We start from the raw sequence: 517,207 nt of genomic DNA on the forward strand, positions 1-517,207 counted from the left end.
AGGAAGGCATGGGTGCAGTCCCAGAGGGCTAAAAAGAGTCAGCGCATCTGTCTGGGACATCATGGAACCCCGGGAGATTAACCTGAGTCTGGATACGAGTGTGCTCAGGCCACTGTCAGCAGGCACAGGAGGCTTTACACAGGGTGGGGCCCCGACAAGACCACGGATGGCTGGGGCAGAACTCAGCCGCGGTGCCCAGCCTAGGGGCCTGCGGTCGGTCCTAGTACTTCCGCAAAACTGCAACTCCCATTCGCTTTAAGCCTGCGGGACTATCCCTCTGCACGTTGGGGCAACTACTGCAATGCGGTCCAGCTCGGCAGGTCCGGGGGCTGCACTTACTTGGGATTGAGGTGGGGTAAACCGGTAAGGACTGGGGAGCCCCGCCGAGCAGGCGGCACGCAGGAGGCTGCCGATGGAGACACAGAGCACAATTAAAATGCTTTTTTAGTGGAAGAGGATGCCTAGGAAACCTCCGTGGTATTTCGTCTCATCTCACACCCCTGCTTAAACTTAAGTTCACTCGTGGAGTGTAGACCCACACGCTGAATGGGATCAGGGGTTTTTTCGCCTTTGGAAGAGAATTCGCTTAAGAGGAAGCACTCCTGAGGCGTTCAGAAAAGGAGGTAGAAAGTTAAATAGAAGAGGGGACTGCCAACCGAGGGACGTCCTAGGACACGGCTCCTTGGGCCAGTCGCTTGGAAACAAACAAAAGCGCGGGCGGGCTCTCTTAGTTCCTCCAGCACCGGCAGCTCGGGCCAGCCGAGAGGGCCCGGACAGCAGCTGGCCGCGCAGGTCCAGGGGACGCGAGGATTCCGCGCCACCGCGCGCCTGCCCGCCCGCGCGCGAGGCCGCGATCGCGGAGCGCACCCGCTGTGCGCGGTCCCGGGGGAGGTGTGGGGGGGCGCCAACACCGTGCGGACTACAAGTCCCAGGAAGCCCAGAGGCAGCGCAGGGCGGGGCCTGGCGCAATTCCCGGGGATCCGGCGCGCTGGGAAGCGCAGCGGAGGACGCAGCGGCGGAGGCCGGAGGGCGGCGAGCGCGCGGGCGGGGCGCAGGCGGGGCGCGGGCGGGGGCGGGGCCGACGTGGGCCGGGGCCCTGCGTGCCGGGGAGGGGGCTGGCCGGGCAGGCGGCGGGCGGTGCTCGGAGCGGGCTCCGCGGCTTGCACGGCGCCTGCGGCTTGGTCCGGCTCGGCGGGCGGCGCACGGCGGGCTCGACGCTGGGGCCCCGGTGCGCCCGGCAGCGCAGCACGCAGCGCACGGACCCACGCCGCGGCCGGGCGCCCGGAGCGGCGCGGCCACTGCCCGGGGCCGGCCCTCGGCCCCGGCGCTCGGAGCGCGGCGGCTGCCTGGGCTTTAATGGCTGCTCGGCGGGGCAGCGTCTAGGAGTGGAAGCGGCTGCGGCGCAGGAAGGCGCCCGATCGAGCCTCCTCCGGGGCTGGCCGCGCCTGACGCGGCGCGCTCCATGGGGGCGCGCTTCTCCCGGACGGCCCGCTGACCGGGACGCGGGGGCCCGCTCGCTCGCCGGCTGCGCGTCCCGGCCATGAACTGAGCCTACGGGCCGACCCCGCGCCTGCTCTGCTTGCGCCTTTCTTCTCGCGCCTCCTCCGCCCGCCGCCGGCGGGCCGGGCTCCCCCGGGGCTGCGGCGCCCCGGGCTCGGCGGCCCGCGGGCCCCGGGGAGCGGGGCGGCGGCGGCGGGGGGCGCGCGGCTCCGGGCGCGGCGCCTGCACCATGAACTACCAGCAGCAGCTGGCCAACTCGGCTGCCATCCGGGCCGAGATCCAGCGCTTCGAATCGGTCCACCCGAACATCTATTCCATCTACGAGCTTTTGGAGCGCGTGGAGGAGCCGGTGCTGCAGAACCAGATCCGGGAGCACGTCATCGCTATCGAAGGTGAGGGCCGGGCCCACCGGGGCTTCTGGAAAGCACGGGGGAGCGGGCGCCCCCGTCTCGCCGGGGGTGTGCGCGCGTGTGTGTGCGTGCGTGTGTACACTCGCGCGGGGCCAAGGCACGCTGCTGCCCCGCCGAGGGAGCACTGCGGTGCTTCTTGCCCTGCAAGGCCGGGTGCGCCGTGAGCCTGCCAGGGAAGGTGGATCATCAGCGTTAATTTGATAATGGACAATGGAGTCTCTCCTGTGAGAAAGTGGCTCGGTGCCCCGCGTCCTGGGCCGCCAGAGTGTCCGGACTCCACCAGACGCCTGGGGGCAACTGGAGGGGTTGGCGCCACCCGACCAGTGATAGGTTACCGGGCCAGGCCTGGGAGTCCAGGAGGACGTTGAAGATATGACGCTGGCCTGGCTATCTTGTTGAGGTGCTGTGGTGCTCCCACGGCCCCGTGTCTGCACATTTTGGGATTTCTGGGAAGGAAGGCCGTCAAACTTAGCCCGTGCAGAAATCCAGACCAGGCAGCAGCCTGTCCACGTGCAGGTCCACCTCACCTGCCCTATGTAAATGTTGGCTTCCCTAGTGTGTTTTATATCACAAGTCCTGGATCAAATCAGAAGAGCACTGTAGGAGACCAGGTTACTGAGGCTCTCACTTTGACACTTCTGGCACTGGGGGGGGGGGGGAATAAGTGGAGGGTGCTGTAGATTGTAAGCCAGTGGAGAGGGAAGGGGCTGGATAGAACACTCTCACCTTCCCCTACCTGTCAGGCAGGGCAGTAGTCCTGCAAGTGAGGTGGCAGCAGGAAGCAGTCTGCCTTTTCTGGGTTTGTGTTCCCTCTGAACTGCCAGTGGCTCTCATTTCTCTGCTACTGGGCTTCTGGATTGTTTCCTTGCTTTGTTCCTTTGGTCCTGCCAAGACTCACCTGGGGGAGCAGGTGGCATATAGGTAACGGTGGAGCTATGTCTCAGCCACAGTTTATCAGTGGTCTGTCCTCTCATTGCTGTTGGTCACTGTAAAAGGCTTACAGGGTGCCCTGTCAGTGCTGCAGAGTGTCCTGCCCAGAGGCTGTAAGACCTCTGTTGTAAAACTTGGGGAGCTTCCTGCCGGTAGGAGTGTGTTGGGAAGCAGGTGCGACCATTACCCAATTCCCTGCCTTTTGGGAGTGAGAAGCCGTGGCCCTCAGGAGGGCTCTGTTTTGGCACTGTGCATTCTGAACTGCTAACCCCAGAGTGTTTTGGTTTGGAACTTTGTTAGGTGGAGAAGGTGGATTTTGTGTGGCTGATCCTCTTGGCATTTGGCAGCCTCAAAAACTTGAACCCTATCCCATGGCTGGCTGACTGTATCCGTAGGAGACTGGATGATTTCACAGAAGGGTCCTAGCAGGCTCCAGCCTTAGGAGGCCTGCTTCTCAGTGCACCTTTTGTCCCTGAGTGCCCCTGGCTGCCCTGTTGGCAACTTAAGGTGCTTCTAGACTCTTAAAGAGGCAGGACCCCTGTGTGTCTCCAGGCTTGTGGCAGGAGATCCTGGTACCCGCACCCATCTGGTGGATTGAGAGATGTTACAGATGGGTTCCTCCAGAACTTGAGGTCTGGGTGTGTTTGGGTAGCGGTGGAAGGTGCATGGTGCTTATTTCAGGTGCCTCTTCTTTACCTTCTGGATGCGTTTGCAGAAGTTTGCTGAAGCACATGGAAAGCTGGGGTGAGGCATTGAGTGCACCTGGCTGCAGTGAGCAGGAAGGCCTCCAGCTGAGCATGACTCACCCCCTTTCAGTCCTTCTCCTTTTCCCATTTCTGAAGCCGCACTCTGGGTTCTCAGCACTTCCAGTGCAGCAGTTGGACTTTCTAGCAAGAGGATGCGGTTGCAGTTTTCTTTTCTCTTCCCGTCTCCTTCCCTTTTCCCTCCTATGTGATTCTGAAATGATGGTTTTTGATAGCTTGTTGCCTGCCTGTACAATAGGAGATTTAGATTCCTTCTTGGCTGGAAATATTGTCAATTAATAAGGCTCACAATTAATGGATAGATTCTGTTTGGGGCTTTGATAATGCTGTTATTTTTCTGTTAGAGGTAGGACTGTCCATATTGTGCCATGGCTGTAGTTAATTTAGTGAGGTTAAGAAGCAGTCAGGTATGCCTCTGATCTTATCAACAATGGTGCCACTGTTCATTTGTATAGAACTTAGCACAAATGCGCTGGCATTCGTGATCTCCCTGTTGGTGCCAACCCTGAGAGAGAGATGGCCAGCTTCCTTATCCAGGTTTTGTAAAGGAGCATGGAGGTTCTGGGAGGAGTGATGACCCTTGATTGACAGGCAGTTCTAAGTCTGGTGTGAACCAAGGGATCATTTGGGGCCTAGGGCTCTGGCCACCCCAAACAGAGCTCTTTGAGGACCTCTCCCTGCCCTTTCTGATTTAATCTAGGCTTGTTGGTTATAGTGAGATGTTCTCCTCTCTCTTTTAATTTTAGGATGTGGGAGGGACTTAAGCATATACTGTTTTGGAAGTTGAGAGGGTTGCTTAATTGTGGCAGGACAGCATTTTTGGGAGAGAAGAGAGCTATGTAGATACAATTATGTGTAGCTATGTGCACTGACAGAGTCAGGGCACTGCTGCAGGGGATTCAGAGGCACATGCCTGGAGGAACCGAAACTGAGTGGGTACCCAGAGCACCACAGTGACTGCAGTGGACTCCAGCCCTGGAGACATACCACATTAGCCCCTGCCTGCAGGTGAACCTTGAGGTTTTATGGTACAGCAGCAAAGTGTAAATCTTTTTGAGTTTTAAAGTATAACCATTTCCAACCAGGAAAGTATATGCATACCATAGCAAACGATTTAAAAATCACTTGTCCTGCAGAAGGGAAATCTCTTAATTTTAAAGGAGATCCAGTTAGTCTTTTTTCCTGTGTAAATGTACACACTTAGGTTCTATATATAAAGGTTTTTTTTTTGTTTTGTTTTGTTTTTTTGTACTGGGGATTGAACCCAGGGGTGCTGTACCACTGAGCTATATCCCAGCCCCTTTCTGTAGTTTTTATTTTGAGACAGGGTCTGGCTATGGCCTTGGACTTTCGGCCCTCCTGCCTTAGCCTCCGGTGTAGCTGGGATTGCAGACGTGTGCCACTTGACCCCAATTGTACAAAGCTTTTTGATTACCATAACATGAGCCCTTTTTGAAGTTCTGAAAAACACTTGAAGATATAATTCCTCTTGTTGGTCAGCATTTGGCTTTGCTCTAATTTATTTAAAAATTTCCAGCTTTCTGGTGTCTTCAGGAATTTCTGTGGTGGGCCTGAGGCATGCTTCCCTGTGAAAGGGAATACTTTGGCTAGTGCCTGTATCAAAGACAGTTGAAATGGGTCTGATTGGAAAACCTAACTGTGGACTGAATTTAATACATTTTAGCAGAAAGAGCTCACCAAGATTCCCAAGTAAAAATAGGTCAGTAATCCTGTTTGTAGGTGTGGAATACATAGGCTTTTGACCTCTTTCTTGTTTTAAAACATTCATCTGTCAGAAGAGAAGTGTTTTCTTTAATCCTTATTTCCTACCTTGAGAATCTATATCCCACAAGCTCCTAGAGTTGAAGGCCCCGTTGCTGATCATTTTCACATTTAGCTGATCAGATTTTGGGGTGTCCCTCGGGGACACGTGGCATGCAGCTGTTATCTCCTGAGCCTTTCCTGCCACCATGCCTAGAAGTGTGCCTGGGACCCGCCTGGCCTCAAGTTTGAGCCACTTGTCTAGGTCTCCCTGTCTGAGGTGGGTGGATGGGTTGGGGAGATGAGTCAAGTGCCTTTCTTGTTAAGTAAAGTTTGTTGCTGTTTTAAGCCTCTGTTGGCGGTTGCATGTTGGAGCAGGTGACAGTCCAGTGGCTCATCCGGCCAGGGCCCTACTTCCCAGGTTCCCGGATGCTGCTGGGAAACTCGGCTGCGCTCTGAAGTCGAGGTCCTGGCTGACAGCATTGCCTCTACCCTTCCTGCGTGGTCCATCAGCAACACCCGTGCACCCGCCTGGCCTGGCCCAGCCTGTGGCAGGAGAACTGCCTTGAAGAGCATCTCACAGGGGTCAGGGCTTCGTAGTAGTGCCTGAGCCCCAGCATTCAGGGGACCTGGGACGATAGGGGCAGAGGGTCCACCGAAGCCTGTGGTCCAGTGTGTCATGGAGCATGTGTTCCCTGCAGAGCGCTGGCTGCGTGTTTGACTTGCATCTTGAGCCCTTCCTTGGCCACCCCGTAACTTCAGTGCTGGTGTCTGGTGTCTGCTGAGCTGGGAATGGAGCGCCTGCTGTTCATAGTTCCCACAGCTGTCTGTGCATACCATCCCAAGCTTGTGCGGCCTTGACCCTTGATGAAGGGTTTGAGAACGCCCCAAATAACCCCAAGGATCATGTTCCCTGAAAGTTGCTTGTTGCAGCAAGGTTTTTTGTAAGAGTTTGTTTTATATAGAAATTTATTTGGTTGGTTGTCACAGGTGTTATGTTTAGGGAAACACATTTCTTCTTCCTGCCATGGAGAGTGCTGTTTTTCTTTGTCACTATCTGCCAAGTTGCTAGTATTTCACGTGGAATCAGAGGTTGCAGGTTGCACCTCTTTCATAAAAACAATGCTCTGTTGGCTGTTAGTTGCTTCTGGGGGAACATTGCGGCTTGCTCACAACTGTGCTCTCTGAGGTCCTGAGTAACCTAGGTGTCCCTTGGGAGTTCAGCTTCATGCTCTTAGATGTGGCACAGCGACATGTTCTGAAATACTTCTTTCCTGCTGCACATCCTACTAGGCCCTGTCTGTGTCACCCATAGTTGGCTTCACCTCATTAGAGTTGAGGTCCTCTTGCTTTGCGTCCCCAGTCCTCTTTGGCTCACCTCCTCATCATCTAGCTTGTCGGACTGGGAGCTCTGTTAGTGCAAGAAGTCAGGTCTTGCTCATTTTTCTGTCCTCACTGGTTGAGTTGACAATATGCAGGGGTGTTCCTTGACTGGCTTACTTGCCAGTGAGCCAGTGTTTTCTTTGAAATGTGGGTCCTTTTGCTCCTTGGTGTTGTAAGTACTGTCTGTCCTCCTACAGAAGTGAGGGCATTTTGAATCCTGTCCTCAGGGCACAGAAGTTAGGGCTGGTGCCTTTTGGATTTGCTCAATTGGCTTGGAAGTGAAATGTCATGTGGCATTTGGGGTGACAATGAAATTTTCTTTAGCGTAGGTAGGGGAAGAAAAAGATCTGCTTGTTAAATGTTGTAACTTTTTCAGATCAATAGTCTACAAAAGTTTGATGTTGCTTTATGCTGGATGGAGAGGATTTCAGACAGAATCAGTGTCACCGAGAGGGACAATCAAAGGACAGCCTGCATTGCTGAACATAATGCAGCACTCACAGCTCCCGAACAACAGTGGTCTCAGATGTGGATGCGAGGGAGGGCTCAGGAGCTCGTGAATACGGACAGCAGGCACTCCCTCTCCCCTGAGTCTCTGGCCCTGTAGGTGTGGAGTGGGCCTGATGTGTGGCCCCATGCTGTGGTGTGGGGCTGGCTTTGTGAAGCCTTGCTGTGGAGGGGAGGATGCCCCCGCCGGCTGGGCACCTTCCCTGGGCCGGCACTCACATTCAGGGCGAGGGTTCCCTGCAGTTACCATGAAGACACCAGGGCTCAGGGAGTTCCCTGTGTCACTGAGGTTAGAGGTAGTGGATGGAGGAGGGATTTATGGTTTCAGGTCCGACTTCCAAGTGCTGAGGTGCTGAGTTCCTGGGCCGTGGTCAGCTGGAGCTCAGACCTGTGCCAGACCCTCCAGGGGAGGTGGAACCAGCTCTCTTCCTGTGCCCCCCCCCCCCCCCCCCCGCAGTGGTTCAGTGGGTTTTCCTTCCTGTCTTTTGGGAGTGTTGACTTTTGCTGTAATCCTCTGCATATTTAGATGCAGTCCTTCCATATTCAGTTATTATGATAATCTGGCGGATGATACATTTTGTTACCGCAGTTTCCAAGTGGCAAGAGCCTTCTGTAAGAGGGGAGCCCTGTGTTATCAGCTGTCAGAGGGGCTGAGGAGGCGCCTGTGGGAGGTGATGGGGGTGGCTTCAGCAGCCCAGGAACCTTTAGGGCAAACCCATGGCCTTGTTGCCCCGGTTCTGTTTGTGTCCAAGCCAGACTTTTGCTTTGTTGTGACTACTCCCTTGTTTTGTGAGCTCCCTTTCCGGATACCCTGCAGGTGTTTATAGTTTGTGAGTCTCACTGTGGCTTTTTTTTCAGCTACTGCTTTGGTTTGGTCTCATGTTTCTCAACAGTGGAACAGACCAGTGCCCCTTCCCTGTCCCCTTCCCAGTGCTCCAGAATCTTTGTGTCCTTAGCTTAAGTGATTGAGTCTGGCAAAGCCGGATGAGGCTTAGTTATTTTTAAAATCCAGGGTTTGGGGTTCTGATCTGTGCTTAGCTACATAATTCCTTCCCTTTGTTAAGTACCTTTCTCTAAGAAACAAAGTGCACTCTACAGATGTTAATCTCTAATCTTTGCAGCATCTGTTATTTTTGTCTGGGCAAGGCTTTGTGTGTGCCATAGGAGCCCTGGCCTTCCGGTGCCTCTGAGGGCCTGGGAGGGAGTTTTGGTTTCCATTCTGCAGCGTGGACAGCTCGCACGTGGGCACGTGCCTTGCCTGCCAGGCAGAGGTGCCCCATGTGGGGCAGGCCAGCATTGTGTTTTGGGTCTGATCCCCTCATCTTCCAGTGCTCTGTGCTTACAACTGACCGATGCCAGAGGGGGTTTCTTGGTCACGTCTGCAGCGGAGAGGGAAAGAGAAAGAGAAGTACCACGTGGTGCACAAGAGGTTGTTAATGGATCCTTTGAATAACCAGCCAAATAGCTTGTTTGTGTGCAAGGTCGGGACATTTTCCATAGAGAGCAGACTAAATATAGGCCCGAGGGTGGGGACCAGGCGAGAGGGGCTGTCATCCCTGTGGTATTGTTTTTTCCCTTGGTGATCAGCACTCCACCAGTCCCGAACAGGTGGCCACCCTGAGCTCTCTGGGAACAGATTGGTGTTTTTGTTTAACCAGGGGCTCATTTGCAAATTTCACACTTCTCCCGCTGTTTGATGGGGCTTGTCTTTTTTGGGCTGCAGTGTTGGAGTATTTGTGCAGTGTTTCCACACAAGCAACTGTCTCATCCCTAAAACGGCTCATGCCGGCTGGTTGTCATTAGCATCCTGGTTAGAAGCTGCTGCCTCCCCCCCCCCCCCTCTCTCTCTCTCTGTCTCTCTCTTTTAGAGGATGGGAAACACTTTTCATGGTTCTGGGAGAAGAATTCCAAATAATTACCAGCCATGTTCACAAACGATTTATGTTTGGTCTTAGAAATGTCAACATTCAACAGCCTCTAGCAAATAGAACTGTGTTGATTTCCAGCGTGGGACGCTGGCCTTTACTGTTACTGCATTCTCAGATAATAGACTTAAAGGGAGAGCAGCCCTTTAGGAGAATTTAGTTTTAATGCATGGGGTTTGATTTTACTTAATATTTTCATTTTTACGGTGTTGAAACTTGAAGAAATTTTTTTAAATGAATACTTGGAACAAATAACAACACCTACTTTAGCTTTTTAAAATATTTTTTGGTTGTAGGTGGAGCAATACCTTTATTTTATTAGTTCTTATTTTTATGTGTTGCCGGGGATCGAACCCAGTGCCTCGTGCATGCTAGGCAAGCGCTCTATCACTGAGCCACAACTCCAGCTCCACCTACTTTAGTTTCGTGAGTGTTTTCCCTTTTTCCTTTAAGTTGGTGTTGGGGATGGAACCCAGAGCTGGGTTCCATCCTCCCCTGGGCTGGGCAAGAGCTCTGCCACTGAGCTGGGGGCAGGGGGGCTATGGTCTCTGTGTTGATGGCCTTCATCTTGATTTGGTATCATCAGTAACCAGTTGGTAGGCTTTAAAATGAAAGGGAAGCTGGTTGGGAAAGAGCCCCAGCCCTGGACTTCGCTGCCGTTGGGGGAGAAGTCGTGTGTTCTCCAGGGAGGACGCTGTCAGCGGCCTCTGCCCACCTGGCATTGCTGAGCCTTCTTGCTACCATCTGATGCTGGTCTTAGCACTGATGAGTCGGCCCTCGAAGGACCCTGTGTCATTTGGAGTTTGGGTTGGGGCTGGTGGGATTGAGACCTTGTTTTGGAGAGCCCTTTCCTTTCCCGTGGTGCAGAGAGGCCCAAGGAAAGAGGCAGTTTCTGCACAGCGCCCAGATCAGGAGACAGATGCGGGTGGCCCAGGTGAAGCTCAGCCGAGGGTTGGAGGTGAGAGGTTGGACAGTCACCTTCTGCGTGGGTCTGGAAACCCATGGGTGGTTTCCTAGTTTGGACTGACACACTAGTGTGCCTGACACACTCCGGGGTGTGTCGCTTGGTGCCCACGTCCTCGTTTCTGTCAGGTCCAGGTTGGGCAGCAGCTGCCCAGTCTGGCTTCTCTCTCTCCCCGAGCTGGACCTGGTGCTCAGGATGCCACCGGTGGCCCAGGTCATGGTGTGACTCCTGCCTCAGGCTTCCACCCTTCTTCGTTCCTTGGCCCATGAACCAAGCTCTGGGCCTGTCTTAGGTCCTGAACTTTAGGGTCATCCCTGACTCCTTCTTGGCTGTTAGATGGATGACCAGCTCTGTGAATGACGCTGTGTGGGACCCTCCCCAGGAAGTCCTGGCTTTACCCTGTGTCCAGCTCCTTGGCTCTGCCCAGCCCTTCCAAGGCATGATCAGCTTGATCCTCTGATACGCGCTTGTCCTCTGCTGAAAGGAGACTCCCTGTGCAGCAGGGCCCCAGCTCTTTGTGGTCTTAACAGTCACACATCAGCAAGTCCAGTTTGTGTTGTTTGTACAATTACAAGGAAGACACAAAAGGAGAGAAGGACAGCGTTGCCAGCTCTGATTCTCCAAGTGGTTTTCTTTGTTTGCGCTGTGTCTTGGGACTGCCCATCCCCCCTTTCAGGCCAGTGCTGATGGAGGCCAACCCTGGAAGCCCTGGCAGGCCCTGGATCAGGGCTCTGCGTGTCCCTGGGCAGAGACAAATATTGATTTTGAGGGACGGTGGTGGGCAGGCCACGCTTGTGCCCACTTGGTTTGGTGTGGGAAGTGGCTAATGTGAGGATCGTAGGCAGGTTCGCCGCGGCCCTGCAGAGGGTGGAGCGCCGCCTCTCGTTGGTGGGGCAGGCAGGTAGGGCAGTAGCCCTCCTCTCAGGACCCTCACCGCTGGCCCAGGAGGTGACAGCAACAAGAGCTGAGCCACCACATGGGCAGTGTGGGGCAGTCTTGGGGTGGGGCTAGCCAGGGGGCGGAGGACAGGGAGGCGTCAGGAGCGAGTCAGGTGAGGATGGGCTTCTGGGATAGCGGGAGCTGAGCACCCAGAGCAGAATCTCTTCTCCTGAGGAGGATGGGCCAGGGCTGTGGGGAGGGCCTTGAGAACTTCCAAGGACAGGCTGCCAGCCAGTACTGACTGTCACTGGGCAGTGGCACTGTGGACGACCTCCCCCCGCCATACACGCAGAGGGGCCTGCGGCCATGCTCACTGCGGCCGAGCGGGACGGGAATGGCGGTGGCCTCGAGGTGGTGGAGAGTGGCAGTGGAGTTCAGCACCAGGAACCGTTCGGGCTTTTATGAGAATGGAGGGAGAGCAGGCAGCGGGTGGCAGGCGGGCACGTCTGGGGCAGAACTGCAGCTTCCTCCTCTCTGCGGTGCCGGCTCGATAGTCGGTCTCTGGTGAGGGTGACTAGTTTGGATCCATCTCTAGGGGCTGACTGAGTCAGCCTGGGTAAGGGGACTTACACGATTGAGATTCTCTGTGCAGACCCTGGATGGCGATGGCCCCCGAGGTCCTGCTTATAGGGCCAGGTGGTCTCCTGGCCAGATGTGCAGAACATGTGCCGCCTGGTGCTTGACTCGCATGTCCTAGCCACGTGCATATGTGTATTTTTTCACATCATGGCTTTAGAGAACTGTAGAACCAGGCGTCTGGACCATAGAGGCTCTTTGCCAGGAAAGACAGGGCAGGTACTTGCTTCTGGCTGGTGTGTAGTGGGCGAGGACAGTGGACGGTGGGCAGTGGAGAGAGCAAGCGCTCCAGGAGGAAGCCCTGTCGAGCTCCGAAGGTGGGAAGCTGTGACATTGTGGGGCCAGCACCGTGCCCTGGCCCACAGTAGGGGGCTTGGCAACTCGGCAAGGCAGGCCTGCAGCCCTCGCCCGGCAAGGGCAGCCGCTCACAGAGGTTCCACTCTTACCTTACTGGCCATTTTATGCTGGAGAATAAAGAGTGTTTCTCTCTGCTGATGGTCCAGATCTAGAGGGTTCCCCCAACGGCGAGGATGCCCAGCGGGAAAAAAGCTGTATGTGAGCTGGCTCAGCCTGGGGCCACAGCTGCCCTGCTTCTCCTGAAACCCGTGTGGGACTGGGCTGGGACCTGGAGCCCAGCTGTCTCCAGGGCCTGAACCTCCTGCTGACGGAACGCAGGCTGCGGGGGCTCAGTCAGCTCTTTAGGTCTGTGGGCCGCCTGACCGGAGAGAGCCCTGGGTGGAGCACACCTGCTCACCCGGGAAGCTCGGACACCCCTCCACCGCTGTAGGACACTGGGTTCTCTGTGCTGTTGGGGCTGGGGGCTGTTCTGAGTTTGCCCTCCAGAGCCAGGGCAGGCCTCACCCACCCGCAGACCTTTTCCAGCCCCTCCTGGTCTGCCCAGGGGAGGCATGCCCGCTCACAGAGGCTTGAGATCCCTGTGGTCAAATGGTTTCCCACTAAAGGAGACTGATTTCAGACACACAGTTAGAAGGATGTGCAGAGTGAGCTGTGTGCCTGCCACCTGCTTGTCACGTCCTGTCCCTCTCTGCCCACCCAGAGGGTCGTTTCGTGAGTGCTGGCTGTCAAGTGCCACCTGGTTCTGCCTTGACGTTTGAAGGGTTCTCGGGCCAGGGCGACCGTGGGTTGTCGCATCAGGCTCCAGGAGTGGGTCACTTGAGGCAGGCTGCTCCTCAGGTGTGGATGGAGTGAGAGGCCTCACCGTGAAGGACGGCTCTGGTCACCTCAACCTTGATACAGTTTGCAGGGCAACCCAAGGAGATGCCTGGCTTTTCTTGGCCCAAGTGTGCGTGCTTGGGAGGGCAGCCTCTCACTTGGGCCTGGGTGGTCTTGCCGCGGGGTGGGCCCAAAGCCTGTGCCCTCTGCCGTTGTGATCGGAGCGGTGGAGGTGCTACTGTGGGATGAGATGCTTTCTTGTTGGTCTGTGATGACTGGAAACGGAATGAACTCCTGTCCCTTCCCACCCTAGGTGGTTCAGTTTGGCTTCTAGGTGACAGAAGGGGCAGGCTGGGGGGCTCTCAGACAGGCTCCTGCCCTACCATATGCCCCACCGTAGACCCTTGGGGGAAAACTGCTTGTCCCTCTGGGCTGCAATTTCAGAGGGTGCACTTTGGTCTTAGGGGTCCTTTTGGCTATGGAGTGACTGCCAATGCCCCATCCATTACTCCTTAGTTCCTGAACTTGGGCCCTGGTATGGTTAAGGGAGGCCCTGTAGTCCTGGTATTTTTTAAGCCGTTTTGCCTTGAATCCTCTTCCCCTAAAAACATAGTGGAATTCTACTCAACAGGGTAATGTCTAGAAAGGAGGGAGGCAGGTTGTGTGTGCGTGTGATGTGCAGGGCCTGTAGCTGGTGTGGTGCTTCTGTGTCTCAGGTACCGCGTATGCTCAGAAGGCCTCGCTGGAATGCCCCGGCATGTGCGCTGGGTCTGCAGGAACCTCTCCAGGATGGTCGCAGACATGGCCAGGATGCCTGGCCTCAGACTTCGCCAGGTGGCCCCTGTGGCCCGGTAAGGATGTGTGTGCTTATCATTGTAATGAGCTCCTGTGAGTCCTGCAAGTGGAGCCGGGGACCTGTGTGAGTGCATGTGCAGGGCTGGCGTGATCACCTCCTGATCTCTTCTCTGGTCATGAATTTTACAGGATCAGCCTCCAAAATTGGGGCTGACCTCTGTCTCTGCATTGCTAATTGCAGTGTTAATGGGGAGCCTAATGAGATTCCAGTTCCTGCTTCCCAGACTTGGGGTGGTAGAAGAGCTGGTGCTGGCCTCACAGCTGCCTAGGAGCCCTCAGTCTCACCCCCAGGGCTCCCGTTCTGCCTGAGGATGGTGGTGCCGTCCTGGGGAACTGATTGGCCGTGCTGACTGGCACCGACTGCTCCGGGTCTCTGCACATCACAGTGCACTTCCTGGGGACCTCAAGCAGTGTACCCAGGCTGTGCTGTCCAGGTGGGGAAGTTTGGACGTGAAGCTGGTTTGGTGTGGACCCCATGTTTCCCTGACTGAGGCTGAGTGTGAGTCTCTAGCCAGGTGCAGCTGTTAATTGGCATTGTGTCCCTTCAGAGTCCAACATGGCTTTTAACTGAGGGGCATCTCTGCCAGCTGCGCTTTAGCTGTCGCCTCTTTAATCACAACAGGGGTTCAGGCTCTGCATGGTGGGTACCTCAAGGGTCCCCTCTCCTGCATGCTCCTCTTGCTTTCTCATGGTCCCCTTTCTAGTGGAAAAGCTGAGCTGCTGAGCCGGCACCTCATGCTGCTGGTGGAGTTGTAGAGGAGGCTCCAGCCTCACTCCCGCACCATGTGGGAGGAGTGACAGACGACCGGTACCATCGCATGATTTCAGCAACAGTTCTCCCTCTCCCAGAACCACAGGGCCTCTCCTCCTCCCCAGGCGGGAGCATTGTGGCCCCCGCCTAGCAGCCTCCCTGTTCAGTCCCATTTCCTCTCCCCAAGCCTGGGAGCTGACGCACGCTGTGCTGCGTGGATCTGCTGCAAAGCTCTTTCCTCCAAGGGCAGGGCATATCTGTCCTGCCTGTGTGCTCCCAGAGCCCGCTGGGGCAGCTCTGGCAGGTGCCCATGGGTGGTACAGGGATAAAGGCTGTTCAGACCACCTTGGCTGGGATTTGGCCTTCAGGAATCAGAGGGCAGCGTCCTCCATCCTGCGGCCACCTCACATGGGTGCAGCAGCAGCCATGCCTGGGAGTTCAGTAGGAGGACACCCTGCAGAGCCAGTCGCAGTGAACTGTCCGAGAGCTGAGAGTTCAGAAGATCCATCCTCCTCAGCCACCATCACTCTGGCCCATTTCCCATTAGATACAGAAACTGGGCTTTTAAAGCTTGAGTCACAGCATATATTTGTTTTTTTTTTTAAATTTCATTTAAGCCACCATGACTTGGATATTGTCTTTTAGGGGAGCTTTCTGGACACAGACCCACCTGAGTGCTGGCAAGAGTCTCCCTGGGTTTGAGAACAGGACGTCATGAGCGTTCCTGGTTCGGAGCCTCAGGAGCTGTGCCTGCCTGCATGGGTGCCGAGGCTCCGGCCGCTGGGCTCACGTCGTGTTCCTCAGCCCGGGTTCCTGCTCCTCGCTCCTCTACATACAGCGCACAGTCGTGAGGAGGAACGAGGCTGGGTGGCAGCGAGGACGAGGGACAGCGCACACCTCAGAGACCCCAGCCTGTTTGCTGGGTGTCTGCTCTTCTCTCCATCCTCTGCCGTGCCTCGGTCTCTGACTGCACTCAAGCCGTTCCAACTCCACTCTGGGCCTGGAGGGAGCTGGGACCACCAGGGAGATTCTGCCTCCCTGAAGCCTGTGGACAGATGAGAGCTGTCATGCAGGACAGACCCTTCCTGAGGACATGGGCCCTGTTCCTGGGGGATGGTTTTGCAGCCATGAATGGCCATCTTTCTAGGTGAGCTGCGGTACTGCAAAGCTCTGGTAGGAGACACTGCCCTGCACCTGTCCTGCCATCCACAGGCAGACAGTTACCAAGTGGTCATGTGGCCCAGCACTGGACCTGGGCCGTGCCCGCCCTCCCCAGAGGTTCCATTCAGAATTCTGCATTCTTGTGTAGGAAGAGAGCTCGAGTCGGGGGAGGCCTGCAGTGGAGGGCTGGCAGGGCGTAGGGGACTGGCCCCATGGGCAGCAAGAACGGTTTGGTAAACGACACCCTTGCCTGCAGGTGTCTCCAACAGCTGCTCCTGCTCCGGATTCCAGAAATTTCTATTAGAGGCTTCCTGAGCCTCCCTTCTCTTTCCATCCCTTCCCCTTGCTTCTTAGACCCATGGTAACCATCTATTGAGTGCTGTCTGCAGGACCCTGTGTCAAGGATGGACACACTTCATCCTGGTCACCTCAGGACAGAGGTGGTGGAAGCCCCATTCTGCAGGTCAGCAGCCAGCAGCCCAGGGAGGTGAAGCCTGGCCCCGGTCACCCCATTCCTGAAGCAGCAGAGGAAGGATCTCAACTCGGCACTGGCCCATCCACCCACAATTTTGACGTTTTAGAAAAGCAAACAGGAGCCCTGTACGCTCAGCCCGAGTCTGCGGGAGGACTTGGAATTCGCTGCTGTCTGCAGCGTTCCTGCAGGTTTTGGTTTGTGATTTGGAACCCACGTGCACACACTGTCTTCACTTGTGAGGTTTTAAAGGAACGAGCAGCTTCTTGTTCACTTTTCTTACTCTGTTGCTGAGGTGTGGTGGCAGCTGGGGTACTGAGGGACTGTTCTGATGGCAGGAGGCAGCACAGTGGCAGCCTGGCTCCTTGCGATGGCAGGTTCCACAGTCTGGGAGGAGGGGGATTTCCAAACAGCCTGCCTCTGAAAATTCACCCAGATTCAGAAAAAACTGCAGCACCTTTAATCCTAGTCCGTAGAAAATACCTTCTTGAATCTAAGCCACGTGGATTCTGTGACATGTCGATACTAAAGATGCTAGCAAGCAGTTAACTTTATATGTGTATAAACAGAGGTTGTGTTTCCTCTCAGCTATAATTAGCATAAAAAAAAGAAATCTGTGCCCTGAAATCAAAATGATGTGCCTGACGTCACACAAAGGAAGGTGGCCGAGTTGGAAGTGGCCGGATACAGAGGGTCCTGATGGTCTTGTCCACGCAGGACTCCCCGGAAGGTGGCGTGAATATGGCTGATACCAGTTGCTGGCTGATTCCATCAGAGCCTGTAGATTCTGCAGCTGCGATGCTGTTTCTGCACTTACCTAGTTTTCCCCAGGACTTTAGTGGTGTGATTTGTGTCAGGTAAACTCCGATTATCGAAAGCTCACAGTTTGATGAGCCTTGACAGACATACATACTCACAGCACAGAGTGTGCTCATCACCCCTGCCTCTTCAGGTCCCTTGCAGCCACCCTCCTCCTGCTCTGTCTGTTTGCACGTATCTGCTTTCTGTCACTGTGGATTAGTTCGCATTTTGCAAAATTAAATAAAAGTGAGATCATGCAGTACAGGACCCCTTCTGTCTGGCTTCACTCACTGAGCAAGGAGGTGCTAGATCCATCCAACAGCTGTTACCGAGTGATGCTCCTTAGTGTGGGTTCCTTCATGCTCTTGGTGCCATCATGGGTCCTGCTAAACTGTGAGGCTGGCCTCAAACTTGCAATCCTCCTGCCTCAGCCTCCCAGGTAGCTGGGATTACAGGCATGTGCCCGACTTTCTTTGTTTAGTTTTTAAGAAAACTGCTGAGTGGATTTCTTGAACAGTGGTTGAGGTTTACGCCCTCACCAGCAGTGGATTGGAGTCTCTGCTTTGGTTTAGGTTCAGCAGGTTCCTAGCAATGACTGGTGACCCCCGTGGTGCTAGGAGAGGATGGGCTGGTCTCATGGGTGGGTGAGGCCAAGGAGAGCCGGAGGCAGCATGGACAAGCCATGAAGACAGTGCCTGCTTCAGAGGTCAGAAAGCCCTAGGGAGAACCTCTCTGTGTGACTCAGTTTCCCTGCCTGCAGGGGGAGTGTTTGGCCAAGAGCTGTTTTCAGCTGAGGGTGTGGGGTGGTAAAGCCACGCCCCCAGCTCACAGAGGACATCTGGCAACCTCTGGAGATACTTTTGTTTTGTCACAGCTCTGAGGGGGGTTGCCCCTGGTGTATGGTGGGCAGAGGCCAGGGCCATCCTGCAGTGCCCAGGACAGCCTAGACTCGCCACCTTTGCAGGCGGGGAACCTGTCTGCTCTCGCGGCCTTTGCGCTGCAGCACCCAGCCCTGTGCCCACCAGGGCTCGCTCTGTTCTGCTTCAGGGAGGTGCTGACGTTTTCTAGGAGGCAGGTGCCCTGAGCGCCCAGAGGAGCTGAGCCCCTTCCTCCCCAGGTCCCCTCCAGGCGCACGGGAGGGCCGCCAGGGAGGTGTGAGCTACCAGGACTCCTGGTCCCCTGCATTTTCTAGAAAACCTTCTCTGTGGGATGCAGCCCCCTCTCCTGCCTCCTCCAGTTCCCCCAGTAGGCGCGGTCCACCGGCTGCTCAGGGCTGACACCTGGCACCAGTGAGTGCAGGACAGTTCTTAACAAACTTGTGATTTTTCAGCCCCAGCTGAGCTGGGCCTCCCTCGCTCCTCCTGGGAACTTGCATATGTAGATCTTTTCAACTACTCACATTTTCTGGGCAGTTCTTTTACAGGGTGGGGAGAAAACCTGTATAATTTCCCAAATTGTGGCTTTTGGTCCTCTGAGCTTTTCCCAGAAGTGCTTGTGATGGGGTTTGGTGTGTGGGAACAGTGGCTGGGGTTCCGGCTGCATCAGTGGTCACTCCTTGGATGACGCTGCGTTGGCAGAGTGCTGCAGAGCTGACTGTACCCTGTTGAGCTGGACTTTGTTTTCACTCTGGAGAATAACCTGAGCTGGGAAACACTGGTTTTATTTACATAAGAGCAAGAAAATAACCTGTGCGCCTCCTCCCTGATTTCCACCTCCCTTCCCCAGTAGGACTCTCCATGGTGTGTGCAGCTGCTGGCCAACCGTGGCCTTCCTGGTTCTCCTTCCTGCCAGCTCCTGCCCAGCGGCCCCTTTGTGCCTTATGAGCGGGTGACCTTTGCACCAGCTGGAGAACCTGCCTTTGCCTTCCTCTCCAGGAAATTGAGACACATGACTGAAAGGATCAGTCTTGTGAGCTTGGGTGTTAACCAGCGGGCCTTTGTGAGAGCCAGGGCACCTGCCCAGCTGGGCCCCTCTGCCCACGTGGAGGTGAGTTCCTGTGGGCAGCGCTTACAAGATGGGCCGTCCTGGTCTAGTCATTCCTTGGGTCGTTTCATGTCAGTCCTGGTCACTGTTCAGACAGTCTAGTTTGCAGTTTTGCTGGTCCCATTGCTGGCTTTTTAGTTCAAATGTGGCTTTTCTAGCTCGCTTTTGATATAAGATCATCCCAAAGGTGTAAGACCAGGAAATGAAAAACTGGATCATGGTTCATTTTCTTACCTCTCCACCGTGGGGCTCGGGAGGCTACTCTGGGTGCTGTGTGCTGGCGTACAGGTGGGGGGCCCCTCTTCTGTTCATGGCAGTGTGCGGCGGACCACCATGTCTCTGGGGTCTCCCAGTGCAGGTGTTGTGGCATGAAGAGGAGCGAGTGAACTGGGTCCTGGAACAGGGGTGACTCCTGGATGCACGTCTTCTCAGGGGACAGCCGACCACAGCCTCGTGCCTGATGGGCTGAGAAGCCCTGATCCTGAGGTGCTGTCAGGTTTGCCTGGAGTTTGGATCCTCCTTTGGCTTTAGAAACCAGAGGCCCAAGGTCATCTGTACCGCACTCACCCTCCTTGCACGTGGTGGGCTTTCCCAACATGGCGGGTTTGTGGCTTTCGTGTTTTAGCTTGCTGACCCCAGGACCCTGTGAGACGGGTCACGGCAGCCCTCCTGGTTGTGTGTTTCACAAGCTTGTGTTTATGTTTGTGACTCAGCACAGGTGAGTCAGCCAGCCCCACGTGGTGTGTGCAGTGTGGCTGCACAGACGGATGCCTTCTCCTTGGAGGTGGTGCGACAGCTTGCTTCACCCATAAATAGATCCCAAAGTAGAAATCCGGCCAGGCCGTGCCCTGCCCAGGCCTGTGCAGAGCTCACCAGGGCTTTCAGAATGAAGTTGACATTCTTCGGCCTCACCCTTTTCAGAATAAGTCACGGGATAAGTGAAGGGAAATGGGGTTGCCGGGCCGGCACCCAGGGCTTTGCGACTGCCTGCCTGCGCTCCAGCCCCGTCTTGCCTGCTGCCTGCAGGTGCTGTCACTGCAGATGGTGCTGGCACCACCTGTTCTGGTCCCTGGCTGGCTCCTGATGTGCCTTGGACTCGGCTCTGAGTTCTACGAGGGGCTCTGGGTCATCTGGGCCCTGCCTCTTGGTGGGCCTGATAGTCACCTCAGCCCTGCTCCGGAGCTGCTACTTCTCCAAGGTCGTGCAAATGGCTCCTGATGGTGGCTCCAGAGCTGGGCCTCCTTCCCCATGTGGCACTTTGGTCTCAGTGGGCACACGTGTCTTCCTACATGGGCTCGGGTGGCCAGGGACTGTGGTCCTGGGCCAAGTCCCAGTGTTGCTCCCAGGACCAGGTGTGTTGAGTGTTCCACGGAGCTCGACTGCAGGAGGGAGGAGGGCAGCTCTGGCCTCCTGGTCTTCTTCCTGTGAACAAGTTGGCGTGTAGCCGCAGGAGCACGCTGGATGCTCCATTCATATGTTCAGGGGCTCACATTTTCCAGGAAGAGGCCACAGCCACGATGACCAATTGGTGAGGCCCTGTACTCAGGCCATTGAGGTTATGAGGCTGCTATTTGGGGAGTCTTTGGAAGCTACCACGAGGAGGAAAAAAAGGGTTCTTAAATTCAGATAATCTTTGTCATAAGCATGTGGTCCTTGACTTTTAAAGTTGTCAGAATTTGTTTACTCTTCCAGCTGGGGGCTGCTTGTGTCATGGATGGGCTCATTAGAGTCTCCTTCTGGGTCACTCAAGCAGACGTGGAATTGATCAGAAGGATGTGGGTGGGGCCCTGGGATGGACTGAACCCTGGGACCAAGGGGACTCAGGCCCAAGTTCCTGTGTCTTTATGGCACCCTTTGGCTTTCCTGGATAATGTCCCATGGGCTTGGACTCTGCTGCTGCTTGCCTGGAGAGGGCAGGTGGCCTTGATTGACAGCTAGAGCAGGAAAGCAGCAGAGAGAAGAGGGTTCTTCCAAAGAGAGGTGTGTAGGTGCTGAGCAGGCCGGAGCAGTGTGGGCCCCCATGGTGGCGAAGGCTCACGGCCGTCCTGTGGACAGGGGGCTTTCATCATGAGGGGGGCATCGTTTTGTGCATCTACCCAGGTTCAGTGTTTTCTTGTGTTTCTGCACAAAGACATCTGGTTGTTCTTGAGCCAGACATTTTGCAGTATTTGAAAGAGAGTGTGTGTATGTGTCAGGGGAGAGGGTGATGTGTGCTTTGGTGACTTTTATTTTTATTTTTTTAATATTTATTTTTTAGTTGTAGGTGGACACAATATCTTTATTTTTATGTGGTGCTGAGGATCGAACCCAGTGCCTCACGCATGGTAGGTGAGTGCTGTATCACTGAGCCACAACTCCAGCCCGACTTTTATACACACACACATTTTATATATATACGTGTGTGTGTGTGTGTGTGTATGTGTATTTTTTTTTTAGTTGTCAATGGACCTTTATTTCACTTATTTACATGCGGTGCTGAGAATCAAACCTAGTGGCTCCCATCCACTCTACCACTGAGCCGCAACCCCAGTCCCTGCATTGGTGACTTTTGACATATTGTGCCAGTATATGCGAACTAATAAGATCCTTCAAACATTTGGAATTAGTCCTTGTGAATATTCAGGATGAGAATGAAGTGCACTGAGAGCCGGGGAGATGCAGGAGGGTGGTGGTGGCTCTGGGGTCCTAATGGAAATGGGGTGCTTTTTCTTTCTTTTCTCATGGCCCTGGGAATTGAACCCAGGGGTGCTCTACCACTAAGCTATGTCCCCAGCCCTATGAATGAATTTATTTGAGACGTGGTCTTGTTAAGTCGTACAGGCTGGCCTTGAACTTGGAATCCTCCTGCCTTCGCCTGCCGAGGAGATGGGATCCCAGGTGTGCACCACTGCACCAGGTGTGAGATGGTTTTCCCAGTGGGTGTAGCTATGTGGCAGGAAGGACTTAGAAGGTCTGCTGGAAGTAGAGGCTTTGCTGGGCCGAGTGTGCGGCCCTCAGTGCCCATTCAGGTGGTGGCAGGTGAGAGCTGCCTCTGCCCAGGTGTGGGTGCTTGCTTCCGCCCTGGACTTTGCCATGTGGCCCTGGTGTGCTGCCTCCCATGGCTCCACCTCGGGACTCTCCCTTTTCGTCCCAGGCATTTTGGTCACAGCCTGTTCTCCCATCCCTCTGGTATGTGGCGCCCCTTTCCCATGAGTGCTTGGCCAGTAATAAGTGCCCAGTAAATGTTTGTGGATCGAGTGCCTTTCCTGAGTGTCCTACCGCACTTTCCAACAGATGTGTGGACTGTCGAACGGATGCTGCCCTGTCTCTGCTCTCAGACCCGGGAGCTTTGACCTGAAGTCCCTGGTGGTGGGTGTGTGCTTCCTTGTGTAGCTGCTGGCTGGGGCCCTAGTGTCACTTCTCACAGTGGAATGAAGCTTCTTCTTGGCCACATGCCTTTGGAGAAGTGGCTCAGTGCTGAGCCTCAGTTTCCAACTACCTGAATTCAGAGGAAGTGAATTCACTTAGATGGGCACTGTGTCCCAGTCAGACCTGGTGTGTGGCCGCTGACTTCCCTGCATCTCAAGCCCTGCAGGGCTGAGCCTGTGTTACTTCTTGACTTGTGCCCCTGGCCTCACATCACACGTGGAGTTAAGGGGACAGGTGTTTAGCAAGCGGACAGATGTGTGGACTGGATCTTCTGGAAGTTGGGGGGCGGCTGCCTACTGTCAGGGAGCTTGTGGCTCCTCCATCAGCCACCCACTGCATGGAACTGAACTTTCCTAATTCGGTTACCCCAAGGTCAGCCATGGACAGGGCAGGTAGCAGCATTCTCATCCTGCAGGGTAGAGGGAGCCACATGAAGACTGGCCAGGGAGGTCGTGGGGCTCTGGCGGAGCTGGTGTCCATGTGAGTCTCTTGGGCGGCTGCAGCAGCCTGCCGCCGCACACGGGGGCTCAGACCACAGGACGTATTTCTCACAGTTCTGGAGGCCACAAGTCCCTGGTCAAGGTGCAGCAGGCTTGGCTTTTCCAGGGCCTCTCTCCTTGGTTTGAGGATGGCACCTTCTTACCGTGGTGGCTTCTTACCAGGTGGCTTTTTCCTGGTGTGAATCCTGGACTCTCACAAGGACACAGTTACGTTGGATCAGGCCCCACCCTGTGACCTCATTTATCCTTAAGGCCTCCTTGACGGCCCTGTCTGTGATGACAGTCTCCATCAGTGTTGGGACTGCAGTGTGGGGTCTGGAGGGAGCTGCTTTGGGCCTGTAACGGTGCCCTCCCGCCCTCTGCCCCCGTCTGAGGTCTGAGGTGTTGCCTGTAGCAGCGTCACAGGTTTTGCTATGACTCAGATGGAGGCTTCGACCCTGGGGCTGCGTCATGGGGCTGGTAGGGGTGTGGGGTGGGGGTGCTGCCGTTGACTTCCACAGTGGACCAGACCAGATATGGTGATTTCCCCCCTGAGTGGAACGATTTTCTCTCTTGATTGTACCATATCCTTACATTTATTTATTCATGATATCTTTATTTTGTGATCTCTAAATTTTATATCTTACACTTTTACTTTAATTGAGGTTGCAGAGATTGAATTTTTCCTGGGGAAAAGTAATAGTTGTGAGGTTATCATTTTATAAAAAATTTAAAAGAATGTATGTTTAGATGTTTTAAAAAGATCAAATGGAATCTGAAAACAACGTGAAATCTGTTGAAGAATGGAGGCTCTTGTCCCAGGGCTTCCCTTGGCCCCCCACTTGGTTATTGCCCCAGTTCACAGAAGAGGAGGTGGAAGTTCAGCCGGGCTGGACTGTGGGAGGCACAGAGGGAGGACCTGGCCACCAGCTGGCCTGCATGCTGTTGGAGGAGGAGGAGGACAGGGACCGTCTCCCTTTGCCTGAGGTGACTCTTCTGCTGCCTTCCTTTCACTTGGTTCATTTCACTGTGAAACTCGGGTATTTAATCCACGTGGATCCGTGTGAGTGCTTACGCCGCTCGGTGGATTGATGGAATAGGATCAAGAGTCTTAGAACCCAGCTCTGGGAATCCCTGTGACTGGCTCCTCTTTCACCCTGATGGTGATCTCTGACGACTTTAAAAGTTTTTAGGTAAAGACTTAAGAAAGTGACAGAAATAATATTGTCTATCCACCAAATCCCCCCTCCCCCAAATTACGCCTTGCAAGAGCTTATGTGGTTCTGTGCCTCTGCCCCCCGGCCTTGGCTTTGGGGAATTCGCTTGGATCTCCTCTTTTTGTGACCCGAGAGCCTGCATGGCAGTTGCAGGTCAGCTTGTGTCAGCTGTCCCCACAGTCAGCCACAGGCGTGGTGCTGAGCTCTGAGATGGCTCTGCAGCTGGTGTTTTTTGCTGTGGTGCAAAGAGCAAGAGGAGGCTTGAGGTTTCCCGGAAGATGGACCAGGAAGCAAGTGCACCGTCAACCTTTGCAGTCCTCAGTCACCTTTGCTGTCAGTGAACCTGCACCTCCACCCCAGGAGAAAGCTGCCCTTCGGGTGTGCTTCCCGAGTGCTCGCCACTGTGTGCCTTGCCCGCTGGCCCTACATGGTTGCAAAGTCGTCAGAGCCATCTTGACACATTTGAATCTGGTACTGTTAATGACATCAATTTGTGGGGTAAGTGACAAGGATCATGTTAATTAGCTTATTAATTGTTTTAATCCTCACAGCAGTTCAGAGACACTGTTCCTGATTTATAGGTGTCAGAATCTGAGACAAAGAGTGTTGAGTGATGATTCATTCCTTGCCCCTGGGTGGGGGTCCAGTGATGAGCAGAGAAGCTGTGGCGTTGGTGTGGAGGTCTGTACTCAGGTGTGCACATGGGTAGTGTGTAGTACAGAAACTGGAGGCAGAGGAAACATGACGCTTGCATTTTTTTGAGCTAATTGTTTTCTAAAACTCAGCAAAAACCTTGAGCACTCGAATGTATGGAGCAGCTGATGGGCTCCCGAGCATCCCAGCCAGCCTTAGCTGTGCTCAGCCCGCGGCCATGTTTGTGTCCTCTGTGCCCAGCACCTTCAGTATTATTTTAGAAGAGAATCTCGGACACTCCATCCATAAATATTTCAGTCTTTTTGTAAAGAAAATGTTAAAACAGGCACACACGACCATGCTGCCGTTGTCACAGAACAAATCAGCAGTTCCCAGGCCACCACACGCAGCCAAGTCCTGCTTGCCACTTGCCTCATGGACACTGGGACTGTTTGTCTTGAGCTTGTGTTGGCGTCAGGATCCGGTGATGTCTGCAGGTTGCAGTGGGCCGTCCTTTTCCCGTCCCTGGCTTGCAGGTACACAGCCAGCTCCTTTCCCGCTGCCGTGCTGCCGGCTGGCTGGGCCCTGCTCCTGCAGGCTGGGGTTGGTTCTGGACTGCCTCCCTGTGCAGCTGGTCATCTTTTCCCCTAAGCGGTTCCCATGGTGGTTATTGAGGGGTGTGTGCGTAGATCCAGCTCTGTTGGTTTGGCTTGGTTTTCTCCTTGCTCTTTGGGAAGAACAGACCTTGTGTTTGTCCCTGTAGAGGTGGCACCTGCTGGCGATGGGTCGCCAGTTAAGGCAGTCAGGTGGCAGAATGGCTGTCCTTAAATTGTTCATGGTTGGTTAAGATGAAGACTTCTGTAAACAGTACCTGTCAGGGCACACGGGGAAGGCAAGGTAACTCCCTTTATTTGCTAATTTAAAAAATAACAAGTTTGGGCTTAATGGAATCCCACGGAAGGTGACTAATTTTGTGCCATCGTGAGCTGATGGAATCAAGCATATTCCATGCATCTCTGAGGCTACCGTCCTCACGGCTGCTTGGATGGTCCCATCTTCGCTGGAGAAGGCCCTTAAGAAGGCTCCAGGGTTATTTATTTTTTTTGTGGTGCTGGGATTGAACTCAGGGCCTTGTGCATGCCAGGCAAGCACTCTACCAACTGAGCTACACCCCCACCCAGCCCTTCCAGTGTTATTTTGAGTGACATTGGGAGTGTCTTTGCTTCTGATGGTCCAGCTGATGTGGCTCACTGGCCTCTGTCTTTAGAGGTCAGGGTGTTCAAGGGCAGGAGTGCCAGTGCTCCCTTGCATTGGCCTTCCCCACAGGAAGGTCTCAGAACTGTAATGCCTGCAGAGCCGCCAGCAGAATGATAAATGGGACAGTTCAAATGTTTTTTTTTTTTTTACATTTTCATTTCTTTTCATCCTTGGGACACACCTCACTTTGGGGCTATCACCTGCTTCCTGTGTTTGAGCTAACTTGGAAATGGTCTTCTCTAAGGTCATGCTACCCCTCAGGTTCATTTCTTAGTTTATTTTCAGTTTTGAGGACTGTTTTAAAAATAGTTATATAAATAGGTAAAATACTTATATGAATCAGTGTCACATCATCAAAACAAATCCTAAGAATTCTGACTTTGATTTTTTCTTTCTTTTTCTTCTGCTACTGGGAATTGAATCGAGGTACGCTATACCACTGAGCTATGTAGGTCCCCAGCCTTTTTTATTTTTGATTTTGAGACAGGGTCTTAAGTTGCCTAGGTTGGCCTTGAACTTGCTATCTTCCTGCTTCAGCATCCTGAGTAGTTGGGATTATAGGTGTGTACCACCATGCTCAGCCTGACTTCAATTCTTAAGGATGAATTCAAGCTGGGCGTGGTGGTGCACACCTGTAATCCCCAGCTACTAGGGAGGCTGAGATAGGAGGATCACAAATTCAAGGCCATCTTGGGCAACTTAGCTAGAGTTTATCTCAAAATAAAACGAAAAAGGTCTGGGGCTGTAACTCAGTGGGAAAAGCCCCCCAGAGTTCAGTCCCTAGTACCATTATTTAAAAAAAAAAAAAATGAATTCAAGTAATCTGTTTGTCACCTTTCCATTTTAATTTTCTCCTCTAATAACTAAATTAGTGTGTGTACATGTGCAGGGTGCATTAAGAGTTAAGCCCAGGGCCTCGTGCATGCTAAGCACATGCTCTACCACAGAGCTACACCTCCAGCCAAAAATTAAATATTAAAAAAGTATTGTTTATACTTTCTAAATATAAGCAAATAGGAATATGTGGCATGTGGTGTGCCCTCAAGGTGGGGGCGTGTGAACACATCATGTCCTCCTTAGGCAGGTGCAGGTGCCCTTCTGTACTTCAGACCACATTCTGGGGACTGCTCAGTCTGCGGCCTCCAGTACTGGCCTCCTGTGAGGCTCCTTCCAGCTGAGTAGCCAGGCCCCTGCTCATGGGCATTGGGATCTACCTTTTCTTTCCTATTTAAAAAATGCTGTAGAGTATGCATTTATCTTTCTTATTTCTTGATTTTTCTTAGAGGTATTTGAAGGCCCTGGGTGTGATCAGGGTGCACCATCTCTTCAGTTCCTTGAGGTCGGCAAGGCCCTGAGGTGTCCTGGAGGGAGCTTAGGGTCTGCATGGGGACAGGCAGTTTGTACTGGCTGCTGGCAGGGGCTGGAGATGGGGCTGTGAAGGTCAGGCTGGAGGCTTGGTGAAAGGGCGGTCCTCATAAGCGGCCTCACCGAGGCAGGCCCAGTGTTTTGGGGGCAGACATCAACTGGGCAGGGTTGATGGGCACAGGGCATAGTGCAGGGCTGAGGAGTGGGGTTGGAGTCCAGCCGCCTGGGCTGTGTCTGATGTGCCCAGCTACGCGTCCTTGCCCTGGCCAGCGTAGCCTCTGAGCTCACAGAGCCATCCTGCCTGTGGCCCATGGCATTGTGGTTGTGAGGGCAGGAAGTCGAGGCCACAGGAGCAACCCAGGACCGCTGGGGAGGCTGGGGAGGCGGGGAAGGCTGGGTTTCAAGGGGGGAGGGAGGTGTGAGCCAGAGGGGTGCTTGGTGGATCTGGCCCTGGAGGGAGGGAGGCTGCAGAGATGGGGGTGGCAGTGAGCTGAATGTCTGTCCCCAGCTGTGTGGGAGTGTGAAGGTGGCAGGATGGGAAGCAGGCGTGTGCAGGGGAGATGAAGCCTCAGTGTTTGTGCCTTAGCCCGTGTCCTCTGCAGAGCTGTGTCGAGGGTACAGCCTGGCTGGAAGGCTGAAGTTCATGGGTATGTCTGTTAAGTGCTGCTGGAGAGATGGGTCTTGTATCCCTGGGCAGTTGGCAGGGGGAAGAGGGTGGGCCTCGTTTCCATTTTGGCAATTGGCATGGAGGATGTGACGTGGGCCTGTTTGTCCTAGTGGGCTGCTGTAGAAGATACGCCCCAGCCTTTGGGTGGCTTAAAAGACATTTATTCTCACAGCTCTGGAGCCTGGAAGACCAAGGTCAGGGCCGGGAGATTCAGTTCCTGGGAAGGGTCTTTTCCTGGCTTGTGGATGGCCTCCTCCTTCTGTGTCCTCACATGGAGGGCAGGGAGAGGGGGCACTGTCCTTTATACTGGACACAGTCCCTGTGACCTTGTCTGAATCTCCTCCCCTCCCAGAGGCCCCGCCTAACATTGTCGCCTTGGGGGGTGGGGCTTCACCGCGTGGACTGGGGGGACACAGCTTCCAGTCGGTGGCAGGGTGAGCACCTGGTGGCTGATGTCTTTTGCCTATGCCTCAGTCGGTGCTCCGAAGGCACCTCTTCTTTGCTGTGTCAGTCCTGTCTAGTGCGGCGCTGGGACATGGGGACAAGGTGATGGTCAGGGTGTTTCAGGAGAGGATTGCTTTTCTAAACAGCAGGGTTTGCCAGTGCCCACTGTTGTTGATGGATGGCATCTCGCTGGGGTGAGTCCTTGGCACAGGTTCCCATGCCCACTGCTGGGGCAGCTGTCCCGTGAGCTCCCTGCCAGCCTCCAGTGACCCTCGCGTATGCCCACCGGGGTGCCTGTTCCACTCACAGGAGACACAGCGTCCACCAGCTGTAAAGAAGCGTCCCGGGATGCACCGTGTGGTGTGGACTGGGAGGCAGCGGCCAGCGGTCAGGCGGCTTGAGTGGATCCACCACGGCTACTGTGTGGTCCAGCCAGCGCGTGGGTCGTGCTCTGCTCCCCGTCCGTGCAGGAGCGTGGTGGTGCCGTCTCCTCTGTAGTGAGGCTGAGGGCGAGACGTGCTCTGACCCCTTCAGCATCGTCACTGCTCCTGGTGGAGCAGCTTTGTCACCCAGCGTCCGGCTGAACTTCTGGGTTCCCGTGGTGTATGCGGCAGACCCTGGACCTAGTAACACCCGGGGACTTGGCTCTGGTTGGGAGTCCTGCCCAGACCCCGGGAAGTCACACCGGGGGTGAGCCGTGGGACGCACAGGAGCAGCGTGGCAGATGTGACTCAGTCCTGCGCCACTCTCCTGTCTGGCAGGAGAAGTGCGGTGTCCTCAGGCCGTGCTCTGTGGGAGTGCGCGTTGGTATCAGCATGGCCACACCAGGCGGCAGGAAGTGCTGAGCCTTGGAGCCCAGGCGCTGCAGGAACAGGGGACATAGTGCAGGGGCAGTTGTCACAGTCGCTGTGTAGGACTGAGCCCCGGGCGCCAGGCAGTTCCAGTGGGACCGAGTTACCACCCTCCTTACAGCCTTCCTCCTGCCCCAGGGGCGGCTCAGCTGCACCATCCCTGGCAGCGAGGGTTCCGCTGGCCTGCGGTGGGAAGGAGAGCACTGTCCTTGGAGAGGGAGCCCCAGCAGTGCCCTTGTGCCTGGAGGAGGGACTGCATGTTGCAGAACAGATGCGGCCCCTGCCTTCCCGGGTGGCACGTCTCAGACCCAAAAGTAACTGGCTGGTGGGACTCTCCAGAGAGTACCCGTCTTCTTGGTTTGCTTGGAGGATACTGCTGCCAACCAGTTATTAAAAACCTGGCAAACATGATTTTTTGCACAAGTTCTAGGTAAAATGTCTCTCTTTGCAAGATAGGATTTTTCATTTAAAAAAACAAAAAAAGCTTTAGGGCTGGGGTTGTAGCTCAGCAGTAGAGCTCTCGCCTAGCACGTGTGAGGCCCTGGGTTCGATCCTCAGCACCAAAAAAAATAAATAAGTAAAATAAAAAAAAGTATTGTGTCCAACTACGACTAAAAAGAAAGCTTTAAAATGTTCTAGATTTAAAATGTCATTCTTAGTCTACAGAATGTGAATGCTACCTTAAAATGTCAGGGTTGGATTTCTTACGGCTTATAGATGGGACAGGCATGAAATTCAGCAAAGAAAATTGAGGTTGATTACTTTCGTTTACTTCCTGTTTTGAGGTGGTAACTGTTTCATGTTGAATTTGTATTTTATGCCAGTGCCTCTTTTGAAAGCCAAGGTACTGTTGGACTCTCCTGTGGAGACTGAGAGGACTAGTTTATATAGCAGGTGGACTGGGAGGCGGTCATAGCTGCATGGCCATTTCAAAGTCAGGGCTGCTCAGCCAGATGAGTGCAGAAACCCACCGCTTCCCTGGGTCGATGGGCACCAGTGCGGCCCTCCACGGTGGGCATGCAGGAAGGGCTTAGGTGTGTCCCAGCCGCCCAGGCCTAATCTCTGCTGTGACAAGGCTGAGGTGTGACTTTTGCCTTTGTTCATGACTCATCCTGGCTTACTTGGAGACTGCAAATTGGATTTTGTTTTTGAACAAGAAAATAATTTGAAAATGTAGAATATCCCTCTTGCAACCCCTTTACATAAAGAGGTCTAACAAGCCTCCTGTGAATAAGTTAGAGAGACGAGGAGTGAATTATTTGCAAAAGGAGAAAAGAAACTTTAAAAAAATTTGAAAAGAAGTCTTATAAGCCAGGAACGCTACCAGATTGTTGTTTATGAACTAAGGTCGGGGGTGCAGGTGAGTACTGGAGCCCTGGGATGGCAGGGAGCCGGCCACGGCTGTCGCCAGGTGGAGGTTCAGGCTTCGGTAGCTTCTTGCTGTAGGTTGAGAAGACTTGGGGATTATCCTAAGCGTAGAAGTCAAGGCGCCACATCCTTCCTCCTAAATCGTGCATAAATATGGGTGAGTTGTGTCCAAAGCACACAGGCCCGCTGCCACCCGTGGACTGGATGCAGCTCTCTGCACAGGAAGCCTTTAGCAGCTGCTAGGTGGACTACCGCCTGGTTTTCCTTTCACATGGAATCGGTGTCGAGCTTGGCCTCCCCTGGAACTGGAGGAGTGAAGTGAAACGGTGCTCACTGTGTGGCAGGTGGGTGTTCCCTTCCCGACAGGCGGTCATCTGCAGGGATGGGGTATTGGAAAATCCCTTGGCCCCGGGACGTGGGGAGAGATGTGTGGGAGGAGGACCATTCCGAGGGAAGCAGCCACCAGCCAGATTCTCGGTGTCAAGGTGAGGCTGGTAGATGTCTAAATTGACCTAAATCATGAAGTCATTAATCATGGAAAATAGGCCTGCGTGAACCATCCTGTGATTTTAAACAGATGATTATCATCTTAAGCCTCTGCATTTGTGTGGCCTGCGGAGATGGGGAGAACATGGCTGAAGCCTTGGGTCCCGAGACTCGGTGTTTCGGTGTTGGTGGACAGCACCCCGGGGTCCTCCTTGCTTTCCGTCATGTCTGTGAGTGGAGACTGCGCAGGCCTGGCACCCCCGTTCCACACCCAGCAGGGGAGCTGCTGGAGCGCCCTCACCAGCATCTGTCCAACTCGTCCTCTTGAATGAACGGACGTTTCGTGATTAGCCACCCGTGGTTGGGTATTTAAGTTGCTTCTGAGTTTTACTGCTCTGAGCAGCCAGTATAAAGGACGTTTGTGTAATAGTCTCTCTGAGCTTATCTTTGTGAAGTTATCCTCAGGGGTAACACCGTTTTGTCAGAATTTAAAACATGAAAATAACATGCTGTGCATTTGCTGCAGAACTTCTGCACCAGTTCACTTTCCAACCAGGAGGCAGACCCTAGCCCTGGCAGGACCGTCGCCTTTTGAGCAGAGTGGCTGAGGGGCCGGCACCGGCCTCACCAGCCTGCAGGGGCATCTTTTTCCCCTCTGCCCCAGAGCTCAGCTGGCCCACTGGCCACTTGCATACTCAGGCCACCTGCCACCCCCTTTCCTTCTGCTGTTTCTTCTGCCCATAATTTCTTAGGCTTCACAGGGGTTTTGATGGTGAACTCCAGGCTGATTTCAGGCCCAGAATCAGTGAGAAGGAGAAGTGACAACCCCGGAGAGCTGTGTGGGGTTGAGCATGGCGAGGTGCCCGAGAGATCGTCCTCCGCTTGTCTGGTGACAGATGGGCCTCTGAGGATCTGCTGTGACCATGCTTCCATGCCTCCGTGTTGGAGGGCAGGCCCCGGCCTCCTCTGTGGGCCCAGTGCGATCAAGGTCTGTGATCCCTGCCCGTGGTTATTGTTCTTCTCCTCTTTTCCCCAGGGTCTGCAGCCAGTGCCAGAGGCTTTGGAGGGTCCCAGGATGCCTGGTCCTCTCACGGTTCGCTGTCTAGTTGCTGTTCAGCTGATTTGTGGGGAGGCCTCTGCGGCGTGCACGGCCTTGGCACAGTTAGGATTTTGATCCTTTAGGTGTGGAGTCCTCCAGCCTGCTGGTCATAAGACTGCGCGCCTGAGGGTGCGTGCGCCGTGTGCTGAGTGTGGTGTAGGCTGGCCACCTCTTACCAGTCAGGTCAGGTGTGGTGTCCGCGTGGGCCCGTGAAGGAACTGGCAGGAGCTGCCGTTGGTGTGGGCTTGTGGAGTGTGCCTGGGTCCAGGACAGGTGGTAGCCAGCACCAGTCTGGTGCTTCTGCGGAGTTAATGCAGGGCGTTTGAGAGCTCAGCTCCTCATGTCATGGAGCCCAGGATGTGGAAGGGAATGCAGAAACCTGCCTTCTGGTTATTTTCCTTACTGTATCCATCTGTCTCCAAGTAGATGATCCCGGTGAGATGCATACCTTGTCTGCATGTGAACCTTCATGGAGACCGTAAAGTACCTTGTCCCCTTGGTGTGGCCCACAGGTCAGGCTGTTGGAAGTAGCCTTTGGACAATTAAGAGAAAGTGAAGCTGGGTGGGCAAAAATCTGGTTCCCAGAGCTCCCCAGGGGAGCTGCTAGGAGGGAGTGGGGCTGGGCAAAGGCTGTGCCCATCTTAATAGGGTGACAGGTGTAGAAGTACCTGTTCTGTGGGATTGGAAGGTCAAACTAAGGCTGTTGGAGCCTTTTCAAACTCAAGCCTCACGTGGTTTTGGGGTAGGAGTAGGACTGGGGAGGCAGGATTGAGCCCCGAGTACTGAGAAGGTGGTGGCCTGTCACCAGCCACTGTCCTGAGAGCCCTGATAAGCCTTGCAGTGACAGTAGGCCCCAGCTTTGCACTGTAGGTGCCCATGGGGGACACCCTTCGCCTGGCCTCCCGGCAGCAGGTCAGTGAGCGGCTGGAGCAAGCTGCTGCAGCGCCCTCCCCGGCCTTTCTGCAGCCTCCATTCCCTGCCCTTTCCAGCTCCCGGAGGCTGCCTGCCCGCGCTGGCCCTGGCCCCTTCGCCTCCTCAAGCCAGCAGTGCAGCATCTTCCCGTCTCCCTCTGGCTTTGCTTTCCTCCTCTCTGCTCTTTTGGTTTCCTTCCGTCTTTACAGATCCAGTGGCCATGTGTTTACCATCTGGGTAGAGCAGCAGGGTCTCCATCCTAGACCCTTCAGCTCACAAAGCCTCCTTTGCTATGGGGATTTGGATGCAGGCATCTTCGGGGTCACCATGTTCTGCCCGCCTTAGTCCCCTTACTCTCTCTTTCCTGAGAGCTGGCTTTTCTCACTGTGGGAGACAGACTCTGTACCCTCTTGTCACTGGGAGGTGATCTCAGGGCTCTCTGGTGTCCTTAGACTTGCACTTCAGTTTAGAAAGCACATCAGGAAGCGGGTGGCTGAGTCCCATTTTGGGGTGTTCAGCGCCGACTGGCCAACGTGTGTGCACAGGCAGCTGGCTCCGCTCAAGGACTCCGACTTGGGAATCACAGCTGCTCAGCATGGCGCTCTGGGCTCTGCCTTCCCTGAGGAGGGATCCCCTGTCTGCTGGGAGGCAGGGCTTCATCCCGTGGCCTTTGCAGCCAGCTGCACTCGGGGCTCGTCCGCACCGAGGTGCCTTGCTCTCCCTCCGCAGCTCTCCCAGCAGAGCGGACTCATATACCTGTGCCCTCCCTTGCTGTGGGGACTCTCTCCTTCAGTGCTGCCAGGGGCTGGCTGTCCTCATCCCCCAGTCTTCTCAGCCCCAGCGCTCCTGAGCTGACCCTGTCCATGTCGCCTGTCACTTTCTGCCTTGAGATTCAGTGGCAGTTCACGCAGGGTCCTTTGATAACATATCCACAGTGGGAAGGGGAGTCTGGGGACTCCGGAGGTGCTTGTCCAGGTTTTAGAACTGTAAAAAGGAGAATGTCGGAGAAAAGGAAGAGTTGATCACAGTAGAATTTGTAGGGAATAAATCTTCCTTTTATTGATCATAAATGTGAGTTTTATGCTGGTATGGAAAATACAGGACCCCATGAAGAGGAGGAGGACCTGGCCTTCCTCCACCTGGAGGCCCCGGCCGCTGCTCTTGGGCTGCTTTCTGTTTTCCACCTTTGTGATCAGGAGCATTGAGACTGTGTCTCACATGTGGTGATGTGCCTAGGTGTTCCCCTACACAATCTTTGTTTGGTGACGTTTTTCTGTGTCTTCACTTTTTTCATCAAATTCCCCCCATTTTTATAATTGCATAACATTTAATCATGTGGATGTGTTGGGATTGACCTTCCTAAACCAATTTTTAAAGAACTTTCTGAATACTTTAAATAGATATTGATGAAAGTTAATGTGTTAAAAGTAAGGAAAAGGAAACTAAGACCCCCTGCCTCAGGCACCCCTTTCTTTAGTACTGCTGTGCGCTGGCTGGATGCTGGCTGGGTGCCGGCTGGGTGCGGCTGCCTCCTCCTGAGCACTGAGGGCTGGTGTGGTCCAGGGTTAACTGGGAGCCTGCTGCTGCTGCTTTTGTAAGTCAGGAAGCACAGGGTCCTTTCCTAAGCACCAGCCTGTTCCTGGTGTTTAATGCTCCTTATGCTGTTGTTTGAAGAGAAAAAAAAATAATTACTAAGAAATTGCCATTGATCTTTAGAAGGAAGACACAAACCCACAAGCATGTCTGGTTGCTAGGTTTGGTGGGAGTGAGTTGATGAGGCCAAGTCACAGCCGTGTGCAGCTGGGAGCATCCAGGATATGTGGAGTTTCAGTCCTGCTGTGTTTTTAAGAAAAACAACAAAAATTGTTTTTCCTAATCTAATGATTATCCATTAAAATCCAGAAATGGTCAGGTTCACTAAAACCACAATCATCCATGTTCTGATGGGAGAGGTTTTTACTTTCTTCTTTTTAAATTTAATGATGATCCAAGTGTTTGTGGCAGGCAGGAAATCAAGCACATTTGAATGGGAAGCTGTAAGAAAGCTTAATGACTAATTTTTCTGGATGAGATTTGTAGAGAATGGTTTTAGGAAAATGTGTACATCCATTACTCATTAGTTTTCTATATCATAATTACCATTGTCTAGAAACATGTCAGATAATTAGAACTGGTGGCATTTTGTGCTAAGGATCAAAACAAAGATCTTACTAGGAATGTTGGGTGAACTGCACTCTGGCCGGCATGAAGCATGTGGCAAGCGTCCCCTCCTGTTTGGAGATTCTTGGCTGGGCTTCACTGGATTCCTTTGGTCTTTGCCCTAATGAGAGGCCATGCCTGGGACTTTGGCACTGGGAGGCTGGCAGGGGGACTGGTACTGGGGTTTTCTCATGTGTGGGAAGCTGTCATTGCTCTGTGCCCTGGGGTCACTCCTCAGCCAGCTCACAGGGCTGGCCCTTCCCTGCCTGTTCCTCTGCCGGAAGCATCCTGCTGGGCTGGGAGGTGGTTGGTGTTGAGAGGTGGCTGCTTTGGGCTGGGTGAGTGCTAGCTGACTGGGCTCTTGTGCACAGAACCAAAGCAGTTCTGACCTTCTCTGTACCTCAGGCAGAGAACTCTGATGGGGGCTGTGGTGTGGATGGGATGGGCCCGACCAGCATTCCTGTAGCACCTGGTGGGACACTGAGACTTCTGCAGACAGCCTCAGGTGATGCCGTCACTGGTGGCCTGCAGGGCCAGCATGCCCTTGGTGTTCTGTCCTCTTTCAAGAAGTGGTATGGTGTCCAGACCCTGCTCTCCCACTGGCCCCTGGTGGCTTGGGCAGAAGGCTTAGTGCATGCTCCGTGTTGCTCTTTTCAAAATAGCTAGTCACATGCAACTCCTGGGGCTGAGCTGAAGATGTGGGAGGTAAAGTGCCTGCCATCCTGTTACAGGTGCATCTGCAAGTGTCCAACAAAAGGTGGCTGCTGTGAGGTTGCGGGAGTTCAGCAAGACATTTCCGTTGTCTTGGTGTGCTCTGAGGGCTGGGTACTGGCTGCGTGCACACCTGAAGATAATGTGGTGTCTGCCTGCAGTGCCCAACTACGCTGGTGACGTTCTTAGAAGACACATCTGTGAAGGTTGGGCTGACGCTGCTTCTGCAGAGCCAGGGCAGCTCCAGGGCTGTCTAGTTTGGAGAACGGAGGCCCCGTCTAGCAGGGGTTGTCTGCACACACTGCACATGTTATGTTATTAGTTCAGTCCTGGTGTATGTCCACCATTCATCACATCCTGGTGCCTGAGTTACACTGTGACTCAGTTTCCCCACCCAGTGGTGCAGGGACAGTGGCAGCACCTCTTCAGAGCAGCACTGTGAAACTCACAAGCAGAAACCTGTGGACATGCCACACGTGGGCGAGTGCCCCGGGGCTGGCCCTTGTCGGGGCATCTTGTTGTAGCCTCACTCTGGGCCTTCAGAACCCCGGGATGAAATGTGCGTCGTCCTTCTGACACCTTCTCCGGCAGCCAGTGGACCTCTAGCAGACCACAGCCCTGCAGAGCCCAGAGCCGCTTCCCCTCGCACGTGCCTCTGGCCCTCCTGTCCTCCTAGGGTCCAGCTGGCTTGCCTGGAGGCCAGGAAGGTGCCGTCACAGAGGGCAGGGGTTGCCCTGCCGGCTCGCCCTTGGCCCTTGGCGGGAGAGTGCTGGCTTAGTGGCCCTGGCCGCCGCCTGCATTTCATCTGTGCCGCTTTTCAACGTGTGCAAGTGCGCGCGTGAACTTCCAGGGGAACTGAGTAAAGAAAATGAAGTAGTGTGCGCGATGGGCGAGTGTATTGAAGAGGGTGTGAGGTCGCGCGCCTGACCCTCGTTATTGTCAGTCACTTCTAAATGAAATTAGAACTTCACTGCCCGCTGCCCCCGTTGGGGCGCAGGAGGAATTGATCTTAGGGTAGTATTTTGGATGTGAAAAACACATGAAATGAAGTCCCGTCCTCTTTATCCTCCCCTCTCTCTGTTCTGCGCGGCAGGCAGTAAGGAGTGGCGTCCTGGCAAAGGTTTCCTCAAAGACCCCGGGGTGCGGCCGAGCGAGGCGGGCGCCTGCCGCAGCCCTTTCATGCTCTCTGCCGACAGCCGCTCACTTTCATTTTCTAGAGAAAAGCCTTTCTGCCGCCTTGAACAAAACTTGTATTTTCATGCCTAATAAGTGCGAGTGTGGCACACAATGGGCCTGGAGAGTCTGCATATCTCGGGAGGCAGCCTCCACCTTCCAGAACCTTCTGGTAGTGGGAGGCATGGGGTTTGGGGTGCAAGCCCCAGGCAGGACTGGCCTCGAAGCTTGGCAGTGGCCATGGTGGCCTTGCTGCCTTGCCTTGCTGGACGCTGTGGCTTTCGCCTCCGTCTTGTTGCTTGCTGGCCCCGAGCTGCCTCTAAGTTTGGCCTCGCTGACACTCTAAGTTTGGTTTCATCGCTTTAACATTTCCCCCGACCAGCACAGTCTCCTTTTCCATCAGGGGAGAGTCTGTTAGCTGTTCAGTTTTCCACGGAAACAGCCTCCTGTTTTGGTCTCTCGGGTGTGTGCCTGTGGTCCTGCTGACCCCTCACCATTCACTCCTGGGTGCTGCTGCCCGCAGTGCGTGGTGGGCTGGGCTCAGGGCCAAGCGGGCTCTGGGGTTAGCAGCATGTTCTCCTGAGCTTCCCGTGCAGGTGTCTGCAGACTGGCTGGTTACAGGGGTTAAGTGTCCTCTCTTCTGAGCTCCCACTCAGTGGCTCTTTTCCTTCTTATCCTGCTTCTTCCATACCACTCTTCCAGTCTGACAGACGGACAGCCCCAACTCTCGGCTGCCAGGTGTGGGGCCTAGTTCTTCTATCTGTTTATTTGTTCACTCCATCACAGGTGAGTGGCTGCTGAGTGCCGGGTCCCAGGCTGGGTGCTGGGGATGCACACCAGCCTGCAGGGTGCATGTATTTAGGGGGTCAGGAGGAGGATGCAGACAGTAGAGGAGGTTCCGCAAGTGTACGCGCGCAGTGACTGGTAAAAGGGACACGGAGCCAACCTAGTGGGGGAGGGGTGGGAATGTGCATGTGGGTGGGTGCAGGACATCAGATGCATAGGACGCTAGGGATACAGCTGCCTGGGGGGGGGGGGCATGGTTGCAGCTCCAGGCCAAGGAAGGGAAAGGCAGAAGTCTGGAGATGCCCAGGGAGTGGAGGGAGAGGGAAGAGCAGCCCAGAGGCCTGGGGCCAGATAATGGGCCTCCCGGAGAGGGTAGCCCTGAGGTCCCTGCACACCTGGGCTCATGCCCAGCTCCCCCATTGCTGGCCACTTGAAAAAAAGGAGCCTTAGGAACTTGAAGCACTTCACATAAAATCTGCCAATATAATTCTCTTATTGTTACTGATATTAGCATGGCGGATCTGGGGCTTTCCAGTTCACATTGTTGAACTCTGAATCCAGCCCTGTAATTAGCAATTATCGCAGCCACTGAGATGCCGCTGGCTGTGTGTCATGGGTGTGTCAAGGCTAAAGTAGCGGAGTGATCCTGCTGCCGGCATTCCGAGTTTTCTTCGTTACTGTATTATGTTAGCGTAGCCACATTTTATATTTTTTGCTTCTGTCATCAGAAAAGCTGGTATGCTTTCCCCTAAATAGCAGGCTTGAGGTCTTTTTCTAATATTTTGTACCAACCACACTGAGTGGCATTGTGTCAGCTGTTAATTCATATTTTCTGTGGCTGCTAACATGCCTAATATGATCATAACTGTTGCATACTCAAGACCCAGGATGAATCCAGGGAGTTCCCGGGCCATCTGATCCCCACTGTGCTGTGGCAGGAGGTCAGAGTTTGCTGTGGTGCCTTGGGGTCCGTGGCGGTGAAGACTGGGTGCTTCTGCCTACAGGACAGAACCGACTCTCCAGAGCAGGGTGAGGTTGGCGCTGGCTGTGGCATGTCCTGTCTGTGGGGCTGTGGAAGGAACAGAGCATCTCACTTTGTGTGAGTTTCATTGGGGGACCCGAGTCTGTTGGATCCAGCTCCCACTGTGAGGGCGCACGTGCCTCTGGGGGTGGAGGAGAACCTTGAAGCACTGATGGGAGGGAGGGCCGTGGCCTCCCACTGTCCCTTCTCTGCTTGGGTTTCCCTGTGTCTCGCTGTGTCCTGGCTGAGGGCTGGGGTCCTTCCCACGGGGGAGACCTGCCTCCCCAACAGAGTCGCCTTCTTTCCTTTCCAGGGCCTCTGTGGAGAGTCTTGTCCCAGATCACATCGAGTGTTCCAGACCTGGCCCTGGAGTCCAAGTGTGGGAGGTCAGGTTGCCCACAGGAAAAAAATAAGAGGAAAGAGACTCTTAAAAGGAGCCAGTGCTTTATTATAGCATTTGAAAGCCGTTTCTTCAAATAACTGGAAAATATTTCTGAACTATGATTATTTGATCATAGAGTTTGAAAACCATTTTTTCCCCTGGTGGGAAGCCAAAAGAAAACACTTGGTCATGTCTCATTTGCTGCTATTTGTTGGTTTATTTGTGGTGCTGGGGTTTGAACCCACGGTGCTTTGCCACTGAGCTACTTGCCCAGTCCTTGTCATTTTATTTTGAGACTGGGTCTCACCAAGTTGCTGGGGCTGGCCTGGAGCTCCTCCTTCCTCAGCCTCGAGTAGCTGGGATCACAGGTGGGTGCCACCGTGCCCGGCTCATGGACTGCTCCATTGTTTGCAGTAGAGGAGCAGCTGTGTCCTGACATTCAGCCTTGCAGAGTGTCAGGAAGTGCCGAGAACCAGCGCCTGCCTTTTCCTGACTCCCAGGTCCATCTGTGCGGCTCCGGAAGCCCTTGCAGTGTGCAGCATTGGCATGCAGACTTCCCAGAGGTCGAAATACTACTTTTTGTGTAACCACTGCCAGGAAAAACATGCATTGGCCATGTTAGGTTCTGGGGCTGAGCTTGGATTGTCTCTGTGTCAAAGACACAGGTGCAGAGAGCCGTGATGGTGTTTGGGATCCTCAAAAGTGCAGGGGGCTGACCTCGCGGGGGCTTTTCTGATTTATTCTTTTTTAGTATTTTTTAGTTGTAGATGGACACAATACCTTTATTTTATTTTTATGTGGTGCTGAGGATTGAACCCAGGGTTTTCTACATGCCAGGCGAGTGCTCCACCACTGAGCCCCAGCCCCAGCCCTCTGATTTATTCTTGAGGGACGTGGATGGCCACGTGTGCTGTGCCTGCCCAGGGCCGCCTGGTAAGGGGCTCCGGCCCAGCTGTGGGGTTCTGTCTGTGGGTGTGCTGTGCTTCCTTCCTCTTGCTGACTGGTGACTTCTGTGTTCTGGGAGCTCCTCTGTAACGTGGAGGGGAGGCTCAGGTGCGGGGTGGTGCAGGTGCCCAGGGTCGCCCCTGGGTTCCGCCCTGCAGGTGAGGGTTGGCTCATCAGCTTCACACCTCTGTTCTGCTTGTCTCCAGGAGAGAGGATTTCCCCGAAGGTGTTTCAGGAGGAGCTAGGTGCCAGTGCCGGGGACAGGAGACAGTGGATGTGAGTGGACATCAGGAGCCACTGGGGGATGCAGGTCTCCTTCCCACTCGTGTCGGGGGCTTGGGGAACTCAGCTCTTTAGCTGGGGCCAGGAAGCACGCAGCACCTGTGTCTGGGGCCACTCTGATCTCGTGTCAGTCTTAGGTCCGCAGGAATGTGTCCCCCACATCCCACTGGGGCCGTGCCCCTTCAGGGTCCTCCTTCCGAGGAGCAGGCAGGTGATGATGCTGGCAGGCAGGGGCACTTCCCTCTTGTCTTTGCGCTCAGTCTGTTTCTTTATTTTTGATGAGATGGGAACATCTTCTTTATGTATTAGGATCAGAAAGAGCCAGGTTATCAGAAATACAGAAGACTGCATGTTTTAAAAGATGCTGGGAAGCTGTGTGAAGTCTTCCTGCAGTGCGGGGAGAGTGGGGGTGAGTGAGTCTCTGAGCGGGGTGTGGGGCATCTGCAGAGGTGTGCCTCTGTGAACGACACAGTGTTTTCACCAGGAGCACAGAAGTTGTAGCTGCTCTTGCCACATGGCTGTTCAGGTCTATGAACAAAGCGTTGACCCAGACTTGCAGATAGCTGACTCATTTTAAAGTAAAGGTACTGTTTGTGCTCATAGTACCAGTCAGTATCAGTATCAGCAGTAACAGGTCATGATTTTCTTTGGCATTTTCCAGAAACCTTCTTTCTTTCCCTTTTGTGTTGTGTGATGCTCTCTTGCTAAGCTGTCCCGGCTGGCCACACACTCCGGAGCCTATGCCCAGCCTCCTGCGGAGCTGGGACTCTAGGTGTGCATCACAATGCCTGTCTCTGACGTTCTATTTTTATATACCTGTGTATCGCCTACTCTAAAGTGCTCTGCGGGGGGTTCTTTTTGTTAACAGCTGTTGGACGTGGTCCTGCATCAGAATGCACCTGTACCCTGCCTCATGTGGCCAGAACAGACACACCAGGAGGTGAGGGATAAGGGGTGATACCCAACAGCTGCCTCTGGGCATCTTGCTGAGGAGCATTTCAGGACCCCGTCCTGTATACCTCGTGCCCCTTCTTGATTGGATTTGTCACTTCCCCTTCCTGATCCACCTTCCTAATCTTCTGTTCACAATTTCCTTTCTTTCTTTTGCCTGTTTTATAGACTTTCCACAAATGTAATTACCTGTGTGTGTTTCTCTTCATTGGCCAAGCATGATTTTGGGTCGTCAGGATGATGTGTGTAGCCATGATCCACTTTCCTGGCCGTGTAGTATTCCATTTTGAATTGCATAGTATGTATGCCCAAGGTGTGGCTCTGTCTTATTTCAAATGGCTACGTTGTTTTTAACTCTGGCTAGTATTTGTCATTTTAAATGGCTAGAAACCTAATTTGTGAATGATCACTTTGTCCCAGGAATGAAGTGGATATTTTTTTGTGCAAACAGAATGTTTGCTCTTAAGGGGAGAGCTGTTTGTGTGCTTTGTATCTTGCTCTTTCATTTATTGTAGCAAGTTTCAGAGCAGGAACCCCAGAGCAAAAAGCAGTGCACACAGAGTGTTCTGGTGGGGCCCACTGTCTTGGAACCTGGGGTCAGTGTTTGAGGCCAGCAAGCAGAGGCCCATTCTGAGCTCAAGGCCAGGGCTGGGGTCTTGACCATGGCCCTCAGGGAGCCTTTCCTTGTGTGGACCTACAGAATAGAGTACTTAGATGAAAAGGAAGCCGTCAGCGGGCTGGCTGCCGCCTGCAGTCTCAGCAGCACCACAGACGGAAAGCTCACTGGGCTGGAGCTGCTCTAGAGACAGCCACATCACGCCCTTGCTGGTGGATCGTGTTCGGTGTTAAACAAGCCACAGCAACGGGACAGGAAAAATCCCACCCTGGAAGTCCTCCTGAGCTGACCCATAGTAGCATGTGCAGATTTAAAAAAATACTTGCAAAACTCTCTATAGATTCACATTGGCAGTCATTTAAAGATGTTCTGCTCGGAGGGTTCCGGGTGATCCAGGGAGAAAGCTGGTCTTCCCTGAGACGTGGTCGAGCTCCCCGTCTGTGCATGTGGGTGTGTTTTCACTGGTGCAGTCCCCAGGTGAGGTGTGGGGAGCTGCAGCCTCAGGTACTGCCGCGAGCGCATCCCTAGAACAGGACCTCCCGTGGCCACTGATGTGCGCTGCCCGTCCTGCGCCACTCTCTCCTCTTTACTCCCCCCAGTTCTCCTGGTAGTGGACCCAGTGGCTTGTGAAAGGACTCTTGAACTTGATTTTGATTTCCCCCGTGTGACCTGGACCACCAAAGTAGAGGTCAGTTTGCAGTTTGCAGATGTGGGGATGTTCCAGTGGAGTCCTTGCTGTGCTTGGGGACTTCCTGCTGACCAAGGGCTGGGACCTGTGGGGCCACTTGAGCTCATCAGTACCTGGTCTGGCCTTACCTTGGGGAGCCCCTGGCAGCTGCCTCCTGCAGATGGGGTGCTGTGGGGGAGGGGCAGACTGGAAGGCTGCTTGTCCTGACAGTGTAGCTCAGTGTCACTTGCAGGTTCTGAGAGAGGCCTTGCCTGGGCCAGGGAGCCCTAGCTGGAGCTCAGTGAGGAGGGTCTGCAGTTCAGTGCAGCTGTTCTTCAGGATGAAGGGCATTTGTTTCTTTGTCCACAAATGTCCCTTCGTGAGCAGGGAGCATGCTTTATTGGGGTTAGATCCTGGACTGGAATTGGCTGATGTCCTCTGTCACTGGGTAGGGAAAAAATTACTTGCTTTGAATCTGAGCCAGGAAAAAAGGACATGTCACAGCACCCACATATACAAGTAGTGGTGGGGGTCTTTTTGGTCACACAGGAGGGCGCTGGGACCAGGGGTGTGTTTCCTGGGCCTCACCTGGTCTGCGCCTGTGTCCCAGGGGCCTGATAACAGAGGACGCAGAATTAGTAGATGGGTTGTCAGTGTCGGGGCCAGGCCCTGGGGTCCCTGGTGCCCCAGAGCCCTGTCCTACACAGCCTTGGTAGGTGAGCCTGGGGAGGCTGGTGACAGATGTGCTGTCTCCAAGCACACGAGGGACTCCCAGGACTCTTGTGAGATGTATCTGACCATGGGCCTCTGCAAACAGAACGGTCGCGGGCTGGCTGCACGGGCCCTGGCTCTCTTGTGCCTACACTGGCTGGGCCTGCGCCTGCCCCGTGCCTGCCCTGCGCCTGCCCCGCGCCTGCCCTGTGCCTGCCCCGCGCCTGCCCCGTGCCTGCCCTGCTCCTGGAGTGCTGGTGCAGGAGCCACCCATGCCCCTTGGAGGACGCACGTCTGAATGCTGAGTGGCAGGGGCGCAGCAGCTGTGTCAGGTCTGGAAATGCTCAGAGGCTGAAAGGGCATCGTCTCTCTGAAGGCCACCTTCCTTCGGAGTGAGAGCAATCTCAGATGGTATTTTGCTGGGTTTCCAGAGGGATCTGCTCCTGTCCAGCCATCCCAAGAGGGAGGACTTGGCAGCGTGGCAGGTGGGGCGGAGCCAGCAGATGTCACACGGCCGTGTCCTGTGCAATTTCTTGTGTGAAAGTGCCGAAGCTCCCGGGCTGCGTGCTGCCTGGTGTGGAGCGCGAGGTCTAGAGTTCCTGGGCTGGCCATCTTCCTCTAGAAGTTTCTGTGTGTGGCTCCTGCTGTTCAGGATGACCATAGGCTCCTGCCCCAGTCCTGTGGTGGGCACATGCCCTCTCTGGAAACTCAGCTCCATGTGCAGCCCACCCTGCAGATCTTGGGAGTCCTTCCTGTTTGTGGCCCAGCAGGGGCTCTGTGCATCGTGGGTCTGGTGGAGGTGGACAGGCCTGCTGGACACCCCTCTCCTGGATTGCAGGTCTTTGGAAACCTGACATAGCAGCCCTGTGTGGAAGGCCCTCCATGCGTAACTGTCAAACTTGCATTTCCAGTTGGTCTAGTGGGAAATATCAGTCTTTCTCTCAGAATGTTCTTGGAGGAAACCTTGGTCTCAGATTTCAGAACTGCTTTGTTTGCTCCTGGTGGAGCCTGGTCCAGTGTCACAACGCAGTCTTCTCAGTGGTCCGGTTCTCTCTCTCTCTGGGTGGAAGGTCTCAGTAGTTTTTAAGTTTGGCTTGAATTAGGCCACAGTCTAAGGACATGCGGTCCTCCTGCCACACCAGCTCTGCTTTACGCCCCGGTGGCACAGCTGGATTGTCCTCTAGACTGCCATCCTTACCCTGTGATCGCCAGGCTGATGTCAGATCAGATGGTTGGGGGAAATGTGACCCCAGGCATCATGATCCTGAGTGACAGTGCCCAGGTTCAAGGACTTGTACGTCACAGTGCCGTTTAGCTGTCTCTTCCTGCTCATGTTGAAAACAGCGTAACTACCCAGGAAGACTTGGTTCAGCCACACAGCCTGGAAGTGAGCCTAAACCTGGCTGCCAAGAGGAAGGGACGGTCTCGCAGGGCTGAAGGGTCCCAGAGAAGGGTGCGCTTGTCCTGCTGACCCCTCAGGCCCGGCATGGGAGCCTCAGCTGCAGGCGGGTCTGGAGGAAACCGCAGCTGGAGCTGGGTCCTGTCAGATCTTCAGGCATGAAGCCGAGGACGAGGCCGGTGGGGTCTCTGCTTCCCACACATGGTCTGATAGAGTAGCTGTGCTCCTTGTGTTCTGAAGCCATTGCTTCCCGGAATGCTGCTGTTTATCTGTGGAGGCCCAGGTCACCAGAGGTGGTGTCCCTGCTGGGAACCTTGCCTCTCCCTGCGGAACCTGCCCCTGGCAGCCAGCCTGCTCTGAGCTGCTCCTTGCCCCGCACGCTGGCTCCCGGTCCCAGTCGTCTGTCCCTCTCCCCGCAGGGCTGCACTGACCCTCTGGATGGGCTTCCTGTGGATGCAGCTGCACCGTTTGGCTCCCAGTTCCTGAGGCTCAAGACCACCTGGTTTTGTCAGATTTTCAAGTGCAGGTTGGCACTTGTAGACGCTTGGGTGGTTGATGGCCCAGCATGAAGTGAGGGAGGAGACGCAGGCAGGGCCCAGAGGGAGACCTCTGGCCTGGAGGGTGGACAGGCCCCAGGAGGTGGGCACCCCCTTGGCAGAGTGAGCCTGTGCCTGCTGTTGCCACCCACCATCACCCCTTTCCAGTAGGTGTTCTTACTGGCCCTGCGGCCCCTAGGAGGTGAAGCTTGATGCTTGCCAGGGGAGGATGAACAGGTCCTAGTACTGCATTGGTGCATGGCCACCCAAAGCCTCAGGTATGTCTGGCACCGTGCTACCGCAGCATGGTCAGGAAGAAGTCTGGAGAGCTCCTGCGGGGGCGGTGGGGATAATGGGCAGTCCTCAGGACCTGGTTCATGGCCGCCTCTGGTGGCCAGCCCTGCCCTCATCCAGGGCACTGGGTCAGGCCCTCCTAGTTCAGGGTTCAGCCCAGCTTTACCTTCTGGAGGACATGAGCCAGGTCTTGCCTGTGCCCAGCTCTGCCACATGCTTTGCACATGGACTGTAAATGCCTGTCTGTGAGGGAGGGGTCATGAAATGGAAGTTCAGGGACCTGGGAACAGCTGTCACCAAAACAGCACAGACCGTTCAGGTTGCTCTGCGGGAACTCGGTTGACGACTTCTTGCTGTAAGACCCCCTGTCCCAGTGCCTGCAGGCCCCCAGCCACCCCTGCCTCTTGGCCTTCACTAGCTGACAAAGAAAAGGGAACCTCTTTTTAAGAGGAAAAGAGGTAGAGGAACAAGGAAAGCGGAGGCTGGGGTCTGGAAGCAGCCTGACTTAGGATCATTAGGTTTATTCCGGACGGCTCCTGGCATCCCGCCGGGAGGGCAGTCGCGGCCCCAGGGCCAGGCCTGGCACCCACACCTGTGCTCCAGGGCCTTCCAGGAAGCGGCTGGAGCCCTTCCAAGGACTCTGGTTTCCACCTAAGGTTCTGGTTCCTCAGCCGAGGGTGACAGGCAGTGTGGTGGTGGAGGGTCCTGGGAGTGGCGATGGCTTGTCCCTTGGCACCAGCTCCTAAGTCCAGAGCCATGTGAGTGAATGACACAGGGCAGATGGGAACCAGGAGGGAGCTGGCTGGCCACTGCTCAGTGTGCTCTTTCTTGGCTAGCAGGTTGCTGCCTGGGTCCTTAACTTACCTGGCAGGATGGAAAGATGCTGTCAATGCTGCTGTGAATCTTGGAGCCGATTAAAAGAGGGGTAAAGAAAACCACGCCATGTATAGAGCAAAGACAGTAGCCCTTGTGCAGTCTGCAACTCAATCCACACGAACTGGCTGCACCGGTCACAAAACTGCATTGAGGCAAAACACTGAGAAGAGAAAGAGGCTTTGCCTCCAAGATCTGGGAGCCCTCCCTGCAGTGGGCAGCCACTCAGGATGGTGGAGTCAAGCCTGCTGCAGAGAGCTGTTCTCTCCTTGAGGCCCAGCTGCCTTGGCCAGCTGGTTTCCATTTCTAGATCCTTTTGTTTTGTGATGCTCAAAGACTAAGAAATTTTGCCGGGTACAGTGACGCACATCTGTAATCCCAGCAGCTCAGGAGGCTGAGATAGGAGGACTGCAAGTTTGAGGCCAGCCTCAGCGTCTTAGGCCCTCAGTAACTAGTGAGACCCCCGACTCAACATAAAAAGGGCTGGAGATGTGGCTTAATGGTAAAGAGCCTCTGGGTTCAATACCTCGTACCCCTGCCACCATCTCCCACCCCGCAAAAAAACCTTGCAGGTCTTTGCATCACGTTTTATAACACCTGAGTCACCGCCCAGGCAGTAACCGACTCACAGTGCCGTTTCCAGGGGTTTTCCAGCCTCTGGCAGCTGAGAGGACGTCTCTGGGCTCCCTTCTGGCTTCTTGGTCCTGGTTCTCTGAACATGTCTGTAAAACAACAGGAGAAACCAGCCGCATGGCCCTGACGGTGCCTCACGCCGCCTTGGAGCAGTGAAGAAGGTCAAGGAGGCCGAGGCTGTGGGCCCGGGCCCCAGAGGGCCGCACCTGGGTGCTGTGCTCGCTGTCGGCCCACAGGAGCATGCGCAGACGAGCTTCTCTGATTGGAGGAGGCCTTAGCGCCCCGCCCCCATGCGCCCCGGCCTCCCTGGGCGCTGCTTGGCCTCCCTGGGCGCTGCTTGGCCTCCCAGTGCCCTGCGTGCCCCTGGGCCTGTGCCTCTGGGCCTGTGCCCCTGCCCGGTGTGGCGTCGTGGTAACGCTCCGGGGTCAGGAGCGGGAACGCCTTCCTTCCAGGACCCCTGTGGCCGGGCCGCACCCTGGGCCAGGCCTTTCCCCGGCGGCGGCCTCCTTTCTCCTGGCCCCTGTGAGAGGCTGAATTGGTGGGTGAACCTGGTGGCCAGGCGACAGGAGGTTCTCGGGTCTGCCTGGACAGAAGGGAACCGGCGGACGCCACGCCCATCCGTGTAGGTGACCTGTTCTGGAGGCGTTTCAGCAGAGCCATGTTCGGCGGGAACAGAAGGGTCGCTGTCGGTGTTCCAGGCGTCGGGGAGGTTGGCCTCAGGGGGCATTCCTGTCCCCATGTCCTGAGAAACAGTCTTTAGTCCGTCTTACAGCAAGCAGGCAGCTCGGATGCCATGAAGCTCTGTTGGCCCTAGAGCAGGGCAGAGCCTCCCCTGTGGGCACCGTCTGGACTCTGAGCTGACTGACTCCACATGGCTCTGTGGAGTGGCTCCTGCCGGTGCTGCTGCCCCCAGGCGGGCCACCTTCCCCATGGTCTTGGTGTCCAGCAGAATGAGGGGCTGAGTGGGCTGCTTGCTCCTTGCTTTCCAGAGTTGTCTCCCCGGCTTGCTTTGAGGAACACTGGGGACGCACAGTCCACGGCCCCTTGCTGGCATCTGGAAACCCCAGTGCCACTCAGTTTCTTGCACACTGTCCTTGAGATGGAGCCTGAAGTGAGTGGCAGGGAGGCTGTGTTGGTGGTCTGGGGATGTGCAGGTGAGTGGTGTACAGGACAGAAGCATCAGTGTGTGTGATGAGGCTCCCAGGAGCCCTGGCCATCCTTCGGAGCCCCTGGTTACTGTGGCGGTGATCTGCCTCCTTGGGGCCCTTTGCAGGAGAGGTGCCTGGATTCTGGAGCTGCTGCCCTGCTGGTGTGTGGGCGCTGAGTCTGGGTGGGTGCTGGGATCCTGCAGCCCCTGGGACTTGCCTCTGTGGAGAAGCAGCTCAGGGCTCTTGGAGCTCATGTTAGTGACTGGTTGTTTCAAGGCTTTTCTTGCATTTTAAGCTGCATGGTTCTGTGGGAGTGGTGGACTCCATGATTGGGACTTCCTAGACTTCAGGTGTGTGGCTTGGGAGAGGCTGGCTCCTGTGGATAGTAATGCAGGAGGATGCGAAGGCCCTGGATGCATCTGGGGAAAGCTCTGTGTGTAGCCTGAATGCCATGGGGCCCTGCCTGCCTCCTGAAAGCTTTTGCAAACTGTGTGAGCCTCTTGCCCATCACTCCTGGCCACCTGGAGGTTTAGAGGGAGGCCGGCACACACCCTGTGTTCAGCTCTACCTGTCTGCCTTGGTTTGCAAGCCTGTCACTGGTGGTTGCATGGCTGGTTAACCTCCTGTGAGCTGTGGGACAGCTTTGGTTCCTTTGGATTAGAGAGTGTGTGTGTGTGTGTACACCTGTGTGTATGCCCTATTTCTTCTTCTAACTTACAAAAGGGAGCCTCACGGGGCTGGGGATAACACTAATGGTACTGATACTTCTGAGTGCCCACCTGAGTCCGTTTTGTGGATGCCCTCAGCAGTTCCTGTTCTACTCTGGAGAACATTCAGACCACGTAGAACTGTCCTCCTTTTATGTAACATGAATGCTTTTTTTGTTTTGAAAGTTCTAATGGATACTTGAACGTTGTGATTATGACAGCAGGAGTGAGGTGGCCTCAGAGGTGGAGGAGCACCTGGGACTGGCCCTCTGCTCATGGACTGTGCTAGCTGCCGAAATGATGAATGTCCTTGAATTTGTCCTTAGGATGATGCTAAGTGACTTCTTAGTGAGAACTGGTAGGTTGCTCCTTCAGAGCTCTGATGGCATGTCCTCCTCTAGTCAGGCCCTGCAGGGGGCACGACCAGCGTACTGGCCTCAGTGCGGCCCACTCCCAGCCTGGCATGAGGCAGACTTTGCAAATGGAGTGCTGCAGACTACCCGTGGCCACAGACCTACTCAGCCCACCGGCCCTCCTGCAGCCCAAGGGCAGGCTCTGAGACTACTGATGAGTCGTGTTTCTTGAAAGCTGGCCACCTGGGAAAGGGTGTGACTGCTGAGCGGACAGGGCTGCACTTGCGCCCCATGGGTAGGAAGCCTCACAGCCCCACGGGCCCCTCTGAGGCGTGAGTCGGTTACGCGGGATGTCATCTGAGGTGAGACCACCAGGAAAGGTTGAGCCCTGCTGTCCTGGGGTCTCAGTCTTGTCTGTCTCTGGAGCGGGGTGCCTGGGAGATGGAGGCCCTTTGGTGAGTGAGTTAAGCCGATCCCTTTCCAAGGCCAGGTGGGCTGCTCTTTATTCCCTGGGGAGTGCAGATGCTTCCCTGTGGGGCTTTCTGGGTAGCTCTGATTCTTTGAGGAAGGGCTCACCTTCACTTTCACCCGACTCTTGGGTCTGGGAGGTGAAGAGTAGAGCTCTGTAGAACACTTAGTGGGCATCACCGGGCCTCAGGGGCCTTGGGTCACTTCTGGGGGGCTGTGCATCCTTAACCTGTGAGGAGCAAAGGGGCCCAGGCCAGCCTTCTCTGGGCTTATTTGACCCTCTGCTGGAGAGAGGTGGGAAGTCTGCAGGCTCCTTGAAGCGAGTAGGGAGGCATGAATTTGAGTGGCTGCTTCTGGCTCTGGCCAGGTCCTTCTGAATGGGTCTCCCTGGATCCACTGGTAACTCCCCACATTCCTGGGATGCGCATAGTTGGTGATGAAAAGAGAGAAGTGGGCCCTGTCTGGGGGCATCTTGCAAGTGGCGATGGCTTAGTGGACCAGACCTAGAATGCTTCCCCAGTGTCGGGACTAGGCAGTGTGATTTCATCCTATGCTTGAGGCTGGGCATTGTCAGAGGCCAGGAAGACCAACTGCGAGGAGTGGAGCCATTGGCTTCTGGGTGCAGTGGGCTTCCCAGAAAGTGTGGGCTCTTCCCATCACTCCTTCATTCATAGTCATTTGCTTACCAGAAACTTCAGGCAGTGAGGCCAGGTGTGGACAGCAGGGGACTGGGCACACACTTGGTGCTGAAGCAGAGGCACAATCCTGGGAGTGCGGGAGGAGCATTCAGAGAGGCAGGGAAGATGGAGAGCGGGGGCTGGGTGAAGAGTTGATTCAGGAACACAGCTACAGACTTTGTATGTGATGGGCCCTGTCCCTCTCCCCTGAGCTGGGTTCTGCGTTGGGAGGTGTCCCTGTGGTGGGTGCACAGATAGAGCCTGACTACACACATAGTATCTGATGGTGTGTGTAACACAGTGACAGTTGTGCAGCACCCAGGGCTGGGCTTCCTGTTTCATCAGCCTCCTAGTTGTGGGGCTCCTCTGAGCTTCTGTTTATTTTACCTGCAGGAGCATTAATCCCTGACCTGCAGTGTTGGGCTTAGCTGAGAAGAGCTGGTCTGAGGTCATTAGCGCTTGCTGAGTGCTTAGGAAATGGCGGCTGCTGCTGGAATCCTCATATTCTGTTAGAAAGGCAGGTCTAGACCTGTGTGCTTTTGTTGTGCCTCCCTGCCTGGTTGGATGACATTTAGGGACAGTGGCATCTCCATGTGGAGTCTGGTCTCCAGTGGCACTGGTTACCAGTTTACATCTGGACAGCGGGGCTGTTGGTGGGCCAGTCTCCTCCAGGATTTTGGAGACACTAAGGACAAGACCCCTTCAGGTGTGGGCAGGGTTGCGGGTGGGGAGCCATGTGGGCACCTGTGCACACACTGACTGGCCCAGGGAGAGCAGCTCCCGGCTGAGCTGGGAAGTAGTGCTTCCTCTTGGTTGTGACTCAGCCCCAGGATCTGAGCACCACCACCTCCCCCACATCCCACCCCTCCTGGTGGGCTGGAGGTCAGCCCTCTGGAGCCTCTTGCTGGGTGGACACAGCCCCTTCTCTGTGTTATCTGGTCAGAAATTCCATGGAGCTTATTTGTAACGCTTGCTGAGTCGCTGCAGGAGACCTGGAGAAGGGCTCCAGGGAAAGCTGTTTTCATAAATAGAAGGGTTTGCTGCAGGGAGAGCTTTGGGGAAAGAAAGGGGCCCGTGAGAGCACATTAACTTGGTGGGTACGGAGGCCCCTGTTCTTCAGCCCTTGCTCTAGTGAGCAGGCCCAGGTTCGTCCACATGCCCTGCTCACGCCCAGGCAGTACACACTCCTCCCACGTATTTGGGTATCTTACGCAGAAAGTTTGCTTGGGACAGAGGGACCCAGCATTTGTTTGGGGGCCCATCGCTTGGGCAGGCCATGTTGGAAACCCAGAGCTGAGCTCTTGATCATAGCCCTGGGATGGGGCTCAGCACCATCTCTGGGGTCTACTGGGAACCCTTGGAACCTTTTAGGGAAAGAAAAAAATGTCACTGCTGGCCAGGCTGCCATGTAGCAACCCTTTAGCCAGGACCCCCTCTGCACCTGGGCTCTGCTTTCCAGACCTTTGGTGAGACCACCAGGAAGGCCTGTGGTTGGGTGTTCTTAGTGCCCATAAAACCTGGATACCATGTGGAGAACCTTTTTCTGAGGTTTTGCCAAAGAAAGCCTTTTTTCTTGCTAATAGAATCGTAGAAGGGTTCTGGAGGTAGCAACAGGTGCTGCTGTCTCAGTATTTTATACCTGGCTCCAGAGGAGCCCTGGCTAGGTCAGATGACATAGAGCCAGGCAGAGCCACGAAGCAGGGACCATGGGACCCAAGGCTGCAGCCCAGCCATCTGAGGTGCCCCCAGCAGAACCACATTGGATTCTGAGATCATCTTCTGTAGATGGAGTTTTCTTGCCCAATGCTATCCTTCTTGTTGTCCCTGTGCCCTCCTGTGGTACAGAGAGACCCTGCTGTCCTGGCACCTGGGCTCCCTTTTAACTTTGTGCACACCATTTCCATGTCTAGTGTCTGGATATGGCAACCCCAGCTCCATCTCTGCAGTGGCACATGGACACCAAACAGTGGGTGGGAGGAGCACAGGGACATTGCACAGGGCTGGACTAGAGCTGGAAGGCTGGCCCACTACACATGAAGGAAGTCTGTACTGTGTGCCCCCACCAGCAGGAAGAGCCCTGTGTGGAGCTGGGTTCTGCATGAGCCATTGGGTCCTGTGTCTTTTCATCAGATTACTTTTGGCAAAGTATGTGGAAGTTGACCCAAACCAGGATTGTGTACGTCTGCATTGCCCCTGGCAGCCCCCCTCTTCTGTTCATCCGTAGTAAAGCCAGGGTTTGGGGCCATGGTGTGTTTCCGAGTTACTGGAGTTCAACAGCCACGGGGCTAGGCATGTGCCTCTCATCTGAGGGTCAGCACGGGCAGGTTTGGGACAGAGAGTGCTTGGTCGCTTGGTTATGTGAAGGAGCACTAGGGGCACTTCTGTGTTCTGAAAAGCAGAACCTGGTAGACCTGGCTGCTGCATCCCCGAGTCTCTGTGGGCTCCCTCATAGCCATGAGGGAGAAGGGCGTGTAGCAGGAGAGCAGTGGGTGACAGGCTGCATTCTGGAAGCTTCTGGGAGAAGGTGCAGGAGGATCCAAGGGGTGTGGGTGGGCAGGGGGAGGGACACCCAGGGGGTGTGCATGTGGGTGGGGAGAGCCAGGTGGGCTGCACCTGGGTACCCACTGCTGACCAGTTCCTTGGGGCTGCCTCTTGGTCAGCTTGGAAGATCACAGGCAACTCCTCTGTCTAGACTACTGATCAAGGCTGAGACTGCATCCAAAAACAAGCCTGTGACGCTCTGGGTCCACCTTTCTATGGCCTCTCCATCCACTTTTCCAGTGGCCACAGAAGAGAGGAGGGGCGCTGGCCCCAAGGCCCTACCCCAGCTTGTCCTGCTTTCTAGCCCAGGCCCCTTAGGATGGGGTGTGGCAGCCCATTCCCCTTCTGCAGGTGAGTCTCAGGGAAACTGAGAGATGCAGGCCAGAGAAGAGCTTGCGAGGCCAGGCATGCCGAAGTGCCCGGCCCCCTCTGTTCAGCCTGGGCACCAGGTTCTGGAGAGCCCTGCCTCCTGCTCCCCTCAGCGGGGGTGGTTTTGGTGGCAGTGTTCATGTGTCCACCTCCCTGTGTGTAGGTAAGGAACTGCCATATAAAAATCAGTACCACCCAACATGTGTCAGTTACAAAGACGATTCACAGTGTACTTTGCCTTACAACAGTCAGCTGAGTGCAGCGTTTTCCCCACCAGACAACAAGGCCTTGAGTCTAGAAGTTGCGTCCTGTCCCGTGGCTGAGTGGCAGCCCTTCCTGCCCTTCCAGGTGAACATGCACTCACTTGCCCTAGGTGAATGGGCCCTGGAGCTTGGTTTCAGCCCCACACAGGCTTGTGTGGCCCTTTGCCTCTTTCTACTGGGAATGCAGCAGTCAGGGTTAAACTGAGGCTTGCATTATTCTGGATCTGGGCTTGATCATTGGCCCAGGACGCTTAACTTTAAGCAGGTGCCCTGTTGCTCAGGGTGAAATTGGAGGTGCATGGTCCTCCGGCTGCTGCTTGGCCCTGGATCAGTCTGCCTGGATCCTGGAGATCTGCTTGCCTCGCCAGACAGGTCTGCTTCCGCCTGTTTTCAGAGTGCAGGCCAGGGGCAGTGCAGGCCATGGAGCCGAGAGCTGCCTAGAGGGCCTGAGTACCCCTCACTGGGGAGGAGAGACCCAGCCAGGCCAGCCTCCCGGATCCCCAGATCCCACCTACCCTCAGCCCCTCCCTGTGGTTCACTATGTCTTTCCTCCTGGAAGCTGCCATTCACCTGGGTTGATTTTGTTTAGGTCTGGAGCACCGTCCTCTGGGACTCCAGCAGGGAAGAGCACCTACGGAGCCATGGGCATTAGGAAATGTCTCTGAAGACAGTGGTGCTGCCGAGAGCTGGGTGGTTTCTAAATTCATTCCAGAGACTCTGGCCTTTTTTTAAATTTTTTTTTTTTTAAGTTTTGATAGACCTTTATTTTTTATTTATTTATATGTGGTACTGAGAATCGAACCCAGTGCCTCACAAATGCCAGACAAGTGCTCTACCACTGAGCCCCAGCCCCAGCCCAAGATTCTGGCTTTTGAGGACTCATGGGAAGTGGGATCTGGGGTGCTAGTGAGACTTTATTGGCCTTTTTTCAGTGCCGAGTGTTGCAGGTGCTTAACCCAAAGGAGCTCCTTCATCTTCCCAGCATCCCATTCTAGAACTTCCCCTGTGGTCCTGATGAGGAGGCGGAGGCCCAGGTGTCCCCCCACTTGCCATGGTCACAGCAGAGGGGGCAGGGCCAGGGCCCACCCAGACAGCCCAACCTGGGGTAGGCATGTAGATTCGGCTCCCCACCGTGCACAGCTCATGATGCTCATTGAGGTTGGGCCTTCTGAAAAGGACAGGAGCCACATTTCAAAGCTGGGATGGAAGGAGTTGTTGACTATGGCTAGCTCACTGATGCTTAAGTGACACCTGAGGTGCCTGTTGGTGCTTCCTTGGGCCTCTCCTCGTGTGTCTGACATTGGTGGTCTGGACAGGCGAGTGTACCTCCAGAGGCCTCCGGATAGGTTTGGGCTCACTGCTGGCTCTTACAGGCCATGTGCCTGGGGCAGAGCCCAGCCTCACCTTGTTGGTGACCCTGGATTTGGTGTTCAGCCTGCCTGAGCCTCAGGTCTACAAGGGGAGGAGGAGTGGGCTGTCCCTGACAACGGATGGTGGATCGAGGCTGGTGGCCTCTCTGTAGAAGGTCTCCTCTGAGCCTGGCCTGCGGAGAGTGTGAGCGTGACTTGTGCGCTGTGTGTTTATATCAGGGCAGCACTGTCCCGTCCTTAAACAAAACACCTCCATTCTTGCCCCTGAAGATTCTTTCTCTTTTTCTTGCTGCCCTCCTCTCTGATGGAGTTTTTGCGCTCTATGGTCTGTGTCTTCCCTTGGTCTCCGTTTCCCAGCTTTCTCTACCTCTGATGTGGATGATTGATTCAGAGAGTCAAGCATGACCAGGAAAGCCATGTTTTGCATCTGACCTCTTGACCTCTTGGAAGTACTCAGAGTCCTCCTGAATGTTCTCACAAGAAGTCTTCATCCATTTCCTTTTCCTCCTGACTTAGCCTTCAGGAGAAGTAGGAGGACTCCAGAGAGGCCAGCCTACTTTGCCTCACATGGAGTTCCAGGAAGCTGGGTCTGGCTCTCCCAGAGGAGCAGGGTTAGGGTGAGATGGGGCTGCTTTCCTCAGCAAACGTGCACCTAGCAGGGTGCAGCTGCACAGCCCCAGGACCTGTGGCAGTGCAGCTGCACATGTCCTGCGCAGACTGATCGCACAAGGACCCTTGGGTGGATGTGAACATGCACTGACCTGAGCCTGTGAGGCCATGGTCAGAGCCTCCAACAGCTGTTTTTAATAAGGAAAAGACAGTTTAGTATACATTTCATTAAAGCTTTTCTTATTTGCCAACTTAGATGTCATAAGAAAAGGACAGTGTTGGGGTCTGGGGAAGCAAGTGCTGGTGTCTTGTGTCCCTGTGTGACTTGTGCCAAGCTAACCTGGTCTTGGTGAGGCCAGGCAAGGACTGCTTCTGCCGAGGGTTGATTGCAACAGAGCAGTGTCCCTCTCATCATAAACCTCATTCACTAAGCTTCTACACCAGCGTTTGATTGTGAGAGAAGAGTGTATCCTCTGGAGGAAGGAAGAACTAGCTAGCGCAGATGACAGAGAGCAAGAGGTACCCCTGTAATCCCTCCTCCCAGGTGTGACCCTGTTCCTGTTGCGTCAGATCCTTCCAGGAATGCTGCATGCCCTTTGGTTGGCTTTCTGTCACTGTAACCAGTGCCTGAGATGATCAGCTTATCAAGAGAAAAAGTTGATTGTGCCTCCTAGTTTCGGAAGGTTCAGTGGGTGATAGAGTGGCCCCCCTAGCTTTGGGCTGTGGTGCGGCAGCCGGTCATGAAAGAAGCATGCCGCAGAGCAGAACCCTCACTCTGTGTCCAGGAGGTGTGAAATGGGGCATGCCCCGGTGACCTATGACCTCTCTCTGGGCCCCACCTCCTAGGGGTTCTCCCCCTCCTCGTGGTACCTCCCTGGGCTCAGTCTTTGGGGACATTCAAGATCCAACTGTAGCACCCATGAAACCAAGCATATAGTTTTGCTTTTTAAAAATAGCTTTGTTGAAATACAGTTAATGTACTATAAAATTCACCCTTTAAGATGATTTTCAGTGTGTCAATTCAGTATGTTAATTTTTTTCATAGTAGTATAACCATAATCACTCTTTAATTCGAGGATATTTTGTTATCCCCCACCCCCCATTCTCCCACTGGGCTCGTCCCTCCTCCAGCCCCGCAGCCTGAGGCTTGTGTCTCTGGATCTGCTGGTCCTGGCCTTCCCTGTACACAGGTCACACTGCATGTGTAGCATGGTGTCTGCCAGGTTCACCTGTGACTTGCCGTGTCAGAATTCCCCCCCTTGTAAGGCTGCGTGGCTCGCGTTCCGCCTCGTGCCTGGCCTCATCCTGCTTGCCCACTGGCCTGTGGATGGGTGCTGCTGTCAGTCGGATCCCAGTGGCAAATTCTGAGGGTGCTGTCTTCTTTTCTGTATAGGTGTCTACGTGGGTGTGGAGTGGTGTTTTATTGTGGTTTGATCTGCATTCCCTGATAGATAATGGTGTCGAATGACTTTTCTTGGGTGCGTTGATCGGTTTGTATATCTTCTTAGAGGAGATGCCTATTCAAATCTTTATCCATTTTTGCATTGAGTTATTTATCTCTTCATTGAGCTGAAAGAGCTCCTTCTGTGGTCTGGATATCTGGCCCTCATCTGTTACATGATTTGCACATAGATTCTTTGGCTTGTCTTTTCACGTTCTCGACGTTGTTCTTTGATGTACCCGAGGGTCTGCTTGGAATGAAATCTGCCATCGGTGCGGTCCTCAGGTTGCTTTCCCCTGCACGGGCTCACATGTTCTGGGTCAGCCTTTGCAGCTGTCCTTTTCGGCAGGATCCTGGCCTTGCCACCAAGCTGCTGCGCTGCTGTTTGTTGGCCCAGAGCACTGTGCAGTGCTCCTTGGTTCTCGCTTCCCAGCTGTGAGCAGTGCTGCAGGGGTCCTGCTTGGGCAAGGTTACCCTGCATTTGCAGTGCTGGGGTTGACCAGCTAGCTGTCTCCCCTCCCCTTCCCCTCCTGGTGGGCACTGATGGCCCCTGAGGGTATCTATACCCTAGTCCCCGGAACCTGTGAAATGGTACCTTACATGGGAAAGGGACTTTGTAGATAGAGATAAGGCTAAGAGCTTTGGGGTGGACGACCTCATGGGCCCGGGTAACCAAAGGGTCCATAAAGGCAGAAGAGGAATGAGGAAGGGTAGGAGGCTTGACTGGGAGGCTCAGATGGGGCAGCCCTGCTGGCTTTACTGACAAAGGGGACTGCACTGAAGAATGCCTTAGGAAAACAGGGAAGCGGGTTCTCCCAGGAGCCTTCAGAGAGCACTGTGCCCCACGGATGCCTCCTTTCCCGTAGCAACACTAGGCTGGGCTTTTCACCCCCAAACTGAGGCAGAGTAAGTGAATGTTCTGCCAGGAGTTCGGTGCCTGGTACTGCACCAGAGGAAGTGTGTACTAGGGCCGCACGGGCCTTAGAACTTCAGGAGCCACATTTTCTACTGGCCAAGTGATGCAGTGGGAAATCTCAGGTTTCACGTGTCCTTTTAAAAGGTAGTAAAAGACATTGACCATACTGTCACACAGACATGACAAGAGTGTCCATCAAAGTGTGCCTGTGGCCTGATGCTGGGTGTGTGGAAGGAAAAGGTGGCTCATGGAGGCCAGAGTGCAGCCACCGTCTCCCCAGGCAGGTGTGTGTGTGTGTGTGTGTGGCTTTTGCAGTCTCCATGTGAACACAGCATTCTGGCATCGCTGTGGGCTTTAGCAAATGGCCTGGGGACCTCGCCATGTCTCCAGGGTTGTTTCCTGGGGAAACGTGTCTCCAAGTCTAAATCATCCCCAAGGGTTGAACTTATGGACGTCCAGGCTTGTGCAGATCGATGGTTGCCTGGGTGTGTGTGGAGGGTCAGGGCAGGGTCGAGGTGGGAGGGGTTTCCACGGGTAGAGTTGTTCTTAATCCCTGCCGTTGACTGCATGTGTACTATACCCCGTGACACCCTGTATCTCCTGCTGCTTTCGGTGGCTGCTGGCTGGAGGGATGCCACCAGGAGAGCAGGGTCAGTGCCAGGGTGACACACCTGGCTCTCCTGTGATGCTCAGGCCTGACCCCACATAGTGACGGCCGGGCAGGCCAGTGTCCTGGAGGCTCACAGCTACCTTCCTACCTGAGGACGGAGAGAGGATTGAACAGCTAATTCAGTATTTAGAAATAGCATTTGTGAACTTAAATAAAAGGCCTATTAAATACCCTTTTTGGATTAGAACTGTAATTGACTTAATATTTAAGGCAGAAACTAAGGCCTTTGATTTAAAAACTGTTGACAGATTTGAGCCTAAGCCGCTTCTATTTGCAGAGGAAAGCCTCTGGCTTCCAGTCGAGTTGAAACATGACTTCCTTTAGCCCTCCCAAGTTTGCCTCTTGTCATATTTTACGAAACATAAGGCTTTTAATTTTAACTTAACATTTGTGGCTCTTCCATGGACCAGTTGGAGGCTTTTCTCCAGAGCAAACTAGTTAAGACCTAGACATTGTGGAAAGGAGCAAAAATGTTAATCTCAACAAAAGATGTGGAGTTGAGAGATTGGGGTGGGTGCAGCATTAAATATTTGGATGTAAAGGATCATCTCGAGCCGTCTTCTTAGAGGAAGTCAGTGTTTGATGAGCTTTTATGGCTGTTCCTCAGGATTGAAAGTGGTTCCTTTTATTCGTCTGTTACATCTAAGTGTAATTGAAACTGTTCCTCTATTTTCTTATGCCATAATAAGCAGGCAGCGTCGTCGAATCATAACGTATTATGACTGTAATCGAGTGATTATAGTGTGCAGTGGTGCTTCTTGCAGCCGCAGGGCTGAGGAGCGGGAAGCATTGGGTCTCCTGGTGCCACTCAGCGCTGAGCCTGGAGAGGTCCTGCTCCCCGTGTGGGTTTGGAGCAGAGCGCCCGGTTCTGGAGCAGTGTGGACTGCAGGCCTGGTAGCCTCCACATGGCAGCAGCCAGGGTCCTCTCCCCATGCCTCTGCAGACCAACCGTGGTCTGTGCGGCACTCCTGCCTGCTCTCCCTTGCCCCGGTGGCCAGGCCCTGGGCTGGCTTCACCCTCCTCCCCGGCCTCCTGCGTGGAGGGCCCTGGGCTGCTAGAGCAAGGCCTCCCTTCAGACTGCGCAGGCTCTGTCCTCGCTCTGCAGCCTGCAGCTGGGCAGCCCTGTCCCCACTGAGGTGGGATGGTAAGGGCCTGCTTACCTGCTCACTTGCCTCTGGGCTTGCCGTGGGCACGTCTGAATGAGCCGTCTGTGTCTGGGACAGGAAGTGCTGTCTCTTCTGGAGGTGGAGCTCGTGGGCCCAGGCGTCTCCTGCCAACTCCAGGCTGTGCCGCAGAGCCTCCTGGCCGGGGCGGGCTTCCAGGGCCCAGACCCACTCAGCCCAGCGCAAGTGGACTCTCTTGTGCCCTCCTTCTGTGCTTTTCACCCCCTGAAGCTGCCCCTGCCCCTTTCCTGGGATGTGGCCTTCTTTATAATGGCTTTGTCGCCTGATGTGGACTGTAGGCACCGAGGAAGCTTCTGGGGCCCTCTAAGAAGCCCTGATTTCTTCACACAGGCAGAGCTAAGATGCTTCAGATCTTCCTCCAGAGGAAATAAACATTGACTAGATCCAGGGTCTTCAACACACACAGGTCTCTTCTGACAACCAGAAGCTGTGATTTTAGACCTATCCCGTATGTGGACTGTGGCCCTGAGACCCTTCCATTATAATACACTGAGCATTTTGCTTTTGGGTTGGTTGAGTTTTGATTTCTGGGTAAGTTCTAGGAATTTGTTGTAATTAACTTTGCTGTGGCTCTGGAAGGGCTCCTGGATGGGGAAGAGGAGACCAGCATTTGGGGGGTGTCTGGCCAGCACTCAGTGGTGATGTAGATTTAACCCTCGTAGGAACCTCTGTGACATGGATGCTGTCACCCTCTCACAGAGGGGCCCCGCCGGCCGGATGAGGCTCTGGCAGGTTAGGAGCCGCTCTCCAGGTCCGTGGCTCTCACTAGGAAAGGAAGCTAGGGGACGGGAGGGGTTCGGATTCCCCCAGCCATGGCTCTAGGTACTTCCTGGGGCCCTCCGAATGACAGCTGAGGTCCTGCTCCTGGGGTTCGGGTCTCCCTGGAGGAAGCTTCTGGAGACTCCCAGGGTTTTCCTCTGCAGCCACCTCGTTTCCTCATCATGTGCTTTTCTGCCCACACACCTTTTAAAAATCTATTTTTGATCACCACCTTGGCCTTTGTCTATTGGATCTTAAAATGGTCCAGCTACTAATGACCGAGATGTGACATCACATGATGCTTTCCTTGGAACCATAAAGGAGATTTAAATTGCATCCCTGAGCCTTGCTTGTGAGTAGCCTGACTTCCCAGGGACCCAGCTACTGTTACTGAGCATTATTTCCCACAGAAACGATTTCCTCTGACAGACAGAAGGCCAAGGAGGCCTCCAAGTGCCTCCAATGGGGGCAGTTGTAGCCTAATTGCTCAGGCCAGATACCTGAGACCGGCTTCCAGCTTTTTGCGAATTCCATGTAGGTGTGGATACTTCAAGTATACTGTCTGGTGCTGCTTCCGACTTCAGCGTCTTTCACTGAGCCGTCATTTAGCATGTGATTGAGGGGATGGCTGTCTGGAGCCAGGCCTAGAGCCAGCTGTGGGCCCGGACCACCATCCAGGGCCAGCTGTGAACTTAATCCACCATGAAGGGTCAGCTGGGAGCCTGGACCACCACCCAGAGCCAACTGGGAGCCTGGTCCCTCACCCGGGGCTGGCTGGGAGCCTGGCGTTAGCACCCTGCCATGCTAAGTGGTGTGCCCATTTTAAGCCAGGGTGGAGGGTTCTGACTGAGCCTGGTGGTGTCTGTTTTAAGGAGATATTTTTAAAAGCTCATCTTTTCAGTGCCTTTCCACAGCTTTGTTTGGCAGGTCACATTTCATACCTACCTGGTATATGCAGACTGCATCCTGGTTACGGGGTGGCAGGGACCACCTCTGTGGGTCCATCCTTCCCATGTGCCCGGCCTGTGGGCTGCTGTGGGCAGAGGGGTGCTCAGAGGTGGGGTGTGCAGACAACCTGCTTCCCAGCCCACCTTCACTGTGGGACTGTCAGCTTCTTAATCCTCACCCCAGGGTCTAGGGTGGGTTGGGGAGGGGCAGCAGGGGAGGTGGTGGCCAAGGGGAAGGTGCCCTGGAGGGCTCAGGGGTGCTGCTTAAGGAGGGGGATGGTTGAGGAAGCCCAAGGGTCTGGGTGGGGAGGGATAGGGGAAAGGGGGGGAGGGCAAGGCTGGAGTTTAGGGAAAGATGTTTCAAGTATGAACAGGAGCGGTGCACATTCTCTATTCAGAGGGGCTGCTGGGGCTGGAACTGAAGAAATTCTGGAACGTAGCTTTGGAGCCTGGTGTTCATGGGTCCAGGTTCTGCAGGCCTTCTTGGGAGCCTGTCCTCCTCCATCCAGAATTGTTAATCAGTAGCTGCAAATAGCTGCCATCATTTATTTCAGATTCATGATCTCTTCACTTCCTTAATAACAAAAAAGCATGCATTTAAGATGTTTATAGAATTGGGCTTTAGATCAAGAATTGTATATCCCAGAAGCCAGTGATTAAAGCTGTTTGGCGAGTCTGTCCTCTTCGCCTTGCCTCTCGAAGCCCCCTTTTCCTCCCTCCTCTCCCTTTTGGGTTGTTTTTGCTTTTTATAGAGAAGGCCACTGGGAAGCTAGTTTCCGTTTTGTCCAGATGAGATTCCATGCTTTCCTTCGTGCAGGCTTAGCTTTTCTTGCTGGACTGAGCTTGCTTAGAAGAGGTTTGACAAGCCAGGCATGGTGGTGCACACCTGTAGTCCAGCTGTTCAGGAGGCCCAGGTGGGAGGCTCACAAGTTTGAGGTCAACTTCAGTAAGTTATCCAGATTCTTTCTCAGAATCGAAGGGCTGAGGGCGTAGCTCAGTGGTAGAGCGCTTGCCTAGCATGCGTGAGACCCTGGGTTCCATCCCCAGCATCAAAAAAGAAACAAGCGAAAAGCACCACCTGAGTAAATACATAAGCCAATTAGTTGATTTAAAAAGTTGTCTCATTTGCCTTCATCCTGAGTGACATGGAGGAGGCCCCGTTGCTTCCGGCTAGCAGCCGTCACTGACCACGCTCCTGCCCTGTGGTGGCATGTCTGCAGGGTGTTGTGGGGCAGGACCTGGAACAGCAGCTTCCTTAGGGCTGGTCCCCTCTGTGTTCACCCCAGGTCTTCCTCTTCAGTGAATGAGACGGTCTCTTCTTGGAGAGGGACTGAGACTTGCTGCAGTCTGCTTCCCGCCTCGCCTCGTAGGGTCGCACTTGTTGACAGTTCTTTTCTTCTCCTTCCAGCCCTGGGAAGCACGTGCTGGTCTGACCTCTGGCCACTGCCTTAGAAACAAGGTGTTTAAATTTTCTTGAAGTGTCCTAGATCATTCAGGTTCCAGTGCCCTGGAGCCTCGGCTTCTGCATCTGTAGGTGGAGGTCGTGGCAAGCCTCAGGTGACAGCCGTGGGGGCCAGATGTGATGATGTACACAGGCGGGTGGCCTGGGGGCACTCAGGGAATCTCAGGCATCTTATGTCACATAGTGAGACATTTAAACACAGTAATCATGTATCATCTAGCTCCTATCTTCTAGTACGCTAACCCCCAGCTGCCCATGGCCGTTCACATTTAAATTAAAAACTCAGTTCCTTAGTTGCTTTTGCCACATTTTTTAATATTTATTTTTTAGTTATAGGTGGACACAGTATATTTATTTTTATGTAGTGCTGAGGATTGAGCCCAGTGCCTCACTGTGTGCTTAGGCGAGAGTGCTCTACCTCTGAGCCACAACCCCAGCTCCGCATTTGCCACATTTTTAGTGTCCCATAGCCATGTGTTATTGGGGGTGCCTTACGTGGCAGTGCAGGTTTGGACCATCTCCATCTCTGTGGTGGACTCTTGGCTTGCACGTCCTCAGTACCTAGCACCCCTGCCTTGGCACTTTCCCCGTGTGCACTGTACCTGGATCACTCCTTGTGTTGTAGGGACATAGCGGATTTTTATTTTAAAGTCAGCTTTTCTAGAAGATAGCCTCTCAAAGAAGCAATACCGTGCCCCTGTCCTGCATTTCCTGCCCTTCACCTTGTACCTGCTGGGTGCAGAAAAGGTGACTTCCCCCTGTGGTGGGAGCCCGAGGGTCTGAGTTCTGTGCTGGGCTCTGCTGCTGGCTCAGTGGGGATTAGTTCCTGTTTGGGCTTGAACTTGATTTCATTTTGTCCAACAACTGTAGCAAAGAAGGCATGAACCACACAGCATCCCTGAGAACCCCCCAGGGTGAGGGGAGAATGTGCCACGCCCCCACGTCAGCTGGCCCTTCCTGACAGCCACCCCACCCCAGCTGTGCTGCATGACTCAGGGGCCTCTGTGCTGCCTTAATCCCAGGAATGGCATTTGGCCTGTGGGGAACTCCACAGGGACCCCAGCCTGGCAGCCTCCCTCCTGAGCCCCATCAGCAGCAGCTCCATGTGTCCTGCTTGCTGTGGTGGGGACTGCTGTCCACCCCTCTTCCCTGGTATCGCTGTCCACCCTCCCTTGTCCTGCATTTCCTGCCCTTCACCTTGTACGTGCGGTGTGCCCTACCACTCCTGCCCGTCATCCCTGATGCTCAGCTCTGTGCATGTGCATAACTCCTTCCCCTGGAGACTTCCTGTCTGCTTCTCTGCACCTGAGCTCTTGCCCCAGCCCATATCTCGCCACTCTGTGTTACCAGGGATTGAAGCAGGGTATGGAGCTTGCTAGGCCAGCTGTGAACTACATCCTCTGCCTTTATGATTTTATTTTGAGATAAGGTCTTGTTGAGTTGCCCAGGCTGGCCTTGAATTTGTGGTACTCATGCCTCAGATTCCTGAATATCTGGAATTAAAGGTGTGCACCACCATGCCTAATTTTATCCCTCCTTTAGAATGTCTTGCCCATGTTTCCTTAAATGTTTATTTTTAAAGCAACTTGTCTTCATTGAGTCTTTTCAAAACATTCAACTTGACTTTCATAGGTAAAAACCCTCTTATTGAAATTCTTAATTAGTGTTTGTAATGTTTCATCAGATGATGTAATTACAGTTACACTTATTAAAACTCAATTAATCGATTTGTGGGATGTTTAATTAAATGACGCAATTTACCATTAGAAGCAAGTGGACCAAAGGAGTTTGGAAAGGACACTGTTGTCCTTGAGGTCTGAGCCTCCACTGGCGGTGTGGAAGGGTGTGGGTGAGCCAGCCACCAGCTCCAGCCTGGGCAGGCTTGGCAGATGTGTTTTGGGGGAAAGAGCCCCTGTTGATCTGGACTCATGTCGGGGTGGTTGGCGCCATGGCTGTGACTGTATGGAGTTTGCATTTCTAAGTCCACACTCTGCCCTTCCCTCTTGCTGAGTCCAGTCTGCTGGGAGGTTGAGACCCCGCATGCTCCCAGGGCTGGGCCAGCTCCAGTGGGAACTGGTGGCCAGTTGCCATTCTGTTCAGCCTCCCCTGGTGCTGGCATAGCCTCCTCCCTGGCCCAGCCCTTCCTGTGTTGGCGAGGGGCCCTTTGGCTTTACTGGATGCTCATGGGAGGCTCTTCATGAGACCTGGGCTCCGTGTCTTGGGGTTTTGGCATATGGAGCTGAGGCATGTCCCATTGCAGGGACATGGGGTTGCCCTCAGCTACACAGCACCGGACCCACGCTGGGTGTTCAGTTCATGAGTGCACTCTGAGACCCGAGGCCTTTGGGGCTGGATGGACTCTTTGAGTACTTCTTAAATGTAACTGGTGAATTCAGCATTTAGAAAATCATTGCAAAAGCATCTGTTAGGTCCACCCCGACTCCTGTCATCAGGCATTAGAATCTTCTGAGCAGAAAAGCTACAAACTCCTGGACCCTGATGGAAAAGCATAAATGGGTTGAGTTAATTGTATGTGTCAAGCTTTTTTTTTTTTTAGTTATTATTTTTTTTTAGCTTCTGCTTTGCTAAACACATTAACTGTGTAACAAAATATAGTTAGTCAAGGTGCACTATCTGCTAGAGAAAGTAAATTGCAATGGGTAGAGAGGTGCTGAAGGGTGGGGTGTCTGGTTTTCACCAGAATGATCACATTGTGACTTCAGTCTCATTCATGCCCACCCACCTCTGAAGTCGCCCGTTTCCTTGGTTGGAAAGTTCTCACTGGCTTTTGGGAAATCTTGCCATACCCTTTGGGTCCTTTTTGGTTCAGGGCCGTGGTTCTGAATGGTGCTGCACCTGGCCGCTAAAGGGAAGGTCTTTTGCTCCCAGAGACCTGATCAGGACCTGCAGTGGGCTTGGAACACGGGAGGATGGACCAGGACGGAGAGGCTCCAGTCAGACCGGGGTCTAATGGTGGATGTTTTTGAGGTCTTGGTTTGGAACCTAAACCTCAGATGGTGATTAGAAAATGAAGACGTCTAGGTTGGTTCCACAGTTTGGCTCTTGTGAATTGTGCTGCTGTAAACCTTGATGTGGCTGTGTCCCTATAGTGTGCTGTTTTTAAGCTCTTTGGGTATAGTCCGAGGAGAGGAATAGCTGGGTAAAATGGTGGTTCCATTCCCAGTTTTCCAAGGAATCTCCATACTGCCTTCCATATTGGCTGCACTAACTTTCAGTCCCACCAGCAGTGTATGAGTGTGCCTTTTTCCCCACATCCTCGCCAACACTTATTGTTGTTTGTCTTCATAATAGCTGTCATTCTGACTGGAGTGAGATGATATCTTAGAGTAGTTTTGATTTACATTTCTCTAATTGCTAGAGATGATGAACATTTTTTCATATATTTGTTTATTGATTTTATATCCTCTTCTGAGAAGTGTCTGTTCAGACCCTTGGCCCATTTATTGATTGGGTTATTTGGTTTTTTGGTGCTTAGCTTTTTGAGTTCTTTATGTACCCTAGAGATTAGTGCTCTATCTGATGTGTGAGGGGTAAAAAATTTTCCCAAGATGTAGGTTCCCTATTCACCGCACAGATTGTTTCTTTTGCTGAGAAGCAGCTTTTTAGTTTGAGTCCATCCAGAGATATGAAAAATTGTGCTCTATATGTGTAATAAGAATTATAACGCGTTCCACTGTCATGTATTTAAAAAATAAAATCATTTAAAAAAAAAAAGAAAATGAAGCAGTGACGGTGGGTTGTGGTCCAGGCCCCCGGTGGTCGTGCAGAGGGCAGCTTGGTGTAGTGTGGTGTTCCTGGGCTGGTGTCCCTTGTGCTGTCGGTAGACTCTCATTTTTAACCTGATTGAGAAGGCGTCGAGGCCCTGAGCTCATCAATGACAAGATGTACGGGAGCTGAACGTTGACTTGAGAGGTGAAGGAGGCTGGTGGGGATCCTGAGTCGGTCATGGATGCTTGCAGTCTGGGAGGCAGACCCAGGAGCCTGATGAAGGCCTGCCCGTGGAGGCCCGTCCGAGTCTGAGCTGTAGAAGGAAACTCCTCTGTGTCCTGTAGCTCCCCCTGCCCCATGGCCTCTGATTCAGCGAGCAGTGAGGGTGCGTCCAGTGGCCCAGGTGTCTGATGTGAGTGACCTGCAGACAAACACAGACACGCTTGGATCTGTTCCTAGAACCCGGAGAATGCTCTCCGTGCGCAGGTTTGCAGGTCTAAAATGATAGGTGATTTTTCTGTTGAAGAGATTCTGTTTAGCTTTTTCTTTTCAGATGCAGATTTATCTCATTGTTCTTCTGTGTCTGGCATCCTTTTTCTTTCTGTAAAATAACTTTTTTTCCAGAGATTCAGGAGGAAGGTCAGTCTTTGAATGTTGACATCAGGTAAAACATTCTCTTCTTCCTGTTTGTTGTGTTTTCCAAAGAGAAGACGTACCACAGTGACATGTTTTTGTAAGACACGCTGTACCCCACAGGACTTCTCGGGTGCCTTTCCTTTGTTCTGAGCACCCGAACTTCTCTGGTTGCCCCTGTGCCCAGCCTGAGAGAAGCCCCTTTCGTGGTGGAGTCTGCCATGACCTGTGGCTTCTCAGAGCCTGGTTAAGCCAGGCCGAGCCCTGGGCTGGGACCTGGAGGCCACGTTGATAGCTCGCCTGACACTGGGCCTCAGTCTCCTCACTGGCAAAGGCAGGGTTGGGCTTCTGTCACCTCTGTCCTCTGTTGATCTCCTGTATTATATTATGAAGGCCCGTCTGAGTCGGAGCTGTTGAAGAAAAGTCCTCCAGACGTCCTCTGAGTCCTGTAGCTCCACCTACAGGACATTTGGTTCTCCTGTATTATACTAAATCTGCTGTGTGGGGGCTGGGAGGGCAACCCGGCTCCACATGAGTTTATGCCTTTATGATTTCCGTGTGGGGGCTTCTGAGGGTATGGCATCTTCCTTTGCCATTTCCTGAGAGGCTTAGGATGGCATGTCCTGGTCATGGAGTCAGATAGTGCTTAGTACTGAGGATGGAACGTAGGGGCACTTCACCACTGAGCCACATCCCCAGCCCTGCCATATGTGTATTATTTTGAGACAAGTTCTTGCTGAGCTGCCTAGGTCCTTACCAAGTTGCTGAGGCTGGCTTTGAACCCTTGATCCGCCTGCTTCCCAATCTGCTGGGATTTTAGGCATGCACCACCACGTCCTGTGCATTGCCTAATTTTAATGAGCTGAATCAGTACTTAGTTGGGTGTATTATCGTCCACAACATTCACCAATGGTCATGCTATGTGCTTAAGACCCAGGAACCTCAGAGGCCGTAGAGGGCAGGCTGAGTACTGCAGACGGTGAGGGGGAAATCTTGAGGAGAGGGACACACTGGCCCCTGCCAGTGTTGCCCTGCTGCTGGGAGTGCCTTTGCCCTAGCATTTTCAGGGGGAGGTGCCCAGCACGGGGCACATCCTGCCAGGCATGAAAGTGTGAAAGTCAGGCCCCCTCTGCCCCTCACGGGCAGTTCTGATGGCTGCTTAAGCTCCAGAGCTCCGAGGGCTGGCGGAGGCATCTGTCCTGCTTCTGCCCCTCCGCCCACAGATGTCATCTCCAGCTCATGCCCGAATACCAAACTCCACCTCTGCATCTTCACCCAGAAAAGAATTTATATTGTCCCGAAATACTGGACTCTCTTTAGTCCCCAGCTTCTTTCCTGAGGGAGATGGAGTGCAAGCCAGAGGTCATTCTGTTTTCTACTAGCTTCATTAAAAAAAGTAAAATGAAAGGGCTGAAATTAATTTAAAAAGCCTGTTTAATCCAACATAACCCAAATACTATCCTTTCAGTTGCAGTTAACGGGTTTATTAAGGAGGTGCAGATGCTGCTGGTTCTGTTCTTTTGGGGACTGTTTGGACTGTGACGTGTAAGGCACTCTCACAGCACATCTCAGTTGAACCAGCCATGCTCTAAGTGCTCAGGAGCCACTCGAGACTGCAGCCACTGTTCTGGAGAGTTTTGTTTTAAAGCCGGTTCACTTGACCTTCTGGCTGGAGCTCTTGCCAGCTGAGATGCTGCTTCTCGCTGAGGCCTGCTGAGAGCCGGGGGTTCAGGGCTCACCCGGGATTCCCATGTCCTCAGAACTTGCCTGGGCTGATGGTGGCTGAGTCTCTTGCAGCCTGGAGCATGGGCGTGCGGCTGGTGGGCAGGCAGGCGACTACTGTCCCTTCCTTCCCTGGCTACTTCTGTTTGGCTGAGCATTCAACAAATGGAGGGTACATGGCCTCATCTCCCGTGGCCCTGCTAGTTGAGCCAGTGAACAAAAACTGCATTCACCACACCAGTCCGCAGCCCTCCTCCAGGAGAGAGAGTAGGTTTGCTATTTCTGAAATTTAATCCCTCTTTCGACGGTGCACAAAAGCCCCATGTCTGCAGACTGGGACCTGATAGATGGCCTTTGTACTGATGAAGAAACAGAAAGTAGCCTGATCCAGACAGGGCTGCCCGCAGAGTGCCCTAGTGTGGAGGCTGTGCTGGTCAGGGGATCTGGGCTGCCCCTGAGACCCACCCAGGTGCTGGCCTCTGTAGGTGACTCCAGTCAGCACTGGTCTTGCGAGAAGCAGGTTGCCACCATGGTCTTGACGGGAGGTCCAAGGGCTCACACATGACGGGAGCAGAGCAAAGCCCCCAGAGGAAGCCTGGCTCTGGGACCTGCTCGGCCGTGAGTTGGTGGAGCTGTAAAGGACAGGTGTCCAGCAAGGACTTTTGCTGTACTTGTGTGGGAACCGAGGCCCCAGTCACACAGCTGCCACTTTCAGAGCCTGTGACACGTTGCAGTGCCCATCTCCTGCTGCCTGCCATGCCCCACGCCTTCCTGGACATGGAAGGGACTTCTTCTGAAACAGTGATGTCTGTCGCCCTCTCCTGCCCGGGCGTTTGAGGGGAAGCCAAGTGTGATTAAGACTTTGGAAAACTACAGTAAATACAAGGTATTAATGTGCTGTGGGCGACTGAACAGTGGTTAAATGGTATGTTTTGTTTCACATTGATGTATGTACCCTGATTGATAAAACCATAGTAAGCTATTTGAATAAATATTTGTGTTATAGCCCTGTAGTTTTTATTAGTGTTTAGGATCAAAGTTACTTATCTGTGACATTTATCTATCAGCATATCTGCCTGCCTGTCAGTCCCAAGGATGATCAGATGATTTCTGTTTTTCTTTGATAGTCTAAGTCTGAGAAGATTTCAGGGGTTTATTACTACTGATTAGAATTGAGTGGTGCCCACTGAAGTGCTGGGGATATAGTGGAGCACTTGCTGGCCTTGTGTGAGGCCTGGAGTCTGATCTTCAGTGTTGCAAAAACAAACGGAAAGTGCCTAGTTTAATCTGGCTGGCCTTGGTGGGTGGGCAGGGTGTACTTCCCACGTGGGCCCTATTAGAGTAAATGATTCCTGGTTTTTAAAAAGCAGGCATCTGTGAGCTCGTGTTTCTGGGCATCCTCGGGTGCAGGAATCATGTGGCTGAGTTGTTCAGTTGTTCTGTTGTTCAGTTGACTGTTTTATTAATGGCCACTGGCTCTCTTCCCATATGCACATCTTTTTGACTTCTTTGACTTTGAATATTTTACGGTGGTACTCAGGTGACAGCCGAGTTGTAACAAGGATGACACCCCATGTGTCACAGTGTCAGCCATGGGGTGAGCAGCTGAGACTGAACTCTGGTTGAGAGGTGATTATTCTGAGCTGTGGATGCTTTGCTGAATTCCTTGAGCAGGATTGTGGCCCAGCTGCTTGTCCAGTGGATCACAGCTACTAACTGCACCGTGACACCAGGACTTCCCACTTTTGTACATCCTGCTGTGACATCTGATCCTCGGGTCACCCACGGAGGTGTGGAGAGAGGGTCCTTTTAGAGACAGTTCCCCCAGAGGTGTGGACTGAGGAGTGCCCTCCACACGGAGGAACTGGGCCTTGACCTTGTTCTTTGACCCAGATTTGGTCTTGAATAAGAAAATGGTCTACATTGTTCTGGTTTTATTTTTTTAATATTTAAATTTTGTTTTCTTATTTTTCCTTCTGCTTTTAGTGCATGGAGGGAGATATGTTAGTGGAGGCCACATTTAGAAAGAAGCCACAGGTGTCTTGTGGACCTCCTGGACCAGGACAGGGATTGGTGGACAGCAGAGGCCTGGGCTGTTGGAGAGGTCGTGGGAGGGCCTGTCGATCCCCTGGCCTGTGTGGGGGTGTCCTCAGCAGGCTGACCAGGGAAGGCCGGGTTCTGGCTGTGGAGTCATGGCCCAGGGCACCCTGGAGAGTAGAAAGGAGGTGACTGTCCCTGCCAGTTCCGCCAATAGGAGGTGGTGTGTGTGCCCTTTCCTCCTGCTTCCCAGGGCCTCAGCATTCTGTTCCGACCCCCCTCCTAGGTTTGCTTGCTGACCCTGAGTGACCCTGAGGCAGCTCTGGCAAGGGTTTAGTTCTGGAACTGGAAGGAAACGTTTAAATGGATTTCCATTCACGTGAAGTCGTAGGTAGGACTCGGCTCTGCCTCTCTTGGGAGCCCCGTGTTTAGAAGTTGAAGGTTCCCTGGTGAGTGGCTGTCTCCACACGCACTTGGCATTTTCCAAAGTCATCCTCCTTGGTGCTTGATTCATGGAGGTGAAAGGCAGAGTGGGGGCTCTGGGCAGTTCCAGGTGCTCTGAGGTCTGGCCAGTGCTCCAGGCTGGATTCCAGATGCTTTTCTGAGTCCCACTGTCATGAGACCCTGGCCAGGGCCACTCACTGGAGGCAGGTGTGTGTCCTGAATGGTTACAGGCCATGCTGTCTGCCACAGGAGCATGGGGGGGTGACATCTTGTCAGCTTCTGGTCCTTGAAGGGGCGGAAGTGCACCAGCTGTCCCCGGCCCCTGCCAGTGGGACCCAGGAGCTGGGGAGCACCTGCCAGTTGTAGAGGCCGTGTCTGGGCTTAATGGACCACCAGAACGACGTGCCTCTGTCCGCCTTCCTGTCCGCTGCGCTTGAACAGGGTGCAGACCATGAGAGGGGGGAAGGGGGTGAGCTGTGCTCCTCAGAAGGGCGTCTTCAAGTCCTGGTGCCTGGCCCTGGTGCACGTGACCTTACCTGGAAATGGAGTCCTGGCTAGAGGAGGCCATACTAGATCAGGGTGGGTTTTAACCCAGGGATTGGTGTCCTTATGAGAAGAGCGAAACTTGGACGCAGAGGGAAGGGGCCATGGGGGGGGTGAGGCGGAGGCTGGAGCTGAGGGTGCCAGCTGTCCACGGAGCTGGGAAGAGTCAGGCAGGACGCCCCTGAGCCTTCCTAAGGAGCATGGCTCTTCAGCCACCTGGATTTGGACCTTGTGGCCTCAGGAATGGTGAGAATGAGGTGCTGCTGCTGTGTCAGCCTCCTGGTTTGTGTCCTCAGCTCGCCAGCAGGGACCCACTGCCTCCAAGTCCTCTTCTCTCTGCCATTCCTCCTCCTCCCTCTGACTGGTCTCTGCCTTCCTCACTTTCTCAGGGTGACTCTGAGGTCATTGACTGGCTGGCTGAGGCAGGACTTTGGGTTTTCATTCCCTGTTACACTCTGCATGCCTGTCCTTTCCCTGCAGTCCAGCACCGCTCTCCTCCCTCCTGGAACCCTCTCCTGTCCTCCGGTGGAGCCTTCTGCGAGTGTTTTCCCTTGGTTCGGGTTCCCTCTCCTTTAGCTGTTGATGTGGTAACAAACTGCACACTTTAGCACAGCCCAGACCTGTTACCTTAAAGTTCTGGAGGTCCAGAGTCCAAAACGGATCTTATGGGCTAAGTGTCCTGAGTCCATCAGGAGACTCTGGGGAAGAGCCCGTCGCCCACCTTCCCAGCTTCCTGTGACCTCCTGCACTCTCTGGCCAGTGGCCCCAAGGCACTCTGACCCCGCCTCCTCAGCCACAGGGCCTTCTCTGGCCCTCCCTGCCTCCATCAGCCCGTCTGGGTCCCCCAGAGCCAGCTCAGAAGCCTCACGTGGTCACAGGTTCAAGACACCCTTGCTGTGCACGCTTCGTGGGTTCACAGGTTCCAGGAACAGGACGTGGGCATCTGGGGGCCTTCCTGGAGCCTCCCGCCAGCTGCGCGCAGTGGCTTTGGCCTGCTGTCTTTTTCTTTCCACAGTGGCTTTGATTCCTAGGCCATCACCTTTCCATAGTAGGTGGGTGATTTTCAGCCTGGGGTGAGGAGGAGGAGGAACTCGAGTTCATTTTTATTAAACGTGCCTTGACCTTTCCAGGAGCTGGGTAGTGCAGCGGGCGTTCAGGCTGTCAAGTACCAACTTTTAACGTCCACCACGGTCTTGTGTTCCACTGCTGAGTTGGCTCACTGGTGCAGACCCCAAATGAAGCCCCCTTGGTCCTTTCCCTCTAAGTGGAGGTTGTCTGGAGGTGTGGTCAGGAGGCTGCAGTGCTGCTAGAGCGGCCAGGTACATCCTCGGGTTGTAGGGTGGCACCGGTCACTCAGGAGTATCTAGACAGGCTCTGAGGACAGATTGGTGTGGGGCTCGAGCCAGAAGGAGGTCAGCATGGCAAGTTCAAGTTGGCTGGGTGGCCGAGGAGGTGCCTTTTGGGGAAAACAGTGCCTGGGAGCATTTTAGTGGACTTTTGGCTTTGATGTGAATCACCTGTGGTGTGCGGGTGGTGGATCCTTTCGACCTTAATAGGAAGCTAAAGAACAGGTAGCCAGTAATGACCTAAGGGTGGCAGTTTTCCTGGGGACACAGGTGGCTGGAGCATGGTTCACGTGCAACACGCAGCTTGTCTGTGGACAGCTTGAGTGAGCTCCATGGGCAAGAGGCAGAGTCACAGGGCGCCAGCTTGATCCACGAGACAGACACGTTACTCTGTTGAGCCGCATCCTTGGTTAATCCGCGTGCAGCGTAGTGTGGAAATGCTCTCCAGATCTTTGAATGGCTGAGTCAGTGTCTTGAATGAGATCACTTCTGAGCTGTTTGTCGGGAGAAGGTATTTCCCAAATGTAAACATGGCCATAATAATAGAACCACTTCCCTTTCCTTGCCAACTGAGCCAGCACTCCTCGTCACAGGCAGAGCATCGTGGGTGGGAAAGTAGGAGGGTTTCCACTGGAAGGTCCAAGGAGTCTTGCCTTGAAGCAGACAGCAGGGGACAACTGGGGAGAGAAGAGGATCAGCAGTGTGCTACTTCTGCTGCACAGTGACCACCAGAGTAGGGTTGGAATTCGGAGCTGGCCTCTGGGGGGTTCGTCATGTGCATGGAGATGGACCATTTCCATTTAAGTCTCATAGGGATCCATTTTACCGAGGAGGGGCCTCTGGGCTTGAGGCCACGGGGGGGGGGGACGGGGACCCTGAAGGCAGTTCTCAGAACTCATTTCTTCTTCTCCCACCTTGTCTCTGCTCACCCACGCCCTTCCCACCCTCACCGGCTCCTTCCCACTCTGGATGCTGAGGTGCTGGCGTCTCCCTAGAACCCAGATTGCTGATGCATGTGCCTATCTGCCCCTGATGAGTGACATCCCCAAGGAGTAAAATCTGATAGAAAGTTGTCACTGGCTTTTCCCAGAGCTCCCAACGGTCTTCATAGCCAAGGTACTAGGAAGCTTTGCCGTATTCATTCGGGGACAGTTTTGGATTTCCTTAAATTTCTAGAGTGAGGCAGCTAGTGGCTTTTCTGTTCCTTTAGAGTCTTAGCTGAAGGAACGCCGGAGCGTCTTCATGGCCGAGATTGAAGGTTGGGTCTGCACACCCACCAGGCCTCCTTCACACAATCCGTGCAGTTGTTACCACCGAGGAGACTTTTTTAAAGAGTCTTCCAGCTGAGGAGAGGGGTCCCAAGTGGCACATTTTCCTGGGGGTTCCAGAACTCTGCCCAGCCCCCAGGTTTGTCAGCGGTTGGTCTTCTGCTGTTCCTCCTGCTTCGAGCTTGCGTGTTTGTTTTCCTGCTGAAATGCAGCCTGTCTCCTTGAACACCCTGCCGGGTTCACGGGGGCTGCTTTCTCCAGAGGCCTCAGCAGCGCCCCTTAGCTGCAGCCTCTGGGGAGTCTCTGGGCGTGCTCCTGCATTTGGAAACACAGGCCAGGCCTGGAGCGGTCCCCCAGTGGCTCTGTTGGGCATTTCAGCTGACTGTGGTCCTTCCTGGACAGGAGACCACGCCCACTCCAGTAGATGTACCCTTTGGGAAGTCCACCTTTATATTTCAACGTTATTTTAGAATGACATAGAAAACGGCCATCATTTTTTAGTGTTTCTGTGCCCGGGGAGAAAGAGGCACACTCGGAGAGGATGCAGGCCGAGGGCAGAGTGCTCAGAGGGGAGACCCTGACCGCGGGAGAGATTTGGGATTGACGAGGAGGCATCACTGTTGGTTGTGTGTTTTACGTCTGTGCACAGCGATGGGAATGAGTTGACTCAGTGAGCTGGAATTGAGTAGCAGTTGGTCCTTCGTCTGGAGTCCATTAGCCCTTCGCAGGACAGGAATGGGTTTAGAAAGTCGGTCTCTCTTTTTCGTGGTGTCATGTGATTCCCCAAAACCACATATGCCCAGGTAGACTCTGTGTTGGACCAGCTGGGAGGTGGGAGGACAGTTTTCAGGCTGGCTGTCATCCAGTGAAGTGGCTCTGGGTCCAGGGATCCAGGCTCGGCAGGACAGAGCCATTGCGGGGGAGGCTATGGGCAGGGAGGACTGGTGGCAGGCCAGGAGCTGTGCCCAGCACCTGCTCTGGAGCAGAGGGGGCCTGTGCTCTGCAGCTGGGCCACTGGATGTTGTATTGCCACCTGGATGCCAGGCCTTTGAGGGAGAAGAGTCTAGAACAGTCCAGAAGCCTGCGCTTGGCCAAGGTTGCTCCAAGACGCGATGGCTGGAGAAGCCAGTTTTCTTCTGCTGAAGGTGCTGAGTGGGCTTTTGACCTGGGCAAGAGAAATAGTTGATGAGGTGGGTGGGGACCTGCACTACTCCCAAGAGCATTGGTATCCCAGTGAGGCATGTTCTGTATCAAAATAGGAAGAAGCTCTCCGACAGCTTCTGTCAAGGATGATCAAACGAACAGATCTTGGGTCTGTGGTAGGGATTTGGCCTTAGGGTCACGGAGCTTCTAGGATAAGCCCCAGGTGACCCCATCCTGCTGCCAGCTCTTCACCTGACCTCGTGTGAGGTGGCTGGGAAGGGATAGGCTGTACCTGTGGTCCTCTGTTGATACCAGCCAGCCTCGACCCATGGTGGGCGTGGGAATCCTCGGATGCTCCTACACTGGCATCCAGACCACTGCTTTACCCTAACTCTCTAGGAGATTCTGTCACTCAGCCGATGGGAACTGACTGGATGGACGGACAGGCTTTCCTTGTGCATGGATGGATGACGCTGTAGAAATCCATCTTGCAACAAACCACAGCCTGACTTCAAAAACAGTGGCTTGAAAGTTATTTTAGAATGAGTGGCAGTGATTTTTAATGATGGGGGGCGATTTTATTGTTTTCAATCATAGACATTTTACCGCCTTGATTTTCTTGTTAAATATTTCTAATGAACTTTGTTTAGGAAAATAGTTTAAGAGTTTTGCTTCATTTAAGCAAATGATGACTGCTGTATAAAATAAATGCATTGCTGTGCATATAGACATACACTTACAGGTACATATATCATATGTTTTGGCTTTGAGGTTTTCCAAACTGCATTCAGATCATGTAGGAAAAGATGATGAAGTTCTGAGGGGGAATTCAGGAGTACACGTATGTGTACTGACATTTTTGCTGTGCCGTGATCATAGAAAGGAAGTGGAGCCCAGGGTTTGCATGGGAGGCGGTGGGTCTTGGTCTCCCAGTCAGTGCCTGGGCTTTGGCCTTGCGGGGAATTCTCACTTGGTCTTTCAGATGCTGCCCTCTGCTGGGGATGTGTAGAGCTCCACTGCGGTACCATCCGTTCCAGTAGCACATGGGCGTTCGGGGGTTTTTCATATTTAAGTTACTTTTATTTTTAAAGCTGAAAAGGAAAACGAGATCAGAAGTGGGCTCTCTTCCTTTGCTCCCTGAGACACGGGGATGCCTTTCTGGACTCTCCCTGTCCTGACTTGTTAAATGGTAATATATTCCTTTTGGTGTGTCTTTTCTCTGCCCTTCTTCAGCTCTTTGGAAACAGGAGTAGTTGGGGTTTCTTGAGATCTAACAGTTTGTCTGTTTTAAAGAGAATTAATGAAGTGATGTGTGGTTTTCCAGATTGCTATTTTTTAATTATAGAAACAACATAAGAACATCCAAAAGACTTTTTTTTTTTTTTTAATTTAATCTCACCCTAATTCAGAAATGGCTGCCTAGAGGCAGGCCCCCAGGAGACAGGGACCCTGCACATCTGGGCCTCCAGGGCATGGTAGTATGACCCGGTTGATGGGCAGTGCTAGGGGAGTTGTCCCTTTCGGGTCTGGAAAACCTGCTGTTTCTCCTGGGAGGGGCTGGGAAGCCAGGGATAGCCAGTGTGGTTCAGCCCCTGGAAACCGCAGAGCTGACCCTGGGAAGCAGGCTGCTCCAGACCTCCCGCCAAGGGCCAGAAATGGTGAGATGAACCCAGCAGCCCTGGCCAGACTGCATAGAAATACATGCAGAAAAGAAGTGTTCCCGAGGTCCGGAGGCCATCTTTTCACACTCGTTCTGTTTCCTTGATGTGCCTGTTCATGTTATTTGACTGTCATAGGTGAGTGTGGCACTTTATTCTAACGCAACTCTGCGTGGGTTTGTCAGGGCCAATATGACCCTGAGCTGGACTTTTTGGCGACTCATTCCCAGGAGCTGCCAGTAGATGGAGGGAGTGAGACATGACCCTCCCTTCTGCTTGGTGTTGGTGTAAATGCATCCCAAGAGCTAGCACTAATAAATCCCCAGCTGATGCGGCTCACATATTTATAGCTGGTGATTTATACGAAATTAACAAAACTAGCAGTTGACAGCAATATGAGTTGGCAAATGCTATTTAAGAAAGTTTCATTGGTCTTTGAAAATCAAGGCAAATTTGCACGTTTATTTGTTTTGCTAAGAACAGTTCAAGACTAAATCGGCATCCACCAGGGTAGGCTTTGGGAACGTGACTGGGAGCACAGGGATAGCTGTCTGGTCTTGAGAGGTGGCAGTTTTGGGCAGCTTGTGTGCCGTCCGTGCATTTTTCAGTTACCCAGTGTGTTCCTGGTCATGTAAGAAGTGTGTGTGCTACAATAGCTTTAAGTGCCACCTTGACTCGAGCTTCACCTGAGGCACAGGTGGCACTGCTGCCCATCAGCACTTGGAGCAAGGCAGTTTGCCAGGAAGCCAGAGAACCTAGCCACAGAGGCAGGCCCTCCACTCTTGGTTATCAGATGCTCAAACCGAGGAGGTGGGGTCCATGCAGATGCAGGAGAGACCCAGTGTGAGACCCAGGAGAGCGTGAGGGTCTGCAATTCCCACTGGAACCCTGGGGCCCTTGGGGGCAAGACCCCCCCCCCCCCCTGCAGTGCATCCACTCCAGGCTGCTCCACTGGCCTCCAGGCGTCTCAGTCCTTCGGATCTCTTTTTGTGCAGAATTGGTGTGGCCAGGTCCTGTGGGGCTGAGAACCGGGGTTTCTGATGGATCCTGGCTGCACCCTGCAGCTGGTCCCGGCCAGGGAGACACAGGGATGCTGGGGAGACCCCCAAGGCTCCTGGCTTTCAGGCTTGCCGTGTCACTATGTGGCTATGTTGGATGGATTGTATGTACGTGCAGGTTGCTGGGATGATTTTAGAGCAACAGAATTTCATACAGAGAAGGAGCCTTGGGATGAGTTATGTGTGGCTGCGTCACTGTAGTATGCAGATTTTTAAGTCCTTTGGGTTTAGGATAGCTGGGTCAAATAGTGGTCCATTCCAAGTCTTCTGAGGAATGTCTATAGCACCAGTTCGCAGTCCCACTATTGAGGTATGAGTGTGCCTTTTCCCCCCACTTCCTTGCCAACATTCATTTTTGCTTGTATTCTTGATAATTGCTATTCTGACTGGAGTGAGATGAGATTTTAGAACATTAATCTCCAGGATATCAAAGAACTCAAAAAACTTACCACCAGCACCACCACCACCACCACCACCACCAACAACAACAACAACAAAAACCCAACCAATAAATGGGCCAAGGAACTGAGCAGACACTTCACAGATGAAGAACTATCATCCATCAACAAATATATGAAAAGATGTTCAACATCTCTAGCAATTAGAGAAATGCAAGTCAAAGTGCATTTTACTTTTAATCGACACAATTGTGCAGATTTGGGCCATGTCATGGTATCCGGTGCTGTGTACCACGTGTGGTCATTGACTCTGGGCTCTTGGCATTTTTATCATTTCCTTGTGTTAGAAACATTAAAAAAAATATCTCTGGTAGCTGCTGTGAGAAGACAAGTAGCTCTAGACTTGATCCCGCGGTGCCCTGGATCGCTAGAGTCCCTTCCTCCCTTCTGGTCATGCAGTGTCCATGTCCAGGTGTCCTCCGTCCTCTCCCCCTCCTGGCCTCTAGTGTCCCCCTAAGGAAGAGGCTTTCAGCCTTTCCTCTTCACAGGGACTCTGCGGCATGCACTGTGCTCTCTGCTGCCCTGCTCGGGAGTGCTGTGGCGTGGAGTGTTTCCCCAGGCGACCAGGTCGGTTCGTCCTCTTCTGTCAGGAAAGGCACCGGAGCAACGCTCTGCTCCTTCTGGGCTCTTCCTACGTGCAGGACGGAGGCCTTGTCTGGTGCTCCTTCCCCTGAGGAAGGCGTGCTGTCGACAGGCCCCTCATCTAGGAGCTCAGGTGAAGAGCCGTGGCAGAGCGGGTGACCGTGTCCGCAGCTCTCTAGTTAACAATTAGTTTGTTCATTTTGTTTTTTTCTTTTAAGAGAAATATAATTGTTGCCCTAGGAATGGATGCAATTTCCAGAGCTTGGCATTAGGAATAGATTTAAAAATGTTGTTTTAGTTCAAATTTATCATTCCTTCTCTGATAAGTACAAAAGGAACACTGAAGCGGTTCTGGCGCTACACGCCTGTGATCCCAGCGCCCGGAGAGGCTGAGGCGGGAGGATCGCAGGTTCAGGGCTGGCCCAAAGCAGCTTAGTGACTGCCTCAGAATAAAGAGTAACAAGGACTGGGGCGAGGCTCAGTGGGAGAGCACCCTGGGCCCAATCCCTTGTCACGTTATGCTCTTGCCATTTCTCCTGGTGGGGAATATTCAGTAGCGTTAATGCGAAGGTGGGCAAACACGAGTGCTCTCCAGGGTCCTGGTGCTGCGCTGTTTCCTGTCTGTCACTCACACTGACATCATTATTATTGTCCCAGCCTCACAGATGAGGAAGTCAGTCCCAGGGAGTCAGCAGCAGTCCCAGGTCTGCCCACTGAAGCCTGGCAGAGCCGCGTCTGAGCTCCCAGGCCAACCCCAGATCTGTCCTTAACCCAGTCCATCCCTTGTGGCTTCTCACTGAGCAGGTGTCACCTGGCACCAGATCACTTGTCCCGGGGTGTCAGTGTTCTCCCCGGGAACATGAGCCAGGTGAAGCGAGCACGCCAGGTCTTCAGGACACTGCAAAAGGAAAGGGCATCTCAGAGCGAGAGCCCACGGACGCCGTCTTCCACGTTTGGACTCCCTCTCCACCCAGAACGGAGGTCTGTGAGGTCCTGCTGCTCTGTGGCCAGCTCTGCCCGGTCAGCGCATGCTTGTTGTCGGCATTTCTCCTTGGCCAGCATTTAGCGACTCGAGGATTCCAGGCACAGAGCCGAGGAGAAGAGGAAGTGTGGACACCCTGCTGCCGTGTCCCCATGGTCACGGCGCAGGTCCTCCTCCTTTGGCTCTCCCTGGTGATGGTGGACGGCCTGGTGTTCTTGCTGCCTGCAGACGCAGGCCCGAAGACAACAAACAAGCCGTGTTTATCTGCAGGGGAGGCTTCGCGGCTGCTCCTAATATCCACTGACTCCCACCATTGGCTGTTTCCCAGCCTTGTGGGTGTGACGCAGGTGTGTGGCTTCTGTGGGCTGGTGACCTGCTTGCTGCTCACTTGGGTGCATGGTCATCCAGATGTGCTGTGGCTGCCCGGCCAGTTCCCTGTTATAATGTCATGGTGACTCTGAGTTGGGGGCTGCTCTTTGCCCCAAGCGCGGGCCAGGCATCTGGGACCTGGCAGCACCTGTGAGGTGACACAATCCACCCTCCCCTGGCCTCTGGTGGGGTTTGGGGCGGGTAGCTGCAGGGGTGGCCTTCCCGACCGGCTCCCCGTGGCCCATCCCCCGACCTGCCTCATCCAGCCCTAGCGGTTTCTGCTCTAGCTCTGGCACCCACCACGAGCCCCTTTCCCAGAAGGTGGCGTCACAGTGAGTCCAGCTTCCACAGCCCCGTCCCACGCCAGCCCTGAAGGGCAGAGGCCTTGGGCGCCAGGTGTCCAGGCCAGCCCCGCCCGCCGTGGCTTGTTTAGGAACCTGTTCCGCACCCTCATCTGGCCCTGAGCCTGGCAGGGGAGAGGGTATTTTTGTTTCCATCCTGTGAACAGAGCGGGGTCACCAGGGTCACCTGAGGGAGGAATGTTTCCAGACACGTGTGTAGCAGAGTTGGAGCCAAAGTGAGTTTTTGTGTCTCTGAGTCCAGAGACCTTGCTCCCTGCCTGGACCTGGGGCTGCCACCACACCATGCCGGGACAGTCCTAGGTGGGAAACGCAGGCTTTGTAGAGCGGGGTGCCTGCTGTCCCTGCTCATGCCGTCTGGCTGGAGATGCGGCTGCGTCAAGGGTTGGGGGCTCCCACAGCTCAGAGCAAGCCGAGCCCAGGGCGGGAGGACACCTGAAGCCCCTCGGCTGCTCCCCCAGGCCCCCTCACAGCCTTTGCTTCTGCTGTCACCTGGGGGTTGGACCCCCAGGCTTCCAAGCCCTTCAGCTGGCAGGCAGGTGACGACAGTTTGAAGTCTCCACTCGGGGTGGGATGCCACTTGTGCAGGGGAAGCCGCAGGTGGCCTCCAGGGCTGCTTTCTGGAGATGGGAGGGGGCTGCTGTGCACTGGAAGGCCAGTTCCCAGGCCCCTGGAGCTGGGGTGGGAACATTCTTTAAAGTTTTATTAGTATTCTAGACTTTTTTTTTTGGAGAATAGATAATATCTAGATGTTATATTCCACCAAAACGGTTATTTCTCCTTTGAGACATGTTAGACAAAAAATGCTCCTCATCAGGCTTATTTTGACTTATAATGAGTCTAGTGGGTGCTGGCCGCCTCCCAGACACCGCAGCCCATGGAGCTCGCAGGGACACTTTGCAGGAGCCCTGTTATCGCGTGAGCAGGTAGGTCGGGTGTTCGAGTCTCTCCCCTGCAAGACCACATGGTCCTGAGCGGTGCTCACCGTTTGTGTTGGGCTTCACAGGCTGATTTCGTTGAATGTCCCCAGGGGAGCCTCTGAGGGCATCTGCTCCCTGTAACGCAGGAGACTGTCTTATTCTCTTGGGAAGGGGTGTTGGCACCCGGTGCTGGAGGCTGTGGGTCAGAGCAGGGGGAGCCACACTGGAGGCTGTAAAATTCCACTGTGTCTTCCCCTCGTCATCTGGCGCTGGACAGAGCGCTGCTGATCACTGCTGCCAGCTGGGAGGGCTTGGCCGGGGTTCCATGGGTGGGGCCCTCAGTAAGTGGAGCTGTCCCAGGCCAGGGACCTGGAGGTGTCTGAAAAGGGGGCAGCCAGGTCCTGGGTCCCACCATGGTGGCAGCAACCTCCCCGTCCAGTGTTGGGCTGGGCTCCTGATGCCTGTGCCCATGTGGCCAGCCCTACTTCTTGGAACGGGGGACTTGGAGGAGCTGGGGATGCTCAGGGAGGTCACACGGCGAGATGACTCATCCAGGATCCAGGAAGCACTGGAGCCAGGGCTGGAGGGGGTCTCCTGATTCCCAAGGCCCTGCCCCTGCTTGACCCTCAACCAAAAAATTGTTCTTGAACTTACGTTTTTAGTGGGAGGGAGAAGCCATTTTCCATGACATGAATGACAAGAGGCCTTGAAGTCCAAGTCCGTGTCTTGGAGGTCGGAAGAAACAGGACAAGGACAAAACTGAGACTGTGAGAACAGGTTTCACTGGTGCATCCCACCCTCGTCCCCAGACCTTTCTCCTGTCCTTTCCTGTCCCTCCATCCTCAATCCCTGGGCTGTGTGGGTGATGGTAGTAATAACTGCAGTACGAGAAGTAGTAGCAATAATGGTAGCAACACAGAAGAGCAAGCTCAGAGGCCGCGGAGGAGGGTGGCAGTGGTACGTCCCGCCTAGGAGGGACCCGGCACCCAGGCTGGCCGTTCTGAAGGTGCCGATGGCGGAGGGCTCCTTGGTCTCTGTCTTTCCCTGGCAGCTTGCTTTCTGGCTGGGCAGGGAGAGCTGTGAGCGGGTGGTAGGGCGGATCTGAGCACTTCTTCATGATTACGGACTGGGCCCATCAGGGGGTTGATGGAGGAGGGAAAGAAAAACTGGAGCTCCAGCGACCAGCAGCACTTGGAAGGACATGGTGACACTGTGACTCACAGTGGGAAAGCCCGCCCTGAAGTGATGGGGGATTGGGACCTGGAGGCAGAGGGCTGGGGAGGGGGCAGGAAGCCCAGACAGCAGGTGGAAAGAAGATTAAGGCTTAGAGGTGAAAATGAAGAGGGGCTGGGCAGGGAGGGCCATGGAGCAGCAGGGACATGCGGGGCGTGAGGAAGGCCAGGCCAGGCCGGGCCCTAGGATGGCAGTCCTGTCTATCAAGCAGGGAGCGTCCAGTTCTGGGGCGGCCCCCGGTCTGCATGTGCACCAGGGACAGCCGAGGGCTTCTGCTCTCAGCCTTAGGGTCTCAGGCTGTGTGGGGCACCCTGTGTTAAATATTCCTGATTCTGTACCTGGGGAAGGTCGCCCTGGAGGGCCACATGTCTGCTCAACAGTCGCAGGTGACTGATGCTCATAGTCACTGGCCAGGACTGGAGGTCTGTGTGCACACCCAAGGCACCCAGGAGGCAGTGTGGGGCCTGGAGATGTGCACAGCGGGGCTGAAGGTGGTCTTGGCTCTGTGTTCTGAGGCTGGTGAAGAGGATTGCTTGCTAGTTGCAGGAGGTTGATCACTTGGCTGAGGACGGGGAACAGTTGGCCTATTGACCACCTTAGGACACTGGGCCGTGTCCCACACTGGGCCTTTTGTGCAGTGTTGACAGGGAACTTTTGAGGTAGGGTGTTCAGAATGCCCGGTGACCCTCTTGCTTGCAGATTGCTGCAGGCACTCTGGACCTTGATGGTGCTGACCTTGGCATGGTGAACGAGCCTTGGCAGTCATCGGAGCCCTTCTCATCCCCTTGTTACCTGACCAGTGCTGTACAGGAGCGGACTTGCCAGGTGACCGGAACAGGCCTTGAACTGCTTTGTGGGCTCTCCGTGTCCCTGAGAATCCTCTCAGAGCATCCTGAAGTTGTTGGCTAAAGACAGGTTAGAATAATCCTGCAGCTGCTAGTGGCCCTCCAGTCACCCACTCATCTCCCAGCATTTGAACATCCCGCTGCCATGGTGCTGGACCTTGAGGTGTAATGGCAGCAGGAACTGCCAGCCTTGCTCACAGAGCTGACAGGTGAGACTTGGTCAGGGGCAGCCGGGTGACATCTACATGTCTGGTTGTGGCCCCTGCGCCCGTTCGTGGGTTCTGCAGCCTTACAGTTCAGAGCCGCAAGGAACTCACAGATCAGTGACTCCCGTGAGGGCCAGGTGCACTGGCAAGAGGAAGAGACACGTTTGGAAGGACACTCCGGGGTTCCTGTGGAGAGTCACTTTGGACACTGCCCTGTGCCCACCTTGCTCCTGAATCATACAAATCGTGTTTGTGTCTTGATCTGTTTGAGCTGCTCTACAGTGTGGCCTCCTAGACTGGGGACTTAGAAACAACAGACGTTTCCTGTTCGCGGTTCTGGAGGCTGCAAGGTCAAGGTGCCAACAGATGCTGTGTCTGGTGAGGGCCACCTTCCTGGCTCACAGACCGTGCCGCCTTGCTGTGCTCCCATGGGTGAGCGGGGAGGGAGCTCTCAGGGTCTCTTTTGGGGGACACAGCCCTTTGGCTTCATCCCACCTCTGCCATTGGAGGGCTGTTGCAGTGTGGCCCACCTGCACTCCTGTGGTGGTCTTGGTGGCTCTTGGTGCCCACTCTTGCTACTGCAGCTGAACCTCAGAGGTGTGTTCCCCTCTTGTTATGAGATGCTACATAACTGGACTTAAGATGGGCAAATGGGACCTAGCCCTCTGGGCCGCTGGGGGATAACTGAGATGGCAGTATGGCCTTCGCTGAGTCAGCCCTGCCCTCCTGAGCCTGAGGCCAGGGGGCTGTCAGTCATGGACAGGTGACAGACAGGCAGATGGGGTGCTGAGCTTGTCTCCACTGTTGGAATAAGCTCTGACCCAGTTCCGGCTTCTCATCTGTTTAGATGAGCTTCCTGATGGAACTGTGGTGACCCTCTGTGCCCTGCCGGGGTCAGCGCTGTTCCCACCTAAAACTGGGCTTCTTTGTTGGTCCAGCAAGGTCAGCAGTGTCCCGTGCCCCACCCCCCTGAGCCGCTGTGTCTTAGTCTGCTGGCTGCTGTAATAAAGCGCCTGGGGGAAGATTACAGAGTAGGAATTTATCTTCCGCCTTCTGGGGGTGCATGGTGGGGTCCAGGGGAGGGCCTGCTTCCCGGCTGCTGGTCCTCCCGGGTGGCGGGGGTTGGGGAGCGAGGGCAAGCGAGTTAGTGTGCACACAGCTCTCTGGTGTGTCACGAAGGCTCCATCCCATCAAGGGCTCCATCCCCATGGTCTCATCTAACCACTCACAACCTGAAAACCCATCCCAAGGGCTTCCACACCTGAGATTTAGATGGGCTCTGTTCAGTGCACTACCTGCCCCGCCCTGTGTTCACCCCAAGTGGATTAACCTCATGTGCCATGTGCCCCTGCCCTGGCGCTGGGCCTGGCTGGCACAGAGATGCCTCTGCAGCCCACTTCCAGCCTCAGGTCTGCCTTTCTCCCTCAGCTCTCATGCCACCCCGGGGCCGGTTTCTTCTCAGCCTGCTCCTGCCCAGGGTCCTCCTGCTAGCCGCTCAGTGGGGTGCTCCAGGTCCACCGAGGTCAGCAGGGATTTCTCCCCAGGCTCGGTCTCGGGGAGCCCACCCAGCCCGGTGTGCTGCAGCCTCGCCGCCGTGGGTTGTCTCCCCCAGCCTGGTGCACTGACCCCCCACTCCTAGGGGAGGACCTGCCCGGCCTGCACCTCCCTCTTCAAGTCACTTTGCAGTGGCAGTGTTCCCAGGCCTGGCTCACCTCTGCCGTGCCCTCTGGCTGGGACATCTTGGCGGCCTTAGTAAGGAGGTCTTGGTGGTTTTGTGAACTGCGTGACACTTTGTTAGGAGACAGATGCTCCATGACTGCAAGTCCTCTGAGGTCAGGGTGCTGCGGTGAACGTCCAGAGCGTAGCTGGCGGGTATTTCAGGGTCACGGCTGTCCTCAGCGCAGCCTCCGCTGTGGTGATGAAGACTGACCTCTAAGGGGCTGAGTGCGGGGTGGGGCCTCCAGCGGTGCCGCCGTGGGGTGGGCTGGCTCCTCCACGCTGTGATCGGGTGCCACTGCACTTAGCTATGTGCCCCAGCCTGCAGAGACAGACTTGGGTGTGATTAGAGGCTCCTCTTCGTGTGTGTTCTCTGAACAAGGAGGCCAGGGGGCCTGGGTCTCTGTTTCGGATTGAGCCAGGCCACGTGTACATGACAGTTAAGAGTACAAAATACAACCTTGAGTTTCTGCTGACATCTAAGCTTGGTGTAAATGCCTTCACTTCTTTAAAGAGCATGCATGAATTATAAATACGGTTTGAATTTCTTAGCTTTGTGGGAGTTTTCACGTGACCACGTTTACAAAAGTAGAGACCAGCCCTCCCCATCCGTCCCAGTTTCAGAACCTGCCGTCGGTGCTCTGTGCTTGGAAGTGTTGCATTTCACGTGTTTTGGGTACAGCCCAGGAGGGGCGATGCCGCAGCTCAGGCCACTGGTCGGAACCAGGTTCCGTGAGCTTCCTGCAGCAGCTCTGCGTCGATATTGATGTTAATAATTACGTTAATCACTCTTGTCTGCGGCCTCCCCTCCCTGGAGAAGAGTCACTCCTGCTTTTTTCCTGTTGTAATCTGAGTGCAGCTTCAGGACTTTGTTTCCCAGGGTGCTCCTTGGCCCACACATCCTCTTTTCCCAGGGAGGGCAGGGAGTCTGCTCGGGGCTGTGCCCCAGGAGGGCTTTGCAGGCCTCACCCAGCACCCTTCTCAGCAGGTGCTCCCTTGTTGACCGCACCTCTCATGGTGCGGAGGTGGTGCCTCTGGGTGGTAGCTGTTACAGTGGGCCCAGGTGCCCCTCCGCAGCCTGTAGTGCCTGTGCGTAATCAGAGGCCAGCACTGCTGTCAATGATCCATGTCACCTGGGGCTGCTGCTGCGGTAATGAGATCTCGGGGGCAGTGCTGCGTGCCTGGATCCTTCCAGAGGAGCCATGGATTGGTCTTAGCCTGGGTGCTTATTCATACTGACAAATACGTACTTAAGAGCTCATGGTGGGCAGGTGCCAAGGGAGCCAGCGTGGCTGTGTGGGTCTCCCTCCACTCTGCCCTGTGGAGGCACGAGGTTAGTGTACGGAGAGCAGTGGGCCTGTGGGTAGGATTTGGGGGCCAGCCTGTGCATTTGTGGCCCTTGCAAAAGGCGTGGTAGACAGCCGGTGCCGGGCATCCCTCGGGCTGCATTCTGGGACACATGGGCTCCCGATCTGGGCTGTCCAGCCAGCTGACACCACCGTCCTGGGCACACACAGCCTAGCCTCTGGCTCATCGTGCCCCCACCTGGGACGTTTTGAGGTCATCTTTGGGGCCTTCCACCTTTCCAGCCTAACCTTGGGTGTCTCCGATTCTGGCTCCAGGAACGGTTTGGGTGTGACGTTCATTGACTTGGTCTCCCAGGGTGAGATGAGCCAGCAATGCGGATGGCGATGAAAACGTTTTGCACTTAGTGTTGTTTTGTGAGGCTTTGAGGTCGGTGGCCCTAGGGGTCTAAGGACCTGGCAGCTTACCCTTCTGGTGGGCTCCTCCCCTGTGTCTACACCACGTGCCTTAGTGCGTCTGTGGAGGCCTGCCACCCAGCCTCTGCTCTGCTTTAGCAAGCAGCACTGAGTCCAGACAGCCACCTGTTCAGACTCCTTGAGACCCTGCAGGCCGGGGAGAGTCTGCAGCTCCTGCCCCCGACCTGCCCTGTTTGTTCATGACCTCCTAGAATGCGGCTGCAGACTCCGTGGGAAGGGTACAGGGGCACTGTGTGCTACAGGTCAGTAGAGCCGCCTTGTTACTTCCTCTGCTGGTGACCTCCTGGTGGGTGGGAGGAAGGACTCGGAGGCTGTGCCCACTCCTAGCATTCCCTTGTGATGCCCCATGGATGCAGCCCTCCCTGCAGGACCCTGCTCCTCCTGCAGTGAGTTATCATACGGCTGGGCAGTGCCCTCTGCAGATGGCCTTGTCCGTCTGCTGTGAGGGGACTTGGGTGACACCTGGCTAGCAGTGGCCTGCAAGAAGCCCTGGTTAATTGGGAGCGTGCTGGGTGAGTCAGAGTCCTTGGTGAGTCTTGTGTGTGTGTGTCCTCCCGTCTTCTGGCCAGATACTCTGGGAAACACCTGAGTCGCCTCTGTTGGTGGCTGTTTCTTTATTCGTGTGTCAGATGTTTACTGAACACCTGTGAATGTGCTCGGCACCTTGAGGCTCATCAGCAACCCAAGTGAGGTCTTTGACTTGGATTCTAGAAGGGAAGGTGGCATGGGCCAGTCCCCTACCACAGCTGGCCTGGGGTCACAGGGGTGGTCTGCCAGCAGTTCTCCCTCGGGTCTCCCGGAGGGTTGCGGCTCCAGCAGAGGTTCGTGGTGGGCAGGAGGGTGTTGCTGGGGAGAGAACCAAGAAGCAGGGGGGGCGCTCTCCAGCTCCTCCCTGTCCTCAGGGGCTCTCAGAGGAAACCTTCTAGAGCACTACGGGTCCCTGAGGCAGTGCTCCCTCCCTGGGAGGTCACCTTGGTAACTGGGGAGACACTTTGGGGTCAGCTAGGGGTTCACCATCAGTACTCCACGCCCCTGCTGTCTGGGGAACCGACGTGGCTCTGCCCACCCGGGCTGGGCGCTGAGGTTCCCTCCTGGAGCACGTTGCCCTGCGTTCTGGGTTCGCTGGGCGTCAGTCACCGGGGCTGGCTTCTCTGCTGCCCCGGCAGGACCCGCTGCAGGAGCCGACATTCTGCGGTGCCATCGGCAGGTGCTCTCTTGTTGCTTGTGGCTTGAGGTGAAGTGTGTGTCCAGCGGCCGCCTGCAGGGCGGGTGCCATTCCTGCTCTCCCTGATGCCCACGTGGACGGCCTGCGCAGGTGGGTGCTGCTGCTTCCACCACCTGTTTCCACGGCCCAGCGGTGTTGTGGCTTCAGCTGGGTCATCTGAGGTCACATGGCTGGGAGTCGGACTTGAAAGGGCACCTGACCACAGAGTCCACCCTGTGGCCATGAGCCACGCCCAGCGCACCAGCACTGTTAAAGTGGGAGTGACCCCAGATGGCCCAGGGCTGAGTGCGCCCATTCTTTACTCACAGCTGGAGATGGTTTTTCCAAAGCATTATCTTGCTAGTGTTTCTGGGCAGAGCCTTTATTACGTTTTGCTTAAATCTATCTGTAAATGTGGATCAAGTGTCCGTTTGGCACTGTGCTCGTCCTCATCTCTGGGTGGTTGGAGCCTATTTTTTTATGTCAAGAAAAAGTATTTTAAGGCAGTGGGGTCGATGGTCGCCTGTTTCCTGACCTCACAGCATAGCTATGTGCTGCCCTGGGGAGCTGGGCTGTTGTGAAACTGGGTCAGACCACTGTTTTTCTCTTTTTCCCTATGGCTATTCCAAACATAGAATCCTTTCCTCAAAACAAATAAATACCTTGATGGTTCATGTGGTAGACTTGCTTTGACAATATTTGAACAATTGATCAGTTCCTAAACATCATGGACACGTAAAGCATATGTAGCAACATATGATAAAGAATGGTCTTTTACATGTAAACAGTTCTTAGGAAGCAATAAGAATAATTTCCCATCAAAGGGAGTTGTAACAGAATGCATAAAAGAAGAAATAAAGGAGCAGATAGATATATTTACCTTGTTAATTAAAAAGGCACAATTAAAATGAAGGGACTTTTTTTTTTTTTTTTACCCAGTTCTCCTCAAGTGCAATATTGAGCTACCAAAAGTACATGGAAATGGTTCCCTTTTTACTTTAAGGGGAGGAAGGTAAGCCAAAGTAACTCTTTGAAGGAAAATTTGGTAAACTAATAAAAACCTTAAAGGTGTACGTGGCCTTTGACCTAGCAACTCCATTTCTACCCATCTAGCTGTTAGATAAACCCATATGCGCATACATAGAAAATCTGTGACTTTCAGTTCTTCCTTTGGTCTCACCCTGAACAGCTATGTTCAGCTTGAAGTGACTCAGTGCCTAGCATAGAGAGGACCATTAATAAATGTTTTTGCTTTAAACAGACTTTTAAAAATTAGTAGTAAGAGAATTCTGAGCATGTAACTTTTAAAACCACTTGTAACTTAACGACAGCTTGGGAAAGATGCCCTTTTGTTGCATCATTGAAGTGTGTCGGGGAGGGGGTGTGCTGTGCAGCTTCTAAGAGCCATTTTTAACTTTCCCAGAGATGCTTGTAAAATGAACAAATGTGAATCTTTTAATTTTTTTTTTTAAACTTCAAATGAATTGAAAATTCAGAGTCACGGCAGCTCTCAGGGGATTGGGCAGGCCCACACTTTGTGGATTTGCAAACAAGGGAAACATTTGCTTTCTTTTTGGCTTGCTGAGTGCCTTACCAGGGAGTGTAATTTTAAGGATTAATTGTATCGTAGGAAAAAAAAATCTTAGGACAATTAACTTGTGCACAGAGAAGGAACGGCCGTTAAGATAGTAGTAGTCTTTAAAAACTAGCTGAGACTGTCCAGAGAGTCCAATTCTGTTCCCTCCTAAGCACAGCAAGTCACGCTGCCCTGGGGAGTGGGCTGGGCGCTCCGTCTGCGGGCCTCGGTGGCCGTTTGGGGCAAGGTGTCTTCAGCAGGGCTTTGGTCGGTTTGCTTTGTTTTCAAGCACTCTCAAATCAGGTTCTTGCTTTGTAAGCAAGCGCAGCTGAGAAGTTAGGGTGTGGGTGCGCTTACTTTTGAATTTCGATGCCGGGCTGGGACTTGGGAACCAGTGTCCTTGTGGTGGCTTGGGTTGGGGGTGAGTGACAGTAAGCAAGCTGGCTGAGGGCTCCTGGCGGTCAACCCAGGGGTCAGGTCTGTCTGCGCCTGCACTCGCTGGAGGGCTGAAGTCGTCCCCGCAGGGCTCTCGCTCCTCTCTGTCACCGCAGTGAGGCTCTTCACGTCGGTTACCGTGGGATCCTGGACTGTCGGGTTGGGACTCAGCTCAGGTACGGGCGGGCTGCCCGTCGTTGGTCTCATTGGTCTTAAACACAGGGGCTGGGGAATCTCGGCGGGCTGTGTGGGTGGTTTTGGGAACAGTGGCTTTTGTGGCCTCCATCTCTGCAGGCCACTGAGTCCACTCCTTGTCTTGGGGCACCTGGCCTGCTCCAGAGTGTGGAGCCCGGGGCTGTCCAGTCCAGGTGGCCTCCTGCCCATCTTTTCTCTTGTCATCTTTAGTTTCCTATGGACCCATTTTCCATTCATGCAAAGATCTCAGGCACAAATCGGATATGAGGCCTCTGTGGATTAAAAAGGCTTTAATTATTCTATCTTTTCTTTAATACACTCCGTTATTAAGGTTACATTTAGATAATGTACCATAACCGCTTCACATTAGGAGGCTTTACGTTTTAATGGTGACTCTTAATCACCGTTATTAACAGGCACTGGACAGGGGTATTTGAACGGCCTGGGCCTCTTGTTGGGGGCATGTGTAATCTCATTTAATCTACAAAACAGATAAGAGCCTGGCAGGGAAAAATGGCAGAGAAGGGCAGCCCCAGGACTGTCCTCGTCCTGGACCCTGCAGCTGGGAAGGGTCACAGCTCATGGCAGGGGACTGAGCTGAGCACCTGTGGAGCCTCCCTGGACTGTCTCTGGGTGGCCCAGGGAGGCAGCGAGGCCTCCGCCTGGTCAGTCAGAGGAGGATGTGAGCCTGGAAGTGGAGGCTGGCGTGGTTCGGGGACAGGCCAAGGGATGAGGGGTAGGAGGCCGCCAACCCTCCGAGAGCCTAGTGGCGGGGAGCAGGTGGTGGCACTTAGCCTGTGGCTGGAACTGACTTTGGATGTGACATAGGATCTTGGTGTAGTTTTTAGTCACCGAGTCTGAGGTAGTTTGTTAGAGTAGCCTTGGGGAACTACTAGAATAAACATAGGTAGTATCCCCTTTTCATAGTAAAATAAATCAACACTCAGAGAATAAGTGATTTGCCTAGGTCCCACAGCTGGTTTACAACTGGAGCTGACCCGGGGTCCAGAGCTCACTCTTACCCCCTCTGCTCTAGGCCTGGACAAGGCCAGGACTCTCCCATGCCCACCCTGAGTCCATGGTGTCCTTAGCTGGCTGTGCAGGAGGGCGGTAGGAATGTGGCTCGGGGGGCTTCTGGTGTGCAGCTGGCTCTCTGGGGCTTTGTGCAGGGTGCACGGCCTGAGGCCAGGCCTGGGCTTTCCTGAACCTGGGTGGCTGCTGGGCTCGGGGTCCTGGCTGTATGACAAGGAGAGCCATGTGATACTCTGCCAGGCCACTTGTGCCTCCAGGTGTGGCCTGCCTTCCTGGGCCTCTGCAGCTCCTGCCCCTGTTCCCCTGGACGGTACTTGCCATATTGAAGCTCTTGGTGCCAGAGGCTGGTCACTGTTCCTGATACTGGTGACAGAATCCCGTCTAGGATCGAGGAGCCCTGGCCTTGCCTTCCTGGTACAGTCAATGCTTGTATCCACAGGTTCCATGTTGGATATTGTTATTGGTGACCAGCTGTTGGGACACACCCTACCTCTCATGCAGAGGTGGCCAGATGTGAGAGTGTGGAAGAGGTTAGAAGCCAGTCTGGGTGTCCTATGCTGGAGAGTTGATTTAGTTCATCTTCCTGGCAGTTGCCCGAATTCTCTGGGCAGCTGTGACACAGGGTTTTCAACCCATTGGGCCTGTCCCCTCCACATGTGCTGTGGAAGCCGGCTGCTTTGGATTGCATGTTCCATAGCTGGCCTCTGCTGGCCACGGAGCGTGTGGAGCTCAGCAGAGGCACCTACTGGCGATGGATGCACACGCAGACTCCCCTCCGAGTTGTGCACATGAGCAGGCGTGCTCTGGGACAGAGAATCAGGTAATTTGGAAATGGCAGGTTGGTTAGACTCCACTTGTTCTGCAGCGGCAGTTCCAAAATCTGCAGCTTCAGGCATTCTGCATGATGCGAGAGTTTGGTTCTGGGCCCTTGTCTCACCCTTGCTCATTGCCTCCCGGGCTCTGTCCCCTCTCTCTCTGTGCTGCGGGGTCCTCTCGGGCTGGTCCTCCCGGGCCAGGGGGGAGTCCCAGCTGCAGGACAGTGGCAGGGCCTGGTGTGTTTCCTGACTTTGGAACCTCGGGTCCTCCTTTCATTTTCTCGGGGTGAATGACACGTCTCTGCTCCCAGCCACTCAGTCGTTAGTGCCACATCAGGTTTTTCCTGTGTGTTATGGTGTTTTTCAGAGTTTACAGAACACTCAGTATTTGCAGTGTAGCAGAAGGTCATGTTCAATAAGGTCTAGTGCCCAAGAGAGATGTTCTGTTTCTGCTCTGAAGACGGTTCCCATCTGAGCCGCCTCGCAGGCGGGTTAGAGCCCACCAGCGTGTCTGTCAGCAGCCTTGGGTCTGTCGTGGCTAACCCCCCAGAAGAGCACCCAGTGTGGCCTGCCTGCTCCCAGGTGGGGTCCAGAGGAGCTGGGGCCAGCGTCGGCTGTGCAGCCTCCCAAGCAGTGGTTTGCCAGGCGTCTAATCAGGGAGCATGTAAGATGTTCAACCCTGCTCGCTGGAGCAGGGTCAGGGCGGTGTCTCACACCCCCGGCTCAGGCCAGCGCTTGCTTTCTGGGCCTCTCGTGCTGGTTTGGGGGAGGAGATGCCACAGGCCTGCGCCCTGCTCCCTCTGCTGAAGCCTGCTGTTCCCCATCCCTGGTTTCCCTGGAGCCTGTTGAGAACTGCAGTGCCAAGCTGAAGCTGTCCTTCTGCAGTTTGGATTGAAAAAAATGACTCTTTAATTTTTCTGCTCCGCAGTGTCCATTGGTAACTCCTAATGTTTAATATTTATTTTTTTGCCGTGTGTGTTAGTGAGGACAGTAGTGGTGTCTATGCGTGTGTCGTGGGCAGGATGTAGGGAAGCCAGGTCCCTCGGGGGAGCGCGGAGCCCGCGGGTGCAGCAGGCGCCCTTCACAGGGAGGACTCTGGGAATGGTGAAGCGCCTGGCTGAGAGTTCTGGCCACTCTTCCCTCCCTGCCCTCCAAGACGCTCTTGGTGGGTCCGCTCTTCACAGACCCCAGGTGCGAGCTCAGCGCCCACCCAGGGACAAGGCCTGGTGGCAGGAGCGAGGAAACCTGAGTTGTGCCTCTCCTGGCCCCTGTAGTGGCAGGGCCGTGTGCTGCGAGGCCTGTCCAGTGCTGGAGGGTCTCCTGTGGGCTGCGAGGGAGGCAGCGGCACTCACTGCTCTGTGGTTCCCGCACCAGAGTTCCCAGCATCGTCCCAGGAGAATGCTCTGTCCCCAGCCCAGACCTTATCCCCCGCTGAGCTCTGGTATCCCGCCCGTTGCTGAGATTGGGGAAATGGTGTTTCTTAATGCTTTTCCTCAGTGATTTGAATGTTGGCTTTGAGTGCTGGCCATAGGGAAATGGGGACCAGGTCGGGACTAGAAAAGCATCTCTTGGGGTCTTCTCAGCTGGTGGGAGGAACGGGATGAGCAGGTGCCAGAACTCAGGAAGGGAAAGATGTGTTTGGTGGGCAGAAGGCAGGAGATGAGGGGAGCGCCTGGGGTCCTTGCCTGGCACTGGGGGGAGGGTCCCAGCCCTCGGCTCACTTACTGGACACATCAGAGCGGTCTGTGGCCGGTGGAGGAGAGGGGAATGAGTCAGATGCACTGACTGCCCAGGGCAGTTCAGGTGGTAGGCGGGTAGGGACAGGTACCATGCTGGGCACTGATGTGCTGTCCCTGTGGTCCTTCTGGTCTTGGGGTGGCTGAGCGTGGCTGAGCGCTGTTGAAGCAGAGGATGCCATGCCTGTTCACAGCTCTGTGTTTGAGCCCAAGATTCTGGGGGAGGAGAGCCAGAAGTGCCCAGGGACACCCCACAGGGAGCCAGACACAGCTGGGGAAAGGATGGGGACAGAAAGAGAAGCTGTGTGTGGCTTTGGGGGATGAGGAACCAGCAGGTGTTAGTGCTCAGGGGCCTGGAGTTCCAGAGCATGGTGGCATCTTTGGGAGAAACACGGATGCGGGACGGGGGGGCTTTGCTGCTCTAGAAAGATGGGGAGGTGAGTGTGATCAGACCCCAGGAGACGGGGAGGAGGGTGGACAGCAGGAATGCTGTGGCCTCAGCTAGGTGGTCTAGACCATGGGAGGAGGACAGGGAAGAGACACATAGGTTAGCATGAGGACCAAATGTCCATCCTGGGGACCAAGTGTCTATCTTTAGGACCAGGTGTTCATCATGAGCACCAAGTGCCCAGCTTGAGGATCAAGAGTCCATCCTAGGGATCAAGTATCTGGCATAAGGACCAAGTTTCCGTCATGGGGACCAAGGGTTCGGCATGAGGACCAGATGTCCAACATGAGCACCAAGTGCCCACCCTGGGGGCCAAGTGCCATCCTGGAAATAAGGATTTGGCATGAGGACCAACTGTCCACCATGGAGACCAACTGATCCTGAGGACCAAGTGCCCATCCTGGAGACCAAGTGTCTGGCATGGGGATCATGCTGGGATTCAGGAGTGAGGGGTGAGTGTTGGATCCAAGTGAGTAGACTTCCTGGAAGGCAGGGAAGAAGGCCTTCCATCCGGCGTCACCCACAGCAGGTATTAGCTCATTCATGGCTCCGTAGGAAGTGTCTCATCGCCTGTGATTTTCCCAGCAGGATGGCTGTGCGTGAGTATGAGACTTCAAAATACAGATCCATGGAAAGATTTTGTGCCAAATAAAACACACGTTGAAAGAAAAGTTATTTTTTTGAGAACCTGGAGGCTTATCACACATCACTGTTATTATTTTGGTGGAACTCCTCCTCACTGTTCTTTCTGTGCACTGTTTTTAAAGACGTGACAGGCTTTGTGACCTTGCAGTATAAGCATTTTTCTGTGTCATGTAACAGCAGATCCATGCTCTTCCTAAACCGTATCTGGTTCAGGACGAGGGGACGGGCCTGGGATGATCTGTGCTCCAGCCCTCACGCTAAACAGCTGTGCTTATTCTCTGTCGTTGGCTGCTCCTCTGCCTGCCTGCGCAGCGCGGGCACATTCGTCCTTGGTGGAATGTGACCACCGTCCCTTGTGCCGCCATGGCAACGCTCAGCCCCGCAGCCTTCTCCTAATTATTTGAAGGGAGGTCTGTGTGCTGGCCCTGCTGTTGCAGGTCTGCATAATGTATGAATGCCGAGTGACAGCTAGCCGTATCCTGAGCAAAACAAAGAGCCGCCTCTGCGTGGCGGGCAGATTGCGGAAACACATTGTGAACACATTCTCTGGTAACTGTGAATCGTGTCGTAAAACGCGTCTTTAGCCTGTCAAAAAATATTTTGACAGGTCCGCAGTGGAACTCCTTCATATGCAAATGTCTCAGTGATGCCCAGATGCCCAGGCAACAAACGCAAGGAAAATCCACAGGACCTGGAGACCGATGTTATCAGGGTTCATTACTCCGGCAAATAAACATGTTGAAAATGCTCCCAGTGTTTTCTTTGCAGTGTGTAAATAAATAGCAAACTCGGTGATGATCACGCTGCCAGATCGCTGGGGCAATGCAGGCTGTCCCCTGAGGACTTGGAAGGGCTGCTAATTTAGGAGAGTTAAGCAGAAATTCACATACACAGTGTGTCACAAGAAAGGGTGATGCATTGGCCAACCGTGCCTGGCCAGGCTGTGTGAAATCACCGGGAGAGGCCAGGTGGAGGGCTCACCAGGGAAGAGGGCTGTCTGGGCTGGCCAGCCTCTGTTGCTGGAGCTGTACCCAAGGCCCACACTAATGGTCCTGCCTATGTCCACTGTGACTGCTCTGCCCACTGAAGTCTTCTGCAAAGGCCGCTCTTTGAGGGGGTCCCAGGACATCCTCTCTGGAGGACCCGCTTGCCCATGGCATTCTTTCCCTTGTCCCTGCCCAGGATGGGCAGCAATCTAGGCTCACCGTAGGCCTTCTGTGTCCAGCTTCCCTGGGCTTGGCATGTGTGTGAGCCTAGGCAGGTCACTTCACTGTGCCATGATGCCACCTCTTCCACCTCAGCTGGAAGAGGAGGATGGTAACGCGTCACGTGGTCGTGGTGAAAATTCAGTGAGGTGGAAAAGCCTAGGAACAAAGGCCTGTGGCCAGTGGTGATCAGATCCAGCTGTCATCACTGCAGTCCCCCTGGGTCGCTCAGAATACAAGACCTCCAGCAGCCCTCCTGTGAGCAGGTGGGGCCTGTCTCCCGAGAGAGTGGGAGGTGGGGTTTGGAGGCCTCTGGAGACCTCATGGAGAGAACGCAGGGGTCCGCCGACCCTCCCCCTGTGCGCTCTCATCTGATACCTGCATGCCTGTGTGAAGGCGGCCCCGTCTCCGCCCAGGACAGGGAGAGATCTGGGTTAAGGGAGCTGGCCCCACGGTTGCATTAGTGAGTGGGACACAACCTTCCTGTCTTGTTGAGGCCACTGTCGTTTGGGTTCTGGTCATGTTGCCACCGGATTCTAGTTACCTTGCAAGGTGAGAGTGAGGTAACTCGGAGAGGACCGGGAGCTCGGCCAGCGGGCTTCTGTCTGGGGAATCGACCTGCTGGCTGCTGTCCACCTCAGCACCTGAGCAGTGCTCCCGGGCACTCCTGGCCAGCAGCTGAGGCCAGTGCTGGGCCTGGGGCACTGGGGCACAGAGTCACTTGGGCAGAGCCCTTGCGGGCCTGGGGACACAGGCTTTTGCTCTCTGTGCCCTCCTCTGTGGACCCCCTTTGAGCCGTGTCCATGGAGTGTCAGAGGTGAACTTTGCACATGGTCACTGTGGACCTTGGTGAGCTGAAAGGCCCCTGTGTTCCCCTGGTGACCATCTGCCATGGCGGGGTCTGAGAGGGCGCCCCTTCTGAGCCGCAGTGCAGCAGCCATATGAGCTCTCCCTGGCTTCTCTCTGGGGACGCCAGCCCTCCCTGCTGCCCTTCAGGTGGCGTGTTTCTCGGGTAGAACAGCACAGGCTGCTCTAGTCCACAGGCAGCAGAGCTGGCCTCCCTGCTCACCTGCCCAGTCCCTCTTGTGAGCAGGCTGGTAGAGTGTGGTTCATAAAACCTGTGCGCTGCTGTGGCTCTCCTGCTCAGATGGACACCCTTGTTTTCTAGGAAGAAGCAGGAGCTGCCTGCCGGGTCCGGGAAAAAAGAGGCCTCCTCTTTGGAAGGCCAAGGGGCCCCTCTCAGATTCCTTGAAAACCTGAGGCCTGGTAGGCCGTCCTTCAGCCTCGCCTGGTGGCCTTGAGGGCTTCTGGGTCTGGCTCTGCTGGGTCCCTCCCCTAAAAGCTCCATCAGGTGTCCTGAGTAGGTGGAGCCTCTGCAGCCCTGGCGCTGAGGCGAGTTGTGGGCCCTTTCCCTTGATGTTCCCACAGAGGTCCCACTACGATTTCTCCTTGGAGTCCTGATCCTCCTTTACCATGCAGACTCCAGAATGCCAGCGTGGGCTTGTGTGGTGTGTTGACAGGTGATCACGGCTTCAGAGAGCTCTGTTTGGACAAGTCATCCTGAGTGAGTGGCTGTCTCACCCACACCTCCTCAGGAGTCTCCAGGGCAGACGTCAGCAGCATCCCAGGGAGGATCAGACCCTCGCCGATGGTTCTGTGTCTCAGGTGAGAGGCAGGACCCTGGAGGGCTTCCCAGGCATCCCTGAAATGGGACTGGTCCCACCCCAGCAGCTCTTCTGCATTCTCCCAGGAGCTGGAACCCCAAAACTTGATCAGAATGACTTGTATCAAAACTGAGTCTCGGGCTTTGAACAAAGCCCATTGCTAATCAATTCAACTACCTTGGATTGTGGACCAGCTGCACACAAGACACTGGGAATCCGTGGAGGAGGGCTGTGCCTCGGGGGGCTGGAGACCCCGCCAGCTCTCCTCAGCATTCTGCTTCTGAGTGAGCCTGGCTCCTGGGTCTGGTGGCTTTCCGCCCATGACTGTTTCCCACATCCCCACTTGAGTTGTCTAGGACAAACTGAGAATGCTATCTTTTATTTTAGTCAAAATAAAATCATTTCAGCGTTGGAATTTAGTTTTCAGAGTGGTTTATACACCACGAAGGAGGCTTTGTTTTGTTCAAATACACATTCAGGCGGGCTGTCAGCTCAGTCTCCTGTTGGATGAATGAGTGATGGCACGTATCAGACCTGTGTGAGGGTTTGCGGCGCTTCCTCAGCTGCAGGACTAGTTTTCCTAAGCTCGGATGATCTTCCTCCAGCAAGAGACTCATAGTGTGCTGCCAAGGAGGAGCTGGTGGCCCGGTGCCCTTGCCGCACACAGGAGCAGCTTGGGCTTGGAGACCAGCGACCCCTTGCAATGCCAGCCTTGCCTTCCCCTGCTTGAGATGGTGGGTGGGTCATCAGAGCATCCCAGCCCCTGCCTCCCATCTCTAGGTGATGGTGGGACACCTGCCCCAGGTGCCTCAGGGAAGGAGGTGACACAGGTCCCCGAGGGCCCTGCACTCTATCAGCCTCGGAGAATGCCACATGCATCTTCTCTTTGTCCTCTGCCCCTGGAGTCGATCTTCATCTTGCCTGGTGACAGGCCCACCTGGAAAACGAGCTCGTTCATCTGAAGCTGTGTCAGAGGGCGCGTCCTCCTTCTGTCCGCCTTCACACGGTCACAGTGTTCAGTGCAGCATGGCCTGGAGACCAGGGACACAGGCAGAGGCATGCCCTTGGGGTTATTTTGGAAGGAATCTACCAGACTGTGACCTTTCTGGGGTAGTCCTTAATTGGCCCTTGGCCTTTCTCTGAGCTCTCCCACCCCTTCTCCAAAGCTGTGCCTGGGGAACCCTGGTGCTGAGAGGTGTGATAGTGTGGGGTGGGGAAGGTCGGAGGGTGCTGGCCTTGAGGGTGACCGGCTGGTGGGTCTGGAGCCCCGGGGCTGCACCGTGAGCCTGCTCCTGAACTCTCCGTCTCAGTTCTTGGTCGCTTTTCCTTAGGGTGTTTCCCATTGTTTTTTTTCTTGGGGCGCCTTTCCAGGAGTCTGTCTGGCCATGTGCAGAGAGGCAGGTGACATCCCCACACTGTGATGTTTTGGGTTGACTGTACCAAATAACAGATATGCTGCCGCCCCGAGTTTTCGAGGGCTCACTGGACTTGAATCACGCTGAAGGGGAAGCTCTTCCACTGTGGACATGGTCGGCTGTGGCCAGGGCAGTGGAGGCTCTCGGGACAAGTGGTGGCAGAGGATTGGGGCAGAAACCAGCCTTGCCCTTTCGGGGATCCCCGCACCCACTCCTAGACGCCTGTGCTCCCGAGGGTCCTCCATGTGGGCTGCTGGAGACTTCAGGCCAGGCTGGCTTTTCTGGGGCTCTGCCAGCTTGGAGGCCAGCCACCTGACCCAGTCCTCGATGAGTCACAGTCCATGTCTTGTGGCCCCGACCCTCACTGCCTCAGAAGGTAACCCTGGGATGTGATTCCCTGGATGGAAGTCGGGTTGTTGCAGATGGAGTGAGTTAGGACCGGGCTGACTGGGCGCAGAGCAGACCTCGTCCAACGCGGTTGGTGTCATTACCATGAGAGAGGAAATCTGGGCCCAGACACCACCCCCGGGAGAAGCCTGGTGGAGACGAAGGCAAAGCATCCCAGAAACCGCCAGCAAGCCTCAGGCCCTGGGGGAGGCCCGGAGCAGCCCTTGGACCTTGGTTCTGGACCTCCGGCTTCCGGAGCTATGAGAGCTGGTTGTGTTTACTAACCATTTGCGTCCTGATACTGATCACACGTCCTTGGAAGCTCACTGCCCCTGAACACTTCTCGTGGCGAGTGCCCCATCCCAGCGCCTTCGTCTGTGAACGAGGATCAGACCCTCCTCACATGGTGGCTGTGAAGGTGTGCCCGCACTTCATTAGAGCCCCCATGTAACTGATTCTTAGGAGGAAACCAAAGCTAGGAATTTCTGGGCCTGAGGGCACAGGTGAGCACCTGGAAGAAGTGTCCTGGAAATTGCATGTTGCAGCAGGGTTCTCCAGAGGAGTCAGAGCCGGTGCCGGCTGATGCAGTGGCTGGAGGAGCCCCACCAAGGGAACGGGTTCACGCAGTTGGCTGGCCACATCCACACCAGAGAGCTGAGCAAGCTGGTGGTGTGATTCCATCTGCGTTCGGAGGTTCAGGGACCAAGAGCACTGAGGGCAGGAGACAACATCACAGTTCCAAGAGCAAGTCCCCTCCTCCACCTTCTGAGGGTGCTCCGTGGATTGGGTGACACCCACCTGCATGGTTGACAGATAAAACCAGTCATCATCGGGGAAAGAGGCAGGCAGGTTCTAATTGGTTCTGTCACCAAATGGCTATATGGCCTGGGTCTGCTCCTCCCATCTCACTGGGCCACAGGGACCTTTCTGGAACGTGGGGAGGGACCATGGCAGCCCCGTTACGTGAGTGTGAGGGCTAGGTGGGTGGCCCTGGAGTCTCTGACTGCTTTCCAGGATTGGGGGAAGAATAACATGGCCTCTGGGGTCAGATGACAGCTCTGGCTTCCTGGGAGAGGACGGGGGGAAGCTGGTGGTAGTATTGGAGAGGAATGGTCCTTCCAGCTCTGCACATAGTGACATTTTCTTCCTTGTTGAGAGGAAGAACTTGTCTGCAACTTTACGGGATGTCCAGCTTTCTGGCCTCCACCACCTCCATGCCAGGAGCATCCCTTCTCGCTGTGGTGACCAAACGTCTTCAGACGGTGTAGGGAGCGTGTCCCTTGGGGGGCTAGATGGTCTGTTGCACCTCTGGCCTCAGGCGGTGGCAGCAGGGATAGGGAGCAGGGAACACACTCTCACAAGTTTTGAGAGGGCTTGGTGGTCAATTGGATTTGTTAAGAGGCAAAACTGGGGGGCGTTTGGGGCTGGGGAACTGGAGGGGTAATGGGGTACTCAGGTGCAGGAGGAATGAAGGGTCAGCATGGTCTTGCTGTGGTTAAACGTGAGGCTTCCGTGGGCTCGCTGGGTGGGGCTGTGGAGGCCGTGGGGTGAGCAGTGGGGCGTGCATTTGAAGGTATGGGAAGATGGGAAGCAGCTGCGAGGGAGGATGGACTCACTTGGGCCCTTGTGTGGCCTGAGATGCTGCTGGCCTGGGAAAGCACTCAGGGAATCACAGTGTTTCCAGGGTGGGCAGAGGAAGAGGAGGCTGGGAAGGGAGTACATATCTCTGGCCAAGACTGGAGGCAGCTCCCAAGCACTGAACAGATGTGTCATGGTGGTGACCTCATGCTGGGTGGGGCTTGTCCCCTCCTTCACCCAGAGACCCGTCAGCCTGGCCTTTTCCGGTGTGTTTCCTGGGGTGTAAGAGCAGCACTCTGACCAGCATCTCTAGGGAATCTCTCTCTCTCCTGGAAAGTAGCAGTGCATGGCTCGCTGCACTTGATTCTGCAAACCCAAGTCAGTGAGGGTCATGCCGTGGGCTGGGCCATCCCTTTCTGTTTGAGGAGGCGGAAAGAACACTTTCAGACAGGTTAAGCTGTTCTTGAGTTTCAGGATTATTTGCTAGGTCTTGAGGGACCCAGGGGTTGACACTGTCATCAGGAGTAGATACTTTCCCCCTTTGGGAATTCAGCATCTTGATGATTGTGATTGGTCCGCAGAGAGATTCAGAGAGCCACAGATGCTCTCAAGCCCTCTTGCTTCCTGCAGGCTGTGATCTCCACTGGTTTTTGGTTTCCCCTTGGAAGATGCTGATCACCTCCAGGGCAACTCAGCAACATCTCTGTTTACAGCACTTTCCTCTGTCTCTCCGATGCAGACCATCGTCAGGCACTAATGCTACCAGCATGGTTAGAGAAGGCGGGCCCCTGGATTCCCAGGTGTCCTGCAAACTTGAAGCACCACAGCGGATCCTGCCCTCTGGTTCATTACTGGCTCAGCTCCCTTAGTCCCTGGCTGCTCTACCGGCCAGTTAGAAAAGAGAAATGATTACTAATGGTCATTATGGCCCCAGGCCAGGAGGGAAGATGCTGTTCCTTCCCCCAAAGTTCAAGGGTCCTGAGAGGCTGGCTCAGTGCAGGACAGCATAATTGTGTTCCCGAAAAGGAATGAACTGTGCCTCACCTCTGGAATCATGAGTCCCCATCTCAGAACTCAGGAACAAGGAAATCCTGAAACTCAAAGTACCATTTTCCCCACTGACAGGCTGGGCTTAATTAGAGAGCCTGTGGAGCTGCGTTTCCTGGCTATTTACTGCTGCCCTGTCCATAAACAGCCCAAGTCTGTCATTAAGCTGTCTAATTGGGAGCGACTGCAGGAAGGACCCTGAGTGGGACGGGCTGGCTCCTTCTCTTTAACCCATTTGTCTGCTCACTGCTAACCTGCCACCATTTGCGTTCTCCTGTCATCTTTTAAGAATGTCTTGGGGGGGAGGTGGGGGGTGTGGATTCTAAAGATTAGTGGTAGCAGACCTTTGAACTTCATGCTGGGAGTGAGTCTAAGAGGCAGATGCTTTTCTCTTCCCCCTTGAAGGAGAGAGCCTGAAGCTTGACAGGTGGGGATAATTTCAGAGCGATGTCCAGCAGCCCTGCCCCTTGGGCTTGGTTGAGGCCAGCTGCCCAGCAGTGCTGTCCACCTCTGTGTGCTTTCCCCTTGCAACAATGGGCAGGAGCTGCTCTTTTCTAAGGCCTCACCTTGAGCTTTTGCCTCGGGTAGTTCTCTGAAAGTGTGATTCACGTTACCGTTGGAGGGTCTTTGGCGTAAGTCACCCGGACAGGGATGGAAGTGCAGCTGGGCACACTTGCAGGTCATCTGAAAGGACGTGCAGTGGAAGTTCAGCTCTTAAAGATACCCTTATCCTATCATTCAGGCAAGCAGACCTGTGCAGAAGTCCCCGTTGTACAGAATTCTTCTTCCTGATGTGTCTGTGTTGTGTTTCAGGGGAGCTTAGGGTTGGAAATGTCTCCACCCACCCCACCGCCCTGTCGGGCCAGCTGCCTTCCTTGCATTCCAGGGCATAATTCAAGCAGTACTTGGTAAATGTCAAGAAGTTGGAGCTTGAGGTTTTCTGCACCCTGCCTGCTTGTGCCTGCCGGACTTTTCTTTTGCCCCTGTGGCAGCTCAGAAACCTGCTTCTCCTGTCTTTGTCTCTCAGATACTTTTAGTGACAATGTCCCCACTATTAAAATATATACACATACATTTTAGTTCATCTTTTGTTATCTTTACAGCACTTTTAGGAAGTAAGCATTCAAAAGTGACTCCCCCCATCTAATTTCATCTATCTAATAAATCACCTGTATTCTTTATTCCGTGTCCTGCCCCTTTATTGTTTTGGAGTGCATAGACGACCTGAATACATCACTCCTTAGAAAACACCAGGCATGTTTTCTGTGCTGCTGCCTGGCTTCTGCAGCTGTAATGTAACTGTGGTTCAAGGTTCCCTGGAGTGGCTCCTTTATCTGTCTTTGTGCCCTTTGGGGGAACATCAAGGTTGCTTACTCTCGGATGTCCATTTCTTCATGTATCTTTTTACATCTTGTTTTTTGATTTGGCATAAGGCCCTAAGGTATTTTCTTGGCGTCCAAGGTGATGCACATTCCTGTGTCTGTCGGTTGCTTTCCAGAGGGTGCCCACCCAGGCTCACCTGCTCCATGTGGCCTGCCTGAAAGTAGGGATTCATCCTGTGAGTCTTGTTAGCTTGTGCATGTATGTTATCGAGGTTGAGAGCTTTCATTGGGAAGGATTTACCAAGAAGATTGAGACTCAGGGCTTGCTGCACCCACCTCTTTAGACCTTTGGGTTGTGACCAATGGCAAGATTGGAGGAAAGTTTTGCAGCTGAGGTCAGTTGGACAGAAGTCCTGGTGAGCCCTCTATGTTGGTTTAGAGGGACTGTCCCTGCATGTTCAGGAGAGCCTTGCAGCAGTAGCAGGTGTCTGGGTGAAGATTCAGGCCGAGGTTTCACAGCGACTTGCAATGGATGGTGGGTCCTGGATGGGTCCTCCCACCTCCTTTTGTTCTGAGCCCTGTCTACAGGCACCCACAGGGCCAGCTCTCAGAGGTAGACCTCCCCTGGAGCGGGCCAGCCGGTGGAGCGCCAGCGGGTGCTCTGGCGGTGGCTTCCCCAGGTCCTTTTGCTTCTAGAGGTTACAGTAACAGTAGAGGACCCTGCCCCCCAGAGAAGCACAGATGTACTCTTTGTGTTCAGAAGGGGCGAAAGCCCAGGAAGCTCTTAGAGCATTACTCATCAGTGAGAATAAAATCATTTTGCTTTGCAAACACCAGGTGAATCCCAGGCTTCTGGGCTTGGTGGCATCTCTTGTGGTCCCAATTGCCATGGGCTCGGGACAGAGCACAGCAGTGGGGACCTGAGGAGGTGCTGCATGTGAAGGGGAAACTCCGCATCATGCTCAGCTCTGCAGCAGGTTCTCTGGAGGATGTGGAGATGGCGGACCAGACCCGAGACAGCTGCCCTCCACCACAAAGCAGGAAACGGGTCCCAGAGGCAGATGGCCACGAAGGCAAGGTTCTTGGAAGTTCAAAGGCCACCACAGATTGCCCCACCTTGTCTTGAGGGTGTTTGGAGCTGGGGGTTGAACACGTCCTCCTGCATGTGAAGTGCATTCTGGACCACCGAGCTACAACCCAGCTTAGTACCTTTGGGGAGATGGAAGAAACTGGGAAACTCTCTTGGTGTGACATAAGGAATGAGTCTGGCTGTTCAGTGCTTCCAGGTAAGACCAGGACCATCTTCATTGTGAAAGTCGTGGGGAATTTGCCGTCTCCATCCTCAGGGTCCGTGGGAGAAGGTCATCTTCCATATCCATCTGAGCCTGGCCCTGTTTCCCTTTCTTGGAATAGGAAGTCAAAACCGAGCAGCACACTGTTGAAGCTTGGCTTCTCCTTCCCATCACGTGCTCTCTTAATAAGGTCCCTGCCATCTGAGCCTGCGCACACACGGGTTCTTCTGCGTCCTCTGATCTTCCCCTGAGAGAAGACTGATTATCTAATCAAAGGAAGTAGATGACAGAGCCCATGATGTGTGCTGTCCTCTGTGTGTGTGGCTGTGATGTGGAGAGGGTCTGGAACAGGAGAAGGATGGCTCCCGGGCCGTGGAGCGGGTCTCTGCACTGCCAAGCAGCCTTCCCCGTTTGGGTGTGGGGGCCATCTTTAGCCACAAAAGGGCAGACTTGCAGACCTTATGGGGTGATTTGAGCCCTTCCGCTGCAGGTGGTTGGAACAAACTGGATGGAATCCTTGGAGGCCCGAGGGAAGGATGGGGGAAGAGTCTGGAGGAGAGTGAGATTTCTTCCTGATTAGATAATACAGAGGCAGAGTGGGAAGCAGGCAAGAGACTCCTTCCCACTTCCCCATCACGTGGCATGTGCACGGATGTGTGTCTGTCCGTGGGGACTTGTGGTGTCTGTTTGATGTTTATCTCTTTGCTTAACACGTGTGTGTCCAAGGCGTCCGTACCCTGAGACCTCAGAGGAGCACCCCTGTTTATCTAAGAGCAGCTCATGGTCGTTCTGTGCTCTGGAATAAATGGTTCACTTGCAGGATCTTTCTTAATCCTGGAGTTGGAGCTTGGAGCTCGGTCATGGCCAGTCGGCCTGGAAGGGTCATTCAAATGTCCACACTGAAAAGCGTGAGAAAGTGCTGAGTCTGACCCGTAGGCACTGGGGGAGACTGGTACAGGGCTGTGGGACGGGAGACTGCTTGTGCAGCATGTAAGCTGCAGAGGGAGGCCCCAGTGTGCCACCACCTGCCCTGGACACCTGGCTTTCTGCATGGAGGTCCCTCACTTGCTCTTGCTAAGGTGGCTTGCAGTAGAGCACACTGACATGTCATGGGAAAATGCCCGAAAAGGTAGAAGCCCCCGGCTATTAGGCCCACGTCCTGCTGTAGTGCAAGTGGAGAATCAAAGTCGGGAGTAACTGTACGTGAAATAACAGGTGGGCTGACTTGCCTGGTTCAGTGTCACTCAAGAAGGCAGACTCAGCCAGGGTGGAGGAGGCTGGTGGCAGAATTCACGAGAAGTGAAGATTCCAGCCTTGTGTCTATCAGGATGTTCTTATTAGTAACAGGCAAACCCCGAATCCAGTGCTCAACCAGATAGATGCTTCATGCCTCTCATGTGAAGTTCAAGAGAGATGTCCCTGGGCTGCAGGGATTCCTCCATGTTTGGCTCAGCCGTGCGTGGTGAGTGGGGAGAGAGCTCCGAGGGCTGTAGGAGCTCTGTGTCTCCTAGGGTTTGGGAGCCACCCATGCCCAAGGATCAGAACTCAGTTGAGTGGCCACCCCACTGCAGGGGGAGGTTGAGAACGGGCCCGTGGGAGTGTGCAGGGGTCCAGGCACCTGGTGCAGGAGCAGCTCATGTGTTTGCTTCGTGTGCTATTACCATGTCATCTTTTAGTATTGTCATTTCTTTTTTTTTTTTTTTTGGTGCGGTGCTCGGGGTGGAATCCAGGCTTCCGGAGTGCTGGGCAGGCCTCTGCCTCTGAGCCACACTCCTGCCTAGAGGCGACTGGCTGGTTTTAAGAGCTTTTATAGTTTTTGAAGGAGATTCTCCTTCAAAATTGACAGCTCAGGGTAAGATCAGTGGAGTCTGACCAGTGTCCCTCTTGCTGTCTTCCCCTAAAACACAAGTGCTATTGAACTTCGGGGTGGACATAGGGAAGGGACTGAAGTCCAATTTCTCTTGAACAAACAAAAGAACCCATCATCAGATACTGAATTTTCATCTAACAATTGTGTCCAGATGTTTTTAAGACCCAAGAGTAATCTGACGAAAACTAGACGTTTTCGCCACACCAGTTACGTTAGCAGAGCTTGCAACGCAGGTGGGCAAAGCGCAGCTGATTCTAAGAGGTGCCTTGGGGTGGCTCTGGATGCACCAGCGCCCAGCTTGCTCTCCTCTCAGTTCTTTCTCTCCCTTCGGTAGCCAGCTTTTCCTAACTGAACTCCTCTATGCTGGGCCTCTTCTCCAACTTGCCTTTCACTCTGACCTGGCTGTCTTGCAGACCCCCGAGCAGCAGGGAGAAATGTGTCCAGATTCAGTTGAAACTGTGGGCAGCCAGTTTCCTCAGGCCACCTTTAGGCCACGGGAGCCACAGGCCCACAGACCTGGGCCAGCTGGGAGGGTCCGGGCTTGAAGGCGGAGGTGACAAGGAAGTTCATCATCATGAAAGCTCAGCCACCCTGGTAATGAGTGTCCCCAGAAACACAAGGGCGGCTTTCTAAGGTACCTGTGAAATGTCCGCTCACAACTGCAGGTAAATGGGTTTTGTGATCATCGTATGGATAATCTAGCACCAGTCTGCCCTGCCATTAAGGCTTTTCAATGGTCTACAGAGGCATTTACCTGGTCCCTGAGTGATGTGTGTCTGAGGCCGACAGAGGCCTTCAGACCTGCTGCACAGAGGTTTCGGGCTCAGGAATCACATTCTGAGCTCCTGGTACTCCCTTGGCACATTTCTACGTCCTGTGTGAACTTTGACCAGGAGTCTAGATGGATCTCATTGTTATTTTATTGTTTTGCAGTGCTGGGAATGGAACCCAGGGCCTCCCCGACCTCAGGCTTGTTTTGTCCTGACTCACAACCGTCCAGCGTGCAGGGACCCAGGTGGGGACCGGAGCTCCCTGAGGTCCACCTTGGTCCTTCCCATAGAAGGACCATGATCACTCGGACCTCAGACCCCTGCAGTCTGGATGTCAGAAAACTCAGACCCTTAGCTAATGCACCCATCTCCCCAAATACAACCAGAAGAGGAGGCTGGGTTACTGGAGTGGCTGAGAGGAGGGCACCTGATCTGATCTTGAGACCACCCCACCCCCTGTACTCTTTGAAAACTTCCCCAAGCAGGCAGCTGTGAGCTAGTATTGAAAAGTCTGTGGCTTTAAATAACTCCAGTGTGGGAGTGACCACTGCGGGGCCACCCGGGAGCAATATCACACCCCTCCCCACTTTCCTCTTTAGGGTGACTTCCAGTTCACCCCCACCACCCGCTCTCTGCCCCCTCTTTACCCAGAGAGGTAATATGGTTTTTCTTGGTCCTGCTATTGGGTGAGGCTTGAATCTGTGACCACACATCTCACCCCTGCGTGGGGCTCCGTATGGGGTGGCTGTGTTCTCGCTCCCCCATTAGTGGAGAAGTGGCTGTAGGCCCCACAGAGGGTACAGATGGCATCCCACTGCTGAGAGCAGCCAGCGAGGGTCCGCCCTCCTCGCCCTTCTTCCCATCCATGCTGTGCGCTCGCTCAGCCACAGCCTCTTGGGGACCGTCTGTGCACTGCAACCGCAGCCCCCAGATCTTGGAAGTGGGGCACTTCCCTGTGCTCCCTGCCAAAGCCATCCTGTGACGCCTCCTGATAGGATCCCAAAGGCCACAGAGCTGTGGCTATCCTCAGGGAGTGACCGTCTTGAAGGTCCCACCTGAGAGTTCCTTGAAGGGAACTTGCATTAGAAGTTGGTCACATTGCTCTTGAGACAGGCGGGGGCTCTTGGGGAGCAGGGCACTGTCGCAGAGCGCTACCGTGTGGGCCTTTGGGGTAGTGAGGATGTGAGTCTTACCTGAACTCAGGAGTGAGCCTGAGGAGATGGCCCTTTTACACTACGGGTCAAGGCCAGGCGTGTTCTGGGCGCAGCGGGCGCCCCTCCTGGGCACTCTGGTTTACTTCCCTGGTCTGCCCTCCTGGGCTGCGCTCCTCTCCCCGCCCAGCCTCAGCCGCCTGCCTCTCGTCAGGTGTGTCGTTGAGCAGTGCTCTGAACAAGGAGCCGCTCTCCTGAAGGAGGAAGGGTAGCAGAAGAGGACATGTGGCTTTTTACTCAGTCATTTTAAGACACTTGAGTAAAATGTTTATTGGTAATGTGTCTGTAGCATCTGAAAGTCAGAAAACGCCGGGAACGCAGTTGTGCAGAGACGCAGGACAAGCCCTGGGGGCTTGTGAAGGCAGATGCCCGGGCCCCCAGGAGGCTCCCATGCACGGGTCTGTCCAGGGCCTGGACCTGCCTTTCTGGTGCTCCTGGCTGGCAGGGGTGGGGCCTTCTGTGTGGTTTCCACAGTCCCCCAGAATGCGCTGCACCAGGTACCACTGAAGGTCTGGGCTGGGCCTTGGGGTGTTGGGGTGTTGGTGAGCATGAAGTCAGCTAGAAATGCTACAGCTGTCCCTCCTGGTGGGAGCTGGCGTCTCTTTTTACCCCAGGCGGTACTTTTGATATCGGAGGACTTTATTGTCCAGCTCAGGTTAACCTAGGAATTCCTGAGGCAATAGAATGTGGTCAGTTAAACTGGTTGGCCACGCTGTGTGGTCCTCCAGGTATCTCTTTGATTGAAAGGTGTCTTTGGGTGGAAGAGATTAAAATAAGACTTGGTGCCCTGTGAGAGTCCAGTCTGATCCTGCCTCCCATTCCTCCCTCTCCGCGCTGGCCCTGCGCACCTTCACATGAGCTGAGGCCTTGAGTAGGGAAAGAACATGCGACTTCTCTCTTGCTGTGCTGTGTAGCGCCTTGAGATCCTGGGGGTCTTGAGTGAGCTTGCCATCTGCCTCACTTCTCTGAAGACTGAAAAAAATGTACAAATTTTCAGAGTAGGAAAAAATGTGGTTTTGCAAATTACAAAACTGCGAGCTTAACTTAAACAATGTGAAAAGTTTAGAAAGACTTAGCAAGGAAGGTTGTGTGCAAGGAGCTTGTGTGTGCTCTGGAAGAACAGACCAGGCAGACCAGCTTTCAGTGTGTCGGCAGCAGCCACAGGCAGAGGGATCCGCTGGACAGATGGGAAATGACCCTGGTGACAGACGTCAGTCAGTGGAGGAGCTCTGGTGCCACTGAGAAGACTCCGCCCTGCATTTCTGCAACAGCAGTTTCCTAAGAATGCTTGGTTGTTTCCATGTGCTCTGATTCCCATTCTGCTAAGTTTTGGGGAAACATATTTGCAATGAGTGTTACAGACAAATGGTTATTCTGGATGCTTACAGAGCTCATCAAATAGATATTTAAAGCATTAAGATTCCCCTAGGCAAATTGACAAAAGCCAATTAATCTGAGATGCCATCATGGAATAAATCAGCAGAGATTGAGAATAGCATGGATGATGACGTGGGAATACCCACGCCCATGGCCAGAGTGTGCTGTGTGGGTGCCTGCTGGTGACCAGGTGACCGGGAGCAGCTTGTGTGCTGGAAGGCATGGTGGGGCAGCTCCAGGAGCCCCCAGAATGATGGCAGGAATGCAAAACATTTACTCTTCCTGAAAGTCACTTTGGGAATGTGAATGTCTAAAAAGCTCACACATTTAGGAATTGTGTTTCTCACATACAGGCTAACAGGATTTCAGCAACGGACGTGCTCATTTGTATTGCTACCCTGTCTGGTTGCAGGAGTTGGGAGCCTGGCCACAGGTGGACAGGCCTGTTCAGGCAGAACGCCGGCTGGCTGGACCTCGTCTGTTGATGAAGAGCAGCCGTATGTTAGAACAAGTGTCTCTGTGCACTTCTTGGGTTGGCACATCCCTTCTGCTTTTGGAACTCTTCCTTTTTAATGGGCTGTGATTGGGAGACAAGCACAGAAGGTCACTGACCACAGGCCACAGTGGAGGGTTGGCTTACTTTCATTATGAAAGATGCATGGACTAGGCAAGAGTCAGCTGAACAGCTTCTAGGTGGTGTAAGACGTACCTAGAGGCGTCTCCTGAGGGACGTGTTGTAAGCGAGGCCACGGGTTCCATGTGTCTGGGAGCAGCCCATCTGGCACCACCAGGACTCCTATGGCAGGGCCCTGGCTTGTGTGTCACAGGAGGGACACCACCCTGTCCATTCTCTAGCCTTGTGCCCACCTAGCCCTGAGGTCTTCTCCCTGGTCAGGCCTCAAGGAGCCCCCTCAGCAAGTCACCTGGTCACCTGTATGGTGACAATGCTGTTTTCCCTGTCATGAACCCCGTGCTCTCCTGTGGGTGGGGAGCCATGGGACCCATGGACTTCATGGGGGCATTTTTGAAGAGCTCACAGCTAGAGCTGAGCAGAGCATCAAGAATCTCAGTGGCACCAGCAGGCGGAGGCAGCAGAGCCCAGGCATGGGGGACCTGGCTCCCACTTCTCATCAGCCCTGGGCAAGTCACTTGTCCTCCCCCAAAGCCCTTTCTTCCCCCACACAAAGGAACTAGGACCCCTGCTGCGAGCAGGCCAGCCTGGCTGAGGAAGGGTCACCTGGCCTGTCCTACCTGGTGGGCTCTAGCCCTCGTCCTTATTGGAAGGGTTAAGAGTAGTGAAGGGGAAACTTACCAAGATGGGTATTTAGAAATGGTGATTTGACAAACCACAGAGCTAGATGTAAAGATAGGCTTAAAATAAAAGTCATTTATATTTTGCATAAACAAAGCACATAAACAAATTGTTAAAAAGCCAGGCTGTAGCCAGATTTGAAAATTGAAAAGTAGCCCTTCTTGGTCAAAGCAGTACTGTTACAGGACATCAGATGAAGAGCCAGAGAACATCCCCAGGGTCACAGGGTCATGCAGGGCAGATTCGGGCCCTTCAGTTTTGTTAATGGCTCATTTCGATTTGGATTTGTGATAAGGTGGTGGAAGGTGGAGGGATTTTATTTGCAGCTGTCTATTTAATGCAACATGGCTGTTTGCTTTCCCCCAGCCTCTCTCTAGCATGGGAAGTCTTTGACAGGAGCCCCAGTTGGTTGCTCTAAGCTCAGTACTGTGTAACTGCCGTGGCATTTCCTGGACAGCTGGGGTCACTTAACTGTGTAACTACAATAGCAGGATGAAGGAAACGGGTTTTCCAATTGAATATTTTAATAAGCGATGAATTGGAAAAGGGCTCAGTATTCCATGTCATGCTTGACACTGATAGGATGAAGACAAGAAAAACTCTAACAGGTGCATGGCTGTCCCCACATGGAGCCCAAGAGGAAGGCAAGATTCACCCACGCCGTAGGTCAGTGTCCCTACGTGGGCTCACCAGAGGTAACATGATCTCAAGACATGAAACATCCAAAGTGACGTGAGCTAGAAACGAGCAGTTTTCAGTAGTCCCTGGTCCCCCAGCCGCTCCTAATCATGCCCATAGAGTTTTTGAGACTCCCCTTTTCGCTTCTCAAATGGCTGTGCTTGATAATAACTCCACTGGAAAGGTCTTCATCTTGGGTTTCTGCTCTGTTTTTATGTAAGCAAAGACACTCAAGAAAATTAAAATAAAAATATCCAGGATAGTCTGGTAGGATCTGTGAGCTGCTCCTCCCACCCACGACTGGACCAACGGGAAACCAGTCTGGAGGGAGCAGCATGCTCTTCCTCCCTGTGCCGTCTCCCCTGCCACGATCTGCATTCACATGGGAAGCCCAGCAAACTTGGAAGGGAATTGACTTTCTGATTGAATCGTGTCATTTCAAACAAAGCTCTTTCATGAATAAAGAATATTAATGACCATATCCAGAGTGAGCCCCCTGCTGCCCCCCTTTTTGACTTGTGTGCTAGTAGAAACATTTGTGCATTTGGTACAAGGTCAGTGTAGATCTAAAAGCAGACATAAGCTTTGAAAACTTACCCGTGCTGGAATTGGGGATATGGAGTTAATTAAGTGTACAGAAGCTGGAAGAAAGGCCCGTTGTTGCTTCCATTTTTGTTTTCTCAAGGGCCCTCTTCCTCGGGAGACGGCTTGGTGTGGATTGATACACCTTGGAGGTGAGGGGAGAGAATGGAGTCAAAGTGGAAGGTGATGCGTCCTGACTCATTCTAAGGTGAGGGGAGTGCTGGGATCTCTCCGAATCTCCCTCTTACCAGGGAAACATTGTGGCCCAGCCCTTAACTCTGTCATGGTCTCCTCCTTGGTTACTTCTGATCCCTTTTTTGTATTTTGCTGCAGCCCAAAGTGAACGTGGGTTTGGCCATCAGGCTAGTGCTGAGCGCTTTCTTCTCATCAATCAGGAGCAGTTAAAGTGCTTCTCTGGCAAGGCTGCCTCTGAGTCAGATCCCACGCTCTGCCTTGGTAGCAAGACTCCTTACTTGGTGAGGAGATATCCATAGGCCTGTGTACTTTTTAAACACATTTCAACAAGTATGATCTGTTCATACTTGGGTGTGTTCAGCGAGGCTTTCCAAGGCACTCCGTTTTGTTTCAGTGGTGTGGTGTGCCGCCTCTGACGCCGTGGGTGGGGGGTTTTATGTTGAAACGTGATCCTGGTTTTTGATGTGCATTTACAGAAAAGAGGCTGGGGCTAGGCAGGGCCTGGGAAGGCAGTCTGGGACTTTGATACTTCCAAAAACTAAGTAACTAACAGGGCTGCTGAGATTCTACCAGGAAATGATTCTGTCCAGGGAAGCAGATCATTGTAGGTCTGTCTGGCCTCTGGAGGACCCTGGGCTTGTCCTTCCTGCAGATGGCAGCCCCCATTCCGAGCCTCCAGGGTGGGGAATATTGCTTTCATCTGTTTTGGTGCCTTATGCCACCATGGGGGCGATGCCTTGGTTCTGAGGAGAGGAGGCTCCTGGGAAGGGCAGGCACCCTGCTTGTTTTCAGGGCCACAGGAAACACCAGGGTTCAAGCCTAAGACACCGATCGATTTAGGTGACTGCGCCGCATGAAGGCGAGGCCCCCGCTTCAGTTTTGAATTGAGGTCTTCAATTGTTGACCCCAAACCCGTGGATGTGGCTTAGTATTTAGGCAAGATGTGTGGTTTTTCCTATTCTCTGAGAAGGTGGGGGTGAGAGCTCAGATGAGCTGTTCTGTTTCCTACCTGCCCCAGCATCAGGACAGAGACATGGAGTCTGGGGACTTTGCTTCTTGCAATCGGAGGAGGCTGGATGTGGACCTCAGAGATGAGAGATTGGCCCTTTCAGAGGTTCCTGGGAGCTGGCTGCAGGGTGCTGGGGAGCCCAGGTGCCCATCTGTGCCCGGCAGGCCTTGTTAGTGCCTCCAGTTCCTTGAGCTTTTCCTGGGAAGAGGCCTTGCTGAGTCCACAGGCGCCTGTTGCACACAGAATGCTTCAGTTTCCCAGAGAGATGTCCTGCTGATGTTGTTGGGTAACAGGGGCAGCCACTGCCGGGGGCTGTGTTGTGTCCCAGAGTGTGCACAGGGGCATCCAGACCCCCAGTTCCTCTGACTGTGACTGCATTTGGAGATGTCTTGGGAGCGGTGAGGAAATTAAAATGAGGGACGGCCTCAATAAGGATGTCATCTAATTCAGTGGGACCCATGTCCGTATGAGAGGAGGTCATGGACACACACAGGGCTGGCCCTGTGAGACCCGCAGAAGAGGCCACCTACGGGCCCAGGAGACGGAGCCCGCTCACATCATCACGGGGCACGTTGTTACTGTAGCCCTAGCCAGCTAAGGCAGGGTGGTTCAAAGTGTCATTGAGGACATACAACTCCCTCAATCCCTGGTCGATGTCTTCTGAACTTGGTGGCCAGGTAAACATTCATGGCAGTTTCCCCTTCCGACTTCCCCACTGCCAGCCAGGGGGGGTCTGCACGGCGGACTGCAAAAGGCCTGGATCTCTTCTGGGGAGTCAGCACTCTCTCTCGTGCCCAGGCCTTTGTACGGGTCTAATTACATCCGGAATGCCTCTGATGGGAAGAATTCGTGGCTTTATAAGTGAGAGTTTCCACTTCAGGGAACGGAAGTCTACAATTGAATGACTTTCCTGCCACCTTCTGGCACCCGGGCCAGGATCGGGGGAGAAGCTGGGTGGGTGCCCTGTGTCCTGGGGTAGGTGATGGGTGGGCCCAAGGACAGACCTGTGGTAGGCGTGGTGCCCTGGCCACCCCTGGGCTGCCCTGGAGTCTCTAGGTGGAGGACGACTCTGGAGGGCCCGGAGCCCAGGAGGGAAAGGGGAGCCAGGAGAGTCTAATGGACTGGCCTTGGCCTTTGAGGCTCAGATGAAGTGGGGGCCTCTGAGCGCTCAGCCTGGCTCTGGGCTCTCTCCTGGGCTCTCTTGGTCCTGCCCTCTCTGATCACTCTTCCAGCTCAGTCCTGTTGAAGCTCTTTTCCCCATTGCTTCCCTCTCCCTGCTCCTCTGCCCCTTCTTCCGCTTCCTCCTCCTCTGCCCTTCCCTCCTGCGTGTGTGCAGCAGAGCTGGACGAGTCACGGCCTCTCTGTCCGACGGTCTTGCACCCAAGGATTTCACCAACTGCAGATCAGAAATGTTTGGGAAGAAAATTACGTGTGTACCAAACATGTCCAGATTCTTTCTCTTACCATTATCTCCTAAGCCATGTACCGACTGTTCACCTGGTGTGCACACAGCATTGGGTTTCATGAGTCACCCAGAGGACGTGCCTGAGTGATACGTGGAGACAATGCCATTTTATGTGAGGGGCTTGAGCATCTTTGGATTTGGCATGGGGTGGGGTGCCTCTAGGGCCACTTGAAGGGATGACTATACTTTCTTTTGCAAAATCCCTTTGTTGCTGTCTCTCCTAACCTGACCTCTACTTTAGCCTCCCTTTGCAGAATCCAGCACAAGCCTGGGGGTAGAGGCTGCTTTCTCTGGATCTGAGGAAGGAAGAGAGCAGACAGGAGGATTGCTGGGCTCCAGGCCAGCCCCACCGTCTGCCGTGAGATCTGGGGCACTGTTGTAACCTGTGACTGCCTTTCTCTATTTGTAAAGTAGGGATAATAATAGTATCCACCTTCAGGCCCTGGGGAATTAAAGGGTTTCGCTGAATTCACATCCCTGAAGTGCCTCAGGTTGCACCCGGCCCAGTGCAGTGGACATGGTCACCTTGGGAAGGGCAGCTGTCACCCTGGGGAGGGGACTCTGGGCTGCCGGGGAAGGCTGCTGGGGCCTAACTTCCTGGGACCCTGAGCAGAAGCGCAGGCAGGGGATGGTTGTCCCACTGACCTCTTCCTGGTAGGCAGTGGCCCCATTTTACAGAGATGCTGTTTGGTACAAAGCCACCCAGCTTGGAGACTTTGGCCCTGGGAATCTTTGCTCAGTTGAAAATACTTTTTGATCTTGTTCAAAACGGAACAGGGCCACTGAAAGTGCTCCAGGTACCACTTCAACAGACAGCCGTGTGCCCTCACGGGCCAGTCCCTGGCCGGCCGGCAGGAGTGTAGGCCCGGCAGATCCGTGGTGCTGAGCCGGCAGGGCTGGGGCACACCCACTCATGCTGGTGTTTGGTGACAGCCCGTGGAAGCAGAGAGCCCCAGGAGTAGAGGTCCGAGTAGCTCGCTGGCCCGGTTGAAACGTGCCCCTTTTCCGGTCTTTTGCATGAACATTGTTACTTAGTGTCACTTTTCTCACAAGCTGAAATTTCCAGTGACAGCCATGCTTCTCTGGAAACCCTTGCGGGTCAGGGCACGGTGTGGTGGTGTCCCCCACCCTCTGAGATCCTTGCCCAGGTTCCAGCGCAGCTCCCAGCAACTCCCCAAAGGTGTCATTGTGAGAATTTCTTCAGTGCTCTCGGGGCTGTGCATTACCTGTGGGCGCCCTCACTTGTTAGCCTCTTCTGTCCAGTTCTGAGTCACCCCAGGTGTTCTGTCTCTTTTTCTGGGTACTGGGACAGAACCCAGGGGTACTTTGCCACTGAATGACATCCCCCGCCTTTTTGTTTGTTGGTTTGTTTGTTTGTTTTAATTTTGGGGCAGGGTCTCACTACGTTGCCGAACCTAGCATCAGACTTGCAGCCTTCCTGTCTCAACCTCCCGAGGTCTTCTCTTTCTTAGTGGACCCCCTGAGCCCCTGGTCAGAGCATGTGCTTCCTTATTTCTCGGCCCAGCCTGTTCTTTTGCACATTGACCCTCGAATGGCTGGTCCTCGTGGACTAGCCAGCCGCCTCTGGTCCTGGGAATGCAGGGGACTCTCCAGTGAGTCAGCAGCACCCCCTCCTTCGCACAGTGAACCTGGCATACCCTTTCCAGTGGGTGGGCAGGGGAGCAGTGGTTCCACTGATGAGCGCCATGGGGACTTTCTAGAGGCTCTGAGCCTCCCCTCTGACCAGCACCCACTCCCTGAAATGAAGCAAACCCTGGCCTCTCCCCAGGCAGCCGCACTCCGGGCAGGCACCCTCCCCAGCCTGTACAGGAACCATGTTTTCATGTTTTCCACCGAGGGAGGGGACAGGCTTTCTCAGGGCGGCCACCCAAGATCAGCTGCAGCTGAGGATTCTGTGGTCGGGGAAGAAATGAATCACCCTCTTCTCTGTCTTTCCCTAACCACTGGAGACTTCAGGGATAAACTTGCAGGCGGTGGGGGGGGGGCGCTGTGGAAGAGGGGCATAAACAGAGCCTCCCCCGGGTGCATCCCATGTCAGCTGGCTTGTCTCTGGCTTCCGGAATCAGTCTTGAACCGACTTCCTGGACCGACAACAACGTCATCCACACATCAGGAGGCATGTGTTTACTCAGAAGTGTGATAAGGGCCGGGGTCCAGAGACAGCGTCACCACCTCTTGGGGGTGGTGATTGTACAGGTGTGGCAGGTCCAGGAGTGCCCAGGGGTCGGGGAGTGGGCAGGTGAGGCCAGCTGGGAAATGTCCGGCTAGGGACTTCTGTGCCCAGGCTCCAGTGACAGGTAGGATTTAGCTCCTCCTACTGGTCCTAGCAGGAGACAGGTGAGAGTGGGAGGAGTGGGGACACAGGGGGCGTGGTGTCCAGCGGTGACTGGCGGGGTGTGGCAGGCAGCAGGCTTGCTGTCACGCAGCAGCAGCAGCGAGCACTTGGCAGGTTGTTCCTCTGAGTCACAACCCCCTGGCGCCATCGTCCTGTCACTGCAGAGGTGAAGACCCAGTGCAGGCTCGAGGCCTGTTTCCCCAGGTCCACGTGGGCTGTGATCACTGTGGCCATGGAGCCTGGCCTCTGAGCCACAGGGCAGTCGGGGTGGCATGGGCGGCAGGCCTGGAGTCAAGAGTGGGTTTTGTTGTTGTTTGCAGTACTGGGGATGGGACCCTTGCTATGCTGGGCCAGCATCCCACCTTTGTCCCCAGAGTGGGCATTTTGTTCCTCAGGTGACAGATCACAGGGGTCTGAGTGGAAATGTGCCATGATTACAGGACTAAGGACAGTTTTGTGAGCGTGAGCTGATTCTGATGTGGAGCAAGCGGGATGCCTGGCTGGGAGTCCAGGAGGAAGATGTGGGTGGAGAGGAGGGGGCCTGGGCACTTGGGAGGAGACAGCAGGGGCTGGAGGGCATGCAGGTGGAGGAGGGGCTTTTGTTTCTGTCCTTTATTAAATGGAACATTTAGTGGAGGTGATGGTGATTGATGGCACACAGTCCCTGGGCCAGCTCTGAACACCTGACCTGAGGTTACCCTGACAAGGAATAGGACAGCTGGGAATAGCTGGGGTGGGAGGTGGGCAGCCAGGGCTGCAGAGAGGGCCCCTGCAGCCAGCCTCTGTCCTGTGATCGTCACATGGGGCTTGGCGACACGGATTTGATGCCCCTGCGCAGGCCTCAGACTCTCCCAGGGATGGAGTCAGATGGCTAAGTGTCCAGAAGATGGCACTGTGTTGGTCCAAGGACCATGTTTGAGGATCCCTGGTTCAGAGGCTGGGGTTTGAGCTGCCCACGGTGGGGTCTTAGAGGTACCAGGGCAGGGGAGTCGAGTCGGGCCTTGGCCTTCAGTACATAGAGCAGGAAGAGCCAGGAGGTGCGTCTGTAGGGCTGAGGTGGGACGGAGGCTTGGAAGCGAGCCCCAGTCACTGCGGGGGAGATTGTGAGAGGCTGGTCAGTGTGGGAGGTTGTGGGCAGAGGACAGGCTGTGGGGCCAAGGGGCAGGGCAGATGTTAGCCCTGGGTCAGTCACCGTGTGGCCACAGGAGGTGGTCAGGGAACTCGAGGAGGCGCCAGATGTGATAGGGCTCAGCTGGTCACCTCCTCCTCTGAGGAGGAGAAGCCTTAAGGCAGCCACCAGGAATAAAGGGACCTGGGAGTCCTGTCAACCTGCTTCCTGTAACCCCCTTGTCCAGCAGAATGGCAGCATCTTGGGCTGTGATAGGGCTCCCTCGTCAGAGTGCCTTTTCAGGCTGACCTTACCCCCTGGCAGTGTCCTGAGCTGAGCAGCTCCTTTCCCAGGTTCCACAAGTTTGGTCTTTGTCACCGCCAGCCAGGTCTCCATCCTCAACAGCACTTTTGGGGATGGAGAGTGGCCCTGGCAGGAAGAAGGTGTGAGGGCTAGGGTGCCGCGAATCATACAGCCGGCACCGTTGGGCTCATCACCCCCTCTTGATCTGGAATCACTGGTGGTTTCCAGGGTGGGCCTCAGGACCTGGAAAGTGGCTCAGTGGCTGTGGAGTGGTCTGTCCTCTGATGGCGTCCCATGTCCCTCACCTCCCTGCCCCCAAACGTAGCCCTGTTCTTGCTGGCTGCTGGTGGCCAGTGTACGGCAAGTGGAGGAGGAGACCCACATTTTCTACCCTGTTGCTGTGTCAGGAGTGATCCTGGGGCCCAGTTTTGTCCCAAGAGCTCCAGTGCTAGTTGTGACCACCTTGGGAGGTGGCCACTGCCACCCACTGCTACAGTTGGCTCATCCTCTGCGCTTGGGGACACTTGAGCAGAGACTTTGTGCTGATGCAGGTAGGGAATGTCCCTGTGTCTTCTCTGATGCCTGGAGCATGGGGGGTGGGCTTTTTGAACAGCATCTCAGATGTTCTGCTTTGGCATTTACAGAAAAAAAAAATAAATTGTATCTTCAAGACCCCTAGGTATGGATGAAAGATTAACAAATGTCTCTACATTCAAACCTCACCTGGGATGCAGAAGTGGTAACATGTAAAAACAGGCTTCTCCAGGAGCTGTGCTCTGGAGACTGATAAAGACCCCAGGGCATTATTTGTGGCCTGGATTTTTTGATTTTCCTGTAAGTCCCGGATTTTCTAAATCTCTGGGGTCAGCAAATCTAAAAGAAAGCTTGGTTCCAGATGTCATGAGACGGATTTAGGTGGCTTTCAGTCTCCAATGGCTCATGGTATTTGTTTTCATCTGGGAAACTGGTAGGAAAATCCGAATCTGATGCTCCCCCATGCTTTGCTTTGCTGGGAACATCTTCTTATGACAATCTTGTGGATCTGGTGTTAGAAGAGTCCCTTGCAGTGAATCCTGCAGAGCAAAATGTGCCAGATAGGCCTGTGCCTATGCACGAAGTCAGAAGACGAGGTCATGCACAGGGACTTCCGAGCCTCTCTGTGTGCCTGCTTCAGAGCTGCCTTGCATTGGTCGAAGGTCAGGTGAGCAGTGTTGTGTTCACCTGGTCACATCCTCTCAGTTCCTCAGCTGCATCTCCACAGAGCTAGGTGGAGGCTGAGGAGGAAGGAGCATCATCCTGTCTGCTGACTGTGCCTGCCTGCACCCAGCCTTGCCCTGCGTGGGAGCTGCTGCTGCTGTTTCCGTAAAGCAATGATTAGTAGATTTGACTTTAAAGTCTTAAATCCTGTGTGCCTGACAGCAAGAGAACACCAGGACGTTTCTGACCTTCCCATGTTGGGGAGCCTGCTCATAATGGACCCTTACTAGAACATTATAAAACCAGTCTTGTCATTGGCAGATGTTGGAGGACGTGGACTCTCATTTGGGTTTAGATACTTCCTTTGGTCTCATCGCAGGCTGTGTAGCGAAAGGATTGGTCTGAATCCCTCAGTGTTCCTTTGCATGGGGCAGATGACAGTCTTCCTCCATCATTTGGTGGTTCCCATTTGTGTGCAGGGGAGGGGAGTGAGAGCAGGCCACCAGATCTCAGGGCTCTGTGAGGACCACGGGTTGGACCTTGATACACCTTGCTACATTGCTTAGATGTAGACTTTTTCAGTTTTTTTTTTTAACCCTTCTGGCATTTTAACGATGCCCATGATACGTGTACATTTTAAATAATTTAAACTGATGGCTTATCTGTCACAGGTGAGGGCTGTAGGTGCCTCATCTACAACCCTTCCCCTTCTTCCTGTCTGTAAACTGCAAATAGTCACTTCTATTTTTATAGAAACCCTTTGGAGCTTTTCACTAATATATGCAGAGGTGGGAAAGAACGGCTGGATTAAAACATAGTGAAGTGAAAGGCTGGGAAATGTCACTTCATTTCCACATGAGTGCGTCCTGCCTGTCCCTTTGAAGCAGAACTCACCTGCCGCAGATTTGCCCCCAGGGACCATTTGGCAATGTCTGGAGACATCTTTGACTGGCACACCTGGGGAGGGGCCTCCTGGCATCCAGTGGGTGGAGCCTAGGGCTGCTGCTCCACCGCCTGTGGTGCACAGGACACCCCACAACAAAGACCCACCCAGCTCAGCCTCATTAGTGCCCAAGGGGAGACACCCTGCCTGGGCGAAGGCCACAGACCACCTCCCATTTGGAGCCATTTTTTGTTGGTTTAGGTGTGAACAGTTGTTTCCTGCCTTTCTCTTTCCTGTCTATTTCTTACCACATCTAACCCTTCCTTCTGCTGTTGGCTTTGGATGACACCTGCCAGTCCTCAGCCACCACCCTGTCCCCACCAGTTCCCCTGGTCCCTGCTCAGAGTTCTGGGCGTGCCAGTGCTTCCTACCTCCGTTCACCTGCAGGTGGGCCTCCAGCTGAAGTGCTCTGAGGATCCTGCTTGGCCTCAGATGAACTCCTCTGCAGGTAGAGGTCGACCCTGCTGAGGGTCAGCATTGCTGTCATCCAGGAGTCTGGGGAAGGCTGCTCAGAGGAGCCCTGTGTTGGCAGGACACTGAGCTGGGTTCAAGCCCCCTTCTCTGCCCTTCCCACCCACAAGGACTCCCAGCTCTGCACCCCTCTGGGGTGGGTCCACAGATGCCTTCTGACCGGAAGGAGACTGAGGAAACCCTTTCTTCTAAGGTCAAGCCAAATTCAGTTTTGATAAGTAGCCCCTACCCTCCTCCCTCATTAATGTCTAAACTGTGACCATGCTGTCCTTGCGGTGACATTGAGGAGCCTCAGGTGCTATTGAAAAGACATGGAGGACAGGTGACGCCTGCCGCGTTACTTCACACACGGCTGGCATCTCCATGCCCTGCTGGCAGGGCCTGCATTGTGGCTGGTCTTGGGGAGCAGCCTGGGGAGGAGGACCTCCTGTGGGTTTTCTTTGCTGGGTTAGGAGGCCTCTGTCCTGTCCCTCCTCAGTTGGCAGGACAGAGTCAAGTCCTCATCTCTTACACAATTCCACTTATCACCTTCAGCTTACAAAATGAGAAAATTTGGGGTCCCTCAGAAGTTCAGCACAGGGATGTGTGGCACAGGGCGTGCGCGGCAGAGGGATCAGTCCCTCGAAGCTGAGACCATAACTCCTCCAGCTTTAATGATCTGACTTGAGCCTCATGTTGAAAGGTACAATGTATAAAAGCTCTGGCAAAACGCAAGTGTCTTTTGCTTTACTTCTTCAACGTCTGTCAGTCATCTGGTTACCAGAAAATAGCCTTTAAGGACCCCTCTGAGAAGCCTTTGTTGGCCTTGGAGTGGGCATGCTGAGGCCTGGGCATGCTTGGTGGTTGGCTGGTTTCCTTTGCCCGCAGCCGAGGTTCTGCTAAGAGACTGTAAACGTGATTACTAGCTGTCAAGTGGTGTCATTTGGAAAGTGGGCTTGTGACGCTCGCTCGCTCGCTCGCTCGCAGAAGCCGACTGCCAGAGGTTCCCTTGAAGTCAGCCTTGGAAGCCCTCCTGATGATTTCCGGATCCTGTTGTCATCAAGGGGGTTTAATTCATGGCTGCTAGAATGGCCCAGGACAGAGTGGTGGAGGGTGGCCAAAGATCTATGACCTGGGACCTGGAGAGGAAGGGGCCTAGGGGCTGTCAGCCCTCTGCTGCGCGTCCTGCCCTCTAGGTCAGCAGGTCCCTGCCGCTTGGCTGCAGTGTGGTTTGGGTGTAGCAGTGAGCTCAGCTACATGACATTTTTTTTTAAAATGTCAAAATGGTAATATGCTGTATGGCATAGAAAAATCAAGAAATGTTGGTCTAGTGGAGTCCAAGAGCTGTAGGAAAATAAAGCCAGATGCCACTCAGACATGGACAGCATGAAGATTTCCTTTCTTTTAGAGAAGGCAGGTCTGGCTTTGTGAAAGGGGATTTAGATTTCAGAGTGACAGGCTCTGGAGCCCGTGTCCTCTATGCAACGGGAGAGCCCATGTCTCCAGGGCAGCGGGGAGAGGCAGTTCTCTGCCACCAGGCTTTTCTACCCAGATGGCCAGACCTGAAGTGGACTCCTTGAGGCTGGGGAAATCCGTGCTTGTTCCTGGGGGTAGTGCCGAAGAAGGCTTTGGAGCATACTGGAGGAGGAGGCTCCTGGAAGATTTGGTGCTGTCTAAGGTGGCGCCAATGGATTCTTCTACTCTGCAGCCTGCATTCTACTACAGCAGAGCACAAAACCTGGGGTGGATTCCAGACAAAGGCACAGATTGGGTAACACCAACAGTCCAGCATTCGAACTTTTAAGGAATGCTATTTTTTTTTATTTACTTGTTTATTTTACTGTGGGCTCTACAGATGCCTCAGATAACAAGCAACAGGTCAATTGTGGACCAGCTACTTTCCTATTAAAGCTCATCTCCAAATTTGAAATTTGCCAGAGTCTTGGATAGTGAGGCGGGGTCCCAGCCACGTTGGGAACTCTGGTTCTGGTCCCACCACGCCACCCCCCCCCCCCCCCCGCAGTGCTCCCTCGGGCCAGCGTGGAGCTTCAGTTTCTCAGCTCACAGTCCCCTGGCCTTGATGTCTGCACACTGCAGCTGTGAAGTTTGGGACTTTTGAGGGATCTTAGTGGTGGTGGTTCATTAGCATGCAGGGCACTACAGCCATCTCTGTGTTGTCACTCACGTTTTTATCTCTCTTCATGGCAAAATCATTTAGCACTAGTATTCTCTTGCAAGTTTATGAAATCTTTGAGGACAGAGACCCTGCCTTGTCATCGTGAAGCACTGCAGTAATAGTATATATTTAATGAATACAAGAGCCAGTAGAGAAACAAATGAGTGAAAATCTGATCAGAATGTCTCCTGTTCTTATCAAGGTATCATTTACTGTTTGTTGTTTAGTGTCAAGTTTGGTAATATTCATATATAGTTATTTTGCTTTTTGTTGTTACCAAAGGAGAATGCTAATACGTACTTGGACCAAAGAAATTAACAGTAGCTCAGGCATGGGCACAGGCAGTGTGACCCCCAGACCTTAGGTTCTACCCTCACTAGTGAGCTATGCAGTCTTGGGGGAATGTACCCTCCCTCTCTGAGCCTCTGCATCCCCCTAGCCCAGTGGCTCTAAAAATGTTCTGAGAGATGCTTCCTGCTTGGCTACCACTCCAGAAGTTGGTGGTTCTTGGGTCTGATCAAAGGTCAGATGGATCTACCCTCAGGACCTCACCATTCCTTGAAGACCTGTCAGCACCACTTCCAGAGCCCCGGAGTTCAAGTGTCAGGTGCAGCAAGCCACAGCCCTGTGAAGATGGAAATCGTGGAAGCTAGAGGCCACTGATGGTGGTCAGATGCATTTCCAGGGTCCTCTAAGAAAATAAAATGAATCACCTAGCATCTGATTTATTTCATCAAACTTGAAAATTTCACTGAGGCAAACATCCAGGTTTCTTAGACTTTCAGAAAAGACCTTACATGATTTATTCTTATGTCACTTCCAGTGTCATGAACACAGTAGATGTCACAAAATGTTACAAGGTTAAAGTGGGGAAGGAGGGCAGCCCCCTACTGTGCCTGTGGTCCAGAGCCCCCAAGCAGTGCTTGGCCTCCCTGTCCCCATCTTACCTAGGGCCTTCCCAGCCTAGGGCAGACCAGGTACGCCTCCTGGCTGGATTAGCATTCATTGTGTTTTTCTTCTGGGACTTTGAAACACAAACTCTGACACAGTACATCTGTGCACACAGAGAACTGACCTGTCGATCAGCTACGTAAGAATACTGTGCCTTGTCAAGTGATTCAAGATCATTAGCAGTTGGAGCCAAGGAGGAGAATTTGATGGAAGGGAAATTCAACTTTAAATATCCATGGTGACTCAGAATGCCTGGCCCTAGTGTCCTTCCCAGATTGGTGCTCCCCAGAGTGCTCAAGATTTTGATGCTGTTTTCTTCACCTCCATGTTAACATGGAAGATCCGAGAGGACTAGTAAGTGGGTAAGCCAGGCTTGCCCTCCTGTATGCCCACAGCTTTCTCTTGCCTGTTGGCATGGATAGCAAGTACTTGGCTGTAAGGAACCTTCCCCCACACTTTGGGATTTAAAATGCCCCTAAAAATTACTTAGGAGACAAACTGTGGTACTCCTCCCAGAGGCCAGTGGCCCAGTACCCAGGGGAGTGCTGTCTTCTCTCTGTTCTTGTCTTCCTGGGAGCCTACCTGTACCAGGGTCACAAGTACCAAAGATACTTCTAAAAAAGTTGGAGGGCTGGGGCTCAGTGGTAGAGCCCAGCACTCATGGAGCACTGGGTTCGATCCTCAGCACCACATAAAAATAAAATAGGGGTATTGTGTCCACTTACAGCTAAAAAAATACATATTTTAAAAAAAGTCGTTTGAGTTGCATCTTTTTCAGAGCTGCGTGGTTGGTTATGAGAGATGCCTCCGACAAACCGGCAGCAGGTGGGAGATCAACCTTATTTTGGTTTTGCAGACCAGGCCCTGGAGCACGGGTAGATTTAGTTAGGGTTCACGCCTGCGTGCTGGCTGCTGCCCTAGAGGATCCGGTCTGCACAGCCTTGATCCACCCCGGCGCTTGGCCCTGGCCGCCCGCCGCGCTCGCCTCCGCCGCCGCGCTCCCGGGACTCTGCCGGCCGGGCTGAGCGCGCGGCCCGCGGTCTCTGCACGTCGGCCCCCGCCCGTCCGCCCCGCCCCGGCGCGCATTTCCATTTTAAACCGCCGCCCGCCCGCCCCTCGACCGCGGCCAGCGCAGCTGCCCGCGTCCGGAGCCCAGCGAGTGGTGGAGGCTGCGGAGTCCCCGAACTGTGCACGAAAGGCCCGGAGATGCGCACGGGTCCCGCGCTGTAGACAATGAAGCCGCGGGCGCCGCCGCCCGCCCTGGGCCCTGCGCGCCGCGACCGCACCTGCTGGCGAGACCGTCCCTGCGCCTGACCGCCCGCCGCTCCGCCCCATCCGGCCCCCCGCGGCCCATGGCTCGGCGACCCGGACCCGGACCCTAGCACTTGGGCCGCCGTCCCCGCGGCCTGAGCGCGGCCCTCGCTGCGAGTGGGGGGCGTGGGCCCCAATCTCGTCTGGCCACTCTCCCCACCTTACTCGGCGACTGCCTCGACTGCGCGTCCAGACTGGCGGACGCGCTGGATGCGGCGGGGTTCAGGCGGGTGTCGCGGCGGCAGCGGCCCCGGGAGACATGTACCTGCTGGACGGCAGCGGCGAGCACGCGTCGCCGCCCGCGGACGCGATGCCGCGCGGGACGCCCCCCAGGAAGACTGTCTACCGCATCTCGGTGACCATGGTCAGAAAGGAGCAGCTCCGGGAGCCGGGCTCCAGTGGCCCCGGCCCGCGTCTGGCACCGCGACCCCGGCCCGCGCGTTCCCCGGACGCACCCGGGCGGCTCCTGGAAGAGGCCGAGGAGGCTGCGGGCACTGAGGACCTGGAGGGGCTCCAGTCGCGCGCCTGGGACTTCCGTACCTTCCGCACCCGCAGCACTGGGCAGCTGGAGCTCGGGAGGCTCCGGCCATGCTCAAGCGGCCCCGAGTCTGCGGCCCTGGCGGGCAGTCCCCAGGCCTTGGAGGGGTCCGGCTCTCCAGAGCCCTGCAGCCCCGATATGGAGGGGCCCCGGGCCGCGCCCCTGCGACGTAGTCTCAGCTTCAGGGACTGGAGCGGGTCTGAGGCACCTCGGAGCCCGGCCCTGAGCAGCGGGAGGCGCCACAGCAGCTCCGGAAGCCTCGCATGGCCGCTGGGCGACGAGGCCGAGGCTGGCCTTGAGGCCGCCCTGGAACCCGCCACCGCTGCACAGCCAGCCTCGGAGAAACGCAATACCCTGGATGTCGGCGAGGTGCTCAGCAAGAACGATGCGCTCTCCGACCTGGAGCGCTGGGAGCGCAGTAAGAGCAAGAACCGCACGCTGGACAACAGCGACCTGCAGCGGCTGGAGCGCGCGCGGGCCGCGGCTGCGGGGCCCGGAGCAGCCTCTGAGCACCGACTACTGCGTTTCTTCAGTGGCATCTTCGCGCGTAGAGACGGCGGCCCTGGCAGCGGGCCCTCCCCTCGAAGCGGTGCCTCGCGATCGCGTGGCTACTTCAGCAGCCTGCGGCGAGCCCCAGCGGATGCACACTCGTCCAGCGCAGAGAGCATCGAAGGCTCCCCTCGGAGAGGTGGGCAGCCTGGCCGGAGGGCTCCAGGGAAGTGGGGAGTGGCGGGAGCAGCTTAGGGATCTGCTGGCTCAGGTCACAGACCAGTGAGCGCCTGTAGCCTGTATGAACTCTGTGCTGTTTCCCCAAGGGTACTGAGGCAGTCTAGTCTGGTTGTTGCTGACTGCCCTTGCTCCTGGCTTTGTGTAGTAGCTCTTTTGAGGTCTATCTCTTGAGCCATGGTGAACTTGACCGTGGAAAGCTCACCTGGGCTGCCTCTCCTGCAGGTGCTGGCTCAGCCATTAGCAGGCTCCTGAACACCAAGCAGACTGTGCTGCTTGTGGAGCTGCTTCAGGGAACCAGACTTGGCCTTGGTAACTGCCCAGGTGCAACTGCCCGGCCAAGGGAAGCCAGCCTTCCTCTGGGTGTATTCCACACTGAACCCTCCCAAGGGCAGTCTGCCTGTTGGTTCTGCCGCCAGTGACTGCTGGGGTGTGGCCTTGGCTGATTTGCCTGCCTCCACTAGCAGAACTCTTGATAAAGACAGAGCTGGGTGGGAGGTGGAGAGAAGGGATTTAAAATGCCCCTCTCCACAGCTTTTCTGCCAAGTGTGTTCTCAAGGGAAAGCAACTCTGGAGCAGAATTCTTTTTTCTAGTAATGTGTGCCAGGCAACCAGCAGGAAAGCCGCAGCTCTGCAGTCCATGCTGAACCCTAACCCCCTGCTCTCTCACACCTGCGGGGAGGGTTGGAGGCAGACAGGAGAATATTCTCCTGCAGGAATTAGTTAACCTGCTAGCATTTAGTGACCAGAAGCCTGCAGAAACTGCACAACACGGACCCAATCTCAGCATCCTCTGAAGGGCAAAGGCTGGGTACAGTGTGGGGTTAGATTGTTGTCCTAGGATGTGAGATAAAGTGTACCTGTAACCACAGGTGTGTTGCCATTCATCTTGCTACCAGGAAATCCTTAATCATTCCTGCACCCTGATTACCAAGCTCTGCTGCCAGCCCAGGTGAAGGTGGTCAAAGCCATGAAGGGTGGCTGTTGGTTCGCTGATTTCAGCTGCTGCCTAGCCAGCCCTGGAGAGAGTTCCTCCTAAGTGTGCAGGTATACAGGTTAGCTCCAAGATGCAAGGTAAGTCAACCATAGCACAGGAGTCACTAGCCTAGCGGAAGCCTTGAAAGGTAAACTGAAGGCAAAATGGCCGTGTTTTAAAATGCTGCCGATGGTCCTCAAGTGTAGAGATGTTCAAAACCAGGTGGATAAATGTGTAGTTGTGTTTCTATCCCCGGGTTTATTTTATGAGCAAGGAAACGACAGGAAGTTACCTGTTGCCAGGCTTGGCTGTTTGGTTTGTCGTGTTTCCTATTTTAACGTGCCTTGGGACACAGTGTTTGACTGTGACTATTAGTCCATTTCACCCTGAATGCTCTTAAAATGTTAGAGAATGGCATGGTTGTGAAAGGCTTGGTTTGCTTGGAGTTGATATTGCCATTATTTGTGTTCAGAGGAGGTTCAAATCTGAAGGTCCTGTTTCTCCCTCTAATACCAGGTTTGTGTCTTTGTTCTTGTGGACTTCGTAGAAAATAGTAATTAGCTGCTTAGGTTCCAGAGAAGTACCCATCTCTGTGTGTGAGAGGGAGAGAAAGCGATGCACAGACATGATTTTAGAAGGAACAAGCTTCATCATGGTACCTGTTGATACAAGTTAAAAGCATTTGAGGTTTTGGTGTTGTCTTTTCTGGAACAAATGGATTGATAGTAGATTTGCAGTAGTAAAGGTGTGAAGTGTATTGGAATTTCTTCCCTAGGGCAGTATAACTTAACAGTAGTAATAATTACAGTAATGCTCAGTTGCTCCCTTATGCTCAGTCTTTTTCTGGATGGAATCATGTTGGTCTGGAGGTCTAACAACACTACTAGCATTGTGGATTTTGCAGAAAAGCTGAATTTTTAAATGAGCTAGGTGACAGGGCACACAATAATTCTAGGGCCTTGCTTCATTCAGAAGTTCTAGACAGTTTTTTTAAAGCTGCAGCTGGGTAAAATCTTTGCTTTTGGTGACCACATCTGAAGCCTTAGTAGCCCAAGGTTTTGGTGCGGCTGCCACTACTGTGCCTGTTACAGGTGAACTTTGCAGAACCTGTAGCTTTCAGGGTTTCTTGTTTTATTAGACTTCTTCAGTTTTTATGTGTTCGTTTCCTGTGACATAAAGTATTCACGATTTAGGTGTTGTTTAGTGGAGTTTGGAATTTAGGAGAAAGTTCCACCCTGAGTTCGTGTCCAGATGCTGTGGAGCCCATACTCAGTTTCCTTGTACACATTGCTGAGGGCAGGTCCACGGAGCCCTGACCAAACCCTCCAGCCAAGTGGGTTTGCATAACTCAGCAATTTGGGCTGTTAGGAAGGTGAAGTGGTGCATGTTGTAGAACACCACTTGTAAGGTGGGACAGCTCCCTCAAGTTACACGCTGTCATTTTGTAACAAAGCCCGAGACTGATCACACTCAGTGGAGTAAACAGTGATTAAAAATAGCCTCATGTCAGCTCAAGTCTGCTTTGCCACACAGACTTTGCCAAGTATTTATGAACAAAAGTTCCATTCTTGGGCGTTTTGGGTTTCAGAATTACATCTACTGATGACCTGAAACATGATAGGCATCGTGAGGTGCATGTCTTTAAATCTTTATCATAATGTTAAAATTTGGGGTTCACAAAAACCTAAAGAAAATTAGAGGTGTCGTCACCTAGTGTTAGAATCTTTCTTTAAGGAAAAAAAAAGCTGTACAATTTTTGCATTGGTCAGAAGAAAATTAATTTTATAAGACTGCAATTATTACATTAAGTCGCTTATTTGGTTTCTTAAAACTAAACACTGTCAGTCTTGGATAAGGTGTTCCTACTAGTATAACAATGCAAGATGGTTAGTCTTATTTTACAACATGCGCTCATTCTTGTGTATGCCACCTTTGGTTTTCCCTTAACTGAGAGCATTTAGGAGGACAGGATTGAAACGCCTGCTCTTGTACGAGGGTTCCTGTGTGCTTTCTGACGCTGCTGGGGCTCCTCTGTGAGGCCACCGCTGTTCTTCCCCAGACATGAACATTGACTCCTACAGAGGCTCCTTTGCAAGCTCACAGCGACTGGCACGCCAGCAGGCATTTCAGGACACGGTATCACACCCAGGAGAGTGTTGTTACCTGATGCACAGGTCCTAGGGCAGAGTCTATTGGCACAGTATGGTTTAGTACAGAGAACAACCAAACAATAAGTGATTAATGACATTGTAGGCTGCCACTCCAGCCCATCTTCTTTGCATCTCAAAAGCAGCTGTTTCAGCTGGCCTGCCAAAACTCCCTGGAACCAGCTGCCCGCCCAGAGTAGCCTTTAGGGTGTTCTTTTGCTATCTGGGAGGATTGATTACAGCAATAAAGTGATTTCATTGAAAGCTGTGGCTAAGGTTAGCTTTTTAAATTAGTAATTCACAACTGACTTTTGACACCTTATTTTATCAGTGGCTTCATTAATTTCTGATCCCCTTGATTTGTGTCACTCAGGCACTGTAAGGTGATAGACTTAAAACAAACTCTTTAATGGAGAAAAGGAGGAAGCAACAATTAAATGAAATAAAATCACTGATATAGCTTGAAACATTGTTTTAAACCTGATCACATGTGTTTGGAATGAAACTATGTAACTCAAAGCTTTTTCATTTGAAACATTTTGAACTGATTATATACTCAGTCTTTATTATTAAAGCTGAGTATTCCTAGATAGAGTTCACTTGCTTTTGATAAATGCCTCCAGACGGGCAGTGTCAGATCTCTTGTGTGTGGTAAGTCTGGGATCGCCTCTCTGGAGATGGAGCAGCTGACATGGGGTGCTGGGAAGAGCACCTCGAAGGTCCTCAAAGACCTCCGGCCTTTTTAAATATATAATTTCAGTTGTCAGTGGACTTTTATTTTATTTATTTATATGTGGTGCTGAGAATTGAACCCCGTGCTCACGCATGCTAGACAAGTGCTCTGCCACTGAGCCACCACCCCAGCCCCCTCAGCCCTTTTGGGCAACTACTTGGGGCTCAGACTATGTTTATTCCAGCTGGAGCCAAGTTTCAGACAACCTGGGCTGGTGTACCCTACTACCAAAGGAATTTTCAGAAAGTGCATCTGCTATAGCCATTCTGCTTCTAACACAGGTCCTCGCAGCAAACTGCTGGGTCATATGGTCGACAAACACCCTTTGTTAGGAAGCGCTGGCTGTGGTGTTTTAAGTCATCCCTGTCTCTGTATTGACAGGCACTTGCTGAGCTTTCCTTGTGTATGGTGTGTTCTTTAGGCGGCAGGCACTAGAGTCGACTGCAGCACAGTTCCTGTTGCCGGAGGTCAGTGGCCTCTTGGGGGAGATGGAGGAGTTCCCACGAATCCCAACCCCACGGGGTGCTGCAGGGAAGCTGGGGCTGTTTCTCTGCACAGCATCTCTGTATCAGAGCCCCGTTCCAGACTTCCTTTCCGTGCCAGTTGAGTAGAGGACCCCGCAGGGCATGGAGCGTATGTCCTTGTGGACTGCAGAGTTGGGAGCACGTTTGTGGGAGGGATTGAAGAGAGAAGATGGGTCGTGTGTCCTTGAGTTAGTGCAGGCCCCGGACAGGTAAGGTGAGCTGGACCTTGCAGGATCAGTGCCAGCTGACCAGGTAGAGAGGACTCCAGCAGCAAGGGGGCTGGCACTTCTGTAGTTGACTCCTAAGCTCTCGGTCCAGTTCTCATATCTATGACTAATGCCAACACTATGCATACAAAAGGACGTCACTGTTTGTACACTCTTTTTTAAGAAAAACATTTGTATTTTTGGCCTAAGGTTTTGTTTTCTGGTAGGAATTCTGTAGACCTTCCTTCCCACCCACTCAGTCTGGGATTCTAACCGAGGGCCTTGCGATGTTGCTTTTTTCTGCAATGATTTGGAATAATGATGTTAACTTAAAATGATGTTAGTATAAAATAATGATAAAAAAACAAAAGGGGTGTGGGAGGAGTTTATTAGTTGAAGGCCGTTCCATCATTGGGGTAGGCAGAGAGAGTTCCGCTGTGGTGATTTTGCCAGGTGGTTAAAAACAGAAATGGTATTAAGGTCAACAGATTAGTGAAAAGAGGGGAGATTACTGGTTTTTTTATTGTTTTGAGAGACGAGCCATCTGCCCAGGCACTGTCGCTGGGCTGCTGATCTTTGTGGGTGATGGCTCCTCACTCTGCCGGCTGCAGCAAGCACTCGCCATGCTCAGCTCTGTCTTCAACAGAAGCCTGTCTTGAGACTTGACTGTAGATGCTCCTAGCATTAAAAACAAAAAACACTGGTGCACATCTGCTCACTTGACTGTTTAGTTCAAGGATGGGTCTTGGCCCTCTGTCTTCTTGCAATCTCTTCTTGTTTTCATTTTCCCGGCTGTTTTCCAGCCATGACATTGCTAACAGACCTAAATGCTCAGCACACAGGTCACTTCTCTGGCCCAGGAGGCAGGGGCACCCTGGGCACCTGGGGAAGCCTCATGAAAGGACCCTCTTGGGTTCTCCTTTTCTAACAGGTGAAGGTAATTTCAGTGGAGGGGAAACAGGGTCCTTCCCAACTCTGTGCTTAGCTGGGAATGGTGAAGAAGTGTTGAATCTGTTTCTGGCGTGACGCTGGGTGCAGGATCTTATGTGATGTAGCATGCTCCTCCCTGGTCTGCATGTGAGAAGGCTCCCTCTGTTCCATGGACTGATTGCTGGTGGACTCAGTGGGCTGCAAGGCCCTTGAGTGGATGTCCATTTGTTTGTGATGATTGTCAAAGAGGACCTGTGTTTGCTCTTGCCCTCTGTGCCTGTCATCGCAAGGGCTTCTTTGAGTGGGTCTGCTGACTGCCAGACACTTGAGAATTGACTCTGAACAATGCCACCAGCCTTTCTGGTACAGCCCTGCTCTCTAGCTCTCAGAGTAGCACCCAGATGCACTTCTGTGGACAAGGGTGGCAGAGGTTTATTCATCTAGTTTTGCCTTTGTATTCCAAGGAGCTTTTTTTTTCTTTTCTTTTCTTTTTTTTTTTTTTAAAAAAAAAGGTAGCTTGCTCTCTCCTACGCCCGTCTTGCCTCCTTAGGAACGGATGGTTGCTCACCGTGCTCTTGGCCCCAGGCACTGCTGGCTCTTGTGTCCGGGTGCCGTGCAGCTCATCCATGACTCCAAGAGGCTCCAGCATCCAGTTCTTCTGGTTCCCAAACCAAGACTCCAACCTTCTGAGAGAGCTTGCTCTCTGGAATTCAGGAGTCGAGGCCAGCCCTGCTTTCCCACCCTGGTTCGTGAAAGCCTGGAAGCCATATTCATCTCGGGCTCTAGGACTTGTTATTTGGGGAGGTGGAGAAGTCTGCGCAGTATTTAAGCAGCAGACATAAAGACATGGTAGTCAGCACAGATCAGTGGAACCAGAGGGAGGGAGATGTGCCTCGGAACCCGGAGCCACTGTCAGAAATATAGCATCCCACCTCGGACCAGGCCATCCACAGAGGCCCTGCCTGCCACGGGGGGCTCCACGCACAGGCTCCACGTCAGGTGCATGGGGAGGGTCTCCAGGTCAGTTGTCTGGGGTCACAGTTGATGGTCCCAGAATTCTCCCAGATGCCAATGACGTTTGCCCCTGGCCCCTCTGAGGTAGAGGCTTGCTCTCAGACATGAAGGAAGGGAGGAAGGGAGAGAGAGCCTTCAGGAGTTTCTCCTGCTTGCCCTGCTCCCACCCTGCTCCCCTGCCTCTGGCTGCTGTGTGGTGCTCCTGGCTCATCTGAGAGTCTTGCCTGCGGGCCAGGAGGCACTCCGCAGGACGCCTGCCCTGCCCTCCTTGCTGGCTCCCCTGCAGCTACTCCCCTAGGTGCAGGTTTGGCCCCCCGAGGCCCCTCAGGTCCTATGCCGTTTGTCCTCTGCACCCAGGTGGTGGGCGATGGCCGCATGCCTCTTCCCCATTCTCCCTCAGCATTGCCCCCTGGCTGCTTGCTCTGGTGCCTGGACTCCCAGGCAGCCTGGGCCTTGAGGGGAGCTGTGCAGGCAGGAAGGAGCTTGGCTCCTCTCTTATGGAGGGCAATTTAGATCACCCTGGGGAGGGCCCAGCATGGGGTCGAGGAGTGGCTGTGTGGTCTTGGCTTCTACTCTCTGGGTAGCAAGGCAATGCTGGCAAGCCCCATGCCACTCGGAGCAGCCCTCTATGCTCCAGGGTTTGGTGGGTCTTGGCTGCTGCACCCAGGAGGTGTCTGAAGGCAAACAAGTGGAGGTGACGGCGCGTCCCAAACGGTAGGCCAGCAGGGTAGCTGTGCCTATGATACGTTTTGCCAAGGTCCTAAAGGCAGGAACTCCTGGTTACCTGGAGTGTACCCTTGCCCAGGTGGAGTTCCTGTGTCCTGTAACTCCAGGTGTAAGCTCACCTTCTCTTTCGTTTCCACTGCTTTCCGGGTATTTCTCATGACCTTCAGTTTAACCACTTCTTTTAAAACTATTGACCGTTTTCCCTTAAGATTATAAGCAGGGAGAACAGAGCCTCTCCCCCGCCCCCTTGGCTTAGTTCCCCCTTAACTGGAGGAGAACAGGTGCTGTAACTGCAGCAGAAGGATCCCTTCACTCCTGGTACAAGCCAAGTGTATGTTGGTTGCAGAAAGCTGGTCTGAGAGCTGCATCTTCACTCGTTTTCCCTGGCCTGCTGAGTTCTCCTCTTGTGTGAACAGACAGACAGACAGACAGACAGATGGATGGATAGCGAGCAGAGACTAGTTTCCCTTTAGATCTTATTTAATATGCATTACATGTAGCATTTACACATTACATCTATCTGTGAAGTGCGGAGATGATAAAATAAGTATTTTTTAACACTTAATTTCTGTTAAAATTTTTGGAAATGTGTGGGTGACCTCTGAGGTCGGTGGAGAGCTGAGTTGGCAGGCGCATGTGCTCAGGCGTTATAGCCCACCTGGCTGCTGCTTCCAGAAGATGGCCTTTCTTCTAGGCATCTTTCTTCAAGCCCTCTCTGCCTAGATTCACTCTTGGCTGGATAGAAAGAATCCTTGCCCAGACATCTCTTCCTCATGTCCATGATGCTGGGAGGGAGCCGGACCTGGTGCGTGCTAGGCCACCGCACCCCACTGAGCTGCACTCCAGCCCCGCCTGTCAGTTCCTAAATGTTCCCAGGCACTGGCTTCTCCGAGGCTCCCTTGGAGAGCCCAGCGGCGACTCCCGCACTGGAGGAACCATCTGTTTGCAGCAGCTTGCTGCACGCTCATTCGTGGGCTCCGAGCAGTGCCTTAGAAATGAGGGCAGCGTGCTGGCTTCCTGGGGCACGAGGCAGTGTGCACATCTTCTCTGAAGAGTGCAGAAGAGCTGCTGCCTTTCCTCTGACAGCAGCTGCCCTTTGCCAATGGCTTCTGCTGGCTCCTCCGAGCCCGATGGCATGTGGGTCACTTCTTCATGGCGGAGGCATTTAGAGCTGAAGCATCGGGACTGCTGTGGTTTAGATGTGAGGTCATGAGGCAATTCAAGATGGTTGAGAGGCGAAGCAATCAGGTTATGGGAGCCTTAACCCAACCAGTGCATTGACACCCTGCCCTCTGTCCCGATGCTCTGCCTCGCCTCAGGCACACAGCAGTGAACCCTCCGTCTGTGGACTGAGACCTCTGGAACCATAAGCCCCAAATAAAGTTTTCTCCCCTAAAATTGTTTTTGTTAGGTCTTATGGTCACAGCAGCAAAAAAGCTGCCTGCGATAGGGACCTTCTAACGGTCATGTAGAGCATCCTAGGATGCACTGTCTCATGGAGAAGCTGCTCGGTGCGTTTTCTGTTTCCTTCTGGTTTGTGGTGGCCTTCAGAAGGGCCTGCAGTGCTCTCCTGTACCTGACCAGGGAGAAGGCAGCTGTGAGGAGTGCCTCACTGTCTCCCCTTTAAACAAGGTGTTTGAATCTGGACAGCTGAAGGCCATGAGCATTTTATTTTCATTTGGAAAAAAAGGAACCATCAAGCCCTGTTGTTAGCGCCATTTGATCTTTTATTGTAAATATTATTTAGCTCAGTTCTATTTTCAGACATTGTAAGGATGGATGATCTGGTTTAACAGAAGCTTCCAAGTGGTAGCTGACATGGGCAGAGCCCCCTGCCGGGCCAGGGGAAGGAGGAGGCGTGTCCAAGGTGAGCAGAAGGTCAGATGGGCGTTGTGGTCCGCCCTCTGGCTGAGTGAAGTGGTGGAATCTGTGCAGTTCATCTTCATGGCTCAGGAAGGCACAGCTTGTATATTGCAAATTCTTTGCTTCTCAGTGTCGGATTCCAAGACCCCCTGTCATCATAGCATGGGGACATCGTCCTCTTGCAGCTCAGCCCAGTCATGGGCATGAACTAGATCACAACCTCCCTCCTAAGATGCTTCAGTTCTCCCCCCCCCTTGTCTCCATGCTCTGCCCCCTCAATCCTGTTTAATCTGTGGCTTTATGACATGTGAGCTTGCTCCTTGGACATGCAGGTTTAAGATCAATGGGAAGGGGCTGACGGCAGGCTCTCGGCCTCAGTTACCTCATGTGTCCATTGAAGAAGGGACAAAGCCCTGGCTCTAGAAACGAACATCATGCTCAGCAGAACCTGGGTGTTTGCCATCCAATGAATTCACTTTCTTAAGGCAGTTAATTTTCCACACTGCCGGAGACTTTTGTGGCATTTCCTTTTCTTTAAAGACTTAAGCCAGAGATCCATGATCTTGGGGAGGGAATTCAGTGCTCAGGTTGCCAGGTGGGTTGCCAGGTACGCCGCTTTAGCCTTTGCCTTTGTGTTAGCAGTTTCAGCCCCAGGCAGGCCTTCGAAACCTGACTTTTCATTTATCAGGGACACCTGTGAGAGTGACATTCCAATTTATGTATATGATGCCTACGGACCCATGAAAAGGTCATTGTCAACAGCAGTTTAAAAGCCTGCCTTAGGTGAGTTTCAAAGCAGACTTATTAGATCCGTATTGGTTTAATTTGATAAAGCATGGAGATAAAATGTCATATGATAGGAGGTGGCTTTTTTCAGGACCCGTGTCTGTGAGACCTGCTGGCTCTTTGTTTTGTCTGTTTCCACAGTAAACAGGGATGCTGGCTTCATTCAGATCAGACTGAGCTTCGCTCACTGGACACGGCAGAGGTGCATTCTGAGCTGCTCCCTGGTGCCCGGCTGATGTAAGCTGCTGGGCGTCTGTCATGAGAGGAGCTCTCCCGGGGGCCTTTGTTCTGTCTGTTGGAAGGATGCTTCCTGCACTTTTCATGGTGATCTCTGCTCTGACCTTGGTAATTGGGTCAGGCCTTCCGTTGTCTGCTCCTTTTGCTCTGTAGTCTGGCACAGGTGTCAGTGTTGTGGGTGCGCGACCCCTCCTGGTGCTCCGTGTGCGTCCTGTGTGTGTACCAGAGTGTGAAGGAACTTTTCTGTTCCCTCCACTTGCCTTTCACATTGCCAGTCCTTCTGCTTCCAACACACTTCTGGAACTTTCTGCCTCTCCCTGCATCCTTAGGATGCCTTGCAGATGCAGGCTGCTTTCAAAAAGTACTGGATCCCAGCGCATCAAACTGTAGGCCCTGATGGAATCCTTGGTCCGTGGTGTTAGTTTGTGGAGACTTTTCACTGTGACCAGTGGGATAAGGGAATAGAACCCACTGTCCATGTCCTTCAGCACAGAGGAGAGAGCTTTGGAGTCCTTGAATGACAGCTCAGGAGAGTGGAGGGAGCAATGGCAGTGTCAGGCTGGGCCTTTGCCCACCCCTGTCCAGCACTCTTGCCACCAGACGAGCTGTTGGAGGACTTGAGCCCCTGTGCCTGTTCTTAGACTGGCTTGTTGCTGCATCACAATGATGCCAGCTGCAGTGGCCGGGCTGGGCCCACTTTACAGATATCACTGTGCTGGTCCTACCAGCAGCAGGGGACGGCTGTCCCATAGATCCTTACAGTTAATGGGTCATCTGTAGAGACACTTGTGTGGAGGCACTTAGAGATTTATTTCCACACAGCTTAAGAATTGAGCCCAGGCTGCCCGTAGGCTGCCCTCAGTAGGTGGCCCCCACCTGGTGCGTGCTCCCTGGCACCTGTAGACCTGGGAGCTAGAGCAGAGCAGTGGGAAGATGAGTGTGCTGCAGGCACACGCCCTGCACCGCTGTCACCCTGGCCGAGCTCACAGCCCTTCCTGGGCCGTTAGAACTCCCAGCACAGTATCGAGCACCTTGGCTAATGAGCAGGAATTAGCAGACTGGCGAGTTTTCCACAGCACTGGAGAGCATAGCATTTTCAGACTAAAAAAAGAGGCAAGCAGGATAGCTGTGGTGTGGAGAAGAAGCCCGAGGGAGGCAGGCAGCTCTTCAGGCTGAATTCTGTTCTGGGGCAGAGCCCGAGCGGCACTGGACACTGCATTTGGAAAAATAGACTTAGCTGTTAGTTATGACCAAAAGCATGGTTGGGCCTTAGCCTCTTGGAGAGGTGGGTGGACAACTTAAACACATGGGCCCCAGCAGTCGTATCCAGGTCAGTTTTCAAGGTAGGCGGGGTCTCTAGCAGAGCTACAGTGAGGGAGCTGTGCTTGGGGGTGCTGGGTGCTCTGGGTGAAGCTCACCCAGGATTTGCCAGCTTCCCAGCAACGGGTGGACTCATGCTTGCTTGGGGTGGGCACGTTGGCTTTGATGTTTCTTTGCTTTTTCACTATCTTTGGGTGTAGTCATCAGGTTTCTAATTTGTGATTGTTTTTTTTTTCTTGGTCAGTTCATAGTATTGGTTTTGAAAAGTCAGAATCAATGGTTTTATTTTTGGAGTTCTAAATCCAGCCATATAAACACTCCCGGTCTGGCCTGAGGGTTTGGCAGACTCTGGGCTGCTATTTTAGATATGCTGAAAGCCTTCTAGCAAGTTGCTCTCCACTGCTCTTCTTAGGCTGTGAGCTGGGTCGCAGAGTGCTCGGAGCGGGGTGCAGGAGCACGAAGCGTCCCCAGGAATGTTCCTACCCAACCCCAGTTCTGAACTTGCATCCTGGGCGGGGCCCAGGGGAGACTTCTGGCCAGGTGCTTCTGGGGCCTTGACTTTTCTCTACAGGAGTCACTTTCTGGGTGCTGGGCCTTTCTCCTGTGGGCATCTATAGTTAGGGTAGTGCTTGACGGGACTGTCACATCCAGGGAAAGGCCAGCCCTCTCTCTGGTTGACCAGGGTGGGGTGGCCGCCAGTGTGTGCTTTCAGAGGTGGGTGTTGTTGCACATTAGTGTGTGCACAGCAAGGGTGACACACCTCCAGCTGCTCAAGACCTCTCAAGAGATATTCATTTAAGATGTGTCCCCATCCGCCACCCCAGCCTCCGAGGAGAAGCAGTGTTGGCCTCTGTTCCCCTCCCCCTCCTCCCGCCTCTCCACAGGTGTTCGGGGGCTTGATGAACAGATGACCGTGGTCTCAGGTGCCATGAACTCAGCAGGGTCATGTGTGACCAAGGGCTGGGCAGTGGATGCCGAAGGAAGACTAAGTGTGTCGCTTGTTGTCCTGTCCCAGGGCAGGAGAGGTTCTGTGCTCTCCTGTCCTTCTTTCTCTGTCCTGAATGAGGCCTTTATCCTGTTGGCTCCTCCACCCCATTGCACCCCCGCCCCCCTGGGAAGAAACGCTGTGTAAGTGCAGGCAGAGCTGAGGGTCCCGGTGGGCACAGACCTGAGGCATGTTGTGGAGCTCCTCAGGGCAGCAAGCCCCACACGGCAACTCGTGTTCCAGGTGCTGGTTACCTGGTGGGACTGCCAGGGGAGGGGCGGCCCAAAATCGTAAAGCTCCTAACAGGACGTGAGCCTGGAAAGAGAACGAGCTCAGGCCCCGCGTGTGCGTGTGGAGTTTCCCTTTGAATATCCACCCAAGAGGCTCTCTGTTTTATGTATGCAAGGCCCAGACTGAGGGGGTTCCCTGGCAGACACGCAGAGCAGGGGCCCCCCGTCCCCATCTGCCCAGGTCCTCGTGTGCAGCGCACCCCACCACCCTGGCGTGCCCCTCTGACCTGCCCCCATATCAGAACACACCCTCCTCCCTCCGCCCTGCTGCACCAGTGGGCGCCTGGCCTCTGCCATGGTGGCCCTTCCGCAGTCCCCTGGATGCCCCTCCTCCCTGTGTCTGCACCCTTCCACTCTCCTCTTTCCATCCCTCCGAGACCCAGATCCACGCTGCAGCTCCTCTGGCTTGGAGAGCAGGGGCTCCTTCCATACCAGCCAGCGCGTACGACTCTCCCGCCTGGCAGAGCCACCAGGCTCCCCGCTGCCCTTTTAATAAAGCCAGACTCTGCTCCAGTCCAGGCCCCCAGGTCACCCTGCCTGCCCCACAGCTGCCCTCCCGGCCAGTCCTTTCCTTCTCACCTCAGCACCCAGCCCTCTGCCTCCCGCTCCTTCCCCAGGCTGCCCCCACCTCAGGCCCAGCTCCTAGCTGTCAGCAGCTCAGAGGGGCCTCCAGCGGCCTCTGCCACTCCCCCTCCTGCACTGACCTGGTTTCCTGCACAGCGCTTGTCACAGCCTGGGGTCACCAGGCTCTGGACCAGCGCTGCTCAAAGCTGCAGTGGGTTTTGTGCAGGCTTGTGTTGCTCGTAGGTGTGTCTCTAGTGTGGGGTACGGTGCCTGGCTCCAGAAACAGCCAGGAATGAAGAGGTCAGTGAGCTGATGGCCCCTGCTGTGAGCGAGGGTGACCATGGAGCAGGCGAGTTGCTGTGAGTGGCAGAGGCCTGGTGGCCTGTGGGCCCTGCATCGGCGTGGAGTGTCAGGTTCACATGCTGCTGGGTTGGGCTTTGGTTGGCCCCTGGTCCAGGAGTCTTCCTGGTGGGGCTCTGGGGCGCTCTGCAGCGGTCACCCTCAGGGAGGGCTGCTGTGGGCTCAGCTCCATAGGAAGCAGCTGGGGAAGGAGGCCGCCAGCGGGATGCCTCCTGAGGACTGTCTGGAGCCCCCACGGTGGGTTAGGTCCCAGCAGGGTACCCCAGTGTCAGGCCACTGGAGGAGTGGGGAGGGACTCGGGAGCTAGGGTGGCTCAGAGTTCTCAGTTGAGGTGGGGGGCAGGGCCTTTACCTGTTGACCTCTTCTGCCCGTCAGGGGTCTTGTTCTGGGGCACCACCAAGCTCTGGCCAAGGGTGGTCTCAGGGAGGGGTCTCAGGCTGGAGTGGAACAGCAGCACCCCTCAGACAGGCTCTGGGGCTTCAGCCCCCTAGGACAGGACAGGCTGATGCCCACCGTGATCTCCCGATGTGCTGGCAGAGTGCTGGCAGTGCTTCCCCTTCAGTAGGACGTGTGGACATTAAGGGGGAGTTAACGTGAATGGACCTAATAGATCTTGTTCACATAGGAAGTCACGTTTTCCGCAGGTGCACTTGATTCCTCTGGTGTCAGTGCAGCTCCTGTGGGTGGCCCTGAGTCACTCAGGGTCTTTCCAGCTGGAAACGTGGCAGCTTCCGTGTCTGGTGGTTCTCAAAGCCTGTCTCGGATGGTGTATAAGAAGCAGCAGGAATCTCCGCCTGATTCTGGAAACGGCAGGACCAACTGTCCGTCTGTCCTAAGTTCAGAGAAAAGGGTGAGGCCTGAGAGGACCAGGAGGGGAGCTCCTCTTGGGCAGCTGGTGCGTCCTGAGACCACTTGCCCCCAGTCTTGCTCAGGCCCTCTCTGAGGCCTAGGGGACACCACCTGCTGCCACATCGATTGTGCGTAGACATGGGGTGCTCCTGTCCCCCGGGAAGTTAGGTCTGAGAGAAGGGAGACACATCTTGCCTGGGGAGCAATACAGAGGTGGCCAGGCGTGCGGCCCAGCTTTCTGGTTTCCACTCTGGCCTGAGTGGCTGGAGCAGGGAGGCCGTGCTGTGGCTGGGCCTGCATTTCTGAGGCAATGTAGACCTGGGCTTGATGGGCATGGGGTGCCCATGGTGGGTGGGAGATGTGGGGCCCCTCCTGGTCGCTGGGGAACATAGGTTTTGAAGAAATTCCGTGTCTACTGTTCTTCTGGGATAGAGACCTTGTGACTTTTAAAGGAGGTGAGACTCTTCCGCTTCATGGTATGAGAAACTAGGAGAGAATTAGTGGGGACCTTTCCGTGTCAACCGTGAGGCCGCCTCTGCAGGCCCAGTGCTGGCAGCCACCTCGCCGCACCCTGCTCGAGGCACAGGGGAGCCGTCTGCCTGTGAGGCCCTGGCTGCGCTTTCTTGTCATGGAACTGAGAGGTCCTCACTCACAGGTCAAAGATCAAAACAGGGAGGAAGGTGGTGGAGAGAGAAGGCCCAGCATCCCCGCCTCTGTGGCAGGTTGTCCCCTGCTCCCGTCTCCCTTTCTTGCTCCTCGCTGCCTAGTTAATGGATCAGCACTTGCCAAACAGACTGCGGATTCCACGTGGTCTGCGACCCAGTTTTGGTGCTCAGTGTTTTGCACTTAGTTTATCACAGAATCTCTTCTGCGAAAGCTGTGCTTTCTTCAGGGCGTAGTATTTTTGGGGGGCCAGGTCCACACCCGGGCGTGTGACTGTTACACCAGAGCCGATAAGGGACTCAGGCAGGTGCAGCCAGGGTATCCTGCTGGGGGAGGGAGGCAAGAGGCAGCTCATAAGGGCACAGGTTGGCACAGAGAACTCAGGTGTGTGTGTGTGTGTGTGTGTGTGTGTGTGTGTGTGTGTAGGCCTACTCCAGCACTGAGCTCAGGAATCAGTGAGCTGAGCAGGGTGACTGCTCTTCCCAAGGGGCCAGGTGAGGCGTGTACTAAGGGGGACCCCCTGCAGGGGCTGTGTGGCCTTGTGGGGGCAGATGGCAGTGGGGTTTGTGGTCGGGGCTGGTCCTTCTGTGGTGGACCTCGAGTTTGATGCCTGTCATGGCTGGGATCTGGAATGTCCCCCTAAGTCATAGAGCTTGTGTGTTGAAGGCTTGGTGACAGCGCAGCCAGCCCAGGGTGGGAAGAGATTGGGTTAATACCGGTGATGGGTGAGTGATTTGAGTGGACTCTGGGAGCGGGCGGAAACCGTCTGCCCTGAAGCATGTTTGGAGGAAGTCGGTCACTGGGGTTGTGCCCTCGGGACTACCTGGTCCCTGGCCCTTTCTCTCTGCTTCCCTTTGCCACACCCCTCTGCCTGATGCCCTGCTCACCTCAGGCCCAACCCAGCGGAGCCAGCTGCCCAGGGACGGAAACCTCTGAAACCTCCGAGGTGCTCCTGTCAGGCTTGGGGTCGCAGTGACACAAGGTGGACTAGCAGTTCCCCAGCGCACGACACTGGCCACTGTGCACTGGGAACGGTGGAAGGCCAGCAGTCCCTTTATGGGCAGGGTGGCGGGGGTGTGGGGGCATGGGCACTGCCCTCGTAGGAGCCTACACCCGTTTTGGTTTTGAAGTTTCAGTCCGTTTCTGTGACACTTGCCGGTTACTGGGTCCCAAGAGTCATACATAGAGCATAGAGTGCCCTGGGGACGTTTGAGCAGGAGGGTGGAGGCAGGGTCTGCTCTGAGCTGCCTGCTTCAGGGGATCTTGGCCCGAGGCCACACACAGGCCGGTGAGGAGAGGTGCAGGGCGCTTGGCAGCTGCTCAGCGGAGGCTTCCCGGGGAGGACCTGCCTGCTGGCTTTTCTACCTGATGGGCAGGGTCGGTGTGGATCACGTGACACAGCCTCAGCCTGTTACCGGCCCCCACCCCAAGCCACTGGCCCTCCCCTGGGCCCCGACTACAGACTTACCAGAAGGGAAAGGGTCACTCCTGCTGGCTCTCAGTGAGCCCTGCCCCACCCCGGGAAGAGGAGCGTCCTGACTTTGACTTTGTTTTGCTGTGATCTGGGTGGCTTTAGCCTGAGGCTTGTGGAGACCATGTGAAGGACCCGGGTTCCCTGCAGTCTCCCTTTGACCAGTGCTGGCCTGTAAACCGGGCGAAGCTGTGACTGTCCTGCCATGTGTAGTGGCCGGGCATGCCCGTGCACTCCCGAGCCCCGGGAGGTGTCAGTCGGCCACTGTCACCAGTCTTGTATTCACCCCCAGCAGGGGCTGCAGAGGCAGCTCCCACGTGCAGCGCTGGCCTCTGCCTCCTGGTGTCCCAGGTGAAGTGATGCTTCTGTGTGTGCGATGGACAGCAGTGGTCACTGGGCCTGCTGCCCTCTGCCTCTCTCCCCACATCCCTGCCAGGTTCTTAGCCTCTGTCTGGGTTAAAACTCGGGGCCACGGGGGATGGGTTAACTCCAGTTGCTCTTTGGGTAGTAATCTTCTGGACTCATTTTCATCTATTATCAAGCCGTCCCTTATTATTAAGCATTAATTGCACCGAGAATTAAAAAATATCATTGACTGTGTTTACGATTCTTTGTGGGATGAAAACTGACAGGCCCAAATATGTCCAGCACACACCGACAGAAACTCAGCCCGTGAACCGTAAATGCCTTTTATTTTTTCCCCAGTATGTGTTTTAACAAGTGAACGTGATCTTGTATGTTTCACCTTTGACCTAACTGGGATGGAGAGACAGGCTCCTGTATCCCCCCAGCATCTGAGATGCATGTAGAGATTCCCCCCCTCCTTCCCCAGCAGTGCTGGGGTCACACCCAGAGCAAACACTGCCACCGAGCTGCAGCCCAGCCCTGATTGGTGGAACCTGCCTTCGACATGCTCCATTCAAACTTCCGCAAACGTCTGTCCACACTTGTGTACGGTCTAGGATTGAACCCAGGGGTGCTCCACCACTGAGCTGTACCCCAAGTCTTTTTATTATTTTCCTAATCTTGAGACAGGGTCTCACTGAATGGCTGAGGCTGGCCTCTATCTTGTGATCCTGCTGCCTCAGCCTCCCCAGTCCCTGACTCTCCACTGCTCCATCTCAGGAAAACAGCCGTGGATTTAACCTGCTGACTTGGTTTTCTTTTGGCAATTTCTGACTTGCCGCCTTTCATCAGAGGTCCTGGCTTGAACGTTATAGTTTTAGGGACTCTGCAGTTTCACTTGAACATGTTTTAAAAAATCCTTAAAGTCTGTTTAAAATTATGATTCCTCCAGGTTTCAGGAGTCTGGCCTTGCTGTAAAGTGACAGTATTTCTCTGCTTGTTGGAGGTGGCTGTCCCCAGCTGTGGCCACTGGCTCTCCAGCGGTGGGCTCTGTCCAAAGGCTGGACAGTGCATGTTCCTGGAGCGTAGGCTGAGTGGCAGCCCTGCGTGTTACAACCTGGTGATGTGTTTCCTGCAAGCTCCGGAGGCGGGGGAGGGGCGGGAAGGGGAGGGAGGCCTGTCCCTTGTGGCTGGCCTCTGGTGCTGCCGGAGGACAGTGGTGGCCTGGGTCACTAGGGGTATCAGACCAGCCCTGACCCTGGTCCCTGACTCCAGGAGAGGGGCAGGGCAGGTGAGGGGGAAGAAGCAAAGTGCTGTGGTGAGGGAACAGGGCCCAGCATTCCACCTGGATATCTGCCCTCCCCATTCCTCCACGTCCTCCTGCTTGCCAGGGCCTGGGAACAGAGGACAAGCTCAGTGGCACTGTCGGGGCCTGGAGTCCAGGGGACCTCCAGCAGACTCCAGCAGTGCCTTCTTCTCTTTAAAACCCCTGGAGCATGTCTTGGCCCAGAGTGACTCTTCAGAGCTACAAAATGCCCTCCACAAAAGCCATCGCCAAAGGGTCACCACCATTCACAGAGGCAAATGGGAAAGCAGTTCCCCGCATGGTGCTTTACCCACATGGCGCGCTGGGCACACACCGCAGCCTTCCCACAACTTGGGCCAGAGGTGGCTTGGTGGGGACACACAGCATCTTGCAGTGGTGGTCTGCCCTCCACACGTCAAGCTTTGGGAATCAAGGCTGGAGGGGAGACTGCGGGCAGGGAGGCAGCAGGAAGGTGTGCGTGGCCTGCAGTGCCCCGAGAGCAGCAGCAGCGGTTCCAGAGGCCTGCCCCAGCGGTCCTGGCGCCCCACGTTGGCCACAGCTCCACGGCTCATCCGCACCCATAACATGCTGTGCTCTGATCGGAGTCGGGGCCGCGTCACCTGCCTGTGGGGCCACCCTGCCTGTGGACCTGCCTGGGCTGGGAAGGCGCTCGCAGAACCCCTTCATGCCCAGGGTTGTAACAGTGCAGTGGATGTTGGATCGGAAGGAGGGTGTTGGCTCCAGGTCTGGCAGGGCATCATTTCTGAGAAGAATATTCGGGAGCAGCCTTGGAGAGCCACGTCATTCTGAAGGAAGCGCAGAGGGAAGACGTCCCAGCTGCTCCCGGGAGTCCGTGGTCCCTGCTCCCTGCTCCCCTCAGGCTGGGGCCTCTGTTCTCCCTCCTTCCCATCCGTGTCCTCGTGTCCTCACGTCTCCTGCTGTCCTTCTGCCCAGAGTCCCTGGGCCATTGTTGACACTAGAGGGCCATTGTCCTGGAGCCAGGGGTATGGTGAAGAAAACCCCGGGAGGAACCAGGTGTTCTGTAAGAAGTCAGCTTCTGCAGGTCCCCAGAGCCCCCTGGCTGGCGGCATTTTGCCTCGGAGCCTCCCCAGGGAGAGAAACACTGGCCTGTTGAGAAGGATCCCGAGTCACGTCAGTGCTCGGGGAAGGGTGCTTGGTATGGCGGCAGGGTGTGGCTGCCTCGGCAGGGGTGGGCACAGTGGCATCTTGGTGGCCTGGCATTTGTCACCCGGGACTGAGAAGGCCTTATGATGTGGGGATAGGAAACTGTTTCATTTGTGAGCCTGCAGGGTCCCTGAAAAGCCACGGGGTTTCCAGGGAAGTGTGAAGCGCATCTGGTATCCCAGGGGTTTACACAGACTCCGTTTATTACAGATGTTCAAGGATTTTCAAATCAGAAATTAAATCTCGCCACTGACCCTGCCGGCGGGCGTCCGTGGAGTTTCCGGTCAGACGTCACCCGTGTTCTGTGTTGACCAGCGCTGCATGTGACCTTCCCACTGCACCGAGTGGTCCCTTTATCCTTCACATTTGTCCACTTCCTTCCTGATGTGGCCGTGTTGTGGCCGGCGCCCGCGTCTCCCCCTGCCCTGGTTCCTGGGGATGTGCTTGCTTTCTGCATTGTTTAGTTTTCTATCTGGGGACTTTATGAGTGCTTTAAAGTAAAAATAAATGTTCCTTCACTTCCCTGTTGCTAAAAACAATAATTTTTTTTTCCTTAAATCCTTGTGAAACTCAACATTTTCAAAGAAGAGTCACAGTCCCCAAGATAATGTGCTTTAGAAAAAAATTCACCTGCCATTTCAGGTTTCTTTTACATTGTGTGTAATTTCATGAGTTTTTACTGGAACTTGTATTTGTGGTCACTGGAGCCAGACAGGACGGGGTGGGGGTGACAGGGTACAAGAGGACATGAAGTTGTCCTAACTGTGGCTCACGCTGTGCTCGGGTTCTTACTCCAGGAGGAAGGGAGCCAGCTCTTCTGGGGAGTGAGTCCCCTGGCCCAGCAAGGGTGGGTGGGATGTAGCAGAGATAGGGCTCCAGCCCCCGGGCTCATGAAGGATGCTGGTCAGCCATTAACCGGAGTTTCCAGCCCTGAGGAGTGACCCAGAGGACTGGAGGCCTAATTAGAGATGGCTGTTCCTCCCCAGGCCCTGGCGGTGGGCAGGTGAGCACCAGGCGGGGCTGGTCTGCCCAGCTGCAGCCCTTGGAAAGGCCCCGTCTCTACCCAGTCCTCTCATCTGCTCGCTGGTCCTGCGGGGTTCTGCTCGGTCCGACTGCTAGGGCAGGCTCCCTCCAGGCTCCCTGGAGGATGATTTCGGGACACTGTGGATTTTCTGAGTGTGTTGGTGGTCACACCCCGTGGAGGCCCTCCACGAGTGCTTACTTGCCGTAGGTTGAACCATGTGGAATTGCCATTGTTCAGCCTCTTGTGACCCACAAAGCGGCAGTTTGACGTGGTTCGATGGAGAGAAACGGGCCTGGGCTGAGGACCAGCTCCAGCCGTGCCTCTCGGGGGTCTCTCTCCTCTGAGGGAGGGAGTCACTGAAGGGCAGTTTCCACAGCTGCAGGTCGATTGCTGCGTCAGGGTTGTCACGTGGTGCATGTCAGGCCCACCTGTGAGGCCCCCCAACAACAGGGAGCTCCAGCAGTGCAGACCCCCGTGTCTCCGTCAGCCAGGGCACTTGGGGAGCAGGTATCAGGAGCCTCGCTGTCAGTGATGGGCCCTTTCTGGGGGCCGCCGCCTCTCCTAGAAACCTCATGGCGTTCACAGGAGAGAACCATTCCCATCTATCACCAGGGAGCTGGGCCTCAGAAAGACCAGCAAGGTCACCCAAGGTCACCAATAAGCCTGGGCCTCCTGGTCCCTGCTCCCTCACTGATCCTCCTCTGCCCACTACTGGGCAGTGACCAGGGCAGCCAAGAGAAGCAGGGCTCTCCTGGTGGTCAGAGTTCAAGACCCAGGACCATTGGCTCCCACCTCGTGGTGCCACCTGCCAGGTCTGCCTGTGCTCTCTTAGGTTCCCTGAGAAATCCTGATGTCCTGGTCTGTGTTTGTGAGGTCCACAGGGTCTTAATGAGTGAGCCTCGGAGGCCTTTGGGGCTTGTTGAAATGCAGATCCCAGGGCCCCCGATTGCTGAGTCTCACAGATGTCTCCTGTGGCTGGCTTTGCAAGGTGTCCAGAGGAGCCCAGGGCAGGTGAAGAGGGGGCACTGAGAACCTGGCCCTGCTGGGGGCCCTTCCCCAGGCGACTGTGCCATCTGGGGCAGTGGGGTGGCCCTGAGAACTACTGTGGGGCCTGGGGACTCTGGCAAAGTGGCTCTCAGGAAATGATCCTCAGAACCACCATGTTCAGCCACAGAAGAGGGGACGCTGCTGTTTCTGCGCCTCGCCCAGCATGCCATGTACAGAGGCAGTTCCTTCTGAGGTGCTCGCAGGCTTTGGTTTCTCATTGCTTAATTATTTTATCCATAAACCAGACAGATTGTGATAGAAATATCACATTTTCGCCTGAGTTGCCGAGAGACTTTCCTGCACTGTGCTCCTTAGGATTTCTAAGGACGCCCTTCCGTACCTGTCTGGAGCATTGATGTCCCTGGGACGGGTTGGGGCAGGACCAGAGGGAGGTAGAGCTCGTCCCTTATTATTGTAACGCCAGCTTTCCCGCCACACACACGCACTGGTAACAGGGTCCCTGATGAATTGGCTCAACTGAAATTCATTATCCCAGTGGATTCCTGTTTGTCCCTACATCATTCTCACTTGGGGCTTGGAGTGAGAAGGAGGACAGGCTGCAGCACTGATGCTTCGCTTAGTGTCACAGAGTGATGGGTGCCAACAGGCTTGGAGGACAATGGGTAAACGCTTAGCTCGGCGTAAGACGCTTGCCTGGCATGTGTGAGGACCTGGATTTCATCTCCAGCACAGAAAAGGAAAAACAAACAAAACTTTTAAGACTAATGAAAGTTTGTTGTAAAAAAATACAAGTTAGGAAAAAAACCTCCTCAAGACCCGGGAGTCCCTCCGCCCGATGTTTGAATTCTGTGTTTCCTGCTGCTGGTGCATGGTGGCAGGTGGGGGTCTTTGTTAAGGAGCCCTTCTGGTGGCTGAGCACTTGTCGCTGGGCTTTCTTAGGCATGGAACAGGCACTGCACTGCGAGGGGTTCTGTGGCCAGGACAGTCCAACAGGGCCTTGGTGGGCTTTCCTTCGACATCAGATGTCTTGGTCACCAGATCAGGTGGAGCATCTCCCTCTAACGGAGAACATTGCCCCCAGCGTTTGGCGACTGGGCCATCCCTAGGTGTCCCCACCCCCTGTCCTCAGGCCGGGTCCCTGTGGGCTCCGTGCACCGGACACCTCTTTGTTTTCTCTGACTGCCGTCAACCTTCTGACCCAAAGGGACAAGGAGGTCAAGACTTCACTCCTGATAAGGGTGGCGTATAAGGGTGGCGAAGTGTTCTGTAATCTTGGAGTTGTTCAAGAGCTTGTGTTTGAATTTAAATGACGAAGCGTAATTGGAAGGCTGGGGATGGAGTTCAGTGGTAGGTCACTGGCCTGGTGTACGTGAGGCTGTGGGTTCCATCTCCAGCACTGAAACCCAAAGTGCATTGGAAGTCATGCCACACTGATGGAAGAGCCAAGTACCTGGTCCTAAACTGCTGAGGAAAGCCCGTGCACCTCCAGGTGGCCTGTGGCCCAAGCACCACTGGCAGCTCTGGGCTTCCCTGTGAGTCAAAGGGCTCAAAGCAGGCAGTCAGAGGTCATCTGCTGTGCCTTACGATGGAATCTAGTCCAGTGGTACTTAGACCAGAGTCTGGGAGCCACTTTCTTCATATTTCATGCCATTGACGGGGCATGGAATGGCCTCTTCTGAAAACCAGGGCTGCTTCTGTCACTTTGTGGCCTGGCTGACCGGGGACACATGTGTGCAGACAGTGCATGCACGCACACACGCCCAGGTGTGTTCCTAAAGCACGTTTTGTGCAGCTGCACCTTGGGGAGTGAAGTAGGGCAGCCGGCCTCGTCCTCCACATGATGGAGTCTCCGGGGGCCAGGCCCTGCTTCCTTTGTCCTGGGACCCCCAATCCCTGTGGTGACCGGCCAGGAAGTGTCCCCACAGGAGCAGGGAGAGAAAGCATCTGGTATGTAGGGCTTTCCCCAGGTCTTTGGTTGGTTCTCCTTGAGCCTCACACCAGCATCCCACTCTGAGTGGGCCGTGACAGAGGCCAGGCAAGTTCTTGAAATAAGGGCATTTTAATGGAAGTTGAGGGCCTTGGCGGGGAACATGAAGTCAAGCATTTATTTTATTAATCCAGTTGCCACAAAGAAAAACATACTCTATTCAAGTGAGGGTAAATTTGCAACTAAAAGCTTGCCACACCATGTTCCAATATTTATATAATCATATGTCTTTGTTTAATGGAGCCCCACTTCATTTATAATGCATATTTAATATTTGTTGTGATAAATTTAATCTGGTGGTACATGCTTAAAAATCAGCAGTGCATTAATGAAGTGAGCTCTTTTAATTCACCCTTTATCCTCTTTGTTCTACTGTTAAGATTCATTTTTAAAATTGTATCTCAGGTTTTTTTTGGTTTGTTTTGTAAGAGGGATTGAACCCAGAGGTGCTCTACCACTGAACTATGTCCCCAACCCTTTTGAAAACTTAGAGTCAGGGTCTTGCTAAGTTGCCCAGGTTGGCCTCAAACTTGAGATCCTCCTGCCTCAGTCTCCTGTGGAGCCGGAATTGCCAGCCACATGGCCTAGCTGTAACTTAACGTGTATGTCAAATGGCGTAAAAATCTGAATCAGAGTCCCAAAGGTCACGATGAATGTCGTCTCCTTACTCTTGTTCCCCAGCCACCAGTTCCCTCACCTAAGTCGGCAACTGTTTGTGATTTTACCAGTGTCGATTCTCAGGCGTGTGTGTTGTGCGCACACACGCCGCACACTGTAACGCTGACTAGACTGTGTGGGTCTTGCTCTCACACCTAGTGGAGCCTGGAGATTGTGGGCTGAATCCACCTCAGTATGCCGAGGTCCTTACAGATCTCTGCCCCCCACCACCTGCTGGACTCAGTTGTCTTGTTTTCTTAATTAGTAGTCCATCTCCATCTCAGGAATACATCCAGGTTCACTTGACCGTTGTTGAGGTTTTTAACAGCAGAGCCACAGGGGGACTTTCTGAGCAGCTGGACGCTTGGTACATGCATTAGGAGAGTCCTTGTCATTACCTCTGTCTCCCTGCCCATCATCTGAGGCCGCCTTCTCGTTTCCCTGAGAGCAGTTGGTGACCGATGTTTAGTTACCATCCCCTGAGGTCAGGCCTGTGCTGTCATGGTCCACACTTCATGGTTCCCAGCTGATCCCTGGGCGTGCTCCGGTGGTGTGCGGCCCACCATGGAGTGGGTGTTAAAGAGCACAATTGAACTGCTCCCCCCTACCGTCAGCCCCCACCCTGTCTACTTCCATAGGGGGAGCGTGGACTGGACATCTTGAAGGCAGTGCTGGGATAAGTCCACCTCCCAGGCATCCCATCTCTCCAGCTTCCTTACAGACCTCTGCCCACCCACCACCTGCTGGACTCTGTGCCCCACAGCCCGTGCCTCTGCTGTTGAGCTCAGCCCTGCCAGCTCAGTGACCTTGAGAGTCACTAGATGCCCCTGGCAGCCTATTGTCTTCTCCATTGGCTCCTCCCACAAGCAGGGTCTCCCTTTGATGGGCGTCCTAGCCCTCAGCTCTGGGGGACAGTGGCAGTGGTGTGGGTGCCCTCCCACACCCCATGGACCATGGGTGCTGGCCTGCCTGGCCAAGCCAGCCTGGCCTTTCTCCATCCTTCTCCTAAGGGGACTGCAGGCCAGGCCTGCACGGCACCACCACCCCTTCTGACCACATCTGGTTGAAAGGGATGGCTTTTCTTGCCCTTGGGGCATTTTTTGAAGGACTTGACAACTTTTGGACAGTGCAGGGTGAGCAGATTCCAACATTAGGGAAAACGTTTGGAGAGGGCATTCCATTGAAAGAGATGGCCTGCATCCGGCTGCTGCCTCCCCGGCTCTGAGTGGCCAAGGGAGCCGCCACGTGGGTGCGACTGTGGGATCCTGCTTACCACGGGTCATGGCCAGTGGAGGATCATCTGTACTGGGCAGGCCAGGGGGCCCCCCAGTGGGGTCATCTCTGCTGGGCAGGTCAGGAGAGCTACCCTAGTGAGCTTCCTGGGTGGGGAGCAAGCACCACTTCAAAGAGCCCCCCGGGTCCAGGTCCCCTCCTCTCCCTGGCCAAGACTCTGGCACCCAGCAGAGTGCTCCAGACCTGAGTGTCGCCTGTCTGCAGCATCTAGGTTTCCACACCCACCATCCTCGAAGCTTTTGGGGTGGGATCTCAGAAAAGCGACTGTTTAGCAGAAAGACTGCAAACCACAGCTGCCTGAGGCTGGGTCTGTTGCAGAGACCAAGGCCCAGCTTGCAGGCCCCCAGAGCCGCTGGCTGGTAGGAGCGCCCACCGGTGCCTGGCTGAGCTGGGTAAACCTGGGCAAGCTGTGGCCCCCCTGGGGTGGGAGGGAGTAACTTGGAAGGCCGGTCTGCAGCCCCACGGTGTCCCTCTGGTGGAAGCTGGCATGCCGGGCACCGATGAGTGCTGGAGGGGGCCGCAGCCTGACTTTGTCTCTGTCTTCTCTTGCAGATGCCTTCGTGAACAGCCAGGAGTGGACGTTGAGTCGATCGGTGCCAGAGCTCAAAGTGGTGAGTGGCTCTTTCTGGCTTCAGTGGTTTATTTCCCAGGAGACCACGGGTGTGGGGGCCCTCGGGAGTGGGGCGTGAGCCCACCCAAGCTGTGCATGGGACGGGGACCAGTTGTGTGTTATGTAACCACTGTCCCCAGCACAGTGCCATTCCTACAGAGGACCTTCCAGAGACACCTGTCCAGGGAGTGACACAGGGTGGCAATGGTGTTTCTGGGAGTTTTTAAGACGACGACGTGCCCTCCCTAAGTGGGGAAGCTGGGATTTGATGTGGGCGTCGCTGCTCCTGCCCAGCACTGCCTGGAAGAACCTTCTGTGTCTGCCCTGACTGACAAGCAGCCTCTGCCCTGGGCGGCCTTTCAGGGACTGTACTGTGGCTCAGGAACCATGTGTGATGGCCTTGTTTAGGCTCGGTTCATTTTGGTTGAAGCAGCTGCGTGGCTGTGGTGGCCGTGCGACAGGTGGAAGTGGCTTCCTTTGGCCCTGTCCTGGTGATTGAGGGCGGTGTAGGTTCTTACCAGGCCACCAAGGGGGGGGTGCTTGCTACCAAAGAAGCCTGTGGTTTCTGGGGCCAGTGCTCGGGCTTGGAGACAGCGTCACTGAAGGGCAGGCAGGGCAGCTCCTTCCCCAAGGGTAGCTCCTCAGGCTAGTGTGGGCTCACTGCCAGGTCGCCACCTCTCACGGATGGGCCCACGTCAGCGGCCTGAGGAAGGGTCTAGCCCTGGAGCTGTGCATGGATGTGGGGACCCTGGCAGGGCTGCCAGCTCTTTGTCACGGGCCCTGGAAAAGAAGCCCCCTTTGTTCTGTGTGGCCACTGTGTGTATCCACAGTGCTGCATTGTTTCCTGCCCCTGTGCAGCACTCCAGGACAGGTGGCCTTTAGGTCAGCGCCCGAGGAGCCCTGCTTCTCAAGCGCAGCCACGAGGTGACGTAACAGCAGCCTCCAGGGAACTGTCGGTGCCAGTTTTGCAGGGATTCTGAGACCCCGTCAGAGAACACAGCTCAGGGTTTGCTGACTCTTCAAGAGCCGTGGTTCCATGCCTCGGGCTTTCTGGGGTTGTATGGTGGTCAGATCGTCCGTGACCAGTTGCCTTCGGTACAGTGGCTTGGTGCCAGGCGGCACAGGCCCGTGCCCCTGCCCGGGTGTGACAGGGACATCTGGCTGCAGAGGGCCTCAGTGGGCAGTCTGCCATTCCTGTTGACGTGTTTTCCTTGAACTCCCAATGGGGACCTTCGCTAAAGCCTCCATTTCCCTTTCAGCAAATCCACGTTTGGCAGGTAAGCGTGGGGCACTAGAGGAAGCAGTCAGAGGCCGCGTGCCTCTCTTCCTGCCGAGGCAGGGAGGTGGGAGCAGCGGGGTCAGGCCTGAGGGTCTGCTCCGCTGCCTGCCTCGCTCTCAGTTCTGCCGCCTGCGGGGCACCTTGCTGCTCCCCATGAAGCCTGCCAGTCCAGACGTGCTTGATCCCTCCTTCCCGTTGACATCAGGGGCTGGTGGCCACGGTGCCCCATGGACCTGCCAACGTCTCCTCCTTATTTTTTTCCATGGACAACTGTTAGTTTCCACTGGTGTTTCAAATTAAAATAATGCTCACAGCCGTCTGTGAGATGCCTGCAGCCGTGAGAACCAAGTGAGACCCCGTGCACCCCAGGGTTGATGGGCGGGGCCTTCCAGGGGTGCACGGGCCTTGCCGTGAGCACACAGAGAACGGGGTGTTGCCGTGCAGAGAAGGCGCGGCCTGAACAGGGCCTGATCTCGGAGCATTTTCTTCCTCAGGGAAGACAAACTAATCTTAATTAAAAATTTAATTCTGTGGCATACTGGTTGGATTTTCTCAGTGTGAAGCTGACAAGCAGCAGGTGCCCTTGAGCAAAAGAATAATTAATAGGTAGATATTCTCAAATTACGGAGGCCCAAGGTAGAGGGGAGACTCACACTGACAGGAGGGGAGGCGGCCTGCGTGGGGTCTGCACACAGGGGGCCTGGCTCCGAGCCCTCTGTGCAGCGTCTCCTTGGCACTGGCCACCCGGGTCACTGGGTCAGGCATGCGCTCAGCTGCCCAGCCAGTGCTGATTTCCTCGGGCTGGGCAGGGCTCTGTGCAGGGGTGGGTGCAGGGTGCTGCAGAGAGTCCTCCTTGGAGGGCATCTGGAGCGGAGAGAGTCAGACCATGGGCTTGAGCATGGCATTCTGCAGAGGGCCCGAAGGAGCCGAGGGTCTGCTGGCCTGGCGTGAGGAAGGTGGCCTGGTCACTCTGCTGCTGGGGCAGAACCCCATGAGCAAGCAACTTAGGGGCTGCAGGGTTTTTCTCACAGCTCCGGAGGTGGGAAGTCCAGGACCAAGGGCAGGTCCTTAGGTTCACCTTCGTAGGTGACGTTGTCCTGGCTGTGTCTTCATGGTGGGGGACAGGCAGGTTCCCTTTAATAAAGGCACCAGTCTCACCCGTGAGGCCCAGACCCTGCTGTCTCCCATGGGCCCCGCCCCCCAACACCAGCACTTGGGGCTAGGATTTCAGCATCTGGTGTTTGGGGACCCAGGTTTCCGGACCACGGCAGCTTTCTCAGGGGTGGTCAGGCCTGAATGGCTGTCCACTAGTGAGTAGGAGCAGGATTTGGGGCAGTGATTATGTGGAAAGTTCTAGGTGTCTGGAGACACCTACCACTGGGGTTTGGGAGCTGAAGCACGTAGGGGACAAAGCAGGGCACTGAGGGGCTGCAGGGCTGTGGGCATGGGGGAGAGGGCAGGGCAGGCCGTAGCTCTGGAGAGGTCACACTGATGTCTGGAGAGGGGAATGTGGGGACGGGTGTCGCAGGAGCTTCTGGGTGATGCCCACATTCGGACGGCGGATGTGCCTGCAGCCACTCACAGACCACACTCACACCAGCCTGGGTCCCTGCTGTCAGGTGTGGGCTTCACTGTCCACCTAGCCAGCCTCCCTGCCTCCCCAGCAGGAGAGGAGAGGAAGGTGAGACTCGAGCATGCAGCGTTGCCTACCGCGTCCATGGTAGGCAGGTGCACACGAAGAGCTGGAGCTCAGTGGGCCTCACTCTGGTGGCAGCAGCTGGAGTCGGCGCCAGCTGGGGCGGGGGGTGGTGGAATCGGTGCTTGTAGGTAGAAGGCAGGTGCCCCTGGGGACTCTGGAGCCGAGGCTGAGCCAGGAATCAAGGAGGGAGCCCTGGAGGCCATGAGTATGGGGCAGGGCGTTGAACAGAAGAGGTGGGTGACCTTGTGGTCAGCCTCCCTGTGGCCATAGAGTCCAAGCCCGAGGTGGTGGGTGGAGGTGCGAAGCTCGGAAACCTCAGGAGAGCCAGGCAGAGCCCGGGCCTGGCTGGGCAGCTCCAGTGGGGCCTTGTGCAGGCTAGGTCTCGTGGGGTTGTCTCCTTCAAGAAGGGAGGGTCTCGGGGCAGAAGAACCAGGCTGCTGATGAGCAGCTTCTGGGGGGACAGGTATCCCAGCTCAGGTGGGGGCAGGAAGGAGGGCTTCCTGCAGGGCCCACTGAGTCCAGGCTGACTGCGCCCACAGGGAGGCCGTTCTGAAGGGCTGCTGCTGCTGAACCTCCCGTCTCCCTGGGCGCTGCCTCCCCAACCAGTCATGCCCCATTGGCTGTCCTGCTCTCCTGTCCCTGTCCCCAAACTGCCCCAAGCTCATCCCCTTGGGATGGCATGTGCCAGACTGACCCATCCATGACACTACATGCCACCCTATCCCATCTCACCTGGGTCCCCATGTGTGACTCTGGAACCTCCCCCCCCGTGTGACTGCACACCACCCTGTCCCCTCTCACCTGGGTCCCCCGTGTGACTGCACACCACCCTGTCCCATCTCACCTGGGTCCCCCTTCCCCATGTGACTCTGCACACCTCCCTGTCCCTTTCACCTGGGTCCCCCTCCCCCATGTGACTCTGCACACCACCCTGTCCCCTTCACCTGGACCCCCCTCCCCCGGTGTGACTCTGCACACCACCCTGTCCCCTCTCACCTGGGTCCCCCTTCCCCATGTGACTCTGCACACCTCCCTGTCCCTTTCACCTGGGTCCCCCTCCCCCATGTGACTCTGCACACCACCCTGTCCCCTTCACCTGGACCCCCCTCCCCCGGTGTGACTCTGCACACCACCCTGTCCCCTCTCACCTGGGTCCCCCTTCCCCATGTGACTCTGCACACCTCCCTATCCCCTTCACCTGGGTCCCCCTCCCCCATGTGACTCTGCACACCCTGTCCCCTCTCACCTGGACCCCCCTCCCCCGTGGGACTCTGCACACCACCCTGTCCCTTCCCACCTGGGTCCCCCTTCCCCATGTGACTCTGCACACCCTGTCCCCTTCACCTAGACCCTCCTCCTCCTTGTGACTCTGCACACCCTGTCCCCTTCACCTGGAGCCCCCTCCCCCGTGTGACTCTGCACACCACCCTGTCCCCTCTCATTGGAGCCCCCTCCCTCATGTGACTCTGCACACCCTGTCCCCTCTCACCTGGACCCTCCTCCTCCTTGTGACTCTGCACACCACCCTGTCCCCTCTCACATGGAGCCCCCTCCCCCTTGTGACTCTGCACACCCTGTCCCCTTCACCTGGAGCCCCCTTCTCCGTGTGACTCTGCACACCCTGTCCCCTTCACCTGGAGCCCCCTTCTCCGTGTGACTCTGCACACCCTGTCCCCTTCACCTGGAGCCCCCTCCCCCGTGTGACTCTGCACACCCTGTCCCCTCTCACCTGGACCCCCTCCCCCTTGTGACTCTGCACACCCTGTCCCCTTCACCTGGAGCCCCCTCCCCCATGTGACTCTGCACACCACCCTGTCCCCTCTCACCTGGAGCCCCCTCCCCCGTGTGACTCTGCACACCCTGTCCCCTCTCACCTGGACCCCCCTCCCCCGTGTGACTCTGCACACCCTGTCCCCTCTCACCTGGACCACCCTCCCCCGTGTGACTCTGCACACCCTGTCCCCTCTCACCTGGACCCCCCTCCCCCGTGTGACTCTGCACACCCTGTCCCCTTCACCTGGAGCCCCCTCCCCCGTGTGACTCTGCACACCCTGTCCCCTCTCACCTGGACCACCCTCCCCCGTGTGACTCTGCACACCCTGTCCCCTCTCACCTGGACCACCCTCCCCCGTGTGACTCTGCACACCCTGTCCCCTTACCTGGAGCCCCCTCCCCCGTGTGACTCTGCACACCCTGTCCCCTCTCACCTGGACCCCCCTCCCCCATGTGACTCTGCACACCCTGTCCCCTTACCTGGAGCCCCCTCCCCCGTGTGACTCTGCACACCCTGTCCCCTCTCACCTGGACCCCCCTCCCCCTTGTGACTCTGCACACCCTGTCCCCTTCACCTGGAGCCCCCTCCCCCATGTGACTCTGCACACCACCCTGTCCCCTCTCACCTGGAGCCCCCTCCCCCGTGTGACTCTGCACACCCTGTCCCCTCTCACCTGGACCCCCCTCCCCCGTGTGACTCTGCACACCCTGTCCCCTTACCTGGAGCCCCCTCCCCCGTGTGACTCTGCACACCCTGTCCCCTTACCTGGAGCCCCCTCCCCCGTGTGACTCTGCACACCCTGTCCCCTCTCACCTGGACCCCCCTCCCCCGTGTGACTCTGCACACCCTGTCCCCTTACCTGGACCCTCCTCCCCCGTGTGACTCTGCACACCTGTCCCCTTCACCTGGAGCCCCCTCCCCCGTGTGACTCTGCACACCCTGTCCCCTCTCACCTGGAGCCCCCTCCCCCGTGTGACTCTGCACACCATCCTGTCCCCTCTCACCTGGACCCCCCTACTCCGTGTGACTCTGCACACCCTGTCCCCTTCACCTGGAGCCCCCTCCCCCGTGTGACTCTGCACACCCTGTCCCCTTCACCTGGAGCCCCCTCCCCCGTGTGACTCTGCACACCCTGTCCCCTTCACTTGGAGCCCCCTCCCCAGAGTGACTCTGCACACCCTGTCCCCTCTCACCTGGAGCCCCCTCCCCTGTGTGACACTGCACACCCTGTCCCCTTCACCTGGAGCCCCCTTCTCCGTGTGACTCTGCACACCCTGTCCCCTCTCACCTGGAGCCCCCTCCCCCGTGTGACTCTGCACACCACCCTGTCCCCTTCACCTGGAGCCCCCTCCCCCGTGTGACTCTGCACACCCTGTCCCCTCTCACCTGGAGACCCCTACCCCGTGTGACTCTGCACACCCTGTCCCCTTCACCTGGAGCCCCCTTCTCCCTGTGACTCTGCACACCCTGTCCCCTCTCACCTGGAGCCCCCTCCCCCGTGTGACTCTGCACACCTGTCCCCTTCACCTGGAGCCCCCTCCCCTGTGTGACTCTGCACACCCTGTCCCCTTCACCTGGAGCCCCCTCCCCTGTGTGACTCTGCACACCACCCTGTCTCCTTCACCTGGACCCCCTGGTGTGGTGAGGCCAGAGACCTAGTAGATGGCCCCGTGGGCAGTGCACATGTTCCTGAGGAAGACGGCTCGCTGCCGGGAAGAGGGCTGGACCCGGCATGACTCCCTCAGTGCCGATGCCCGACCCCGTGGAGGCCAGGTGGCCCTGAGCAGAGCCCTGACTCCAGCAGGATGCGTGCTCGTTGTCGGCTTGCTGCCACTGCTGGGTCGTGGTTGTTGGGGTCCCTGTGTTTTGACCTGTCCAGAGAGTGCTCAGCAGTGCCATCCGATGTAATAACCCTCGTGGTTGTCGTGTCTTTGCTGCAGGGAATCGTGGGGAACTTGGCCAGCGGCAAGTCCGCCCTGGTGCACCGGTACCTGACGGGCACATACGTCCAGGAGGAGTCTCCGGAAGGTATGCCATTGGGCGGGTGGTTAGTCGCAGGCTTTAGGGAGTTTAGGCTCTTGATGTTTTTCTTTAGCATATTCTAAATCATTGCTTTGACCTGTCACATGCCAAGAAACACCACGCGGTAAAGATCCTGGCGCATGCAGTTCCTCCCGTAGGGACTGAGGGCCGGTTACGCGCGGTCTGGCGTTGGGAGCACTGGAGTAGAACCGAGAGAAGCTGCTGAATGTGTTTCCGTCTAACGGTCCTGTCCTTGGAGGCGCTGGTCCAGTGCTCCTTCTCTAAATATGGGCTGGACGTGGTCCACTCTGGGGGTGGAGTCCATGCCGACTCCGACCTAGTGCTCTCAGCCTCGCTGGCAGCTTCTCTAGATGAGTCCTCAGGCCCCCCACCCCGCGCTGGAGCAGGCGTGTCCCCGCATAGTGCCATTGCCCACTGAGCGAGGCATTTCTCCTTCTTCTGTTAACATGTCCACGTATTGTCCTTTGCTTTAAATGACAATGACAAAGGCAGGAGCCCTTTAGCGCCCCGTCAGGTGTAGTGTGCAGGCAGTTTTGTAAGCTGTGTATTTTCTCTCCTTGTGACTGTGACTCCACCTCTGAGACACTGAATTTCTGGTTCCTTCTCTCTCTCACCGGCTGTTCCATTCTTTGCAGATATGGATGCAGGTAACTACCGTCTCCTCCATGGCAGCTTGTCTTGTGGGGAGCGCGAGGAGAGCCCGACTGTGCTGTAGCGTTCCCTCCCTCCTCGTCCTGTGTTCCATCCTGTCTCGTTTCATTTCACCTTTTTTTTAGTTCGGCATTCCACCCTGTTCTGTCCCCTAGCTGTGTTTTGAGCAGTAGTTGTCAGTAGCGTCACGTGTCCCCTGTAACACCTGTGCTGGCCTTAACTCTCCTCCCGGGGCCTGTGGAACCTTCAGGGCCAGACTCCCCTGGGGCTTCGCCTGGGTCTCCGCGGCCTGGGGCAGGACTTGGTGGTGTTGAGACACCTCTTGGTGGTCCTCGGGAAGGCCACCCTGAAAACCTCCCTGCTAAACGGTGATCTGGGACGGTCAGAGGCTCAGAGAGAGCTTGTGTGCTGGAGCACAGGAGAAAAGACTGTTCACCCAGGAGAGAGAGCAGGTGCTTGAACACGCATGGCCCAGACAGTAGGAAGGGGGGTGCTGCCACCGGTGTCTTCCTCCTTCCTGGGTGCCCCTGGGGCCCAGGGTTTGACTTGTCCCTTTGCGTCTAGGGTGAGCGGTAGCCATAGCCGGGTAGCTTATCCAGAGGAGAGCTGTGTAGAGTTTGTGTCTTGGCTTTCCACTTCTCGGGCTTGCGGTTGTAGCGTTAATGGCATCAGGTGCTGAGGATCTGCGGCTGGCTTGACTGTGGGGAAGCGGGGTGCACCTTTTCCAGGGAGTCTGCCTCCAGCACCCCTCCCTCTCCATTCCAGTCTGGGGTGGCTGGAAGTCCCGGATCCAGCCCCAGTCTTGTTGATCGCACCCTGGCCTTGCTCAGATGTCCGCAGTTGCAAGCTCTACAGAGGGACAGCCAGGGCCTCAGCGCTCTCGGGAGCCCGCCTGCCTGACTTTGGTCATGGTCATGCTCTGTGCCTTTCCTTGGGGGTGCTTGCTTTGTCCTGACATACCGGTGCTCAGCTGTAATCTTTTTTTTGCACTGCATAACAGGCCCTTGTATTTTGATAAATAGGAGACTTTTCTTTTGAATGTTTGTGCATCAGTAGTGAAAGCTGTCCCCAGCCTGGTGGCCTTACTGTGGTCACTAACAGCCCCACTCGTTGGTTTTCTGGGTAGCACTTGCCGCTGCACTGGAATTCCATCGTGGCGCCTGGGCTTCTAGTCACAGGTTATTTTAAAGGGTAGGAGCATGTGAGGGGACATCCCTTTCTTCATCAGGGGCCCATGCCAAGGGCTCCTGGATCCAGGGAGAGGTCGTTTGTGATCTCTGCTCACGGCTAGGAGCTCACCGGGGCCACCTCTTTGCTTGCCTTTTGACCTGGTTCGCGGTGTTCTGTGGGAGCTGGGAGCAGCGCCATGCCCAGGTGCACCCCCATGGGGAGGCACAGGGCCTCCGGATGCTGAAAGAACTCTGATGCCAGGCAGCCCCTCAGCCCTGGCGTTTCCCCAGAGCTGGGCACACAGTGCTCTCTGGAACCAGGCAGCAGCTACTATCTTGGCCTCTCGTAGTGGACTAGGGCACTGACTTCTACTTCCTGTCTCTGTGGCCTAGGAGGAGTGGCAGCGGGGAGAGGAAATGAGTGAGATCAACTGTGATTTCCCTCATGCCAGTTTTGCCATACCTTCCACATTGGCAGGGAGCCTGAAGTGGTTTCAGTTCTTATCCAGTGAGTTAATGTCAGTCGGTTGTCTGTCAGTCGATTGTTTGTGCTTGCTTAAATTAAGAAACTGCATAGACAGAATGTTCTGGATTGGGTATATGATTTACTGTGTTGTCACCTTGTCACCTTGGTATGTGGAGGGTCCTAGGGTGATGTGAGTCATCTTGGCGTGTGCAGGAACTAAGTAAACTATTACATAACCCCATGGTGGGCATGGTCTGTGCCTGCTAAGGCAGTGGGTTTACAGAAAATTGTGTGACCTTTCCATTTCTTGGTGTTACTGTTGTCTTCTGAGTTTTCCTCTGTGTTGGTCCAGTTTTCGCTGCTGTAACAAAATACTTGTGGCTGGGTACTTTACAAAGAAAAAAGATTTTTAAATTCATTGTTAGGGAGCTCAAAGTCTTAGATCAGATGGCCCCAATTATTTGGCATCATGGAGGGAGCACGTGGGAGAGGGATAACAGAGTGAGGCAGGAAGATGGAGAGGCCAGGGGCGAGTGTTGCTCTTTCCTAATGGTCCTCTCTTGAGATCCACATTATCCCTGCCAAGGGCAGTAGGCTGTGCCTCCCGGGACTGGTCACCTGGTGCTGAGCCCAGCTCTCAAAGGTCTCACCACTTCCCAGCAGCACCGCACTGGGGAGCCAGCTTCCTACATGCCAGTCATTTGGGGACACACTCAGACCATGTTCAGGACACCCAGCCACTTAGCTCTTGTGAGTCTGGAGCAGTCAGCTGCATGGCTGCTCTGGCCGGGCGTGCTGCGTCGGGTGTGGGTGAGCTGCCATCCCCGCCGCTCGTGGGGTTCTCCGCCCTTCCTGCCGGCCCACGGTGGCTCCTCTGAGGTAAAGAACACGCTGCTGTCTTTGCGGGGATTCTGACCTGCGCCTGGGATGTTGAGATTGCTGGAGAGGTGAGTGGTGGGACACGGCAGTTGCAGAAGAGCTTTCTGGGTCGGAGTGTGTCTGGGCAGAATCATGTCCGGGGCCCAGAGTGCCTTCCATCCAGTCCATCTCGGCTGGATCCCAGAGGTGACATCATCTGGACTTACAAGATTTAGTAACTTTAGAGATGCAGTCTGAACGAGGGAGGGTATGGGGTATCACACTTAATAGCAGTTCTGCCTGGTGACGAGTGCAACAGTGGGGTCTCGTGGGGAGTCTGTGACTCCCAGACAGGAGCTTGGAGGGAGCAGCCTCTGTGGGGGCACAGTTCTTGGTGTGTCCGAGTGAGTTTAAGTCCACATGCTATGGGGTGAAGAGCAGAGGTGTATCCTCCAACAGTTCTGCAGGCCGGAAATCCAGAATCACTGTTTTGACAGGTTGTTCCCCGAGACTCTGTCCAGGCCCCTCCCAGCTGCCGAAGTCCAGCACCCTGTAGGCTCCTGGGCTGGTAGACGCCCTATTCCAGTGTGATCTCGCACCTTAGGCTACAAAGACTGATTCCAGTGCTCCACACAGGGTCGGAGAGGGTCCGTCACGCCCACCGGTTGGCTGGCAGGAGCCCCGCTCAGAGCTGCTGAGGCCGGGCCCTTCCCCTCCGTTCTTGCTGGCCATAGAAGCTTGAGGAGGAGGAGGACAGGAATCGGCTTGCCTGTGACCTTCACACCCCTGAGGGGCATTTCACAGTGCCAGAAAGAGATGCACGGAGCCCAGCGGAAGCCCTCGGAAACGCAATGGCGTCAGGAAAACAGAAGGTCGAGGTGTTTGTGCTGGCAACATCCTTAGGACTCAGCGCCAATTCTGCTGGCACCCAGGTGCCCAGGTGGGGCTGGGGAAGAAGTGCCTGCCACCCTGGAGCAGGGGATAGTCTCCTACATGCGAGAGGTCTACATGCCTGGTCCCAGACGCTGAACTCTACCAGACCCGTGTCTGCGTTGTTCCTGCCGAGCCTGGAGGCGTTTCCGACTGGTGGCTGTCTTTGAAGTCCTGGTTGAAGCCTTGGGTCAGAGACTGGAGTCCAGGTGACAGGACAGGGTGAAGGCATCAGTGGCCTCTAAGGGAGAGGTCTGTTGGGGGGTGACTTGGCCAGAGACTCGGAATCGCTGCCAGACACCCTTTGGGAGACCTGATCTGGGCTCAATAAAGCCTACTGCAGTCATAAATAATCAGATTGTTTCTGGAATGAAGCTGTGCTCTTTGCTAGTGCCACCTTTTCATCCAAATCTAGAATGAATCCACCTCTGGAGGCGAAGGTGGCTTAAAGGTGGTGGGAGGAGGACAGGGCCTGCCAGCCCCTGTGAGGGGACGGGGTGAGGCCCAGTGGTGACCTCGCCTGCTGTGGTTGCCCACCGGGATTGGCTGAAGGGCTGTAGCCAGGCAGGGCATGGGAGCAGCTGGCCCTCTTCCTGGGAACCCATGAGTCAGTGTATCGGGGACCCATTGCTTCGGTCACTGAAGCTTTAGTTTCTTGTTAGCTGTTAACCAGCTCAAATTCTGGGCTGTTGAAGTCTTGGCACCCCAGAATCTGTGTGGGCCCGCAGCGGCCTGGCCCTTCCCTCCAGGGCAGTAACTCAGGCTCTGTCTCTGCTGTCCTGATTGTCCCAGCAGTGACTGCACAGGACGCCCCCCGGCCCTGCATCTGTGCAGCAGCAGCCTGGGTCCCTGGACCCGCTCCTCCCCTCCCCCAGTGGAGAACAGTGGCTCTCCCTGGGAAGCTGGCCCCGCCTGCGTCCAGCGTTTTTCCAGCAGAATAGGCTGAGGGCGTTGGAGGAATCCAGGGACTGGATTAGGGCAGATCTCCCAGTCGGGGACTCTCCAGAGCTGGGCACAGATGGCAGTGTCCCCCAGGTGGAGAAGGGGCCTGGGTTCTCCTGTGTAAGGGGAAGAGTCTGAAATGACGAGGGAGATGGAAAACCCCGAATGTCCTCCAGGGGGGAGAAGCTTGGGAGAAAACTAAAGATGTGGTTACACCCGGAGGTAAGGACCAGCTCAGCACAGACGTCCTTTGTGCCCTCGGGGCTTGGTGGCAGGACTCCCTCGGGTAACCAAGGCTGGGCACTCCAGGCCCCAAGGGAGGACGGCCCGGGCTCTGCATGCCATCTTCACAGTCTTCACATGCTGTGAGTCTCTAGGTCATGCGTGAAACCTGAAATGTGCATGCTGTGTGAGCCGTTGTCATTCCGTGTTTTGAGGGAGCAGTGACAGAAAAGGAGTCGGTGTGTTCAGTGCAGACGCGGTTCTTGTTTTTTTGAATAGACTTTTTAAAATATTCCCCGTCCTGGCTGGCGGAGCCCATGGAGCTGGGCACAGGGGTGGGCTGCATGAGAGAAAGCCCCGTGACGGAGTAGGGACCCGTGCGGCTCAGGTGGGAACCTGGGCTTTCCTGGGCTTTGTGACCGCAGCTCATTGAAAATTCTAAAGTATTCTTTTGATTTGTGCCCAGGTATCGGGAAAGTGCTGCTGGTTTTGTTGAGTTGAAACTGTCCGGGCTTGGTAAAGGCCTGACGGTTCTCTGGAAGGGTCACTAGTTCACGTCCGGGGAGGACCTGGAACGCACAGTGTCCTCTGTAGTGGTCACATCAGGTGGCTGAGCTGAATGATCCAGGAAGGGAGTGGGTGCCAGGAGAGAAGCAGGGAGGTGTCTGGCCCCCATGCCATGCGTCACCAAGATGGGGTCCCGCTGGCTGAGGCCTGGGCTATCCTGGCCTCTGGGTTTTCCTGTGACTTTGGGCATGTTACCACTCCTGAACACCACCTGCCTCTCAGGCTCACGGCTTCTCTGAGGACCGAGCCAAGCAGTGCGTCAGGACGGCTGCAGCCCGGCAGTGTCAGTGTCCCCACGTGGGCCCGTCACCTGTGGGTACGCCGGGACGCTGTCTCTGCTCTCTCCCCAGCTCCCCGCCCCGGTCGCCCTGCCCCCTACACTGACGCTGCCCCCCTCGCCTCCCTCTACCTTCAGGTGCCCGTGCCTGACCCCTGCCCCAGGAGGCTGAGGTAGGTCTGCTGCCCTCCCCTCAGCATGGGTCCTCCACTGCCCCGGTGAAGTCCAGGTCACTGAGTGTGGAGCCCATGCCAGGCTCCTGGGACCTGGTCTACAGCCTGGGCAGAACACAGGACAGGGTCTGATGTGGCCGACACCCTCGGGCCTTTCCAGCCAGGCTGAGTGCTGGGGTCCTCCCCACAGGGGAGCTGGGGAGCTGCTGGAGCTTCCAAGGGCAGGGCTGGCTTCTGGGGAAAGCCTCTGGACCCGGTTGGCGGGCGCCCAGGGGCCAGCAGGTCCTCAAGAGCTCCTTGGTGACTTCAGAGGCAGGCTGTGTCCCTGGAGATGACCACCAGGGTTTCTGCTGGGGTTCGGCTCAGGATGCTTTTTCTCAAGTGCTCACGCCACGTGCTGTGGGAGGAAGGCTCTGGTGTCACTTGGTCCTGGCCCTGGGGCCCGCAGGCTGCCCTCAAGCCTGTGTCCCGTGTGTCAGTCTTGCCAAACCCCCCAGGACCCTGGCGGGAATTGTTTCCTCACAGATGTGTCCAGAGTTGGGGCAGTGAACGCGTTCTCAGCAGCACATGGACCTCAGATATTCTGTTAATGAATGTTTACTTAGTCTCCTAGAAACACCCGGCGAAAACACCCGGGCCGGCTTTCTGGGACACTGATGCATTTAAGCTGTCAGCTCCAAAACCCTTTCCAAACCCAATAAAGTCGGAAAAAAATGTTGTCAGCTGCCACTGCTCCACAGATGTTAGGGCTTATGTCTAAAGCAGTTCTGGATCCTGCCTAGTGTCCAGAGAGTGTGTGTGTGGTGGCCGGGTGGGGCGGGGGGTCCTTATGACTCTGAGTTGAGTTGTTTTGAAATCTAGCCATTTGAATTTTTGAACATGAATTTTACCATGTTACTTACACCCAAGTGACTGTAAGTGCGTGGTGACTTTTTAATGAGAATTATCTGTGAGCCTTAAGATCCTGAGCTGCCAGTGGGCGGGGCTAGTGGAGGCAGTGCAGGGCAGGGCGGTGTCTTCCGCAGTCCCTCTCGGTGCCTCCCTCCTGTCTTCCTCTGCAGTCTAGAGCAGTCTGCAGCTCTGCCTCCCTGGCACGGAAGACACAGGACAGCCAGGTGGTGCCTGCATCAGGTGAAGGGCCCTGAAGTGATCCTGGAGCTTCAAAGAAGTAGCTGGAGGGAAGCCTGCTCCTTTTCATCTTGAGTAAGAAAAAAAGGCTCTAAAGCCAGGAGGAGGAGGCCGTCATGGTTTTGGCATGGACACTTCTGGCAGGACAAACTGTGTCCTTCAGTTGGCTGTTGGAACTCTGAACACATCGTTCCGTATTTTTATCATCAATTCAACAAGAAATCAAGGACTTACTAAAATCAGCACTGGGCCTGCAGTTGGCAAGTACCAGGGAGAAGAAATTTCTAGCTGAGTAACTAATTCACGATAGTGATTTACACCTGGACCTGCAAGGGCAAGTCCACACTGTCTGGGAGAGTCTGGCTCCTCGAGGCACCACAAAGGCCTGTTATGCCCCCAGAGTCCAGAGCCCAGAGGGAGAAGGCCCGCTGTGACTCCCCTGTTGGTTTCCTATGAACCTGCTGACATCAGAAGTTCTAACGAGACATTGTGCAGCGGGAAGAAGGAGATGGGTCTGGAGTTTCACGTTTGCAAGCACAAGTCCCTTTTTGCTGCACAGGTGTTCTCGAGCTGCGCGTGCATCGCGTGTGCCTGCAGACGAGCCATCACAGGATCTGTCAAACCTGAACCGCCACCAGGCGTTTTCCCCTGGGTCTATGAGGTGTCTCCTCCGGACTTTGGCCTTAACGGGGATGACAAGCTGGTAGGCCATCTGCAGTCCCAGGGAGCTGGATGGTGGCAGACCAGCCTGCTCTGTCCAGGAGCCCCAGGGCCAGGTTCCTGGAGTGGTCTGCACCCTCCGGTGCAAGGGATAGTTGAGCAGCTTAGATTACTCGGGCAGAAAGGGGTGGTGCTGTGGTGGTGGACTTATCAGGTGGCCTACAGAGCAGCCAGGTTGGAGGATTTAGAAAAAACCTGATCCTAAATCCACTTAGGTTCCCGAGGAGCCTCTTTCCACTTGTTGCCACTATTGGGCTTCATGCCACTGTTGGTGCCCCACTTGGTGGCACCCAATGACCATGTGACCCTGGTGCTCACACCCAATGGGGAGGAAGGTTGGATGTTTTTCTCAGTTGCTCCTGCAGAAGATTTAAGGTCAGCAGCAGTTGGCCTCACTTGTATCACGTGCTTTTCCCTAAAACAACCGACACTGTTGGGATCTGAGGGGGCATGCTGATTGGCCACTCCCTCAGGGGCAATGAGGTCGCCTCCTTGAACTGATGGTGGGGCAGGCGTGTTCTAGAAGGGTTGGAGAGCAGGTGGGCCCCAGAGAGGACTGGGGGCAGATCCGGATCCCATGTCCACACGCCACACATGGCCTTTTCAAGCGTTAACTGACAGATGCCGCTTGATGCAGCCTTTCCCACAGGGACAGGTTGCGGGCGGTGTTATGCTTGGCCCTCGCACCTCTTTAGGCAGTATTTCCCTCTCCATCCTCGAGGGCAGGAAGTGCTGACGGAGGGCTGTTGGGCCTTGCTGGACCTTAGACAAGGGGGTCCACAAAGCTTTTTTTCCCCCGCACCATCCTGCGTGGCCTTCGCCCACCACCTCCTCCCTGCCCTGCACACTTGCTGGTCCCAGCAGAGGGGAGAGGCTCGCTGTTCAGAGGACACCTCTGCTGATCATACTCCTTGCCTTGGGCAGTCCTGGGTCAGGGCTGAGAGGTTTTCCCTACGAAAGGAAGAAATCCTGGGCTGAAGCCAGCCTTAGGGCAGGGAACAGGGGGCATGGAGGCAGGGAGTTAGAAATTGAAAAGAAACACCAACAGCAAATTAAGACAGGTGCCAGAAAGAACCTCCTAGGAGAATCTGCTTGTGGTGATGTGGTTCCCAGCTCTCCCTCCGCCTGCATGCTCCTGAGGACTCGGCCACCACTGGCCTGAGAGCTGAGGCTTTGGATACCAGCCGTAAGATCTGAGAAGGACTGGGCCAGCTGTGTGTGTGTGTGGGCGGGGGCGTATCTTAGTACAAATTAAGCCACAGGCAGCTGCCAGTCATGTACAAAACATGACAGTTTCATCTGATCCTTTTACTTAAACCTAATAAATTCACCTATGATTGACCCAGACCAGAAACAGAAATCAGGTTCAACTCATGGTCTGTTCCTCTCTCCATCCTTGGCTTCTGGCACATTCCGTGTTAGGAAGAATTCTGAGGCGGGATGAAGGTTCAGGAGGACCTCTCGTGACATATCCTGTTGTTACCACTACGGACAACAAACATGCGGGAGTTGTTCTTCGAGCCAAAGGAAGGAGCCAGCTGTGTTGAGGGGGAGTGTGTCGTGTGCAGAGGGCCTTGGTGAGGAAGCCAGCGCAGTGTGTGTTCACTCCACACGCCCAGAGGAAGGGGTGGACCCAAGTGGTGCGAAGAAGCGGACTTGAGCCTGGACAGGACCCGGGGATGCAGGAAGAGCGGTCAGCCCGAGTGTGGGGCAGCTGCACATCTGGAAGTGGAACTGGCCCACGGTACGGTCTCCGCTGCAGCAGGGATGGAGGAGAAGCTGTGTGGGCAGCCCAGGGGGGGGGGGGAGGGAGGCAGAGCCAGCCCCCAGTGTCCTGACCGCCACAGCAGTCATGCTGGCTGGCCCTGAGACAGACTTCAGGGGACGAACAGCAGGAATCTCCAGACCCCTCTGGCCTCAGAACTGACTCAGGTGATAGCAGTGAGCTGCTAGTGTCTGGCCCCCCAAATCCTCTGCACCCGATTCTCATGCCCCCTCAGGAGCCATCTAAGGTGAACTGGCTCCAGGTGTGTCCAGCTGCCCAGAGCACTGTGTCTTGGCGTGTTCTCTGACTCAGGCAGAGGTCTCGTCCTGAGGGTACGTCAGCATGGGTGGCAGATGTGGCTTGTTCTGATATGTCCCAGGCGCAGGACCCCCTGGAGGAACTCCTGGGCCTGCCAGGGGTGAGCACAGCCCAAGATCCAGGAGCTTATGTTCCCCTGTCACAGGGACATCTGGTCTCCACCCACTCTGGGTGGCAGACCACAGGGGGTCTGGGTGCTTCCCAGCAAACCACGCTGGTCCTATTGGTGGGGGTGGGGGTGCAGGTGCTCTGAAGGAGGGACAGAGACCTGGAGACCTCCTTCTAATAAAGTAACTACACTCTTTTTAACATTTATGTTTTTAGTTGTAGTTGGACACAAAGGTATCATAACTTTATTTTCTTCTGTGTTTTTATGTGGTGCTGAGGATCAAACCCAGGGCCTCGCACATGCTAGGCGAGTGCTCTACCGCTGAGCCACAACCCAGCCATAATGATACTCTTGATAGAGGATCTTAACACAATTTCCCAGAGGGCATGGGGAAAGTGGAATGTGACCATCAGCAAAAGAAATATCTGAGGTGAGGGCTGGGGTGGAGCGCTGGGGTGGACTGCGCGGTCGAGCACTCGTCTAGCATGGAGAGGCCCTGACTCCATCCCCAGCACCTGCAAGAAAGAAATATCCCAGGACAGACCCCAGTAGGGTAGGGAGGGCCTTGGCTGGAGTGTTACTGCCGGTGAGCTAGGAAAGGGTTTGAGAGGTTTTAAAAGGGGTTGTAAAAGACAAAGCAGAACCCAACCTGCGGTGCCCTGGTGCTGGTCTCTGGCTGTTCCCCACGCAGCTTCCAGCCCTGCTCCTGTTGTGCTCCTGAGGACGGACAGGAATGGGGCTCAGGAATGAAGTGCACCTAGGGGGACGGTTGCTCCCCGTAGCCTGATACCTTGTTTGTATGCAGAGTTATATGTGAATGAACCACTGTAAACCAGTCCTTCTGCATGTTCATTTCCAGAGTTGCATATTCAAAAACAGGGTTTATGTAACACATCATCTCTTAGCATGAAGTTACTTTCCCCCTGCAAGCACTGGCTTAGAACGCTGTGATCCGAGGGTGTAGAGAGGTAGGACGCATTGGCCCTGGCATTGGAGCTGGGTAGCCCCCCGGGCTGCCTGCATTGCCCCCTGCACTGCTCCCAGGACCCAGTCCTGGCACTGGGGGACGTAGTTCAGGCTTGGTGCACTGCTCGGTGAGGAAGCTTTGCCTAGGTGAGGAGTAGGGCTTCTTTTCTTCATCCACTGAGGCCTTTGCTTTACTTTTTATTTTTAAATACTTAAGGGTGCAAAATATTACAAATGAAACAACCAACCTGAAGTGCCTCTTCCTCTGAAGGACTGGTGTGCATGGTGGACACACTCAGTGGAACCGCGAGCCCTTTCTGGGGCTGTTGTGGGCACCGAGCATCAGCTGCCCCAGCAGTGGTGGTCCGAAGGTCGCTTGTTTGATTGTAAGTTAGATCTGACTGCGAGGCTCCTTCCCTGATGACTGAAAGTCAGCCCGGGCCTGGCCGCCTGTGGCTTCCCAGCCCACCTGACTGGTCTTCCGGTCTCAAGTGTGGCCTCTTTCCTTGTCTCCCCTCCAAGCTTGCCCAGGGCACAGAGCCTGCCGCCGTCTTTGCACTCCCAGCCCTGACCCGACGCCTGGCGCAGTGTGGGACAGTATGCTTCAGAAGCCAGGACTCCAGCGACCGACGCAGGTGGAGGGCAGAGGCCAGCCACGGGCTGTAACCGGTCGGTTGGAAAGGGGTCGCCTAGAGCCCTCTGGCCCAAGAGCAGTGAGAACCAAAGCGTGCTCTGGGTTGAGGATACTTGTCTGGACGCTCCGTTCTGAGTTGGAAACACGCCACCCACATGGATAAGTCCTGAGACTTCTGGAATCCTTTTCCCGGAGCCATTGGAGAAGCACTTGTCCACGACTTGCTTTCTTCATGAGCTGCTTTGGCGTGAGGGGGGCGCGGAAGTTCCTGGATCTCCAGAAGGCATGGGCGACCACAGTCCTGGGAGAGGCTGGTTTGTCTGTGGGAATTTAAGAGCAAGACACACATCTTTCATCCTCTGCAACATCGTTTTAGACTGCTTCGCCTTTTCACTGGATGTCCTGGGACACTGTGTGTGTGTCGCTCCATTTGGAAACGATGATGCCGTCATTGTGAAGCTGCCACGATGAGTTGAATTTTTGAGCCACTTGTAATGGTACATTACCAGGAGCTGCCAGCCCCTGAGCGCTCCTGACCATGGCAGGACAAGGCAGCGGCTGTTCCTACCTGTGCGTTCACCTACGGAGACCGAGATTGCAGAAGCTGGAAAGCTGTTCAGCTGCAGGTGTGGCCTGAGGTTGACCCTTCAGAGGAAACTTGTTGGATCCTCTCACCCATTTTACGGATCAGCACACAGGCCCCGAGGCTCAGCAGGACATCAGCTTGCTGTGCGGTCTGGGATGAGCTGGCCACAGCTGGGTGTGAGGTGGAGTTTTGGGGGAGAAGTGTGACTTTCGTGGAGCTTTTAGGAGTCCAGAATCTCTTCCAGTGGCAGCTCTGCAGGAAGGTCCCAGGTGTGGCGCAGGGGCAGTTGAGTGGGCCTGGGGGCTCTGAACTAGGGGAGCCTTGCCTTATCCTCCTGGGGGCCAGACAGGCTCTGCTGCCCAAGGAGGCACCTGGTTGTGCAAATATGGCTCCTCCCTCCGGGCCGTTTCTCCTGTGTCCATGGCCTGTTTCAAAGTGAAGTCCTACTGTGGCCTTCTTGGCCACCCTCCCCACAAGATCCCTGACGATGCCACGTGTTTCTTTCTCTTCACTGACCGACTGTGCAGCAGGGTCAGGAGCTCGTTTTGCTGGGAGGATGTGCTGTCAGCACGTTTGGATGGGGTGTTTTGGGGGAAAAACTGACAAAATGTGGGTGTGGATGGTGGAGGTTGGTCTGCATATCCCACGCTCACCACCTGGCCAAAGTGTTTCACAAGATGCAATGTGGAGAAGAGAGCTCATAATAGGTTTTGTGTGTGAATTTGTCAATTGGTGTTTTAACCCAGAGCTCTTGGAAACTGAAATGTAAAGAAGTTGAATCCAAGTTTTGGAAATTCAAGAAGCCATGTCTCTGAACATTAGTTTTCCATCATCTTCTTGAGCAGCAAATCACATTTTTAAAAGACACTTAAAGCAGCTTTCTAGTACCTAAGAGTATTTCATCAATAAAAATTTCAGGTCTGTCGATACATTTTGGACTCCTTGTTATTGAAGACAACAATACAGCTCTTTTCAAGAACATGAAATAGGACCTGAGACTCTCCACGTTTCAGTTTCACATCTGCCTTCCCATCCAGTTAATGTTCGCTTTGTTTACTTGCCGTCGAGAGTCTTGAGCGACTCAAGCGAGAGGCTCTGTGTTTTTCTTAAACCTATCAACTACTTGCAACTTCAAAGTCCTCTTCAGTTAAATAAATCCAAAAGCGTTGAAGTGTTAGGAAGAGTGGGACTTCCAAATGCCAAGCTCAATCGGGAGAAGAGACAGAGATGTTTCAGATCGAAGCCTCCCACCTGGAGGTGAGCATCAGATCCACGCGAAGAACTCCAGCTGATTTAGGTCACACCAGGCTGCTGGCCTGTCCCTCCTGACAAGGCAGGCTGCCTCCTGTCCACGTGCTCGTCCACAGGGCTTTCAGGTGCGCCCACATGCAGGACAAGGTTTTTGAAAGTGCGGTTTGGAGCTGCAGCTTCCCAGCTTTCCTGGGTGGGGGGTGGGCATCGCTGACAGCCTGTCCACCTGCCCCTGACCTCACTTAGTTGGTTGTTACTGCAACACAGTGTCCAAAACAGTCCTATGTGAAAACACTTGCATCAGCCCCTCTGGTGGGGCTCCTGCTGTGTGTGCCCCGGTTTTCCCGCAGGCTCAGGAGGCACATCTCTAAAGCTGAGGGCCTGCCCTAGTTTTCCGGAATTGGAGCTTTCTGGGATTTCGCTGGCCCCTTGGATCTGTACATTCGGGTCTTTCTGCATTTCAGGAGAACCCCACTGTCCTTCATCTTTGAAGACCTTTCTCCCCCTCTTGCTGGCCCCGAGGGTCATCCGTCCTCTCCTCTGGACGCTTTCCCCAGCCCCCCGCCCCATCTCTCAGCTCCCGTCTCCTCACCCGTCTGTCCCTCTGTCCCAGTGCTGTTGCCAGGCCTCTGTCCTTAGGAGCGCTGGTGTGGTTCTTGGTGCAGTCGCTCTGTGTGGGAGGTGGCCAGGTTTCCCTGAGTTGGTTTTCTCTCCAGCAGCTCTGCTCCCTCCCGTCCCCTTTCCCCTGTAGGGCCTCTGCATGAAGTCCTGCCCTGAGCGGTGGTCCTGCGTGTCTCCCCCTCGGGCTGGGCCGCTCTGACTTCACCAGGGCGCTCTGACTTCACCAGGGCGGCTCTTCTGCTCAGAGCGGCTCACTCCCGCTGGGCCCAGGCGGACTGTGGTGGTCGACCTGGGAAGGCTTCTGTCTGTTCTGAAGCACCTTGGGCTGTTGGGAGCGTCCTCTGTCCTGCCTCCTGTGGTGGGGGAAATGGGGTTGAAGAGAGCCGTCCCTTGAGTGCCCTGGACCAGAAGGGCTGGTCAGTCACCGCATTCCCCTTGGCCGCCTGCCTGACGTGTCCCGCAGCTGCAGGGGAGTGCAGCACCTGGGCTTCGACCGCTGTCTGGACCGCAGGACCTGGGAGGGATGTCATTGCCCCTGAGGAGGGTGGCGTCACATGGGAGATTGTGTTCTGCCTGCCCCTCTGAATCGCCCTGTCGGGGCCTGTCCTGGGCGTGGTATGCATGCTCATCCCCTGCTCACCTCGGAGCCTTATGAGTCCTGTTCCTTGGTCAGGAGTCAGAGGGGGCAGGACCATGGCCGCCCTTCCTCTCCTCCCCTCCTCTTTGGGGTAAAGTAATCTGGGGTGTGGCTGGTGGGGGTGGGGCAGGAGCCAGACGCCCCTCCCACCCAGCCTCCTGAGAGCCCCCTGGCCGGTGCCCACCTGCGCGGGCTGTGACATTCAGCTGGGCCCCTTCTCTCATTCTTCGGGTGTTCAGTCCCCTCCCCGTTTCATCAGGGGTCCTTAGGAAAGGCAGTCCAGTTTGGGGGAGTTCTGGCCTGCGGCGCTGACCAGGACTCCTGCCTGCTTCCCTTTGTCTCTCTGGGGAACTGAGTGGAGGCCAGAGCTTCTCCTCTCAAGTCAGAGCCTGAGTGTCCCGCAGGTCCTTACCCCCTGTGGTGCACCCTTGGAATAGAACCTTTTTATTTCCAGATGTTTAAAAAAAAAAATATTGCCAGAGCAAGTGAAATCTGATTCAGTTGAGGTTTGTAAGATGATTTACCAATAAACCTTTTTTCACAGTGTAAAAATAACATGCGGTCCAAAATTCCTTTTAAATGTCACAATGAAAAACTTTTTCAAAGCCCCAATGTTAATAAGTTACTGACTTAAGTATTTCCCCCCCAGTTTAAAAAGCCAGATGGATTTTTTTTTTTAAAATCTGGCAGCTGGGTGTGGTGGTGCATGCCTGTAATCCCACTGATTCTGGAAGCTGAGGCAGGAGAATTGAGGTCAAGGCGAGCCTCAACAACTTAGCAAAACCCTGTCTCAAGATAAAAAATGGCTGCACACGGTGGTGCATGCCTCTTATCCCAGTGGCTCAGGAGGCTGAGGCAGGAGGATCATGAGTTCACAGCCAACCTCAGCAACTAAGTGAGGTCCTAAGCAACTCATGGACACCCTGTTGCTAAGTAAAGTATAAACAACAACAAAAAGGTGGAAGGGGCTGGGGATGCAGCTCAGTGCTAGAGTGCCCCTGGACTCAACCCCTGTGCTGGGAAGACAAAGGCAAATTCATGATTAAATTTGTTTTATGTTCCCTCAGGGAGAAACAAGAGTTCACAGTCCTTTTCAGTGAGTTCTCAGTCCACTTTGCTGATATTCTTCCTGTTTTATCTAAGATACCACGAAATAACAAACGAGAAAGTTTTAGGTAAAATTACAAAACATCTTCATGGAAGTCCCTGTCAGCCATGGCTGGAGGACCCCTAGCTGCCTCTTGGTCACAGTTGAGAAAGTGCAAGCCCATCTGCAGCCCCCAGAGAGATCTGCTGCCCAGTGACCTCAGGGTCAGATGCTCAGTTCCCCTCCTCTTTCTAAAGGAAAAGGGGAACTGTGTGCTCTCAAATGCAGCCTTACTCTCAAGAATGATTTCCAGCCTTGGCTTGTTCATGAGAATCTAAGGATGGAGACCAGTGCAGAACGGAAGCTGCAGGCGGGTGTCTCGGGCGTCTGGCCCCCTTGTGGCTTTCCTAAGCGCAGTGATGGCTTCACAGCTGCAGCGGCTGTCAGTGGACGAGGGAAGGCAGACCCCCTGCAGCCTCAGCTGAGGGCACTGGACAGTCTCTTTTCCAGATGGGACTGTGCCACTGTCGGTCCCTAGGCCTTGGCACTCCTAGCGGGGTAAGGAGCCGCTAGGCCTTCTGGGAATGAGGTTCTCTCTGCAGCCGGCTGCGGGGATCGCGGTTGGCGTCTGAACTTTCCCTGGTGGATCTGGAGGTGTTGGGGTCACAGGATGCTGTGAGCATAATGGAGATGTCCTGGGGAGAAAGAAACCCTGCACAGAGTGTTGGAAGGCTGGCTGTCACTGCTGTCACTCTGCTGCTTGCAGAACTGCTAATGATACGTTAATAGCTTTCAGTCCAATTAGTGAAAATGATAGAACAGAAATGTCAAACATCTGTGGCGTGTTTACTCCCAACAGAGTTTTTTTTTTTTTGAATAGGAAATTGCAGTTGCTTTATTTTCCCCTCTTAAAGCAGAACTGACAACCTGGATGAGACATTTAAAAGGGACCTCAGCGCAGTAGCTCTTGGCTGTGTGATTGAAGTGCCAGAAGGAACCGAGTTCTTACTCCAGCCTCCCAGATCTTGAACCCGTTCCCACAGTGTGAGGCTCAGGATCGTAACCCTGGAACTGCTGAGGTTGGACGGTAAGGGACACCCGTAAGACGTCATGAAGAGACGTGGAAGATCTGGAGAGCCCCGCGGCGCCCTTCCTTTCCCGCCGTGCTTCTCGTTTTGCCGAGCTCGCCCGCCTCACCCCTGGGAGGGCTCGCCTGCCCACCTCCCTCTCTGCCCCGCTGGCTGTAGGGAGTGCCTGGCTCCCACAGCTGCAGGCCCAGGGCACACTGCAGGGGCGTGGCGGCCAGCCTTCCTGGGAGGTCAGCCTGCCTTTGGGGTGAAGTGGAACCCCGTAAATCACGCTCGAGGTTGCTGTCCCATCAGGAGCTGCTCCTCTGGTGGGGGCGTGGGGGTGGGGGTGGGCAGGGAGTGCGCGAGGTGCTGCTGGGTTGAGTGGCACTGGGTTCACACAGTCCCCTCGGCAATGGCGCACGGACCTGCCTGTGTGCTGAGGGCGTGGCATGCTGCGCTCCCTTGGCTTGGGAAGGAGCAGGAGGGGGTGCTCTGTCTCCCCTCTTGTGGTGCTGTTACCAAAGCTGCAGTGTCCTGGCACCTCCTGGGAAAGGGCAAGTCATGCCTGCTGCCCAGCCCGGAAGGCCAGCTCCAGGGTTGGCCTACCCCCGATTGTCACCTGATCGCCAGCACCTGCTCCCAGGTGTCTGAGCCAGGCCTTGGTCAGTGGTATCCATCATGGAGGCCAGGTTTGGGGAGACTGAAGCCACTTTTGAAAATAAATTGTCCCTGATGAAACATAATGTTACGTAACAATAATGGGCAGGCAGAGAAGATTGACTGTCCCTCGTGCAACAAGTCTATAGCATGGGCCGTGGCAAGATGGTGTGATAACTGGGAGGACCTTCTGGAAAATTGAATATCAAATTTTAAAAATCTACATTAAAAAGTGAACTTGGATATGGAGTTTGGGTATGTTCCCTAAAATTCAGGTAGGAAAATATCTAATGACTGAGATGAGAAGGCAGGTTTGAATTTAAAATACAGTTTGAACATTTGTGATTCAAAAATCTGGAATCCAAAATGCTCCAAAATCCAAAACATTTGGAGAACTAATGTGATACTCAAATAGTTTCAGATTTGGGATCATTTCAGATTTTCGGATTAGGGATGATCAGCTGGTGAAGGCTCTGAAGCAACTGTGGTCCCCAGCATCTTGGATAAGGGATACTCGGCCACACCAAGGGCAACAGGACCTGCAAGGACCAGCCTGCCACCAAGGATACTCTCACTCCAAGGATTTTCCTTCAGGGAAGCTGGAGAAGACAGAATCAAAGCCTGACTTGTCACCTGACCCCCAGCACCCGCTCCCTGTGGTCTGCCTCTCCAGGTCCCAGCATGGACTCTAGCGGAGCCTGCTTGTGTCGGGAGCGCCCCTGCGTCATGTTCTCAGCCCCCCAGTCTGGGTGCCTGAGCGTTTGGTGAAATGAAAGATGAATCATGCTGCTTCAGGGGGCGGGAGAAGTGACTTCAGAGCAGGAAGAGGCCTTCTGGATGGGGGCAGAGTCCCCTCCTTGTGGAGGTGCTGGAAGTTGGGTCTGCAGCCCTTCACCTGGGGTTGCCAAGCCAGAGCCATGGCCGAGTTCAGGAGGGAGCTCCGCACCTCCTGGGAGCCTTTTCTGGCTGAGGCTGGGCACCTAGAAGTACTGATCACCCAGCACCCAGGAGTACCGCTCACCTGGCACCTGAAGACATGGGCAGTGCCGATGTGCCTGTGGGGAGGAGCGTCATCCTGGCACCCTGCAAGAGCTGGACACTGATGCCCAGTGGTCCTGCTCCCCAGGGAGGTGGCTGAGGTGTGCTGAAGGCCTTGGGGCTGCTGCCATTGCAGGGAATGTCATTGTCCCCAGGGACAGACTCCATTCCCCTCCTTTTGCTTTGGAGGCCACCTAGTCAGTGAGGTCAGCCTGAGCAAGGCAAGATGGCTAAGCCGGGTGGAGGGTGGATCTAGCAGGGGGCCCACATGTCCTGATGTTTGGGGAGGAGCTGGGAGGGTGGGGCCAGCTGGGGCTACACAGGGAGGCTGAGCCCTGAGGTGAGGAGGGGTGTGGGCTGGGCTCAGGACAGGGCTGTGGTGGGACTTTCTGGATGTGCAGTGTCTAGAGGGGCACTGAGGCTGGCAGCTGGCAGGAGGAATCTTGTGCAGAAACCCAGCTGAGGAGCACAGGCTGTTCTGTGAATGTGAGGCCACAGTGGAGGTTTGCAGAGGTCTGGAGGCTGGATGTTGAGGGCTGAGCAGGGATGGGGAGGGATTCTGCATGGAGATCTGGCTGACCCCCCGCTGCTGGGTCCTCCGCAGGTTCTGAGCGCGTTTCCTTGCTTGCCCGCCCGTGAAGGAAAGCCCAGAGGACACGGAGGCTCAGGCAGTCCAGTGGGTCTCCAGAGCTGTCCATCTCCTCCGGGCAGGGCAGGCGGGATGACTCCTGAGCCCTGGTGCTGGCACCCTAGGGATTGCTGATGCAGAGCAAGTCAGGGATGAGGTACCTGCTGGCTTCGTCCTCCAGGCCGTCCTCCCCCAGCCCTGTGGCCACCCTGCTCGGCCCTCTCCAGTCTACAGCCCCTCTCTGACCGCCCCTTTGGCCAGGCTTCTCCCCACTCCTGCATGTCCACTCTCCTTTTTGTTCTTTGTGGCCTCTGTTCTCTGCTTTGGGACTTTGTGCTTGTGGGTGGGTGGACAGACACCCATGTTCCCTGGGCACAGCCTGGTGGCTTGTAGACAGTCGGCGTCCCCATGGTGTGTCCACCTTGACCAGAGGTTGGGGCGGCCAGTCAAGATTGAGATGAGGTCTCTGCAAACACTGGAGTGTGATGTTGCTGACCAGGAGGGTCCCTCTGCGCTGAAGCTCAGGTGCAAGGTCAGGCTGCAGTGCTGATTTGGAGCCACGGCCTACGCAGCTGGGGAAGACACCGCGTGTGTCCATGCACAGGCCAGTGCATAGAGGAGGGCACTTGGTAGCAAGATCACGTTAGTCTGCACGGTCTGCAGCAGGCAGGTGCCGCACGCCGACGGCTTGACAACAGAGGTGTGCTGGCTCAGTTCTGGTTCCCTGAGGCTGTGAGGGAGAACCTGTCCCCACCTCTCTCCAGCTTCTGGTGGTTTCCTGGGCTTGGAAATCTCTGCTTTTGTCTTCTTGTGGCATCCATCGTGTGTGTCCCCACATTCCCCATGTTGTGTTAGACCACCTTATGCCAGTGTGACCTCCGAATGTCATATCGAGGCCAGGGAGTCCAAGACTTCAACCTGTGCTTGGAGGGTGATGGTGGCATGGCAGGATGTCATGCTGCCCGTGGGTCAGAGTGATCAGCATTGGTCTGAATGGCTACAGCACTTGGAGGGCCTGGCACGGTTGCCCAGCTCTTAGGGCATTTCTGGAGCACCGAGGACAGGCCAGCCTGAGGCCTTGGAAGCTCAGCCCTGGCCACCAGGATCCCTAGCTTTGCTCAGCTTCTCAACTTCCAGGAAGTGTGCTGTGGGAAGGATGTAGGCAGAGTGTCCCCTGGGGGACCCAGCAACCCCAGACGAGTTCTAAGGTTTTGCCTTGAAATCGCTTAAATAGCTTCAAGCACAAACATCTTCCTGGGATCAGAGGACTTTGGAAATCCATGTGGGATCCACGGTTTAAGGCTAGATTGCCTCAGGCAGGCTCACCATGGCTGTGCCCACACTCGGGTGCCCACAGTTAGAACTCAGAGTTGTAGGGAAGGTGTGTAAACTCTTGCACTGACCCTGTTTGCCTCCCCTGACCCCGGCCAGTGGGACTAACTGGGTCTCCAGAGTCTTGGTGTGAAGGAGGAGGTTTTCCCAAGGAGACAGAGGCAGATTGGCTTTTCAAATGTCATTGTTCTTGAAAGGTTGAACTTGGCCCATCTCACCAGGAAGAAGCAGGTGCCCGACCTCTCTTGTTTAGCAAGTTAAACTTTTGCCTTCTTGGCCTCTGCTGGAAGTCCTCCGGAAACCAGGGTCACTGTGTTGGGTTTGTCTTTTATGAGAGGACACAGTGACCTTGGCTGACATGGTGGAGGACATTGCCTTGCCAGGGCTGCTCCCATGGTCTGGGCACCCTGCCCATCAGGGTTTCCTTGACCACTTACTCAGCCCCCCACCCCTCCCAGGTAGAGCAAGGTGAAGAGAGGGGGATGAGAAAGGCCAGGCCACTCAGCTGGTGGGGGGCAGCCCCAGGGTGCGGACAGAGCGTTGGAGTGTGTGGGCTTGACCTCAGACGGCCGTCACACCTAGGGGGTGTCTGGTGTGTCCAAGGGGACACAGCCCTACTGTGGAAGGGTGTTGTCCTCCTCTTAACCCAGGAAGAACCCAGGATTCAGGACCTTAGGTCACTTTCAGGTGTTCTTGCAGCTGGGAAGGGTCGGTGGAGGACTTGTCTGGGCGCAGTGTCCTTCCCAGCTGTCCCTGCTGCGGCCCTCACCTAGTGCGTCTGCCTAGCCCTCTTCTTGGACCCCACTTCTCTCTGCAGCAGCGTGAGCCTTGGCTGCAGAGCTGGAGGTGAGCAAACTCGGCAAAGCAAGCAGTGTTCCCTGGAGGGCTGGACAGGTGTGGGGAGAGTAACCTCATGTGTGTGCAGGTACAGGCCACCTGGCAAGCTTGGGTAAGAAGGTCAGTGAGCCCCGGCCTCAGGTGGCAGCCTCCCTCTGGAGGGCCCTGGACACTTGTTGGGGTTGGGGCAGGAACTCTGTTCAGCCTCATGGGCAGTGACGTGGCCCAGACCTGGGATTCTAGGTGGAAGGTGCCTGGTGAAGGGAGGCACCGGCGGTGACTCTGGGAGGCACAGGCCTGCACACAGTCGCTGGGCCGGTGGGGAGGCCTGGCAGTGTCGTCCTGGAGAGTTGGGTTGTCTGGCTCCCGTGGTGTTCTGAAAGTGTCTTCCTAGAGGAGTTGACAGTGAGAGGCGGGACGTGAGGTGCTACTTTCTCAGACAGGAATGGAGGGTCCCCGTGAGGGCGACTCAGTGGACTCAGCCCCGAATCTCGAAAGCCATTTGTCTTTGGTGTGGCGGAGGAAGCCAGGAGTGGCCTTCTGTGGAGGCCTGTGGTCCAGGCCGCCTGGGTGTGCAGGGCAGCCCCGGCAACCTGCTCCCTCCCGTCCCCCATGCCCCGGCAGGGTCCCTGGTGGTCTCGCTAACCCAGCGTGGTCTCTAACGCCTCTTGTCAGCCCGCTGCACCACTGTCCCGGCCGCACGGAGGCCCGTCGGTAGTTCTGTCTAACCCGTGTGTGCTAGTCCAGCGTCCTTCCCTCGATGTGACTCTGAGCGCGGAGACCCCACTCATGATGTTCTGTGTTTCCTCTCAAAAACTGGGTTTCCCTTGAGGAGAATGCAAGTTCTCAGCCCTGGACTTAGCGGTACTTTGTGGACGAGGCAGCTGTCAAGCATGAAAAATTTGTCTGTCTTGTGAACCCAACAAGAGAATGACGATTTTGGTGTTCTCTGTTTCCCAGTGAGAGAGAATTTCTGAATTTACATATAAAGACTACAAAAAAATCCCACGCTTCTCAGCCAGAGTGCCTGGCCTGGCACGGTGCCTTCAAACAGTGCTTGGGTTCTTAAAGACACATTTTAAAATCTGGGTTCGGTTCTAAAATTCAGTGGTTGTGGGAGACCTCCGAAATCCAGTCCTAGATACTCAGAGCTAGTTGCCCCCAGGCCGCTGCCGAGGGTGTATTTTTCCACAAGCGAAGCCCACGTCTGTCTGCCCTCCTCCCGCCCTGTTTTCCTCTATAACGTGGTGTTCTGTGTGTGGCAGGTGGCAGGTTCAAGAAAGAGATTGTCGTTGATGGACAAAGCTATCTGCTGCTGATTAGAGATGAAGGGGGCCCCCCAGAGGCACAGGTGAGTACTGCATGCGCTCCGAAACCAGTTCTGCCTTCTGCTTTCTACGGTTCTGATTCGACAAGCTATTCTAGAAATGAGTCATGCCGTTCCAAAAGAGAGACATCGAAACCCACAAAAGTCAGTCTGTGGGGCCATTTTTTTCACATTCTGTATTTTTAGGAAGGAAGGAAAAGCAAAATCTGCACTGATTTCTCAATTTGGTTGAAATAGCAGCTGGAAGTTCCTGTGGTTTATTTATTTCTTTTTTTCCTGTTAACCGGTTTGATCTCCAGGGCACTGAGGTCGTGTAGGAAGTCATTTGGGTAGACTTGGAGCCAGTCTTCTTTCTGCTGCTGGTAAACCTCGGGAGTTGGGGTCTCCGGCTCTTGGCCAACACAAGTCTCCCCTAAAAACTGGTCTGCAGCATATTGTGATTTTTTTTTTTTTTAAATTCCTAGAAAGATGGGAATCCTGGGAGCAAAGTGGCAAGAGCATGGAAAGCTTCTTTCTTGGGTTTCCTTGTCCACGTGTTGTTCTGCCCACCTCGTAATTTTGCTAGTAAATGCTGGAAAGGAGGCAAGAGCTAGTAACAGCCAGTGACCACGGATGCCCCCTTCGGACATCTTGAACTTACCTCCTTGAGAAGCTGAACATAGAGTTATAAGGATGGTTAAAGTGAGAGATGTTGGACATGGGGGTGGTTGAAGGTCTAGGACCTCACGCAGGGAACACTGTGAGGATGCTGAGGAAATGTCATGGTTACCCTGTCCCATCAGCCCTGGACACCAGTGATTGTGGGGTGCATCCATGTTGAAAGAGAGTGCTGCCAGTTAAACTATGAAACTGCAATAATAAGGCACAATCGGACCACAGAGGTTAAAAATGAAGTTTGCCACCTTAGCATGAGTGAGTGCTCCGTGACAGTGAGGGAACGTCTTGAACACGTGCTGAAGGTGCAGGAGGCTGGGCGCAGCCAGGTTGAGTGCCTGTTTAGGGATCATCAGTGGCTGGCCCGTGTGGCTGCGGCCAGAGCCATCCTGAAGCTTACATGCAGGACCGGACTTTGTCCTTGATGCAGGCTGCCTCCAGCAGCTGGTACGTGGGAGAAAATGGCAGGTGGAGTGTGGAAGTCTCTGGGTTCATGTCCTGCTTTTCCCAGAACATGAATGTTCTTAGAGAACCAACCTTAGCAGTGTGTGAAACCCTGTAGAAATTACAGGAACGCTGCAGAAGCGCTGGCTTAGTGTGCCGAGCTATCCAGAGAAGTCAGCAGAGCCAGACTCGGAAGCTCCCCGGCTGCACCAAGTGCCCTAGGCCAGGCCACACTGGGAGGGTGCGCTAGCCAGGTCCTGGGTGCACTGGCCCAGTGTGGAGTGAGCCACAGCACCTATTACTGGGGATGCCTTTTCCCTAAGAAGCTCCTGAGGGGCCGGGGGTGTAGCTCAGGGTGGAGTGTGTAGCTCAGGGTGGAGTGTGTCTTGGCACTCCCAAGGTCCTGGGTTCAATCCCTACACCAAAGTCCAAAATAAAAATAGAAGCCTTTTTCTCCTGTGCTTTTATTCTGAAGCCCACGCCTGTTGCTTCCATATCCCCCGACCCCCTGCAAGCCGGAGAAATCCCAGCATTTTGTCTCAAGTGGAATTTTTCCTGAGAGGTCTTTGCTCCAACCTCCTTGGAAAATGCATCTTTTATGTAGTTTAGAATGCCATTTGTTGTAACAGTAGTCTCCTTCCTCAGTCACACAGTCAGCTGAGGAATTGCTTTAAGGGAAGCAGTGGAGACGATGGCACAAGCCGCTGCCTTCTCTGTTTCCTCTTGTGCCTCTGCAGGCTCACTGTCACCTTGTCACCTGGGGTGCCTGCACTCCTCACGGTGGTATCCTGGAATCACTGAGGCCAGCTGGGGGCCCCCAGGCTGGGGCCAGGATGTGGGGTTGAGGTGTGTACCCGGGGCTTCCTGCAGCCCCACCAAGCTGGGGTAGGGCTAGGACCCCCGGGAGGTCTCCTTGGCCTCCGACTAGGAAGGGGTTGAAGTTTCCCCGAGAACAAGACGCTTTCTCCAGGATTAAGTAAAGATCTCCATTAGGGGAGTATCAAGTATCAGCTGAATGCAGGAAAAACCAGGGTGAAAGGGAGCCGTGGGTCCCTCCCTGGCGATTGCTAGCCGAGGGCTTCTCACAGATGTGTAATGGTTAACTTAGAGGGTGCTGGCCGAGTTGGTCGCAGCAGACCTTCACCACATGAAGGCCCTTCCTGATAGATGGGTGGCTGGTGTGGGCAGTGGGGCGCTGGGGGACTCCTGGGCATGCCGTGGGCTGGAGGAGGCGCTCCCTCTCAGCGCGGCAGCCTATCCAGGTGCCCTGGAGGGACTGAAGAGGAGAGCCAGTGCAGGACACAGCCTGGGGCCACCCTCGGTGCCCATCTCCAGGCCCAGGAGGCCAGGCAGGTGGTCTAGTCATCCAAGTGCAGGGCTGCACTTGCTGGGCCGGGCAGAGGATGGGCATCCAGGCCTTGGAATCCACGGGGCGGTGGTGCAGTTGTGTCCCACGTGGGGTCTGGTGGGAAGAGGACCAGGGTCCCACTCCTGGGGAAGCAGGGAGGCTCTGCACTTAGAAGGACGAAGAGGTGCCTAATGATGAAGTCACCCCAGGCATCCGGACGTCCTGCAGTTCCAGGCCTGCCCCTGGGCTCTGGACGGCCCAGCGCTGCGCGCCCTCTCCCCTCACGAGCCCCCCAGCTCCTGCTCTCACCCGCTCTCTCCGCAGTTCGCTATGTGGGTGGACGCTGTCATATTTGTCTTCAGCCTGGAGGACGAGATCAGTTTCCAGACCGTGTACCACTACTACAGCCGGATGGCCAACTACCGCAACACCAGCGAGGTGCCGCTCGTGCTGGTGGGGACCCAGGGTGAGTGCCCCGCACGGCTAGCCGAGGTTCCCTGGCTTACACCTGCCATGTGGTGTGCAGGGCTCTGAAAGTGGGCCGAGGAGGAAAGGGCGCTGGGACTGAGTGCACGCAGGTCCCCTGATGTGCACCTGTCGCTCCTGATGTGATTCTGTGGAGACGCTTGTCAGCAGGCTCAGAGGAACAACACACAGACAACACACATCCCAGATGTACACACAGCACATCTACATGTACAACACAGATACACAGCATACCCACAGTATAGACACACACGCAACACGCCTATGCACACACACATGACATATAGTGCACACAGATTACATAGATATAGACACAGTGTGCAACACAGACGTACCCAAAATACACAATACAGCCACACAGTTGACATACAACCCATCCATACTGGTACATAAACAGCACGTACAACGCAGGTGGGGACCCAGAGTGTGTGCCCCGCATGGGCCTACAGCACACACAAAGCATACGACGTTCACTCAGCACAGATATATGTACAACACACGCTAGACACAACAGATATACCTGTAACCCAGAGAAGCACACATCACATGCAGAGAACAGACATACTACACAGAACATGGATCTATACTACACACAACATAAGCAACACACTCATCACGTACACACATCCTGAGTGCTTTAGAAAACATCCGTTTTATCTTGCCTTCTATATTATATTTTAATTCCTTGTTGTATAAATTAATTTATAAGCAGACCCTACCTTATAAAAACAAGCCTGTTTTGGCTCTCAGCGCACCTTTAAAGTGATACTTGACTTCTGACACCTGGCTACCAGTGTCCCATGGTCTGCGTCTTGTTTTTGACACCTTGTGGTCCTGCAGTGTGGGGCCACTGGGGGCCTGCTGCTTATGTCCTTAGTCTCTTGGAGAAGGGGCCATTGCGTGGACTCACACACGGCGCCCTTGCTCCTGATCACAGACGCTGTGTTGCTCTGGGGTCCGAGTGAGGCGGCCCGTGGCTTCTTTTTACCCATTAGATGAAGCTCACTCTAAACGGCTTTGTCAGACACACAGAGGATTTTAAAAGTGCTCACGCCAAGTAGCTCGAATCCCCTTCCTTTGTGGTGTGTGGCCTGCTGTTGGCAGTGCCTTTGGAACCAGCGGGTACATGTGCCTTCACGCACCGATGTCGGGCTCCAGTTGGGCAGCACCAGTGTGACCGTTCAGGAACATGCTGTGTGCTTCCCTGGGTGAGGTGTGAGAGCGAGCTCAGCAGTGCCCCGACCCACGTCTTCTCGCCAGGTCACGGTGAAGGGCATGTGAGTGTCGTGCCCTAAGCCCAGGGCACTTCTCAGGGTGCTCGTGAGAAAGGTCAGAGTTGGCACTTGTAATGGCCAGAGGGCTCATTAGTGAAACCTTCAGAGCAAGAGGCTGTTTGGGCCTAAAACCAGATGGAAGAGCTTCTTCATGCCTGCAGCACCCTCTAGTGGTCCCTGGGAGACAAGGACACGCCTGGAAGAAGCCCTGGGTTCTGTTTTTATTGGTGTGTGGGTGTCACTGTGGCATAGCCGCCCATGCATCTAGCAGAGTTGGGTCACTCTTACAGCCCAGCACCTTCCCTGTCCCCAGGCCCCCTCCCACTTGGCCCCTTTCTGTGTCCCAGGGGTCTCCCTCTGCTGTCTGGGCCTCCCCGCCTGTGCCTTCCGCAGCTCTGGGTTCTTAGCAGCTGCTCATCCCTCTCTGGGTTCCAAATCCACGACTCAACCAACTGTGGATTGAAGTTATTTTTTTGAAATGTCATCTGTCCTGGACACATGCAGACTTACCTTGTCACTGTGCCCTCAACCCCTCAGTGTAGCAGCTGTTTCTGTGGCACTCACGAGTTCTTTGGGCACCTCGAGTTCTCCAGGGACGACCAGAGGCATGCGGGAGGGTGCCTGGGCTCTGCATGGGTGCTGCGCTGTGTCGGTGAAGGCCCAGGGCACTGGTGAGTGTTGGCGTCCTGGGAGGTCCGGGAACCTAGCCGGTGGCCACCGAGGGATGACGGCGTGCAGTGCTGGCATATCCGAGGTCCTGACCTGGGTGAAGTGGTGCCCGTTTCAAGGAGGCTCTGCGTAAAGCTACCTGGCAGGGGAGGAGAGGAGCTGCTCCCGAGGCTCGCCACGGTGTGTCTGAGCAGTCACTGGAGGCCACTCAGTTTGGGGAGGCTTGGGTTTAGGACTCAGCTGCCTCCTGGCTGCAGGTTTGAGGCACGTAGGTTCCCAGGCTGGGCTGGAAGGCTCGGAGTCGGGGTGTGTGTCCTTTGCACACAAACCAGTGTTTCTGCTGGTGGAGTGAAATAGAGTGAAGTGAGACGCAGGTTTTGGGGACACACACCCTTCAGCATGATCTGCCATGACCCAGTGGCCTGAAACACGGCTTGTCAGGGCTCTGGAAGGGTAGACAGGAATTCATGGAGGGCACTCGGTGTGCCAGTGGGCACATGATGAGTGTCTGACAGTGGCTGCTGCTGTTCCTTGTATTTCAACGTACGGCTGGCTTAGTGGGGCCCTGCTTGGGCTTGCAGAAGCTCATCCCTCTCTGCCCCTATGCCTGGGGATAAGTCTGTTCCTCTGAGCTGCCTTCCCTAGCTGAGAAGGGATCATCTGTGCCTCACCCAGGTCATCTGGGTTCGAGGAGGTGGCTGAAGACAGCCACCAGAGACTGAAGCAGCTCTCATGAAGCAGACGTCCTGGGCTTGAAGCCACAGGTGGGCACCGAGCTGAGGAGCCTTGTCAGGGGTGACCCTCTGGAGTGGAGCTTGGGCACTCAAGAGGCTCCTGTCACACTTTAGCTCTGTTCTCCTTAGCCCAGCCACACCCCAGATGTACAGAAAAGTTAGGGCCGTGGCTCACCTAAGGCCCTCTGCTTCTTCACCCACCTCACCAATGGCCAGCACCTGGGGCCTGGGTGAAAGAGGCTGGGGCGAGCGCGGGCTCCCAAGGCTGCTGTGCACCCCAGTCTCTGAGGCCTGTGCATTCGCAGTGCTGTGCAAGAGACCAAACGGGAAAGGTGGTGCACGAGGGCCCGAAGCTTCCGCCCTGCAGGTTGGGGTAGGTGGCTTCAGAGGTGGGGATTCCGGGCGGGGAAGGAACCCAGGAAGAACTCTGCTCATTGGCCCAGGCTGCGAGGTCTGGGAGGTCCAGGGGGACGGGCACTGGGCATGGGAGGTGAGGAACTGTGTGTGCACGGGGCCGTGGCTGAGCCAGGGCTGCCGGATGCTTATTAAGCAGAACGTGTTTTAAAGGCTTGCTGATTAGATGGACAGGAGGAGGGAGCCAGGTCTGTGCAAAGCTGCAGGGTTAAAGTGGAATGAGAACCAGCCGTGGAGTGTGGTCGAGAGGTCACAGGTGGGCTTGGTGCACCTGTATGGGCAGGTGACAGGGAGGTGGAGCCGGTCCTTCACCCAGGACTAGGGGCTATGGAATGCTGGGGCCCAGCATGGGATCCTGGATGGGTGCTCTGGGACCTCACCTCAAGTTGCAGTTTCTAACTTTCCCCCCATTTTCCTTACACATTGTGCAATGCAAGTCAAATTTTCTAGTCTATAAGACAAGAAGATAGGTGGAGGTGTCCTGTTACTCCACGCCCAACACCTGGGGAATGTCAGGGAGCGGCTCTGTTGAGCCTCGTCCTGACTCATGCTCTGGTGTTTACCTACCAAGGTCAGGTCAAACTTATTCCACAGGACTAAAGAGTAAAATAGGGACAAAGGAGAGAGAGGGGGGAAATGGATGACCTGCTTCCTCTCCATGTCTTGTTCTTAACACTTCACATGCACTTTCCACACCAAGCAGACAGGACTCCAGCTTTGGTAGGGCTTGTGCTGTGGTTGCTCTGCTGGTTGACAACCCCCTGGTGGCTTTGCATAGAGTGCTCAGTTGCTTTCCTTAGCATAAGAGCATGCAACCCCCGAAAAAGTGCAGGTTACCTAACTGTCTCTGACACAGAGGAGTCACCTCTATGCGCACTCAGGGGCCCGGAGCATGCGGACCCTGCTGGGTGCCAGGCGTGATGGCAGGGATGAAGAAAACAGGTGTTTCTTAGGAGAGGGGGCGCTGGAGCCGACAGCTCTGTTTGCTGCTCAGCCCCCACCCCAAATCCCCCAGGAGCTGATGCCGCAGGTACCCTCCAACTCTCTGTGACCCTGAGTGGCTCACACCACCTTACATTGCTCCCCACTTCCGAGCCTGAGAGCCAGACCTCAAGGCAGCCCGCAGGCCCTGCTGCCCCCCTCCGCCCCCACCCTGCACCTCCCTGGGCGTGTGGGTGCTCTCCCTCCACGGGTGTCGGGCACCCGCCTCCGCCAGGTGTGCCTTCCTAGTGGCTTCATTAGAATCACAGGGCTGGGCTGGGCTGTGGCTCGGTGGCCGAGCACTTGCCTAGCTCGTGTGAGGCATGGGTTCGATTTTCAGCACCACAGATAAATAAAACAAAGGTTCCTCAACAACTAAAAAGAATTAAACCAACCAACCAACCCCAGGGGCTCCTGAACTGCCTCAGGTGGCCTCAGGTGGCCCCCACGGCAGCCATTACACCCCTAGTCATCCCTGCTTCTGGCCATCTAGAATGTTGCTGCGTGAACACACAGAGTCTCCATGGTAGAGCAGGTCCAGGCACCTAGCAGGGGCCAGTGGACACTGACCCAGTGGGAGAGTGGTCGAAGGGCCACCCCCGGAGCAGGAGCATTGTTCGTGGACGCTGTCACATGGAAGGTGACATGGCCTCTGGGTCCTCGGTGTGTTCCTCTGGAGCTGTTCGTCCTTCTTGCACCTACCTCCTGCCGTTCTGGACCGGGTTCTGTTCCCGCGTAGCAGCTCTCCTGTAGCACCAGCTCCTAGCCAGGGTGACGGGCGCGCTGGGGTTCGAGCTGATACTTTGGGGTAAACTGTTTTCAAAACGCAGGTTCTTGGTCGGTGTGCTTTGAGCCATGCGGGCACCTGAAGTCACAGACCCGCCACCATCCGTGTACATTGTCACTGTGCTGTCACTCTCTGGTCTTCTGTTCCAGATGCCATCAGTTCCACGAACCCGCGGGTCATCGATGACGCCAGAGCGCGGAAGCTCTCCAACGACCTCAAGAGGTGCACATACTACGAGACGTGTGCCACCTACGGGCTCAACGTGGAGCGGGTCTTTCAGGACGGTAAGTGCCACCGAGACTCTGGTAGCTCTGCGACCCAGGTGCCACTCCAGAACAGGCTGTGCCCATCAGTGGTGACAGGCCCAGCAAGGGGACAGAGGAGACTGCCCTTCTGTTCCGCTGTCAGTGGTGTGCTCAGGAGCAAGAGGAAGTCACCTGCCTGAAGACGGCCCTGGGGTGGGTTCTGTGTCGCCTTCTCGCCCTCCTGGGTGGGCGAACCTCTGCTGGCTGGTAGCAGTTCCCGGGCTCCGTCAGCCTGCGACGGGCCGATTTCCCCTGTGAGCGCTCCTTGTGCCTCCAGGCCTGTCTTTAGGGAAGGGCTTAAATTGGGCTTTCAGAAACCTAAGCTGAGAGAAGAGTCAGGTTTGGGCCACTCAGGGCCTGCCCAAGGTCCAGCACTTAGACCCGTGGACGCCATTGCATTTGATTTTTGATCTCCCACTTGCAGGGGCAGCCACAAGTCAGATGGGAATATCCCAGAGGAGCTTTGGGTTCTCCCAGGGGTCACACTCATGTGCACAAGGGGGTGCCAGGTGTCAGTTATGAGCTGGAGTGTGACATGGGGTGGTCTCCGGCTCTGGGGTCAGAAGGTCTGGGGAAGGTTCTCATGGAGTTACGGTCTTGAGGAGGGTGCCCTGGGCCGGGGTTCCATTTCAGTCCTGGGCCCCCCACTCCTGGTTTAAACCTACAGAGGCAGAAACATGTCTGTACCCCCTGTTCTGGTGTGACGGGATTGTCACAGAGTGGGCCAGCCAGGCCTGGACCCTTGAGGGCCTCCTGGGCTGTGCAGAGGTTATCGGGGCCTGTTGACCCTGTCAGCACTGGCACAGTGTCTGCACTGGTCCTCTGGCCCCAGAGTGGGCTTCCGGGCCTGCTCGGCTCTCCAGCTCCGTTGCGGGTGAGCCGAAGGAGTGCCACACTTCCCTGCTGCAGCAAGGCAGCGCCTCAGCTTCGTGCCCCCCCCCAATACACACATACACACACACTCATTGCAGCCAGGCTCCTCTCCAGCTCCGCCTCTCACCTCCTTTTTAGCACCTTGGTCCCATTGCACCCTTCCTGGCTCACTGTTCCTCATCACCTCTCCCAGTGCCCATTCTGAAGAAGCTGGACTCCCCTGAGAAGGAGCTCAGAGCCCCTGGGGTCCCACTGTCCTCCCCTGCCCACTCTGCAGCCGGCCCTGCCAGGAATGTGTCCTGTGGGCCGCAGCCTTTGTGTGAAGCCCTCACAGCCCCAAGTCACTTGGTGTTTGCGGCTCCACGAACCTTAGAGGACTGGGAAGAACCACCAAGGGAGTCCTGGGCTCCCGAGAGGTGTCTCCGACAGGGTTTGGTTACTGTCTGAGCTCATGTGGTGTGTGGAGAGGAAGAGCCCAGAGCTGCGCCTGGCTGGCCACTCTGCGTGGGCTTTCTTGATGCGCAGCCATGCCCATCTGGGGCTCAGCAGGCTTGGTGGGCTCAGCCCCCTCGGCCTGCAACAGAGCGCCAAGTGGTGCAGCAGACCTTCTGCAGGTCTGGTCCCTGGCGCAGGTGATCAGAGCTGACTTGTGGGTCAGTTTATTCTCTCCTATGATCACTTCTTACGTTTATTGTGGTTATCAATGTGAATTTTCCTTGATTTCCTTAAGTATCATAAAGTTAATTCCAGGGAACAGTGAGATGACAGGGCTTCCCCACCAAACACCGTGTCTTGGTCCATTCTGGCTGCTGTAGCAGATGACCATGGACTGAGGTCTGAAACCACAAAGATCTCTCTCAGGTCTGGAAGCTGGACGTCCGAGGTGGAGGTGCGGCTGATCTGGGGCAGGGGAGGGCTCTCTTTCTGGCTTGTAGGTGGCCCTCTAGTGTCCTCACAGAGAGCAGTGAGAGGTGGCAAGCTCGCTGCCATCCCCACTTGCACACTCCTTCCACCCACGAGGGCTCCACCCTCAAGCCCTGACCACCTCCCAGAGGCCCACTGCTGGCCCCCATGCTGGGGCCAGGGTTCTAGCATGACAGTTTTGGGGGATGCAGACCTGAAGGCCACAGCACCCCAGAATGCTGGGGCCTGCCTGGCAGTTGCCTGGACAGGAAGCACTTCACTGGCATCTTCAGGTAGGGTGCTGGCCGGGGGTAGAGGAGAGTTCCAAAGGCCAGTTGTCAAGACAAAGGAAAGCGTCCCTACCACCCATCATTCCCAGAGACCCTCGAGTCACGCTGTGCTCGGGGGCCCATGCTGTTGTCTGGCCACATCCCTGGCGGCCCTTTTTTATTTTTTATTCAGGGTCTCACTGAATTGCCGAGGCTGGCCTTGAACTTGCCATGCTCCTACCTCAGCCTCCCGCGTGGCTGGGATCTTGGGCATGTGCCACGGTGCCTGGCAGCGGTGCTGTTTTGTGTATGGGTTGTTCTATCACACACCCCGGCGTCAGTTGTGTGTAGAACTTAATACTGGGTGAGTACTCTGAAGATTGTGAACACTGGTGAAATCTCAGTTCCGAGCGCTTGTTGCCCATCGCTGTGCCAAGACATGCTCTGCTGCAACTTTAGCGCTCACCTTCCTCAGCTCATGTCCACGGGGCAGTGGGAGCACCCAGGTGCAGTCTTGCGCTGACCACTGTTGTTGCGCCAGGTCCTGATCCATGTGAAAGGCGCAGTACAGTGGTCATCGGATGGCTTCATGGTCTCCATGGCCAGTCCTAGTGGTCTCCTACAGGAAGCCTTTCCTCCCAGGGTGGAAGAGTTGCTCGGGTCAGAAGAGCACTGGGATCTGGGTCACCAGGGTGAGAAGTGTTCTGTGTGCCCGTTGCCAGTGCCCGTTTCACACTCACCAGGGGTTCCTTTGACAGGCAGGTGTGCATCCTGTGGTGCATGGCACATATCAGAAGGTCCCCATTCTGGAAAGGTCTGTGCCAATCTGGCAACCCTTCGCCCCAGCTGGTTATGATCATGCTGTGATTGCCATTCTGGAAAAGCAGTCTTTCAGCAGCCTTCCATTGGATTTGGCCCCTGCCTGGTGATCCGTATGCTGATAGAGAGCCCAAGCCCGAGAGGGTGCAGGACACTCCTGAGACTATGGGACAAGTTGGGGCTTTGGTTTTCTGTCCTTCCTTTGGTCACAGAGATTGGGATCCTAGCACACAAAGGGTTCTGCTTCACACTCAGTATCCGCAGCTGCTCAGACCTCATTATAGGAGCGTCCAGAACCAAGGTGGCTGCACCAACAAGCCTGTTTGTGCAACCTAATTGCATGTGCTAGAGCATCATTAAGAGCAGCCATTGTGTGGGGTCAGGACTGGGTGCTGCTGACGCCTCAGTCCTTTGTTCCCACTTTGTGTCACTTAGGCCTGCTGTGATCTTCACAGGACCTCCTGGTTCTCACTGGGATGGTGGCCCATTGTAGTGTTTGTTTTTGTTGCTATTGTTTTGCTCCTTTATTATGGGAAAAGTTAAATTAGAATGCATGTGTGTTACAACCTTATTTCAAAAATAAGATTTTCTTCCGTGAGTTCAAAGCAAAAAGCAAGGTGCTAAGCAACTCAGTGAGACCCTGTCTCTAAATAAAAAAACACAAAATAGGGCTGGGGATGTGGCTCAGTGGTCAGTACCCCTGAATTCAATCTCCAGTACCTGCCCCCACAAATTTTTTTTTTTTTTTTACCTTTGAAAACATGCCACTCATGAGTGCGTGTGTGGCCTTTAGTACAGTGAGGCGGGCTAGTGCATCACTAAGCAGCTGTTAGCCGTCCTTTATCATGTCTGATGACTCATGTTTGAGTGGCTGTTAAGGGCTTCCCGGGTAGGAGAATAGCTCTTTCACCAGGCCCATTTTGCAGCTGGTAGCTGCCTTGAGGCATTGGCTTCCCCCAGGCACACAGTGTGGCTTCCCCCAGGCACGCAGTGTGGCCTATAATGGGAGTCAGCATTTTGGGCTTTGCCTGCGCCCTTCACTGTCCACCCATGTCCATCACTGGCCATGCCCTCTCTGTCCAGCACACTCACTGCCCGCTCTGCATGGAAAAGTCGTGTCTCTGAGACTTCCCAGGACAGGTGGGTGGGTGCCTTTTTTTAGGACCCTGTGAACCGGGTCGCCTGGGTCACACCTTGTCAGAGGGCTTTCTAAAATGAAGGTGGCCTGAAGAAAGGCACTGCTCCATGTGAGGCTCAGTAGTGCCCGGGGGTGACGTCGAGTTGGCGGGGGAAAGGGTACGTTCCGGACCCTGGACCCTAACGTTGAGATGGCGCTCGTCCTGCTTTGAGGGCCGCCCTGCTGTGGTCATCCATGGGCTGCCACCACTGGTGTCCCATCAGGGCCGGTAGCTCCTCACAGGGTGGAACCCAGTGGGAGTTGGAACCTGCGAGACGCCACGCCTGCCCCCGGCCCCCCATCTCCGCCCAGTTGCGGGGGCCTTGCCTGGTGTGGGCAGGTGCCTGTGGGCCTCTGTGCCGTCACCCTCCTGTCCGTCGGGGGTGCCTGCGTGTGTAGAGTGACGGCTTTTAGAAAATGTGGCGTTGCCCATGCTCCTGGTGCGTCTTCAAGCCCGGTTAATTTGAAGGACGTCTCATATAACAGGGTTCAAACAGACTGAAGCGCCAGCGACAGAACCCCCTTCTGTGTGGCAAACCACGTGTTAAGAAGGTTTTCATTAGTGTTTTTTGAGGAAAGTTCGGGCTCAGAATTCCTCCCCGTTGCGTGGCTGTGCAGCACGTTTACCCGCGAGCCAGGCCCCGGCTCGGAGCCCCAGGAACGCTGCGTGTGTTAGGATGGAAGTGGGCTCCAGGCTGCACCAGGTCCCCAGGACTCGCTCGCGCCTCTGAGGTGAAAACTCCGGTGCTGTGAGGAGGGTTCCTCTGGTCACTTCCCATTGCCCCCTGAGCTCCGCCATCTCCTTCAAGTGGCCCCTTCCCCCTCTGCTCTGTTGGCTGCTCAGTGGACCCAGAGGCCAGGCTTTTCTTTTTTAATATTTATTCTTTATTTATAGGTGGACCCAGTGTTTTAATTTTGTGTGGTGCTGAGGGTCAGACCCTGTCCCTCACACATGGTAGGCCAGCTCTGCCTCTGAGCCGCCACCCCAGCCCGAGGCCAGGCTTCTAAGGAGGAATTCTTTCCTCCTCAGCAGTTGATCACCACCTGCCCAGGGTCTGGGTGGGATTGTCCTCACCAGCAGGGAGACCCAGACCCACCCGTGGCAGCTGCTGCCCTCAGGGTGATCGGGGGAGCTCCGAGGGTGTGGGGAAGGGGTTGACTCTGCTGTTGTTGGTCTTCACGTACTTCAGGTGCCCAGGGGTCAAGACTGGGGGACGGGGTGCGCCCTGGAGGGTCAGTGGAGAGGATGCTTTGCCCTCACGCACATCCTGGCCACCAGGCAACAGCAACCCCGGTCCCGGGCCTCACACCAGGTGGGGCCTCGCCACTGGCCCACAGCAGTGAGGTCCGGGGACTGGAGCCTGCCAAGCTGTGAGCCAAATGCACTTTTTCTCTTTATCAGTTGATGGTGAGGCATTTGTTCCAGTGACGGGAAGCCCGTTGACCCATCCTCTCCACGTCTCACTTCAGGTCACTGTCGTGATGCAGAATCAGGAGCAGGGAGCAGGCACCTCGTGGTGTGGGAATGGGGCTCTGGTCTGCTCTGGCCCTTTCCACCCCCGTCTGGAATCTCTCCAGCTGTGCACCTCTGTGGAAACGCAGAATGTGCATCGACGCTCACGTGTGCACGGAAGTGCCCGAAAGCTCACATGTGCACGGAAGTGCCCAAATTAACTCTCCCGCTGCCAGAGTTAGGTCATTAAGCAACGATTAGTAAATGCTCTCTGTTTTGATTTCCATGTTAAGACTCGTCTCTTTGGCTCACAGAATTAATTTTATCAATGACATAGAAAATGGTTATTATAACGCGCCTGCACGCGCATCATAACTGTGTTGCCCCAGGATTCTTCCCTAATGGCTTCAGCCAGCTTGAATTAGCTTGATGTATCATTAATGCATACAAATGGCTTTTATTTTTGTTCATAATCTGTTCATAATGCCACGGCATTCTGTTCTTTCTAATGTTTTTAACATGATTAAGTGCTGATGTACGTTTTGACCTACTTAGCCCTCCACAGAGTCTCTGATCAAAAGCTTAGGGGCGTGGGGAGTTTTCTCCCAGCTTCTTGGAAGCCCATGGTTGGTGACATTCTTTCCTTAAGGAGTACGGATCCATCCTTTTGCCATTCACTGAGGAGTACCTGCAAAGGTTGAGGTCCGCAGCCCTGAACTTGTTCAGTTCATGAGAGAGTGGTCAGCACCTGCAGAGAGGTGGCCCTTGTGAGTTTGAAGTCCTCTGACAGAATCTCTTGTGTGGTTCTCGGGGGGAGCCTGGCCCCAGTACAGTGAGGGTCAGGCTGGGGGAAATGGTCAGTGTCCCTAAGGCAGGGTCTGGAATCTGGGGTGCTCGGCACGTCCAGACCGGAGCTGCTGAGGTGTGCTGCAGGTCAGAACACCTGTTAGCCGGGGCCCTGGTGCAGGCAGCACACAGTGAAGGTGGACTGACCTGTCTGACAGAGGAATGCCTCGGGGAAACTTGGAGGAGCAAGTGAGGTCCTGGGACGTCATCCCAGGGAGGAGAGCGGGCAAAGACGCCTGTCCAGGCCAGGTGCGCAGGCGCTTTCTGCATGGCCTCTTCCCTGACAGCCGGTCTCCCTCCCACCTGTTCCTTAGGGACCTCTCTACAGGTGAGATGGCCCAGTTGGTCAGGGACTTGTGCAGTGTTAAGGCTTTTTTGATCCCCGGTGTCCAGCAGCCATCGAGGGCCTGTCCCGTTCAGGTGCCCTCCTGCAGCCATCCTTCCCTGCACCAGGCCCACACTGGATTTTAGTTTAAAGCCCTTATTGGTTTATAAATGAAGGAAAACATCTGTAGGCTTCTCTTAACGTGGAAACAAGCTCACCCCCTCGGCCAGTTGTCACAGTGACAGACACCGTCTGCTGGGGAAAGGCCTGGGCCCAGAGGTGGCACAGGAGGCCAGGCTGTCCTTGCTGTACCTGCAGGGGGCCTTGCGTTCCTCAGGTGGTCTGCCGAGGCTGACAGGGCGTGGCTCCTGGGCACAGATGGCACAGAGCCGGCCCAGAGGTCTGTGTGGGGCTGGGAGCTTTGGAGGCGAGCGGCAATAGAGGAAGCGGGGCCCTCCCTGGCTCCTCCGGCTCCTCTGAGGGGGTCTTGCTGATGTGCTGCCTTGTCTAGCTCACGGTAGACACCTGGGGTGGAGAACACTCTGGGGGCATCAGAGGGAAGCGAGACCCAGTTCCCTGGGTTTGGTCCTCCCCTGGCCCTGCAGCTCCTGGCTCTGAAGGCTCCGAACTGCCCAGAGGAGGGCCAGGGTGCTGTGGTTACGAAGCACATTCTGGTGGCCACAGCCACAAATGTGGGATGTTTTGTTTCCATAATGTCCATCTGGACAGGCTTTGGGTGGGGCCTGACCCATCACCCAGGCCGGTGACTCCCAGCCTCCTGAAGCACACCCCCATTGGTGAGCGTGACATCTCGCCAGGTTAGTCCGCGTCTGGAGTGCCAGCACTGGGATGTCTCCCCGGGAGTCCCTGCCGTGAAAAGTGCAGGTTGAGAGCCAAATGGGCCTCTTTAGTGCTCTGTCCTTCCCCCGCTGTCCAGAGACCCCTCCCAGGACGGACATGGTGGGAGCACATGGGCACTGCTCTGCTTCCCAACTCTGGCAGCTGCCCCAGGACCAGTATAGCAGAAGCTGCCCACAAGGCTGGACCCCTCGGTGGGAATGTGTGCCTGCAAGCTTGTGCTCAGACACATGCCCAGTAGTCTAGAAGAAGAGCACTCCAGCAGGTTTGCCAAGGGGTCGCCTGGCTTCCTGCTGCAGTGTCAGCCAGGGTGGGGCAGACACAGCCGAGCCTCTGGTCCTCAGCGCTGCCTGCGTAGGCTGTGTGACTCCCCCGAGGAGAGCCCCGCAGCCCCTGGCCTGGCCCATGTCTGCTTCTGCAGGAGAGGCTGCCTGCACTCCCAAGTACAGCTGTGGTTCAAGGTGGACGTTGTGGTCTATGAATTTCAGAACTTTAGGAAAATCCCTCATATTTAATTTTGTAGGTCAACTGTAAGAGAAAATATTGGCCACCAGCACAGTTACCTGGAAGCTAGGGAGCAAGACTCTGCTAGTAACTGATAAGTGGGTAGTGCCTGCATTTAAATTTGATCCCTGCCTCACCTGCAGATTGGCAGGACTTTAGAGTTGAAGGACTTGCAGCCGCCTTCTCCTGTGAGACTGTCCCGGTCTGCTTCTGTGGTAGCAAAGCAGAGGCTAGGGTTTAGGTCTGTATCTCCTGGTTGAACAGTTTGGCCTGTTTATAAATGTTACATGTAAAAGCCTTGATGACCATTTCTTTTTGCGGTTCTGGGGATTGAGCCTAGAGCCTCACACATGCTGGGCTAGCTCTCTACCCAGCTCACCCCTCCCTTGACCACATTTTAAAACCCGGTACTTGAACCAAACTGCTTTTAGTAAATGTAAGCCTTATAACACCAGTGTTCTTAGCCAAATGCAGCACTCAGTGAACATGGGCGGCTTCCCTAAGGTTCCCTAGTGGGCACTGTTCTTCACCAAAGACTAGAGGTGGGTTGGCCTTTCCATCTGTGGCAAGGCCTCTAAGACAGTGCTTCAAATATTACTGCAAAGTGGCGTGCTGCCACTAGGGGGCATCAAAAGCACGCCTATGGGTTATTCTCTTTCCACTAATTTTTTCCTTTTTCTGTCACCATGGAGAATACTGACATAATAAAACTAACGCTGGTTTAAGAGACCATTTAGACCTGTAATAAGACACACTTCATAAAGTGTGTGAAGTTACTGGATCAGCATCCCACAAATGCAGAAGTAAAAAAGTCTCATTCATTGGAATGAGAACAAAATAAAGATGAAATTATATGTTCTGTGGTTAAAGGAACATAATTCCTTTTTCCTTTTTGACCTGCAAGCAACTTTTGAGAAGAATCAAAATTTGGCAGAAGATACTGTGTTCTAGAGTAGAAAGTAGACTTATTATTTTGTCCATTCTTCTCTTTTAATAGAACCTCTGAAGCCTTCCACTGGCTGCTGTGTCGGCCAGGTGCTTGAGAAGGGTCTGCATCCTTGAGTCTGAGCAGGTGGGATTGCTGCCCTGGGCCGCTCTAGCTGGCCCTGCCTCTTTCTGCTCCCAGGGCTGTGGACTGACCTCCTTTCAGTCTGACGTGTGGACAGAGAGGGGACAAGGGACAGAATCATTAATTTTTTTGCTTTTACCCCTGCATGTTCTTCCACTGCATAAAGTCCTGTGGAATTTCAGAAACCCGCACCTCAGATCAGAAAACCTTGACCCCTTTTTATTTGTAAAATGGGACTTGTAATACTGTCAGCCCCTCAAATAAGAAGTGCCTCCAATTAGAAAGTGACTATCTTTCATCAACTAGATTCCTTTTATCAGAATACTTTGAGGTGGCATATCCACATTCTATAAAAAAAGCAAATACATTTTGCTCATAAGAAGCAGCTTTTAGTTGTTGAGGTCATAACAGTTTGGCCAGAATGTCATGAGAACATGAGTTAGTCATTTCGTCAGTGTGGAGAGTGACTCCCCTGTAAAGGGGTGGCTCTCTGAGCCGTGGTAGTGCCCAGGGAGGGCCCTTTGTCCATCCCTGAACATGAGTCATGTTCCAGGTGTCCTGCACGGCAGAGTGGCCTATGCAGCAGGTGTTCTAGTTGCATTCAGCTTCAGGGGAGTACAGGTGTGTGCTTTGCCTCTGCAGAAGGGGCACACAGCACTGCAGTGCAGTTGGGTTGCACACACTCCTAGGATCATGAGTGGTCGACAGTTTCATCCGGGCCCTCGCATCCTGCACGGGCAGGGAGGGGCCTGTCAGGGGCAGTGTCCAGTTCAGCCAGAGCACCTGGCTCTCTCCCTTAACTGGATCACTTTCTAATGGAGGAAGAAAAGCCTGCTGCACCAGGTCAGTTTGAAAAAACAAGGATCTCCTGAGTGTGATTCCTGATTACAGACCTCAGGACAGTCCCTGGTGACTCGTGCAATTCAAATGAAATGGAGCAGAAGTCACCATAGGATCAGATTAGAGATTGGTGGCGTCGGATCCTGGACACGGTGCTTCCCTGGGCCAGGTGTATGTCTTGCAGCTCCCGAGACACTGCCTCACTGCTGTGGCGGGGACCAGGTATGAGTGTGTTTTGCTCTCCCTAGTGCCCAGCACAGCACCCACCAAGAGCAGCGCTCCAGGCCTCCGTGGTAGGTGGCATGGTCCCCACTCACCTGCCCTCAGGCAGCCTGGCCTGTTCTTTCAGCCTAGGAAAACCAGCCATGCGTGCATCTTCTTCACGTGTCCCTTCTCCTCCAGTGTTGGCTGGCCTCATCTTCTCCCTTTGCAAAATGCCACAGCGCATCACTAGCTCGAACCCGACTTGCACAGGAGAGAGCGTGGCCAGCACCGCTCTTCGGTTTTCTGTCCTCCTTCCTCGGCAGGCTCTCTCCCCAAATGGTTACTAGAGAAACACAAACAGTAGTTGTTCCAGTTCACGCCGCTGTGTGAGATGAGGACAATTAGGAAGCTCTCGAGGAAATGAAGTGATATAGGAAGGCAGCCCTTGCCGCATACTGCATAATCAACCTGAGTGCTGTGAAGCCTCCTTGTCACAGGGAGGTTGCAGGAAGGCAGCCACACAAGGACAGGGCCCTGTGCTCCCTCTCACCTGGTCGCTGGGGGACCAGGCTGCGGCTCTGGCTTGTCCCTGGCCTGGCTTGTCCCTGGCCTGGCTTGTCCCTGGCCTGGCTTGTCGGGGAGGCACACAGCAGAGGCGGCTAGTGAGTCCACAGTGAGTTCTGTGCGGGGAGGCCGGGGGTGTTCCCTTCAGCTGCTGGCACACTGTCGGATCCCTTCCGTGGGCTTTTGCATTTTGAAGTTATGGATCAAACTTATTTTTAATAAAATACGCCTTTATGTACATGTCATTATCTACTTACATATTTTTTTGATTGACATTTTTGGAAAAATGCAGAAAACTATGAAGAAGCCAAATCACTCTGACCCACAGGCGAGGGACAACTAACAATTTATCATAAGTGCCCTTCCTAGTCGGTTTTTCAATATTTTAAAAATATAATTTGGGACTTATTCTATATCCTTTTCAATAACTTGCTTTAAAAAGACCTCAGATAATCTGTGTGTTTTGTAACTTCCTCTAAAACCTATATTTTTATGACTTCATAGCCTCCCTCTCTAGCTGGCATCTGCTTCCATGGACCCACAGGCCCCAGAGCCAGCAGCCTGAGCCTGAGACCCTTCACGGGTTCACTTCACAGGTGTTTCGAGGGCTGCAGTAGCAGAAGGGTCCCCTCCTGACCAGCGGCTCATTCCCGCCATGAGCAGTGTGGGTTCCCGCCATGCAGATCAGATGGGCCTGCCAGGGGGGTGCAGGAGGAGGTGCTGTGGGAGGGAGAGTTCCAGGTGGGGGCCGCAGTGCCCTCTTCCATGTGCAGGTGGACGTTAGTCTGTCCTGGCCACCTCTCCTGCATCCCCGGTCACCAGGGAACTGTGTGGTACAAGGTGGCTTCCAGGTAGACTGCACCACAAGAAGCCAGCAGCCAGGATGACAGGGGAGTCCCATGCTCGTTATTGGGTTTCTCCTTGGAAATGGTGGAGTTGATGTTGTTAAATGCATAAACTTGTCAGAAGTCCAGAGCACCTGGTGGGCTCTAGGCACAGACCCCTTTTGGCTGATAGATTACGAAACTCAGCCAGATTTTATAAAGATCCATCCCTAAGTTTTTTTGTAGATATTTACCCAAGAATAAAGTCTGATGTTAGAAGATTTAAGGAAAATAGCTTACCTTGAAGGACACCTGAGAACACTTAGGTCACTCCGACTCTTGTTAAAGCTTTCCTGAGTGCTGATGGATTTAGAAGAAGTGCTACCCAGTGCTTTACCCTAGTGTCCAGAGGGTTAATCTCAGGTCCAGAGCCTCAAGATTACCTGGCCCATGCACCAAGGCTGCCTGGTGGGCAGATAGGTGTCCCAATGTGGTCCGTGTCATGATCTCTGGGACCCGAGAAGGCACCTGCCGTGGCTGGGCGGGGTCTCTGCAGATGTAATTAGGGGAGGGGTGTGGTGGGGATCCTGTTCTAGATCATCCACCTGCTCCTGAAGGCGGTCACGTCCCCTTACCAGAGGAGGCGACGAAGACGCTGGCCCTGAGGCTTGGAACAGGCCACAGGTTGAGTCGTGCTGGGAGAGCCAGAAGCAGGCTGCCCCCAGACCCTCAGGGCACAGCCCTGCTGATACCCACTTCCAGCCAGGTGGGAAAGATCTGGGGCTTGGGCTCCAGAACATGGGAGAATACATTTCTACTGGTTTGAAGCCACCAGCTTTGTGAGGGCTGAGAGAGCAGCCACGGGAAGCCAAAGAGACAAGGTGGCCAGGAGGGTCCTGGAGGAGTGCCCCTGGAGGAGTGCCCCTGGAGGAGTGCCCGTCCCGTGGGAGAGTAGTTCGTCCGTGGCACAGCTTGAGGGGGAGACACACCTGAGGAGCCTGAGACCACACTGGGCTCCATCTGCACACATACAACCTGGGAGCAGGACATACCCCTGGGAGCCCCAGGACCTGCCCTGGATGGAGAGACCCATGAGGACCAGGCAGCATCCTGGAGAGCGGAGGAGTCTGAGCCCTGTGGCCTCGTGTGTGGAAGGAAGGGGGCAGAGCCTTTTCTCCTGGTTGGTCCCGTCTTCCTGGGGGGTGACCCCAGCCTGCAGAGGGCTAGTGCCCAAGAAGCTCAGGCATGCAGAGTGGCTGTGAGAACACTGGCTTTTCTGGAACTTCCCACTGTTGCTCTCATTGTGGTCAGTAACATCTTGCACATGAAGGGGGCTGTTGCCCTTGATGCCTACTTCCCTCTCCTTGGCTCATCTGTCACCAGCCTCAGCAGCTGCATCCAGCTGCCCTGCCCCTCCCCCATCGTCCCTCCCCGCCCCGTCCCCATCACTGTGGTGGGTGCAGTTGCCCTTGCCTTTCACCCTCTCCCTCTGGGACCCCAGACCCTCCTGCTCTTGCTTTTGTAGATCCATGTTCCTCGTCCTCCAGAGGGTCCTCCTCCTCCTGTCTCTCCCTGATGGAATGATTTGACACCCTGCCCGTGCCACTGTATCTTCTCCCTCTGCCATGGCCTCGGACAGCCCAGTCCATTTTGTGAATCTATACGTGCAAGAATCCATTACACTTGCTAGAAACCTTGTTAGGTGCTTCATGCACAGCAGGGAGAAAGGCGGTGGTCAGACCAGCACCTTGGCCTGTGCTGCCCGGGTCCCTGTTGGGCAGGTGTTCACGGAGTACCCTGGCACATGTCAGCGCCCTGGCTGGGTGCCACTGAACTTCCTCCCTGTCCGGTGGTGGCAAAGGATTTACCCTCAGGTCTTCCTGGCACTGGCCCAAACCTGCTCTCTCGGCCCCTGTAGTGCCTCTGAGCACAGTAGCTGCCCCCACCCCTTTCCAGAGCAGGAACCGCCCTGCTGGGGGTATAGCAGTCGGGGGTACAGCTGTGGTAGGCACTGCCTTGCACTGTGAGGCCCTGGGTCATCCCCAGCGCTGCAGAAAGATTAATAAATACATAAAATTATTAAACTCGTGATTGATTTTGCCGACCACTGAGAAAATCCTTGGCTGTAAGGGTTGGAACATGTCCTTGTGCCAGCCCTCACTAGCTGTCATATTCTGTCCTTGGGCCTTTCTATAGTCCTGCAGGGCATAGTGACGTCTCAGTCCGTGGCAGAATGTTGACAGAGGTGGCCTCTCAGTGGCACCTGTGTCATAGCTGTCTTGGTTTGTGTAAGTGCACTCTGATATTTGCACAAGGACAAAGCTGGCCACCAGCTCATGTCTCCTGTCCCCTAGGTGGGCAGTGCAGGACTGTGTGCTTCAGACACAGTGTGGAACTTGAAACCAGTTCCTCAGAGAGGCCGGAGGCAAAGCTCAGGTGGGATTAACAGTTTGATTTAGAAAACAGTTGAAGCAAACGAAGCATCTCTGAGCCCAGATGCTCCCGTGACTTCCTAACTTGGGACCCACTGAGAAACCCCCAATTTCTCTGGACGCACTTTCCACTTAACTTCAGGGAAGACAGGGTCACTGAACCGTGGAGGAGGTATCATGGGGAGGCGTGTGACTGCAGGAGGCAGTGTCTTCCTGCGACTTCGCCTCAGGTGTCACTCAGCTACCCAGGAACCAGCACTCATGTCAGTGGCCCAGGAAGACGCATGCCAGGCTGGGTGGCAGAACCTCCTCCTGTGTGACTCCACCTGGCCCGCCTCGGTTCTCCTGGCTGGGCGCTAGAGATGCCTTCTCTCAGGCCCTTCCTGGGACGGCCTATGGTGACAGACCTCTTCAAGTCCAGGGAGGGGCGTGAGACACCGTGTCCACAGCAGAGCTTGCCCTGGGCACCTACGGTCGGCCTGCAGCTAGAGCCTTGCTGGGGTGGGAGCTGGTCCCCTCTGTCCCCAAGAGGTCACAGACCTCTAGGCCCTTATTGTTCACATGTCCACAAACACTGAACGGCTGTGTCCGGACCTGCTAGGACACAGGAGGAAAGCCACCAAGCCCTTTGTAGCTGCACATGTCCCTGTGTGCTGGGAAGCAGGTGGGTTCACTGTGAGTTCCGATCCCTTTACGCAGCAGCTCCTACTCCTTCATCAACACTGGCTGGGCCTGCTGAGGGCTGACCATTCTCCCTCCTCTCCTGGCACAAGCGCAGTGTGTTCACTAATTAAGCTCCTCTGCTTTCCTTTCTCGTCCTCACACCTAAAAGGAAAAAGCTGAGTCCTTCACATAAATACTTCCAACGTTCATTGAGATGACTTTTTTCCCAATTGAAGACCACCATCTCTTCCTGTAGCCTGGCCAGTTCAGCTGACGTTTTTTTTCAAGAGCCTTAGCAAAAATAAAGAGGACCGATAGACAGTTGTCAGTAATGTCACGACTGCTCTGAAGAACTCCAGATTTCCTCAACTTGCTCCTAATTGATACGCTATCCTGCAATTAAATACCCAGCTCTGGGGGCACACTACCTGAATGAAGTCTGGAAAAGAAAATCCAAATGGGCCCATGCTGGGGGCGGGAGGCTCCCCTCCTGTCCCGTGGGCAACTCCCCAAGCCAGGGTGGGTTTGGGCGTGACAGACAGGCTGCAGGAAAAGTCAGAACCAAGAACCAAAACCTTTGAGTGCAGGAGCCTAAGAATCGCTGATAGTAAAGCAGTCAAGGACTGAGAAATGCAGTTTAAAATGGAGATGAAGCCCATGCTCACAAGGAGAGCTAGGTGTAAGTGCAGTTATTAAAACAGCTGTTGGGCGGCTCCCAGTTCCCTCCGCCCCAGCTGGGCGGCACCTCCATCCTGCCAGGCTGCTGGTGAGTTGCTTCGTGTTTCCAGTGGGGCTAGAGGGGGAATCAGGCCCCGTGGTTATGGGTGGTTCTTCACCCTGCAGAAGAGAATCCAGACCGGAGGGAGATTTCAGCAATGAGAAGACCCAGCTAGACCAGCGAGGGGGTGGGCACCGGCACCTGCTCACACGCTGCGCTGGACTTGGTGGCCCACATTGACGTGTAAGGGCATTCATTTGGGAGAACAGCTTCCTTCGGAGTTAAATTTTTTTCTTTGTGGGAAGGATTCCCTGTTTGCAAATTCTGGGAGAAATCGAGAGAACCTTCAAGGTGTGGTGATAAAAATAGATGGCTGGTGTCAGTGTGGGCGCCGGCCACCTGGTCTACCAGCAGCCTGGTGGGGACAGCAGTGATGTGGCCAGGAGGGACCAGAGCCCACGGGTCCTGCCAGCTGAGCCAGGGCTGAATTCCCTGGCACGTCCCCAGCTGTAGCTGAGCATTGTTTGGCACAGGTTCCCTGTGGGTCACCCCCAATAAGGGGAGATTCACATTGATGTAGCCTGTGTTTGGTGCTCTGGTGGCTGAAAACACTGTCTGGGCATTTTTAATCAGCAAAAGTCAGACCTTCGTTAGGGGCAGAAGGACAGCTGTTCTCTTGGGTTGTGGGCGTAGAGAGGCCCTTCCGGGGGAGCCAGACCCAGCTGTCATCAGGGCCTCGTGGAGGAACGGGCGAGCAGCCACAGGGCTTCACAGGGATCCCTCTGCAGTCCTTGGCCACCCTGGTTTCTCACGAGATGCACACTCAAAATCTGGTGGCCGCCAAGAAGTGCCCTCCCCTGCCCTGGCGAGCTCCCTGAATCCCTGCACCTAGGTACGCATTGTGCTTGGCCACTCCAGGTTTGCTCCGGGACCTGGGAGGAGGGAGGAGCCTGTACTTTCTCCTGAAGTCTTTGTGTGCAGGGAATCAGGCCATTGGCCTCCGGAGGCATTTCAAAGACAGAGCCCTGTTGGAAAGGAACTTGAGGAATTCGTGACATAAACTTTTCGAGGAGGTGCCGTCACACAGGGGAAGCACAAGAGCTCATTTGAAGACGTCTGTGGATTTTTTCCTTTTTTGTTTGCGGTGCCAGGAATGGGACCCAGGGCCTCACACATGCTCGGCAGGTGCTTTGTCACTGAGCTACACGCCCAGCCTTTTTGTTTTGTGACAGTCTTGCTAAGTCTCCCAGGCTGGCCTCAAACTTGTGATCCTCCTGCCTCAGCCCCCTGAATCGCTGGGTTAAGGGCTGCACCCACCGCTGCACCTGGTTAGTGTGTTTCTTTTAAGCCTCTGGGTGTCACTGTTCCTGGGCTCCTGCCTGAGAATTGCCTCCGTGCTTCCCTAGAGAGGTGTGGACTCAGGATGTGGCAGGACTCAGGAGGCCGCTGTTTTGCTGGCGAGATGTGAGACCCTCCACTGAAGAAGTGGTTTTACTTAATCAGCAAAGTCAGAAATGGATGTTTGAAAATCTGGGTTCCAGTGTGTGACATACGGTGACTTCTCCATGACATTGGGGTAGTAAGGTGATGGAGGAGGAGGTGGGCTGCTCTGTCAGCATCCTGCACGGGGGTCCTGCCTCCTGACCATCAGCCTCCCCCCCCCTCCCATTCAGAGGCCCAGGCGTCCTTGTGTCTCCCCAGGACCCTTGGCAGTCTCCCACCTCCTGTGGCCACACAGGTGGCCCTGCTGCAGCTCCCTGGCCCGTGGCAGAGCTCAGCTGAGGCTCTTTCCTGCTCAGGAGCCTTCGATGGCTCCACAACACCCACCACAGTGGTTCCCGAGTGAGTGAGTGGCCGCGAGCCCCTCCCACCCAGGGCTCCTCCCTTGAAGGCCAGTGTGTGAGGCAGGTGGCAGTGGGCAGGGCCTGGACCCCGCCCCTGAGGAGTCTCTCCCTCTCTACGCTGCAGTCCAGCCGGGGCACGATGCCAGGTGGGAGTGAGCAGAGAACACCAAGGAGCCAACGTGGAGCCCTCCCCACAGGGGCCAGCCACCTACGGTCCCTCCTTCCCTGCACACTTGTCCCTGGGCACATGGAGCTGCCTGCCCCTTCCTGGCCTAGAGGGCCTGTTCTGCTGGGGTCAGCACCGCTCGACCCTTTCCCCAACCTCCAGGTCCCCCAGCCCTTTCTCGGCCCAGGGCACTGGAAGCAGCTTCAGAGGAAGGCTGGCCGGGGCTCTCTGCACCCCGCCTGGCACAACCCCAGGGCCCCTCCAGGAACGCCAGCTCCCAGAGCCATCTTGCCTGCCTGAGCTGAAGAGGTGGGAGAGCGAGGGGAGCACACGTGCAGGAGAAGCAGAGGGTGGGCATGCCCGGTGCAGCTGGCTTCGCTGCCTGCTCCTTGGCCACAGGAGCTGTCCCTTCAGGAGCAGGCGAGGCGGGAGCTGAGATGAGAAGCCCTCAGCATCCCCCAGACCTCCCCACCCTGCACCTGTTCCCTCTGCCCTCTCAAACCTCTGGGCCTTGGGTCTCCTTGCTGTGCTGCCCGAGGAGCACTAACACCTTCTCTGGGCATGGCCAGTGGCCTCAGGGCCCTGCCTAAAACTTCCTCCAGGAGGTGCATGTTCAAGACCCTAGGGCTGAACCCAAGTGGAGTCTGCAACTAAATTGGTTCCGTTGGCAAATACAGAGTTAAAACCTAGTACAGGAGAGCCTTTGCATTTGGATCTGGGCGGTGGGTTCATCCGGGTTCCTTGTACTGCCGGTTACCTGGGGAGGGGCTTCCTGGCCCCCAGGCTCTGCCCTCTGACCTAGGCAGGCTGCTCTGTGGCTCTCACCAGGGTTCTCGGGTTTCTGCCAGCCGAGATGCCTGCTGAGCCGAGGCTTGGATGTCAGCAGTGTCTCCCAAGCCCCCGAGGGACGTAGCTCTGCACGCTCAGGCTGGACCAGCAAGCCACTGTGACTGCCTTCTCCCAGGTTCGCTTGGTCGCTGGATTCTGTTGGGCTGTGTATCTTGTGTGACCCCCACTGCCAGCCCTGACTCGGGGCTCTTTCTGCTCATTCTGCTCTGTGCCCCTCCATTCCTCGTCCCAGCCTAGCCGGGGGCTTGTAAATACAACTGCTGGTGTCTCCTCGACTGCAGGCGTGAAGGGCGGAGGCCTGGTACCCTGGGTGCCCGTCTCTGCCTTCTGGCCCTGTGTCCATGTGTAGCCTCTCTGGGTTCTGAGAGGCTGTGCCCTGGTCCCTCTGCTCTGCACGCCCTCTCCTTGCTCAGTTTCATCCCAGCAGGTCGCAGCTGAGCTCCCCTGCCCCAGGAAGGTGTGTCTCCCCTGGGCTCCTCTCTGCTTCAGCTCTGAGGTGGGAAGCTCTGGCTGGGGGGAGGTTCCAGGCTCCGCATCTTGGAATCTGGTTACAGAGCACCCGTGCAGGCTTAAAGCCGACTCTAGCACGGGCTCATGGTGACCTGCCTCAGGTACATGGACAACACCTGGACTCCGGTCAGTGACCCCGCCACATCATTCCCAGCATGAGGCTGGCGCGTTCAGAGCTTTGTGTCCATCTGCTGGTCTGTTCCTCGCCTTCACCCATGAGGCACATAGTGTGTGGAGGTTTTGCAGATAAAGAAACAGGCACGTAAAGGCCAGGTGACTTGCCACGGATCCTCTGGGTCAGATATTGCAGTGCTGAGATGGGGACCCGGGCGGGGGGTCTGGCATACATGCCTTCCCACTGACCTGACCGCCTTCCGTGGTGGCCTGACGATCCATATTCATCAAAAGCTCTTAGAATCGCCAGCAAAAAACTCTCAACAACTTGAGAAGCAGGACCCAGGGCTTGACAGACTTCCGTGGTAATAGCAGATGACTGGAGTGCTTTGCTTTTAAGACAGCAGTTTTCCTGAGCTCTAATTCACATGCCGTCAAGCTTTCCTCAAGCATAGCCCTTGTGTTTAAGGTTTGGTTTTAATCTCCACTTCTCTTGGGTTATTTTGTAATCTGGAAGTAATTTGAGATTAATGCTGTATATATTCATTCCACATGAAGTAAATATCTTTCATCACAGCCTGTTCCCTTGAAACTCTGTAGGTCATATTTTCTGTTCTAGGATACGTTGAAGCAAAGTGATTGAGAGTGTTAGGCTCCAGCCCAAGGGACTCCTGGGAAAAGCCAGCAACTCCAGCAGAGGCCACTAGGTGGCAGTGCCGTCCTGGCTAGAGACACCCTTGGGTTTGGGTCTCCACGCCAAGGTTTGCTTCAGGTGTAATAATCAGTAACCTATAGGCTTTGCAGGCAGAAGGTGGTGGCAAGTTAATGTGCCGCATCAATTTTAATTTGAAGGATGCAATTAATTAAATTAGGCATAAAGTGGATGTGATAGAAGCCGGCGTCTCACGGCAGAGGCATGATGGGCTTCTGTGGCCAACGCGGTTGTGAGCTTCCACTCCTTGCGGTTCTTTCCGTGTGTAGCTCCTCGAGCATATTCCAAATGTGCAATATAAAGTTTGCACTTCCAGAAAAACGCACCCACAGTCTGCATGTCATTAAGGGAGTAGTCTGACAATCTCCCCAGAGAAGATTTGATAAAGCTGTTCAGATGAGTCCCAGAGTAATGGGCAGGCCACGTGAGCCTGAAAGTTGTCTGGAATAGATGGTAACATTCCTCGAGGCGCCCCTCCCACCCCGGCTCTGCCATCTCCCCATACAGCTGGGCTTGGTTTTATGTCAAGAAGAAAATAGTTGGTTGGATTTCTGATTTTTTTCCCCTTTTTACAGCTTCAAAAAATAAGTTGAAATTTAGGTTTTAAAAAAATTAATAGCTACAGGTAACTGCAAGAGACATTATTGGCAGATGCAGCAAAAATATATTTCCACAGAAAATTGGATTTTGCACATAAAACTTACTAATACTAATAAAGACAGGTCATTACCAGTTTTAAGCCAAATAAACAAACTCAAAGAGATCTGCTGTCACGGTGATTCTTGGTGTTTTCTATTTTTTTGAGATGTGTAAATCAGCTTTAGTGTAGCAAGCACACCAGGAGTGGCCCCGATGGTTCCTGCCCATCCCGGCGCTGGGTGGAGCTGCGGGGCCCGTGATTTACAGTCCTGTGGCAAGGTATGCTTATATTTAAGCTGTGCAACGGGGTAGCTAATGAGAAAGATAAGAAATTTATAGTCCTTGGTGATTGATAGGATTACTGCCTGGGCTTTAATTGAAATCTGAGGGATCACAGCTGTGGGCTTAAGTTAGGGGAAAAATTACTTCAAGTCAAGGCAAACTTTTGGATTTGCTTCTTCACGTTGTAAAGGTAGTTTTCCTGCTGACAGTGTGGTTGGTGGTAGGAACAGTTGGTCCTTAGCAGGGGTTAAGTAATTACATGAGATAATTATGGTATTTGCCCTGTAACTTCCCCATGGTAGGTGTTGGGGAAAAAAATTAAATACTGGGGGGTTTTTTAATGGCTTTAAAGTTTTACATGTATAATAATAAAATTCTCCACAGCTACTCCTTGCTAAATGTTCTCTGGACTATTATTTAAGACAGTTAAAAAAAAAAAAAGAAACCCTCAAACTAATAATGACAAAGGCAAGCCTGTGGTATCAGTCATTGCCTTAGAATTGCACTGACGGTGTTTAAACCTGGCATGTCTCAAGTCATCTCACGGAACTCTCCCTACCTGTCATTTTTTAAATGTACCATTCTTGTGGAAGCTCAGTCTTGTGAAAATGTCTGAATTTTCCCATTAAGTGCTTAAAAAGTAATAAAACTAAAGTCATTAGACTTCACTCATCAGAGCCATATCAGGAGAGAGATTCTTTGGTGCAATAAATCTGACCAAGGGTTCGACATTCACCTCCCTCGGATTCATTCTCTGGAAATGGACGTTGGAAGGTAAATTGCTTAAGTAGGGCAGTTTAAATTTTTAATACAATCTTATTGTAAGTGTTAGCAAATGATTAAAGTGCAAAGGGGCCTTATATGTTTTGTGAGATTTATCATAAATGCCCTGTGACGCCTTTTCCATGCTGAATTATAGATGTTATGACAGTTAAGTGCTTATAAAGGCCAGAAAGGCACAGTGAAGAGTTGGGTCTTTATTGGAGACTAAATCGCGCTCCGCAGGCGCAGCTGGCTTGCGCTGGACACCTGTTCGTTCTGGTACAGTATCTCCCAGGCACGCAGGCCAGGTCGTACCCAGCACGTCTTTGTTTGGACGCGTGGGGCCCTGGGAGGCTGAGTCTGCGCCATTGCGTGGCCAGTGGAGGACCTTTTGGAGAATACCCAGGTGGCAGATTCTTGTCCTCCCAGAGAGCAGTCTGCCCGTGCAGGACGTGAACCGCCTTCCCTCTCATGGGTGCCTCCTGTCCACGAGGGCCTGGCGTTGCTCTCCCGGGGTCCAGGAGACTTGAGAGTGTCACTGGTTCAGGAGCCATGGTGCCTTCCACTCTGACCCAGTGATGCCGGGAAGTCCCTCCAGTGTCCACTGCTGGCCACATTGAGTGTGGCTTTGGTGCTCCCAGTCCATCTGTGGACAGAGGGACCAGCTGTGCACTGGGGACAGTGCCTGCATCCCCAGGAGAGCAGCTTGGAGCTGTGTGGCTCCTCGGAGGTGCCGCAGGCAGCCTCGGCACGGTCTTCCCTTGGTGGACCTGTCGCACGGCTGCACGGGTTCTGAGTACATTTGAAGGATACCTTTAGCTACTCGGGTACTTATATTCTCTCCCATTTTAAAAATACTTTTTATCATCAAGATAGAAATCTTTCTTAAAGGTACAATACCTTTATTATATTTTCTCATCTATATTGTTTTTTGCAGAACAACATAAAACTCAGTATTCTAAATTCTGATGTCACTATTTGCCACATTAAATCTCCTTCCCACGCTCTGCTCTGCCTTTCCCGTATGTATCTTTCCCACAGGGGTATTCCGAGCATCCCCAGTGAAGTGAGAACGTGACATTTACATTGCTTCCTCTAAGTCTGGAGATAGGCACTACTGGTTTGGGTCAGTAACTAGCACAAATTCCACTTCTTTTTATTTACCCGCATTGCTTTCTTACCTTAAAGTGGATTTCCAGAGGCTTCACAAGAAAAGCTTGCAGGCGTGTGTTTAGAGTTAGTGGATGAATGGTGGCGTGGGGTTGGCGCCAGTGCAAGGACTCCAAACCCAGGAGGAAGCTCCATCTTCTCAGAACTGCTCCTGAGTCACAGCCAGTCACATTTGCCTTCCCTTTCTGGGCCACCCGCATGGGGCCCAGGTTTCCGCCCTGTGGTCCTCACTTGCTGTGCTGAAGGGAGAATCAGCCTGCCGTGGGCTCAAGCCCAGGGCCACCTTGGCTTGGCTCCTGGGGTCTTGCAGGCTGCAGCCGTGGAGTCAGCCCCGCTCAGGGGCAGCCGCATCCTGAGTGCAGTGCGTCCTGGGGCTTGTTTCTGACTTTAAGCCACCAGGATGCAGACGGTGTTTCTCAGGACCTGTCAAGGTGCATGTGTGCATGTGTGTGTGTGTGCATACACGTGTGTGTGCACACTGCAGATCTAGTCTCTGGTGGTTTAAATTTTCAACATGTCCATCGTGGTTTTTTTAACAACATTTTTCTCAGTGAGTTTGAAGCCTCCTGTCTCCAACAGTGGTATTCCTCAGGTTTTGGCTGATGGAGGATATTCTCAGGGTGGATTAAGGCAAGACTTTTCTATAGAGAAGAAAGGATTTTGCATGCAGGGTCTGAAGAATCCTCATTGCCTTTTACCTGCAGCTAGCCGTCAACTACCTCGGTCAGATCAGTTTAGAAGGAGGCTTAATGTTCTAGAGCCGGGAGCCCTTATTCCTCTCTGGACCTGCGCAGGACTAGAGGTCACTGACAATTGGACGTGACTTCCTTAGTGGCAGGAGACCACCACGTTCTCCTGGAGTCCTGGGAAGAGGGGTGAGGGACTGTGTGTCCCCTGGGAGGAGAAGAGTCTCCATAATGTCTCCGTCCTCACAGGCTTCGAACATCTTGTGGTCAGCGGTGGCTCTGTAAAACGTGGCGAGTGAAAAGAGGCAGACATACAAGACGGTGGCCCCTTCCAGCCACAGGCAAAACTAACACTGGTGGGAAAAGTCCCCGGAGGGGAGCGAGCGCTGGGTGGGCTGGGGCAGCTGGGGGGCCTCAGTAGAGGGTGGAAGCTCATGTTGTGGCTTGGGGCATCCGCGTTTGTCGACTCGTGGAGTGGCACAACTGAGATCTTAGCGTTCGACCTCAAGGAACAACACAGCCTTGAAGGGGTAATGAATTCTGGCGGAAGCTGCATGGTCCAAGGTGTGTGGGCCCAGCCAGCTGTGCCACCGAGGATTAGAATGCACATGAACATGCAGTGTGGACCGCTACAGAACCTGGTGTGGGTGTGCTCAGTCAGCCTCTCACCTCTGGAAACATCTGCATTGTAAAAGTTGTATTTAAATGTCATTGTAGACATCCCACATCACCATGGGTCCAGATAAACTCAACTCAGCATGAGGTGCCTTCTCTCAGGTAGAACTGCACGGTATGATCACAAGCCACTGGTTTTTCTTCTACAAGAGACTTTGCAGCACTAAAAGGCATTCATGATCCTTTGAAGAATCTCAGTAGTTTGTAGAAACTGCTGTATCTCAGAAGGAGATGCTTGGACTTCCTCACTATTGCTAAATCACAGATTACAGATTCAAAATCAATCAGTATTCTCTGTTGGGCTCTAATTAACACTCAAACATTATTAGTCACAAACGTGAATCTTGATGGGAGATGACCTCAGGTATTCTAAATGTAAATAAAATTAGATTTAGATCCCTTTTAATTACCCGAGGTGCTGTGAGTAATTACAGTGGCAATTGATAAACTTACTTTCTTATTAAAGGAGAATAAAAAACTTGCAGGAAGTTTCTCCCCACTCTGCTTAACTCCTCAGTGGCCATTGTCTATGAAAAGAATTGCCTGGACTTGGATGCTGATTTTATAGAATTTGACCTCATTTCAAAAACTGTATGGGGGCCCTCACGTTCATCGTGTGTCTCATAACCTAAAAAGTTAAAGTTGCTCTAATACCACCAAAGACAGGGCTTCCAGAGGAATCGTCTGTGTCGGGAAGGGGTCTCGGGTGCTGGGTAAGCTGCAGGAGCCCCTGGTGTGGAAGGGCCTCGCGGTGACTTCATGCTCGGAGCCCTGTGAAGACCGAGTGGAAATCTGTTTTGTCATCTCATCCTTCTTCCTAATTGCATCACAATCCATTGTATAATTCAACCTGTGTGTCACTGTCACTTCTTCCAGAGGCCTCCCGTGAGGGGCCACGGCAGCCGGCTCATTATCCACAGAGCTGGGGAGGAGAGGAATAATCTCCTTGGGTTCCGACCAAGACATCTTCTCCCCACTTAAAGAAGAAAATGTCTTTTTTATGGAGATCGTTGTAAGGGTAATTATTTCTGGAAATAGGAAAACAGCTACAGTTGTGATAGATAAGTCCATTTTTCTTGAAAGTTGAAGGATCCAAAAGAGACTCTCATGACGAATGGGAGATTGGGAAGTCTCCAAGCTGCCTGTTGTTTCCATCAGCCTGTTACCTTTCAGCAGGAAGCAAGGGAGACCCGAGAGATCTGGCTTAAGACAACAGTAAACAAAGCATATTAATTTTTTTTACTTAGAACACAAGTATTTTGCTCGGCCACACCTGTCTCAGGGTCCCTGAGGCCAGCATCTGCTTGTAGCCGTTTTGAGTTGCCCTCTCTTGTTTTGGATCCGGGCCGTGTCCCTGGCCACTTTGACCTGGATTTTCTCATCTATTTTCTTTAAACTTTGGGGACAGTTAATTTGGTTTGACTAATTTAGCATCATCAGCTTGAAACTCTCTTGTTTTTTGTGTTTCTTCTCTTCATTTATGGAAACCCTCACACAGGGTTCGATAGCCACAGCATTTCTCTGCATTTTACTTAGGTCTTTTTATTTTTATTTTGCTGATGCTCTGTTAATATATTTCATAACCCATACTTCAGCCTTTTAAAAACTAATGGATTGAAAATGCAAGTCCCTTAGTTGCCCTAGTGCCGAGGCTCTGAGCAACCTCGCCCTGCAGACTGGAGAGTCGAGGGTGAGCCTGCACCTTCGGGGGTGTAGAGACATTCTGCTCCGGAATCATCAGCTTCCTCTGCGAGACAGTTTGATGAGTTGAGAAGAAGTGACAGGTTCATTTTTCCCCTCTTTGTTTAAGCCATTTATCTTTCAGATCCTTGCCTGCCATCTAAATTGTATGGCCAATTTATCGGGGTATTCACTTGCCTCTGCTTGGAAGGTGCTGATTTGCATCCAACTAGAGAATAAGTGATCTCCTGGCCTTTTGAAAAGGTTTGTGCTAGGTTTAATTGTAGCATTTGAAATGTTACATGTTTTCTGCTCAGTGTCCGTCCACGTGCTTTCAACTCACTGTTGACCTGTATCACGGCAGGACTAGAACGGTGTCCTGGGCCACAAGGCTTTGCTCTTTGGAAGCTCTTTAGTTATGCTCCTTTGTATATCTTTTTACATTTCACATTGACCTAAGCTTTGTTATCTGCCTTTAAACTCTGCCTGCTTGTCTTAAGATTGTTCATTTAATTAAGCAGGATGATTAATAACGAATGCTAGCTGGACGCCAGGGAAGTGATACTCTGCCTCTACCCTGGTACCAGATGGAGAGGAGGGAGCCCTCTTACTCCTGAGCAAGTGAGGGAGTCAGGGAGAAGCCCATCTGTCCATAGGGTCCAGGAGACCCACCAGCCCATAATAGAGGAGCATGTCCACACTGCTGTGCCTTGGGCCTCTGGGCTTCGGGACCAAGCGTGCCATTTGCTTCTTGTTCTGTCTTCCCAGTTTGCTTGGACATGTTTTTCCAACATATACCAAGGAGCTGTCACTGCCTCGTCCCTTTGGGGTCTTGGTACCTATCAGAGGTCCAAGTTTCTGCCACCTTGACAAGCACTTTGGTGGTGCATGGGGCTGAACTGGCCTGCGGCACGTGGCCTGGGCCTTGAAGTCAGTGGTCAGCAGCAGTGGTATTGTTACTTCCTGCCATTCTCAGATTCCTCTGGTTTAGACCAGCCTCAGGGGTCTGCACGGGGGCTGCTTTTCACCATTGCTGCTGTGTCTAGAGCCGCACACACCGGTTTTCCAGATGCTCAGAGCTTTCCTTCACCATGTGCTCATGGTTGCTGCCCTGCAGACGGGATGCTTTCCTCCATCTGAGTACATCCGGCTTACAGTGGTTTTTCTGGACCTCGACGGTGTTCGTTGCTCTTACGTTTCTTGTGCCTTTTCCCTCCCCCACCCACCCCTCTCTTTCTCTCTCTCAGTGCTGAGGATCAAAGCCAGGGCTTCTCACCTGCCAGGAAGTGCTCTACCCTGGGTTGCACCCCAGCCCTGGTGCCTCTCAGGGCACTGTGCCCCCACAGGTGTCGTGTACACTGAGGAGGAGCCAAGGCCTGGAGCGTGGTGCCGAATTCTAAAACCAGGCACGAGAAGGGAGAAGGATTTTGGCTGTGGGCTCAGAGGACGGCCCCTTGGTGAGGTGTGAGGTGTCCCCTGCATAGGGTGCCTCCCGGGCGGTCTGCTTGGCCAGCGTGTCCTCAGGGGCGCTGCTGGCAGATGGGTCTGGGATCCACGGTCTCTCCCTGCCTGGCACGTCTCCTGGCCCATTTTATTTGCTCAGTATTGTAAGGAAAGAACCAGCGAAGGAGCAAGGGAGGAGGGACGCTGTTAAGAAAGGGGAGCACAGAGTGAGAGGTAAGAGCAGCCAGTTCCACGTCCACCAAACACTGCATGGGGACCTGCTGGCTCGGTTTCTCTGGGGCCTAACTTAAGTACTTGAGTGTAGACCAGGAACATGACCAGGATCATTCTGAGACCAAGAGCAAGACCAGGAGCATTGTAGGACCGCAAGCATGGCCAGAGACATTCTGGGACCACAAGAGTGACCAAGGGCATGCAGAGTGGACGTCTGCAGGCCTTGCTGATCTGGGCGGTGAAGGCGCTTTCAACACCAGGCTTTCTTCTGCCCACTGGCCCAGTACTCGAGGCAACAGTGGGAATCAAACCCTCCTGATCTTTGGCGGCCAAACTCTGGAATTAAGTTTCGGGGAGCTGTTAAGGCTGTGGAAGTGTGTAAAGGAAGGAGGGTGTGCGTTTCTCACAGCATGATTTGATGTCCCCCTTGCCGTGGATGATTACGTCATATCAGAATTGGATGCACATGTTTAAAATGTCCAATAAACCATACTTGTTTCAGTGGGCTTTTTTTTTAAAAAAAAATATGTTCTTTCACTTCTCTGAAATGGAAAGGGAAATTCAGCTGCCTTGGACACAGTAGAAATTTTTCCTCATTTTAAAATTCTGAAATTAATGTCAGCAGCCTTGACTTTGCTCCGTTCTGAAGGTAACTGTTTATTACAGTCGGCATTTAAATCCCCCGATTAATAGGAGCAATTAAACAATAGCTTCATTTCCAGCAAATTAACAACCCTAATAGGTAATTGCGACATAAATGAAGATAAATTTGTTTTAATACAACGAGATAAAAAGAATACAGACAAGAATTGAATCTCAGATTAAGAATTCAGACTTCATTACTTCAGGAAAAACTTGAGAGTTTCACCACAAGATATTAAAGCTTCCCTTTTTAACCACAGTGTGTCATGGAGCAGAGGTTGGTTTTAAAAATACTTAACAGAAATGCTGTGGGTGTGGCTCACAGGTGGAGTATTTGCACAAAGCCCTGGATTTGATCCCCTGGGGGGAAAAGAAGCTCTGGTGCACGTGTGTGTACGTATACGGATGTCGTTTTCCATGCTTCGGTACACGGAAGGCAAGTGGTTAAACCATGGTCAGCTACCACAGCCGTTTTCCAAGTGAGCTGCTTGGGGCACAGGGACCTGCAGGCAGTCGGTCCTTGGCCAAGCCTCTCGGTCAGTTTTCGCCAGTGGAAGAACCAGCGGAAGGGCGTCCCCTTTTCATCCGCCCCTGAATTGACCTCTTTCCCGTGTGTCCTCTCATTAGAAACTCACCCCGATGGTTGGCAGTCTGTTTGGTTGGCATATGAATGTGATCGCCAGACTTGTTCTGAGAACAGAAGTGTTGTCCTGCAGAGGGAGGTTTGAAATGGGACAGGACGAGATTCAGGGAAATCGCTCATTTCAGAGGTGGTGGGGGAAGGCTGGTTCCAGAGAGCATTTCTGCTGGGGGTGTCACTGAGCCCACGGGGAAATCCCAGGAATGTTGAAGAAACTGCTGAGGTTTAGCTGAAACTCCTTTTGGTGGTTTTGAATCACCATATGACGTGTGGTCGGCCAGGGGCTCTGTACCCTGCCAGACGTGAACCGAGCCGAAGAGAGAGCGGCAGCAGTCCTGGAAATGGGGGTCCCAGATGAAACCCCTGCTGGGCGTGGGGCCAGCCCGGCCCTGCCCCCGGGCCCACTCTCCGGATAGGGGTGACCCGCGTCTTCCAGTCCATGGCGTGGATCCTTCCAAAACACAGGCCTTGTCACGTCTGGGACGGGTTTCGATGACCCCTATTGCCTAAGGATAGTGACCATGTTGTCACTGGGCTCTGTACACCTTTACAGCTGGGATTCCAGGTACCTTCTCACTTCCTCAGTGGTGTGGACCCAGCACTGCTATAGTATCTCCGGGGCCACAGCACGGCCTGTTGTCCCGGGTCGGGAGCTGCTGGTCCCCCTTGGCAGCACGGCGTGGCAAGATCCCGCAGGAGTTCAGGTGCGGGGCCACGCACCCCAGCTCACTGATTCTGCACCTGCTATGGCCTGATCCCCGAGACCTTCGGGAACGCAGCGCTGCCTGCCCTCTCTCCCTGGCTCGCTCCCTCGATCACTCTCTGATTTTACTTAGATTTTCTGGCGTGGCTTCCTCCTGCTCAGAGCGCAGATGCTCAGAAGCTTGCCTAGGCGACAGGTCTCCTTCCGCGCCCCGGCAGGCAGTGCCAGGGACGCCGCCGCTCACACCGATTGACTTCGAGATTTTCGTGGTGAGCAAAGTTCGACTTCAGATTTCCTCTCACTCCTGAGTCATACACTCAGAACTGCATAATTTGGTAATGAATTTCTTCTTAATTAATAAGCTAGTTTAATGATCGCTCTACTGTGATTTAAAAACGGACTGGAGACATTAGGGGCTCTTCTATTTGTTCCTGGGAGGTTTGCAGTCTGCCTTGGTCTCTGTCACTTTTGGGAGTTCTCAGGTGGCCCCGTGTCTCCCGGGGAAGAGCCTTTCAGTGACAGTGTGATACACGTTGTCTTCCTCTGGGTGGTAGCACCACAGATAAAGACAAAGCGTGCAGTGACTTCCGGCCTCATACGCCGGGCTCTGAGAGTGTCCCTGTGCACGGGGTGTTCGTGTCTCGGCTCCCGGCACTTCTTTTTTATGAGTTTATCTGTTGTAAACACTTGACTCATTGAATTCTGGTGTATCTGTGCTTGCTCAGAATTGTCCCCCAGCCCCAGGGACAGTGGCCTGACTGTGCTATAATAGTAGAAGAATCTTCCCACTCCAGTTTGGCTTGCAGGGTTGCCTAACCCTGGCCCCGTGGCAGTCAGATCTGTGCTCTTCCATAGATGAGGCTTCCGTCCCCTCCGGAGGGCACTGCCTGACTTCTCTCCAACCTGGGGGTCATCTGGTTCTGCGTGACACGTAGGGTACATGGGAATGTCCTGAGAGCTCTGTATTCTGAAAGAGACTGGTGCTTTTGTGTAGTAAAATACCAGGAGTGCAGAATCCGCCCCCACAGACAGGAAATAGCCAGTCCTGAGGTTTGTCCTACCAGAGCCATTGAAAAACCAAGCAGAACAATGTCATGAGAGGGTTGTCTCAGGAGAACGACCTGCAGTGCCAGAGGCCTGTGTACCAGCTCTGGGTGGACAGGGTTTCTTGGGTCATGACAGTAGCCACAAAGAAGAATTTAGGGGCATTCCAGGGGTGTAGTCAGCCATCTGTTGGCCGCCTCTCTCCGTGCCCGGGGGTGGGGGTTGTGTGGTCCATGGGGTTAGAAGACAGGAGAAGCTGGTTGGAGAGAAGCGGGGAGTCCCAGGAGGGTGGCGTGCTTTTGAACTGCCCCTGCTCGTTGACAGGGAGGCATGCGGTCAGTGGATCCACAGTTCTAGAATGCAGGAAGGACGCAAGGAGGGTGGGTCACGTCCACAGCAGGAGCCAGCGGCCTTGAGGAAGATGAGACGTTGGCGAGGAGAAGCTTCCTCCAGAGGCGCCTGGAGAGAAGAGGGTTGAAGACGGGAACCTGAGGCACGTCCATTAGAGGGGCCAGCAGAGGGGGATGGAAAGAGGATCCAGGTGGGGGAGGCAAGGAAATGGGGTGTCCAGGAAGCCCAGTGAGGACGCGGACAGCCATGCCAGGTGCTGCCCAGGGGTCAGGTAGCAGTGTGCAGTTGTCCCCTGGTGGCCACAGTGTCCCCAGATATCATGCCAGGGCAGGTCCAGCCAGGGCCCAGAGGCAGACTGCAGGATCAGACAGGGGAGGTGGCCTCATGTGTGCTTGCCCGGAGGAGGCTGAGAGATGGGACTTGGTACGCCATTGGACTGACACAGCCCTGGCTGAGCACCTCCCGTGTGCTATGGGCTGGGCTCTTTCCCTTACACCAGTGACGTAAGAACCCTGTAGAGACTGGGGAGCAGGAGAGGTCGCAGGCGGAGGAGGGAGTGTTTCACTGCTGCCCGAGGGTGTTGTATTGAGGGCAGTCACGGGCCAAACTGGACCCTGTCCTCTGCCTGTTTTCCCGATTTGAGGACAAAGTGGTCAAGAGCCTGCCCACCCGGCTCAGCCCTCCCCGGGGCGGACGGCCTCTCTGTCCTTGCTCTCTGTGGGAGTAGAGACCAGCATTTGGTCCAGACCAGGCGGACCCATCTGAGAATCTTACTTTTGCCACTCATTAAAGACTGCGATTTTCCTTCTGCTCCTTAGGAAGTTTAAAATTTGTGCAGAAAGTAAATGTTTTTATGGTTTACATTCTTAAATTTGCTTTTAATTGAAGAACAGAAATGCATGCGTGAAAGTCTACGTAGACTTAAAAGTACCACAAAATTATCCTCCATCAAGAAGCAGCCCCTCACTCCCCTCCAGGACCAGCCCCCTTCCTCCCTCACCTGGCACCGCCCGACCCCCGGGCTGGCTTGCTGTGAGCCTCCTGCCGACTGCAGGGCAGCTCCACCTTCCATCCATGCCCAAGCCAGATTTTAAAGTGAGAGCAAAGGTGACCTGAAGCTGCTCTGAGCGTCACCTGGAGGTGATGAGTTGAGCAGTGTGGTGGTACCAGGCCAGTCGCCTTCCGTGCCTGCTGAGGAGGCCACGTTGGGCACAGACGCAGTGCATGGGCACATTCATGGTCATGAGTCACCACGTGGAGACTAAGTCAGATGCCCATGATAAAGATTTTGGACTCTCGTGAGTTCAAGTGGCTGTGCTTTTGATAAATGCACACATTTCCCGTAGACATAGATGTACACACTTGCATATGTGCTGATGTAAAATACGTAGCGTGTCCAATTGTCGAATGACCAGATTCAGAAACTGGTTGTGAGAGTTACCAGCTCAGTCAGAGGTCGTGGTCACCTTTTAAACTTCCTGACGTTTACACGTTCTGAATACCCTGAGTACTCAGTGATTACCATTTTAGTCTGCTTTTTCACTGCTGTGACTGAAAGACCTGGAAAGAACCATTTTAGAGGAGAAGCAGTTTATCTGGGCTCATGGTTTCAGAGGTCTCAGTCTGTAGATGACTGACTCCATTCCGCAGAGCCCAGGGTGAGGCAGAGCATCGTGACGTCGGGATGTGGCAGAGGAAAGCAATTCAGGACGTCATCGGGAAGCAGAGCAAGAATTCACTCACCAGGTACAAAATAGGCTCCCCAAAGGCATCTCCCCAGGTCCCCTCCTCCAGCCACCGCCTGCCGTCAGTCATCGGCAGTGAGTCCCCACCAGGACATCGGTGCAGCGCCTGGGTTCAGGCCGCGTACCCAGGCAGGTCCCCTCCAGGCCTTCTTCACGGTCTCACAGGGGCTCTAGGAGGGCACCTCACATTTCTCCCTCTGTGGGTCAGAATGTTTACCTTCGGTAAGTGTATCTGCTTTCTCTTTCCCCTGAAATGCGGGGCTTGGGGGTATTTGCTTGTTGGTAGGCCTTTATTTTAGTTTCTTAGACGCTGTGCTGAGAATTGAACCCAGTGCCTCACACATGCCAGGCAAGTGCACTCACAGCACCCTCCATCCCTGGCCTTGATTTTCCTTGATTCTGTGAGGAGCCCGCATGCCCCCCCCCCCCCGTTGGGGCTCCTGCATCCCGCCCAGACTTGTGCCATGGTTGAGGCCTGGACCACAGTGCCAGTTGGGTGGCAGTTATCATGTTAGCTTTGGTCCAAAGTCCTCAGGGGCGTCTTTAAGCAGGACCCCCAGACATGTCACTCCCTCCGTGGGACATAAAGCAAGCAGCAGAGCTGCGGTTAGCAGAACCACGGTGTTAGCCACAGGTCTTCGCGATAGCGGATTTCCATCCTCCTGCTGGAAAGGTGCGAAGGTTCACAGAGGGCCTTCGCCCCCTGGTGATGTCCTCCTTAGGCAGATCCTTGTAGTTCTAAAGCAGCCTCTGTGTCTTAGGACAAGGTATTCGTAAATCATTTTCTTTCTTTAATTTGTGTATGGGAGTAGGAAGGAATTAAAATGGGGAAATATTGTAGTAAAATTTAAAAAGAAAAAAAGACACCAGGCATTACAGGTTATGACTTTGTGGTTTGTTCGTTTGGTTGGTTGGTTGGTGGTGGTGGTGGTTGTTTTGCAGTTAATGTGGTAGAGCAGTAATAAAGGGGCAGTGGGATTTTAGTCTCAGGACACGGCCCATGCTCTGTACGTCGTTTTTAAAACGTTCTTTTTAATCACCAACACCTTCTTTCTAGCCTGTTTGTAGAGAGGACACAACATTCGTTTCCATTTGGAGATCCATAGAATTAGGGTTTTAGTGAAATTTCTGACTTCTCGTGGAAAGTCTGTAACGTTGCCTTGGCGTGAAACACACGTGTGGAGAGTGTCTGCGAAGCTCTCCTGGCCCATCCTGTCCTGTTGCCGGCGATGTGCGGCTCCTGTGTTCGGTGGCCTGTGTGGTCACACGGCGGACACACACTGAGGCTGGCAGAGAAGCAGAACATGGGGCTGAAACACAGCCCCTTTTTGCTGTGTTTCAAAAGGATAAGGATCAGCACTCACCCAGGCAGCCGTGATTTCAGGCTAATTTGCTTTAAGGTCTTTGGGATTTCAGTACACCTGTGTGACACACGTTCTGCAGCTATTGGAAGCTGATCTGAGATTTCATTTTTGAGTTCATGCAATGATTTTTTAAAATATTCTAATATATGTCTTCAAAGACCCCTGATCAATACGCCAATGGTTTTGAAATGACAGAGTGCCGCGATATTCCTCTGTAATTTAAACATGATTAGCTGATGAAGGTTATGTTCGATACACTGCAGGAAGATAAATTAATTGATACCATCCTTTCAGGTTGATGAGAAGCCTATTGGAGGGGGAAGTAACTAATGGAGCCGCTGCTTCGTCTCCTGAACCATTTTTTATTCATTGCACTTTTACTTCATCATATTTATACTATCATTCATTCACACGAAAACCACAGGCTGTGGACAGACCCGTTCCTTATTAAAATTGTGTTCATTTGGAAAAAAAATCATCAGTGAGCATTGTCTGTGGGCAGCTCGTGGGCTGCTTCCAGGACATCACCAGGGGCCAGGGAAAGGCAAGGTGTCCTTCCACTTTGGCACCTTTGGGGGCCGGAACAACCCAGACCAAGAGATGAGTGGAGTAGCACTGAGCCCAGTGACAGCCACTCCCCGGGGCCCACATCCATGCACATGAACCCCGGGACTCCTCCCGCAGTGACACCCCTCAGTGCAGGAAGGGCTTTCTAATCGTCGGCTTCCTTTCCAATTAAATCCAATATGCTTTATCAGCGAGCCTATTTGCCAAGAGAAGTTATGGCTGGTTGGATTCAGATTTGTATTGATGAAGATAAACTTCCAGTGTGGAGGTGATACGTTTAAATAAAAAAAGAGCTGGGATGTAATTGCTTGTGCTTGAGTATCAGCTCCACTAGAGCCTGTGGAGTTAAGAGTGACTCCTCAGGCAGGGTGACAGGAGGATTCGGGGTTCCAAGGGCTTTAGGGAAAGCTCCCTGTTCCAGTTAGGCTTATCAGTGCGACCACTAACTGGGAAAAAGGTTATTTTAGGGTAAATTTCACATTGTGGGTCTGTGTTTTTGTTTCCACACGTGAGTCCTCTGAGGCCCTCCGTGCCTTCTGTATCCGGCCTCACTCAGTGTGGGTTCTATCCCCAGCACCACCTCATGGCCCGGGAAGGCTGCTGGGGCCACAGACATCTCTGCGAATCAGGCAGATGAAGGAAAGGGACACAAGGGAGCAATGGGCAGAGGGCAGCTCTCCCTGGAGGAAGGTGGCTTCCTGAGAGCTGACCCGTGGTCCACTGTCCAGAGCTTGCTGGCTGGGCCCCGGGGGAGGGGAGCGCTGGGAAACGTTCAGGTGCCAACTGAAGGTCCTGTGGAAGGAGGGAAAGCCCTGCGGATGTCGGGGTCCCCAGCTCGTCTGTTCTGCCTGTTGTACTTGGACACCGGCTTCAGGGTGACTTCTCTTTTCTCTGTGTCTGCCAGTTGCCCAGAAGATTGTTGCCACAAGGAAGAAGCAGCAGCTGTCCATCGGCCCCTGCAAGTCCCTGCCCAACTCTCCCAGCCACTCCTCTGTCTGTTCTGCACAGGTGTCTGCCGTGCACATCAGCCAGGTATGTCAGGTGGGATGAGGGACTGAGGGGACCTGGGACCAGGGACAGCGTGGAGACAGTGCTCACAGTCAGTGCAGAAGTCGGCTTGGCTCCTTCCAGCTGCGGAGATAACAGCAGTGTGTTTGTGATTGACCCCCGTTTCCTTCAGAACCTGCCGTGGCCAGCTGGGTTTTAGGGGTCGTTCCTGCTGCCTGGAATCCATTATGAGCCACGCTGGCCCAGGGCGGTGCCAGGAGTGTGTCCGCTGCTGATTTAAGGCACCGTGCTCTGGTCTTGTTCCTGGCCCACTTGCAGGTTCACAGTTCTCAGTCAGTCTTGTGGGCAAACCACCGTACGCCTCAAATTGGCAGCGCAACTTGTTATAATTGCCACCTCCCCCGGGCCCTCTAGAAGTTGCTCTCTTTACACAACAACATTTTTCTAAATTACTTACTTGGAAGCAAATGAAATAATTGTCACTTTGAAGAACTTGCAGAAGCCTGTTCAGGATACTGTTGCTTTATTTTGCTTTATTTTGCCTGCACTGGTTTTGTGATTGACCTTTCTTGGCTAGGTGGTCTCTTGGCCCTTGGGTCCAGAGGGTGCAGTGGAAGGGTTGGTGCCCGGGAAGGCAGTCCATTCCCGTGGTCTCTTGTTGTGGGCTGTGAAGGCTCACTCAGGAATGTCAACGCTGTACTGTTGGCGTCTTTAACTTCCTGCGAGCCTGGAAACATCTTCCAGCAGCACCCGATTTCCAGATGTCATCTGCAGAATGTTCCTTGTGGTTCTGCTGAGCAAACCAGGTCCCTCCGTTCCCGTTCTAGAGCAGAGAAGGAACGGGGGATCCATTAGTTTAACTAGCCTCTTTGCTTTCCAGAGGGAAGGGAAATGGTTACATTTTAGCTGTTTGAAATGCTCAAGTTTAATGATAGACACTTTGTTCCCTTTGGTCACTTTCTTAGACAAAACAACTCTGAGATGGCGGATTTCTAGAAAGAGGCCTTGTGTGCTTGCTGCGCACAGCTGGCAAAGTCACAGAAGTCTGCCTTCCGCCCTGGCTCACCCCACAAGACTTGAGAACTGGTTGACTGCCACCCCACTGAGGTGGTGACCTTAGGTTCCAGGAGTGTGTCCTTAATGAAACCTTGGTTTTGATCATTGCAGACAAGTAATGGCGGCGGGAGCCTAAGCGACTACTCCTCCTCTGTCCCGTCGACCCCAAGCACCAGCCAGAAGGAGCTTCGGATCGATGTGCCTCCCACTGCCAACACCCCGACACCCGTGCGGAAGCAGTCCAAGCGCCGGTCCAACCTCTTCACCGTGAGTGTCAGCCCTGGGGAGAGGCCTGGGCCCCTGTTAACGTGGTGGTCTGGTGGTCCAGTGATAGTCATAGAATCCAAGCTAAGTTAATAAGAATGGCATTGACTCTGGAATTCTAAGACAGCAGTGGGAGCCAAGGTCTGGATGCTGAGTAGAATGGGAATTCTCCATGGAGAGCAGTGTGCATGGAGAGCCTTGGTGTCTTGGATTTATAACAAGCATTTCATGGTCTCTAGAGAGACACTGTCTGCATCTTACACAAAACAGAGTTGTGTGGCATTCTCAAAGGTGTGCACCCATTTCTTCAGATGGGAGATGGGAACCAGCCTGTTCTCCCTGTCTGAGGACTTACCTTGGTGGGTGCAGGTCGGGGCTGGGGCAGCGCTGGCTCTCAGCCCCATGTGCCCTGGGCTTCCTGGGGCTCACAGCACAGAGAGAGTCATCTAGGAGTGTTTGAAAACTGGAGATCAGGTATTTAGGCTCACATTTAGAAACTCAGAGTCTGTGGGTGGGGCCCCGACCTGTGGGTGGCTCTGGGGACAACTGAGATAAGGAAATTCCTGAAATACAGGAGACACAAACACTGCCCTGCCCACCCCCATCCTGCCCACACAGCAGGCATCGCCAATCAACCCTGGAAGGCTTTGCAGTGGAGCCCAGAACACCAGGCAGAGCTGCTGGCATGTGACCAGGCAGGAGCACTCTCCCCCCGGACCAGCTCTGTGCATGACAGGTTTTAAACCAGTGGTTCTCAACCAGGGCACTTTTGCAACTGAAGGACTTTTGGCAACTTCTGCAGAGATTTGAGGTTGTCACACCATGGGAATGGGTGGATGGGTCAGGTGCTGAAGGTACCTGTCGAGCAGCAGCTGGGTGCTCCTGAACTTCCTGACTCACAGGCCAGCCCCACCTACAAGGGAAGCTCAGCCCACCTGCAGGCACTGCTCTGATCACACCTGTCTCCTCTTGGTTGGTTGGTGCTGACTCAGACACCAAGAAGTCTAGTGTTTCCTGTCTGAAACTGGAGGAGAATACCCCCACGGGAACTGGGAGTGCACATCTCACCTGCCTCCCTTACTTGATGATGGCCGTCTTGATGCCACGGGAGCCGGCCAGGTCTGGTAGATGCCTCGTCCCTCTCCCGCCCTGAGACAGTCAGTATCGCCAGGGTCTGCTGACTGCACAGTGCCACTTAACTGCACTCTGCTCCTTGCTGATTGCCTTGTTCCATGCTGCTCTGGCAGAGGCTGCTGTGCAGACTGATCAGAGAGAGCAGGCCCAGGCCCTGGCCTCCCCTACTGGCAGCTGTTTGAACTTAGGCAAATTACTTAACCTCTCTGAGCTGGGAAGGTAGCACTTGTGCAGTGGGGCAGAAGAGCCCTGTGGCATGGCTTTCCCTGTTTCCTCATGACCACTAATGTTCCGTACGTGACCTCTGATGGGGTCAGGTGGGAGTAGCTGTAAGACGGCTGGCTGGAGGGGAGGCAGTGTGTGTCTCAGTGCAGGGAACCTCTGCTGGGCCTTCATTGTCTGTGGGCGCACACCGAATGGGACACTTGCCCCAACGGCTCCCTCCCAGCTCTCCCAGGCCAGGGCCTTGTCCAGTGAGAAGTGGCCACCCCACAGGACAGGCTGCACATCCCCTCTGGACTCAAGAGGCTGGTGAATGCATCTGTCAAGACAGCTTCTGTGTCGTCACTGCCACCCCTGTTAGGAGCTGGGAGGGAGAACATAGCTTCCGGCACCTGCCAGGGTCACATTAGCTGCTCATTGTCTTTGGTTTTTATTCAGTGAAAGAAATAAAAATCCAGGAAATGCCTTTAAAAATAGAGCTGCTTAGCCAGGCATGGTGGTACAGGCCTGCAATCCCAGCAACTCTGGAGGCTGAGGCAGGAGGATCTCAAATTCAAGGCCAGCCTCAGCAACTTAATGAGACTGTCAGCAAATAGTGGAACCTGTCTCAAAGTAAATAAATAAATAGATAGATAGATAGGAGTCGGGATGTAGCTCAGTGGTGAAATGCCCCTAGGTTTGATCCCCAACGGCAAAAAATAAACAAACAAAAAAGTAGAGTTACTTATAAGAAGATCAGCAGCACATTCTTGTCCCATCCTCTAAAGGGGAAGCTGTGGAGTTGGATTGTGCCAGAAAATAGTGTCCTGGACCCTGTCCTATAATGGGTAACCGACAATCCATGTGAACTATAGAGAGCACTTTAAGACGGGAACAATCAAAATCATAACCCAGTTAATAAATATTGACTTAGCCTGGCTCGCGGCAGAGCCCTGGTTCTGCTCAGAGTCCAGGAGGAGGGCTTGTGCCAGAGTCCACTGCATTCAGGAGAAGGGGTCTGGAGGGAAGCTAGGGGCTCTGCACACTGAAAGGAGAGAGCAGAATTCAAGAGAAGGGCCTGCCTGCAGCTGGCGCAAGACCACGAGGAAGCGTGTGTGCACACGGGCATCCAGGAGGCCAGGGAGCCAGAGTGCAGGCTGGGTGGGCAGGTGCAGGAACCAGCGAGAACCACCCTGCATGGGGACTAAGTCGGGGAACAACTGATCTCGGCCTGCCTGTGGCCTGGGCAGGGTCCGTGTGTATTCTCTTCCTTTCTAATGTTGGAAGACCATTTGAGAGTGGACCATTGTAGTAACCAAACCCCGCTGCCCGACTATGTTAAGGAGAACAGAAGTGTGAGGTCATGAAAAGAAGCCAAGGTGAAGTTGGCTGAAATCCCGGCAGGGTCTGCCTGTCCCTTTCTGGGTTTCAGTTGACAGAACTGTGGTGATGGTGGTGGTGACATGGAGGTGGTGACGATAGTGGTGATGCATGAGTACTGAGTATTTTTTAGTGGAAGATCTTAGATTAACTCCACTAGATGTCAGTGTCATTCAAGGAATGAAGAGAAAGCAAATCAATTTTGAAATCTTGGGAAGAAGAAACTAAATTCTTATTGCTGCCAGTTTGTTCACATTCTGAAGAATGTAAAATCCGGTAGACTCTTCATCTCTGGTGATCTTTGGCATTTTTCTGGCTTAATTGTCAAAGTGTATATTTATTTAAAAGTATCTAGAAGGAGGACACATGTACCATATGGGATCAACCTTAGTGAATAAAAATTCATGCATCTGGGTTTATAATATGCAGGAGGCAACAGTCACCTTATTTATTAGTGCATTACAAAGAGGCCAGAGTTAATTAAATAGTACACACACCATTTTTTCAAATACCATTCTTACATATTTTATAACATAGACGTGTAATGTATAGGCTGGGCTAACATCTTCTACTCCCAGATGTTTTTGTTTGCATGTATTTACTTTTTTAAAAAAACAAATCGTGTACCTTACATGAAATGGTACAAATTTAAACTCTCTGTATTAGTAGCTAATTATGTGTCACCTTTATAGTAGGAATTATACTTTAGTAATCAAAAGTAAAAATATATTTTGAGCATTTTGAAAAATCATTGTTTTGAGAAAACAAACACTAAAAGACTGTTTTGGAATATGGGTTCTTAGAGTGATTAATTTAGTAGCCCCAACTTACTTGTGGTTTGAAACATTTTATTTGAAAATGTTTTCAAATATAGCAGAATAAAAAATATACACACATACCACCTTCCAACGCACCAAATTCAAATGTTTTTCTGCTGCTACCACTGCTGCTGCTTCAAGAAATAAGTAAATCCCAAGTGAAGGGTGAAGCCCTCCTTGGACGCCTCCCAGACGGGGTCTCCTGCCTCCCTCCCAGGGACCAGCCCTACTGAATTCCTCGCATGTTGTCTCTGTTCACATTTTAAACTAGCTTGGTCCTCACACAGTGTGCTGCGCTGCGCTGCCTCCTTTCACACTGTAGCGATGGTGTTGTTGATGTGGTCTTTCAAAAGCTTGCTGTGTAATGTCAGTGTCATTAACCAGAGCTAAGCATGCCTGTGTCCCAAGACTGTGCAAAACATTAAACAACTCACAGAACTCACTGTGAGAACAAGACGTGCAATCTGTATACAGGTGGCAGTTCCGAATGGCACGCTGTGTTTTTGTAGAGCCTGGGTGCCCGTGACAGGTGCGTCCTCAGCCCTTCCTTGCTGGGGACAAGGGGAGAGTGGTGTCTGTTTGATAGGAAGGGCTCTTGCAGCAGTGCTCTGTCCAGTACACAGGTGTGGGTGGCGTGTCTCTTCCTGGCTTCTTTCACCTGAGGGAAGTGAAACATCTTTGTAAGGAAGCAAGTGATCATCAGATGACCTGCACTGAGCATTTGTGGAAGCTGAGCGGCCTTTCTCAGCGCTCGGGGTCTCCACATCTTCTGAGCCAGGCACACAAACCCTGGTTATGTTCTCAGTAGTGTGCAGCGGGCTGGACGCAGCTCTGCGACAACTGGTGGGTACCAAGGACCGCTGCATCTGACATCCCCAGAGCCATCTCAGCCGTGACGGAGGATGCCGTCTGCAGGACAGCAAGATGACCTCGCTGGGGATTTACACGGGCTGCAGCGTTCTTTGTCCAGTGAATTTAGTTTTTTATTTCAATTTAATTAACATAGCCTGTTTGGACAGAGTAATTGTTGACCTGAGATGCAGCCGGCCCTTCTGACCATCAGCTTGCCCAGCTCTTTGCTGGCATTTAGGTTATGACTCTCACCAGAATGTTAGTTTTCAGGAAATTTTGGTTTGATTTTTGCAGTGAAGTCTTACCCAGGTTCCAGTTCCTCGCTGAGCTGGGATCAGATGTCGGATTTAGTTTTGTTTCCGAGCTGTTCGTGGCAATACAGTTAGCCCTTTCCTCCTGCTCGGGAGATTCTGCTCTGAGAACAGAAGTGGGTATGGGGACAGATGTGCTGCCCTGAGGAGGATGTTAATTTTTTTTAAAATGTTTGTTTTGTTAATTATTCTGTTTAATAGAGAATAATGAAGATGGATTTCCAGATTTAGGAATTTAGAATTCGTAAAATTCCCAAAGTACTGTGAGTGCTGTACGTCAACCTAGAATTGTTTTAAATGTTCTGTCTGCAAGCTTGAAAATTCATCTTACAACTGGAAACCTGAAGGGCCAGCTTCTGTAGGAATTAAAACGTGAAGAAAGAATTTGAGATCATCGTATCGCTTTTACGACACATTATTAATCTGAGAATTAATTAAAGAGAAAAGAAAACCCCCGGACTCTAGCTGTGATTCCCGAAGAGGAATTGGCGAGCACCTCTCCTTCCTTCTATCCCGGAGGGCAAACCCTGGGTGTCTTCCCCGGCTGCTTCCTGTTTTCCTGTCGTCTCATTCCAGCTTTCTAACCATCCTAAGGAAATAAGGCCCGTACTGCCAGACACATAGTAGGTGTTCAGTAATGGTGGGCCCCTGTGGTCACAAGCAGCACATGTTCTAATGAGCGCCCTTTGAGGTGCCGGCGCTGCCTGATGTCACCGGGGCCCTCTCCCGGTCTTCTCACTGGATTCTGGCAGCAGCCTCTCCTGGGATCTTGAGCCCGTCCCGTCGGCCTGGCTTTCTCATGTCCTGTGCCGTCACCCCTCTTAACATTGTTTTAGAACACCGGCCGCAGCATCCCACATGCCTTTGAAACTGGGTTTTATCACCATCGCGGCGGCACTGGACACCACCGGGTCTCTCCGTTTCATATATCATTTCAGATTTGAAAAGCACATGAAAATGTTTCTCCATTTTCAATATTGCGTGAGTAATGTTCCCATTGAAAAGTAATGGAGTGAAGTTGTCACTTGTCAGCACAGTTATTAAGGAGGACGAGTCTCAGATCTTTCTCTCATAATAAAATAAATCTGTCAGAAAATCACGGCGCTCGCCCTTTCTCGCGCCATGGGTGGATGGGGACTTGGACGGGGACGCTCTTGTGGTCTTGGCCAAGTTAAGGTGCACCTCAGGTTGTGGCTCCCTGGTCACATGTGGCCCCCTCCCCGCTGGCCACCAGCCCCCCGGGTAGCTCTGCAGTATCCACGCTCCCTTCGAGATAATTGGCTCCGGAACGAGGCAGACCCACAGAGCTGCTCGCTCTTCCCGAATACCAGCGTTTTATCGGGAGGAGGTTTCTGGGATTTCCCCTTGTTATTTTCAGTGGTATGGTACACTAGTTTAACTTTGAAATCACTGTTTTCTACCCACGAAGAAGCAAGAGAAGGCAACGCTGCCGCCCACACCTTGGTGCCGATCAAGGGTGCACATTTAAATTGCTCAGCTGACTAGTTAATAGAATTTTTTAGATCATTCAGACGTTAATTAAATATATACATTTATGCAGACTGTTTTCCGACTAAGGAGCAAGGAGCCCCTTTTCTCCTTGGCTGTGTTAACTGCAGCTCTGGAATGTGTTTTCTTCTTGGGCGTTACTTTCCTAGATGGTCCATTGGTTTCTAGTAATTGAATTTTGAACTCTTTGCAAAATTATCTTTTAATTCTTTTTTAATGAAAAAGTCAGGGGGAAAGTTTAGGAAATTCTCTGGAATGATGAGTCAGTGCAGATGAAGTGCTGGCGGGTCTGTTTCTGGGATGTGTGTGTGCACACACATGTGCCAGATGTGGCCTCCAGGTCCCTGTTGTCAGAAGCGTGTGGGCAGGGGAAGAGCGGGCGTGTGAGCCGCGGCCCTCACCCAAATGCCAACTTTCCTTTGCCTTGCAGTCTCGGAAAGGGAGCGACCCAGACAAAGAGAAGAAAGGCTTGGAGAGCCGCGCGGACAGCATCGGGAGCGGCCGAGCCATCCCAATTAAACAGGTACGCAGCGTCCCCCTCCCTGCCCGTCGCCGGAGACACACCTCGGGTCGGCCGAGAGGACGCTGGCTCGGGTGCCAGGGTTTGTTTGATGTGCGGTGTTGATGAATGTAGAAGTCACTCACTTGACATCAATTAGAAGAGGTTCCTGGGAGTATTAAAATGGGATCATTAGAATGAGAAGAGGGAAATGTGACAACAGATCTAATGAAGTGCCGCGTGCCCACTACATATGGAGGGCCCGTCCAGGCAGGGCCGGCTTCACAGGCTGCCTTTGTAGCGTGCCTTTGATTGGGCTGCTGGCCGCCAGGCGACACGGGTAAATCAGATCGCTGTACAAGAGCCCCTTGTGATCACAGGAATAGCCCGACGTGGCCCTAATTTGCTCTCGCAGACGGACATCTGAACGCTGTTTCAGGCTGGCCTGTGACAACGAGGCAATTAGTTGTGATAATCCTCGCCGGCGCGTCAGCTGTGCGCGCTTGTTTGTAATTTGCTAATGAAGGAATTGTAACTTTGATTAGGTTCAGTTTCATTTAGACCTTATTATATAAAGGAACATTTACAGCTGTAATGTGGGGCCTTAATTAAACTTCCTCATTACACAACAGGACTTGAATTCAAGCATTTGTTTTGGCCTGTGCTGCTTGCCTGAAATAGGTTTCCATCAGCCCAGAAACCAGTGCTAAATCACTTTGTCGCAAGTCAAAAGCACTGGAATTCACGTGTGACGTGTTTTGCCATTTTATTTCCAGGGAGAATGAGAATAGAGTTCAGCCCCACACAGAGGCTTCTGGGAGTGCCGTCTTTTAGTTTGTTAAAGGAAGCCAACTGATGTAGTGTGCTCTGCTCAAGGAGAAAAAGAAATCTGTGGGCAGGATGATAGTTCTGCCTCCAACGGACACTGCTTGTCCACTCTGGCCCCCTGGTTGATATCGCCTGTGCCCTGTCCTCAACTGCAGGGACTTGCATTTATTTCTCCTTTAGGAATGCACCTGGGCACTGGCCACTCTTAAAGAGGGACAGAGTCTTTCCTGAAATACAATTGGACCATTTCGGCAATAATAGGTCTCACTCATTTGGAACAAACAGGGTACAGCTTTGGTGGGGGCTGGGCAGTCCAGAGTGATGACATGGGAGAGGAAGGGGTAAACAGGGCCACAGCACCTGGGATGAGACCAGAGGCCAGGAGTCCACAGGGCCTCCTGAGAAGCCCACGACTGTTGCAAAGCCCCTCAGCAGCTGCAGAACTGAGTGGGCCTGTGCCCCCATCTTTCTCCCTGCACCAGGCTCTGCCCATGAGTTGCCAGGTGGGGAGAAGGACAGTCTGGATGTGGTGACCAAGGCCATGGTGCCTGTGTGCAGGACACACGTTCACATACCAGGTGACCAGTGTGGGTCAGCTCAGGGACCTCCACACCTTGCTAGGACCCTTCAGTCCATGCATGTGGTCTCTTCCTTCAGCTCCCTTATTTATGACCCGACTCTCCGTAATGTGATGCTAGTCTATAACATTTATGCTTCTCACCTCTAGACCTGGCACTAGGATCTGGACGGTGGGGAAGGTTGAAAACCTCCACGGTTCCTGGTTCATGTGCCCTGTTGATTTGGGTGGGCAGGAGCCCCTCTGCCAGTCAGTCAGGCGCCAGGTGAGCTTGGGCCTTCACTTAGTCTTGACCCTGCTCATCGGTGGAGGGGCTCCCCTTCTGTGTGCAGGTTGGTACCGACCATCAAGTGTAACGGTCGAATCTCGTCCATGGCAGACAATCATCTCAGTCATCTGAAATCTAGTGACAGTCTGGTTTCCTGGTGACTACTGGACTCTGTGTGCTCCTTGTCCCTCATCAGGGCCCCGATGTGTAGACACAGACCAGCTCCTTCTGGGTGTCCAGGTGCCCCAGACTTCAGACTCCTCCTCTGTAAACCGGGGCACCGGAGGCTGTCTGAATCCTCCGATTCCACAGAGGATGCCCCGTTCCTGCCGCGCTGGAGTTTGAGGTCAGTGTCCAGAGCGCCCCGTCCGAGGCCCCCTGTGCACTCTGCGGGCTGTAGATGGTCCTGTGGGCTCATCTCACCGGCCTGCAGGCACCGTGTTTCTAAAGGAGCACAGATCACTTGAGAGCCTCCGAGTTCCTCCATCCCAGTGTGATGGATTCAACAACGTGGAAAGGAGAGGATGGGGCGCTACCTACGCAGCGTAGATGAGAACTCAGCAGCTGTCTGTTGAGCAGATGAGCAGTCGAACAGTGCCTGTTAGGTTGACTCACACTGAGGCTGGAGGCTTGCGATGCTGGGTGCTGAGTGGGACCCGCCTTCCACAGGACCCTCTGCCCAGTACCTGTGCCCTCCCCACTGCCCAAGTGATGAGAAGCCTGCAAAGAGCTCTGGAAGCAGAGTTTTGGGTTAGAAATCAAATATGTGAGCGCTGACCTCAACAGGAGCAGCCAGGGCTTGCCTACAGCAGCCCACCTCACCCGTGCGCTCAGGTGGGAATGGCCATCCCCTCAGTCCTCTCTGCGTCTGTCACCTTTGTGTTCCTGCCCTTCTCACCATCAGCAGGATACCTGGTCCTCAGGCCCCGTCTGTGGCCAAAGCTTGGTCCCTGCTCACCAGCTCTCTTGCCTGATGGCAGAGGGGTTGCTCTCCGGGCTCAGCAGGCCAGGCGTCGTGGTCATGCCCTGGGCTTGGCCTGGCCCCTGTTTTGAGCCACGCCTCCTCTCCCCACAGAAGGACCACGTCTGTACAGGTTGCACGTACGCGGTGGGTGATTTTAACCCCATTTCACTTAAACTCTAGACTCCTTCATGTGAGGGCCCAGGCTCCTCCCCAGTATGAGAGCCGGCCGGTCCAGGGTCAGGACTTGCGTGTCCCCGCCGCAGCCCCAGGTTTATCTTCAGGAACACGGCCGGCCGGCTTTCTGGGGCTTACCTCCGTTTCTCCTGGACCAGAGCCCACCTCTCATTGTTGTGCCCTTTCCCGGGCCTTGGAGGGGACTGGTTCAGAGAGTTCTGTTTCTTTACTTCCTAACAAGATAAGGTCTATTCGAATAAAAATCGAAAAGCAAAGCAAGAAAAATAAAAGCCAGAGCCCGGCTCAGCGGCGAGTGGGCTTGTCACGTATTAATTTTTCATGGCTGTGGAGAGTTGTACATACATAATCACTTGATTGCAGTGGGAGTTGGGGAGCTCCTACGGTGTCATTTGCATAAATCTTGTTAAGTCAATGGCAGTTAATGAAGTACAAATGAGCCTGGAGAAGGTGACATGCAGACCGTGGGTGGCAGATGGGAGGTCTGTTTGGGGACGGCAGCTGTGTGCTCGCCTTTCTTTCTTTCTCTTTAGCATTTTTTAATCTCTATATTTGAGTACAGACACACAGCCGTGGGCCTTGGCCTCTTCCCCTTCTGCATGCTGCTGGCCAGAGCCCCAGGCCTCTCCTGCCGCTGGTGTGCCTGCTGCGAACAGAGGCCCCGGGCCCACCTTGTGCTCGGTAGCGCGCAGAGCAGATCTGAATGTCTAAAACGAATCAGTTTATCTTGTCATGCTTATGCAGTTGAAAGTGTGTTTGGGTTGGTGGGGACAAACAAAAAACCCTTCTCACTAGGTCTTTGGAGGCAGGGTTTTGTCTCAGGAGGTCTCAACAAGCACTGTCTTCGCTCGGTATGTTCCATTTCCACCTGGGCCCTCTGGCCACAGGGGATTGGCAGTGCGAGGGGTTTAGTGAGCACTGAGAAATGCAGGGGTGGGGATCTCACCAGATAAGTCGGCTGAGCCGAGGCCCTTGGTCAGCACGGGGCCCAGCCTCTCTAGCTTTGGTCAGCATCCTGGCTGTGGGATCTCTCGAGGCTTAGGTGCTCAGAGATTCTGGGCAAAATAGTACCACTTTCGGAAGTCTCCTGCTGGTTTGCACCTTTGCTTGGTGTTTTGAGAGGAATCTAGGTCTCCATCACATGGAGGAAATGTAGGCAGAGAGGTGTGTGAGCCCCAGCGGCCCTGCTGGGATGTGCTGCTGTACCTGAGCTACAAGAGCCGCCTGCTCCGCAGATCCCACCAGGTGGTCCAGCCAAGGTGGTTTCCCAGCTATCGGGGGTCACTGTGTCCTGCTGGAGACCTTGGACCAGACTTGCTTGCTTTTGCAATGCTAAGGGGTAAACCAAAGGAGCATGGTGTCTTCATGAAGCTTCTTTCAAGTCTCAATTTGGACCTTGCACCTGATGTCAGGCCACCTTTAGAGAGGAGAGTCAGAGGTAGGAGCACAGTTTCTCACAGTGGTAAGGCCGCGGGGAAGCCCTGCCCAGGGTGGCAGCGGGAGGGCCGCCTGGCTGGGGCGCTCTCCACATCTGGCGCCGGGCCGTGAACGTCTCCCAGCCCTGCATGGTTTTGATTGTCGACTGTCAGAGAAAGGAGCCTCGGGAGTTCTTCCCCTTGGGCAGCTCACCTGTGTTGTCTGGTACCTGGGCCAACACTAGGGCTGTGTTGTGTGGCGTGGGAAGAATAAAGACAACCCAGTGACGCCTCGAGGACATTCCTGAAAGTCCAGCATGGGGCAGCGTGTGGGCCTGTGTGCTGCTCACCGAGAAAACAAAGCCCCAAGACAGAACTGGAAGAGGAGCAGGCCAGGCAGCTCTCCTCCAGGAGCACGCAGAGGGTGAACTTGGCAGAGCCACCTCCCTGCAGCCTCTGCAGGGCGGGGCAATGCTGGCTGGTGTTGATGGAGCAGGACATAGCGGGGACAAGGGGAGCAAGAATGCCACGTGCACTCTTCATTTGGGCTGGCAAGAGTGCCACGTGCACCACTCAGGAAATGGGTTCTGCCCAGACGTCGGGGTCCCCACCAGCCCCTAGGAACAGGTGATTCGCTGACCCGGCCCCGGTGCCCTGAAAGCTCACTTACCTCACTTGGGTGAATGACTCCCCAAGAGCCTCCCATTCAGCCTGGGTCACAACAGTCTTGGCCCAATGAAGATCATGAAATTGATGTGTCACATGGGCATGTCACAAGATTTTACTCCCACTCCTCAAATATCTCAATGCCACTGACCAGACAGGCCCAGGTATCTGGCTGCTCACCTAGGAATCCACAGTCATCTGTCTTGGAATGAACAGGGCACACCCTCCGCTGGTCCCCGGCTGTTTGGGCAGCGCAGGTGGGTGGCAACATGGTTTACGCAGAATGCTTAATGAGACCACTTTTACCAAAGTGAGGAATCCATCATTTAAACATAAACCTTCAAAGCAATTTGAAAACTGTGCTTCCCTTGGCCACCAGGGCTCCATGAGGGCAATATGCTGAGCTGCTTTGTCCACCATAGACCGCAGCACAAAAAGCATGTTCTCTTCAGGACCCGGAGTTAATGTTAGAGCCCGTGTACTTGGGGTGTTCAGGACCTAAGAGCTGGGTAATGTCTAGGGGTTCATGGTAGCAAAATCGTGTTCTTTTCCTTGAAAGTTCAGCGGGGATGGTGAAACTGGACTCCTTATGAGCCCAGAAATAGGCAAGAAAGGAAAAACTCACCCAGAAGCAGGAGAGTTTCTACAAATAGCTAATGTTGACCCCTAGCACCACAACTGAATATTCATAGTGATACATTAATAAGGTGTGCATTTCTGGAATGCTCTCTTCAGACTCGATCAATCTGTAATGAGCCTGTGCTCATCCTTGTTTTGATGTGGGTTCTCTTCTGGGCCCGAGAGGACAGTAGATGTCTGTGGCCTGGCTGGCTCAGGCGTGCCGGGAAGACCCAGCCCGAGGGCTCTCACCCCGGGGGCTGATGCCCAAGGGAGCTGTGTCTGCAGAATCCAGGGACCAGCAGTCCCAGTGGAGGGCGGGCAGAGAAGCCAAGGTGGGCAGTCCTGCTGGCCCTGGAAGTGAAGGGGGCAGGGGCGGGGGGACTGGAAGGCCAGCTGTCGGGTTGCCCAGGGCACTGGCTGCCCACAAGTTCCTGATTTCCCTGCCTTCGTGGTGGAGTGTCCTGCAGTTTCCCACAGAGTAGTCATGGGGATGTGGGACTGGTGACCGCCCAGAACCCATTCCAGCTCCTGCAGGGAGGGTGCCCGAGCCAGGTCCCTGAGGACGGGCCAGCATGTCCTTGCCTCTCAGAGTGGCCTGGCCCCTGTGATGCGCCCTTGCTCTGTCGTCACAGCAAGTAACGGGGATCATTACCTGTCAGCGCATTACCAGTACCAGAGCTTGTTGACCCCACGTAAGTGCCCGACTGCCCCAGGCTCTGCCCTGTCTACGCCTGTGAGGCGCCATGGTGCCCATGTTGTAGATGCGGAAAGTGAGGCTCCGCAATGCTGTCACTTGCAGAGGTTGCCTGGGCTGCCGTCCTAAAGTTCCACCGACTGGGTGACTCCGGCACAAAGTTCCCTCCGCCGTCCTGGAGGCTGGCAGTCCAGGGTCCAGGCACAGGCAGGGCTAGTCCCCAGAGGGCCCTCTCTCCGTGGCTCGGCGTAGCCTCCTTCCTGCGTGTGCACTCCTGGCATCTTGTCCTCTTCTCACAGGGACATCTGGCCCGTTAGGTTAGGGCCCCACCCTTAGACCTCTTGAACTTACAAGCCTCCTCGAAGACCCTGCCTCCAGCTGCTGTCACCTTGGGGGCAAGGGCTGCCACCTGTGAACACGGTTCAGCACAACCCAGCTAACAGCAGAGCTGGGGCAGGAGCTCCCGAGTGTGACTGGGGGCCATCTGTAACCTGTTCTGTCTTAGACCGAGGCCACTCCACTCCCGTTGAGCGCGTCTGAGAGGGCAAAGGACCCACTGCAGGCAGTGGTGTGCGCTGCCTGCCTAGGAAGCACTTAGGACTCTTCAGACTCTGTGACAAGAGCATTTCCATCGAAACCCTCCTAGTGTGTGCCAAACTGCAGTCACGTGCCGCATGACATCATGGCGGGCAGCAGTGGTCTGCGCGTACAGTGGTGGTCCCAGAAGACTCTATTGCTCAGTGACATGGTTCACACCCTAGTGTAAGTGCCAAACTGCAATCACATGCCACGTGACATCATGGCGGGCAGCAGTGGTCCACATAAATGGTAGTGATTCCAGAAGTTCCCACCCTAGTGTAAGTATACTCAGTGAAGTTCCCACAACAAAAGTCACCTAGTGCTGTGTTTCTCAGGACATGTCCCTGTCATGAAGCAGCACATGATGTGTCTTAAGACCATTGACAGGCTCAATCCTGCGAGGCAATACATCCTACATGTTCTGTCTCATTTCTAGCATTTTATTCCTATTTAACAGAGACTTCTGTTAGCCTGGATTTGAAAAGAAGAGCAAAACCCCTTTCCCATGGGGACTGCTCCTCAGGACCAAGGGCAGCGGTCAGGTCTGTAGCTGGGGATGTCCAGGAAAATACATGGTAATGAGTAGGCGCCCACAATTCTTGTGTTTGTCTTGAATATTGCTTCCCTCCTGGCCTTCCAGAACAGTCTGTGCAGCAAGTGCCTATGGTAATGGCTCTGGTGCCTTGTGTTCTTAATCTAAGGTGATGCCCAAGTACCTACCTCCTTACAAAGGGAGCCCACGCGTGACGGGCTGAGAGTCCAGGTCTGCCTTCACTTCTGGATGTTTTGCCCGGTGCTGTAAGTTGTTTTGCGAGTACAGAGGCAGAGCAGGCTTCTCCCGGGCTAGCTTTTGCTCCTGGTGAATGGATCTGGACACCCACTGAACACCAGTTCTGTAGGAAAAATCACATTGGCTTTTGAAACTTCATGTCCATTTGGAAATCACCACCGTGGGACCCCTGGGGCACCTGGGGTGGCTCCCCGACAGCATCTCGCCACACTGTGTTCTGAGACTGTGCCCCGACTGGGGTCCCGGCCTGCTGTGGCCCACTCTCAAGGTTCTGTTTGTTTTGTTTTGGCAGCACTAGGGATTGAACCCAGAAGCTCTCCTCCTGAGCCCCACCCCATCCCTTTTCTTTTTTATTTTCGGGATCCTCCTGCCTCAGCTGCCGAGTCACTGGGATTGCAGGTGTGCACCACCCTGCCTGGCTCACACACCCTCTTGACTGGTCTTTCTGTGGCTGACTCCACGGCCTTTTGCTCCAGAAGTTCCACAGGAGGGGACAGGGGGCATAATGTGGCACAGGCCCAAGCTGCAGGGGCTGTCTGGTATGGACCCAGTGAGGTTTGGGGGCTTCAGTTAAGTGCCAGTGTCTGTGGGCCCCAAGGCTGACCAGCAGTCGGGGTGGAGTTTCGAGAGGTTGCATTTCCACATTCCCAGGTGTGCCGAAGCTGCTGGGCTGGGGCCACACTTTGCGCCTCCCTGACCATACACCTGGGGTCACGGGGCCTCAGTCCTTTCCTCCTTGCACATGGTGGTTCCTGACCTGGGTACGACTTCTGGCGCCTCTGACCAGTGCTTGTCAGGCTCTGCCTGTCCTGGAGGCCCACGTGGAACACTTTTGCTCCAGAAAGACGTGGGCAGTGGTGTCTTCTCTGCTCCCTCCTCGGAGGCCTTGTGGAGCCTGGAGTCTTCCACTTCCTGTTGCTGAGAAACCTCATCCAGGTGCTTCCCCCAGGGCAGGCTCAGGAGGGGTGGTAGGGAGGGAGGCTGTGGCCGTGAAGGATAGTTAGAATAGGTTCATAGTGTGAGACCATTTTCCTTCCCCCAAATGAATTCTGTGTTCCTAGAAAAGAATGTTATACTAGAGAAGTTTCACTTTTTCTTAAGTTATACTTTAAAAAAAATATAATTTAAAATTCATTAAGTTTGACTCTTTCATGTGTTTAAGATACTATACATTTCACCAAGTGTATTCACTTTTTTTTTTAGTCTTTGAAATGACCCACAATGGTCTCAGAAAGCCAGTTTCTTCTAAAACTACTCTACTTCTCATTGTTCCTGTGCAAGACATCCCATCTAAATAAATGTCTTTATGTTCTAATTTTACTCAGCTTTTTTTTTAACCATCAAATGCACCAATTTTAGAAATGCCAGACTGTTTTTATAATTGCCAAAGTTGTACCCCACTACTCCATGAAACCCAGCCTTTGTTTTTTTTTTTTTTTCCTCCTAATTGTCACTTGCACCCATTGATTTACTTTTTTTTTTTTTTTTTTTTTTTTTAGTTGGATACAATACCTTTATTTTTTTTTTTTTGGTCGTTCATAACATTACATAGTTCTTAATACATCATATTACATGGTTTGATTCAAGTGGATTATGAACTCCCGCTTTTACCCCGTATACAAATTGCTGTATCACATCAGTTACCCTTCCATTGATTGACATATTGCCTTTCTAGTGTCTGATGTATTCTGCTGTCTGTCCTATTGTCTACTATCCCCCCTCCCCTCCCCTCCCCTCCCCTCCCCTTTTCTCTCTCTACCCCTTCTACTGTAAATCATGTCTTCCATTTGTATTCTCTTGACTTACCCCTCCTTACCTCTTATATGACATTTTGTATAACCCTGAGGATCGCCTTCCATTTCCATGCAATTTCCCTTCTCACTCCCTTTCCCTCCCACCTCTCATCCCTGTTTACTGTAAATATTCTTCTCAAGCTCTTCGTCCCTACCCTGTCCTTGTTTACACCCCTTATATCAAAGGAGTCATTTGGTATTTGTTTTTTAAAGATTGACTAGCTTCACTTAGCATAATCTGCTCTAATGCCATCCATTTCCCTCCAAATTCTATAATTTTGTCATTTTTTAATGCAGAGTAATACTCCATAGTGTATAAATGCCACATTTTTTTTATCCATTCATCTATTGAAGGGCATCTAGGCTGGTTCCACAGTCTTGCTATCGTGAATTGAGCTGCTATGAACATCGATGTAGCAGTGTCCCTGTAGCATGCTCTTGTTAGGGCTTTAGGGAATAGACCGAGAAGGGGAATAGCTGGGTCAAATGGTGGTTCCATTCCCAGCTTTCCGAGAAATCTCCATACTGCTTTCCAAATTGGCTGCACCAATTTGCAGTCCCACCAGCAATGAACAAGAGTGCCCTTTTCCCCGAATCCTCTCCAGCACTTATTGTTGTTTGACTTCCTAATGGCTGCCAGTCTTACTGGAGTGAGATGGTATCTTAGGGTAGTTTTGATTTGCATTTCTCTGACTGCTAGCGATGGTGAGCATTTTTTCATGTACTTGTTGATTGATTGTATGTCCTCCTCTGAGAAGTGTCTGTTCAGGTCCTTGGCCCATTTATTGATTGGAAACCCAGCCTTTGTGCTGGTAACACGTGATAAAAACAAGAGTGTTCATTGTCCAGAGGTCATTCTGTAGCGGAAGTGCTTCTGTTGTTTTGGAAACACATGAGACTTGTTTGTACAAATAGGTGGATACCGCCCGCGCTGCACAGGTACTGCTTGAGACGTCTGTAGAGAGTGGTGGCATCTCCCCTCGGGCTCATATATAATGGAACGGAAACTAAACAGTGAGAAATCACTCTGTACCAGGGTTTACCATTAACCAAATGATAAATCCCAACTCTTTAAAAAAAATTAGGAGAAGCAGAACATTAAAAGTGTCCACCATGAGGACTGAAAACTGGCCTGGCCTTCTATCTAGGAGGGTAACCTAGCAGTGTGTTTTTGGAAAGGAGATGAAAATGTGCTTCACTTTGTCCAGTTATCTCTTGTAGAATGTATACCAAGAAAATAATTCACTAGGATAAAAAGACCTTAGCTGTAAAAAAGAAAAAAAAAAAAAAAGTTCATAACAGAGTTGTTTATAAATGTCAATGACAGGAGGTAGGGACCTCGGGGCCGGGGGCGGGGGGTGGAGTTGGTGATGGCCAGGTAGACAGCACCGGGACGCATGCTGCTAATGAGTGAAGGTGAAGACAGACTGTGGGTGAGTAGCACACGAAGGAACGCGGAGTGCACTCGGCTTCCGGCTGGATGCACAGGAGCAAGAGCAGTCCGGGGGCGGATGGGGACCCTGGGAAGTGTCAGCTTAGACCCAAAGAAGTTGCAAACACAGTACAGAGTCCCTATGTACCTTTTACCCAACTGCCTCCAAAGTGAACATATTTACACAACCCTCATACAGTGATCAAAAATCAGGAAATTAACCAAGTGCAGTGGGCAGCCTGTCACCCCACAGCTCAGGAAGCTGAAGCAGGAGGATGGCAACTTAGCAAGATCCTGTCTCACAGTAAAATAGGACTGGGAATGTAACTCAGTGCAGAGGCCCAAAGTTTGAGGGAGAAGGGCCTAGGCGGCCAGGACGAGAGGCCGTGAGGTCGGGCAGGGCCAGAAGGAAGGAGCGCGGAGGTGGTCTTCTGATGAAGTCGACTTCCAGCTTGACGGAAGTGCTTGTGGACATAAGGGGGGCCTATCGACAGACACTTCTGTACCCATGCTCCTGAGCAGGGACCCAGTAGAAAACCTAGAACAGACGCGTGGGCAGAGGAGCCACCAATCAATGACAGTGAGGAGACGAGGAAGGAGGAGATCCCACGGACCACAGAAAGGACAAGCCAGACTCCCACTGACTCTCAGCTCTGGGGCCCTTCTCTCCGGAACAGTCTGTTTCCGTCACCTTTGGCAGTCACCCTGCTGCTTGCTTGCTGCTCTGTGTCCCGTTCTTCAGTTCTTTGCTGAATGGACACACGTTCAATACCTGGTATCAAAAAAGAAAAGAAAACAAAGGATGTGCGTATTCACCGAGTGCTGGTAACAGATTCGGGTCTGTCTGTCCTTCCTCCTTTTCACTGAGACCCCATCCAGGTCCCCCATTCTGTTTAATTGCTGTGTGCTCTGGTCACCTGCACTCCGACCGTCCCTCAGGCTCCCTGACTTCCTGTGTCCTTGACACTGTGTCCGGAATGTGGCTCCGTGGCCTGGGGACTGCCTTGGCCTGGATGGTGGGGGTTTCTGCAGGAGCGAGGAGCACCCCGCCCTTTGCAGTGGCCTGGCAGGAGGAGGTGCGCTCCCCCGGCCCAGCCTGTTTCCGTGACTTCCCACTTTGGGCATTTGGAGAAGGCGAGGTCTGCAGGCTTCCTCCCTGGAAAGGGGCGGTTTTTTCCCTTCGAGGAGGATCATTGGGGAAAATTGGAACACCCTGCTGATGCTCTGTAAGTCAGTTTTCATGCTGTAAATTGTATTCAGTGGAAGACTTTTTTTAAATGATCATAAAATGCCCCGGCTGCCCTGTGTGTGCACACGTGTTTGCTTTGGTGGCAGAGAGCTTCTCTCCTTCCCGTCACAGGGAACCTCAGGGTGGTTGGGGCACGTGAACCAGGGTAGGTATTGATGGGGTTGCAAAAGCCCTCTCCCATGGTCATGCACACAACCCAAGTGTGTCCGTGGCCTAATTGCCTGGTACTCTGTGCCCTGCCTGTCTCTGATCTGTCCACTCACCAGAGGACCTTTAGTCGAGCTCTGGTTGGGCCTTCCTGCAGTGGAGAGAGGCTGGGCCTGAAAGGAGGCCCTCGGGAGGCCCAGGTGAGGAGCAACTAGGAGTGCTGGGGAGTAGGTGGCCTCCCAGGTCCATTTGAAGGTCAGGGGGACCAGAGGGCCCTGGCAGGTGAGCACTTGGTGGGCCCTCAGCAGAGCCCTCTGTTTCCTTCTATTGAATGTGTCACGGTGTCTGTCAGGCAGCAGATCTGCCTTCACGCTGCTGTAGCTCAGGGTCACGCTGCACCAAGGTCAAGCAGGTGTCCTGAGGTGCCCTGGGCAGCCTGTTCTGCCCCATCATTGGTGCATAAAATTGAACATTCTCAGGATTTTGCAGATTTTTCTTCAGTAGTTTGTCTCAGAGAATAAAGACTATATCTATGTATACACGCATTTATGTACACGCATCCGTGTGACACGTTAACTACCCTAACACATGCTATGATTATAGCACATACCTTACCACATAGAGGTTTCTTTTCTGTGGTCTTCCCACTTCTGGCCAAATAACTAAATGTCTGCTCTGCCTGCATTGGAATTGCCGTGTCTCACCACACAAGCAGCCATTTTTAAGGCTAGAAGGGTCCTCACTTTGCATGTAGGGAAATGGAGGCCCAGGAAGGACAGATGCCTACCCCAGCTCCTCATGAGGTGGTGGGTTGGAGCCCACCCTAGCAGAGGCATATTCCTGGTCTCTGCCCCCACAAGCTCAGACACCACCGTTGTCATTCTTTGTGCGCTGTTTTAAAAAAATCCCAGTATTAGTGTTTCAAACTAGATATTCTGGTTGTATTGCATCTGGCAGGTTTTCTCTAAGTTGAATCCCCTTGAGCGTCATAGGTTTGAGGAAAGGAATAAATAAAAAGTGCTGGATTTTTAAACACTTGTTGTGGTCCTTACCGGGGAGCGCAGCCACTCTGTGTGTGCACACATCTCCAGTGGGCTCACAGGTCCCCGGCAGTGAGCCAGGGACGGCATTATTTACATCATATGGGTGAGGAAGCTGAGGCTCGCCCTACACGACATTGTAAAGCCAGAAAAATCCAAACCCAGGTCTGGTATTTCTCAAACTCATGGTCTTCTCATTGAGTGGCCCTGTCTACCACTGAGCCACCGTGCAGCGAATCAGTGACATGAAAAATTCAACATCAGCCAGGCCTGGGACAGCTGCAGGAACATTTTCTACCTAGCGCCAGGGTGGAGGGGTCTTCGGTAGGTGGCCTCCGTGTTCTGGAGTCCAGCTAGACCTACAAAACCTCATCCCCACTGCAAAAGTCCTCCCAGGGTGTCCAGGGGCAGTTGTTTGTCATTGGAGTAGCTGGAGTTCACTGTGGTTTTAATTAGTTGATTACTGGTTCTTTAAAATGTACTGTACTCACTGTGGGTCTTGCAAATTGGTAACTGGTAGCTACCAGTATAATTAAATATTTCAGAGCACTTGGCTACAGTAGCATTGAACTGTGAAGAAATAATGTTGTATAGCCAATCAAAAAGAGATACTTGTAAACTCATTTACAGCGTCAGTGTGTGTTAGGACCATCACAGAGATGCTTATTGCAGGAGAAATTAAAGATACAATTTTGTGCTAAGAGGCAATATAGAAATTAGTTCCTGAATTACTTGTTAATTGATTTGGCAATTCCCTCGGGTCTGCGTGCTCCTTTTCCACCCGTTTTGTGGTTGCGTTCAGTTAACAGTGACTATTCCCAGAACAATAAAAATATTTTTCTCACTTAGATTAGATATGCCCTTACTTCAGACGGCCCGCGTTCATATTTGCAGCCCCCCAAATCCCTGCCTTAAGTGCCGCCGTGTTCCTCCGGGTGTATTCTCGCCTTATGCACTCCCATCGAGGGAGAGGGCACGGGGGTCGAGGCATCTCTGCAGAAGGAAAACAGGTTTTCACGCCTCACGTTTACAGTACTCTCCTGGACTCCCCCTCCCCCGTGGAAAGCCTCTTTTTTATCAACAGAAGAGGAGATTCCATTGACTTTATTTATGGAAGACTTTTTTTATTGCTTGCAATTCAGCAAGAATAACTATATATAAGACCATTGGTGGGGAAGTGCAGATCACTGCTGGAAATGATACCTGAGGAAATGTTTACCCACCTTGAGACTGAGAGTGGGTAAAAGATGTGCAAGGTTCTGTGCTGCTCAGAGGAACTGCTGGGACCTGGCTTTCTCTCCAGGAATTAATGCTGTCCTTGTGGGGATGGGGGATGGCTGGAGTTCATACACACTGGTGTGGGGGGACAGAGTGCTCATGGTTTCAGCCTTCTGAAGACAGAACCACTGCCCTTGGGACAGCTGCTAACCTGATGAACTTGACTTTGTTTGCTGTACCTGTGGCCCAAAAGGCAACATAGAAGACTGTGAAAAATATCATTCGCTAATTCTAGGCCAGTCTGTTAATTGTTTTCTGTTGCTCTCCCCACCATCACTTACATATAAATATCATTATGCCTTTGCTTAATTAATTAGGCAGTTGACATGCTCTTCCCCCAGTGTTTACTTTTTAAAATATATGACAGAAAATATGTGCATTTAGCACTTTCTTTTAAAAAGTATAAAGCTGTGGCAAGAATTAATGCTTGATGATTTTTACACAATTACTCTCGTACTTACCAAGTAGATATGTTTGCGTTATAAATGTTCACAACACTGGACTATTTTGGTAATTGCTAGATTTTTACTTCATTATCCAATCTGTATCAGACACAGCTTTTGTGATTGTAATGCTTGATAAAAACAAGAGTGTGTTCGTTGTCACAAAGTTATTTTGTAGGAAAATGGTCTGTGTTGCTTTAAACATACACATATACACATAAATATACGTACACAAATATATACACACACAGATATAAATATATCGTTATGTGGGTCTGTATATACAATAAAATGAATCTTAACTCTGAAAGCCACCTTGGCCGTAGCCGATCGCAGGGGCAGAAGCAGCCTCTGCACTCTGCCGCCCTGCACCAGGCCCTGGGTGAGACTCCTGCTGGGGGCAGGCTGTGCTGGGAGGAGTGGCAGCCCGGGGCGCTCCAGAGAGCTAAGCTGCCCTGAGGGCTTGCTGACACTGTCCTCACAGGGCCCCTGTTGCGCAGCCTCCACCATCCAGGGGTGCCCCCAGTGGCAGGGGTGTGATGACCTGTCTCCCTCCAGTGCCACCAACCCGGTCCACTTTGAGTTTCCAGGTGACATGGGCAGTGGCTCCTGGTTGGAGAATTCAGCAGCAGGTCCCATCCTGGCTGCTTCGGGAACCAGGGGGGCTGCAGACCCTGGGCTGCTGCGGCCTGCACATCTCCTCAAACTGCAAAGAAGAAACACGTTTGCTTTCAAGATTGAAGGACACAGCCGCGGATGCTGGCGTTTGCCAGTGGGCCTGACCTTTACCTTCTGCTCCCTGAACACGTCTTTTGTTTGAATATTATTCCTGGCATGCGTGGTAAATTACTGGCCGTCTTCCTCCGGGTGTCAGGTGACTTTGGTTCTCCTCCAAGGCCCACCTCAGGTGCCTGTGCTGTGGTTTGGGGGCTTTGACCTGAGCGTTTAAACCAGAGGACACTTGGGCCACCCATAACTGAGGGCTTTGGAGCGGATGCAGGGCTGCTAGGGAGCTCCAAGGTGATGAACAGTCCTGCCTGATATTCTCCTGATATTTCTGCACTTTAATGACTATTTCTACTAATACTTGGACTAATAATTTTTAATGGTTCACATTGAGTAGGTGACATTTTGATACATTAATGAGCCTTATCAATGACTTCTAAAAGTTCTTTCATGTGCCAGGATACTTGGCTGCTGGGCCCCCGCAGGAACTGGGGAGGGTGTGGCCGTGCTCCTCCCTCTGAGCCCCCTCAGCACAGTGAGTCACGGTGTCACCGAGAGAGCAGCATCCATCTCGTCACACCAGAGGGGCCGGATCACACTTGGAAGGTTCATCCTGGGTTCCCTTCAAAACGGTTCTCCTCTGCAGAAAGTTCTGTCGAGATGTAGAGAAGCGGATGCCTCGCAGACAGAGGGTGCTTTCGGGATGGATGGACCCCACTGGACACTGAGGGCCAGCGGACAGTGCTGGGACACGTAGGAGAGGGAAGGCTGCTGGCTAAACAGGCTGGCACTGTGCGGCAAGCAGGTTGGCAGCTTTTCTGCTGGCAGCGAGAAGCTCCCGGGGACCGAGGCCTGCCCAGGCCACCGTGGGTCCTGAGACGGGCACATGATACACGTTGCATCTTCTGGAATTTTGACAGGCATCCCAAAGAAACATTCGCTTGCAGAGCGACCCTGAATTGTGTTCTGCTCAGTGTTTTCTGGTTGTCGTGGGGGTTCTGGGAAACAGTAGCCATTCTCGGGCATGGGAATGATGGAAGAAGAAGTACTTTGAAAACAGTAAAGCACTCGTCCAGGCTGGGCCTCTGTGCCAGGCCCAGCTGCCCCGGTGTGTCAGCCCCTGGAATGGATGTGTCATGAGGTCAGGGGCTTATTGTTATTAATCCTTTTGGCCAGTAATGTGTCCCACACCCCTGGAACAGTTTCCAGTAAATACTTACTTAACAAATGAAGACTCAGTTTTCACAGTGTCTTTTGAGCGATAATGGTAAACTCCCCACTTGACAGAGGAGCGGATGCTCAGAGAAGTTTCGCCATTGGCTCATTGTCACACAGCCTGGAATGGTGATGCTGATGTGCTCTCCAGGAGGCTGCCCAGGAGTTGCAGAGAGGGCTGAGAAGGTCAAGGGAGGAATCACTGGGTGGGGTCTGTTGATGTACTGATGGACCTTTGAAGTTGAAAGCTGAAGGACAGTCCAGGGTAGAGATGGCACACATTGTCCTAAGAACAGCAGATCAGGGAGAAAATTCTGGAAACCTCTGCACACCTGGGTGGCACATTACTCAAGTGTCATTGGTGTTCCTGTTCCACACAAAGATAGCGGGTGTCTTGCAGGACTCATGGGCCCTTTACTGTGTCGATACAGGGGACCGCCCAGAGAGGATAGAGCATATTAGACAGATCTCTTAGACACTGTTTTTCCAAAGTTCTGATGCTCCTTTTGGAGAACAGGTATTGTCTTGAGCTGTGGTTTTGTGGCCTGGCAGAAGGGCTGATGGGGGACCAGTTCCTGTTGTGTTCCTGTGTTTCCCACTCATGTGCTGGGGACAGGGGTGTAGGGAGGGGGTGCCATGGCTTTCTCTGTCACCAGAGTCCACAGGTGGGAGCAGAGCCTGAGGCTTTTCTGCGGGACCTGGAAGACCTTGACCTTTTGTCTGCTCTGTGAGGGACAGTACTGGCTATTTGCCACCTTGATTTCCAAAGCCAGAGGGGCTTCAGAATAGAGATCCTGTGACATATTAACCAAATTTCAAGTGATGGGGCCGAGACCTTGTGAGAAGGAAACAGTGCCACACTGGACATCCGTGGTGATGGTGGCCAAAGGCCCACTTGGTTGCTGGTGGAGGGGGGGTGGTCATAGCATCCGGGGTGAGGCCAGGTTGGTGGTTTCCCTGCATCTCTGGGAGAACAGTCACTGACTTTGTTATGTTTTGTGAGGACCTTTGTTTCAATGATGATAAATACTCTGTAGTTCCTCGGGCGACATGGATCAGCGTCTCTTTCTCTGTGGGGAATTCTCTGTGCTGATGATGGCGTGGTCTGTCAGTGTGATGGAGGGGTAGGTGGTCACTCGGGGCAGTGTGATGGTTAGAGCAGGTGGACAGGCTCTCTGGCCCCGAGGACTTGGCAGTGCAGTGGGTGTCTAGAGGAGGGCTGGGGAGAGCCGGAGACGCGCCCTTCAGTGGAGAGGTGGCCTCCCTGCAGGGATCAGAGAGTGGCCTGAAGCTCTTGCTGTGGCCATTCCTGGGTGGGGGAGGAGGAGCTCCAGGAAATGAGCAGTTTAGGGGGACGTGCATCTGGACTGAACCACAGGAAGGAAGGTGTGGGGCCTGGGTTAGGACAGCAGGGCGAAGGCTTGCTTGCTACACGCCGTCGTCTTATCGTGGGTCTGGGCAAGGCAGTGCTTAGATAGTACTGACTTAGAGTGCTGTGTGTCCCCAGAAACCCATCATCTGGGCTAAGAATACCACAAATCAAAGTGTGTTGACCCCCAGCCTGGGCTGCATCCTGGCTCAGCCCCGGGCCCACAGTGGAGCCTGCGTCCCTGCCCTTGTGATCTTGGTCTGCCTGGGAGCTGGGTATGGCCGCTGCCCGCATCCCAGGGAGGATGGGACCTCTCGCTCTAGCCAGGCAGAGGTCCAGATTCAGAACTCAAAGTATGGCTTCCACTGATGGTGGATTGCTTTTACACCATCCAAAGTCAAAATTCCTAGGTGGAGCCAGCATGGGTTGGGTGATGGGGCAGCAGCTGTGGAGGCGCACAGAGGGCTGGGCCAGGAGGACCGGGCTCTGCGGGCTGTCTTGGGGACAGCAGGTGGACTGGACTGGAGCCACCATGTGGGTGCCGTGGTGGGGGGGTAGGCCTGTAGAGTCAATCAGTCGTGTTGAAAGGCCAGTTAGATGCCGGCCAGGCTGCCTTTTTCTCTGCACGCCAGTCATCTCCGTAAAGGGAGCCCGCTGCCAGGTGCCAGCCAGCATTGCCCTTGGTCCCTCAGAGCCAGCCCCCAGAGTTTCTGAGTGCAAATGCCAAGTGTTCAGTTCCATTCTTTCAGAACTCTTACTTCACTCAACATCGATGGCTCAGAATCCCACTGATAAAGCACGTCCTTTCCTCAGGTGGAAACTGTTGTGTGTGCAGAGTGCTTTGTGGGAGACCTTGGGGCTCCTGTGCTCAGAACCCGTCTCTGGAGGGAAGTGATGTCCGAAGGCTGGGCAGAGCATCTCGTGTTTCCAGGAGGGTCCAGGCGGGTTGCTGACCCCAGTCACCTGTCAGCACAGCGTTCATTCCAGGTGCCCCCACTTGTACCTTTCAACTGGCCGGCATAGAGCAGGTTCCCAGGGAAGGTGAGCAGCAGATGCAGAGATCCCCCTGAAGCTCCAGACAGCGCCCACTGTCACCATCCCAACCCCACAGGTTGCCTGGCAGTTCACGTTGGGTCACATGTTCTGTGTTTGGACAAATGCGAGGTGACTGCATCCACTGCAGCAACTGTGTGGCACAGTTGAAGTCATGCAGGTAGGAGCCCCGTCAGCATGGTGGTTTCTGTTCGTTAGCATGCTCTTAAGGTCCTCACAGGTCCTTGCCCTGGTTACAGAGTTCCTTTCTTTTCCTTTTTGCTCTGAATGATGCTCTCGTGCAGGATGCTCCACAGGGTTCATCCACTCTCCCGTGGAAGAACGTTTTGGGTTCCTCTAGATTTTGACAGTTGTGATTAAAATTGCTATGAATGTTTGTGTGTAGGTCTTTATGCATACCTAAACTTGTAACTCAGTCCTGTAAATACCTAGGGACACTGTTACTAGATTGCAAGGTAAGAATTTTAGTTTTGTGAGAAACTGCCGACTGTGGTCCAGGGTGGCCGTGCCACTCTGCATTCCCACCGGTGGCCTGGGAGTTCCTGAGGCTCCATGTCCTTGCCAGCGTTTGATGATGTCAGGGTTCAACTGCAGCCATGCCATGGTACACAGCAGAATTTCCCTGTTGTAATTTGAGTCCCTGGGGCACGCAGTGCTGAGCATCTCTCGAATGCTTTGCCCTCTGTGTGTTTGCCTTGGTGCCGTTTCTGTTCAGATCTGCTTACTGTGTGATTCGGCTGTTCATTTATCGTGGGTTTCAAGAGTGCTGTTCTGGGTGATGTCCTTCATCAGACGTGGCTTCCGAGCATCTTGGCTCCCACTCCATGGCCTCTGATCTCGTGGTCACTCTTCACTCCTGGTGACTTTCCTCTGTCAGGGTCCACCATGTTTATTGACGTGATGCTTGGTTTTGATCTTGGATGAGTTTGACTTTGCCTGTGATGTGTCATTAGCGTTTTCTCTGCAGTTTAGATGGATTCATTTCAGCCATTTCTATACTGTTGAAAAGCCTTTGGAGTAAAGATGTCCCCGACACTTTTGAAGCACTTGTTGCTCAGGAGCTCAGTGCGGGTGACACATTTTGCGGAGGCATTCTAAACTTAATTCTGATTTGAGAAGGTTTTGGGAGTGTGTGGCGTTCTCGTGAACAGTCATCCTCTGGCCATAGTGCTCCACTGTGGGGCTCTGCAGGGTTCATCTGCGTCACACAGAGCTGGGAGGCCCAAGCAGGACAGCTTTATAAACTCAGAGTAGGTAACACACGTGTGTTGTACAAAATTAGGAACATGCCCAGGGACAGCAGGAGAGCTGTAGGTCACCCCCCGTCATTACCTCACGGTGCCCACTCCCCGTGTTCCAGAGCCAGTTCCCTGTCCCACTCCCTGAGGCCTTGATGTGCCCACCTGTGTTCCTGGGGGCCTCCGGCCATGCTGGCCTCCTCAGCACTTCCTGCCCTCCCCCTGATGGTCCCCTGTGCTCTGGTTTCCGTGAGGGAAGGAGTGTGGCTGCAGGAACATCAGTAGATATCTTCAAATGAGCAAGCAGAACAACAGTGAATCTTTAAACACTTGGAAAACAGGGCCACTTGGTGCAGGTACACTAGTTACTCACCTCTGCACACCTGTGTGCACACGGGTCGTAGAAACTAGAGTTCTACAGAACAGTACCAGGGGCACTGCACTCAGGTCACCTCCCCTCTCTTCTGCTTGTGGAAGGTGCTGGTCGCAGCCCACCGCAGTGAAGGTGTCCCTTGGCAGGACTCTCAGTTTTTGAAAGCCCCCCGTAGGAACACTGGCTCTGCGACTGCATTTACACGTTAGCTCTCATTCCAGGGGAGCCATCTCCAAGGTAGGTCAGCCCTACGGTGGCTTCCTGTCCCCCAGGTTGGGACAGTGTACCCTGCGCTCTGAGTCGGATCACCGTGTTCACAAGTGCAGAGGTGTGTGGGTCCTGGGCCCATTTCCTTATGTCCTTCCATTTAGGAAGATGACAGCAGGTCAGCACCGCAGTCTGCCTTGCAGGCAGCTTCCAGCCTCTCCCCTCCTGCCTCGCCCTGGGCTGCGGAGTGAGTAGCCTTGCTGAGCACACCCTGCTGCTGAGTGCCAGGAGGGCAGACGCTCTCTCTCTCTGTGGCCTAACCCATAATTACAACCCTTAGCTCACATATTCAGGCTTGCCTTGAGAAAATATTTTATCTGGAATGTCAATTTTTTTGGCACCTTTCACTGGAGCTCGCCTTCATTTTCGCCAATTATTCATTTAGCAGATATTATGAAGGAGGTCCCTGCGAGAGGATAGGAAAATGCCATTTGAATAAAAGGTCACCTAAGAAGAGAGGGCCTGAAATCAGACAGGCAGTTAGAGAAGAGGCAGCCGCCAAGGGAGCCTGGCTTTCCAAGGAGCTGTGTAGGATCCCGAGGCTCCGCTGCAGGTGCCGAGGACACAGCGGCCTCTAGGCCCACCTGACCATAAGGAGCAAACACAGCAGCCCCGTTCTGGAAGGACTCGGAATCATTTACGTCATATCACAGGGCATTTGGTAGTGCCCGCTGGGTTCTCCCGCACCTAGCCTAGACTCCTCAATGGCTCCCACTGCCCACACAAAAGTATCCCTAGCCCTTGACAGCAATAGGAGGCTCCTCCACCCCATCTAAGCTCCTCCACCCCATCTAAGCTCCTCCTCTCTGGTCCCAGCCTCTCCATGACATTTCCCAGTTTCCAGAAACATGGTAAGTCTGATACCTTCTGCCAAGAGTGCCCTTGGCTCCTAGGGCTCTCCTGCCTTCGCCCACCTCTCAGGATACTGCTCACGGAACCCCTCTGCTTGGAGACCTTCCGTGTGCACCCAGGCATCCAACGTCCTGGCCTCCTCTTTGCACAGTCGTCTGAGCACTCGTCTTTGCTAAGTCATGAACTTTTTCCAGGCAGAGGGGACCCACATCTGGCTCCCCCCAGGGACAGTGGCATTCTGGAGAACCCTGGATCCTTTGACAGCTAGCCCTATGCTGGGTGGGCCTGGCGAAATGAGATCACATCTCCGTTGCAGAAAGTCTGCATTACCTTCGACATTGTTAATGTGGTTTGCTAATCAGTGTGTGTAGAAGATCAAGGTGGCAAGTAATGGCTTTGATGCTGCTTCTCAGTGGAATGACGGAGGCAGCTGAGAGCAGCCAGCCCGTGGCTAGAGAGGCTTGGGCTGTCACCGGGATTATTAATACGTTGTAAAGACATTTTGGGGATTCCGCCATATTTTGTATGGTTGCCAACAAAATGTTGACAGTTGTATTGTGGTTAATAAATTCATTTAGATTTATAAGCATTGTTTACAGAACCTGTTCTCCTGCTGAAGCTCCAGCAGCATCTGTTCCTTCTTACTAATTAACTGCTAATTACGAATGAGCTTTGTGTGTTTGTCAGTATAACTGGCTCATGCATTTTGTAAGGAACATTAACAAATTGATTTACATAGCGGCAAAGCAATCAAAAGAGTAAACTGAACAGCAAGCATCTAAAGCCCTTCAGCCGGGTTTTGAATGAAGCAAACTTTTGGTGCTATAAATACTGTCGTAAATTTCCCTTTACCTTAACTTCGTGGTGAAGGTGCAGCGGCGAAGCAACAGGGGGGGTAATAGAGGGAGGAGGGCTCTGCACCAGGCCATCTGGGCACTGGTGACATGGCCACAGTCCTCCAGGGACTCAGTAGAGGAGACTCAGTCCCTGGGCGTGCACTGGGTTCCCCATGGATGTGCTGTTTTCTTTGGGGGAAGAGAAGTAAATATTTTTGAAAGAGATGGTTACAGTAGTGGCAGGCATTGCTCTGACTCTCATTGAGATGCTGGACTACATCTTAACGCCAGCGTTAACGGTCCCATCAGTGTGCTGCAGGTCCCTGGCCAGAAATGTGAAATCTGGGCTCTGTCACAATTGCTCCTCCCCTTGGGCTCTCAGATTCAAACTTTGCTAGTTTGCCTCATGCTCTGAAGTGTGAGCTTTTAAAGTGAACCAGCCGGGCAATTCTAAAATTTGGGGGTTCACTCTTCCTCCCTTCTCAAGACTTTGCAGGGAGACGTGGAGGCAGCCCCTAGATTCCTGTGATCCAGGCCTCTTTGCATCCTGCAGCAGCATCAAGCCCCCAGGGTGTTTTCTAAAGCTGCCCCCAGCCAGAGTGAAGGGACAGATGAACGTTCGCTGGGACTGGAGAGCCGTGCTGCACGCTAATGTTCCTGGTTCCTCTCAGGTCCCCAGGGTGCAGGTGAACAGCTGCAGGTCACCAGGTGGCCAATAGCCCAGGGGCTGGGAATGGCACAGGCCCAGTATGATTACTGAGGTTGCATTAAGCAAAGTACTGCTGCGGTCACTGAGGTGCTTGGCCCTGCCTCCAGGGGTCGAGGTAACAGCCTTGGCAGGCCGACCAGCACCAGCACCCAGAGAGAGCTCCCAGGCGCAAAGCCTGAGCTCTGGGACAGGACCCTGTCTCCCAGCTGTGAGCCCTGGCAGGCTCCCGATCTCAGGGCTTCAATTAATGCCTCTGTGGGATAAGGATGATCGTCCACCCAGCTCTCCAGGGTCAGTAAAACCCTCTGTCTGGCAGGTGGCACATAATAACAGCTCAGTAAACAGCAGCTCCGGTCAGCCCCGTCCCTGTATTCACATGGACGTGACTACCCGTAAACACTCTGCTTGACTTTGCTGGATCACAGCGATTACATTTGGGAGGCACATGTCCTTTCTCGACGATACGTTGATTACTCTTAATTCCAGATAAATGCAAAAAATTAAGCACACATAAAAGAGGGAATACAGGCATAAATAAGATGTTCGCAGAGAATGTCAGTTGTTGTACAAGCTGTAATGTTTGTTTAACACATTTAATTGGCAGCTGAGCCATCTGAAGAACGTAATTAATTGTACTATCGGTGGAAATCCGGCTGGCTCGGTGAATTTTTTTCATTCAAAAAATTTTGTCTAAAGCCAAGAAAGCATCACTTGCTCTCACCCTTGGTGTAGTGGGAGAAAGAGTAGGAGCCACGTTTTCTGATGTATTCATTCTTCCTGGAAAGATTTCCCAGGAGTAAGGGTTCATAAAATCCAGTGAATTCAAAATAATTTGCTCCAAAACTTTATGAAATGATAAATACAAACCTTTCCGCCAGCCTTGCTGAGCATGCATGTGTTGGCCACAGTCACTAGATCCAGAAAGAAACTGATGTGAAAGAGATGCTGTCCACCTGCCAGGCTCCTCAGCAGTCCAGGGCTCTGTGGGCAACAGGAAGTGCCCGCCAGGTGCAGGAAGGGGGCACTCATACCGTCTCCAGAAACGTCCGCCACCCCCACAGCCTGGTGTCTTCTGTACGTGGCTCCCTCATGGAGCTGATGGTCGAGGACGTCTTGAACATGACATGACGTAGACTTGGGCACAGCGTTCTGGGTCTTTGGCAACAAGCCAGTTTCTAAGACTCTCTTCTGGTTTAAATTTTGCCCCTCTGGAATTTTAGTTTGGAGCCATCTAACCACTTAAAGCCATTCTTTGAGAATGTGGGATGTATTCAGTAGAGAAACTGCAGAAATAGGTGTTCAGCGCTTGAGCCAGGTTGCATATCTAATGTGAAGAGGTCTAGATCTCAGAAGACACACCCACGTCACGTCTGCCTCCAGGGACCGAGTCTACATGGAGTTGGAAGAATCTTCTATGGAAAAGCTTACAAATGATAAGTTTGAAATAAAGTATCTTCTCCATTTAAATACTGCATAAGGGGACTCAAAAGCCTTCATACTAGTGGCTTTCAGTCTGGATACCTGTGCGTATGCATGTGGATATGCCCACTCCATCCACAGGGCTCAGATTCATTTGGCCTGGGTGGGGTTGACGTACCTCTCAGTGTCCCAAAACTGTTCACAGAACCACCTGGGGAGCCTAAAATAAAACAGAACACGAGGCTGGGGAGCCAGACACCACGCCTGGTAACAGGGCTGCTGGGGAGGGGCGCTGGTTCAGAATCCATGTTCCTGGGGGTCTCCTTCCACCTGGTCGGACCACCCTGGGCACACGCACAGGAGCTGCCCTGGCCTCTCCCCTAGGAGGCTGAAGGAAAAGAGGGGTGTTGGTCTTTTTATAGAGGAAATGGTTACTTATTTGCAGATTATTATCATTGAAAGACATTTTTGTAGCTTGATTTCCACTCAGAAATAGATGTCACCCACACAGGATGAGAGAAACTTAGGAAGAATTATGAACTTCTTTTAAAATGAGAAAAGTCAATGAAGGGAGGCAACATAACCAGAAAAGGGGAAAATTAAAATCTGAAATAATTTATGGGCAAAATAATTTTCCAGCTAAGAGTCTATTAGCTGTGTATTCAAAACATTTGAGAGGAATGTTTGTAATCGGGTCATGTTGTGATTTGCAGGAGTTCACCATCGCCCTGCAGCCGAGGGCTCAGTGTTCCCTTCTTGGACTTGGAATTGAGGAAGTACCAGGCAGGCTCCCCACCCCTGGACAGCCCCCTCTTTCATGATAATCAGCCGCTGTCCAATGGCAGCCATTCTCATGTCCTCAGCCTTTGCAGTGACCATTTGGGAGAAGAAATGTCAGGAGACCTTGATTTGGGAGAGAAGGGACCCTGGGGTTCCTCTCCCATATTTTCACTTTGGTCCAGAAGGAGGTGGATTGTCCCCTCTCCCACCCCTTCCAGGTCCTTCTCTGCCCTCTTTTCTGACTTCTCCTTCAGAGGTCTGTCGTGTAGTGGGTCAGCACTCGGCACTCATGGGCCCGTGTTTACGGGTGGTTTGCAAACGCGACATGCTTCAGGGTGTCAGTTGTCTCGGATGGAGCCTGGTGCTCGTGCACCTGGTGGCTGAGGGACTGAGGGGTGAAGACACCACGGTGGGAGTCGAGGAAGGAGAGTAGACAGGCCTGGTGGGTGGAGGGCAGGAGGGGAAAGGTGGACAGAGCCGCTCTGTCTTGACCACGGCTTCATCACCTCCATAGACATTGGGTCCAGTGACAAGACAGAAGTAGAGCAGCTGGAAGGGACCATAGGAAGGGGACCCCAAGAATGGCCTGTGCAGTCATGAGCCTCCTAAGTCGGGAGAGCCTGGAAGTTTGGAATGTCTAAGAAGGACCTCTGGTGGGGGTTTCTATGGCTAAGGAAATCTGCTGGACATAGGCGTTGGGGGATCATTAATACTAAAGTGGCCACCAAAGACTTAAGGGCCTGTGAGGGCAAGGCACTGCCCAGAAGGAGCACGAAGAACGCAGGCGCTATGCCAACGGCAACGACGAAGCCCCAGGAGATGGAGAGACGGGACTAGGGAAGCTGGGGAAGTCTGAGCGTCTGCCATGGTAGAGAGGGGAGAAGAGGTTTTTCGAGAGGGAGATAAACTGGGGAATGATGAAAAGGCATCCCTGGTTTGTAGGTCATTGGTGTCAGGAGCAGAGGGCGTAACGGGCTGGGAGTGGTGAGCAGAGGGTGAGGGGGCACGCCAGGCACCACCCCTGAGAAGCCCGACTGTGACCAAAAGAACCCAAGTCTAGAAGGTGCTGACTGAGGGGCAGTGGTGGGAAATGCAGTGAGGAACCGTCGGGAGTTCTCCTGGAGGGAAGTCACCAGCGGTCTCCCTCGTTAGGAAACCCTGAGTGGATGCCACACGCACTTATTTTAAAATCAGCAAACTCGCTTATCACTTAGCAGTTTGTAAAGCATGGCCGGTATTCATCCAGGACCTGCTACATGTCCAGCACTGTGTTCCGCTTTATGTTGAGTACGTTGACTTCACACCGGTTCCTTCCAGTGACTGCCATCTTTGTAAGGGACAGGCCATGTGCACCCGTCTAGACTCACGCTCCCCTCCTCACCATCTCCTGGGTGCTCCGTGTGTCCGTGTGCCCACTGCCCAGGCGGTCACCCCCTCCTGCCTGAAGGAGTCAGGGGGCCTTGAGCACTGGCTTAGGAAGAATGTCCACCTCCACAAGCAATCTGAAGGTGACTGCCCCGTGTTGATGACTGGGTCACTGTGCTTCCCTGCGTACCAGGTGCCGTTGTAGGGAGGAGCCCCCCTGTTGCTAGCCCACATTCGCCCGAGGCTGCCCTTCTCCCTGCCTCCCTCCTTGACTTCTTAGTTCTGGAGCATAACTCGTGTTCTAGAGCAGGGAGGCCATGGCAGCTGACAGGTGGCTCAGTCTGCAGTGACTGCTGAGATCCAGGGCACAGAGCAGGCCCTCCCTGCCACCAGAGTGGTCCTCCCACTGTTAACTGTAGCCATGGTGTTACACCTGCCCCAGGCTTCCTGAGACCTCTGGGACAGAGCCAGAACTACTTCGTGTCCGGGCCCCACCTCGGGTCCCCCCACTACCTCGTGTCCTGGCATCCTGGACACATCTGACTGTATTGCTTGCTCTGTGTGCTTGCCAGCTCTCCCCCCACTGGAACACCACTGTCTGCCACCCACCTGCCTTTCTCCTGGCCATCGGTGCAGGAAGAAGTTGCCACCGCAGGCCTGAGACTGTGTCTTTAAAGGTGGCTCTGAGCTGGCCTCTGGGAGCTTGGGTTTGGGGCAGGAGTGTTCCGTTATTCTTGGAATTGATAAGCATGTTGCTGTGTTCAAACACTGTGCAAGCTTTTGGTTGAGGCCGATGCTTTCCTTCTGGGAACCTGCAGACTTGGTATGTACCAGGAGGAGGGGCCCCGCTTGAGCAGCCCCAAGACAACCTGGGCAGCCTGGGGAGCCTCCCTGATAGACAGCGTCGCTCTCGTGCTTGGCGCTCGCATGACTCTTGCTTTCACTTTTGTCCAAAAGAAAAATGGTTCACAGTGACAATGATGTTGTTGCACAGTGTATATACTCTATTATTAAATTCATAAGTAATGTGAATCACTTCATAAATTATTTAGCTCCAAGTTCATTTTGTATAGAAAATTACATCTTTGAAAAGATATGACAGGGTTAAAATGAATCAAGTTTATCGTAAAACTGTTCTAGCCATAGTAATTTAATCTGTGTCATTTTATCAAATAAGAAAAATTTTCAATATTTTGAATACTCATCACTCAAGTAGTACAGCCGCTGGTGCTCCCGCCGCGAGCAGGCCTGCCCCGTCCTTTCAGTGATAGGCCCTGAAACGGGTGGCCTCCTGTGCGTGTCCATCGGCCCAACTCTGCACCCGCTCCTGACCCATCACGTCCTGTGAGAAGGTACAGCCTGAGCTGCGGCTCAGAATGGCTCCCGTTCTGCTTCCTCCCCGAGGGCCTCGGAATCCCCCGACGCAGCCTCACCCCTAGCCTATGCCTCGTGTGGTGGACTTACCAGGTGGCCCTCAGCAGGACTTCCCGTTCCAAAATTACCGTTTCCTGTTTCCGCAGCCCCATCAATGCAGTGGAAGGAAAGGCAAAGCCTTGGGGATACAACCGTGTCTACTCCATCCTATAGGCACCTGCCACGCTCACTCCAGTGACCAGCTCCCAGGCACTCCTGGGTTCTGGGTGGCCTTCTCACACCATCATCCTGCGGCCAGCTCTGCAGCTGAAACTCATTTGGCCGCCCCACGGTGGGTCAGAGGCCCTTGCCCCACCCTGCCCTGGTCTTGCTTCCTTGTCTGTGTGCCTGAGTGCCCTCTGCAGCCTCTTTAAGGAGTGGCTGGGTCTCGGTGACTCCACCCCAACCCCGCAGAGCACCTGGGTCCCTGAGCCAGGAATGCAGGTGGCTTCTCTCTAAGGCCGAGAGCTGCTGGATGGCTTGCGCCACATCAGAATGAGGTTGAGAAAAAGAGGCAACTCGTTATCACCCTGTGGAGGATTTGGATTTAGCCAGAAGTGAACAAAAAGTTCACCATGAGACTAATAATCCATTGACCGTGCTGTCCACAATGGCATCGTGACTTGAGAAGCCTGCCGATCACTTCGTTCACTCGAAGGTCCTGCGTCCAAGTGCTTCTCCGTTTTCCAAGCCTGGCCACATGTTTGTGGAAATGTAGAGTCACGTGGAGCACAAAGACAAGGGGTTCCGGGGCCTATTGACAGAAGGAGCAAGCAAGGGCGAAGTTCCCCTTGACCATCCGTTGACGCTCTCTCCAGCCTGTGAGTTCTGGGGGGTTTCCTCACTTGGGCTCTTCCTGCTTTGGGACACTGGGCAGGAGCCAGACCCAAGGCTGCCTCCTCCTCACCCCACCCCTGCTTTTCAGTACTTGGGGTCACCCTTACCCCTGGACTGACTTCCCCTTCACCTGTGGGTCTGGAGGTATCCTGGCCATGTTGTTCCTTCGAGCTCCAAGTAAAAATGACTTTGTTCTGTGGCACTATGCTAAATTGGCTGGTTAATTCTGGTGTTATTTACCCTGTAATTCATTAGTTTCACCCCACCATTGGCAGCTGACAGGCTGTAATTTCACGCCTTGCAATAAAAGATGTCTCATAATCTGCTTCATTTAGCAGCAAGAGAATTTAATGAAATTAACTGCAGTCCTAATTATGCCAGTGAATACTAAAGACCGCCATCAAGTTTCCTCAGAAAAGGACGAGGTCCACCTCGTGAAGGATCTGGAATATAATTTGCTGGGAGAAGTTGCACGCATCCTCCTGTGGTTGGCCGATGGCCGGCTATGACTCCATGTGTGACTGGGGTGAACTGGCCATTTTCTGAACGTCTCTTCCGGTATTCCTGGTTTTCTCAAATTTGGAAGCAGTTCCTCTACCAGAGTGATCTTGGTGGCATAAGCAGGGGGACCTAGGTTTTCAGTGAACGTTCCCCCGACGGTGGCCTCTGTGTGTGTAGACTTGCATTGCATTCCCGTTTTCCATGTGTGGACCTGGAAGCTTTCCTGGGTAGGTGGAAGCTGGGTCTTCTGCTCCGATGCTCAGGACTCAGCCTTGGTGGCCGTCCCTGTCCCTGTGGGTGGGGATGCTGACCCTGTGGGAACTTCCTGGCTGCAGCTGGATGCCTGGGGGGCTTGGCGCTTCAGCCTCACCTGACCCTTCCTCCAGCCACCAGGCCTGGCCTTCTTCTCCAGGACAAATCTCTGCTTTACATTCTACACCCTTCGTGTCCTGAGGGGGAAGGAGACCGACGTGGCCAGCGCCCTGCCCTGTCCTCACCTTCTGTGCTCACGTCAGGCAGGCCCTGTGTCTGGGATGCTCCTCCTCTTCCTCCTCAGCCCCGCCCTTTCCTATTTCCTCTCTCTCCTCCCCACAGTCTCCTTCCCTGCCTCTTCCTCTGTGGTGGGAGGGGACTGGGAAATGAGAACATGAGCCCGGCCAGTGCCACCTGGGAAGGTCCCAGCCAGTGCTCGCCCACAGTGCTCATCCCAGCAGTCTGCTCCTGGGCTGCTGCAGTGGACAGGGGAGAGCCCGCAGCTGGGAGGGCAGCAGTGCAGGCCTGCAGGTGGCCGCACACAAGCCGCCGGCCTGGGGAGAATCGGGAGGGAAGAAGCACAGGTTCGCCCTGGACAGAGGAACCCCTGGAATCTGTCTGTCTGAAAATGTGTCTTTTTATATAATATGACAGAAGTGTCAGTAGTCTCAGGTGACTGACTGCTCCCTCTCTTCCTACTTGGGCTTTACAAACGAGAGTGGTCTTGTGAGTCCTGAAGTAGCCACCTCCCAGGGCAGTGGTGACCTGGTTTCCCGGGCCCAGGACATTGGCTGACTGACAAGGTAACTTCAGCCTCTGCCACCATGACCAGGAAGCCACCCCAGGCATCTGTGGTTCGGAGGCCACATTAGAACTTGGTGGCATGACTTGAGGCTGCTGTTGCATAGGGCTTGTAAAGAAACACAGAGGGACCGTTGGGAATCACTTCTGCAAGGAATCTTCATGCACTGGTCACACTCAACTTTCCTGCTGTCCTACTCGGATAGAGCAATGACTCCACAGACCTTTTAAATGTCAGAGGAAGATAATTGTGCTGCGAAGTTGCAAGTTGTAAGACCACCCCACGCCTGCTTGGGATTGGTGGGTTTCTAGGTCCAAGTGCACTGTGGGCGTAGCCGGCTGTGGGCAGGGGCTGACTAAGCCATACTGGGGATGAGCAGGGTGTTGGCAGTGCCAGGCCATGGCTGGTGGTCTTCCCACTGTAGCCAGCAGCCTTGCACAACCTGCAGAGCTGGCTCTTGGGTGTGCTCGCTGGGTTAGTGTGTACAGGCATCTCCCATGGGGAAAATACTGGCCAGGATGGAGCAGGAGACCTGGATTCTAGGTATGATGGGGTCCTCCCAGACGATATCCCTGGGCACACCAGCCAGGCTCACCAGGCCTTTGAGCTGGTAGCTGGTGGCCCTCAGAAGCTCGTGGCTGGGCTGTCATTACTGATGCTGTGCTGTGAGCATCTGCCAGGTGCTCCTGCTGCCCCTCTGAGCCAGGTGGGCACAGTGGCTCCCCTGTGTCTCTCAGTGTGGCCTGGGAGGCCCTGGAGAGGAGACTTGGGCAAGGCCATGCCGGGGAGTGGCAGAGCAGCTTTCCCAGCTCCCGTGTGCTTCCTCTCCACTTTCCCTCCCCAGCGCAGCCTGTGCAGGACCGGGTCAGGCCGGGGCTACCGGGCCTCAGGGATGCTCTTAAGGGACGGTGCATCCTATGCTCTTATGCAGTTACCTTGCCACTTCCGTCCCTCAGTCTCCCCATGTTGGAGCATCCGCAGCCAGAGCCAGGCTGGATGAGACCGTACACATGTGTGTGTGGTCTCCACATGTGTGGCCCTGAACCCAGGATGTCACCCTGCTGCCACAGCCCCGAGGACAAGGCCAGGAGATCGCCAGGAAACACAGAGGCAAGGAGCCTGTGGACAGAAAGACGGGGCTAGGGAGGCTTCTCCTGAGTGCTCGCCATAAAAATCACTGCACTGCCATTAAATCTGGGGGCCCGGGTGGGCTCCTGCTAGGAGAGAAGCAGGCCCGAGTGTTGGAGGCACCACTAGTGCATCTCGTCTGCAGTGCGCCAGAGGCGATTTTGGCGACGAGCAGTGAGGAAACCTGAAGTGTTTCTCTCCCAGACCCTCCCAGCTTATTAAAAGAACTTATAGACATGAAAATACATTAAAGTGGGCAAAGCGGAGAGAGGGTGAGAGAGATTAACAGCCGCCGCTGAATAGAGCCTATTGATGAGACGGGACTGTGCGCCGCCGCCTCTGGAACCAGGTGCTGGCAGCCGAGGGGGAGGTCAGGCCCCACCAGCATCTAGGGGAGGGGAATGTGTATTTAAAAATAATATATGTCCAGTGCTGGATCCCTCCCTCTCCTGCCCAGAAGGGGGGCAGCACTCCGCTGCCGAGCGCCCTGTTTTAGCACCCACATTAAAAGATTCACTTAAGATGCGCAGAGACTGGCTTGAAGGGCGCGCGCCTGCATAATGTCTATTGTCTGCGTCTGCCAGGCTTTTAGTGCCGGGGCCCAGCATGGGAGCCAGGCCTCCCGGTGTGCAGTGGAGGGGGCTCCGCAGGGAGGGGAGCCCCCAAAACAGGCCCGCCCTGACAGGCGCCTGGCGGGTGAGGGTGCGCGAGGTGTTTTTAGGATCTAGGGTGCTGCTGGTGATCACGAATCGGAGCCAGCGCGTGGCGTGTGTGTGCCAGAGAAAGTTCGCCGTCAGTCAAGTTTTATCTCTTAATGAATAGAGACTGCTGAAGTAAGGGTTAGGTAATTGAGTTTATAATTAATTAGCCATAACCCTCATCAGATAAAGCAGTTGTGGAGGATTTTTTTTTTATCTCCTCTCTCTCCCCAGGGCCTGCCCTTCTTTGTCCTTGTGCTGACAGCCAGCACTTATCTCGGCCTCCGGAGCCTGTGCCGCCAGCCCTCCCCCTGGCCGGCCGAGGGGTGGTCAGCGGAGCTGGCTTTGTGCTGGGAGGCCACAATCAGCCCAGCTGTCCGGCCATGATGAATTAGCCCAGGGGCTTCACAGAGAGGGGACCGCAGATCGGCTGTGATAGCGCTGCTCGACCTGACTTGAGCACATCTCTGATGGACCTTTGACACCCTCCAACAAAGAGGTTAAAGGAAGGAGCCCCCAGAAACGAGCTGCTCCAGAAAGTTGGGCGACTTACAAAAGGCCCTTTAATTTCTCTAGTGGGCAGTCCACCCGACAGAGGGAGGAGTCGGTGGGCGCTCACAGCCGTTCCCGCGGGACCCTTGTGGTTTGGGGTTTTTTTTGTCCCATTTGTTGGGATTCTGCATGGTTGGGGAACAAGCAGTGGTAAGAAGGGAGGCATTAAAATCAAGATTATCGGGGGGCTGGGATAGAGCTCAGCTGGTAGAGCACTTGCCTCACATGCACAAGGCCCTGGGTTCAATCCCCAGCACCACAAAAAAAAAAAAAAAAAAAAATCAAAATTAACAGAGGCTCTGTCTCCTCTGGATTCTGCAGATGGAAGGAGGGAGACAGGCCTCCAAGCTTGAAGCCTTCAGTGGGCAAGTCAGGTGAAGAGACCATGGCCCTGTGTGTGGCCCACGGTGCTCATGAAGCCATGTTAGAATGACCTGTGCTTAGAGAGTCAGCTCCACGTGACTCGTTTCTTCCTAGTGAGACCAGGTGGGTGCTGGTCAGTCCCTCCATGCGGGGCTAGGGGAACAGAACTGTGTCAGTCCCTCCTCCTCCCGCCTGCTGCAGGTGCCGTGGGTTTTAAATAGCATAAGCAACTTCTTTGTCAGTGACACCAGGTGCCACTCATCTGAGATCCTCTGGTAACTAACCAGGGACTCGGAAGCTGGTGTTTTACCAGGCAGTATGACCCGATAATGGTTTTGAGTGGGAATGAAAATTTAATCCGACGCAGATCTTATTCAGCTTCATTTAGGGAGTAAAGTATGATGAGTGCATTTACAAGTGCTGAAATTTACAGAACAAACTCCTTCATTTGTTCAGGGGGTGGGAAGAGAAACTAACAGCCTGGCCTGTGGTGGCAGTGGAAAGGACAGCTGCTGGTTTGGACTGGGCCAGAAGTCAGCATGGGCTCTGCTGGGAATTAATCTGGGAAGCACCGTCACTAGCAGAGACCCTGGAAACGCAGGCTCTCTCCTTCCGCTTCCAGTCTCCGGATCCTGGAAGCCGTAACTGAGCCACCCCCGTGACTCCAGGTTCCTAATGAAGCAAATAACGGGGAGTCTGTCCAGGCCTCTCTACGTGCAAAGGAGACCCCGACGGGTAGGCTCCTAGAGGAGCCAGGCTTCCTCTGGAACCCGTGGCTGGAGCTGAGGCTGGGCTCCTCCCCCCTAGCCTTCCCTGTCTTCCAGGGTTCCTGCGGTCACCTACCGCAAACCCAGTCTAAAAACCAGTGACCAGCCTTTGCCAGGTCCTGTCACAGCTAAGAGAATTTAGGCCAAGGCTCTGTTCAAGGTCACAGGAAACATTGAGCAGAGAGACCGTGCTCCACCCCTGCTTCTGACAGAAACCTGTGCTGGCTCCATCCCTGACCTCAGGTCCTGGCCTGCCCTCCTTGAAAACGAAAGAGCTGTCACCTGGGGCACCCTGCAGGTTACTTCCCAGCCGGCCCCTTGGCCTTCCTTCCTGGAGGCCGGGCTGACGGACTCCTTTTTCCAGCCTCAGCTCTATGGTAGCCCCGAGGAGGGGCCACTCTGCCCCAGCCACTTTAGACAGGGCCAAGGTTAAAGACACACTCAGGGGGCACAAGGGGCTTGGCCTCCGGGCAGCCTGGGGCCTGGTCTTGCCAGCGCTCAGCTGACTCCCTGTGAACTTGGGGAAGTTTCTCACCCTCTCTGAGCTTTACCTGCTTCGTGGTTGTGCTGCGGTCGACTTTCCTGCAGAGTCCTTGGAACAGAGGGTCTCCAGTGGGATCTCACTAGGGCTGCTCCCCTGGCCCTCCCTTGTCGTATCAGAGTTAATGGGGAGGACCCTGAGCTGCAGCCCTTTATGCAGCCTCAGGTGTGGAGCCACCACTCTATGAAGTATCCTCAGAAGTGTAGCCGGCCGCCAGTGCCGTCGCCCTGGACCCTGGTCAGCACTGACTGAAGGTTTGGGACCCGCCTGCCCTGGGTCCACTGTCTGGACTCGCCACTTCTGAGACCTCACTTCAGCCGGTGTAACTCAGGAAGGACTAAAGGACCCTAAACTAGTGAAGGAGAAGAAGAAAGTAGACAGAGCTTAAAGGAGAAAGGATAGGATTCATACGTGACTTTCCACAAACCACTTTTGTCCAGCTCTGTGGAAACTTGCCATTGCTGACACCTGTGTCACTGGCTGGCCCTCAGTGAGCTGAGGCCGGGTCCCCGTGTTCTGTAGCAGAAGTCTTACCTGGAAACGTCTGCTTCTGTTCCTCGGGGAGTCGGTCCTGGAACAGGCATTTCAAAATCAGTCATCATTAGATTTATTTGAAATTCACACGTGGACTAAAATTTTAAGTTTTCTTAGTTATACCACATTTAATGTCATCACTCAAATATTTTAGACATGGTTACTAATTTGGTTAGGGATTTATCATTTTCAAACCTAATTTTAGAAATATTTTACTTTGGGTATATTTTCAGAGTCATAAAAGATACATTCGGTAAACACAGGGTCGTTCCTGGTTGAATCTAGGGAATGAGTCCCTTAGACTCGTTTCCCTGAGAGTCTGGGTCCTGTGTTGCCCATGCTCACCCGCTCGTGTCTCCTCCTCTTCCCCCCGCAATGCCGCAAAGACGGGGTCCAGAGGATCCCCGCTTCTTTCAAGGTGGAGGATACTTGTTTGAATTGGAGACCAGTGTTGGTAAATAGGTGATATGGGACCCGGGTGGGGAGGAGTCATCCCCGATCTTCAGGAAATAGCTCATTTACCTTTGAGGTCCCTAGCTAGAAGCTGCCCAGAAGAACCAAGAATACTCTGAAGTTTTCCTCTGAATTTAGCATCAGTGAGGCTGAAGCTTTTCCCCTTGGGTTGTTCTGATACCAGTGGTTCTACCAGAAATATTTGCAGGTTTTGCCTGCAAGAAACACGCATGGCCCTGCAGGTATCCCGTGCTCTGCAGCATTAGGACGCATCTCTTGCTTCTCTGCTCTGTTTGGGCAGGGGCCACTGTCAAGCCTTGCACATTCTCATAGTCCATGTGCTTAAACTTGAGTATCTAAAGTTGGCATCCTCTCCACCTATAAGCCCACAGAAGACTCAGACCAAAGCCCTGAGAGTGCTCCCCATTTGCTGTGAGCAGACCCCCATGGCCCACCTGCCTGCCCAGTCATTGTCCTGCCCCTAGGACTGGAGATGCAATGGGTCCCTTGGCCCAGGCCACACGCAGATCACAGGCTGAGATGAAAAGGGCCAGCAGCATCCCATGCAGTCAGAGACCCACAGCCGTGCGCAGGACATGCACAGGAAATGTGAGGAGGTGCCCCACCCGAAGCCACCATTACATTTCCACCTTCAGACAGGCTGCCTTCCTGGTGCTAAGTCCTCAGCCCTCCTGCAGCGTGGGCTCCTGTGCCCGCACGGAGATATCGGGTGTCAGAGGACACACCCGGGCCCTGTGGTGTGGTCCTCTCCAGGCACTGAGGACAGGGCCTTGAGGAGCGCTGCTGTAGGATGAGTCACAGACGTGGCCATCAGACGTTCCAGGGGCCACATGTTCCATGTCAGACACCAGGTCCCGGTGCAGCTCATGAGCACAGTGGCCTCTCAGAAGTGGCATGTCCTGAGAATGCCCTTGCAGCCACCACGGAGACTCACACAGGTCCCTCGCTTCTGCTGTCCCTGATGCTCAGGCTGCTCACGGCTCACGCATCCTGGGGGCATTCTGCCCGGCCGCTTCTGTTAACTTTCAGAATGGGGCTGGGACAGTGGCGCAGTGGAGAGCGCTTGCCTAGCATGTGTGAGGCTCTGGGTGCGATCCGTAGTGCCACCTATAAACAAACAGAATAAAGGCATGCCGTCCATCTACAGCTACTAAAAACAGGAGCTGGAGAAATCTATGTGCACAGAAGCAGGGCTGCCTGTGCGTCACACACCTGCAGAGGGGACTCAGCAGCCGCCTCCTGGGCTGGCCAAGCTGCTTCTGGGTAGTGGCAGATTCAAGGTCAAGTCGTGATGAGAGAAGACAGGAAGCAAGCAGCTCGTAGACACACATCTTCTACATACCCTGGAGCACTGTGGTCACCTGGTGTCCAGGAAAGCTTCTGGTTGAAAGCACAGGAAGAACCCAGAGTCCACTGAAAGAGCTCTTTTGCTCAGAGCCCTGGATTTTGCCAGGTTGTCGGGCTGTCGGGCACCAACTGTGACCCTCAGCACTAGTCCGGGCAATCCTGGCACCTCTTCATTGTGGACTGGAGAGTTCCCAAGACCCCAAGACCACGCCGCATTTAATTTCATATTGCTCCTTCGAGAAAATGTGTATGTTAATAGCTACGACCTTTTACTTTGTATCAATTCAGATTGAACATAATCCAGGCTGTAGCCATCTTGAACAAATTCCACCCTCAGCATTACTGCAGAGAGAGAAGTTAAGTTGGGCATAGAAAATTGTAATTCATTAAATTTTTCTTTAGTCGATAAGCAAATTGCTGTTCAGTGCTAAGATGCGTTTTATCAGGGTTTGGGTAGCATTAGTTAAAAATGTGAAGATAATATAGAATATGACCACAGAATTTTTAGAGGAATATATCAAACTTTGTAGTTACAGAGTTCTGAAGGGCTTTTTCACTGATTAAAAGCATGTTTCCTTATTAAAGATAAGGTCTGTTGTTTCAGAGCTTTCAATCTGGTAAGTTGATGTACAGAATGCACACGTGCCTACCCATCCCTACTGGAATTTGTTTAAATACAGTAGTTAAAGGGTGGGGGAGTATTTTAAACTACAAACCTTTCAATGAGGATCTTTGAAGTAATTAAGATGACTCTTGTGTGGGGATAATAATAATAATAATAATAATAATAATGACTAAGAATTGGTTTCCCATGAGTTGTATTTGGTGCCCACAGTGGTCTGTAACCACTGCGCCCTGCCTGCTTCCTCTCTGTCATAAGTTACAACGGATCCATCTGCCGTGGAGGGTCCCCGCAACATGAAAGGTGGTTTCCCTCCGCGCCGATGAAATTGATGAGCTGATGAGCGGGGAGAGACCCCTCATATTTTAATGCCAGCAGCAACAGTGCTCACACCCAGAGAACAGGAGCCTCAGAGTTGGTGGTAGCAAGGAGTATTTGCCGCTGTAATTGACAAATAATACCCCTCATAAATACTGCCAGTCTTTTCAATTAGTTTTCATCTAAAATTCGGGCCACAAAATGATGGCCTGTCAACTGACAATGAATGGCAAAAATTAATAAATTGTCTTCTAAATAGAACGGACACTTAAGAAAAATTGGGCAGCCAATTTAGCACAGCATGAAGCGAGGGGAACCTTTTGTGCGGGTGCCGGGCACTAATGTTGTCTCGATCTTTATTAATGGCGCTCGGCGGCGGCTGACAGTTTTGTTGCTACTGGCAACTTTCTTCATTAAAATTAAAGCCAGCATCAAATTCCATTAGCCGTACTCTGGGCACCTTGCTTTTTTTTTTTTTTTTTTTAAATACATATTGTTTCTTTTATTAACTCCCTCTCCACCCATAAGGAGTTTTAAAAGAAGTGAAACGGCAGGAATTATCTGCTAGGGCCAGAGGTCCGCGCTGGGGGGTGGTGGCTGACGGGCCCCACTGGGGCCCTCGCCCTAAAATCTGCAGACCTCTCTCTGTGCTCCCTCCTCCCAGAGCCGCGCTCATCCTCTCCCAAAACTGTGTACTATTCTGGGTCTGCAGCTTTCAGAGAGGGACAGCTAATTGGCCTCGGGCCTTCTGGTTTCTTATTTTTCCCCATCACTTTCTTTAAAAGTTCTGCTTCCCGTCCCTGTTATTCCCAGGGCTGACTGTCCCTGACACAATAGTCACTTGAGGCTCAGAGAGACTTGCGTTTGTCAGGAAGGCCTGAGAGTGATTTTCCCAAAGGCATCACTTTTATCTGTAGAACAAATTTCAACCTTTGAAGGAAAAAAAAAAAAGAAAACCAGCTTTGGTGAATAAGTTCTGAACTATTGTGTGCGGAGCTGCTGCCCGCCCTCCACAGCACCCCGAGGATTCAAAAGTAGCACTCGGACCCAGGGTCGCCTCTGGCTCAGCTCCGGCCTGTGGCAGCACCGTCCACCAGTCCCGGAGCCCTTAGCCCTGGCCTGTCCTCCCACCCAGACCCGGCTCTCATCAGTGCTGAGGTCCTCAGTGATGACAAGTTGGGGGGCCAAGCCTTCATCTCCTTCCAGCCTGTATCTGAAAGAAACCCAATACCCGTTAAAGCAACAAAAAGCTTAAGTGTCAAGTAATGAAGGAAAGGGTATTATACCAAAACACAGGAAAACATGCACTCTGAAATTTAATATCTGAGCATCCTGGCAGTCAAGGAAAAAAGGGAAATCCAGTTGTGAGCCCTGGAGTGGTTCTGAGTGTCCCTCTGTTGCCTCCAGCTGTCCCAAATGACTTGGACCCATGAATTGTAAGCTCCTTTCTCTGTTTTGTCTGAAGGCAATATTTATGAACTCAGTATGTGGGAGTTACTTTTTCTCATTACACAGGTTTCTGCTTCACCTCTTTTTCTCCAAACCTTCATAGAGAAGGATTTTATTAGTAATAGTGTCAATGACAGTGTTAAAAGAAAATGCAGCCAGTGAAATGGACTCCTTCCTGTCTTATTCTCAATTTGGAAAGTATTTAATACAACAGGTGTCTGCGAGTCCCAAACAATTCCTACTTAAATATCATACAGTGTGTGTGTGTGTGTGTGTGTGTGTGTGTGTGCGCGCGCGCGCGCGCACACGCTGTACAGGTCTTACGGTGATGTATTCTTTTTTTCTAAGAAACATTTCTGATGTTTTAATACTGAAGTGCCATCAGTCTGATAATCTCAGAAAGGCTGCTGTCACGTCCCTCCGTCGTCTTCGGTGAGTCAGATGAAGCACAGGCCAGGCGCTGGCCGGTTGGTGTCGTGGAGAACGGCATTCGCTCAGACTCACCGTTGGCTGCAGCGTCGACGTGTGGTTGTCTAGCATTGTTGACAGGCCCACATAGAGCATAGCAGTCACCTCCCTACTGTGTGCATCCAGGGGACCTCCCTCACCACGGAGCCCCTACTGCCCCCTCGCAGCAGCACCCGATCTAGGCAGGGAGATGATAGTTACTCGATGGCTGAACCCACTAATATGTCAGGGCAAATGGGGCGTGAAATGCAATACTTTATATAGAGCATATACTAAGTGATTCTACGCTGAAACAACAAGGCCATTTTTAACTTGCTGACACAATATTTGCAGTGTTTCATCATGGAATTGTCCTGATTAACAGTCAGCTTCTTCAGAGGGGCCGTCCGAGTGGTTTTTTAAATGTGATGAATCAGAGGGTTTGTTAAAGGCCCCCACGTCTTCCTGGAGGACCTGCAAGCACAGTCCCCATGTGGGGTCCAGGGCCAAATGTGTGACTTTGCCACGGTGTTTGTGGGATTTGTGAACTCAAGGTGTCACAGCACAGGTCAGGTGACATCCTGGTTAGGAAGTGCATTTTGTGCTGTTGATGGTGGTAGCGCTCTGTTTCTGTCAGTCTCCGGGTCAGACTAGGCGGCTTTTGTGGGGGCGTTTGGCGGAACCCAAGCACAGGCAGACTGTCCTCTCTGCCGTGGCCTGCAGGAGGCAGGCGGATGGCTCTCTTCCCTCTCCCTCCCTCCCTCCCAGCAGGTCGACACTCAGGTGGAAGACCCACCCATGTCCTTGGTGGGCAGCTGGGGGACTGGGCGCCCTGGACTGTGGGGAGGGCTCCCAGGGTGCTTACTTCTATCTGATCAGGCCCCATAACCTGGAATTTCCTCCCGTGGAAATAAGGAGGAAGTGTGGAGTCCGCAGGATCTGCTCCGGGCATTTCAGCTGATGCTGGTAGAGCACCGTCTGGGAGGAAGCGCACCTGGAGGAGCCGCCGGGCTGTCCTGGAACCCGGAGCCTGCAGGGAGCTCCTTCTCCAGCCCTGCCCACCTGACAGCTGGGCACCTGGCAGGTTCCTGTGTCAGGGAAAGGGGTGGGCAGAGTGTCGGGCTGCTGTCCTGGGTGCTCAGGGACAGCCAGGTGCCCGCGCCTGGAGCACAGCCTGGCTCAGGTCCATCGGTTTTCTCTTCCCTTCTGCCCAGGCCTTGGTGGTTTTCAGATTTCCTAGGAACGAAGGTGTGGCGGCCCCAGCGGGGACCAGCGTGACCCTCACATGGCCGAAAGCCTCATGCTCCTCGTCACGGCAGCACGTGGACGTTTCTGGAGGCCAGGGCTGAGCATTCTCAGGCCAGGCGTAGCATTTAGCAGGGGCTGCCTGCGGGCTGTGCTGAGGGGCTTCTGAGGCTCAGTCCCGCCAGAGCCAACTGCCCTCGGGAGGGGGAAGTGGGAGGCGCTCGCTGCCCTGCAGCCATCCTGGCCATCTGGGTCCACGCCTGGCAGCTGGTCTGCACAGACCTTTCTTCTCTTTTAACCAGGACAGCGGCCTCTTCCCTCCCTGGTCTCTCCAGCCCCTGCAGAGGCCACATTCTGGGTGCCTTGGTCCACCTGTGTGCGTGGCCCCTGGATCCTGGACAGGGAAGGCGGGGCACCATGTGTGTGCGTTAAGGCTCTTGGCGAGGTCTCTGTGCGCGCCATTGGCAGACCGCAGTCCGCAGTTCGTGTGGTGCAGAGCTGTGTGAGGTGCCAGGATGGATCTGGGCCCCCAGATAGCACAGACTGACCACTGGCCTCGTCACCTCTCCCTGTAATTTAACCTTAGTTTGTGGTCACAGCTGAGATCAGTCAGTTATTCATTCACCTTTTGAGTGTTTGTTACTTGCCAGGTTACAGGGCGGGTCCCCACTGCGAGGGACCTGCTCACCTAGACCTGATGGCCACTCCACCGGGCAGTGTGGCCTGGCCTGCAGGGAGAAGATGTGGACCATGTTGGAAGTTCCAGTGTTTGGGCATCACCTTAGAAGAAGTGAAAAGATGGGGCTGGGGATGTGGCTCAAGCGGTAGCGCGCTCGCCTGGCATGCGTGCGGCCCGGGTTCGATCCTCAGCACCACATACAAAGATGTTGTGTCCGCTGAAAATTAAAAAAATAAATATTGAAATTCTCTCTCTCTCTCTCTCTCTAAAAAAAAAAAACAAAAAAAGAAGGAGTAAAAAGAAACAAGTGAAATTAAGTTTAGTGAGGTGTTTACGTGATCAGGATGCCCGTTGTCCAGTCATCTCAGTGTGAAGTCACCTCTTCCCCTGCTAAGCTTTCGAGATCCCGTGTGTGACCCACACTGCAGCGTGTCCCGGGATGGCCACATGGCATCACGTGTGGCTTATGGTGGCTCTGCTGGGCACTGCGGGTCCAGGGGACGGCCTCCCCTTTCAGCAGAGGTGGATGAGCCAAGCAGGTGGGCCAGGCAGGAGGAAGAGCAGGCGCTGAGACCTCCCAGGAGAAGAGTGTGGCTTGCAGAGATGGAGTGCTGAGCGTGAGCAGCAGCACCCAAGGGTCAGGCAGCCAGAAATGCAAGAGGAGAACTGGCGCCAAGGACAGGTGAGAACTGTGTGCTGGGGGCCCGGCGTGGGGCGCGCACCTGTGATCCTGCAGCTCGGGAGGCTGAGGCAGGAGGATCTCAAGCTCTAGGCCAGCCCAGCCAACTTAGTCAGACTGTGTCTCAAATAAGAAGAATAAAATAAAAAGGCCTGGGATGTTGCTCAGTGGTAAAATGCCCCTGGTTTCAATTCCCAGTACAGAAAAAAAAAAAAAGTGGAAAATAAATGAAAGCGTGTGTTGGGACAGAGGCCACGTCTCCCATGCAGAAGTCTACTTCATGGCAGCCCCTGCCCCATGGCTTAGTTGACACTTTAGCTTCTGACTCTGAACGGAGCCCACTCAGCCTGCCTTTCCCACGGGGATCGATAAGTGGTTGCTGCGCGTGTGTGATGCCCGCGGGCGGCTCTGGTCAGGGGTCATTGCCTAAAGAAAGAAGCAGCAGGTTTTCAGCTGGTTTGCAGGATCCCTCTCTGCCAGTCCATGGCCACTGCGCGGTCTGAGAACCGACCGCTAGCATGTTTTCAAAACACTTGCGGTCACATGAGGGGCCCTGACCCCTCCGGCTGGCTGGCTCTGCGGCTGGCCTGGGGTGCCTCCTCAGCAGGCAGTCGGCTCCAGCGAGCCCCCTTTACCGTGGTGAGTGCACATCGGGTGTTTGTGGTTCTGGGCCATGGGGTGGTCCAGGCAGGGGGAGAGATGGGCAGTGGGGCACGGGGCTCTTGTACCTGCCATGGGCCCACAGAGGGGCGTCCAACAGCCAATGAAGCTACCATCATCCCTGGTGCTAAAATCTTGTGGCAGGGAGAGAGAGGAGAGGGGGGAACAGAGGCAACCCAGGGGTAGCATGAACCAGAAAGCTCAGGAAGGAATCCTCCAGGCCTGGTGGAAGAAAAATGTGCTGTCTTCATTTCTTTAAAGGGAGGGCATTTGTGTTTGTTTCTGGGTCCCAGTGGACAGCCCCTCCCAGCTCTTTCTCTGCTGGTGTTTAATCTTCCTGGGGGCCAGCCAGTGTGGCTGGGGCTTCATGGCGTCGGCTGGCCCAGCGGGAAGCGCAGTTCTCTCCAGTGCTGCTCCTGGTCAGCGTGGCTTTTAAAGATGGGGACCGGGGACACCACAAACTTCTCCCGCCCTGTGCCGGTCTCTGCTCCGTTACTCGGCGGCACGGCACGGTGTTCAACTGGATTCTCCGTCCATCATTATTAAAATGTGAAGTGTGTCGGTCACAAAGCATACATTTCGGGGCAGTTAGCTGAATAATTCTTTTCTTTATTATCCCAAATTACTGCTGAGCTCTGGAGAGGGGAGCAGTTTAGCCAATTATTGCCATTTGAGCTGGATTTGTGGGTGATTAGCTCCTGGTCGAATCCAGTCCCGGCCGGCGCTTTGAAGCCAGCACCGTGTGATTTTCTCAGCAGTGAGGTAGGAATAGACGCGGCTAATGACAGGAAGGTCGCGCGGGTGAGCTGACCTGTGTGTGGCGCAGGTTTGGGTTTCGCAAATAGGGCATCCACAATAACCAGTGTGTCACTAACCCCGCCGTGCATAATCGGGGCTTTATAGGATTGTTGGAGATGCTGACAGCTCAATTAAAGTGTAACCCTTTGTACCCGACAACCTGGCAGAATGACAGAAATATTACTAACCAGGAAGGGGAGGGGTCACCAGGGAGCTGGTTAAAGATCCAGAGCCCTCTCCTCCTCCCGCGCCCCTCCCCCCGCCGCCTGCACTAGGAGCAGGTCCCGGAGAGCAGCCTGGTCCCTGCAGTAATAGGCCCTCGGGAGGAGGGGCCGGGCCAGCCTCCCTGTTGAAAAGGGGCTCCGTGACAGGGGATTCCTGCTGTTTCTATGGAAACACTTTAAACCAGATGAAAAGTTAAAATGATTTGGCATTGGGAGAGCAGTGTCCACCGGTCAGTCGGTCCATCTCATTTCACCAAAACTTGATCCAAGCACCATGCACGTGAATGCGTCGAAAGTTCCCGTCTAAGGAGTTTGGGAACACCAGTTAATTGGGAGTATTCTCCTGCAAGCAGCCAATGAAGTCGGTGTCATTGGTTGTGTTCAGCCAAAAGCGTTGCCCACACCTTGGATGACGCGTTCTGTCTGTGGTCTTGTGGCTCTGTTGTGCCGTCTTCCCTTGAGCCCTACCCAGGAGCCCCCACCCCTGCAGGTGGCCGCTGTCCCTCCTCCCCCATACTTACTCTGGCTTCAGGTTGCTGGTGCACCTCCTGGATCTTCACAGTGGGGGCGATTCTGAGCTGCGTGGAGATGACTTCGGGACTGAGCCCCACAAAGCCACCCAGGTGGCACTCGGGAGCCGGAGCCCACCCAGACCCTCCTGGCCCCCAGAGTCCCCACTCCACGCAGGACAGTCTAGACATCCGTGCAGGCTGTGTGGGCTCAAACGTGCGACGAGACTGGAAGGCTGTGCAGCCCGGCGGGGACGGGACTCGGCGGGTGAAGGGGAGGAAGGCACAGTGCCAGGTGAGAGGCCAGATCAGCAGCTGCCTCCTGCCCTTCGAGGTGCTGCAGGTGCGCGGAGGGGACACCTTCCTCGGCCTGGACCGCTCCCAGTCGATGGTGGCAGAAGGCCACAGGCTGGAAACGCAGGGCAGGCTTCTCGGAGGCCTGTCTCCTGGCTGGAGATGCTGTCTCCTCCCCTGATTCCCATGGTCTTTCTGTGAGGAGTCCTGGTCCCCTCTTGCAGGGACACCTGTGTCTCCAGAGTGTGAGCTGCGGGGGCGGGGGGGGGGGCACTGGGACTTGCACCTCTGAATCCGGAGGTGGGGCTCAGCTCACCCCTCTGTGGGAAGGAGCAGCTGTGCCAGGAGACTCTGGGGCTGTGGGAGCTTGGAGCGCGGGTGTCGTGGGCCCCACAGGTGGGGCGGTACTCCTGGACCTCCCTCCTGAAGGCGTCTGGCTGTGCTCTCATAAGCTCTGTTTGCAGAGGTGGAAGGTCAGAGCTGGCCACAAGGTGCCTGTGTGAGCCCAAGGCCTGGGGGCTTCTGCCGGGATGGGCAGCGTTCAGCCAAGGCCCGGCTCCCACCACCGACCCCTAGGACACAGGGCCGAGCGCTCATGCCTGCTTGGCCCTAAAGGGGTGACGGTGGGCCTGGGAGCACGGCCTGCGCTGACCTCCCCACCTGGAGGCTCAGGGCCAGGGGCTCACAGGCTTTCAGCCAGGCCTGTTCCTGGCAGGCTGGTGTTTGTTATCCACAGGGCCACTGAGGGCAGAGACCGGGTGGACACGCTTCCATTCTGGCGGGGTGGGCCCTGAGAGACAGGGAGGGTGGTGCCAGAGGAGAGTGTCCAGGTCCTGGAGCGACCCCTCTGCCACCCGAGAGTCTCAGGGTGACATTCCATCACCCACCGTCCACCCTTGTGCAGGTTTTGATGGTTTTGAGGTCAATTTGGCACAAGTGATCCACAGTTTTACTGTGTGCTGGGGTTTGTGAGGTGCCCCCCGCAGGCCTGTGGGACTCTCAGGAGGTGGAGATGGGGGAGGAGTTAGGTCGCTGGGAGCAGGCCCCTGCAGGGGGCCTGCAGGAGGTACTGGGACCCCACCCTTCCCCCTCACTGTTGGCTTCTCCACCACCAGCAGGAGAGCAGGTCCTCACCACCAGCTCCTGCCAGATGTACGTGTAGCCACTGGCCCAAAGTGACAGGGCCAAGGGGCCAGGGACTGAAACTCTGAAACCATCAGCCCAAATAGACCTTTCCTCTTTGTAAGTTGAGTCTCTTTTGTGTTTTTGTCAACCTTGATGGAGACCTAACCAACATGTTACAGGAAGAACATTAATTAGAATAAAAGAAGGATTCAGATCAAATAAGGAGATCCAGTGGTTGGTGGTCATGCCCTTTGGATCTTAGTCAGAGATGCAACTTTTCTCTGAGACATTTTAGAAATTTATAGATACCTTTAATTTCTATAATGAGAATCTTTTCAGAAGTATTTTGAGTGCAAACCATAAAACAGTGAGCCAGTGACAGGTGTTCACTGTAGGACTGTACAAACTCAAACGCCACTTTTTTGTTTGTTTTTGAGACAGGGTTTTGCTGTGTTGCCTAGTCTGTCCCCAAGCTCCCGGGCTCCCCCTCAGCCTCTGGAGGAGCTGGGCTCGGGTGTGCACTCCGCACACGCCCAGCTAAGCCTGGCTTTTGTCTGTGTTTTTATTTTTACGGGTACAGACATTAGCGTCCCGGGGTGTGCAGGGAGTTTTTAAGCATGCCGACACAGTTCTTTTTAAACATGGAGATGAGACTCTGTTGGTCCCTCTAGTGCAGGGCTGTGTCCATCACTGTGAAACCGCACGTGTCGTGTGGGAGACTCCGCAGATGCCTGGGTGGCTGCGGGTGGCTGCGGAGGCAGATGAGGAGAGGACCGGGCTGGTGTGCCTGTTGGCCGTCTGGCTTTGCGTGGGGCAGCCACACGACAGCCAGGGCTGTCCTGCCACGGAGGGGGGAGCGTGGCCACCCGCTGCTCCCAGTTCCGTGGTGAACCTCACATAAGCAGAGGCCCACACACTACGCTCCTCAGACTCAAAACAAAGACTGATTTGCCTGGGTGAGACCCCCAGTCCCTAATGCAGTCAATAAATCTCTGTTGGTAAATAATTGCTATCGAGCAGAGCTTTAATATAAATTTATGAGTGGTGTTTTATCACAGCTTGGGGCTGCAGCCAACACTGAGCAATGGATTTCAGATAGCACTTACATTCGTTACGTTAACTTTGTAAGTTATTTAAAGCTTGTACACTTAGCATTGCTTTTGGCTTTCAGTGACCTCTTGGGACTAGACAAAGAATAGGCGTGAATGAAGAAAAAGACTTTGTGCTACCCTACTAAAGGGTCCTCGGGCCAAAAGCAAAGAGTGCCTGCCTGGGTCCTGGTATTTTGGTGGCCGAGCATTAAAATTGTTCTCTTCCTGACGGATCAGTCAATTAATGAGGTGGCAGCAATTAGACCAACCTGGGCTATTTCCCAGTAAGATAGAGGGATCATTGAGGTGTCACAAAGCCCCTAAATTTCTAACTGTGCAAACAAGTAAAAGACATGCAAGTCCTGCCAATGATCTGGTGGTGAGACCCTCCCTGGAGGCAGCAGAGCTCTGGGCTGAGGAGCACAAGCCCAGGCCCTGGCTCATAGTGGTCTAAAACAACGCCAGCTCACAATTAATCTGGATTCTCCGGGCTGGGAATTTGGTCTGGGCATGTGGTCGTCTGTGCTGCACAAGAGACATCTGGATCATTCTGGATGATCAGAGCTGGTGCTCAGCAAAAGTGGCTGGTGGCTGGAGGTCAGCATTTGAAGGTCAGTGGCTGCCATCCACCCAGACCTAGTCCTCCACCTTGAGGTCCCAGGGGCTTTCCCTCTTCATTTGTCTTCTCAGCAGGACAGTCTGACTCCCCACACAGCAGCTCGGGGTCCCCAGGGGCATGAAAGCAGGAGCTGTGGGCCTCCTTCAGGCTAGAATCCTACAATGGGCTCCATGTCTTTCCCACCATGTTCTCCTGATGAGTCAGGGATCAGGAAACCACTGGGGAGGTGGATGGTGTGGTCAGCTGTAGAGACCAGTGCCTTCAGCCTACCCTCCTTTGTGCTAGCTCCCGTAGCCCCCGACCCCCAGAGTTTCATGCCATTGAGGCATCAGGCTGAGGCTTCAAGTGCACAGTCTCGGCATCCACACCAGGTCCACATGTGGGTGAGGCCTCTTGGTCCTCACCATCTGAGGACCATGTCACTCTGGTCTGAAGACGGGGCATGTTCTAGTCTCTGGGGAGAAGTTATCTGTGCATGTGTGTGCACACGCGCATGCTCTCACACACACACGCCATGTGGCAGTCACTCAGGTGCAAGAGAAATGAAACAGACCCCCTCCTTATTCGACAAAAGTGGAGAGGAATGAGAGCGAGACAGCAGTTCTGAAATCCAGACAGGCACATGTTACCTGTCCATCCCGCCCTCAGCATAGGAGATGGAAGTTCCCTCTGCAGGGAGCATGACTTGGGCCTGAACTCTGCTCTCTTCTGTAAGAAATGGCCCATGTTTGCCACTGTGCATCTGTCTTGTCCTGCTTCCTGTTGTACTGAGGTGTCAAGGCCCAGCACCACTTTTGGTTTGAACCTTTTCTGTGAGTTTCAGTTTATAGTGGTATAATTCCTTTAAAACCCCTGTGGGTATCCTTTGTATCAAATTACAACGTATTTTATTAGACAAAAGCCCAATTCACAGATCTCTATCTCATATCTCTGTCTTCTTTTCTAATTGGAAGGGTCTTTGAGGCACTGCTGAAAGTTTTCTGAATTCTCATGAGCAGGGTCTGACTGCCGCACCCTGAGGTCAAGTCTCCCACATGCCCTGTGTTTGACCTTGACCTCTGAGGGGCATCCTTACTGTCAGGGTTTCTGCTGGCAGGAGAGGTTCTCAGTGAGAACCGTCTGGTGGTCCATTCTCTAGGGGATGGAGTTGGGAACGTTTCTCTAATTCTGCCTGAGACTCTCCTCTCCCTCTCGCTCCTGCTCGGCACAGTCAGGAGCCTGGCTCCACAGCCAGTTCCACCTGGTTAGGGTTTTCTTTAAAGCCATAAGGAGACTGGTTTTGTTTTTCTTCTCAATTGCTTCATAAGAATCCACCTGAAAACCAAATGAGTTGAGAAAACCATCATTTCATCACTTATAAACTTGTGGTGAGGACTGCAGACCTACAGGGCCCGCCAGTCCGCCAGAGCCCTGTAAAACAGAGGCTGCCAGGCTTTCTTAAGGTCTAAACCAGTGTTGCCAGAATCCCTTCTGTGGGTTCCGTGGGTCAAAGTCATCCCCAGGCGGCCCAGAGTCAGTGTGGGGTGATTTACTTATACCAGCAGGGGTGCTGGGAGGTGTGGGTCACTGGGAGCCATTTTTGGACATGCTGACTGTGCGGGTGGGACAAGGTACACCACCTCTCTGTGCCTCGGTGTTCTGATCTGTAACATGGGGATGATTGTGGTCACTCACATCAGGTGCCTGGTTAGGAGTGGTACAGCATTGGGTATGCACCTGGCATGGGGGAGTCCACCATAGACCTGAAATAAGAAATGTTTCAAGATTGAGGCCACACAAGAGGCGAGTAAAACACTCCCTGTAATTGAGGTCTGTGCCGTGAAGGTCGACCAGCAACGGTCTTAGGCAGAGATTGTTTTCCCTTGCACGGAAGTGGCATCTGAAAGACAGACAGAGGATGCACTCTGACGTTCCACCATGCGGTTTTGCCCTGGGTTACAGGGACTCAAAGAGACTTAGAATCATAAGGCCATTTGCACTCACTGATGGGAGCCGCCCGCCAGTGCGTCTCCAGACAGGCAGGAGCCTTCCGGCCTCTGTCATCTTCTGGCCAGCAGGACTGTGGCTTCATGTCCTCTAAAAGTTGAAATGAACTATTTATAGGGTTTTCCACTTTCTCGGCACTTGGAGCTGTGTGAGCGTTTGGACTGGCGGATGCATGGAGACGACCGGCTCAGGGGCTCAGCCCTGAAGCAGGAGGGCTCGGGAGCCGTGGGACGTCAGAAGGGGCTCTGGCTGCAGGAGAAGGGCTGGCCCAAGGGATGAGGGCTCACTATTCCCTCAGTTTCCCCTTAGCTTCTGACGCTGGGGAACGCTGGGCGTCTTCAGAGGGGTCCCACGGCGGCAGAGTGACGGGAACCTTGAGTTTGGGGAAGGGTTACCCGGCTGGCAGACCGGGTCCCCTGCCCTGGGGATGCTCCGTGAGGCAGGACACTTTCGTGCCATGTTCAGGCCCTTGGGCTCTGACACTCTGTGATCCTCACTTGCTATGAACACTTTTCAAAACTCAGTATTGAAAATTCATTTAAAAAAAGGAAGAAAAAGAAAACAAATTTTTCATCCCGGGAGCTGTCCCCAAGTCTTCTGGGGCGTGGCCCAGTTGACCACACACCTGCTCGCCTCGGGAGAAGGTTCTCTTAGACTGTCCGCACAGAGGCAGTGCGTAGTTAGGTGGCTTCTCCGCGCCGTGGCCAGCTTTCCCAGAGACCCCTGTGAGCGCTCCGGTGGGCTCTGTGGGCGCTTAATTCCCAGGTGCCCGGGCTCTCCTGGGGTCGGGGTCCTTTGGGGAAGAGCAGGCCTGTGGTCCCCTGTTGCCTGTAGCAATATGGGGTCCCTTCCGCCCTCCATGTGCTTTTGTCCTGGCCCCGCTGCCCGCGGTATCAGGCTGCTGATGTCACCAAGAGCCGCAGTCTTGACCTGGGCTTCCAGGTCACCTGGTGGTGTGGGAACAAGGTGGCTTACCCAAGGGCATCCACAGCTGTCAGGCTCCGCCCCACTCCCCCTCCTGAGGCGGCTGCAGCGGCCTTTCCTCACTCTGGGCACCTCTGATGCGGGCACTTGGGTGTGCCCAGCAAGGTCTGAGAGCTCTGGGGTGGGGCCTCCACACAGCAGGCGGCTCGGCCTACCTCACACCACCACGTGCTCCTACCCCCAGGACCAGCAGGATGGGACCTACCTGGCTCTTGTCTGCTCTGGGAATCTCCCAACAGCCTTGGAAATGTCAATAGGAAAGGGGAGAACTGGGGCGCAGGACATGCTCCCTTGCCATCCTCCTGCCAGCTGCCTCTCCCAGCTGCCTCCTCGTCCCACGTTCCCCACCCTCTCCTGCCCCTGGGCAGGTGACTCCAGTTCATTCCTGTTCTAGCCCAGCCTCTCCCAGGGACTTGTGGGCCACTTGGAACCCTTTACAAAATGGCCGCCTGGATCCCCCCAGCGCTGGCCTAGCTGTTTTCCCGATAAGGCCAGACATTATCTGCACTCATAAAACTAAATAATCATAGGACCCAAAATAATTAAGAATAATTGCAACTAATGGCTTTTTTAAAGAATAATTTTAAATTAACAGCAATATTTTATCATGACGGATAATGAAGCAAAATCACTGCGGTGCTGTAAAGGCCGCCCTGGCCGTGCAGCCACCCACGTCCTGCGGTGACCCCCGTCCTGTGGCCACCCACGTCCTGCGTTCTTGAGTGAAGTCATTTTCTTCTGTGCAGCCTGAGGTGCCAGGGTGGGTCCCACCGGGTCACAGAGTGGATTGCTCATGTACCAGTCTCCCCCTGCACTTCCCCCTTGGCACCACGTGAGACCTCTGAAGTCACCAACGCCCGCTTGGGCAGTGGAGTCCAGTAGCTGCTCACTTTTTGGACAGCCATTAAGAAGAGCTCTCTGCAGGGTGAATCCCCCTGGAGAAGCTCGGTGCTCCTGAGAAGGCCTGGGCCCAGAGCTGCGCAGATGAACAGACACTCAGGTCACCTGGGGCCTTGTTGAACTCAGGGTGGCCCTGCTGCTCTGGGCCGCAGACAGACATCTAGTGCGCTTCAGGGGAGGCCAGTGCTGCCCGTCCAAGTGGCCACTCTGGGTGGGAACTTTGACACTGGGTTCCCCCAGGCCACCTGAGAATCTGCTCTCCTGGTAGCTGGCAGAGGGGTCTTGATGCCTGTCAGGTGACCTCCACCAGCTCCTGCTCTAACCCCACCTCCCCTCCGGGGCCAGGCAGGAGGTGTACGGGAGGAGGCTAGCTGGTCTGAGGGGAAGGAAGACTGTGACTTGGAAACCGAGGAGCCTGGCCTCTGCCACTGCCACCTGGCACCGGTGGCGCGCCCAGCAGGGAATCCTCCCAGGGGTCCAGGCGCTGCCGCTGCTCCGAACGCTAAGACGCACTGAGGGGCAGGGGTGCCCCCACTGACACCCGCGACTCTGGGCCAGAGGTCCCACGTGGGCCCATGTACAGCCAGTCTGCAGACTCCTTTGGACCGACCTGTGTCAGGGACCAAAGCTTGTGGGATCTGTGGCCAGGGTTTTAACCCCAGAGCCGTCGTGCATAGGTCCCGTCACTCCTGCCGTGGGGAGCTTGTTGGTGCACCACTCCCCTGCCCAGCAGCCCTGGCCTTCTCCAGGGTCAGCAGCCCTGGCCACCCCATTCCTGGAACTTTCTGGTAGGGTTGAGATTTGCCTCTAGCAGTGCTCATCATGTTCTCTGAGACCCCCAGGACACTTCCCGTGGGGCTCCCTGGGCCGCTCTTAGCATGCAGAAGCCCCCACCTCCAGAGCCGCAGACCACATACTGTACGTACGTCTGTATTTAGTTGGTGCTGGGGACGGAACCCAGGGGCAGCCGCAGCCCTTCTTATTTTTAATTTTGAGACAGAGTCTTGGTAATTGCTAAGGGTTGCCCTGCAGGCCTCAGCCTCCCCAGTCCCTGGACCTGCAGGCGTGTACACCCCACCCCAGCCCCAGCGGGTATTTCTGCCCTTTTTCACCTTGGAGTGACACTTCTGCTCTCTCACTCAGGCTTACGTGACACTCAGGAGGAGGGAACCCTGAGAGAGGTGGGCTCCCCAGGTCTACCTGAGGGGGGGTCCCTGGGAGTCTGTTGGGAGCTGAACCCCTGCAGGCTGGAGTCTCATTTCCCTCTCAGGAAGGGCCAGTGGCCTTGGTGCCTGCATGGGGATCCCAAGCACCAGCCCCTGTGCGTGGGCCTCGCAGGAGGAGCAGGGGAGTACACACGGGTTCCAGTCACTGCCTGTAAGCAGGAATGGCAGGATCTGGCCAGCCAGTGGAGAGGCAGGAATGCAGAGGGTGGTGCCCGGGACTGCCTGCCACCTCCCCGTGGTGACAGGCTTCTCTGCCTCCTTTGGCTCAGAAGCCGCAAGTTGCACGGTGTTGCCATCCTGACCTGTTGCTTATGGAGGACAAGACAGGGATGCCAGGGGTGCTCAGGCCACCTGCCTCAGCCCTGCTCAGCCATGGCTGGAGGCGGAGAGCAGGGCAGCCCAGGGACTCGGTCTCTTCGGCAGTCTTTGGTGGGGGTCATTGGAATAAAGCCACAGGGGCCCAAGACTGGAGGGCAGAAATACGGCTTCCGAGCCTTTCTAGAGGCCCACAGACTGCTGCAGCATCCCCGTAGCTCACAGGAGCCGGCCGTCTCCTCCATATGAACTGTAGAGTCCAGCAAGGCCTCAAGGTTGGCTTTTCCTTCACTCAGACAGTGTTTTCTGCCAGGGGAGCAAATCAGCCTCATTCTGTTCTCCAGGAAGCTATGACATCACCCCTCCATGCCTCCTAATTGGGCTCTTTCCCTTTCTTCCTTAATAAATAAGTCTTGTGGCCTTCATTGGTGGAAGGATAATTACGAGTACAGGATTTGCCCCAAGCCAGCCGAGCGAGTTGTGTGAGTCCATCAGCCCCAGGGGTGTGCGCCATGGCTGCGTTTGTCAGTGGGAAGGGACAAAGCCTTCTGAAGACCGGAGCAGCTCTAATCTTCCAGTGACACCACAGTGACCCCCAGCCCCTGGTATTGTTGGAATTCCATCTGAAACGGATGATGGAAAAATATGAGCCCACAGGAGAACTTGGGAGAGGTTTCGTTATGCTAAGTGCAGAGCTGGTAGGATCCCCGGGGAGGGACGTGCAGTGGTTTGAAGCCATCGCTTATGTATGACTGCTTGGCTGGCAGTCACTGTCCCTCTCCCACTAATTGGTACCATGCAATGAAGCTTTTATTGCTTTGGTTTGTAGCTCGTAACATTTTCCTCTGGACTGGTTCATCGGGTGGGTCGGTACCAAGCTTGGTTTGGATTGGTTTATGCTCCCAGAAGCCAAGGGACACCATATTTTGCTGCATATTTTCTCTAAATAATAAGAACTTACAAGGAAATAATTTTCCAAAGATTCCTTGATAAGTTGTTTCAAGTTTTGAAATGTTTCCCTCTGGCAACAGTGTTTAATAGTGATGAGAACCCCAAGCTGGCTTTTAATCCTTTGTACTTATGGAACTTGGTTATGTTATGATTTGAGTAAATAAAACACAGTATTGCCATAATGCTGGTAATTAATTGAAACTTGAGCTTAATTATATCATAAAGGCAGGCTTGTCTAATTTTGTCTGGCGTGGCCATTCTTAAGAGAGGCCAATAAAACTTCCAGAGGAGGCCCTCAGTGCCCCTGCTGCCCCGAGGTGTCTGAGTGCGTCTCAGAACCTGTAGCCTTCCTTCCTGCTCCTTCTGGGTGAGTCACCTGGCATTGGCCTTGTGCTTTCCAGTCATGGTGATCGTGTGGTTTATAAACAGCAAGAGGAAGAGCACGGAGAACCTTCCGTCATCCTCAGTGTGCAGGGGCAGGAGTGAGAAGATCATCATCTTCTAAAAGGGACAGACAGAGTCAGGATGTGAACGCTGGAGTTGCAGTGGACAGAGCTGGGCAGGCAGGAAGCCCTGGCTGGGAGGGGAGAGCCCGAGTTCCAGTGTGGGAGCTGACCCTGCTCAGCGTTGGCCCCTGCTCCCCTAATCCAGGAAAGCCTGTGAACTCGGGGGAGGTGGGGTTCCTAGTTACAACAGGAATGTGTTTGAGTCAGTCATTCATGAAAGACTGGGTTAAATGTGGCTTTAAAGATGGGTCGATTTCAAATTCCGAATGGTTTTCCGGAAGCCCTAATATGATTTCGTTAAAGATGGATTTAAAAATTACACACAGTTCATCCATAAAGTGTTATCACTAAAGTTGGCAAGTAGAACTTCAGTTTTAATAAGCTAAAATTCTGAAATGAAAGGAACTATGAAATGAAATGTCCCTATTTACAGATATAAGGTAAGTATACAGTTCATTGGTTATTTTTCAAAAAGGAAGTTTAGGTTTCTGTCTTCAAAACACTGTTCCTTTAGGTGTTTCCTGTGCTTTTATGACTTGTTATTTGAGCAGTGTAGCCGTGTCAGGATGTTTTGTATTATTTGTTGAGCTGAGGGTGGGTCTTTAGCATTTACCAATCCCACAAAGCCAAGTTCTTTACACAGACACACAAAGAAATTTGAAAGTGTGCTATATGTTTTGTACATAAAAAGGAAAAAAGCAAATTCAATCCAAAATTGAGCATAATTTCCTTTGTAAGTTGGCAAAGACACAAAGAATGTTTAAAATTACTTCTGCACTGACTTCTCATTCCATTCCCGTGAGGCTGACTGTTTGGCTCCTTTTTCCTTCCAGGGCATGCTCTTAAAGCGAAGTGGCAAGTCACTGAACAAGGAGTGGAAGAAGAAATACGTCACCCTGTGTGACAACGGCGTGCTGACCTATCATCCAAGTCTGCATGTGAGTTCAGCCCTGGGAGCAGCCAGCAGGGGCAGCCTCAGCTGAGCCTGGGGGGCAGGGCCTAAGAGCAGGCAGCCACTCACCTCTGAGGTTCCAGGGGTAGCTCCTGGTCAGTCATGAGATGAATGGCACTGTCCTCACACTCTGCTGGGCCAGAGGTCTGTCCCTCGCCTCCCTCCCTAGCCCTCTCATCCTACAGAGATGAAGTAAAATTGTAAATGATGTCGAAAGACAGGAGCAAGTAGTGAAAGAGAAAAAGAAGGTACCTATAGGAAAATCCATAATGAAGGACGCAATCCCATTTGAACCTAAAATTCAGCTCTGAATGTCTAAGAACAAAAACAGGAAGTTAAATGCAATTCATGGCTCGGTGTTTGTTGTCAAATAGCACATGCCCATTTGTAAGACAGGAGAAACGTCCCTGGGTGTTAAGAAAATTTATTATTATTAGGCTAAAATAATTTATATTAGATTAAAAAACAACTAATCTTGTTCTTGAGGGAAAATACAAAGCAAGCTTTGGTAAAATCCAAGTTTGGGGGTGTTCATTTTGGTTAACAATGCATCCCGTAGCATTTGGCCTGAGGTAGAGAGATGTGAAGATTATAGTGTTAGTGGTCATTTGATTATATCACTATGTCAAGCTGTTAGTTTTTAGAATTTGAAATAATTTTAAGACTTGCACAGTTGTTGACAGAAAGTTAGAAATAAACATAATGAAAGAAAATTAAAATCATCCCTAAAGTAAAATACTCATGGAGAACACAATTGCTGGCATTTTGAGGTACACCCTCGGCCTTTCCCGCACACGTGGGCCTGTGCTTCCACAGGCACAGCTCCTGCTTCCGCACGTGTGTGGGCTCTGAGCTTCCACCCACATCTGGTCTGGTCATGTGCACCTCTTTGTGTCCACAAATCCACTTGTACCCCACCATTTTCTGACTATGCAATGGTCCCTGTACAGCTGGACCCTAAGTGACTCAACAGTACCCCAAAGACAGGCATTTGGCAAATAAATTTCCTTTGAATTTTTTCACTATAATAACTCTGATCAGTGTCCTGTGTCCCTCTGTCCTTGTCCACTGCCCTAGGATTGATTACTAGTAATCAGCGTCCTAAGCGGAAGAGTATGTGTATGGTCATGGCTTTTGGTGTATGTTGTCAGATTCCCAGAGACATTGTATCAGTTTATCTCCTGGCAAAATACAAGAGGCCTTTTCCCCTGCGCTGTCAAGAACACTTGCCTTAAGTCTTCCCAGCACGCTTGCTAACAGATGGTATTCTTGTTGCTTAATATGCTGCTGGTGTGAGTTGCCCTTTCCCCCGCGTTACAGCTATAACTACACCTTTCAGAACCATGTCAACAAAGCAGGTGTTTCTTGAGGCCTCCTGGCTTGTTCACATGGTAATGGACATGCCTAGGTGCTTGGCTGGAAGTACACTTTGGAGGGTTGTGCAGGCAGGCTGCGGCGTGCGACGCTCTCCGTGAGCGTCTCCAAGTGGACGCTGCTGTGAAGTTTGCCCATTTAGCCCTCCCAGCCTTCGCTCCAGTGCGTACTCAGTGACTTGCCTGAGATGCTCAACACTTGGTTTTGAAATGGGCTTGGTGTTGGATGATTTTGCTCAACTCTAGGTCGGTGTGAGTGTTCTTTGCACAATTAAGGTAGACCAGGCTAAGCCCGGTGCTTGGCAGGTGGAGGAATTAATACACTTTCCACCTGCATAATCTCATCTCAACAGTGGGCTTACTGGGACATAACCCACCTAAGTCGAGGAGCATCTAAACATAGGTATCTAGGAATACATTAGTATACGATAGGTACAGATGATCCCATGGATAGACGGAATCAGGTGGGTGTATGGATGGATTCCTTTGTAGACACACGCATTCCTTATTGTAGTGAGGACATTTCTTCATGCTCTGTTTGCTCCTGTTTATCTGGAGTAGGCTGGTTCACCAGGTGGCCCCTCAATCAGGGACTGGGCACACCTGTTCCCAGAGGCCTCCCGGGGATAGGGCTCATACCTTTGCCGAGGCTGCCCCATGGAGGACTTTGCGGTTCCACAGTCCACTGTGTGCCCTGCTCCCATCCTTGAGGACGCAGGCTGTCCTCTGTCCTCCTGGCTCCTCGCCCGGTGCTGCCCTGGCTGCAGGGAACTGCCCTGTTGAGGGCTTCATTCTTCCGAGAGCAGAGTCTAGTCCCGGGCCCCATGCTTTATACGTGTGTTGCAGCAAGAAGTGAAATCGGCACATTCTTCTTGGTGGAACTCCATGGCCGTAAGGTGAAATCGGATGGAGAGTGGCCTCCTGCTGAGCACAGGCTTCATCAGAGGGACCTGTGCAAAGCAGGTAGCCTGTGCATGTGGAAGCCAAGGCCCATGCGTGCGCCTTGCCAAGAGACAGGGGGTGACAACAGCAGGTTCCAGAAACGCCTGTAGGAGGGCGACTTTTCACCCCAATCTCTTGATTAAATAATCCAAATCAGTTCTTCAAAAATTCTCCTGTGCCCAGACCTCTTCTTTTCCCTCAGTGTTGGCAGTTCCTTCCTCTCTCTCCTCCACAGGCATGCGTGAGTGTTGCTGGGGTGTGGGGGAGGCATGTGTCGGCCTTTGGTGCATGATTGTGGTGCCAGCCCTGCTGTCGTCTGCAAAAGCCACTGGCCTGGTGCCAGGGGAACCATGCGTCTGGGGCAGGCACATGCATAGTTCCCCAAGGGGGCGGCTTAGCCACGGGGTGGATTTGTACTGAGTCTAGTATGAGGGCAGCCTACAGCGTGACCCTTCGTTGACTTCATGTCCATCACCGTGCTTTCAATGACGGTTTGGAGGGCAGCAAGTTCTAGGTCACTCTCTATTAGGTGCCTGGAATGGACCTGTTCTGTTCTGAGGTGTTGGGAGCCACAGGTCTGTGACCGCTGAGCTCATGGGGCATTCCTGGTTCAGTGGGAAGAGGGATTCAAGGAGATGTCTGGGGCAGAATCCAGACTCCCCCTCAGTAAGAAACTGGGAGGTGCAGATGAGTTTCTGGTTCAAATGTGGAAGTTGTGTGCCAGCTGTTTCAAAAGGTGATCTTTCAGACGCCATCCACACTGTGCACCCATTTCCTAGGTTGTCTCCGAGATACCACATGGCAGAAAGGTCACTGAGGTGACTGAGAGAAAGAGTCATTCAGTGGGTAGGAATTTTGATAATATATTGTCATCTGGAGCACTTTGGACTCTTAAGACTGTAACTCTGAAGTTTTGACCCAAATCTCTTAATAAACAGCAGCTTATGGGGTGAGTTGGGTTCCTGAGGGAAACCTGTCCTGAGATGGAAGCAGCAAGATGGGATGAGTTCCAGGCCGGGGTTAAGACAGGCCCAGAAAGCCCAGTTCAGTTTGTCCACGTTTCCTCGCTGGACGCTGTTATTAATTAAATGACTCTCGGAGCCAGTCTAGAGGGCCCCAGGTCACCCAGGACTAAGGGCTCCCCAGGCAGTCCGGGACAGGCGGGCCACCCCGCTCCAGGACTGACCGGCTGAACTGGCCCCTGCATCTCTGCCGGGTGTTCTGCATGCACCGCTCTAAGCATGCGAATAAAACTGAGGTGCTAAAGGCAACGTGTGGGTCTCTGTGGCTGGGTGCCTTGTGGTCTACATTTGGATCTACCTGAAAACAATTGACAGTCTCCAGGTTCTTGAAAAGCCCTGCCTGCCCAGCTTTCCTAGGGAGGGACCTGTGAGCATCTCCTGGCTCTACGACCCGTGGCTGGGTCACGGGGTAGGGGGGCTGTTCTGGAATCCTTAGATTCCCTTTCTGTGGACTGAAGTATGAGCCGTAGGGAGACCATGATGGAAAAATAGAGGGGATAATGAGAAAGAACTGAGAGCTCGGGGCGTCACAGGCCAGCACAGCCACCTATTCATCTTCCGTGTCAGGGGAGCGGCCGTCGGGGGCACGGCTGGAACTCCTGCCTCAAGAGTCGTGTGCGGTGTGATTCCTAAGTGGACCTGTAAGGATGGGCTCTGCAGCCACAGCTGAGTGAGGACAGACGGTGCCCTGTCGGGGAGAGCTCCCTGTGCGTCTGGCCCTGGTTCCCAGGGCGCCCTCACGAGGACCTGGGTGGCTCTGAGCAGCCCCTGTCCAGCCCACCCCTGGCTGGCATGTGTCAGGTGCTGGTTCTTGAAAACAGCTCCTCAGGTGTGTGTTTCCTGTCCTGCCTGTCGCCCAGGCTGGAAACAGCTGTGGCTTGTCCCTTCTCCCTGACACGCAGGCCGCTCCTTCCCTCTGAGCAGGACTGACCTGCCACATGGGCCTTGGGTCCCATGTGCTGTTGAGCTTTGATTTGGTTTTGCCCCAACTGGTAGAAACAAACTCACACTCTAAACTGCCATTGGAATGTGGATGTCACTAAGTTCCTGGCTTCTGAATCATGGAAAATTTCACTTCTTCACTGATGTAAAAACAGCAGAAAGATCTGAGATGATTCCTAAGTAGGTGTTGTCAAGACACAGTTGAAGAAAGACAGTCCTGCCTTACAGGAGCAGCGCCTCTTGCTGTGCGCACTGATGGTGATTGCTCTGTATTTACTTCTTCAGCACTGGGTTCGAACCCAGGAATGCTCTACTGCTGAGCTACATCCTGAGCCCTTTAAAACAGCTTTGGGGTTGTTTTGAGACCAGGTCTTGAAGTTGCCCAAGCTGGCCTTGAACTTGCGCTGCTCCCACCTCAGCCTCTAGGAGCTGGGAGTGTAGGCTGGCGCCACCATGCCCGTTGGTGGTGCCATTTTAGATTCACACGGTCTCAGGTGAAATAAGACCATCTGCCTGGAGCATGGAGGACACCCCCACCAGCTGCCGCAGTGTCCACCCAGCCTCACACGTCACCAGGGCCCTTAGATCCCTCAACATCCTGGCCTGTTCGGCTTCTCTTGGAAAAGCCCTCCATGGTTTCCCCCGGACACCGAGGCTCCTGCCTGACCCTCCAGGTCACGGACGGGAAGCCCACCCAGGATCAGCACACACAGCTGTGTCACAGGAGTTCCAGCCGTGCCCGCACGGCCGCTCTCCTGACACAGAAGGTGACTGGGTGGCTGTGCTGGGACGCCCAGGTCTGGGTTCTCTCTCATCATCCTCCCCATTTCTCCTTCTCCACAGCTTCGCCTTTGGGGACGTGGGTGGCTGGGTCCCCTGAGGAGACAGGCCTCTCTTTCCGTTGGACATGTCAGGCCGTGACATGCACCATGGGGCGTGGCATCTGTCCTGGATTAATGACCATTTCACCTTGCCACAGTGCCGGACACTGCCCTTCCTTCCCAGTCCTGCATCTTGCGTTTGCAGCCTGCTACCTGTGGAACAGGTGGGCCTCCACGGCCCCCACTCCACCTGATGGAGCACAAAGGCTGTGTCTGCCCAGGCCTGGTACTTGTTCACCATGTAGGCGTTGCTCAGTACTGAGGGGTCACATTGCCCGATCTTGGCCACACTGGAGCTTCAGCTATGTGATTCTGCAGTGTCTGCGCTCCAAGGTTGCCTGGGCTCCAGACCTCACATCAACAGTCCTGGTTCTGCTTTAAAGATTCTGCTGAGATTCAGATCCATGACCCTTGTATTACACAGCATGCCCCACCCCCACCCGCCAAGGGTAGATGATGTTGGTGGAGGAAGGAGGAGAAAGTATATACAGAGCATTACACAAATACTACAATACCTAAAACTGCACTGAAATCCAAAAAAGAATCATTTCAAGGTAGATTAGGAAATTGTAAAGATATTGAGCAACAAAGATTGGGAGCTCCAGCAGCAAGTCCACATTTCTATTCTAGTTTGACCTCCTTGTTTTAGGCATATGGCTTTATGAATAATAGGTTGAGTCACAGCTGATATTTCTGCAAGGTTCTCAGGGTGACAGGAGACGGTCCACAGAAGCAGAAAGAATTCAAAGTTTCTCCCTTTATTGGAACTAAAGAGATAATTCTCATAAATGGGGACTTTGCCTGAGCTGGGATGGAAATTCACACATTCGGATCTGACATGTCCTCCATCCTCTCTCCCAACCCCCAAATAAAACCAACCCCCATCTGAAGTGTCCTGGGCTCCCAGCTAGTGGTGCACATGTCATCTTGAGGACCTTGATACACAGGTGCTGTCGTGCTGTCATTGGTGTCATGGATCTCAAATGCTGTCAGTGGTGTCTTGGATGTCCCCAAAAGACCCATGTGTTAAACACTTGGTCCCTAGGTTGTGTGCCTGGGCAGTGGGAGGTGGGACCTGGTGGAGAAGTTGGATTACTGGGGGCATGCCCTGAAGGGAATATTCCAATCTGGCCCCTCCTGTCTCTCTCTTTTGCTCCCTGGCTGCCATGAGGTGAGCAATGTCCTGGGTCGCATGCGCCCACCATGTACCACAGGCCCCAAGTGGGGCTGAGCTGCCGTAGACTGACATTGTGAGCCAAAGTCCACCTTCCTACTTTACGTCGACTATGTGTCACAGTGTCGGAAAGCTGACTCCACCATGGTGGGATCGATGCAGCTCCGACAGGTGGTTGATGTGAAGTGTAATATGAACATTCACGTAGGACCCATTCCCGTGCGTCCTGCCTCTTCCCTCCCCCTTCCTGCCTCATCTCCAGCCATTGCCCAGCTCCTCTGTAAGCCACTATGTCTGTGCAGGCTGCGCGTGCGGGACTGGGACCCACAGTCGTGGTTTCAGATCCTGCTGCTGCTCCACCGCCTCCACGGTGGCCTCTGGAGCAGCTCGTGGAGCTCTGGGACTCGGGTGGACAGGCCTGTCACCAAGTTTCTCAAGGCCATTTATTCTGTGATTGTTTTGCTGGCTGTTCTCCTGCCATCCAACATCTCGCCTTCCCCTCCTTTCTTTCCTGGGAATTCATCCAGGAGGACTCAGAACTCACACTTGCAGAGGTGATCTCCCAAACTCTCTTGCCCTCTGCCCTTCCTGCTCAGCTCAGCTGGATGGCCCCCTGCCGTGGAGGTTTTCCATGGACGGCGATCAGCGGTTATTCATTTTCCTCCGTTTACTCCTTCCCATGTGTCCATGGTGGAACAGATGACCAGGCCTGACCTGCTCCTGCCCGCCTGCCTCTCAGGAGTCCCCTCTCGCCCGCCCTTCCTCCAGCTCTCTGGGCTTCTCCTATCCAACAGCTGCCGTGTCCTCGGCCTCAGGTCTTCACCAAAGCAGTTGTCCTACTGGGAAAGCTCCTTCCTGCTCTGCCTCCTGGACAGGCTCATCTTTCCCATCCAGTCTGAAGTGCCCCCTCCTGAGAACTGCCCTCCACCCTCTGTGGACCTGCCAGCTGTGCCTTCACCTTGTTCTCTGGAGACATTTCTTCCTGTTCTCTTGGCATTTCTCAAGGCCCAAGATTGGGAGGTCCTTGAGAATAGAGTACCTTGTAGACTCTGTCACTAGTGTATCCCTGGGACTGGATAGATGCATGGGTTAAAAGATAATTAGTGGGCAAATGGATTGATGGATGAGTAGGTAGGTAGGAGGGTGGTGGGTAGATGAGGGGGTGGGCAGGTGGATGAGTAGGTGGGTGGGTGGACAGATGGATGGATGGATGAGTGGATGAGTAGATGGATGGATGGATGGATGGATAGATGGGTGGATGGATAGATGGACAGGTGGATGGATGGATGAGGAGGATGAGGTTAACCCACATGCTTGGCCTGTTCTCCAATTTTTAGGCCTAAAGTCCCTGAAGCCATGAGAAAGGAATGCAGCCCATGGTGCTTAAAAGTCATAGAAAAATGTCCCAGCCATATATGAGCTTCATCTGCTGTGGTTGAAGACAGGATTTGTGGTGGGAGAGGAGCTGGTGGGCATTTTCGTGTTACTTTTTAGTTGTAAAATACATATAACAAAATTTGCCATCGTAATCATTTTTTAAATGTCCAGTTAAGTGTTGAGTGTACCCCTAATCTCCAGATCTGATTCATGCTGCAAAACTGAAACCTCGTACCCAGGGAACACTGATTCCTATCCCCTCCCCTCAGCCGCAGTCTGCTCTCTGTCCCTCTGCGTTTGACTGCCCTGGGATGTATATAAATAGAATCACACAGTAGTTCTTTTTGTGACTGGCGGTCTCACTTGGCATAATGTCCTCAGGGTTCAATCCATGTGTGGCCTGCCAGGATTTTCTCCTTTTTTCAGGGCTGATACATCCTGTTGAATGGATAGATCACGTTTGTGGTCCTTTCGCCCACAGGATGCCAGCCATGTGGCTTCTCCCTCTTGGTGTTGTGTTTTCTTTTGTTTTGTGGGGAGGGGTACTGGGGATTGAATCCACTGCCACTGGACCACTGAGCCACATCCCCAGTCCTATTTTGTATTTTATTTAGAGACAGGGTCTCACTGAGTTGCTTAGCGCCTCGCCTTTAGCTGAAGCTGGCTTCGAACTTGCCACCCTCCTGTCTCGGCCTCCCACTGGGATGACAGGCGTGCACCACCGCTCCTGGGGCTTCTCCCTCTCGGTTACTGGGAGTAGTGCTGTGGATGTGCGTGGCTGTGTGTGCACAGATGCCTCTTGGGAGCTTGAGTCCTGATAGACATACCGAGGGAGGACTCTAGGGGACATCTGGGTTTTAAAGCCACCCAGCTTTACCAGGTCACGGGTTGAGAGGAACCACTGGGACGTTTGCTGGACCCAGCCATGAATATGGTGAATTGTGGGGTTCAGTAACCAAGCGATGACCAGGAATCCATATGGCCTGAAAACGACCTGCCAACAGCCCTGTGGCCACATGGGATCCCCCAACCCAAACACTTCCTGCCTGGGCTTTGGCTGGCCTAGGAAATACTTTAGTCATTCATCCAACTTGATTGGGAGAATATGTGAATTTTTTCTCTCATGTGTCAGTATTTCCCAGGCTGTGAAATGATACCGCCCTGATAGCAAAAATATTTTCAGGAAAATATCTGTAATTTTTTTCTTCTCATTTATTACTGGGGATTGAACCTAGCTAGGGGGGCTTAACCACTGAGCCATATCCCCAGCCCATTTTTACTTTTTTTTTTTTAAATTTAGAGACAGTCTCATTAAGTTACTTAGGGCCTCACTAAGTTTCTGAGGCTGGGTTTGAACTAGAAATCCTCCTGCCTCGGCCTCCTGAGCTGCTGGGATTACAGGTGTGGGCCTGCCCCCGCCCCCACCTCACTACTGAGAAGCTCCATCCTGTTGCACTCACACACCACAAGTTAGGTCCGTTATCACAGTCTGGTTTTTGCCTAAGGAATTCCTTGTTGATTCCATATAGTCCCCGGAGTTCGGAAAGTGTTTGGGATTTTAAGAAATGGCCAAAGGGCAGCCACACTGTTTCAGGCATCTGGATGTTGGTAGAGAGCGTAAGGAGGGCAAGACTGGACGGAATGTCGGCACCTGTCACAGTTAAACCACGCAACAGCCAGACCCCGCCGAGCTATGTCCTGGGGTGAGACACTCTGCCTTCTTGCTTTTCGAAGTAAGGTGAGGAAATAGGGCATATGTGTGGGTAAGCAGGTTTCTGTAAATGTGCTGCCGATTCGGCAGCCTGGCTGGGGACGGAAGCTGCAAGCTTCCAGTGGAGTCCTGAGACAGTCCTGTCACCGTCAGCGTGATGTGTCACGTAGTGCCGGCCATCCTTTGTACCCAATTTGTACCATTTTGTTTTCCATTTTCAGCCTTTTTAGTGTTACAAATTGTGGCCAGAGAGTCTTGCAAAAGGTAAATAAATCAAAACCTTCTGTTTTCCTCTGTGACAGTGAGTCACGACCAAGGGCCCTGCGGGAGAGGGTGGCCGTGGGGGGTAGCAAGGAAATGTTCTTTCACTTCTCCTAAGAAATTGAATTTCATTATTGTATTTTATAAATATTTTCTTCTATGGCTCATAACCTGATTGCCGGCTTGTTGCTGGGGTCTCGCGAGGTAGGAGGGGTGGAGCTGGAGAGGCCTGTTCCTTCTCAGGTGTGCCTGTGGCCCCAAATGGAAACCAATCAAGGTGCGATTTATGTTCATTAAGTGCTTGTCAAAACTGAAAAATTTTCTAATCAACAGCAATCTCGCTGCAGCCCCCTCAATGGCTGGGAGGGCCGCCTCTGCTTGGGCTATTTGCCTGTTACAACTCTAGGCTAAGAATCCGCTGATGATTACATTAGGCTAAGCTGCGAAGTAAATGAACCATGTCTTATTTAGGTGCCACTAGCTTCAGAGTAGTCCTGCCCCGCAGGGCACTTGATAGCGTTTTATGGCTTTAAAATTAGTGTAGCTTCCCATTTGCTGCAGGGTGCTGCATGTTATGCCTTTGAACTCAATAAGCAAAGGCAAGGGGCCTTTTGTTTTTCCCCCTTAGTTTTTTCCCTTGCATTTTAGCAATTTTGTTTTGCATCTTTTCCAGACGGCATTTTGCAATAAAAATGTCTGACTACTAGACACATGCCTCCCCCACCAAAAAAAAAAAAAAAAAGGAAGGGAAGAAAAAGTAGGGAATGTCACGTGTTTGCAGGGGAAGGTTTTTAACCCCCCACGCTACCGAGTGAAGAGTCACTTTGAAAGTCATCCCCAGTGGCTTGCCAGGTCAGAGTTGCTACCTGCAATAACATCTTCAGCCAAGAAATAGCCGCCCAAAGTCAGAGGGGAAATATTTCAGTATTTTCATCAGATGAGTAGTGAAGGCTAACACTTACTGAAGACGTGGGCACTATTTTAAACTCTTGGTGTACTATCTCACTCAGTCTCACAACAATCCCATGAGGCAGGAACTGTTTCTAAAGACGGAGCCTCGGGGAGACAGAATGGTGGAAGACATGCCCCCGGCGAGCCCCTGAGGAGGAAGTGGAGCTAGGGCTGGGCACCTGGCCCAGACCAGAGGCTGTGCCCTGGCCAGGATGCACCCAGGAGAGCCGCAGCAGATGATCTTAGTTACGAAGTCAGAAGATTGTGGTCACTGGTGGTGTGACGTCAGGTGCCGTGAAGTCCCACTGGGGAGACGGTGGCTCCTGGGAAAGCCGTGCCCAGAAGCACATAGGAGGAGGTGACCCCAAAATAGAGCTAGGTGGACTTTTTGAAGATCACAGGCACTTTAAAATTTGTGATGGGCTAAGGCTGAAGTGGGAGTTTTTCGGGCTCTGCCATCTTCCGAGTTCATAGTTTGTTCAGTGCTAGATATTCCAGCAAATTAATCCCAAGAAACCTGAAGTTTTCAAGACATTCAGCCTGGCCTAATATCCATCGTGGTGCATGTTTCTGTGTAACTCAGTCACCAAGGTAGGCCAAGGGTCCAGCCACTTCAGGCTGCAGGTAAATACTGAAACCCAGGGCTAGCAGAGGGGCAGGGGCGGCTCCCGGAAGTTGGTCGAGCTGGAGTGACCCGTGCCTGCGGTACTAAAGGCCGCCGGCCTTGCACCCGATGCACGTTAGGCTGTTGGCGCATGCATGGGTTACAGCTGGATCATATTCAATTTAACCCCAAATGAGAAAACCTTTCTTGCGGTGTGATGCCGCTGGAGCAGGTCAGTCATGACAGATACAGTTGAAGAGCAGAAGGTATGTCCATCATTCAGTTTGGGATTTTCTGCTATTTTGATTTATATTGTAATAACCTGTCCCCCTGGACTGACGCTGGCAGGGCACCAGCAGCCCACGAATGCACAAGTCTGCCCCAGCCGCGGTGGGGAGCCCGCTGTGACGCAGGACACTTGCACCACGGAGCCCCACGACGGCTCGCCAGCCTCCCCTCTCACCACACATGACACCGTTGCTCAGACTCTGTGAAGCACTTAACTAAGAATCAAGTCTCCCCACGGCTGCCTCTGCCTCGGTCACGGGCACGAGACATCTGCTGGGCCAGGAGCCTTCCTCCTGCATGGCCACGGGTCATGCCCACTGGCACTTTGGAGCCTTGGTCTTCACCAGGGCAGTTTTGAAACTGAAGCACTGGAATCCTGTTGGCTGTCTTGGGAAACAAAATTATTTCTCATAGAATTTTGTCACTTTGAAGCCACCTCCTACCTTGCTATTGTGGCCAGGATCCTTTGGAGAGAAGGAAAAATTGTCTTTTTTGAGTTATGTGATCTGAAAGGATGTGGCCAGAAGATTCTTCCCAGTTTTACAGTATTTTCATGGTATTTTTAGGAGTGTGACTATGTATGAGGCTATTGTTTATTATTCATACGTGTGGGACTGAACGTTTGCTTGATCTTTTTGAATGGATGGCACTATATATGTCTTTATGGATTAGTTTCCTTTGAAAATCATGTTAAATGGAGTTTGAGAGCAGCAGTGCCTCTAACAATGGTTTCTCTTACATAGATTTTTTTTTTTTTCCCCAGAAGTAAGACTTTAAAAATAGAACTTAATGAACTACTGCCTCCTTTCCGAACCCGGACATTCATGAAGTGTAGTGAAAACAGGAAGAATTGAGTCACTTTTTCTCCTCCAGGAGAAGACAGTGAAATGTGGAACACCTGTCCACCATCTGCAATGTCCAGCTCTGGTGCTCTTACCTGGTCACACAGAGCACCCACAGGTTTCCACACGTGTAGACTTGCTGTCCTTGGACCATCTGGGTTCAGGACCTGCTCGCACCCTTTAAAATCACAGAGGGACTCCAAAGAGCTTTGGGTTATGTGCATTTTGTTTATCGATAGTTACCATGTTAGAAATTAAACTAAGAAAAGTTTCAAATATTAAAAATTCATTTAAGACACTAAACTACCCGTTGCATATTAATGTGACCAATATTCTTATGAAAAAGATAGTTTTCCAAAAACAATCACTAGAAGACTAGTGTTGATTTACATTTTTCAAATCCCTTTGATACCTGGCTTAGGCTGGGAGCTGGATTCTCTGCATCAGTCCCTTGCAGTGTGCTGCTTTGGTCCCGTGTGTGAAGCACGTCTGTACTTACACAGATACGTGGTAGGAACGGGGAAAGTGTTCTAACAGACCTTTCACACGATCACGGGCTGCTTCACGGCTCAGCAGGGCCCTAACACCAGGTCCACAGCCTGGGATCTGAAACCTTATCACTAACTCTTCCTTCCATCTTTCTTGGTCGTATCCACACGGGAGGCCTCGCATAGGTCATTTCCAACAAAATAATTCTTTCAAAATGAAATGTGCGTATTTACAAATGTCAACACTTTTCATCCTTTAATATCCAAACAGAATATTCATCCATTCCCCCACCAGTGCTGTCAGGAATGTTGGAAGGTGTCGAGCTCATTCTGAGAGATACGAGTTTTTACATTCTCATTTTAGAGTTCAGGTTTCGTCCTGGGCCACTAGCATTGTCATCCGTTTTCTGTGTAGTTTTTAAAGAAAAAATCTACCAGATACCCAGACTGGATCACTGTAGTTAGTCTGTGTGTGGCAAAGTCATTCTTTCAGGTTAAAATTTTGTTCCTCCAAAAAAAAGTGGCTAGTTCAGCTGGCACCTCCGAAGGACTGCAGTGTACCTCCCTGAGAGGCACCCACCAGCTCTCAGTCCCCACAGGTCTTCACACACACCTCCCGGGTCAGCACTCAGAAGACTAAGGACACATGTGCTCTGGGGCTGAAATCTTGAAAATAAGGAGTAGCTGCTTTTGGTTTATTAGGGACATTTTTAAGTGAGAGTATTTGTTTGTTCTTAGCAGGACAGCGAATAATACTCTCATGCCTACTAGTACTCTGTGGGACCACTGCCTGATTCACACTCAGGCACCAAACTCTTACCCCATCACTTCTGCACCATCAAAGCAGATTTCTAAGCAATATGGAGATTCCTTAGAAAACTTAATGGAACCCCCATTTGACCCAGTTATCCCACTCCTAGGTTTATACCCAAAGACTTATAATCAGCATATTACAGTGGCACAGCCACATCAATGTTTATAGCAGCTCAATTCACCATAGCTGAACTATGGAACTAACCTAAGTATCCTGCAACAGATGAATAGATAAAGAAATTGTGGTACATATACACAATGGAATATTATTCAGCCTTAAAGAAGAATGAAATTATGGCATTTGCTGGTAAATGGATGGAACTGGAGAATATTATACTAAGCAAAATAAGCCAAACCCAAAGAACCAAACGCCAAATGTTTGATATTGAAGATGCTGATTCACAAGGACGTGGGATCTACCTTGGATCAGACAGAGAGGTCTGAAGTGAGGGGAGGTGGCTTGGGGTAGAAATGGTAGTAGAGGGAATCAGACATTAATTATTACCGTATGTGCATATGTGATCGTATAAACCACGTAAACCAGAACAATGAGAGTTATGCTCCATTTATGTAAGATATGTCAAAATATATTCTACTGTCATGTATAACTAATTAGAACAAATAAACCAGATTTCTACACAGTGATACAAAGGCAATAATGCCTTAGGATTATTTTGAAAATTGCACTGAATTCCTGATAGACTGTCAGGGGTCATATGATAAGGATTACTAAGCTAAATTAAAGAAAAACTCAGTTGGTTATGTTTAAAAAAATAAACTTTAGTATGCCTGAAGAGTTACCTAACTTAAAGAATCATAATATCATTATAAAATATTAATTTTAGAGGGGTCCAGTAGTGCACGCCCGTAATCCCAGCAACTGGTGAGACTGGGGAGGAGGATCACAAGTTCAAAGCCAGTTTCAGTAACTTAATGAGACCTTCAGCAACTTAGTGAGACCCTGTCTCAAAATAAAAACTGAGAAGGGCTAGGGGCTCGGTGATAAAGTGCCCCTGGATTCAATTTCCAACACCAAAAAAAAAAAAAAAAAGGACTAAATTTATGAATGCATGTATCATTAGAAACTAGAACTGTTGGGAAAACTTGATTGGAACCAAAATTTGCTTTATTTTGTCCATCATCATAAGAGTCTTCATTCTTTAAAAAAGCAGAGATAAAATGGAGTATGTTGATTACATTATCTGTATTTAAAGCAAGTAGAATTTAAGCTGTCAGATTTTCAAAGCCTTGTGCATTTTTCTGAAGGTCTGGTTTTGAGATGCCAGGCAGATGGTTTATGCATTTCGGTTTAGCTTCAAGATCTTGCTAACTGCTTTTGGTTCCTCTATGAATACATCAGCAAACCATCCTTCTCCAGACAGCCAAAGGTAACCTCCGGATTTGAGGCAGTGAGAATCAATATACTAAGATATTTTTAGGGACTATTGATGGATTGCTGTGTTTTGAGCTTAACTCAAGTGCCAGATGCCCCAGAGCTGACGAAGATGAACTCCCCATTTACTGGGAACTGAATAGGCCATCACACACGGAGGGCTGCAGGACCGCCGGTGGTGGTGTGTAGTTGGGGAGAGTCTCCCGTGTCTTTCTGGGGGTCTCGTTACCGAATGTCGATGAGGACTTTGCACCGCTCCGCTCGCCGGGGCGCCCGTTACCCAGTGGATAACCTCCCAGTCCTGGGAACACATAACTGCGAATTTTTAGGACAACACTGTACAGAAGCGAATCAATTAATTCTCTGTATCAGGAGTGATCTGGTACACGGAGGCGCTAATGGCCCCACATCCTTCTCCTATGGCAGCTCCGCAGAAGGCGGGAGCGGCGTTAAGCTGTGCTTCTGTCAGCAAGCTGAAAGCTCCGGGTCTCTGACATGGCTCTCAATTGCTAGCAGGTTTCTCTCATTGCACCTCATTTGCATCTGGGACATCAATTAGCATGTTTGTTGAGGCTAATTGAATGAAACTCAATCATAGCTCTTAATTGCTTGACTATGTGAAAAGAAATCACATTAATGCAGCTAATTAAGTGTACGGCAATAGATGCAACATAATTAGGAGCGAAATGTAAAAAACAAGGGATGGCAAAGGTGCGGGGGCAGGGTGCAGGGGACGGCAGGCACCGTTACAGAGCTGTTGGCACGCTCAGAACGGGTCCCTTTGCTCAGGCGCCTGCTTGGAAAAAATAATCCACATGATGAGCATGGACAACTTGAGAAGAAAAATGCAAATAGGTTTGCAATTACTACTTTTTCAAGCTGTTGAGGGGCAGGAGATGGCACCTCTGGGGGGCCTGGCTCTTGAGTGGGCCCCAGGGACTTGTTAAGTGCTGTTTAAAAGTACTTGGCTTTGAATTACCCTCATGCCTTGTTAAAGGGATCTTTCCCCTTTTATCTTCGATCAGCATTTTCTACAAGGAACAGGGTTAGTGGCACAGGGTAGTATCTGTGACATTTGCATATCAAAATCAAGCTTGCCGTCTTTATTTGACCCGGCCAGTTCCCTACCCCGGACCTAGGAAGGCGCTCTGTGTCCTGCCTCTGAGGATACAACATTGTTTAGTGGCTGCAGCTCGAGTTGCTCAAGGGCCACGCTGGGGAAAGATGAAAAGGGTGAGTTCTTTCCAAAGTAGAAAACTGAGTGAGCTTTCTCTTGGGAGAATCTAGAAGCCACAGACCCCAGTGTCTTCGCATTCCCACTGTTGATGAAGCACCAGCCTGGAGGACTTCGGGGGAGTTGTACTTGGTAAACACTTAGCATATTTTTTAGTGGCTTGAAATAAAGCAGTTGTCAAATTGACATTCTGATATTCTAGAGCCAGTCCATCTGAAGTTTCAGCGCCTAACTCAGGCGAGAACGCAGACCCTAGCCCATGCTGAGCCGAAGATAAATGTCTTCCCTTGCCACGTTCAAATCCAGAGAGCAGACACTGGGTACATTTCTATAATAATTTTAAATAAAATATCCTGGTTATTGTATGTTAAAACATGCCTATTAAAAGAGCCCACGCTGAGGCTTAGTCACTCTCTGATTAGCCTCATTTTAGAGCTCATAAGCAATAAATGCTCAATTACACTCCTGTTATTGTATTTTAATTTGTTAAGAATTGGCATTAAAGGAGAAAGTTATAGCAAGTTGATATTTTTAAAGGAGTAACTATGCAAGAAGGAATTCCATTATTTACAAGCATTAACTTTGGTTTTGAAACTTGGAATTGTGTATTTGGGGCGGATGTTAAAGGAAGTCAGTTAAGATGTGTGGGAACAACCATTCTTGTAAATGACCTGCGCAGCCAAGGCTCCCCCTCTCCTCCGACGGGCGTTTCCTAGGCCCTCCTGCACGCTGAGCTCTGCCAGCATTTCTGAGCCCCTGCATCTCTCCAGCCTTCCTTGGCTGTCAATCTGATTGAACAGTAACAACATTTCCCCCGTCTTTCCACATCCTTTCCTAACCACATCTTTTCTCGTAGTCAGTTACATTCGGGGGAGTCTGGCTTCTTGTCTTTGATGTGGGGTCTTCTCTCGGTGGCTTGTGATTCCCAGCCTGGAGACAACCTTCTGCTTTCCCTCCTCCACCTCCCCTCTCCAGGGGGGCAGTTGTGGACCCCTGCTGGCCGGCCCTGAGGACATCAGGTGGCCCCTGCCTCTGCTGCTGGCCCCACCTGGGCTGGTGTCAGAGGTGTGCACTCAGCACCTTCTCTGGTATCGGACCCTCTGCTGAGGAAGGCCGGCCTCACTGGGGACAGCTTCTGACCCCTCCCCGTGGTCCGTAGTCACGTGGGTCCTCCTGTTCCTGGCCTCAGTTTTGGAGCTTGTGTCCTGGACTGAGAGTCGGCCGTTGGTGGTCTGTCTGCGGGAAGTCGCCAGGGCCCTGCAGGTCTGCTACCTGAGCACCTGCAGAATTCTGTACCTCCCCTCTGAGCCTCTCCCCTCACTCATGGGGTTCCCACCCTCCTCCTCGGGGATCCATCACCTTTTCCTGGAGTCTGTTTTGTCCCCCCCTCAGTTGCAGAAAGGTGGGCACTGGTGACTCCCCAGCCACCCCTCCCGCTCGCTGTTGGGTGGTGAGAGGGCAGCTCTGCTCACCTGCATCCTGGACCCATGCTTACATGCCTGTCCCCCAGGCTGGAATCTTGGCCTCTTGGTCACTGTCACACCATCCCTCCAGCGAGCCAGCTTCCTGCATGTTGACAAACCAGGGGCTCCTCCACCCCTCCACCTGCTGACCATGGACATCATTCTGCAGCTGAGTTAGAAGTCACTGGTCTCTTTCCCTGAAGCCAAGGAGCCTTCTCTTGGCTCCCTGCCTCGATGGGTGTCCCCGTGTCTACCTGACTCCCCTGGACTGGCCGAGGCCTCCTCCCCGGTGCTCTGCTGCTATCTGGTTTTCTTCCACGTCGGTCAGCCACGTGTGGGAAGCTCGCTTTCCCAGCCTGTCTGGGCCCCTTGCAGCCAGACTCAGGGTTGTCTGGCACTTCTAAAGTTACACTCGCCTGACCTTAGTCACAGATAATGAAAACGGATCTAAAAGGAATCCTCCAAGAATCTGCCAGAGAAAGATGTTTATTCCTCCTTCCTGCTTAGTCTTAAAACACTTGAAGTATCACTTATCTAAGGGCGACTTAGTCTGTGTCGTTTCATAATATGTGATTCAGTTACTGTGTCCAGAGTGCTTAAACTATTCTGTCCACCAGGAAGCTCAGCTCATTCCCATATCAAAAATAATAATGATAATAGTGCCTCGTTGACAATAGTGAACCCTGATTCACCAGCAGCTGCTTTAGTCAGCTTTCCCTTACTCTGACAAAGTACACCTGAGATAGTCGACTGACAAGAAGAGAAGGTCATTCTGGCCCATGGTTACAGGGCGTGGCCCGTGGTTGCTTAGTCCTATTAGAACAGCATGGCACAAGTGTGTGGCAGAGGGTGTCTGCTCACCTCCTGGAAACAAAGGGCGGGACAGGAGGGGTCCTGGGTGTGTCCCCTCTGAGGACACACCCCCACTGACCTAACTGCCTCCCACTAGGCCCTACCTCCTAAAGTCTCCCCATTTCCCAGTAGTACCACACATTGGGGACCAACCTTTATGACATGTCAGTCTTTGGGGGACAGTTACCAAACCATAGCAGTTGCCTTTCTGCCTTCTGCCTCTCCACCCATCACCTGCTTCTCCGGGGTGTTCTGCTCCACAGTGAGGTGTTAAGTGACGGCACAGAGAGCTCCCCGTTTACCTAGGCTCCTCTCTGATGACTAGGTCTCTTGCCTCCACCATCCAGAGGGCAGAAGCCTTTCTGAGTATGACAGGTGGACTTCTGGGAGAAGCTCAGAACTCAGGGACCAAGTGATGCACGTGCTCTGAACATCAGATTCCTCCTGTCCTTCCACGAACCCACTAATCCTTCAACTCCTGCCTCCCTGCCCCTGATTGAGCCCTCCAGCTCTGCACGCAGCTTTCCTGGATTCCCACCATGCAGCCAGTCTCCCTGGAAGTTGAACAGTATTCTCAGCTGAGGCAGAAAGGATCAGGAAATAACTGCCAGAGTCCAGAAAATATTTCCTAGAATTTATAGGATGAATCCAGGTCCCTCATGTGCCACCTAATAGTAAGTTTTAAAAATAGGAGTTTGTGTGTATACTTCCAACATGAGGAAGCATCTAGCAGGTCACTCTGTGTTTCTGGTGCTTGGTGAGCTCAGGACACAGGTGTAAAACCTGGATTGAAAGGGGATGGTGGCGCGCCCACACCAGACAGATGAAAACCTCATTATTTTGAAAATGCTTTCCACAGTGGCAGGGTCACGGGATTATAGCTCCTGACGTCTGATAGAACCTCATGTCCTAGATTGTAGAGGTCCTCTTTTTAATCTCTCTTGGGTGTTTAACATTTTGAACAGGATTACATGCAGAATGTTCACGGTAAAGAGATTGATCTTCTGAGAACCACTGTGAAAGTCCCAGGGAAGAGGCCACCCCGAGCCACGTCGGCCTGCGCGCCCATCTCCAGCCCCAAAACCAATGGCCTGTCCAAGGACATGAGCAGTTTACACATCTCACCAAATTCAGGTAAGCTCACCGCAGACACCTGAGAAACCAAGAGGGACAGCGATGACAGACGGTGTGGCTGGTGGGCAGGTTGGGCTTCTGAGACCCAGTGGAGTCGTTAGCCCTAGGTGTGGACAGGGGCTGATCACTGTCCCTGTGCCCTGGGCTCCGAATGCCGCAGTGTCCGCGGCACAAACCAAGCATCCGGTGATCGGAATTGGTACCTAAGGGCTGTCCTTCAAAGGAACAGAACTAATCAATCAAGGATCAAGGATCAACCAGCCTGGTAACTCTGTGGACAAAAGCAGAAAAACTTTTGGGGCAATGTTTAAGGAAACACTGGGCCTACCTAGATTTCAGTCCTCTCCAGTTTGTTTTACCTACCATTGGTCATTCTCTACTGCCACCTGCCTTCTCCTGATTCTCTTTTAAAGGGGAATGTTCCTTTTTCATTGAGGATGATAGAGAGTTGGTGTTTTCTCAAAATTCAGTGTGTTTGCCTGTTCCTGGCCTCGGGGAGCAGGTGTGAACCCTCCGTGCCATTGTTGGTTTTATGTCGGGATCTGGGTGGTTGAAGGGGATGGTAAGCAGGAATCAGAATTGGGGGCAGCCCACCTGGGCTCCGCCTCACAGTGCCAGGGGCCTTGTGCAGGTCACTGAGGGGCAGAGAGCAAGGCCAGGCCAGGGAGCACCTGGGGAGGCACAGGGCGAGGGACAACGGGAAGACGCTATGGCTGCACATCAGGCTGAAAGCTGACTTCCTCCAGAAAGGCCAGGAGGTGGTTCACGTGGCTTCCTGTGACCTGCTGACCTTTCTCCCAAAATGTCCGTGAGAGTTCCCTTGTTGGGGTGGTGTGTGACTGGGTGGGAAGAGAGGGGAGAAGGGCAGGGAGGAAAAGGGTGGTACAGCGAGTAGAGCACCCCGCCACTCCTCACGTCGCAGAGGCGCCCACCTGCCAGGAGTGCCCTCGAGCACCAGGAGCTGTCGTGCTGTGGGGAAAGCCCTGGCCCCCCCGTGGCCAGCCATTTCACCTCCCATCTGACCACGTGACATCTATCCATGTATTTATTCAAGTCAACAGATGTCAATCAAGTCTCCTATTAAAAAAAAAAAAAAATTTATGGGAAGTTTTCTGACAAAGTGCAGAAACACCTGCTAGATGAACTGTGACCTGTCATGTTCTGTTCTTTCTTAATGAGCAAAACTTGCGTGTGTTAGTGACATGTGGCTTGGTATCTGGAAGTGTGTTCACATGGCAGATGGCCAGGCAGAGCCACTATCCAGCTGCTGACGGGTCCCTGCCGCTGTCCTCCGCCCCAGTGGCACAGTCAATAAGACATGACCCCCACCCTAGAGATCCTCACCCTCATATGGGGGTCAGATGCAGCCCTGCACAGCAGGCCACGGGGACCCAAGGAAGGGGGTCCACCGTGGCAGGGTGCGCCCCATCCAGGAGGTGAGCCAGGGCCTCCTGCTCAGGACGTCTGTGTTGGAGTGGGACCAGGGACAGGAATCTGGGTACACAGGACAAGGGAGCAGCCCTGAGGAGTGGAGAGGTGTGGAGTGGGTAAGATGGGGACCTTGAGCGTCTCAGGCTTGAGACTGGAGCACCTTGTGCTGAAATCCACGGTCCTAAGGAAAATTAAATGTTTTCATCATAAATAAAAATGCAAGCGGCCACACACACCATACCGCCTCCGTGGGGTGGGTGATGTCAGCCTCCTTCACGGGTGAAGGCATTCCCAAGGCCCAGGCTCATTCTCCGTGAGACCCTGGGCAAGTGCAAGGGTCTGGGCAGGATGAGGAGCCCTCCTCTGGCCACGCCCCTCAGCTTGGGGTGGCAGGGACTTCATTAAAACGTTGTGGCATTTTAATTTACATCGGCCTCCTAAACTGAACCTTAATCTGCAAAATGATACCTTCTTTCTTGCTTAAGAAATCAAAGCCTTACGATTTAAGATTTCACATACTTAAATTACTCTTGGAAAATGAGCTCCCTGTATCTGAAATCATTCATAACATGCTCATGCTCTCTGCCTGGGGATTGCAGCACAGCAAGTGGAATCTGCAGTAAAGCGGCCCAGCGCTGAGGTGGCGCAGCTCTCGGCCAGCGTGGGCCTGGAGCCCTTCGCCACGGCCTTCCTGGGTCACTCCTGTCACCCTCCGCCCTCCACTCCTTGGAATGCTGCTGCTTGGCTCTTTGGGGCTTCTGGGTCAGCTGGAGAGGCTGGCCACCCTTGGTGCTTCCTGTGCTTTTTCCCCCCTGCTGTCTGATCTTGGTGTTGCTGACCTGGATCAGCGTCGTGTGCCTTCCCTTCTGGTGACGGCGGCACCTGCGTGGGCCTGGCATGCACAGACCTGCTGAACCTTAATCTGCAAAATGATACCTGACACTTGTTATTGCTGGAGAGCAAACGCCGTGAGTAGAGTGACCCCGTCCGTGGGCAGCACCACTCACATGGTTCCACGTGAACCTCCAGAAAGAGTCACACACAGTGCCGTCCATCTAACGGCCAGCGCCACGCCACCTCGATTACTGGCTGGTGCTCCTGTTGGGCATCATACATCATCTAGGCTGATCCAATCACAGTAGCTCCTGCTGTCTCCGGATTGCTTGGGTGGGAGTGAGGCTGAGCCTCTTGTATGCTCCATGGCCACCCGTGTTTCCTGCAGCCATTTAAATTTATCCTTTGCCATTTTTTCACTAGGTACCTGACTTTTTCTTACTGATGTGTCAGACTCTTTTTATATTTAGGATATCAATAGTTTATAATATATTTTTCAAATAGCTCCCCAGTTTATTATTTGCTTTGTAAATGTTATGGTCTTATTTTCATATAGAGATTTTCCCCCCTTTTTTTCTATATAACGGAATCATAAGTCTTATACTTGTAGGTTTCCATTTTAAACTGTATAGAAAGCTTCAATAAGTCTGAAATCATTTCACAGTTGATAGATGTGCACATCCAAGTTTACAGTTTTATTATTGTTTTGTTCCCTTGTTCCAAAACATGATTAGTCTCCAGTCTCCCTTTGACTTGTGTGGATCCATGTGTGTGACAGGAAGTAGCAGTAGGTTGCCAGTCGTCCCCTCTCTCTGATGAGCCTGCGTGTCCTCGTTGTGCAGCTGAACCTTTGCTAATACCCGCTTCTGGCCCCTGGAGTCCACTCCGCGGGACCCACGGTTGCAGGTTGCCTTGCCTTGGCTTCGTTTGCCAGATTATCTTGGCTTCATGGCTACATTCCCATCTGGTAGAGTTACAGCTTCTCCTTTACCCCCGAGTTTTTCTTGGCCACTGTTACCTGTTTGTTTATTTTTTAATGAACTTCAAACCTCTCTCCCGCCACCAAATCCCCCGGGCCGATCTTAGTTGGCGTTGCTGTCGGGCTGTCAGTTAGGTGCAGAGGGACGCATCTTCCCTATGCTGAGTTTCTTATCATGGAGCACAGTTCTTACCTGGTCCACTCAAATTTGTTTCTCACTCCCCAGTAAAATTTGGTGTTTTCCTTCATTTAGATCTTGTCTGGTCTCGTTAATCCATTCTGTTCATTTATCACTTCTGGTGCATTGCAAGGGGGAAGTCTATTATATCATCTAATTGGTGAGATATAAGGGAGCTGCTACTTTTTGCATTTTGTGAATCCAGCCACCTTACCAAACTCCTGTTAGTTGGAATATCTGTTTGGATGCTTCTCTTGATTTTGCCGAATAGTTATATTACAATGAAGCATTCCCAATTCAAATGTTACAATTCCTAACTATGTATCAACGTTGACCTCAAGTTCTACCAACCTGTTTAATGATCTGGATATCTTTTTGCTTTGCCTCTTGTGTCTTTGATTTTCCATTATTATTGAGTTTGCTGCATGGTCAACCCTCATTAATGCTCTGGACATTGTGGGGAGGAGGCAGGACAAGCCTTTCCCCCTGGGAGCCTACCATCCCATGGGGGTGGCAGAGTCAGAAGAGAAGCACACGGTGAGATGGTGAGAGCCGGCATCGATGCCGTGGTTGGACAGGAGACTGCTGGTGGGGAGGCGTGCTGTGTTATACCTGTTTCACTGGAAAATAGTTTGCTAGTTCTGAAATAGCAACTGCATTTCACACATCGAAATGCAGGAAAAGGGGTGGTCTTCCTTTCAGTTTTTGCCATGGGCTTGGAACAAAGGGGGGAAACTCGCTGTCGAAACAGCTAGTTTAGTGCTGATCCCTGAGCCCAGAGCTCACTCTGGGGCCCCGCAGAGGCACCACAGAGAGACCACAGTGAGGCAGGGAGCCCCTGACTCTGTGTGGCAAGTGTGGAGGACAAGACTGGGCAGTGGCACCACGGCCCACGGTCGATCGCAAGAAGAGCCAGCCAGTGTCATCCCTGCCACCAGCCCCACTGAGGGAGCAGCATCTGCACTGAGGAGAACACCTGGGTAGATTGGCACCTCTGACCAGGGCTAATGCTTGAAAAGCAGGAAAACAGACCTTGGCACATTCACCAAGAAAAACAGATAAATAGCAAGGCAAGGCAGCTCCGAGCAGAAGCCACATGCTAAACTCTGCCAGCCTACCCAGAGACCACTCTGTCAAGTCTAAGCTGAAACACCCAGTCCTGTGTGCCACTCGCTTGCTCTGAGTCCACAGCCAGTCTTCGCCTTCAGGAACAAGTTGCTCAAGGCTGCAGAGATCTGCCACCTCAACCCCCTGCTCTTATTCATGCATGAGAGTGGACCACCACCACGTTCATGGAAACAACGAGATGTGTAAGACCAAGGGGACAGCTGATCCTGGAAGACAAAGACGAGAATTTGGAGGAAGCAAATTTCAAAGGAAATCATAGTCACTATCATCAGAAAGATTTAAGAGGATGGTTCTGTATACCTACCCTATTTCACTGGATAACTGTCACAGACTTTATGCCAAGTTTTTTTTTGCAACAAAGTGGAGTGCAATCATTATGAGAAGCTTTTTTTTTTTTAAACTGTACTAGCATTACTTAAAAACCACTTATTACTAAGCTATCTTTAGTGTAAGATTAGGATGCACAGAATACTTGTGAATATACTTTAAAAATGAATGATCCAAATCAGTGCACACCATTCTTCACAATAGTTTAGCAAACTTTTTTTCCAGTCTGGGGAAAAAAAAAAAAAACAAGCTAACACATTGGTTGTCGTTGGTTTGTGCATTATAGTCTAAATGCAACGCCTGAGAAAATTGACTGCAGGGTTGCAAAGTATGGGCTTACAAAACTGGACCCTCCGAGTCCTAAGATTCTGGGCCACTGTCGCTGGTTTTGCTGTTTGATGTGGTGTCCTGAGCACCAGGTAGCCCTGCAGCCCTCTAAACAGACCACACAAGGTGGCATTTCGAATTGTAGCACAGTGCGCATGTGCTGAGAATCCTAGGCAGCAGCTTGCCGTGACAGGACAAGGTGACGAATGTGCATCCATACGCTTCTGATGAACAAGTTGCTGCTCTGTTTACTCTTAAGCAGCACGCTGAACAGAATTACACCATGAGAGATTATAAACCAGTTTTGGGATTGAAAAAAACAGGTGCCACAATTATGCAGTGATGACAGTGTTGCAGGTGAGATAAAGCAAACCAGGAGAAGACTGATGGAGAGACAGGAGGAAATTAAAGAGAAAACAATTACAAAAAAATTTCTCAAAATCATCCAGTTTAAATAATATAAAGCATGGGGCTAAAGACAACGTTGGCAATCCAACATATAGTAGAAGGAAATATGCCAGGAGATAAGCCAGGACATCTAAAGAGACAAACGTCAAGTTGGAAGAGAGTGGAAGCACCGTAAAATCCTACAAAACATCCAAGAGAGGAGACAGGTGTTATCTACAAAGTAAGAAATCTGACAGACCAGAGAGAGAATGCAGGTCTTCCCTTCCAAGGAGAAGTGACCTTGAACGTCGAAACCTGCGCCAAGACTAAACACTACCATTCTAATGAAGGTAGGAAAAAGACTTCATTAGACAACACAGAGGGGCTCAGGACTTTTCCTTCTTAAGGTTTTTGAAAACATGACTTCAGGATCTACTCCAGCAAAAAAAAAAAAGAAGAAAGAAAGAAAAGAAATGATAATAGTAGAAGAATCCAAAAGGTACTTATTTGTTGAGGTGAGACCTGGCTAAACTCCCTTACGCCATCACATCTTTCCCCTCCTCCAAGGCTCTCCCGAGTCAGGATGTCCATGGTGCTCCGATGTCTTTCCTGTGGCATCTGCCTTCCCTTGCCTGGGTTGCCCTTCCAGTGGAACTCGCCGTAAGCCTCCCAACTTGAATTTCGCGTAAGCCTCCCAACTTGAATTTCAGCTGTCCTTGCAGACAAGGTAGTGAAGTGCCCAGAGTGTTTTCTGGTCTGTGTCTGGCCAGGCTGGTTTGGTGACACGGTCCACATGTGACAGCATGCAGAGTGGCCACAGCCGACAGTTATGGTGATGCTGGAGTCGGAGGCAGTGCCGATCCCAGTCCCACCTCGGGCCTCTTGCAGGTGTCTCTGAACCGAAGCTTCCTCGTCCTTGAGATGGGAACGTGACATCTGACTCCATTTTCTTGGGATATGCACCACATACCTTCCCGAGCTCGGCCCAGGTTTCCAGAATTCTGTCCCTAATTCATCATGGTAATTACGCTAATAGGAAGGAAGAGGGAGCAATGATGTTTTTTAATGAATTTTTCAAACACCATGAAGTGTTTAGGTAGCTTTTGAGTAGAGATGGTGGGCACGTGGGTCGGACTGAACAGACCTTGTTCCCCACTGACAGGACCCCTCTGCTGGCACCGAGGGGCAGCCCAGGAAAGCTCTTCTGGCTTCCCTGGGTCTCAGGGAGTGTCACCACAGTTCTGTCTCATGGTCGCTCTTGACTCCCAGTGGTGACGTTTCTTCCAGGACCACAGTCACCTTCCCGACTCCAGCGTGTGTCTTTGTTTGGTTCTGTAGTTATGGGTGATTTCCTCCTCACCAGATTGGTGCCCAGACCTCTGTCGAGGACACCCTGCCCCCCACCCCCGCCTCCCCCACTCTGGCCCCCAGTCGTAGGAATGGTCCAGTCATCCAGAGGGTTGGCGCTGATTTTCCCGGGGGTGGGGAGGCGGGGACAGCAAATGTGTTTTGAGGATTGAACTGCCGTTGACATCTGAAGTCTCAACCATGCTGTTTTCTCCACACTTCAGCAATCAGGACATCCAGCAAACCCATAAAAAACCAAACTAATAGCATGAATATTCAGTGACCTAGAATACTAATTATTGTCATGAATATTAATGTGATCGGACTTGCTCTCTCCTCTCCTCTTTCTCTCGTCCTCTTCCTCCCTCTCTCCCTCTCTCTTTTTTTCCACTTAGCCGGCTCTAAAGATGGGTCATAATGAGAGCATTTAAGAGGGAGCGCTCTCCGCCGTGACAGGGACCGGGGCAATAAGGAGAGCTTGATTAACGCCAGCACTTGGGGGGAGATGAGAGGCTTCACGTGGGCCTGCTCGGGGGAGGCGCAGAGCCGCCGCCGCTCTGTTGCTGCTCCCGGAGATTAATGAGGCCTAAGAGTGCATTAGGAACAGTGACAAAGGTTTGATCTAATGGGCTCAGTCATTTTTCCTTTGAGTGACAGACGCACAGAAGTAATTGGCTGTGCAGAATGGCAGCTCATTGGCGGTACTTAAGGATACATTATCCCCGTTGTGTGGCCCGCAGAGGCTGTTTATCAAAACTGCTCACACTGCAGACGCGAGTCGCTAAGCTGCTGTTACAGTGGTAATAGCTATTAAAAAAAAAAAAATAAGCAGCATCAAAATGAGATCCGCTGTTGTCTCAGAGAAACAAAGTTTTTCTTTGTTTAGTTTCAAATGGTCTAGAAAACATTTTAATAACTCCGGAGTCTGCTGTGGCGGAGGTGAGCCGTGCCAGTCCACGTGTGTCCCCTGTCTGGAGCCGAGCCTTGCTGCTCACAGGGAATTTCCCACACTTTGGACCTTGGTTAAAAGTGCCCCCCTCTGAGGCACAAAGTGCGTGCGTGCTTCTGCTGAACACCCTTCTGCCAACCTGGAAGAGTCCTTGCAGTCGGAAGGCTTCTTGGTGGAGAATTATTTTTCCTAAAAAAACAAATCCAACAGCATCATGTGACATCTGCTTCCATAAGCCAGGTTTGATTGGAGTAGGTTTTGACAGCAATTTAATAATTCATTAATTTTACCCAGAAAGTCATGTTTGTGAAGGTTCTTTTAAACTTAAATTTCAGGCAGTTAGCTGAATCTGAAATCAAAAGGCACTAAAGTTAATACTTCATTCTTGACAAGAGCTGTGGCGTCCCAGCCGGCTGAACGCGTTCTTGCTGTTGGCTGCTCTGTCTCCACGTGGCTCCCCGGAGCCTTAGTGGGTCTGTGCTATGTTGTGCCTGTCATTCAGCTGGAGAATCTTGGAGTTGTAGACCGTTATTTCTTTCTGTTTGTGATCCTCTCAGTTTCATCACCTACCAGTTATTTTTTTGTTAAGTAAATATTACTGAGTGTCACCCATCACGTGACATGCAAAAGGTAAACACTGAGGCTAAGTATCCTTTGGTTTCTTTCATATAATGTAGCAACCTGTGGCCAAGGCCCTTAGGGTACAGTTAAAAAAAAAAAGTGAGAATCATACTTCCAATTTAAGGAAAGCTACCTCAATTATTTGAACTATAAATGGAGTGTTCTTCTCTGTAAGAACGGACAAAAGCAACTCGATCCTGGATGATTTCCGTTAAAGACCTAAGAGGGCTCTTAGAGACGTGGCTGTACGTCACTATGGTAACCGACGGACCTATACGTAAATAAGAGTTGCTTTAGGAACTTTTTTTTCATCTCAAAAGTGTGGGGTTGGTGAGGAATTATGCTTCTGCTGCGGAAATGTTGCTTTCAAGACCAGGGGGTGGTCAGCAAGGGAAGAGCATAGGAGGGCAGGGCTCTGGGAAGGCCCCAGCTGTCCCCGCAGCCTTCAGGGGAGCTGTCTTGGCAGACACTCGGCCCTTGTGGGCTAGAGTTGAGTCTTCATTTGCCCACGATGGGTGCTTCTCTTTCCCACGTTGGCAGAGAACTTTCCCAAGCGTCTCTAAGCCTTCTGGCCCGTTGTTCTGTAGTCACCAGTCACCTGGAGAGAGATGTCTGGTGAGTGGGAAAGCCAGAAGCAGCCCAGCCCACAAACCCGGGGCCCGCTCCATGGCCTCATTCTGGGTGTTCCTGGGTGCTCTGCGGTCCCTGCGTGATCACTCTGTCCAGCTGTGAGAGATGTTTCGCAGGAACCGGTGAACTGCAAGAGAAGAGAAGAGTACAGGTGAGTCTCTGAGAACAGAGCCCTGTGGCCCCTGGCCTCGTGTCTGGGAGGGACGGTAGCCAGAGAAAGCTCCCCAGCACATGCTGACTGACGGCACTGGTGTCATGCACAGCACAGCTCCTGTGTTCCTCTAGGAAGGAGGAGACTGCCTTGAAGATACTAGGCCCAGTTGAGTCCCAACTTTCCGTTTATTGGGATTTGAACCAAGTGAGACCAAAGAGGACAGATCTGGATATCTTGGGCTTTCTGTTTTATAAAACTGATTATCTAAATGTTCTAACCATATTTTGTTCCTTTACACAAAAAACTTGAGTTTTATTCTCCATACTTACAATGTTGCCACCTCTTACTGGACTACATGTAAACCTGTCATGCCGCTCACGCCCAGGAGAGGATAGTGCTCGGCAGGCACTGGATGTGCACCTCCACAGCAGGTGTTCCTCAGCAGATGAACATGGGAAGTGAGAAAGGCAGGTGCCCTGTGCACTCATGGATTATCTTTTGAATGAATATTTAAGCTAAATTCTAAGTGAGAACTTACCTTCTGATGTGCTTGATGCTTCCTCCTGGATTCTGCCAAATGCCACGTAATATCCAACCTCAGGGAGGAGCAGAAGCCCAGCACCAGGCCACCCGAAGCCTTGCTGGCTCCCCAGATGGCCCGCCCCTCCCTCGGGTGACGCTCTGCCTCCTCCTCTCTCTACCCATTCCAAGTGCCTGGTTTCTTTTCCTTCCCGTTTTCTCATGTGCCTCTGGCCATGCTGACATAACCAAGCACCAGAACTTTGGGATCTGGTGTCCCTGAATTGTCCCTGGCACTAAGCACCATGATGTTGATGGTGGATGTTCTTAAGTGGTCACCAGGTGAGCAAGCAAGCCTACCCAGAGTGACGCCAGCCAAGCCAGCACTGGAGCAGACAGAGCAGGCGCCACAGGAGGCCACTCCCAAGAGAGACCAAGGGAGACTTTCAGACTCTGTAGATTTAGAGACAGAATTCATTCTATCACCACTTTAAGCTTTTGCTAGAAAATAAACTATAGAGAAAAGGAAAACCCATTGTTGGTAAAATTGATAGCAAATATCTACAGAGGCTTTGCAGTTCCTGGAGCACTTTACATAATTTGGTCATTATATTAACCACATGGGGCATATTATGATCATCATCGTGATTACTATTTATTATTATTATCTATTCTGCAAATTACAGACTGGGTTGTTTTAATGATGCCCAGGTTCCATTTCCTTTTAGCCACTGGTCATTAAGAAAATTCATCAACATGTTTCATGAGTCAGAAATACACATGCTGTTTGTCCTGCTAACAACTCTTCCGAGTCCTTACCCTAAGGAAAACGTAGGCATAGAAGATGTTCTTCTCAGTATTGTTTACAGTCATGAGAAATTAGAAACGAACAGAACTATCTGGAAGTAGGAATGTGGCAGTAAGGATATTCTCCATGAAATCATAAGGTGGTGTTACACATCCAAGTTTGTCATGGGGATGATGTAACAACATGGGACAGTGGTGCATTAAAAAAGTTCAACATGAAATTATGTGTTTTCTTTGGTCATGACTGTAAAAATATGAATATGTTCAATACAGAGTTGATCTGTTAGGATTCTGGTGGAAATAATTTACATTATTTGTACATCTGAATAATTTTGCAAAATAAGTTGTAAGAAATGAATATAACAAAATAGACTTCTATCATTTTTTTCTTTAGCACCATAATTAAAAACAGTAAAATCAGCTACACTCACATTTTAGGAAATAGCCGTGAACCATCTAATTCCAGGATTTCATATTCCGAACACAGTCACCTTGCTGTATTGAGCTGACATTAAGTGTGTCATTGCAGCTGGTTCTGGATGCTAGACATCCTTTTGCTCTAGTAAACATAATATGGAAAATATAATAGCCAAAAAATGGTACAGTAGTCTGAGGAACTCCAGGTTCATGTCTCAATTGTAGATATGTTAGATTGCACTGCCTACAAAGCAAGAATCACCGCATGCAGAGCCCATGTTGCCTGCATCTTTAAGAAAAGATACCAAATGTGTCCTTGGAAAAAATCCTCTTAGCCTGAAATTCTGGTTGCCAAAAGAGGGGCAGATTTCCAATGCAAATACTGGAGCGAGTGGGCCCGGCTCACAGGCACTTAAATCATTTGTATCTCACTTTTTATGGTAGTGTTGTGAATTATATTCTTTTCGGGTTTATAATTAGAGGACAGAGCAGATGGCGAAGCCTTCGTTGGAAGAGATGTGACCGTTAGGATAGCCTCCTTGTCCAGTGGTGATTCCTGGCTTTCTGGGGCCTGCGCACAGTGGGTGTGGTGCAGCTGGGGGTCTGCAGAGTCACTGCACGCTTGCGTTTTGTAACCCTTGAAACTGCACAGGAAGCAGACAGGACCCAAAGAGCAGCCCTGGGTATTTCCAGGACTGAGGCCTCCAGAGGAGGGGAGTTACTTGGAATCATATTCCCGTCATTAGGGATTTTTAACAAGTTATCCACCCCACAGCCCCACAGTGGGGATAAATGTCCCTTTTCCATGTGGTGCTGCTAGAATCCTGTGTGGGCGGCGGCCCTCTCAGTGTGCTTGAAAATTCAGTTTTGCTTCTCTCCTATTGCTGCTCCTTTTTTCAGGCTTATTTAACCAATAAGTAAGTCTCCTTTTCCTAAACCGGTTGGTAAAGTGAAGTCGCGTTTGTGAAGATAGACCAGAAGTACAAGGTGCCGTGAGTGAAGTCTTGTATCCCAGAGGAAATGGCTGTTGATGAATCTTGGCTTGAATGCCATGAAAAGCCATCATTTCAGAGGATATTTTTAAAAATCCGAGCAGGCTATTTTTAATGTAATAAGCCTATAGCTTAAAAGAGGAACTCTGTCTTTGATGTCATTTGGTGGATGAAAACATTCTTGTTCAATAGAAAACCAGCATCTTTTTCATGCTCATTGGAGATCAGTTCAGGCAACATACTGATATTCATTCAGATATAAATGCCGTATTCACTTTGAAATGCAAATTGTTTAAAGAAAAATAGCATATGGTGGAGGTAAGTACCTTTTCAAATCAACTCTTACACTTTAGGATGTAAGTACAGCTGAAATTATTCTTTGGAGAGAATCTGGTGCTTTTGACACATGGAAGCGTGCACTAATCAAGGCTGCCCGCTAGCACACACACATATCCATATCAAGGAAGTGGCGCTGGGAGGACATGGATTAGCATGGTAATGCCGCCGCCCCCTGCTAATCAGGGAGCCAGCTGATCCAGAGAGGGGCTATTGAGGAGATGGTCTTTCTGAGCTCTGAAGGCACCAGGTAGCCAGCAAATGCTGAAAGCTCCTTTCCCCGCCACCTTCACGTGGAAGGCTGCATCGGGTGCTGTTGGGAGCTGGCCCACCCTTCAGGGCCTGTTATTGGTGATGCTGCCATTTTGCCCAACCCAGTTCTCATGGACACTTCCCGACCTGGATTCTGCTTTCAGATGTCGTTTTTTAACTTTTTCGGTAAATTTGAAGGTACAAAATCCTAAATTCTAGCTGGGTGTGCAGGTGACCAGTGCTCACATCAAGGGGCAGCAGGCAGCCAGTCCTAAGGAAGCCCCCTCCACACACACACACACACACACACACACACACACACACACGCCATCACCTCTTACTTGTCACTCCTCAGGTGACATGTGCCTGTCATCCCTGAGCCTTTGGACAGCAGGGACTGCCCGGCTCTCTTGCTCACCGCCTTCGGCTCCATGGTCCGTCTGCAGTTCCTCCATGGCCACCCTGTGGCCAGCTCCTTTGCTCTTGGTGGTGTGAGGAACTCCACATGTGTATGCCACGTTGTATCATGCTGAGTGGGACACTTTGGTCACTTCCAGTGTGGGACCATGAGGAGTGACGCTGCCCGGGACACCTGGAACATTTTAGTGTAGAAGGATTAGAAGGAAGAGGAAATCTTGTGGGAGAAAGAGATGGACAGGATTTGAGATGCTGTGTGAAAGCCTTGCACTGTGGGTCCGTCAGAGCGCACCTGAGGTTGTCCTGGAGAGTGTAAGGTGGTGTCTCTCTCTCCATCTGCCCTTGACCTAACTGGGTCAGACTCCAAAGTCTAAGCTCAAGGCATTATTCCAAGTCCTTCCTGGACCTTCCAGCAGGGGGAGCTCCCTGCCCCTTGCACTCTTTGGCTCCTGGGCCACTGGTGGACTTGCCTGATCCCTTCTCATGGACTAGCCTGCAGGTTTCCCAAGGGCAAGGACACGCCCCTTCACTGTGCCCAGCACCGCCCGGGTTCAGTGCAGAAGGTCAGCCTTAGGACAGGTGTCCCACATCTCATAGGGTAACGCCAGCACACTCGGTGGTGCCGAGGAGAGGAACCCCAAGCTGAGACACTGCGGTCTTTAGAGTGGGGTGCAAGCCAGCCTGTCTCCTTTGCCATGGGAATAAATATTTAATATCCCAATCCGTGGACAAAGCCGCCCTCCTCCGGGAAAGACAGTGAGTGTCCCTGTCATCCAAGGCGGTCTCTCTGTAGGCACCCCTGAAGATTATGCAGAATAAGGGGTGCCATGGGAGGCTGCCTGCGGCAGTGGGGTGCAGGGATATGCTAGGCCAGAGAACAGGAAGAGCTGGGGGAGGACAGGAAGTGCCTGTCCTGGAGGCGCTCACCCCTGGGGGAGAGGGGCGTGCCCCTGGGCCAGGGGAGCAGAAGCTTCCTTCAAGGCCCCTTGATAGCGACTGGACTTGGGCGTGGAGAGTCAGAACCAATCATTGGTCCCACATCCTCCTCCAGGACATGGGTTCTGACCAGGCTCTTGGACTCCCTCTGAGGGAACAAGGTCCTGCAAAGAAAGCCATGTCCAGCCTCAGAGCCCCAGGTCCTCTGGCTCAGGCTCCAGCTACGTGTCCGTGCCTAGGTGGCCTCATGTGGCTGCCTCTGACCTCCTGCCCAGCAATGGTCTGTCTACTCCTGAGGGCCGGGGTGTGTTTGGCCCCCAGCCCCACAGCCCAGGGCACTCTTCAGCCTGACCTGACAGCGACTTGGGTGGTCTTAAGGTCAAGGTCCTTACCTCACAAACAAGAAACTCGAGCCCTTCAGCCTTAATAAATAACTCCTTAACCTGAAACAAATTACCATGCCGTGAGCCAGGTGGCCCTCAAGTACCTAGAGAGGAGAAGACATCCTAAATGTATCATCTCCTTTTACGCTTACGGGCCTGCCCGTGTGGTCTCACCTAGGCAGATCCAGGTAGGTGCTGACGTGCAGAAATTGCCTAGGTGGTATCATGTGGCCAATTAATTAATGACTTTCAATCAAGAACAGAAATGAAGTTCCACGATTGAGTTTGTTAGCGTGTGTGTGTGTAAAAATGAGCATTACAGATTATTGGAATTAGTTTAGAATATGTGACGTTATCAAAAGTATCCGCTAAACATTTAGGGCTTGTTTGGTTGATTGTAAGTGGAGCAGTGCCCCGGCCGGTGACCATTGGAACCACAAACACCTGAGGAGATGCATGGCGGCCCTGGGCTGCCTCACCCGGGAAGCATCTCTCCTGGTGGCTTTGCGTTTGAAGGCGACTCCCTGTCTGTGGACTCCTCAACTCTCGAGGGCAGAGGACACTGTGTGTCCATACGTACCATTCATTTTTGTTTGTTTTCAGTTCAGCAAATATATTCCGTATCATTACAGAAAACACTGTTTCTTTATGTCATAATTAGTTGGTCTTTTCAGGAAAAGTTTAACTGATATTAAAGTAAATGAGTATTTTTTAAAAGAGAGAGATTTACTCCCTTAAGAGAAAGCCAGAAATGTTTTATTTCTGAGAATTTTTCTGTGCATATTTTTTGGAATATTGTGCAACTCAACCAGAGACCAGGAACCAGGTGGACAGGAGGTTGAATGGGTGGCCAGGCAGTGCACCAGGTGGCAATGGTGCCACCCTGCATCAGGTGCAGAGGTGGAGATGGTCAGCTTATTGTTTCTGAGCAAAACAGCGGCTGCACATGCTCATTTCCCAGGGGATGCCAGAAAGTACCCGTGTTTGGATGGAGCCTCCCAGCTTGAGTCTACTTAGGAGGCAAAGAAATTATTGCTAACTAAGTTGAATGCCTCTTTGAGCTCAACCCAGACTCCAGGACACAAGTATACACATCTGGCTTTAAAATTTTGGACTTTTACCATGTGATTGGTGCAGGTCTGTAACCCCCCAACTTGGAAGGCTAAGGCAGGAGGATCACAAGTTTGAAGCCAGCCCCAGGAACTTAGCAAGACCCTGTCCCAAAAAGTAGCAAGGGCTTGGGCTGAAGCTCAGTGGTAAAGCACACCTGGGTTCAATCACAGTATCAAAAATAAATAACACTTTAAAAAGAATTACACATTTATAACTGTGTCTCCATACGTACACGGATTTGGCTGAACTCCAGTCACGGTGCTTCTGTTGAGACCCACAGTTGGGACTGGGGGGTGGTTGGGGAAGGGGCCCTTGGCAGGCTGATGGTTCTACGCACCTGCTATGAGGGAGCAGCCCAGCTGATTCAGAACCTCATGTGGGTACCAGGAGGTTCTTGGTCCCGTAGGTCCCTGTTGGGTCCCTGGAGACCCCCTCTACCTCCTTCTACCCTCAGGAGGTAGAAGGCCACCTCCCAGCCACTGCAGCATCTTACTGTGTTACTTGTTCTTAAATTTCATTTCATAAGCAGCACAAGTTTGAGGAGCAGCAGACCAGCCACAGATTCCTTAGCCACATCCCCTGTGGCTGTCAGTCAGCAGTGGGAGGATGGCGCCCCAGGGGCACACCAGCCCTTTCTAGGGCAGCTCCGGGGTCGCCTGCTCTTCCTGTCTTGCGGGCAGTCCCCCCTACTGACCTCGTGTGCACGCGGACACTTCTTTCTGGAGTTTGCTTCAGTAGCCAGTGACGGACGCACTAAAATGACTTCCTCTGCCTTCAAGGAAGTGGTCTTGGAAGGCTGATAGCCAGGCTGCCCTGGGAATGGCCTCAGAGTGGGTGAGCAGGGAGAGCACTGACCCCAAGATGGACGGACGGACAGAGTGAATTTCCTTCAGGTCTTCCAGCCGTCGGGCCTTGTGTGCCTGAAGCTGGTATTACATAGAGGTTCACCCTCCGTGGTGGCCTGTCGGGGTTCCAGTGGGCACTGTCGAGAGAAGACAGTCACCTCCCTGATAGTCGGGCCACAGGCAGGGGTCCCGTGGGCAGAGCAGGCTGGAGTGCCTGGCACAGAAGTCTGGGTGACAGCCAGGAGGTGTCGCGCCCTGTTCCGGGTGGCTTCCCTCTGTCCTTCCACCACTTTTCCCTCTTTCCCTTTCACCTGCCATAGAAATGTCGGGGCTGTCCTGCTGGGAAGTCATGTGATAGAGGCAGGGTGGGGCCAGGGAGCCCCACGAGCTGCTCTTCAGCAGCGCCTCTTCCCCAAGCCCAGCCCTGATGGGTGATGTGTGGGATCCAGGTCCCTGGGGAAGAGAAGCACAGGGGACAGTGCAGCACCAGCGCTGGCATGGATGGCCCAGGAGAAGGTGGAGCACCCAAGCACTCCTCCAGCAGAGCTGCGCAGCCAGCCCAAGGTGCCTCTCGGGAGGGGAGCCCAGAACACACGGGGCAGCTCTCTGTCCTGCTCTGCCGTCCATTAGCCCAGGAGAGGCTAAAGGTGTGGGGGCTGACCGATGCGGCCCTTACGGATGCCCAGGACGAGCACAGGATTGTGGTCATAGGCTGCCAGAGGCGCCCCAGCCAACCTACCCCCTGAGTTCTGAACGCCCTTTCGTAGCAGGGTTCCAGCCAAGGCACCCCATGCCCGGAGGACAGCTCCAGGCAGCCACCGGGGCAGCTGTGATGTTTCCCTGGGAAGGCTGGCCCCTCCCCAGACTGCTGGGAGGAGTGGTACAAGGACAGGGCTGGGGTGTGCTCCCATGACACTGTCACTCAGGATGCAGGACTCGGAGGTAGCTGTGTGTGTCTGGGGTGTCAGAAGGTCCAAACCATAGCATCGAGCTTTCAGAACACGAGAACTGGGGGGAGCCAGCTCAAGAGCCTGCACCTGGGCAGAGGAGGCAGGACCCGAGGCTTCCAACCGGAGTCTGTGCCCTTCCTGCTCGAGTGCCTTCCAGAGCAGGGGTCTGCAGTGGGGCACCGCGGCTACAGGTGTTTGTCTTACTAGTTAGTTTGTTTGGGGTTTGTTTTTTAATTAACCTGAGTGCTGCAGCCGGTCCATGCAGGCTTAATGTGCCCTGAGTCACCTGGACACCTGACTGGACTTCCAGGGCCAGGGCGCCTGGGACTCTTCGTTCCCGGAGCACTCCCTGGCCATGCCTCTGCGCTGGGCCCTTGGCTGCAAGGTTCACAGCTTCCTGCGTCACTTCCAGCGGTTTTCTGGACTAGGTTAGACCAGCTGTGACTAATTTCTTTTATGGTCCCAGTTCAGGCACCGGCATAAAATAGGTATCTAAAGGTAGGAATATATGTTCTAAAGCAAGACCCTTTGTCTCCGTAAGCTCGTGCGTTAGGGCCCCACCCTGCCCCTCGGTGAGTTAGCTTTCCAGGCTGCACATGGTTACATGAGGCCACTTGTTTGGGGAGAGCCCTGGTTCCTCTCCCTGGCCCCTGAATCACCAGAGTGCTTTTGAAAATGCATATTCCCCAAGCTTATCCCCAGACCTCCTGAATCAAAATCAGAGCCTGATCTTGAAGCCTCTATTTTTAAAAAGCTCCACGGGAAATTCTGGTAATTGGCCAGATTTAGGAACTGCTAATGGGCTGCACATTTAAAACCCTGTACTGTGAAAACCCTCCACTGAAACAGTTTAGAACTTAATTGGCTCTGAACTAAAACAATTGAAGAAAAGTTTAAAAAAAAAAAAAAAAAGACCAACCCCTCTAGATCTAACGGACTGGTTCAGGAGCTGCAGGTATGATTGGCTGAGCTTTAGAGAAAAGCACTTAATTATGTTTTTGAGTCTACAATTGGTGTGACCAGATAATAATTCATTTTGATGTTGAGCAACTGATTGAAATCATTAAGTGTACAATGGAATCATTTTTCATCACAGCCCACACGCACTATGAAGTCGCTGGGGTTATTTTTCCTCTGCTTAGTCATTTCAAGGTTAAGAGTAAAGTTATCTGGTCCCGGAGTCTGTGTCTCCTCCATGGTCGCGTCTGGGGACTTTGATTTGTGTTGATCATAAAGTACCGCTGCACCGTAGCTTCATCCTCTGGCACCAGACGCATGACTGGTGGTTGAGCACGTGTGGCTAGTCTGTGGACAGGTTGGCTGCAGGCGCCTGTAGCCGCCTCCTGCCCTGGCCCCTCTTCTGGGGCTGACTGTGGTAGGTTGTGTCTGGGGTCTGCTTTCTGTGCGGCCATCTGAGCTTCAGGGTCCTTTGCGTGGCTCCGTCCAGCAGCAGCAAGATGTGCACCACCCTTATTCCTCACTGCCCTTTGCCGTATGGTGCTTCCATTAGCCAACGCAGGATGACAGTGGCTCTCGGTGGTCAGGTACACTGGGTGCCAGCAAGAGGCCCTGTAGACTTACCTCGTGCTGCCTTCTGTGGTCTGCAGTCCGCCGTGGTGTTCACCTGACTTGTTTATTCCTAGGGAATGTCACTAGTGCGTCTGGGTCTCAGATGGCAAGCGGCGTCAGCCTGGTCTCCTTCAACAGCCGACCCGACGGCATGCACCAGCGCTCCTACTCAGTCTCCAGTGCCGACCAGTGGAGTGAGGCTACGGTCATTGCAAACTCGGCCATCAGCAGTGGTAAGAGGGGGCACACCCCCACAGACCGCGGCCACCTCCTGGTCCTCCATGTAAACCAGGGGCTGGGCAAGATGCCTGAGTTCAATGTGCTCCACATGGAGCACAAAACCCTTGGGTCCCTATGACAGCAGTGCCGGACTCGCCTGTCACCTGTGGAGCGTTTCTTCTTGATAGTCTCTCATCTGCATCATCTCCTCTGTCCCCTCTGCTCAGGGAGTGGATGTTTATCCCCAGTGGACAGATTTGGAAACTGGGGCTGCAGACAGGACAAGTGGCTTGCCCAATGTCACGTGACGTGACAGGGAGATGCTGGGTGAGACTCAACATCAGCTGTCACATCCCTGATCACACTGCCCGACACGGCGTGGCCTGCGTCCGCCTCAGCGCACGTCGTACATTGTGAGGGTGAATGTAGTCTGTTGTCTGTTTCCTAGGGTTCCTGGTGCCCCTCTAGATTCTGGAGCGTCCCTCTGTAATTCCTCACTTCTTCTGCATTGTTTTAATTTTTGACAAGTGTGGCCTGCTTCCTAGGGGACAGATGTGCAAAGGAAACTCTTTTGATGCAGTTGAAACATGAATTATCACGTGGGGGGCACCCTTGCTGGCCACAGCAGGCTCCGCCTGTGGCATTTTGTCTGTGGCCTGTTCACTGGTGTTTAAGGGAATTCCCACTGTTGTACACAATCTATCAGACAGGCTTTGAGAATAATTTTAGCATAATTTGTTCTAATTAAAAGATGCAGCATCAGGTCTTCCCTGAGGACCCACCAGCTGCTGCGGCAGGACCCTGCTCTGGGTAAACATCATCTTTACTTCTCGTTACTCCACACTCCCTTGGCGGAGATGGCCACACGGAGGCCTTCAAGGAAAGCATCTCCATGCGAGGAGGCAGTCAAGGTGATTCAGCGCTGCCGCAGCAGCACAGGCCTGCGAAAGCTCGCTCCTGGGGGCACAGAGATAGCACGCACCCAGGTTCAGTCCACGGCTTTGGGAGACGTGAGCATCTGACACCAGCCCTTGCAGGGACCCCTGGATGCTCTGCCCTTCACCTGAGCCCTGGTGATACCTAGAGACCCCCAGTGGAATGAGTTAGGGTCATTATAGATGAGCCCCTGCCTTCTCTCCCCTCCCTGACCAGACCCATGTGCCTCAGCCTCCAGCAGATACCGCTCCTCTGTCCTCTCACTGTCCCTGACTGTCCACCACACTCTCTGTCCTTAGGCATGAGCTGCTGCACGTGGCACGTGGACTCTAATACCGACCACTGTTTTCACCCTGGTGACCTTTTTCGGGAGCTAGTTCACATGCTGAATCGTTTTATTTTCAAGTACTTCAAAATACCTCGCGCATGCCCATCGCTGAGGCCCCATGGTGGTGTGCTCACACGAAGCCCAGCTGAGCCTCCCCGAGGCTGATGTTCGTGTGGTGTCACCGAGGCCCCGCCTTCTCATGCAGCAGCTCAGACCAAAAAGCAGCTCCTTTGCGAGAGAATCAGTGAGGCACCAGTCCGAGCAGAGCGGCAGTTCCCAGGTTCTGTTTGCTATGCACATGGGAGTGGCTTGGGAGCTCCTGAAAGACAGCGACCCCCACACGCCTTTGCCTCTCTGCACGTAGAACGTTTTTACACAGTATCTGAAGTACCTAAGTACAAATTAGAACTGACTCACTAGATCGCCTTCCCTCCTGCTAACAGACACACACGGGCATTTCCACAAGGACAGATCCTGAGACGTCATTATTTCTAGTCCTGGGTTTGGCTGGAAGTCACTCTCCATGGAGGTTTGTTACACCGAGCTGTACACGCGTGTTTACACACTGCCTGTCACACCACACACGGCTGCAGTCACCTGCATTTGAAGGCTGTTCTTTAAACTGCAGAGTAACTTGTATGTGAGCACGCTGGGTGTCTGGCAGAGACCTGTGTGCTCCCTGGCCATATAGCACTTGAGCCTGTGCCCAGGAAATGGGACACCCAGGCCTGTTTCCTGGGTGTGGGCCTGCCTAGGGAGGCGGAAGCCAGCCAGAGCTGACCCAGTGTGGGAGTTCAGGGCTGACGAGTTCACAGGGAGAACTGCAGGCCAGGTGGATATTGTACAGAGCGGCAGGAAGTTGTGATAAGCACTGGGGCATTTTGGACAAAGACGCAGGGGAGGAAAAGGGAAATGGAACAGCCAAGGAGCCACTCGGAAGTGAAAGGTGTGAGTCATGTTCTGCAAAATGAGGAGAGAAGGGGAAGAGCAGAGTGTTAAGAGGCCAGAGTGGCTGTGGATCCGGGTCTTTAAACAGCAAAGATTAGGAAGAGGGCAGAGTGGTGCAGAGTATGGTTCCTGCGGTTCCCAGGGCCTGCCCGACACCTGTGTTTTCTGCCACGATGGTATGTCATAGCTGATGTGTTTTTGAGGAGGAAACGATAATAAGAGCTGATATTCATTTCAGGCTTCATGTGGATTATCTCCCTTATTCTCATGGAGTAGATCCTGTTCTTAGCTCCGGTTTCTGTAAGGGGATGGTCCAGAAGTCAGATGGCTTATTCGAGGTCTCACTCCGCCTAAGACCAAGATGCATGCTCCAGCCTGATCACAGGCCTTGGTCTTCATTCTCCATCAGCTACCCCTTGGGCCTACTTGGAAATGCAAACAATCTGTCCCCATTCCAGAACCCGGGCCACAGGACCCAGTGACCTGTGTGGTTGCAGGCCCTGCCAGGGACAGTGTTGCATGCTGAAGTCTAGATCCTTGCCTCCTTGTGGTCCCTGCACACAGTGGCATCTGACAGTCCCTGGCATCAGCAGCTAGCCATGCAGAAATCCAGGCTACCCCCACAGCCCTGAACACACCCCTGTCTTCCAGTAGGGCACTGTCCTGGCCGCCCTCAGGCTGGTACCATTTCTGCCTTTACCATGTTGATTATCAGTGGCCAAAGCCCAGCTGTCTTCCGTGAGCACCAGGGTGCAGAATCTGATTGGGGGCACTTCAGTGAGGTGTTTATAAGTCAGTTCCAAGACCTTTGGCATAAGCATTCCCAGGGAACTTGGAAGTTAGTCACCAAGGAAACACACACCAATAACGGCTTTCTGCCATTCTTTATAAAGTTGCAGTTAATGCTGGACACACTCCCCCGCTCCTGTTTGAAGGTATTTTACCCCCCACCAGGCCCTCACCATCTCTGGTTTGGATTTCGGAGTCCTTAGACACTGGCAGGGCTGGCCCAAGGAGGTGGGGCTGAGCAGCCTTGGAGCACACCTACCCGCGCGCTGAGCATGCAGCCGCGGTCACCAGCATTACGTTGAAACGCCATAACAACAACAGCCCCGGGATTCATCTCTTCTCTGCCCCCACCCCCGCCCCCCACACACACATCCGAAATTAAGACTTTGGCTCCAGAGAACTTTTCAATCTTCCCCTTTGACACCCAGTTCCCCCGGGGCCTCTGCGCTCAGGCAGCTGTGAGCAACTCCTAATTAGATAGATGGCTTGGTTGTGGGCCACGCCAGGAAACAGGGGGTGCTGGCTAAATTAAGAGGAGAAGCAGAGAAGAATCCATTCTGTGAAATGGAATGCCCCACTGCTTTATGACTATTACTGTTGTAAGCCTTTACATTTAAGTACCTGAGGTTTAAAATTAAACGTCTAATATAATTTGGCGTTGCTAACATGAGCCCCGCATCTGCCCTTAGAGAAAACCCAGACAGCTCTGTTCAGGGTTTCAAATTGCTGGCTGGCGAGCCGCTTGGAGGATTGGATCCCTCTTCCAACTAAGTACCACATGCTGGTTGGCGTAATTTTTTAAATGCAGAACGTATTCATCTTGGGCTTCTGCATTGAAAAAGGCTGTTCCAGTAGTACATGAAAAATTAATTTCTTTACATTTTTTCTCACTCTCCTAAGTGTTTGACAGAAGTAATTTTTGCAGCAAGAGAGAATAAAAACTGGTGGCTGTAAATTCCTGTCCTGGAACCTCTTGTGTAGATTCTTTATGGACCCAGAATTGATCTACATGTCAGATCCTGTTGTGGTTTAAACTGTTTATCACCGCAATGGCAGTAGTGAGCCCGTGAACACCAACTTATAACCCTGGGTGAAAGAAATTGGTGTTTGCAGTCAATGAAGGGGCAGCTTAGCTTTATTGATAGATTCAGAACAATTATCTCTGCGACAACTATTGGCTGAGGGTTCTCTTGAATCTTACTGGAAGCCTGTAATTTCCTGTTTTATTAATCATTTTCTCTGCAGGTAATTTTCTCTGGAAGTGTCAGCAGGAGTTAGCACTGCAGTGGGGCGCAGGGTGCCCTGGGGGGTCATTTGTAGCATACCTGGTAGTCATAGCTCACTTCAAGGCGAGAGGTGTCTTCAGATGTGTCACACCTGTGCTGAGGGACAGAGCGGACCCCATGCCCCCGTGCATTTGTCAGCCTTCCTTCCCAAGTGCCTGGGCGCTGTCCCCGTCACTGCGTCCTGCGGGTGCCAGCCTTGGCTGGGGGCCTCAGCCATTGTGTGTCTGTGGCAGCCGCGCGCCCCACCTCCTGACTGTGGGTCGCGCTGATGGCTCCGCCCCGTCCCCCGATTGCTTCAGTCCAACAGTTTATCTTCCCCGCTGTGGCTGGTGTCACTGCTAAAGCTGCATTTATTCACGTGGCTCTCTAGTGCTGCTCCTCAGCCTCCCCCAGGCGGCCTTCTCCAGGCCACCTGCAGCCTGGTCAGCACTGAGCACCTTCTTTCCCTTCTCTGCACAGACGTTGTGCCCGGTGTGTGCCTGCGTGTGAGCTGGTGTGTACCTATGTCTGTCCCTGCTTTCTTCTAACCACTCGATCGTGTCTTCCCCCAGACTCTATGGTGACTAGACAGTGGATCCTGAATTGGAAGCATTTCAGTTTTACTGACTTTTAAGTATTTTTTCCCTGTTATGCTTGGGTATTGCTCTCCCTTTCTTCTCCTCCCATAGAGCCAACCCAATAAAAGGCAGCAGCCTGCATCAGAGACCGCAGAGGTCCCAGCGTGCATGCCGTAACTGGGTTCAAGAATACGAAACTCTCCATTCAGAGGTTTTAATATTTGTAGTTCTATCACTTTTTCCTTTTGGGTGTTATACTGACAATTTTAGTGCCTGACCAGCGGGTGGTGGTAGTGGGGCACCACCAGACCCACCGGGAGGTGTTATGTGCAGGATTTTCGGGGTTTTGGGGGGCATGTGTCTCATGAGCATCATATCTAGTGTTCATTACCCTGAGAGTCATTATCCCTGTCTGATAATGATTCAAAAACACTGAGAAACAAAGATCACGCACTCCTAATAATTGGCCCAAATTCAAACCGTGGTCTTTCTGATTCCAAAGCTTATATTCTCTTCCTCTGCTGTATTTTTTAAAGGAGGGATGAATGCTCAGAAACAGAAACACTGTATCATAAAAATCATTTGTTTTTTTCGTAGCACTTGCCTTTTACGGAACCGCATTATCATATAGATATACATTTTCTCCTCTCTGGCTGACCTGAACTTCCCTTTATCAATTCCTTCCCAAGCTTGGCTGGCATTCAGGAGCCATCCCCTGGGGTTCGTCATCAGCCTTCAGCGCAGGCTGGTGTTAGAGGACCCCCAGGCTCTCGTCTCTCAAAGCTGGGCACTGCTCTCCGCCGCGGGGGTCTGCTCCGCTCACCAGGCTGGTCGGCCTAATTGAAAGGGTGACCCCAGCTCCCTTCTCAGCAGAGCCTGTGTTCCTCTCTCTGCAGGTGGCCGGGGAGAAGCGGAAGCTTCCTAGGGTAACTGGCCACAGGGGGGAAAGGTGGATTTTTTCCCTCCTGATCAGAATGTTGCATCTTTGTACTTTGTCTCCTTAGTTCCTTCCCATCAGCTATTTCCAGCAGTAGCTGCTGACCCAGGAGAAGCAGGACAGTCAGATGCTGTCCCGATTACGAGAAGAGGGAGCGGGAGCCCTCACGTCATTGCCAGGCAAAAACCTGGGAATGGTTTGAAACACGGTGGAGAAGGAGGCAAGTTGTTACCCCACCTGGCCCACAGTCTCTTCATCTAGGCCATGGTCCTCAACAGGGGTGTTTTTTACCCCCGGGGACTCTTGGTGATACCTAGAGACCTTTATGCTTGTCACTGTGGGGGATGGGGACCATGCTACTGCAGTCTAGCAGGTGGAATGGAAGCAGGGTTGCTGGTAACTATCTCTGAGCACAGGATGGCCCCAGTTGTGACATGGTGTGACATTCAATATGTGCCAGGCACAGGACCCATGAGAGGAAGACCAGTGTGACCCTCACCTGAGGGCAGAAATGGAGATAGAGGGCAGTATGCTAACATGGCAGTATGGTGGCCAGGCTGGACTTGGAGAGGCTGTGTCTTAGTTCCCACTAAGTTGTTATCTGAGCTATGCTGCTCAGCACGGCTGCTTCGCTGAGCAGGAACAGGAAGGGTGAGGTCCTCAGACACGGGGACACTATGGGGACCGAGAGTCGCCATCTAGATCTCCAGACTTAGAGACTACAGAATGGGTCAAAGCTCAGAGAAGTTCTTGAACTCATCTTTAACAAACAACTAGACAAATCATAGACAGGGGCATGGGACCTTGGCGGGGCAGGCCCTGGAGCGGCTTGTCTGTGGAAACACTGCGTGGCCTCTGTCTGTGCCAAGGGTAGGGGTGTCCTGCCACCTCATGGTGCTCACTGTGCCCAGGCCACTCCGGGCCTGCTGGGCTCTTGTGGGGTCACACTTAGATAAAGACACTAGCAAACAGGGCCGTATCCAGATCTGTTCCAGGGTGTAGGGAAGGATCTGAAGGCAGTGTTCAGAACGATGGAAAGCCGGAGGCAGGGCCTCCAGGGAAGCGTTCTCGAACCCCCTGCCCGTTCTGCGCTTGGACGTGGTTTTTAAAAACGATGGTCTGGAGGACAAGCAGCTGAAGATTGGATTCTTGTGGCTTGAGATGAAGGCCGGGTACGAGAAGGTTCCCTGGGCATTTTCAGCCAGTGCTCGCCGAGGAGCGCTCGTGTAGGGGTGTGCGCAGTGAGGGGGATGGCGCTCAGGAGCATGGGCGGCCGTGTTCTGTGAGGTTCCCGGGACTGCCCGAGAACTGGACCAGAGCAGTGGAGTGGGAGTTGCAGGAAGGACGTGCTTTTGATACAGAGCAGCCTGCGGTGATAGGACACCCGTTGACACCTGAGAGGGCACTGTGCCACTGCGTCCTCTCCCATCTGTTTCCCCTTACCTGAAGGGCCTCTTCACGCCTCATGAGAACAGGGGAGCTGCTCACTGCTCTGCCCACGTCCACCCTCTCCCACTTCTGGAGCTACCATATCTTCTCTGTGACCCTCATGCAAGGGACAGGGTGTCCCTTCCACCCTCCAGCCCATCCTTGTCGACTCCCAAGGGCTCCACTGCTGCAGATGCCCACCCCTCTGAGCCTCGCCTCTCCCGCTGCTGGATGGCCCCCGTGGGCAGACGGGCCTGCTCTGGTGTCTCCCCTGTGCCCCCGGCTTTCCTTCTCAGCACTCTCCAGGACACATGTCCATACTCGCTGCCCCCAGCCCCTCGCCCACCTCGTCCCCTCCTCCCACTCCTGCGGCCCTGCATGCCCACACACCCTGGCACATCTCACGGGTGCCTGGAACTCTTGGCTAGTCTGCTTCTCGGCGGAGGGGAACCTTCAGATCCACCTTGCTGGAAAGCCTCCCTTCTCTGGGCTTCTAGATCGGCCCCGCCGTCCCCCAGCTTCCTCTCCCTCCATCTTCCTCTGCAGCAGCCCCTTAGCTCCACCCTCTCCTCACACACTGCCCCGGGGGGGCCTGGCTGTCTTACTCCAGAGATGCTCAAGTTCAGAGAAGACCCTGAGCGCGGGCGAGTCTCCAGCCACCGTGGGAAGGCCACAGGCAGCTGGGCCCAGCACGTTCAGAGCAGAGCCCAGACTTCGCCTTCAGAGGCTGTTTTTGAGTTCCTTTTCCCTTCTCTTCCTCCTGGTAACTCAGGACACACTCACAAAGTCGCTGCTAAACCCTCCTTGACCCTCAGCTCGCGAAAGCTACTCTGCCTGGCTCTGCTGCTCCAGCCCCTGCATCCACCCTGCTCCCCCCAGCCCTGCCCCTCAGGGCAGACTCGCCCACTGGCTTATGTCCTTGCTCCCCAAATTTTGTCCCCAAAGCAGGAAACTCATCTTCAAACAGAAGCCATGTTTGAGCCAGCCTGCGTGTCCCACACAGCCTCCTGGTGGCTTCCCCTGCTGTGGAACTCACTCCTGGTCCTTGATCGCTGGTTGACAAGCTCCCCACTGGTCTGGCCCTGTTTCTGCATCCATCTCCACCCACCTGTCCCTCTCCAAGCTGCAGCTCCGCCCTGCCAGGCTCAGGCCCTGCTCAGACTTCAGCTGCGGTGTGCCCGGGGTGCCTCAGTTGCCCTCTCCACACGCCTTTAGTGGTGTCCCTTACACAGAACGAAGCACGTTGGTCACAGTGTGTTCAGTGTCCAGCAGAAAACATTTTCAGCAGAGAGATCAGCAATAGCAAAATTTTAAAATTAGTAACAGAGGAGACCCGAGTTTCCTGCCTTCCATGCTGGTGGCCCGAGCTGAGTCATGAGTGAACTCACAGCCACGTCAGGCAAGGGTCTTCAGCACCCAGTGCATTACACAGAAGTCACTGAATTTGGTAGCCAGCGACGTTTATCCAACAAGTATTTGTCGAGCACTTACTTGCCACCCACTGCCCTGGCCCTGGGGTGCAGCAGGGAGCCAGACAGTGCTGAATCTCTCCAGGACTGATGGGAGAGAGACAGAAAGTCAATGAGTAGACAGATTGAAATGCTCTCTGACAAGTGGGGACAAGTAGAATGGGGTGCTGGTTGCCAGGACACACATTGGCGCTCTGAAGTCAGCTTACACAAGCAAGTGGAACCCAGCGCGTCTTCTCAGCCGGCACAGAACAGCAGCTCGTTCATCTGTTCGTTCACTCAACAGGTCCAGGCGCCTCTCTGTATTGTTGGGTTTTGCTTCCATGGACTCAATGAACTGCAGATCAGAAATATTTGAGGGAAAAAATTTGCATCTGTACTGAACATGTGCAGATTTTTTTTCTTCTTGTTTTTCCCTAAACAGTACATAGCACATGTACAGAGCATTTCCATTGCATTAGGTATTATAAGTTATCTAGAGAGGCTTAAAGAATCCTGGGGATCTGCCTAGCTTAATGCAAGTGCTACCCCATTTTATGAGTGACTTGGGCATCTGCCATCCTGGTATCCAAGGGGATTCTGGAACCAATCACCTTCAGGTGGCAAGGTACAAGTATATGCAGTAAGCGCTTTATCATGTGCAGTGGGGCCCATGGCTGATTGGAAGTGGCCCCCAAGAAGATAGACACATCCATTGGCTTTCAGTACTGCTAGGACCTCAGCATGCTGAAGGCGTGTGGTGTCCATACAGGAAGAGGGCATGGGCCTGGGCAGGGCTCTGTGGGGCTGGCAGCTGCTCAAGGGCAGAGGGGTGGGAGGGGAGGCCCTTGAGCCCAGGCAGGAGAGCACCCTTACATCTTTCAAGGACAGAGTGGCATGGTTCTGAGAGCTCATGGGGTCTGCGAGAGTTAACATCTGGAGTGGGGACAAGTAGAATGGGGGTGCTGGTTTCCAGGACACCCATTAGCTCTCTGAAGTCAGCAGTCAGACCCCTGGGGGGCAGGGAGTGGGGAGTAGTAAGCCACCCATGCTGACCTCCTTCCAGGGGCTCTGTGCCTCAGTCTCCCTTTTAGCTGTGTGGCTCAGTATTTGGTCAAGTCACTTCTCAGTGGTCTAACACAACAATGTGTATTAACTTAAATTACTAAAACTTCCTAAAATACAGAAATATAAAATCATACAAAATGACTTGACCTTTTTTATTTTGATCCCTACATTTTCAGCTACAAATTTTTCAACTTAACTTTAGAGTGGAGAAAAAGAGAACACATTTATTACCTCAGCCTCACATACAGCTGGGGGAATAGCGTTAAAAGATGGTCAAATGCCCGTGCTGGTTCTCCAGCTGGAAGGAAACTCGGAGTGAGCGCATGTGCTTGCAGCTGCAGGACGTCGGGCCCTGGCGGGGTGTATCTTTAAGCCATGCAGGATTCTCTCTCTCGTGGTTCCAGACCACTCAGATGAGGAAATCACTTTGTATTTCTGTGCTTTGCTCAGAGGCTCAACTGCGGGATCCAGCAGTTGGAGGACTCCAGCCGTACTTCTCCTGGCAACGTTGCCAACTGTCAACTTAATGCTGCTCAAATCTTCTTCAATCCCCGCTTCCTTCCTGTCTTAGAATTTATAAACATATGCAAAAGGGGAAGGACCCAAAGGGCTTTTTAAAAATTAGGGTACCAAGAGGAAAGGCCCAGAAGTGAGCGCTGGGGAAGAGTGGCAGACATGTCCTTACGAGAAGGCTGGGAGGGAAGACAGATGACAGGGGACCACTCCCTGCCACTGATCAGGGTCAGCCTCAAACCTGCGGCACGTTGTGTATCTTACTCTGGTTTTGCATCCTTAAATTTCTTTCAGTGAACATCTTTTGTTACATTTTTGTTTTATTATCTGACAGATGAGATTATTAACAGAAAGTCATATTAATATTAATTACACAATGATACTAAAAATTTTATATCACATAGAAGCAGATGGTTATTTAAATGACTTAAAATTTTACCCTTTTATATGAAGAAGCATTTTAAGCATATTTAGTTATAAATGCTGTTTTAATTGCTACGTTATTTCTGCAGTGGGATTTTTAAAATCTGAGTACATTTGCAGGGAAGTGTTTCTATATATATTTCAGAGCCTCTTAGAATGTACCCTTATTTGCAGAAAAGCAATTACATTTAAAGTACAGGATTGTGGGGAGCTTAACATTATCAATAAACACATCATACAATGTTCACCCCTGATCTTTTCATCTAGTTATAGTTCAAGAATTCAGCCTCAGTGTGAGAGCCGCCGTCTAAGACATCTGTCAAGTTAACAGTCTTACCAGTTATCTTTTTAGGTGGACACTCTATTTTTCATGGTGTTTATAAATAAATGGCCCTCTGGAGTCTGCAGTTATAACTGAGATAACTCTGCAGTTATAACTGAGCTGCTTTAGCACTATTTTTTATATACGATGGAATTAAAAGACAGGATTACTCTATGTGTTTCAGAATTTTAAGCTTCATTCTTCAAAACTGAAAGCTCAACTTTAAGCTGGCTGTTGACCCTTTCTTCATTTTATATCAAGCTTTTCATTAATGCAAAAGTAAAATAAGCACCTCCACACCCCCAGAATGACAACTGCCAAGCTACTGCCAAGTGCTGCGTCCTTGCACACCCACACGCCCTGGGGCTGTGTCCAGAAGCACCACTTAAGCATCTCTGTGCACACGGCCTTTATGGTGTTGGCACCAGGGGAATTGAAGTCTGGGGGCACGTCAGGCCCCCATCAATCAGGAAGCTGTGGTAGCGACAGCGAGAGGCCGTCAGGCCCCCAGATGAGATTTGTAAGGCTGCAGCATCCACTCGGGCAGGGCGTTCTGGAAAAATTATCACCACACGCTGCCATCGAAAGCAGTCAAGCCTTGGGCTGTCACCGAGGCCAGCGCCTGTTCTTACAGTCACCTTTCTTCTGGGGCCACTGGCAGCATCCTGAACCAAGGCATTAGCTGTCAAATGCTTCCAGTCCACGCTCCTGAACAAGTGACTTGTTTTAAAAGAAACTATTTGTCCTTTTAACTAATTTTCCTTAAAATTGCACTAAGCATGTTACACTTTCCATTTGATTCTTCCTATTTTAGAAGCATGAATGGTACACACACTGGTGTCCCACGACATCCCGTGCCTGGGTCCAGTGCCTTGGTGTCATCGTGCATATTCCAATATGGTGGCAGGTGTAGTTACTTCTGTTGTCTTTTGCTAGTCTTGAGAATATCTGTGCATTTTCCCCCAAAACACTGCATTTTAGAAAAATTAAAAACAAAGATAAGCTTTTTTGGTTTAAGAGAGAGAGAGAGAGAAATTCTTGCTGGACACCATGGCTCACACCGTAATCTCAAACTCAGGAGGCTGAGGCAGGGAGATGGCAGGTTCAAGGTCAGCCTGGGCAGCTTAGTTAGCCAGTCCTAAGCAACTTAGCAGACCCTGTTTCAAAATGAAAAATAAAAAGGGCTGGGAATGTGGCTCAGGGGTAAGGAGCCCCTGGGTTACAGCCCCAGTCCCAAAAAGAAAAGCTCAGATGGGAGGCTGTGTACCATCCCAGTCTGTGTGTGTGGTTTTTTCATTTCCAAAAATAAGACTGCCTCGTTCCAGGATTTTTCCACTTCAAATTAATACATTGAAATTTTCCATGTGGGGGCTGGGGATGTGGCTCAAGCGGTAGCGCGCTCGCCTGGCATGCGTGCGGCCCGGGTTCGATCCTCAGCACCACATACCAACAAAGATGTTGTGTCTGCCGAGAACTAAAAAATAAATATTAAAAATTCTCTCTCTCTCTCTCCTCTCTCACTCTCTCTTTAAAAAAAAAAAAAATTTCCATGTCATAGAATATCATTCCCACGTACTTAATGTTACTTCAGGGGAAATGGCTACCAGTGCGTCCAGTTCCCACAGGGTCTGAAACAGTGCAGGAACGAAACAACCTCTGTCAGCAGTAGTGGGGCATTGGAAGGTCCCTCCAGGGGACATTGTGTACCGTTATAATGTTACTTCCTAAGTCGTACCTTGGAGAGACAGCTATGTCAAACAGTGCGTGTGCGGTGTGTGTCCTGTGGCTAAGCCCAGCACAGTGCTGTGAGGTCCTGCCCCTCGACGTGGCCCTGCATGAGCTTCTCACCCCAGGGCCTTTCCATGGGCCATGCTTGGGAACATCACTGTTAGTCCACTTTCTGTCTCTGTGACAAAATACCTGAAAAAATCAGCTGGTAAGAAGGAAAGGTTTGTTTTGGCTTGAGGTCTTGAAAGGTTTCAGTCCCTTGTCTCTTGGCCCTGTCACTTGGGACCTGTGGAAAGGCACAGCATTGTGGCAGAAGAACCTGCTCACCTCGTGGCAGCCAGGAAGCAAAGAGAGAGAGGAAGGGGCCAGGGACCCATGTCCTGTGGAGAGGCATGCCTGTGACTTTCTCCAGTTAGAGCCACTCCCCAGCTCTCAGCACCTCTGTAGAGCCATAGGCTGTGACCACGCTCAGTGTGTGGCCCTTGGGGAGCGTGGCACTCTGCCGCATGTCCTTGGGGTGCCACCTTCTCAGTGAAGCTGTACCCACCGACTTAAACTCGGCCACAGGGCTAAAGATGTGGCTTGGGGACTGGTGCTTTCACGGCCCTGGTCCTGTCCCCAGCACTGGAAGGTGAATAAGAGACTGTCCATTCAGCTTCCCTGGTCACTTACCCACACCACTCCCCGTGCCAGGAACTTCCGCAGCACACGCGTTATCCTGTTACCTGTCACGTGTCCCCCCCCCCCTCCAATTTCATCCTCCTTGAGGCTGGGGATCTGTCTTGTCACCACGTTCCCAGGCCAAGCGCAGTGTCTGCGTCAGTAGGGGAACAGTCACTGACTGTCAACCAAGCAGAGTTTCTGGGCATCATGAGACGGTGTGAACAGCTTAAAGTGACCACGGTTCACATGCTCAGCCCCCGACTGGGTGCTTCGTGTGTGTCACCCGCTAAATCTGCGGCTCTGTGAAATGGTACTGCTGTCTTCATCTTTAAGGAAGAAAACAGTCTTGGTGAATTTAGATGTCTTGCCGAGGTCATGCAGCTGATGAGGATTGGGGGTGCCATGTGTGGACGGGAGCCCAGCTGTGGGCCAGGTGGACTTCCCACAGTGCACAGGCTCCTGTGGACATCAGCTGGAGAGGGCAGGGGACCCAGGGCCACCTGACCTGTATTCCCACCCTGTGTGTTCAGCTCTCAGCAATAAATATACTTTTATTGAAAAGGTTTCAAATAGAATTATTTTCAAACATGAATTGTGGAGCTGGAACACAAATGAGGAGTCGTCGAGGGTTTGCACTTCACTTCAGCTGCAGAGAGAGTCAGTTTCACCAACTTTACTTTCTGAAAGTACAATGAGTCCCCCTTGGTGATAATGGACAGTGGCCCTTGACTGGCAGTGGCAGAGCTGGGCAGTGGTGGCTCTCAGGATGGTGGGGCAGCAGGACCCATGTCTTACCAGGGCCTAGACTCCTGGGTCCCACAGCCCGGTGGAATCCCAGTGCTGCTCTGTGGAGCTGCTCCGTGCACAGGGAGACAGGAGGCTGCAAGACTTAAGCAGTTATTTATGGACATAAAGTGGCCACAGTAGCATGAGTCACAACTTAAGAGTTTCATCAGGTTGAGCACATCAGACTTTTTCATAGTCAGAAAATGTTCCTGTCTGCCCTGGGCCCTTCTCTGTGGTATACAAACTCAGATTTGTCTCTGCCAAGTACCAGGTGTGCTGTCAAACGTAGGCAGGGCCCTACCCTCATAGAATGTCACTGATGAGGGGCTGGGGTTGTGACTCCATGGTAGAGAGCTGGCCTAGCACTTGTAAGGCACTGAGTTTGATCCTCAGCACCACATAAAAATAAATAAAGGTATCTAAAAAATGTCACTGATGTTTTCTGGAAGCATGCACTACCGAGTGCTCTGTGAGACGTGTAGCTGTGGCATGTCAAGAGGGTGGGATAGGCCTGTGCTCCGCCAAAGAGGTCGGATGTGGTGTGAGACTCCGGATCTGCCTCGTCCCAGTCCCTTCTCTGGACGTCACCTAGCCTTTTCTTACTCTCGCGCTTCACAGTTGAGCAGATCTGCCTGGATCTCCAGGAACCCAAGGCTCTGCAGCCCCGCCACTCCGAGCGTGCTTGGTGGGCTCCATTGGTGTGGCCACTTCACCTGTTAAGCCTTGAGCGCCACACTCTTGTCACCTGTCAGCGCCTTCTTTTGTCCATTTCCGTGGTCCTCAGACAATGAGAGCAGAATGCACTTGGTTGCTCCAGCTGCGTTCCCCCCCTGCAGAACTCAGGCGAACTCCGCCCCCCATGTCTCCCTTGTTCTGCTTGTCCCTCCAGCCACCAGCCGTCTGTTCATACAGAATGGACAGTTTGCCAGAGAGGATAGAGACCTTGGCCTAGGAAGAAGTGTCCTTAGATGTAGAATTAGAAAACGCAGCTTGAATGTTGCCGAAGAAAATACACCTGTCCTCCTTTCCTGGAGCCAGGTAAGGGCAACGGGGAGGACGTGAAGCCCAGTGGTGGTGACGGGAGCTGGAGAGAGAGGGGCTTGTGGCCCAGCCCATCAGGCTGGGTCAAGCTCTGGGCTATGGCTGGACAGCTCTGCAGTAGGAAGCTCCTCCCAGTCTCAGGTGCTCAATTCCTAGGAATGCCCCCTCCCCTGACCTTGACTCCAGGGTTCCTTCAGCCCAGCCAGGGCACTGGAGCTGACAGGATAGGACCCCAAGGACGAGCAGGAGGGCCATGCAGGGACAAGTGGCAAGAGCAACAAAAAAGGAAATCAGAGGTGCTCACAGCTGGCGCAGGCCAGGGGGAGAAAGAAGGAATGGCCTGGCTGCCGAGGAAGGGCTGGCCGTCCACAGGCAGGGAGGAGGCCCTGCTGGGGAGGCTGGTGGGCAGTGGCTGCTTTTAACCTCACCCCAGGGGATGAAAGGCGGCAGTGGGGGAGAGGAAGGAGAATGGGCTGTTCTTTGATGGAGAGCGATTGCAGAGCCCCGTCTGCAGCACCCACTCCTGACCCTTCCATCAGCCACAGGGGGCTGGGGCTTCCACTTCAGGAAAAAGAGAGAAACGTCAGTCATTATGTTTTGGAACACAATCTTATCTTTCATTTTATTTTAAAGCAATTTTCCCCAAAGATCAACCATAGTCTCTGACTGAACCGTATTGACAAGATCTTGGCCAGGACAAAGAAGGTGCTTCAAACTTCAAGCAAATTCCAGCCCAAGATCTCAGAATGCTTTTTTTTTTAAAAAAACTCTAAAAATTTACTTTATTTATGTATTTGCTTTTTTTGTTTGTTTTTCCGGTCAGGAGACAGCGGTTAAAATAATATGAACTTCAGTGGAACAAATGAAGTCAGTCCTTTAAAAAAAAAAAAAAAGTTCTGATATTAGTGCTGAATTTTTCATTGTTTCTTTGCCAGAAATGAGTTTGCCCCCATTTTAATTTACTTACTTTTCTTTTGGTGCTGAGGTAGAGCCCAGGGCTTTGTGCTTACAAGGTAAGCCCTCCACCACGAAACTGTACCCCCAGCCCCACCCCCATTATGAACATCACACCTAATTCCAGACATTATACTCTAATTTCTCACTTTTTTTGTGAAAAAAGACAAAATAGGAAAGACACATCTAGCTTATATTATTTAACTATTTTTAAATCATGTGCTTTGAACAGCACTTCAGAAAATAAAGTGGCCCGTGGCCTGCAGTTTGGGATGGGGCCATGTTCTCGGCATCTTTGTGGTTCTGTTAGTGGACACAGTCATCCCAAGTCCAGTACTGGACAGATTTCCAGGCAGGTTAAAATTATCCGTGCTGTGACAAGCTGCCCCAGCCTTCACCAGACCCAGGTATGTTTCCCAATGGTGCCTTAGATTATCATGAGATTCAGGGACATTGAGATATTGAGGGCAGGTCTCAGGGGGCCACTTCATGTTTTAATAGAACCTCTGACTGGTCCAAAGCTTAAATGGATAAGATGGGTAGAATTCTCTTAACTTTGCTCTTGTCATTTTTGGAAATGATTTCAGGGTAGAACTAAGATGGTAAGCCGGGTGTGGTGGCGCACACCTATAATCCCACTGAAGCGGGAAGATCGAAGCAGGAGTTTGAAGTCATCCTGGGCAATTGAGACCCTGCCTCAAAATAAAATTTTAAAAAGGGGGCTGAGGATATATTTCAGTGGTAGAGCATCTCTGGGTTCAGAATGACGTAGAGTGCAGGGAGCACATGTTAACAATCCCACCGGGAAACAGGCGTAAACTGGTGGTCCCCAGTGGAGCGCTCACCGCAGCACTCTTGATTCTCACAGGTGCCATCCCCGAGAACCACTCGTCTCAGGTCAATATAAAACACACGTTTTCTCACCTCCTGCATGCTGGGAATCTGGGCTTCAGGGTGTCCCTCCACGCAGCCTCCTGGTCCCTCGGGGACGGGGCAGTGCTCCCACCTGCAGGTCTTAGAGCTTGACGGACGCCCGGAGCCATCAGCCACCTGGAGGAGGCTAAGTCTCAGCTACAGGGTTGGTGGAGCAAGCAGTCCACTTTGATCTACTTAAACACCGTCTTGCTTGGGGACCTTGTGTCTTCCTACCTGCTATAGATCCGTGACCCAGTAAATTATTTCAGATATAGTCGTGTAGCCACAGTGCAGTCAGGTGAAAAGGTGTCAGCCCCATCCTGTCATCGGCACCCTGCAGCCGCCATCCCAACTCCTAGGGTGCTGCTCCTTTCCTGTGACGGTGCCTCAGCAGCCATCACCTGCCAGAGCCAGACCTAGAGGGGTCGAGAACATCTGGGGTGGACGCAGGAAGTGAGAGGCAGCCCCACCTCGGAATCGGGTGAAACATGTAGCCATCATGAGTCATTAGCAGCAGGTCAGCAGAATCTGAAACAGTCATTCTCTTTTAGAGAGCTCTCAAAGAAGTCATTCAGATGTTTTTAGAAAATTTCATAAAACAAATCCTCAAATTTGAATGTGGGGGTGTTGAATATATTTTTAACAAAAATATTTTTACTGTTTAAAAGTCACATATGTACAAACCAGGTAGGTGCCCAAGGCAGCTCTTGGTGCACGTTTAGGCGGACATATTCTGAGTGTCTCTGAGTCTGCGTCCTTCTGCGGCGTCAAGAGTGGGGATTGGATTCATCGGTAAGGTTTTTACACTGTTAAGATTTTTTCTGGCGCTTGAGACCTGTCACACCATTGTTTGTTGCACTACTGTTTCCCCAGGCCTAGCATGGCGCCCCCTGAGTGGCCCAGGGTGTTCATACCTGCAGCTCTGCAGCGGTCCCGGGGTGAGGGGGGTCCTCTTCACCTGCCCCGGGCTGCACTGGCTCAATGATCAGAGTCACGATAGAGCAATTCCCAGTGGAACCCAAGCTCTCAAAGGGTCCCCTTGAGCCAGTAGCCTGAGAGGCAGGGGTGACCTGCTCTGTCACCTGCAGCCCTTTGACTGGGGCCATTGTCAGAGCCCAGGTGTGGGGGAAAGACGCAGGGCCTGTCTTTCAAGTGCCTGGGCCTTCCCTTTGTGGCACCGACACCATGATGCTATCGCGCTCACCTGTGCTGCGTGCCACCCACCCTCAGAAAATGCTGGGAACCACAGATCCCTTTTCGTGATCAACCCTCCTACCTACGGGGACCTAGGAGAGGGGTGTGGACTCACACAGAACAGAAGTTTTCCAAATACCACTTTAGACGTTTACAAATATTATTTCTGTGAGGTAAGCACAGGCAAAAAAGGGGGAATGGACTTTGCAAATTTGGCATGATTTCATCCCCCAACCCCCACACCAAAAAAAAAAAAAATACCCCTGTGTTTTCTACAGTTGGCTTGCAACAGCAAAGGTTGCACGTGATGCCCCAGGGAGAAGAGGGTAGGATCTATCCTCGTCATATGTTGATGGTTCATTCTCCAGAGTACTCAGACTATAAGGAAATATAGGCAAATTCTTCAGCGGGTAGTGCAGTAACACTTGAAGTCCTTAAGTTGCTCACGTATGGTGGTAGGAGGACTGGACTTCTTTTTTCTCCTGCATTCAAAGACTTGACTGGGATTTAGTCTTTGTGCTGCAGTGGTCTTCCTTGACATTTTCTTTTTTTGATGACTTCTTAATGAGCGCCTATTCTGTGCTTGGTTGGTGCCTTCTGTCCACTGAGCTCACCTAAAGAAGTTTAAACAGGCCAGGGACGTAGGAAACATCCATAGAACCAGATTAGCTCACAAAAGGCCAGGAAAGGGGTGCTGCATCTGGCAGGAGCTGAGGGACTAGCCCCAGCCCCCAGCACTGTAAGGACCGCAAGCCAGGTGTGCCCTCGTCCCCCTCTGGGAATGCGGATCCCACCCCTCCAGCTGCTGGGTAGGAGCATTGCTTTGCTTGCTGCTCCTCTGCAGCCTCTTTTCCAGCCTGACAGGTGAGCGAGGGAGTCCCTCTGGCTGGCCAGACAGCTGCCCACCTGGCAGCACAGCAAGCACATGGCAGAGGGCCCAGGAGGCCCTGTATCCTTTGCCGCTGGCCAAGGAGAAGAGAGCAGGTGCTCAGGGTGCTGTGTGTCCTCATCAACATGTGAAGAAGCTGAGGTTAAAACAGATGATGGACATGGCCAGAGGCCAGGCTGGGTGTTGAACCGCCTTCCGATTCCATGCTCTTCGCGGCTGGCAGCTGAGGAACTGTGGTGTGAACGTCTCCACATCTGGGCGGGAGAAGTGTGGAACTTCTAGAAGCAGTTCCTTGGCAGGAACCCAGAGCCCCACAAGTACTGCCCTGAATGTTGAAGATAGGCAGAAATGTTGATTCCTGGTCAAAAAATTGAAATCTATATAAGCAGTAGGGAAATGATGAAGCAAGCCAAGGCACATTCTGCTCTTCCTACTGCGAAGAAAGAAAAGGAAGGAAGGAAAGAAGGGAGTGGATCACATCACCTGCCAGAGCCCGGCCTTGGCACGCCGGCTGCAAAGCTGAGCTCCCGTGATCAGCAGACTGAGAGCTGGGGCCCCCAAGCAGCAGCCAGCTTGGCGTATTTCCATGCTGTGTGCAGAGTGGATGACCAGACGTCTTCAAGACCCTGGACTCGGCCTTTCCATGGACCGGCTAAGGCCAGCCTCACTGCCCTGGTTGGGACACCGGCTCATGCTGCCGTTGGTCATTTGACTCTGTGCGTCTTTCCACAGAAACAGCCCAGTTTCCTAAGACGGGACCTTTCTGGTATCCACGAGTGGTCATACCTCTAATTAATTTCTTGACTTAATTGGGTTGTCACTAGTTTTGCCCCATCCCTCCCCAACCCACTCAGCCCTCCACGTGAAGCAGAATCTCTTTGCAGTTTAGCAGCTGTAAGCACCAAACTTGATAAATGGCTGTGGCTGGTTATGTAAAACGAGGTGAGGCTGGAGAGAATTGGGAATTTCTTGCCTTGATTTCATTCCCCCTAACAGTCCTACACAGCCTGCCCGCACATTTTTCAGAGTGCACCAGATAAATTTAAACTTCACGCAGCTTGCGTTCTGCTAAAACTCAACTGGAGAACCATTTGATCTTGACCCTCAAGTATCAAGGCCTCTCGGGCATCCCGAGTGCATTCCCCCTACAGGCACAGCACCAGCTTCCTCGGGCTCTCTGCTTCCCTGGGCCTCTCCCTGTTCTTCCCAGCACCCCCTAAAGTCAGAGGGGTATTCAGTGCTGGCTGCCATTCGGGGTGTCTCCACCAAGGGGACTGGGGTGCCTCTGCAAAGCCTGGGGGCATGGACCAGAGAGAGGAGAGGCCCGGAAACCCACGTGGTGTGAAGGAACCGTGGAATCCCAGAGGAGCGTGACTGGGAGGCTGGGCCCGAGGGGAGAAGGGGCTGCTCCCTCAGCCATGCGCTTTGTCCCACGGGAAGAGGCAGGGAGTTGTCCGTGCCTGCTGCCAGAGCGGGCAGGATCCAGGGTCAGGATGAGCCTCCTTGGTGTGTAGACCAGATGCCAGCAGGGCTGGGGCCGGGCAGCTACTTCAGTGTCCTACCTACCCCCACCCCAGCTCCGTGCCCCAAATCTCGTGGTGGCCTTTGGCTGTGGTTTCTGAGTTCCGGGCCCCTTCCAGACGCCGGCTCCCAACCTTCCCCAGCTCCCCAGGCTGCCAGGGGGCTTTTCTCCCTACCTTATCTTGTTGCTGTGTAGCGTTTAACACAATAACCTTCCCTTTCTTAAGAGCAGCTGCACTGGATGGATTCACACGGCGTGCCCTTCGCCTATTTAAAATGTGCGCCTCAGTAGTCATTAGTGTGCGCTCGGATCTGCGCGGCCATCCCCACAGTCAATTTTAGGACACATTTTCACCTCAAAAAAAAAAAAAGAAAAGAAACCCTGCACCCTAGCTGGGGACCAGAATCTGTGCTTTTTAACAAGACTTTATAAACATGTTTGCGTACCCCAGGTCTCATCTAAATGGAGATCAGACTTCCTCCATTCTAACTTGTTTGGCTTAATCTGTAGAGATTCTTGGTGTGCTTGAAAATGGCCCAAGAAGGAAATTGTTCTCCTTGCTTTCCCTCGGTTGGGGCCCCTCCTGTTGTACGCCTTTCCTCCCCGTTTCTATAACTCGGTCCAACACTCTGTTGTCTTTTCCTTTCCCCCAACACCTGTCATCTTCCTTGGCCCCCCGCCGTGTCCCCGCTGCCCCTTCTGACATTGTGTACCTCTGTGCAAGCGGCAAAGGGAAGCTCACAATAATGCCAGTCTCTGAAACATCTTCAGAGATGGGAATCGAGTCGGCCTCCTCCTGCCGAAGCTCCCTCAGAAGCTCCATGAGAAGGGGCAGGGTTTGAACTTCACTCCACACTCACCTTTCAACAGGGACCCGGGATGTTGTGATTTCCTTGGATGGCAAAGGTGGCCTGTTCTTTATTTACCCGCCTCCACATCTCTCTGAGCTTCAGAGAGAGCAGAGCCCTTATTAAAGATCCAAATTAGCTGCCTATTGTTGGCCTTGGATCAAAGCAAGTGCGCTTTAATTTACTAGTCTCCACAATGACTTCCTCTTGAGTTTACAGAAGGCCTTACCCCTCAGCTCATCCCCCTGCACTGACAAATAGCTCTGTCTTTGATAATTCAGAATTCTCTTAATATCAAAAAAAGAAAGAAAGAAAGAAAGACTTTAGCAATGTATTGTGCCTACACCGGCACAGAGGTCCGTGGAGGAACGTGGGAGCCAGGGAGACAGCGACGTCCTCTCCTTTGTCTTTCTTTTCTTCTCTCCCCCTTTCTCTCCGTATAGATGTGCGCCTCTCAGGAACACCTGATTGAAAGCATTTCGTGTCTTTAATGGACACACAGAATCGGCAGCCACCAGGCCTTGGGGAACCATGGGCAGCTCCTCCAGAGTGTGGTGGCTCCTGAGAGCAGCTTCTCAGTTCCCCTCTCCAGGCCACACCCCCTGAGAAGACAGGCTGGAGGTGCCCCTCGGGGGCCCACCCCTCCCTGAAACGCACCTCCAGACCCGGAGGGGGCGGTGACCCAGGTGGGGCCAGGGAGGCCTTCCCTGGGAGGGTGGTGTAGGGGCAGGAGTGGTCATCGCAGCCAGCCCTAGGGAGTGCAGGGCTCCCCTCCACTGCGCCTCCCAGCGGACACATCCGGAGCCCCGGGGAGCAGCGGGGACTTGGGAATCACGAGCTCAAGCCCAGTGTGTGAATACACACCAGATATCAGAGACCTCTCGGCACACCTGGCCGTGGTCTCACCAAGGCGAGCTGCCTGTAACAGTTCATCAGAAACGGCCCAGCTAATGATCGGCTGGGCAGATAATCGGAGCGGAGTTAATTGTAAGGTTCGATATGGCATCTTGTCAGCAGAGGTAAGTTGTCACGTTTTCCACTTGAGCTGAAACTAAATGATTGTAAAATAAGTTATGAGTGTCCTTGGGCCTGTCTGCCGGAATGATAGCTGAGAATACATCCCTGGCCCATCAGTCTCAAGCAGGCCGCTTGATATTTATGCGCACGGAATGTTATTTTATTCTCCCTCTAGTCACGCTTGTCAGCTCTCCGAGTGAAAAGTGAAGCCGCCGCTCTGACTCATGCTTCACGTGCCGAAGCTCGGAGAGACCGCAGATTGCGATCATTATTGCTCATATTATATATTTTTTGGGGTGTGCGTTGAACATTGATGCCCGATTGGGAAGAACTAACGGCCAGTGCTGAATGCATGGGATGGCCCGGCCAGGGCCCCACTTTCAGAGCCCTGAGTCCCTGCACCAAAGCCAGTCTAGCTGTGGAGGGGCAAGGCTCACCCTGCTTCTGCCCCCTTCCCCCTCCCATATCTAACACTGCCCAGTAATTGACACACAGTGAAATGCATTCTTCCTACGCGGTCAGGAGGAGCGGGGTGGGGGTTGTCCGTGGGCCATAGGCTGTTGCTCACTTACAGTGTCTCCAGCGGGCTGAGGGACACCTTGTGGGGCTGGAGCAGCTGCAGAAATGGAAAGCTTGGCCCAGGAGCTGCACATTCTGCAATGGCTCCTGTTTTAGACAAGGGGGCTGTTAAGCAGCTCCCAGGGAATCTAGATCCAGGAGCCAGGGGTTAACTGTCCTGCCCGTGAAACCAGAAGCCCACAGCCACGGCACCCCACTCCAGCCCCCGGGCAGCCTCACGATCACCTTCTCTGTACCTCCTGTGCGGCTGGCTCTCCTGGGGCCTCAGCCAGGCCCCCCCTAGGCATGCCACTGGCCCTGTCCCACACCCTGTTCAGGAGTGCTTCCCACACTGTGGCTGTCGCCCAGTTTCCACCTCTGAGCCATACCCGCTGCCTGCATGCCCCAGCCCCAGCAAGGGGTTTGGTTCCTTAGGTGCTTGTGAGCCCCCCCAGCACCCAGCAAGGACTCAGCCAGGATGCTGGTTCTCACCCTCCAGCAAGACAACTGGGACATTTCCAGAGCCTGGGCCAAGGGTCGGGACATTGATCCAGGAGCAGGTTAAGCCTCTCCTTAGCCTGACCTGGGGAGTCCCATCCTGCCTTGGCTTGTCCCTGAACTAGGATATGGACAGTCCCACCTGGGGACATCAGTCCTGGGAGCAGCAGATCAGAGGATGGGTGGGCTGTGCTCCAAGGCCTCAGGGACTGATCTTGCTCCTCCTTGTCTGACAATGGGTAGGGGGGGGGCATGCAAATGCCAGTCTTACCCCCTGGTGAGATGGAGCTGTGTCTTCCACTACCTGACAGCCTGATGGCAACGTGGTGCAGGCTTCCACTTCTCCTCCAGTGGTCAGGAGCAGCTGGGGCTCTGCTCACCTGTCCCCAGGTTGCTCCTGGACATCTCCTACCCCATCACACCTCCGTTCCCAGTTGCTCTTATTCTCTGGGCCCCGCATGCTCCTGGGACCCTGGCAGCCCCAGAGGCCTACTCCTTGTCTGTGAGTGAGTAGACAAGTGAGTGAGTAGAGGGTCCTCACCTTGCTTCTCCCTCCTGTGTACATCCCTGCAAGGGACATGTTTGCCTTAGATGGCCCCTTGCTGTCCCCTCCCCTGACCCAAGCGAGCAGGCGGGTGCAGTTCGCAGGCCTAGGAGGTCCAGAATGGGGGACTGGGGCTGGCATGGCAGGGCGCTTGCTTCTGGTTGATACTTTTCTTTGTCTTCGTAGTGAAAAGTGAGGCTGGGGGCAACTGTGGAACAGGGAGTATGAGGATCGAGGACGTGGCCACAGGAAGGCAGGGGAGGGTGTGGTGAGACTGATGGACAGGCCAGGGCCCCAGAATGGAGGCGGGTCAGCATGCTCCCCTGGCCCCGGCCCAGTTGCAGGTAGAGCGTCTGAGGGCTGGGGAAAGTCAGGTGACCTGGTCAGGAAAGATGGAGGGAGAAGGAAACTGAGCTGAGTTTGCAGGGGCAGGTTTCAAGTCGTGTGTGGCTCTGGCCCCTCTGGGTGTGGGGAGAGGGGGTGTCAGGCTGTGAAGACCCCAGGGGTCCTTAGATGAGCCTGGGTGCGGGCAGCCCTGGGGGATGACCGCAAGTAACGGCAGCTGAGGTCTGGGGAGAAGAGAGCTTGACTATGGAGGACAGAGGCCACCTAGGAGGACAGAGCTGTTGTCACAGGTGAGGACAGGGTAAGCCCAAGACATGACCTGGGCTCTGTGGGGACTGGCAGAGCAGGCTGAGGGACAGACGCTCATGAGGGACCCGGGGTTGAGGGGAAGGGGGTGGTACGTGGGTGGGATTCACAGTGCCATCACCTGGGAGGCACGTCCCTGGAAGAGCCAGGCTTTTAGTTGGCACAAGGTGGAGCGGGCCTTCCAAAAAGAGGCCACCAATGGGAGGCGGTTTGCACTGACCGAACATAAGCCCAAGGACAGAGTGTGAGAGGCGGAGACTGGAAGATGAGTCACCGTCCCGGGATTCTCATTACTGTAGACATTGGACCGGGTGGTTCTTTGTAGGTGGCGGGCCCTCCTGCCCATAGGGCATTTTTCCTCATCTCGGGGATCAGCCCTTGGCGACTGTAGCACCTCCACTCTGCTCAGTTTGATCACCCAGAATCTCCTCAGCTGCCAGGTGCAGTGATACAGCCACCCTGACCACCATGAAGGCTGAGGCAGGAGAAGGGCAAGTTTGAGGCCACCTCGGCAACTTAGCAAAACCTGGTCTGAAAAAAACTTTTTTAAGGTTTGGGGGTACAGCTCAGAGGTAGAGCACTCCTGGGTTCAATCCTAGTACTGCAGAAAGAGAGAGAGGGACGGAGTGTTTACATTCATGGCCAGCTGAGAGGGCATTCCTAGCTGAGCACCAGTGGCTTTGGAGCAGTCAGAGCCACTGGGGACAGATCTCAGCCATCGAAGATGCACCAGAGGAAGTGCTGATGGGGCTGGCCCTGGTGGCCTCCTGGTGAGGGGGTGGCATCGTCTCCATACAGTCTCTCTCCCGGAAGCCACTTGCTGCCGCCCTCCTGGTGTGCCAGAGTCCCTTCCTGAACTGAGTATTCCAAGACCCCAAGAAGACGGAAGACGAGATGGCCAGGTTCTTGTCAATTGCCTTGGTAAAGGCTTTCTGCAGCCCAAAGGGAGGGTACTGCCTGGAAGACACGTTCATCTTGATTCCCAGCCGGGCGAACTCTGAGCCATGACGTGCTAGTGACTTCAAGGTCCCCGCAGAGCATCCTGAAGGAAGCACTTTGCATGCATGTAGAGAAGGAAACGGTGACTGCTCTGAACAGGGACAGTTCCTCAAAGAGGAGAAATATCAAATAGATGTCCCTTTATTGTTTTTAAATTGTCAAAAATACATATGAGTAGGGTACCCCTCTACCCTTCAGCAAAGGGTTTGTCAAGGTTGTCCCTGGGTTTCCTTATGGACAAATTCAAAGGCATCTGAGCTGGACACAGAGTCAGTGTGCATTACCTGGCTCAGCAATGATTCTGAGAAGCTTCCACGTACTGATGGGTGCATCTGAAGGAGTCAGGCTGAATCTCCACCCCACCCTTTCTGTTGTTTTCATCAACTTGGATGGATATGGAGGTGCATGCTCAGAACGGCCGAGAACAGTAAGACAGTTGTGAAGAATAACCAGGTGTCGGCTTGGAAGGCAGCAGCTCTGAAGACCAGGTGCTCACGTAGAACACAGCTAGTGAGTGAGGAGTTGCAGAGTAGAACAGCGAGTGAAGGAATGATGCTCCACACGTGGGTGGAGCTCTGTCATGTGGACCCTCCAGTTTCTGTGCACATTCCAGTGTCTTAGAAAGGATATTGATACGCTATAACAAAGACAGGACCCTCCAGACAGTGGAAGGAGGGCCTGTCCTGATGCTCTTCACCACCTGCAGGGAAAGCCAGCCCCTGATGTGGCCTGGGGAACAGGTCACCTGGCAGCCAAGTGCAGATAGTCCCAAATGTGGGCTCTACGTACAGTTCAGAAAGAGACAGGGTGATTTGGGAGGAGCCAGTATTCAGTGGCAGAAGGACAGCAGGAAGGTATCAGGAGCACACCCAGCCTGGTGAATGGAGGGCACCTGCGGACAGGGTGGACTAATGAAATCGGCACCCACAGCCGCCAGGGAGGACCTGGTACTGCTCCTCCGCGTCTATGACCACATGAGAGCAGAAGAGATTTAAAATGTGCAGTACGCCTCAGTCAGGCTTGAGCACCAAGTAACACGCAGGGCTGCCTCAGGACGAAGTGAGGTCTGAGCCTCCGTACCCCAGGGCCACCGTGGCTTCAGAACACTGGAAACGGGCACAGGAATGACACGGTCCAGCTCTTTCTTCCCCCTGGAATGTCTCCACTTTCACCTGACACTCAGTGGAATCAAGTATTTAAATACTTAGGCGAGAGCCACCACGTTGGAAAGCCTGGCCAGCTTTAAGCTGGAATGCTGGAAGGAGGCCCCTGGGGGTGGCCTCGAGCCCAAGGTGCAGAAAGCAGGTGGCTCACACAGAGAGACCATGCACAGAGTGAGGGGTGACTTTGGAAAAGACTGAGCCAGGGTCTGGGCCTCCTGGAGGCAGGGGCCGAACCATGTCTGATATCAAGCTGCACGCTTCCCCCATACCTGGCCATCATAGTCAAACAGCAAGCCAGAGGGGACATGATGCCCGCTGTCCCCTGGGTGCAGTCCCCCAGAGAGAGAGGCCAGGTGTCGGGCGGAGTGGAGGGTGTCAGCCTTGGGGCAGGGAGCACTGGGGGATGCTGGGTGCCCAGCTGCTGTGCCAGGACCTCCAGGCAGGGATCCTGATATGGTGTCCTCAGGGATGGATCCCATGCATCTAGAAAGTGGCTGCCCAGCATCTAGAAAGTGGTGCTCAGAGTCGAGGCTGAGAGTACTTGAAGTAGGGCAGAGCCTTCTGTCCCTGAGGTTGTTAACCTGCTGAATCATGAATGGAGAATTCTCACGACTCTGAGGGGAAGGTGTCCTATCACCTCCTTCGACTGCTGTACAATTCTATGCTCTTAGCATCACTTTGGACCTTCTCTTTGGTAAAGATAAAGATAGGTAATAAATTAAGAGTTTTGCTGGCAGTGAGTGATCATATGGGCACATTGGCTTTCAAACCTTTATAACTTGCTCCAGTGCATTAAAAACAGATGGGTCTACCTAATGGGCTTTCAAGTGCCATTGCAGGACACTGGTGGGAGAAAGGGCACACCGATTTTCACCGATTGCAGTTGGAGCTACCTTCATATGTAGTGTTGAGGAGAAGAAGGAATCAGGTTCCTCATCCTGCATGCACACAGTCAGTCCCTTAAAGGTGCACTCTCGTGCTTTCCTGGCTGTCTTTGTTTCTTTCTGGTGTGTCAAGGTGATTATGGGAAAAGAGAATCAACTGAAAACCACAAGCTCCCTGCTTCCCTTTTGCAGAGATCATATATTCTGCAAATGAGTTTTCAAGACTCCCATCATGCAAAGTAGAAAATTTTAAATTCTCCTAGCATGAAGGTGATACAGAAAACGGTGCCTGCAGGTGGCCAGGGGACCGTGATCTTCTCCTGCCGAGGCTCTGGGCCTCTGATCTGCAACCTCATAACTGGGCACCATGTGCAGGCCCCTGTGTGGTGCTGGAGGAGCATTGCTTGAGTGTTTTCCCCAAGTCTCCTTTCTCTGTGCTTACCTTTGCATTTTTTTGCCTTTTCCGGTCCGGTGGCAGACACAGGACTGGGTGACTCCGTGTGCTCCAGCCCCAGTATCTCCAGCTCCACCAGCCCCAAGCTCGACCCGCCCCCCTCCCCCCACGCCAACAGAAAGAAGCATCGAAGGAAGAAAAGTACCAGCAACTTCAAAGCTGATGGGCTCTCTGGCACTGCTGAAGGTAAGGTGTCCCGGGACCCCCAGAGTGACTGTCTGCATTTCTGAAAATTCACTTGTGGTTTTCCAGGTTGTGAAATCAGATGCCCTTAGAACCCAGTGCCCAGTCATGCAGGCTCCTGTGTGTGCTTTCTGTTTTCAAGGTGGCACGACAGGGCCCTGGCACCTTCTCACTGTCTCCATCACAGGCCTGGTCGAGTTCTGTAGCCTGTCCCCACCTGGGCAACCCAGGCACAACAGCCACTCCAGGTGGGTGGGTCTCACCACCTCAGTCAGGTGTCACCTCTGATCCTGGTCTCGGTTGCCATAGATGGTGGCTCACCTGGTGCTCAGCAGCAGCCTGTCCTGCAGCCCCCTTCTCCTCTTCTGTCAGGCACACCGACTCCTTTGTTTTGTGGGTCCCCTTAGTGGTCCAGGTGCTGTGGTTTGCCTTGATTCTCCTTTGACTTGCTGAGTCCCCCTCATCTCCATGATGGCAGGGGTGATCTTTCTGATGTGGCTCCTTCCAATAAGTTTACGTTTTTTTATTCTACAGACACAAGTGGAGATGGGTGCATGTGTGTGCCCGGGCACACGTGCACGCGCCCCTCGTCATGGGGGGCAGAACTGGTCCAATCTAATAGACAAGTTACAGAAATACTTCAGAGGAAAGTTAAAATTCCCCAGCATGGTTCTCATGACACGAATGGCTTTTGTGAGAACGGCAGTTGCAAGTCTGTCTTCAGCAAGGGTCCCCTCTCCGGAACGCTCTTCATTACTTAGGTCCTTTTCCTTTCTGCGTGTCCGCCGTGCTGTTCCTGCGTGCTCCACTGGTCTGTGTCCAGAACCACAGGTCAATAGATGCTGGCCCTGCTAGAGAAGGCCGCCTGTCCCTCCTGTGCCTGTGGATTAGCATGAGCCCACAGCTCCTAGTAGCAGGGACGAGCAGGTGTTCTGGTGGCATGCATAGCGCCCCCTTCAGTTGTGAGCGGACAGATGATTGAGAGCCAGAGAGCTCAGGGCTGCCCACAAGGTCCGGCAGCCCTTCCCCACCACACTTCTTCCTGTTTGCCTCCCATAAGCATTCTGCTAATAAGGGTAGACAATAAAACCCAGTTTTCTCATGTTGCGATCAACAAGGGTGATTCTGTCAAAATAGCAATGCTGAAAATAATAATGGATCAAAGCACCCACCTAGTGCTGCTGCCTGCCCACTGGAAAGAATCTGGTACAAATGCCTGAGGTTGGCGAGTCTCCTTCACACTCCCAAGTCTCCTTCCAGCAACCAACGGTCAGCCAAAAGCCATGGCCATAGCCCACCCTGATGTAGCCTTGGGACAGTAGCTGTGCCCCCACCTCCAGGCTCCCCGCGAGGGGGCGTGAGGCGGGGGAGAGGAGCCCCGTCCCTCTCCACAGATGAGTGTGTGATGGGACATGTGGTATTTCCAGCTGGCCTGTGGTTTGTTGACAGCACGACGTGGTAGAAACGGATTACCAGGTCAGCCTGTAACTACTCGGGTGGTACATTTTAATTGTCCCAAGGACGTGGCAACTGCTGCGAGGTAGGGAAGGCCTGGCAGCAGTTGGGAAGGTGCGTCTGGCCGGCGGCAAGTTTGAAGGAAGGCTGATAAGTGACCTGAGCCTGTTGGGCCCCTGGTGCATTCCAAGTCCACCTGCTGATTCCCCTGGAATTTTGGTATGCACCAAGCCACAGTATTTCTCCAGGCGGGGACAGAGAGGACCTGTCCTGGCCAGCTGCAGGCCGCTGTCTTTGAAGGTCTTGTTGCAGAGGGGGTGGTGGAAACAGAAAGACAGCTGCCACGGAAAGACCCACCCTGGAAACCTTAGCAGGGCTCCTGCAGGGACAAGTGAGTGGGTGACACGCCTGCAGAAGCACAGGGCCCAGGGGAACCGCCCCTCACTTTCTAGTGACATCTTTCCAATAGAAAATCAGCAGTAAGTTCTTTGTAAAAAGAGTAAGTATCCTTTTCCCTGGGAAAAGTCAGTCTGTGAGACTGAGTTGCTTTTGTGATCCAGTTTGAATTCTGTTATTTCGTTTTTGGGGAGGCAGGTGGTACTGGGGATTGAACTTAGGGATACTCAACCACTGAGCCACACCCCCAGCCCAATTTTGTATTTTATGTAGAGACAGGGTCTCACAAGTGGCTTAGGGCCTCGCTTTTTCTGAGACTGGCTTTGAACTCACTATCCTCCTGCCTCAGCCTCCTGAGCTACTAAGATTATTCTGTTATTTCTAAGGCACAATTTCTCTCCATTTTTTAGCCTTTATGAGTCAGATTGTGTCCTGCCATTGAAGTCATTTTAGATTAGTGACGGACACTGTTTCTATTTATTTATTTATTTTGTGTTATTGGGGGTGCGGGGGCTGAAAGTTGGGGCCTTGAGCATATGCTAGGCAAGCACTCTACCACGGAGCCACCTCCCCAGCCCCTTTTAGTGTCTCAAGAGAAGGTCTGGAAGTCTGTCCAGGGAAGGGGTGTGCTGTCCACTGTGGCTCCTGGTGCCGTTGTGGCTTCCCACGTGGACCTCAGTGCCGTCCCCAACTACACGAGGTAAGGAGCCTCTGCACAGGCATCCTGGCTCCTGGAGGAGGACGGCCAGCTGTCTCTTACCTTCTACGTGCCCACTCAGAAAGCGAAGGCCTCGCCCAGAGATCCCGTCCACCAGGGCTGTGCGTGGCAGTTGGGAACCGGGGTTCCTTCCAGTGAGGGGCTCATGACACTGGCTCTCACGTAGTCCCCTAGTGTGGCTCGTCTCTGCTGCAGGCTAGGAATCGAACTCCGCACCGCGTGGCCCCAGAGGCCTACTGTGCTCCACGTAAACAGCCGTTTCTTCTGTCTACCATGTTAAGGGAATTGGGTGAGTCTAGAAAACTCCGCGAGCAGAGTCGATGGCTGAAGTACTGTAAGTACTTGGCTCTGTAAGTACTTGGCTGCCACCTTGACCGACTCACAGCGGACCCTGAGCAGAGGGTGCGTGGGTGAGCCCCCTTCCCTGGGCTCCTGGGTAACCGCGATGGTGTAAGGAGTCCTACGGTGTGGAGGTGACCTGGCCTGCGGGGAAGGCTCTGGGGGTGAGGACAAAGCTACTTCCTGACTGGGACCCCCTGTGCCCTTCACTACCACAGGCCTCAGAACTATGGGGGCATGCTCAGTGCCCCCCACCCAAGTCCTGAGGCAGCTGGCCTGGGCGGTAAGGGGTGCAGGCACGTAGGGACCACTGTACAGTTCTCCCTGAGGCACGCGCCCCCCGCCCACCTGCCAGGAGCCTCCCCAAGTTCGGATCGGTTCTTCGTTCTCTGTAAGCCTGTGAGAGTTTCACAGACACTTTGCTCTATCATAAGGTTGGGCAATTCTGTGATGTTTTTATTCAGGAAAACTAGACCAGAGGTTAACATTCTGTCAGTAGTTCGGCTGCCAAAATCTGAGCAAGAAATAGGGTTTGGTGGTCTCACTTTCAATGAATTCTTCACTGTTTTCCTTTTCAAACATGGAGAACTTTAACATTGTGTTTATTGAGAGCATCGGGGACAGGGCCCTTTCCCACTGATGGCAAAGTGGGACAGCCCTTTGGGGAGCAGCGTCCGTGGCCTCACCACAAAACCCTGAGGGGAAGAGTGATGTCCCCACACAGTTTCTGCTTGTGCCCTTTGTTTGCCCATCTTGAAGACCACCGAGAACACCGGCTTGAATGCCAGGCAGATCCTTGACTTTGAGTTGGATCAGAGGTGGTGGGGGTTATTGAGTACAGTAAAGCAAATGTGGATCATTCAGATCCAGTGATGGTGGGCCAGAGAAGGGGGGCTCAGATGATCCCGGGGAGGGCAGTGATGGGGACCGAGGCTGGTCCCGAGAGACCCTGAGTGGGAGAAGAGAGCAACGAGGGACTCGGGCATGGGGCCTGCCATGTGTGCAGATGACAGAAGTCCCACCAAGCATGTGAGGTCCAGCCTTGGCTTGTCCTGGGTGGCCCAGCTGGCTTCAGTGGGACCCATGGGCAGAAGCTTCATGGAGATGGATTCGCTTTCCATAATAAAAGAAAACTCAGAGCCCAGCTGTGCTGAGACCCCGGCCCTGCAGCGGACACAGCACTGTCTGCTCACCCTGCAGGAACGGGTGACACAGGGTGCTTGTGCCGTGGTTCTGGGCCCTGGCTGGCACTGGGCTGAAGTGTGGGTGCTGGGGAAGGCCCTTGGGTGTGGGGATTTTCCAGGTCTTTAGGGGCTTGTTGTCACCAGACACTGCACTTCCTGGGCGTCTTCTTATCCAGGGTCCGGGGTGAGCCTGTCATTGCTGAGATGAAGCCACGGTCTCTGCAGTCGCCTTCCGTGGCCCCAGATCTCGTGGTTCTGTTAGTTTGGTAACATTCATGCAAGTTTGCATCAAGTGCTAATTTCCCTGTTTCCCCAGTGAAAAGGCTGAAGTAGCGAGAGGTTAAGTGGCTTTCTTGTCCAGGGTCAGGTTGCTGGTAGGTGACAGAACTGTCTCTTGATTCTCTGCCTCAAACTCTTTCTGCCAGGCAAAAAGCAAGTCTTTGAGGTGTGTGGAGCGGCTTTTGAATCTAGGAGTGGAGCAGACTGAATAGTTTCCTTGATATTTCTCCGATTCCATGTAAAGACACTGGCTTTTATATGGATCCTAACATCTAGAAGTTGTATAGCAGAAAAATCTTTCTTTTTAAATGCAGGGCCCATCTGATTTACCCAATCTTACAGACAAGAGGGTTATGCAGAAATCCTGTTCCCCCACGCTTGGGGTCACCCGGTGCCTTGTGCTAAAGGTCTCAGAAGGGAATTTATTTCATCCTTCTCATCTCGTTCCTTTGGTCGTCCGTTCTGGTCTTTGCTGAACCATTCAGTGGTTGATCCCAGATGGATAGTGAAAGATCATCCTGGTCAGGGTTAGCCACAAGCAGGCTCCCTGCATGGTCGGAAGTAAATTCCTCACCGCAGCTGAATTCCTCAACAGTCGAGGGGGGCCCCAGATATTGACAAATCGCATCAACTCGGACTTAGTTTCGTTTCATTTTTAAACAGGAGACCCTGAAATCACGGATCATTTTGTTCTTTCATCAAATCTTAAGCAATCACCACAGGGAAACCATCACACCTCACCTAAGGCTCCGTGGGAGACCCTGAGAAATAAACCTCAGTTCCTCTCTCCCCAGGGAACGCAGAGCCACCATGTGGAGGTACAGCGTGCCCTAGAAACTGCCCCCAGGAGGCCGGGCAGAACCCTGGGGAAGGGTGGGGTATTCAGAAGGACAAGAGTTGGGGACGGCTCTCCCATCTCAGAATCAACTCCTTATTCTGTGGGTTTGGCGCGCGTCGGGTCTCTGATCTGAGGAACTCCGCAGGGGCATCCCCTCTTCACTGAGTGCCGATCCCTGTGAGCTGGACACCAGCGGTGGTGGCCTGGGATCAGTCAGGGGAGGGAGTGTTGTTTTTACTCAGATCCTAATTAATAGGTGTTGCTCTTCTTGGTCACTTACCTTTTACCTTAGGGGATTTTTAAATTAACCTGTCAGTGTTTTGCAAGGCACTTGGGAGGAAAGTGGAGAACTCAGCGTGTGCCGGGTGGGGTTGTGGGTGTTTCCCCTGCACACTCGCCTCCAGCCCACGGGGCTTGGTCCTCCCGGAACCACTGAGCCATGTCACCTGCTGTGTGCTTGAAGCCATCGTTGGGTGATTTGGGGATTTTGCATATCATGACAGGGAGGGGCATTTTCTTATTATTTGGAATGTAGCAAGCTCCTAAGTGTTTCATTACCATGATGTTCTCTTCCTGGCTTTTGGGATACGGTCACCATGCATGTGACGCTGTACCCGTTGGCAGGTCCTAGTCAACATGCTGTTGGTGGGTTTTCCCCCCGTGTACATGGGACTTTCTCATTTAATGCTGTGTTATTTAGAAGTGGCTAGAAGGATAGGAGCTGGCTGCACGAGTCTTACTGCCATTTGTCACTCTTGGATTTCTTCTTCTCATCCAGCACTGCATGTCTATTCCTGGTTTTAATTTGGGCAGCTACCCTGAAAGGAAGAGGAATGAGAAGTCTCTGTAGCAACTTCTTAAAAACTCCGTGATCTGCCGTGATTTTTCACATTATAAGGTCTTCCTATTGAAACTCCCCTATTATTGAACAGTGGTTAGTGCATCTAAATAGTAGGATTGAGCAGTTAATTCTGGTGCATGTGAAAAGCCCAGAATCAGAGACGCTCCCCAAAGACAGGCTGAAGAGCATAAGAGGCCAGCTGGCCTCGCTGCCCTGGTGCCGTAGGTTATGGAGGACAGGTGTGTGCTGATGGCCTTGCCCTCTCCCCGCAAACCAGGTCAGTTTCCCAAAGAGACTTCTCAGGTTGAAACTCGAGCTGCCCAGAGAGTGGACTTGCTGAAACCGAGTGGACCTGGGTTTACTCTAGACGTTGACATTGTGGATTGGGCACAGTTGACTCAAAAGCCGTCCTGCCGGGTACAGTCTGGCCGCCACAAACACACACAAGCCATAGCGCTCTCAGATGCTTTGTGGAAGTCCGCGGGTCGGAAATAAACAAAGATGAGTCGGTCCCAGCGGGGGGGCCAGAACAGAGGATCCCCATCAAGATGAGCTAACAGACAAGAGGAGTTTGGGTACTGTTTTTTTTTTTTTTAAGTCCACACAAACTAAACAGGTTAGCTTCAGGGCCATGAAAACACATTGAGCACCTACTGCATGCCAGTGTGCCTGACTTGGCATGTGAAGTGGCTGAGATGTCCCTGCCCTTGGCAGTCACACGGCAGTGGGCAGAGCAGACCTGCAGCAGGCTGGGGTGGGGGGTGCTGCACCCAAGCATCTGCGTTGCCTGGGAGATCCTCGGGAAGGCTCATGGAGGGCCAGGATTTGTGCATCCCATTCTGTAGAGAATGGGATCTCTGCCTTCCCAAGGGTGGCAATCTGAAAAGTGAATATGAGGTCAGTCTTTGGCTCCCCAGTGGTGTCCCAGAGTCCTCCGGTGCCACAGTGTTCAAGCCCCGTCCCCTGCTCTACAGGACATATACTCACTCTTGCCACGTGCAGGTGGCTGGCATGGCCCCTGTCTCACAGGCAGGATGGGATGTGTTTCACCTAGACTCAGAGAGGCCCTTCCGCCTCCGGGCTCGGCCAGCTCCAGTGTCTTTCCACAGAGCTCGCGACAGCACAGTTTCTCCCGGCACCCAGAAATTGGAACTCGGCACGGCTCAGCAGTCCCTGGGTAGACTGGCTTCTAGGAGAGTCGGGTTCCACCTTGAAGTCCTTCTCTTTATGCTCTCAGAATGTTCCCACTTCCTGGGTCGTAACTCAGCCACTTAACTCGGCAACCAAGCTGCGACCCCTGGACCAAGTCCTGGGGCAGAAGAGGCAGAGCCGGTTCTGGCTGCAGCACACTCCCCTCAGATCTTCCATGCCATCAGACCCCTTCTCTGCTCTCCACACTTGACCTGCCCTGGGTGTCTTATCGCCGAGGCACAGGGTTCAGGCTGAAGCACAGAGTTCAGAACGTAGGTGGCGAGGCTGGTCTGGATCTGGGAGGGGGTTCATCTCAGCCTCACGCAGCTGTGCCAGGCTCTGTGCTAGACCCGTGTGGCCAGGCCCCTGGAAGTCATTGTCAGCTGTTCTAGTGGGATGAGCTCTCTTTCCTCCAGCCTTGGCAATGATGAAACTCAGCGGTGCTCCACCTCCCACACAGCGGAGGCTGTCTCCCTCTTCTAGAGATGGAGGACAGAAGGAGATGTTGACCTCGTCAGTGTAAGAGCAGCTTGGCAGATGGGAGGGACTGAGTAAAAATGCGGGCACCTTCGGTCTTGGCGCAGATGCCACATCAAAACAGCAGGGTGGCTTAGGCAGGGGCTCAGTCCTCTCAGTTGTGGCCTCTGCCCGACTTCCTGGCCTGCAGACAGCCACCTCCTCTCCGTGTGTCCTCCCATGGCCTTCCATGGAGTGTGCACATGGTGGGGAGGGGGCAGGCTCTGCCTTTTTGCATACGGCCACCAGTTCCCTAGTGGGGACCCCATCTAATCAACCGACATCACCTCCCACAGACCCAGTCTCCAGTCACCATCTGGTTGAGGTTGGAGCTTCGACACAGGGATTGTAGGAGAGAGAGTCAATGAAACCAGGCAGCTCCCTGTTCCTGCAGGGGGAGTTGGCGTTCCTGTGCCCACCTTGCCGTTAAGGGGGCTGCCTGGTGGACTCAGTCTCTTGGGTTGGAACCAAGTACAGTTCATGACTACCCCAAACCTTCTCCTCCTTCCAGAGTCTGGGACCTGTTAGGATAGGCCATCGAGTACAAAATGACTGAGCCACGCCTGCCCTTGAATATGCGTGGTCTCACTGCACAGCTCAGACACCCCTATGGTGTGGGGAGTCTCTTCACAGATGAGGGAAAGGTTGAATGAAGGTGAAGATGAGCCCAAGACCAGCAGGTGAGAGGTGGGTACCAGGCCTCTCTCGGGCCTCGGGACTCGTAGCTGAGCGTTCTGTACCCACCTGCACCTTCCTCCTGGGGCGGTGAGGAGCCTGTGTAGGCCTGTGGCTCTCGGTCCTACAGCCCCGAAGCTGTCCCCCTCTCTGAGCCCTGCGGCTCTCCGGTGGCTCACACGCCCACCCTCTGCTCCCCACCCTGGCCCTTGAGAACTAAGCAGTTCCCCCTCTGCTGGATCTGATCTCGCAGGGCCTCTTCCCCGGGACTCCTAGTGCGGTGCTGGGTATCGCTTCTTTGCAAACAGCTTTCTTTTTCTCCCATGTGCGTGCGCTCTCAGACACATTCAAATGGAAGACGAGGCCACGGCTTCTGACACTCAGGATTGGATGATGGACTTCATGACAGGGCACAAGCCTCTTGAAGATTTAACTTGGATGCATGATCCAGTTTCTGTGTTCCTGCCGAGGAGATGTGCCTTTCCTTTTCTTTTTTGGATGAGGAGAGTGGGCGTTTTCAGGGCAGTCTGAGTTGGAGGGAGGAGAGTGATGGGCTAAGCCCCGCATCGTGCGCTCAAGGACTCACCGCAGAACGCCTGTCGCCCCTGGCTCCAGGTCCATTCCTGGTTGCTGCTCCCTCTGGTCTTACTGAGATGTGTTGTGAGTGCTGGGGAGAAGGTGCGGCTTGAGGCCAGCTTGTTTATTTACAGATCTTTTCTGATGCCCTCCCACCTTCAAGTTCCACCCCTTTTCCATCAGATGAAGAAGTGGCACCAGGTACCAAGGCCTGGGTGCATCACCAATGAAAGAAGTGGGCATGGCGGAAACTTTACCAGGCATTGCCACGTACACACACAACTTCACTAGGGTTTCTTTTGTATGCGGGACATGGAGAAAATTGGCCATTTGTCTGTGGGGTAATGGGCTTTGCTGCAATATGAAAATCTATCAAACGGTTGGATTCAATGACATTCTATCAGAGTTCATGAAAAGCGCCTACTGCACACAGTTTAATTCTATTTAATTTTTTTAAGGGGGAAAAACTGCAAACGGAAAATGTTTTAGTTTCTCTTAAGCTGATTTCTCTCTGCTTTTTCTTAAAAGTGCCTTTCTAGTTGCCACACAGTGATGTGATCATTATCTGCCACCTCGTCGCCCTGCTGCCTCTGCATGCAGTAAAATACAAAAAAAAAAAAAAGAGAGAGAGAGAGAAACCAGGGAGCTTGTGAAGTATGACTCCCCATCCCAAGACTCATTGCCTGCGATTCGTACCGCTTGACAGTAATGATCTTATTACAGTACTGTGGACCTTGAAGAGATTTCGTGAGGAGAGAGAAAGGACGAACCTCCGTGTAATCAAGTGGTGCTGAATATTCCACGCGTTTTTGATCACACACTGATTGGGCACAGTTTTGGCCCATCTTCTAGTCAATTATGCATGGCCCCTGTGCTCCTCGGATAGTCAGAGCATTGACGGCTGTTGTCTGGGCTTTGGCAGGCAGCCAGGGTTTTGAAGTGGCTTGCACACCGTCACTGGGGTAAGTGCTTTTTAGTTGGGATTGATTACCTTTCTTTGGGTTTTGCTTAATAGCAAAACTGCATTTGGAGAGGGCTTCAGGTGAGAAATGGACGTATTAGGATTTAGAGCCTCCGGACTCCTAGTCAATTTTTAGGCTTCCCTTGTTTCCATCTAATTTCTATTTAATGACATAATGTTTGATAATACTTAAGATATCTCACTGCACTTGCTGCTGCGCATGCACATTGAGCATAGAGGACAGGTTCAATCACATGGCCACTGCATTCAGGCTCCCAGATTTAATCCCAGGGAGGCTCCCAGCTTTGAGGAGAACGGTGGGTGAGTTTCCGTCTTGGCAAGAAAGCATTAATTACCTAAAGATATTTTCACCTGCAAGAAGATCAGGAACGCATTCTTCCACAGTTGATCTGCTCGTCTTAGTGACCAATGCCCAAAAGGGTCTTACCTCATAGCTCAGCCCAGGGTTATTTGAGAGGATGGGCTCTTTTCCCACCGGAACAGTGCACAATGCCGCCTGCTGCGAAGGTCACACAGTTGGCACATGATTGTATGAGAGGAGACTTGTGTGCACCAGAGTTTTGCTTCTCATGTCGCAGGCTGAATTCTGATTCTTGGCTCATGGATTGTTCTGGAATCACTAGGTAGGAAAATTTCAAAGTTACTTTTAGCATATTTTGTGCCAGATTACAGAAGGGAACTCTGAGCAAGCCCAGAGTAAATGATCAGTGTAAGATGTTCCAGAAAACATCTTGAAATCCACCGGAGCGAGGTGGCCTGGGGCCCTGTCCCTGAGCTGACGCCCAGGCTGCGGCTCCCGGCTCCCAGCATTTCTCCAGTGAATGTTTCGATAACTCGATTTGACTCTTCCTAATGAAATAAGCAGGCAGCTTTGCTCCTTTACTTGATTTTCGTTTGCGTCTTTGGTGCTTTCTGCAGGTGGGAATAATTTTCCCCTTTAGTTGGCTCCCTGCGGAAGCCGTGAGGCCCTGTAGGTCTAGCACCAGAACAGCCCTGCAAGAACTCACAGCAGCACTGACTCAAGCTCGCTCTCTCTTGCTCTCTCGCTCTCACACACACACACACAAACACACACACACACAGTTACTTCAAAATTCAGATGTGATGATGCCTCTTTAAAAGAGAAAATCAGTCACCAAAAAGAAAATCCGACTTACCCATCTTCTAGCAGTAATCTTGGAGCCCCCGGCTGACCCTCTGCCATGCGGCCAGCCCTGTGGTTAAACATGTATGCATCCTCCTCTCGTGACCCGTAATCCCAGTTTTTATAACAGAGGAAACCAAGGGTCGTAAAGTCTAACTCACTTGCTTGAGGCCACAGCGTAGAAGCTGCAGATCAGCCCTGTCCAAGCAGGATGCATGGACGTTCCGCGGCTACCTCTTGCGGTGTCTCTGCAGTGACCGTCCCTCCCTGTGGAAGGTTGGATTTATCTTCACACTTGCCTTATCTGGGACTTTTCCTGTCAATTAAAAAGGACTTTATAATACTTTATCCAATGGATGCTTCTTAATTTTAATAAGTTAACATTCAGTCTGTAGGCACTTTTGTCGTTTTGCCCATATCTATGTGTCAACAGATAGACAGAGTGAATTTTCATAAACTTGGAAAGTACCAAGTCCATAATTAACAAATGGTCAAAGTTTTAAAGATTGTCATCTTAGAGAGTCGGCGTGTATCACGATGATCTGTTTACGTACGGCCTGGCAGTTTTACCTGACAGGTGGATTCTTCTGGCAAACTAGAAGGCATGGTTTCAGTGAACCCAGAGGGTTACCCTGTACCGGCCAGTTCATCAAACAGTTGAGATCTCTGTTTCCTTGGAACCCACGCCCCGTCCCCAGGCCTTGCTTTGCTCCCCGCCCTTGGGAACATCCGTGGGGAGATTCAGCGAGGACGTGGGAGGAGGCAGGTGTGGTGGTCCAGCAGGGCAGGACCCTGCTGCGGTGTGCTGCTACAGGACAGTTCTCCTGAACCACTCTTAAGCCATGAATGTGCCTGAGCTGTCATCTGCTCAGAGGAGGGCGGGGGCTGGGCTGGGTGGTTGCAGCCTCCCTGCTCTCCCAGGCCCAGAGGCAGGGCACACAGAGGGCCTTTCTGCTGTCCCTCTGCCCTGTGCTCTGCTGAAACCCCCCTCTGATGCGTGATGCTTCCTCTGATGGCAACCACGGCTTCATCCACCCAGGAGAGTTCACCTTCCCTGCCCCTCTGCTTGCAGAGCTCTTCTCGGGCACTGACAGCCCGGATTCACGGCCTAGTCCAGCTCCTGCTTTCCTTTTCCCAGTCCCTCCCCACTGTCAGGACCCACGAGTACCTGGTGTGGCCTGTTGGGAACAGTCCCATGACCCCCGAGGTCTACTTGGCTTAGAGCTGGCGGGGAGTGTGGGGGAGGCTGGTCTCCTGGATGCTGGGACTGCGATGGGCCCCCCAGGGGCAGCAGGTTGCAGCTGGAGGGAGCCTGGTCACAGCTCCTGCCAGGGCACCCGCACCTGGCCGTCCTCTGCCCACCTTGGGTTCTGTCCTGGCCTTCTCCCAAGCTGACCTGCCCTCCTTGTTCCTGCCTCCGTTTCCCATTCCCTCCTCTCTCCTTCCTCCTCTCTCCCTCTCTTCCTCTCTTCTCCTCTCCTCTCCTCTCTCTACCTCTCATCCTCTCTCTCCCTCCCCTCCTCCTTCCTTCCGCTTCTCTCTTGTTTTTTTTCCCTCCTCTCCTCCTCTCCTCCTCCTCTCCTCTCTCTCTCCCCCTCTCCTCTCTCCTCCCTCTCCCCTCTCCTCCTCCCCCTCTCCTCCTCTCCTCCTCTCCTCCTCTCCCCTCTCCTCCTCTCCTTCCTCTCCCCTCTCCTCCTCTCCTCCTCTCCTCCTCCTCTCCTCCTCTCCTCCTCTCCCCCTCTCCCCTCTCCTCCTCTCCTCCTCTCCTCCTCTCCCCTCTCCTCCTCTCCCCTCTCCTCCTCTCCTCCTCTCCTCTCCCTCTCCTCCTCTCCTCCTCTCCCCTCTCCTCCTCTCCTCCTCTCTCCCCCTCTCTCCTCTCCTCCTCTCCCCTCCTCTCCTCTCCTCCTCTCCTCCTCTCCTCCTCGCTCCTCCTCCTCTCCTCTCTCTCCTCTCTTCCTCTCCTCTCTCTTCCTCTCCCCTCTCCCTCCTCTCCTCCTCTCCTCCTCTCCTCCCCTCTCCTCTCTTTCTCTCCTCTCTCCCTCTCTTCCTCTCCTCCTCTCTCCCTCTCCTCCTCTCTCTCCTCTCTTCCTCTCCTCTCTCCTCTCTTCCTCTCCTCCTTTCTCCTCTCTTCCTCTCCTCCTCTCTCCTCTCCTCTCCTCCTCTCTCCTCTCCTCCTCTCCTCCTCCCGTTTCTCTCTTGCTTGCAAGAAGAGAAGAAGAGCCTCTCCTCCTCTCCTCCTCTCTCCTCTCTCCTCTCTCCTCTCCTTCTCTCCTCTCTCCTCTCTTCCTCTCTCCTTCCTCCTCTCTCTCCTTCTCTCTCTCCTCCTCTCTCCTCTCCCCTCTCCTCCTCTCCTCCTCTCCTCCTCTCCTCTCCCTCCCCTCTCCTCCTCCCCTCTCTCCTCTCTCCCCTCTCCTCCTCTCCCCTCTCCTCCTCTCCTCCTCTCCTCTCCCCTCTCCTCCTCTCCCCTCTCCTCCTCTCCTCCTCTCCCCTCTCCTCCTCTCCTCCTCTCCTCCTCCTCTCCTCTCCTCTCCCCTCTCCTCCTCTCCCTCCTCTCCTCCTCCTCCTCCTCCTCTCCCCTCTCCTCCTCTCCTCTCCTCTCCTCCTCTCTTCCTCTCCTCCTCTCTTCCCTCCCCCTCTCTCCTCTCCTCCTCTCCTCTCTCCTCCCCTCTCCTCTCTTTCTCTCCTCTCTCCTCTCTTCCTCTCCTCCTCTCTCCTCTCCTCCTCCTCTCTCCTCTCTTCCTCTCCTCTCTCCCTCTCTTCCTCTCCTCCTTTCTCCTCTCTTCCTCTCCTCCTTTCTCCTCTCTTCCTCTCCTCCTCTCTCCTCTCCTCTCCTCCTCTCTCCTCTCCTCCTCTCCTCCTCCCGTTTCTCTCTTGCTTTTCCCTCTCCTCCTCTCCTCTCCTCCTCTCTTCCTCTCCTCCTCTCTTCCTCTCCTCCTCTCTTCCTCTCCTCCTCCTCTCCTCTCTCCTCTCCTTCTCTCCTCTCTCCTCTCTTCCTCTCCTCTCTCCTCTCCTCCTCTCTCCCTCTCTTCCTCTCCTCCTCCTCTCCTCTCCTCTCCTCCTCTCTCCTCTTCTCCTCTCTTCCTCCCATTTCTCTCTTCTTTCCCTCTCCTCCTCTCCTCTGCCCTCTCTTCCCACCTGTACCTACTATTTTTATCCCTTCTTTCTTGTCTTTCTTTCCTCTTTCTTTGGGAGGGGCTTCTGTTCTGTTTTGTTTTTAACTTTTTTACTGTGCCAGAGTGTACAACATAGAAGTCCCCATTTAGGCCCACGGTTCAGTTCACAGTCACTAATTCCACTCACACTCACGGCCTCTTCACCGCCCAGATCACCTCGTCACCCCACAGCAGCTCTGCACCCACTGAGCCATGGTCCCCCGGCCCCTGGGAATCCGCCTAGTCCTTTACTTCATCTAGAAGGGCGCTTGTCCTTGGTGTCTGTTGCCCGTTTCCAGGCCCCGGTGGGTGTGGGCATGCCCGTCCCCTTCACAGCTGAATGCATGTCCTCGTGGAGACTGGCCACCTTTTGCCTCTTCATCTGCTCATGGAGACTTGGTGGCTTCTGCCTGGCTGTTCAATTGGCACACAGTACCTAAGGGAGTCCCCTTTATGTAAGTTCTTAGAGTGTCTGCCTAGGAGTAGGGTCGCCACATCATCTGGTAATTCTCATTAGCCTTTTGAAGAACTGCCCAATTCTTTTTCTGGACATCACTCTCTGACGTCCCTCTCTTCCCTCTCCTTCATATGGAACTGCAGAGACTCTGGTAATTGAGTGTTCAACTTGTAGGCTCCCTGTTAGTGATTTAAAACATATGACAGACATGTTCTTTTTTTTTTTTTCAAAAAATAATGACAAAAACAAAAATCCTGGTATTTGTAGTTAATGCTTCTTCTCCTTGGCCTGTGAGTGAGAGATCCCTGACCTCAGGAATCAGGGGCACCTGCCTAACAGTCAGGATTCCCCTGGGGGTGGGCTTCTGAGCCGGGGCAGGTGTTGTCTGGAGACAGGCTCCTTCCCGAGGATCTGTCTGCTGGGGGGCAGCATGGCTCACATTTCAGTCTGCAGCGATGAGCTTCTCCCCGCGTCTCTGGAATACCTGCATCTTTTTCTATAACTTACCAGTCACGAGTAGCCCAGCAGTAAAAGGAATCCTAAAGGTAAGAGGGTGTGTGTGTGTGTGTGTGTGTGTGAACTCCTCCTTGGCTGAGTGAAGCTTCAGGTCCGACTTCATGACAGTTCCTTGGTCCTCGTCCCCTATTCCCACCTCATGACGGTGACTTGGCCCTCGGTCTTCACTGTGGTCAGTGTGTGTTTCCCAGAGCGAGTGTCATTGTCACCATTGAATTCCAGAGGTCTGGATGGCTTTCCACTGGATAGCCTGTCCCTGCAGACCCCATGCTGTCCTACTCCCTGGCTAGCATGCTGCCTTCAGGTTTCCTGCTCTTGGAGGAGTGTCCCTGAGGGCACCCCTTCTGTGGTCTGGCAGAGGTGGGATCGATATCAGGGTGTTGAACGACCTCGGGATACAGGCAATGCCCGGTCCTCCAGCCTGTGCCTCCAGTGTTCTTGGTGGTTGTGGGTTGGGGGTTGAAGTACTTTTAATTCAAGCTCAGAACAAGTGTCTCTTGGCTGTTGGCCCCATGGAGAACACCGCCCTGTGCTGCTAGAGGAGTGGGTGGCCCTGCCCACCGGGAGCTTGCTGTCCAGGGAGGGGCGTGATGCCTCAGAGCAGCCCCCACCTCAGGCCTCTGGGTCACCCCAGCCACTTTGTGAGCTCGCAGCATCCTGAATGAAAGCCAGTTCCTAGGAGTGCACCCCAGCAGTAGGCGGAAGGAGAGGAGGGCAGATATCAGGGGGACGGTCCACAGCGGGGGGGGGGGGTCTCTGGGAGAGGTGGCGCCTCACAGTGTCCATGGGGACAGGGAGCTGCCCAAACAGAAGTGAGCATGAGGACCTGGCGCTTCTATGGGCTGGTGGAAGGTGGGGAGTCAGGAGTCCATGGGCCAGGGGGCTCTGGAGGAGGCCGGAAGGTGCTGGTGAGCCAGGCCCTGCAGGAAAGGCCAGGGGAGAGGAAGAGGGAGTCAGTGTCTCACAGGGAGGGGCAGCCAGGGGGAGGGCTGGCTGCTTCCTCCTCCTGGAGGGGAGGGAGGGAGGGACTGGCCAGCAGTGGATCTTTTATTCATTTTATTTATTTATATGGGGTGCTGAGGATCAAATCCAGGGCCTCACACTTGCCAGGCGAGTGCTCTACCTCTGAGCCACGACTCCAGGACCCGCCCCCCAGCCCCACACCTGGGATGATTGAAATCACTGATTCAAAGATGAGAAGATTTGGATTCAGTTGGCGTGGAGGGGCCTGGGTGCTAGGGCCATGTAAAGAGCCGGCACCACAGGACAAACAGCAGGGGGACCACACCCAGCACCGCCCTCGGCGTGTCCTGAGTGTCACTGTCAGACTCCTCAATCACTATCATCTTTTTATAAAATAGTTTTTAGTTGTAGAGGGACACGATATCTTTATTTTACTTATTTATTTATTTTTTATGAGGTGCTGAGATCGAACCCAGGGCCTCTCGCCTGCTACGTGAGCGCCCTACCGCTGAGCCACGACCCCAGCCGCAGCCACTCTCGTCTTTATGCTCTTCCCTTTGGGTTTAAATGTGAGAAACATAGCTCCTGTCTGTGGTGTCAGCTGAGATGCCAGGTGAGCCCTGGTTTTTGCTGCTCATGTCACATGCCATCCTCTTGGAAGGGCTCTGTCCCTTGCTGGTAGAGACACTGTGGGCGTTGCTGGCCTTGAGACACAGCACCCTCAGGGGGCTTCCTGCAGCCTGCAACGGTCAGTTGCTAGGATGGGGTCAGCTCAGAAGCTTGTGTCAGCCCTGTGGTCCAGTAGCCTTGGAGCTTCAGAAGCCAGGAGCTGGCAGGACCTGTGCAGGTGGCCGAGGCCACTTCCCCATGGTGGCTGGGCCCCCGGGACAGGTGTCAGTGAGAGAAACACAAAGTCATTGGAAGCTGTTTCCCTGCATGCCTAGCCTCAGGGGACACAGTATCGGTTCCACCGTGCCTGCAGCCAGCAGAGGTTCAGTCCCCGCTAGGATCCAGGATAGCGGAACAGACGGTGTCCCTTGATGGCGAGTGCAAGGTCCCAGAGAAGCATGGGTCCGAGTTACCGCTGTGACCGTTCTCGCAAAGCGTGACTTGCCACAGATAGTAAGTAAACCTGTCAGAGTGTCATCAGCACCCTGGAGCAGAACAAAGCCCCGAAAGAAGACTCGCCCCCCAGGGGCACTGAGGTGGCTGTCCACAGGGGGCGCCAGGAAGCACTCACTGAGGAGCCCTTGGAGCAGAGCCACAGTGGAGGGGGCTGCAGCCAGGCACCTTCCTGCAGAGGACACGTCCCACTGATATAGCAGCCGCAGGAAGCCCAGCAGTACCCACAGCTCATGTGCAGTGTGCACCTTGTCATGTTGAGAGCAAGTGACTCCTGTCTTCACTCAGCATCCTGATTGCTCTCCGGTGATATCACTGGTGACATAAAGAATGTTGTACATGTCCTATTCTTCACCCTTTAATTTAGAAGGGCCAATATAGAAATATTTGTATGCCCTTTAGCTTCTCACCCACATGCAATTACATGCTGATATTTATCAGCTGTGTTCTATCCAAGCCGTGTGATGAATTGGAAATTTGTAGTTTTCAAATGTGGTCCCAAGAACCATCAAACATAAAGAGATGCTAAAGAAGAATGGATCCGTTTTGGCATGTTATCAGTTTAAAGAAGGTGAAATACAGAAAAGTTTCTAAATAACCGTATTCCGTCTGGGATAACTCAGAGGCTGGTGAATGGCGTTGGGAGTTCTCCACCCATTGGAAAGCCCGGAGCATTTGCCCTGGGCCGCTCCCCGCTGGTTCTTAACACCCGTCAGTCACATGGCGCTCTCTTGTTTCTTGGGTAGTTAAGGGATTTCATTCTGTAGTTCCTTATTCTAATGAAGAAGAAGGGATTTCTCTTCTGCTGAAATATTTCTTTTAAGGGTTTTATTTCTTCTCACTGCTCTACCTTTGGAAATGTTCTTCTTGCCTCTGTCCCCTGTGGCGTCTTGGACTGGGAGTGGGGAAGAAAGTCATAGAGGTCCTACAGGGATCCAGGTTTCTACAGAATGCTCCAGCTCTTGCTGTCTGCGGCAGTGAGTCCAGATCTCTCTGTTAGGCTCAGAAACTACTGGGTGTGCTCAGCAACTGTGCTCTCTTTCCACACAACACAGCCAGTCCAGATAGGCAGGTGGTCATGCACAGACGAGGCTGCGGTGGTAGGATGCCAGGCAGATGCCACGGGACAGATGAGGCCCCCAGACTAGGAGCCCAGCTCCACTTCTCACTAGCAGGATGGCCGGGCAGGTCCCTCATCTTCTCCTGTCTCAGTGCTCTGGGCTGCAAGATGGGTGCTCCTGCCCTCTGCCTCTGAGGACCTCTGTCGGGATGCACTGAGTTTCAAGTGCATGGGCAGGGCCTGGCACCCGGTGCACAGATGCTCCATGCAGGGACAGAGTCACAACCAATTCCTTTCTTGGGCTTTCATTTGTGTAGACCAAAATTTTAAGCCAAGTTGTGTGCAGTGTATTCACAGACTTTATTGACTCACCTAAGAGACGTTCATGGCTGTGTTCTGACACAGGATCACCCATTACGTCGTGCTTTCCAGTTGGCAAAGATAATCATGGGAGGTGATGCACTAAGTAACACTGACCCACATTTGTGAGGGTGATTCTTCATGTCACCCAGAGCATTCCAGGCACTAACATCCTGCCCACCTATGGCTGCTTCTGCTCCGGTGGGCAGCAGTGAGGGTGAGGGCTCTTACTGAGCAGAGGGTGGGCAAGCTGCTTCCCAAGGCCCTTACTCTCCATGGTAGATCCCCAGGCTGGGCCATGCATCGCCCCTCCTTGACTTCCTCTAGAGACTGGCAAGCCCATCTGGCTGCAGGGTCAAACTGAAAAATGTCTGTGGCGCTGTCAGGCCACACTCACGTCAGAGTTCCCAGGTAAAATAGCACAGGTTGGCACAAGAGAGGAGAGCTGCTGTACCTGAAAGCATGGGCTTCCACCTGCCTGGCGAAGACAACGAAGCAGAGACTCCACTGCATCCCTAGGGCTCTTTTCCTCGAGAATAGGTGTCAGGATATAGGGACAGCCACAGTGTTCAGCTGTGCAGTCGGGACACCTCTGGAGGGTGGGTACTGTGATCTTACGTGCCCTGGGGCAGCCTGGTGTTGGGTAGGTGATGATTGTATAAAGCATCCCCAAGGGTTAGTCTTGTCCCTTCAACTAGATTGAAAGACCGAGAGGAGAGATTAGTCTCCTGGTTCCTGGAGTCCCTAGAAGCTCGGCACAGTGTGTGCACATGCTGCGGCCTCCCGGACTCCAGCTCCGGAGGGAGAGGAGGCGGCCCTGGAGGCCTGTGTGGAGATGCCAGCTGGACTTCCAGTGTATTCTGTTTCTGTAGCATGGCTTAATTTGCTGTCAGCAAGTGTCTCCCAAAGCCTGCATTGTGGAAATGGAATCCAGCAAGAGCCTCTGAGAGAAAAAAAAGCTGCTCCCTCTTGGAGTCTGAGATGCACATTGCCCACCTGAAGGCCACGTGAGGGCCTCCGTGTACAAAAGCACACGCATGCGCACCCGCTTCACTTATGTAAGCTCTTTGATGCCCACCAACTCCACCCATCTTTGGCCTTGCACCTGCTTGGGTTCTTACAGACACACTTGGGAAATGCCGGGGCCCTCAGAGTACGTAGTATCTGTGGCTTCTCCAGCAACATCCTGAAAGTTCTGAAACAACCTCTCTTCCAGCCTGGGAGAGTCGGTGAGCGAGTGGGATCCCACCACGTGAAAACCCAGGACGTCCCAAGAGGTCCAGAGGTCCCAGGTGTCTTTCTTCCCTGCTTTGGGACGTTCTGCCAGCCCTCGAGGCCACCCAAGGTGCTGCTGCAGTGAATACACCTTCCCCTGGGACCTGGCCAGGTGGGCACCAGCCTGCAGTTCCTCCAAGGTCCTCTTTGTATGTCACCCAGAGTCACACAGTTTCCATTTGTTTCCTTTCTAACAACCACGAGGTTTCACTTCCTGATTCAGCAAGACCTCAGAACCTTAGGTCTAGGCCCACTCTCGCTTGAAGTCCGCCGTCTTCAGCCTGCTGTCCCTGCTGTCTCCGCTCTTCCTGAAAGTGGCTCCTGTGTTCTCCACAGCACACGCGCAGGGCTTGGTTGAGGTGACCAGCTGTGGGGCACACCTCGGAGCGCCTTTCTCTCGGCACAGCCAGAGCTTCCAGCGCTTGCATGAGCCCTGGAGTTACTGCTGACCGACAGCAGCGTGGGCTGAGCTTGCCCTCCCTGCTCGGGAGGGTGAGAAGTGTGTGGCTGTCGTCACTGTCATCGCTGGTGTGAGTGGAGAGTTCACCTGCCAGGCCACACCCCAGGTGCACCCCCTGCCTCGCCTGTCCCGGGGACACAGGCCATGAGCGTCAGGGGCAAGAGCCGTGCTCCGTGGTCAGTCCACATGCTCCAGGACCCTCTCAGGAGAGCTTGAATGTATTGGATTTTTTTTATCAAAATTAGAATAAGATAAACATGTAGTATGATAAAAGTGAATGTGTCATTTGGAGTATTGCTATAAATAAATCTTTAATTTACTTAAAGGTACACTCGCTGTCCCCCTCCCAGACTTAAAAAGAAGTCTACTGGACAAATGCTCCTTGCGTGGGAGTGGGGGGCGGGATCGCGGAGCCCAGAAGCCCCCCACTAGAGCATAACAGGCCACCCTGACAGCCTGCATATTGTGGCAGATCCGATTCCACCATCCAGAGGCCTGCAAGCTCTGCAGAGCTGTCGGAGTCGTGTGTGCAGCGACGCTGTGGGCAGTTCTGTTTCCGTCTGGATTTCTGACTGACGCTGAGGCTCGTGCGTCTTTGGAGATGTTGCTCTTTTTTCTTTCCTACCTCCGTCTCTTCTCCCAGGCACTCACCCTTGCCCAGCCCCCAAAAAGATCCCTTGTGCAAATTGATTTGGAGATCAGCCTTGATAAAACACCCGTCCTCTGCCCTCACAGCCTCGGTGCCGTGTTATTAGCTATTCCTGATTATTTGGATGTGTGTGCAGAAGCCGCTGCAGCAGGCTTGGAGGTGCGCGGAGATTAACTGGGGGCTTTCCAACCGTTTGTCACACAAATAGCAGTGCCAGTAAACTGAGAAACGATAAATCATTTTTCTCAAGATTGAAACCTTTTATCGGTTGTGTCAGTTTCATTATTCAATAAACGATTAGTAGCAGCCAGCGTCATGTAGTCACCCACCGTTAACAACTCCTAGCTTCTACAGTAGCAGGCCACTTGCCATGGGCACCTGGGGTGAGGACTGTGGGTTGCCACCTCTCCGGCATAAATTACACCGCACTCATCACTCAACAGATTAGAGTATCAAACAGTCATCCTCTGATTTTTTAAAGTCATGCCCTAACCCACAGTTTATTTCTGCTGTAGTTGTGAGAATAGTAAATGGGTGGGCATTTACATTTACATGCCAGCCACCTTCAGTGCTCTGCTGGCACCTAAGCATTGGTGCTGGCGTGAGCTTTGGGGAGCCCCGGCCTGCCAGCCCTTCAGCTGCCCCATCAGGGCTTCTGTTCACCACAAGGCCCAGCTCATCTGGAGGAAGGCAGAGGACGCAGCAATGGCTCCCAGCCTGCAGGACAGACCGCGAGATGCCACGGGCCTTGAGCCCAGGTGTGCATCTATGCAGGTGGAAGTCAATGTGCAAAGATACTGTGATTAAAGGAAAATAAAGTCATTTTAAAATGTTTCTGCATTGTGTTCATCAAAGGCACCTGACGTTTCTTAATAATCACAATCCACTGAGAACTTGATCTTTGCCAACTTCTGCTTTTATGTCCAAGTGTAGTTTATCAGAAAAAAATAGCATTCCTCCTAGCTAAACGTAGGAAGGAAGGGAAATCACGAAGCATATCTTCTTGGCCCTATTTGATTACTGGAGTGGGAGAGATGTGTATGTGTGTACCGTAGTGTGTATGCTCATGCTGTATCATACATATGTAGAATAGTCTGGCCTTATCTGCAGTTTTACTCTCTGAAGTTCCAAAAATACAAGATGGAAAATTCTAGAAATTAACAATTCATAAGTTTTAAGTTGTGTACCCTTCTGAGTGGTGGGATGAAATCTTGTGCCTCCCCACTCCATCCTCGCTTAGGCATGAAGCCTCCCTGTATCCAGCACATCCACACTATACACAGCACTCTCTCGTCGGTCACTTGTTATCAGGTCGCTGTTCTGACCTTGCAGTGCTTGTGTTCCAGTGGGCCTGGTTTTACTTAATAAAAGCCTCCAAGGGCAAAAGTAGTGACACTGGCAATTTTATTACAGAATATTGTCATGATTGTTCTATTTTACTGTTAGTCGTTGTTGTTAATATCTTACTGTGCCTGACTTACAAATTAAGCTTGATCATAAGAGAAAACATAGTACCTATTGCATTGGGTGTCATTCGTTGCTTCAGGCCCACCCTGGGGGCCTTGGAACGTGTCCCCAGTAGATCAGGGGACTACAGTACTTGCATGTTGCCTCTAATAAAGGCCTGTTTAAATGACGTGATTTTTAGAAATCATTCTGTATTGTATTTCTAATATTTTCAAAAACATTTCTGCCCGTCTTACGATGGTCTCCTGATAATGATGCCGATGGTGGCATTATGGTGGTGACAATGGTGATGGTGGTGATGGTGACGAGGAGGATGGTGTTGTTTGGTAATACGGTGATGGTGGTGAGGTGGTGGTGGTGTGGCGATGGGGGTGCTTGTTGTATGATGATCATTCCGATAAGGTGGTGCTGCTGGTGATTACAGTATTGGTGGGATGGTGGTGATGGGTAGCTAAGGCGCACGAGGCCGTGGAGAACCTGCGTGTTCATACGTCCCTGGATGTCGGGGGTCAGGTCTGAGCTGTGGAAAGGGAAGCAGTATTCCTTCATTCATTTAAACTTGTATGTAATGATTTGAAACCATTTTTGAGGGATCTGGATGCATGTCCAGAGGAAACCCTCTCTACCAGTTTTATAGTCCTAAATTAAGAAAAGCCTTATAGACCGTTGATCCTGCTTCTACTTATTGTCAGGAACAGTCCCTTAGAGCCAATCATCGCAGCCTCACCTTTGCAGACTTCCTTCAAACACTCGCTAACACCTATGAATTCGCAGTGCCTATCAGAAGGATACACGGCCCTCTAAGCTAGTTTTTATCTCTGCGTTGTTGGAGAGCTGTGTATTATGTTCTTATTTGTACAGACTACTTGTGACAAAGGAACATGGTGCTGATGTCCCCGTCCTCCATTCCAGGGCCTGAGTGCCAGGCATTCTCATCTGGTGCACACCCTCCGAGCCTTTTCCTAGAAGGTGCATTGAGCAGGGTCCACGTCAGCTCTGGGAAGCACCTGTCACAATCGGGCCAGGACAGGACAGCCTGTCACGCTCAGTCCCTGCAGGGGAGACAGGGAAGAGCAAAGGATGGGTTCAGATAGTGGCAGATACCTGAGGAAATCAGATGGTGTGGGGAGTGTGGCCAAGGCCAGGGGTGACTGCTGGAAGAGTGTGTCCAGGGGAGACCTCCTGGGAAGCAGCGTCTAAGTTGAACCCTAAGTGGCCCCCGAGGGAGCCCCACTGGTAGAGACCCGTAGGAACCGTCATGCAGGCACCCGGGGGTCTGAGAAGAACGGCTTTGGAAAAAGTACTCCATCCCGTGAGCAAGCAGACAGGTGTCAGTTCAGGGTCCATTTGGCCATGTGTGTCCTAGGCTGAAATGTGCCCCCTGCAAGGAGCTGTGTTGAAGTCCTAGTCCCCAGAACCTAGAACACGATCTTATTTGGAAATAGGGTTGCAGACGTGACTGTCACTCTAGAGACACATGCCAAGGAGGAAGCCACGTGGGGATGCGGGCAGGGTGGGAGTGAAGCGGCCCTAAAGCAAGAACCCCGGGACTGCAGCTGGGAGCCGGTCCTCCCCTGCAGCCAGCCAGCCCTGTGGCAGGCAGTGGCCACCAACCCTGGCAGGGCACTGACCAGGACCTTGGGCCCCAGGACCTCGCCACAACAACTTCTGATGCCTTGGGCCACTCCGTTTGTGGTGCTCTGTTGTGGCAGCCACAGGACACTGTACACCATGTGGGGTTTTATGATCTGCTCCCAGCAGAGGGGAGTGGCATGACCCGGTGAACATTCCAGAACCTCCCCTCTGGTGGCTGTGTAGACTGCACTGCAGAGGGCCTGGTGGGAACAGCGGCTGGCACAGGGGGTGGGACAGCCCTTTACCTCCTCGGGCGTGGTGTGCCAGGAGGGAAGCCACAAGAAGGAGAGGAGGCCGCAGAAGACCAGGGGCTGGGGGCGCGGAGATGCCCATCTGGCGATGGAGGCTGCAGTTCATTCTGTTTCTGTATAAACTGGGTGAAACACACACAAAGCACCGTGAAGCTTTACTTTGCCAGTTGAATGTCCCACAGCTACTCCGAGGCTGCCTGGCACTGCCTGGGGGGTGCTGTGCAGGAGACTGGTGCCCAAGGCCTGGGTGCTGAAACGGGCCCTCTTTTCCTCCGTGACCACCAGTTCTGCTGTGGACATCCTGCAGGCGGGTCCTGCGGCACTCCCAGGTCACTCCTGCCAGGAGACCGTGGCCTGAGCAGAAGCTACAACTGCACCTGAGACCAGGCTTCGGCGGCTGCTCCGTCCAAGGACTTGGGCGAGGGCTTCATGAGAAAACCAGACGTGGGGCGTCTGTGTGCAGAGGGCCATGGGAGAGAGCCAGAGTTTCTCTCAGGCCCAGGCCACAGGGTCCACCTGTGACCAGGGTGATCATCCCCCGACGGGCACATGCAGGGTTCTGAGAAGAAGCCAACAAACACAGCGTGACCCCACACCCAGCACGTGAGCAGCAGGCCCGAGAGCCTGTCCTGCTACGGCCGAGATCTTGGCCAGGGCTCAGAAGTCACTGTTCGCAGGGAAGGCCACAAGTGACCTCTACTTTTGCCTACTGTCCTCGACCTTCACTTTCTTCCTCATGCACAAGACAGAGAAAGAGACTGAATGTGTTCACAGACGGTCCCAAGTGCCAGTTTCGTGATGAAACGTCCACCAAGGAGTGGGTCAGCAGGCAGTCGCCCCCTCCCCAGGGGCCACAGGCTTCCATAAGGTTTCTTGACCAGAAGTTCATGTTTCTCCTCTTTGGGGGTCATTGGCCTTGGGGGTGGAACCCCTGCATCTTCCTGTCCCTCTTACATGAATGAATGCAGGACACCTGAACCTGGGGTGAGCAGGGGCTAGATGGTCAGAGCTGGGGAGCCGCCTGAAGAGTCAGGCTTCATAGACCATCAAACAACCAAAAGCCAGAGTCGCACCCATAATGCCTGTTGGTCTCATCTGCATTACTTTTTGCCTTGAACTCAGTATGGTCTCAAATTAAGTGCATTTCTAAGATGACTGAGCTTCCTAACAGCTGAATATGTGCGTGGATAGGAGGCACCAGAGCAGCTGGGTTCCAGGCACCTGCTCCACCTGGGGCTCTGCTCAGTGGAAGAGAGGAGGCCAGCCACCTGCAGAGCTACAGGAAGGGCACTTGGATCCTGCACCCCCCACTTGCGTCTTTTGTGCTAACGTGTTTACAGGTCATCGTCGCGACCCCTGGGTGGGCCCAGCCTCACACAGTCAGGGCAGGGTGCTAGCCAGCATGCACCAGCATGCAGCCTGTCACTGTATGGTCTCACCGGATGGAAAGGCCTGCATGCGCAGACACAGGTCCACAGCACAGAGGCCTGAGTCACCCCACGGCCACCTGTGCCACTGCCCGGAGGGGCCCGCAGCTCTTGCCACGTTCCAGCTCTCCCCACCCTCTGCTCTTCCTTGGCCTCTCCACCTGCCCTTCGTCCCACCTGGCACCTGGCCATGCTGAAAGGAAGGTGCTGTAGACACACCTGACGGGGCACATTGGGCACATGCCGGTGCTCAGGGTCTTGGGGATGCAGGTTGCTGACCTGCTGCTTTCCTGGCAGTGGGCAGGCCCTGAACTCTCCATGGAATAGGATTTAAAAGGGAGGACTCTAAGAGAGCCCCGCCCGCCCCGATAGTCTATCTGTGGTGTAGATCAGGTGTAGAAGCTACCAGGCCGTGCGCGTGGCTCTGTGAAGAAGGCCTTTAGTACTTCTTTCTCTTGCCGTTTGCTTGAGGTCTAGCAGATGGAGGGGACCTCTTGAAAGCAGTCAGTGGCACCTCGTATCTCGAGCCCAAGAAAAGCATTCCTGTTTTGGCCAGCACCTTTTGCCTGTGTTCAGACTGGAAAGCTCCTCTTCCTCATTTTAGGAGATTCCTGTGTCTAAGGAAAGATGCTCACTGTGTCCCCAACTGCAGCTCATGGAGTCCTGAGACTGTTTCTGGGGTCAGATCTTCCCAGAGGCGACACCTTCCTGCAGGCGTGTCTCAGTATGTTTCGGGGAGCCAGCTCAGCGTGTCTCATGTCCTCACTTCCATGAGGCTCTGTCACTGTAACCGGAAAGGCAACTTTACGTGCTGGTTAAAAGCTGGGCTCTACATTCAGCATAAACACAGCCTCTCCTTCTCAGTGGGTTGATGCTCATCTCTGATCATTAGTGCTGCAAGTTAGCGGGACAGTGCTCCAAGGGGGTGCTTTTTGGTTAGACAAGCACTGTGATCTGTTCAAGGGGAAATAACCACAAAGTCAGTGACTGCTAGTGACACACCAGGAGACAGCAGTGCCCAGGAGCCCACGTGTGGGCAGATTCTGCCTCCAGAGGACGTTGGTCAGCAGACACTCTGAAGTCCATCTTCACAACTATGAATTAGATGGCCGCTCCTTCGGCCCAGGTGTGGTGGGCATGGCTTTCACGTAGGTCAGAGAGAGGCTCAGCAGACGGGTGGTGTGTGCTGTGTGTGCCGCAGCGAGCTCCCAGGTTGTTTGGTTTTTCACCTTTCTCCTTGTCCTTACATCATAATCCTGCATAGTAGCAGGATTCCTGTCCGACTCTGTCGACTGCCTTCTGTTCCTGTTGTCTTAGTCAGTGCTCATGTGTAGGGCTCCCTGAGGTAGGTCTCTAGGTGGGCCTAGCGTCATGTGGGAGGTCTTGTCCCTAGGCTTTTCCCGCCCCCTCCCTCCCTCCCTCCCTCCCTCCCCCGCCTCAACTCTGTTGCTCTTCCTTCTGTTTTCATGTGAACTGCCCCCTCTTTCTTTTATTCTCCTCTCTCTCTCTCTCTCTCTCTCTCTCTCTCTCTCTCTCTCGTGCTTTCACATGTGAGAGAAAACATTCAACCCTTGACTTTCTGAGTCTGGCTGATTTCTCTTAGCATGATGTTCTCCAGCTCCATCCATTTACCAGCAAATGACATCATTTCATTTTTATGGCTGAGTAAAACTCCATCGTGCATCTACACCACGTTTTCTTTATCCATTCGTCTGTTGATAGGCACCCAGGCTGGTTCTATAACTCGGCTATAACTCGACACAGGTGCCTGTGTCGTCATAGCGTGCTGACTTTAGGTCTTTTGGATAAATACCAAGAAGTAGGATGGTTGGGTCCCTTGGTGGTTCCGTTCCTAGTCCTTTGAGGACTCTCCATCCTGCTTTCCAAAGTACTTGTACTAATCCGCCTTCCCGTCGACAGTGTGTCAGTGTACCTTTTCCCCACATCCTTGCCTGCAGTTGTTTTTAGTGCTATCTTGGTGGCTGCCATTCTAACTGGAATGAGATAAAAATCTCAGGGTAGGTTTTATTGGCTTTTTTCCAATTTCCAAGGATGTTGAAGATATATTTGTTGGCATTTGCATTTCTTCTTTTGAGAAATAGCTGTTTAGATCATTTGCCCATTTGTTGATTTGTTGATCTACTTTTTTCTTTTTTGGTGGGGGGCAGTTTTTTGAGTTCTTTATATTTTATGGATATTCATCCCATGTCAGAAGAATACTAGCACAGATTTTCTCATTCTGTGGACTCTCAGTTCATGCTTTTTTGTTTCCTTTGCTGAACAGAAGCTTTCTAGTTTGAGGCCATCCCACTTATTGATTCCTGGTTTAATTCCTTGAGCTTTAGGAGTCTTGTTAAGGAAGTTGGTGCCTGGGCCAATGTGTTGGAGTATGGGCCGTGTCTCCTCCTAGGACCTGCGGCGTTTCTGGCCTAATTCCCAGGTCTTGGATTCACTCTGAGTTGATCTGTGTGCAGGGTGACTGAAGGACCAGTTTCATTCTACGCGTGGACATCCAGTTTTCTCAGCACCGTTTGTTAAGAAGGCTCCTTTGTTGGACAGCACACTACTCTATCTGTGTGGGCTTGTGTTTTAGTCACCTATGGCTGCTGTGACCCAACAGAAACCATTTAGAGGAGGAAAAGTTTACTTGGGGCTCTGCACTGAGCTGAGGGTAAGGCGGAACATCAGGGTGGAAGGAAAAACAGCTCAGGCCGTGACAGGAGGAAGCAGAGGGTGTGCTCCGCTTACCAGGGACAAAATATACACCCCAAAGGCATGTCCCCAGCGACCCACCTCCTCCGGCTACACCCCAGTCAGTCCCTATCAGTGGATTAAGGCACTGGTTGGGTTAAAACTGAGGAAACAGAACCAGCAGTTCCCACTGTCCACACACTCTCCATACCCTCCCCCGCCTCTCCCTCTCTCTCTCCCTCTCTCCCCCTCTCCCCCTCTCAATCTCTCTCCCTCTCTCCCTCCATCTCTCTCTCCCCCTCTCTCCCTCTCTCCCCCTCTCTCCCTCTCTCTCCCCCTCTTTCCCTCTCCCCCTTTCTCCCTCTCTCTCTCCCTCTCTCCCCCTCTCCCCCTCTCAATCTCTCTCCCTCTCTCCCTCCATCTCTCTCTCCCCCTCTCTCCCTCTCTCCGTCTCTCTCCCTCTCTCTGTCTCTCTCCCTCTCTCCCCCTCTCTCCCCCTCTCTCCCTCTCTCTCCCCCTCTCTCCCCCTCTCTCCCTCTCTCTCCCCCTCTCTCCCCCTCTCTCCCTCTCTCTCCCCCTCTCTCCCCCTCTCTCCCTCTCTCTCCCCCTCTTTCCCTCTCCCCCTTTCTCCCTCTCTCCCTCCATCTCTCTCTCCCCCTCTCTCCCTCTCTCCGTCTCTCTCCCTCTCTCCGTCTCTCCCCCTCTCTCCCCCTCTCTCCCTCTCTCTCCCCCTCTTTCCCTCTCCCCCTTTCTCCCTCTCTCCCTCCCTCTCCCTCCCTCCCTCTCCCTCTCTCTCCCCCTCCCTCTCCCTCTCCTACACAGTTTCTCCTTTAAGTCACATCTCTCATTTTCTTTTTAACTGTGTTCTTCTTAGAGTTAAAAAACAGTGTTGATGTATCGTTTCACTAAACGTCCCTACTTTGTGGGGATTTCTTCAGTTTTGCTCTAATGCCCTTTTTCTGCTACACAGGAAGGTATTTGTGTAAACCCAGGTCTTTCTTAGTGGTCCTCTGTCCCAGAGGGTCCTCTTGGCTGGCCATCTTCTCAGTCTTCCTGTGTCTGAGGGCTTGGCAGCTTGGGGAGCGTGGGTACCCGAGAACACTGTGATGGAGCCCTCCACTGGAACTTGTCGTGAGCCTCTCTCAGGGCTATTCCTGGGTTCTAGGCTTTGGGAGGACCCCCAAGGAGGTGATGCTCCACCCCCATCACCCCATCAGGGGGGCGTGCTGTCAGTGTGACGTATGGCTACGGAGGTGGGCCTTGCTCCCCTGGCTTGTGGCGGTGATGTCAGGTGTCTGCCCACCCCGCATCCTGAGCTCTGGAAGGACGTCACTGTACATCACACTTAAGAAGTGGGCAGTGATGCCAGTCCTCCCTAAGGGCAGAGTGTCTACACCAGCTACTTAGTGTCTCCTGCAGAGGAGACTCGTCTCTTCCTTATTAATTTACCCATTTGTTTCTGTGTGTCAGTAAAGACACTCACCTTCTATCTGAGGTTGCGCCCCAGCACTACTTGATTTCGTGGCTCAGATCGTTACAGCTGTGGCCATTGGCAGCTCTCAGCCGTCCCTGAGCTCCGCTGGCCTGCACCCCATCCACGTGGGTTTTCTTTTGCCTTTGCATGTTCTTCCTTCCTGGCACTACCAGGTGCTCCGGGCTCATATTGTGTCTTCCCTGCCTCAACCCTAACATCAGCCGTTTCTCTAAGGAGCTGTGGTTCTTTCTATCTGAAAATGGCATTAGAAACCAAGGTTTGGGTCTGAGTGTGCTAGTCAGTACTGGGGTGTAGTTGCTTCTTGGCACTCTCAGCAGGCGGAGCAAAGAAGTGTGTGTGTGTGTGTGTGTGTGTGTGTGTGTGTATGCACGCACGCACATATGCACACACAAATGTGGGTTACTGTAGGCACACATAATCTCTCAATGTGTAACCACCTGTGTCTATGTAAAACAGATGATACTGTATTTACTAGAGTAAAATGGGAAGAAACTAAATGTTGTAACGTGGCCATAATTATGGTGTGGTATATCACAATGAAGGGACAGTTTTCAAAACTACGACAACATAGTACCTTACATTAGAAAGTAGTATGAGTGCATATCACAGTTACACATATGGTAGGATAGATGTGTGTGTGTGTGGATAAGAATTTTAAAGGAAAAATGGAAATGATGGATTATCCATTGCTTCTTCTTAACAGTAAGCTAATATGTTCTTAACTTTGCTTCTGCACTAATACTCAAGTAGTCCTTCCATGTGTTCTTGCTAAACCTGAGTGAAATCCGTGTATTTGGTTTTAGGTGTATGAAATGGGACTTGTTTATCATTTTGAGTCCCAACACTGCAGCACTCTGCCAGGCTCTTCTGGATGCTAAAGGCCTGTTTAAGGGTTCACAGTAACTAAGGAGCGTGCTGACTAGTTGTGCGGTTATGGTCCAGGCTGTTCAGCAGGAAGCCGTCTGTCAACATCTGCAGTCGTGCATTCTGCGAGCAGCAAGAACCCGACGGGTCCAGGGTGTTCTTCGTATCCCCCTCTCGGGTCTCACGCCTGATTGACCAGATGCCACATCTCTCAGGCTTCTGTGATTTCTCAAGCCACAGTTCAGGATACTCCTGGGAATTTCTGGAGGAATCTTTAAATAGAAAAGGTCAAGATGTTTCTGGTGGACATTTTCCTGTCCTCTCGGGCTCAGATGGCCACATAGAGAGGGGCCACGACTGACCGAGCAGCGCTGGAGTGTATGGTTTCAGCCACGGCGGTCTCGGGGCGCGGCTACAAACATGGCAGATCAAATGCTTCAGGAAGGCGGTTGCTGACCGTGTTGAGCTGGTGGTCCAGTGATCACAGCCCCTCAATTATGGCCCTGCACGAGAGCGTGAACAGCAGTCATTAAATAATTATGCCTTTGATTAGTTGCCTTAATTGGTCGTTGCCTTTGAAATATGATAACACAATTCAGAGTTTTATTAAAAAACAATTTTTTTCTAGAATTGTTGAAAAAGATTTCACATTAAAAAAAAAAGGCCTGTAATATATTCTGTTAGAAGAGATTAAGGGGAAAAAGAAGAATCCCCTGTTAGAGGAGATGGGAGGCGAGGGCTGTTTCCCATTATCCCATTTCTGTCTCCCCTCCCCTCCTGCTGTCTGCCTCACAGAGCAGCAGGAGGTCCTGGGGGGGAGCAGGCTGAGGGGTCCTCAGGCAGGGTGTGGGGACCTCTGGCTGCTCCCAGCCCCTGCTTCTGCTCGGCTGCGTGACCACACGCTGCACAGAGATGCACTCACATCATTCAACTTGGAAAACCTGATTTGAACTTTATTTATTTCTCAAGTGAGGAGTTGGTTTGCCATGTGAGAGAGAGAGAGAGAGAGAGAGAGAGAGAGAGTGTGTGTGTGTGTGTGTGTGTGTGTGTGTGTATGCGCGCGCGCACGAGTGCACACATTCAGGTTTGCATGCCGCATATTCAGTCCTTTATGTGAAGTGGGTAGAGAACAGATAGCACTGCTCAGCTGATGACGGCGCCTAATGAAAGTCGAGCATTGCTCACGGCGCCGGGGCCAGCTCCATACCTGTTCTCACCCCTTGTCGTACCCAGAGAGAGTGGAGCCGAGAGCCCCCCCCCCCCCCCCCGCTTCAATTTCCTAACAAGCCATCCTCCAAAGAGCTTTTCCTGCTCAGAATGCACAGCCACCCAGCCAAATAGGGAGAGACATTCCTGTCATTTACTGCTGTGTTTCTAATCCCTACCTGAGAATGTGTCACCCTGAAAACCTGCATTATAAATGTATCACAAAGAAATATCCTACTCACCCTTGCCTCTTGCTGTAATCCCTGTTCAAAGTTATCCTCTGGGTGTTAGACTGGAAAAATGGATTCTAGGGACATCGAACCCTTGATCTGCCACTCAATATAGTTCCAGGCCAAAAGGAAGGCCAGCGCTCTGCCTAATTGGAACTTCTGGTCTCCCAGCGTACCTGGAGGTTTGGCATAGTTTGTATTTTCCTTTCCTTCCAGGGTTAATATTTTCCATTTGAATCTACGCTAGCCCAGTGTGTGGGTTCCTTTGGCCATTTCCAAATAAGATCTCTGAGAAGCCACCAGTGTGGAAATTGTATTTGCTTGTAAAGAAAAAGCTATTCTGAGTTATTACAAAACAAATTAAAATTTTGTCACTGAGGGCTGATCACTTGTTCTGTGAGTTTTGGTCAGTGGGTGTTTTATCTTCTGTGTTTTTCCACGGCTTCAAATTAGGAAGACAACCAGTCTCCCTAGACGCTGGTAATAGCCAAGTTATTTTGCTTCCTGAACATGTGTCCTCTGTATTTGCTTGGCCTCGGGTTTTGTTTAATCCTTTCAAAGGCCCTTTTGAGGGACGTTTCAACATGACTCCTTCTCTGCAAGGCAGCCTCCAGGAAGCAGCCGTGATGTCAGGCCCCTTCACAGCTCAAGTAGTGAGTTCACATAGCGTAAGAATCTTCTGGGTTGCATCTTATGAAAAAAAAATCCACTGCCTTTTTATAAGAGAACAGAACATTTACACAGTCTTGTTGAGCAAATGAACGTTCAAGTGGCCGGCACAAAAGCCATCCCGATCTGTAGCCTCACAATGCAGCCGCCACGGACAAAAGATCACGGGATACCAGGCACACTAAACTGGAAGTGACACAAAACCGCAGCAGTGTCCGCTCACACTGGCGGTGGCTCCTGGGGGATGAGCTTCATACAAAGGGTCCTGGTGCCACTCTCAGCCTGCAGAGCTCCGAGGAGCAGAGGTGTTCCCCTCTGCTCCAGTGGCATTTATACTGCGTCCTCGAAAACTGATGGACGCAGGATCCATGTGGACAGGGAGCCGCTGTCTGGCGAGGTGGTGGTCCCTTGGCTTCCCTTAGAGGTGAAGAATGGGCAGGGCTCTTGCTTCTGTTCCGAGGGAGATGGTTAGGAGTGAGCAGCACAGCTCTTCACCCAGCCCCTCTCCCCGAGGTAAGGAGATCCCATTAGTTCTTGTAATTGATCCGAGGGCCGTGGGGGCCTTGCTTAGCCATCCCAGATGCCATTCACGCAACTCAACGTCCAACATGGCTGAGCCCTGGCTCCGCAACCTCACGCTATCTGAGGGATATTTATCTAATCAACAAAGAGTACTGTCAGAAGGAGACCAGAGGTGACATTAATAAGCCTGTGGTTTCCTGGTACAATGATGGAGGAAGAGTTTAGGACAAACCCCTGCTCATCTGAGCATGCCACCAGACAGAGGAATATTTTCATTCCATTTATAGAGCTCGTCAGAAGAGTCTCACGGGGAAATCCACTCTGTGACTTGTTCTCAGCTTTCACATGCTGTCGTAAAGTAAAATACTATTCTTAGAGAAACAAATTCACAGAAGTTTCCCTTTAAAATTAAATTTCAAATCCCTTGTGATTGCATGAGCCTGTATGAAGAACTGCCTCTTCCAGAACTCTGGAGATGTGTGGTAATTGGGCATTGTTACCTCTGAGCGATTCCAGCTACTCTCCCTTGGTCGAGAAGCGTGATTTGCACATTTTTCCTTTCTCTGTCTCTCTTTGGAAAGATTGTGGCTGTCTGTTAGTAATTATGAGGAGTTGAGTGTATTAGGCTGCACTCATTTGGTCATCTAGACTTCATGCTTTGTAACTATCAGACACCTTAAAGAAATGTCCTTTGAATTAATTGATACTGATCTTTCTTGGTAAGGTGCATGACTCAGGTTATCGACATGCACCCCACCTGCCAACCCGCCGGCCCAGTAACTAGAAAACCAGCTAACAGCCAGGACACTGCTCCACACCAGTGTGTTGGTGCCAGAAGGTGCCACAGTAATTTCTCCCTGTCATTCAAGGATCACCTTATAAATTGGGTCTATCTACACCTTCAGTGGGCATTGGCAGCAGGGCTCTGTGTTCTTCTTAAGGAAATTAACGGTACCACTTTTATTTCCATGAGGTCAACCTTTTGTCTTCTGAGTTTGGTAATGAGTCTGCACACTCAACCTGAGTTCTTCAGAGTTTTGGACCTTTTAAAACGCTCCAAGGGGCATGGTGAGGAGTTTTACATCTCTCCCATCTTAAATTCTCACCCTTCTGCCTAGCTTGCTTGCTACCTCTTGCTGTGACATTCATGTAGCAGTCTTGTGTGTACCACGCAGTTCACTTTCGGCACCAGTGTGGGCATGTTGTCCTGCTGCTGGCTCCCTTTCCCCAGGATGGTTCTGCCCCGCCAGCAGGAGAGCTCAGAAAATTCCATTTAATTTGCAAGCTGATGCGAGAAGAGCGCACACTTGCAGTCTGCACTCGGGCTGGCAATTAGTTTGCACCAGATCTGAAGTGATACGTCACAGGTCCTCACGCCCACATAGATTTGCATTCATGTTTTCAAACATGTGAGCCAGTGCTGAGACATCACGCTCGTTGTATAATTGCTTGAGACAAAATGACGCCCATTTATGGAAGAGGACTTTGCTTGTCCAGTGAGCAGAGCTGCAGGATGAGTGCCAACGGCAGCTCAGACCTGCTGCCTTTGTGTCCAATAACAGGTGGAGTTCAGATATCAAAATGCTAGCTTTGTGAGAAATGGCATTAACAACAAAATAAAACTATTGGTTTCTGAAAGTTAGAAAAAAAAAAGATCTCAGACTTTAATTAAAATAAAAATTACCCAGAAATTTTCATCTTCTGAGCCAGTCCCATGAGGTTTTCAATAGTTGCCACCTATTGCCAAAGTCAGAGACCAGCTCTGCCGACACGTGATGGTCACTAGTGGCACATGGCACCAGGCTGGAGGGCCCCAGGTTCCCTTTGACATGGGGGGGTCTGTTGCCCCTGGAAGTAGAACTAGGCAGCATGGGATGTACCCTGAGATGTTATCGATGATGATGTGATTGTGTTTTCTCGTGGAGAAGCTTCTAAACAAGGCAGCTTAGAGCAATCAATGCCCCAGGAGACAGATGCACGTATCAGGACCTTGGTATCAGCCAGAAAATGGCCATTTGTTTAAGAGGAAGAAAAAGGCATGACATTTTACACATTAAAATTGATTATTTCATCAATAGGTTAATAGAAAACCAGGCTGCAAGTTCACTTCCTGCTTATGCATCCCTCCAGTAATGGGAGACCAGAGCTTGAAAAATGCAAGGCATAAAGCAGCCAGGGGAAAGGCTCCTGCGCTGGGAGTCCCTTCCTTCCAAAGGGTGCCGCCTTGATTCTGCCTATTTATATGTAAATGTTCTAGAAAGAGGTGAGTTTTCCTGTGAGAAGTGCAGCCTCTTAGTTGCTACTTCTTTTTAGAACTTATAAAATACGGGATTAGATGGCAGAGCTTCAGCTTTGACAAATTAAGCACCTACTGAATTCTACAAGTGCATCATGGTACCTGCAGAACCTGGGCTCTACCCTGAATAGTTCTAAAGTCAAGGTCTGAAAACTGGCCAGTGTGGTCCCCCACTGATAATGCATGGTATTTATATTGGAGGGAACCTGAAGACCCCTACCCCAGGGTGGGATTGCCTGGGACAGATGCTCAGGTAGAACCTTGCCAAGAGTAGAAATAAGGGAATTACCCGTGAGGAATTACACGCAGGCCCACATATGGGGGAAAGAGGGTCACATCACTGGTGAGAGAGTGCATTTCTTCTTAAATTTTTTGTCGATGTTAAAACTACAAGGTGATTCTTAGGTGTTCATTTATAATAAACTGACATTTTAAATCAAGAGACAGCTAATGTCACAGCTAGTTTTGCTCTTATGATAAATTCAAAATTTGCATCCTGAACACATAGTGTTTCAGAATTGTATTTGCTTCCTTAAAGGTTTAGGTTTCTCATGTAGCTCTATAGTGTCACTGCAAAGACATCCCATGTGCATAAAAGTGCTTGAGCTGCACTTCAGCAGGACTCATCACAGAGTCCTGGTCATCTTCCCAGCTCACTTTCTGGCCACCAGAATGTGGTACAGGCCCGCCTGCCCCCAGGGCCCATGATGCACTGTGTAAGGTTAGAATTCTGGCTCTGACGCTGCAGCAGGCAAGACTAGTTAACCTGTCAGAAATGCATGGGGTCAGAGAGCTGATCTTCTGCCAGGGCCTTGTGAGTGGAAAGGCCAGCTGTGTGCACGTTCCCCAGCCTGTGGGAAGGCCTGCGTGCCCCAGGTGAGCGTGCCTCACCTCCACGGCCTGGGTTCCTCTTCCTTGGCTGTGCAGGTTGAGGGACAGATGGTCCTGTGGTGTCTTCTTCAGGAGTGTGCGTGACGGTCACTGCACTGGACCTGTCAGTATGTGAGCCTGCATGGCAGGCCCAACCATCCAGCCATTTGGGGTGTGGCTGTCTCCAGCCACCGTGCCCCGCGGACGTGCTCTCCAGGAACATCCACCGAACTCCCCTTCAGTTTTGTGCCGTGTCTCCTGAAGGACTGAGAAAGGTCCTCAACTGCCGGTGTGGCCATCCCTGAGTTGGCCCTGTGAGTGGGGCCGGCAGGGTGCACTACACGTCCCCGCAGAGTGGTCAATGTGCAGCGTGCTGGGCAGGCTGCTGTGCCCGTGCTCAGCTGGCACAGTATCCCACTTCTGCCCCAGCCTCCCTCTGGTGTCTCTCTCTTGGTGAGAGCTGGGGGAAGTGTGGAGCTCCCTCCAGAGCCTGCTGCACCCCCAGCAGTGACAGAATGCACTTGCCCTTCTACAACCGCAAAACTGCACCAGGGTTTTGCTGCTGTGGTCACTGCCCAGCTAAAATCCATTTGGGGAAAACCACCTCCATTTTTTAACAGCTTCTGGTTTTAAAGACCTGTGTTCTGCAACAAAGATGTGAAATGCTCATCATCAGGGTCTGTTGGTTTGAGATGCTCCTAATAATTTGGTAGATCAAAGAGCTATGGCTGCTGGATCTCAGCTCCCTCAAAGGAGGCGGCAGCCCCCAAGGAAAGGCCAGTTTGTGCCCTGCTCTGAGTCCTCTCAGTTTGCAGAGGGGATGCTTGCCCTTCTTTGCCTGGGCATTGCTTTGATTGTGTGCAAACCCAACGACTCTGGCACACCTCTGCCCTTCCCGAGCCCCTCTGTGTCGACAGCGGAGTGGGGGGCCAGGCAGGGAAGGCACCTGTCACCTGCTTGGTGAGACTGACCGCTCGGAGGTGACTGCTCACGTGCTACTTTGACATTTCTTTTCTCCCCTTTTCATTTGTTCTCTTTTCCTTTTTGTTTTCTCTCTCTTTCCCCCGTCTCCCCTCTCTGCTCTCGGGATGCAGCCAAACGCAAAGCGTGGAAACTAAACCGTGTTGGTAGCCTGCGAAATATATACAGCAGCAGCAGCGCCAACACCGAAGGTAACGCCTCCCCGGCCGCCCTCCTTCCCATGCAGACTGGAGATGCAGCCGCCCAGCAGCATGTGCCTTATTGTGTTTGCACAGTCATTCCTGTGGTCTTTCCATCTTTTTGTTTGTGTGTTTTATTTTACCACTCATGTTCCTTTCAGCTTACTTAAATTTTGACCTTTCCCTTCAGTCGTAGAGTAGTGATGTTTAAATTACTTCAGAAACCTATTTTCTCCTCTTTTTTCTTTTCCTTTATACATGTGGGCACTCAATGTAATATTTCCCAAGTTATTACAGTTTTTAAAAGTGTTAGTATCAGGTGTAATGATCTGTAGCCAAATACAATAGTGTGCCGTGACATTTAAGTAACAGTCTTAATTTGTTTTGTGGAAGCAGTCTCCATAATGTCTCTGCAGCTCTAATCCAGAGGCAGGCAGGCCCGGGCCATTTGCATGGGCTGCTATTGCTTGTAAATTCAGTATATTGTTGTGTTTCTAAAGGTCGTCTGGTGCCAAAGTTCACAAATTGACTTGCGTTGCTTTTTTCACCGAAGACAGCCGTCATTGCTTTTGTATAATAGCAGATTGAATTTTTCCCCCACCTTCATTTGAACAACACAATTATAAATTGCCTTTTTTTTATGATTACAAATGTCAGGGGTCAGGATTATTTTGATGCTAGGCAAGGGGAAACCACGCCGTCCGTCCAAGTACATGCAAGGGAGCTGGCGTGGACTCTCTGTGATGCAAAACAGGTCACGGCCGGCGAGCTTGGTGTAATAGGGGGGAATTTTTTTTCACTTAAGTGCGAGCCAAATGGGTCAAGTAATCGCGAGCTCGTGCCCTACCACTAATTGACTTATTTGGGGATGATTATAACTGTAATATTTTTCTTAATGTCACTGTTTTCTGGGCTGTTGATTTTAGCGATTGCCAAGCAGTGGCATTAAATCTCTTGTAAATTTTAAATTGCACACTATTTCTGTAAACAAGTCCCTTCTTCACATCCTGGTCATTAACCTTTGCTGATTTATATCACCGTCCTCTTTTTCTTCCTTTCACAATTACGCCTGTCCTGCTGCCGAAAGCTCTGCTCTCCGCCAGGAAAAGAAAAAAGAATCTGGAAAACAGAACTGTACTTGCACAATGGCTTGTTAAAGAGCCAGTTTTTAATCATCTTTTTTTTTCCATTGCTCAAGGGGGAATTGTCTGCTAAGGTGCCCCAGTGGTGCTTGGCCCGTTGATGTCTTCTTTCCAAGCATTCAGCAAAGACAAAACGGTAGAGCGGGAGAAAGCAGAACTTAGGAAACAGTCACACTCTGTATCTTTTTTGTGCCTTTTAAAAGGGACTGATGTCACTGTTGCTCGGGTGCAGACCATTTCTCTTCCTGGTGCCATTAGCAAACGTTTTTCTTCTATATGCCCACGGGTTTGTCACCACCAGTTGTTTACTGACTTCCAGACTTAAAAACTAGTAAGTTATAAGGTCTGACTTTAAGTGTAATTGAATACAAAATTGGGGGAAAGTAAGGAGGCACACATGGGCTCCCCTTCTGTGAGGGCAGACGTCAGGATGCACAGGCATGCGGACCCTCAGCCTTGACCATTCAGGTAACAGCCCACTGCACCAAGCTGGGGCCGGGAGGGTCCGTGGAGGGAGTGAGGGTTGGAGGAGGCCAGGTCCTCTCTGTGCATACTGGGCAGCTATACAGACTCAGGGTCCCCAAGCCAGCTGTCAGTAGCTCTGACAGGCAGTCCCAGGGACTTGGGGGGAAATAATGACGGCGCAGCCATTTCCCTCTCTCCTGTTCGTCCATTTTTCTCTGTCACAGTAAGTTTCTGTTCAGTGTTCAGCAGCATAATCATCCTTCATTTACTTTGGCTTTCTCTTAAGACTAATATCTGTATGCAAACAGTCTCATTTCACACAACCTTTAGTAGTAGATCATGGAATTCGCATAATTAATTCGATAAATGGTCAGATGCCCTCTGATTTCTTGCCTTTGGATGTATGACATCATTGCATGCTCACCATGACATCATCTGTGTGAAATTTGTGACCTGAGCATTCTAACTTTTGTTGTGACCCTCTGAGGCCTTGTGGGTGACACTAAATGGACCCATCCCAAAGTGGAACCTTTTGTAGGTGCCCTACTTCAGGATTTACTCTGAAGTACCCCTAAAACACCACTGAAATAAGGTTGACCCCAGAGTTAAGCTCTCTGTACATGGTGAGAGTAAGAGGGGAGGAGAGCACACTGTTGGGCTTTCCTGGGGACACAGGTTTGTAAGAGACAGACAGGGCCACAACTTGAGCCCCACAATCATTGATCCCTTTTTATTTAGTGCCTACTTTGTTCAGCCCCTGGACTACATGATCTCCTTTCATCTCCATGGTACCCTCCAGGTAGGTATTGGGTTACAAACAGATGGTAGAGGGTCCCTGGAGACAGGACTTGCCCTCTGTCTCTCCATTTCAGGCCCCACTCACAGAATCACATGGGAGGGGTGATGGATGGATGTCAGGAGTGGCTGGAAACAAGTTAAACATAAGCCTTCATAGAGGTAGAAGCCCATGTACAGGATTGGAAAACAAGCAAAACCAGGTATTTTTTCTCTGTCCCTAGGGCACATTTAATCTCTGAAGCCAAGATAGAGACTTGCCTCAGACATACCTATTTTACCAAGTTTTAGATCTTGGTGGTTTTTTGATAATTTACCTCTTTCTCGAGATTCCTGCCTTCTGCAGGAACGTAACTTTAACTTGTGCATCTCAGAAGCCTGTGAATGGAACAGAAGGTGGGTTAGTGACGATGCTCTGGTTGGTGGCTGCAGCCAGCCTTGAGAACATTCAGCTCTGTCTCAAGTCTTTCTAAGAACCCAGAGAGACCCCTCAGAACAGGGCGGACTGTGAGGAAGAAGGCGGCGAGGGGGGAGGCCTGCTGGGCTGGGTCAGCAGCAACCCTCCAGGGCGGAAGGCCCAGCATCCGCACTCACCTGCCCCTGAACAACCAGAAACAGGCTGAACAGCAGCACAGCAGGTGGAGCGAGGAGACGGAATCATGCAGGTGCCTGAGCTGTTTCAGCAGAAGGGAAGTACTTCCAGTTTGTGGGTGAAAGGGAGACGTGCTGGAACAATGGGCATTTCTTGGGGTGCGGAGCCCACTGCATCTCCTCAAGACAGCAAGGTGCATATGCGCTCACAGGCGTGTCTCTGGGTGACACTTGTACAGGGGTCAGCCATGCCTGCTGTTGACCCCAAGTCAGCCCATTGTCCTGCTCTGTCGATAAAGGTCCATTTCTATGGTTCAGAACTTGCACCAGAAACAGACCTGGGAAGCCCCGGCACTGGCACATCTCTGTGGCACGCGGGCCTCACTAGCTGAATCAGGACCTTGGTTCTCAGTAGGCACCACCAGCAAGAAGCCGCCAAGCTCCTGCTGGAGGGCATCTCCCTGCAGCTCCACCCCAGGCCTGCGTCAGAGGACCACGCCCACTTCCTCCACAGACTGCCAAGGAGGTCACTGCACCCCTGAGCAAGCCTGCGCAGGCCTGACCTCTTGACCATCCCTGCCCCTCCCAGGCACTGGTCACAGTCCCAAGACTCCGAGCAGAGTCGGGGACAGCCAGTGGCAGACACGCACACTGCTCACATCTGAGCTGCCGATGGCTGGTGGGCAGCCTGCTTCTCACGGCATCCACTCCACCAGGATGTGCCACTCCCAGGCTGGGTCCAGGACACCTGGAGGGGTCATACTGCCCCCACTGGCTGCCCTCAGGGTCACAGCAGTCCAGGCCCGCGGCCTCAGGAAGAGGAAAGGTGAGGGTCCTGCGCAGCCCTAGGGGCTCGGGTGGTGGAGGGGGAGCTGCGTCTGGGTCAGGTTCAGGAGGCTCCGTGGCCTGCGGGACCTGGAGGTGACCATGGGACCCAGGGCTGCAGCACATGGCATGGAGTGATTCCTGGCGTCCTGTTGAGGACCTGCCCAGCCACCCTGGAGGGAGATTGTGTCCTCCCTGTTCTATGAGGGCAGTCCTGGTTCCCAGGGACACCAGCTCATGGGGCAGCCCTGGTGCTCCAGGCTGGCGGCAGCCTGCATCTAAACTATGCTCAGTGGAGAACAGCCCTGGGCTGGAGGAGAGAGGGGTGAAGGAGGCCAGAGGGTCAGCAGCCGGCTGTCACCACCAGAGGAAGAGGCTGCCCAGAAGGCGGCTCTGCTCCTCCCTGTGATGGGAGCCAAGGGGACTCCAGAAAACGAGGACAGTGTCTGCAGGTCTTTCTGAGGAACTCCCTGCAGCTCTCAGCAGGCACCAGCCATCTTCCCAGGCCCATGCAGGAGTCCACCCTCCAGACCCGAGTCTCGTCTGTGACCCTTTCCCAGGCTCAGAAGAGGCTGTCCATCCCAAGTTCTCCTGCACGCGCTCTTCAAGCTTTTACTCTTCATTCAGAATTCAGCAAACCTGGTGTTGTTTGTCACAGACAGCGACTGTGGCCAAAAGATGCCCCCAGGCTCTTGAGCGAGATGGTCTTGGGTCATTTCCTCTCCCCAATCTCTAACCCTGGGGCCACTGATGTGTGCTCCATGTGCCTCAGTTTCCCTGCCAGTGTGCTGGGTGGTGGTTTGGAGCCAGTGCCCATGGGAAGCTCTCAGTGCAGGATGGCCCCTCCTGGTCCCTGCCTGGTGTCAGGAGCACCCCTACCCAGGAACCACACATCCTCTGCCCTTGAAAGAAAGTGAAAATGTTCAAACCTGGTTTACATAGCAAGGATAGGCAACAAGAAATGTTGTCACCAAAGGTGTGAGAAGAGACTGGAAGTGCAAACTTAAGTCCTTCCCCAGCTGGTTCCACTGCTGCACCCCCAGAGAAGCATCTGGTATAGAAATTCGGATCAGGAACTCAGAATCAGGCCAGGATCCAGTCCCAACTGTGTGAGCTTGATGTTCCCTTCTCAACCTCTGACATCGAGACAGAAAGCCAGCCTCAAAGAACAGGTGAAGAAAGATTGGAAACCTGGGCAGCCCTTCCCACTGAGCCAGCCCCCAGCAAGGCTGACCGTGGTGGTGGTGGTGGTGGTGGCTATTAAATTGTGGTGCACACTGACCTCCTAGAAAAATAACTTGGGCTCCACAGACAGCACCTGGGGACCATTTTGCAGGCCCATGTTGTGCATAAGTCAAGATAGAATCAGCCAAAGTGAGCAGCCCTGAGTGACAGGCAGCATGGATGCAATCCGTCTAGGCAGGAAGCCTTCATGGAACCTGAGTCTCGGGGCCACCCTTTAGGGAGAGAAGCAAGACAGCTTTTCTAACCCCCGACTTGTGGGAGGAGGAGGAGGTTAAAGATCACCTGGGAACCAAGCACACCTGGAAAGGGAAAGCACCTACAGGGGCACCGCTGGTGCTTGCTGGTGGCCCTGGACAGCCAGGTCTCCTGATGCCCACACTGGGCCCTGGGCAGAGCACACTACCCTGTGCCTGCCCGTCAAGGTGGTGCTCACTTGTTCCTGCAACATGGAAGCCCTGGGGGTGCCTCTGGAGAGTGAGGGCAAACCACCTGAGACACCGTCGGCACACAGCCCTGCACAGTCACTGGAGCCTTCCCCTCTGAACTGGAAGCCCAACCTCGGGCATGAACAAGGGCATCTGGGGCATGGGCAAGGGCAGGAATGTTGCCCAGTGTCTTCTGCATCCCCAAATTTTGCCAGTGTTGTATCAGGTTGGCTGGCTGGTTTCCCGGGAGTTTGTTAGGCACTGTCCTGACTTTAAGAAATGCCCAGCTCCCTGTAGCTCTGGGACCAGAGCTCCCTGAACTGACTTTCTCCACCCCCGGCTCGCAGGTGCTTCCCCAGATCTTCACAATGTGATTTAAGACAATATCTCCTTGGTGTTGTTGGGAGTACCTCCCTGTGCTGAGATTCAGCAGGAAACATCCCAGCTCTGTGGCTTTCCTGGGGGGACTTGCTTCATCATGATCAATTATGCTCTTGTCCCACGATAAGCCCAGCACAGCACCTGTCAGACTCTTGGCTAAACAACATTGGCCAAATTCAAGGCTCCAGAGAGATGTGCCTGAGAACCAGGAGCTGCACGTGCTCATGGTGGCCAGGGTTCTCTTGGTTTAAGGTGGATGACTTCTCAAGCAGGAGGGGGCGTGTTTTTGTATGTCTCCCCCACCTACAGAGGTCTGGGTTCCGCACAGCCCAGGACCATATCCATCGGGCTTTCTTTCACATATTTTCCTACAAAAATGAGGAAATTTTAAAATAAAAATTGGCTCTTTTATTATGGTGGGTCTGGACCGACATCTTAAACGTGGTTTTCATCATAACAGAGTAGAATATCTAAACCATATGCCTATTCAATGTGTGCTTTTAAAGCAGAAATATTGAAGTATTTTACAAACTGTATGACTCAGAAAATCAGCACAAAAGCCCAGAGCTCTGTGTGGCATTGCCTCACAGACTCTCCCAGGGCGTGGGCAGCAGGAGACCCAGATACAGCCCAGATCGCCAGGAACACCATTTCCAACTTGGAGCCAGGGTGGCGGCCACCTGGAGGAGGGTTTCGGGGGTTCTGAGGCTGCACTTCAGGCAGGAGGTCCTTGCTTACAGAATGTAGAGGAGGGCAGCATGTCGGTGTCATCCCTGGCCAGCTGGTGCCTCCCTGACAGATAAGACTGGGGTCAGAAAGACCAGGTGGCCTCACCTGGGCGCTAGTCAGCAGACCACGGAGAAGGAGAGAGGACCCCCACCCCGTGGATGCCCCTGTCCGGGAGAGGCTGGGGACCCACTGCTAACACTGTTAATAGGGTCACAGCCAAAGGTGGTCAGCACTCACGATTACCTGGGGGCTGATGTGCGTGCTGGGACAAAGAGCCTGCCTCTTTCACGACAGAGGGGAGGTGGACAGGGTGCTTTTTTCCCTTGTGGCCATGGCTGTTTAGTCCAGTCACTTTTCAGGGCTGCTGTCGGAGGCCTCTGGGTTGGCGAATCCAGGACTCACCTTGGCCTCCTCGTGTGCTGACCGTCTCCTGCCCGGGCACAGCGGCGCATTCTCTGTGTGCAGTTTCAGTAACACGTCTCGTTTCGTGGTGTGCTTGTCATGAACTGAGGCGAGAAGCCCGTCCACCCTGGGAACTCTGGGTGTGTCCGGGTTCCAGGCTGCGGGCACCTGGGAGTCACCTCTCTCTCAGGACTCAGACTCACGTCCAGCCGGTGAAGACCTGAGCGAGACCCCCGTCCCCCGTGGAGCCTTTCCAGAGCAGAAGAGAGGAGTCCCCCGCCCCCTGCTCCTCAGGCCTGCACCCTCGGGGATCTAGAGATGCCTGTGTTACAGTTTGGGGCCAGGATCTGGGTCACCTTGGCCATGAGGAAAGGACCCTGCAGCCATCCTGGCCCCGGATCCCCACCCCGAGACCTAAACAGGCAGCCGTCCGTCTCCCCCCACCTCCCCCAGATTCCTCCTTGTCAGGTGTCCCTGTGAGAAACAGCCCCCGCCTGGACAGCTGTTTTCAGCTGCTCTAGCCCTTTAACCCTTTGTCTGCTAGGATTCCACAAAAATAATTGATGACTGATTGGCCCATTAACCTTTAAGGAAAAAAAAAGTTTGACAGCCGGGACTTGTGTAATGAGGAGGGATTCCTTGTGAAGTCGGCCTGACGGCTGAGCCGCCTGTCCCCGAGGAGGCAAAACTAGCCCCCCGGGGCCTCGTCTGCATAGAAACTGGACGCAATTAGTGTAATATCCGGTGTTATTAATGTCGTTGGGAATAATTGGGCAGGTTGGTTTCGACAGGTTCATGGTGCTAAAATACTATTATAGTGGACCTTTCCACAGACAACCGTTAAACACGGGAAACGGTTTAAGTCCCCGGGAGCCCAATCACAAGGCTTTATTAAACAGCCAAGCTCAAGAATGTCGCGCTAGGAGGAGGCCCACCGCCCGCTGGCGCTGGGGCGTGGTGGCATCTGGTCTTCCGTGGTCCGGGACTAACTTTGCCTCTTTCCACTTGTGAGGCCACTGCCGTGGGGAACTCCCAGGACCTAGTTCTCATTTCAGGGAGTGAACTGGACGGAAGCCGCAGGTTCCCGCTGTTGGAGCCTCGGTCCTCGTGGTCTGTGAGGGTGGTGCGGGAGGTGCTGGGCTCCGTCGATACCAATGGTCAGCCTCGTGCTGCCAGTTCTTATTGCTGCCATTTTTTTCTCATCTGATAACTCAGATGTCACCACAACGTCACTCTGTAAAGCGCTGCATTTCTCCCAGGCCATTGGTGAGGTGGGTAATGCTCTGTGGGCCACTGAGATTTGTTGAACGTTAATGATGGTGTTCTGTGCACGCGGAAGAAGGGGAAACGTTTGGGTCCAAGAACGGGGGGGAGCGATGGAGCCTGGAGATGTCAAGGGGCAGACTGGGGAGACCAGCAGGAGGTCACCTGGGAGGTACCCAATCCTCGGCCCATCTCCATTGGCAAAGTCAAGACTGACGGTCAGCAGGACAGAAACCCATTTAAAAGGGTGTGGGTCACAAAGGGCGGATAGATGGGCTCTGGGAACTGTGGTGCCAGTGGCAAGAGGAACCTGTGTCCAGACCCAGCAGACACTGGGCTCCCAGCACGTCCCACCCCTGCTCACTGTGCTGCCACCAGCTGTCTACCTGTCCACAGGTCGGGCCCCATGCAAGGGGCAAAGGCACTGCACCTGAGAACCAAGTGGCCCTGACCCTGCCAGGAAAGCCGGAGGACACGTGCATCAGCACCCCCCAGAGCTGGGCAGAGTGGCCAGTGCATCATGCACTCTGATTGGCCAGCATAGGGAGGACCGTCCATCCTGCCCCTGGTGACCAGTGGCCAGGCAGCTAGTCACCCACAAAGGTGGCAGCAGGTCAGTCACCAGCATGTGACCATTAAATTTGCATACTGTGTCACAGGAACCAGAAAGGCCTTGGGTAGTGCTTCCAAAAGCATTCTCCAGCCTGACGCCATCAGGCTGCTCAGGGGTTTCTGGGGGAACTACTTTTAAAAGACCAAGCATCTTGCTCCTCCCATGTCAGGAGGGAGAGAAGATTCCATAAAGCCACTGGGAGACCCTCTGGTCCCCACTGGGCACACCAGGAAAGGTCCAAAGATGGAGAGAGGATCTGCTTACCACTTTAAGATGGGAAGGTACTCAGCCAAGGCAGTGCCTGCAGAGTGCAGCCCATTCCTCTGTGTTTGTATTCCCTGCTGCAGATTCACCTCAAGGAAGCAGCTCACCCCTCCAGGGAAGCCGTGTGCGACTCACGGCCTGAACCAGCAGTGGCTCTCTGATCCGTGTTCTGGTGTTTTATCTTGGTAGGCAGAGAAGATCACAGGGCCAGTATACGTCGTCTCTGAACCCCGACCGTGGGCAGTCACTCCTCAGCCTCCCTTACCCACGAGACCTCAGTCTAGGGGCTTCCACGCAGGGATGCCAGGGGCCTCGTGGGGCTCTGCACCCAGGGTTCAGTCCCTCTTGGGAAGCGAGGTGCCCAGCTGGCTCCTGTTGAAGATCTCAGGTGCAGGGTCACGCCCTGCACAGTCTGGGCATAGGCTTCCATCTGCCTGCCCTGGGCTCCCACCGGGTGGACCGGCCTCCTCTCCAGGGAGCCCAGTGGTCCACACCACAACTCAGCCTGGAGCATTAGCCACACAGCACTATGAGTCAGGGGCACTGTGGCCTCTTTGGGACCTGTTGTTGGTCCCTCTGTGCACAAACCAGACATCTTCTGTCTCCAGGGCTGGGCTGAGATGTTCAGTTAGAACAAACAGAATAATCCATCGTATTTTCCTACACGTATGCTGCCCCTCAGACTGGAAAGGTTGGTGGGCAGACAGGGCCACAGGGCCTTTGTGCGTGCGTCGTCTATACCACAGACCAATCATGATTACCCAGTGACTGCAGTGACCACCCAACTTACTGTTGGTGCCGTGGGTGGTGGCTGCTGTCCCCATCGGTTCCTCATCTTTTCAATGGCCTGTGCTGTTCCAGGTCTAGTTATCCTCTGGTCTCAGATGAGTTGACTCTTGGGGCCTGCAGAATGGGTTTCTAACTGGGGTGAAGCTTGGTTGTGCTCTGCGGGATCGTCTAGGCCTTCTCCTGGGCTGCCCTTTCAGAGTGGACCCTTCCTCGAAAGCCCGTGTCCCGGTGGTTCTCACCGGCCTCCACAGGCTGGAGGGCAGGACTGCGCCCCTCTTGGTGGGCAGCACACCCCTGCTGGCTTATGCCTGCAGCCTCATGTGGTAGGTTAATTCACTTGGGCCTTTACTGTCCTTCTCAATCTCCTATCTTCCACATTTGGACAAAATGGCTTTGTGTCTTCAGCCACAGTGTGGATTAAAATATTGGTCCAGGCGAGACAGGTAGCAGCCCACTACGGGGGCCTCTGCCTCCTTCATCCTTCCACAGAATCCTCCAGTGAGTGGCTGACCCCAGCCCAGTTCGCCTGCCTCCCGTTCCTCCAGGCAGGGCCTTCCTCATCCAGGTGAGCACTCAGGAGAGTCGCCCTGGTGGTCACCACCAGCAAGGCCACACACTGCAGAGAGACAGGCAGGGAGACCCAGCGCTGCCATGTACTGGCTGAGCAGCGAGGCTTCCCGAGGAGGGTGGCCAAGAGCGGGGCACCAGGCTGCTGTGGCTCTCCCAGGGGTGTGGAGGCATCTGCCGAGGGTGGAGCAAGAGCACGAAGGACTCCTGTGTCCTGGGTGTCCTAGGCACGTGTCAGGACAGCGACAGGAAGGGCGGTCAAGTCAGGGGTCAAGTGAGGAAATCTTTGCTCAATCTCATTCCCTAAGAATGTCCCAGGGCCAGGTAAAGAAGGCAGAGAGGCAGAGCAGAGGAAAGGACCGGGCACCGGAGGGAGAGGCACCGGTGTTCACTGACGTGGGAGATGTCAGTAGAGATGTGCGGTAGAACATACGTGTAAGGAGTCGGACACCAGAATTGGGCCACAGGGAGCACCTGTGGGGTTTGCAGGGAGCAGGCTGAGGTCCGGTGGCCACTTGGTTCCCTTAAGTAGATTGTGTATGCCTGATGAATAGAGCCAAGCCAAACTGTACCTTCGTGACTTCATGTGGAAGTTTCGTCTTTGCGTGGAATACTGAGAGCGTTGGAAGTAACTGCTCTTCAGAACAAGGCCCAAAATGGAGATGCTTCTGTGGCACCGTACCCAGATCTCCACCGTGGTTTTTGTCACTTTGTGTCCTTTATCTGTGTATAGGCCTGTGCCTGTCCCTACCCCACAGGGGCATTCGCAGAGCAGCTCTGTCCCCCACGCCAAGTAGCTCTCTGCCTTCAGCTCCAGTGAATGGAGCTCCCAATTCTAGCTGGAAGTCCGAATGTGAAAGCTGCCTGGAAGGCCAGTGAGCAGGAGTCCTAGCTAGGAAGCTAATGGTTGTGATTGTTTTCACCAGATAATCCAATAAATCCTGGTCAGATGGGGCTTTTATGTGTGCATTTGAATCTGCTAGTAGATCTCTTCAGTTCTACCCATAAGTTACCAGGTTTGCTTACGGTCAATCTGCATGTGCTGTAATTCTTTCCTGCCCTGTCAGTTTCCTATAAGTTGTCATAAAATACATGAATTGGGGTACTGTCTTATAAGAATCTGTGCAGAAAGGGTATAATTCATAGTATTAGGACATAAAAGCCCATGGATCAGGAGGCTGGACCTTTTAAGATCCACAGATGCATTGGCTCAGCCTGTAATTGCCAGGTGTAATTGCAGGTCAGCCAGGGAGAAGCCTGTTTGAAAGTCAGTGATTTTTTTTTTAATGAAAATCCAACAAGTCCCCCAGTGTCCAGGGCCTTCCTGGCGTGGGGGAGGGGCTGCAGACCTCCCCGCCCCCCTCCCCCCTTCCCTTTCGAAGGCAGGTGGAGGTTCTGCTTCTGCATGAACACAGGGGTCGCTTATTCTCCGAGCTTAAGGGCAGTGGATGGCACTAGAGCTCCTGCCGGGTCTCTTACTCTCAGAGCACTGGTCACTGGCTGTCCGTAGTCAGGAGCCTGAGAGGCTCCTGTGTTTCCTGCTGCGCTCCGTCCCCTCTCTGGAGTCAGCTTCAGCAGCGGGGATGACGGCAGCCAGCCAGAGCCCAGGGCTTTGTGTACAACCTGGCCTCCCTGGGCACCAGTGTGGCCCAAGATCAGGCCCTCTGCAGCGCCTCCTCACCTTTAGGGGAGTCACAGGCCTTGGAGAGGCCGGGGGAGGCTTGGCCCTCCTGACCAAGGTCACTTTCACTCCCTGAGGGTGGACACTCTATAGAGACCAAAGGGTTTGCAAATGGGCGTGCCCACAGCCCCACCCTCCAGGTGCTGTTGGGTGCAAGACCCACAGGTTTAGGTCCAGCCCAGTGGGCAGTTAAATTCTGCAAGAGCCATGAGGCTATTTTACACAAAGCATGACTCGATTCTTCACAGACTATGTAAGGATGTCATAGGAACGGGGCATGATTTTCTCCGTGTAATTGCCGTTACACAGTATTGTAGGACAGTGCGTTGAGAGGACATGGACTTCCTCTTCCTGGACATTGCCTGAGCCCCACAGCAGTGGGGCTTGCCAGCATCAGTGGGATTGGGAGGAGGGGTCTCTCAGCCACCACAGGGGAACTGCATTTCTCCTGAGACTAAAAGGAATGAGGGAAGGTGGCTGGAGACAGTTGCTGTGGCCTTGGAGACAGGAGGCAGGAGTTGGGATAAGTGTCCTCATGGCCAATGCTGCTGGGCGTGTGGCACGGAAGGGCCTTGAGAGCCGCTGAGGCCAAGGCTGGCAGGAGGGCCTCGGAAGCTGGGCCAGAGGAGCCAGGAACCCAGCAGGTGGGAGCTCTGTGCCCTAGACACGAGCCACTGAGTGGCCATGTGCAGATGGCAGAGAAGGTGCCTGGATACCACCTGGAAGGTGGGCTCTTCCGTGGCCACAGGGCAGTCATGTAGCTCGTTCACAGGCCAGAGCTTGCAGACCGCTCACCCAGGAGGACCTCGCCCCTGAAGAGCCAGCTTCACGTTTCTTGCTGGTGGTTTGTCGCTGGTCCTGCTCCTCCAGAGTGGTACCTGCTGGGCTGGTACTGGGAATTTAGGGCCAAGGTTTCTGGGCCCAGGCCCTGGGAGGGAGGTCAGGGCACCTGGCTAAACCAGGAGAGACACTCTGCTCTGTAGTGGTTCTCTTGCCCACTGCACAGGTGAGGGACATGTTCCTAGGGAGTGGAGGGATTGGTCCAAAGACCAAAATGGGGTAGATGGTGTTGCAACATGTGGTCTCAGAAACATGCCCCTCAGCAGACTGCAAGCCTCAACTCGACCCTTCCAGTCACCTGGAATTCTGCTCTCTGGTCTGAGGATAGTAGGAACTAAAGCTTCTTCCACCCTGACAGGTCCTTTGCCGTGGAAGGACAGAAGTCTCTGGCGTCCTGAGTGCTGCGGTGTGGCTGCGTCTGCGCGCAGGCGCTGCGCAGTAACTAAAACCCAGTCCTGAGATGAGCCTCGCTAACTTAATCTTCCTCCCACAGATACGATGGTCAGCAGTAAGTCACAAACTTATTCTCCTAAGTTGCTTGGTCTGTGCCCAACACAGAGACACTGACATCACACGCTGTTTCTCATTTTTCCCTGTCCCCGAGCATCGATTGAAACCTAGCTAAGCCTGCTGGCTTTAGGAAGCGATCTCAAGCAGGCGGAGGTGTGTGGATTCAGATCCCCGCTGCCGTGCTTGTCCAGGCCTGTGTGTGCTGCCAGCCCCATGCAGGTGCCATTGAACCCAGAGGCACTTTTGTGACAGAGCACTGGCAGAGGGGCTGCTGTCTCATGAAAGTAAACTCTTCATCCCCACCACTCTGTGTTTCAGAACAAGAAGAAAACTTTGAGTTTATCATTGTGTCCCTCACTGGCCAGACCTGGCACTTTGAAGCCACCACATATGAAGAACGAGATGCGTGGGTCCAAGCCATCGAGAGCCAGATCCTAGCCAGCCTACAGTCCTGCGAGAGCAGCAAGAATAAGGTAAGCCCTCAGCAGGCTGTCCCCCGAAATCAAGGCCTCTGATCATTAAAGAGCAGCAAAGGCCCAGAGTGCGGGCCCAGGAGGACAAAGCATCAGGTGACGTGTGGATGACAAGGACCCAGGTATTCTTTGTGAGCAAAAGACTAAATAAGTGAAAAGATAAAAACACTCTGTCCATCTTTACCGCGTGTCATGCCTTGGTGTCCTGGCTTGGCCCTGTCCCTGTGGCAGGATGTCCAACACTGAATCTTTGTTCTATCAGGTGGACACGCTGAATGGCCATGGCGGGTGCTGGAGTCTCCTGGGCTCTTAGGTCTTACGCATCCACACTTTGTCTGGGGAAGAATAAATCAGAAAAAGAAACATACCATTCTGTTCCCACGAATGCCCGAAGTCCAAACCCACGCCAGGTGGGGAGGTGGCCTTGTTAGAGGTGGACAGGGAAGGCGCCTGCAGACCTGGGCGGAAGGGAGATTGGGTGAGGAGAAGTTCTCTTTTCTAAACTGTTGCCAAAGCCTGGTGCGTGTTTTAATCAATAATTAGAGGCGACTTTTTTTTTTACAGTTGTATAGCCAAAGAAAACGTGTTTGAATGTGCATTTTTTAGGCCATGCTCAGTGACATTCCTTACACTAAAATTATGCTCCCATCCAGAGCTGCTTCCATTTCTCTGTTTTAATCCTTGACTGTTTAAAACCCCCTTGCTGGGACATTTTAGAGCCTCAGAGTACATTTTATTTTTCTAACTGTGCCCAAATAGAAACTGAGGACATTGCCCACCAACCTACAAAATCAAGTGCATTTAAAGAAAATTCTGGAAGGGATTTGTGGTGAGCTTTGTGTGCACATGCAACACACTCCCGCACTCGGATGCCAACGTGAATTGAAACATGCTTTGAATACTTGGGTATCTAGCTGAGGGGAATTAAAACCCAATAATACAAGATACTAATTAGACAAAGTTAATAAATTATAACTTAATGTTACACAATAAGCAATAAACTATTCTACATCAAACAACATGTCAAGAGATGGCTTCATCCACTCCTCAATATAAAGAACTCTTACACAAAAATAAGATTTATCCCAAGTGTCCCTTGAAGTTGATCAATTTTTGTTTTAAACATGATATTAAATGCATATTTAATAAACAGGCTGTAACCGCTGCAGGCACCCTTTCCCTAGCACCTGTAGAACCAGCAATTCCTCTCCACTAGGTAATGGTGGATGTGTGTGTAGAGTCGGCGTCAAGAGCGCTCCTCTCAGCACTGTTCAGGTAAAGCAGAGCTGGAGGCGACCCGAGCATCTGGGGCAACTTGACAAGGGATTCATTGATAAGTGGAAGACGAAAACGCATGGTATCAAAATATCAGAGCTCGACTCTGCGTGGTCCCGCCACGGGTCACACGCCTTCATGTACTTTAAGAATAAGGGCCCACCAGCCCGCTTTGTCCCAGTTTGGTTTCCTCAAATGGAAAGGGGGTCTCCAGCCATGACATGGTGTGGACAGGTTTTCTGAGCAGTGAGCAGGAGTTAGGTCTACCCTGCCGACGAAGCCCGCAGGCCGGCTTCCTCTGCTGCTTCGGTCCTCATGCCAAGAAGTGCAGTGTCAGCCGAAGTGCGTCGGCACCGACCTTCCCGGGGACCCCTGGCCTCGTGGTCACACACACACACACACCACTGGACTCGCCTCTTTGCTGGTTTTGGCAGAGTCCGTCTCAACAGGTGGATCCCATCAAGAGAGGAAACTGAGGCTCTCCCTCCCCTGGATTGCACAGGGTTGAGCTGATGGTGTTAGGAGGTGTCTGTCTCCCCGGGCTTCTCATATTTTGCTTTTGTCTGTCTTCCTCCACGCCCAGTCCCGACTGACCAGCCAGAGTGAGGCCATGGCCCTGCAGTCCATCCGGAACATCCGCGGGAACTCCCACTGCGTAGACTGCGACACCCAGAGTGAGTGCGCCAGGGCAGCGGGACGGACCCGGGGCCCAGCTGCAGGGTCAGGCTGTCGTCCCTGTCAGGAAGGGCGGTGACGGGTACCGAGTCCACTGTTCTGCTCAGACTTTACCTTAGCGGTCTCGCTGACGGACGTGCACCATTCCCAGGAGCAGTCAGTGAGCCCTGCTTGGGACTGCGAAGGACTCAGCCCTGACCCACATCCCATCTCGTCTGGGAAGCAGCCTCTGCTACATTAGTGACCAATTGTTTGGTTTTTCCCATAAAAATAGAGTCCATTTCTGCCCAGAGATTCTGGACTTTTTTTTTTTAATTTCAAAAGTGTATGTTCTGGGTTTTGACATCATGATTCTTTTTATTTTATATACATTACAAACTGCAGCATTTGATTGAACGAGTAGAACTTGTAGTGACTGCTTCATGACTCGGTTGTATTTCGTGCTTTCTATTGTCCAAAATGTGATCTTCCCTTTGACAGGGGCACTTTGTGGCTTACCTCCTTGAGGCTGGGGATTGGCTTTTCACTCTTTTAGTTCCAGCCCTGAGAAGTTTGTATTGGGTATTTTTTTTTCTAATTGTGTTAATGTTTTTGTTTTTGTTTTGTTTTTGTTAAATAGCGTTTCAAAGAGGGGAGACTCAGTTCAAAGTTTAAACCAGGTCAGGGGTCCTGGGGCCAGGCCAGCGCTGCCTGGCAGGCCTGGTGATGGGGCTGGTGCTGAGTGTCCGGAGCCAAGCCCAGGGGCTGAGACGTGAGCCCTCGAGAAGGGCCAGCTGGGCACTTGGCGTCAGGCTGCTTGGGGCCAGCCAACCTGCCACAGGGTCAATGTTTCAGCGGGACACGTCGGGTCTGTGCAGGTGGAGGAGTCTGAAGGGACCATGCAGCGTAGGTCACTGCCAAGCAGAGGGTCACCCTGGCCTCTCAGCTGGACCTGGTCAGAGCCAGTGGGGTGCGGCACCAGGGGCAGAGTTGCGGTCTCTGTTCTTCAGTCCTCGGGGCTGCAGAGCAGGACAGGTGGACCCCAAGCCAGCGGGGGAGACGGGCCTGTCTATCTGAGGGTCCCACTTCACGTGGAGTAGGGTAGAGCGCCAGGGCAAGGAGGCCGACTGGGAGGACGGGGTGGCCGCCACAGGGAAGGGTTGGGCCGCCCCTGCAAGGCCACTCGTCTCTGGCCTGGGAAGGGACACAGCGAGTCGCTTCTCGCGGTGGGGGACCAGGCTGCTGTTTTCACGCTCCCTGAGATACTTCTTTAAAGTATCTTTTTTTGTTTGAATCTTAAAATTTTACTTTCAAAACGTGTGGTGGTGGACGGAGGTGTGAAGTGTGTTTTTATCAAGGACTTTTTAAAGTAGACCTTTCTTAGAAGCACAAACCCGAGACGCTTCAGACCGTCCATCAGGGAAGTTCTGTCCTTGTTTCCACCATACATCGAAGGATTCCGTTAAAAGAAACTAGTCCGTGGCCTGTGGGGACCGTGGCCTGTGGGGACCATGGCCTGTGACAGATTGGAGGTCAGGAGTGGGGTGTGGGGGCACTGAGGGTGGGTGGGGAGGGGAGTGCCTGCCAGGCTGCGGGACCAGTGTGGCTGGAACCAGCAGACCACCTGGGTGGAGGAGCAGCCCGGGAGCCGGCAGAGCTGGGCAGCTGGGAGGCGCCAGGCGACTGTTCACCAAGCAGGTGCCATCTTTAATTCTCACGACTCTTAGAGTTGGTGCCACTGTGGGCCCCTGTACAGTGGGGGAAACGAAGAGTCCAGGGCTTGAATAATTCGTGCAAGGTTACAGAATTGGCGAATCGTGACCTATCCTTCAATCCACGCTCGGGGCTGCCTGTGTTTCCTCAAAGGTCTTCAAGCCTGGAGAGTCTGAGATCAAGGACACACATAGCACGGTGGCCAGGATCTTCTGAAGTAAAATCATCCACTTTGGGTGCCGGGCTGGGAAACATGTGCGCAGGCTGACATTCACCATAGCGACCATGAGCACCCCTCAGCGCAATGGGCGCGGTTCAGGAGGGCTGGGTGCCCTGGCGCCTGCTGGGCTGCTCAGGGGGAAGCTGATGGAAATGGCAAGAAACTAGCTTGGAAGATGTCCATCGCACCACAGCTGGACCCAGGTCAGGAACACCCGGGTTCTGCAAAGCCGAGGGCAGTTATGGGCATGGAGTGCCTCGGGAGATACTGCACTCCAGGGACAGCACATGCTTCTCCCAGTGAGTCTGGCTGGCCCATCACTTCAGCTGTGCTGCCTCTGAGTAGGGACGAGGCGGGGGACTTCAGTGCAGCATGGGATTTGAAGCTGTGAAAACCCCGCCTCCTCCTGTGGTTCTTCTGGACACCAGGAGCCCCGGCTGTCTGCCCTGTTGGTACATCCCAAAGCCCAGCTTCCAGTGTGGACACTAGACTTCCTTAGCTTTGGGGGTAACCACCTGTAAAGGGAGTCTGTGATCCAGTGAATTTAGGAAGCTCAACAGCGTCCACCAAGGGGGAGTCGAGGCCTTGGCCCATCCCTGCTTCTGGGAAGTCCTGCCATAAAGATGCCTGTTGCACATGTGCAGTCCAGCTGTGGCGGAAGTCTGTTTGGGGCACCTGTTGCCAGACACCTGCCAGGAACAGGCCCAGAAAGCCTGCCCTTGGGGGCCCATAGAACCCCAGACCTTGGGGCCCCCACATGGCCCTCACCAGCAGCTAGCCATTCCAGGACCAACCCTGCGGGGCAGCCCAGCCTTTCTGCACTGTCAGTCCTCTTACCCATCAAGTCCTGGCCAGCGCTGCTCCACGCGGATCCTGCCACCATGTCTATCTAAACATTATGGGTGCCCTTCCCTCCCAGGTGACCCAGCCAAACTTGCAGGGGGAGCCCCACCGGCCTCTCCGGTCCTTGCTAAGCCCACAGGCAGAGCCATCCATTGTCCCAAGTCCTCAGAGCCTTGGCCCCATGTCGCCTCTCCAAAAGGATGTCCTTGACCACTGGCTGTTTCTGCAGTGCTGGGCAGGCGCTCTTCCACCACGCCACACCCAGCCGCTGACCACCGAGTTAAAACTGCTCACGTCCATCTGTGTCCTCTTGCTCCTCCAGGGGTGCCTGGTTCTGCCACCTCTTGGTGGATCATGTGATCTTCTTATTTCTTCCTTAGATATCAACTGGAGCAGAGGTGAGGCTGACCCTCCACAGCCCTGGTCATAGGGGCGGAACAGCCTCGTCCCTGCCGCGCTCCGTCTTGACTGGGCCTCAGCGGCCAGGGGCTTGGACTCCGGGTCACTCTGCTCCCCTTGAATCTTCCATATCTGTCGTCTTCACAGAAACCTTTGAGTATAGGCCCAGAAACACGCCACCCCCACCCCATGTGGACATCCTCCTTTAGATCCAGACTAGGACAGTCTGGGAAGTAGGCAGGATGGCCATGTGCCAAGCTCTACACATGGACCATTGTCATTGGTCTATGTCCCTGAGACAATTCACAGTGGCCTGGAGCAGTGTAGTGGGCCCCACAACCAAATGAGTCTCCTGTACAGTGCAGGCAAGCACCCCTGGGGACAGCGTTGACTGTCCACTGTAGCACTCAGCAGTGGCCCTTCCACAGGGCACAGGGCGAAAGAGAAGGGGATTCAGTGCAGGAGGAGCTAGTGAGGAGGGTGTGGTGACGACGCACTTCAGCACCGACTTAGCTGGAGTTGGGTGTCTTGAGACTGTGCCTGTCACTTGCCTCTCAGGAATTCTTGTGTGACAATGGGACCTGTCCCCACCTTATGCCCAGCACAAACCACAGCCTGCGGCCTTCTCAGAAGTTCAGGTCCCCCAGTGCGGCCCTGAGCCTTCCCAGCAGATCTCCCAGCCATCCTGGTGTGGGCTGCCACCCGGCACCAGTGGGCTTCCTTGTGCCTGCTAACGCTGCCGTGGTCAGACCAGAGCCCTGTGTCACTTCCTAGTGCATCCTGTCCTGCCCAGACAGCCTACCTCCCACGCGCCCAGACCCCCTTGGAGGGCTCCCCTGCTTGGTGGAGCCATTCTGAGTCACCTGCCGAACGCACGTCAAGGCAGAGCCCTGAGGAGCTGGCATGACCGCACCTGCCACCTACCTGCCCGCAGGGGAAGCAGGCACAGGGCAGCCTGGGCAGAGGGCAGGCTGCCAGGAGTCACCTGGCAGAGGGTGGTCATGGAGGACGTCCTGGGAAGGAGGACTCCAGCTGAGGCCAGAGAACGAGAACTGTACCGGGGCCCAGGGTGTTCGGCCAGGCGGGGGAGCCCCGAGCACTAGTGGGTCAAGGAGCTGAGCGTCTCGGGTGGGACCAGTGAGAAATGGGTTTCATCAGGACTAGGAACAACTCGATCCAAATGGCAGACAGCAGCCATGGGTGGTTCTGAGTCCTGGGGTGACATGAGCAGATTCGTCACATTTCCTGGGTGCAGGTGGGGAGCGGTCTGCAGCGGGCGGAAGGTGAAAGCACAGGCAGTAGCTGCTGTACCATGTCATGATGGCAGAAAGGACGAGGGTTTGAGAAGGAAGAGTTGGATTTGAGGGAGCTTGAGAGCACGTGGTTAGCTATGGGAGCGACAGGAAACCAGAGGTTGGTTGCCAGGATCCTGCGTAAGTGACAGGAAGGCCAGGGCCGCTGGCTGAGGTCAGGAACAGAGTGTGTCTGTGAGGCGAGACGGTGACAGTGGGATGTCTGCAGGACGGGGATGGAAGTGGACTGTGGCGGTGATGCTCTAGCTCGGGAGCGAGGAAGAGGTGACAGCTGTAGGTAAGAGCTAGCATGTGGGTCGCCTTGGAGGGCTGGGTTTTGTCGGTGTTCTCACCACTGTGACTGAGAGGCCTGCCGGGAACAACCAGAGAAGGAGCAGCTTATTTGGGTGTCACAATTCCAGAGGTCTCAGTCCACAGATGTGTCCGGAGGTGAGGCAGACCGTGTGGCGGAAGGGCGTGGAAGGGGACCACAGCTCAGGACATGATGATCAGGAAGCAGAGAGACCAGCCCCTCACCATGGGCAGAACAATCCAGAGGCAGGTCCGCAGTGACCGCCTCCTCCAGCCGCAACCTGCCCTCGGCCACCACCCAATTAATCCCTATTCGGGGATTATGCACTGACAAGGTCACGACTCTCGGCAACCTGATCGTTTCACCCTGAGCTTCCTTGCATTTTCTCTCGCATGAGCTTTTGGGACACCTCACATCTAAACCATAGTGGGTTTGCTTGGAAGAGAGTATGGACAAGCTGCAGGAGCCCTGAGGGAGGCACAGGTCCAGGAGGAGACCAAGATACAGCAACCAGAAACGTGGGAGAAAACCCGAGAGAGGCTGTTGACCAGGACGGCATCCGAGTCAGCATCCGAGTCAGCATCTGGGACGTCTTCGGCCAGCAAGGGGCCAAGTAAACGGTGGCAACTCCCTTGGGTGTGGCCTTTGAAGGTGGCTGGTGATATGGGCTGCCCTGTGTTTCGGGGACAGTGGGGGCGCAGAAGCAGAGGTGGCCAGGGTGAGGAGGGCCGTGCAGGCTGCTGTCCACACCTCCCTCTTCTCCAAACACCTGCAAGGCCAGCCAGAACTTTGTCCACACAGCCACCCTGCCCCTGCTGTCCTGCCCCCCTCTGCGTTTATTTGTGTGGCCGAATTCTTCCGCATCTACGCTTCCTTGTCCTGTTGTTTGGTTGTTCATTTGGGGCACGGGTTTCCCCCTCCCACCTGACGCCTCTCAGGCCCAGACCTCTGCTCTGGCCCGTCCCCTGGCATCGCCACCTGAACGCGGACTAGATGTTAAGCAAATGGCTGACTGATTGATCAGTTCATATACGACCATTCCCGGTCATTTGCCGTTTGTAGAACAAAGGACATGTACTCAGTGAACCACACATGACGTCAGCCACCTGGTGTTCTGCTGGCTCTTCAGGTGGTCTGGGGAAGTAGTGACTGTCCTTGAGTTGAGCCTTACTTGCTTCTGTCCTTGAAAACATCTTGGCTAATCAGCTGTGGATTCTAGCTGCAGCCAGCCCTGGGCCTGAGTTTCGGGTCTTCCGATGACTCTGGCCTGTACCCAGTGAGTGATGCAGGTCAGGGGTCCCAAAGCCCTTCTGTGACCAGGTTTGTTGTCCTGCAGAAATGGGTCCTTGGTCCGGTATCACAGCCTGAGGCCTCTACCATTCATTCTGCAACTCAGGGTGACAGAGCCGGCTCCTCACTACCTGAGGGCCGAGTGCCAGCTTGCCAGCCATGAAGCATGGAGAGTCCAGTTGTCCTAGTGTTACCCTTAGAAAAGATCCCAACGGTGTATTTTCCCATCATTCTTTCATCTTTGAAATCCACGAACACTTCCATCTCAGGCCTATCAAAACCTTGTGCTGGTTTAGTAGAGGTGGTATGAGGGCTGTTCTGGCTTTGGGAATGACCCCAGCTTGCTTCCCCCTGCCCTCTGCCGGCAGCTGTCTGCTGTGGACGCCAGCTTTCTGGAAGTGAGCGTGGCTACTGGAGGGTTGGAGAGGGCGTCCCTCCAGGGGCACTCTAGCTGGACCGTGTCATTGTGTGTTGTGGAGGAAACTCGTGGGCTTCTGATTCAGCCAGAGTTTTAGAACATGTCACTTCTTTGAAGGCACCTAGAACAATATTGAGTACTGGCCAGGGGCCGTGGGGTCACGTGGGGTGGGGACCGCCCAACGTGGAGCTTGACCAGCTGGTCCTGAAACTCTCAGGACAGCAGGGACCAGCGACGGTGGTCTGACGTGCCCGGCTGTTCCACTCCCCGCAGATCCCAACTGGGCCAGTCTGAACTTGGGAGCCCTCATGTGCATCGAGTGCTCGGGCATCCACCGGAATCTGGGCACCCACCTCTCCCGGGTCCGGTCTCTGGACCTCGACGACTGGCCCATCGAGCTGATCAAGGTGATGTCGTCCATCGGGAACGAGCTGGCCAACAGCGTCTGGGAAGAGAGCAGCCAGGGGCGGACGAAACCCTCCTTGGACTCCACGAGGTAGGAACCTGGCAGCGCGCTGCCTCCACGCGGACACCACAGTTAGACAGCTAGGGTCCACCTGAGGGACAGCCACACTCAGAGTGGCCCTGGCCACCTGTAGGAATGCCAGTGAGGCCTGCCCAGAAACATCTGTGTTTAAAATTGGTCTTAAGCAGAGTGGATAATTCAAACTGCTTAATTTTTTATGTTTGTTTTTAGGCCTTGGGGATTTCTGTCCCCCTCTTAGAAATGTATTAAACTTCTAACCTTATGAATATATTACTTTAATTAATACATTTCTAATAGACATGAGCTGTGCTGACACTAATTATGACTTTTTGATTCTTTCATTTTGTTTATCATTCTTGTATCTTTGTCAGCATCTGCTCCGTTGGTAACCACCCCCGCTCCTACCAACAAGTGAATTTGTGAGGAGAGAATATGTTTTACTTCCTAAAGTATATTTCTAACCCATTTAATCAACCAAGTTCAGCATAATGTATGGCGACTCCTCATTAATGTTAATTGTTATCCAGTGTAAAAAACGCATTTATTTTGAGGCCATTTAGTTTCTCATTTGTCATTCACAGCTATTACAAACCGTTTTTGAGAGGACACATGCATATTTAATACCCCTCAGAGGTGGTGAAATAGCACGTCTTCAGAGCAGGCCTGTCTGCAGCTGCCTCCTCCTTGTAGGCCACTCAGCAGGGGTCTTGCTCCCGCCTAGACAGCGGGGCTGGGGTGTTTCCAGCGCTCACTTCTTAGGCGTGGGGTGAGACGAAGGCAGGAGGTGCCACCCATCCTTAGCCACAGGACAGGCCTCGCTCTGTTTTGCTGGTAATGTGATGGACCGGAGGCCAGTAGTGCTCAATCCATGGCTCACCTGCAGACATTGGTGACCGCTGGGTGACACCAGAGTCACAGGCCCAATGTCACCAACACTGCAGTGGGAGGGTGTGGTGCCACCTTGGGTTCATGTGACATCAGTGACCACTGGGTGACACCAGAGCCACAGGCCCAATGTCACCAACACTGCAATGGGAGGGTGTGGTGCCACCTTGGGTTCACGTGGAGGGGGAAACTGGCACCTGTTAGTCCTGCTGTCCCCAAGGCTGCTCTGAGGAAGGACGGGGATGACAGAGGCGTGCCAGGTTGACTGTTGGAAGTCCCACAGGTTCGACATGCGGGCTTTTCTCATGTGGGTTGCACCGTGCCACGTGGACACAGGTAACTTCTAACAAACCAGAGAAACCCTCGTCTTGTTAAAGCTGCCTTGATCTGTTGACCACCGAGTTAGAAACAGCTGGGTTGTCCACTAGGCACGTTCTTAAAAAAGATCAAATCGAGTTGCATTTAATCACTGAAAGAACTTCAGTCTGAAAATCGGAAATTAGATTGAGTTTAATGTTTGAATGAACAAAACATTGAAATAAGTTTGAAAAAATTAACAGGTTTTTAATATCAGGAATTAGAAAAGCTTGTTTTTCTGTCCATTAAAATTTGAAACCATTTAAAATTATTAGAAGTGAAGTTGTGGGTTATTTTTTAAACTGATAAATATTTCACATTAATTTTGCAGTTCTAAGTGAAAACCACAGGTATTTGATAGTTCTTTGTATCTTTGAATGAAGGGCTTGCATTTGTAGCTCCTGATCTACAGAACATTAGACATTCAGAGACGTATCTCGAAGTCTTCCTTTCTCACTAACGAGGCAACTGCAACAGAACCCCATCTTTTCTTGGGTCACACTGGCTTTCCTAAAGAGAAGTGCCAATAGCCAGGCACATTGGCACACACCTGTAATCATAGCCACTCAGGAGACTGAGGCAGGAGGATCACAAGTTCAAGACCATCCTCCGCAACTTAGGGAGACCCTGTCCCAAAACAAAACAAAACAAAAGGGCTGATGGTGTAGCTCAGCTCAGTGGTAGAGCACTTGCCTAGCATATGAGAGACCCTGGGTTCCATCCCCAGTGCCACCAAGAGTGGGGGAGGTTACAGTATTTAGGTGCAGTTCCTCTCCAGGGCGCGGACATCCTAATGAGGCTCCGTGACATTTCCACAGGTAGCTCTTGAATTCCTATGTTCTGTCCACCACTAAGATCAATGTACAGGAGAATTGACTTTTAATTTTTTGTGCCTTTAAAAATTCTCCCGGAGAGTTTTGTTTTTGATTGAATTCAGTGAATGTCCATTGAGCACTCGCTCATGGAAGAGACAGTGAATGGTGGCTGGGACAGCAGTGGCAGGTGACGCCCTGGGCCCGCTGGGGGTGCCAGGGCTGGCAGAATTTGGCAGGTGGGGGGGGACTCTTACAGCCGGTGTGCTGCGGGGACGGGTCACTGGACGAAGGCTGCTCGAGCCGGTGTCTTAATATGAGGTGGTTCCCAGGGGAGGTGTGCCGGGGGAGGTCAGTGGCCTGGGCTAAGGCAGGAGTGGGGGGCTCAGCCTGCAGGTGTGCACGACAGCACGTCTGCCCCATAGGCTGGAGCCTCCTGTAGACGAGGTGGCCAAGAAGGTGCCGGAGAGGGCCTTTGAGCCTGGGCACCACCACCAGGACTAGCACCGGGATGTGGGGGCACTTTGGTCTATTTATGTGTCTGAGTATGTTCCACCTGGAGGAAGCGGGGAAGGCCGTGGTCCTGGCGGAACACAGGAAGCCTTAGAAACATGGTCAAAGCAAAACAACAGCCAGTGGTACAGCAGTGACTCGAAACCACCTCCTCCATCACCTCCGCCCTTCCCCGAGTGCAGGTAAAAACCAGAAAGTCTGGCCACGTCCCTGCAGGGGTTCATAGCCTTGGGAGGATGGGTTTCTGGTCCCGGTACCCACCCCACCCATCCATTCCCTCTCTCTGCAGAATCTAGGCTTGATGGGGGGCTTCTGACATGTCCTGAGGTGGTACTAGTAAGAGACGCTGAGGTAGGCTGGGTGCCGCTCCCTGGTGTGGCACTTACCTAGCATGTGCAAGACCCTGGCTCGGTTCCTGGTACCTGAGGAATAAATAATGAATGAATGAATAAATAAATAAGGATGTGGAAATATATTTAAATAAGTGTTTAAATACAAGCCCAGAGTCTGATGGCTGGAGAAGAGTGCAGTGCTTCCTGAGACGCTCTGGTCTGGACTTGTCCTGCCAGTGGAATGCGGCTGGAAGCCGCAGACACCCTCCCCCGACCCCGACACTTGCCCACCTGGGCACAGGCACACACGGACTGAGGCCCGTGGGCAGGCACAGCACACCTTTCTCCTCTGTCCCCGAAAACGTGGCACCTGGAGTTGCCTGGGCCCACAGGCAGCCCAGGAGGGCAGGCACCGGGCAGAGAGACTGGCCTTCAGCCTGCTGTCCCCGTGCCCCTATTAAAGCAGCTCTGGACTGCTTATAATTGGTTCCATGATTCTCAGCCACCCTGCGAACTGCCGTTCAAACTTGAGCAGCATCATGATCAATGGAAGCTGACGGCGGCTGAAGCAGTATTGACTTCCCATTCCTAAACAGCACAGTCATTAGTCAAGGAAAGCATCTTTTAATTACTCCCAGGAAGGAGGAAAAAAAAAATCTTTTTGGATGGATTCTGCAACAGCTGCCATTTTGTCCAGTGCATTCGATATTAAATTTATTGTCATAGGAGGAAAAAAGATACCCTCGTCCCCCTCTGTAATGGGGGTTTAATTTGGAGAAGGATTCATGTCAGAGGCGAGATCGATGAGACAACAATTAACTACATCTGGGGCAGAATCAGAATTCCCCCTCTCTAATTGCTATTGATACCATTTAAGCACACACTTAAAATATTGATTTTAGGTGGGAGGTTTAAGCGGCGCACAGGTAGTAGCAGTGGGCAGAGGCGCCGGGACTGTCGGGGCTGAGCAGGGGCATGTTGCAGTCTTAGGGCCAGGATTTTTGGTGTGAGCTCGGGTGGTGGCCAGGATGAGCACCTTGTAGCAGCTGGGGAGCCATGGGGCAGGCAGGGTCCCTCAGTCAGAACACCAGTGTCTGTCACTATGGAGACAAGTGGCCGAGCTCCTCTTCCAAATGCAAGAATACTAACCGCAGAGGTAAAGGTATTAAAATAGCAGGTGGACCTTGCTCGAGTGAGGGGACAGGTGAATGGGGAGGGTGCAGGTGGTCACCCCAGAACGTGAGCCTTTTATGCCCCTAGGGCAGGGGGCTTTGGCCTTTGCAGCACAAGGGCAGCTGTCCCCATGAACCCATCTGTGCCCCAGGGCTCAGTGGTGTCTGGGGGCCTCATGCGACACCATGACCGCATTCTGTATTATCGTCCCCTCTCACGTGGAAGCCCTTTGGATTGACTGCAGGGACCGAGCAGAGCCCTCTGGGCAGAAGCCACCCTCTGCTTGGCCCTGTGGCTCTGCCTTCGCCTCCCATCTTTGTCTCTTAGTGTCAGGCATCTGGCCCGGGAGGGTCTGCGGGGACGTTGCTATTTGCATTTCAGCACAGGTAGCCTATTTACGCGTGCTCGGGAGCCTGCTGCGTTGGACTAGGAAATCAAAGGAACCTGGAAGTGCAGAACTGGGTTTTCAATTCCATGAAAGAGCTCTTGAGAGGAGCTCTGAGCGCGGCTGAAATCACCCATTGCCTCTTTGATGCTACTTGGAAGGGGGCTGGCGGCTGATTTAGTACACGCTCCCTCCTGTCTTTAGCTTCCTGTTTCTCTTCTTCTTTTCTTTTTTTTTTTCCATTATTTGTAAGTTCACCTCCATGCCTAAACATCCTTCTTGTCTTTAACCTATAAAAAGATGTTGCCTTGGAAAGGAAGATTGGTGCCCACATCAGAAACCCGCGTGGGAGAGACTGGCCGTGCACTTGCAGATGGAAGCAGCCTGCCCGGCGATGGAGTGCCGTCTCCTTTTGATTCTGCAATGCCACTTTCATCTTATTTATGCACATGGAGATATTGATAAAGGGGAAATGTATCCAAACTGAAAATAATTGGATCCCTGCAGCCAACTCTGAAATATTAAAAGCAGCCCCACTCGGCCACGGCTTTGTCTTGTTAGGTTTGATCATAAGATCACAATATAGTAATCTCAGGCACAGATTCCTGCCCCAAAGATGCACTGTTCCAAATGTGGCCTTGGGGAGCGTGCCTGCCCACGCAGCCCCGGGGCTGTCTCATCTGATTATTTTTCAACAGTCCTTGGCTGCTGGGGTCAATGTTTTGTCTCTTTTGAGTGTTCCTCTACGCTTGACACCTTTTCCTATTCTCTTTCTTAAAAAAAAAAAAAAAAATGGGGAGGGGGAATCTAGGAGAAGTAGAAGAAAGGACCTTGCTGTGATGACCAGAGTCCATCTGCAGTTGGGTGGCATCTGCTCCCCACATGTCACTTCCCTCATTAACAAGCAATTGAATTAATTAAATGCTACTCAGAACACGCATAACAAGCTACCGGCAGTGTCCAAATTAGCACTGATAATCAAGGATGATTTCCTTTATTATCCTGCTAAGTGGTGTGCAGACTCTGATCTCCCTGTCTGCCCTCATCTATTTACATACCCCCAGCTTCTGCCTTTGGAAGCGGAGGTTATCTTACCTAGTTAATTTGCCTCGATCACCGAGCATGGCGGATTGATGCCCGGCCCTGCCGCCACCACCGTGCACTGGCCCCCTCCCCGCCTGCCCTCCCCCAGCCCCAGCCTTTGTATCTCAAGCTCCCTGATAAATTAAAGGCCACCCCTGTGGTCTCTCAAGTGAGTAATAGAGGCAGAAATTTCATTTTGCAACTGGCTGATTTAATGATCCAAAGGGTAATTAATGGCCTGATTATCTTAATGTTAAATATGTCCGGCAGCAATTACTGTGACCTCCCGCTTGTCAAGGTCCGGGCTGTGCTCTTCTTTCAATTAAGTTCTCTGGGGCTTAATGGTATGAATAAACTCCTCTGATTCTATCATCCCGGACGCAGAGGGTTCAGGGAACTGGGGGCTCGTTTGGAGTTTTAATCAGCCTGTCTCCTACTCTGGTGATGGGAGTTAACAATTATAACAAGGACAGTTTAACTTTCTTTTCCCGTCGCACGCACACGCGCTTTCTTACGAGGTTTCATCTCCGTTATCTGCACATGTTTATTTCAGTGCTCTGAGGGAGAATTCTGTTTGTGGAAGAAGCCACTGTGCTCAGGAAGCTCGTCTCTTCCAATATAAATTATCATGTGAACGCTGTGGTTTTTCTGTTTGACAGGCTTAATTAATTGGCAGGAGCCCCCGAAAATGACAGCACCACTAATTGCAACTCAAAGCGAATTTCTGTCACCATGGCCTGCCTGTCGGCGGGCATGCCCCCAGCCCCAGCCACAGAGCGGGGACACCCTCCCAGTCCCTGGGTGTCCAGGCAGACACTGTGCCCTGTGTGAGCCCCGATGGTGGCTGGCCCCTCCAAGGGGTGTGCAGGCACGCCGTCTGCTCACAGGAGTGACATTTACTGCCAATAAAGTTTATACGTCCGCGGCTCTGCAGACCCAACAGCTGCTCGGGGACCTCAGCTTTGACTTCAGAAATCCTAGCAAGTTCCCTCAGCAGGCCGAGTTGGAATCAGGTGGAGAGCCGTAACTCACCTAGCGACCCCTCGCGAGTGCGAGGGGCCTCATTAGCACATGGCTAAATATGCTCGCGTTTACTAGAGCTCTGGGCCCAGATCAGAAATACTCTACAATAAATATTAAGCCAATTAGGAGAATGTACAAATGAGAAGTACGTTAACACTGCCTTAAAAATAACGCCTGTGGCGTACGGTGACGGGGGACGGCACTCCATCCAGCGAGGTCAGGGGGTGCAGTCGGGACTCACTCGCTCCACTGCAGGGCTGTGCCACTGGGCACGCAGTCGTAAGGCGATTTTAAGAAGGCCCTCTGCAAGGTCAAGTAGAACAGGACCTGCGTTTTCAAGGGTAGCTGTACTCAACACTTCCCTTTGAACCAGATGGGCCAAAATGGGGGGATGGGTTCAGTACGTTGCCTGCTACACATGAACCTTGGTTATTTATTTGATCCTGCAGGAAACCAGTGTGTGCTGGAGGCCAGCCTTGCTACCAGAGAGCTGTCTTGGGTGGAAACCCTGTGTCATTTGCTCTCTGAAACGTAGCCATGGAGACCATTGAGGAGTGTCTGGCTTCTGAGAATTTCCGTCCTCCCAGTTGACGAGAGCTCAGGTGTTCAGCACACCAGCTGCCCTCCAGGTGCCTGGCCATGTGGAGCTGGGGTCTGCTGGGAGAGGGCATGGAGGGAGGATGGGAAGATGAACCTCTGCAGCTTGAGCTGCATGACATGAACCCATAGAAAGATGCTCTCTGCAGCAGCCCCTCTCTTCCCATCCCGCCTACATCGGGCCTTTTCCAAAAGGGCCACGTCTTTGAGGGCTGTTCCCTGGTTTGCATCTGCAGCTATCTTCTAAGAGACCGGCCCTCCCTTCTGCACCAGGAAGGGGGAGGAGCGGCGAGCATGCCCACAGTCTGCCGTGCCCTGTGCCTGTGCCCTGCTCAGCACAGAACCAGCCGCTGCTCAGGATTTCTTCTGTTTTCCAAGTGGGGAGAATGCAGGGTTGAGACCTGTATGTCCCTTGCCCAGTGCCACCCAGACCACTGGAGCCAGGATCCCTGAGGCCCTTCCTGGTGCCCAGTATCTTGCAGCAGACTCCTCGGCACGAGGTCTAGAGGAGCACTGGATTAGCAGCACCACCCTCTCCTGCCAGACAGCACACACTCAGGCTGTCTCTCGGCCACGCTGGGTCTGGGTGCGGGCATTAGAGCCAGCTTACCTCGTGCTGTGCCTGCAGGGTTCTCCCCTTAGGAAACCCTCACAGGAGCTGAAATAAGAAGAGCCTCGCTTTAATTTGGATTCCGCTGCAAACCTGCACGTTCATAGTCCTCGTCTTGCTGCTCTGCAGTCGGGGCTGACCCTGTAAAGCTTCTCCAGGAAACAGTGCTGAGGACCCAGGATCAGCCAGCACCCGTGTGTGTCCAGCCTATAACATAACCACATCCGCTGTCCCCAGCCTAACGCTGTCTGTTAAAAATGGGGAGCCTGTGCCTCAAAGGCCTGGCAATCATATTTTTTGTCTGCATTTGGATTTCTAGCTGCAGTTCCATTGGCCAGTATTTTCTGTAATTTTTAATTTAAAAAACAAGGTATTTTCTCATTTGTAAGTTAAAAGTAGTGATTATTCCCACCCACTTAGCCATGAGAGTTAATGCTAAAGGAAAATAATATTTATGAAGTTTCCCCCTCCCTTCAATCTGGAAAATAAAACCAGCTTTGTGGCTGGGCCCTGTGTGATGCTGGTGAATGGGACAAGTGGCCCATGTCCTCCCCAGGGCTGGGAAGGTGTGCGGACCTGGAAGATGTGCTCCGTTTTGATTTTGTTTATACCTGTGCAGTGACACACAACCACAACCCTGCCTGAGGAGGCCCTGGACCTCATCCTTCACCTCTTGAGACCCAGCCACCTGCTTCTGTCCTTCACCAGGCTCCAGTCTAGCCTGGCATGTCCAGAATGCCATCCTAGCAGGTGTTACAGGCAGAGGACATCTCAGGGACTCCTGTGTACGGGACTGCACATTATGATTTAGTGGCACTTTCCCCAGGAATGCAAGGTTGGTTCAACACACATACACAAAACTCACCACAGTATGCCATAGTCACAGGATAAAGGACAAACTACATGTCATCTCAAGAGATGCAGGAAATACATCTGGCAAAATCCAACGTGCTTTTGTGATACAAATATTCAGCACACCAGGAATAAAAGGAAAATTTCTGAACCAGATAAAGGATGTCTGTGAAAACGCACAGGTAACAACATTGTTAATGCTTAAGTATCATAGGCTCTTCCCCCTAAGATCAGGAACAAGACAAGAATGTTACCAAATCTACTCAACATGTGCTTGAGGCTCAAGCCAGGGATTTAGGCAAAGAAAAAACAACAACAAAAATAGGCAACCACATTAGGAATGAAGAAGTAAAACTATCTCTGTAGATGACATGATCGCCTATGTAGAAAATCCCAAGGAACCCTCAGGGAACTGTTGGGACTAACAGATGAGCTCAGCGAGGCTGGGGGACACCAGATCAGTATGCAGAACTCGGTTGTGTTTCTATGCAGTACGATGAATAGCCAAAATGAAACCAAGGCCACAATTCCACTCACTGTAGTAGCAAGAAGAACAATATGTTTAGGAATAAGTTTAAGCTTGTACACAAAAGATGAAAAAGCATCTTTGAGAGAAATCAGAGACTGAACAGAAGGACACAGAATACTTAACATTGTTCGGATGGCAGCACCCCCAAGTTGACATACAGGTTCAACAGGATCCCTTTCCAAGTCGGAGCTTCCTTTTCGGCAAGCTAACCCTAAAATTCAGATGGAAATGTGAGAGCCTCCCCATTAGACAAAGCACTCTTAAAAAAAATAACGAGGTCGGAGGACTCATTTCTCCTGATTTCAAAACTGAGTATAAGACCATAGTAATTGCAACCTGTGTGGTACTGGAATAAAAAAATACACAGATAGGTTGGGTGTGGTATTGCATGTCTGTAATTCCAGCCACCTGGGAGGTTGAGACAGGAGAATTGCGAGTTCAAATCCAACCCCAGCAATTTAGCAAAACTGTCTAAAAATAACAAAATTTTTAAAAAGGACTAGGGATGTAGCTCAGAGACAAAGCACCACTGCATATCATTTCCAGTACCAAAAATAAATAAATAGCTGTTTTTTTAAAAAAAAAAAAAAAGAATAGATCTATGGATCAAGAGCATATAATTGAGAGACCGGAAATAAACCCAAGTATCTGTGGTCAATTGACTTTTCAGAAAAACGGTGCTGAACCAACTGGATATCCTCATGCAAAAAGTTAGACCCCTATATCATGCTCTTTGCAAATTAACTCCTATGAATCAGAGACCTCAGTGCAAAGAGTGAAACTATGAAACTTATAGGAGAAACCACGGTAGACCTTTGTGACTTTGGAGTGAGCGGTGGGGTTTTTGGATGTATCTAAACCTCCAGCAACACAAGGAAAAAGCAGATAAATTGGATTTCATCAAAATCTAAAGATTCATTATTTCTTTTTTTATTTTTTTAGCTGTTGATTAACCTTTATTTTATTCATTTATTTATATGCAGTGCTGAGAATCAAACCCAGTGCCTCACACATGCTAACCAAGTGCTCTACCACTGAGCCACAACCCCAGCCCCTACAAATTCATTATTTCAATAGGCATTATCAACAAAGTGAAAAGAACAGGCAAAGATCTCTGAAAATCATATCTGAAAATCATATCTGGTCTCCATAATATAGAGAGACTGCTTACAACTCAACAGGAGAAGACAGACAGTCCAGTTTTTAAATTGGCAGAATAAAATAGACATTTCTTCAAAGAAGATCTGGACTCCTCAGTGAGCCCATGGGAAGGAGCCTGACGTCTCTACCAGGAAGGAAAGCTTGCTGCCACACCACTTCATGACCTGCAGGACAGCTGTGACAGGTGCTGGCAAAGAGGCAGACAGTCCACCCTCAGACCTGCAGGACAGTCTGGCATTTCCTCAAAAAGCGAGACATTGAATCCCATTGATCCAGCATTTCCTCTCCTGCCTCCATACCTAAGAAATGAAAACACAGGTCCGTACAAAGATGTGTACATACGTTAGCCTTCACAGCAGCATTGCTCACAATGGCTAGGAAGTGGTTCTCAGCTGATGAATGCACGGACAAAACATGGTCCGTCCACACTGGAATAGTATTCATCCCTGAAAAGGTACAGAGTCCACGCTGATGCATTTGTTTATAGTGTGAGCACTCGTTGAAAACTTGCTAAGCGAAAAGAGTCAGACACAAGACACAGGAAGCCATATGCTGTGTGACACTTCCGACTAAGCACCAAAGTAGGCAGACACACAGAAAGGAGATGGAGTTTGCAGCTTGCAGTGGGAGGGTGGGAAGTGGGTGTGGGGAGTGACTGCCTAGTGTGTAGAGCGTTTCCTGCGGATGGAATGATCTGGACCTCCATGGTGGCGAGGTCGCACAGCCCTGTAAACATAATCAAGACCCCTGGATTGTTCACTTTTCAGGGTGGGTTTTATGGTATATCAATTATGTCAATTAAAAAAATAAAACAAGGAAGAATTTTGAAAGGAGAAGAAATTCCCTAGGAGGGGGCCCTTGGGCAGAGTACAGAGGTGAGCACGGGGGACGTGCTGGGGTGGGCAGCTGGCCAGGTGGTTTCCCTGCTCCAGCATGCGCAGCTGTGGAGGAGTGGCCCCGAGCCAGGCCCTGGGCAGGTTTTGCACAGAGAGGGCAGCCGGTGGGCAGGGCCTGTGTCTGGGGCCGTGAGCCTGAGCCATGGTGAGCACCGCCAGCAAGCAGGCCTTAGGGGCCCGTAAGCAGACCCCACTTTCCCCTTTGGCCGACTGAGGAAGTGGCCCAAGACCCTGCACTTGTGAATGCAGGCGCCAAAGCCCCTCAGGTCCTGCAGCCTGCCTGGCGCCACGGCCAGGGGGGCCAGGAAGGATGGGGAGGCAGCGCCCAGGATGGATTCCAGGGCAGACCCAGGACGCAGCAAGCCAAGGTGGGCAGCAGGAAGGAGCGGGCATCCGAACCAGCACCCTCTCCTGGGCCTTGGGCAGATGTGAGGCCTTGAAGTAACAGGCAGAACGAGCAAGGCAAGGGCGGGGCCCGGGCCCAGCTGCTGGGCGCTCATCTAGCACGTGCGCGGCCCTGGGTTCAAGCCTCAGCACCACCCAAAAATAAATAAATAAAGGTACTGTGGCCAGCTACAACTAAAAAATGAGCATTTAAAAAAAAGACAAAGAAAAGCATCCCAGTACCAAAAATAAAGACGATGAGGTCCTCCCGCCCTGACCACTGGGGCTTCAGGTCGTGGAGGTAGAAGCTGTGCGTGGATGGGAAATGCATGGACAGCCCAGCACAGCTGAGGCCCAGCCTTGAGTGTCCAGGCCTGTCCTCCTGGCGAGGTCTCTGGGCCTCAGGGACAGACCCTCCAAAGCTGGAGGGTCAAAGCAAGCCACTCCTAGCTGCAGAACACTGACTGTCATGAAGTCACCTGAGGCCAGAGGCTGGGGACAGCAGCGGCAACTCCATTCACACTCCTGGTCAGGAAACAGGATCTCACGCGCCTGGGGTCGGAAGAGGATCTCGGCTGAAGTGCAGTTCCTCAGTCCTGGGAGCCACTCATAAGAAAACTCCAGCATACAGGACGAAGACAGGTGACCCTGGAGGACAGATGCCCAGCGTGATGACCCGCGAGGCTTCTCCAGGACCTCCAGCGGTGGCCACAGATGTCTCCACACTGATCTCTGCCACCTTAATGAAATTAGGAGGCATCTGCTTGGGATCAGAGAGGAACACTCCCCAGGGAGAGCGGCTGTAATGAAATCCATGACTTGGACCAGGCCCCAGACACACTGTGGACCCGTCCCCAGAGGGCCTCAGGGAAGCTGAGTGCGTGGATTCCAAACAGAAAACTGGCCTTCTCATGCCTCAGCTGGTCTTCAGCCTGGGATGGTCACACCCAGGACAGCTCCATGCAACAGAAAATGGCTTCGTCCAAAACGCCAGCAGCACTTGGCTGGAGCACATGGGAAGAGCCCCAGCCCCAACCCCACGTGCTGCAGAGACACACGGTGGGCCTCTAAGAGCTTCCTGACCTTTATGGGAGTGAGGTGGACAAACGGAGAAAGACAAAGCATTTTTATTCTGAATTGCCAAGCTATACCTTTCTAAACATATTCGGTAAAAATAAGAATAAGAGTAATATGTTCTGTGACATCCCAGGGAAGTCATAGTAGGTGCTCAGTAAATATTTGAGAAATGGTTTTACTTTTGTGGGGAGCTGCTGGGGACTAAATCCAGGACCTTGTGCATGCTGGGCATGTGTTCCACCACTGAGCTATACCCCAGCCCTTTATTATTATTATTATTGTTATTATTATTATTAGTATTATTATTATTATTATTAGTAGTAGTATTATTATTATTTTACTTTATTTTGAGGTAGGGTCTTGCTGAGATGCCCAGGCTGGCCTTGAATTTGCCGGCCTCCTGGGTAGCTGGGATTGCAGGTGCACATTACCGTGCTCTGCTGTTATTACTTTTTAATTTCTTTTTCCCCCTGAAAGTAAAGTTGGATGATGATACATAATTGAACGTGAAAGTGTGTGGCGTCTCCGGGCTCCACAGAGCAATGGTCCCGTAGAAGACTCTGTATCCAAAACAGGGCACACGCCAGTACTTAGAGAGCCTGGCGTCTGATGGCCATCACGAGCCCTCAGGAAACCGCTGCAGGAAACCAGAGCTTGTTAAAGGCCATGAGGCAGCTGAGGGCTCCAGGCACAGGTGTCCTGAGACACGTGCTCATAAAGAAGGCTTCCTGGGAACACCGAGGAGAAGAGCTGCTTCCACAAGGGGCTCTGGCCTGGCAGGACCCCAGACCCACCTGCTGCGATAACCAGACTGAGGGGATGGTGCCATGGCAGGAGCGCACACAGGGCGGGGATGTCACTCTGGAAGAGCAGCAGCCTAGCATGCGAGAGGCCCCGGGTCTCATCCCTGTGCTGCCAAAAAAAGAGAGAGAAGTGGCAGGTGAAATACTGGCTTTCTTTTTTTTAAAATACATAATTTTTATGTGTTCTACTTAGTTATACAGGAAAAGAATGCATTTTGACCAATTCATACATAAATGGAGTCTAACTCCTCATCCGTCGGTTTGCACTGGTGCATAGTTACTTACACAGGTCAAGTAGGCATGTGTGCACATAGGGTGATAATGTCCAAGGCATTCTGCTATCCTTCCTACCCCATGTCCCCTCCCCCCCATTCACTCCCCTCTGTCTAGTCCAAAATACCTTCTCCCCTCCCATTGCGAATGAGCATCCACATAGCAGAGAAAACATTGGCCTTTGGTTCTTTGGGATTGGCTTATTTCGCTTCACATAACATTCTTCAGTTCCATCCATTAACTCGCAAATGCCATAATTTCATTCTTCTTTAAGGCTGGGTAATATTCTATTGTGTATATATACCACAATCTCTTTATCCATTCATGTGTTGAAGGGCAGTTAGGTGGATTTCATAGTTCAGCTATTGTGAATTGAGCTACTATAAACATTGAAGTGACTGTGTCACTATAGTATGTTAATGTTAAGTCCTTTGGGTGTATGCCAAGGAGTAGGACAGCTGGGTCAAACGGTGGTTCCATTCCAAGTTTTCTTAGGAATCTTCATACTGCTTTCCCAGATGGGTTGCACCAATTTGCAGTCCCACCAACAGAATATGAGTGTGCCTTTGTCCCCACATCCTCGCCAACACTTATTGTTGCCTGTAAATCCTGGCATTCTTAAATGCTTAAGGCAAAGTAGACTGCATCAAGAAAAAGGAAAGAGGGTATGATGTGATTTCCTGCCTCAAGTAACCTAATTGCTTTTGAAAGCCACTTGTGATTCTCAAATTCTCAGTCCTGCCATTGCTTCACGCCCTCAGGCAGCTGTGCTGCGTGCTCTTTGGATCGAGCGTGTGGGACTCCGCACAGGGTGCTGGAGATCCTGAACCTCGGGAACCCACCTGGTTCCTGGAGAGCAGCAGAAGCAGCATCCGCGCCACGTGGTGAAGGACGGCTGGGCGGCCTCCCCAGCCAGCATCCGGAGGGGCCGCCGGGGCTGGGAGGACCTGGGCTGGGCGCTGAGCAGCAGTGGGGAGCACCGTCCACGGGAGGAAGGGACCGCCGTATTCCTGGAGTGCTGTGGGGTCCTGCGGTTGGTGCCACACAGGACACGTCGCAGTGTGACCCGTGTGTTTGGTAGCAGTCACAGACTGGCAGTGATGGGGAAGGTGGCCGCCTTTCACCTGGACCTGGGAGGCCTTTCCCACTGACCATCCCCCCTGTGCCCACAGGTCCGTGTCCGGTGGCCCTGCTCTCTGTGTCCTACATGTGCTGTGGCAGCGGCCGCAGGACCATCACCTCGCAGCCACCTGGGCCCTGGAGCCCGCGTCCCAGGAGAGCCCTTTTGGAAAGCTGCAGTCAAGTCCCCAAGTCACGGCTGGGCAAGTGCAGCTTGTTTTGGGAGCCTGTCCCCACAGCCCACACTCTGAGCCTCCATGCCCCACGGAGGGATCAGTGGTGGGCAGGTTCCCTGGGTGACATGCATTGAGGGGTCAGCGGGACACAGGGCACCCAGGGGCATTGGTCCATGCTAAAACGTGGGAGAGGTGCTTTATTCCTTCCGTATTTTTATTGGTACGTTATTAGAGCTCTGCGTGATGGTGGGGTCCTCTGTTAGGATCTGCACATGTGCACAGTGGAGCGGTTCAATCTGACCCTTGTCACCTGGTATTGGGAAGAGGTGTGTTGATACTTATGGAAAATAGGGACGTCTCGGACCCGCGGCCCAGGCTCTGGTTTTCTTCCTGTTCAGCGTAGGTCTTGAGAGAGCTGCCTGACAAAGCAAGCGGCAGGGTCCCTGGGTGAGAAGTGACACTCTGCCACACGGCACTGCGACTGTCATTTCAGACACTGTGTCTTAGCAATGAGTTCCTTAAGGCACTTTGTATCAGGAAAGGTGCCTTCTGAATTCTATTTTAAAGCTTAGACCAGGAAAACAAGCATAATGGTTCCTCCTCCTCGTGGAAGCTTTGGGAGGTGGCTGGAGAGGGCTGAGCAGCAGCTGTGGGGCTGTACCGAGTCCTCCCTCTGCCCCACAGCCCAGGCCTCCGTCTTGTCTGCTGTGAAATGGGCACCCCAGCCCCTTGCGGATGAGCCAGGGGAGCAGGAGAGGCCGCAGGGAGACGCAGAGGAAGCGGCTCGCCGTCCTCAGAAGGCTGGGAACCCAGGCACAGGCTGCTGGGCCCCATGACCAGGACCTAGAGGGGAAGTTCTCAGTGGGGGCGGCAGCATTGAGGACGAGTGTCACGCTGAGTGGGAAGATGTGCTCTGGCGTCCTGTGGGAGGAGGCCAGGGAATCCGTGGGACAGGGCCCTTCCCCAGACGTCCTCCAGCCCGCATGTCAGGTTGCCATGGTGGGGAACCGTGCACAGACGAGGCTCCCGCCGGCCAGGTTGCTCCGAGCTGGGGAGGAAGTGCGCACTTGGACTTGTCCTGGATGTCGCTGGGCGGGTCAGTGCCTGCGGGTCTCTGCCGAGCCACAGCTGCCTTCCCCTGAAGGTGCTTCCTGTCAGTGGGGGCAGTGCACCAGGTGACCCTGGGCACGCTTGCCCACCCAGCCTCTGCACCCCTTGCCCCTTCCTGCTTTGGGTTGGAAACTTGCAGAATGGTTATCACTTCCTGCCTTTTTTCCTGGAACTCCTGGCCCAGAGGGGACACCTGAGCCACTGGATGCCCCAGCGCTCTTAAGCTCTGTACTTCAGATGTGGGCAGCCTAGCGGCTCCAGATGGGGTGCAGGGGAAAGACCATCCCCTCCCACGGGCCTGCCACTCTGAGCCCAGCACTACGCATCTGCTTCCAGCTGCCCTGCAGGGCTTCTGAGGTGCAGGGGCCCTGGGTCAGGAGAAGCCCACACCCTGACCACCAGCCAAGCTGGAGAGGAGACTGCAGAGCATCGTCAGGCAAGGTGAAGGCCAGTCTTACACCAATCAATTCCTGCCCCCTTACCAAGCCCTCGGACTCCCAAGCATGCTGTGAACTGAGCCATTTGTGGGGGCCAAGGAGGCCTCGGTCCGAGGCCCCACTCAGGTGATGTCCTTGACACCTGTGAGTCCCTCCAGCCCCTTGCCTTCCTCCTCTCATCCCCCCAGGCCTTGGAGAGCCTCTGTGCTGCCCATGATCATGGAGAGCCACAGTGGCCCAGGTCAGCAGGGGCCCTGTACTCCAGTGGCTTTGGGGGCCTTCCTCCCTTTTCTGGGGGAGTTACAGCTCTGAGGGGGTTTGTGGCCATCAACGGGACAGGTGTGGTGGCACTTTGTCGGCAGGAGGGACCCGACCTCTGGCCTTGTGTGCCCTCGGCTGCCAGTGCTAATTACACTGTCTTCCTGGGGTCCCAGGAAACACTAAGGCCATTGTCCTCACCTGCAACCCACTGAGCATATCACCTTAGGAAGGAGCCACGGATGAAACGGATGAAACGTCAGTGTTGATCCCAACAGGCTTCAAAGCAACCCGGAGCCCCAGCGCAGGACAGTGGAGGAAGTGGCAGAGGGAGCCAGGCCAGCTCCTCCCAGCACTTCCCAGCCTTCAGGCTAGTGGCTGGCACAGACGGAGAGCAGGGGCCTGCCTTCCCCGGGTGGGCAGTGACACGGGCAGCTGCAGCCTCAGGGGTGTGACGGCTGCCGCTCCGACTCCGTGGAGACGCTGCCTGGTTTTGAGCCGCGTTGAAAGGTTCTGTTCCCAGCATTTCCACTTGGGGTTTGAAGTGGCCAGGGGAAGTGGAATAGCTCACTCACCCGGGGCACGTCCCGGCTTTGAGTTAGGAGGGGCGCAGGCGGCTTCCGCGGCTCCGGCCCCCTGTCGTCCTGTCTGCTTGTTACTCCACATTCTCGGGATGCGTTTTATTTCTGAAATAACACTCAGCCCCGGGCTGGTTTTCATCTGGCCGTGAAGCAGCCATCAAAGAAAACTACCCTAAATGTGCTGTTCACAGGCAGCCCAGAAACCTCTGCGACACGTTGCCAGCACTGTGCCGGGCACTTGCCGATGGGCGCTTCTGCCCACGGGGGGCTGCAGGGGTCATTGAAGGGAGGCTCCCGGTGGCTGGACAGCACGTGGAACAAGGACTCACGCTTTTAATGTGCATGTTTGCAACAAAATCCTGTTGCCAAGGCAGGGCGTGGGGCCCGTCGTTGCTGGGATGGCCTTCAATCCCAGGGCTCTGGCTGGTGGTCTCATGTGGCATTGAAGAGCTCAGTGCTACCCAGTGGGACTGCCAGCTAAATGAAAGGCCAGGACCCGCGTTCCAAGGCCTGTTGTAGCAAGGCCTGCCAAAGCCCTGTGCTGTCCGCCAAGCCCCTGCTCTGCTAGGAAAGTCCCTGTGCGATTGAATATGGAATTCCAAGTCTGCATGGCCTTTTCCGCAGCTCTGCTGCTGAGCAGTGGTTCTCTAGTGGCCAGGGGGGCACTGTGGTCAGTGTGCAGCCTGCCACGCAAGAGCCACGGCCAGTGGCCCTGTGGGATGTCCTCAGGGCCCCACTGGGCCAGGCCTCCTGAAAACCCTTCTCCCTGTCGCTAGGTGGACCCTGCCTTTCTCATCGCCAGTGCCCTCCTTCGCCGTGAAGGGGCCACGCGCCTCACAGACCTGTTCACTAGGCCCGCGGCCTCGCGGAGCTGTGGCTGCCTGGGGTCTGTGAATGTGCAGAGTCATAGCAGTGATTCGGATTCTTTGTTCTAAACATCCCACGTCACACCATCCTTTTGAGATGGTTGTGCTAAATCGTGAACTGTTGTAATTGGCTTACCCAGGGAAGGTGGTATGTTTTTCTGAGATTTTTTTTTTAAAGAGAGAGAGTATTTATTTTTTAGTTTTCGGTGGACACAACATCTTTATTTTTATATGGTGCTGAGGATCGAACCCAGTGCCCCGCGCATGCCAGGCGAGCGCACTATCGCTTGAACCATATCCCCAGCCCCTGAGATTTTAGAAAGATTTATATTGAGGTAAAATTCACATAGTGCCTGCAGAGATCCTGAGTAAGCAGTCAGGGTAGTTTGACACCTACATTAGTAGGTATTAACAACATCTCCATCACCCCAGAAATCCCCTAGTGCCCCCTCCGGGCTGTCCTCCCTGTTCAGAGCAGCCATGGATCCACAAGTTAGTTTTGCCTCTTCTAAAAATTCACATACGTGAAATTGGGCGGTGTATGTTTTGTGCCTGGCTTCTATCACCCAAAAACACAGTTGAAGAGCTTTATGTATCTGCCCGTGGCCTGTTTTCTGCTGGTCTGTGGTTACAAGGGAATGTCTGAAGACATGGAGGCTCCCAACCCATGTTCCCTGACTCTGAGGCCCAGGAGCCTGCTCTGGAGCTGGCACGGTCCCTGGGGCTCTGGTTCAGGGTCAGGATGCAGAATTCCACTTGAGTTAAACTGGCGAGGTCCCATCTAGTCCTTCCTGTGTGGGGCTGGGTGCTGGACCTCTCTGCACCTCACCTGCCCTATCTACAAAGTGAGGGACAAGTGTAGCGCCTGCCTCCTAACAGTGACCTTGAGAATTAAATGAGCAGTGTGTGCAAAACAGTGCCGGATTCCTCATCTTCCAGTTCAAGGTCTCAATTGTACATAAACAACATGTTGTTGTTGTTGTTGTTGTTGTTTCTTTGTTTTTAGGAAACGTTGACTTTTCCTAAGAATCAGATACTTTGAGCTTAAAAATGACAGTGGAGTTTCTGATGGTGTAGCTCAGTGACAGAGCTTGCCTAGCCGGCCTGATTCCCTGGGAGTTGTAGTGTGTGTGTGTGTGTGTGTGTGTCCTGTTTGCTACAGTATCCTAAATCAGGTGACTGGCACATTGGCATCAGTGTCTGCAGTAATGCCTAGAACCCAGGTGAAGCCCAGGGAAGACAAGTCATGGGAAACAGTGCCTGGTACTTGTCACCAAGTTTCATGGCCAGGGCCGAGAGTGGCACAGCTGAAGAGTAGACTGAGGTCACGTCTCCCTGGTTCTGGGGAGGGCACATCCCTCAGAGCAGTGACCCCCTGTGTGTCTTGCAGGATATGCTGGGATCTAGCGAGTCAGTATGAGTATTTGTCACATGTGACTCGGGGAAGCCAAGGAGGAACAGCCATCCCCAGGGAGCCTCACTTCCGGTCCCAAGTCACAGCCATGAGACTCTTGAGGTCTACTCACAGGAGAAGGGCACGTGGGTGCATTCCCGTAACATGGACTGGCTCTTACAGAAATCAGATAATTGGCTCATATCAGTGTGAAACATCTAATGGGAAAAAAAATTTTTTTTGTTGTTTCTTAAGCCTAATAATCCTTAGTGTTGGCCAGGGCTGCAGGGCAATGCCTTGCCCCAGCCCAGCCCCAGGCTGGCCCTGCTCTGCTGGTAACAGAGGAGCTTGAGGGGACCTTCCTGGAAGGAACTTGGGACTCTGAATCCTCAGCCTTTAAAATGACATGGGTTTCGACCCGGCCACCCTTCTTTCACATTTATCCTAAAAAATGAAGGGTGTGTGCAGAGAGGGTTATTTGCAAAAGTACTCAATTGCATCACTGCTTATGTGAGTAGAAGTTTTAAATGAAGCAAAAAAATAAAAATAAAAAATAAGTGAATAATCACTTTAGCATGTAAATATTGTTTACACTTCCATTATATGTTTATATGATTATGATCATGTACATTACACAATCATATTGATATAAATATATAAGTATTTACATATGATTATAATACGTGGTATATAGTGTGACATTTTAACCATTATATATGATGCAGCTGAAAATGTAATGGCATGGACAGACGGTCACAGTAAAGTCAAAAGTATATCAGGGCTGGGGCTGGGGCTCAGTGGTAGAGCACTCGCCTGGCACCTGCAGGGCACTGGGTTCCATCCTCAGCACCACATAAAAATAAAACAAAGGTATTGTGTCCAACTACAACTAAAACAAAATATATAACTATATCAGTTAGGGGCCGGGGCTGGGGCTCAGCCGTAGCACACTCTCCTGGCATGTGTGAAGCACTAGGTTCGATTCTCAGCACTGCATATAAATAAAATAAAGGTCTATCAACAACTAAAAAATAAATAATAGGTTTTTTTTAAAAAAAAAGTATATCAGACCTGCACCCAAAATGTTCATTTAAACTATTTCTAAAGCATCAAAGTCTGATCTATTTTTATTTATTGCTTATCTTTATTTTGTAATTTTCTGCCATTTTAAATGTTTGGTTAGATTTTTCACAAAACATCTGTGAGATGGAAGCCTGAGAGGGACAGGGGGTGTCGCCAGCATGAGTGGCATGCCCGAGCCCTTCTTGTAGTGCGAGTGGATGGGCCACTCCCAGTGGCTCCCAGAGCCCTGGCAGCTGCTGGCCTGGCCTGTGCTAAGAGCCCTGAGTTAGGAGGAAGCACCCCTTGGACTGGAGCCCGTGCTGCTGTGCATGGGAGCCACGCAGCCGGAGCCCGCCTCCCCACACCTCCGCTTCCTCGTTCCCAAGAAGGCCTGGCCACTCTGTTCCGCAGGCTGTGGTACAGGCAGCTTTCATGCGAGTGAGCTGTGTTTAAACTGTCAGGCCAGTTCTGAAGGACTCTTGACAGGTGAGGGGCATCTGCAAGATCATGAGTAGGCTCCTCAAAGGGTTCACCATAACTGGAGAGTTGCCGTAGGGCCCAGCAGGTCCACTGCTAGGTACATACCCAGGACAAAGGCAAGCATGTGTCTGCACAGACACTTGTCCATGAGTGTTCGTAGCAGCGTAGTTCGTGTGAGCCAAGAGGTGGAAACAAGCCACCAGGGAATGGATGAACAGAGTGGGGTCCAGCCACACAATGGAATAGTATCCAGCACCATAGAGGAGTGGCCTCCTGGCACTTGCTACACAAATAAACCTTTTCTTGTTGTTTTTTAGTTGCAGTTGGACACCATACCTTTATTTTATTTATTTATTTTTATGTGATGTTGAGGATCAAACCCAGCGTCTCGCACATGCTATAGGCAAGCACTCTACCACTGAGCCCCAGCCCCAGCCCCAGCCCAAGAATGAACTTTTGACAGGACACTAAGTGGAAGAAGCCAGGCCCGGGAGAGTCCTGTTGTATGATACTGATAGGAAATGTCCAGAATTGGCAGGACCATAAGGACAAGTGGATGGGTGTTGCTGGGGGTGAGGATGGGGAGGGGGCAGAGAGGCACCAGGGAAATCGAGGGTGCCTCCTAACGAGTTTGTGATCATTGTCGTTGTTGAGATGAAATTGATTGTCATGATGGTTACGTGACTCTGAGAAATACTGAAGCCATTGAACTTCACAGTCTAAATGAGTGAGTGGCAGGTTATGTAAATTGCTTCTCAATAGACAAGAGAATAAAATAGATCACATATTTTGAGAGACGTGAAAACTCAGGGACCACATGTTCTGAAGTTTTAAGTGAAGTAGAGAAAACTGTGTCTCTGGGACAAATAGTAACTGCTAAAGAAACCCAGGGCCTTGCCAGAGTGGGGGCAGACGAGCTGGGAGGGCGCAGGCTCATGCCTTTGGCACCAATGGCCTTGTCCCCATGGATCTTTGTAGACTATCAAAGTATCACTCCAGCCAAAGATGCAGGGTCTGAAGGGTCCAACAGATTGGGTTTGAGACACAGACAGCCTTGGCTGTGTGGGACAGTCACCCAAGTCACAGCCCACCTGGGGGACAGGGGCTTCCTGACGGCACCCAGAGGTCCTGCCCTCTCTGGGAGGGATCAGTCCTTGCAAGGGGGTCAGCTGAGGCTGCCCAGGCAAGCTTGAGGGCCTGTCTGCGGGGAACCTGGGGAGCCACTTGTCCAGTTGTGGAGCTTTAGTCGGCAATACAGAAGAAAAGGGGGGCACCTTGTACCCAGGGAGCTTCTGGGGCTCAGTCCCCATCAGGGTCTCCAGAGACTGCGTACACTGAAGCACCCCAGCTGTGCCCAGCTGGCCCACCACTTTCCTCTGCTTTAGAAAACAAGCCAGATTTTGGAATTGCACACCATTGTCAAGAACTGAGAATTGTCACAGACTCCAGGCAGTTCTTCAAATGGCGTCCCTGCCCGTCTCCAGGAGAGAGCTAGACTCCTTACAGACTCAAGGGAGGGGTGGCAGCTCGGTGGCCGAGCCTTGCCTAGCATGCTCACCGCCTGGCTTCGACCCCAGCACTGGGAAGCAACAAACCCAACTGTCCTGTGGTGGTTGGTGGATCAGAAGAGCCTTCCTCTGCAGGAAGAGGCCCGGAGCCTTCCATTTCCCCCTCTAATTCCCACCGGCCGTGCCCGTCTGCAGCGGCGCTGTCCAGCCAGGCTGTGCGGTATACTCCTCAATTTTCTAGTACTCCTGTCATTCCGATACTGTAACTCGTTGAACAGTATCACTAAAATGTCACCTCAACATATTGATCCATATAAAAAAGTATTAGGCAGATATCGATGTTCTTCTTTGTACCAAGCTGTGGAAATCAGATGTTACTCCACAGAGAGGTCCAGCCACGTCGGGTGTCCAGTGGCCACATGTGGCTGTGGTCCCCATCTGGACGGCGTGGACCTGGGCTGCTGGTCAGGACAGTGGCGCTGCCCTGTCACCTTGCAGAGTGCTGCGGGAATAGATGTCAGGTTAGGACTTCTTGGCTCTGGGCCACGCAGAGGTCGCGTGTCCTGAGTTGGTCCCTCCCAAGGACCTTAGCGTGATGCTCGCACATCAAGTCTCACCAGCATCCTGGGAGTGGTCATCACGCAGCCCAGTCTCAGTGTCCACCACAGCAGCTTGGCTCATGGAAGCCACTTAGTCCTCAGACTTGTCTTTCTTTCTTCCTGGCCAGTGGAGGAGGCCCAGAGTCGGAGGCCCAGAGTTGGGCCTCCAGGTTGGGTCTGCCTCAGCCACCTGAGGGCCTTTCCAAACTGTAGCCCTTTGCGCCTGGCCCTGCCCCTCCCCACAGCCATTTCCACTTCACTGGGTGGGGGGTGGCTTACCTCCAGCAAGCTCCCATTCCCCCCTGGGCTGACCCCGCGCCCACCCAGGACATCTGGCAGTGGCTGTCAGCATTCTCCTTGTCTCAACCTGGCGGGGTGCTGGTAAACAGTGGCTGTAGTGCCCACAGGACACTTCCCTGGAGCCTAAGGGCAGCATCTCCCGGGTTCAGGGGCTCTTTCTCCAGCGAGCTAATGCTCAGCGTCACCTGGAGGGGTTCTTAAGACCCAGAGGCGGGGCCCCAGCACCAGGCCTTGCTTCCCCAGGCCTGAGGGAGAGCGGGGAATCTGGGTGTCTAAGAGGTTCCCCAGAACTGTCTGGGCTCTGGCCGCTCTCTGGAATCCTGGGAGCTCCAGGAACCATGCCAGCCTCTCCCAGAGTCCCACCGTCCAGAGACTGTGACTGACCAGAGTCCCAGAAGATCCCCAGGTGCTGTGATGAGCCGGCCTGGGGCAACTGGATTAAGGTCGGAGTGAGGTGGAGTGAGGCGGGCAGAGGGCAGGAGCTGCTGCAGCCCACACCTGCTGGGAAGCAGCTCAGAGGACGGAAAGCCCTATGGAGATGGGCCCCAGGTCCTCAGTGCACTCCACCTCTCCCCCTAGTAAATGAGCCACAGGCCAGGGCGTGACAGATGAGGTGAGGGTGAGGGTGAGGGTCTCCATGCTTACCCCTCAGGCCTTGCCAGGCTCCCCGCCCACATGCCCAGACCCCCATGCCCTGGACCATTGCCCCCGCACCTGCTCTAGCTAGGGGAGCGGTCCAGTGCCACGTAATTGCACATGTTGCTGCTGCAGAGGCCAGTGAAGGCTCCCTCAAGTGCCAGTGAAACTCGGGTAAGGTCCTTCATCTGTCAGGACCTTGTCGTCCTCTGTGCCAGGAAGATGGGGATGTCAGCCCCCTCAGGCTGTTGGTAGCTCTAGTGTGTGACACTGTCATACCCAGGTCTGTGAGTGTGATGCTCTCCTTCCTGTGCCCCAGCTGCACTGCATTTCTACCTGGATACAATGCCTGAGGTAAAGTTTGGTAAAAGGCCATCCTTGTTTTCTGTTGCTATAACAAAATACCTGAGGCTGAGGAGTTTTATCAGAAGATTTGTTTAGCTCACAGTTCAGGAGATCCAAGAGCATGGCACCACCATCTTCTTGGCTTCTGGTGAGGGCTTTGCTACATCAGCTCTTGGTGGAAGAGTTGTGTGTAAGGAGGGAAGGAGGGCCATGTTCACTTTGTTAAGCCTGCAGTGCAGCAGCTAATCCCCCCTCCAGGCTTGAGAGAACCTAGTCTGAGCCGCCATCTGCCCAGCGTTCCAGCTTCCTGAGGAAACCCCAGGCCGCTGTGCAGAGGTGGTTGTCTTCCCGGGGACAGAGCCGTGATCTGCCTTGCAGAGAGCCCCGCACAGCACGGCCCCCTGCTCATTAGAGAGGTCCAGTGGCAGTCTTCATTAGCGGCTCACCCCGATGCCCTTGAGAGTGAGTCCTGTCCAGGGTGCACTGCGCATTCCGCCGGCTGACAGAGGAGGACCCCAGTGAGATAGCCACAGGTCAGCCACTTGCCTTCTCGCGACCTTGGTGTCCTCTGCAGCTGAGCAGGGACACCTCCCAGGAGCCCCCTGGAGCTTGGAAGTCTGGATTTCCTCCTCCCTCGCTCCCACCCGCAGCCGCCCAGGCACACCTATCTACCAAACATACAGGCCCAGACGTGGCCTTGGCGTGTTGGAGTACAGACAGAGACACCAAGGAAAGTGGCCTCTCAGAGGGTCCACGTAAGGGCCCTAGCAGCCCGTGTGGAAGGGGGCAGCCTGGTCACTGGGTTCAGGGGGACAGAGGCTGAGGGGCTGGTGTCCACTGTCCACTCCTGCCAGGTAGGGCCATTTTTGATCGGGCCCGGCCCAGGCTGTTCTTAACTTTCATAAGTTTAAACTCAACAATTTCAAGTCCATTGTGAACATCAGAGGAGCTCATTTGCTCTTCATAAAAGTCCACATGAAGCCCACCCTCCGTGTGGAAGGATTTGTGAACCGAAACAGCCTGTGGGAAGCACGCCTTGACCCCGTCACAGTGACCCCGAGCTCCGGGTGTGCAGAGCACTCTCAGGTTGCTCATTTATTTCAAATTCCTGTCTCCAGTTCCCTGACAGTGTCCGGACCAGACATTAAGACCGAGTTCTCAGTGAGAGAAACCAGACACAAAGGGCCCTCGGGTCGTGATTCTCTGTGCATGGAGTGTCCAGAAAAGGCCACACCACGGAGACAGAGGAGCGGGACGTGGAGTCAGGGACTTCATATGGGCAGGCTGAACCTTTTGCGATGGTAGAAATGGTCTTAAAACCAGAGCCTCTCCGTGGTGTCCCAGTTCAGTGGGTTTACTAAAGACCCCACAGAACTGTCTTGTGTATCTAAAACAGGAGAATTTTATGGTATGTAAATGACACCACAATAAAGCTGTTAAGGAAAAAAAGACTTAGTACTGCCCGCCTCCACCCCAGGGGGCTTCAGTGTTCCAAGAAAACACCAGGCAAAAGCAGGCAGTGTCCCGCTCCCAGCTCCCAGAGGCACAAAAGCCCCCTGCTACCCTCCCAGAGGCCCGCAGACCAGCGAGCTGGATTCCAGGGGCTGAGGACAAGGAGCCTGGGCCCTGCGCTGTGCCTGGGTCTCACAGCTGCCAGGTAAATGTGAGACCTGCTAGGCTTCTTCAGCCCTGGAAATAGCCAGGACTAAACGGTGTGTCCTTAGTGGGCGCCAGGGAGACCCTCACTCCAGGGAACGACCACCTGGGAACTTTCCTTGGCTGCCAGGGTGGGCCTGTTCCCTTCAGGCTATCCCCAGACCTCACGGGCCTTCCCAGGTCCCGTCACATCCCCAGAGCAGCCGCACAGCAATGTGAGTCAGCTGGTCGTCAGCGTGGCCATCGGCCCTGGGTTTGAAATCTGAGTAAATCTGATGTTTATCTGGAGGAGAGAAGCATTTTGGGCAAGTCTGCGAGAGCACCCGCCTGGGGAGAGCCAGGATCCTGGTGGAGCTGTGCTCCTGGTCCAGGCCAGTGCTCCCTTCTCAACGGGATCTAGAAAATGAAAGCAAGATGCCGTTCACGTCCAGGAGGGGCTGTGAGCCTCGGGAGCATCAGTCCCCACTGCTCCTCAGCCATCTCACCTTCTGTGGGCGGGGAGGCACTCAGGGACCAGGTGGCCGTTTCTGCTGTCCGTCTGCAGAGACCCGGAGCCCCCTTGTCTGTTTGCAGCTGACAGTTTGGGGCCTGTGGAGTTCCAGGCCGAGGGAAGGGGTTTTCTGGAGACCGCATGGCCAAGGGGGAGACTGCCACCAAGGCCAGCCCCTGCCATGTCACCGTGTTCCACCCATCCCAGCTTTTAACCTGCTCTTCCCGGTGCTGTGGACATGAGATCCCTCTTGCTGACCTAGCAAATGACCATGCACTCTGTGATTTGAAGTCACAGAGATTAATGATCCCAGTCTCGGAGGTCAGAAGTTCAAAGCGGGGCCACTCTTGGGGTTCCTCCCAGAGGGCCAAGGCAGTGGCTTCCCAGGCTCTCCCCGACTCCCAAGGCTGCCCACTTATCTGGGCCCGTGGCCTTGCCCCACTCTGACCCTGGCTGCATCACCACACCTCTGACTGGACTGCAGTCCTCTATCTCACAAGAAAGCTGGTGATTATCTTGGGCCACCCAGGTGATCCCACATCACCTCTGCCCGCAAGGCCCTTGACTTAACATATCTGCAGTTACAGTGCTGTGTTGGGTCACAGAGTAACTGGTGCTGGGGAGTGGAACGTGGATGTGTTTGGGGGCCAGTACCCTGTCTACCACATTATTCTGTCCTCTCTGATGCTGTAGCCCATGTTGCCAACCCCATGACAGTCACAACCCTGCCTGCTCGTTTTTTCCCATTCGTATTTGTGGTGGTTGTGGATACATCTCTCTCGAAGGTGCAGATAGAGCCCCTGTGGCTGGCAGAACCACATAGAATCAGAAGGAGGGTCACGGCCAGATTGAAGACACTGGGCACAGGACCTGGGCCCTTTTGTGCCATGCCACTTACCACCCAGGGCCTCAGCTTTCTTATTTTAAAAAAGAGGGAGGGTGCCAGGACTTTCCGTCCACCACTGTGGGGTTGTGCAGCTCAGTGGAGAGGCGCCTGGGCATGCACATCTGAACCACACTCCATTAGAACCATGGACCCTCTTCATGCTGCATTTCAGTGCCTGCAGTGCTTCCTTCGCTTGATGAAAGCTTCTCACTGTCAAGATGGGGGCAAATTGTTATTGACCAGCAGCAGGAAGAAGCCACACACCCTGCCCCAATGCCACCAAGCCCTGACTCTCAGAGTTCCTCTGATAGGGTGGCACTCCTTTGGCCCTGAAACAACTCACCAGTGAAAATATGTGGACGGTAGAAAAAGTAATGTTTCCATCTGTAGAAAGTTCTGTGGGTTTTTTTGCAAGGCAATTATCCGTATAAAATACTTTTCCTCTTTTAAGTAGAATCCTATTGCTAATGAAACCGCATTTTGGTCATGAAATTGTTACGAAGAAGGGAAAAAAATGTCATTATCCAGAGGAGCAGCAATAGTGCCCGCATTTGATGGTCTAAATAGAACATTCTTTTTCTTCTCAGGGAGATGAAAGCAGTCCCCTCCTATTAGCCTATGGAATTATTTTAGAATTGGGTTTTAATCCCTGGAATGAGAGAGGGGATGGAACCCCAGCATAGGTTCCGTGCATGGGAAGTCAAATCTGAAATGTGGAGACAGGATATAGAGGATCGCACGCCTCGTCACTAATCCAAAAGAAATAGGAAAAAAGAGTTGTTTTAATGTTGGGAAAAGGCAGTATGAAAGGTAAGCTTCCTCCCGCAGCTTCCTCTGGTGCCCTTCTCCCCTGATCCCATTTGCTAGATGTCCATTTCTCTAAGTTTTCCCTCTAGAACAAACCTATCATTTTTCACCACAGGATATTTACAGCTTCAATCAGTGCCAGATTCAATTGGCTTCTGATCTCATCGCTGGAAGTTATAGATGCAGATATTATTTGCACTGCGGTTAATTATGGAGCAATCAAACTTTGGCTTTTCCACTGTAATTTCCTCTGCCAGCTAATTTAATTAATCACCCCCAGCTCGGCTCTTCCAGCTGCGACCAGCAGGGTCATTAATTAGGCGTGTGGCGGGAGCTGACGACCAGGTCTTGCCACGCGGCTGCTGCCCACGGATTTGCAGGAGGCAGAGCTGCTCCTCGGCATCGATCCCTCCAGAAAGGAAAGCACCACCCGAAAGCTGCGGAGGGCAGACAGTGCAGCTGCGGTGGCCCCTGGCCCACGGCCGTCCTGTTAAGGAAGGGGCTTCACCCTCCTTAGGAGGCTCGCGGACTTCCCTAGGAAGTAGCCATCCTTGGTCACAGTGGCCTTGGTCTTGGGCTCTCCGGGTCAGCCTGTGCATCCCAGGAGCGAGGGGCCTGGTGTGCTAGAAGTTGGCGTCTCCTATGGAAGCGCTGCCTTCCTCAGGGGCTCCTAGCATTGACGGCACGGCGTCCATGGTGGACGCTTCTCTAAAGGGAAGATGAAAAGCTGCTGCCCTGTGTCACGGAGAAGGGGCTTTATTGTGTGAACCTGTCAAAATTGGTGCAGAAATGCTGCCACGGACTCTTCTGTTGTTTTAAAGAGCCTGGGTTTTTTCCACTTTAATATTTTATTTTAGTCGTAGACAAACACAATACCTTAATTTCATTTATTTTTATGTGGTGTTGAGGATGGAACCCAGCGCCTCACATGAGCTAGGCAAACGCTCTACCACTAAGCTGCAACCCCAGCCCTGAGCCTGTTTATTTTTAAATATTTTTTTAGTTGTCAATGGACCTTTATTTAATTAATTGATTTATTTACATGTGGTGCTGAAAATCGAACCAGGCAAGTGCTCTACCACTGAGCCACAACCCCAGCCCACAAAAGCCTGTTTATTTTCAGCTACCAACTTGCCTTTCCTGTGTCGAGTGTGCCCATCACTAGGAAGTCACCCTGAGAATTGCACATGAACGTGCATGCACACAGGTGCCTACTGGGAAGATCATCACCCCCAAATTTAGGAAGCTTTCTTATGATTATTCTTTTTTTAAATATTTTATTTTTTGGTTGTAGTTGGACACAAACCTTTATTTTATTTATTTGTTTTTTTGTGGTGCTGAGGATCGAACCCAGGGCCTTGCACGTGCCAGGTGAATGCTCTACCGCTGAGCCACAGCCCAGCCCATCTTATGATTATTCTTAAATGGAATTTTATTCTTTTAATAATGGGGGATTCTATTTGACATCTAGGAAGATTTGCTAATGCATTGAACAAGAAACAGTGTTGTCAGTTTTTTTTTTTTCTTGCAAAAAAAGATAAATTAATGAACAGGTGTTTTCGAGAGTGCAGTAAATCATCCCAGAACAAGGAAAGCCTCTGCTGAGATCCTAACCCATGCCCTGCCCTCAATTAAATGAATCAAAGAGATAAATGTGGATATACGCGCAACGCGCGCGAGCACACACACATACCCTGGTGGAGAGGGACCAAGGCCGTCCAGCTCAGTAATTAAAGGGATAATATGGGTGCATTGTGTGCCAGGTGGAAGAAAACGGGAGGAGGACACAAAGTGCAGGATTGCACCTTCAGTTCAGCCAGGCAGGAAGTACCCCACCATAAAACCCCAATGGCCTATAAACACCAGAGTCCCCTCCTCCTTTGGAATGGGCTGGAGAGGCCCCATGGGTAACTGCCCTAATGGAGGCTCATGGGAGTTTTGCCCTGCTGAAGAGCGGGGGTCTCCATGGCCACCGTAAACTTGCACAAGTGGACTCAGTGTTGATGGCCAGCCCTGTGACCTGAGCATATGAAAATGTAAATTCAAGGTACATTCGTTCATTTTACGCTGTGGCGCATTCTCCCTAACATTCTACTCTACTAGAAATGCGGGAGGTTCCTGAAAATTGCAAATGTAGCATGCCCCCCCAAAAGAAGAGAGGTTCATTTTTCAGCCATTTTCTTTTAGAAAAATTTCTGTTGAGAGTTAAATAACAGAAACCCTGGAACAAATCTCTTTCCATTTTTAAACCCAAATATTCATTGTAGAACTATTCATCCAAGTCCTGAACTGGCCCAGAGAAATAAAGAGAAGAAAAGACACCCCTGTCACACATGCACCAGAAAGTTCCTCCCTTTCTGCCCCACCACCCAGCCCCCTGCACACAGGCTGGCTGGCTGGACCTGTCGGGAGAGGAGTGCTCTCCAAGGCTAGCTGGACTCTCACCCAGATGAGCTTGGTCTCTAGTGCTGGACTTCCTTCCCAGGCCTCAGTTTCCCCACAGACAGCACGGTGGGACCTGCTCTACCTCCCAAAGGCTCCTGACCTGCCCCCACTCCCACCCGCTGACCCACATTTCTCCCACTCCCAGACAACCCTTACTTCAGTAAAGAGAAATGCACCTTCCAGGGAGCAGGGGTCTGGGAAGGGCATAGGCAGGGTCCCACACTGCAGAGGGTATGATCTGTTTCCTAGTGTGGCTCCTGGGGACACCCTGCTGATTTTTAGCAGCCTCAGCTCAGAGAAGAGGTCTCCTGGGGGTGTGTTTGGGTTCTTGGTGGGGACAATGGCTGTCCATCAGGGATAACGAATCCCAGCATCCTAGGCCCCTGTGGGGTGGGGTGATGTGATGGCAAAAACCCTGATCAGACTTGTCATTTCTCTGCTGGGCTCCCGGCCGGGGAGCAGGAGAGGGTCCCTTCCATTTACTGCGTCTTTAAAAGGCTACTGTGATCTTCCCCGCTTTTTCCTCCTCCTGCCTAGACACAGGCTCTGACAGTCCGAATGTTGGAAATAATTGGATTCTAAATTCTAATTCATCTGTAAAGTATTCGGTGATTAAATTAGCCTAATAGATATTATTTCTTACATGGCTGCATAATTTTACCCTGATTGGATCTCAGCGGCACTAACGTGCCCCCCAATTTACTATTGACTTGGAATTCTCAGAAGGCGGGCCAGCTCTCTGCTCCTGCAGCCTGTTTTCCCAGGTTAGGAGTTAAACTGATTTATGCTTCAAGGACACCGTCTCCGACTGCTCAGGAGCAGTTGCACAATGTACATTATTCTGAAAGAAGAGCAGCAGAAGAAAAACATTATTTTATGCAATTTCAGATCCCCTTTTTCAGTTCAGAAACCAAGAGCTGATCTTTCAGACTCTTTGGGCAGCTATTTAATTGTAGCTTACAAGGTTTTTTTAAATAGTTGGAAATTTTTATCAGAGCCAAACTTCAATCACCATCTGCATAGATCTTACAAATGTAATGAATATAGTCCAAAAATGTCACAACTCACAGGAGAAAGTCCAGCAGGGACATCTGAGGTGCTCTGTAGAGCTGGTTAAGTTCTTGGGGAGTGAGAGGGACGGGAGGCCAGAGTGGGGCCAGGCACTGGGGTTGCAGATCTGGAGGGCACCGCTGGCACCCACTCTTGCTTGCTTCCTTTCTTTCTTTCTCTGCAGTAATTTAATTTCTTCCAGTATGTGCATTTCCCCTCCCCCAGCCCCTGCCCTGCCTCCCTCCAAAAATCTGCAAATAAAATTCACAGCTCCCTCCTTTTGTGTGGCAGCTGAACAGTGGAGGGGAAAAGTTTTGGCAAACACTGGGGAAACCCGGACAGAGGAGGTAGGTAAACTCAGGAAACTGTTTTCATGAGCAAATGAAGGAAACAAAGGCCGCCCAGCAGGGGCAGAAGGGACACACACTCCCTCTGAATAGCTCCCTAAAAACAGAGCTGAAAAGGAAGAAGGCCCATTTGCTTCTGGGAATCCAATAAATTGTTTCAGGAAGTGAAAGTCTGTCCAGGCTAATGGAGCTGTGATTGACAGCACTTCTCATTATGAAGCCCATCAGGGGACAGGGCATTCCAGTGCTGTTTAGGGGGTGAGGTGGGAATGAGAGGAAGCCCAAGCCCCCGGTGGGGGCAGGGGTGGGGACAGTGCTCTGTGTTCCTTGAAAGAGTCTGTGTCCCCTAGTCCCCTGGAGGAAGGAGAGTCTCCTCTTTCAGGAGCATGCACCTCTTGTATTAGGACCATCATGACCCTTCCCAGGAGAGCCTGCCCCTGCCCTGCAGTCCCTGTTGAAACAGCGGATGAATCCTAGGACCTCAGTGGACACTTACCCAGGAGTGGCCACATTCACCCCTGGCTCCTACCCTGTGGTCCCAGTGAACACGGGTCCTTTGTAAGGATCATGATCACCCAGCGCTTCTAGAAGCTTTTCTCTGTTTACGCGTGGTGCAGTCTGTTAAGGCTGTTGACAGCGGTGTGTCTGTAGATGACAGGCCAGGTCAGGGAGTTGGCACAGGGTTAGCACAGGGCTCTAGAAGGGGCTGTGATGGAGGTACCAGACCAGAGCTCCGTGGGTGGGGGCCATTCTGATCGGCCTCTGTGTTTGAGACTTGCCATCTGCGTGAAGGTGTGAGAAGACTTTGGAAGCTATCTGTCCTGTCCTCAGGACAGTGGCCACACCTAGTAACTCCAGTTAAACAGTGGCATCCAGCACAGGGCAGGGGATGGGAAAGAGACGTGCCTGGAGTCCAGTTTGGTGATGTGCTGACTGAACGAGATGCCCCTCTGGCAAAGAAAGATGGTCATTCTCTAAGACAGTCCTTTCCAGAAGGGTAGGTAGGGGCCTTCTTTGGTGTGACTTTCATTTTGAACCTCAACCAGCTGGACTTCTGGACCCCAACATACTCTCTCTCTCTCTGGTCCCCAACCTCAGAGCACCCACCACCAAATCCATGTTCTTGGTCAGGTCCTTTGGCCTTCCTGGGAGGCCATGTGGATCTGTACCCTGGAGTTGGCGACAGGAGAGTCTTCTCATGCAGTAAGCACTTGGCCAGGGCTCACATGCACGCTCAAGAGGCAGCTCTGCTGGACAGCAGAAAGGCCTGTTGAGAGGCCGAGGACCGTAGTCTCAGCTCTGCAGCCACCATGATGGGGGAGTAAGGCGCCTCTCCTGGGTTTACATATTGGCTGGCATTTCCAGAAAGTAGTCTTCCACTTTGGGTTGGTGACACCCAGAGACTGGAGCGACTTGACTCCGTGTAGACAGGTCAGTCACCTACCATTGAGAAACGAAGAGAAGTTAACTAGGAAGGGAAGGTGGTTTCACCAGAAAGGCCTCAGCCAACTCCGGGTTCCTGTACAGTCAGCATTAATATGCCGCTTTTCAAACATATAAATGAGGGATTGGACGGCAAGAGTGCAGGCAATAAAGAATCATGGCCTGACTGGCGTCCCTTCCTCTTGACTGGCTGACGAGGTCTAATTGGCTTATAACGCCCTATAAATTTATTAGCACGTCGCACTTCTCATTGGTGAAGCTTCTGCTGTGAAGCACCAAGAAATTACCAATTTTCAGGAGTTAGTCACTCAAGTCACACTATAACTAGGTTTGGAAAAAAACCCACCCTGCTGCTATTATAAATCAGGCTTCTGCGTGCACAGCAGCTCTCCCGCTGCAGACAAGTCCCCAGGATAGGAAAGTTTGGGGTGAGTGGAGCTGCTCCAAGGAGCATGGGGTACGGGGAGCCCACGTGTCCCCTCATCCTGCCCCACCCCTCTCCACCCTGCAGGAAGCCCCAGTGAGCAGCCTGGGGCTGCAGCTGCCTGGAGCTGGGGCTGGTGGCCCTGGCAGTGGGAGTCCAGGGCTTTGATGTCCTTATGGATGCATTCAGCCCTCGGGCACACGGTGTGCAGAAGACAGATCCACCCTCTTATTTCAAGAGCATAATAGAAATATTCAGAAGCAGGCATAATTATTTCAATTACTTCTCTCTGGTTTTTGAGACACACACACTCGAGTCACAAATTAGAAAATAATATTCACATGTTTCTTCTAATTGGTAACAGATTAGAGGCATTTTATCTTCTTAAATAATTTCCAAATGTGCCCCACAGACACTGGGAGGGAGAGAGCAAGGTGTGGAGAAGCAGGCGGGCCGCAGAGGCGCCTTGGGCCCAGACCTCGGTCAGGACGGGCCTGCACCCGGCCCTCTGAGGTCCCGTCTTCCGAGTTTGCAGAACCTCTCTGACAGCTGGCAGAGAAGGGGCTTCACGATTTAACCCACCAACTTGTAAACTTAATCCTTCTTGTAGGCGTCCGCCATCTCCTTGGTCACGTGCTTCCTGAGGCACACACTCCGCATATCTGTATTCATTTTTATGTCCCATCTACTCCCCAAAACAGATGTGAAGTCATCTCTGCCCCTCCCTGGGTCCAGAAGTTCTGGAGGTGTGAAGATGGCGGCTGTCCCTGCCCGGGTCTCCAGGCCAGTAGTTGAATGCAGGGACACCATCCTCTTCTCAGTCACTGGTCCTTTTTCATACTGGGACTGGTGTTTATCAGGTGTCGCTTTTTAAAATTGGTGGCTTCTACTCTGGGAAACAGTTTGGCAATTTTGTATAAAACTAAATGTGTAGGGGCCGGGGATGTGGCTCAAGCGGTAGCGCGCTCGCCTGGCATGCGTGCGGCCCGGGTTCGATCCTCAGCACCACATACCAACAAAGATGTTGTGTCCACCGAGAACTAAAAAATAAATATTAAAAATTCTCTCTCTCTCTCTCTCTCTCTCTCTCTCTCTCTCTCTCTCTCTCTCTCAAAATAAATAAATAAATAAAATAGATAAAAATTTAAAAAAAAAACTAGATGTGTAATTCCCTCATGACCTAGCAGCTGCACCCTTGGGTGTTTTTCCTAGAGAAATATAAACTTCAGTTTACACAAAGCACAGGTCCATACGTTTGTAGCAGCTTTATTTGTAACAACCACACTGGAAACCACACAATTGTCCTTCGGTGGTGTCTGATGTGCACTGCTGTGGTGCACTTCCACGGGGGAGCCCACTGGACAGGCTCGAGGAAGCAGCTGCTCCTCACACAGCACTTGGAGGGACCAGCAGAGACTCACGTTAATAGAAAAAGTCAGTCTCCAAAGATGGTGCACAATCCGATTCCATGATTTTAGCATTATTTTATGTGTGAGTATGTGGTACTGGGGGCTGAACCAGCACTGAGCTATATAGCCAGCCCTTTTATTTGTATTTGGGGGCAGGGTATCACTAAGCTGCCCAAGCTGGCCTGGAGCTTGCCATCTTCCTGCCTCAGCTGGGCCTCCAGGGGTGTACTTCTGTGTCTGGCTCAGCGTGGTTTCTTTAAACCACACGTGAATCTACATTTATGTCAAAGAGTTCAACAAAAAGTCTAATTAAAATTTTTTTTTAATAAAGCAAAATAAAAGCTGGCTTCAGTGCCTTGGGGGGCTCATTCCAGACATGGCCAGAGAAAGGACATACTGGCCCTGGAACACTCTTTTGAGCCAGAAAGCAAGCGTGGAACTGTTGGGCCACGGGGCCGACATGTCAAACTGAAACAAGAGTCACCTGGGGGCTCCCAGACACACCTGGAGCGTGGGAGCGTCTAAAAGAGTGTCCTGGTAACCGCTCACGGGGCACGCTGTCCAGCATCGCGGCTCCACAGGGAGACTCCAAGGTGGCAGGGGGACCTTGGCCTGTACAGCAGGAGGGGAGGAAGGTAGAAGGCGCCTGGCCGGGGACATCCCCCGAGGCTGCCGTCTCCAGGTTCCAGCCTGGGTCCCACAGAAGGACCCACAGAGATCAGGTCCCCAGCCAGCACCTCCACCAGGAGCTCAGCCTCAGCAGTGGCAGGACCCAGGATCTAGACCTCCTGATGTGGCAGGAGGGAGGCCTGTGGCCACTCCATGGTGTATTCTGACCCAAACGGAGCCAACCAGACCCATATGGGGGACAATCTATGACAGAAAGAGCTCCAACTCTTCAATGCCAGTGTGACAGAAGAGCAAGAAGAGGGGTGGGGGTGGAAGGGATGCGCACGTTCAGGGATGAAGGAGACGAAGGCCCCCGTGCAGCCCAGCGTGGATCCCGCGGGAAAGGCAAGCTCAGCTCTTGAGCCTATTTTGGGACCATTTGGATAAAAGGAATATGGACCACATGTTATCAATAATATTATTGATTTGAATTTGAAGCTTCATGCATATCATAATGTGGGCATGAACCTTCCAAGAATCCCGAAGTGGTATCTAAGGAAGCCAGGGGACTCGGACTCTGGATTCTGGGAAAAGTCGTAGTAAAATGCGTGATATAAACTCATCTTCTGAACTGCTCTACAGTTGAGCGTTCCCTGGCCTTGGGTGCATTCCCATTGTTGTGCTGCCGTCACCACCCTCAACCTCCGGAACTTTCCGTCATCCCATGCTGAAACTCCAGCAGTTGAACACCAGCTCCCTGCCTGCCCTCCACCCAGCCCCTGGCAGCCACCACACTACATCGTGTTCCTGTGCACCTGAGCACTAAGGGGACTCTGAGTGCCATCATGTGGTGTTGGTGCTCCAGTCTGGCTTATTCCACTCGGTGTAAGGTCCTCAAGGGTCATCCATCTGTGGAGGGCTTAGGACTTCCTTCCTGTGAGCAAGGGTGGATGTGTGTGTGCACCTTGCCCTCCGTCTCTGTGCATCTGCCAGAGGGCACGTGGCTGCTTCCACATTTCAGCTGCTGTGAACATGGGCCGAGCATCTACTCCAGTGCCCACCTGCAGCTCTTTGGGGCATGTGCACAGAGTGGGGTTGTGGGTTATAGGGTGACTGTGGAATTACTTGAAGAACGACCACACTGTTTTCCTAGATTCTGGATTTTTTACTTTTTTTTTCCTTGGTGCCAAGGATTGAACCCAGGGGCACTTAACCACTGAGCCACATCTCCAGCCCTTTTTATATTCTATTTAACAATAGGGTCTCGCTAAGTTGCTGAGGCTGGCTTTTTGAAGTCCTGATCCTCCTGCCTCAGCCTCCCCAGTTGCTGGGATTGCGGGCGTGTGCCACCACACCTGGTGATATACTGGAAATCCTTTATTCTAGAAGCCTTTCTTAAAGGCTTTTCAGACATCTTAGTGCCTAAAGACAGAGAGGAAGGATCATGGGCTTCAGAACCCCCCAGCAGTGGGGCAGCTTGGGCAGGGCCATCGGTGCAGGGAGAGGGAGGGGGTGGATGGACTTAAAATGCACTCAGGGAGACCTCGCCGCAGTTTCTCAGAGACTGCTGATGGCTGTGCCCTGGACCTGGAAAGCAGCTGGCCCGTCCAGCACCAACTCAGGAATCTGTGAGGCCCTGGTCCAGTAATCATCAAGGAATCCCAGGTGGTGACAGCAGAGAATCAGCCCCCAATGAGGCCCACCCTGAGCATAGGGCTCCCCTGGACCTCGGTGGGGGTCGCACACCCACTCAGCGTCCCTCAGCCCACAGAGCCGAAGCCCTCCCTGGCCACTGTTGGGATGCCCTCTGCACCAGAAAGCTCAGCTGGCCGTTGACTTCTGCATTTTCAAGGCCAATGACATTGGGCAAGTTAGACCCCGTGTCAATTGTGGAAAATAAGACGTCTGACCAGCTTCTGACTCCTGACGCCATGGTCAGAGGCCTCGTGATTTCAGTGAGAGAATTTCACTTCAGCTGATTAAATAATAGTGCTTTCCTCACTCTAGGGAATTGATTTCTATTAATTAATTCTCACGCAGCTCCACCACCACACAGCCACCCTCAGCAGAAGGGACCTGTGGATGTGGATTTGAGCCAAGTGCTTTACCCGTCTAATGTTAGTGGAGAAAGGAGAGCCGCTGGCTGCACTCCCGCTGTCCGCACTGAGGAATGTGCAGGCCAGCCGCAGCCCCACGGGACCACCAGGCCCCGGACCACAAGTCCCACTGCCTCCTGTGTGTTCCTTGTTTTCACATCGTGGGAAAAGTTAAGATGAAATCGACATTAAGCGTCTTCCTGTCTGCACGTCCCTGGTGCCTTTCTTCTCTTGAATTTCTGAAATCCCAGCAACTCCAGAGGCTGAGGCAGAGGATTCTGAGTTCAAGTCCAGGCAGGGCAACTTAGCAAAGCAGAGTCTCAAAAATAAGTAGATAAATAAATAAACAAATAAGTAAACAAATAAATCGGACTGGGATGGAGCTCTGTGGTCAAATGCCCTGGCTTCAACCTGTAGTATCAAAAAGCTTTTTTCCTTTGCTTATCGTTATACTTAGCAGCCATGAGCAGCCCCTCGCTCTGCCAGACTCAGTGGCACACCACATCAAGAAGGCCGATGGCTTCAGATCCCAGCCTAACCAGGGACAGCAGCGAAAGCCAGTTGCTAGTCTTTACCAGAAACCCACTCAGTCTTCCACGGCTTTTCCAAATGCCTTGCCACTGGTCACCTAAGACCTTCACTGCATTGTGCTTGACACCCACTTGAGAAGTCCCTGGTGGGTTCGGTCCTTCTGGGGTGTCCCTGCTTTCCAGGGCGGAGGGGCTCAAGTCTCCTGTCCCTGGTGTTGAAGGGGCACTGGTGCACACCCACTGGGCAGTATCCGGAGTGGAGGAACGGCCGCTGCTCTTCCCCCGCCTGTTTATGATGCCCTGTGTTCCAAAGCCTCCCACAGCCACTGTCGTGGTGAACTTAATTCATTTTGATGGGGACTCTGCCAGGACAGCCCAGAGGCCACCGGGGCGCAGTGCGTTTCACGCCACTCTGTGTAGAGTCTGGGACTGCCAGGTGGCCTTGCCCCTGCCTGGCACCAACTTCTCGGGATTCGTGCTTTCAAATAGCTCTTCACATTTTTTCCAGTGGTGAGGTACAGGGACGTCCACAGGGTTGGGCCACTGCAGCTTGGCGATGGTGCTGGGCACACACGTGGTTCCAAATGCCTTTAGCCTTCGCACAGCAAGCAGGCGCCGCAGGTAGGAAGCCACAGGAAGGGCTCCCAGGGTCCAGGAGAGATGGAGGCAGTGGTGCCCCTGGGGCCCTTTTCCTTTAAATTCCCGTCTCATGCCCAGGCCCGTGCAGCTCTGCACCTCGGGCACGAGCCAGCGGCACTCCAGGGCCAGGGCCAGGGGAACGGGCTGCCCAGGGCCCCTCCAGCAGCAAGGACTGGGTGCAGGTCCAGCCACAGCCCTGGGCTTCTGCAGGATGGCTGCATGGGGCTAAGAGGTCCTCAGGCTGTGCTCTCAGGCAGGTGGGGACCTCAGTCCGCAGCCTGCTGGGGTGGCTCCTCGCTGGCCAGCACCGGAGCCATCTGCCCCTCAGACCACTCACAGCACCTTCTCCCTTCTCTGATTCCCAGGGGTCAGGCCCACTCAGCACCCAGTCAGAAGGCACAGTGTGGGCCATTTAAAATCAGGACTCGGGTGACAAAGACTGCTGTGGACCAACGGACCCACCCTGACGGGGTCAGAGCAGGACAGTGGTGCCGCTCTCACCGCCCCTGCCACTTGTTCAGATCTCACCCTCCCCCACTGGCATCCAGAGGGACAGCTTTGCAGGCTGGTGGGCAGGAGCGAGGCCGTCTGCCTCCAATGGGGTAGATAGGCTCTCGTCCTAGGAGGCCGAGGTGGGGACTTAGCCCCAGGCCAGCAGGAGGGTGCCATCCACCAAGGCCACCAACAGGAAAGCCTTAGATCCATACCCAGCGGCCCACTAGTCTGAGTGCAGAAATGTAAAACACCCTGCCCTTGAAATTAAGAGCAGGGCGGAGTAATTCTTGAATCAACTTCAGTTTTGCCTCAGCCAGATGAGGGTGGCCGGGGACAGTGTGGAAGGCCCCGAGTGCCCCTCAGGGACAGCAGCTCCTCGTCCTGGCCTGGCTTCCACAGTACCAGGGAATGACACTGCGACACATCTTCCCCACGCTTCTGGAAGTCAAGGATCGAGGTACAGCTGGAGCATGTTCTGGCCAGGGCCCTCCTCCTGACCTGCAGACAGCCACTTTCCTGCTGCACCCTCTCAGGGAGCAGAGCGGGGTCTCTGTTTGTCTCCTCTTTGAAGGGCACTAGTCCTGCTCCTTGGGTTCCACCCTCAGCCCAGCTCCCCAGAGGCCAGCCTCCTGACCATCACCTGAGCTAGGGGTTCCCGTGAAATCAGGGAGAGCCCTGGGCCAATCTTGGTCTTCTTCCCACCTGCGGCCTGCTGACTGGCAGCCTTTAGGAGCTGGGCAGCGGGATGTCTGCTGTATTTGTTTTCCATTTTCACAGCAGAGACTAGAAGTCACCGTTGTAGGAACGGAAGAAAGGACCTAAGTTCTCACAGTTTACACCAGAACTGAAGACTCCCTGTGTGCTTGCCAAACAGCGGCCTCATGCCAGCCTTTGTCTAAGAGCCAACCTGAGGGCAGATGAGCAGCCCCTGGAGGGCAGCCGAAGCAGGGTTGGGTGTCCAGGCACCTGTGTGATGAAGCAGACCCTGGGCCTTTCCGGGCTGGTGGCTCCCAGGCCAGGCTGTGGCTCCAGGGGCCCGAGAATAAATATGGACAAGTGTTTTCATTCTGGGACTGATGTTTCCACCAACGGAGCCTGATAAAGCAGTTGGCACCCGCTGGCAGGCAGGCGGAGGGTGAGACTAGAGCCCTGTGCCGCCCTGACTGCACCTTTGCTTGGTGCTGGGGTGCCAGGAGGGGTCTTGCAGTCTTGCAGAAGTAGGCCAGAGGACTGGCCACCATCTGGGTTAAAGACTGTGACCCCAGAGGGGACCTCAAGAGCCCCTGGCTGCCTTTCCCTGGCTGCTCATGGCAGGGTGAGCACTCTGGGCCCGTGCAGATGGTTACAGGTGATAAGGGGGAGCTCCCTGGCAGGCGAGACAGTTTGTAGGTTTTTTTTGTCAAAATGGCAAGCTTGGCTGAGGTGTTCCTCTGCACATGCCCAGTGAGAGCCAGGCCTGTGTGGCCACCAGCCTGATGCACGGGCCTCTCGCTGACATGTAGCTCTCCTCCGCAAGGCAGCGAGACCTTCTGCACTGTCCTCACCTCTAAGCATATCTTCCCAGGACCTCCTACTTCAGACAGCAGGCCTTGGATCATCCATCCTCTTTAGAGGGCAAACAGAGCCCTGAGAGAGGATAGGTCTCTGGCCTGGAGTGCCAGGGCCAGCCATGCTGCCCAGAGAGGCCTGGGTCTCTCCCTCGGTGTGCTTAGAGCTCTGTGGGCACCTGCACATTGTAGGTTCCAAGCAGGTCTTGGGGGTTTGTTTACTCATCAGCCTTGTGTTTTCTCACCCCAGGGCCAGATTGGGCCAGTGGCTGGCCCTCTTATCCTTATATCTGCCTTGGCAACCCCCAGCGAAGGTACACAGGCTGCCGGGAAGCATGAGACAGAGGACCTGGCATGCATATTACCACTTGGACCCGGAGTGTTCTTCAGTGGGGCTCCTAGGTGGAGGGCCGTGCCAATGACAACAGTGTCACAGAGGTCACTGGTCTCCACCTGAACCCAGACTGAGTCGTGGGTAAGATCGAGCTCAGCCCAGGGGCATCAGCCCTCTTCTTGCCTGGGACAGCGCAGCTGCACAGGGCAACACAGAGAGTCACACAGACCTCTGGGGACTGGACCCCAGAGCACACAGTCCTCGCCCTCCTGGGCTACCCGGGCCTGCACCTGCAGCCCCGGTAGTGGAACTCAGACGTAATAAGCCTAATATGGTTGACTTTATTTAATTAATAATGATCCTGTTCTGTTCCTCCATGCTCATAAAACAGCCTGCAGGTTGGCAAAAAACACTCATAGTATCGACCAGAAGTCAGGCAGGATATTTATTTTTTCTTTGCCCCGTGAGCGTAAATCCTTGTCGGTTGCCTCCTGCTCCTGCGTGTGGGATTTACAGTGGCCAGTTGCTTAAAAGCTTTCAGTAATTAAGGAATAAATATCCATCGGTCTTTGTTGGCCATCCTGCTCCTGCGGCCTGACCCCTAGCAACGCGGCTGGGGGAAGGCATGCATGAGGAGGGCCGGGGCGGCCCTCGCCCTCAGTGGCCGGCTTCCCCTGCCTGCGGGGAGGAAACCTGCTCTTCAGCACATTGTTCCAGCCCCCTCTTCCGTGCCTCCGCCCGGCCCTGCTTGGCTCCAGGCAGGAAGCACTTTGGAAATTCCTTACTGCTAGCCAGGCTGTTCTCTTCCTCCGTCCTTCCTCTCTGGGTCTGTCACCACCTCACAGCCCGTCTCCTCCAGCTTCGCCTCCCCACCCCAAGGGCCTTCCCGCGCTGCACTGCACTTTGCTGCAGAATCTCCAAGAAAATCACTGCTGAGAAACTCTCAGAAAATCACTCTCACATCCCCTGGGGGGGACGACGTTTCCAAAAGGAGCAGGGTTGTAAGTGACAGGCACACACATGCCCAAGTTATGTCCTGGCCTTTTCCCACCTGGGGGCAGTGCTCAGCCCCGAGAGGGCTTTCGGGAAAGGCGTTGGTGCTCGGGACTTCAGAGAAGCGTTTGGGAAGCCGCGCGCAGAGGTTGGGAGGTTGGGAGTGTACCACCGGGGCCGCCCTTTTCCCTCCCGGCATGCCTGGCCCGGCAGGAACGGTGCCTGGGGGCCATGCCAGTGTTCCTAAGGACGCGTCTCCTGGGCGGCCACGAGACAGGACAGCCAGTCCAAAGCTGTGTGATTATCCGTTAAGAATCTTCTTTCTGGGAATCCAGCCATTAACCTTCTCGCCCCTTGGCAGCCTGCGAAGCCCTCCCTGCCAGACCCAAGCAGCTGATGGCAGTGGCTCCTGGTGACTGAGTCCTCGCAGCCCTCTGGGCCCGAGGAACAAAGAAAGGGCTCCACATCCAGAGAGCCTTGCTCTGGGGAAGGTGGAAGAGGTGGTCTGGCGAGGCGTGGCTCCGCCCCACCAGACCTCCCCACAATGCTCTTCACTGACCAGCAGGACTGGCCAGTCTCTACGGTCATCACCACCATCCAGCACCAGGCACCTCGCACCCCTGCATTTTGGTCTCAGATACTGTGTCTGCTGTTTTCCTTCACCTCGTTTCCCCCACATCTGTGATTTCCTTCCCTTTCACTCTATGACTGTTCCAGAAATGATTAGTGTCATTCACAACTACTCCATGCATTGTTTTAGTAAGGCGGGAAGTCGGGAGGGGGGCACTGCGGACAGCCCTGTCAGCCTCGCTCCCCGGTGGCAGGGGACTTCCGGGCCGGCACAGCAGCAGGTGTTCCAGGTCCCCGGTGGTGTCAGCACTCCAGATCTGCCCGGGCCAGCAGCACAGGACAGGAGCGGTGCTTCAGTCAGGGACACGCATGGCAGCGGGCTTCCCCAGGAGGCCTTCAGGCAGCCACGGGCTCAGCCACTCGGCTGTCGCGGCCGGAGCCTGAGCAGCGCCCTTCGCCTCTTAATTGTTCACGTCCTCCAAAACAGGGCGACGGGGACAGTCCCGGAGCTCAGGAGCCGCGCTCGAGGCAGCAGTGGGTTTGGTGCCTGGCGAGGGCCGCTCTCTTCCCTGGCAAACCTGAGTCCCGGCGCCTCAGTGCTGCATGCTCCCGTGGCAGGGGGCGAGCGGGCACCTGAGCCTCTCGTGCAGAGCACCAACCTGCTGCCTGTGACTCGGCCACTTCCCTGGGGCCCCGCCTCTCAACACCATGCAGGGAGCAGCCCCGCAGCGTCCCCACTCACTAGGGTGGCCCTACAGCCATTCCTGCTGCACACCCTCAGTGTGTGACCCTCAGTCAGGCGAGGACCGTCGTCAGGTGTACTGTCATCATAACCTTCACAGTGCTGCCCATGGCTGGTCTCACCCCGTGTCTTCCCCACCCTGCAGGGGTCCTCCAGCGCTGGGCATGAGGGACCTCAAGCAAGGACTGGACCCCATGGCCCCAGGATAGAGCCTGGTGCAGCCCACCCTGGTGACAGGTCCTGTCTCTGTCCTTGCCTCAGAGGCGCCTGCCCCACAGCCCTGACTTCACATCCTGCTGGACTCTTGACCTTGGCTCTATCACTGCCAAGGTTGCTGCCCTGCATCTATACACCTGATGTGATGCCCAGGCTGGTGGCCGTCCCGTCACATCCCCCTACACACGCGAGGCTGGCACTCTGCGCTCATCTCACTCAGGCCTGCACACGGGTCATAAAGCCCTCCTGCTCTTCACCCTGGCCCTGAGCTGCCCTCCTGGCAGGCTGAGCAGAACCTGATGTCCATCTCTTTCCAAGGAAGGGAGCTTCTGCTCAAGGCTCCTGGCTGTGCCCTCATCACGCCTGCAGCCAGACCTGAAGGCCAGGCCCGAGACTGCCATGTGGCTCCCTGTAGAGCATGTGCCAAGGACGCACACGTCCCTGTGTTGCATCCTCTGCACGCAAACCAATAAGGCCAGGCTGGGGGGCTGGCCTGCACCCCACAGCCCCATCTGATCTGGGTGGCATGCACCACCTGGCCTCCTTGGTGCCAGAGAAGAGGAGCTGTGCCTGTCACCTCCAGGTTCCCTCCACCCCCTCCTGACACCTGGACTCCTTTGAGCCATGATTTCCCAAAACGTGGCCTCAACTCACACACATTTTGTTCTGCTTCTGATACGCGATTCATTTGTGAAGATGGTAACGTGCTCAGGGTCCCTCGAAGAGTTGATGTCGTCAGGAATGACCCACAAAGCCAGGTGGTGTCTGTCCTTACCCTCAGCATCGTCACGGTCAGTGCAGGAGGTGGCACCTGGTCTTCACTGGTGCAGCAGTTGGTTTCCGGGTAGCAGGTGGCAAGAGAGATGTGTTTGAGGGAGTCCCCTTTGGGGTGGACACATGAGGAATTGGCCAAGTGACCACTGCTTAAGGTCAGGGTGACAAAGCCACCAGGCTGCAGGGCCAGATTGTCCATGCCGAGCCCCGTGGACCCCCACATACCCAGAGGGCTCCTGGCTGCAGAGCCAGGAGGACCTGGCGTCCACCCTCTGACCCCAAGTCCTGTTCTTGTTCCCTGGCTGGACCGTGGTCCATGCACCAGGCAGCTCCTGATCACAGCCCAGAGGGAGATGGAGGGCCACCCACCAAGAGACTTCATTGGGAGCAGGAAGAGAATACCTACGAAGGCATCTTTGAAGGTGTCTGCTCTTCGTTTGGGGGGAGGGGCGATGTCTGTCCTCTGATGAGCGGCGCTCTCTCTCCCTGGTGCTTGAGTGGCTGATTTATTTAAAGGTGTGTCAGCACCAGGATCAGATGAGCACCAGCCCCTCCTCCCTGCTGACGGCAGCTGTGCCAATAATTCATTTTTTAGCTCATTAGCTAACAGAGGCCATGAGCAGTGGTCCTCCGGGGCACCGGAACGAGGTGAAGTGATGTACTGCTGGCTTCCTGCTCTTGAACTGGCCTTCCTTGGGGAAAAGAAAGGGTGCAGGAGACCAGCTGGGGACAGAAGAAGAGCGGGACGTCAGAGTGACCACTGGCATGTCTGCACCTGGCATCGTGGATTCCCAGGGTGGTGGCTTAGGCAGAATGTCCTCATACCCGGCAGCATCCACCTCTCACCTGTTGGCCGTGCGGAAGCCTGGCAAGGGCAGTGGAGGTCCATGGCTCAGGATGCCCTATCCAAATGCCAAGTACCTACAGTTGGCCTCTTATAGTTCTGGAGGCTGGAGGCCCAAGGTCAAGGGGTTGGTGTCTAGCAAGGCCTCTTCCCGTCTTGCAAGTGGTTCCCTCTCATCCTTATCTGGCTCTCCCTGCACTCAGAGAGCAAGGGAGGCCTGGTGTCTCTTCCTCTCAGATGGGCACCTACCCCAGGACCTTAGGGCTCTACCCTCATGCCCTCATTTAGCCATAGCCACTGCCCTAAAGACCTGAGTCCAGCTCCAGTCCCTGGGGTTAGGGCTTCAACATAGGAATCGGTGGGCAGGGAGCCAGGAAACTTCAGACTTCTCATCTGTGGGCAAAGGCCAGCCCACTCAGCCCTCCAACTATGACACCCCAGTGACTCTGAGCCCTCCATACCGTTAGGGGGCCTGGGAGACACCAGCAGGCTTGTCCAGGCCCCAGCCGAGAGCAGCTCACCTGGCCCCCCGGGTCTGCACGTTTAGGAACCTCAAGTACCAGCAGCAGCGAGGAGCCCCAGCCCCAGGCCACCGGCACCTCGGGTGCACACGCCGCCCCACTGCGGATGCTCTGTGCTTTATAAGAATACCAGCAGCTGTTTTCAGAGGGGCCTCTGTGGCCTAGGCCCTGTGTTTGTACTAACCAGGTTAAAACTGCTAACAAGAGTCGTGGCTGATAGATGCGAAGCCAGCAGCCTCCCTTAGCTCCCTGGAAGTCACCTCTTGGCGTCTAAAAAAGATCACAGTCCCCAGGGACGCAGGGGTTGGCTTTGCAGGACTGTTTTGGAAAAGCCCACGATGCCTGGGTGAAGGGCCACAATTACAGCCACACGCTGAGCAGCTCTGGGACATCCTGGGTGGAGGGTGGAGGTCCATGTGGACCGAGGCCAGGAGGGCAGACCCTGTGGAGAGTCCGCGAGGCTTGCCTTCTTGCAGTATTCCCGGCACCGGTCCCGAGGCCTGGCCCCTCTTCTGTATTGGAGTCACCTGGGGCCAGGCCGTCCCCTAGGCCTCTGCCAGGCCCTCTTCCTGTTTCGGGCACATGATGCTGGAGCCCCCCCTCTTAAAGAAGGCTCCCCAGACAGCACGTTTTCCACCCTGCAGACCTGAGCCGGGCTTCTCTCTGTATCCAAAGGACACCAGTTTTTAAAAGCAGCGAGCAGCCCATCCCACCCTGTGCTGCTGTCAGTGACTGCCCTCTGGAGCACTCACCACAGCTTCCTGTGGTGGCCCCATTGGAAGGCCGGTGGCCACCGTCCTCAGAGAACATCCAGACCCAGCAGGGGGGTCAGAGCTGTGGGATCTGCACTCTGCCTTTGGCTGGGGTATTTGAATATTAAAAAGAACATTTAATAACTGCAGTTGGGACCGGAGTTCCTATGCTAAGTTCTCCAGCTTACCCTGGATGACTTAGCAATGACTATTAAAATCAATCGGAGCAGAATAATACGGTCTGATTTTATGCCTACCGAAAAAATGAGAGTTAGCAAATTGGAACTTGGAAATCTGGACGTATCCCACGCCATTATCCCTTTCGATTTAATTCACGTTTTGCTCTTTCTCTTTTGTGATTTATGAAATGCATCAACAAATGTTTAACATAAGTAAGGTTTTTAAAATAATTTCAAAACCACTGGGGTTTTTTTTCTCTTCTTCGTCACCAGAATTTCCGGACACCGTCTGCTTTTGTACCTGGTGTCTGCCCAGGTGGAGCACAGGTCATCCTCGGCTGCGGCCAGTGTTTGTCCTGGAAATCTCCCCATGAAAGAGTCAGGGGTCACTCTGGGGTCACTCGCATGTACCAGGAAGTGAAGCAAAACTAATCCAGGTTTGCTCCTGGAAGGATCTGTTTGCCTAAGTATTTAGCGACAGATTAGGGCTAACCCGACACTGGATCACCAGGCGCAGTGTCAACAGGGGTAAAGGTGTGAGCGGGCCTTTCTTCTGCACGTCCTGAATGATGTGCTCTCAGAGCCTGTGGCGGGAGGAGGGCAGGAGGCCTGAGCGATTCCTGCTGGCCAGCAGCTGTGTACCCTGGTGATGCCCAGGACCGCATCTGGCTGTAGGGGAGGCCGGCTGCGGCTCGGTGTCCTGGGGGCTTCCGTAACTTGCTCTGGGCATGTGGGGGCTTTTCTTACCATCTTCATCACCCTCATCAAAAAGCTTGAGCAGGCTCCTGGCACCATTCAGGAGCGACTGGTAAGACCCCACGTTGTTCTTTTTAGAGTCTTGGTCCTCTCCCTTTTCTCCCCATAGCAATGCCAGAGTCTGGAGGGTCCCTGGGTTTTCTGTCTCTTACATCTTTTTTTGTTGTTGTTGTTGAGAAACCAACCCCAACCCCAGATACGATGGCCTGGGCCCTCCGCCTGGGCCCTCCCTCTGTGCCAGGACACTGGTCTTGCTGTCGGGGTTCTGCCTGCCCTGGCTTCTCTCCTCACTCTGTCCCCTCCTCTTTTTCCTCAGCCCTCCTACCCGATGTCACAGGCAGGGTCCCAGCTCTACAGACCCCTTGACACCCAGCTCCAGAGCTCGGTCCCTGCCAGGCTGCTAGGAGTCAGGGACCCGCTGCCCTCTTCACCTGCTCTCCACGCCCCGGAGCCCACCCCAGGCCTCCCCGGCTCCCCCCAGCTCAGTGCTGGCTGCAGGGAGCCACCTGCCTGCTTCCGCTCCTGGGCCCTGGAAGGCTTTCCCCCAGAAAACCCAGCTGTTGTGGGTCGTGGCAGGAAGGCTGGGCATCCTGTCTCTTCCACGAAGCCTTTCCCAAGTCTGAAGAGATGACAGAAGTGCCCGCACGTCACCCAGCTCTGTCTGTCTGTTTTAAGACCTTCCCTCTGGAGAGTGGGCCTCAGTGACACCTAGGAAGAGCCCTCCTGCCCAGATCAGCCCAGCGGAGAGTGGACTCCACCGGCCAGGGCCGCAGTGCACAGTTGACACTGAGTCGGGGTTGGAGGGAGGACACTTGGCCAGAGCCCAGGGAGGGATAGCTGTGGGCCCCTTCTCCTGGAGCCTGTGGAAACCCCTCAGGAGACCCCCACAGGAAGGGGCCCTCCTGACAGCTCTCTTCCAAGGTCACGGCTGCTGCACTAAAACAAAGAACTCGAGTCGGTGTGTCAAGGCTGTGGCCTTAGAGAGCTGGCTCTCACCCTCTGAGGGCATCACAAGCCCTGCAGGGCTAGTTCAACTCCCCAGAGGTGCTGATCCTGGGTGCTGGTGGGGGGGGGGGGCAGGGAGCTCGCACTTCTAGTACGTTGCCAGGGGGTGCCTCTGCAGGCCAGGACACCACTTTGGGAACCGTGGGTATCCTCCTGCCCTCACCCAGCTTCCTCTGCCACGTGGACACGCCTATGCCCTGACACTTCACTGCTCCGGGGTTGAGGGGCAGGGGCTGCGGCCGAGGTCCTCCTGCCTGGTGTGATCACGCCTGTCTGGTGTCATTGCAGGGAGGAGAAGGAACGGTGGATCCGGGCCAAATATGAGCAGAAACTCTTCCTGGCCCCACTGCCCTGTACTGAGCTGCCCCTGGGCCAGCACCTGCTGCGAGCCACCGCCGACGAGGACCTGAGGACAGTCATCCTGCTGCTGGCACACGGCTCCCGGGAGGAGGTGAACGAGACCTGCGGGGAGGGCGACGGCCGCACGGCGCTGCACCTGGCCTGCCGCAAGGGCAACGTGGTGCTGGCACAGCTGCTCATCTGGGTAGGTGGCGGGCCTGCCCTCTCTGTGCTGGGCTCTGTCTGGTGGAAGGCCCTCCTTACCAGCGTGAGAGTGGGGATCGAGTCCTAGGAAGGAATCTGGACTGAAGTGCGGTGGCCCCTGCCCTCTGGACCCACCGTGTGGGTTGCAGAGCGAGGATGAGAGGCGGAAGTGAGGCTGCCTCAGGAGAGCACTCGCCTGGCACGTGTGCGGCCCTGGGTTCTATCCCCAGCGTGTGGCAGGGTGGGTGAAGCCCACTGGACTCTCCTTGTGGTCCTCTTGGTGTCGCCCTTGCCGGTTCTGAAGGTCCATCTTTCTGATGTCCCCTGAGGTCAAACGTGATGGCAGTAGCCCCTTTTTCATTTCCATGCTCTTTGGGGACCTGGGAAGTGTCCGATCTCATGGCTCGTGGCATTTCCCCATTGCCAAACCTTGGGTGTTTTTATTCACAAAATGCAATGGTAGAGCCCTAAACCCTGGAATTTGAGGGGGTGGGAGTTTGTCAAGGGGCTTCCTCTGGAATATTCTGAGTAATTTTTACTTGAAAACACTTTTCCTTCACATGGAAGCTCAAGTGGTAGACCATGATCCCGCAAGAGGCCCTGCCTGTGGCCCTCCACCAGCTCCCAGGGCACCTGGACCGAGCCACAGAGGAGTCAGAGGAGGGGCGCCCTGCTGGGGCTCCTCTGCCTGCACCCGAGGCAGCTGCGCAGCCCAGTCCAGCACCACTGAGGAGGACTGCAGCTTCCTCCATGTCTTTAACCTACTTTTTGATGGTTGCAGTAGAATTAGACACGCAGATACTAAATCAAAAATCGATCAGATCCTCAGCCTCATTTTGGCTCAGTAGAGACTGAATGAAACTAAATAGCAGTGTTTTTAGTTTGCCTGGGCTGCAGTGACAGCAAACCAGTGACCAGCTCAGCCCTGGCTGCAGGGAGCCACCTGCGGCACACAGCTGCACTGACTTTCTTGCAGCTCTGGAGGCTGGAAGCCCAAGGTCAAGGTGTCAGCAGGGCTGCTGTCTCCTGTGGCCTGCCTTCTTGCCGTGTCCTCACATGGTCACTGCTCTGTGGACAAGAATGTCCAGTGTCTCCTGCTCTTCCTAGAGGACACCAGTCAAATTGGCCTGGGGGCTGGGATTCCAGCACAGCAGTGGCAGGCATACAGTTCGGCCTTCCCAGTGCATGTGGCTTTCCCCGCCCCGTTGTCCAGGAGCCCTCCCCGCAGTGCGTCCTGCTGCTGTGAGCTGGCAGAAGCAGCAGAGGGCCTTGCTCATGAGCAGCAGGCAGAGGAATGTGGTGTCGGAAGGAGAGACTTGCCCTCCCTGTCTTCTCTCTGACAGTCACGGTCCTGCGAAAGACTCAGAACGTGCACACACACACCACACAGTTCATTTCTTCTACCAGTGACTGTTCTCGAGTAGAATGTGTCACAGTAATGGAGTGACTGAGTGGGTCCTGGGCACAGGACCCTGTGGCTCTTAGGAGCTGTGCTTGTGAGTCATTTTTAATGATGTAAGAAAATGATCATACCCAGCGTTCAGTTAAAAAAAAAATACAGAATATTCATATAGAGTTTTATCTCCATCACAGCTAGGTACGTTAGATTCAAAGAACCATTAGAGGGAAACACTAAACTCAGCAAAGGTGACCTCTGAGTGGCCAGGTCACGGCTGGGGTTTTCCTCCTGTGTTCTTAACGTGTTACTATGTGTTTTCTTTTTTCTTTTTTAATATTTATTTCTTAGTTTTCGGTGAACACATCTTTATTTTTTTTTATTTGTAAGTAGTGCTGAGGATCGAACCCAGTGCCCCGTGTATGCCAGGCCAGCACGCTAGGGCTTGAGCCACATCCCCAGCCCTACTTCTGTGTTTTCGACAATGAAAATGAATTGCCTCTGAGGTTTTTTTAAAGTGATGATTTTTTTCATTTACAAATGGAAAGTTGAAGTAGAAACAACAAGATTCAGAGTTGTCCCAACCCATTCGTGTTGCAGGGAAGGGCATCCGCTGGCAAAGGTGAGCTTCCAAGGCTCCGGCGCCGCTGGCCCCGCTGACCCTGGCCACTCCGGCCCCCAGCCAGTCCCCGGTGGCCAGTTCCCACGTGCAGGGCTTAAGGGGAAGCTGCCCCTCGCTCCCTGCAGTCTGGTCCCCGGGCACTAACGGGCTTCTGTTCCTCCGCAGTACGGGGTGGACGTCATGGCCCGCGACGCCCACGGGAACACGGCGCTGGCCTACGCCCGGCAGGCCTCCAGCCAGGAGTGCACCGAGGTGCTGCTGCAGTACGGCTGCCCCGACGAGCGCTTCGTGCTCATGGCCACCCCCAACCTGTCCCGGAAGAACAATAACCGGAACAACAGCAGCGGGAGGGTGCCCAGCATCATCTGAGAGCCGCGCCCCTGCCCACCACGCCGGGGACCCCGCCTCGCCGTCCGCTCTCGGAAGTCACAGCACGTGAGTCCTGTCACGTCCCCTCCCTCTTCCTGGTGGCCACCTCCCGCCCCACCACCCACTCACCCCCAGAAACCTCCCAACCCGGACCTCCTCGAGGGTGGAAGAAGAGGCCAGCAGGCTGCAGAGGCGGTTCCTTTCGACGGACTCCCGACGCCGCACGGGGGCGACCACGCCTCGGGTCCTTGACGATAGCACACGGCGTGGGACCCCTGCCCCGGTGGCCCCTGGACAGAGCAGGGCACGAGGGACGAGGGCCGCGAGCGGGTGGGAGGTGAGGAGCGAGGAGCAGGGGCACCTCCCCTACTGGCAGTGAAGCACAGGAGTCCATTTCACCTCCACCCAGCGCAGCGCCCGGAGCTCATCTCTTCTCCGAGGAGCTTGACGGCATAAATCAGGAGCCAGCCCAGAGTTTGTCAGGTCTGAAGCCCCTATGATGGTATGTGTCAAATCAGTTGTAGCTAATCTGTCCAGGGAGAATACTGGCTTCATTACGCTTGTATAGTTGAGTTCTTCCAGCATTACCGCTGTTTAATAGGACATGATTACTCATCACTGAGGAGAGAGCACATTAGCCGAGGAGGTAGTCACGGGCACGCTCCGGTGATTGCCGCGATGTGATTGCAATACTCCGAGAAGCATCGTATTATCCCAGGCATGTTCTTTGGAGCCCTCGGAGCCCTCCTTTCTAAATTCACTGTCATAATTTAGTATCTGTTTAATTTTTCAGTCCAAAGAGAGGAAATCAGTTGCTGAGTATTATTTGACTGCAGTCTCCTTGGTGCAAAAACAAAATGGAAAAAATAAATAAGAATAACTTGGAAATTCAAAAGGAAATGGTGAATCTAGCTGACAGCAGCGTCCTGAGTGCATTTGGTAAACTAAGTAAATACATAAAAGGCTATTTTTTTTTTTCCTGAAAGTGAGAGAGGTTTTCTGTCCTTTGGCCAAGGTGGATGTGCCGGGCCTCAGTCACTCCCAGGCGGCGCGGCCTGCCTTACCCAGGCTTCTGTCTTAGGTCCTTAGGTAAGATGTGTGAAAATCTATTTGAATAAAAGAAGTTCATAAATATGCATTGATTTTTGTACAGACAAATGGCACCTCTGTTAATTTATAAATTGAACTGGATGTGAACTAATAATGTGCAACTAGTTGAGATAAGAGGGTTACAGATCATTGTACATGGAAAATATTCCCAGCAGTAAACACTTCCATTAATGTGATATACAGCCTTTAAAAAGGAACAGATCAAAATAAGATGGTGGTACAATTTGCTTATTAAAATCGAGAAAGGGAAGAAAAAAGACACTGGATCGAGGTCTCGTATTAGGAAGGGGGTGAAGGAGCATGGCTTCTTCTTTGAAGGTGTGTTGTAGATCTGAGACCACTCTTGCCCACCCAGAACAAGGAGCTCTGGCAGGACAGAGGGATTTTCTGAACCCCAGACCCTGCTCTGTGGCAAAGGCGCCTGGGGAGCAGCTGCCCGTGGTGCCAGCCCCACCTGGGTCCAGAGAACCCCGGGCAGCATGGCATTTTACTAGTTTGCCATCATGGGGTCATCGGGGGCTTCAGACTCAGGTCCCCTTCAATGTGGTGGTCAAGGGCAGAAAAGCAAACCGGATGCACCTTACATTACGAAAGGGGCAGCTCTACCCGGAGCCCTGTGGCCACGTGGCCCGGAAGGAGGTTGTCACATGGAAACACAGGGCGCTGGGCTGACATAGCACAGGAACGTGAAGCCTCTTGGCTCAGCAGCCACAGGAGAAGTTCCTTGCTCTCATATATTAAACCTTATATTTTGTAAGAGTTTTTCCTCTTCTTTCACTTTTTAAAAAAAAAAAAATTAAAGTAGGTGGGGGAAAATAAAGCTTTACACAGAATTTATATGTGGGTAAGTGTTTCACGGAGATTTCTAATGTTAATTAAGCTCAGAGGAACTGACCGGTATCCAGAACTACCACAGGTGCAGCAAGCCACAGTTCCGAGAACCTCGACCGTGGTTCTATCATCCCTCCATTTGACTTCTAATTCTGTGTTTCATCACTGTGTAGTTATTTTAAATGTGAATAGAGAAAAAAATGTCATTGCCTATTTTTGAAGAATACATTAGCATCCAGTCCCACTATACACATTTGCCTCTATACACCGTAGACCTTCTGTAGAGAACACAGATAGAATATAAATGAAAATCTTAAATTATTTCATTGTAGTTAATTCCCACTCTAGGAATGCTTTATCATAGTGGAGCCTTCTTTTGAAAAGAAACGCAATTCCCTGTAAGGCTTCTCTTGGGATGTATATGAGTGTGTACATACTATATGTGTTTATAATATAATATTTTCCCAAATGACTTCTTGTCTCACTTCACCTTCCACAGCCTGAGTGCTGGACCCGTTCCCTCCCTCCCTCCTGCCCCTCCCTGCCATTTGTGGCCACGTTGCCCTGGTCCAAGGCTGCCCACTTTCTGGATCCCACATTTTGGCAACAGATGGAAGAGCAGCAGTGGGGTTTTAAGGATTTCCTGTCAAATAAAGGAGAGTGGTGGCTAATGTGTTCACGTGCCTGTGTCAGGCTCTGGTCCTTTCTTGGCCGACAGTGTTCCTGCTCCCATTTGAAAGCTTACTAACGCTGGGTCTGGAGGAAGCAGGGGCCAGGAGCCAGTGTTAGAAATGAACAGTACGGAAAGGGGGTTGGAACTTCCTGTCTACGTTCCACCCTCTAGAGAGAGGGTGACATGAGTAGCCACCACTGCAGAGTCCACGTGACCTTTCTGTTGGAGTAGAAACTCCCGAGGTGAGAGCCAGCTGGGGGTGCCCAGGAGCAGCCCATGGCATGGGGATCTAGACAGCACCTGGGCAGTGCTGCAGCTTGGCTTTGTGGTCACTGACCTGTGAAGTGTGAGGCACAGACCTGGCAGGATTTCTTCAGCAGCCAGGGGTCCCTGCAGGGGAAGGGGCTACGATTCTGACCAGGATGAACAGACCTCAGGTGCTGCGGGGAGAGGAGAGGAGGGTACCAAGCCCAGCACCCCAGTAATGGCCCCAGGAGATGAGCAGTTCAAGAGGGAGGAACGGATTCATGAGCCTTTGCTCTCTCAAATGGTGCACTGTCCTGTCTCCTAGTCGGGACACGCAGTGTTTATGTAGCCTGGAAAGGTAGAAGAGAGTGAGCTCTTTTTTCCAGGGCTGGGGGTGGAACCCAAGACCATGCACATGGTCCACACACTGAGCTACACCCCCAGCTAGAGTCACTCTTGCCTGTAGTCCCTACCTGGGCACATTCTCTGCAGGCCAGTCTGGCCAAACGGCCTCTTGCAGCTCAAGTACAGGTCCACGCACGAGAGCTCCCTTTGCCACGATTCCTCCCAGCCTGATGAGGTCGATTAGAGGCGTCCTCTGCCTTGTGGCGTGGACACCAGGCTTGCCACCCTGTGACATCTACACCAAGATGTAACTTCACTGGAAGAATGTGGTCTGCTGAGAAAGAGCTTTGGTCGGTGGACAGACAAATCCCCCTGGCCCTGCCTTCTCCCCAGAGGGTGCAGGCAGCCTTAGGCAGCCACCAGCCCTCGGGCTCGTCCCTCACCTGTGGACCTGGCAGGGTGCAGAGAGGTTTCCACCTGGCCTGGGGGACGACAGCTCACACCTGGCAGGGATGAAGCCCAGGGATCGGGAGCGTTTGTTAGGAACAGAAATGAAGTCAGCACACACCTGGACACCCAGCCCCAGCTGGCACTGTGTCCTCACACCCCTTGTCCTGGGAGGTGGCAGTGGCGCAGGAGAGAGGAACTGGGCCTGCGTGCAGGGGACAGTGCACTCAGCCCCCACTTGTCAGAACGTTGCTCGTTTTCCTGGTGGTCATCTCCAGAGGAGGGGGCCGAGCATTGCCCCATGCCATGACTTACGCTGCCCCGGGTCAAGGCCACCCTTCTCCCTCCTGTGCCCTTCTGGTGGCATGGGCTGGTCCTCACCTTGGTGCCCTTTTCTTCTCCTCAAGGATCAGGGCTTGCTGGAGGCACCCTGCGCTGGCTGAGTGTGGCCTGAGGCTCTGCCACCCTGTCCCCACCAGACAGGCTCGTGAGGTTGATTGGAGGGCAAGTGTCCAGCTCACTGAAGCACCCACCTTCCCCGCCAAGGCCCAGGTCAACACTGTGTCTGAATTTGGTGAAAGGGGACCTGCGCAGCCCCCTGCCTGAGCTGTGTCCTAGGTGCCAGGGCCCTTAGAGTGTTCTGGGAGGAAACCGGAGGGGGCAGTCTGCACCCCTGCCTGGGCACGTCCAGCCTGGCCTCAGTGGCGCTTCTCCCCAGCAGAGGTGTGACTGGCCTCCTCGTGGCTTCCCCACCCATCTGCTCTGCCCCCATCCCTCTCCCTGACAAGGTCACCGAGACTTTTCTAGAACTCCCCTGAGTTGTATTTATGGCCTCCAAGCAAACAGATTGGAAAGCAGTCAGGAAGGAACGGAATAGAAGTGTGCTGGAGACACCTCCTTCCTTCAGGGGGACAGGATTCATCTCCAGCTGCCTCCTGGGACTCGGGTTGTTCACGCCCTGAAGTCACATCTGAGGTGACTGCCACCCTCCTCCCTCACCCGGAAGCTAAGCCAGGGCCCAGGCCTCAGGCATCCTTCAAGCACATCACCCGGGTCCCTGAGCGGCCCACCAGGCCTGGCCTGCTCGCCCAGGTGTGGTGCTGGCAGACGGCAGGGCAGGGGACTCCTGGACCCTGCCGCACCTCTGATTGGCACTCTCTTCTGCTGGCGCCCTGCCTGGTGGGTCCTCGCCACTCAAGCACCTAAATTAGGTTGTTTTCAGCCCAAATGTTAAAACTCCTTCCAGTTCTGCAGAGGAGGGAGGGGCCCAGCACCTTGGGGTAGATGAGCTGCCAGGCAGCAGCCCTCAGACTGTCCATCACTGCCAGGCGGTAACCCTGGACCCGAGGCGTCCCTGACTGGAGAAACCGGGCATCAGGGCCCATGTCCGACTTCATGGGGAAAGATGACATTTAACAACTTAGACCTTAGTGCTTCAGACCAGAAGTACCCCCCCCTTAGGAAAGCAACCCTGCCCCAAATTTTTAAAAAATATTAACAGATTCCCTACGTACGTTGTAAATCTGCTGCTGTTTAAACGTGGGTCTGCATCCTGTGTCGGGTTGACATTAGAGGTCATTATTCTCCATGGATCATTCTGGAAAGGGATTCTGTGAAACAAGTCTTTACCTGAAGGGTTTTAAAGCTGGTTTAGGAGCATTGGTGTCTCAGTGCAGTGACCTCCCACCTGCAGCAGCACAGCAGGGGGACCTTGGGAAGCCTGCCCTCCCTCCCGTGTTCCATCACCAGGTGTTTTTGGTTTGGGGTTTGCCCCTGTCAGGGGGCCTCCTCCCACCCAGTGCCTGGGCCTAGGGGTGGGCACCCAGCACTCAGCTGCTGTGGGTCCACAGCAGGCGCCTCCCCACGTGAGAGCCCGGCTGGCTCAGGGCTGTTTGTCTGGGGGCCTGTTTGTGGGGTGCACTGGGAGTGTCGGGTGCAGGTGGACGAAGGACCAAGAGGTGGGAGACACAACGGGGAGAGCAGAGCCCTGAACACACGAGCAGCTGGCAGCAGCACCCGGGGCCCGTTATACCCTGTCACCCAGTGCCGGGTGGCACCCACACTAGCCCTGAGAGCAGCTGCTAGAGTCAACTGTAGATCTCTTAGAAGACCTGTGCCCACCAAGGGTGCCCACTCAGAGTGGGCTCCAGGAAGCAGCCCCGGGCCCTCCCCCCGCTGTGTAGTACCAGCTCATGGAGGTCTTGGCAGGCCTCGTGCAGAGACGCTGGCTGGGCAGCCCGCTGCCCTCAGCCGAGGAGCCAGTGAAAATGTCTGTGCAGCATGCCAGGTCGTCACCAGGGTCGGGAGCGGAGGGGACCAAGGGGCCGAGAGTGAGGGCCAGTCCAGGCAGCCAGCACTCACGCCCTGCCCACCTCCCCCAGGGCCGCTGCAGCGTTCTCTCCAGGACCCTCAGGGGCACGCGGGGAGCTGGAGCAGGTCCGGGCTGCCCCAGATGGCCAGGAGGTGATGTAGAAATGCTCCATAGTGTTGGGGGGTGACCTTAACGTGCGCAAGAGTCCTAAAGCACTGCCCCCTCGGCCAGGCCTGCGAGGGGAGAGCCAAAGGCGGCCACAGCCACCCCCGTGGACGGCCCCTCTGCCCCACCGGCCTGCCTTGGTCCTCATCTTGCGTGGGAGCCTGTTTCTGAAAGGGGGCTGGAACAGATCAGAGGTGACACAGAGGCACGTCATCTGGGGTGGACAGGGAAGGCCGCACCTCGGCCCACCTTGCAGCACGTTTCTGTTTCTGTAAATAGCCATGTACAGAAGATGGAAGGGCAGCCGGGTCCATCCAGAGACAGGGGTCACTTGGGTTGTTTTTATATTACCTCATTCGGCAACTCCATGTTTCACGACGGCTCAATGACGCTTTATTTATGTTGTTTGTACTGTAATTAAAACCATGGACAGACAGTTCACTCTGCTTGTTATTTCATATGACCTCGTTTGGATTAAATATGCCCGTTTGTATTTTCCTGCCTTGGGATTTTTTTGTGTCAGCTGTACAGTATTCTAAGGGGAAAAGAAAAAGACAGCTGTGTGAAGTCGCGGGGAGAGGTGGCTATAGCGTAGAGGCCTCTTTCTAATAAAGAAATGAAGATACGTCTACGACGCTTCCGTGGACTCCGTGTTTGGTGCTGGTCATTCGTCACGGCTGACGGGGTTTCCTCCAGGGAAGGTCTGTCACAGAGAAGGGCTTGGACTGCAGGAGAGGGACGGTCTGGGCCCGCCACCCCACCTGAGGGACCCGGCCCACGGGCTGCGGAGTGGAAGGAGGGAAGGGGCTGCTGCTTCATCTCATTCTCAGGGACAGAACCCCCCGAGGACGTGGGTTCCCCGGCCAGCACGTCGGACTGGACCCCGGCAGTCCAGGAACCTCAGCTGTGTCTTTGCACTGTCCCAGGCTGCCACAGAGGAGGGGCAGGGAGGCAGCGGGCAGCAGGAAGTGACACCAGGCCAGGGCTCCACTCCTCATGGTGTTGGGGTCACGAGCATTATTGTGACATTCTCACACGATGTTCACTGTGTCTTTATTTCCCCAAAGTCAGAGAAGTCCAAGGAGGGTAAAACCCCAAACGCCACCACCCAGGCGTCATTGCAGTTGGGGGTGTGGCGAGGGCCTTCCCGGGCTTCTGCACACACCAGGGACCTGCTCCCTGCTCACAAGTACTGACACTTCCCGCTAATTTTCCAGCGCACAGGAAGCTCACAGTGCAGAGGGGACCAAGCTCACAGTGCACAGTGCCTCCCGACTGTCCCAGCCAAAAGTGTGGCCCACCCTCAGGGTGGCATGTCACACCCCAGCAGGCCAGAGTCCCCAGGGACAAAGGTGATGTTCTTCCAGAAAATAACAAGGTCCACCGAGGTAATCTGCAGAGGGCTCGGGGCACCCCTCGAACACTGGTTATTGTCTCGGGCCAAACATTTGCAAAACAGCTTAAATAAATTAAAAGGTTACTTTTCCTCACAAAATCAGAAGCTGGAGGCAGGCCAGCTGGTGCTGGCTACACAGCTGCAGAACACGCCCAGCCCCCACCCAGGGTCCAGTGCCCTTGGGGGCCTCGGGTCCACCCTCCGCCGCTCTGGTCACCTTTCCCTGGTGCTAGTTACCCTTAACTCCAGCACCAGGATCCCAGGTGGGAAGAAGAGTCAGGAGGAGGAGGGCCAGGGGCCCCTCATTACACCACAGGCCAGACCAGACCCGTCGGGGCCACTCAGGTCGCAAGAGAGCCTGGGAAACACGATGTTGGTGGGGTGAGGGCTGGTGACTGCCAGAGTGGGGGAGAGCGGGTGTGGAGCAGACGGCCCAGGGTCTCTGCCCAGGGTCCTTTCACTTGTCACCACACGTGCACGTCCAGTGATCCGCACACAGTACCTCCATGGGACAGAGGCCAGTGGGCGGCTGTCCGCACCTTGCTCTGTGGCTCAGTGGCTCCTCGTCTGACCTGCCCGCCCCTCCTGGGCTTGTCCCCACTCTCCTGTGGCACTGAGTCACCAAGGGTGTAGGCCTTTCTCCCAGCAGGCCTCAGCTTTTCCAGGCCCGAGGCTGGGAACAGAGCCCCTCCCACCCCAGGGTGCCCAGTGCTGTGGGAGGCGCCCCAGGGTCAGTCGTGAAAGCAGAACGGATATTCAGATTCCAGAGCCAAGACTTCTGAGGTGATGGTGCACAGCGCTGGCCAGATTCCCTCAGGACGGACAGAGCATGCTGCGGGTGTGCCAAGGCCCTGGGCATCTTCCTGTAACCCAGGAATCCAGGCCGCCACCTCCGTCACAGCAGGACCACACCAGAGTGAGCCCAGTGTCCAGGAGTCCAGCCAGGGAATGACACAAAGATGCTCTCAGAGGGCAGTCACCACGAAATGAGGAAAACGAGCTCCCAGGCCAGCGAGGTGGCTAACTAGGCCGTGGCACATCTACGAAAATCACTGACGGTTATTTCATCATCCGAACTGTCCACCACAAGGAGGTAACAAATAGAAACAAGGATACAAAGGCACACAGAAGGCTGACCTCTACTAAAGATTCTTAAATCCTGAAAAGAATAAGAGACAGGTGCTGGTCCCTGGGGAGCTCGGGGAGGGGGATGTGCATGCTGCCGGGGAGCAAGCGCCCTGCCGCAAGCCGCACCCCCAGCCCTCTAGTGATTTGGGCTACTCCATACTCTACTTCACTGATGAGTTTAAAAGGTTCTGTCAGGGTGTGTGCTGGCTCTCGTGGCTTGCCCCTGACTTGGAGGGGAGGGAGCGCTGGGGGTGTCTATGACATGGTTGGCTCATGCCCAGATTGGTGACACATGGAGAAACTCTTTATGGTGGAAGATTAGGGAACAGGTAGGAAGTGAACCTGGCCCGGTGGAACCTGAAGGGACAGAATTCAAGCCGACCCCAGGCAGCCTCAGCGCACGCAGCGGGGAACCATCCAGAAGGCCGGTTCCTGCCCCTCCACCCCTGGGGCCCAGTGCCCTCCCGGTGTCTGCCTCCCTCCCAGCCCACCTTTTCCCCTGGGGGACCTTGGCTGGCTCCAGAAGGTTCTCTCCTTGCCCCCACACCCTCCCAGGACCCTCCTCCTAGGGACATGATCTGATTGTCCTCTGCTCAGAACCTCATCCGAGATGCCCATATCCTGAGGATTCGGTTCAGAACCTAGAGGTAGTCCCCCTCGACTGCTGGCCGGCTCCCTCCCCACCTCATCCTGCGCCGCCCCGCCCCTCCTCACTGGCTCCAGGGGCCTTCCCACACCTGCCTCTGCCACACAGACCCTGTGACCCCTTTCCTCTCCCCGAGAAGGCCCCTTGGTGGCCAGCCCCTCCTCTCCCTGGGGTCTAAGATGAAGTAGCCCTTCCTGGGGAGCCCCTCCCTTCCCCCTGCTCCCTCAGCCTCCCTGCACCTGGTCGGCCTCCTGGGCTCCACAGTGCCCCTGGGGAGGCTCCTGCCTGCCCCGTGGGATGCTGCACCTCCCACCCGTGGCCTGGTTCTGTGGGGGTGGCCCCTGGAGCCCCGCCCACCTGCCCGACAGGGGCACCCCCGGCCCTTGGCGGCTCCCCTTTCCTGGAGCACCTGAGGGCACGCGCCCAGCTGCAGAGACAGCGCTCCTCAGGTCGGTCCGCGGCCATGAGGCCTCAAGAGCTGATGGGCTGAGGGGGAGGAACATTCGCAGACAGGCACCCGGTGACCCCAGGAGGCCCCGGCTCCAGCCAGGCCAGGCCTGTCCCCAGCCCGCCCTGGCTTCGTTGGAGCCCACCATGGGCCAGGCCCCTCTTGTGGGGGTGAAGGACTCTCAGAACCCTGGGCTGGGCCCCCGGCCCGGCTCCCATGGGTCCTCGCTGCACCCTGCCCAGCCTCCACCCTGGTGTGCACGTGACAACCCAGGTCCCAGCACAGCTGCCTCAGAGACAAAAGCCCTGCCACCCACACTGGCAAGGGTGGGAGAGTTACGCCAGCCCCACTGCTGCAGCACGTTCCAAGAAGCCGCCAAGCCACAATTTATCACCACTAAAGTCCGGTAAGGCGCCTAATTGGCCCATAAATGTGGTCCAATAACTGCAGCTGACACCCAAAGACACTGCAGGCAATTAGCACTTATTTATTTGCATATGGTATTGACCAATCTCCAGCAACTCACTCTCCAGATGTGTTTATTTTTAATGCTGGAGGGGAAAGAAAGAAAAACTCTAATTTACTCCACTACCACCACCACCACCACCACACACACACACTCTCACACACACACACACACACACTCACACACACTCACACTCACACACACACACTCACACACACACACACTCTCACACACACACACTCACACACACTCTCACACACACACACTCACACACTCTCACACACACACACTCTCACACTCTCTTTCTCACACACACACACTCACACACTCTCACACACACACACTCTCACACTCTCTTTCTCACACACATGCACACAGACACACACTCTCTCACACACACACTCTCTCTCATATACTCTCTCTCACACACACACACTCTTTCTCACACACACACACACTCTCACACACACATTCACTCTCTCACACACACACTCTTTCTCACACACACTCTCTCTCTCTCTTCTCCCTCTCTCTCTCTCACACACACACACACACACATCCCAGCAGGGACTCTCGGAACCTGGCATTGCTTTGCTTGTGCCTAAGGAATTCAGTGATGAGTGTGTGTGCCGAGCCCTCTCTATACCTTGCCAAACACTCAACAGACACAGTCCACCCAGGTGACTACACTAGGGCAGCCAGGAGCCACCTGTGTGCCCTCAGGCCATGGTGACGCTGAGAGGATAACACTGCCCAGGAGTGTCCCGCTCGGTGGGTTTTGGAAGCAAGTTCACAGCAACTTGGCTGTGCCAAACCACACTCAGGAAAACCGCTGTCCCCGAGACAGGGGGTTGGCCCAGATGTGGAATTCTCCAGAGAGGACAGCACCCCACCCCTAACACGAGCTGGGCAATCTGGGGTGGAAGATTTTAACATTGCCTTTATCAACACAATGACCTGCTCACGGTGCATCCACAGCCTGTGGAAGGGTGGGCTGCAGACCCCGACCCTCAGCCGTCTGGATCCTCTGAGCCCCTCTGCAAAACAAGGGCAGCGCCTCTGGGTGTGGTGCCAGGGAGGAGGTCAGGGTGCGGAATGCAGAGCGGCCCCTCAGGAGCTCACACGATGCTTCCACAGACACCGTGAGCCATCCCCGCGGCAGCCCTGTACAGGACACGAAATCCCCACCAAGGGCAAGCGCAAGATGCTTACACAGCAGAACGCCGCGCAGAAAGCAAGTTGCCGGACAGTGTGGACAGACCCGGTCCAATTTGGACAGGAAAAAAGCAGAGGTGTTTACAAGCAGAGCAGCCGCCAACCAACCGCAGCTAACAACAAACTCTCCTCAGGATGGATCTTGGTTTTAATTCACATTTTTGCTTATTTGAATTTTCTGATTCATCTGAATATTTATTATTTCTATAACTATTTTTAAAAAGAAGGAAAGAAGATGAAATGAACAGGAAGTTTTTGTAGAAAGGCACTCAATTTTGAACACATGTCCTTCCAACCTTCAAAATGTATACACATGGGCTGGGGTTGGGGCTCATGGTGTTCGCCTGGCACAAGTGAGGCCCTGGGTTCGATCCTCAGCACCACATAAAAATAAACAAACAAAATAAAGGTATTGTATACATCTACAACTATATATATATATTCAAAAAATAAAATGTATATACACCTTTATTTTAAACCCTACCTTCCCAGCTACTCAAGAGGTTGCGGCAGGAGGATCCTTGAGCCCAGGAGGTCAAGGTCAGTGCTATCTCAAAACGCAGCAACGTAAGGCTGGGGCTGTAGCTCAGTTGGTAGAGGCTTGCCTCGAAGCACAAGGCCTGGGTTTAAATACCCAGAACCACAAAAAAAAAAAAAAAAAAAAAACACACCAAAAACCCACAGCCACATTCTATCTCCAAACAAATAAATGAAAGACCATTCTTCAAACTATTCTGTAGCCTATACTTCCCTTCAAATATTTATTTTGAAAAATTCCAAGTTTACAGAAAGGTTGAAAAATAGAGCATTTGGGGAACATTCAGAGATGCGGCCTTGTACTCAGTAATGGTTGACATTGTCACGCACTGGCCTGTGCGCTCTCTGCTCTCCTCCGCTCCCTCAAATCTTCCTTCTGTCTCTCTGTCTCTCTCTCCCTCGTAGTTGGACAGAAGGGCAGATGCTATGCGACACCCATTTGAACACGGATGACCAATATCATGGTTTCTCACCCTTAAATAAATAACTGAACACAAGGACTTTCTCCTCCCCACTAAAGACCACAAGCCACCCAAGACAACCTGTCCCATGGGCGTGATGTTACGTGCAGTCCGTAGTCAAATTGCCTCAATTGTCCCAATAATGTTTTCACAGCTGATTTCTCCTTTATCCAAGATCCAATCAGTAATCACACAGCGCTCTTAGTTGCCATGACAACGTACTTCTTTAAACTTCAATGAACAAACAACTTTTCATGAGGAAAAAAAATCTATCTAGCTAAACAAACACTTATCAGCTGGCATGGGTGCTGCCTGGTACCCAAGACCTCACCACTATGAGCTACTGTTTTATTTTTCTAATTCAAAAGGTAAAAAACTGGGCTTTCTTATTTACTGCATGTTTGTTTAGGTGCTGGCGATGGAACCCAGGGACATTTCACCTCTGAGCTACACCCCCAGCCCTTTTTATTTTTTATTTTGAGACAGGTTTTTGCTTAGTTGCCAAACTGGCCTTCAACTTGGGATCCTCCAACCTCAGCCTCCTACATCATCTGAATTTTGTCATTATTGAGGTTGAAAATTTAGGGGGGTTTTGTTGTCTTTTGAGGGTTTTTTGTTTGTTTTTTTCATACCAGAGGTATGATAGATCATCTGTCCCCAGGCTCTTCAGGACTGCTCGGCAGCCAGGTCAGTCCACACATCATGTCCCCAAGCCCAGGTGGGTTGGGGACACTGGCTGGTGTCAGCCCTTCATTCAACCAACTGGAAGCCAAAATAAAAAGGCAGCCCTGGCCTTGCCCCCACCACCCCTCAGCCATCTGCCGACTCTGTTGACCTTGCATTTCTCTCCCTCTGTGACAGCCAGGGGCACAGGGGTCCCAGCTCTCCCTAAGGCTGCCTGCGTGTCTCCACCCGAATCTCCACTCCCCCCAGCAACTCGAGAGAGGGGTCTTGCAGCAGCCTGAAGGGATCCACTCCTTGGCCTCCCGGGTTGATTCTCTGGGTTGCAGGGGCTCCTTGGACATGGCCTCACTTGCACTGTGGACCCTGGGGCCTGTCTAGACCATGTTTCCCTGGGCCTCCGACAGCTGCTCAGGAGCATGGGTCAGGCCCCAGCAGAGCTGTCCCTGTGGGTGGTGGTGGCACTCCAGCTTGGCAGTGGGGGAGGGGCCTCTTCCACCACTCAGCTCACTCCAAGTGGAAGGCAGCCCCCACCAAGGGACCTGCTGACCACTGCAGAAAAGCTCTGGCGAGGCCCGACCTGCCTCTGTGTGTCCTGGTGGAACCTCACGGCAGTGCACGAGGCTGGCACCAGACTGCCCTGCACACACCAGGTCCAGGTGGGCTGCTCTGCCAAGATTCAGAATCCAGAGATGGAAATGGAGTTGATAAAGCCCCTGACGACCTCTGAGGTCCAGTCCTGCTCCAAGATCCCGAGTCTCCACCACCTTGGCCTCTGCTGCAGGTGGGCCTGGCTGCCGTACTGGCCAGGGAAGGGAAAGTGGCCAGGGCTCAGCAAGGGCATCTGAGGGCTCACTGGGCGGCGTGAACGTCCAGAGAAAGTCCTCTCTGCAGGCATCTGCAGGCCAGGCTGCCCAGAGCAGGGTACCCCAGGGAATCAGGGGAATCACGGGAATAGCCAACAGAGGGGATGTGGTTACGGCACATGAGCCACGTGCGCCAGCGCCAGCCAGAGCACTGTGAGCCCAGAGGCTGCGCCCGGGCCCACCTTCCAAGCGCCCGACAATAGGAAGGGTGACGTGAACCAGCAAGTGAAAAGGCACAGGTGCCCAGCGATGTGCTTCTGGTGGAAAATGGGACAGCTGGACAAACACCATTTACTCCTTTATCTGTACTGACACATGCCTAAAAACTAGGTCTGGGAGCAAAGGTCTCCTGGGGCATCAGCTACCTGAGCAGTGACCTGCCCGGGGTGGCTCTCACCTGCTCCTGACAGCGGCTCCTGGGCTTCCACTGTTCCTGGCTCTGAGTCCCCCAACGTCACGCTGGGTAGCCTGGAAGTGGCCACAGCTCCGCCCCTCCCACTCTGATTGCTGATTGTGACGCAGGTCCCGCTAGCAAACGCGAGCCACCGCTGCGCTCTGTGGAACCTTGGGCCCTGAAAGGACTCTGTGGCCACGCGTGTTTGAAAAACCCTGAATAGGGGACCCCACGTCCCTTGGGAACCTCAGGCTTCCGTCATCTTGGTGAAGTCCCTGAGAGGTGGCTGATCAAGAGAACTCGGGACCTGGGATACCACCTTTGTCTCTGGTGTCCCAGGGACATAAGGAGGGAAACTTCTTGGAGGGAGCAACTAGAATGACCTGTGTGGTCCCATTTCCAACATGAAGAATGACAGTGTCCTCAGAGCCAGTGAGTTTGTCCAGGATTCTCCTGGCAAAGAGTGAAACCTTGTCATCGAGGAAAAGTGAGCCCCTGGTGGGGCCTGAGAGAGCAGACCTGTGCGCACACATCGGCAACGTGATGATCATTGTTTCTACTTGTCAATGTCGATTTCCCACCTAGGCCTCCTTTCACATGGGCTGCAAGTGTGTTGGCTTCCAGGCCACTCACCCCAGGGCAGCACGACTACGAAGGGAAAGGGACCCCAGCATGAGACAAGCATCCCTTGCTAGTAGCCCCACACTGTCCTCTTAGAAGGGCTCCATCTTACAGAGGAGCACCATGAGCTCTGCAGAGCTGAGGAAACGCCCAAGGCTGCACAACTCTGTGAAAAGGCAAAGCTGAGGTTCCAACCAGGACTGCACATTCCTTTGGAATGTTCTTAGCTGTACCCCTGCATAAGTGGCCTCTGTCCTGTCTCTGGAACATGCATGTATGCACCTATTCCTCACTTATCTGCCCTAGCAATGGATTATTTAAAAGGAAAGGGAAGCATCCTGTTTGTATTGGTCAGTTCTCCGTCACTCTAACAAAATACCTGAGGCAATTAACTTATAAAAACACAGGTTATTTTGGTACACAATTTTAGAGGTTTCAGTCCATGATCAAGTGACCCCATGGCTTTGGGTCTCAAGTGACAGAGCACGTTACAACAGGAGCATGTGGCAGATAAAAACTGTTCCTCATGGCCAGGAAACAAAAGAGGAAGAGGAAGCAGCTAGGGTCCAGTGCATACCCCCAATGACCCAAGGACCTCCCTCTAGGTCCCACCTCTTAGAGATTCCATTGGCTCCCTAACTGCACCACCCTAGAGACCAAGGCTTTCACTCATGGACCTTTGGGTAACATTCCTCCAAATCATAGCACCATAACAGTCAGAATCAGATGGAAGATGCACATTATCACCATGCTGTTCATTATACTGGAGTGTCCAGCCAATGCAATAAGACAAGAATAAAAAAAGAGGTATAAATGCAGGAAGAAGAGAGACAAAGCCACAGAAATATCAACTGTGCTCTAATAACATTACCATAAAATACCAAATAAAAAATAAATACCATAAAAAGAAATTTCATATAAAAAGTTCTCATTTATAAAACTTCTATTTCTTAAATATCTAGAACAAACCTATGAAGCTATAAATGAGGTCTATAAAAAGAAAATTCCTAATATTTGCAAATATGAGGAACAGAAAAGGTACTAGGGTGGTGTCTGACAAGACTCAGTGTGTAAAATGCTACTTCTCCAAATAGTCCACAAATCAGTGCAGTCAGAAACCCAAATGGGTTTTTCAAAAGAACTCAGACATGATTCTGAAATGCCTTTGTAAGAGAAAATATTTTTAAAAAGCTAAGAAAAAACTGAAAATAAAGAACAATGAGAAAGAAGTTATCAGATATTTAAATGACTACAGAGATTAAAGTGATATGATTAATGTAGATACAGAAGTAAAAGACTGAGGAGTCATATCTAGGCTCTAGAACATGGACCTTAGATATGTGGGAACTGAAGGTACTAGGAAAGCAGTAATTCTGATCCACAGAAACTATTTTTTCACTCTCCCCACCCCTCCATTTTAATAAATGAGGAGGACAATTGATTAGCCTTTTGGGGACAAGTATACTTAGACTCCTACCCCACCATAGGCAGAAATAAACCCAGATGAATTAAAGTTTTAAAAATGTAAAAAAAATTCTAGAAAATATGGAATACTTTTTCAATTCTGGGCAGAAAAAGGCTTGCCTCATCAAGATATAAAAACCAAAAGCTTAGAAAAACGGACAGATTGGGCCCCATAAAGAGTGTGCCATAAAATGCATCGTTTGTCTTTTCTCCCTGGTATTTTACCCCTCAGCACTTCCATGTAGGGATCAAGCCTCGCGTCACAGTAGGAAGCGCAGAAGTCATAGCAGAAACCATCTCTAGGTCTGGTCAGGAGGGCGACCCCCAGGAACACTCAGGGTGGCGGGCGGGCGGGAGGGGAGGTGGAGCGCTTGCCTAGCATGCACGAGTTTCTGGGTTCACACACACACACACACACACACACACACACACACAGGATACTCATGGGAAAACTTCAAAAAGTCAATGTCATAAGAAGCGGAGGAGGATTATTCTAGAATAAGAGGGACTACAATCCATGATAATCAATGGGCAGTTTATGAACCTTGATCCAATGCTATTATTCATAAAAGCCACAAAATATTTAGCTAGGAGCTGTGGTGTGTGGTGTACATCTGTGATCCTATCTAGAAGGGAGGTTGAGGCAGGAGAATTGCAAATTTTAGGACAGAATGAGCAACTTAGGGAGACCCTGTCTCAAAATAAAACAAAAAAGGTTAGGGATTTAGCTCAGTGGTAGATGGTCTGTGGGTTCCATTCCCAGGACTTAGAAATTTTATATGTATAAATAAATAATTATATATATATATATATATATATATATATATATATATATATATATATATATATATCTGATAAACAAGGAAATCCAAATGCAGACTGAATATTGGATGCTATTAGATAGTTATTGGCAATTGTCTTAGGTGAGTGATTCTTGTAGAGTAACACAATCTAACATTCATCACACCACTAGATGTGTTTTTTTTTTTTTTTTTTTAGAGAGAGAGAGAGAATTTTTATTATTTTTTTTTTTTAGTTCTCAGCGGACACAACATCTTTGTTGGTATGTGGTGCTGAGGATCGAACCCGGGCCTCACGCATGCCAGGCGAGCGCGCTACCGCTTGAGCCACATCCCCAGACCCTAGAGTAACACAATCTAATGTCTCTATTCTCAAAAGATGTACCAAGAATTTCAGCAAATAATAATAAAAATATTAGCATCTGTGAAATGTAGGTGCAGGGTACATTAGTGTTTGCTTACTCTTCTTTTAACTTGTTCTGTAGGTTTGAAATTTCTCTAAGTAAAAATTAGGGCTGGCCCTGGTGATGCACATCTATAATCCCAGCTATTCAGGAGGCTGAGGTAGGAGCACTACCAGTTTGAGGCCAGGCTGGGCAACTTAGCAAGATCTTGTCTCAGAATAAGCTAAAAGGATGTGGATGTAGCCAAACAGTAGAGTATTTGCCTGTCACTGGGTCTAACCCCTATATTGCAAGATAATAATAACAATGACAAATTGGGGGACATATTTAATTAGACAAGATGTAATGCTAGCAAGACATCTCTGTAAACTACGAAATGGAATAATTTAATAATAATGCACCACCCTATTCAATAAGAGTTTTGTGTCAATTATTCCCTTACTTAAAAAATTAGTTTAGTCATATAACATTAGTTCTACTTGTTTCTGAACTTCCAAAAACTAGGATGTGTGTGTGTGTGTGTGTGTGTGTGTGTGTGTGTGTGTGTTGCTGGGATGGAACCCAGGGCTGACTCATGCTGGGTCAGTGCTGTACCACTAGGCCACATTACCAACTCTGGAGTTGTAACTTTTTCAACTCAATGGATTTTCCAGGACTTGTCCACACCAGGTCACTGCTTATTCATTGTGAGATTCTGGAATGTGCCACAATTCATTCATTCTCTGCCCCATTTTTCAGGTTTGCATCACCTGTCAGGATGCTGGTGTATTCTCACCCCCTTTCCAGTGCACAAGAGTTCCCTAGATCCATGCCTTCCAACTGTCCCCCATGGGCTCCCTAAAAGAATGTGAAAAATTCCAATCCTCTCACATACTTTAAAGTTGAAATCTCAATTTTTTAAAATCACAAGTTTAATAGTTGAGAAGAATATAATTTTGGAACATCGTAAATATTAATAATTAAAAATAATTAACTATCCCTTGTTTTCTTTTGAGATAATCATTTTTTCATGGTATTTCATGTGCAATATAATTAATGTTCATTCTATTTTATAAGGAATACCAGACAAAAGATTTCATCACACATATAAAGTATAAATAGGTCTCCTCTGACGGTTATGGCTATGTGTGTGTATATATACATACACTTATATATTTATGGTGTGTGGTGGGGGGTGCTGGGAGGGAACCCATGGCCTCGAGCAGGCCAGGCAAGTGTGCTGTCACTGAGCTGCACCCCCACCCCCATTAATACGTTTCTGCTCGCCACACTTCACAGTTAGCTCTTTTTTCTTCTTCTTTTTCTGGTTCTGGGAGTCGAACACAGAGGTGCTCCACCACTAAGCTACATCCCCAGCCCTTTGTTGTTTGTTTATTTTATTTTGAGACAGGTCTTTGCTAAGTTCCTGAGGCTGGCCTCAAACTTGGGATCCTCCTGCCTCAGCCTCGCGAGTCACTAGAATCACAGGTATATGCCACGGCTCCTGGCTTACTTAACTCTCGTAGCTCTTCAGGCCACAACATTTCAAAATATGCTTGATGGAATCTAAGCACCATGGCAAACCAGTTCCCATCATTATCCCATTTGAATCCCATGAGCCAGCTCTTCAACGCTGGAATGTCTTCCATTATCCCACTTTTTTCTTTGAAATTGTTCTTTTGTTTCATTCACCCCACAACATCTTATCCTAGTATCTGTTTCTTAAAAGTCATTTATTTGGGCTGGGGATACAGCTCAGTTGGTAGAGTGCTTGCATGCATAAGACCCTGGGTTCAATCCCCAGCATCACAAAAAAAAAAAAAAAAAAAAAAGTCATTTACTGATCACCGGTTGATAGGGGGAAGATGTATCTAGTGTGAGTCTGGGCTTATTTTAACCTCCCATGGCCTCTGACCTCTCATTTCCAAGCGTTGTTACTAAAGGTCGAAGCAGATGACCTCCTCATCCCTCCTCCACGGCACTGCCCTGGGGCACTGGAAGCTCCCGGCTGGCAAGGTCTGCTGGTGATGCTCAGATGATTGAATTTCAACCCTGATGTTGGTGGGTCTCATGCTACCTGCACCTGACAGCCAAGAGCTTTCTACAGTCTGCAAAGATGCACAAAAGAAAAGACTGGGGCGTGGAGAAGGGAAAGTGGGAGAATCCCAGCTTGTGAGTGGGGAAGTGGGAAGGGAAACAGAGAGGAGGATAGTTGGAAGTTTGGCTAAATAGATTCCTTGAAGCCATCGTTTTCTCCTAAGTCCTTGGAACGTCTCGTGCACACTCCAGTTTGAGACCACTGTGGTAGAAGACGTGTCTGGAGTGTGGGATTTGTGTGTGGGAAATGAAGACAACATCATATCCACTGTTGTCTCACTGTCTACCAACCTGCCAACTGCAGGGGAGGGATCCAGGTGCGGTGCATTTCTGCTGACACTTGGTATTGTCAGGTTTTCTTAATCTTTACCAGCCTGGTGGATGAAAACCATCATCTCCTTGTGGTGTTCCATTGAATTTCTCTGATTATAAATCTGGTTGAAAATATACTCGTGAATTTACTTGACTGCTCGTGTTCCCTCCTCTGGGGTGCCTGTTTGTACACTGACCCCCCCCCAACCATTTCCTACTGATTAATTTGTTCCTGTCACTAGTAGCATTTCTTCTATGGTTCTTTGTGAAATTTTTTCAAAGATTTTCTTCTAGTTTTTTGTTTTTTTCTTATTTTTTTGTGTGTTTGTTTGTTTTGTTTTTAATGTTTTCAGCCCCTTGAGATGGCTCATACCTGTAATTCCAGTGACTTGGGAGGCTGAGACAGGAAGATAACAAGTTTGAGGACAGCTTCAGCAAACTAATGAGGCCTAGCCTAAAAAAAAGAAAAAGAAAAAAAAAGGAAAAAGGTTAGTGCCTCTGGGTCCAACTCCAGTACTGAATTTAAAAAAAAAAAAAGCTCTTATTTGATGAATAGTGCTTTTACATCATTTTCAAGAAATCATTTTCCTTAGAAAATATATTCTATATATTCTTCTAAAGTTTTAAAAAGCATACCTTTTATATTGATGTCTTTAATCTATTTGTAATTCATTTGTGTGTGGTGTGTGTGAGTTTCTTCCTTTTCATTTTTTCTTTCTTTCTTTCCAGGAGTAATAATCTATTGACTCAGCAATATTTATTTAAATTTTTGTCATAAATCAAATACTTATATATACCTGGCATATATGTTCTAGACTTTCCCTTATGTTTGATTGTTCAATTCGTCTATTCTCATGTCTGAATTCACATCAATTTTTTAATAATCAGAACCTCATAAGTCTTGATATCTAGTAGAACATTTGGTCTCTTCACATTATCTTCCTCTTCATTTATGTCAAAGCTATTCTGGACCCAGATTTTTCAAATATACTGGTGGCATTTTGATTAGAATCACATTAAATCTTATAAAGCAGTTGGGGAATAATTGACAGGTTTATGACATTGAGTCATTCTAATAAGTATGGTGTCTCCTTCGAGTCTGATGTTTGTTAATGTGTCTTAAGAAACTTGTATAATTTTTCTAGGTACCCTATATTTTTGTTTTTAAATACACCTTTCAAAAATATGCTTTCATTTTTCCATTCTCTATCCTTATTCCTTTTATTTATTTTTCTTGTCTTATTGCTTTGTCTAGGATCTTTAGTTATAATTCTGAATAAAAGAAGTAATAGTGGTTTCCCTATTCCTGTTTTTGATTGTAAGGTTTATTTCTGCTGTTTAACAAATGTAAAATAGAATAAGAAAATATTTGCTCTACCTCCTTAATGTAGATTTCTTGTCTCTCTCATTCACTCTTGCCTCTCCATATTCTCAGAGATGATCTGGATCTAGGTGGTTACTCTATGAATATCTATTGAACATATACTTATTCTAGCCACTGTACCATATCAGTGTCTGGTGTTCCAAGTTTTTGGTACTTCATTTCCATTTGTGCCTCTTTGAGTCTGAACAATTTTATGTTTATTAGCAAATAAATCATACACACTCTCTGTTTGAATCCTTCCAGTGGCTTCCTGTACTGCATGAAATAAAATCCAACATTCATCCCAGAGCTTCTCAGCATCTCCAAGATCAAGTGCCCAGTTGCCTCTGTGAATCTACGGCTCTACCGCTGTCCTCTTGTGCAGTGTGTGCCCTCACATTATTCTAGGGCCCATTACTCTGCCTGGAATGTTCTTCCCCCAAATCTGTGTTTCTAAATCACTCACTTCTTCCAGAGGGCTACCCAACTGGCATCTTCTCAGCAGGTGGTCCATGACCACCCCATCTAAACCAGCTCCTCTACCTCCTCCCTCCTGACTGCTCTATTCTCCTTCCTGTGGCTTGGCTGTCTTCATGGCCTCTGGCATTACTTTATAGCCATGTACTGATCTGTTTACGTCACTCTCACCTCAGAGATTACAAGCCCTATCCCAAGACTGAACAGTGCCCAGAAAGTGCCAAGTGTCCATAAATCTTTACGGAATCAACGAGTTCACTTTTCCTTTGAATTGTCCACACATTCCCTTTTCTGTTGGTCTTCCAGTTTTGTTTCTGGCTCTTTATGCAGAAACCTATTAATGCACCTACTTGTGTTTCCCAGCACTGATGGTCTTGGTCAAGAATAGAAGCTTCCGTTTTCAGGTAGCCAGCTTTGCTGGTCTTTCCTCATGTCCTCCCCACTCTGCAGATAATGATTCAGCTAATCCTCTTACACAGGTTCTGAACGTTTCCTTTAGTACCTTGAACTCTTTGATCCATCTATAATTGATCTGTGGGAAGGTGGGCAGTGAAGACCTGTTCCGTCCTTTCCCCAATTAACCAGTTTTCCTAAAGACCTTACAGGCAGCCACTCTTCCTTTCCCACAAACTCTCGTAAATTTTCATAGACTCTAGATTCTGTTTTTGAGCAAAAAGCTGTCATTGACATGAGCAGCATTAAACTGGCCTGAGTTTAAGTCGTGGGTCAGCTGAGGCCAGTGGCCAGCGTCTCTGTGCTTCTGTTTTCTCGTCTGTAAAATGTGAATGACAAAACCACAAGCTTTCCTAGGACTTAATACAATACCAAAAGCTGGAGGAGAGGCTGCCACCCACGGGCGTTAGGTCCTGGCTCCTCACGAGGTGCTCAGCCGTCTCAGCTGTCTGCTCTTCTGGATGTGCCTCGGAACCAGCTGTCAAGTTTTAGGGGTGACTCCACTGGGATTCTGACCGGGGTGGTGCGCAGAGCAGAGTCACGGGAGGGGGGGCCTGCCATCTTCACAGTCACGGGCCTCCCCCCGGCACACACTGGCTTCCCACGCACTGCAGCCTTCGTGGCGGGGTCCTGGGAGCTGGGTCTCTCCACTCCTGAAGGTGGAAGGGCCATGGGGTCCCGGAGCAGCTTCCACTCGGGTGCTGGGACGTCAGCTCCGGGCTGCGGGGATTGGCGCCTGCTCACCCCTCACCATGCATGCCCCCAGCTCCCTGTCCCAGCATGTTTCTTTCCCATGCCACCGAGGACCCAAGAGGGCATGGCCATGAGCCTCGGGGCACACTAGTCCCCAGACACTGGTACTCCCTGTCATCCCTGGCTGAGCGCCAAGAACATCAACCGCACCCAGGCACCTGTGTGGGTCCCCCTGCCTTGCCCAGTGCCTGCAGACATGTGCTCAACTGGGGACAGTTCTGTGCTCCTCTCGAGGTCACAGGACTCTGATGCACCTCCAGCATGCACAGGAAATCCCATAACAAAGAGGACTGTCCTGGCCCTAGAGCCTCAGCCTTGGTGGAGAAGCTCTGCATGTGGCAGCACTCAGGTACCAAGGAGCCCCCTTCAGGGCAGCGGTGCGGCACCCCTGTCAGGAAGCACCACTGCAGCCCACCCATCTCACCCCTGTGTGGCCTCCACTTTGCTGTACAGATGCCTTCTGGGGGGACAATAGTTAGAGGGAAGGAGGGAAATCTCCTGACTTTACAAATGGGGCTTTGCTAAATGAGCCTGGAAGACAAATCTGTCTTCAGTCCTATTCATTAAAGAAAGTCCTTTATAAATCCCCAATTAACAATTTCTCATTTAAAGATGGGTGATTATCATTTTTTTGGCAATTTATAGCTTTAAATTTCCTGAAATATGAAAATTACTGGGGGAAGATCCTAGCTGTGGTCATGGAAATCCACTTCACCATTTCTGATAACACATTAAAAATGATCAATAGTTCTAAAGTTCAAATGTAATAATCCCACTAATACATATTAAAAGGCTGCCTTGGTATCACATGAAGGAAGGTATTCTAGATCCAGGTGGCACAACTCTCCATGTTACTGGAAAACCACACGATAAGTATGGATGGATTTTCCCCAGCTTGGATGGGGCTGGAATTCTTATTTTCATTTGACACTGACAGTCTCGAGCCAGCTCTCCAATCAGACTGCTCAGCAGCAAGACGGGTGAGTCTGTGCAAAGGAGGCACCGTGTAAATATTAGGAGCGAGGAAGGGCTCTCTGCAAGGAGACTTCACGACACTGTTCATAACTGACACCTTCACTGCAACCTCTCCAGCCCTGGGGATCCCCAACTCTGTATCTAAGATATGAAAGCAGGCTGAGAGAGAGAGGTGTGTGTGGTTGAAACTATTTGGTTGTTGTTTTTTTTTTTTTTTTTTGGGGGGGGGACCCTGAACTGAGATGGTCTTTGTGGGTTGAAGAGCAGAGTAGCCATCCTGCCAAGGCATCTCTTGGCACAGTGGTCACTGGCCTACATAGCCACCCCACCTTGACCTCAGGCTGCTTGAGAGCCAAAAGCACCAGAGACCTGAGCAAGTTAGGCAAGTGAATGGAGAAGGTGTCACTGATTCTAGAACATAACAGAATTGAATGTCCTGGCCTTGAAAGGGAGCGAGAAGAGCCTCTGCATTGAGCAGGTAGAAGGGTGCTCTGGAGAACTTGAACCACACACCACAGGCCCTAAAGGAGAGAAAGAGTATTGGGCCTCTGTGAGGGTCAGGACAGAAACAGAGACTAATGTTGAAGGGCACTCACGCTGTGCCCAGCTCTGCCCAGCACCGCTTGCTTGCATCAGCCCATTGAGTGCTGATGGGAAACTGAGGCTCAATGACCAAAAATGGGACCTCAGGTGGTCTAAGACCAACACTTTGCCCCCCCCAGCAGGCTATTCTGGGGGCTCCTATGTTATCATGTGCTTCCTCTGTACCGCAGACTGCCCCAGGAAGCAGGACTCCTGGAGGCTGGACCCACTATGCATGCTGGTTAAGAAAGAAAACCTGGAACAAGGGTGCAGCACCTCAACCCCTGGACCATCAAGAGAGTTCCAGCTCCCAGTCCAATGGCACCTCTGCACCCTTCCCCAACAGGCCAGCTTCTGCCCTTGCCCTGGACTCCAGGGAAGGAGTTGACCAGCAGCTTCCCCACAGAACCCAATGCGTGGGCAGAGGACAGGCAGGCTTTGGGCATATCCAGGCCAGTCCTGTTGCAGGTGTGGCCTGCCCAAGTCCCCTGCCTCATCTGACTGCTATCTCTGGGAAAGGGGGCCTCACCCTTGCAGGTGGCTGCTGTGAGATCTGAGCAAGCAGACCAGGTGCCCAGTCCAGGGACCAGGAAGGTGGAGAGGTGCCCTGGAAGCCGCAGGGCACCGATTCTGAGAGCCTGGCTAGCTTGGCCTCTGGCCTGGAGGTCAGAACGGGCTGGGGCGGGCTGCCCCTCCCTTTTTTTCCTTCCCTGGCCTGGCGGGTCTTGCTTTTGTTATTCAGAACTCTGATTGAGCTCCCTTCCTGGGGTCAGGCGGCCACTTCCAAACCCCCATGGTGTTCGGCTCTCCGCGGGTCCCCGCCGAGCCAGGTGCACCCGCTGAAGTCGGGTCGGGGGCGGGCAGAGTGGGAAGGGCCCGGGGTGGGGAATCGGAGTCGGTCGGAGCCCGTCCCCGGGGAAGGCCGCTGGCGGGCAGACTTAATAGGATCAGGTCAGTGTAATCCCATTTCAGCCATTGTCATTCAAGCGGCGGGAGCCCGAGCTGGGGGGTCGGGCCCTTTAAGACAGCGCGCGGCCACACCAGAGACGCACCAGCTTGACAAAGGCCGCGAGGGATCCAGTGGCGGGAAATAAAGAGATGAAGGCCTGGGGGTGGGCGCCCGGCGTGAAGCTCCCTCCCGGGCCCGCCTGCCCCCGCCCTGGCCAGCGCCCTGGCCGCGCTGGGGGGCGCCCTCGCTGCGGGCTCCATTTCGGGCTCAGGTCTCCGATGGCCTCCCCGGCTCTCCGGAGTCCGCGGCCGCCCGAGCCCGGCGCGACCTGGCCTCCTGCCTCTCTCTCGAGGCCGGCGGCGTGCTCGATGGTTCCGGCCGGAGCAGGGTCCCCTCGCGGTCGGGCGGCCTCTGCCTGCCTGCCCGGGTCTCGGCTTTCCGAGCCCCGCGTGCAGCGCAGCTCCGGGGCGGGCACGCGGGAGTTCCTGGTGCCAGTTCCAGACAGAAAGTTTGTCTGACCGCGACGGTGTCCCGGGTGGACTTGGGGGAGGAACGGGTCCCTAAACCTGTATGTGTGGCGGGGAGGGGGTTCGCAAAGGAGCCGGTGGATTGGGCCGGGCGTGCGGAGCGGCGCAGAGGCCAGACCTGGAGGACCCGGAGGCGAGACTGGAGAGGAGGACCAGGGGGGCCGGGAGGGGTCATCCCAGAGACCAGAAGGTGTGGGGGTGCTCCGCGTAGTGGAGGTCGGGGTGTGCGCGGAGTCGGACACGCGGACTGCTGGGCCGGGCTGGGGACTGGAGACCAGGCCGGGACCAGTCGGAGGGAACCCTCGAGAGCTCCCGGGCGCAGGCAGGGGAGGGCTTTGGGACAGGAAAGGAGACACTGGGAGAGCTGAGTCCTGAGGGGCGGCCCCAGCACAGTGGCGCTCCATCAAGTAGGGCGCCTCCGCCGGCGTTTGGGTTCGGCCAGTAGGATCGGGCTCTTGGTTCTCGTGGATCCAGGATCGTGCAAAAAAGCAGTAGAAGCGGGAAGGGAATCGCACAACCACATCGTACACTCACGTGCTCACACGCACAAGAGCTTACACTCAAACGGCCCCAACACACTCCCACCCTGATTATCCTAGAGTCAACTCCACAGGGAGCTCACGGGGACCGTCGGGTCGGAGCTAGAAGGTTTCCGCAGCTTTCCCTGCAGCGTCACCCTGCACTGCCCAGGAAGACGAGATCTAGGGCACCGTAGAGCCGGGACGCAACAGGCTCAGTGCCCTTGGCGTCCCAGTCCAAATGGCATAGGTCGCAGGTCCTCCTGTCCCCACAACTTCCCACAGTCAAAGGAAGCAGGCAGTGCAGGCTTGGAGCCTCCCAGCGGGGCACCAACCAGGCAGGAACAACGTGCTGTCAGGGGACAGGGCCCAGGTACTTTGGTCTGCAGTTTGTCAAGGAGAAGGGCTGCCTGACCTTTCCCCCAAAGCTTCAGAGGGCGGAAGTCAGCTTAGGTCTCCCACTTCTAAACTGTTCAAATAGGCAATCAATTTTTATGATGTAATTTATAATTTATGCAGGTTGTCTTCATACATATGGTGTTGCTTTTGTGTGTCGGGGTTTCAGGTGCTTTATTACTCTGACGGTGTGATTTGCATTCATGTTCAGTTACCAAGATCATATTTCTCCTGTTTACACCATAAGGGCCCCGAAATGAAGATTGATGCTGCCTCCCTTTGTCCAGGCCATCCCTGTAGACCTCAGGACTACCCCAAGACCCTAGAGCCCAGCTACCCCAGAATCCTCCAAGTTGTGAGGGGAAGGAAGATGCACCTTTCCAAGCCATCTGGGAAGTTCAGGCACCAGAGGTCAGATCAGGTGGCCTGCTTTGTTTGTGTACTCTAGGGCTTCAGCTGAGGGTTTCTGGATACAGAAGGAGGTGCATATACACAAGCCATAGCTGGGTGGGGGGTGGGGAGCAAGCAGGACACTCTCCTAATCATAGCCCAAGTCCAGTAGGTGAAAGGAGAGGGCAGCAAGCCCTAATCAACAGCCAGGGCTGCCAAATGTGCAGGCTACAACCACTCAGGACAACCACAGGGATCTAGGAGGGCCTTGCGGTACTCGGTGGAGACACAGTCCCCAGCTGGGGAGCCATATATTCCTCCAGGTTTTTAATGCACCCCCTAACAAGGAGGGCAGCAAGCAGCTTTGCTCTGACTAGGCCCTGGGCAGGAGGGATCAACCTCGGCAGGCCTGTGCCAGGTCTGCTATAAGCAGCTGAAATGATTGGCCCAATTAGGCTGAATCCAGCAGCAACAAGGGGGACAAGCCCTGGTCCCCAGAGAAAGGACAACTTGGAAGGCAGTACATGCAGACAGTCACAGAGTCAGGATGTTTCTGGGAAGCAAATCCCAGCTGGAGATGGCCTGGAAGACTCCCTACCCCCTATTTAGCTAAAAAGGTGCCAGTGGAAGAACCATCCTGGGGACTGAAGACTAGGAGACAGAGGCTGGGTGCACAGCATGCACCACGTCTTGAAGATTCCAGTGTAGGTGGGTTTGGAGAGGGTGGCTTCAGTTGCAGGGTACCCCAGCCTCCAAAGGTAGCTAAAGGAGGAGGCTGCTTTAGGCTCAGGACCAAAAATATTTGGCTCCAGCTTTTCAAAGTACCCTCGGTTTTCCAAAGGGCTGGAGGTGCCTGGCTCTCTGAGAGCAAGGGCTCCCGGGGAATGAGGGCTGGGGGCACAGGGTCAGATGGCTGTTCCTGTGGCCCCCCTGGGCCTCTGCTTAGGTCAAAGGACCCAGGCTGCAGGCAGCCCCAGGCATCCCACCGCACAGCTGGGGGCGCAGGTCCACTGTGCTCTCAAGCGTAATTATTTGATCTGCAGATGTAAGTGGAATTTATTGTAACAACAAATATAGTGATGTCAAAACCCAACCTTGGATTAAAGCCGGCAGCCAAAGGGGAAGTGTATTAATTTCCAACAGCATCTCAGGCCAGAGCCTATTAGAACAAGCTATTCTTCAGGCCCCCCCATCAGAATTAATCATTGGGAGTTAATTTGAAGCTCAGACAAGTTGCTGTTAATTTAGTGCAGGGAGGACGGGATGGAATAAAAAGCTGAGGTGCTGGCCGAGCCTCGTGGGTCTCATTAATCAGCCAGCTGAGACGGCCTGGCTTGATTACAATTTGCAAAAAAATTCATTAGGGCCCGGGCGATTGACAATTTTTCTCTCTGCCTGTGATGTGACTCATTAGGCAGCCAAATGAAAGCCATGATGACGGCCATGATGACAGCGGCCATCAAGCGCCGCTTGTTTATCTTCCTCCCCTCAGCCTGTCTCCAGGGCCTCTGACTCGCGCTGGGCTCTCTGGGCTTTTGGTGCTCAGGGGGTGGGAGGGAGGAAACCGCGTCCTAAAAGGGCAGGAGGGCCTAGGATGACTCCAAGGCTGTCCCCTCCTGGTGCTTCCAAAGTGTGAGGAGTGTGGCTGGGGATGGCTGGGAAGCTTGGGTCCTGGGATGGGGCTACCTGAAGGCCATCTCCTTCTCCTAGGGAGCTTCACTTTACCGTGGGGTGTGTAATCAAGGTGGCCGCCGCCCATCTTTACCTTGGGCTTTTGGAGAAGGCCAAGTAGGGTTTACAGGGTACAGTGGAAGGGCATTTGGGGGCACTCTAGGATCTGTAGGGAATGCTGGACTTTCAATGTCCAGGATTTCTCTTTCAGAACCCGAGTGTCACTGGTCAGGAGTCCTCATGTTCCTCTTGTCCTCGCGCTGCATTCTGCCACCACTAGCCATAGTCCCCTCGGGGCGCCTATGCGGCCCAAGGATATACTGCCCAAGAAGTCCAGGTGTATGTGTATGGGGGAGGAGAGGACCGCGTCTCTGCGGGTCTCAAATATCGCAGTATCAGCGGGCGGCCAGGGGAGACCTGCCCCGAACAATAGCGCCCAGGAGCAGCTGGGCCTTGTGGACCAGGCGCTGGGGCCCGGCGCGCCCGCCGGCGCTGTCCCTCTTCCCTTAGGCGGGAGCTGCCGCAGTTCTCCACACCTCGGCCGGCTGAGGCCCTCGGAGGACCGGCCGCTCGGATTTATTGTGCTCAAAACCAAGCCCGGGCCATTTTCCGCCACCGGAAATGTTCGGAACGCGGCGGGAAACCGTGACTCCGTCGCTCCAGGCTTTCGCTCGGCGCCTGAAGTTCGGGCGGCGGCCTCGGTCCCCCGACCGGTGACGGGTGGTGAGCCACATAAATTAAGTCAATATTCGTATTGACCCTTGTCGCAGTGTCTTGGGCCGAGAAGGAGCCAGTGCGGCGCCGCAGCTCTGCAGCCAGCTCCCCGGGCTCCCTTCCCTTCTTGGGAGGCCGAGTTGGCGAAGCCACCGGCTTCTCTTGCTGCCGGCCCGCTGGTTTGGTGGCGGGAACAGCTCTGGCATCACGACCACACTCACGCGCGCTCTCCACGTTTCCGGGACACCCGGGGCCTGTCCATCCCAGCCTCTCGAGGGCCTGGTGGCGCTGGTTCCGCGAAGAGTCTCGGGTGTGAAAGGGGGTCGGGCGCTGGCGGGGCTCGGGGAGGGGAGCAGTGGGCTCGGGGCCGGGCACGCCCCTCCCGCGCCCTGCTGGCCGCCCCACCCAGGCGGGTAGGCGCCCAGCCCTCAGGCCCTGGCGGACCGATCCCCAACTCTCCGCGCTCCTCTCCTCTTCCCCTGGTGTAGCACTGACTGCCCCGGCGCCGGGGGTGGGGCGGTGGTCCGGGCCCGCCCCTCCGACCCCGCCCGGAGGGGGAGGTTCCCGGCCCTCCGGAGCTCACCGCCCGCCTCCGCCTCCGAGCCGAGCGCTGCCGGGAAGCGGCTTGGCTTGCTGGGTTCCTGCTCCTGTCGGAAGATAACGCCTGAAGACTGATTTATGGACCTTCGGCGCTGCGGGCGAGCCAGCACCGCTGCTTTTCGGGACCAGGATGTTTAAGGAAACGTGTTTCTTCCCTGGCTGTAGCCGATTTAAAGCACCCGCAGTTTGTGCAAATCCACCATCACCCACACTCGCGTTCCCTCTTCTAGGCACCCTCGCCTCTGGCTCCCTAGGTGTTGATTAGGCTGGGCAGAAGAGGACATGCTAAATATCTAAGGTGGAATTGGGTTTTCTGAAATTCATAATCCCATTGGAGCTCTTGCCTCCATTTCAAGACCTGGTTCGGTGCTGCATGAATCATGCCCACGGGCCTTAGGACAGCTGGACCTGGGGGTTTATCCAGTAAGGGCCCCAGACCAGTTGCTCGGCCACACCCTTGCAGAGAGCCCTTGGAACAAATTCTGGACACATTTATGAGGCCCAAGGATTGATTTTTTTCCTTGTTCCTTTTTATTATTCACAAGACTGAGATTGTTTAAATGTCATAACTTATAAGAAAATAAACTACATTGAAATAAATTAAACACAACGGAGACGCGCTTCAGACATGGCTCAGATAGGATAAGCAACCCCAAGAAAGAAAGCCAGGCAAAGCAAAGCAAAGCAAAGCAAAGCAAAGCAAATTCCAGGCTGCCCAACACTCTCTGCTTTTCGGTCAACTCAAAAAGCCAGAATAGAAACAAAAATAAGTTTAAGCCCCAGTGTCGGTTCTTGTGTTTCATGTTTACCTTTGGGAAAGTATGGAAAGATGGCTGCTAAGCACGGCAGGTTACAGCAGAGGGTTTGGTTTCTTCTGGAATGTGAGTGGAGAATATTACTAGGTAATTTGGTCCTATAACTTTCAAAATACTGCAGCTGAGATCCAGTCTATATAGATATCTATGTACAAAGTAGGATAGTATAATAAATATTTAGTGTATCTTCAGGTGTGGCTGTAGCCCCTTCAAAAGCAGTCTTTTAAGCCTGTTTAATGGATATATTCTCGATTTGCTTGGGATGTCCACGTCTGGGAAGATTTTGAGTTTCGCTTCACACACAGTGGAGTCCACCATGGGTTCCCTTGGGTGCTGGGTCTTCTCCAAGGCTGCCAGCCATGGCTGGGCCCTCAGGGTCGGGCCTGCTCCAGCTGCTGATGCTGACTTCTAATAGCGAATCTGCTGACATGGACAGGGATGGGGACGACAATCTTGGGGTTCCTGGAGGGCTCCCCCGTCTTGGAGTTAGCATTGCCCGCCTTCACCCGTTTCCACTTGGCTCGGCGGTTCTGGAACCAGATTTTCACCTGCACCTCGCTGAGTTTGAGGGCGTGGGCGATCTGCGAACGCTCAGTCAGGGAGAGGTACTTTTTGCAGTGGAACTCCTTCTCCAGCTCCAGCAGCTGCTCACTGGTGAAGGCCGTCCGCCGCCGCCGGTTCTTGCCCGTGGACGTGGTGCTGCCTGCCGCACTGCCGCTTGGCGGGGTCTCCTCCAGTGCGTGGCCTGGGTCTTCCTCCTTGTGAGCGGCCTGGCCAGTCAGATTGTCATCCGAGCTGTAGTCCACATCGCTCTCCAGCGAGAAGCTCTCTTCCTTGCCCTTCGGGTCATCTTCCACCTTTGACTCGTCTTTCCCTTGCCCTCGGACAGCCCCGACTGAAAGCAAAACCAAACGGCGTTTTATTACATTTCGCACACTGGCCTTCCTTTCCCCTTCCCACCGTCACTTGGGCATCCCCCACCCCTTTGCGGATTGTCTTTCTATGACATTAACACATTGTGATTTCCTGGCCTTTGAGGAGTAGAGAAGGAGGGGGGAGCGTGAGAAAGCTCAAAGGAGAGGAGGAGACAGCATAGGCGACGGCCCTTTGCCCAGAACCATCACTCAAGGGGCCGCCAGCCTCCTGCACACACTCCCAGCCTCGGTCAGCTTAAGGAGAGTAGCAGGGCGCATGAGGCCCAAGAGAGGGTCCCCATTGTCGGGGGGGGGGGGGCGGGGATCAGGGATGGATGAGGACTTGGGGGGGTGGTTCACATCCATCCTGCCTCCATCCCCAGCACTGTGAAAATCTAGTGAATCTCAATTTCATCGCAGCTGGAGCCAGGGTGGAGGCTGGAGCAAAGCCAGACCTTGGCTTTTTTGAGACCGATAGTAATGTTTGTCATAGGGATGTTTCATAGCCTTAGGAGAAGTTCCCACCAGACAGCTCAACACACACACACACACACACACACACACACACACGTCTCCCAAGAATTGGGGTCTCCGAGGCAAGCAGCAGCCCATTGAAAGGGTTTAATAAGTCTGAGCGCCCCTGGGCAAATGCACAGATGAGACGCACTGCCCACCGGCATCTCCTTAAGGCTTCAATCAACCCGGGACCCCAGGTCCTCGTGGAGTTGGAGTGGACTGGGCTCAATGTGCAGACCAATATGCAGCCCCAAGCAGCAGCTGGCTGTGGGTGGGGGAGAGCGCTAAATGCCCCTTCCCCAGAGATCCTGCTTGTTGAGTTTTTGCGTGGCCTTACGCGGCAGCCGGGGTCGGGCGGGGGCATGGTGTAGCCCCCAGGTTCCCCGGGGGGCTGGAGCTGGCCCGCCCCCTGTCCTCGCGTCCCCACGTTCCGGCTGCGCGCGCCTCACACTCACCGAGAGATGCCTGCACCGCCTCGGCAGCGGAGAAGGCGAGCAGCGAGCCCTCCTTGGAGAGGAAGCCTTTGCCGTCCTCGGTGTCGGCTTGCAGCGCCTCCGCCTTGTCGAAGTTGCCGCCGCCGGGCAGAGGCTGAGGCGCGAACTTGCGGGCGGCCGCCGCCTCCTGATGCTGGGGCGACGCGGAGAAGCCACCCGGCAGCGTGGCCATGAGCGTAGAGGTGAGCGCCATGCCCTGCGCCAGGCTGGAGCAGAAGCCGGTGGGCAGGCTGGGGATCTGGTGGTGAGGGTGAGCGGGCGGCAACGCGGGCTGCAGCGCGGCCTGGGGCAGCGCGGGCGGCGGCGGCGGCGGCGGCGGCAGCACCACCGGCCGGTAGGGCATGAACATGGGGTAACCGGTGTAGACGAAATGGCCGGGGCTGGGCTGCGGCGGACTGCCGATCAGCGAGTCTATGCTGAAGGCGGTGCTACTCCCCAGCGGGCGCTGCATCATCATCAGCGACGGCGGGAACGCTGCGCTCATAGACGCGCTGGGGAGAGGCCAGGGAGAGACGAAAAGTCCCCGCGCCGCGCCGCTGCCGGGAAGCCCACCAGACGACGCGAGCACCCGGAGCGCCGGGAAGGCGCCAAGCGGGACCTGGAGAGCAGACTCCGCGGCCACTCAGTCCTGGGTCCACTGCATGACCGGCGGGCGCGGGCGCGGGAGGTGCGTGGGGTGAGGCTGTGCGCCGGGGTTTGGAGAGGGCGCTCCGGCCCTGCGGGCTCTTTGGAGCCGCTGCCCGCTGCGAGTCGGTAGGAGTCCGAGAGCTTCACGTCTGCGGCTCTTTGCCCAACTAGCAGCCGTCGGTGCGTCCGTTTGTCCTTCCCGCAGTTCGTCGCCTCCCGCGGGCCGCTGGGGAGCGCGGGAAGCCGGCGCACTTGTCTCTGGCGGGCGCCGCCAGCACCTTTAAATCGCGCTCCTCTTTCTCATTCACATTTTGCCTGCTGCCCAGCAGATCCCGCCTCACGTGGGGCCAGGCGCCGTCCCCCATTGGCTGAGCAGGGCGTGGGCGGGGCGAATCAAACTCCGCCCCTCCTTCCTGGCTGGCGGAGAGCTTGCTGCGGGCGCCACCGAGGGAGCGCTTGAGCCAGAAAGCAGGATCCCTAGCGCCGGGACCGTGCAGAGCAAACTTGAGAGGGGCCGTTGGTACCCAGGCTCACACCCTAGGGCCCTGAAGCCGAGTTAAGGCCGCTTCAAAAGGCGCCTTCCTTGCTCTCACCCGCCATGGATGGGCCGGGAGCGTTTTATTTCCTCTTATATTTGCAATGGAACAAGCCTGAGGCTCACCTTGTCTCTGGTGCTCCGGCTGAACCTGGGTTTCGGACAAGGTTCTTGGATTTAGGGGGAGGGTCTTACCCCTGCAGATCCACCCCCAGGGCGCGCGGGCCAGGAACTGTCAGCCCTGCTTGCTGCTGGGAACCTGCCGAGTTGCTAGCTGCATCCCTACACTCCTGCGGGGAGGGGAGGCTGCTGGTCCCCTATTCGGAGCTGGGTCCTCCCGTGAACGATCCCTTCTCATTTTTCATGACATTCTTAATCATCGCACCTATTTACCCACTTTGCCAGCGCGCACCAAAATAACAACCACGATAATTATGATAATAAAGCGAGTCCTTTATCTGCTCCATCCTCGGGGAGGGAGGAAGGGGGAGTTGCTATGCCCCCGGATTGTATAACGTGAGATTATCCTGATGAAAGCTTTATGATGTTTGTTCAAATAAAAGCTGCGTTTTGTAAATAGGCGCTAATTAAGCACGTTGGGAACGGAGGGAGCGCTCACCCTGGCGCCGCCGCCCGGTTTCCAGCGAGAGGACTCGAGGGCACGCGATTCCCCTTCGACTGCAGGATGAAGCTGATTCCCTCAAGGTATTTCCCCCGTTTCGACAATGGTAAAGACACTGGAATTTGGGGATTGAGGGGGTAGGGAGGACTTGGGATGTTCTTATCTCCTCCTTTATGTTAAAACAAACTTTTCAGCTCTCCTGTTCCCTTTTAGAAAGGAATCATTTCGTGGCAAGGGCAGACCGTGCACAACGCAGTACCGCGCGCGCAGGGCTTCCACGCATCTCCAGGGCCTCGGTTTCAACTTCCTGGGTCTAGACGTCCTACCCGAATTGCCCACAGCACCCGGCCAGGGAGGAGAGGAGGGCATTGTTACATCGGTCATTAAAAACCAGCTCACGCCGAGGAGCTAGTGGTGGGGAATTGGCCCGTGTTGGACGTGTGTTATGTATCACTTACAAGCACATTTAATTGGGAGATAAAGATAAATCGATCTTTATGAATTTATCGACCCGATTCTTTGAAGCTCTTCTTTCTCCTTCTTGCTCTTTCTCTCGCTGAAACCCCAAGCCCCCCCACCCCCGGGACGTCTTAATCCCAGACCATTTCCTCAGCCAGGAGTCTGGCCCGAGAGCCTCTGCCCACCCGTCAGGCCCAGGAGGTAAGACCGGAGGGTGCGTCCTCGGCGCCCTGGGGTGCTGAGAAAACTCGCTGGCGGGGCTGCCAGCCACCCTCCTCCTGTCCTCCTCTCCCCTCCTCACCGTCACCCGGACAAAGACGTCTCCAGCGCGTTTCTCCACTCCAGGCCGCAGTAATAGATGGCTCCAGCAGCAGGCGGCTTGAAAGGAATTCATTAGGACGCTGCCTGGTTGCCTCCCCTCACTTCACGGCCAGACCCGTGGTGGCCTAGGCAGCGTGAGGGGAAATTAATTCCCATTGGGGTCCACGGGGAAGGAGGTGTCGTGGGGTCTCTGAGCTCTCTCCCTCATTCTCCATTTCCACACAAGAAGAAAAAGAAAAAAGATCGCAGCCCAGGGCAAAAGGCTGATTTCTGCATGAGAATAATGAATGCTCCCTCTCATTAGGAGATGGTTACAGTCACAGTCTCGAGTGCCATTACCTTGTTTTCGAATACTAAGAATAAACGTTTCCTTGATTTACTTGCTACAGCGGGGTCCCTTCTCCTACTCCACCGGCCACTGCTGTATCTGTGTAAGCTGTTAGGCATCTGACCTAGGCAGGTTTGCCAGCCACTTTGCTATTTGGGGCAAAGATATTGTTCTAGGGGCTTCCATTACCTGATGACTCCCAGAGGGACAGGTATTCCTCTGATTATTTTGGTGATGATTCCACATTTAAAGTTCAGCAATAAGATTTAGGTCCGTTGAATTATAGCTATACTTGAAGTAATTTGATGGCATATTATTTGCATCTATAAATTGCCATGAAAAGTATTGACTGCAGGGGTTATAATACTAATCTTTTATTAGTGAGTTCAGCTAATTCTCATCAATATGAATTTTATTTACTAGTATGCTATTCTCGAGTGGAAGGCAGTAATATTTTCTCATCTAATGCTTAACTGCTTAGAAAACGATTGTCCCTGTCATAAAAGAATCCTTGTGTCTTGGCGTGATTAACTAGATTCATTCGAGGCACCTCAGCTACCTGCAAAACATTCAGAGTGTGGGGACTGTGGGTAACAAAAGCCTTTAGCGACCTCTGTTCCTGGGAGAGATTTATGGGCCGGGAGCGACAGGTACACGGCTTGTCCCTCCTTCGGATTCCTACCTACTTAGCTTGTAACTACCTCAAACTGCAGAGTCCTGCGCGGCAGAGCTCGGCCCAGGCTGCGCGGGAAAACCACCCAGCAGAGATCTTCGCAAGTTTGCTAGGAGAGCCCCGCCCCCCTTCAATTAAGAAAAAGGCTGGACGCACCCGGAGAAAGAGCAGGGTTCTCAGCTCCAGTTAAGTTCTGGGAACTTTTTCTCCCTGAAATCTCCATCGCAGATGAAGATGGCCCAGACCCAGGACACTTTACTCCGCTGGTGTCAAGCTAATATCAGGATCTTATTAAACCACTGAAAACGCGGCTTAGATGTTCAGTAGAAATGATGGTAATTAGGTTGGCTTCCTGGTTCGCGGCTGCCCCAGTCAGCGTTTGCATGCAGGTGTATGAAGGCTGAGTGTAAAATATAAAACGCACAAGTAAATGAATATTCATGCAGCAAACTTGCGTTGGCCTGTCAAGCCCAGGCAGGAGGAGGAGCAGCGCTTCCAGCGGCAGTTTGGGCACCCCGGGTCTCTGGGGACGCGTGGAAACCTGCGGGCCTCGCCGGCTGGTCTCCTCGCCAGCCGCACAGACCCAGGACATAGGCTAGTTTCTCAGGCAACCGGGTTGTTTTTATTTATAGGGATTTTGAGTGGCCTGATCATTCGGTCATTGCCCCAGCTCTTGCTCCTGGCAATAGTTGGGAAATAACTTGGGATGGGTTTTATTTATGGAAGGGCAATTGGGATTCACACCCAGCTAACCCAGAATAGTGCCTCCAAGCCCAAGACGCACTTACAAAGGGGTGCTTGTGTAAAATTCCCCATCAGACACACCAATTTGCAAGTAGCAGAAAGCATTGAAGCCTCATCTTTTTAAACTATTTTATTCAGCTTTTTTTTTTTTTAATCTGAAAGCCCAAAATAGACTCCATGTGGTTCTAAGTGAAGTCAGCCCTTGGCTGGCTTTGAAATAGCTCCTGCAATTATGTAAAAGAGCCATTCACCAACAGGACGGAATTAAAAGGGATCTCGCCCGCTTCCCTTTCATTGCCAACCTCTCATGTTTGGCTTTTCAAAGCACTTCCAACACGATGTCTTTCTCCAGGACAAAAGGCGGAACAAAAAAAGTCCCCAAACTTGTAAATTGAACGTCAAGGGAACTTTAAACAATTTAAAGCCCATAAATAATGATAAAGGGGACTGGCAAAAAAGGCAAGCCCATTCAATTAATAGAGTTTCCCAAGCAAAGATCAAGTGGTGTATAAAATAAAAGTCTTTGGCTTCTTTATTCTGCTCCTTGACCATGCAGAAAGCGGGACAGGGGGTTTCTCTAAAGCGCCCTGAAGAAGAAACACTTTTCGGGACTGTGTGTGCCTTGACATTCTTATGTAGAAACTTTGCTTTTTGTCCCCACCCTCAAAGTAGCAGAAACAAAACAACTGCAAACCAGAAACGTGAAGGGGGGGGCGCTTTTTTTTTTCCTTTTTTTTTTCTCCAGAGTTTTTCTCCGGGGAGTCGGAAAACGTTCTCCGCCAGCCTGAAGACCGAGAAATGTGACCCTTCACACCTGCGCTGCTCCCGCAGCGCCGAGGGACAGGCAGAGGCACACCCAGGTGGCCCGCGGGGTGAGCCCTGGTGGGAGCTGGTCCGGAGACGCGCGCGGCTGTGCGAGTTGCCCACTCAGAGCCGCCGCCGACCGCGCACAGGCGCAAGCTGCGAGCTCTGGGAGCCGGGCACACCCCACGCTGGGCTGGGCTTCCAGAGCCACGGCCAAGGCGCTCGAGGGCACAGTTTGGGGTTCCAATTCTTTTTCGGAGCAGCCCTGATAGATGGGGCTGGGAGTTTGTGAAACCCGCCTCAACAGATCACCCACCCCTTCGTCCTGGAATCTCGAAGCTGACGCTCGGGGCGCGTCTCCCCAGGAGCACCCCGAGGGCCAAGGGAGAGGGTCCAGGCGCAGTTCGCCCACCCGCGGGCTCCAGCAGGAGAGAAGGGAGAGCCAGGCGGAGGCCTACGGCTGCGCTTCCCTGGGGTGAGGCCGAGGGGGGCGAAGAGGGGCAGTTAGGGCGCTGGTAAAGGTCGGAGGTGTCGCAGGGTTGGCGTTCACTTCCGTCCAGCTGGCTCGGGACCTGGGAGGCCACGTCGTCTGGGAACCCCAGATTCGGGCGCTGGGGAGGGAGGTGCGGGCCGCCAGGAGCTTCTCACCTGGTTTATCTCCTACCATCTGCTCCCCCGAATTCCCGCGGCCCCACCTTAGGGGACTTCAAACGTGCCCGGCCACCAGGCTCCCCGCTTTCATCTCCCGCATGGCAGGCATTGTGTGCGGGACTTCACAGAGATGCTAATCCTGGGGCCGCGTGAACCGCGGCCTGGGAGGCGCGCAGAGGGCACCGAGGGGTGAGAGGGTGCTCTGGCCCGGGCTAGGCGCCCTGGGGACCACAGCGCGGCAGCTCTCCTGGGGAACTCCAGTCCGCTGCTGTTCCGGCAACGCATCCTTCCTGCCTTATTCCAGGAGGCCGCGGGCACGACGTGATGGACCCGGGCTGGACCCAGCGAGGGAGGGCCAGAGCCCAGCTGCGAGCCCACCGAGCTTCCACCTCTCGCCAGTGTCTAGGGTGAGGCCCGTCAGGGTCCAGAGAGCATCTCTCCAGGCGGCTGACACCTCCCTAGCCCCCCCCCCCCAAACCAGGGCCCAGCTGCTGCCCCAGAGGGCCTCGACCCCCTGCAGGGGCGTTGTCTTTAAAGAGGACGCAGTTTTCCAGGAGTGCATCCTTGTAACCCTTGGAGCGGGCAAGAGGATGTTTGGATCAGTAGCCCTGCGCATCAGGGGCACCAGTTGGGACTTTTTAACTTCTGCGGAAGAAACAAGAAGCAGTAATTGCTGTTAGAAGGAACTCTGTCTTCTTCCTAGAGAAACGCCTGCAAAGCGAGGTCCCTATTCACTTGGTTGTTGGCCTCCTCCCATGACAAAATGCAACCCAGAAAATAAGTCAAAGACAGGGGCCGTGCATCAGGTGTGAATGGGAAGGAGAGAAGTTGGTCAAATGGGAAGGGAAAATACGAAGGGTCTCCGTCAGCCTAACAAATGCCCTCAAGAAGAATTCCCAAGGACACACACAAAGTTGACTCACAAAATAGGCTCATGTGGAAATCTCAGGACAAGTGTGTCTATAACTGACCAACCTAATCCGAGGGAGGTTGCCCCAGGGACAGCTGAAGCCATCAGAGACAGCTCCCCAGAGTGACCACCCTGAGTGAGGGACTTTTCCAAGAAGAGAGCAAGAGAGGAGTGTGAGCTAACAGGGAGGTCCACTTACTAATCACCAGGAAAGCCAGGGAGTGATAGATGACAGCCCCTTTACAGGAACACCTCACTTAAACAGAGCGCCCAAGATAAGGGTCAGGGAAAGAAGAGTGCTTACTGTGGAACCACAGAGGTGGCAGGCTGTGGAGGAGAGGCCAGGTAGAGTGTTGGGGGGGGCTTGAAAGCCACGGAGAACTAGAACCAATGTGCCAGAACAGTGAATGAAGGTTAGCCCCAGGATGCACCCCAGGCCCCTGCAGACTCTCACCTGGCCAGGGCTCCAAGGGTGGGCATAGTCACCATCTCAACTGAGGCAGTGCCCTGTGGTGAGGCTTGAGAAATGAGGCATAGGCTGGGACAATCTAAAATGTCTTCATAGTTACATCAGACACATTCTCTGTCCTTATTCCCTGCCACTGCCTGAGAAGTTGGGGTTGAGCATACTGGCTAGAGAGGATCCTCATCTGAGATCTAAATGTTCCTGCTATCTCAGCTTCCTTAAATATGCAGCCCCTTCACCTTAATGGTTTGGCAGAAACCGTTAAGATTGGTGACCTCTTTGGTCTTTGAAGCAGAGAAGACTTTTGAGTTTCCTCTGTTTGTCCTTTGGAAAAATACAGAGGACACAATCTGCGTTAATTTGCTGCAAACAATTATATGTTCCTTATGGGTGCAGTCTATACTTCCCAAACTTTAGGAAATAAAGAACTGGAAGCTAGAACAGACCCAAGACTCCAAGACTCTAGAGTAAGTTCAGCTAGTGATTACTGGCTGGTGTGGATGAAGATCAAGTAGGAAACTTAGGGGTGAGGAGAGGAGAGGGGAGTTCTCTGAATCACAGCCCAAGAATCCAGAAAACTACAGAAGGTTGCCCCTCACACATTCTTAATGGATACTTCAGGGTTTTGTGGGAAATAGAATACATTTTGCTAGGGGGCGTGTTACCCATGCGTGCATGCATGTGTGCACATGTGTGTGTACATGTGTCAAGGGAGTAGTATTTTTTTCTCTCCATATGATGCACATATGATGATGGACGTTATCTGAGTTTTGCTCTCTATTATGTTTCCTGCAAGGTGACTGTGGATGTCCTGCAGGGGGAGTGGACCCTGTCCTTTCCCCAAAGCTCCTTACACCCCCACACTGAGGTAGGCCACACTCTGGAAATTACAATATGTAGGGGACATAGCCACTAGCACCAACAGAGGGGGAGGCTGCTTCTGGGGCTCCCTTGGGTCTCATGTTTGGTCTCACCAGGCCCCAGCCGAGTGGCAGAGCTGCAGCAAGGACTTTGTAGGTGGGCCCCATCCTGGCTGTCTGCCTTGGGCTGTCCTCCTTTTTCTCCTGGGCATCTGAGAAACACTGGTCTCTCCGAGAAATAAACCAAAGCCAGAAACAATGGAGCTTGTACCCACCCAGACACACCTTCTGTTCCCGTAAGAATGTGACAATAACCAAGACGAACGAAGTTCTGGAGGGAGCTGAAGTTGATCATGATGGCTCAGACAATGGGCGATTGGCTCTCAGGTGACTGTATTTGGTGTATTCATTGAGTTTAGGATCTTTCCCCCTTCCTTCCTTTCCTCGCTCCTCTCAGCCTCCCTCCTGTCTTTTCGAGAACATAAGTGTTTTGGAGCCTGTTACTGTACTATTCCTGCTCTACCTCTTGGCTATTATGATTTCCCTATTCTCAAGTCTCTTGCAGATCCACAAACACAACAAAATAAGAAAACCTCAGAAACCTTAAGAGACAAGAGACTTCTTAGCTGGATATGGTTTTGTATGCCTGCAATCCCAGCAACTCCAAGACTGAGGCAGGAGGATCACAAGTTCCAGGCCAGACTCAGCAACGTTAAAAAAAAAAAAAAAAAAAAAAAAAAGGCTGGGGATATAGCTCAGTGGTAAAGTACCTCTGGGTTCAAGCCCCATACAAAAAAAAATGAGTGACTTCTTATAGTTCAATTTTATTTTAACTGAAAAACTGTCAAATTCAATTCATTCAGCATATTGGAAATTATTTGGAAAATTATCCTTTAGAATAGAGTGAACTGAATAATTTATTGCTCAAGCCAAATTTTACACACAGAATATATATGAATAAAAAGTGTCATAGATCTTGGTGGATTAATGAGGGAATAGCAGGAAACAGCTTTATTTAAGGTTTCACAATTTCTAAGCTTTAGCCTGAGAAGCAGCGTGGGTGTGCACAGCGCCCCCTAGGGATCACGAAAGTAATGGTATCTGCTCTAGAGCCTGTTAGAGTTCTGTGGTTACAGCCCCCAGATTGAGCCGAACCGCCGTCTCCAGGGATCAGAGTGCTGAGACGTCCATCTTGATCATGCCTACGGTTGGTCAAGGAAGATTTCCATATTTTTTTTAAATTTAAACGTCTAAGCCATCACAAACCTTCATAATTCCACAAGGTGTAGGAAATACTATCAGATTTTGTACCAGCTAGTAGGAAACCCACTCTGACTCCCTTTAAAATCCGTCTAAGGTTCTCCTGGATCTAACTCGCCCTGAACAGGTCCTAGAGGCAGAGAGAAAAGGAATCTTCGACATCTGGGGCTGAAGATTCTCGGTGCGCAGCTGAACCCATCCCGGCCTCTGCTGTTCCATCTACGCAATGGGTGGGAATCCCAGCTCTCTCTCACCAGCCGCCTGACTTCGTCCCTACACGGGGAATAATGAGTATAGTGCATATATCACGGTTGTCGTGGAGACTGAACTAGGTCTTGCGTGCTCCCTGGCCAGGGGCCTGGCCCAGTGCGAATGCTGGGGAGGGCAGCTCATTAGGAGCCCTCAAGCCAGTACCTCCCTGGAGTTGCAGTGCGCGCACGAGCCAGCCTGGACCAAAGCCGTGCGCTTGGAGTGTCCTCTGTGGGCTGCCTCTGCACAGGACTCTCCAACATTCGAAACGCCTCAGGCCACCAAGCGGAGCAGGATGTAGTGTGGTAACATATGTCGTCTCCCCCCGGAAGACAGAGGTCCCCAAACACCTCCCTTGGGCAGGTGACGGCCACTCCACGGCACCAAAGGAGACCGAGGCGCAGAGACCATCCCTGGCCTTTGGAGCGCCCTTTTCTGTCTCCTATCTTCATCAAGTCTTGCATTGCCAGGGCGCAAGGCACGGCCTTCTCAGGGAGAGGGCTTTTACGTCATTTTAGATATTTTTCTTAAAAAAAACCACCATAAATTCCGTTTATGTGTTAAGACAAATAGTTTCATTCCTCTTTTGGGTAGGGGGCGGCACTCGGTGCACTTCGACCTCCTGCATCCCTCCACTTTCGGTGTCCTCAGAGCCACACTTTCCCACCTCCGGAGTTTTGAACACCGCGGGAGAATGGGAGTGGGGTGGGCGAAGCTGCTGGGCGGGACCCAGTTGCCCGCAAATGACCCAGGGCTGACCCCACCCACTTCCCTCCCCTCCTCCGCGCTTGTACTCAAGACACTGGCTCAAGGGCGCCCCCTCCCGGCTGCGGTGGGGATCGGCTCCTCTGGGAGAGGAAGCGGGGCCAGCACAGTCCGGGTCAGAGGGCCGTCCATCAAGGTCCTGCTGGAGGGACTCCAGCCAAGGCCCCTCTGGGGACCCATTCCATACACTCCTGGTTCTAGGATCTTCCACGCGCTCTTTTACCGCGGGCTCCTCCACGGGCTTCCCCCCCCTCCCCGCCCCTTGAAAGGCGCAAACATTCCCAGTTTTAATTCGGGCCAATTATCTCGTTTATACGACTTAAAATGTTTCCTTTTAACTCATTTCAATCTAGTAAATATGCTTCAGCAAGTAGCTAATTTCTCAGGGATGGCTTCGTCTCTCCATTTGCATATAAAGCGCATTGGGGTTGGCCTCATTTCGGGGGTCGTGGGTCGCAGACAGCAGGGCCTCCTCTTCCAGGTAGGGCGCCTAGGTTTGGCCGCGGGCCGACATCGGCCAGGGTCCGCGACCTTGCCCAGACCCCGACAGCAGGGGGCAGGACAACCCCAAGCGCCGCTCCCGCCCTGGCCGGCACTTATCCCGGAGAGGGTGCGCCCTTGGGTGCCCATTGAGGCGTGGGTCGGGGATGCATTTATCCTGAAGTATGTTTATTAAATCGTGCCTGGAGATGGATGGACGTGGATACAGGGGAAGAAATCACAGGGCTCAGTCGAGCAATCTTCTGGCTTTAAATTCCGAATAAAAGTCTCAAATATTCCCGGGTCAGGGGGGCACTGTCTCATTAAAACCACTCTCGTCCCGAAACTGCCATGCAGACATTAAAGTGCAGTATTTTTCAATTAGAGCTGACGAATTCAATCAAAATTCCATAGATTAGGATGAAATGAGGCATGGGTCATTTACAGGGGAATTTAATTGCCGAGCCATTAGACAAATAGTATATTTGCCATTCCCGCGTTATCCATCATTTCGACATCAATACCGGGCCGCGTCTCCCCGTCCCGCGGCTGCCCGGCGTCGCCGTAAACACTCCCTTCCCTGTATCTTCTGATTGTATCTGATTTCATTTAGGGCCATGGGGGATTATAAATGTTCACGCAATCAAGTTCATTAGGACTTCAAATCGCATTTCTGATTGGGATCGCTCGGCAGCCGTCCTCGGAGCGCCTTTCAAACCCCAGCGCGAGGCTTGCGAAAACATCCTTTTGAATTTAAAGCTTCCCATCCTTTTGTCTTGCGACGCCCCCGCCCGCCACCCTCCGGAGGCGCAGCGCTGCCGGGGCCTTCGCGGGGGAGCAGCCCTGAACCCCAGTCGCCGGCCTCGGGAGACCCCTCCCCCAGCCGCGATCTCGTTGCCGGGCTGGGAAGCCCTCCGGCGGCCCTGGGCGCTCAGAACCCGAGGCCTGAGACGCGCGCGTCGGCTGGTCGAGTGGGTACCAGCCCCGCGTCTCCCGCCCCAGCCCAGTGCCACTGATGAGATTTGGGGGCCCCCGGAGTCCCGCCGCCGCAGGCCTGGGGCAGCAATTGGACTGGCCCTAAGGACTGACACTGGTCCGTTTCCCTCCAAGGTCCCGGGTGGGGGCGGTACCCAGCGAAGCCATAGACAGGGCTCCCGTTAGCAAACCCAAGAGACAAAGGAGGAGGCTCTTCTGGGGAGAGCACGACATCCCTTCCAGCACAGTCGAAAAATAATAGCTTAATATTAACTGCTTCTCATAAAAATATACTTTCACAGATACAGTTACAAGAAGAAAACCCTCATTTTATCCTCGTACTTTGTGCTCATCGCTGTTAGCTGCCTCAGTAATTTAATTGGAAT

At 53.3% G+C, this 517,207-nt stretch overlaps 2 protein-coding genes across 11 annotated transcripts; one reads left to right on the plus strand and one right to left on the minus strand.

Annotated features, from left to right (window-relative positions):
- The first annotated feature begins 1,678 nt into the window (after positions 1–1,678).
- Positions 1,679–478,563, plus strand: Agap1 (ArfGAP with GTPase domain, ankyrin repeat and PH domain 1). 9 transcript variants are annotated; one of them, XM_026396066.2, is made up of 20 exons: positions 1,679–1,892; positions 13,549–13,683; positions 154,662–154,720; positions 161,412–161,499; positions 162,150–162,161; positions 184,419–184,504; positions 187,251–187,392; positions 192,421–192,555; positions 227,644–227,771; positions 228,915–229,070; positions 235,703–235,795; positions 291,619–291,723; positions 311,314–311,482; positions 330,385–330,543; positions 358,845–359,006; positions 410,780–410,934; positions 412,793–412,883; positions 419,625–419,847; positions 469,301–469,556; positions 471,739–478,563. In XM_026396066.2, exons 1-20 carry the CDS (start codon positions 1,730–1,732, stop codon positions 471,940–471,942), a joined length of 2,721 nt encoding a protein of 906 aa, XP_026251851.1. In that variant the 5' UTR covers positions 1,679–1,729; the 3' UTR covers positions 471,943–478,563. The 9 variants fall into 9 exon arrangements, with proteins under 9 accessions (XP_026251851.1, XP_026251852.1, XP_026251854.1 ...); XM_026396067.2 differs by lacking the exon at positions 13,549–13,683; XM_026396063.2 differs by lacking the exons at positions 1,679–1,892; positions 13,549–13,683 and adding an exon at positions 127,471–128,622.
- A 24,976-nt stretch (positions 478,564–503,539) lies between these two features.
- Gbx2 (gastrulation brain homeobox 2) lies at positions 503,540–505,576 on the minus strand. 2 transcript variants are annotated; one of them, XM_026396061.2, is made up of 2 exons: positions 505,054–505,576; positions 503,540–504,063 (listed from the first exon to the last, which is right to left on the minus strand). In XM_026396061.2, the coding sequence occupies exons 1-2, from the start codon at positions 505,574–505,576 to the stop codon at positions 503,540–503,542; spliced, it is 1,047 nt and encodes a 348-aa protein (XP_026251846.1). The 2 variants fall into 2 exon arrangements, with proteins under 2 accessions (XP_026251846.1, XP_026251847.2); XM_026396062.2 differs by having other exon boundaries at positions 504,015–504,063; positions 505,005–505,576.
- Between the last annotated feature and the right edge of the window lie 11,631 nt (positions 505,577–517,207).

Source organism: Urocitellus parryii, chromosome 1, assembly GCF_045843805.1.
Source record: "Urocitellus parryii isolate mUroPar1 chromosome 1, mUroPar1.hap1, whole genome shotgun sequence".
In the NCBI taxonomy this organism is placed as follows: Eukaryota; Metazoa; Chordata; class Mammalia; order Rodentia; family Sciuridae; genus Urocitellus; species Urocitellus parryii.

Coding starts and splice junctions, on each gene's coding strand:
- Agap1 (XM_026396063.2), top strand. CDS start 127,656: ATGTACCTGCTGGACGGCAGCGGCGAGCACGCGTCGCCGCCCGCGGAC. Junction 291,724..311,313: donor CCTATCATCCAAGTCTGCAT/GTGAGTTCAGCC, acceptor CATTTTGAACAG/GATTACATGCAGAATGTTCA. Junction 412,884..419,624: donor CGTAGACTGCGACACCCAGA/GTGAGTGCGCCA, acceptor CACTCCCCGCAG/ATCCCAACTGGGCCAGTCTG.
- Gbx2 (XM_026396061.2), bottom strand. CDS start 505,576: ATGAGCGCAGCGTTCCCGCCGTCGCTGATGATGATGCAGCGCCCGCTG. Junction 504,064..505,053: donor GGCGGTGCAGGCATCTCTCG/GTGAGTGTGAGG, acceptor TTTTGCTTTCAG/TCGGGGCTGTCCGAGGGCAA.